This window comes from Narcine bancroftii, chromosome 8 (genome assembly GCF_036971445.1).
Source record: "Narcine bancroftii isolate sNarBan1 chromosome 8, sNarBan1.hap1, whole genome shotgun sequence".
In the NCBI taxonomy this organism is placed as follows: Eukaryota; Metazoa; Chordata; class Chondrichthyes; order Torpediniformes; family Narcinidae; genus Narcine; species Narcine bancroftii.
Genome location: NC_091476.1, coordinates 15,250,577 through 15,827,292, shown reverse-complemented (window position 1 = coordinate 15,827,292; position 576,716 = coordinate 15,250,577). Strand labels below are relative to the sequence as shown.

The following is a 576,716-nucleotide window of genomic DNA, read 5'->3' as shown; positions in this document are numbered from 1 at the left end:
ACACTTACTAACATTGTACTCCATCTGCCAGACCTTTGCCCACTCATCCAGCTTAACTCTAACCCTCTGCAGACTCTCCACAACCTCATGACAATTTGCTCTGGTGTGAAGCAGATGTGGCTCATCACAGAAAATTATACCTGTGCTTACAATAAATTAGCAACCTCATTCAGAGAGACCACGTGATAGTTGCTCAAGCACATCTTAAGAGTCCAAAAACTGACCAAATTTCCACACAGTGAACAAAAGATTTCCTCCAGCTTTAAACTAACCCATACACAAAAATTTAGATTGTTGTTTCATTTTCATTGTTGTTTCATTTTCATGTCAATTAAAATATTAATACATATTCCTGTCCAATCACAATTTTGTTGTCGACCTGCTTCTCCGTATTTTACAAATCCAGTTTAAGTAGAACAGAAATATATTCATCTGTTCTCTGAAAGGAATGCTTGAAAAATTGAAAGAATTGAAATTATAAAATGAGGTCCTGGAAAATGTGACTTTAACCCACACCACTTGGGGTTAGCCCTTCTTGGTCTCTGTGATACTATGACACAGTCAGGGATCTACCAGCGTGTCCCAAACTGCTAACATGAGGTGATTATCATTGCTGAACAGCTATCATGCCTATGGATATGTAAGGGTTAACTTGCATTGTTTATCTCATGGTTAGAGCTGTTTTTTTTCCTCTATGGTCACACTTATAATCCACACATGGTCTAAATGATATGCCGTCAACACTCTGTATTCATTTTCTATGTATTTATTCTGTTAGAAAGGCCTAATTGACTACTGATAACAGCTGTGCTCTTTGGCTGAAGGATTACCAGTGAGATTCTCCAATATATTCTATAAATTTGAATGTGTAATACATTGTCCTGGATGGTAGAGTAAGCTTTCTCCAGTGAACATCAACTCACCATATTAGCTTGGTTTTCAAGATTGTGATGACCACTGGCACAACTATTCTGGTTAATGTTGTCCCTATTTTGAAGAGTTCAAGTACTACATGGTACACTAAGAATAAAAAAGACACCTTATTACACTAGACAATAATTTTTTTTCAAAAGCTGTGCTTCCTGAAAAAAAATTGGATTATGATAGACAACTTCAAGATGAACACAAAGATAATTTCTGATTTGCAGTATCACGTAGGAAGTTGGAGAAAAACAGAATGGACTCTTCTTGAATTTAACATGTTTAATGCCATAATGCTACTGAAACATAGTGTTCATTTAACAGGCCTAAAAATGTTCTGCCGCTGATTTTTATTTGTACTCAGCATCTGATGCCTCTCATGCCAGTGTCCAACAATCGTCAACCAGCATTGATAGAATCCTGTGCCCTTAAACTGCTTTTCTATGGTCGCAATGTCGTGGTGAAACCTTTCACCATGTTTATCACTGACCGCACCACGATCAGTCCAAGTCCGAATGCAGAAAATGAATTTTCAATGACATGTTTTTATGCTTGAAGTAGCCTTAAAATAGATCAGAAAATCACAAAACTAGGTCCTATCTAAAAAGCAACACATGATAGGAAGATGTTAAGGGGATTTTTGTGATCGGTAGCCCAAAATCAATAAATTACACTCAAAAGTATTCAGGAAGCAAAATCTTCATTGTCCAGGATTATTAACCTCACAAGTGGCATGAACCATCTGATGCTAGAAGGCACATATTGATGTAAGACCCACCACGAATTGCTCATGGCTTGTAGTTGCTGATTGAAATCACTGAAAGGTTTGGTAAGGTTGGCAGATGCCATGGCAGAAAATGGGCAAAAATGGACAGCCCTGATTTTCTAATGCAACACTGGACACAGCATGGAGAGAAGGAGAGACATCTGTAAGAAACCCTTCTGACCTACAGTAAAACAGCTGTGACAGAAGGTTAGATGTGTTTGCATGATCCACGAAAGACAGGGGCCCATCAGTCAGATGGGTACTGAAGACTTCAAATCCAATCCCCTATTAACTCACTAAGGTCACAGACTTTTCTTATCACTCACAATCTAAAAATCTATCCATCAGGGTTCTTACCTCAATTATTCAGAACTGCACCAGAATCATACTCGTATCTCACAATTATCATACTCTACCTGCTATTCAAATATGATGCGCACACGCTGCGTGATACTGAACAGCACCCTTCCTTTCCTTGAGGAAGAGGATGCGTAACTGATACTGCCAAAAGCAGATTTATGGGCACGAGCCTGGGTGATTCAACTTGGAAGATAGTGCACTAGTGAGACTACCATTACGCTGTGGTCAGCCATGAAACAAAATGTATTGAAAATAACGTAATGCTGCAAACTGATCGCCTTCTTAAATCTCGTGCCACCTCTCACCACAAACTAAAGTTCCAGAAGGAAATATAGTGGACCTCTTTCCTATCTCCATGTATTATGTCCATACTTCTTCCCTCTTTCAGGTACCCAATGACTACCAGCTGTACAGCAAGTGGAAGACAAGCAAGACCCCTTTCACTCAATCTGACATCCACAGATACCAACTCAGGTAATAGCACTTGATTACTCTGGAGGATATTGTCTGTTACCAGATATGAGAAATCCACACCCAGGTTTGCATGCAGGTGCATGTTCCGTGCCACTTTATGGAAGTTCTGCCCAAAAATACTTTGGAAGGGCAGCTATACACATGTATTAATGAACATATACAAAACTTGAGTGTATGAAATTAATCTCCTGCACTTCTGTTGGAATTCCAACTTTTTGCATTTGAGCCCTTGTCAGAATGTGGCTTCAATTAATCGGCCCAAACCCTGGGTTCAAGTATATGGCTCAACATCAACTTCTCCAGTAAAATGGAAATGTCATTTAAAGCTGGCCTTTCTAGCAATATCAATTTCTGATGTTTAAAAATCCAGAGTAAACATGTCAGTGGAAAAAAAAGTAAACTAATCAACAACTGTGTTATTGGGAACCCATAATGTTCTTTATCAACAAAAATGATTGATTTTCAGATGGATAAAAATAACTCTGGCATATTCATGCATAGTGGAAGAATTGCATTTAACTTGGAAGCTCTCTGTTAAACATCAGTTTTGCTTCAGCTATTTATGCCTTGGCTGTTCTTATAAAAGAACTAGTTTAATTTCTTGAAAATGGCATTGCAGGTAGAAATGGTCATAAAGAAAGCTTTTGGCACACTGGCCCTCCATAAAGAGTTAGGAAGTTATGTTGAAATTGTATGAGACATTGATGAGGCTAAATTTGGAGTATTGTGTGCAGTTTGGTCACCTACATACTGAAAAGATATCGATAAGATTGAAAGAGAGCAAAGAAAATTTACAAGGCTAGTTTTGGGACTTGAGGGGCTGAGTTATAGGTAAAGGTTGAATGGGTTAGGACTTTATCCCCTGGAACAACGGAGAATGAGGGGGAGATTTGATAGATGAGGGGTTTAGATAGGGTAAATGCAAACAGGCTTTTCCCACTGAGGTTGGGTGAGACAAGAATCAGAGGGTGAAAGGTGAAATATTTAAGGGGAAAATTGAGAGGAACTTCTTCACAGAGGGTGGTGAGAATGTGGAACGAGTTTCCAGCTATGGTGGTGGATGTGAGTTTGAATTCAACATTTAAGAAAAATTTGAATAGGTACATGGATGGGAGAGGCATCCAGACAAAACCCACACAGACATGGGAGAATGTACAAACTCCTTACAGACAGCATGGGATTTGAACCTGAGTCACTGGTGCTGTGATCATGTTGTGCTAACCATGCTGTTAAGTACTTTGAAGTCATTGTTGCAAAATAGGAAGCATTTTTGTCCATTTGTCTGCCACAAAGCCTTAAAAATGCTGATGAGACACTGACCAGATTATTAGTGGTAGCATTTGAAGCATTGATGCAGGATTTCAGTGGCTAAGTTTCAAACTGAGAAAGGACTTATTGAGTGCAAGATTTAGCAGTGGCATCAGATGAAGAAAGAATGTTATCAGGAAGACTGCAAGCTTCATAAGCTAAATGAAAAGAAGAATTGATACAGCATTCCTTTGTTATTGATAGATAGGTATCGTGTGCAATAAGAAATTATCCAAAATGGTTGGGATGAGGAAGTGTTGGATTTTTTTTTAAACTATAGTCACCTTTGGTGCTCCGGCTAAATCATTCAAGCAATTCTTGCACTAAGTTTTGGTCATGAGGATTATAGAGAAACACAAAAACGGCAAATGCTGGAATCATGATTTGCTGCAGATTATACTTAAATCACTTTGTGAGCATCAGCCCTGCACTTCAACAACTGAGCCTGAATTGACAGAGAATAACGCACAATAAAACAGAAAGTGCTCAAAATATTCTATTGTCAGGTAGCACATGTAGAGAGGAAAACAGAGCATTTGGCTCACTCTAATATAATCTTTGCGCAAAGTAATTTCAAGTTACTACCAACATGAATGCAATCTCCCTTTAGGAAATGTAAATTACACTATAAATAGTGAGTGGGCAGTCCTCAGGAAATCTTGGATTCCAAGTGTGTAGGCTGCCTGTACACGAATATAATTGTGTGGGTAATTCACCAGTCTTATTAGAATAATGTCTGGCTTTGTGCCTACCCAAAAATCATGATGGGTTAGATTCTCCATCTATTCTTCTTACACCTGCTTGTTGATTTAATGCACTTGATGAACAAGATCATTCTTATAGTTATATTTTTATAGTTACTGTGCAATACTGAGATGTTACTTCCCAGAAACAGCTATTACAAGCCCAGAGGACCACAAAACCCAGCAGCAATAGATATTCACCAACACAAATGGTTACTTAAACAAAAGTTGCTTTTAATTATCTTTAAACATGAAAATAGAATCAAACTTTAACTTATCACTATTGACTTAACTAAACTAACTTAACCCCTCTCTAACTCAAAGCGCACATGTATGTAACGTGTGTGTAAGTTCAGAAAAGTTCTTTGGTTCGCAGTCCAATCTCACTTCTCATTCCTCCAAGTTCACTGGTTGTAGGCAATTCTTATACTGTGCACAGAATTTAACATTTATAAAGTTTACCAGGCTTTGGTGCTTGAACGGTAAATGGTTCCCACTCAGGAAGGTTTTCAGAGAGAGATTTGTTGTTCGCTGAACACCTACAACTGATTCCTTGTAACCAGTCACTTCAGTGTCTTGCTGACGAAACTTGCCCTCTTCAGGGTTCTCCAGATGATAACCTCTTTCTTTCAGGTCATCACAGAGTTCCTTTTTGTTTCTCTTATTCCAAGTGAAACATTAGACAACCAGTCCTCTCCTCTTGCATAAACCACAAGGGCTTTGACCAGGCTGAATCAAGCACTTACAACCCGTCTTCCACATGGGGTTTCTACAAGTTTGCCAGCTTAAGCCAGTTTGACTCTCTCTACTTGCAAAACTACTTGACCCTCTTAGAACAGCAAGTACCCTTCCAGACAGAAGGCGGCTCGGACAAGCTCTTTCATCTGTTGGCCTTTTGTAAATAACAATCCATTAGAGAAGTCACTTGGGCATTCTCCAAAGCTCTTGCAAAAGCTGTGGTGTCGATATGTCTAGCATTAGCAGAGCTCAAGTATTTCAAATAAGATCTGTTTTAAAGTGTTTGTGTGTGACCTACTCTAACAAACCTTTCCCAATTTATCTCCCAAAACCATATCTATATACTCTGTCACACAAGCCATTTAGATTTACCAGTGTGTGTGGCTGTATATGCTCCAGGTGAATGTTTTCCCAATATTCTTCTTCTCGCCCCAATAAAATATCCTCCTTTCTCCTTTGCATACGTATCTATATCATTTAAATAAAGCTACTGAATTCACCCCAACTATTTCTTGTGGCAGTGAGTTCCACCGTTTGATCAATCTCTGCATTATAAAGTATTGCACACTTCTGACTGAATTTATTTTGAATTCTTTACTGGAATGTTAGCTTCTCAGATCTGAGCAGACTACTTCTGCTATTACCAAATTTCAAATGTATGTGCACACTACGCTACCTTCAGTAATGGATTTAAATCTACAGTTCACTAGGATCTACCCGGAGTTAACAGCAGGATGGCCACTGGCTCCAAAAATAACATTTATTGTGTGGCAAAGGGAAAAGAACAAAGTCTTCTCCGGGGCTTTTGTTGAATGTTTTCAAATCAAGTCACGAACATTCTGTCACAGTAATGCCATTTCCCAAAGCTGATTGATAAATGATGCTCTATCCTTTAAGATCAAGCAGCTTTTGAGAGTTGCTTCTCATCAGATTCTGTAATCCCAGTCAATCGTGCTCAAGGTCTCGCTCTTTGGGTATTTTCTCGTCACACAGGCAGCATTTGAAACCTAAAGGGAGCACTGAATGTACTACACATAATACAAAGGTAGGTCTGTTCCTCTTGCACAGATTTGTTGTGCCAAGAACAATCTGGATCTTGTTTCTAGCTGATGTAGCTAGGATAAAAGCAAGAGATGGACATTTTGTCATTATAACCTGGATCTTTTGCCTTCCAGATTAGCGCTGATTGCCTAAAGAGGTGAAGGGAAGTTTTGTATGTTTTCTAGTACATAGTACTTCTCAGTTTCTATTAAATTTCTTGATATTCCCTTTAGATTTTAGATGGATTGGCAGTATCTATATTGTTATAAATAAGATTTTATTACTGAATAGTACTGGATAAAAGGCAGATTTTTAATTGATTTCTTTTCTTTGTTGGACATTTTCATTTATTTATTTCTGCCATGGGAAAAAAGAACAGCTTAAAAATTTATCAAACCTGGTAAAACATGCTGATGTTAACTGTATATGTTCTGTTAGTTGTTCTGTGCAGAATATATACACCATAGAACTGGAACAGGCCCTTAGACCCATGTGTCTGGGATGAACATGATGTCCAAGTCAAACTAAAAATCTTTTGCTTGCTCCAGATAGAAATATCCCTCCAGACTCTTCATATTATGTGTCTATAAAGAAGCCTCTTAAATGCTATGACTGTATCGGCTTCCACTACCTCTCCTGGCAGCCCATTCCAGCCGCCTACCACTCTCTGAGTAAAATACTTGCCCCACATATCTCCCTTAAATTTAAACGCAAGTCTGCTAATGTGTGCTCTTTTGCCCTAGGCAAAATATTCTGACTGTCATAATTTTATAAACCAATATCAGGTTACCCCACTGCAACCTACGCTCCTGAGAAAACAATGCAAGCTTGTTCAACCTCTCCCGATAATTCATATTCTCTAAACCAGGCCACAGCCTGGTAAACCTCTTCTATACCCTTTCCAAAGCTTCTACTTTCCTGAAATTGGGGCGACAGTAGATTCAGTGTATTCTCAGTGTGGCCTAACCCAACTTTTATTTCCTTATGTTTATAATCAATGCCCTCCCCCAATGAAGCCAAGCATACCACCCTATCTACGTATGGCTATTTTCAATGAGCTATGAACCTGGACCCCCAGATCTCTCTGCATATCAATAAGTTTAAGAGCCACATCATTAACTGTATACATTCCCTTACATTTGACTTCCTAAAGTGCAACACTTAGCACTTGTCTGGATTAAACTCCAACAGCCATTTCTCTGCCCATATATGTGACTAAGCTATATCCTTTTGTAATCTTTGATAACCATTTACACTTAACACAACTACACCAATCTTTGTGTCATCTGCAAACTTACTAGCCTATTCACCTACTTTTTCATCCTAGTCTTATATTTTTATATATATATATATCAATCACAAACAACAGGGGTCCTCACACCAATCCCAAGGGAACACTACTTGTCAGGCCACCAAATAACAGCCTTCCACCATGACCTTACATCATGTCTTCTATGAGCCAGCCAATTACGTATCTAAACTAACAACTCACTATGGATCTCATGCATCTGCACCTTCTGAATCAGCCCACCATGAATGAGCTTGTCAAATGCCTAACTAAAGCCATGTATATAAAGTCCATTGTCCCACCTTCAAGTCCATTGTCACCTCCTCAAAAAAACTGAATCAAATTGATAAGACATGACCTGCCCCTCACAAAACCATGACCATGCGTTTCCAAATACACATAAATCCTATTTGTCCATATCCTTTCCAATAGTGACCCTCCCATTTGATGTGAGGTTTCGTAGTCTATAATTTCATGGATTATTCTTTTAAACTTTCTTGAATAAGTTGCAACATTAGGCAATCTCCAGTTCTCTGGGACCTCTCCTGTTTCTGGTGAGGTTGCGAGGATCTTTCTCAAAGATCCAACAATCTCTTCATGTGTCTCTTTCAATTGCCAGGGAAATATCCCATCAGTCCCACAAGAGGTTTCTACTTTAATTTTCCTCAAAAGGCTCCATCTCTTTCTTGATCTCAAAATGCCCCAAGACATTCTCCACATTATGCTCCCTGACACATTTGTCTCCTTGGTAAACACTGATGCAAAAGTAGTACTTCATCCACTTTCAACCATCTAACAATTACAGTACGGAAACAGGCCATCTCGGCCCTTCTAGTCCGCACCAATTTAAGTGATCACCTCTAGTCCCACTTAACTGCTCCCTGTCCATAATCCTCCAACCCCCTCACATCCATGCACTCATCCAACCTCCTCTTAAATGACAAAATTGACCCTGCTGCAACCATCTCTCTTCAAATTAATTTCCTCCTTTACCCCTGAGTGGTCCTCTCCACTTCATACTCATCAATGCAAGTTTAAAATGTCTTGAGATTTAATCCTGCTCAACAAGGTCATTTCATGGCCCTCTTTGTCCTTCCTGATGCCCGGTTGAGCTCTTTCTAGCAATCTTCATATTCCTCTTGGGTCCTGTCAGATTATAGCTTCCTGTACCTTACGTACATTTTTTTTTCTGGACTAAGTTCATGACCTCTCTCATCATCCAAGGTTTTCCAACTTTGCTAACCTTCTTCCTTTACACTGGAACGTGCCAGTCCCAGGCTCCAATTAATTAGTGCTTAAACAACTGCTAGGTCAGTTGTGCATTTACCCAATAACAGCTTCTCCCAGTTAATTCCCCCTCCCCTTCCTGGTGGAGCTATGAATTGTAACTTCAAGAAACTCTTTTGGATGTACTAACACATTCTTCCCCATCTAAGCCTCTGGCATAAACAACCTCTCAGTCAATACTAAGGAAATTAAAGACTCCCACAATGACAACCCTGTTTTGCAACAGATATACCTCCATATCTATTCCTCCACCACATGGTGCTACTGAGAAACTTATAGTATTGCCCTTTCAGGTGACAGCACCTTTCTTATTTTTGATCTCCACTTTCTCTTGTGCCTTCTTTGACCAATTCCATAGCATTGATATTCTGACAATGCTCAGGATATCATCTTAACCAGCAAGGAGTGACTGAATACCTGTTCACCCTTTCCTCTCCAATACCCCATTCCACCCCTCTTGAACAATATTGTGTTCAGTTTGTGAATGGAATATAAATATCATTCATGCATCTTATAAATTTTTGTCCACATCTAGGTGATGCAGAATAATCAGTTTGAGCCAGTGATCATTGGGGGATCAGAGGTGGAGAGGGTGAGCAAATTTAAGTTCTTGGGAGACACTAGCTCGGAAGACCTCTTATTCATGGTGCTGCGAAGAAAGCACACCGGCACCTCCACTTCCTCAGGAGTTTGCGGAGGTTTGGTATGACATCAGAAACCCTGACAAATTTCTACAGATGTGTGATGGAAAGTGTGTGGACCGGCTGCATCACAGTCTGTTGTGGGGACACCAATATCCCTGAGCGTAAAGCCATGCAAAAAGGTAGTGGGCAAGGCCCAGGACATCACAAGCAAAACCCTCTACATCATCTTTCTTTCTTTTTCAATCTTTTTATTATTATTATAATTTATAAACACATACAGTTCAAAGAGATATAAAAAAATACATAGTAAGTAATGAATTAATACAGAGATTTTAAACAATAATATTACAGAATAAAAATATATCATAAAAAATTTTTTTAAATCAGTTTAGGGTGTGATTCCACATCATCGAGAACATCGACGAGGTATGCAGCTGTTGGAGAGCAGCAGCAATCATCACTCAGCTCACACTCTGTTCTCTCCAGGACCATCAGGAAAGACACGCACCACCAGGCTCAGGGACAGCTGCTACCCCTCCACCATCCAGGCTCCTACAGGTCAGAGAACTGGAGATTGCAACTTATTCAAGAAAATATAAAAGAATAATCCATGAAATTATAGATCACGAAACCTCACATCAAATGGGAGGGTCACTATTGGAAAGGAGATGGACGAATAGGATTTATGTGTATTTGGAAACACATGTCTGACCAATTCGATCAGGGGCTCATGTAAGGAATCTGACTTTTGCACTTTATTGATTTTATTTTCTCTCTGCATGGCAAATTCTGTTTGTTTACATTTCTCGAGTTGCTTACATGTGGACCGATCTTTTTCTTGAGTTTTGCGCACTACCAATAAGTGGGAGTTCTCCCTCCCCGCAGGAAAAAAAAAGAATCTCAGGTTTGTATGTGATGTCATGGAGGCAAATCTGAACTTTTCGTAACAGAGGGGAGCAGTATCCTTTGAATTTCTCGTTCCCAGTGACATTTTCGCACCTCGCCACTGGTCTACTCTGACTGGGCGTAAATCAAAACTTTTGACTCATTGCTGGTCAAGTAACTTTAATCCCATTCAATCGGATCTCCAACGCACTCGAGCACATCTGCTGTCCGTTGATCAGAATTCTGTTCACATCCACTGGCGTTGAATCGAGACAAAGGCTTCAACGCGATCATATCCTCAAGGAGACGCAGCGACAATTCTCAGGGGTTCCAGGGATAGACGATCTTCTGGCGACCCATTTCAAGGGCCGTCTCGACACTTTGTCCAGATTCTCATGGAGGGGCTCTGTAAAAATCACACTGATTAACGATGGAACCCCCCCCCCCCTCTCAAAAACAGGGGAAGCAGGATGGGACAGAGACTGGGGGTTGTTTTTGGAAGTGGGAAAAATTTTTTTAATGCTCACCCTCCCCCCCCAAAAAAGAAACGAATGGTTGCCTTTGGTTGGAATTGACCTCCTTCCGGCCAACCTAGATCAACAGAATGTTGTGCTGGGGGGTCTTGACCCTCAGAAGTAGCCGCTGGGTCGATCACCTCGCCGGGACTGGTCTCACTCGCCCTTGAAGTGGAGAAATACACGGGCGACTTCATTCCAACTTCCTCCCCTTCTCGTCTGGTCTCGGTCTCCACCTCCCTGGCTTCCCAAGATCTCGTATTGGATCGCACCACTGAGTCCACGTGATGCGGCTGTGAATAAAGTAAAGTAAAGTTGAAGAGAGGACGGGAGACCGCGGCAGGATGCATCGCTGAATGTGGCTCAAGCGGCACTCATGCGGGCTCCTTTCGACGGCAGCGTGGAAAGCTGGAGGACTGCAGCAAGGGAGAGCGCCTCCCTGTTAAACATCGCTCCCGCTGCGGCAGATCTTTCAAACACAGGTAACGATGCGACGAGGATTTTCCAAACTACATTTGGTATCTTCCCTCGCTTCTTCATTAAATTCTGCAGGAGGTGAAGTCGGACTTTGCAACACGGTTCTGTTTATTTTAGGAAAGACTGGTCCAAGGTATTTCCGATCCGCGAGCCCTGGCTTTGGCACCTGAAACAATAGATTCCCATTCAAACGTGCCCAGTCAATCTTTCGTGGTCGCTTGTGTCTGTTCAAAGCCTCCCCGGCGTTCCTGAGATTGAACAGCTCTCCCCATTCAGTTTAAAATGATCTTCCTCCCATCTCAGTTCCTGTGGGGCTTCGATCATTTTGTTTCCCCCATCATGTATTCTTCACCCGTCTCGATATCAATGGGCACTAGGCAGTGGCTTTTTGAACGTGATACAGAGAAAAAATGCTCCGTGCATCAATCACCCAGTATCTAGAAGTGTGAATAAGTTAGTTCCACGATTGATGTTTTGCTTCTCATGCAATCGTGAATTAAACATTTTCCAGAGAGAGAGAGATAATGGCTCTTTGTTAATCATTTGGTTCTGCAATTAAAAGGTTAATTTTTTTGATGAGACTAAATGAGTTGCATACTTTCAATTTGGCTCTCCGGACACCGGGTCTTTGGAAATGTACTGAAATCAATGGAGCTTCACTCTCCTGGTCTGATCCTTTAAGGGCTCACAATGAAACAAGACGGTGACCATGCAAAACTGCACTAGATTTTAGTCTGCGTAACGACCTGAGCAAATCAGGTCACATCGGAATGACTAACACAGCGATGATGCAAAATTCCATTCTTTTGTTTACTTACAATTCGGGAACAAATTGAAGATGATGAAAGCAGGATTTTCCATGTCATGAATATTTAAAAGGAAAACAAGTTCCTTTCCCAGCCTAGCATTATTATTTGGCTCATTGACTTCAAATTTTACTTCATTGGATTACAAAGTTTTCAGTCAGTGCTTTCGATCCCAATCAGTTTGTAAAAAAAAATTATGCCAACATTTGTGGTGGAAATAAGTCTGAATTTCGATATCTATCAACATGAAAAAAATGAGATACCAACATTTAGAAAACGACTCTATCTCAATGAAACATTGGGATGTAATACACTGAAACACCAATAATAACTCATGGTACGTCACTATACAATGAATGGTTTTTAAAAACAGCATCCTGAATCAGGTGAACCAATTTTTCGATGTACGAGCGAGTGGTAAAATTCAGCTCTGTCTACAAGTAATTTTGAATGCAATTTTGAAAATTTGCATTTTCAGTTCAATCTTTCTCACGAAGTAACATCAATTTCTAACCAATTACATACAATTGTCTGTCTTGCAATCTGAATAAAATACAATACCTGTGCCTAAACGTAACCCAGAGATTATTTTAGGAAAAGGTAACAAAACAAAATATTGTAAATAAAAACACAATGCTGGAGGAACTCAGCAGGCCAAACAGTGCACTTTCTATAGCAAAGATAAAGATACATAACCAATGTTTCGGGCTTGAGCCCTTAATCGAGGTGTGGAAAAATGTCAGCAGGCGCCTGAACAAAATGGTAAGGGGTAAGGGGATGAACTCAGTCCCAATGGCAGGAGGGAATAGGTGGATGAGGGAGGGAAGACACAGTAGCGAGCAGGGATGGCTCTTGCGAATAGAGAGGGAAGGGGGTGGAGAGCGAAGGGAATGAGACAATGGGAAAGGGAAGGGAGGGAGAGGGTAGGTCAGCAGAAATCAGAAATGTTGGTTATCCTTACTATATGGCCTGCAGAATTTCTCCAGAATTGTGTTTTTAATTCACTCACAGTGTCTGCAGACTTGTGTGTTTTACTTCAAAATATTGTCCTGTTCAAGGTTTATGTTAAAATGGAATTAGAAGATTGGGGAAAAAAATGTGTTTTGTATTGCATTCGGATCCTCTTTCAACCAATCATGAACCAAAGTATTAACATGTATTTATATTCAAAAGGGGGTTTTATCGTAAGTTATGTTTTGCGTAGAAATAAGCATATGACTTCTCGTAATTTCAAATATAAATCTCTAGTTTCTTTTTTTCTGTATTTTATTTGCAAATGTGATTTTTGCTTTTTTGGCGTTGTTTGTATCTTTTTACTGCACTGCACTGGGTTGCAGTTCTAGAGATGGTGAGCACATCAGAACCTTTTTTTTAAAAGTCAGTAACTATATTAAAATATTTATTAACATACTTAAAAAGATTTTCATTTATGATAAAGATATTAAAGCATTTTGTCTCTGTTCTGCAATAAAAGCAAATGCCCCAAAGTACAGATAAACTAATCATGTCTGTCATGAAAGCCATATGAATTGTTACTTAGACTGCTCAGTTGGTATGTTATTCATAGTATACATTACTTCAATTTGTTACAACATGATTAAGCCTATCACATCATTGCTATTTTTCCTTTCCTTAACAAGAGCATCTGTTTATTTCACTCCAGTTCAACTGTCATTTCCGACATTCCCGACCCTTGGGGCTTTACTGATTGAAATGCCAAGATGGTGAATTCTAGATTATACTTATAACCACTGGAATGAGACAATCCAAAATCATGTTGTATTAAATCAGAAATAACTGTAAGGAAAAAAAAGACAACAGTAGAAATCATTTGGACAGTATTAATGATTTTTTTCATTAGTTTGCAACATGGAACAATATTCCTAAGTTGAATGCCAGTAGAATTGTAAAAATAAATGACTCAGCATCACACATAATATATTCCACTTGTCAGCTACACATTCCATCAAAGAAAAGCATTATTGATTTTATGTGTTTGAAAACCAGAAATGAGCCTTAAATGGAATTGTTTTTTTTCTCTCTAGATTGTCTCCTGATACATCATATTGGAAACTCGGCACTTTCCCCAACAAGGGCTTTGAAACTACTCATGAACCTAACTGAAAGATCATTTTAAACTAGCGAAGAAAGATCTGAAGATACCAGCTCTTTGACAAAGTTGATTTGTGGCAATGGAAATCCATGTCTGCTGACCATATCATCTATCATGAATGCTTCTTAATCTCTTAATTTTATCCATGTTGATTCATTGGCATTAATTTTAGAACCTAACACTTTGTTAATGGAGACCCATTTTTGAAATTAACAATTTGCAGTAAATCCCAAGCTCATGTTCATGCTCTATGAAGAAACATTGAGGGATTTTGAGCTTTTGGTTTCAAAATGAATTCCAAGTTTCACAAAGTTCCAATGCCAACATTACTGCCAAGCAATCAAAATGAAAACATTTCAAAATTTAACTCAACTGTTGAAGGGGACCCAAAACGTCTGGAGGAAAGTATCTCTTCCTTTTTGGCACTGCTTATCTTGCTGTCTTTAATAATTACCTTGTTATCAACATCTCTTGCAACCTTCCACTTCCATAAGTGGAAACTGAAAAGAAAAAAAATACGCCAAGCCCAAGAGGAATATGAAAGGGACCAAGGGAATTCCAAGCTACACAATTCCACCTGAATAATTCTACAGCGCATTTGAAGGAAATCCTGGAAGCAGCATTTGGCACCAGGAATAGGTGAAGACAAATTGGCCTGTTTACAATAATGATATTTAAAATTATAAACTCTTTTGAAAGTAAACCATTTAGTCTTAAGCTTGCCTGCAAAGACATGGTATGGGTAACATATTTTTACAAATTGAGGTGAAAAAATATCATAAATATAAGTGCTGACAACTGGCAAGATGGGAAAATATTTATTGCATTAACATTGTTTTGCTGTGCATAACCTGTAACTTTTTGCATGAATGTAAATTTATATTCTTTAGTTCATGTTTCTATATTAGACTAGTTATTTGCCAAAAGTCCAGAGGTGATCAACTCCTGTCTGCATTGAGATCAATTTAACTTACAGAGTGTATCAATCTATTTTCATGATCCATTTTACAAGAGAGACTTACATTATATCAACCATCACCTACCGAAAGTTTTATTGTGTTTTCAAGGCAATTTATGGTCAATAACTTTTGATTCATTAATGACGTTCCAATCAGAGAAGCTGCAGTATACCCTTTGTCAGTAAATTTCCTTTTTTTGCTTTAGAAGTGGCAGAGATAAGAATATAAAATGATCATATATTACTATATATCGAGATATAAACCACAGAACTTTTGCACACATTGTTTATAAAGAGGCCCTATTGAATTGCTTTTTCCTCATTTACCTGAGTAATACTTAATACTACAGTTTTAAAGAATATATGCTTCTTGCAAATACAGAAAACATATTATCTAATTTGCTACAAGATATAATGTTCTTTGGTTAAAATGTGAACATTTCTCTTCATTAAAAGCTTAAGCAATAAGATCAAATGATAATTTAAGTGATAATGGAACATGGTTTCTTATATCCAAATTTCACTAGTTTTTGCTGATACAAATAAATAAAACGTGTTTGGAAAATATGAATGTACTTATCCCTACCGAAAATTAAATTGATCTTACAATGTCCTCTGTGAGTTCTTGTGAAGTGATGGTGAGTGTTTTAATTCAAGTATTTTTTCAAAAGTTATATTCAGTATATATCTTTCTGGAACATCGGCATATCGAATAGTGCAGAGGTGTGGTATTAAATTTAACTTAAATGTATGATATTTAAATAAAATTATTACAATTTTTAACCTTCTTCTCATTAGTATTTTTATTGTAGTTTGTGACATTAATTAATAATATTTGACACCACATTCAATGTTTCTCATTGAAAACCACATCTAAGCAAGAATCAAAGATTACACAGCTGCTCCAGAAAAAGCTGGAAAGATTTTTTTCAAATGAAAGTTTTAATATTTATTTTTTTCAATTGCCAATTGGTAAGAAAAATTAGGAGTATCCCTTTGAAACATTGATCTAAACAAAGCCCAATAAACTATATTTTATCTATTTGGGCATCGCTTGAGTGCTCGAGAATTAATCGGTCCCAATTGGCTTTATTCTGATTGTTCACCGTCAAAACACCTTCTCCCAATTATTGTCATTCCACTTTCAACCACCACCTGAATCTTTTCTCCTGGTTAACCACAACTTCCTCTGATTCTCTCCCACCCTACCTCCTCAACTTGTTTTCTTGGAACATCCATGACAAGCCACTGTTGGAGGATCAGTGACCTCAAATGACATCTGTTTCAGCGGTAAGTTACCTGACATGTGCAGCAGTCCTTTTGTCAGCCTGATTTTAAATCAATATAAAGTGTACCTTTGCCCTTCCAGCTTCAATACTGAGGGTGCTCTGGGCAAGATAATATCACAGTTTCAACTTCCATCCCTCATATATTTAAGACATAAATTTAAAAAAACAGAAGCAAGTCACCTGTGACTACTCCACCATTCAATAAGATCATAGTGGATCTTACAGCTCACTAAGACTTTCCTGTCCAAGCCATATCTCTTAATTCCCATAATATCTGAAATGTTATCAATCTTCTTATATATACTCTGCTTCCACAGTTCTGTTGGACAGTGAATTCCAAAGATTCACCACTCGCTGGGTGAAGAAATTGCTTCTCAACTCTTGTGAAGAGTTAATCCATTATCTTGACATCCCTGCCAAGGGAAACATTAACTACACTTCTACACTGAGAAATCCCTTAATAACTTTTGATAGTTCAATTAGATATGCTCTCATTGTTCTAAACTGAAGACTGTACATCCTAGTCTGCTCAATCTCTCCTCATACATCGGACCCACCATACCATGAATCCAACTGGTGAGCCTTCAAAGCAATCCTTCAATAAAGCAAAACATGTACAGGCACGCCCAAGTTCCTTTGAACACCAATACCTATCAGCATTAAAAGCAACACACTACCTTTCCATTTTTCTACTGAATTGGACAACCTCACATTTTTTCCATATTACGGTCCATCTGCTACACCATTTACTTTGTTCATCCATATCCCCTTGAAACCTAGGCATCCTTTTCACTGCCCACATTACTACCTAGTTTTATAACATCAGCAAACATGGATATCTTATGCTTGACTCCCTCATCTCTATCAGTGGCATAAACTGTGAACAGCTGGGTCCCCAACACCCATTCCTGTAGCACCCACAAGTCTTATCCTCCAATACCAAAAGAGACCCATTTATTCTCACTCTATAATTACCCATTTAGTAATTCCTCAAACCACACCAGTATATTTTCCCAATATTGTACATTCCAATTTTGGTTAATAGCCATTTGTGTGGTATCCTATCAACGGCCTTCCACAAGTCCAAGTATACCACACGAACTGGTTTACCTTTAATTATTCCACTAAAAATTCCAAAAGGTTCGTTAGACATAATTTCCCCTTGGTTAAGTCCAAGTTGACTCTGCCCATCCTTACTATTACCTTCCAAGTACCTTTAATTAATGATAGGCTCCCGCAGTTTTCTTACCATGATGTCAAGCTAATTGCTCCATAATTCCATGTTTTCTGGCTTCCTGCTTTCTTAATTAGTGAGGTTACATTCGCTATGATCTAATCTGTAGGAATCATTATAGAATCTACAGAACTTTGGAGCAACATGTCTTCATAATCTCCATATTCACCTTTTTCAAAATCCTGGGATCACGTCCTACAGGTTTATCGCCTTTCATTCCTATTAATTTCTCAAAAACTAGGCTTTTACTCTCGACTTGCAGTGAATTATCATTTCTGGTAGGTTTTCTGTGCACTCTTCTGTGAAGACAGACCCTTCAAAATAAATGGTTTAGAAATTTCCATGTGATAATTTCATAAAGAACATTCAGAGGTGGACTTCAAATGGTGGCCTTTCCAACACTAAACCTATACCACAGATTTAATTTGGAGATGGACAAACATTTTGAGAAAGATATAATATAAAATCAGAGATATAATGTTGAGGTTTTATAAGACATTGGTCAGTCCGCACTTGTGAGCAGTTTTAGAATCCTAGTCTAAGAAGGCATTAGAGAGGGTCCAGAGGAAGTTCACTGGAAATGATCCCTAGAATGAAAGTTATCATATGAGGAGCATTTGATGACTAAGGGACTGTATTCACAAGTTGAGATGGATGAGGGAGGATATCATTGAAACCTATTGAATACTGAAAGAACTGGATAGAATGGACATGGAGAAGACGTTTCCTATGATGTGGGAGTCTAGGACCAGAGGGCACCAATCTCAGAACTGATGGATCAAACCCAATCCCTACAATCCTCCAATATCCTGATAAGAACAATGGTAGACAATTAAATGCCTGAAGGGAGGAAGACATCCATCCCCATTCTCAATAAGGGCAGAGCACACCATTACAATCCAAAAATAATGTCTGCAATAATCTTGAGTCAAAAGTGCTTTGAGGAGAATTCATAGGTCACACCTAAAACCTATCCTGGTCCAATCACTTCATGCCTTAGAAAGCACTTCCTCCAAAATTCAAAGAAACAAGGCACGTTCCCATTGTCGCCATTTTTTATGCTTTTAAGGGTGGCACAGTTAATCAGAGCCGTTAGCGCAACACTAGTACGGTGCCAGCAACCCAGGTTCAATTCTGGCACTGTCTAAGGAGTTTGTATGTTGTCCCTGCGTCTGTGTGTGTTTCCTCTGGGTGCTCAACTTTCCTCCCACTGTTCCAAACGCACTGGGGGTGTAAACTGGGTGGCATGGACTCATGGGCCAAAATGGCCTGTCACCATGCTGTATGTCTAAATTTTTTTTTTAATAGCGGATAGGAGGCAGATGAGCTTTAATACTGAGAATTGTGACAAGTTACAATTCGATAGAAAAAAGAAAAAGGGCAACAAAGTCAAAGGGGATAGAAGAACCTTCGGGTATATATGCATAGTTTCTTGAAATTAGTATGGCAGGTTGAGAAGGTGAGAAAGTGATCATAAAAACATTCAGAATCCTGCGTTTTACTGATAGAGCTAGAAAACGAGAAGGTCGTGATAAATCTTACAAGAGCAAGAAAGTCATAATAAATCTTTACGAAACACCGGCTCAGTCACATTTGGAGTACTCTACCCTGTTCTGGGTATCTCACTTCAGAAAAGATGTGAAGACTTCGGAGCAGGTTCAGAAGAGTTTACCAAAATGATTTCAGTGATGAAGAACTTTAGTTATATAAAAATCCCTTTCTCTTCTGTTTAGAAGAGAAAGGTGTGAGATGTGACATCGATGTTCAAAATTATAAAGGCTATTGAAGAGTTGGTAAAGAGAAACAGTTCTCATTTGTGGTGGAGGTAAGAACATGAAAATACAGGAAGATTATTGGCAAAGAACCAAATGCAATATGGGAGATCCTGCCTCACAAATCTGATAAGTTTTTTGTTTGAATAGGGAACCTTGAGGATTGATGAGGCCTGGGTGTTGTATATATTGGACTTTAGAAAGGCTTTTGACAGGATCCTGCATGGCAAGTTATTTGGAAGGTTTGATCACAAGATCCGGGGTGAACTGGCCAGTTTGACTCAAAATGTCTTCATGGAAGGAGACAGTGTAGCATTGGTGTGATTATTTCCTGACTGCAGGCAAGTGACCACAACCCCTGGTGTGTTGCTGGGGTTAGTTCTGGGTTCACTATTATTTGTTTTCAATATTACTGATTTGTATGACAGTGTAGTTACACAAATAATAAATTTGCAGATGACATCAAAATTGGTGGTGCAGTGGATAGAGGGGAAGGTTCTTTTAGTTTACAACAGGATCTAGGTCAGTTAGCTAGATGGCCCAAGGAGTGGCAAATGAAATTTAACTCTAGGTGTTGGAATTTGGATATTTAAACCAGGATAGGATTTACACAATAAATGGTAGAGCCACAAATAATGTTGTTGAATAGCGCATAGTTCCATGAAATTGGCAACTCAGGTGGACAGGGTAGTGAAGAAGGCATTTGCTACACTCACCTTCTATTGGGAGGATACTGAGTACAAATGTTTAAGCTCAAGACAGATGGAGCTATCTCAGGCTTTGGTGAGACTATTTGGGGTACTAGGTGCTGTCCAAGTTGTCCAGCAATAGGAAGCATTATCAATAAGTTGGAATGGGTGCAGAACAGGTTCTTCAGCTCTGGCTAAAATGATGTCTTCAATACAGTAGAACGACAGATTCATTCCAATGTCAAAATTTGTGAACCAGCACTTCCTTTGCTAAAAGGTGCCTTGATCCATGGGATGCAATTTTCTGTATGGAATTTGAGCCAACAGAGAAAGGAATGGCCTGCAAATTATTTTCCCCAAAATTAAATTTGATTGATTTTTTTTTATTGGCAGCAGGACCTGTTCCAAATCTGGCAAAATTCATATTGCAACATTTCATTCAATGGTTTTAATACAAAAAGGAAACTTATGCTTCCATCCTACTGACAAAGCATTCTTTTTGGCTACAAAAGGAGTTTTGATTTGCCTATATTTCTTTGATAATGGCAACTATTTGTTAATAAGCCATTCATTAACTTTCATGGCATATTTCACATGTTTGTACTGTTTGGAGGTTTTCAGCGGGTAACCAAACCGTTCATTAAAATGGAGTAAAACACAAAAGTCTGCAGAATCTGATTTTATAGTAAAAACAAAGGCTGGTTGGCTGTGTGCAACTAATTCTAACTAAATAGAGGTCAAAGAAAAAAAAAATGGAAAAGGAGGCATCTTAAAAGGGGCCTCAAAACTTTTGAACAGTTCATGTGATCTCGCACAATGAGTGAAAGGGAGTAGAGTAAATTAATTTAATATATATTGATGGACCATCAATAATCACAAAAGATTGAAATTGATAGACTTTTATTAACTATAAACTGGAACAGCCATCAACCTCATTGACTGATCAAGGCAGAGTGGAATGAGGAGCATGCAAAGCGCTTATAGGTAGCATCGGTCTCAGGAGGCGTGTCCAGCCACTAGCAGCCAATCATAATATAATAGTAGTTTATCACATATATTAAATCAAAATTAACAATGCAGGCCTATGAGTCTTTTATCTCTGTTCTACAATGGAAAAGTACCACATACTATGCAGTCTATACATTTCTCAGTAATTCTTCTGACAATTTTTTTTTCTGATCACACCTCATTTGGGGATTGGAGTTAGCAAAAAGTGGTAAATCAATCTACAGCAGCAATCAAGATTCAGCTTGGAAGCAGCTGAAGTTCTGGAAGACCATTGACCATTTCCAAAAGTAAAGCAATTTTCAGTGACATTGAAACGAAGTCCCTTCATTTCCAAAGATTCACAAAGCTCTTCTCAACTGCAAGAACCTCAAGTGACATCTCTTTTATGGGTAATGTACATCATGTTGACAAAAACTTGGCAAAGACCTTAGTGTGTAATTAGATACCATTTCAATCAGGCTTCTTCAGCCTGATCAAATAGATTTGGCACAGAATTTGCACTTCGTTTTTTATTTTAAACTATAGCTGAGTACTGTTAACCGTTAGCCCTCTTTTGGCTCAAGCTGTATTAAAACCACTCAAGAAAAATTTGATTGGATGAACCCAAAATGTCTTTACATTCCCTAAGTGGATTCACATACCCAAATGTCTGCCAAATGCATTAGCTGGATACAGGTTCTTAATTATAATAAGCTGCCCTTGGTCTGCACTACTAGAATATACTGAATTAAATTTGACTGCTACCAAGGAAGTCAAAATAGTTAAGTGTCACAACATGTCAGTGGCAGATTTAACCATTAGGCTGAAGCCTAGGGTTCTGGAAGGGAAGGGGTCCAGTCAAACAACAATAGATATGAGATACAACAAAAGAAATATTACTTTAACGATGCCAAAGGGAACAAAGTATTTTAAAATTGCAACAACATAGGTTTCAACATTCCTGGCGATTGGCTTTCACCTATTCACTGAAATTTTTTTTAAAAAACAACGGGCCCACCCAGGGCAGCAGCAGTGGCTCAATTTGGGATTAATGGTCATCTTCGCTACCCATAATCCCCCATGCAGGTGGAACCCCTCTGCTTGTGCCAGCACCAGGGCTATGCACAAGCCTGTTGTCACCTGCCTTCTATCCATTATCATGTACCCAATTGTTGTTATAGAGTTAATTTCAACAATTCTAATCATAACACAGGTAAGTATAAATAACCCATACCTTTCAGGAAATTTTATCTTCTGTTCAAATACAGTTGCACGGGGGTTGGACGTGGGAGAACTGGAAAACTAATGGTAATAAAATTGTTTCATCTCATTTGGCCTTCATGTATTGTGCTTCTTTGAAATAAATAAGATAAAATCCATTCTTAACACTAGTGCTGCGGGTGGGCTACTGCGCTTCAATTTTTTGGCTTCATCTGGCGTTAAGGAAATGGAAATAGGGTAGTGTCCTGGGTAAACTTGTACCTCTCACTTTGTTCGTTTTAGATTGGTCACAGTGTTTGAGGTATCGAAAGAAAACAGAGACACACGCCGAGAGCACTTCAGTTTATACAAATCTTTATTACAAAATCTTAAGCTGATTTCAAACTACAATATGCAAGCCCTTCCCAATTATACTTATCAACGCCTGGACTGGTCCCAACTGCCGAAGCGAGGCAACGACCGCACACTTGCAGTAGGTTGTCAGGGCGCCGGTAGCAGCTTCTCCACCTCCCCCGACTGGGACGTTGGTTGGACTCTAGAAGTTCTTCTTCTTGCTGAGAGACGTTTCCACCCCTCAGAGAGTCTGAAACTTCAGCAGCGGGACCACGGCTTATATTACCCATTCTAGCTTAATACTTTGAATACAATGGTTTACTTAGCTTCAAGGTCTCGCCTGACAGTCTGCGACCAACAATCCCATCTATCTCAAACAGCAACCGGCTAACAAGCAGAAAGATTAAACGTTCTTGGTACCAGATGTCTTTTTGTCAGATAACTGCATCTCTGGGCCCTATGGTGGAATTTAGCTTATGTCTGTGATTCTTACATTATTCTCAAAGTAGGTTACTGTTACCCAGCCTTGTATCAGCAAAAGCATGGACTAAATCCTCCATTACAGGTAGTGAACAGTGATATGGTCATTAATGTCAGCTGACTTCGACGATTGATCCAGCTTCATATCAAGGGTTCTGTTGCTGTTCAGTCTCGAGTAGCAGGAAATTTAATTGCAAATCACAGTTAGTTCTTTGATGAATCTGGGGTACAATTGCTATTTTAAAATGGATTTGCTCAGTCTGCAGGGGCCCCCCCTGAATGACTGCGGCCCCTCCCCTCTGTACCTCCCATTGGCTGGGCCAGCACTGAGCTCACTTTCCTTTGGCTCACTGCCCAGTCAATCGTCAGGCAGCTGGTGACATGCATCCACTCTCAAGCTACGCCGCACGTGGTCTGGGCAGAGCAGTGGGCGGGTAATGGGAGGAGGGAGGAGAAGAAGCAGCAGCATGTGCCATTGCGATGCCCCAGTACCATCGTGGCTCAGAGTGGGGTGGCTGCTTGGCCCTGCAAAATTGCAGACCAGCCTTAAAGTGTGTTTGCACCACCAAGGAAGGAGGGAGTGAAGGAGCAGGGCACAGATCATAACCAACGAAGATGCGGGAGGGGCGTGCAGTCGGGGGCACTGCTGGCCCCTCGAGTGATGGAGCCATGGCGGCTACGGATTTGCACCATTCAGCATTGATTGGTCTGGAAGCAGTGGCGCTAGAGAGGCATCCGCAGGTACACCGTTTGGAAGGGGGTCAGCAGGGTCAAGGTGGGGGTGGATTGGGGGAGGGGGGGGTTGGTGGCTGGGCTGGGATGGAAAGTGAATTGGTGTATTGGGAGATCCTTGTAGCATTGAGAGCTTGTATTTTTGTGTTGGTAAAGTTATGTAAAAGATGGGTGTCAGATGTTTGGACAGGGGTGCGATTTTCTGAAGATACGCCACTGGGTGGGTGTGCATGGCCTGCAAAATCCCCCCCCCCCCATGACACTGATCCTGGAGGTCCTTACTAAACCTCAGCCTAGGGGCCCGGATGGTAATTAATCCACCACTGCAACAGGTGATGGAACACTGAAGGTTTGGGTGATGGTTTTGATGTATATTGGCAACTGACAAGAGCAAATGTGAAAATTAAAATGCTCCATGAATTCTGTGATGAGCCCAGCATGTGACAATTCTACGCACAATCAAACTCTATCCAGTCTAATTGAAGTTAATTTGCAGATAATTTGTACTTTTCCTTTGGTGTTTTTTTTAATTTACATACATTATTCAAATTTTGCACATCCTTTCATTTTATATTTGTCTTGTAAATCTACAACACTTGAATATAACAACTTGAAGAAAACATTTGTGCTCAGGTTATTATGAAGTAGGTAAAGCCAAAATGGAAAACACACTCCACGCCTACATGCTTACCATTTTAAAAATAATGTGGATGTGTAATTCTGTTATAAATGTCAAACACTTTCACTTTTATAATTGTAACAAATTCTGATAACAATTACTGCAATATACCTTTTAATCTCCACTTCACTAATATTCCAACAGAGCTCCTCAGCCAAATTTCATTAGGAGCCACTGGTGTCACAGAAGGGGGTGACACCAAAATGACAGTCTATAAAATTTCTGTGCAGTGTTTCAGCAGAAATGAATTATTTTTTAAATTAAAATATCCCTGTAGTTATAACAACAAAAACATTTTTGGTAAGCCCAGCTGATATGTAAGCTTTACCTGCAAGGCTAAAACTTTATGTTAATTTACTTTTTGAACTTTCTAGTGTGCTCCAGTCAGAGCTGTCATTATTACCCAATTACAAAGATGCTTCGAATCAGATGGCTTTGTCTGCACGCACTGCAAGCGCGCGATGTTGTTTTCATTGCTGCTGGCCTTTTTATAGTTGCTGCAATTAGTATTTGTGATTTATGAATAACATAAATACAAAAAAATTACTAAGGATTCTTTATGGACTGGTACGGTGGGTGGGGGGTGGGGTGAAATGACACCAGGAGTTATTGCACTGGGTGACCCCCAAAACCCTAGTGATGCCAGTGTCAAGGAGCATCCACACATTGGCCAGGATACCAAAATACACATGCAACAATTTTTGGGGGATAACTGACAATTTTTTTTTTTTAACTACAAAGGAATTCAGACTTTCCAGCTACGATATTGAAAATCAAAAATAAACTGCTGCAAATCTAAAATTTAAAAAACAGAAACTGCTGGAAACACTCTGAATGTCAGGGCACATCTGTGGGAAGGGGAAAAAACCAATGATTCAGGTTGTAATTACTTTGGACCATAAGGATTGATGATGACTTGTTCCCATTCAAGTTTATTAGTTCTGAGTTCAATGTGAGAGAATTGCATGCACTTCCACAGATGAGACTGATGAATTCTAATCAAGCAGACGTGAGGGTAATTTGAAAGATGGTGCTCCATCCACATGCTGGGCTTCTGTGTACTCTTGTTGCACAAATCAGAGATTCTCAATAACATAATTCAAGTTCCTTCTCTGTTTGGAGGGGTCATGAGCCTGAAATTCCCAGAGGTCAGTTGTATTACTTCAAGGATACTTTGAGCAAATCTTTTGATTTTTTGTTCCCTCTGTTCACTGAGAAATTGCTTGATGTAAGAGAACTTAGAATAAAGTGCATCAGCAGGCGTGGACAAGTATGTGGACATCATGCCCTGACCACTGTTGATGACTCACCTGCCTCCATGCTGGGGTGCTGGCCCAGGAGAAGACACTGATGTTAGTTCATCTATCCCTCTAGTGAATTTGGAGGATATTTTAGAAACCGTATTGGTGGCATCTTAGCATTGACCAGATATCAAATATGGAAAAGCAGGGATCATCATTTTTATCCAGTCAATCATGAGTGCTGAATCAGTACATTTCACCCACAGTTAAGATCAGTTACGTGGAACTCATGACGCAGAAAGTATGTCTAATTGGATCTAAGGGGATGCAACTCAATGTGGATTAAAATTTATCCTTCAACCTCAGGATGAAAATGGCTCAGCTTCTCAGTATACAATTCTAATGATGTTTAATCAAGAATGAAAATACAATCCATAATACAAGCAAACTGCTGTTTGCTTTTCAATTCAATCCCTCAAATGGAAGCTTACTAATTGTATATTGATTTTTTTAAAGAATGATACAATATTAACTGGAAAGGCCAAATGTAGAATTTGATTTCATTCTGACTTCCTCCTCCCAACTATATGCTACACTTCTCCCTGGTGCATAAGCTGGAATCAAAAGGCTGGACTTAAATACTCTCAAATTTTGACTAATGGTGTTGTATTTTTCTGTTCATAACGGCAATACAAGTTCGACTTACTTGTCAAGCTCCTTTCCCAAAACACTATGCCTAAAACCCACGAGTTCAAAGGGCACCCCTCATGGGCTCAGTAAGTTTAAGCAGTGAGTAACAGAACCAGAGAGTGAAAATAGATCCCTAGTCTGCAGGCCACGAATTGATCTGAGAACAGGAGCAGCTTCACTTTCTTGAGTGACACAAGTGGGAAATAAATTAGACAGAGCTTTTGCTCCATGTTTTCTGTGTTGCTGAATGTCAGATATATGTGTGCAAGAATGATATTGCTTCACAATCGAATACAAACTTAATAAATTAATTACAACCATACCTTCATAAATACCCAGAGCATCAAAGACATGAGAGACTGTAAGTGGGTGGATTTAGAAATGGGCAGGGTGTTCAAATCACTTAAAGCAACAACATTTTTGACCAGTTATCTGTAGAGGCTCTGTTTGCATCCATACTGTCATATATTTTCATCAAATTGGGAAAAGACCTGGCAAACCCCTTCATCACTGATTGTAAACCACACTTTGGATTACCATTGACCAGATACTGAACTGGGGTAGTCCAATCAAGACCTTTTTAAAACATTCAATAGTACTCACCTTGACAGCTTCCTGTGCTAGATCATTCCATATTCCATCATTGTGTGAGTGAAAAGGTTGCCTTTCAGGTCATTTTTAAATCGTCTCCCTCTCACCTTAAGTCTATGCCTTAATATATCTGGTGTGTTCTAGACTTCCCCATCCTGAGAAAAAAATTATGCCTATTTACCTTATCTATATCTCTTTTGATTTCAAAACCTCCCTCAGCCTCCTATACTCCAGAGATAAAATTGACAGCCTATCCAGCCTCTCCCTACAAGTTCTGTTAATGTTCTTGTGAATCTTGGTCCTTCAACTTCTCAGCGCAGAAATATTCAGCTAAATTCCTTCCTTGCTTACCACTTTCTGAATCTTCTTTTCTGCTGGCTTCCTACTCCTTGAGTGATACCCACTGGTTTCCACCAATGTTCCCTTTAACACATGCCCACATTAGTTAGCAAGAAAGCATAGCACAATGCTACATTTCACCTCCAACCTGCTGGAGTGGAGCTAATTTACTGGAATAATTAGAAACTGTTCAATCTGTGGTTCCTACAGCCCAGAAACCAGGTCATCTCAATCTCAGAATTAATGCTGCAACAAGCAGAAAAAAGATGCACATTGCAAAAAGATTCAAAGAGAGGCCTTGCTTTCAATATCCTCAAGACAAAGATCTTTCTCCAACACACTCTCCAGCAATAGTGATTCAGGGTGAGATTGGAAAATGTGGAACACTTCCCACAGACACCATGGAAATACAACACAAGAACAAGCACCTCAGTTCATGTCCTCAATGGCAATGATGCCAATCTAAACTACTCCCATCCTCCCATCTGCCTGCACATCTGCCCTGACTGTATATGAGGCTATCAAAATGCCTCTTAAAAATGTTGTTCCCATACTGCTTCTATCATCTCCATGGTAGTACGTTCTACACTCTGTGTAAAAAAAATCTGTATTTTACACCTATCTACTCTTTCTATGTCTTTCATAATTTTATATACCCGATACCCCAAATACTTCAGACAAAATCAAAAGTCTCCAAACACTTCTGATAATTTGGATATTCCAATCCAGAGATCATCTCAATACACCTCTTCAGTTCTCCCTATCCTTATATACAATTAGAACTGTACACAATATTCCAAAGTGACAATGTTTTATATAGTTACAGCATGATTCCATATCTTTAAATTCAATGGCCTGAACAAGAATGTCGTATACCTTCTTTACCATCCTATCCACCTGAGTTGCCACTTTCAGGGAGCTGCAGACCTGCATCCCAAGATCCCTCGATTAATGCTTCCCTCGATTAAAACAGGCCCTTCTGTTTTCTGTATATATTTGACCGCCCAGCAAGTACACATATTAACAATAAAAAATAAATAAACACTGGCCTTAGTGTGCCTGCACAGCCTTTAGCCAAATGAATAAAAGAGTTTGAAGATCAAGGGCTCCAACCCAGGACAAATGTCATGGTTTCCTGGGCTGTAGTAATCCTTGCATCTGATATGTTTAGTGATATAGATTACCTTGAACAGGCTCCTCAAGACACTAGAACAATGGTTCTCAACCTTTCTTTTCCCACTCACAAAATACCTTAAGTAATGCCTTACCAATCATAGAGCACGTGTGGCATCCTATGCTGTAGACGCTCTTTGGTTAGTAAGGGGTTTCTTATGGTGGTATGTGAGTGGGGAAAAAAAAAAGGTTGAGAACCACTAATCTAGAATGATACTCCAATACATCTCTTGAAAATCCTCCAAATCCTTTGGAAGGCCAAGTAAAGCATCACCAGTGTTTTTTCCCATACCAACAATTCTAAACCTGATGCCCCAATTACACTATTGGGCAGGGCCAATTTATCTGCATGCCTATCAACAGACTCCCAAGATAAATACTCTATTCATGATTATCAAGTGGACAAACAAAACGATTCAAAAACGTTTCTAAGAAAATGCAAGATCAACACTGACTCTTGAGCATTCCTGGCCCATGACTGTTCAAGGTGGAGAAAGAGTATTTTCGATGACTGAGCATCTTGAGTCGCTACAGAAAAGAATGCAGAAGGCTAATGTAAATACCAGGAGTGCACCACTTCATAAGTTACCCTTCTTATCAGGCAAGTAATCGACGGAATAGTCACGTCAGGACAAACAGAACCAGAAAGAAAGCAAGTCATCCTCGGTCCCACGGACTAATGAGGTAGGGGAAGATGAAACAGGCATTGCAAATCATTGTTACCTAAAGGGACAGATGGAGGAAAAGCAAAGGGTGGGAGGAAACCAAATTTGGCAATGTAAATGTGAGGCAGTGAGAGCATATGCAATAAATACTCCTTGTTGCGAGTTACTTTGAAATATAAATAGTGTTTAACAGGAGATAAAAGATTCTACTGACATTCCATTTCTAGTGATAAACCTGGAATCAGGTTCCTTTTCTTGCTTGTAAACATGATTATTCTGCTGTACAGTATTACACTCAGATTTTTGGACAATATAAAAGGGATTCATAGCTAACCCTGTCTTCATCCAACATCCACACTGATTTTCCTTGTCTGGATAACAGACATAAGCAAAAAAGCTCATTGCTCCATTCTACTTTTTATCCCTTTGAAAGCATTTTGGTAGCAAAATTCTTGGGCCAGTCAAAATTAACAAATGCAGCATGGACCAGGATTTAAAACACAGTCGTTGAAAACTTTGTGCTCAGTTCTTCTTTCACTGCTTAATCAATGTGAAAAGTGAAGTTGTTGTCTGAACCAGGACGAGGTCAACAGCCTTTATTTAATAAATTGTTTGAAAAAAATAAATTTTGTTGAGGTAGTTGTTAAGACTTTTTGAACCTAGAGAATCCCCAAGCATTCAGTAACCATTCATTATATTGCATGACTCAGTTCCCAAAAGGATTATTTGCTTTGAAAGTCCTAATTAGTAAATCATTATCTTAAATTTATTTTATCGAATAATGTCTTCCACATCAGAGATGCAGTATCTGAATACTTTGGAAGGCTGTTGTGGATTTCTCCAATCAATGTTAGACCATCCTGCAAAATAAAGCAAATGAAAGAGCAAAAGTGAGGAAGGTTTATAAAGGATGAAAACCTAACATTGGTCAGCCACTGTAACTATAAAATAAAGGGAAAACAATGACATTTCTGTTACATACTTTTCATTTGAACTTATGGCTGAGATAAAAGCAGATATTCTGACTAGGTTGGAAAGGAAATTTGCCCAAATAATAAAATCCAATTCCTCAACCTTCAGTTCTGATATATCTAAAGCAGGGGTGGCCAACCTTTTCCATTTTTAATTTTTAAGTCAGACATACAGCACAGTAACAGGCCATTTTGGCCCATGAGTCTGTGCTGCTCAATTAACCTACACCCCCAGTAGGTACTCATGGACCAAATTGGCCTGTTACTATGTTGTATATCTAAGTTAAAAATTAAAAGGTTGGCCACCCTTGACCTAAAGTATTGAAGCCTCAACCTTTGTCCCTCCCTCATAAGTCATAGCAGAGGGAAATTTCAGAGAGTAAATGGTGGAAGTAGCAAACCAAATAACAATAAAAAGAAATGGGAAAGAAACTCCTTAAAATCAACTGAGAAATTTTCATATCGTCAAAATGAAGGTGGCTAATTTCAGATTGGGTGTGAAGGACTGGGGCAGCAGGGGTTGGAGGTAGATGTCATATTTTCTTGGTATGACACGAGTTGGGAGTGTTGAAAGAGATCTCCCTTTATGTGTGGTGTGAACCTTCATTCACTTCTGCCTTTGCAGCAGCATCTAGAGACCATGAATGGCAATTTTGTGAAGGAGAGAACATGGTTTGGGTACCCAGGGAACAGAAGGAATGGAAAATAATGTGGCATAGTTGGCGTAGCGATTAGCTCAACACCTTTACACAGTGCCAACGATCAGGACCGAGGTTCGAATTCCACGCTGTCTCCAAGGAGTTTGAACATTCTCCGCATGTCTGCATGGGTTTTCCCCAGGGGCTCTGATTTCCTTCCACCGTTCGAAACGTACTGGGGGGCTGTTAGTTAATTGAGTGTAAATTGGGTGGGCCAAAATAGCCTGCTACCATTTTTAAAAATGTTAAATTTATCATTTAAAAATTTCAAATTTAAAAAGTAAAATTTTTAATTTAAATTTAAAATGTGACACATGATCTCATAACATCCTGATTGTTTCATATCCATGTAACTTTAAATAGCTGGGTCTTTGTTACAACCAATAAAATACTCAGATTTGAAGATGCCACTCAAGATTGTAGATAATAAAAGAATTTGATGAAGTTAGGCTGGTACTTGTGGTGTATATGGATTTTTGTAAAGCATTTGACAAGGTCCCCCATGAGAGACACATTCACAAAGTCATAAGGCAAGGGATCCATAGAAACTTGGCTAGTGTGGATCCAGAATTTGCTTGCCTATAGAAACCAGAGAGTGTAGAGGATGGAACATATTCTGCCTGAAGGTCAGTGACTAGTAGATTTTTGTGATTTTTAAAAAATGACTTTGATGAAGAAGTGGAAGGATGGATCAGTAAGTCTGGACATGATACGAAGGATGGAGGAGTTGCGAATAGTGTTGAAGTTTGTCATAGGCTACAAAAAGGATATAAACAGGATGTAGAGTTGGGCAGAGAAGTGGCAGATAGAGTTCAATCTGGATAAGTGTGAGTTGATGTATTTTGGAAGGTCAAATCTGATGGCTGAGTACAGGGTTAATGGACAGTATGGAAGAACACAGGGACCTTGGGGTCCAAATTTCTACATCTCTCAAGCTTGCCAGGTAGGTTGATAGGATAGTTAAGAAGGTCTATTGGATGCTTCAATAGTTAGGGAATTGATTTCAAGAGTCGAGACATCATGTAGGAACTCTACAATTCTCTGGTGAGACCACACTTGGAATATACTTTTCAGTTCCGGTTGCTTCATTATAGGAAGGAAGTGGAAGCTATGGAGAGGGTGCAGAGGAGATTTACCAGGATGTTGCCTGGATAGGAAAATGTCTGATGAGGCAAGATAAGCAGAGTGAGGGCTTTTCTCTTTGGAGCGTATTAGGATGAGAGGCATAAGATAAGACAACCAGCCCCTTTTTTCCACTGCAGGAGTAGCAAACACCAGAGGACATCTGTACAAAGAAAAGAGTGGAAAGTTTATGAGAGGCACCAGGGTTAAGTATTTTACACACAGAGTTCTGAGTGCCTGATATGCCTTACCAGGGGTAGTGATAGAGGCTGAAGCATATGGGCATTTAAGAGACTCTTAGACACATTGATGAAAGAAAAATAGAGGGTTATGAGGTAGAATTTTTTTAAATTTCACTAGGAATATATAGGTTGCCACAACATCAAGGACCAAAGAGCTTGTACTGTGCTATGCAGTTCTATCTTCTCAGTGATACGCTGCTGCAGAAGAACATGATAGGATGTGGATCAGAAATTATGGAATGAATTAGATCAACTATCTTCATGGGCAACTGAAATTTAACAGACAAATATAAACCACTGTGCATAGGAATAGAAAATAAACATGAACACATGGCCTTTGTTACTTTCAAAATATTTGAGAATGACTTGGGAAAGACCTAAGAATCCTAGCATTTGCATGTCCTGAACAATTCAATCCAAAGCAAAGCAACAAACTTACAGATGATGAGAATTGCAGCCAAAACTGCAGCATAGAAGCCAGAAGATGTGATTAGATTGGATCTTGACTACAACATCAATTTCAGAACTCTTAGACAAAATTGAATCATTCATGCACCAGAAAACAGTTCTAAGAAACACAGCTGCTCCCTGGTTTTCATGGTCTGGGTTAAGAGGGAATTACTTTAGTTTTACAATGCAGAAAGATGATTTTTCAAAACGGAATTACATGGGTTGGTTAAAGAATATAAATCATGCAACTGATTAAATTAAGTATGGGATTCAAATAAGAAAACTGCGTATTTCAGGTAAACGTTATGAAATTCAACTCCAATTGATAATCCTTCTACCCATCTCCAATTCTCCTCCTCTTCTTGAACACACCCCTTCAGCTTGTTTCCTGTTCTTGGCTTTTTCATCATTAATTGCTGATGGGATGTCACCTACCTTTTTTTTAAAAAAAATAGTTAAGTTTCATACGTCTTAAAAATACAAAAATTTCCATCAGTTTTATATGAACACCCATAATACATAATATTCCTCCCTCCCCCATACCTCCCAAATCCTCCCCTAAATAATAATCCCATAAGATAGAAAAGAAAAAGAAAAAAAAAGAAAAGAGATGAGAATCTGATTAGAATCACTTATAAAAATTAAATTATTTTTGCCTTTTATCAGCAAGGAATTGAGAAGGATCAAGGCTCAGGGAATCTTTCATAATGTAATACCTACTAAACATAAATATTTTTTTAAAAAGTATCTTACCTATTTCTCAAATTATATGTAATTTTTTCAAAAGGTACACAGCTACATATTTCAGAGAGTCATTTATCTATTCCTAAATTTGAATCTAATTTTCATGAGACTGCTATATTTTTCCTTGCAACTACCAAAGCAATTTTCACAAATTGTGTTTGATATTTATTAAATTTTAATTTTTACCTAATTCCAGAAAGATTATCTACCTATCAAAAAAATAATTGGAGGGATGAGACCCACCTTGATGTCTCCACCCTGCTCACTCACTGCAACCTTGCATGCCTCCACCCCCATGAATATGCAGCTCTCCACTCACTCTGCACCAACCCCAACTTTAACACTAAACCCATAGACAAGGGAATAGCTGTCAACGTTTGGCAGACGGATCTCTACATTATTCAAACAGTTCTCGGACACCTCTTCAGATCTACCCCTAGACCAGGACCCCCACCAACTATCAGACAATTGTCTCCATCATTTCAAATTTCCCTGCCATTGCCTCTGCAAGCTTGTACTACTTGTTTTTATCTCCTGCCCAAGATGCACAAGCAGAGCTGCCCTGGCAGCTCCACTGTTTTTGCCTGCTCCAACCTCTCCATGTGGTGGCTTGTTGCGTGCCTAGTGCAACTACATCATTACACCTTGACTCTATCTTGTCCTGCCCTTGTCCAATCACTTCCCACCCACTTCTGCGTCATCTCACAAGGTCTTCATCATTTTAACGATCTCCAATTCCAAGGCACCCACTGCCTCATCTTTATATAGACGTGCAATTTCTATGCACATCCATTCCCCATCACAAAGGCTTCAGGGGCCCTGTATTTCTTTCTTGAACTCAGATCTGATCAATTTGCTCTTGCAGTTGGTGGAAATTATTCTTCTCCTTAACAACTTCTCTTGATTTCTCCCATTTTCTCCAAATCCAGGGTGAAGTCATGGGCACATGCATGGGCCCCAGTTCTGCTTGTATTTTGTCGGCCACATGGAACACTCCTGTTCCAAACAACTCTGTCGCCAAACAGAACTTGAAAATGTCATCATCTTCACTGCCAACTTTCATCCTGTCCTCAAATTCACTTGGACCATCTCTGATACCTCTCTCCCTTTCTGGAACTCTCTGTCTCTATCTCAGGAGACAAATTATCTGCCAGTATTAATTACAAACCCAGTGACATCCTCAGTTATCTGGACTACACTATGTTCTTGTAAGGATTCTGTTCCTTTCTCACAATTTCTCAGAATATGTCACATCAGTTCCCGGGATGAGGTGATCCACTCTAGTACGTCAGAAGCGCTCTGTTTTCATGTGGCTTCCTGCCCTTTGTCATTGATAAAGTTCTTACCTACATTTTCATTTCACACTCTTTAGCTCTCAACCTGGTTCCTCCGAGAGGGAATAAGGATTGTGTTCCCTTGGTCTTCACTTTTCACTCCAGCAGTCTCTGCATCAGTATGTCATCTGTCACATTTCCACCAATTAAAACTTAATCTCGCTACCAATAACATTTCTCCCCTCCACCCCTTTCCGCTTCTCACAGGACCTCTCCTTTGACTTGCTCCGCACTCCCTCCATCCCTCCACCACCATAATAGGCAATTCCTACTGCAAACAAACAGGGGAACAACCTCCTCCAGGGACATAAACAGATCTTTCAGGCGAGGCAGAGCTTCGCATGAACTTCATCCAATCTTGTATACTGAATTCAATGCTCACCACATGGTGAGACCACATGCAGATTTGGTGACTGCTTTGTTGAGTGCCTCTGCTCTGTTCTCATTTTCCAATCAGAACTCCTAGTTTCTTGTCATTTGAGTTTCTCTTTCCATTTCCACATAGACATGTCTGTTCTTGGCCAAATCGACTGTCAAAAACAAACTTGAAAAAACAGTGCATCATATTCCACCTGTGTTACCAGCAACCCAATGGTGTAAATGAGGAATTTTCCAATTTCAGATAGCCCTAGTGTGGAAGAAACTTTATGAGGAAAAGATTTACACTGTCACTAATATAATTGGCACCTGATCTGTGAAAGAAAGTTCATGCTGACAGCTTTGACATTGTCACTAACATTGTTGGCATACAGCCCGTTTTAATACAGAATCTCTCCAGCCAGATATATGATTCAGAAGCTAACCAATACCAAGGGCGTTAACAGTGATTACTGACACATTTTTCTTCATATTAAACAAAACTAAGATTTTAATATTAAAAAAATCTTAATGTCATCTCATGTATGTGAGATGCATATACCCATAACAGATATTAATTCCTCATGGTGTGGGTGCTTCAGTAACCCACTAATTTGGCCAATTCACAGTCCTGACTCCTTCTGGCTATCATTTACAGAGTACCAACACAGGCATATGTGGCCCTGTTTAAAGGAAAGACGAGCAGGAATGGCACCCTGGTGTCAGACGACAGCTCAGAAAAATGGGGCACTCCCACGAGAATACAGGTACACGCTGGATGCACACCTGCTGGTCTGTGCCCTTCCTCATCAAGGATTAGCACGGCAACGGGCATCTGGGCTCTGTGCCGAGGGAGCACCCAAATGTGAATCCAAGGCATGGGATGCGCTAGCCAAGATAGGGCTTTGGCACCTTAGGGATGACCTTGCACTGCCTTCTCAGAGACATTGTGTAAAGGTGCACACATACGCCAGCTAAGCCGGAGACACCAGGCATGAGAGTCAGAGAACAAACAATTTTCTCTCTTCCCTCCCCTCTCATACTGCAGAGCAGCTCCCACAGCAACTTGCTCCATCAGGAACACAATGACTCTGTTTGGTCGGGTGTTGGGGAGGGGGGGAGGGGTGGTGTTGCTAATGCGCTGTCATTGAGTTAGAGAATATGCCTTGCCCATCATAATGGAGGCACTTGTGTTTTTATAATTATAAAATTTTACTTAGATTTTGCAGTTTAGAAATCCTTTATTCATTGTGTTTGTAGTTACTGACTTTCAAAGGGTGGAATGTTATATGGGATTGTGGAGGGTCATGTGACCTCCCTGTCTGAAACCTAGTTGGAGGTTGCATCACCTGCCAATCAAGGCTGGACTCCAACCACCCATTAGATCACATCTTACCATTGGCTCTTTTAAATGATTCAGCAGGCATCATTGGCCAGATGCCCAGCTCAGAACAGTGTAAACATCAACACATGCCGCATCTCTTTCTCTCTGCTACTTGGTCTTGACTATGAACGCTGCTCTACGCCAGGCCACTTAACTGTGGACGTCGTTGGAGGAGTCATTGGTAAGATGGTCTTTGCACTTAGAGTGGGACTGTAGTTTTGTTTGGCAGTACTTAGCTTTGAGCTGCTCTCCCCCCCACCACCACCATTGGTTCAGGGAATTGGGAGTGTGCTTTAAGTCCCTATCTTTCTAAAAGTGTGTTAATAACTGTATATTACTTAATGCTGAGCCGCACCCTGAGGTACAGGGTTTGTGAATATGTGCATGTGTGGGAGAGTGTGGTAGGGTAAGCAGCCACTGGTATCGAGGACCCTTGCGCCCAATATGTCTTCTTACACTGCTATAGTTTGTCTCCTACCATGTGGAAGATAGATGGCCACTGGTTTCGGAGTCCAACCTGGGTCCGATGTGAATGTCCATATAGTTATTAAGTAGCAGGACAACTGAGTGCCATTTGATGTCTTTCTGTTTATTTCCCATGTGTTCAATAAAGTTACCTTTGATTGTAACACTTTTGATCAGACTCGTCTCTCTGTGAACCCACTGAACCTGATACTTTCCAAACATAACAGTAGTCCACAATTTTGGAAAAATCGTGAATATGTCACCTCATTAGGCCACACCATCAATCATTCCTATTTAGTCCACAACCTCCTTGATGCCCTCATTTTACCTTTACATGCCTGGGTAAATTATTGTGAAGCTAACATTACCAGAAATTACCCCATTTTCATGGGCAACACTCTTGACGGACTACCATGCCAAACCGGTCACCCCTTTAGCAGTCACCAGTCCATACAGTCCATTTTTTTTTTCTATATTAGTGCAAGCCTATAATACAGCCACATTTTAGGAGACCTGTACTTGGCACCATGCTGGGTACATCCCGATGTTTGCCCCAATTCACCTGGTTAATTTGCAGACTCACATGGGCAAAAGAGGGATGCTACATGATTGTACCAGCGATGGTTTGCACCAGGAATGCTGGTAAAAGTAGCCAGGGTAGTGTAGTCTGTCAATAACACAGTTAAGGCAGAATATTAAGAAAATTTTTTTATCACCTGCCTGGTCCTGATATGGTGTTTGAGCAGTTTCAAATAGATTTTGTACACAATTCAAATATATGTTGGTTACAGTTGGTATGTTCTCTTGGTGAGTGAAGCCTATCTGACTAAAATAGATAGTGCTTGAACAATTGTAAAAGTCCCAATGAAAGAAGTAATTCTGCGATTTGGTATACCCTTGGGGATCATCAGTGATTGGGGGTCTCATTTTGCTTATATGCCCTGGCTGAAGCTCTGGGATCCACATGGCAGTTGCATATCTCACACCAGCCTCAGTCCTCCAGAATAGTTGAAAGGGTGAATGGAGAAATTAGGGAGGCATTAAGTAAGTTCATATCATAAGCTCAGTTGGCCAGACGCCATGTCCATTGCAATGCATATGTTGAGAAATACGCAGAATAGGTTGACCCGATGAACCCCTTATGAGATATTAACCCATGCCTACCAGATCTAAACCTCCTGTTTCCCTGAACCTGGTATCCCTAATTTGGACAGAGAAGGCAACTGTAAATTATGCCCAAACTATGTGTGAAACAGCCTAGAAAGTGACTTCAATGTTCGGTATAGCCAGAAACCATTGACAGAGGGAAGCATGCACTCTTTTAAATGAGGTGACATGATTTATGTGAAAACTATTACTCCAGATTCTTTCTGTCCCCTAGCTGGAAAGAACCTACCTGGTGTCGTTAATGTCTCCGACAGCTGTAAAAGTGAGGGAGAAAGCTGACTCAATTCACGCCACCAGCTGCAAACTACATCATAACAAAATTGATAAATGAAGACGTCCTGCAATCTGTGATTGCAGCATTAATCATTTATCTACACCCTTAATATATTTGGACAATTATTTTAGAAGCAAAATGTAGGGAGTAAGATTGTTGGTAATATTGTTGGCTAAAATATTGCAATTAGGAGAAGGTGTTTATGCCCCAAGAATTGACACTAAGAATACTTCCTCTATCTGAGTTTTTTGTATGGTAAAGGCAGAACTTCAGTAGCTGTTCGATATGTACATCTGTCCCAGTCCATATGGAAGGTTGGATCCCATTGCACCCAGTTCCTAATATGCCAAAATTATTCCGGTAAACCCTCAAATACCCTGGAGCTACAGCAATGGGTTTCAGCAGAATTATATCTCACCACCTTCCAGGAATGGTAACAACCTTATTATAATAGATCTAAACATCCTCCATTTATAGAATTAGGATACCCCAGTGAAGGAAAAATTTACTTGGTGCAAATGGTCCAGGGTGGAAATGCTGTGAGCAATAGTGATTGTGAAAGCAACTGGAAGCAGACAGAGCCTATTTATAAAAGGCACCTTATTATGAATTGGGCTAATCAATAAAACAAGCCAACTTCCCTAGGAAGGAACCATCACACCAATGTGGATGGGAAGTGCGAATAACTTTGCAGCTTATGATGGCACTTATTTCATTTGTGGGTTTAAAGCATGCCCTTGACTCCCATACAACTAGACTGGGTCTTGCAAATTAGGATATGTTGTTTCTTACATACATCACGATTGGTGTAGCGGTTAGCGTTACGCCTTTACAGCATCAGCGATCGGGACTGGAGTTCGAATCCTGGGATGTCTGTAGGAGTTTATACATCTTCCGTGTCCGCGTGGGTTTCTACCTAGGGGCTCTGATTTCCTCCCACCGTTCAAAATGTACCGGGGGTGTAAAACTTGGGCTGAAATGGCCGGTTACCATGCTCTATGTCTAAATTTAGTTTTTAAAATGTTAATCATGTGAGTGATCTTCAGAGTCATTCCTATGTTGCCCTGAATCAGAAATCAAGATGTATCAGTGGTATGGAACAATTTCTTGCTGTTATGGTCTTTCCTTTTAGAATGATCAGATTATCATGCCTGATTAACAATCTGATCTCAATCTTAGAGCAGGAAGCCAAATGATGTTTTCCAACAACAGTATGGCGGAGGCCAGAGAAAGTACAGTTACCCTCCAAAATAGTATGGCACTAGATTATCTGTTAGCAGAGAAGGGAGACACTTGCGCTTTGATTGGAATGGAATGTTATACTTTCATTCACGATAATTCTGAAAATATTACCAGTCTGGTGATCCACACAAGGGAACAAGCTAACAAGCGTCAGGCATCTTTGGAGGGATAGTGGGATAATTTGTGGCATTGGTTTTCTGGCTTAAGCACCTGGCTCACGCACAGGACATTGGCTGTAATATTGGCTGATTTAATTATTTGCTGTGCCATTTGCTTTGTGATTGTCATTGTAAAAATGTGTTGCCAAACAATTATTAATCGCATTTATAATGACTACTAACAAACTCACTTCAGCAATAGTTAAAGGCCAATAAGAAATGGTAAGGGATTATGACCCAAATGAATATCTAGCAATGCGCCCATACCCTGTGAGTTATAACTCCCCCCATCACAGCGAAGCATCGCTAAACCAGTAGGATGCAGACATGAGGTAAATAAGGGTGAATGAATGAAAATGAAAATTGGCTGGGTGTGTTAATCCAAAGGATTAACAAGGAGAGTTCTGTGGAAGAAATTTTATGAAGAAAAGACTGACTCTGTCACCAATATAATTGGAACCGATCTGTGAAAAAAAGTTTGTATTGACAGCTTTGACATTGACACTAACGTACTGTTGTTGGAAAACATCCCATTTGAATACAGAATCTGTCCATGGAGACATATTATTTAGAAGTTAAGTTGTAGCCTTAACCATAGTCAAGGATGTTAACAGTGATATTGATACATTTCTTCTTCATCTTAGACAAAACTAAGATTTTAATATATTAAAAAAATTATATTATCTTAATGCAGTTTTCTCAGGTTTATCCCTTGATGTAATCTGATTTTTTGTAACAGTTTGTTTGTCTCTCTCTGTGAAAGTATACATGCTTGCAGAAGTACATTTTGGAGTCGGATAGGAGTGGAGACTGCCACCTACTACCCATGATATATCATGTGAAATGAAGTCTGTGAAACAATACTCGAGGTCTCCAATCGGTTAATTTCGTTGATACCCAATCTGGTTCCACGATTTCCATCTGTCCTTCTCATATTCCCATTCTCCTGATCCATTTCACTGCTTTTCAGTACCCTCCCTCCGAGTTCTATCTCTCCTTCCCACCGTAGTCTCAAAAAAGTAAGCCAACTGAAACACAAACTGCCCATTTCTCTCTCTCGGGGAGCTGCCTCACCTGCAAAGTCCCTCCAACTTCTCATTTTATGCAAAAGTAAATTTATGTACCTTGGTATAAATGTGTTCATCTATTTTTTCTTGCATTGAAGCTTCTTCTAATTGTATAGTCTTCATGCGAAGGAAATTGTGTTCTGCCAGCTCACTGATCTTTTTGGAACAAGCAGCGCATCTGGAAGGTTGGTGGATTTTGGTTTGATTAACCTAGGATCAAAATAATACAAATATTTGGCAGCCAAGCACATGTGCCAAGATTCTCTACCTCTTCTCTCTTTAGGATGTTAAATTTTACTGTCTGTTCCACAAGCAGCACTGAATTTATAAGTGTACAGACTACCACAGTTGTGCAGCAAAGGTTGTCAGTAAATTATTCATCCATCAGAAGGCTTTGCTCACCTATTATCCATATGTATATACTTTCCAGTAGGTTCTAATGGATAGCAATCAGAGTGAAAATCTTGATTACCTTTCATTTCAGGGCTGCTCGTTATGAAGTTTTTCCAATTGGTTGGTCATTTATTTTATAAACAAAATCCAGAGAGAAAATGTATGAGAGGGAGAAATTGAATAGATATCCATCAGATGTGACAATCTATTATGCTATTTGATAGTGTGACGGATTATGTTATATTTTATATAGATATGTTTTAAAGGAGATAAATTGTGGGTTTGTTTTTAGTCTAAGTCACAAACAAATACAAACACTTCAAAACAGATCTCATTTAAAATGCAAGAGCTTGGCTCAAGCCAGACAGTCCAGGCTCCGAGTGCCTTTGCAAAAACTTTGAAGAGTGCCTATAGAGACTTCACAAGTAGTTGTCAATTGGACATGCTGTGGAGTAATGGATTATTGTTTTGGAAAGCAACAGATGAACAGATTGGGTCCAGTGCTGCAGTCTGTCTGAATGCAGTTGCTGTTGTAAGAGGGACATGTGGTTTTCTCAGAGAGAGAGAGAGAGAGAGAGAATTCAGATCTATAGTTCAGCAGCAACAGCTGGGACTGGAACAGGACAAGCTGGCAAGCTTGTGGAAAAAACCATTTTGAAGACGGGTTGAGAGTTCTTATGTCAGCCTATTCAAAGCCCTTGTGGTCCATACAAGAGGAGATGGTTGGCTGTAAAATGTTTCGCCTGAGATAAGGAAACAGAAAAGCAGAAAAGGAACTCTGTGATGACCTGAAAGAAAGAGGTTATGATCTGGAAAACCCTGATGGGGCAAATTTCTTCAGCAAGATGCTGAAGTGGCTAATCAGAAGGAATCAGTTTGTGTCCAACGAGCAACAAATCTCTCTCTGAAAACCAAAAAGAACTTTCCTGAGCAGTAAACATTTACCTTTCAAGCTCCAAAGCCTGGTGAAAATTCATAAATGTTGAAATTCTGTGCACAGTATAGGAATTGCCTGATACTGGTGAACTTGGAGGAGTGAGAAGTGAGATTGGACTGTGAATCAAAGAATTTTTCTGAACTTGCACACATATTACGTACACATGCGCTTAGAATTAGAGGGGGTTAAGTTAGGTTAAGTTACGTTAATAATAATAAGTTAAAGTTTGATCCTGTTTCATGTTTAAAGAAAATTAAAAGCAACTTTTGTTTAAGTAACCATTTTTCTTGGTGAATTTCTATTGCTGCTGGGTTTTGGGATCCTCTGGGCCTGTAATATTAGTGATTCAAAAATTAACTCATTGAGGTGAATTGAATTCATGAGCATAAAAGCAAATCTGTTGGCCCAACAAGTTAATATTTTTGTTCTAGATTAGCCCATGAGTACTTGTTAAGGTTAGATTATAACCTATTTCAGTTAACTGGGATATTATGTCACAGAAACATGATATCCCATTACATAAATGGGTTGTAGCTTAAGTTAAAATATTCAATCAAGAAATTTCTTTGAAATCATTAAATTCAAAAGCATTTGTCCACTCACAATTCAGGATTGCTTCTATATCCATATAAGGGATAAGTCATTCCTTCAAAAATCCTTCAAACATTGTCATTTCAAGAGATAAAGAGATAATGAGAAAAAGAATTCTGTAAAATAAAAATGTAGCATCACCTCTAACATTTTTCACAATGGAAATGATTCAATCGTGAAAATTTTAAAATTTGTAGATAATTAAGAGTACTTAAATTTTGATCTTGGATCTGTACTGCAAAATTATGGGCATAGGGAAGAGCATGAGAACAAAGAACAGATTCCAGAAACATATAATCATGAGATGCCAGGTCTATTTACATCAGATGGAAGATGGATAGACTCTACAACACAGAAGGAAACATATGTTGCAGATCAGCCCATGAGCATTAGCGAATGCGTTTATAATAGGTTTGCTACTTTTGCAATGGCAGCAAAGTGGCTCCGATACTGTTTTGAATATGTAATTTCTTTCTTATGGATTCAGATACCCAAGAGATCACACTGTTCAAGAATAACCCCTTTTGGCTTGAACACACAGATGCTGGAATCTGAAGCAAAAGTGGGTGAAGCAGAATTAGTGGGAGAAGAAGAATGGAAGGTATGAAAGGTTCTAGCGCAAGACATTGACCATTCTTTTTCTCCCACTGCTGCAGTTTGACCTGGTGAGTTCCTGTGCAGTTTATCATCCCATTTAGCCCGAGTCTGAACTGGATTCAAAAATCAAATTCCAAAGAATTTTCAAGATGTTAATTTAAAACACTTTACCCTCCTCTCTGCCTTTATTCATTGACTTTTAATTTAGTTTTCTCACCTTTCCCTTATCTCTCAGACACCATTCCTTCTCCTTCCCTTCCCCCACCCTTCCTACCTCTCGACTCGCTGGTCACCCAAACCTTCCATCCTCCAGCTACTCACACCCTTTCCCTTTCTTCCTCCTATCGGCCCTCAGCCTCTTACTCCAAACTTCTTACTTTTTTTTGAACTGAAACATGAAAGTCTGCAGATGCAGTAATTGAGGTAAAAACACACACTTTATACAGCAAAGGCTTGAGCCCAAAACATTGGTTATGTATCTTTATCTTTGCTATATAAAGTATGTGGTTTGACCTGCTGAGTTTCTCCAGTACTGTGTGTTGCTTGAGTTATTCAGCAATGTTCCTTGTTTGCCTTTTTACCTGCTCCTTCCCAGTTCAACCCCTTTTTCCTTCAATCGCTCTTTTCAGCCTCTCTGTCAATCCAGCTGATTTGCTAAACATCTCATCACCTGCAAAATTTAAATACTTTCACATCAGGAGCTGACACCAAAGTATTGAAGATTCACATTGATGGCCTTCACATAATCAAATAGAAACTCTGTCAAAACATTTTGCGTGTTTTGAGTAGTAAAAATGAAAAATCACAAACAGTGCAAGAATAAAGAATTCATGATAAATTTAAGCAGGCACTAATTATGCCAGTTTTCAAGTAGTCTGGTGATCCTATTACACAGAGGACTTTGAGAGGGTGAACTGCATGAAACAGGGTCCGTCAAACAATAATTTTGACATTAATTTCACTGGAACAGAGAAAGCTCAAAGAAAAATTAATTAAGCATTTTAAAATAATAATAGATTTTGACCAATTGATAGAAACTCAGCCAGAATTAAACCATAGCTAGGAATAACCAGTGCTTGTACTCTTTAGATTCATATTAATTAGTAAATTTTCCACGATACCAGGCACTACAAGTTGCTTTTTGTGGGAAATGAAAATAACCTCCACTATTTCTAAGAAATTGGATCATGTAGCAGCACATTTCAGTATCATTTCATTGAAGACTAAAAGATAATTAATGCTGGGTTCTTGTCAGTGTATTGCAAAGTTTGCCATTTTTCATCAACAAGATTGATGCAATAAAGAATGAGTATGCACAAATCAGTTTAATGACACACCACAAAATCCCTCCATTATTTTTATTCATGTAAGCAGAGCCCACTCTATCCAAAGATCGCTTGTGCAGAAGCCAGTTTTCATTGATCCTGTTTGTTGCTCTTCAGGAAAATTTAAAAGAACCCCGAGTCTCTCTAGTCCAACAAGAAGAAGAGGTCGAAGGTAGTGAGCGTTCCTTTACATACATGAACAATCCTAGATTAGTGCTTCCTCCATTCCTACCCCACCTTCAAAGGTCAAGCTTCCCATCCCAAACTGTTGGCCCAGCCCATACTATCCACTGCTGCCCCAATCCCTCGAACAAGTGATCACATCCAATATCAACTTCTCCACTAGTTACAACTACTAACACCACCTGACTGCACCACTCAGCAATAGCTGTCACTTAATTTTTCTGTCCCTCAGCTCCTTCACTTTATTGATCATTCCTCACCCACGTTTGATATTTCCATGTACTTACTACTCTTGCTCTTCTTGGATACAGATGTCATGGGTTGAGGAGATGCTATCAGAGTAGCCTAGGCAAGAAATTGCAGAGCACTAAAGTCACTGTGCATGGTGACAAAGAGGATAGTTATTTGGTATGGTGGACGGGATGCCAATCAAGTGGATGGCTTTGTCCTGGATGGTGATGAGCTTCTTGCATGGAATGTTTTCCATTCCCTTCACGTGACTTTTGTAGAAAGGACTTGGTGTTCAGAAGGCAAGACATTCACCATCGGACTTGCTTCTGACAGTATTGAGGTGGCTGATCAGTTGAATTTCTGATCAAGGTCAACCTCAGATATTTACATTAGGGGACTGAGAGGTGGAAATCATTTTACTTATCCATACACGTCACTGGAAACAGTGGCATTTATTGTCCATCCTTCTTTGTCCCTGAACTGAAAAGGCAATCAAGACATTGGTGAATCTGGTGTCACAGAGACCCTTAAAGGGTGGCAAAACCAAATGTTTATTTTAATCCAGCAATCTCATAGACACAATTAGTGGAATTTGTTTTTTTTTTAATTCCAAAAGTCATTACTACTTGAATTTACATTACCCTCTAGAGGTCGAGTACCCCATATCCAAAACGCTTGGGACCATTTTTCGGTTTTTGGGATGTTTCGGTTTTCAGAATAATGGAACTAAGCAACAGAGCAGTTAAACAACAGCAACAAACAACGACAGGCTTTTTGAGAGCCAACATGATGCCACAAGTGGAAAATTAACATGAAATAATGTTTAGTACTTACCAAAAAAAAACCTTTATCTCTGCTTACAAAAGAAGATAAATGCAGCACTAAACACTAGAAATTCTCCTTGATACCATTTTCAAATGTTTCCTCTAGTGTCGTCTTCCTCATTAACAATGGTTTTTATCTTTTCCTGCCGCCTCTGGTCCCCAACACCTCCCCACCACCACCTCTGGTCTCCGACACCACCTCACCACTGCCTCTGGTCCCAATATCTCCCCACCACCGCCACCAGTCCCTGCTCCTGCCCGGGAACCCGAGGTCCCTGCTCCTGCTGGGGAGCCCAAGGCAACTTCTTTGATGTGGACAGCACCGCCCCTGATGTTGAGAATGGAGTAACCGTTGCTGACACCAGCTGCAGCCGATGCTGAACACTTGGACCCAGCTCCGTTTGGCATCTTATCCGTCCAGAAGCAAAGATTTTGTTTTGTACCACAGAACTCTGTTGTTACCAAACTGGCACCAACAGACTGTCAGGGCCTCACATGGGCAAGTCAGGTGGTGATTTTTTTTTCAACTTGTGCTGTCATGTCATGGCTTACAAAAATTTGGTTTTTGGATCTTTTCAGATCTTTGAATGAGGGGTACTCGACCGGTACTCCAGTGGGATTCAAATTTATGCCTTCTAGTCCAGTGACTTAACCACTCTGCTTCCATTCCATAGGTTAGCAATCACATGTTGAATAGATACTGCAAACTGAATTATTTTGTGCTGCATCCAATTTAATACAATTTTATACTCTGTAATTATACAAATTCAGCTATTGTCATCCCACTGGTAATACATTTCTATCTATGATGGTATATACAAATAGTCGTCAAAAGCTTTCCCTGAAGATCATTTTAATAATGCTTTAATTGATATTGTTAACAGAAATATTGAACTATGAATGCATCTTTGAATTCAATATCTTCTATTGAAAAGCAATTTGTAATTAATTCAGTGCTGTGATGGGGAAGTATTCAATAACATTTGTGACAATTTAGGATAGCTTCTGGCTCGCAATCCAAAGATAAGTCACTTGATATTTTATAAACATTAGGCAAGAATGGCAAATTTCAGTTCATTTTTACAGTGGCTGCATGAGAGAAAACATGGTTTATGACTGCCTGCTTTAGCCCATAAATGAGCCTGACCTTCAATTTTCAAATTATGTTGCATTTATTATGATATTACTCTGATGTAATTTGAATATTCTAATGTTTTAAGCAGTGGCCCATGAATCCAACAATCTCTGGCTTTTCTCCATGCACATAAGACATGAAAATCAGATCCATGATTTTGCAAAGCATTTCTCCAAATCTATGGTTATTCTGAAGCCATCAGAGAGCATGACATTTTAGACAGCGATTTATGGCACTGCTTTGATCCAATCCTTTTGGAGACTGCACATTTCCCAAGATGTTCCACTTCCCTCCGATATGCCAAAACGTGCTGCTTGCGAGATTGATTGGCTATTCTAAATTACCCTGAGTGTATGAATATGGAAGGAATTGGATGGAAGGGAAATGGAATTAGTACGTGCTTGATAGCCTATTTCTGTGTTACACATTAACTTCAATGGGTAATGACAAAACCACTAATATGCTGGTAAATTTCTGTCATCTGCAATATCAACTCACAGACAAAAATTGTTAATTTAATGGTCACTACTTTAAGGATTGGCTCAGCTGCTGGCTGGTGTTACATAAAACTTGTGAGAAAAGTTTCAGAAAAAGGCTATTGAAACAATTTAGAAAGAATATGTTGTTTTGTCAATAATGCATCATGTTGATAGTTTAAATTACCAAATAATTTCAGTATCTTAGAGAGAGAATAAAGTGAATTAATAGTTAAGTTTGTGTCTTGTTTTCTACTGTTTACTTTGCTATTTAAGGTTAATAAATCTAATGGTGGTTTATAGCTTAAGTCACATCCTGGTTAAACGTTTATATATTGTTTTGTCAAGTCAAGAAATATGTTCATCAAATGTTCCCTGAGTCATATACACGTAGAAAAACTATTTAGCCACTATCGTGCAGGTCAAGGCTTTCTCTCATTCATGGGGGAGTGAAGGTTTGTTTATTGAAAAAATCTGCAGCACGGACACAAAAAAATCTGTGCAAAAGGTCCAACAGATCAAAACAAATATTACCATTTTTCAAACTTATTTGAAAACAGTTTTTTTTTTACCTGGCACACACTACATTCTAAAACTTTCTGTGATGCATTGAAGTAAGTTTCTTAAGTTTATGTGCATTCAATATCTTTTTACAGATTTAGGTTGCTTCATAGGATTCTGAACATTGTAGCTGATAGCAATGTATAAAAATAGACCCCCACTTTAGTCACTCTTCTAGGCTACATTGCAAATTTAATAATTTCAAATCCTCATGAGGATGGCTCTGTAACAGTGCCAAGGATGAAATGTAGGTATGATATTTTTTATTGTACTTTACTGGATAATCCCACAAGAAAGATACATCTCAATTTAGGTTCCCATTCTAATCTTCTATGTATTCCAAAGTCCTAGTACAAACATATTTGCATATAAATGAAAGATTACTAAACCCCAGTTTCATTTTTCTCTCCACCAAGATCCCCTTATAGTGGAGGTGCTTGTGATACTTAGCCAGCTGATGAAGTGACAAGGAGGTTTGATTAATGCTATTCTGTGGAATACTCAGTGAAACTAATGAATCAAAACTAATTAGAGTCAAGTTGGAAAATGTCTATCAGCAAAAGGCCATTTGCCACAGGGCAGTCTTTAAAGTTTAATCCAAGAGAAAAAATTACTTAAGGATAACTTGCTAGATTTATCCTGAATCCTAATGAAATGTCAAATACTGGAGAGATTCCATATTTGAATCTCAGTTTATATTGATTTAACAGATCTTAGCTGAGGCAGTAATTGTTAACATCAGTTCTCTTTCAGCAAAAAATTGGCCTTGCTCTGACTCCTGGTGATCGAAACTGGAAAATGGGCATAGCTGAATTTAAAAGCTTGACTTAAACCCCTTCCCTTCCTCCCAGAGAGAAGAATCTACACAAGGGGGTTAAGAGGGCCTTGGTGTTTTGACATCTTAACTTTGCTAAATTCAGACACCAAGAAGCTAACTTTCCCAGGAGGGGAGGGGATGAACTGAAGTGGAAAATTAAGCCACAGTGTCAGCACATTTAAACTACTTTAAACAGAAGCCCCCAGCCAAGCGTTGAAGTTGTGTGTCCTTTTGGGTTAATGGTAGTGTCAGTAGTTGCATTCCTGGCTGAAGGAGACCCAGGGAAGCACATTCCTGTTGGTCCCAACAGGGTATCTTCAGCTTTTGTTAGCTTTATTAATTTCTCCCTCTATGTCATGAACCTTTATAATTCCTCACACCACATAAATGGTTGTCAACAATTGTTTGCCGTGAAATATTTTTACAGGACCCATGCGTAAACTTGATCACATTTCATTAAATTTCAACATCCACTTAGCAATAGTGAAATAATTGTGGCCAGTTTTTGTTGAGAGTCAGTTTGCTCTTGAGAGCTCAGAGTTAATACCTCTCTGAGAAACCCAATGTTTCACTGTCTGCCCTGGCTATTGTACTCCCACATCAGGGCTCGGGGGTGGGGGGGGAGTCAGAGTTAAACTAGATATTTGACCCCTTTTCCAGCCCTGATTACTTCTCCCTTAATCTTTCCCAATATTTCTGACATGAACTTGAGCATTTCAATTGCTGCCACAGTTGAGTTCAAGCAAAATGTCCAAGAAAAGAGTGTCAAGAAAAGAGTGTCAAGAATAACTAAATTAACTTGTTTAATTGCCACTCATGCACTTTGGTCCTATTTCCAATGCCTTGTATTCTCAAATCACAGCAACCAATAAATGTGCATAAAATGGGTGCAATTATTTTAAACTCCATACCTGCTTGACTGTCTCGGTGATGTACTTGAGCCGTACCTGATTTATCAGGTGCTGGGGAACTATGCAATTTTGCTGAGGAGCAACTTCCCTCTCCAATGGTTTCTCCAATTGCTCCCTTCCACATTTATCATGGTCTGATTGCTTCCACCGAAGCTGTCGTCGAATCTGATCAATCTTCATGCTGTAGTATTTTGGCACAGGTGTTGATCTTCCTTGGAGTGGCTGAATAGCTTCTGTGGAAGTAGATCAAAGTGTGCAAAACTTGTATCATCAAAGTTTATGGATGATACAAAGTTAGATAGAGAGGCCGGTAGTGTTGACCAAGGAAAATCACAAACAAAAAAAGTTGACAGAAAACTGGTGAGGAAGGAAGAGTTTTGTTCCACACAAGCTCATCTGCTCCTCTTCACATAAATGCAGTGGAACATCCCCTATTAAAATTGGCCCAGAGTTCTAAATGCCTTAGTTGGCTTCAAATGTCTCAAATTATGGTCCATGAATCTTCTGAGCAATGTACAGGGATATTATGGAATCCCACTACATTCAATACAGTTCTTTGTAGAAAGGATTTGTATTTATTATTGGACCTGACCTCTGCATTATGTTAAATATTTATAAATTTTCCATCATATTCTAAAGGTGGTTGCATTCTGTAAGTGATCACCCCCTAAAGTAAGTAAGCAGCTTGAACTCTTGCATTGCCTGCTACATTTTCAATTTTACGATTAAAATTTAAATCAAAAAAGGCGATCGTTTCCTCTGGTCTTGTAAAGAATAAAAGTTATTATGAAATTAATACCATTTTCTCTTTTTAATATTATGTTATTTTCTGCATTTTTATAATTAGTTTTTTATTTTTAAAAAAAATTTAAGGCGTCCTTATTTCTCAATGGTCAATTATGGATAATTTTAATTTGCATTCCTGATGGGAAAACTTCATACAAGTAGAAGTTATGAAGTCATATTTGTCCTATTTAGAAGATCCTGTACACACCTTGGTTCATAATTGATGCTCAAGGCTATAAAGGGAGGGGGGGTGGGGGGGTGGGGAAATCACATCCCAATCTGCAGTGACATCTGCTGGAAAGTTCATGTACAATCCTTGGCCTAGATTTTGCTGGTGTATGCCGATAATGGCATTCAGAAATGCAGGTATTTGGCTGCTTAAATAGCAGAAAGTCTTATGTACATGCGAAACACTGGCTGCCAGTGACTAGTGGTGTCCACAGGTTGGTATTGCTTGTCATGCTTTGCAGTAATGAGTTGGATAACAGAATTGATGGCCAAGTTTATGGATGATACAAAGTTAGATAGAGAGGCCGGTAGTGTTGAGGAAGCAGGGGGTCAGTCTGCAGAGACACTTGGGGAAAATGAGCAAAGAAGTGGCAGATGGAATACATCACAGGGAAATGCATGATCATTCACTTTGGTAGAAGGAATAATTACATCGACTATTTTCTCAATGAGAAGTCAGAAAGCAGAGCTACAAAAGGATTTGTGAACAGAGTGCAAGATTCCCCAAAGTAAATGCAGATTGAGAAAGGAAGGCAAATGCAATCTCAGCATTCATTTTGAGTGGACTGGAATATAAAAGCAAGGATATAATTCTGAGGCTTTATAAAGCAGCACTTAACCTGAAACTAAGCCCTTACTTCTACTATGGGAAATATCCTCTCAAAATATTATACATTTCAATAAAATCAACTTACTTTCTTCTAAACTCAAAGCAGTACTGGCCAAACTGCCCAACCTCTCTTTATATATCAACCATTTTATCGCAGGCATAAACCTAGTGACTCTTGAGTGCACTCCTCATATTCAAATTTACCATTCCTTAAGTGTGGAGACCAAAATCAAATGTGGTACCCCAAGTGTAGTCTCAACAACGCTCTGCAATAAAACAAAATTCTTATCAATTAAATTAATAAATCCAATTCGCCTTCCTAAATTATTTCCTGTACAAACAAATAATTTTTTTGTGCTTCATTATGTTAGACCCATGAAATCCTATTTTACCATAACTTTTTTTATGATGTCACTCTATTTAAATAATTAGTTGTTTGTTCATTTTCGTTCATCTCACATTATCTAATTTTTTTTTAATCACCACTGATTAATAATCTATTAGACACTATCTCCTCCCTTTCATCCAACAGAAGATACACACATATGGAAACACAAACCAGATTCAAGGACATCTTATTTTCTGCTGTCATGAGACTCCTGAATGTTCCTTCCATGGGTAAAAGATCGTGCCCTGCACTGATATTTTCCCAATATCCTGCACTTTGTCCTAGTCTGGAGGGAGGCAGCAGGAAGTAAATTATAGACCAATTAGCCTGACATCAGTGCTGGAGTCTGTTGTAAAGAATGAGGTGAGGGAGTACTTGGAGGCATGTAACAAGATAGGTCAAAGCCAGCATAGTTTCCTTGTGGGAGGATATTGCTTGACCAGCCTATTGGAATTCTTTGAAGTGCCAAGCAGACTAGATAAGGGAGGTGCAGTGGATGTTGTGTATTTCGATTTTCAGAAGGCCTTTGATAAGGTGCCACACATGAGGCTACTTAACAAGAACCCATGGTACAAAAGGAAACATGCTGACATGGGTAGAGCATTGATTGATCTGCAGGAAGCAGAGAGTTAGTATACTGGGATCATATTCTGGTTGACTGCCAGTTGCAAGTGGTGCTCCACAGTGGTTGGTGTTGGAGCCTCTTCTTTTTATGTTGTATATTAATTACTTAGATTATGGAATGAATGGCCTTGTGGTCAAGTTTGCAGAGGCTATGAAGGTAGTTGGAGAAGCAGATGGTTTTGAGAAAGCAGGGAGGCTACAGAAGGACTTAGATTAGGAGAATGGCAGATTACTTTCTAAATGGAGAGAAAATTGAAAATACGCAGATGCAAAGGGACCTGGGAGTCCACGTGCAGGGCAGCCTGCGGGTAAACTTGCATGTTCAGTTAATGGTGAAGGCGGAAAATGCAATGTTGGCATTCATTTTAAGAGGAATGGAATACAAGAGCAGGGATGTGATGTGGATTTATAAGCACTGATGAGACCTCATTTGGAGTATTTTTGGCTCCTCGTTTAAGAAAGGATATGATGAGATTGGAGTACTTGGAGGCATAACAAGATAGGCCAAAGCCAGCATAGTTTCCTTGAGGGAGGATATTGCTTGACCAGCCTATTGGATGGTTCACAAGGATGACTCCGGGGATGAAAAGGTTATCATGAGGAATGTTTGACAACTCTTGGCTTGTATTCATTGGAATTTAGGAGAATGAGGGGGGAACTCATTGAAGCAGTTCAAATGATAAAAGGCATGGACAGAGTAGATATAGAAATGTTGTTTCCCCATGATTAGAGAGATGAGGACAAGAGGGCACAACTTCAGGATTGAAGGGTGTCCACGTGGAACAGAGATGTAGAGTAATTTCTTTAGCCAGAGGGTGTTAATTCTGTGGAATTTGTTGCCACAAGTAATTGTGGAGGCCAGATCATTGGGTGTATTTACAGCAGAGATTGATGGTTTCCTGATTAGAATCAAGAACCCAGCATCAAAAGTTATGGGAAAAATGTCAGGTAGTGGGGCAGACTGCAAAAATGGATCAGTGCATGATTAAATGGTGGGACAGACCCGATGGGCTGAATAGCCTATTTCTGCTGCTAAGTCTTATGGTCTAACACTGTAAAACCCTGCACTCTTTAAATTATTGCGCTGCCTCTTGTATTAATTTTGGGTTGACTTGCCAGAAAACAAAGCTGTTCACTGTATCTAGGTACACAAGATAATAAACAATTCAATTAAATCCTTGACTTCTCACTTAACTTTTTTATATTTCTTTACCAGATCATTATGCCATTGAAAAAAACTTGTTAATATCTATCTTTGCTTCAACATATTTGCCTGCAGAAACTCAGACTCTTCATGTCAATCACTAATATAGATTGGAACAACTATTGCCCCAGATTATTGATTGCATTTCTGAAAATAATCCATTTATTCCAATTTTGTGCTTTTTGATAATTAGCCATTCCCTGATTTATGCCAATAAATTATCCTTACCCCATGAACTCTCATTTTATGCATTTTTTAATATATGGCATAATATTGATTGCTTTCTGGAAATCCAAATACACTCTCCTTTTCCCCATTCATAAAATGACATTGACTCCACTTGACTTTCTAAATAGCCACCCATTACCTCCTTAATGATGGATTCTAGCATTTTATCAAAGATAGATTTATGCTAACTAATCGAGTTTCCTGCCTTTTGCCTTTCTATTTTCTTGAACAGTAGTTTTATATTTATGATTTTCAATCCTCTATTATCTCTCCAGAATTTGCAACAATTACATCCACTATTACAGCAGCCACTTCCTTTAAGATCGCAGGACGGTGGTCATTGGGTCCAGGCTCATTGGCAACTATTCACCCCATTAGTTTGCCTAGTACTTCCTTTCCAGCAATAGATATTGTTCTCTCCTCCCCTCCCTACAGTCCCTTAATTGTCCCAGTCCTGTACATGGGCTGTTTGACAGAAATGTGATACCAGGCACTTTATCTATGAATGCAATCCACAACTGCACTCCTCATTAGACCAGCAATGAGACTAAATTTTGCTGAGATTCCACAGCATGTACACTTTAGAATTTGCTCTTGGACTACCCTCTAGGTCATAGGTGGGCAGCCTATGGCCCATGGGCCAAATCCAAATTTATCCGGCCCAGTGCACGGCTTCTCCTTCAGTATGAGACCCCCCCCCCCCCAACCTTGCTGCGTGGTTCACTCACTCTCGATGGATTGGAGACTCCCCCTGCCCTCTGTTGTGGATACACCCTGCCTCTTTTGTGGATACACCCCCAACCCTCTGCGTGAGACTCTCCCCACCCTCTCCCCTATCTATGCGTAAATCTCTGTCACTTCCTCTCTCTGTTTGAGACTCATCCTCTCTCTGTGACATGCCCCTCTCTTTATGTGAGGCTCACTCTCTCTTTGTGTGACATTCCCCCTCTCCACTGTGACATTCTTCTCCTTTCACTACTGTCTGTTTTGGGGTTAGTTATTTTGTTTTCATTGTGACTAATTTTTCTCCTTTTTGACTTTTATATCTTTTTTAATTGTCATTTTAATGACTAACTCATAATTTTTGGTGCATTTCCAGATTTGAAGATGCCTTTCCTGAAATGAAAATCATTGTATTAATTTTATTTATTTATTCTGTCTATTTATTTATTTCACTTATGGGTGTCCTGCCGTTCAACCACTGAAACACCATCTGGCCCACGCATGGTAAAAGGATGCCTGCCCCTGTTGGAGGTTATGCCAGGCAAAAGATCCTTCACCCCATTAATTTTCCAGGGGATTGTAACAGTTGCAAGCAAAATGTGAAAAAGTATGTTCCTTTTACTAATGTTTTATTTTCTTAATGATTTAGAACTATTTCAATAATGTCAAGTTTTTTTTATTTTGCATACTTTCAATAAATAATGAAATAGCTCCTGAATATCAGAAATATTTGTAAACTCCTGTACTTTGACAATCACCTACACTGAGTTGAAGCTTTGCCAGTTGTCGAAGTTGTCAAGGGAATTACAGAATAGGTCTCGTTTAGTGCACCACTGGAGGCTCTGCCATTTCAATGGAGTTTCAGATACTTCAGCTCATAAGAGCAAACTTTCACACTTGTCTTTTCATATCACAAAAAAAGATGCCCCAAATTATTTGACTAAATACTTTTGAATGAAAGTAGTGAATTAAATTTCCGAAATTAAAGAATAAAATACTTCTGAAGTATAATTACTGCAGCAACAAGGGGAGTACAGCAGCCAACTTATGCAAAGCTATCAAATCAAAGTGCAATACTGTAATAATTTATAATTTATTTTATGAAAGATTATTAATATTTCAGGATATCAGACATAACTCCCAGCTCAATTTCACAAGTTCTTTCCAAATGTGCAGCACATGCCAGAAATTAACAGTTCTATTTTTCTCCTTGAATGGAATAACAATTATATTCCTTGCACAAACTTGTTTTATGTCAAAATAATTGATGGTGTTGTAGAAAAATTGTTAATGATACATTTACAGCATATCAATCCATCAACAAAAGAGTTTTAAGGGCCCAATCTCTTCTCAAGTGACAGCTATTCCTTACTAAAGCAGAGAAAAGTGGAGAAGAGCAAAATAGATTCTACCACAAACTTTTTAATGGCTTATGAACTAGTCATCTACTGGTCTTTATGGAAGGCTTATCAAATCTTAATTATTTGAAACAAGTATCACTCATTTTGACTTAATGGTTTAAACAATTTTAATTAATCTCGTATGTTCCAAAAATGAAACATAGCTCCATATGGGTGTCCTTTAGAAATGATAATGAAAGTTCACTTATTTCTATGGTAATTATTATCAACCAATCAAATTGCATCTAGGTTTCTTCCAGTTAGAAATGTCCAAAACAAATACTATAATGTCACAACAGAAGCTAGCCATAGCACTTTCTCTGCTGATCAAACTTTTCCACCAGCTGACAAACTACTGAACTAAATAAGTGAGAATTTATTTAGACCCAATATCTCATTTTATAAACATCTTTCATTGTAAATGTATGACTCAAAAATGGTTCATTGTCCAGTAATTGCTCAAGGTGAAAGACAGTAAGAAACCAGCCCATATTAACTTAGAATGACGAATGTCTCCTTCTTGGGGATCTCTCTTTTTTCAACAGCATTTCAGATTTTTGTTTTGATAGGACTGTCCTCTGGTTCGTTACATTTTATTTGAAGAGCATGCCATCCCCTTCCCCACCAAGGTCTTATTCAGGCGTCTGCCAGATATTCAGAATATTTGAAGGGCTCATGACCCGAATTTTCAACTACCTATTGCTTTCCATGAATGCTGCATAACCTGCTGAGTTTCTCCAGCACACTTGTGCACTGTAATGTTAATTTTATGTACAAGTTCAAGTTCATTTATCATCCGATTATTCAAGTACAACCCAATGAAACAGTGTTCTTCGACCCTCAGTACAAACCAGGCAAATACACATACATAGAATATCAAAAAATATGTATGTACATCTATAAAAATAAATATTGTTCAATAAATAGTGGGGTCTTAGAGGATTTGTATGTACAGCTCATTAGGTTGTTCAGCACTCTGAGGAACTTGGTGCACTCTAATCTCTCCACTTCCGAGCTTTTCATATGTAGTGGAGGGTGGTCATCCCTGGTCCTCCTAAGTCCACAATCGTCTCCTTTGTCTTGTTCACGTTGAGACTCAGGTTGTTATTTTCACACTATTTCATGAGATTTTCCACTTCTCTGTAGTGCAACTCATCATTGTTGCTGATGAGGCCAACTACTGTTGTGTCAGCTGCAAACTTGATGAATCTGTTGGAGCAAGATCTGATGCTGCAGTCATGGGCCAGTAGCTTAAACAGGAGTGGGCTGAACACACAGTCCTGAGGTACGCCAGTGCTCAGCATTATGGTGCTACTGACCCAGACAGACTGTGGGCTTTCTGTTTTAAAGACCAGAATCCAGTCCCAGTGAGGACAACTTCTCCACTAGCCTCTGGTGAATGATATATTAAACAACGAGCTGAAGTTGGTGAACAGCAGCCTGGCATGTGAGGCATCGTTCTCCAAGTGGGTCAGGACAGATTGCAGGAACAAGGTGTAGCATTATCAGTGAAGCAGTTCCATCTGTAAGCAAATTGAAATGAGTCCAGCTTCTCTGGGAGGTGTGATTTAAAGCATTCCATCACCAGAAGCTCAAAGCAGATCATATATCTCTTTCTCTTTGGCTTGGCTTCGCGGACGAAGATTTATGGAGGGGAAATGTCCACGTCAGCTGCAAGCTCGTTTGTGGCTGACAAGTCCGAAGCGGGACAGGCAGACACGGTTGCAGCGGTTGCAAGGGAAAATTGGTTGGTTGGGGTTGGGTGTTGGGTTTTTCCTCCTTTGTCTTTTGTCAGTGAGGTGGGCTCTGCGGTCTTCTTCAAAGGAGGTTGCTGCCCGCTGAACTGTGAGGCGCCAAGATGCACGGTTTGAGTCGATATCAGTCCACTGCTGGTGGTCAATGTGGCAGGCACCAAGAGATTTCTTTAGGCAGTCCTTGTATCTCTTCTTTGGTGCACCTCTGTCTCGGTAGCCAGTGGAGAGCTCACCATATAACACAATCTTGTGAAAGCGATGGTCCTCCATTCTGGAGACGAGACCTACCCAGCGCAGTTGGATCTTCAGCAGCGTGGATTCGATGCTGTCGGCCTCTCCCATCTCGAGTACTTCGACGTTAGGGATGAAGTGGCTCCAATGAATGTTGAGGATGGAGCGGAGACAACGCTGGTGGAAGCGTTCTAGGAGCCGTAGGTGATGCCGGTAGAGGACCCATGATTTGGAGCCGAACAGGAATGTGGGTATGACAACAGCTCTGTATACGCTAATCTTTGTGAGGTTTTTCAGTTGGTTGTTTTTCCAGACTCTTTTGTGTAGTCTTCCAAAGGCGCTATTTGCCTTGGCGAGTCTGTTGTCTATCTTGTTGTCGATCCTTGCATCCGATGAAATGGTGCAGCCGAGATAGGTAAACTGGTTGACCGTTTTGAGTTTTGTGTGCCCGATGGAGATGTGGAGGGGCTGGTAGTCATGGTGGGGAGCTGGCTGATGGAGGACCTCAGTTTTCTTCAGGCTGACTTCCAGGCCAAACATTGTGGCAGTTACCGCAAAACAGGACGTCAAGCGCTGAAGAGCTGGCTCTGAATGGGCAACTAAAGCGGCATCGTCTGCAAAGAGTATAACCATATAACAGTTTATGGCATGGAAACATGCCATCTCGGCCCTACAAGTGCACGCCAGTTTACTCAAACAACTCCATTAACTCTCCCCCCCCCCGCCTATTCTCCGCCCATAACCCTCTTCTTCTTCTTTGGCTTGGCTTCGCGGACGAAGATTTATGGAGGGGGTAAAAAGTCCACGTCAGCTGCAGGCTCGTTTGTGGCTGACCAGTCCGATGCGGGACAGGCAGACACGATTGCAGCGGTTGCAAGGGAAAATTGGTTGGTTGGGGTTGGGTGTTGGGTTTTTCCTCCTTTGCCTTTTGTCAGTGAGGTGGGCTCTGCGGTCTTCTTCAAAGGAGGCTGCTGCCCGCCAAACTGTGAGGCGCCAAGATGCACGGTTTGAGGCATTATCAGCCCACTGGCGGTGGTCAATGTAGCAGGCACCAAGAGATTTCTTTAGGCAGTCCTTGTACCTTTTCTTTGGTGCACCTCTGTCACGGTGGCCAGTGGAGAGCTCGCCATATAATACGATCTTGGGAAGGCGATGGTCCTCCATTCTGGAGACGTGACCCATCCAGCGCAGCTGGATCTTCAGCAGCGTGGACTCGATGCTGTCGACCTCTGCCATCTCGAGTACCTCGACGTTAGGGGTGTGAGCGCTCCAATGGATGTTGAGGATGGAGCAGAGACAACGCTGGTGGAAGCGTTCTAGGAGCCGTAGGTGGTGCCGGTAGAGGACCCATGATTCGGAGCCGAACAGGAGTGTGGGTATGACAACGGCTCTGTATACGCTTATCTTTGTGAGGTTTTTCAGTTGGTTGTTTTTCCAGACTCTTTTGTGTAGTCTTCCAAAGGCGCTATTTGCCTTGGCGAGTCTGTTGTCTATCTCATTGTCGATCCTTGCATCTGATGAAATGGTGCAGCCGAGATAGGTAAACTGGTTGACCGTTTTGAGTTTTGTGTGCCCGATGGAGATGTGGGGGGGCTGGTAGTCATGGTGGGGAGCTGGCTGATGGAGGACCTCAGTTTTCTTCAGGCTGACTTCCAGGCCAAACATTTTGGCAGTTTCCGCAAAGCAGGACGTCAAGCGCTGAAGAGCTGGCTCTGAATGGGCAACTAAAGCGGCATCATCTGCAAAGAGTAGTTCACGGACAAGTTTCTCTTGTGTCTTGGTGTGAGCTTGCAGGCGCCTCAGATTGAAGAGACTGCCATCCGTGCGGTACCGGATGTAAACAGCGTCTTCATTGTTGGGGTCTTTCATGGCTTGGTTCAGCATCATGCTGAAGAAGATTGAAAAGAGGGTTGGTGCGAGAACACAGCCTTGCTTCACGCCATTGTTAATGGAGAAGGGTTCAGAGAGCTCATTGCTGTATCTGACCCGACCTTGTTGGTTTTCGTGCAGTTGGATAATCATGTTGAGGAACTTTGGGGGACATCCGATGCGCTCTAGTATTTGCCAAAGCCCTTTCCTGCTCACGGTGTCGAAGGCTTTGGTGAGGTCAACAAAGGTGATGTAGAGTCCTTTGTTTTGTTCTCTACACTTTTCTTGGAGCTGTCTGAGGGCAAAGACCATGTCAGTGGTTCCTCTGTTAGCGCGAAAGCCGCACTGTGATTCTGGGAGAATATTCTCAGCGACACTAGGTATTATTCTATTTAGTAGAATCCTAGCGAAGATTTTGCCTGCAATGGAGAGCAACGTGATTCCCCTGTAGTTTGAGCAGTCTGATTTCTCGCCTTTGTTTTTGTACAGGGTGATGATGGTGGCATCACGAAGATCCTGAGGCAGTTTACCTTGGTCCCAACAAAGCTTGAAAAACTCATGCAGTTTGGCATGCAGAGTTTTGCCGCCAGCCTTCCAGACTTCTGGGGGGATTCCATCCATACCTGCTGCTTTGCCACTTTTCAGTTAACCCTCTAACCCCCTCTTATACCTGTATATATCCAGCCTCCTCTCAAATGAAAGAATTGACTCTGCCTCAACTATTTCCTCCAGAAGATTATTCCTTTCAGCCACCACTGTCTGAGTGAAGAAGCATCCTCTAATGTTTCTCCTAAAATGTTGCCCCCTTACCCTCAACTTGGGTCCTCTTGTTTCAACCTCCCCTGCTCTCAGCGGGAAGAGTCTACTTGCATCTTGTCTATCTATTCCCTTCATAATTTTAAACACCTCTATCAATCCCCTCTCAACCATCTACGTTCCAAGGAATAAAGTCCTAACCTCTTCAATCTTTCTCTGTACTCTAGATATTTCGACTCGCAAAGTTGTTTTATGTTCTGTTAAAGTTTTAATCCCTTGCCACATGCACCTCATGTCATCGGTGTCACGCAGCTGTCTATAGATTTACTATGCATATCCATGCTTTGCCTTCCAGATTGCATGGGAGAGTTCAGCCCTGGCTGATCTTAGTGCCGTCTTGTCTCAAAAAACACCTTGTCGATCCAGGTTGACCATCCCATTCATGAGAAGCCAGAATCATGTATACTTTTCACCCTAAAAGCAAACTCTCTCCTACTTTTCAACATTGGTGACACTGTTGGAGCCATGATAACAGCAGCGGTGCTGCGGCTCTGGAAAGAGAAGGGTGCGGAGTTTCACAGTCCAGGTGTCATGTCACAACCCCATATGGGTTTTAACTTTCTGTAGAACAGGGATGATGGTGTTTTCTTTAAAACTTCAGCGAACCCACAGAGGTCTATGCCTGAATGGTGCATCCATGTTTGGCAGCCCAAGGGAGCAGCCAAGATAGCAGACTGTAGCGGTGTAAGGCTCGGCGATGGAAGAACTCACACCAGGCTGCTGAAGACAGGTTCATAGGAACTACATATTGGAACAAGCATTCATGACGGCATGGATGGGGGTGGGGGGGGGTCAGCTCCTGAAGGGCTTCTGGCATGAACAGCTGTTGAATCGTATTGGGTGTTCAGAACCAGGGGCCGAGGACGATAACAGATGCCTGGAACTCGGGTTCACCATTAGAATAGTCAGGAGGTCATGCAGCAACAAAATGACAGGAGAGCAGGAGGGAAATGCATCAGAGGAGACATGGGATCCACAGACATTCGATGTCTTTGAAGGGGCTCTTATTTCTCTTTCTCTTTTTTGCAGGGGCACTGGACTAAAGGCACTTCTTTGTGTGACTCTATGGGCAAACTAAACAAATTTTGTGTATTTGTGTAGTTGACAATAAAGGACACCAGATGCAGAGATCAAATTATAGTGTCTGCTGCAGTAACAAGAACATAAATGCATCCTTTGCATCTTTTTAATTTTACCTTTTAACATTTTATTTGGGGATCCAAGTGTTTCTGGCAAGGCCAGCACTCATTTTTAACTGCATTTGAGACAGCGGTGATGAGCTACCTTCCCCAGTGGCTGGCTGAGTAGCCGGTTCTGACAACAATGAAATTCCAGCAATATATTCACAAGTCAGGGCAATGTATTACTCAGATGGGAAACTGCAGCTGATGCTGTTCCCATATTCTGCCACTAGTGTTCTTGGCGGCGCAGATCATGATTCAGATAATTTTGTTAGTATAGCCTCGGCAAGTGATTGCAATGCACTGACTCTAAATCTTGGAACTTTCTCCAATAGCGCAAATGCAGTATCTTCACCACAGAAAATGAAGCAAATTAAGAAGATAGTTCACCACCATCTTCACATGGGCAACCAGATGGACAAATGCCCACCTTTACAAGATTATATCTCATGAATTAAATTTTTAAAATTTGTACTCTTGTCATTGAATCAGAGTTGAAATGGCTGAATCGTAGGAGCTAATATCTAGGACCATCGTGGTTGTAATTCATGTCATAAGGGAGTGATGAAATAAGGGTTGGTGTGCTGGCAGTACCACAGATACTGACAGGATTCTCAGTATTATTAATATGTTGACATATGGGTGACTTAGCAGTTAGTGAGACATGCAAGCGACCCAGTTTTAAATCCAGCACTGTCTACAAAGAGCTTTTATGTTCTCTCTGTGTCTGGATGAGTTTGTCCAGGTGCTCATGTTTCTTTCCACCTTCCAAAACCGACAAGGTTATCGATTAATTTGGGTGCAATTGGGTTTAAATGTCTGGAATCAGCTTTTATCATGCTGTAAACAAAATTTTAAAATATAAAATAATTCTCAGAGACTGACAACTTCAACATGTTCACTCTTGCAGAAGGTGCAAGTTAATGAGAATATCATCAAATTGTTTCAGCACTGAGAAAAGCAGTAATTTCAACAAACTAATTGAGAACAATTTTAAAAATTAATCACCAAGCTCCTCAATGAGTGGATCCTCTGGCTGTTTTTTGTTATTTATATTGTCAGTAGTTTACAAAACAAGAAGTAAATTAAATGGTGGTAAGAAAACTATCATATACTCCAAAGACTTGCAAATGCTTCTCATAATCTCGCCTGGTTGGGAGACTGTGGAGCGAAGATAAGTAAATCAAGAGCTGGTGATGGGCATTTGAGAGGCCAGAAAGAAGCTTTCTTGCCATTCCTGGATAATAAACAACACAGTCAAGGTCTCTCCTTCTCCCAAAAGCTGTCCTCATCTCCCTTCAGTTGCCAGATCCCCCTTTATATTGACTTTATTTTTGCTCATATAACGCGCACACGCATTTATCACGCAGAAAATTATAAATTGTGTAAAAATGTTTTGTATAATGCACACACACATAAATCACACAGGTGTAGTACATTCCGATTGGCAAAAGCAATTTGCATTTAAATGAGACAAAGCACCCACCAGATATTTGACCCACTGTTTAACTCTCCTGCAATTCTTCTTCTTCTTTGGCTTGGCTTCGCGGACGAAGATTTACGGAGGGGGTAAATGTCCACGTCAGCTGCAGGCTCGTTTGTGGCTGACAGGTCCGATGCGGGACAGGCAGACACGGTTGCAGCGGTTGCAGGGGAAAATTGGTGGGTTGGGGTTGGGTGTTGGGTTTTTCCTCCTTTGTCTTTTGTCAGTGAGGTGGGCTCTGCGGTCTTCTTCAAATGACGTTGCTGCCTGCCGAACTGTGAGGCGCCAAGATGCACGGTTTGAGGCGATATCAGCCCACTGGCGGTGGTCAATGGGGCAGGCACCAAGAGATTTCTTTAGGCAGTCCTTGTACCTCTTCTTTGGTGCACCTCTGTCACGGTGGCCAGTGGAGAGCTCGCCATATAACACGATCTAGGGAAGGCGATGGTCCTCCATTCTGGAGACGTGACCCACCCAGCGCAGCTGGATCTTCAGCAGCGTCGACCTCTGCCATCTCGAGTACTTCGACGTTAGGGATGAAAGCGCTCCAATGGAGGTTGAGGATGGAGCGGAGACAACGCAGGTGGAAGCGTTCTAGGAGCCGTAGGTGATGCCGGTAGAGGACCCATGATTCGGAGCCGAACAGGAGTGTGGGTATGACAATGGCTTTGTATACGCTTATCTTTGTGAGGTTTTTCAGTTGGTTGTTTTTCCAGACTCTTTTGTGTAGTCTTCCAAAGGTGCTATTTGCCTTGGCGAGTCTGTTGTCTATCTCGTTGTCGATCCTTGCATCTGATGAAATGGTGCAGCCGAAATAGGTAAACTGGTTGACCGTTTTGAGTTTTGTGTGCCCGACGGAGATGTGGGGGGGCTGGTAGTCATGGTGGGGAGCTGGCTGATGAAGGACCTCAGTTTTCTCAGGCTGACTTCCAGGCCAAACATTTTGGCAGTTTCCACAAAACAGGATGTCAAGCGCTGAAGAGCTAGCTCTGAATGGGCAACTAAAGCGGCATCGTCTGCAAAGAGTAGTTCACGGACAAGTTTCTCTTGTGTCTTGGTGTGAGCTTGCAGGCGCCTCAGATTGAAGAGACTGCCATCCGTGCAGTACCGGATGTAAACAGCGTCTTCATTGTTGAGGTCTTTCATGGCTTGGTTCGGCATCATGCTGAAGAAGATTGAAAAGAGGGTTGGTGCGAGAACACAGCCTTGCTTCACGCCATTATTAATGGAGAAGGGTTCAGAGAGCTCATTGCTGTATCTGACCCGACCTTGTTGGTTTTCGTGCAGTTGGATAACCATGTTGAGGAACTTTGGGGGGCATCCGATGCGCTCTAGTATTTGCCAAAGCCCTTTCCTGCTCACGGTGTCGAAGGCTTTGGTGAGGTCAACAAATGTGATGTAGAGTCCTTTGTTTTGTTCTCTGCACTTTTCTTGGAGCTGTCTGAGGGCAAAGACCATGTCAGTAGTTCCTCTGTTTGCGCGAAAGCCGCACTGTGATTCTGGGAGAATATTCTCGGCGACAATAGATATTATTCTATTTAGGGTAATCCTAGCGAAGATTTTGCCTGCAATGGAGAGCAGCGTGATTCCCCTGTAGTTTGAGCAGTCTGATTTCTCGCCTTTGTTTTTGTACAGGGTGATGATGGTGGCATCACGAAGGTCCTGAGGCAGTTTTCCTTGGTCCCAACAAAGCTTGAAAAACTCATGCAGTTTGACATGCAGAGTTTTGCCGCCAGCCTTCCAGACCTCTGGGGGGGATTCCACCCATACCTGCTGCTTTGCCACTTTTCAGTTGTTCGATTGCCTTATATGTCTCATCCTGGGTGAGGACCTCATCCAGCTCTAGCCTTAGGGGCTGTTGAGGGAGCTGGAGCAGGGCGGAATCTTGGACTGAGCGGTTGGCACTGAAAAGAGATTGGAAGTGTTCTGACCATCGGTGGAGGATGGAGATCTTGTCGCTGAGGAGGACTTTGCCGTCTGAGCTGCGCAGCGGGCTTTGGACTTGGGGTGAGGGGCCGTACACAGCCTTTAGAGCCTCGTAGAAACCCCTGAAGTCGCCAATGTCCGCGCTGAGTTGGGTTCGCTTGGCGAGGCTAGTCCACCAATCATTTTGGATCTCCCGGAGTTTGCGCTGAAGATGGCTGCATGCGCGACGGAAGACTTGTTTCTTCTCTGGACAGGACGGCTTTGTCTTTTTTTGATAAATCCAGTTTGGTCTAAATTTACCATTTTCAGTACCTGTTCTGCTAATCTGTTTGCTAATAGTTTAGCTATTATCTTATAATCTGTGTTTAGCAGAGATATTGGTCTATATGACGCTGGTGAGAGTGGATCTTTCCCTTGTTTTAGTATCACTGTAATTATTGCTGTTTTACATGAATCTGGTAAGTTTTGTGTCTCATCAATCTGGTTGATTACATCCAGGAGGGGCGGTATTATTAGATCTTTAAATGTTTTGTAGAATTCTATTGGGAGTCCATCCTCTCCTGGTGTCTTATTATTTGGTAATTTTTTTATTATCTCTTGTATTTCTACTGTTCCAAATGGTTCTGTTAATTTATTTTGTTCCTCTATTTGTAGTTTTGGTAGTTCAATTTTAGTCAAAAATTCATCTATTTTCCCTTCTTTCCCTTCGTTTTCAGTTCGGTATAATTGTTCATAGAATTCTCTGAAGTTTTCCTTAATTTCTTTTGGATTATATGTAATTTGTTTGTCTTTTTTCCTTGTTGCCAATACCATTTTCTTAGTTTGCTCTGTCTTAAGCTGCCATGCTAAGATTTTGTGTGTTTTTTCACCTAGTTCATAATATTTCTGTTTTGTCTTCATTATATTCTTCTCCACCTTATATGTTTGTAATGTTTCATATTTTATTTTTTTATCCGCCAATTCTCTTCTTTTGGTTGTATCTTCCTTTATTGCTAATTTTTTTTTCTATGTTTATTATTTCCCTTTCCAACTGCTCTGTTTCCTGATTAGAGTCCTTCTTCATCTTGGTTGCATAACTTATTATTTGTCCTCTAATGAATGCTTTCATTGCGTCCCATAGTATAAACTTATCTTCCACTGATTCCGTATTTACTTCAAAGTACATTTTTAATTGTTTTTCAATAAATTCTCTAAAATCCTGTCTTTTAAGTAGCATGGGGTTTAATCTCCATCTATACATTCTTGGAGGGATGTCCTCTAGCTTTACTGTCAGTATTAAGGGTGAATGGTCCGATAGCATTCCCGCTTTATATTCTGTTTTTCTTACTCTATCCTGCATACTAGCTGATAACAAAAATAGGTCTATTCTTGAGTATGTTTTATGTCTAGTCGAGTAGTATGAGTATTCCTTTTCTTTTGGGTTTTGTTTCCTCCATATGTCCACAAGTTTCATTTCTTGCATTGATTTAATTATAAATTTGGTTACTTTGTTCTTCCTGTTAATTTTTTTCCCTGTTTTATCCATATTTGGATCTAAATTCAGATTGAAATCCCCTCCTATTAGTATGTTCCCTTGCGTATTAGCTACCTTCAAAAAGATATCTTGCATAAACTTTTGATCTTCTTCGTTAGGTGAATATATATTAAGTAGATTCCAAAGCTCCGAATATATCTGACATTTTATCATAACATATCTCCCTGCTGGATCTATTATTTCCTCTTCTATTTTAAATGGCACATTTTTGCTAATTAATATAGCCACTCCTCTTGCTTTTGAATTATACGATGCTGCTGTTACATGTCCTACCCAATCTCTCTTTAATTTCTTGTGCTCCAATTCAGTTAAGTGTGTTTCTTGGACAAATGCTATATCTATTTTTTCCTTTTTCAGTAAATTTAGTAGTTTCTTCCTTTTAATTTGGTTATGTATTCCATTAATATTTAAAGTCATATAGTTCAGCGTAGCCATTTTATATTTTGTTTATCTTCTCTTTCCGTTTTTCCATCATTACCTTTCCTCCTTTTCCATTTCTGTTTTCTTATTTTCAACTCTTTACCAGACAACATTCCTACAACATCCAACATTTTCCTTATTCTCCTATTTCTATCTTCTTTATCCCCAATCTCCCCTTCCCCTCCTGAGTTGTCCTTTATCCCTTGTCGGACAACCACATCTCCCCTCTCCATTTGGATTTGCGAATCCACTCGCAAGCGTCAACTGATTTTGCAGTGACCGCTCTTTTCCCCCACCCAGCCCCCCCCCAGAAAAGATTTCACTTTTCATATGTCACAAAGGTCACTCTTTTAATTCCCTCCTTATTCTCTCTATTCCATTACCTTCCCTTATTAATTCTTGTCTATACTATCTATGTTTTCCTCTAATTACCGATACTTTCACGTATGCCCATTGTCTCTATTCACTCTTATACCTCTTTACCCGCATACATATCAATCGTGGTCATTTTTACCCTCATTACCCGTCTTCATCCCTCAGTATATTTTTGTCTTTACCCACATACATATCAATCGTGATCATTTTTACTCTCATTACCCGTCTTCATCTCTCAGTCTATTTTTGTCTTTACCCACATACATATCAATCGTGATCATTTTAACTCTCATTATCCGTCTTCCTCCCTCAGTCTATTTTTGTAATTGTTCTGCAAATTTTTGTGCTTCTTCTGGATCCGAGAATAGTCTGTTTTGTTGTCCTGGAATAAATATTTTCAATACCGCAGGATGCTTCAGTGTAAATTTATATCCTTTCTTCCATAAAATCGCTTTTGCTGTATTGAACTCTTTTCTCTTCTTTAGGAGTTCAAAGCTTATATCTGGATAAATGAAGATTTTTTGCCCTTTATACTCCAGTGGTTTGTTGCCCTCTCTTACTTTTTCCATTGCTTTCTCCAGTATCTTTTCTCTTGTAGTATATCTTAGGAATTTTACTACAATAGATCTTGGTTTTTGTTGTGGTTGTGGTTTAGGGGCCAATGGTCTATGTGCCCTTTCTATTTCCATTTCTTGCTGTAGTTCTGGACATCCTAGGGCCTTAGGGATCTATTCTTTTATAAACTCCCTCATATTCTTGCCTTCTTCCTCTTTCTTAAGGCCCACTATCTTTATGTTATTTCTTCTGTTATAATTTTCCATTATATCTATTTTTTGGGCTAGTAATTCTTGTGTCTCTTTAGTTTTTTTATTAGATCCCTCCAATTTCTTTTTTAAGTCTTCTACCTCCATTTCTGCTGCTATTGCCCGTTCTTCCATCTTGTCCATTTTTTTCCCCATTTCTGTTAAGGTCATATCCATTTTATTTATTTTCTTTTCTGTGTTGTTTATTCTTCTTCTTAAATCATTGAATTCCTGTGTTTGCCATTCTTTAAATGACTCCATGTATCCTCTAACAAGAGCAAGTATATCCTTTACCTTGCCTTTCCCTTTATCTATTTCACTGTATTCTTCCTCTTCTTCTTCCTCTGGGTTGGCCATCTGTTGTTTCTTTGATGCCCTTTCCTCCTCTTCTTTCTTGTTTCCATTGTCTTCTGTGGTCTCTTCTTGCTGCAGGTGTTCTGCAGCTGTCGTTGCCGGCTGTGGAGATCGACTCCCCAGCTGGTCCCCCCTCCCGCCGGTGTGTTTTTTTTCATGCGCATCGCGCATGCGCGGTTGCGCACTTTTACTCGGCTCTGTGAGCCATTGTTGTAGTTCTTTTTCTACCGACCTGAGGTAGCGGGCTCCTCTCTCCACAGCGGGCCTCTTCGGACAGGTAAGGCCTTCACCTTTTTCCTCCGTTGTCTTCTCTTCCTCTCTTCTTTCCGTTGATTTTGATTTTTCTCTTTTTGTCTCCATCTTCTTTCCACCTTTATACTCACTTTTCTTTAACTTGTATTTCTGTGCCTTTGTATTTTCTCTTGTTTTTCCCGACTTTTCTGGAGAGGGCTGGAGTTCACCGTCCGGCCACTACTCCATCACGTGACTCCTCCCCGACAGGACGGCTTTGTAAGGTGAGCCTGGTGGTCAGCTCGCTTCTTTGCCAGCAGCTCCTGGATTTCCTGGCTATACCGGCAAGGTAACCATACCTCTGATATCAGAAGCCACAAACAACTGTCCATCATCCCTTAGGCACCATCCAGCCTCTTCAGCCTGTCAATCAGATGCATGCCTGCCCACCAGCCAGAGCACACATGTCATTGGCTGGCCTTGTACATCATAGTCCCTGCTCAGCAGAGTGGGATATTTAAACCTGAGCAGTCTCTTTGCCATAGTCCTGCACTCATTCTGGGTCATTGTCACCAGGTTGGACACCATTCGGAGGGGAACACAGATATAAGCGAGTTGGCCATTTTCCTGTTCCAATCACCTGTGGACAAGACCTAGGTAAATTTAACTGGGTTCCGTGACTATCTCTGAGGTAGGTCATGGACCCAGTTGTGTTCGGACAGGGTTGACTGGGTCAGACCCTATCTAACTGCTGCGTAACTGGGGTGCTAATCAGGCAAATTGCCCGGTTAGTCCTATTTTACATGTTAGTCTGTTTTCCCTTTAGAACCTGCTCCCCCTCCCCCCTCCGCAGCCTGATAGCTGCAATTAGCACCCCAGGCCCAGATGATTGTGTTGATGATGCCCCATTGTGCCACCTGGGGGCCATGAAGACATCCATCGCCTGCCTTTGTTTCCAGCTAACACCTTCTATTCACCTCCTGAACCCATTATCCCTTCACAATACCTGTGTAATGTTTCACCATGGACCCATCTCTGCTGGAAATCTAAATCCATTAGCATCATCCTGCCACACAATGAAATGTAAATAGATTGCATACTTTGCCAATCATCAAAACATTCCAAGAACTCTTGCAAATAGACTGCAGACCTCTCATTTCATCTCCCTCAGTTTTAACTTGTTGATTTTTAATATTTGATTTGAGGGTGTATTCCGTACCTTTTGAATATTTGTTTTCAGAATGTATTTCACATTTTATGTGTTGTGCTCTGTACATAGTTTCACTTAAGCCTTTTATTGCAGTTGTCTGTTTGTCTACCCGCCCACCCCCTGCCACATCCTCCACTCTCATGGACACCAACCCTGCTTGTCCACAGTAACCCCTCCAACAACACAAGCCATGGAGTGGAGAGCTATGAGCTTTGGACCCTTAACCCTTAATTGACCTCCACCCTCGACTCCCCCGGGCTATCCAACCACATTCGGTGCAACCCGATGCGAGGCTGCCCCAAAACGAGAAGAGCAACCAACAGGGCTGAAAATCAGCAGTGAGGTACAACACAGGTATCACCCCCCACCTCCTAAGAACCGTGACAGCAGAGAATTACTCTACCTATAGCTCCGAGGGGCAGTCCAAAAGAACATGGGCTCAGAGGAGAACCCAAGTGGGAGCCACTAAATTACTTTACTCTGTCCCCCTCTGCACTTCACCCCCTCGGCACTTGGGGAGAAGAAATTGGGGAGACATTATCATCACTTGCACCCGGTGGCTCTGCTCAAGTCCAGCACCGTACAGCTTCTTGAAGGGGTGGAATGTTACGTTGGAAAGGTAACCATACCTCTGATATCAGAAGCTGTCCATCATCCCTTAGACGCTACCCAGCCTCTCCAGCCTGCAAATCAGGTGCATGCCTGCCCACCAGTCAGAGCATGCACTTTCATTGGCTGGTCCTGTACATCAAAGCCCCTGCTCAGCAGAACAGGATATTTAAATCCAAGCACCCTATTGTTCACTCTCTTTGTCATGTCAAGTCCTGCACTCATTCCAGGTTACTGTCACCACAGTGGATGCCATCTGGAGGGGAACACAGGTAAGGGGCTAGCAAACCTTAGGCTGACCAGGGTATCACCAGCAACTCAGTAGATACTGACATTTTAGCCACAGTCCTATGTTTACTTGGGGTTAGAGGCTGTGTTTCTTCCCCTTAGGTAGTCAGTTAGGGCACCTTGTCAGAACCCCTGTCTGTGGGTTGTTACACCCGAGCTGGATGAGGGTTCTTACACACTCCTTTATTGCTTAGCCCCTTCCACAGTTGGGATTCCAAGGTTTAGTGCGAGCCAGTAACCTGTGTGTGAAGCTGCTTGTATTTGATCTTGCTTAGCTTAACTTGTGTGTAGGCTTTGGAGCTGATTAATTGTGTTTACTCTGGGACTGCCTCAGAGCCTATTCACTGTTCTAATAAAGCACATGTACTATTGCACTGTACTATGTCTGGACTCGTTTGCCTGCCGTACCCAAAATCGAACCCTTTCCACACTATAATATTCCCACACTTGCCAAATTGCTGGCACATCTTTCCCACGGCCACCATTAATTGTGTGCGTTCTTTAAATGCTGCTATTATATTTCCATGTTCGCTAATATTCTCATGCTTGCTATAAATTGCTGGTTCAACTTCTAATTGTGCAAATTCTTTCAACATGTAAAAATATTCTCGTATAACATGCACGCATATGACATGCGGGGGATGACATATAATGTGCGCGTTATATGAAAAATACAGTAGTTGGGATATGGCCTCATCAACTTCTATTGGCAAAGCTGGCTCAGGTGACTTGCTGTGGAATGGTGTCAAACTTGGTCTATGGGCAGAGTCTGGGTCGAGCACATTTATAAAGTGTCTTTGAATAGCACCTAATAGCCTGAATATGCCTGAGATGGTCTGATCTTGGAAGCTAAGCAGGCTCAGGACTGGTCAGTATTTGGAGGGGAGACCACCTACGAACAGCAGGTGCTGTAGGTTTCTATGAGGGGTTCTGGATTAAAGTGCTGGGTTAAAGTGGCAACTCTCTGTCATAAGGTAGACAAAGGTTAAAGCATTTCATGTATATTACATTCTAAATGTAGTATTATATGACATTAATGATATGCAACCTTTAGTTGACTCTCTGCCCCTTGTTAAGTCCAGAGGACCCCAAAATCCAGCAGCAATAGAAATTCACCAAGACAAATTGTTACAAACAAAAGTTGCTCTTAATTTTCTTTAAACATGAAAATAGTAACTTATTACTATTAAATTAATCTAACTTAACCCCCTTCTAATTCTAAGCGCACGTGTATATAATGTGTAAATGTTCAGGAAAGTTTTTTTGCTTTAATTTTCTTCTTCTCTCTCCAAAGAATCACTTGTTTTTTTCCCTCTCTCTGCTTGCAAAAACACATGACCCCTCTTAGAACAGCAAACTGCAACCAGACAGTTTGCCGGCACTGGAATCAGCTTCTGAGCTTGTCATCTATTGCTTTAAAGACAATAATCCATTTACTCCAAAGCATCAGTCCAATTAACACTTACTTGTGGTCTCCATAGACATTCTTCAAAGTTTCTGCAAAGTCACTAATGTGAAATCTCCCCTTTTGCAGTGCTCTTGAATTTCAAATGGGATCTCTTCTGTGAAGTGTTTCTCTGTCAGTGAACTCACCTACACACTAAACCCCCCACAATCTATCTCTTTTAAAAACATATAACCCATCACAACCTGATGAGTTCATTGTCACATACACAAGTATAATGTACAGATGCACTGAAATTCTTCCTTGCTACAGCCATTCGAGTGTGCAAAATATGCCAACTCTAATAGCGTAACTTACTGCAATAGGGCCACGGCTGAAAAAGAGATAATAAATAAAATAAGATCAATAAAATAAATTTTCATCGTTGCAGCTTGTGCAAGAAAAAGTGACATTTCAATTCTGCAAACAGATCTTTGGTGGTCCTGGAGTAGTTCATGAATTAGTTTAGAACAGTACAGGGAGGTTCAAGAGCCTGAACTAAAAAAAAACTATTCTTGAACCCAGAGGTGCCAGACTTCAAGCTTCTGTACCTTCTGCCTGATAACAAGATGGTGGTTCTTGTCACCATAGCATTTAGTGCAATGCTATTTCAGCATCAAAAACCCAAGTTCAGATCCACTGCCAACTCTCAGGTGATATTAAGTTCTTCCTGTGACCACATGGATTTCCTTTGGATGCTCCGGTTTCCTCCCACGTTCCATTCATACAGGTTAGTCGGTTAATTAGGGTGTAATTTGGCAGCACAAGCTTGGGTGGCTGGAAGGGCCTATTACCATGCTGCATCTCTACATTATTAACATAAAGCATAGAACAATATAGCAGAGGAACAGATCTTTTAGTCCATGACATCAATGTTGGACATTTAGATGCCAATCTAAAGTAATCCTATCTTCCCCACATGGTCAGTCTGTCTCCATCTTCTATCTTTTCACGTGGCACTTAAATGTTGCCATCATATCAGCTTCTACCTCTCCTGACAGCACAGTTCAGACATCTATTACATTCTATGCTAAGAACTTCGCCATGCCAATCTCTTTTAAATTTTCTCCCTCTCACCTTAATCTATGATCTCTAGTATTTGACATTTCCACTTTGGAAAAAATGCTCCTTCAAGTCACCCTCTCAACCTCTGACATGCCAGAGAAAGCAATTCAAGTTTTTTCAACCTCTTTATCCTGGTTTCCTCTGACTCATGCACCCTGTTCAAAGTCTCCATGTTCTGCCTGTACTGTGGTGACTGGTACTACACACAATACTCCGAATGTGGCCTAACCAGTTTTATCTAGCTGAATCAGGATTTCCTAATTTTTTATACTTAATGCCCAAACAATATGCTTCACCACTCAAACTACTTGTGTTGACCCTCTCAATACATACCCCAAGGTACACCTGTACATCAATACTCGAAAGCACGCATGTCATACTCAGGCCCGTGGGCCAAATTTGGCCCGTGATATAATTATATTTGGCCCGCAAGATCATATCAAATATGTATTAGAGCTGGCCCGCTGGCCTCCGCGCCAGTATAGCACATGCACAGCTAATACTACAAATCCCAGAATGCTTTGCAAATGCGTTGGCGCCGGCCCGTCAGCCCGCTAATCGCCCCCACCTCCTCTCTTTACTTTCATTACCATCTGTGACCTGTCGCCCAACTCACACGTAATAAACCCCTTACGGAAAATGGCCAAAGGAAAGACAGAAAACAGGACCTTTCAAGACAGATGGGAGGCAAACTCTGACCCCAGAGTTTGATGAACTTGCATCTAAGAAGAGATGCCAAGTATCTGGTTTAGACCCAGGTGCATCAGAGTAAATCACAGTGTAGCAAGCAAAGCTTGGATTAATATTTTCTTTGGTTAACTTTGGACTGTTCATAGTTGAAGATTAGATTTTCATTGAAGCAAGTTGTTATTTTTTTGACTTGTTGGCTTGTGAAAAAAATACATTTAAAAGGAGCTTAAAGGCTATAGAGAAATATTTTTTATTGAATATTTTATTTCTCATTTGTTAATGCTTCTTCTGGAAAGAGTTTAACCAAAACTATTATTAAACATTTATTTTAATAAGAAAAAGTTTAACATTACATATGTTGAAAGAAGAGAAACATGCAGATGTTGTTGAAAATTTTCAATAAATATTTAGTTTGGCCCACGACTTAGTCCAAGTTTTTAAATTTTGACCCTCTGTGAATTTGAGTTTGACACCCCTGCTCTAAAGGGTCCTGCTATTTACTCTATACGTTTCTATAACATTGGGCTTCATAAGATGCAATGCCTCACTCTTGTCTGCATTATACTCTGTTCATCATTTCTCCACCAATATTTCAAGAAGATCCACATCCTTCTGTGTCCTTTGACAACTTTCCTTGCTATTCCTCCACTTATTTTGTGCTGTCTGTAAACTTATTAATCAGCCCTCAATGTTTTCATCCAAATATGTCTTTATATCATAAACCACGAAGATCCTATGACTGACCCTTTTTTAACACTACTGATCACTGACCTCCAGCCAGGAGTTTTTTTCTAATGGCCAGTTTTGAATCTTTGTTTATTCTGTGGAAATTTTGTGCAGATACTTGTAATCAACGGCTTTTCTAGTACCATATTTTTACGCATATAATGTGCGTGTTGTATGTATTTTTTTACAAACCAGGTTAAACCCCCCCCCCCACTCGTATGCGTGTGTGCGCTATACAAGAAAACTTTTACATGTTGAAACAATGTGCACAATTTATAGTGGGTGTGGGAAAGCAGTAGAGGCAATAAAACAATGCACACAATTTATAGCGAGTGTGGAAAAGTAATAGCAGCAATGAAACAACTTGCATTATTTATAGCTGATGTGGAAAAGTAGTAGCAGCAATGAAACGTATGTACAATTTATAGCGATCATGGGAAAGTAATAGTGGCAATGAAACAATGTGCACAATTTATAACGGGCATGGAAAAGTAGCAGCGGCATACAATTTACAGACAAATGTGGGAATTGGGTACATACAAAATGGAAAAATTCTAAATTTTGATCTTGTCAATCTTGGAAATATCTCTTTGGCCATGGTATTCTGAGAAACAGGATAGTCTGGCTAGGGCACTGCACCTTATCAATGTTAATTGTCCAGACCCATCCCTGAGGGAGGAGATTAATATATCAAGGGCCTCTGAGACAACATTAGAATGATTCTGCCCTGCATCAGTTTAATCATCCTCATTACATCAAATCAAACCATAAACCTCTCAATTGCACACTATTTTTAACAAGATAAGGTTTCTTTTAAAGAAAGGCTTTTTAAATAATGACAATTAAAATCCTGCTTAACTCTGAAGTCTGTCTTCGATCTATTTAATTGATTCCTTCGATCCTTGCAAATAACCACTGCATCTATTTCTTCCCAAACCTCTACAAAGGTTGTTAATGTGTTGCAAGAGGATATCATCTTCTGGGGGAAGATTGACACCTCTGGGGGAAGTTGAATGGGTTGTATATCGCAGGAAATTAACTGTGGCAGATAGTGGGACCATGGAATGTGTTTTACCTCCTGTCCCAAGTAAATGCAAATTCCTCTTGTGAGTTGAAATGTAGAATACTACAACCATACGAAAATATTTTTTACAGAGTTGGTAAGGTTTTCCACATCTTATATGTGCACATCATATGAGTGAAAATATGTTAATCAATGGCTTTAACACTCATGAGAGCAAAAATTAAATAATAAAACAAAAATAAATCTATGGTTTTCAAATCAGAATATTGTTCGCCAACTCATGTACCAATAAAATTAATTTGAAATTATATATTTGAACACTTTTCCAATAAGTCTTACCTCTGTAGAACATCGTGTGTTTTTCCTTTTGATGATAAGCGGTAGAAACAAATTTGTTACTCTTCAATACCCAGAGGAGCCTTTTTATAAGTTTTTCTCTTGCAAGTAAGCTTTCAGAGTCTTCAAAGCATGAAATTTTTTCATCTAAGGACATAAATACATTTTAAATTATTATTTTAAAAGATTTGCAATATAAGATTGATAAACAAATGTAAGTCTAGCCTAATTACATTGCTGATGTTTCACAGAAACAATTTCTACAGTAGCTTCCTTGTATGGAAATGACACTTTTGACATAGAGATATTTCAAAATATTTCATAGAAGAATCAAGAGCTGACCCTTTTTTATGAGAGGATTAGCAACCAAAATCTGGGATGATGCAATACTTCGGCAATTCTGAGGAAAAGGGACAACAAAGCAGAAGGATTTGTGGGAGGAGTTCCAAAGATTGGAAATGGAAATGCCTGAAGGCTTTGCCCGTTTATCATATTAGAAGGATTGGAGAAGGTCAGGCAAGAATTGAGGATTTGTAGGCATTATGGGATTCATTGTTGAAGGATACAAACAGAGAGAAAACAAGGCAGAGAGGTTTGTTTCGTATGAAACCACACTTTAGGAAAAGTTCAGGCATTCAGGTGAGGAAATTGGGAAAAAAATGAATGCAGTAATTTCCTTTCTCTACTGTACATTTTTCATTCAAACTTACAAGAATTAATAAGATTGAGGAAATGAGGATGGTAAATTAACATTCATAGCTCAATTATCTCTGCATTAATAACTATGTCAGCTAATGAGAAATTGCATCCTGAAGCAGATACTCTCAGTACCCTGGGAAATGTTTGAAAATTAATGAAAATAAAAATAAAAGATAATGTTCATCATTTGCTGTTTCATCCCTTTGTTCATGCTCCTCTTCATTCAGATTATATTTCTTTTAAAAACATTTTTATTGAGTTTAACATAAAAATCCTACTAACATAACAAATAGCATGTCATATCATATGCATATCACAAATTAATATAAATATAATTTTAAAACTATCCATATTTGTTTATTTAACATTATTTCTTAAATATAATTCTGGATAGATACCAAGTAAGTTGCATTTTACAATCCCTTAGTAAAGACACAGAGTAATTTCTGTCTAACTTGATATGATCTAAGACAACAATAATTAAGCCCTTGTATAACAAGTTAATTTTCTCCAAGCTTAAATAGGACATTACATCATGTAACCACTGTTTCCGAGTAGGTGAAGAGTCATCTTTCCATTTCATTAAAATTGCTCATTGGGCTATCAACATGATAAAAGCTAAAACTTTCTCTTGAGATGCAGAGATATACCCAGTTCACAAAACAAAACAAGGCAATTAAAGGGCATGGTTCTATTTTTTTTAAAACTTTATTTATTCGTTCAAAAAACAAATAATATATGACGTATACAGCAATTAAACATGAACATTTTTTTTAATATATATATAGAAAAAAAAGAAAAGAACCCCCCCCTTCAGCCAACTCTCCTAAGGAGAGCCATAAAAAAAGAAAAAAAAGAATATTTTAAAAAATTTAAATATACATATTAAAATCTAATCAATATAAATTGAAATGTAAATATTCCAAGTATAACAGCCACTTATTAATTAAAAAATGATAATTATCATGCGAAACATGTCATTTTTTCCATTATTAAACAATATTTCATCTCATTATGCCATCTATTAATATCAATCATATTTGTATCTTTCCACGTACTAGCAATACATTTTTCAGCTACGGATAAAGCTGAATATACAAAAGCAAGCTGGAACTTATCTAATCCCAAACCTTTCAAAGGTTGCAAACTACCCAATAAAAATACTGTTGGATCTAAAACTATTTTAATCTTTACAGATATTCTAAAAACGATTGAATTTTCTTCCAAAAAGATTGTATATGTGTACATGACTAAACAGCATGAAGAAAAGTTCCAACCATATCACCACATCTAAAACACAAATTTGATTCATTAAAACCATATTTTTTAAATTTTTCAGGTGTCAAATATAATTGATGTAAAAAATTGTAATTAATCATTGCATAACGTGCATTTATCAATCTAGTTACACTATCATAACAGATATCTAACCAATCTTCTTCAGAAAAAATAAAACCAATATCCGCTTCCCATTTAATTTTAGATCTATCCCAACCCTTTTTATCCATTCCATCCTGTAATATTTGATACATAGATGAAATATAACCCTTCTCTGGTACCTTCATAAGAAAAGTATCAAATTTAGTCATTTTAGGTAAAATCATATCTCTACCAAACATACATTTTACCAAAGATCAAATTTGATAATAAAGAAATAAAGAATTCTTATGGCATGGTTCTATTTTGATCTTAAAAATAGATAAAGTTTGAAAAATTTTCTTCCAGAATCTTCCTAAATTGGAACACTCCCAAGTCATACAGATCAATGAGGCTTCAAAAATTTTGCATTTCTCACATCTTCTTCTTTGGCTTGGCTTCGCGGACGAAGATTTATGGAGGGGGTAGATGTCCACGTCAGCTGCAGGCTCGTTTGTGGCTGACAAGTCCGATGAGGGACAGGCAGACACGGTTGCAGTGGATGCAGGGCAAAATTGGTTGGTTGGGGTTGGGTGTTGGGTTTTTCCTCCTTTGCCTTTTGTCAGAGAGGTGGGCTCTGCGGTCTTCTTCAAAGGAGGTTGCTGCCCGCCGAACTGTGAGGCGCCAAGATGCACGGTTTGAGGCGATATCAGCCCACTGGCGATGGTCAATGGGGCAGGCACCAAGAGATTTCTTTAGGCAGACCTTGTACCTTTTCTTTGGTGCACCTCTGTCACAGTGGCCAGTGGAGAGCTCGCCATATAACACGATCTTGGGAAGGCGATGGTCCTCCATTCTGGAGACGTGACCCACCCAGCGCAGCTGGATCTTCAGCAGCGTGGACTCGATGCTGTCAACCTCTGCCATCTCGAGTACTTCGACGTTAGGGATGAAAGCATAAATAATGAGATAATTTGAGTTTGGATAGATGTATTCTATGTACCGCCTTAAATTGTAATAAACAATGCCTTGCACTTAACAAAGAATCATTAATTAAGCTAATCAAACATAATCAAGGTGTCTGACTCAAATTATTCTTGAATCAAAACTGCTGACTTCCAATTCATGTTGATGGCGACTCAAATGGGTCTGGTCTTGCATTTATCCAATGAGTGCTTCCCAATTCGATTTACAAATTCACCAGATACAAATTTTTAATTCTATTCCTGGTCTGTGCAATAATCTGGTGCTGTCTGTAAGGAGTTTGTACATTCTCCCTGTGTCTACATGGATTTCCTCTGGGTGCTGATTTCCTCCCACCCTCCAAAAATGTACAGGGATTGTAAGTTAATCGGTGTATTTAATGGGTCAGAAGGGCCTGTTATGGTGCTGTATGTCTAAATCTATAAATAAATTCATCCAATGTTCATCTGTGAACATTGGCTAAAGATATTTACAGCCTAATTTCTATTGCAAACTATTATGTTTTTTTTACATATAACTAATGTTATTTTTCCATTGACAATTATCACACTTCCCTTCTGGAGTGGCCATTCACACAAGAACGACCAAAACCTCAAACTTACGGATTTCACCACATGTTTAAACTAAATACCTGAGGTGCAGTTTTATGTAGGCTGGACGTTGGACGCCACTGCGTCGACTGTGACGTACAGTGTCACTGCATCGATGTCTTCAGTGACATGAATCATCTGCGACTGAAATATCCAGGAGACAGATCAAAATGGCTCTTGATCCCTAGATGACAATGCAACAGGTAGATATAGCACCATAAAAACACACCTTAGTTTCATGCACGCCTTCATGATGCGCAGATAGAGCAAGAACCCGTGCAAGCAACAAATGTGTGCGATACAAATTGCATTGGAGGAGAATTTAAGGGAGAGGCAGGGAGCTGTTTGAAGAGAAGCGCAAGGATCGTAAGTGCTGCCGACGTAGATGTTTCCTTATAACGAGTCAATCTGTGCTGATGTTGGATAGAACAATGTGGAGGAGAGAGAGGGATAGTGGGCTCATGTTCTGGCCTAATGTCCTAAACAATTTCCGTACATCTTCGGGCACTTTTGAATTTGTTTTGGGACTTACTGAGCCGCATCTCAGAAGCAAGGCAACCAACTGGCGACAACCTCTGGATCCTCAGTTTAGACTCGCTGTGTACCTTGTGGTGGTATGCTGCCCCATGTGAATATCCATCCAAAGGTTGTATTTTTGGTATTGGTTTGGCCATTATCTGGGTGTTGGTACGCCAATTGACTGGAACACTTAGGATGGCCCCATTTATCATCACAGAACAACATGATCACATCAGAGAAGTATAAAATATCTTGTGTAAGGGAAATTTTACATGTATTATTTGTATAATTTTTGTATTCAATATTATTTTTGGACATTATTATGATCTAATTGTTCATTATAATTTTAGAATTTAATGATTTCAATGAAATGTTATGTAATAACTATAGTTCTGCTTCTAATTTACAATTGATATGTGATATGTATATGACATGATTTGATTTATTGGAAGTGTTCTGACCATCGGTTGAGGATGGAGATCTTGTCGCTGAGGAGGACTTTGCCGTCTGAGCTGCGCAGCGGGCTTTGGACTTGGGGTGAGGGGCCGTACACAGCCTTTAGAGCCTCGTAGAAACCCCTGAAGTCGCCAATGTCCGCACTGAGCTGGGTTCGTTTGGCGAGGCTAGTCCACCACTCATTTTGGATCTCCCGGAGTTTGCGCTGAAGATGGCTGCATGCGCGACGGAAGGCTTGTTTCTTCTCTCGACAGGACGGCTTTGTAAGGTGAGCCTGGTGGGCAGCTCGCTTCTTTGCCAGCAGCTCCTGGATTTCCTGGCTGTTATCGTCAAACCAGTCCTTGTTTTTCCTGGAGGAGAAGCCAGTACCTCTTCAGTGGATTGCAGTATGGTAGTCTTCAGCTGATCCCAGAGGGTTTCAGGGGACGAGTCCGTGAGGTGGATTGCATCGTCGAGCTTTGCTTTGAGGTTTGCCTGGAAGTTTCCTCTCACTTCGTCTGACTGCAGGTTTCCAACATTGAACCTATTTCTGGGGGCTTTACTGTTCCTGGGCTTTGGCTTGAAGTGAAGGTTGAGCTTGCAGCGAACCAGCCGGTGGTCAGTGTGGCATTCCGCGCTGGGCATGACCCTGGTGTGGAGCACATCTCGTTTGTCTCTTTCTTGCACCAGGACGTAGTCTAGGAGGTGCCAGTGTTTGGATCGGGGATGCATCCAGGTAGTCTTCAGGCTGTCCCTCTGCTAAAAAAGGGTGTTTGTAATGACAAGCCGCTGTTCTGTGCAGAGCTCCAACAGGAGGCGCCCATTGTTGTTGCACTTGCCGACACCATGCTTGCCCAGGATTCCTGGCCAGGTTTCTGAGTCTTTGCTGACGCGAGCGTTGAAGTCGCCAAGGATGACAAACTTGTCGGTTGTAGGGGTGCATTGAATGAGGTTGTGCAGGTCAGTGTAGAACAGTGTAGAACAGCCCCTAAGGCTAGAGTTGGATGAGGTCCTCACCCGGTATGAGACATATAAGGCAATTGAACAACTGAAAAGTGGCAAAGCAGCAGGTATGGATGGAATCCCCCCCAGAGGTCTGGAAAGCTGGCGGCAAAACTCTGCATGTCAAACTGCATGAGTTTTTCAAGCTTTGTTGGGACCAAGGAAAACTGCCTCAGGACCTTCGTGATGCCATCATCATCACCCTGTACAAACACAAAGGCGAGAAATCTGACTGCTCAAACTACAGGGGAATCACGCTGCTCTCCATTGCAGGCAAAATCTTCGCTAGGATTCTCCTAAATAGAATAATACCTATTGTCGCCGAGAATATTCTCCCAGAATCACAGTGCGGCTTTCGCGCAAACAGAGGAACTACTGACATGGTCTTTGCCCTCAGACAGCTCCAAGAAAAGTGCAGAGAACAAAACAAAGGACTCTACATCACCTTTGTTGACCTCACCAAAGCCTTCGACACCGTGAGCAGGAAAGGGCTTTGGTAAATACTAGAGCGCATCGGATGCCCCCCAAAGTTCCTCAACATGGTTATCCAACTGCACGAAAACCAACAAGGTCGGGTCAGATACAGCAATGAGCTCTCTGAACCCTTCTCCATTAACAATGGCGTGAAGCAAGGCTGTGTTCTCGCACCAACCCTCTTTTCAATCTTCTTCAGCACGATGCTGAACCAAGCCATGAAAGACCTCAACAATGAAGACGCTGTTTACATCCGGTACCACACGGATGGCAGTCTCTTCAATCTGAGGCGCCTGCAAGCTCACACCAAGACACAAGAGAAGCTTGTCCGTGAACTACTCTTTGCAGATGATGCCGCTTTAGTTGCCCATTCAGAGCCAGCTCTTCAGCGCTTGACGTCCTGTTTTGCGGAAACTGCCAAAATGTTTGGCCTGGAAGTCAGCCTGAAGAAAACTGAGGTCCTCCATCAGCCAGCTCCCCACCTTGACTTCCAGCCACCCCACATCTCCATCGGGCACACAAAACTCAAAACGGTCAACCAGTTTACCTATCTTCGCTGCACCATTTCATCAGATGCAAGGATCGACAACGAGATAGACAACAGACTCGCCAAGGCAAATAACGCCGTTGGAAGACTACTACACAAAAGATTCTGGAAAAACAACCAACTGAAAAACCTCACAAAGATAAGCGTATACAGAGCCATTGTCATACCCACACTCCTGTTCAGCTCTGAATCATGGGTCCTCTACCGGCATCACCTACGGCTCCTAGAACGCTTCCACCAGCGTTGTCTCTGCTCCATCCTCAACATTCATTGGAGCGCCTTCATCCCTAACATCGAAGTACTCGAGATGGCAGAGGCCGACAGCATCGAGTCCACGCTGCTGAAGATCCAGCTGCGCTGGGTGGGTCACATCTCCAGAATGGAGGACCATCGCCTTCCCAAGATCGTGTTATATGGCGAGCTCGCCACTGGCCACCGTGACAGAGGTGCACCAAAGAAGAGATACAAGGACTGCTTAAAGAAATCTCTTGGTGTCTGCCACATTGACCACCGCCAGTGGGCTGATATCGCCTCAAACCGTGCATCTTGGCGCCTCACAGTTCTGCGGGCAGCAACCTCCTTTGAAGAAGACCGCAGAGCCCACCTCACTGACAAAAGACAAAGGAGGAAAAACCCAACACCCAACCCCAACCCACCAATTTTCCCCTCCAACCGCTGCAACCGTGTCTGCCTGTCCCGCATCGGACTTGTCAGCCACAAACGAGCCTGCAGCTGACGTGGACATTTACCCCCTCCTTAAATCTTTGTCCGCGAAGCCAAGCCAAAGAAAAAGATTTAGTATACCTCGTGTAAAGGGTTTTTGTTAAACCCAACAAAAATATTTTAAGAAGAAAAGGATGGCCCCATTTAAATGTTTTGTTGAACTGCCAAGTGGCGCATGACTTCAGGAGACAATCGATGCATTTGCATGACTTCAGGAGACAATCGATGCATTTGCAGAATGAGGGTATCCAATGTGTGGTGTGGTGGTGCCATTGATGGTACACGTATTCCCATCAGAGCCCCTGCTGATGACCCAATTGCCTACTACAATAGGAAAGGATGGCACTCAATTGTTTTGCAGACAGCTGTAGATCACAACTACTGGTAATCATGTCATGAGTTTGTGCTTTGTAAATATTTTGTAAATCATCTGTCAGATTTCTGGTTGTTCTACCTTCATAGATGTGTATTTTTGGTGGTCTGAGCACACCCATGATGCTACAGAAAGGTTGAGGAACAAGGAGATTACCTCTTCCCATGTGGAGTAAGTTAATGTACCCCACTGTTCTGTCATTCATCTATCGCTCTCAGAGGGTGCATAAGCCACTGATACATGTTTGTTGTTATGCACACAGAAATCTAAAATGGTTAACAGAGCGGAGATTCCTGTGCTTCTAATCAGAGACCCAGCTTACCCTCTCAGGAAGTGGTTGATGAAGGGTTCACTACACTGCGCACTCAATCAACATCAATGTAGCTACAACCAACATCTGAACTCTGCAAAGATTGTGGTGAAAAATGGATTTGGACATCTGAAAGGTGATTGGAGGTGCCTTGCCAAGTGAGTTGATATTTGTATCATTTCGTATCAGATATCATCATTGCCTTTTGTGTTCTGCACAATACATGTGAGATCAACAAGGCACATTTCTTGCACAAGAGGTACATCTTTCAACAAGATCTCCCTGAGGAGCCCAAGTGGGTTCATATCAGGGTGGACAGGCACAGAGATAGGAGAGACTATCATGTCCATACTGTAAGAAATCAATGTAGGTAATGGCTGCCTGTAGTACCTGTATCAGGCACAAATATAAAAGATTTTTTGGTAAACTTATAACTTGAACTCCTGTCGCTATGTTAGAATTTAAACGCTTGCATGCCTGCATTCAGAAGATGTTCATGGTTCATTTGTAAGAAAAAAAGTGGAACACTTGCATTTTGTACTCTGACCTTCTGCAAGAATGTAAGCACTTGCATGACTGCTTCATTAGTTGTACCTGGTACACTTGTAATAAAGAACAGCAGACCTGTGAATTGAAATAAAAACGTTTATTTCAAACACATTTAACGCTTTACATATGTGCAAATAACAACACTTACCACAACAATATTTAACACATTCAGATTGTGAAAATGTTGATTGGTAATTTAACTGCATTTAAAGCCTCGAGACTGTACAAATATTACAAATGCTCAAATATCGAACTTTCATTCAACTGCAGTTATCGCGATACTAATGTGCAATAGGTTCACTCATACGTAGCCACTTCAAGAAGACACATTACTGAAAATAGCGTGGGAAGGATGAGGAAGGGGATGATTGAAAGGATTAATTCGCTTTGTCTGAGTGCTACATGACTGCACCCTCCCATGATGTGTGATGGATGTACTGGTTCTGGGGTTGTTGAGGGAGTTTGAGACAGGAGGTTGCTGCAGATAAGCAGATTCATCATGTCCCTAATGATGGAGCTCTGGTTCTTCATTTCCCTTTCGATTCTTTCGAACACGTTCCCAAACCCAGGCATCTCCTCTGCACGAGGACACATGTGGACACCTCTGCCTCCCTTGCCTCTGCCCTCAATCTTTCCTCACTCCTGCCAGTGGCTGCGATCTCCAGTACGCTGTGGTTCCTGCCAGTGGAGTTGGTATCCAGTCCACCTACTATGTTAGCGGTGGCCTCCACCTCCATCGAACTTGCGACTGCAGCATCAACACCACTGCTCGGAGCCTGAGATGAGTCAGAGGAAACCAAGATGCTCCATTGCACTCACAAGGGTTTTGCTGAGTGGTTTGTCCCGCATATGTTATGGCAGAGGTGAAAATATGGTCTTTCCAGATGGCCACTGCCACTCATCCCATTGTGATCAACCACATTGTGGTATTTCATTCAGAGGCTTTTTAACTTGGTTACAACCTGGGGTTTAGTATGATTATAAACATGTGCACAAAGTAGAGTGGACAGCGTTTCAAAGGTCAGGCTATCCTTCGCAGTTCCAGTCATTTTTGACGTGAAGTCCCTCTTCAGCCCCGAGGATTAGAAGCTTGCTAACTTCAGCATCTACCCAGTTACTACTCATTCCGGCTGCGACTTTATCCTAGCTCACTGATATCAACGTACCTGGAAACGTGGTGGTTCATTGTCGAGTGTGTATATGAAATTTTAAAAAACCCACACGGGCCATGGGCTGATGACTTTATCGAGAAGTCATCAGCCCACCCCTTCACAGCCACTTCAGCGGCATTGCCTTTGTGGAGGAGAGAGTAGCCTCACTCCACCTCTGACTCTACTCCCCTTTGGTGGATCAGTGTCCACCTCCTGAATCCCCTTCAAGGTAAGTTAAGGTGGAGAATATAAAGGCGGAGAATATCCACATTTACATTTGTTTTTTTAAAACTACTAAAAGGCCAACTGTTCCTCTGCTCTTACATTCCATGTATATGCCACAGCCTGAGAAGTTACTCACTCCAGATGGAAATCCACACAAGATCTTCTGTATCTTTTCCAAGCAAAGAACTCAAGGTAAAAAACTCAATCAAAATGAAAGTTGAAAAAAAATTTCCAGTAACCTCATGTGGTATGGTCCAGCTAAAATTCAGAAAAATCCATGTTTTCAAATGATTAACCCAAGTACAGTACAACGTTAGTAAAAAAAATGTTATTAATATCTTCAAATGAAAGTTCCTTTCTCACTGCCTATAAATAAATGAGAAATAGATTTTTATTTTAAATAGTCAAAACATTTTCATGGAACCATGTGCAATTCAATAGTTATTGCAACTATTGGATAGCACAATAATTTGATGCATTCTGCTCCAATTTCATTCTGCATCATTACTTGGTTCAACATTCTACCATGTTGAAAACTTTAAATGTTTAAAACATTTTAAGTGGCGTTTAAGAAGTCTTCTCTGACATTGGTTAACAATCCCTTGCTCAATTAGATTCTTCACTTAAAGCTTTGCTAATTTTTTATCTCAATAATATTTATCTACAAGCGCCCAACATTTTATCTGGGATTGTCGGGACCAGACACCTGCCGTTGTTTGGAATCTTCTGGATTTTGGAATCATTTTGATTTTGGTCCCTTTAAGCAAATGCCTCACTCCTAGTCCCCGCCATCTGTCCCCCTCATCCCCACCTCTCCAAGTCCGTCTGCCTCTCTCTGACTATTTTACGCCCTAGGCCAGGCTGACTGCGGGGTGGGAGGATGCTGTACAGGAAGCTATCGACCAGCACATTGGTCAGGTGGACATTGGAAGCAACAGGGTAGTCCAAGAGCTTGGTCTAAAAGGCATCAGCAGCTCCGAGCCAGCAGCCAAGCAGGGCAGAAGGTCATTCATGAGGTGCAGAACTGCAGGAGGAGAGGGCCATCGGGGCGATGGAGCCAAGCACCAGAGGCTTTCAGGCACTCCACCAGCTCATCAGGCCGGCCCTCAGGCACACCCCAGCAATGCAGTGTTGCCTGTCGTTTCTTCTCCCCCATCTAACTCCCGATGCAGCAGTATGAGTTCAGTGTTGCTGAGCCCAGAGTTTACGGAGTGCCACACCAGATCGCGGCAATGGCTCAATGCTGGAGCAAAAACCATCTTTGATTCCCATAATCTCCCATGCAGCTGGAACCATTTTGCCAGTGCCAGAGTGGTTCCAGTTGCGGGGGAAATTATGGGTAAGGAGGACGGCCACTGCTCCCACATTGAGCCAGCTGCCACCTGCTTCTCTCCCATCGGGAGCTGGAGGCCGAGAGTCACCCATCCACCAAAGGTAAGAGAGGGCACCCAATGGGACAGGGACAATGGGGACTGTACAGGGGGCTCCCTCTGAAAACAAAGAATTTATTATGGGAAATTAACATTACCTATGTGTAATGTCATCTACCGAAAAAAGTGCCAGTGCTCGGAATCCTGAATAAAAGGTTAGTCACCTGCTTCTGGTTGTTGTATTTGCCTTCAAAACAGCCAGTGCACTGGACAGAAATTCTGCCTTGCCTTTCCTTTCATGTAGAATAACGTCAGGCAGATTTTAAAACTTGTAAACAATCTGCATCAGTCCTCTTCCGACTGGGCAGGTGGGAATAAAATATGGACTTTTGTATGTGAACCATGTAGAGACACAGCTGATCAATGTTGAAAAATCTCTATAAAGTCTTTGTATAAAATATTAAATAGCTGTCATTTTGTTTGACAAAGCTGCAGAGTACAGTTAAATGAGACATAAAAATTATTTCAAAACTTACAAACGTCAACCCACTGTTTACACATTCAGTGAACTGTTGAAAAATAGAATCCCTTCATAGAAACCTGCCTGTCAAATCCTTTTACCTTCGGTAAAAGATAAAAGCAACAAGAAAAGCAAGGCAATAAGTAGATAATTTAATGATAAATGCTTGCAGACTTGCTGTTGCATTCATGCCCATAAACAAATAAAATGCCAGGGAAAGACAACTATTACCTTCTACCTATCGGACTGTTCCTCCTCCAGTCACTCTCCCCACCACCATTTTGGCCATACCTTGATGAAGGACTCAACCTTGAAACATTAGTTATGTCTTTATTTTTGCTATATAAAGTATACTGTATGACCTGCTGAGTTTCTCCAGCATTATGTTTTTACCAGGAACAGACAAAACCTTTACAGTAAATGTATAAAATAATATTTGGGCTCCTTCACCTATCTAAATGAAATAACTTGTTTCCCACCTCACAGGATTGTCTGCATCTACAGTTTGACAGCCTCCTAGCAACATGGAGCAGTCCCTACTCTGATTCTGCAAGAAAATGTGAGTAGTCCCACCTCAAAAATCTAAAATCTGCATCAACCTGGCTCAGAAATGGAGTTCCAAGTTGATCTACTGGACCTCACTTGCCATATATGTGCAATGTTGCAAGAATGATATGTTGGATATCAAAAAGGCAAATAAAGGTGGATAAATCTCCAGAATCTGACAAAATATTTCCTTGGATCTTGAGGGAAGTCAACGCAGAAATTGCAGAGGTCTAGCAGAGGCACTTAAAATGTCCTAAGAAACAAGTGAGGAGCTAATGTTGTTGTTCCATTGTTTGAGACATGCTCTACAAGTAATCCGGGTAATTGTTGGTCGGTGAGCACAACATCAGTTGGCATTTTTAAACTGCAGCACCTGGGTAGCCCTCTTGGATCCCAGGTGTGCTTAGTGGGGCAAAGGTGCTGAGAGCGGATTGACCCAATAAATTGCCAACCTGGCGATTTAAGGGCAATCCCGCCCCTGCGATGACTCGTTGAATGATGCATCATGCACTTACCGGAGGTACTACAGGAAGTGACAAACGGAGGTTGAAATAACGAACGGGAACGAGCTCCAGGTGCTGGATAGCTAACTCTGCTGCACTGCAGTACAGCAGGCAACAGTTGTGAGGACCGCCGTCAGGTGAATGCTGCAGTCTTTGGAGCAGCAGAAGCAAGTAAGAGCAGCGCATTTCAGTAGATGGCTGGATGAGGACACGGAGGGCAGGCTGACTGCCATAGGCAGACAGAGACGCAGGCTGCTGGCTTATGAAGGTTGTCTTCGCCTCCAGTTACAAGCCAAAGTGAGGAAGAGAATACATAGGGTACCGGGGTCAGTACTGTGGGGGACATAAGAGTCCAAATTTGATGATGTGGAGTGGCAAGCTCATTTCCGAATGTCAAAGACCACCTTCAACATCCTATATGGCCTCCATTGAGTCAGATTTGAGGCATCAGGTTATGAACTTTGGAAGACCCCTGGAACCACGTGTCAGACTTGCCATTGCCCTGTGGTGGTATGCCATCCCATGTGACTATTGCACCATCAGTGTTCTTTTTCATGTTGGTTTATCCACTGTGTCGATGGTCCATGGGACTCACGCCCTGAGATGGACCCTTATGAAGCGTACAGTCAGCTATCGAATGCCACAAGTCTGCAGGCGACTATTAATGGGTTTGCCGAGAAAGGATACCCAATGTGTGCTGGGTCTATTGACGCCACATATTCCCATTGTAGGCGCAAGAGAATATGAGTCATTGTACTAGAACCATTAGGGGTGGCACTCTATAATTCTTCAAGCTGTCATGGACCACAACGGATGGTAAGGGAGTTATGCACTCTATAATGTCTGTCTTTGAAAGCAGGAGCCTAGGGGTTGTAACTCATTGCATTTCACACTTTCCTTTCAGGTTCACAGACCTGTTTGTGGGATGGCCTGGCCACACTCATGATGATTACGTGTTAGCCCATTCACCACTTTACAGGAGGACAGAGGATGTGGGTGAATATCTGTTCCCATGGGAGGTATGTATTTAGACCCCACAGGACGAATTGTGTGCTTGGCTGAGAGAGTTGATTTGCTCCACCAACACACATGTGCAGATAGTAGAATGGATGTTAAATGTGTCCATGCATTCAACGGTGGGTAAACTAGATGCGATACTCCCACAGCTGTATTGGTCTGCTTACAGGTATCCATGCAATTGGACAATGTGGATATTCTTGCACATCTGATCAGGGATCCTGCTTACCCAAAGAAGTAGCTTATGAAGGGGTTCACGCAGCATTGTGCTCTCAACCCCCAAAAACAGACATACAGCACGGATAGTGGTTAAGGATGCCTTTGGTCAGCTCAAGGGGCGCTGGAGGTATCTCAGCAAGTGGCTGGTCATCAGTACATCGCTCGTGTCCGACGTTGTCATTGCCTGCTGAGATGTCATTCTGTGAGATAAACAAAGATAACTACCTGCCTGAATGGAACATCACTCCACAGCAGGAGCTCCCTCAGGCAGAGAGAAATCCTTTGCACGGTTCAACAGCACGACTTGCCCATGCCATCCTTGATGCCATTGTGTCAACATTGGACATTGCACACTGTGAGATGATATTAAAGTTTAGCTCTATTCGATTACATAGCCGGGCTTGAGGTGCAGCAAATTTAAACATAAAAACTTGTGCAGGCACAAACTGCAAAGTCTTAAAACTAACAATGCAAATGTACAATCGTAAAGTGGCGTGGCCATTATCCCTCCGTTACTGCATTTAACATGTAATGTAAACAGATGATGATTTAATGCCTTAAAATGTTCACTTGCTCCTCGATGTTACAAGCCTAATGAAAAAGTTGCATCAGACACCAGCGGATATCAGTCACTTAATCATGCAGTAGTACCCATTCATTATTCCAATCCCCCCCCACCCAGACCAATAGCTTATAAACCTCAATTGACTAATGTAGTTGCAGCAATGGGACATAGCATCGGAACACATTTGTTTTGCCCACACCACTGTGTGTTTCTCCCCAAGTAAACATATTACACGCTAATATTGTGCAATACTGCACATCAAGAAATATGCAGTACAGTATTTTGAGATGTAGCTATCTCAAGGGCACCACTGAGAAGATGGTGGGTGGGAGGTAGAAAGGATGGGTCTGGCAGGCAACCGCACCAGCAAGAATGACCTGCTGTTGGCTAGCCTACAGGGAATGTGTTAATTGCAGTTGAGACTGCATAGGGTCAAGTGGGGAGGCAGGAGGCTGCTGGGAGGGTTGAAAGTTGGGGTGGTGGGGGGGGTATGTGAAGGACCATCTGCGGAGATCTGGACATGTATGCACCGGAGGATTTCATTAGGAGAAGCATCTCACGCATGATTGAGGTCTGCTCCAGCAGAATCCTCTCGAAGCTGTCCAGGCTGTGCCTCATCATATCCTGTTGTTTAGCATGCATGAACCTATACTCCTGCAGACTCATCTCCTGCCACACACAGTCACACTCCTCTTCCTCCTGCACCGTCTCCCCCACGGAGGCCCGCATCGCCTCGGCAATGCACTGCTCCCACACCGTTGTGTTTATTAATGAACATTTATTCACATTAATTTCATCGTTAATTCTGTATTTCACCGAACTTGGGAGTGATTTGTGAACACCCCTAAAGGGTGAAATTCGTGAGCAGAACTGCTGCAACACATGGGTTGGATATTTATCAACAATCTTTCGATAATTAGTCACAAGAGCATTTTTAGTTTGCAGAAAAAAAACAATAACAAAGATAAACAATAACAAATTATTGGTTTCTAAAATTCAACTGATATAGGTACTTGTTGCATCAAAGAATGCCACTCCAACTTACACGACAGACAAAAAAAGTGTGGGAAATAGCAGAAAGTTTGAACATATTCTTTCTGTGTTGCTGTGAATACAGTCGAACTTCATGAGTGAACAATAAGTAGATCCACAAGTGACCGTGAATAATTGGCTTGGAAGGGTAAAATCCAAAGTCATCATGTCTGAAGTCACCTTTTATTAGTGTACAACCATTCTCTGTATTATTCATATATAAGGGAAATAAAGTTCATAAAGAAAAAAATTCTCTTTTTTTTTTAAAAAGGAAGTTTGATGCATCCCAAAGTAAACTGTGCTAATGTTGGGAAATAAATCGACAATTCATCCAAACACCACCAAAAAGGCATGATTGATTTACACTGGAAACTGCACCACCTGCCATACCAATATCAATAACAAGAAAAACTCAGTCCTGAAACAGGCATTAGGCACTTTGATGATCCAACCCTTCAATGCTCAAACGCTACCATGAACCTGTTGGCATTTTGTGGCTGTGTCCTAAAAACTCAATTCTGCGTCAGTTATTGGAAGACAGGATGAAACCTGCTGCTGAGAGCTGGGATTGCACCCACTGGGCCACTAACTAAAGTGTGAGCCGAAGCAACAGGGCAGCTCATCCAAGAAAAGTATCATGCTCGGGGCCAATTTAACTTCACCTGATGTCAATACAGTATATTTTTCAGAAGTCTCTGGCTAAATTAAAAGAGGCACAAAATCAGATGGGAAAAATAATTCACAAAAGAATAGCCAAGCAGCTTGACCAATGCTTAAGAATTACTTCTCACCTCTTTTGAAATTCCGAGGCGATATGAATTCCAACTTAGATTTGATTGCAGAGAGTTCTGATTTAGTGTCTGGCTCAAAGTCCTCAACGAAGGACTGATACGATTCAAATGACTGACTGTAGGATTGATGATTCTCCTCACTTTCATCAGTGTAGATGGCAAAAGATTCATCGGAGTACTTCACTACACTCCTGCAGCTGCTGCCAGCTTCACAGGAGTCATCTTCAGAGATCTCAACTGGAGTCTCCCCTCCACTCATTTGTGATTCGGTTGCAATTGGTAATTTACAGTCTACCTAAAGTTAAAAATAAGCATGAGAGATTCCTTATAAGTGATTGTGAAGCAGCTTCCCTCACGAGTTCACATAATTAAAGCAAACCTCAGTGAAAGCACAGAAACCTGCAGGCCTGGTGTTTAATTTGTGACATTCTACAATTTCTAACGGTCAGTATAGGGAACAGGGCTGGTTGCACATGTTATCAGATTTGGAAAAAGGGGAAAAAGTATCTTGGGTTCACCTTATTACAGGTTCCTGTTGGTATACCAATTTCAGGAAAGCACAGGATCAGCCTGACTGACCTCACACCATGGATAAATGTACTCATTGTCAAGGGTGAAATGCAAAGAATATTCAGAGAGACGCAAGAGTCATGGCCCCTGTAAGCATGTGGCTAAGCACGACGATTCGTTTTTGGGGAAGATGCAAATTAAACTGAGGGACTGAGTTTGTTCAAGGCTCCATGATCCGTGCAAGAGACTGGTTTGATTCAATTTGCAACATGGGCTGCATTTGATGAGCTCAGCAAATAGCCCTGAACTGCTAAAAAGTAAAACAGATTTCAGATTCCTACCCCCTGAAATCCATATTGCTCCATTGAGGAAAATGGATGTCTATAGGTTTAGGAACAGACTCAACTAGTAGGTTCCTAACTGAAAATTGTGATGGTGGTGTGGGGTTATTTTAAATGATAAAGTGTCCATGTTAATTCAACAATTTGTCATTTCTTTAAATTACCACAAGTGCAAGGATCTCGATGCAGGTTTGGCAAAATTATAGCACTGCATTTCTGTTTCAATGTCCCAGCTTCCCTATAGAAGCAATGATACCAGGATATTTGCCAAAGTGTCACAAAGGGAAAAGAAAACAAATAACAGTTAAATCTACGGTTTAACATAAGCAACAAAGCCTGACATTCTAGGCCTGAAAAATGCTAGCAAAATACAATTTGTTTAAATATTTGTTTGTTCTCTCTCTCACACACACATAAATACATATATACCCACTCCTACACAAATAAACACCCCCCCACACACATACACACACTATGGTGGCCAGATGTCTGGTTTTAGGCCGGACAGCTTTTGAGCCCTCTGTCCTCCGTTCGGCACCACCTTGAGGCAGATGTTAATTTGTCCTCCATTTGGGGGGGGTCTAAGCCCTACGCCACCAAATGGAGGACAAATTAAGGGACAGAAAGGGCACTTATCTTTTTCATTTCGCCATGCGCAGCCACATATCTTCAAATGCACACGCGCGAGGGCTAGCCACCCCCCACACATACATATAACCCTCCGCCACATACACACGCAAACCACCCCCCTCCACAACCGCCCTAAACACACATACCACCAGGTTGTGTGTGGAGGAGGCGTGGCCTCCCTGCCCGTATTGCAGGTGTTTCCCACCCCATCTGAAACTTATTCAGAAGTCACATCATCTGTCAATCAAGGTTGGGCTCCAGTCACTAATCAATGCACACCTTTCTACTGGCTAATTCAAATGACCCAGCGACCTTATTGGCTAGACACAGATTAACCTTGTATTTAGCAGGCATGCACAGCACATTTACTCTCTGTGCCTCATGATCCAAGCCTTGGACACTGCTCCATGCCAGGTCATTATTGTGGACATTGCTTGGAAGGGTCACGGGTAAGGCAATGGCATTGCTAGAGATCAAATTGCTATAAATCAATACTTGCATTAGAGCCACCTCCCAGCGATCAGCTTATAGTGTGTGATCATCTCCATTGCCTCTGTGAATTAGTAATTGTGTACTGTTTAATGTTTTCCCATATACTTTCATAAATTGTTGTGTGTTAATAAAGTTATATATGATTGCAAACCCTTGTGTCCAGAATCTTCTGTGAATCGACCAAACGTGATATTTTCTCAAACCCACCTCCACTCCTGTAACCCACATAACCCCTCCCCCGTCCGCATGTCATGCACATGTGCACATCACACACCAATATAACACACATTACACACCCACATCAGTACAACACGCACCAATATAACACATGACAGACGCACATCGGTACAACACACATCACATGCACGCGCGCGCGCGCACACACACGGGTACAACACACACACACGGGTACAACACACACACACGGGTACAACACACACACACGGGTACAACACACACACACACGGGTACAACACACACACACGGGTACAACACACACACACACGGGTACAACACACACACACACGGGTACAACACACACACACACGGGTACAACACACACACACGGGTACAACACACACACACGGGTACAACACACACACGGGTACAACACACACACACGGGTACAACACACACACACGGGTACAACACACACACACGGGTACAACACACACACACGGGTACAACACACACACACGGGTACAACACACACACACGGGTACAACACACACACACGGGTACAACACACACACACGGGTACAACACACACACGGGTACAACACACACACGGGTACAACACACACACGGGTACAACACACACACGGGTACAACACACACGGGTACAACACACACGGGTACAACACACACGGGTAAAACACACACGGGTACAACACACACGGGTACAACACACACACATACACGCAGGTACAACATGCACCAATATAACACATGACAGACGCACATTGGTACAACACACATCACACACAGGTACAATACACACACATACAGGTACAACACACACACACACGGGTACAACACACACATACACATTACACACACACGCAGGTACAACATGCACCAATATAACACATGACACGCACATTGGTACAACACACATCAAACACACAGGTACAATACACACACACAGGTACAACACACACACATACACATTACACACACGCGCAGGTACAACATGCACCAATATAACACATGACACGCACATTGGTACAACACACATCACACACACAGGTACAATACACACACACACAGGTACAACACACACACATACACATTACACACACGCGCAGGTACAACATGCACCAATATAACACATGACACACAAATTGGTACAACACACATCACACGCACAGGTATGATACACACACACACACGGGTACAACACACACACATACACATTACACACACACGCAGGTACAACATGCACCAATATAACACATGACACGCACATTGGTACAACACACATCACACACACAGGTACAATACACACACACAGGTACAACACACACACATACACATTACACACACGCGCAGGTACAACATGCACCAATATAACACATGACACACAAATTGGTACAACACACATCACACGCACAGGTATGATACACACACACACACGGGTACAACACACACACATACACATTACACACACACGCAGGTACAACATGCACCAATATAACACATGACACGCACATTGGTACAACACACATCACACACACAGGTACAATACACACACACAGGTACAACACACACACATACACATTACACACACACGCAGGTACAACATGCACCAATATAACACATGACACGCACATTGGTACAACACACATCACACGCACAGGTATGATACACACACACACACACGGGTACAACACACACACACATACACATAGGTACAACACACACACATACACATTACACACACGCGCAGGTACAACATGCACCAATATAACACATGACACACAAATTGGTACAACACACATCACACGCACAGGTATGATACACACACACACACAGGTACAACACACACACATACACATTACACACACGCGCAGGTACAACATGCACCAATATAACACATGACACACAAATTGGTACAACACACATCACACGCACAGGTATGATACACACACACACACGGGTACAACACACACACATACACATTACACACACGCGCAGGTACAACATGCACCAATATAACACATGACACGCACATTGGTACAACACACATCACACACACAGGTACAATACACACACACAGGTACAACACACACACATACACATTACACACACACGCAGGTACAACATGCACCAATATAACACATGACACGCACATTGGTACAACACACATCACACACACAGGTACAATACACACACACAGGTACAATACACACACACAGGTACAACACACACACACAGGTACAACACACACACATACACATTACACACACGCGCAGGTACAACATGCACCAATATAACACATGACACACAAATTGGTACAACACACATCACACGCACAGGTATGATACACACAAACACACGGGTACAACACACACACATACACATTACACACACGCGCAGGTACAACATGCACCAATATAACACATGACACGCACATTGGTACAACACACATCACACACACAGGTACAATACACACACACAGGTACAACACACACACATACACATTACACACACGCGCAGGTACAACATGCACCAATATAACACATGACACGCACATTGGTGCAACACACATCACACACACAGGTATGATACACACACACACACGGGTACAACACACACACATACACATTACACACACACACAGGTACAACACACACACATACACATTACACACACGCGCAGGTACAACATGCACCAATATAACACATGACACACAAATTGGTACAACACACATCACACACACAGGTACAATACACACACACACAGGTACAATACACACACACAGGTACAACACACACACATACACATTACACACACACGCAGGTACAACATGCACCAATATAACACATGACACGCACATTGGTACAACACACATCACACACACAGGTATGATACACACACACACACGGGTACAACACACACACATACACATTACACACACACAGGTACAACACACACACATACACATTACACACACGCGCAGGTACAACATGCACCAATATAACACATGACACGCACATTGGTACAACACACATCACACGCACAGGTATGATACACACACACACACAGGTACAACACACACACATACACATTACACACACGCGCAGGTACAACATGCACCAATATAACACATGACACGCACATTGGTACAACACACATCACACACACAGGTATGATACACACACACACGGGTACAACACACACACATACACATTACACACACAGGTACAACACACACACATACACATTACACACACGCGCAGGTACAACATGCACCAATATAACACATGACACACAAATTGGTACAACACACATCACACACACAGGTACAATACACACACACACAGGTACAACACACACATACACATTACACACACACGCAGGTACAACATGCACCAATATAACACATGACACGCACATTGGTACAACACACATCACACGCACAGGTACAATACGCACACACACAGGTACAACACACACACATACACATTACACACACGCGCAGGTACAACATGCACCAATATAACACATGACACGCACATTGGTACAACACACATCACACGCACAGGTATGATACACACACACACAGGTACAACACACACACATACACATTACACACACGCGCAGGTACAACATGCACCAATATAACACATGACACGCACATTGGTACAACACACATCACACACACAGGTATGATACACACACACACACGGGTACAACACACACACATACACATTACACACACACAGGTACAACACACACACATACACATTACACACACGCGCAGGTACAACATGCACCAATATAACACATGACACACAAATTGGTACAACACACATCACACGCACAGGTATGATACACACACACACACAGGTACAACACACACACATACACATTACACACACGCGCAGGTACAACATGCACCAATATAACACATGACACACAAATTGGTACAACACACATCACACGCACAGGTATGATACACACACACACATATACATTACACACACGCGCAGGTACAACATGCACCAATATAACACATGACACGCACATTGGTACAACACACATCACACACACAGGTACAATACACACACACACAGGTACAACACACACACATACACATTACACACACACGCAGGTACAACATGCACCAATATAACACATGACACGCACATTGGTACAACACACATCACACACACAGGTACAATACGCACACACACAGGTACAACACACACATACACATTACACACACGCGCAGGTACAACATGCACCAATATAACACATGACACGCACATTGGTACAACACACATCACACACACAGGTACAATACACACACACGGGTACAACACACACACATACACATTACACACACGCGCAGGTACAACATGCACCAATATAACACATGACACACAAATTGGTACAACACACATCACACACACAGGTATGATACACACACACACACAGGTACAACACACACACATACACATTACACACACGCGCAGGTACAACATGCACCAATATAACACATGACACGCACATTGGTACAACACACATCACACACACAGGTATGATACACACACACACACGGGTACAACACACACACATACACATTACACACACACACAGGTACAACACACACACATACACGTTTCAGTCTAACACGGCCCACTCGCCCACGTCTCTCTCACGCACTGTTGCTGCCTCCAGGCTTTCTCCAACCCCCTGCCGACTGGCGGCGTCGCCTGGTAGCGGCCGTTCTCTCTGCTCCTTCACCTCTCAGTTCAGGCCACTGCGGTCCTCAGCCTGAGCGGCTTAACGGGCCGGGCCGGGCCTCGACTCTCGCCCAACGATGCTGGGGACATGTATCAGCCGCGAGGCCCTCGCCCCGCCCCTCCTCTCCTCGCCCCGCCCCCTCCTCCGCCTCGCCCCGCCCCCTCCTCCTCGCCCCGCCCCGTCCCGTCCGCACCTCCTCCACGATGCCCAGCGGAGCTCCTTCCCCGAGAGTCTCAGCCAATGCATTTGCTTTTCCAATCGGCTCAGTAAAGAACAGCTTGGAATTGATGTGGTGCATCTCTCCTCAATGTGAACACAGCATTGATCTAAATCTTTCCCACTAACCATTAAAATGATGTTTTTCCTTATTCTATCAAGGTACTTTCACCTCCCTCGTGGTCCGATAAAGTCCGGGAATCCCTCCTGCTCAACGCTGTCTGAAGCCCCTTTCACACTTGCCAGTGATCCCGGGAATCGAACGCCTATCGGCCTTTAAAGTGTCCAGTGTGAAAGCGAAATCTGCTGAACGCCGGCGTCATCTCCCGCCAGGGATTGCCGGCCTCGAACCCGAGTGCAATCCCCGGCGTTTTGATCAGGCAAGGGTGAAATGGACAGCGACTTTGCAGGCACTTTCTATAAAAGGTAGAACAGACCAAACACCGGGGGGATAAACCCTCGCAAGTGTGAAAGCGTTGAGGGTCCCAGTTAGGAGTGGTCGAGTGTGAAAGGGCAAACCCCCATTCCTATCCCGGGGCCGATTTACTGGGAATGGAGTGGGGCTTGAGATGTGACTCCAGATTGTAATCATTCCATGTGCTCTATAGGAATTTATTAAGTCATATATGGAAACATTTGCTGGACTGTAATGAGCTGATCTGGGTGGCTCAGAATTAATAATAACAGCTTTGCTAATGTAAAAATTAAGCATTTTGAATAAACTAATACTGGATATCTTTATAACAAGTTTAAACTTTTTTCGCTGCATCTCATTTGAGTGCATTGTTCAGCCTGTTCAAACACAGCAATTCTGGGGGGAGAACTGCATCTCCAGTGATTCTAAAGGCATCATGAAATGTTAAACATATAACTCATATAACTGATCTTATTTGATGAAATGCAAGAATTCCTCTCGGCTACCCAATTTTTTTTTTAAAAGCACACCATGCTTGTTATTCAACATTTTCCAAGAAAGCACCAGTATATGAAACATCATAAACAAATTTTTGTCAGGCTACCCCTCTCCCAGTGGTCTTGCTCCACTCTTGAGTCACGTGAAAAGTGGAAACCTCCCCCCAGACTCCAAGGAATTGCCACGCTATCCACTCACTTATATGCAAACATGCATTCATTTGCATTTTAGGTAACATCCTTGTCTTAATTGTTGATGTAAAAATGTGACCAAACAACTTATGATTCTTGTTTCTCTTTTCCAAAACATACCTTACACAGGCAATAAGTACCTGATAGTAAGTTCAAGAGCAATTGGTTTTCCAATTGCATACAATCTTCGAGATTCAATTTATTGTCTTCGTAAGAAAACAGTGTCACAGTACATGAAATTTCTTTTTGCCTGCTGCAAGACAGACAGATTCACCACTGGCATGAATTCCCCACGAAACTCTAACAGACCAACAGCCAGAGAAAGAAGCAAATGAGAGCTCCCCCCCAGAATCATAAAGTGTCCATAGATTCGCTTCCAGCACGTCCGCAGCCTCTGCAGCCAGACAGAGTCCAGTCCAAATCATTGGCGACCCGAGCTCCAGATCTGAACAACATGGTCAGGAACCCTTCAGCGCCCTCAGCACCTCCTCACATCCTGGTTCAGATACTTGGTACCCCCCTCAAGCCAGTCTCCAGCAGTCCACAATCCAACAGCAGTCTCCAGCAGCCCACAGCTTCCACATGTTCCTTGCCTCGAGTCGCCAGCAGCCTCAGAGCCCCCTCACTGGTCCGCCACCATAATCAAACCCCGCATATCGTCTCCTCCTCTTCTCCCTCTCAGACAGTGCGTGATCTTCCCACCTTCTGGTGCCCTGTTCCATTCCCCTGCTTCCCCACTCGTGGCTACTGTCAATTAATAGGCAGTGCCATCCTGGGCGCAGACCTGCGATTGTGAGATTTCTAAGAAAACCATTGTCGGCTCTGTCAATTGGCCGATCAAAGCCCTTGCGGAGCCGACAACGGTCAACTGGCGGTTGGACCCCATGGGAGCATTGCATCTCCGCTCCCTCACTCTCCGCAGGTCCACACCAGTGGCGGCCCTGCCAGTGCCAACATCTTTATCTTAAGATGTATTTATCAGGTTGACAGAAGGAATGTTCTGTGTTTGAAAATAATTGAAAATTTTACGAATAAACATACAATTCTAAAAAATAAAGATTCACCGAATGATTTTTTAATATTTAAATTGCATCACTTTTTTCATTATTTACAGGTTAGGAGCTTTTTGAATTCTTACATTTTGAAGCTCCCTGAAGACCAGGAACCTCATATGATAGGGATGATTTATAATTTCAAACCTAATTATAAAGGGGTGGGATCTGGCCTTTATGAATTACTTCTAAATTCTGGGGTGTGGCAGCTCACCCATGCAACAGGTGAACCAGCTCACAGAGTTGCAGGCAAGTCCACGGCAGATCTGACTGTGAGAGCTCCAGGTGCAGGACAAGCCCACAGCCAAACATACGACACGGTCTGGCCCACCTGTCCATTCGGGCAACCATCCAAGTGGTGGAGATAAATTCCAAAGTCCAATTGGCTAAATTCTATTCTAATCTCTCTTTGAAACATGATAAATGTGTAAATAAAGAAGGAACACTGTATCAGATGTTCTGGTTATGTCTTTCTCTTTCCAATTTTTGGAGAAGGTGTATTTTGTACCCTGTCTTTAGTTCTTAATATTACTTTGACTCCAAATCCTTTTTTTTGCTCTCTTTCAAATAAGTGGGCCAACAGGTCTGATATTGACTGCTTCACAATCCTGTGTAGTTGCCCTCACCTCCCTTATCGCTAGAAGGGCCATATTGATGAGATGGAAAGATGCTGTCCCTCCCACTCACACGCGATGGTTTTCCAATATGATGGCATGTTTGACTTTGGAAATAATTAGATGTTCCACTACTGAAATGAATCTTAACTTTGTTTCTTTATGGGGTTCTTTTCAAAACTTGTAAAATTAATTCGTTTCTGGTTTTCGACCCCATTGTTTACCTTTATTGTTTGTGTTAAGCCAGTAGCTCTTGAAGGGAAAGGATTGATCATTAGTATTCTGGGTTTTTTTTTTAACTTCTTTTCAATGTAACTTAGATTTCAATACCATTTTTATTACTATATAGGATTTATTAATAGTAACATTTAAATTGAGACATACAGCACCATAACAGGTTCTTTCAGCCCACAAGCCCATGCCACCCTATTTCATCCAATTGACCTACAACCTCCCGATACATTTTTAATGGTAAGAGGAAACAAGAGCCCCCGGGGAAAACCCACACTGACATGGGGAGTACAAATTCCTTACAGTTAGTGTGGAATTTGAATCCCTGTCCCAGACGCTGCGCTGTATCAGCATTGCGCTACCAGCTATGCTAACCATGCTACACATTTGAAATAATTAATCTCATGGCTTTTGAAATCTTTTGCCAATTGTCAAGTGCATGAGCAGGTGTGAATTAAATATCTGTAAAATTGATATTGCCCTCAATTCCACTGATATCAGCCAAATTTGGCTCGGACATAATTAATATATTCTCCAATATCACCACCATTGTTGAACGAATCCCAGGAAAAGATGAGTCAGAATACAACAATCTAGCTCTCAACATCAACAAGACTGAGGAGTTTATTGTAGAATTTAGGAAAAGACGTCTGACGTACTATACACCTGTTTACATTGATGGGACGGAGATGGTGAAGGTTAGTACTTTTAAGTCCCTTGGGCTCCATATCTTGGAGGATCTCTCCTGAAGCCAGAACATCAGGGCAACCATGAAGAAGACACATCAACACCTCGACATTAAAAGAAGTCTGAGGAGATCTGGGATGTTGCTGAATACTCTATCGAACTTTTACAGGTGGAAAGTACACTCACTAGTTGTATCCAGTTTGATCATTTGAATGCATAGGAATAACAATCTCTTTTCCCAATTGTTCATTTTATTACTGGGAAATATTATCACATCAATCTTAAATGCCCACCACTCTGCAATAACTTTCAATGAGGTAGATTGTCTACCTCATTGTCTACCTCATTATTAAAGCCTGATGCATGCCAGGAATCCGACGGAGCCTTACCAAAATCTTAAACAGCAACTGCAAATTAAAGGTCCAATGAATGATAATGGTCAAATATGGGAAAAGAGCATCCCTTCCAGGCCAGCTAGTTTTATGTTTAAATATAGGTCTTCTCTGGTAATTGGTAATGTCAACCTAATCCATATTAAATAGCAACACAGGCTGAAGACACAGCTCTTTGTGTCTCCTTTCCTCCAGTTTCCCACTCCCTTCCCTCTCCATTGAGAGAGCTATCCCCTCCCCTATCACTCTCGGCCTTTTTTTCTCTTCTACACTCCCACCTGTATCCATCTATGACCCCTTACCCATTACTCCACCCCTAACCCCTTCAGGCACCTGTCTGCATTTTGCTCACACCACGACGAAGGGCTCAGGTCAGAAACTTTCGTTATCCTTAGTTTACTTCCTCTAGATGCTGCATGACCTGCTGAGTTTCTCCAGCACTTATTTTTGTGGATTGTGCTATTCATTGGCCAGTTTCTGCAGTTCTTCTTCTGACCAACAGATGGCAAACATGTTTCAAGTTGTGAGCAGCCTTTCAAGGTTCCTTTAAAAATGCACAAAATTTGTTAGCTTTTGTTTCCAGTAAAGCCACGCAAAGAGGTGCACTAGCCCAGCATTCTCATGCATACAAGCGAGAGAGAGAGAGAGAGAGAGAGAGAGAGAGAGAGAGAAGCAAAAAAGAGCTCCTTCAGAGGCATGGAGTCTCTGCGCTTCCACATGGCCTCCTGACAATTCCAGCTGTGAACCAGAAATCTTGGATCTGAACCTCTGATAAGATCCAGAAGCTTTAACACCTAAGTCGCTGGCAATGCTAGACATTATCCGATACCTACCGCATATACTCGTGTAACAGTTGATTTCATGAATACTCTATCGAACCCCTATTTTTGACCAAAAGATTATCGTGTAACAGTTGATTTCATGTAAAAGTCAAACCCCTATTTTTGACCAAAAAAATCTGTATTATTATTTGGATTCATTGTGTTTTTGTTCTTTATTTGTCTCGAGATCATTTGGACTTCTGCTACTGATGCAGTATTTTGGATTCTAGTGTGAATTTCAGATCCTCAAAAATAGTATTGATGTAATAGTCGAACTTGAGTCCTTCAGCGTCAGGGCTCTTTGCTGGTCTGCTCCTTCCCAGTATGGTCATCACCCAGGTTTCTCCTTCTCAGCAAGAGGGTGGTCTGCCTCTCTATTACCTTGCACTGATGCACTTCTCCCCCAGGGCTGGCGGTCCTTGTGGTCTGGGCTGCCATCCTGGGCACAGACCTCCATGTTTAAAGGCTGTAGGGCTATCAGCGTAACAGCCAGGCAGTAGGACCCTGTGGAGGGGCACTGTGGGTCTGCACCAGTGGCTCTGGTGCCATTACAGAAAACCACAGAGATAAGCAGATGCCTTCAAAAGAAAAAAAGATATCAACGAAGCCAAATACACTGATTTTCATTTTAAAATATTTCCCATTGTTATTCAACAAAATGTCAGCAAGTAAGAATTTTAGTACATCTATACGTTGTACATCTGTAAATGATAACAAACTCTCATAATTATCATTATCCTTAAGTAGCAGCAAGAAGAGATTGCGACGAAGACGATGGGGATTCTTTATGATGTTGGCCGCTTTCTTGAGCGAGTGTCTCACACTGATGACATCAATGAAGAGGAGTAAATTACAAAATTCTGTAGACATCGTGGTTGAAGAAAAAACACAAAATGCTGGAGAAGCTCAACAGGACAAACAGTTTCCTTTAGGTAGCAAAGGGAAAGATACAGAACCAACATTTCGGGCTTGAGCCCTCATCAGAGTATGAGAAAATGCTGGCAAGCATCTGAACAAAAGAGTGGGGGGCATGGGCGTTGGCAAGGCAGGAGATGATGAGTGGTGAAAGGAGGGGACAGTAGCAATGAGGGGGAGGGTGATGGTAGGGCTGTGTGGATGAAAGAACTGGAAGGACAGGAAAAAGGGAGGAGGGGAAAGAAAAGGCAAGTAGGTTTAATGGAAAGCAGTGAAGTCAATGTTCATGCCATGTGCCTGGAGGGTGCCCAGCTGGAAAATAAGGTGTTGTTCCTCTAATCTGCAGGTGGTCAGGGTAGGACAGTACATAAGCCCATGCACAGACATGTGAGCGCAGGAGTGTGACTCAGAATTGAAATGGTTGGCAATGGGGAGGACGCATTGGTTGTAAACAGAGCAAGGTCCTGAGTGAAGCGATCTCCCATTCTGCGACCGGACTCTCTGATGTGGCGAATGCCACAAAGGATGCACTGGATGCAGTAAACAAGTCCTGTGGATGTGCCAGTGAAGTGTTGCTTCACGTGAATGGCCTGTTTGGGGGCCCTGGACCGTGGTGAGGGAGGAGGTGTTGCACCTCCTGCGGGCACAGGGGAAGGTACCAGGGGTGATAGGTGGGGAGGGATGAGTGCATGAGGGAATCACGGAGGGAGTGGTCCCTGCAGAAGGCCAAGAGGGAAAAATGTGGCTGGTGGTGGGATCCTGTAGTAAGTGCCAGAAATTCCAGCAGACAATGGAGAAGTGGTCGCTGCTCACGATGGACCTGGCTAGGTTTGTCGCTTTCTGTGTTCCTGGGCACTCAATGTACCAAACCAGACCATCATGCAATTAGTCAGTATAGTTTCCACAGTACACCGGTGGAAGTTCTATAGAATATTCAATGAGACGATAAATCTCCTCAAATATCAGTTACTTATTCTAAATTAACAGGGAAGAAATCAAAATTTGTCATTTACAACACTTGGCAATATTAAGAACACAAACTCTTCAACACACAGTTTCCAAGGCCCAGTGTTGTGGATTCCAAGAGCTGTTATTTGAGGCAATACTAAATATGGGTCACCATCTGTATTTTACCCCACTCATTGTAAAGACTGTCAACAAATAGCAAACTAGTTTCCTTTGAACTACATTTTGGCCATGTCCTACCACTAGCATGAAAAGGGTTTGACATCGTGAGGAACTGGTTACTTGCTGTAACAGGCTCCTGTTAATAAACAATACTATGCATAAAGATATCAGTACTTAAATGCAACAGCATGCTAACTGTGTGTTTTAAAGGATTGAGTGACAGATTGGATATTTCAGACCCTCAATCCTACAATAAACACTTTTTGAATGTGTTGCTTCCCTGCCCTTGATTTCTATTTATTTGAATAAATTAAAGGCCACACACAGCGAATATCATTGGATCAAGGTCTATTGAGAGTTTCTGCAACTCAGAGAGGATATGAAATAAGATTCAATTTTAATTAATTGAGCTGGAATCGACTGTTATCATGTCCTTCCCTTCTGCTGTTTACTGATAATGCTTCCACTTTTCTTTCTCTCACCCTGGAGCTGACTGTGTTTCCCTACCGTGGATGTCAGATACCCACCGACACCGGGTTCAAATAATTCTACATGACTGTGTGCTGGCTCACTTATAACCACTGGAGGCATGATAAAGGCACATTGCCCAATTGTTTTCTGTCACTAACTTCTGCACAGATATTGTATGTTATGACAGGTTTGGATTTAATTCCCATACTGAAAAATAAACTGACACTCTCACAGTCCAAGTCCACACATAATGAATGGCTATTTGGAGCAACTGTCATTCAACATACTCACAATAAATAAACCCTTTGGTTAAAAAAAAGATGTAAAATAAGCAAAGGGAAAGGGATTCAAATGCAATTTTTAATTAAGGTTTATACTTGGAAGATTTCTGTAACACAACATATAAAAACACTAATGGGTTATTAATGGAGGATGAAAGGACAGAATCACAACTTAGTCTTATCATGAAGACATTAATAAGAGAGGTCAGCTTCAATAAGAAAGTATTAATAATTAGATAAAGGGGTTGAATTGCCTCAAGCCATTATTAAAGTATGTTTTTGACCAGAATAGTCACTGAAAAGCCTGAGGTAATTTTCTTCGCCTTGCTGTTGCCAAGGGGACATGCTGGTCAGATGCTATGTTAGCAAAGTAATCTTTGGAAGGAAATCTTACAATTAATAAAGATTGCAATAAAATGTGCATACCGTTTCTTCCTGTGTCTTCTGTAATTATCTGCAATTCTATGGACCCCAGACAATGTAATTCCTATTAGTAACACGTCTAACATATATTTGTGCATGTGTCTGTTCTGCATGCAAATCAATATGGAGCATTCTAGAAATGTCCAAGGAGGTTTAGTAGGGGTAACATTTGATGCTGAATGTCATGACCACATTGAATTTAACCTTTAAGGTCATATTAAGTTAAAAAGTTTTAAAAAATTGAACTTGCATGAGGGACACCTCGATTAGTCACAGTGTTATGAATCAGTGTACATTCAGAGTAAAAACAAGTGGCCAAACCCAGTTCAATACGGGCCCAAAAAAGCGAAGCAACATTGGCAGAAGCTCTTCACAAGCCCGAAGAATTAGACAAAGGAGAAAGCAAGAGACAACAGAAGAACATCAGTCTTGCTTCACTGTGGATGCTTCCAGACATGCAAGGAGCAGGCAGCAGGAAACAGAACAGCAGTGATAAGCCCATCTCAGTGCTCAGGCCTCCAGACAAACAAGGAGCAGGCAGCAGGAAACAGAAACAATGCCAAGCCCGCCTCAGTGCTGATGCCACCAGGCATTCCATGAGCAGACAACAAGAGTCTGCTGTGAAAGAACAGGCAAGACTCCAAGCAATGAGAACGAAAGGGCAGCACAATTTTCTGTTACAAAGAATATAAATGTTGTGTTTAAAAATATATATTTATGCAGAATTACCATGAAGTGTTTTGGGTATTTTATTTCAACCATATAGTCAACAACTGAGTGTTTTATCCTTGGGTAACGCCAGGTATCCTGCTAGTAATCTATAAAAATAAGCCACAGGCAGACAACAAGTTAAAATATCAAACAAATACAGAAATATATTAATGTATTGCTTTAGAAAGAGAGAACTGATTTGATTATATGTCAGAGCAAGTTGGGGCACAAATTACACATCAAGAGGTAAGACGTTTCGCATCTTTAACAAAACATAACAGGAATCATTGCCTTACTCTCAGAAGGGGAGCAGGTAATCAGGCGAAGCAAGGCTTGGATATTAGGTTGATACTGACAGGAAGGGAGTGCAGAGGTGAACAGATGGCCCCAAAGATTTATTTAAAACTAAAAATACACTTTATTTACAAAAGGAAAACCATTCATCCAACCCCTAGTTTTGCATCCATACATTTCTTCACTGTACATTGTTACATTCATTTATATTTACACCATTACCACAACTGTTGCACCTTGTCCTTACTCCCATTCTGTTGTTTGAGGGGCTTTACCTCATTTTCAGCCCTCAATGCCCATTAACGAAGGACTATAGACCAGTGGTTCTCAACCTTTTTCATTCCACTCACATACCACTTTAAGTAATCCCTATGCCATAAGTGCTCTGTGATTAGTAAGGGATTGCTTAAGGTGGTATGTGGGTGGAAAGAAAAAGTTTGAAATCCACTGTTTTAATCATACCTCATTGACTCGTTATGTGCACAGTTTCATAACTCCAAAGATAATGGGCCAATGACAACTTTTCTCAAGCAAAATATTTCAGTAACAATTGCGTCTAGAGCAGTGATTCTCAACCTTCCCTTCCCACTCACATACCACCTTAAGCAATCACAGAGCACCAATGGCAAAGGGATTACTTAAAGTGGTATGTGAGTGGAAAGAAAAAGGTTGAGAACCACTGGTCTATAGTCCTTCGTTAATAGGCATTGAGGGCTGAAAATGAGAGAAAGCCCCTCAAACAACTGTGGTCCTTTCTCACAGCGCTGTTGTATTGTTTGCACCAAGCCTTACTTAGATGGGTCCAAAGAATTTTTTTCCATAATAGACGAGTGAAAAAAAATAATTTGGGAAAGGAAAGAGCAGCCCAGGACAAGAGAAGTCAGGTGCCTCAGATGCTATTTTAGTTATTCTAATCCCACCTAAAAAGGATTTTCATTTAGGTTTAATTATGTATTTTTGACACTATTGCCCAGTTGTATTGCTCCTTGGTTAGACTGAACTCTGTAAAGTATTCCATGGCCTCATTTGTTGAACCTGTGACCTTTTTCAAAGATAGGCAGAATAGCCTGCTAAATTAACTCATTTGACAAGGGCAGGAATTGGAGGATTACATTTGTTCTCGGCAACATTCAACCTAAAGAAGTGAAATACCTACTAAATATTTAACTGACTAGAATAGTACAAATTAAACTACGTTTATGAACATACAATGTAAATTATTTTTAAAGTTCTTTGGTGTGGAAATATATTTTGACAGGTATTGCTAAATAGGCAAACTCAAATCAGTGAAACACAGAAGTCTGCAGATGTTATGGTTGTAGTAAAACACACACAGAAATGCTGGAAGAACTCAGCCTGTCTCAGAATGTCCAGACTATTACAAGCTCCTGATTTTTTTTGTGAGTGTTACTTTGAGGGTTGGTCCAGGATGCAAAACATTAACAGTTTTCACAACATTTACAGACAGCCTGGCACCATTGATTCCAAACTAAGAACCAAGAAACAATGGTGTTTACCCAAGGGACAAACAGATGGTGAGCAAGAAGTCATATGAGTATAAGTCATGTGTTTAAACATTTAAAGAAACAAGTTTTCAGTATTGATCAGCAAGCCATTTTGATGAACTCAGAAGTGAAGTGACTTTCTATGAAATCGACACTTCTGCTGTTTCTCCTTGTCAGGCGAAACATTGAACCACCATGACCATTGTAATGGTCATTTTGATTAACCCATCTCTGGTAAAGGAAGCAGGAGGATTCCTGAATTTGGATCATGACCATTCTGATAGTCATTTCATTTGAACAATGGCTGGGTTTTGGAAGCATTTCCCTACACAAGGAAGAGGAGAATTGTGACAATCATTCATATGAAAAGACATTTCTCTGGAAGCAACTCAACAAGAATGTGTTAGTTTTCAGCAGTCTGATCACACAGTCTCTCTCTCATACACACACATACACACACAGGTTAGATTTAGTTAAGTTGGTATATTATTAATAGATATTAATAAATATAGTTTCAAAAATATAAATTCATCTTGGTGAATTTCTATTGTTGCAGGTCTGTGACATAACAATTGAAGGTAAATATATATTTCTGATATTTCAGGCCTTCGCCTTTCTTCAAGGTGTAAGCAAAAGACAGGAAGGCATCTGGATAAAGTTTGGAGAGGGGGTAAGAATGTGTTAATTGAATATGATAAGAGGAAAGGAGAGAATTGATTTTGGCTCTGTGAAAGGAGACAGAGGGAAAAGTGGTTAGAGAGAGAGTGTAAGAGAGAGAGAGAGAGAGAGAGAGAGAGAAATGTAGGGGAAAGGCAACATGGGGAAGAAGAAGAGAGGGCCTGTTTAGCAGAATCCAGAGAAGTCAATGCTAATGCTATCTGGTTGGAGGGTGCCCAGTTGGAAGATGGGCTGTTGTTCCTCCAATTTACGAGTGATCTCAGTCTGGCAGTACATGAGACTATGGAAAGACATGTCAGCAAGGGAATGGGACAGGGAATTGAAATGGGTGGCCACTGGGAGATCCACACTATTGGGGTGGACAGAGCCGAGGTGCTCAACAAAATGATCTCCCAGTCTGCGCTCAGTCTTTCCAGTGTAGAGGAGACCAGAGTGGGAGCACTGAATGCAGTAGAATCAGTCACTTCCCTTTGTGATGCCTTTGAGAAATTGGTATTGAGCAACAATTAAGTTACTGAAGTATTATGCAGAGACCTGCATTATTGATGAGGAGACAAGAATTAGAAGCATGACAGCTGGGGAATGAAGATCAAATAATTAAATACAACTGGAGTAAACTAAAACTTGTGTCAGTAATGGATTGTCATAAAATACAATCTGGTATGTTAAAATCTGTCAAACTTTCATGATCTGGCTTATATGTACTCCAAACCCAGAAAAGTGCTGGTCAGTCTCTAGGCCCTTTCAGGTGGCCTGAACATGCCATTGTAAAGCCACATATTCTCCCCACAAGCGGCTAAGGAAGAACTCATCGAATGCTCCAAATGTACCTCTGAGGTGCTGACACCAACCCTCCTCAGGGAGGGATAATCGGCAGAGTGCCGAGCTCCACCGAGGCACCTGAATGTGCAGCCACTGTAAGCGGCTGCCTGGGGTGGGGGGGGGGGGGGGGGGGGCGGGCTGATGACTCTATCAGCCAGCGACCCAACTCCATACTGCCTGACAGCCCCACCACCACATGACCTAACAGATGGACTCCCTGCTGATGGACAACTACCCCACCCACCCCACTGCCTGACAGCCGCCCCGCCCCGCTGCCTGACAGCCCCACCACACGACCTGACAGACACACTCCTCGCTGCCTGAAGCCCCCCTCCCCGATGCCCGACAGCCACCCCCACTGCCCGACAGCTGCCCTACTGAGGAGGGGAGGTCAGCGGTACGTTGGGGCAGGGGACGTTGGGGCAGGGGCAGCCAGTGGGAGGACGTTGGGGCAGGGGCAGCCGGTGCAGGCTGTCACAGCCCAGCTGGCCGCTCCTGCACCAGGGCCACTCTCTGCAGCTCAAAATGCAGCATAGTAATGGTGGTCTTCCCTAACCATAAACCTCCACGCAGCTGGAACTGTGTGGGAAACTCAGAGCGATTCCATCTGTGTGGGGGATTATGGGAAGGGAAGATGGCCATTGCTATGCCGCATATTTATGACGAGTGGCGCTGCGGCACCAATCGCCCCGCTTCCATCAGATACAGTGGCACTCTGAAGTGCTTCTGGATATGAATAGGCCCTTCCAGGTGGACCAGGCAACACTGCAGCAGCCTTTTAGGGCTGCCACCTGAAAGGTGAGTCTGCAGATTAAGATCCGCTCCTGCCGCCACCCTCAAGGCGGAGAGTCCACCTGAAAGAGCTACTAAATGTGCCACTCAATTCAAAGGCGATTAAGGACTGAGAGCCACACCAAAGCATGAAAGTAAATATAGGAAGGGGAACTGAATACAGCATTGCGCATTGCGCTTGTGGGCAATCAATTTACTACTTGTCTGTCTTCCAATCCTGCCCAAGGCAGATTTCTATTTCAATGTGGATTCAACTCAAATGCAAACATACAAACTTTACCGAGACTGCCTGGAGCATCTTGGATAGAACTGGTTATCAAATAACATAATTAGGTTGTAGGAGCAAACAGAAACTAAGCCAAGTTGGTGTTCGAAATAATAAAACTGATGCACATCAGGAGACCAGTCAAAGCCTATCCCTGAACATGATTCTGGTACAGGTTTTGTACTCTCAAGAGACATGATGATTTTACTGTTTTGATTTTAGAATGTGAGTTACAAAGATTTAGTTACTGGCAAGATAAAGTTGATAACAGAATAATTATCCATGTTTTATTGAGTTAACAAATATCTATGTTTCTGTTACAATGATGAGTGTTTGTTATGATTGTAAATTACTTAACAATAAATCCAATTTCCTATTAACAGCAAAGGGTGCATGCTATAACATAATTAATTACATTCCTGAATCTTGCGTGTTATCAATGTTGTATTCCATGGCTCTACTCTTGGGCCTGTCTTTGTTTCCTGCTACCACATTAGCACAATCCACATACTCTCTTTACTAGTTATAGCCCTCACTAATCTTTCCCCTATAACACCGGTTCTTGCCTTAGGATGTAGTTTCCAAGACTTCATACAAAACAAGATAGACCGAGATGGAGAACTAGAACCAGAATGATGGCAGTTTCATTTTGTGACTGGTAAATTCACACCCCATTGAAATACAAGTTGGGGAATCAGATCCACAGTGTTGCAGCCCTAAAACTCTGTTGTTCATTTCAAATGCATTTACATTGGAAATTTGCGGTCTTCAATGTAACCCAATCTTTGTTTTTTCTTCTTCTTCTTGTAAACATTTTGCATGTTCTCAATCTGATAGCCATGTTTGTGATTAACTTCACACTGACTAACCAGTAGATTGGCCGTTCAGTGAACTGGTTAAGGAAGCCATTTTTGCCTTTCACACTGGACCACTGTTAACCGGTTCTCTGTGGCCTTTCACACTCATCACAAAGCATCCCCGGGGACAGGGGATTCTATCCTCCACTGGTGACGTCTGAGTGAATCTTCGAGCGAAGGTGGACCTGTCCTAAATTCTAATTAATATATTATGATCTTGTATTTAAACAAAACTAATTATAATATAATTAAGCATTAGTATGAGCCCTTCAGCTCCTGTTGTTGTGCCAACCTATATAAACCTTTATAAATGTATAAAGGACCGTGGGAAAGTGGTACAAAACACATAGCCGCACAATTTATAAAGACTGTGGGAAAGAATGATGGTGGACCTTCCCTCCCAGAATTCCATGCAGCAGAGAAAGGGCTGTATGCACAGAGCGCACATGGAATTCTGGGAGGGCAGATTCGTCATCGTTCCCTTTCTCACTGTGACTTTCCTACAGACCTTTAGAAATTTATATAGGTCGGCAGAGCTTATACCTTTTTAAACCTTTGTTTCCATCATGTTCCTGCACTCACACAAAAGCATCATCAACGTGTCACTACTTTGTCCCTGGACAGTCCATCACTCTTTCACACTGGGCTAATGGGCACACAAGTATCAGTTGATCTACCTAGGTTGCATCATCCCCAGTATGATTTTACACATGCGTGCCGATAAATGAGATTTCACACTGGACCCTTAACCGGTAGATTGGGTGTCAACATGCCAGTGTGAAAGGGGCTTTAGATAGTACACATCACCAATCCTTTATTCCCAATAGATCAAAACCCAGGAGCTATCTTCCCATCAGCAGGGTCAAAATACCTTCATTAAACAAAACTTCAGTCATTCATGAAGACAATTCACTCCAATTTTTCAAGAGGAATTGAAGGTAAGTAATAATAAATGCTGAACTTTTATTATTGCTGAGAATGTGCCGGCCACACTCACATTCCGTGAAATAAGTGCAAATGCAGAAACTTTTTTTTGTAGGTTCCCAGGTCTGTTTGATTTTATTTGCAACTTTTTTTTATTTGAATCTCAAGTTACTCAGATTTTCTGCAGAATTAATCTACCAAAATAAATAAATATCCACACAGTCAAGTTTGGTCTCTGTGTACTTAAACTTCACTCTAACAGTATACAACTGTTTCGCCTTAAATACAGTAATAACAATATAATCCTCTTCCAAAGTGTGTCTCAAATCTCTGCTGAAACCATGCAAGGCCTGATGTGAGTTTCACAGTGCAGCGAGAGTGTTGAGGAGTGTCGACTGTGACAGGAGCTTTCATCATCATTTGTTAAAACTTCCTGAAATTTTATGATCAAGCATGACAACTCCAGTCTCAGAAACTGCAGTAAATGTAGGATTATTTTTCACATCAGACTCCAGACATAATATGTTAACAAATGACATTAGTGGTGCCATCATTAGGAAACCGTGCACGTAACAAGTCAATTAGGTACGATTAAAACAGTGGTTTTCAAAACTTTTTCTTTCCACTCACCTACCTCCTTAAGTAATCCACTTACTAATCACAGAGCACTTATGGCAGAGGAATTTCTTAAGGTGGAATGTGCATTTAGGGGGGAGTAATTTGCAAAGCACTGCTCTAACCCAAAATTCTGCCCCATAGTATTTTTTTCAGTAATTTCCTTATCACTGTCAATAATTCACTGGCCTATAATATTACCTGTCTTATCTGCAGTCCTCCTTGAATAAAGGTAACATATTTGCTTTCCTGTCATTTGGTACATTGTCTGTGGCATGTCAGGGCCCCAGCAACCTGTCTCCATTGCCTCCTAGCACCATCTGGATACCTCATCAGGGCCTTAGGAATGTATCCACCCAGAAACCACAAAAATATCCAATACATTCTCCTTTTTACACTAACATGTTATAGAATCTGATAGCAAGTAATTGCTAACAAAACTGAGCTGATTTAAAGCCACAGATACATTTCAGTTGCGTAGCCAACAGTTCCTTGCAGAAAAGTGAAAATGTGAATTTGCCTTGTTCGAGCAGCAATAGGGATCCACTTTGCAAGTAGTTTTGAATTGGCGATCTACTAACTCATCCTTTGTTCATCATCTGACAGAAATGTCATTCTAGTCAGCAGAATATAATGGGATTTTAAGGTCAGGATACTAGACAAGATGGGCATGAACGTTCAGCAATATGGACTATGTCTACCATATAAGTACTGGCTGGAAATTTCAGACAGCCCAAGTTATGTATTACAAAAAAGCAGAAAATGCCGGAAATATCCAGGAGATCAGGCCACATCTGTGGGAAAAGAAACAGGGTCAGTCTCTTCCCACAGATCCTGAATCTGCTGGGTGTTTCCAGCACCTTCTGCTTCTTTTTAGATTTCCAACATCTACAGATTTTTTATTTTCAGATTATATGGTCACCCTGCAGGCTGTCACCAGAGCGAATGTCTGAGCTGCCAAAGGTCACAAAGCAACAAGGGAGAAATAGTTGAGATTAGTATTCAAACTGGACCTCCTATGTGGAGGCCCAACTGTCTATTGTCATGGCAACCAGACTGCTCTGTCCACCTAACAAAAAGGCACCACCATTTCAGCTTCAGTTTCATGTTTTTTGATCAGTATCATTTTCATGGTAATTTAAACAAATGCGCACATATTTTAAGGATCCGTTCTTTTCATCCGGTTAGGCTGAGTGACACGTGCCAAGAGTGAACCCTTGTCTGAATTATCTGAGTTGGCAAAGGCGGGACTGACTGCTAATTTTTATTAAGAAAATCTCATTTAACTTTTTTCAGTTTGTAATTTTTTTTGGTGTTGAGGGGAATGTTGGGTGGGAGGGAGGGGTTTTTGGGGTGGGGTGAAAGCCATCATGTATGTAATTAATTTGTTCTTTTCTGATATCTGCAATATTTTTATAATTGTAATTACTGCATGTATGGAATATTAAATAAAATATTTTTTAAAAAAGAAAACCTTATTACAATCCTGAATAGGGAAGTGGGATTGTCTCTCCTCCAGAATTACGCTACCTTCCTTTTGGAAGACTGAGCTCCTACACACACTCTTTTGAGTCTTTCAAAACATGCCCACAGGCTCACCTTGTCCACAGAATCAGAATCAGAATTTATTGTCATGAACAAGTCACAAAATTCGGTGTTTTATGGCAGCATTATAATGGAAACATTCATATTATGTTGAGTTGAGTTGAACTGTATATACCATTCTTCAGCCCATGTCCCCATCTGATCTAGAATCCAGGTTACCTTCTTCACTCACTATCTGCCAAAGCACACATTTTCATGTCATCAGCAAACTTACTTGTTTTCTCACATGGATCCTTGTTCAAATCATTCATGAATATTACAAAAAGCAAGGATCCAAATAGCAAACAAAGAGGCATTCGACTGGTCATGGCCTTCCAGTCTGAAAAACTGCCCTCTGCAACCACTCTTTGATTCCAATCACTAAGCCAATTTTTTAAAATCCCAATTGGCTGGTTAGTCTCCTAACACATGTGCAATAAAGGGCCTATCTCATTGGCCTGGAGCCTAGGTGGCGAACTGGTGGCGATTCAAGTCTCTGCTGGATGCGGAGGCTAGTTGGGTCTCCGGGGAGTCGTGGGAAATTCAAACATGTTCGATTTTTTTGGAGACTTTTTTCAGTCTCCATCAGTTGTGGCGATATCATGGAGACTAATTTTGTCTGCGATGTCTCCGCGACCTGCTGGAGACCAAGGAGACTGAGGAGACATTGCGGCGACGATGCGGCGATGTCTCCGCGACGCTGCTTGACTTAGAGACCACGTGCTGGCATCATCGAGACGCCTTCACTCCTGGTCCAAGTCACAGGTACATCCTGGTCAAGGTCTTCATCATCTGGTACTTGTTCTTGTTGCTGCTGCTCCTTGTACTGCCTTCGAAGAGGCCCCACCATCTTGTCTTGCCAGGGGACAGCTCCAACTCCAGAGTAGTACTGTCCTTCTACCATGCCACCCAAGGGCAGCGGGGGCCAGAAGGGCAAGAAGGAGGATGAAGCAATTGTAGCAGCTTCAGCACAGTTTGTGGATGCTGAGGCAGCAGTTGATGCTAGAGAAGATGAGGAAGATGGTTCCAGCGGCGATCCGACTAGAAAACAATATGATTAGAAAGAGGGGCATCAAGAGGCAATGGCTGACTTCTGGGAGGATCACCCGGAATTTTACGATAAATCACATGCAAGATACAAAGTTAACCAACACAAGAAAGCGGTGGTTGAAACCTTCCTTATTGATATGCAGAACATTTTCGAGGAGATCAAGAAGCCCCTACCTAGATGTGAGTGTATATTTAAATTGCATTGAATTTATATTTAATTGCATTTAAATAAATACATGCAGAAATATGTAAAAATGTAGCGAAAGTAGTAGTGATGAATATATCTAATATTATTGTTGTAATACTGTTATTTTTTTCAGATGCACAGTTCCTAGTACACCTGCGGAATAGGAGGACAAGATTCAACTGATACACAACTAAGAAGTCAGGGCAGCCTGGACATACCATCTCTGCCAAGGAAGCCTTCATCATAGAGAGGTACAAATTTCCGTGGAAGCACATTGAGGGGTTATAGGCATCTCGTGCATGAGACTCATTCAGTAAGTATTGACATGAATTGTACTTTTTCATAACACCACATACAGTCCTGTGTCATGTGATGCAGTCGATCATTATTCATAATTACATTTTCCTATTTTCTTCTACAGTTTGGCAAAGGCCTCGACTCCAGAGAAGAGAAGGATGATCAGTGTCGGGTCAAGTGTGGAATCCTCTTCACGACCTGGACCAAGCACAAGCACCAGTTCCGCAACTACCACGTGCACCAAAGGAAGCAGGCAGAAGAAGATGCGGAAGGAAAGCGGTGATGTCTCCGAGGCAGAGGTAACACCCATGGTAAGTGTATTTTCATCTTGTGTGAATTGACGTTCAGATTGCTTTTTTGCAATATATGATTTATATATGATTTGCATTGTCTTCTTGTTGCGATCTGATGCATCCCCCACCCCATCCTTTTTTTTTTGTACTCTGTTCCACCAGTTTAATCTAGCATGTTGAACTCTACTGATGTTTTTGTCCACCTTTTTTAAATCTTCTTTCTCTGTTTCCTTACACTTGGCCTGTGTGTTGCAGCTTTTGGACCGGGTACAGAATCTTCTGGGGAACATCAACCAGCCTCAGTCAAACCACTAGAAGCGTGTCAAGGAATTTGTTAAATTCCTTGAAACAGAAATCCACCAGGTCCCAGAGCATCAATTTAACAACTGTAGTGTGGAGGTCATGTTCCTGGTCAGGAATTTTCAGGTATGTTAAAATAATATGAAGAATTGTGAAATTTGTGACTTTTGTTGAAATAGTTCACAAGTTCACATCGTTTTTTTGAAAATGTCATATTTCTATAGGATGTGCATTTCTTTTGCAGGCCCATGGTGGTGTTCAAGGGAACCAGATTATGCAGAGCAGGATGAACCAGTCCATGGGAAGGTCCAACCAAGTGCAATCTGGGAGAATGTCCAACCAAATGCAGTCTGGGGGAATGTCCAACCAAATGCAGTCTGGGAGAATGTCCAACCAAATGCAGTCTGGGGAAATGTCCAACCAAATGCAGTCTGGGGGAATGTCCAACCAAATGCAGTCTGGGAGAATGTCCAACCAAATGCAGTCTGGGAGAATGTCCAACCAAATGCAGTCTGGGGGAATGTCCAACCAAATGCAGTCTGGGGGAATGTCCAACTAAATGCAGTCTGGGAGAATGTCCAACCAAATGCAGTCTGGGAGAATGTCCAACCAAATGCAGTCTGGGGGAATGTCCAACCAAATGCAGTCTGGGAGAATGTCCAACCAAATGCAGTCTGGGGGAATGTCCAACCAAATGCAGTCTGGGGGAATGTCCAACTAAAAGCAGTCTGGGAGAATGTCCAACCAAATGCAGTCTGGGAGAATGTCCAACCAAATGCAGTCTGGGAGAATGTCCAACCAAATGCAGTCTGGGGGAATGTCCAACCAAATGCAGTCTGGGGGAATGTCCAACTAAATGCAGTCTGGGAGAATGTCCAACCAAAAGCAGTCTGGGAGAATGTCCAACCAAATGCAGTCTGGGGGAATGTCCAACCAAATGCAGTCTGGGGGTATGTCCAACCAAATGCAGTCTGGGAGAATGTCCAATCAAGTGCAATCTGGGAGAATGTCCAACCAAATGCAGTCTGGGGGAATGTCCAACCAAATGCAGTCTGGGAGAATATCCAACCAAATGCAGTCTGGGAGAATGTCCAACCAAATGCAGTCTGGGGGAATGTCCAACCAAATGCAGTCTGGGAGAATGTCCAACCAAATTCAGTCTGGGAGAATGTCCAACCAAATGCAGGCAACAAGCCAGGGGATGCACCAGATGCAGTATGGGACACAAGTAAACCAACGGGTAGACGGGGAGCATATTTTTTCAGTGATCCTAAAGTCACTACCATACATGTGAGTGGATATTTAAATTGCATTGAGTGATTGTGATGAATATATTTGACATTCTTCTTGTAATACTGTTATTTTTTTAGATCCACAATTTTCTTTTTTTTCTTCCTCCTGCCATCCCCTTTACCTTCTAAAATTATGTTCCTTTTCCTACAGCCCATGTTCCACCAGTCCTGGAGAAATGGACAGAACAAATTGCATCGTCTGGTGGCAGCACTGCGGGGACAGGCCCCGGGTCGGTGATGTCCGCCCCTACATGTGGGACAAGCAACCTGAGTGCACTGTTGAGTGGGGCTTTAAACACCAGTATTGACTGTGAGGGTTTCTGACACCACCTCCAGGTCGACCCTCACCACACAACCCCCCACCCCTTCATCTCCAGCATCATTCCCACAAATAAGACATTCCAGTGACACAGAGGCTGAATAAATCGTAATGTGTGTAGTAGTACTAGGTAGGGTCTGTATTTCCTTGCATGGAAGTTTGCACCATGTTCAATGCATTGGAGAGAGTATCACTACCATTTTGCACTTGTGTACTGATGTGCCAAGTTTCTTGTGCCTTTATTGTCACATGAAAAATGTATTTGATATTTGCTGTACAAAGTTGTGTAGTTTTTATTATTTTTCACAATAATAAAAATACAAAGTTTGACTTTGAAATATGTTGTTTCATGCTACTTTTAATTTAACAACAAAATACAACAATATTAAAGAATAAATTTATTATTTGCAATCCCTCCAGGTAGGGATCCTGCTCCAACAGCATAACAGCCTCATTGCAGATGTCCATGGTGAGAGATCTTGACTGTCTGATGTTTGAAAAGCGAATGATAGATCTAGTTGTATATATAAGTATATATAGGCAGGGATAAGTCACGGTGTCGTGTCCGGAACCATGTGGAGACCTGTGGCGACCTATCGGCGACATTGTGGGGACGTCGCCTCGACTGCCGGGCGAATTGGTTGTCACCTTGTCTGGAGATGTTTCGGACGTCACCCTAGCGTCGCCTTGGTGAGAGCGTAAGGCATTTGCTGGTCTTCCAAGTTGCCGCGACTCATGGGTCACAGCGACGTCTCTGCTAGTGAGATACCAGTGTAACCTTCCATATCAACTTACCAATTGGGACTGTGTCAAATGTTTTACTGAAATCCATCCAAAAAATTTCAAATACCTCACCCTCATCTACTTTCTTTATCACCTCTTCCAAAGGTTTTATTGTTTGTGAGACACTATTTCGCATGCACAAAATTCATCCTGGCTCTCCTTAATTTTCCCCTGGCTATCCAAATGTTGATAGATTCTATCTCAAGATTTAAGATTCTTTCATCGTCATGTAATAAAACAGATGTGATATTACACAAAATTTCCTTTAATCTATGATAAGGCAGACAAAGATTCGCCATCATCAGAAATTGCCCGGTGTCCCTTACAGTCAGAGAAAGAGAAGCAAAAGAGAGTCTCTCTCAGAATTCTCTCCCATATTTTCATATTTATAAATCTCTGATAACTGGTACAAAGTGCGTGTCCTGTTATATGTACATACAACTAAGATGGTCATGTGATAAATTTTCAGAAAATGATAAAGAAAATATTTTCTACTTATGAAAAACATTGAATATTGAGTTCATGTATCATTCATGCTAGTACTTCATTTATTTCCTCTCGGTTCATTTTTATATTTTAGTTTCAAAGGTTCCTTTATACTCAGGGAATGGTAATTTATTTTTGTTTGATTTTTTTTAGATTACATCTCCGTGTTTCTTTCTCAGGGTATATAAGGAACTTTAATATAATCCATTGGAATGTGGCCAATATTGGTTGCTGTCAGGTTATTTTCCTCCCTGGCAGTAGGAAAATCCATTTGGGATTTATCTTGTTTGAGAAGCAGCTTCACTAGATGTAGAATCATGAACATTAAGTAAACACTGCAATCCAATGTCTCAGTCTGCCTTATTCGATTTCAGTCCAGCCTTCCAAAAAGTAGACAATGAACCTGTAGAACAGTTATTGATCAAAAACCTGGACTGAGCCACATTGTGTGGCTGAGTCTGATACGAGGTCTGCAAAGCAAGGATTTTTGTAATATTCATGAATGATTTCAGACAGATTAGCAGATTGACCTTGAGGAATAGTATTTAATATTCACAGACTCAGGAGAGGAATATGAACTGGGATCCCAGTTCGACACACTGTTGTGAAATATAGATGTGAAAATTGACTGAATATAGGACTCAGATGTGATTCTCCTTCTCTCCTCGAGTCATTTACTGCAATCGTCCAGAGTGAAAAAAATGGGTGAGCTACTGAGGCTCGTCACAAATTGGAAACCATACTGCATCTCATGCCCACACCATGTCAATGCAATCACAAAGAAGGCTCACCAGCAGCTCTAATTTGTGAGCTGTCTGAGAAGATGCGGTATGTCACTGAAAAACTCTAGAAAACTTCAACAAGTGTACCGTGGAGAGCATTCTGGCTGGTTGCATCACTGCCTGGTATGGGCGCCAACTCTCAGGACTCAAGAAACTCCAGAAGGTTGTTAACTGGGTCTGCGACATCACAGATACCAGACCACTCCATCGAGGACATCTACATGAGGCTGTGTCTTAAAAAAGCAGCCTCAAACCTCATAGATCCCACCATCCAGGCCATGTCCTGTTCATTCTGCTACCATCAAGAAAAAGGTACAGGAGCCTAAAGATGAGCACTCAACGGCACAAGGACAGCTTCTTCCCTGCTGTCATCAGATTCCTGGATAATCATTGAACCAAAGATACTGCCTGACTTTTCATGCCCTATCAGTTTTGTTTATTTATAGTAATGTTGTAAGATGGTTATAATATGAATGTTGCTCCAATTTCATGACTTGTTCATGACAATAAATTCTGATTCAGCAAAACTGGGAGAAAAGGCCTTCAATGCAAAGTGCAAAAATATTTCCACCTGTGGACAGAAATAATTAAGTGGAAAATTGGAGATACTTTTCAATTGAAACGATTCAACCTTGCAAAATGAAGAAAAAACGAGTTTGTTTGGCCAAAGGAGGACAAAGGACCAATACTTGATGAGATGTATCTTCGGGTCCTGAGATCATGGAACTCAATTTCAATTTGGAGCAAAGATGTGGTGGTGGTCATCGTGGCCCCCATTTTTCATGAGGGAGTCTGACTTAATCCAGTTAATTAATGGCAGCTTGGAAAAATAAAGGAAATCGATAGTCATTCACATGGAGTGAAATTACGATATCTCTGGAGAAAAATAACATTTAAAGAAATTAAAAGATACCAAAGCACGCTCCAGAGAGATGGAATACAAGGTGGAGGGTAATATGTAGTGTACTTTTGGGACACAGAGCACCAGGGAGCCAGGAGGTGAACAAGAAAATCTGCAGGTGCTGGGGTCAAGTGCTGGAGAAACTCAGCAGCTGATGCAGCATCTCGAGGAAGTAAAAGCTCATCAATATTTCAGGCCCGAGTTCTTTGTTCAGGCTCAATTCTTGGTTACCTTTTACTTCCTATGGATGCTGTGCAACTTGCTGAGTTTCTCCAAGACATTTTTGTGTGGCAGGTAAATAAGGGAGACTGATGAAGCTGCAAAACTAGAGCACCGCACAAATTGCTGGAGGAGCTCAGCGGGTCAGGTGGCCACCATGGAAAGTAAAAGATAGAGAATGTTTTGGGCCAAAATGCTGATTAACTATTGCCTTCCATGGATGTAGTCTGACCCACTGATCTCCTCCAGCATGTATGCTGCAGCAGAAGCCAACTGTTGTGAGATGTGAGCTGCCAGAAACTGCTGCCTGGAGGGTGGTGTCTGGCTCTTCAGCTGATGAGCAGAGGAATATGGGTATCTGTGTACTCCTTTGGGAAGGGTGCTTTCTCAGCTTGATACATTGGCATTATGAGGGAATGATTGTGCCAAATAACAAATTGAAGGTGACATTTGCCTTCAGGAATTCTCATTCTGCATTTATGCATCATTTTGTGGTTAGTTCACAAGACTGAAGAGCACTACATACCAATCTGTGGTTGGCTCCCCATGTAATCAGATTATAGATATAGAGGCTTAAGGTTCCAGCAAGGAACAGGCTACCTCTTTTCGATTCTTGGCTCTACTAATCTCGCTGATGCGATTAGAGTACCAAAGAAATTCTCTGGAAGACATAAAGGGATCAGTCACAGAATTTTGAGTATACGTTTTATTTAAATTTCCTCAAACAAGTGATGGAACAAAATAATCCAAGGAGGTATCAGTGTTTTTGGCTGTGGCATTGCTGTAGAAAAATACACTTAAAAGGCTTCAATTTCATGGCAAGAAATTATATCGCCCCAACCACAAACTTCCAAATTCACAGAAAATTTTAGTGGCTGTAAAATAAAACAAGCAGACAGGCATTGCCATTCTGATCAATTTTCACTAGGCACTGCCAGACATATTGGTGTGGAGGGCTGGATTCTGATAAACACTCACAAAGAATGATAATAGTACAATCTAGGTGAAATATTGAAAGGACCATTAGCCATTCAGATAAGAGCACAATGGAAGCAATAATTGAGATAATATGTTATATTTCTGTTGATTATTTTGATTGGCTCAGTGGCAAAGTAGAAGCCCATGGAACAGAAAAAGGAAACTGAAAAATGAATATAAAATTAGCTAAAGGAGTAATGTTTTCAAATCCTAGCAAACACTACCAGAAACTGAGTGAGAGCCTTGCAATCGAACTCCCTGAGGTATAGAGCCATTATGATTCCCATTACATCTTGGGCTAAATTCAGGACACTATTTCAAAATTTGCAAATGAACAAAGCTTGTAAGTTATGTAAACGGTGGGAATGGTGGCAATAGACGAAGAAAACATGGGGCTGATGTAATGGGTTAACATACACCAGAAGAAATTCAGCAAAGAAAGATGTATCTACTGATCATTGCGGCAGTAAGAATGAGGAGCAGTGGTGGAATGGAACTGGGTAGGAAAGGGTGAAGAAAAGGATGAAAATGCAGTGAATGAAATTTCCAAAAGCCCAATGCAGATTTAATCATTTTGAAATTGTAAATGTGTTAAAAAGTAGAAGACTCTTTCTTTTGTACGTACTAACTTTATGGGAGCCTAATGTTAATTTTTTTTCTTTAACCTAAGGAATGAAAATAATAAGAGCTTTGGCAGTGGAGAAAGTTTGGGAGTTCAACTTGAAGTCCAATGAAGATTAGAGAAGCCCTGATTTCCCCATTTTTTTCTGGGATGGGTGTGGGGGACTTGCATCCACAGAGGCAGCACGGTAAGTTATTTTCCTCCATTTCCCACCTGTACCCTGTGGCAGGAATCTCTTGATAACTTAGAATCAGGAACCAGGGCCAGTTTTTTTTTAATGGATAGACAAGTGGGACTATTCTCACTTGTAATACTAAAATGCTTCATTGGTTGAGATCGGCACAACATACCTCAAATTGGTACTGTACTTGAAACTTAAAGACATCAACCCTGTCAGGAGTTTCCATTTCAATATTTAAAATACCCAAATGCTTAAACATCCCAATTTCTTAATGCTTTGTCTCTATTTTCCTGAATACCAGAAAAAGCACTTTGAACCTTTGCTCACTAATAGGAAACATGTAACATGAATGTAGACTATGGAGTAAGAAACTTTTCCACTTTGTTGTACTAACCAAATGAAACAGCATTGGTTGCATGCTGTACTACTCTTCTGATAACATATTGGGAGGGAGTAGAGTGGCTGATGGATAATATTTTTCCTTCAAATAACAATCATTATTCACAAGCAATGGCAAACCAACTTACATTTGCTGCTTTAAAAAAACTGTGAAGTTGAACATAATAGAAGTACTGCTAATAAGATAGAATTGAGAACGATCTCATATTTACCAGCAGCAATTAAAAGACACATTGTTTTACTGAAGGAGTAATTCAGTAATATTTAATCAAATTCCACCCCCGGTGCACATTAGACAGGTCTTTTTTTCTTCCCAGTGAACATGAATAGCAAGGATTGAATTCTAGCTCATTGAGCTTAAGAGAGCAGGCCCAGCAGGTTCAACCTCTCATGTTTCTGTGCAATGGCTCTATCAATCACTCAGCAATTATCAGAACGGAACACTGGATATTGATAACCCACTCCCCCTCAACTCTCCTCACACCCCCACAATGCCAGCTCTGCAACTTTACCCCGGATCAGGATTACAATTAAACAGCACTGCAGATGGAGACAACAATGACCTAGTTGTACTGAAGAAATGCTTTTAAGAAGCATTCACAGAATGTTGGAAAGAGTTACTCCCAGAGACAGGAACTTACACCATCAGTAATAGAAAGGCACATTGCTAACTGATTCACATTTCTTGCATTCATAATTATACAAGTTAAAATAGTTGTATTTTATTGGGACGCTAGAGTGATACAGGACTGTCCTAATGTCATCAAATAAAATATCCCACAAAAATGCCTAGGGACACGCAACTCAAATAAAAATAAAATCATAAAAAGCAGAGCATTAAAATAAATCATGATGTTTGCCATTCAAGGCCCTGCAGTGCCCAAAAAGGTTTCCACTGCTGTTTCCACCCACATGATCAAAAATGTCCTTGTCACTTTTACTTGCTTTTTAACCTAACTTCCTCTTATCTACTCCAATCTTCAATGTTGATCCAGTTACCTTCTTAAATCTCTAACCCCAAGAGAGTCTGAGAGCTGCAGCCTGCCTGAAGTGTGTTTTTGAATAAGCCTTGATTGAATTAAACATGCAACCAAGTGGAAGCAGGAAGGATCTTTAGCATTCATTGCAAATTGAGAACTCATGATGTCTCTCAGAGTCTGATTTCATTTCTCTGATCTCCTGTAAACAGGTAGGGGGATGAAGAAAGGAGTAAACAGGTAGGGGGATGAGAAGGGGGGGGAAACAGGTAGGGGGATGAGGAAGGGGGTAAACAGGTGTGAGGAAGGGGGTAAACAGGTAGGGGGATGAGAAAAGCAAATAACCAGCATAAGTTCAAGCAATCAATGAATTCAGCACTTGATTAAGGAGGGAGTCGCAGTTGCCATCAATACTGCATCAATCACTGCAGTGTCCTCAGTCCTTCCATCCATCCTCAGCCCTCAACCCCTTTCTCAACAATTAGCTCCTTAAAAAGAGCCTTCTGACAGCAGCCCAGTCAAGACTGCAACTCTCCAAATACATTTAATTGTGGACATAATTAGTTCAAGATTGCATAGTCAATACTGACAAGCATTTCAATTGTCAAAACATTTCACAATACTTTGCAGTGTTATGGAAGTGTGATCAGTGCTACACTGTTGAAATACTAGAGTCCAAAGTGAAATCTGTTTTACCTAATCTGTTCTTCCTGTTTCCGATCTCCATAGAAAATCCACTTATGATTAGGGAAAGAGTAACGCAGGAAAGGATTGATCAGCTTGGAACAGAGCTGAGTCATTCGTGCTGCAGATGTTCTAAATTTGATCCCCTACTGTAGTTAAGTTTCTCAACGAGGCAAAATGTAATGGTTGGAAATTAGATTTCATCCATTTTTGGTGAACTAAATGTATACTAAAGATAGTGGTGATGCCAAAACAAAAACAAATCAAGGAGTTGAGACATCATTACTTTGGAGGTTTGAGGAGGTTTGGTATGTCACCAAAGAATCTTGCAAATTTCTACAGATGTACCATGGAGAGCATTCTGACTGGTCCCATTGCTGTCTGGTACAGTGGTGCCAATGCACAGGACTGAATAAGACTACAGAAAGTCACAAACTCAGCCAGTACTATCATGGGCATGGGACTTCATTCCATCATAGCCATCAGCAAGAGGTGGTGTCTCAAGGAGGTGGTTCTGGCCTGAAGACGAAACCCATCGGATTTCTGAATGGACAGTGAACCACATTCTCTACCTCACCTTTTCTTTGCACTAATTTATTCATTTTTTAAAAAATGTAATATAAAATATATTTGCACTGTCACTAAAGAAAAATAATTCGTGATAATCAATAAATTGTGTCTCTGAAGCGTTAACATTTCACAAACTTTAAAAGACATTAAGACCTGACCTGTATATCTCACATGGTAGCCATGGTGTTATTCATATGCTAACCTATGGGCAGGCATGAAGAGGAGGTTGAACAAGGGGATGGGAGACGGAGGGCAGAGTGGAAATGTGAAAAAAGATGGACAAGTTCCAGTCACGATCACAAACACCAGGAGGTAATAAGAAGAACCGTGGAAGGTGGATAATGCAATAATTTCCCAGGTGAGGCAAGCAGCATCAGATGGAGAAAGAAATAATTGTCATTTGGAATGAAGCTCTGCAGCAGGAAGTTCCCAGTCCCAATGTTCTGATAGGCAGATTTTACAAAGAAATATGTACAAACACTGCTAAACATAGTCCTAAATAGTATGGTGTACACTTCTTAAAAAAATGAATGAGTGGTTTTCCTAAAACCATTTTATAGATTTACAACTTCAATGTCTCTGCATTAAGAAGTATCAAAATGATCCAGATATTCCTCGATCATTAGTGCCATAGCAAGAATACAAAATGAGTACAAGATTGACTTCCCATGGATACTATGTGACCTGCTGAATTGTTCCAGTACTTCTTTGTACTGCAAAAGATTGACCTTTTCTTTTTGGATGATGTTGAGTTGCATAGAAATTATTTCAAGGCTGAATTTCTGTTCTTCCAATGCCATCATGGATGCATCCCTTCTGGCTTAAACAAGTGGATGAACTCTTTGTTTCATCACTCAAAGGCTAGCACCCCTGAAAACTGATTTAAACTGTTTATCGTCAGATGTATCAAGTGACAGTGAAGGCTTTGTTTTGAGTTCTCTCCAGGCAAATCAACCCAGTACAAAGTACAATAATAAAATAAAATGGCATGATATAGTATTCCAGTAAGTCAAAAAGTGCTGGGTATAATGGTATGGGTAAAAACAGACAGAGGAACTCAGTCTCGCGGCATCCATAGGAGGTAAGGACATATCATCAATGTTTTGGGTCTGAGCCCTTCTTCAAGGTAGAATGAAAACACAGGAAGGCATCTGAATCATAAATGAAGAATGGCAGGGGAGGAGTCCAGATCAACAAACAAAAGATATAAAGTAGATACGATAAGAGGAAAGGTAAGTGATGTGAGAATGAAAATCTTGCTGGCTGCTTTCCAAGCTTTACTCAACTTAATTGTATAGTTACAGTCCAAAAATAAGAAATAAAAACCACTGAGCTCATACAACATAAATGGATTTAAACAAATTCTTCTCTTCAGTTGACAATCTAAATAGGATGAAAATGAAGCTAGTAGTACGATGGCAGTTGGAACTCATGAAGCAGCAGCTAAAAGCTGTTTGGAGGAACCAAGGAGTGGTGGCAGGCAGAATCAACTGAATATGAAATACAACCATAATCAACTTTATATGAAATGCAAGCTCATCAACAATTAAAGAACAACTTTGTAATATTACAGTGAGAATTAATTTTGGCTCTGTAAAAGGGGACAGATGAAAAAAGGGGGGGTGTGAAAAGAGAGAGAGAGAGAGAGAGAGAGAGAGAGAGAGAGAGAGAGAGTGAGAGCATGAACTGGGGGAAAGGTAAGGTGTTGTTCCTCCAATTTGCCGGTGATCTCAGTTTGCCAGTGCATGAGGCCAAGGACAGACATGTTAGCAAAGGAATGAGGTGGAGAATTGAAATGGGGGGCCTCTGGGAGATCCATGCTATTGTGGTGGACAGAGAGAGCTGAGGTGCACAACAAACAATCTCCCAGTCAGCACCCAAGTCTCTCTGATGTCAAGAAGGCCACACATTCAGATTTAATGGCAAAGGACAAAGTTCAGGATGTAGAGAAAAATGCAGCTAAGCAGTGCAGGGGCATCATGCTTTACCAGTGAAGGGTAAATTTAAAAGTCTGATAACATCAGGGAGGATACTGTCCTTGAATTTGGAAGTTCGCGTTCATGTATCTGGGGGTGGGGGGGGGGGGGGGGGGGAGAAAAGATTGTGATGAGTTGGGATGTCCTTAATATATTGCGATTTTTTGAGAGGCAGGAAGATATATAGATGGAGTCAATGGAGGTGAGGATAATTTGCACAATTGCCTGAACTGCAAATGTAGAATTTGGGGACACCCTGGTATAATCTTTGTGATTCTAACTCTTTGACAATTTTCTCATTTGATTAATTAGTCTCCAACTTGAGTTTCCCATATGTGCATACATACCATGAATGCAGGCAGTGTTATCAATTCACAGATTTTCTCATTAAGCTTTCTCTCCATTTGTTCTCCATTCTAATAAACCCATGCTCCCTTGAAGCAAAGTACAAGGTGGACATGAAGTGCTCTCATGAAGTACGTCCTACAACAAAAGATTTTAAAAAAACCAAGGAAATGTATTGTCCACTATATTTTGGTCAGGAGTTCTCCCTTGCAAAACTCCATACTTCAGGCATTCTGAAATGAACCTGGCAGTTTCTGGTGAAAGGAAATTGATTTCTGCAAGTGAGACTGGCTCCAAAAGATTTATGAGGTTGGTTCGGGTGGGAGTGGTGGAAAGATAGTCCATAGGTTGAGTCTTGATTGAGGTGGGTGGTGTTAGGTATTAGGATCAGGGCCACAGGAACAGTCTGACTGAGGGAGGGAAAGTTGTGATCAAGGCTAAAAGAAGGGGCTAGATAGGGAGTCAATTCATACCTGGGCTAAAGAATGAGGGAGACACTAATGAGGAGAGAATTGAGAGTAGATGGAGGAATCAGACTCCTAACAAAGACATCAATTGTTACTGGTGTGGGAGCCACAAGACACTGAAGGGTAAAGGAAAAGGTTCCATTATTGTAATGTAATACTACATTTAGAATGTAACATACATGAAATTTTTTGACTTTTATCTACTGTAAGGCAGACTGAGAGTCACCACTTTGTCCAGCACCTCGTGTTCCTAGGCGGTCTCCACTCCAGGTACGAACCAGTTCTGCTTAGCTTCTGAGATCAGACAATCTCAGGATTGAAGGTTTGAGGGACTGGGAACTTGGACAGGGTCCATGCCCATGGTGAAATCAGGACTGGGCTGAACAAGTGGAGAAATCAAAGGATTATTGAGTTAGGATTATTGAGTTAGGATAGAAACCAAGTATGATGTTTGCCATAGTGGGTTTTGTGAAAACACAATTATCCCATTGTATGATCAACAGATCTAATTTTCCCCACAATGCTCTATTTGCGATTTACGTCTGATTTGAGAATGGTATCATTGGTGCCAAGAATATATGGTCAAATTCATGCAGTGATATGTTATGAATTGTATCTCCATTCAAAAATTATTTTCAATAGCTCACCACTGAAATAAAGAGCATTGTGCAATCTAATTTCTAGAGGCTTTCTTTTGGACAAATGAGACAAATTTCGAGACTTACAGTCTCACAAAAAATAACAGGAACACACATAGAATTAGTAAATGGGATAGAAAATATAAAGTTCGGAGCTTCCATTTCAGGCTTTAACCGTATAGTATTCATCCTGACAAAAGGCAATGTCAGAACTGATGCCACACAAAGATTAGCCCTTTCAATGTACAAAATAACAAACCCCTGAATCCATTTAAGAAACAAGGTTGTTTACTGTAAATTTTAAATGCTTAATGGGGACAATTTCACAGAGCAAATACGTGCTGTCGTAAATCGCCATCTGAATTCCCAGTTACATATCTTCTTTTTAAACAAAAAAGAAAGACAATATATAGAATGTGAGGTTACAGATTGTAAATCACACGGATATACATCATAAACAAACAGTAATTGATTTTCCACAGCTCGATTATTTAAACAGTGAAAACTGTAGTAAAGATATATAATCTAAACTATCAAACTAATCCTGAACTAAATAAAGTAGCCTGACCCCCCCACTCCCATTAAAACAATAATTCAATAATAAACAAGAAAATGTTCCATAACATTAATAAAAATAGTTGACATGAAGGGGATATAGTGCACGTTGAAAGAACCAAAGACTTGTTGATCCAAACCAAGGCTTTTATTAACTAAAAGACTGGAGCATATCACAAGTAGGTCAACCAGACCAGAATGACCAGGTCTGGCTAGGAGCAATCCTTTAAGACCTGCCAGTAGGTGTGGCTATACTCTCAGTCCATCACAGTCATCCTACACTACAATCTGTACACATTGGTGATAGAATCTGTACTATCACAGGGGAAAAACAATAATAAAAGATATCGTATAAAACTGGGTTTAAAAATCATGAAAAAAAAATCATAAACGGGTGCCACATTCTATCAAACTTATATTGGTATCAGTTATAGCATATCTAATCTTCTCTAAATTTAAACAAGCTAAAACTTGGCACATCCATTGGACATAGAATCTTTCCACCCAAACAAAATAGATCTTCTAGCCATAAGTATTGTGAACGTAATAACATGGCAATTGGATGACAACAGATAAATATCTTCCATCAACACTTCAAAAATAAAATCTAAAATTGGGCAAAACCAACCCTCCATCCCTCTAGGTTATTGTAAAAAGATTTTATTCAATCTTGGACTCTTATTTTGTCAGATACAAGATGAAATAATGGAATCCAAAGAGTAAAAAAAAAGTTTTAGGTATGAAAGTCAGGACTGCCAGAAAAAAATCAAGTCACTTGGGAAGAACATTCATTTTAATGGCATTAATTCGAGCAACTAATGTCATAGAAAGAGGCGACCATTTAGTTAATGATCCTTTCACCTGACTAATCAAGGGGATAAAAATTTTCCTTAGATAAATTCTTCTGATTCTTTTTAACTTTAACATCTAAGTACATTAAAAAATTATTAACTACCTTAAATGGAATATTATCATAAACAGGCATGGAAGCTTTAAAAGGGTATAGCTCACTCTTGTGAAGATTTAATTTATAGCCACAAAAAAAAACTAAACTGCAACAATAATGATAACATGGCAGGGACAGACTTCTTAGGATCAGAAATGTATAGTAACAAAAATCATTAGGCATTTTGATGAACGTTGCCCCTTCTCCGAATCCCTACAATGTCCTCTGAGTTCTGAAAAGCTACAGCCAATGGCTCCAAAGCTAAATTAAACAATAATGGTCTCAGATGGCACTCCTGTCTAGTACCACGGTATAACCGAAATGAAACGGACCACTCATTATTAGTTAGGATAGAAGCCATGGGAGAATGATATATCAATTTAATCCAGGAAACAAACCCCGGACCAAAGTTAGATCTGCATGTCATTTTAACCCCCCCCCCTTCTCACTCCCACTCCCATCTGTCCAGGGCTTTCTCCGTTGTTAGAGTGAGGTACAACATAAACTGGAGTAACAACTCCTCATATTCTACCTGGATAGTCTACAGCCCAAAGATATGAATATGAAATTTTCTAATTTCATGTAATGAGACCCCCTCGCTTCTTCTGTATCCTTTCTGCTCTTCCCATTCTTCCTCTTTGTCCCCCTCCCAAACCATTCCTACCCATTCTCATCCACTTTATTTCATGTCTTCCCCAGCTCCTTCTCCATTAGATTCTCTGCTCCCTCCCCTCCCCCTGGTCCTCCCTTTGGTTCCATCTGGTCTCTCTTTATAATCACTATTCTCACCTTCTCATCTGGTTGCAGCACTGGCAGCTGCTGTCCTTCTAAGCATTCACTCCACTCTGTATGACTCACCTAGCTCCACCTGACCTGTTTTTTTTTGTCTCTTCTCTTTGTCCAGCATCTGTCTCTGTCCATCTGCTTCTGCCTGGTTCACTAGTCTCCTGCGAAGCTCCTATCTCACCCCTCCTATCCTGTCTTCTTTACACTAGTAAGGCTCACATCTAAACATTTGACTGCCTTTTTACTATAGGTGCTTCATGACCTGCTATGTTTTTGTGCACTGCACTAGACCCCAGCATCGGCAGGTTTACTTGTTTACATCTTTACACTAGCTGCGGTACCAACTTTCCTTAGTCCTGATGAAAGCTTGAAACTTCAACTATTCTTTTTCGATCACTGATGCTGCTTAAGTCATGGTGTCCCCTGCAGATTGTGTTTGTCTTCTCATTTGCATCCATCTTATCTTGTCAAAAGCAAAGATGCCTGGTGAGAAAGAAACTTCAAGTTTACATATGTATAAGGCCAGAGGTCACTGTGTTAAAAGGTTTTTGACACAGGCACTTAGGATATCAAATTAATTTCCCATTACATTGCATTTTCTGAGTCAACTGGGAAGATAGTTGAAAAGTTAATATTTATATTCTTTGGTCTTGATAATTTCAAGATTTTAATTTAGCTCAGATTAAAAAGTACATTAAGAGACAAATAAATGCTTAATGATGTAGTAATCATGTACTCTTAAACTTTTTTTGTTTAATCTCTTGGGACCCTCCCTGAAAGAGTCCTTGTACTGCTTGAACAAGGCTTGCCAAAGTAGTTTAGCTAATCAACATGATTTCATCTTCTAAATCAAAAAGTAATTTTGTTCTAGTTTAAAGGATGAATATACTCTTTCTTCTGTTACAGCCACTGTATTTTTTTAAAAATTGTAATTCTCCTAACTTTTTTTGTTTTGAATATCTCTTGAGATAATCCCTGAGACTTTTCTGCAAATGGCACATTCCAGTTGCTTTTCCTGAAGTGAAAACTAGGATTTCAAAATTGAATTTGAAAAGCAGCTTGGAACCCCACTCACCCAGAAGTGGTCAAGCAGGTGGGCAGGTAAAAACGGCAATATGATTGATTTCTGAGTGAGTCATTTGCAAGTTAGTTGTCAGTGTCATCCTGCTTTTAATCAACAGTTGCACCCCTGTGTGCATTCTCCGAGCTGATCTGCAGTTCTCATCTGACCTCTATCAGCCACTGTTCCCCTGGCATGCCAATCTAGTGACAGGCAGATACAAAGATCAGACAACAACTCAGACTTAATTTCCTTTTAGGTAAGGCAGGGGAAGGCTGTTCTTGGTCCCACAAAGACATCCTGGAGTTGAAATTTAATTGCTCATGAAAATTTGCTTTAACTCAGAGAACTTGAGTCATTTGCCACCCAGTCAAAAATTTTGAGCTAGCATTTGGTGCTTAAGCAATAGCAATCATATAGTAACTGCAAATAATTTAATCTTCAGAGAGGATTCTCATGCCACTAATCTACACATCATGTCTCTTCTTTAGGGGAGGTGATAAAAAAAAAGCTGATAATAGCCACTGATGGAAGTTTTTGTGTCACTTGAGGTGAAATGTTTACAATATTAGTTTGGCAGCTGACAGTAATCTTCACCAGCTATGGACAGAATGGACCAAGCATGGGTGCAGGGCTCCTAATGATGCTATTGTTTGACTACAAAAGCACCCATATAATAGAATAAATAGAGGACTTACTTCTACAGAGACAAAAACACTCTACAATCACTGACCTACCGAATTCTCCTCTGACTGAGTCTCTTTTTAGGACTGTGACATAATTGTACTGCAGCACTCCCTTCCCATTATCCCCAGACTCTTTTACTTGTTAAACAAGAAAACAATGGACTGAGTTCTGGTGAAGGCTCACAACCTGAAATATGACTTTCCATTTCCCTCCTCAGATGCTGCCTGACCACTTCCTCCAGCAACTTGTTTTTATGCAACTTGCAGCTTTGCTGTTTTTTTGAGTCTCTGATTTATATCTTTAAAATGCTAATAAGAAATGGAACCAGGAGAGTAGGCTAAACAGAGTTCTGAGTCATTCCACCATTTCATAAAACCTTGGCTGACCTTATGTTTAACTTCCTTTCTACCAATCCCCACATCTCTTTGTTTACATACTGCCCGAAAATACATCGTTCTCGGCTTTGAATGTATTTAGTGTGCAAAATTCTCTTGGGCATAGAATTCCAAAGATATATTTAATCTTATATGTCTGGCCTTTCATTCCTGACCCTTCAGCAACTGGAAATGGTTTCTATGTGCCTAGCTCTTTCATCTTAAAAATTGGATCACCTCTATCTCATTGTCCATGGTTTATACAGATTCTATTTATTGTCATGTAATAAAACAGAAAATTGGTCTGCCATAAGGCAGATAAAGATTTTCCATTAGCATTCTCCATCCTCACACTCAGAGAAAGATAAGCAAAAGAGAATCCCCTCAAAGTAATTTGTCCGTAGATTCAGCTCCAGCATTTCTGTGGCCTTTGCAATTCAGTTCAAATCATCGGCAACCCGAGCCCAGATCCAAACCTCTGACATGATGAGGAAGCCTTCAGTGCCCATGGCCCTCATTAGTCCTTTTTTTTTCCCCCTCAATACTCACTCAAATCCCAGTTCCAATACCTGCTTCTCATGATCCATCCCCCAGCAGCCCACTGCCACTGCCACCCCACTGTCCTTTGACCTCAAGTCATCTGCAGCCTCTGTGGGTTCCTCACAAATCACCAAAAGCTTGCTACCTGTGTGCGTCCTTCAGCCGCTGTGCCTCTCGCTGGTCCACCTCCGAGGTCACCATTCATGGTGATCACCTCCTCTGCTTCTCCTTCTCAATGGGAATATTACTGAGTGCTGGTGCCCTGTATCTATCCCTTGAGTCTGCAAACCCTTGTGGCCACTGTCATGCACATGCACCGCCATCTTGGGCTCACTCACATCACGGTTGCAGGATTTTAAATAAAACACGGTCGGCTCCTTTTACAGGCCATTGAAAGCCTGTACGGAATTATTGGCAGCAGGACGGAGTGGAGGACCCTTTGGGGGAGTGCTGTATCTCCGCTACCCTCTCTCCTTGCCATATTACAGCAGCTCTGGCAGCGCCCCCTTTTTTTTGTTCCAATGAAAAACATTTACAAAAAAATTCTTATGTTAAGCAGTATTTTAATAAATCTGTCCTGAGTCCATCCTGAAGTTTTAATATGGTTCAAATCATGGGGTTCTTAAAAACTGTAAACAGTGTGCCAGTTGAATTCCTCCAATTCTTATTCCATCTTGTGTTTTAAATTCTACATCTATAATACATGTTAAAAATCTGCTAGTTTTTTTTAATATGCCAGCTTTGTGGTATGGTTTAAAGAGCCCATTTCTTGCTGTTTTTTTCCCTAATATGAACCATGGACAAGTTTCGATGTCCCCTTTGGTGTTTACACTGTTATAAATGCTTGAAAGCATTTTTAGGGTCTTGGAAAATGTGCAGGAGAAAGGGATTAATTAGTCTTTTTAAAAAGCCACCTTAGATATTAATGGAAAATTATTTCCTTTAGTGACACACTGTTCTAATTATTCACCGAACATATGTCCCTTTATTTATTTAGTTGTGAATTGTAGGTGTTATTGGTAGGTCGGTTAGCATTGCAGTTAACGAATACTGTAACAGCATCAGTTTGAATCTGGCATTGTCTGTCAGGAGTTCGTATATCCTCCCCATTTCTGCATGGGTTTCCTTCGGGTAGTCTGGTTTTCTCCCAATTTCCAAAACAACATACAGGGTTTGTAAGTTAATTGGTGTATTTTGGAGGCACGGGCTGGAAGGGTCTATTACCATTCTGTATCTCTAAATTAAAACTTTTAAAAATATTACTGCCTGCCTCTTATTGGCTCTGAGAAAAGGTTGGAGTGAGCCTTCTTTGTGATCCTCTTCTCACATTATTATTCAGTAGAATGTTTCTGTATTTAGTCTCACTCAATGAAGATAAATAATTATTTATTTCCTAATGGAGGGAAATCTGTAGATTGTGATGAATCCATGTGCCTGCTGCTCTCGACATTCTAACCATTAGTGGTTTTCGGAGGTGCTTTCGATTAATCCTCAACAACACGTCATTGCATTTTATTGTAGACACAAAATATCAGTGGTGGAGCTAGTGAATACTTAGGATGGTAAAAGATGTTTTAGTCACTCTGGATCCTTCATCCTGGATGGTGTTGAACTTTGAATATTCACACAAGTCAAGAAATTTCTTTCAAAATCCTCAGATAAGCAATGAAAAGGTTTGGGAGTCAGGATGTCCAACTCTTGCATCTGTAGTATATTTGGAGCATTCAACAGTCTTGTTTCTGATTAATGGTGATGCCAAGATATTATTGGCGTGGAATGGATGCAAGGAGATATGTCCTCTGGTGAAGATGATATAATTGTTTGTCAATGGGCAGCTGGTTAGATTCTCTTCTATGAAGACATACAATGAATTTGTTTGCCACGAATATTACTTCCCATTCATCGCCACTTACCTGACTGACACCCACATTTTGTGGCATTCATTTAAGGACTGGCTCATTATTTGATAACTAGCAAAATTATGCCACCACCTTTGACCTTATTTCTTATTGTTATGTACTGTTAAAATGTGTTTACTTTTGTTTGCCTGTAAACTCTGTGACGACAAGGTCTCCTATCTGTTTCGGCAGTGAACCCGTTCCAAGGATCCAGCTTACCCTCCTCAGCTCCTGGTTCGAAACCACCCCCCACCCAATGTGATTAGGAAACTATTAATTCCAGAGGCTCTTTGGGGACTCTCCTCACCATCAATGCCCACATGAAACCTTGTCCTGATACCCGATTCCTGTGATCCAGTCCCCAACAGCCCACAGTCCGGTAACAGTCTTTCAACCATGGAGCCCCTCACTGGTCTGCTGCTGTGGTCTTCTTCCACCCTGCAGGATCCTCTCTCAGGTTTCTCCTTGCCATTAGGGTGCCATTCTCCTGCTCTGATGCCCAGTCCACAACACTCAAGTTCTTGGCTGCCGTGCATAGTCGCCTCCATCTTGAATATGGATGCTGGTGGATTCTCCACTGTTATGAAACAGTTTTAATATATGCAGGCCAGTGTGATGACCTGTCAGTATGACTAAGATGTGTCTCTGCTCTCAGTTCCTCCTGGTCGACACCAACAGTAGTGTTGGTATTACCACAATTTCAGCAGAATTGCCATGTTATTTTCTTGGTCAGAAAGAATGGAGAATGGAAGGAGAATGGAAGGAGAATGGAAGGAGAATGGAAGGAGAATGGAAGGAGAATGGAAGGAGAATGGAAGGAGAATGGAAGGAGAATGGAAGGAGAATGGAAGGAGAATGGAAGGAGAATGGAAGGAGAATGGAAGGAGAATGGAAGGAGAATGGAAGGAGAATGGAAGGAGAATGGAAGGAGAATGGAAGGAGAATGGAAGGAGAATGGAAGGAGAATGGAAGGAGAATGGAAGGAGAATGGAAGGAGAATGGAAGGAGAATGGAAGGAGAATGGAAGGAGAATGGAAGGAGAATGGAAGGAGAATGGAAGGAGAATGGAAGGAGAATGGAAGGAGAATGGAAGGAGAATGGAAGGAGAATGGAAGGAGAATGGAAGGAGAATGGAAGGAGAATGGAAGGAGAATGGAAGGAGGTCTGCAGTTGCTCAATTTATCCGAGTATATCAAACTGACTAATACATGAGGTGCAGTGCGACCTAAATATTATCTTCCTACTCACACTAAAACATATCATAAAGTAAAAAGACATTAAGATGAAAATTATGTTTGAATTCTGTTCCTCAACTAATACATAATCTCATGTTCACCTTTCTTCTTTTTCCTCTGGATAATCATGAACAAATTGAAAAATAAGCTCAGTGCATCCAACTCCAGCAATTCCAGAGATGTCCACACTCGTCAAAAACCCCTTCCAACTACATCCAAAACACCACTTATGCTCTCCACCTTCATGAAAGCTTCCAATTCCCCAACCTCCAATGCCTCAAATATATCCATTCTCCATCAGGAAGGTGTCAAGAACCTCAGATTCTATCAATGCAGAGCCATCTTCCCCCAACATTCCCCCGCAGGCAGGGGTGGCCAGAGGGAACTGTCAAGGCAGGGGCCATCAGGAGTTGACAGGGCGGGGGTGGTCAGAGTGGGGTGTGACTGCCCAGTCGGCCGCTCCAGCACCTCTGCTGTGTATTTATGACGGGTGGCGCTACAGCACCAACCTCCCACCTCCATCAGCTCCAGAGGGCGCTGCTCAACATGAACGCAACACAGAATCAGTGGAGGCCTGGCATGAAAGGGCCTTCCGCCTTTACTTACTGGTTTTTTGACTATGAAAGGGCCTTCTCTCCACGTGAAGACAGCAGGAGCACAGCCAGGTGATCAGACTTGCCAAAGTGTGATCTGGGAAAAGAACAGTAGGCCTTCGTTATCTTGGTGTAACAGTGATCAAGTGTGCTTGGACCTCTGGTACAGCAGGTTACATGCTGGTGATAGTTAAACAGATAACATGCAACATGTTGCTTTTAATGACAAGTTAAATTTAAGCAAAGTTTGGATGGTAAATGAAAACCTACTTATGGTAGTACCTGTCACAATGCATTGTTTTTCCCAAAAATGTTAGACAAGCTCTTAGACTTCAGTAGCCCAGAGAGCCTCAACACATTACCGCTTTTAAACTGCAGCACCTTGGTAGCCCTCCTGGGACCTTGGTGCAATTACTGGAGCATAGGTGCTAGAAGCACCTTTTAAATTACAGGGGATCCCACCCCCACAATGACACATCACGTACTCATTAGAAGTACTGCCGGATGTTCGGATGCTGGCTGCCCAGTGACACATGCAGTGACAAGCAGGTCGGCCATTTCAGTTTTCAAATCGCCTGTTGACGCGACCTAGGTAAGTTTAACTGGGTTCTCAGACTACCTCTGAGGTAGGTCAGGGACCCGATTGGATTCTGACAGGGTTGACCGGGTCAGCCCCTTTCTAACTGCCACTTAACTGGGATGCTAACCGGCCAGTTAACACTATTTTATATGGCTGTTTGAAAGGGCGTATTGTGAGGGAAGACTGAAGACTGACAAGACTGTGGTATCTCAATTTCTGTATTGTATTTGTGTTATTAAGTTTCCTTTCCCAAATAAAACTTGTTTATCATGTTGATTTGTAATCTACATGTTAAGTATTAGTGTGAACGTTTTAAGCTTTCTTGTTTTGTTTTATACTTGAACAACTTAGACAGCTTTTGTCCCCATGTCTCCACCCTCCCCATTGACACAGCTGGTGTGAGTATCTGATATTCCATTCATTCAATTGTTATGCATCTCATGAAAATCCCAGTTTACTTCTCCCTTGGTCCTATAGCTTCAGGACAACTGGAAGAAAGCATAATGAATGCATTAATTTCTTGGATCATGTCATACAACTGCTTTACACGCTGCAGGGTATTTATAATTACTGCTTCTTCAGTCCAGACAGTTTTGCTCAGATTTGGGAGAGCACTAAATAATTTCCAACACTTATATTAGCTGTAATTCCCCTTACCACAGCAGTCATCTTGCAGACTTGTTCCCCTCCCCCCACCCCCATTTAAGAAAATACCATATTGTGGAATTGCAGAAAAGTGGAGGAGACTACTCAGCCCATTATACCAATGCCAGCTCTATCTGCAAATCTCTTTAAAAAATTCCCCTCCAAGTATTCATTTAATTTCCTTTGAAAAAAACGGAGAACAGTACAACAGAAAAAATCCCAGACATCACCTGTGGCCTGTTGGTCTGTGCCAACCATGATCTAAGCCAGTGGTTTTCAAACTGTCCCCCTAAACCAGTGGTTCTCAACCTTTTTCTTTCGACTCACATATCATTTTAAGTAATCCCTATGCTACAGGTACTCCGTCATTAGTAAGGGATTATGTGAGTGGGAAGGGAAGGTTGAAAACCACTGCTCGAGACCCAATTGTTACTGAAATATTTTGCTTGAGAAAAATTGTCATTGGGCCAATTTCCTTTGGAGTTATGAAACCATGCACATAACAAGTCAATTAGATACAATTAAAACAGTGGTTTTCAAACCTTTAAGTAAACTCTTACTAATCACTTATGGCATAGGGATTGCTAAAGGTGGAATGTGATTTTAGGGGGCAGTTTGAAAATCACTGATCTAATGGAATCCCAACTGTTTGCATAAGGTCCACGTCCCTCTGTTCCCTACCTATTTATGGGTCTGTCTAACTGACTTTTAAGTCTTGCTACCATATCTGCTTCTATTTCTTTCCCTGGCAGTATATTTCAGGCACCTACCATACCCCATATGAACCCCACCATCTATAGCAAATATTTCAGGACTGATCCCTTTGTTAAGGTATGAAGGAAACGCAGGCAGACACCTGAATAAAAAGGTAGAGGAGAGAAGGGAGGAAGGGACAGGGGTGGAGTACAGGCCAACAGTGGAAATGGGTAGAAGAGAAAAAGAGGCTGAGAACAAGAAATGATTTGGGGCAGAAGGTAGCTCTCTGAATAGAGAGGAATGGTTGGGGTGCTGGATGAGAGAGGGATAGGGCAAAAGAGAGACTTAGGGAGGGATTTGACAGAAAATGTCAATGTTGATGTTAATGTTCTCTGGTTGAAGAGGGCCCAGACAAAATATTAGGTTTTGTTCTTCGAATTTGCAGTTACCATCAATTTGATAGCACTTGACGCCACGGACAGACATGTCAGTGTGTGAATGATGTGTTGAATTAAATTGGTTGGCAACTGGGAGGGTCCTGTTTTGCAGTGGAAAAAGCGAAGTTGCTTAACAAAATGATCTCCCAGTCTGCGTCCCGCCTCTCCAATGTGGAACGCTAACTCTCTCCCCAACCTCAAATTCACTTGGACCATCTCTGGCAACACTTTCCCCTTTCTCAAAGTCTCTGACTTCATCTCAGAAGACAAACACTCTACAGATATTGTCTAGAAACTTACCAACTCCCACAGTTACCTTGACTACACTTTTTCACATCCTGTCCCCTGTATGGATTCTATTCCTTTCTCCTAATTTATCCGTTGTATCTGCTCTCAAGTTTAATTCAAGAACATCCAAGATGTCCTCCCTTCCCACATCAACCTGAGAAATTTTACATTCTGCCCTGGGAACATCAATCTTAAGGTTTTAAGAAGGTCCAACACTACCTCTTCCTAATCTCAACATCATCCAGAACACAAGCCTGTTCTATACTGACCTTATCTTTATCAAAAGTTCTTTTCTCTGTATTCATTTAGGATCTCTCCAACCTCCTCTGCCTCCACGCACATGATACCTCCTTTATCCTGGTGGCTCCACCTTCATTTTTGTCATCTTTCTGTTCTTCACAAAAGAATAAATGTTGGGGTTCTCCTTAATCTTATTTGTTAATACTTTCTCATGCTCCCTTCAAGCTCTCCTAAGTTCCTTCCAGGCTACCATACAATTGCCATGAGCCCTTCCTGTTTCCTGCTTCCTAAATTTAATGCATGCTTCCTTCTTCCAAGCTGCCTCACCAGTGTTGTCAACGTGGTTCCCTTTTCCTCCATCTTTTCCGTTTCCAATGGGTCAAACCTATCCTGAACCTGGTGAAAGTGGTCCCAAACATCTTCCACATTACTTCTTTGCTTTCCTCACATGAACATCTGTTCCCAATTTACTCTCCCTCATTCCTGCCTTATCCCATTGTCATGAGCTCTTCTTTAATTGAAGACTTCCCCATTTATCCTTGTCCATGGCTATGCTAAACCTCAGGGAGTTGTGGTCACTATCAGAAATGCTCCCCCACCAACAGATCTGCCACCTGACTAGGTTTATTATCCAATACAAGATCCAATATGTGTCCTCCTCGAGGCAGCAGGAATCCTTCTTGGACACACCTGACAAATTTTGCCCCATCTATCCCTCTTGCAGTCAGGAGGTGCCAGTTAACATTAGGGAAGTGAAGTCTCGCATGACAATAACCATGTAATTTCTGCACTTTTCCAAAATCTGCCTACTTATCTGTTTCTCAGTGCCCTGAGAGCTATTTGGCAGGCTATCGTCAACTCCCAGCAGCAATTACTCCCTTCCTATTTCTGACTTTCACCCGCATTGACTCAGTAGAAACTCCCTTGACAGCCATTATTCAGCCGTGGTATGACCATCAATGCTACTCCCCCCTGATTTCCCATCTTATTCCTTTAAAAAGTCCAAGTTCCTCTCCTTTATCCATAATACTCCTTGCATTGAAATGCTGTAGACATATTTCAAACCCTCTATGTTTATGCTTCCTCCTCTGCCTTCCATGGAGACAACATCCACTGACCTACCCTCATCAATAAAGGTACTAAAGAAATTTCTGTTTAGAAATTAACAACTCTATTCTATTCCTCACATTTTTCTTTGGCATCTATAGTATTTTATAATTATATCCAGGAGTTACTGACCTTCCAACGACTGAAAATAATATATCCTCATTTATCCCGTGAAAAGCCTTCTCAATTTTGAACTCCAATCATATTTTCACTGCTTGAGTTAAAAAGCATCAAGAGGAGGCTTTAAAATCAAATTCTTTCTATTTAGGCAGTTAATCAATGATGCATGTTTTACTCACAAATGGAAAATTGACATTTTATCCTCAAGATTTTAATTTAAGGACATGGGGGTACATTGTTTAGAGAGATGCCTCACAACTCTGGAGACCCTGATGGAGTGGACTTTACACATTTTCACAATGGCCAAGTATATGGATTTCTGTTGGGTGCTAAAGATGTACTGGATACTGGATGAACTGGCTTCAGTAAATAATGGCAGCATGAAAATCATTGCAATCCATGTTGTTCTTAAATTAAAAATGTTAACTTTGGCATTATATTTGATGCTATGGCCCATGTTACAAAAGCTGTTTATTTAAATCTGACAAAGAAATTTATTGAAAAAGACTTTCTATTTGCTTTTTGAGTGAAAAGGAAATGCAATGTGATTTCTTGGTTTTCCACCAGCTATCTCTCATAGTCAGTAATTCAGTAATTCCTGTGACCCAGCCATCTCCAAATCTAAATGGCACAGATATCGTAACCGCTACAACTCTGTTCTTTGGGGGGGGGTGTGTGGCAAGATGACGTATGTGTTCTGATAGTGTAACTAAAGTGACGAATGTAAAAAAATTATAATTAACCATTCCATCAGTTATATTTGACTCCAGAGAAATTGAAAAAATATGGATTTAGTAATTCGGATTCTTGTTTTAGATGTGGACTATGTATTGGAACTTTTTTTTTAATACATACTGTTTGGTCTTGTTTTAAAGTACAACCATTTTGGGAAGGAATTAGATTGGTTTTTGAAAAATTATTTAATATTAAATTACCGTTTGACCCATCAATCTTTTTGTTGGGATATATGGTTTCTTTGAAAGGACTAGGGTTGGATAAATTTCAAATTGCATTTGTACATCTAGTGTTATCTGTAGCACAAAAATGTGTAGCTAGTACTTGGAAGAATAATGTGAAGGTTAATATAATACACTGGCATAATGAGTTGAGAAATTGTATTTCATATATGGAAAAAATTACATGTAATCTGCACGATAATTATTCATTTTTTGTTAAAATGTGGTCTTCTTATTTGGAGTATATGAATTTAGAAATACTTTGAAATATTCTTTATAATCACTATATTATCTTTATATTTGGCTCCCCTTAAGGGGGCTGGCTAAAGGGGTAGGAGGGTGGGTGGGGTTTTTGATTTTTTTTGTATTTCTTTTTACAGCTACAAAAATTTGATTGTAAGTTGTCTAAATTCTTTTAAATAAAGTTTTAAAAAAACCTCTGTTCTTTGAGGTCATGCCACTGGTCTCAGTCTCCAATTTCAATTTAAACTCAACCAGTCCTATTGCATACACCTGAACTTCAAGACTACCCCCACCTTATTCATTGTTAGGATTCTCAATTAAGTGATGCAAAATTTTATGAGATCTACTAAATATAAGCTATGGTTTAAACAGCAGTCAGGTACACATTACGGTGTTCGATATTGATCTAGTATGTCTGAGCAATCACAGACTTGTCATATAATCCACACTAATGGACTGTTTTGGGTGTTGACCAAACTCATTGATACAAGGCTAAATTTCAAAGTAGTTTAGAAAGTCTAGCATTACCATTCATGCCAATCAATTGACTACTTTCAATAAAAGGTGATAGATAAAAAGCTCACCTTTCTGGTCTAACAATCCAGATTCCATCATCAATTATTTCTGTAATTTAGAAGATTTTGTTTTTCTGAGTGACCGTTCATTGTCCTGCACTGTGGACGACTACATCTACACTATTGGTTGTAAAATAAGTGTTTTGCATCCTCTTTAGCCACAGGTATGGTGCCATGACAGGAGAACAGCTAACATTGTTCCCAGGAGAAGGGCAACACCAAAAGGTCACATCTCAGCCTCTTCCTCTCAGAGGGAGATAAACTCAGCCAAAGTTCAAAGTTATTGTCAGAGTACATACATGTCATCACATACAACCCTGATTTTTTTTTCCCCCTGTGGACCAGGTAGAATTCACACTTATCAGTAACTGTAAACTGAATTCAAGAATGATATGAATACAAGAGAGAAATGCAAACAAACTGCAAATACAGAAACAAAAACCATTCAGTAATAATGTGCATGGCTCCTTAAACAAGTCTGATTGGGTTTATTGCTGAGGAGTCGAATCATGGAAGGGTAGCAACTGTTCCTGCGCCTGGTGGTACAGGTCCTGTGGCACCTATACTACTTTCCTGATGGCAACGGTGAGAACAGAACGTGTCCTTGAGGATTACTGCTGCTCTCCAATGATAGCATTCCTTGCAGATTTTTCTCAATTGTGGGGAGAATTTTGCCTGTGAGGTACAGCGTTGTGTCCACCTTTTGCAGCGCTTTCCGCTCAGAGGTATTGATGCTCCCATTCTAGGCTGTGATGCAGCCGGCCATCATATTTTCCACTGCACATCTGTCAAAGTTTGCCAAGGTTTCTGATGCCAAACTCCTGAGGAAGTCGGGGTGCTGACATGCTTTCTTCACAATGGCAACAGTATGATGGGTACAGGAAAGGTCCCCCAAGATGGAGGGTCCAAGGAATTAAAAATTGCCAATGATGATTCTCCTCTGCCTGCTCTCCAGAGGACTACAGGTTGGTTCATCATGTCTGTGCTGCCATTCTCATAGGAACAATATGGTGTCTTTTGGCACCATACTTATGGCGAACAATCTGTCAGAGCCCCATCTATCTCCTCCCATAGCAACCTGAGCTAGATCTCATCTGGCCTTCTGGATTTTTTCAACCTGCAAGCATCCCATGTCATCAAATGCCTTTTAATGCTGACCAGATTATGCACATGCTCCTCCCTGAACTATCAGTCTTTCTCCAGGGTGAATACAGTTGATAAGATTTAGGACCATACCCATATCCACCTGGTTCCAGATAGAATTGCCCCTGCTAATCCCCAGATGAACCAACTCTGTTCCTGGATACCATCTTTATCTTGCTTTATTTGTAATACAAGTTATTATTCTTACTGTTCTCCCACTTTCCTCTTCTCCAAATCTACCTCCTTATTCCCAGGTCTGACTGCCTCTTTCCCATTTCACGGCCTCATTCCTGGGTCGTTCTTTCTTAGCCTTCTAACCCATTTTAACTGGCGAATGGCATTGGTCTGGTATATAACCAAAAATGGGAATGAATTATGAAAGCATCTCAGAGGATAGTAGATGGGGATGGCCCTGACAAATTCATCAGCAAGTTGGATAGTGAGAAAGTCAATGAAAAATATTTGGGAATGTTTAAGGCAAGGCAGTTTTAAACTTTGAGACACTCCAGATGAATGCCAGTCTCTGCTTGTCCTAGTTCTTTAAACTAAAAGGCCCTTGTATTGGAGATTAGAGAACTCCTATTCCTGCACTCTGGCATATTAATTAACATTATACAAGTTAACAGTATACATGCAATCAGCCTTTATATTTTGGGTAAGGGGAAAATTAAAGGACAACACCCTTAGCTGAAATTGCTCTGATCTGGTTACATGAGCACAACAGCATGCTTATCACGACTAAAGAGCAAGCTAACAGAACAGCCCTGCATAGAATGCTCCAGAACTTTGGGAACCACAAATAATCTACATTCTTAAATGAAGGGAATTTTAAAAACAAGCTGAGATCTTTCTTCTCAGAATGAAATCAGATCCAACTTCCATGACAATCAACTTAAAATTGCCTGGCTCAGAACCTCAGTCAGTTAAGAACATGTCCTATAATGTTACAGGACCTTTAAAGCAAACCTACAATTGAAAAGAAAGCTGTAAAGTGAGTGACCTCTACTTTGTTTTGGTGCAAGGCCATTGTATTAGCAGGCTATCCCATTTCCAAACCAGATGCTAGCAGTTTTTGTAATCATTTGGAATTCCAATTCACTAAATTTATTCAAAAAACAGCACCATTCAACAATTGAGATTTAACATCTGTGACATTTATTCACCATCCTACACCAGGCAATTTTGCAGTTGGGGAGTAGATGTATTCTCTCAAAATAATTAAACTTCCAACTACTTTCCAACTCCAATCTTATATTTCCATTCACCTACCTTTAGTCTCAAAAGAGGTTACCATCCTCAACTCTCCCCCAGAAATATTTCCTGAAGGCCACCATTTACATCAGAGCTTTTAAATTCCTCCAAATTTACTTTAGACCTTTCCTGCTAAAACAAAATCTCTTTCAATCTTTTTCTTAAATGTTCTTCGAACCTCTTACTAAACTCTTGCCACAGCTCCTGAGCATTCAAGCTCATGACTTTTTGTTACCTCCGGAAACAACAATGCAAATTGTTCAATTTTAAAAATTTATTTACAACCTGAGAAAATATAGAAACCGTCCTTTACAAAAATTGTACAATACATTTGAAACAAAAGGAACCAGTAAGCAGTTTAAAAAGCATTCCTGCTTAGAAGAAAAAAAATATATAATTGTCATCTCCAGTAAACAACCTTTTCACACATATACACAAATGTATTTACAAATCTTATCATATTTGCAAATGTATACAGGACCTCTAGTGGTATGTCAGAGCTCTGTGAATAGCAATTGTAAAGCTCCAGCTCAGCACAATGAACACTGGAATCTTTTGGTACAGTTTTGTGGCTCATGGCGTGCATTAAGACAATTTTTATAAAAGTGAAGGCTGTCAATTAATAAACAGAGGTTCTGCATTGCAAGAGATGTTGCACAGATGTTAATAAAACTGATTAAACTTACCAGATCAATAGCAAAAACAGAGATCAATTTACTTAAAGCAGCAGCCAGGCATTGGAATTCATTTCTGAAATCTGGCTCTATTGACTTCAAAAGTTGCCAAGTTTTAGAAGCCGATTTCAATTCACACTTTCTGCAAAATATGCATGTTTGGCACAAGCAATGGAGGGAAAATGACCTCTTTGATGAATTAAAGAAATAATCAAAAGATGAACATTTCAGTAATATCATTACTGGTACAAACAATAAATTTTTTGCTTTATATTCCCAAATTTTCTTGCCATATACTTGAATGTCAATGGAATTATGGAATAGAGAAAATCATGTACTAATTTAGTTATCTCAGTGAGAGGAGCAGCAGACACAGCACTAAAACTTCACATATTGCAGCAAGATTAAAATGAAGAAATACTACTTTTTAAAATGATTGGCATCTACTAAATATTTAAATTTTCATTAACACAAATAAAATAATAGAGGCTCCAGGAAGGAGAGACAAGTCAATTTTGTAGATGAATCTCACAGAGTCACTGTGGGATACATTAGCTGGTCATTTAATGGCCCATGTGAATAAGGATTATTAGGTTGTTGCCCATACCCTGGTCTATCCACATATGCAGGAGCCATTACTAAGGTATGATCTGGTGGCATTGCATAGCTGAGATATTGTGCTGGTAGGAAAGGATTTCCTGTGGATTGGGAAGGCAAGAATTGTGGAGCTTGATGACATCCAACCACTGGGAAATTTGTTGGCATGTTCATGTAGAGGTTGATACCATCCGTGCCCATGGAACAGATGTTGTTCTGACGTCCCATAGAACTCCTTGTTGAAGTTGTTGTGGTGCTGGATGTAGAGTGGCGGGAAGGGGTCCTGATACCATTTGGAGGAATGGGCTCCAGCAATCGGCTCTGGGTGGGGGCACCCTGGTGGTTCTCCTCTGGCTTAGGCTTTAAGCATTTGCAGCAGCATATCGCAATGAATGAACCAACTACGATGAAGGCTACAAAAATGGAACCAACGATGAGGAAGGGCAAATACATAGGAACTGGAAAGGAAACATCAAGAACAAGTTAGCACTGAACACAAGACATTTTGCTACAGCAAGAAACAAGGGGAAGAATAACTGTTGTTAAGCATGTGATATATACCTGCCAATGTCCATCAACCAAAATTCCATTCCCTGGACTTCAATGGAATCTAACTTTGGATTGGGTTACTATCAAGTGCAAAAACTGCTGATACGCTGCAGGTCAGGCAGCAGCTGTGGAGAGCGAGATCAAAAACATTTCAGTGACCCTTCATCAGGTGCTGCCTGAGCTTCAGGTCAACTCAAGTAAATTTTGCTTCCTTCAGGTTGCCAACATCTGCAGTTGTTTATTTCTTGTTAGCGCATGCAGTTGAGTGATGGCAATGACAAGGTTATTTTTATGAATCATTGGCGAGAAGATACAATAAAAAGACAAACATTATATATCACAACATTTCCCAAGTTTTACTTGAGCTTTAAAAATACAGTAAATATTGGGTGTGAATTTAATCAGAGGTGAAACGAAAGGCGCTTCAGCCTCGCAGCTGAACCATGTTCCATCCTGATATGTCAGCCTGGAGAGTTCTGTGCACAATGTACATCACCTTTCTCCTCCCCCTCCCCCCACCCGAGATGTAGGTTAATCGATCACTATAAATCCCCCCTCATCTTCTCTTGTGCTCGACAGTTAATGGATCCTCTCTGATTCTAGATTACGTGAAGTAGAAAATCAAGCAAATGGGATCAGATTGAACAAAGGGAAAAACAACTGTGTACAAACTTAAACAAGTTAGATTCAAGGACAATGAGATTACAAGGTTTTTAATTTAAAAAAAAAGGGAAAGATTGGATTGCGACAGAGAAAAAAAAAATCAGATGGAAAAAATGAAAACCTTAATTTAAGAAAAAAAATTAAGTGACATTTTTAGCAGTAGTTATCACATACTGTAGTTGAAAGACATTTTAGGAGTAGTGCCCAAGATTTAACTTTGACAAAGTTAGTATCCATTCATGCAAAAACAACAACTACTTCTCATTCAATGAACAGGACAACTACTTAGAAGTAGTTTTGCAAAGGTAATGAAAAAACAAATACAATTCTTAAAATAAACAGTTTGCATTTGTTCATTTAACCACAATTCATAAATGGTAAAACAGCATTTGCCTGTCAGTTGACAAGAAATTGTGGTTCTATTTATTTCAATAAAAGCTTTTGTTCCTGATCCTTACTACCTGTTCAAATGATAAAGCAGTAAAATGGAACATTTTTTTTCCAATGAGGATAGACTGCAGAATTTGCAGAATCAATGGGGTCCTGGTTGATTGAACACATACTTTGTGAAAGAATAGATTGCAGATGTTGCAATTTGGAAAACAAACAGAATGTTATCCTTTTAACTGGAAAATCTCAAATGATGGAAATAAAAAAACATTGAAGACTATCAGCATGTCATGCAATACCTATGGAAAAAGAAATTGCTAATATTTCAGGTCAAAACTCCTTTATACAAACCAGAAAAGTGAGAAAACAAGTTAATAAGAAGTTTCAGGGAGGATGGGGGGGGGGGGAAAAGAAAGAATATTTTAAAAATTTCCACAAACCTCAAATAAAGACTAGAAATTAATTGTCCCAAAGGAGACCAAAGCACACTTTATTGGTGAGGAAGTGCATTTTATAGTTGTCTATAAAATTATTGAAAGGTCATTACTAAACATTAACTTCAGCTGTTGTTCCACCAAGCCATCTATCTGATTTAATGAAATTTAAATATGAAGACACTTCCAGGAACAATTGTATTCTGTTGTTTTTTTGTAGGAGATTGACACAAATAATATTATCATAATATTCATCCTCCTGTGTTCAGTGTCATCTGCTGCAGTATGTTCAGTTACAGATGTCAAGTGATGAAGGATCATGTCTGTGAAGCCACTCCACCAACCAGCATTGACAATACATCAGGAAGCATCCTCTGAAAGAATGCATGAAATAGACAGTGGGTGAGAAAATGAAGGATAACTAAAACCTATAGATTGAAGTTAGTAGTAGATCTGAAAGAGAAGGGAACAGATTGACAGGAGATTCAGTTTGAAGCATTTTAATATCCAGTATGGAGAGAAAAAACCCTCCTTAATGAACAAATTTCTAATGCAATTAAAACTACTTTCAGAAGAAGCAATTTTAACAAAAAACAGGATTATGTTTGCTGATTCTTTTTAATATTCTGACTGGTCATTGTTCATGCAGATGGAAATCAAAATGTGGCGAAAAAAGACAGTGGTCTTGATCCAGACAAATCTGTACCCGATGGGGGTTGGGTTAAAAATGACTCGCTGGAGTCCAATTGTTATAGAACTTATAACTAATCTTCATGAGCAGTTATAAGCACTCTTCTACTTTCATTTTCTTCTAATTTAACATCCACTTGGCAGAAAGGGAGTTTGCTTTGGGGTGAGGGGAGAGTTTTGGTTAGTCACTTGGTCAATGGAAGTTATTCATATAAAGATATATATACACATGCACAAACACACTCTGTATACTTTCTCCAGCACTTGTTGAATATTTTGGCAACACCAGCAGTAGGCTGCTTCATACATTTTGTCATTTAAGATATTAAATATACATGTTCAAATCAATAACAGTAGACAAGTCACACTGCCTCATTATGTCGGAGCTATGGGAATGATTAAGATTTTATACCCTGCAGATGAATTAGCCTTTTCACTCGATCTGTAAAGGTCAAGAGAAAAATTAAAGATTTCAAAGTTGTGAATGGTCTACAATATTAGATAGTTTCCATTGGTTGGTGCCTTGTGAACAACACACAGACGTTCTTCCATTCATAGAGCTGTTGCAGTCAGAAGCATTTTTATTACAAATGGCAACCAAGCCACAGACTATCACAGTTACCTAATCTACAAGTGAACAAGTAAGCCATGGCAAATCAAATATTGTCTAACACGTGCACAATGGACCATTTCTCCCATGCTGACTTCCTTTTTGCCAAGGACAAAGTGCAGTAAACTGCAATCATAAAATGGGGATCAATCTTGTCCATGTTAGGCCACATAATCCAAGGATTGGAGTAAACAATGAGAAGCAGGAGGAAGTTAGAGAGTCAGGCCACATTAATGGGTCGAAATTAGTGAAACAATAGGCTGCAGATGCTGTCTGTGCACTGAAATGCAGGAGGAACTCAGCTGGTCCTTTCAGCATCTAAAGGAGACAAAGATATTGGGGGGGGGGGGGGAGAGGGGGAGAAGGAAAAATCAGAAAGTCTCAATGTTCAGACAATGGGGGAGGAATCCAGAGCAACAAAAGGTGTTAATTGGATGTGATAAGGGACTATATGAGAATTTATCATGTCTGTGTGAAAGGAAACAGGCGACGAAGGGGGTGGTGGTGGTGGGACGGTGTTAATTAAAGCCAGAGAAGTCGATATTAACGCCATCTGGTTGGAGGGTGCCCTGTCGGAAGGTGTTGTTCCTCCAATTTATGGGTGGTCTCAGTCTAGCAGTGAGACCAGGGACAGATAGGTCGACAAGGGAGAATTGAAATAGGTGGCTATGCTATTGCAGCAGACGGAGTCGAGGTGCTCAACAAAGCGATCTCCCAGTCTCTCCAACGCAGAGAAGCCCGCAACAGGACCACCAGATGACCCCTGCAGATTCAGAAGTGAAATGTGGCTTCACTTGGATTGAAAGGACCGTTTTGGGGCTCTGAGTGGTGCTGGGGGAAGGAGGTGGGGCTGGTGGAGCATCTCCAGCGGTCACAGGAGTAGATTGGCGGGGAGAGAGTCAAGACGGGAGTGGTCCCTGCGGAGGGGGAATATGTGCCTGGAGGCGGGATCACGTCGTAGGTGCGGGAAATAGTGGAGGAGGATGCGGAGAAGGGGGAATCATGTACTTGTTGCGTGTGGGGGCCAGGTCCTTTTTGACGAGCTCATGACTTCTCACCAACTTGGCGTGGATGCCATGTCACGTTAGCCAAACATCACGAGAAAATCTTTGCATTCATGGAGAGAGTTGCCAGAAAGTGCCCGACCTGACGCTGACTTGCCGTGGCCATTCGGTTCCTGGTGGACGTCGTTGTGGTTGCTGCAGACGCCCTGGTCCAGTCGGTTGTCCAGGAGCGAGCAGCAATACCTGAGGCCGCACGATCCACAGCACAAGGTGGCTTCCTGACCGTCGTATCTCTCGGGACACTGGAAACCTGCGTGCCAGCTGCCGTTACTGTCAGACCAGCCGTGGCAATATTCCCCCGAGGCAGCACAGACACCGAAGAGGCGGCTCGCAAGGAAGTAAAGCAAAGTCCCGGACCGAGCCATCCCCATGACAAGTGGTCCCAGGAAAACGGCACGATTCCCCAACTGAAGTTCCCGAGTCGAAAAGAACTCAACTCGCCGATTCCTGGACGAGCTCCCGACTCGCACGCACTTTCTCCGCCCGCTCTCCTGAACCTCAAACTTCGGACAATGAGGGGCGGAGTGCAGGAGCGTTCATTTCTCAGTGCATTTTAGCTGAGGACGGCCACGAATCTTTCCATCCACAAAGCACGTCTTTCAACTCGAAAGAACAGCGCGAGTGCAATACTGAAGCATTAAGAAAACGTGGCCCGCCTTTGGTTCATATTCATGCAGTTTTTTTTAAAAGAAATCTTTCCCTTCCACTCTGGAGAGAGGATGCTCATAGGCTGGGCTTCCTCCACCAACCCGGATCGAGGGTTCCAACGAGGCACCGCCTGCAGAGGCTTTGCGCCCCGCCCCTCGCTCAGAGGTCCACATGGTCCACGGTCCCCCTCGCTGTTCATGGACGGCTGGGGCCATCGCTGATGAAAGGATTCCCCTGAAAGCCGCTGTGCCGGGAGATTCCCAGCATGATGAGAATTTGCCAACTGATGGGTCAAAGCGAGTCATTAAAAGTTTGAAACATGGTAAAATGCAACTTTCGGGTATCGGAACGATGGAATGCGAATTAATAATTTATGAATGCAAATTAATTCCCTCCTTTGCTGCTTTTTCCACAGTAGATCAAGCCCTTTAACATAAAAGGGTTGGAAATCCATGTTAACAGAATTGTCCAGCAGGCAATTCTAATATTCGGTTTCAGGTATTTTGCCTGCAAGGGACAACACCGTCGGTCACTGGAGTTTCTCCCCTCTTCAAGGCTCAGCCGTGCACAAGGGCAGCGTTTCTTGTCGCCTCGATCACTCAGGTGGGGATTGGCGGAGCTTTGCGATGAGAATCGGTCAATCCATTAAAAATAATCAATAATCGTTTCTGAGGACACGAACGAATGGAGTTTATTATGAAAGAAATCACGACCATTTCGATTTCTTCTGTTTCTGCGCATGAAGCCTGAGATCTGGTTTGGAGGGGACACATCTCCACCGTTTTTGCTGAATCTGAGGATGTGATTTTTGGTTTGTGTTGGTAAAATATAATTTATTGGATTGTCCACCATCATTGTTAGAGATAGAGAATTTAGGTTAAAATGGCTTAAGTTAAAATGTGATGATTAATCATAAAAAGGGAAGCCAGAACGGACAGGGAGCTTACTAGCAGCCAAGGACAAAAAGTTCAGCTGGATACGTTTTTTTTAAACCTATCTTTTCATGGTCATAGTGAGAGACATGCAGGAGACAAAAGATTGATAAGAAGGGTGAGAAACAGAATTTAGTGTATGTAGAGTTCGCAGCGTACGTAACGAACGTGATAATTAAAAATGCAAGTGTACTTAGAATGATTTTGCAAAAGCTAACCAATTAAAACAGTGTTAAAGAGGAGGGGAAGGACAAGCAAAAAAGGTATAAAAATCAATGCACTGTATGTATCGGGGCTTAACTGGTGAGAAGCCAGTTGAGTCCAACTCTGCAGACTTGTAAATAAAGTTTGTCGTGTCATCAGTTTTAAAGAGACTCATGTGTGAGAAGTTTTATTTCTGACAAATGGGGGCTCGTCCGGGATCTACACTCCGGCCGTGAGGGGAGGCGAGAAGAGGGACATCGGAGGTGGTGCACCCCGCTGAGTTCAGCGGCTCCTAGTCCCTTGCTCGTCGCTTCGGGCGGCTTGAGCGAGTGGTATCCGGACAAGGTGACACGACAAGACGGAGAGGAGAAGGGTGACGGTTCAATCCCCGAGAAGACACCGGTAAGTGACGACTTACGATTGTGGTGTGGGGATTGGGTAACAGGTCTAATGGGATACACCTGTTTGGATAAAAAAAAACCTAACGTAATAGATCAGGTATAGAGCTTTTGTCGTGGCGTGAGGACCCTGTCGTGGGACTCTAGGATAGACCCCAGGGAAACCTCGGCGGTAACCGAAGGAGGGACAGCACCTCCGACGAAGTGCCGAGAAGAGAGGGGTCGACCCCAGGGAAACCTCAGCGGTAACCGAAGGAGGGACAGTACCTCCGACGAGGCGTCTGAGAAGAAGGGAGTAGGGTCCAGAACGAGAGGGTCCTCAGCAACGATAAACGGATCTAGGTGGGAAAATGGGAGGATCAAAATCTAAGGGCTCGTCTGAAAATTCAGGACAATTCCTGGGAGTTCCCCTTGACAGCCCTTTGGGGAGAATGTTTGAAAATTGGGATAGTAAAAGATATCGAGACAAAAACAAGAAAAAGATGGTTCAATATTGTCTCCTTTGGTCGAAACAACCTATTAAAGGTTCCTCGGTCTGGTGGCCGAAATTTGGATCTGATGAGGATTGGGTTAGACAAGCATTAAACATATATGTAAATTCGAGACCAAAGGTGAATCAAGAAGAGTCAGCGTATGCATTTTGTTGGGTTCCCTGGCCAGGATCCTTAACAAAATGTTTTAAATTGAGGGTAGCGGGAGAAAAGAAGTGGGAACCTCTGGACAACCTTCCCCCTCCTTATATTCCCCCAGTGCCTACTGCGCCCGAGGAAATCTCATTACCGGAGGGGAAAGGTGATGAATCTGATTGCCCCGAAAGGGGCCGGGAAAAAAAAGAATGAATTAAGGGAGTCGGACCCTAAACTTCCACCGGTAAACCGACCCTGGACAAGATCCCAGACTGGTCCAGGACCATCAAAGTTTTCAGTAAGCCTAAATCCCCTGAGGGAAGTTCCTATGGGAGGACCGGGAGGGGGAACGGGATATGTGAATGTTCCCCTAACTAGTACAGAGGTGTGGGGATTTAAGAAAGAAATGAAAAAGTTATTGGAAGATCCTATAGGACTGGCCGAACAGCTCGACCAATTCCTGGGACCAAACACATATACGTGGGAAGAGATGCAGGCAATAACGGGAACATTATTCTCACCCCAGGAGAGGCAGATGATTCGACGGGCTGCCCTCCTCATGTGGGAATATGAATAACCTGGGGACCCCAGACCCCATGAACAAAAATATCCCTTAAATGAACCCAGGTGGGACAAACGAACACCCGAGGGATTGGCAAGTATGAGACAATATAGAGAGTGGACAATAAAAGGGATACGGGAGGCTGTGCCAAAGGGTCACAATTTCACCAAGGCATTTTGGAACCACCAGGGGAAAGACGAGTCCCCTACTGATTTCTTGGAGAGGGTGAGAAAGAATGTCCAACAGTATGCAGGCGTGGACCCTAGTACACCAATGGGTGAACAGCTTATTCGAATTGAATTTGTTTCCAAATCATGGCAGGACATTAGAAAGAAACTAGAAAAGGAGGAGGACTGGAGCGAAAAACCCCTAAGCGACCTGTTAAAAAAGGCGCAAAAAGTATATGTGCAGAGAGAAGAAGAAGATCAAAAGAGGGCGACAAAGGTTATGGTACAGACTATCCGACAGATGAATGCCGAATCCAGAGGGGAAAGAAAACAAAACCTTCCTCTAAACAATCCAAGATATCCAAGAGAGGGAAGACCCCGGAGGTTCGTTAAGTGCTATTACTGCAATGAGGAAGGACACTTTAAGAGGGAATGCCCCCGATACAAGAGGGAATTGCGTGCCCTCGAACTTATGGAAGAAGATTAGGGGGGTCAGGGGTTCCAAATGTTGGGGACCAAGTATAAGTATAAGTTACCCCTGGTAAAACTAAAATTTGGTCCCAAGGGAGAAGAGGTGGTGTTTATGGTGGACACAGGAGTGGAACGAAGTAGTGTAATAACTGTGCCAATCGGGACTGAACCTGTAAAAAGTAATTTGAAAATTTCTGGGATAGAAGGGGCTCCCAGAATGGTATCAATAATTCCCCAAGTAACAGTGAAACTGGAAGAAAGAGAAGGGGTACAAGACCTCTTGTTGTTACTGTCGGCTGGATTTAACCTCCTAGGAAGGGACTTACAGGCTCTCCTAGGTTTGGATGCTCTCCCTGTGGACGGAGAAGTGCGAGTCCACCTCTGTGCTTTAAAGGAAGAGGATGAACGGCAGATTGACGAGAGAGTCTGGTATAAGGAGGGAAATCGAGGAGGTCTGGACATCCCACCTTTACATGTCACATTAATACCAGGTCATCAGCCGGTAAGGAAACGTCAGTATCCTATTTCTTTGGAAGGGAGAAAAGGGCTACAGCCGGTAATTGAGACTCTAATACAAGACGGACTATTAGAAGAATGCATGTCACCTTATAACACCCCTATACTCCCAGTGAAAAAGTCAGATGGATCCTATCGCCTAGTTCAGGATCTAAGAAGTTTGAATGCTATTGTTCAGACCCGCCACCCAGTGGTGCCTAATCCCTATACTATTATGAGTCGGATTCCCCCAGACCATGAGTGGTTTAGTGTTATCGACTTGAAGGATGCCTTCTGGACGTGTCCATTAGAAGAGGAAAGTAGAGATATGTTCGCGTTTGAATGGGAAAATCCATGGACAGGTAGACGGAGACAGCTTCGGTGGACTGTATTGCCCCAAGGGTTCACTGAATCTCCGAACCTGTTTGGACAAATGCTAGAACAAATCCTGGCGGACTATCCACAATCTGATGATTCCCAACTAATGCAGTATGTGGACGATTTACTATTATCAGGACCCAAGGAACAAGAAATGAGGGGAGATACAATTAGACTCTTGAATTATCTGGGGAAAAAGGGTCTACGGGTGTCCAGGAACAAGTTACAGTTCGTTGAGAGAACTGTGGTATATCTGGGACACCAGATAAGTAAAGGACAGAAACGGATTACCCCTGAACGGATTGCGGGAATCACTAGAATGCCGTTACCCCGTAATAAGACAATTCCTGGGACTCTTAGGTTACTGTAGGTTATGGATAGAGGACTACTCAGCGTTGGTGAAGTTTATGTATGAAAAGCTGACAAATGAAAATGAATATCCATTGAAATGGACCCAGGAGGAGGAGGGATGGTTTGAGGACTTGAAGCATCGCCTGACACGAGCCCCGGTACTCACTCTGCCCTCTTTAAAACAGCCCTTCCAGCTATTTGTCACTCATAACCAAGGAACAGCTGTGGGAGTTTTAACACAGGAAAAAGGTGGTCAGCGACACCCAGTGGCTTTCCTTTCCAAAATGATGGACCCAGTGTCTCGCGGATGGCCGACGTGTATCCAGGGAGTAGCGGCTGCTGCTCTGTTGGTAGAGGAAGCATGTAAACTTACTTTTGGAGGAAAGATGACTGTGTACACCTCCCATTCTGTGAGTGTTTTATTAACACAAACTGCCCATCGATGGCTGACTGATTCTCGCATATTAAAGTATGAAACCATTTTAATGGTCGGAGAAGATCTACAGTTTGCAAAGATTAATAGCTGCAACCCAGCTCAGTTTTTATACGGCAGTGAAACAGAGAGAGAGGTGGAGCACGACTGTGTCGAGTTGACGGATCTTCAGACCAAGACCCGAGAAGACCTTTGCGATACTCCGCTGGGAGAAGGATATGAATTCTACATTGACGGCTCCGCCAGATGTGTTGACGGAATGAGAAGAAGTGGGTATGCTATAATAGAAGGAAATACTTGGAAAGTAGTAGAATCCACGAGACTACCCGGAAGCTGGTCAGCACAGTCCTGTGAACTATATGCCTTGCAGAGAGCCCTCAGAATACTGGCAGAGAAAACTGGAATGATTTACACTGATTCCAAGTACGCATACGGGGTAGTGCATACCTTTGGTAAGATCTGGAAGGAGCGTGGTCTAATTACATCAAGAGGAAAGGAATTGGCACACGAACAGATGATTACTCTGACTTTAGAAGCCTTGACATTACCCCAGGAAATAGCAGTGGTCTACATACCAGGCCATCAGAGGGGAGATACCCCGACAGCAATTGGAAACAGACTGGCTGATGAAGAAGCCAAAAGGGCAGCCATGCAACAAGAAGTCCGTTTGCTGACCTTAATCCCAATAAGACAAGGCATAAAGAAGGCTCCCATTTTCACTGCTAAGGAAGAAAAGGACATGGCTCAGCTGGGCGCAAGCCAGCTGCCTGATGGAACATGGAAGACACCAGATGGAAGAATGGTTCTAAATAAAGAAATAACTCGCAATATTTTAAAACACCTGCATCATCAGAGCCACTGGGGCACCCAAGCCTTATGTGACACAGTGCTTCGAGAATATGTGTGTAAGGGAATCTACACCTTGGCCCAACAGGAGGTGCAGAACTGTCACCTATGCACAAAAATTAATAAGAAGATAATGAGGACAGGGATTAGCCATACGCCCTTTTCAAAGTATCCAGATCGACTTCACAGAGTTACCTCAAGTCCAAAGATGGAAGTATCTGTTGGTGGTAATAGATCACTTTACCCGATGGGTGGAAGCCTTCCCAACAGTAAATGCTACAGCCTCTACAGTAGCTCACCTCCTCCTAGAGCAGATAATCCCCAGATATGGTATAATGGATTCTATAGACTCAGACAGGGGTCCACATTTTTGTTCAAAAATCCAGCAATTGATTTGTAATGCACTACAGGTCTCTTGGAAATTGCATACCCCTTGGCATCCACAAAGCTCAGGGAGGGTTGAACGTATGAATGGAACCCTAAAAATGCAATTGACAAAATTAATGGTGGAAACTAAAATGCCTTGGATAAAGTGTCTGCCCCTGGCTTTATTGAGAATTCGTACTGCCCCACGAAAAGATGTAGGGTTGTCCCCTTATGAAATGATGTTTGGGCTTCCCTTCTGGAGTACAGTTGAGGGGTGTCCCACCTTGGGGGAAGGGGATATATTTGTTAGGAACTATTTACAGGCACTATCACGCTCTCTTACAGATTTACGAAAGAGAGGACTATTGGCACAAACACCGCCTCTAGACTTTTCTTTACACAAGGTGGAACCAGGAGACTGGATTCTCATCAAGACCTGGAAAACTGAAAAACTCCAGGCCCAGTGGGAAGGTCCATACCAAGTTCTCTTAACTACAGAGGCTGCAGCACGAACAAGAGAGAAGGGGTGGACACACGCATCCAGATTTAAGGGACCTGTAGAGGCGCCTCAGGACCCTGATACGAACTCAGATTGGACTTGTGTTCCTGGAGAAAAACCTCTTACCTTGCGATTTCGCAGAAAGACTTGATTCACAATGTTATTGTTATGTTCTTTGATTTTTCTTAGTTTGCCTATGTCTTTATCAGGTGTGAAATGTAAGAAATGCAGACCGCATTTGGGGAAGAAAGGAGGGTAATTTTATTTCCCATACCTCAGTTCCTGAGAAATGCTGGGCAGAAAATACCACCCAACATCCATATACCCCTTGTGTGGAAAAAGAAGGAAATAATATGGGTCATTATATACAGATTCCTAATACCACTCCTTTCCCTCTTAACGGTTGGAAGGGTGACTCAGGCCCACCATGCCCTGATGGACTCTGGTTTTGCATACACCAGCGTACTGTTCCAATAAGAAATTCCACTCCACACTCAAAAGTGCCTGCCCCTTTAAGACAGCCGGACTTAGTTCGAGTCCATCCAAATAACCATGAAAGTTTCGGTCACGCAGTTGGGGGAGATAACCTTTTTGTTGATCTTGCAACTAGAATTGCAGGAACTTTTAATTGTTACAAATCAAACAGCTCTAGCCCTGCAATTACTTGCATCCCAGCAAGGTCAAATGCGCTCTGCTATATATCAGAACCGTCTGGCCCTAGACTATCTCCTAGCCACAGAAGGAGGTGTATGTGGAAAGCTTAATTTGACTAACTGCTGCTTACAGATTGATGATAATGGCCAAGCCATTCGAAAAATCACTGATAATATTCGTACTTTGTCCCATGTACCGGTTCAAACCTGGCATCCTTTTGCAAAATTAAATTGGATGGACAAATGGTTTGGAGGAACCTGGTGGCGTACCTTATTGTGGGTCATCGGAGGTATTTTATTCCTCCTACTTGTTTTGCCCTGTATTATTCCCTGTCTACGCAGCCTGGTGATTTCCATGGTCCAACAGGCTATGCAACCAGGGGAACTGGGAGACCCCGTTAGAATTTTACTTCAGCACGAAATTAATTTATCATGAGACATTTCTCTTCCCAGAGTTAAAATCCCCATTCATATATATAATACACACATTTTAAAGAGAGAAAGGGGTGGATTGTTAGAGATAGAGAATTTAGGTTAAAATGGCTTAAGTTAAAATGTGATGATTAATCATAAAAAGGGAAGCCAGAACGGACAGGGAGCTTACTAGCAGCCAAGGACAAAAAGTTCAGCTGGATACGTTTTTTTTAAACCTATCTTTTCATGGTCATAGTGAGAGACATGCAGGAGACAAAAGATTGATAAGAAGGGTGAGAAACAGAATTTAGTGTATGTAGAGTTCGCAGCGTACGTAACGAACGTGATAATTAAAAATGCAAGTGTACTTAGAATGATTTTGCAAAAGCTAACCAATTAAAACAGTGTTAAAGAGGAGGGGAAGGACAAGCAAAAAAGGTATAAAAATCAATGCACTGTATGTATCGGGGCTTAACTGGTGAGAAGCCAGTTGAGTCCAACTCTGCAGACTTGTAAATAAAGCTTGTCGTGTCATCAGTTTTAAAGAGACTCATGTGTGAGAAGTTTTATTTCCGACAATCATTAAGTCAATTATGTTTACGCATATGTGTCTCTTGAGATAAGTAAACATTTTCGATATTAAAAGCAATGAGAGTTTTCCAATAGTTCATTGGCTTTAGAGTTGGAGACTGAGAGAGCTAAATACCTACCAGGGCTGTCACTCCCTCTTGCAATTCCTTCGAGAAAATGGAACTGATTATTGAGCCAAGTCACAATCAGGCTCCATTATGATACTCTTATTCCAAAACTCCGTTCGTATAAAATAGGAAAACGAGGTGCAATGACTATGGAATACTACAGATGTTGTCAGTCTAAATCTTATATCTGTGCTTACTTGCAGCTTAGATAAATAATGTGACTTTCACTGCCTTGTTAAAAAATTATTTGCTATTAATTCGAGTGGTGAATTTAATGAGTTTCTATAGACAAGAAGCCAAACACAATCTGCTGGAGGAACTCAGCACTTTGGGAGAAAACAAAAGGTCAATGTTGAAGTGTTTTGGCTCAAAATGATGGCCATTTTTTCTCTCACTGATGTTTTTTTTTTGATCTACTGAGTTCCTCCAGCAGATTGTGTCTGGCTTTAGATTCCAGCATCTGCCAGTTCTATAAACAAGACTCTGATTTGAAACGATGTGCTGCTGGAAGAACTCAGCTGGTCTGGCATCATCCATGGATAGAAATGGTCAATTAACATTTGTTGACTGGCCATTTCTACTCTTAGAAGCTGCCTGTCCCAATGAACTCCTCCAGCAGCTGATTGTTTGCTCAAGATTCCGGCGCTTATTTTGTTTTCATCCTATAATTTATTATCTCAGTAGATTAGATACTTAATGCCTAATTTAAGGGAGTGAACAATATTTAAGAGTTCCAAAGATCACATGATTCACAATAAGACTAATAATTTCAAAGATTATGGCAGTTACAGCTTTTAGTACTTGTTCATGTCTTCTGGCATTAAGCACTAAATCTTCAGAACCGTGTAAGAAGATCTTCTTCAATTTACGATTGGAAGGTACTTCATAAATATAAGTAGATATCAAATCCCAGAGAGATGTAAACTCAAAATCCTATTATTCAGGAGGGGTAATCATAAGGCAGTCTCTTAACTCATCAGGTCAAACTCCTCACGATATTTAATTTTAAAGACATACCATGGTAACAGGCCCTTCCAGCCTATAAGCCTGTGTTGCCCAAATACACCCATTTGACTAATTAACTTACAAACCCTATACATCTTTGGAATGTGGGAGGAAACGGGAACACCCAGAGGAAACCCATCCGGACCTGAGGAGAATGTCCAAACTCCTTACAGACAGTGTCTGATTTGAAGCTGGGTCACTGGTGCAGTGATAGAGTGCTACCACCAGGAAGAGTCTGAGACAGAGTGTGAAGCAGCTGGCGAATGTGGCATCTTGTGAAAGTTGTTGCATCTTTAGCAGATTCAAGATGGAAGCCTTTCCATGAGGTCGGCATGTGTGTGTTCTGTTTTTAGTGCTGGTTCTTCTTTGGCTTGGCTTCGCGGACGAAGATTTATGGAGGGGGTAAAAAGTCCACGTCAGCTGCAGGCTCGTTTGTGGCTGACAAGTCCGATGCGGGACAGGCAGACACGGTTGCAGCGGTTGCAGGGGAAAATTGGTTGGTTGGGGTTGGGTGTTGGGTTTTTCCTCCTTTGCCTTTTGTCAGTGAGGTGGGCTCTGCGGTCTTCTTCAAAGGAGGTTGCTGCCCGCCAAACTGAGGCGCCAAGATGCACGGTTTGAGGCATTATCAGCCCACTGGCAGTGGTCAATGTGGCAGGCACCAAGAGATTTCTTTAGGCAGTCCTTGTACCTTTTCTTTGGTGCACCTCTGTCACAGTGGCCAGTGGAGAGCTCGCCATATAACACGATGGTCCTCCATTCTGGAGACGTGACCCATCCAGCGCAGCTGGATCTTCAGCAGCGTGGACTCGATGCTGTCGACCTCTGCCATCTCGAGTACTTCGACGTTAGGGATGAAAGCGCTCCAATGGATGTTGAGGATGGAGCGGAGACAACGCTGGTGGAAGCGTTCTAGGAGCCGTAGGTGGTCCCGGTAGAGGACCCATGATTCGGAGCCGAACAGGAGTGTGGGTATGACAACGGCTCTGTATACGCTTATCTTTGTGAGGTTTTTCAGTTGGTTGTTTTTCCAGACTCTTTTGTGTAGTCTTCCAAAGGCGCTGATTACTTGGTTAATAAATCTAGTTGTTTTAAAAAGAACCCAAGTTTCTTTATTGTAATAAAAGAAACATCACTGTCATCGTACTGACAATAAACTAATATGTACACTAGAAGTCTTGTCTCTTGAGAGGCAAGAGGAACCTGGAAGGCTAGACTGTCGCTCTGGACTGCTTTATATACAAGGTCACCTGGATGACCCCTGGTGATCCAGTGGTGTAATTACATACCACCACAGAGTGGTCAAGACTACATTCCTCCCTCCCTTTGATTCTAACTACTCCCAAAATGAGCTGCTTTGGATCATCTAATCCACTGGCTCCAGTATTTTGTGGAAGAGCAGTAACTTGCAATATAATGTCTCCCAACCTCAAGTTTTATTGATACTTAAATGGGCAAAGAGATAATTGCCATTCCTGAATATCCAGGATGATATTTTTGCCTGGATGTCAAGCTGCATTTACTGTAGATTGGATAGTTTATGCATTCAGAATATTTCTCAGGATTCATTCAGCCAATTATACAAACGGAGTATTTTTCTTCAGCTCCAGCAGTTTCTGAGTGTTCCAAAGTTATTTGAGGAGCGGCTAGAGGATACATTAAAAACCTTCGAACCTGGTGGAGTAACTCTGAGTTGTTTTTTTTCCATTTGATAGGATTCTGACAAAAGATCATCCTGAGAAATCAAGTTTTTTTTAACCTCATCCTTCAATTCTCCCATTGATCCTTATCATCATTTCTTCTTTGTATTTCAGATTTGTACAATATATAGTTTCACTTTTGGAAAGGAAAATATTGAACTGTGACAAATATTCTATTGATCATATTTGTTTTTTTTGGCTCATATTTTAATTGCTAATACAAAGGCACGTGAACATTATTCAAGTAAGGTTCCAGTTCCACTTCTCGTATATTGTAGATAACAATGGCAATATTTACTGCTATGTTGTTCTGCTACATTTACCTTTTAAGAACACTATGATTATTTCCTCATTCAGAACATGCCGTACAGTTGGTGTAGCGGTCAGCACAACGGTGTTACAGGGTTCAAACTGCGCTACCTGTAAGGAGTTTGTACATTCTCCCATGTCTGCATGGGTTTTTCCTGGTGGCTCTGAGCAGCACTAACTTGTGGGCCAAAAGGGCCTGTTACTGTGCTGGATGTCTAAATTAAAAATGTATGCACTGTTACGATAAAGAAAGCAGACATCATCCTGAACCCTAAATCTGTTTACATAATCACAAAAACCTACACTGATAAAAACATTAAGAGTTTAAATTTACATTTTCTTATTACTGCAGAAGTTGGAAAGAAACAAATATAAATAGATGGAAAAGTAGATGAAAGGTAAAGTGAGGCACACAGTAGACATATCTTATCAAGCCAAATTGCTATCGGTGACAAATCACTTCAGTGCATGCACATTGTCATCAAACACATGAGCAGCAAAGTAATGGCCCCAGACAATCCAAGAAGACTGTTAATAGTGTAAAGAATTCTGAAAACTGCAACTTTGCAAATCTAAATTTTCCTTTTATAACGTGGGAAATGTAAAAAGGCAAAACCCAATGCACCATCCTGCTGTTAATGCAAGACAAGCAGATGCATATTGCTTGAGATGTGATAGCTGATGCACTCTCTCTGTTCAATGATAGGCACCGAATCTTCTTTCCTCCGGAAATATCAGGAAACCTCCAACGAATCAACTCTCACGAGCAACTGACTTTGAGGTAAAGCTCAGTTCCGCCTTTTACAAAACATAGCCTCCTCTCCGCTCTGCTCATGATGAAGGATGCTCTTAATTTTTCACAAATACATTTTAACATTATCAAACTTCAGGACCCCTATCCACTTTTCATAAAAAGGACAGGATTATTCTCAAATACATATAATGCCCATGACCCTCCTATACTACCAAAGCATAGATAATTATTATTGAAGTGGCCATTTGTTTTTCAAGTGCAGCTGAACCCTTCCATAGATACTATCTTTAGTCTAAATAGATTAAAATTAAAAAGAATGGAAACTAAATGTTTTTAATGAACTAAATAAAAACAAACTACAGTAAAATAAAACTAAACCAAAACAAGAATGTACTTGATAAAAATTAAATTTGAAATGAGTCACTGTAAATTTGTGGATTAGATGTTGGCCATGGCAAGGCACAAACTTTCCTATTGTTAGAAAGCAAAAAATCCTATCTCAGAGATTTTACTAGCATTGTATTCAAAATTGCAATGTCTACATTTACATGAAAACTTGTTTTGTACATCCATTTGATGCAATTACTCTCATGGAGGCACTACAATGAGGAAATGTAACAACTGTAGGAAGACCACCTCTCTCAACTTTGAAACTTCTCTGAATAAATGTGGCCAAAGGAACTTGCACCAGAAGTAGAATTTAGAAAGGTTCTAGTTATTGACAACTTGTGACTATTCAGGAACAAATATGGTAAAAGATAATATTATGATGGGACTAGTTTCCTTAGTTCCTTTCGCACTGGCACGTGAACCCAGTAATTAACTGCCAATCTACTGGTTCACCTGCCAATGTGAACTCCCCTGAACTGGTGGGTGGTAAATCAAGCCTGGAATGAATTGAAAAAGCCACTTTCAGGTGCATTCTCCGCCAAGAATGCACGTGCAGACGCAGATACAAACCCGTGGAAGGGTCGTTCAGGTGGCAGCCCTGAAAGCGCTGTGCTGGGGGAGGGCTGTCCGGAGTTGGGTCGCCAGCTGATAGTGATCAGCCCGCCCCCTAGCAGCCACTTTCAGGCTGCTGCATTCAGCTGCCTCAGGGGACTGCTCAGATGCGGGGATTATATCTCCCGGAGGAGGGTTGGTGAGTACTCCTCCGTGTCGCATCAGGCTCTTTCAGGTGGCCTCCTGACAGCTGCTTTCGGGTAGAATATGCGGCTTTACATTGGGGTATTCTGGCCACCTGAAAGAGGCTAAAGGTAGATTGCATCATTGCAAATTTGTTTTGAATCAACGTACTGGTTCGTCCAATGGGAACGGGCCACCTGACAGTTTTATTATCCTACACCATACATTAAATTAGTTGTTTGGTTTGTTACAATAAAAAAAATGCTGGAATTATTCATTTACCAAGAGTGAAAAATCGACAACATCTTTCTCTCTCCATAAATGCTGACCTGCAGAGAAGTCCAAGCATTTTGTTTTGTATCTTATTTTTCCATCATGTAGTTTCTCTGCTGTTCCGTCCTGTCATTCAACCATAATTATTTAAAGGTGTCAACATTGCTGTCAGTCATCATAATGAAATAACTGAAATGTTCCCTCCCCCATATTTCTACTCAAATTGGAAGTGTTAACTTCTGTCAGGCTTCTGGTACCTCAGTCAAAAGAAATATATTTTACATCTGAACTTGATGTCAGTCAGCATCTCCACGCATGACATTTCTGCCTGGACAGTCAAGTTGTAATACAGATTTTCCCAACATTATGCAATTAAAAATGTAATATTTTTCTACATGGTCAATCTTGAGCTCCGTTGCATCCTATTTCAACTCCCCTTCCCATTCCCTCACCGACTCTTCTGTCTTCGGACATTTCCATTTCCAGGGTGAAGCAAAAAGAAATGAATAGAACACCACCTCATATTCTGACTGGGGTACCCAACAATCTCATAGTATGACTCATCCCACCCCAGCTACACTATCTTCTCCAAAAGCAAGTCCCACAATTTTACACCTCTCCTGACACAGCATACAGTTACTGTTGTTGGACCCACTCTCCCCCACCTTTCAAATGCCAGATTCCACCCTCTCCCACAATATGCTGACCCCCATTTCCTCTCCTCGAACAAGCTGATCTTGGGGAGTCACGTGATGGAGTAGTGGCCGGACGGTGAACTCCAGCCCTCTCCAGAAAAGTCGGGAAAAACAAAGGAAAACACAAAGGCACAGAAATAAAAGTTACAGAAAAGTGAGTATAAAGGTGGAAAGAAGATGGCGACAAAAAAAGAAAAATCGAAAGCAACGGTAAGAAGAGAGGAAGAGAAGACAAAGGAGGAAAAAGGTGAAGGCCTTACCTGTCTGAAGAGGCCCGCTGCGGAGAGAGAAACCCGCTCCCTCAGGTCGGTAAATAATGGACTACAAAAATGGCTCGCAGAGCTGAGTAAAAGTGCGCAACCGCGCATGCGCGATACTTCGCGCATGCGCGATGCGAATGAAAAAAAAACACACCGACGGGAGGGGGGACCAGCTGGGGAGTCGATCTCCACAGCCGGCAACGACAGCTGCAGAACACCTGCAGCAAGAAGAGACCACAGAAGACAATAGAAACAAGAAAGAAGAGGAGGAAAGGGCAACAAAGAAACAACAGATGGTCAACCCAGAGGAAGAAGAAGAGGAAGAGTACAGTGAAATAGAAGAAGAAAAGAAAGGCAAGGTAAAGGATATACTTGCTCTTATTAAAGGATACATGGAGTCATTTAAAGAATGGCAAACACAGGAATTTAAGGATTTAAGAAAAAGAATAAATAACACAGAAGAGAAAATAAATAAAATGGAGATGACCTTAACAGAAATGGGAAAGGAAATGGACAAGATGGAAGAGCGGGCAGTAGCAGCAGAAATGGAGGTAGAAGACTTAAAAAAGAAATTGGAGAAATCTAATAAAAAAACTAAAGAGACACAAGAACTACTAGCTCAAAAAATAGATACAATGGAAAACCATAACAGAAGAAATAACATAAAGATAGTGGGCCTTAAGGAAGATGAAGAAGGCAAGAATATGAGGGAGTTTATAAAAGAGTGGATCCCTAAGACCCTAGGATGTCCAGAACTACAGCAAGAAATGGAAATAGAAAGGGCACATAGAGTATTGGCCTCTAAACCACAACCACAACAAAAACCAAGATCTATTGTAGTAAAATTCCTAAGATATACTACAAGAGAAAAGGTACTGGAGAAGACAATGGAAAAAGTAAGAGAGGGCAACAAACCACTGGAGTATAAAGGGCAAAAAATCTTCATTTATCCAGATATAAGTTTTGAACTCCTAAAGAAGAGAAAAGAGTTCAATACAGCAAAGGCGATTTTATGGAAGAAAGGGTATAAATTTATACTAAAGCATCCAGCGGTATTGAAAATATTTATTCCAGGACAACAAAACAGACTATTCTTTTTTTTTTTTTAGAGGACACAATTTTCTTGTTTATTTTCATTGTGTGATTACATTGTTTTTTTTTTTTACTGTTTTTTTTTAAATTTTTTTATTTTTCACACCATAAATCACATTAGCCATGATATACACTATTTCTTTTCACACATATACAGTGACTTTTTCTCCCCCCCCCCTTTCCTCCCAAACCACCCCCCCACCCCCCCCCCCCTCTCATCCATTTTAGGTATGCAATCTAGGTTGCATTAAGCCAGTCAGACAATGTTGTCATTCAACAAAATTACACCAGAAATTCTACTGAGTCCATTCTTTTCTTTCCTTCTCCTTCCATCAACTTAGGTAATGTTTGTCCCCGGTAGGTTTTCGCTATTGTATTTAATGTAAGGCTCCTATACTTGTTCGAATATTTCAATATTATTTCTTAACCAATATGTTATTTTTTCTAATGGAATACATTTATTCATTTAAATTTGGTAGTTTCTTCCTTTTAATTTGGTTATGTATTCCATTAATATTTAAAGACATATAGTTCAGCGTAGCCCTTTTATATTTTGTTTATCTTCTCTTTCCGTTTTTCCATCATTACCTTTCCTCCTTTTCCATTTCTGTTTTCTTATTTTCAACTCTTTATAAGACAACATTCCTACAACATCTAACATTTTCCTTATTCTCCTATTTCTATCTTATTTATCCCCAATCTCCCCTTCACCTCCTGAGTTGTCCTTTATCCCTTGTCGGACAACCACATCTCCCCTCTCCATTTGGATTTGCGAATCCACTCGCAAGCGTCAACTGATTGTTCAGTGACCGCTATTTCCCCCCACCCCGCCTCCCCCAGAAAAGATTTCACTTTTCATATGTCACAAAGGTCCCTCTTTTAATTCCCTCCTTATTCTCTCTATTCCATTACCATCCCTTATTAATTCTTGTCTATACTATCTATATTTTCCTCTAAGTACAGATACATTCATGTATGCTCATTGTCTCTATTCACTCTTATACCTCTTTACCTGCATACATATCAATCGTGATCATTTTTACTCTCATTACCCGTCTTCATCCCTCAGTCTATTTTTGTCTTTACCCACATACATATCAGTCGTGATCATTTTAACTCTCATTACCCGTCTTCCTCCCTCAGTCTATTTTTGTAATTGTTCTGCAAATTTTCGTGCTTCTTCTGGATCCGAGAATAGTCTGTTTTGCTGTCCTGGAATAAATATTTTCAATACCGCTGGATGCTTTAGTATAAATTTATACCCTTTCTTCCATAAAATCGCCTTTGCTGTATTGAACTCTTTTCTCTTCTTTAGGAGTTCAAAACTTATATCTGGATAAATGAAGATTTTTTGCCCTTTATACTCCAGTGGTTTGTTGCCCTCTCTTACTTTTTCCATTGTCTTCTCCAGTACCTTTTCTCTTGTAGTATATCTTAGGAATTTTACTACAATAGATCTTGGTTTTTGTTGTGGTTGTGGTTTAGAGGCCAATACTCTATGTGCCCTTTCTATTTCCATTTCATGCTGTAGTTCTGGACATCCTAGGGTCTTAGGGATCCACTCTTTTATAAACTCCCTCATATTCTTGCCTTCTTCATCTTCCTTAAGGCCCACTATCTTTATGTTATTTCTTCTGTTATGGTTTTCCATTGTATCTATTTTTTGAGCTAGTAGTTCTTGTGTCTCTTTAGTTTTTTTATTAGATTTCTCCAATTTCTTTTTTAAGTCTTCTACCTCCATTTCTGCTGCTACTGCCCGCTCTTCCATCTTGTCCATTTTTTTTCCCATTTCTGTTAAGGTCATCTCCATTTTAATTATTTTCTCCTCTGTGTTGTTTATTCTTTTTCTTAAATCCTTAAATTCCTGTGTTTGCCATTCTTTAAATGACTCCATGTATCCTTTAATAAGAGCAAGTATATCCTTTACCTTGCCTATCTTTTCTTCTTCTATTTCACCATACTCTTCCTCTTCTTCTTCCTCTGGGTTGACCATCTGTTGTTTCTTTGTTGCCCTTTCCTCCTCTTCTATCTTGTTTCTATTGTCTTCTGTGGTCTCTTCTTGCTGCAGGTGTTCTGCAGCTGTCGTTGCCGGCTGTGGAGATCGACTCCCCAGCTGGTCCCCCCTCCCGTCGGTGTGTTTTTTTTATTCGCATCGCGCATGCGCGAAACTTCGCGCATGCGCGGTTGCGCACTTTTGCTCGGCTCTGCGAGCCATTTTTGTAGTCCATTATTTACCGACCTGAGGGAGCGGGTTTCTCTCTCCGCAGCGGGCCTCTTCGGACAGGTAAGGCCTTCACCTTTTTCCTCCTTTGTCTTCTCTTCCTCTCTTCTTACCGTTGCTTTCGACTTTTCTTTTTTTGTCGCCATCTTCTTTCCACCTTTATACTCACTTTTCTGTAACTTTTATTTCTGTGCCTTTGTGTTTTCTCTTGTTTTTCCCGACTTTTCTGGAGAGGGCTGGAGTTCACCGTCCGGCCACTACTCCATCGCGTGACTCCTCTCCAAAACAGACTATTCTCGGATCCAGAAGAAGCACGAAAATTTGCAGAACAATTACAAAAATAGACTGAGGGAGGAAGACGGGTAATGAGAGTTAAAATGATCACGATTGATATGTATGTGGGTAAAGACAAAAATAGACTGAGGGATGAAGACGGGTAATGAGAGTAAAAATGATCACGATTGATATGTATGCGGGTAAAGAGGTATAAGAGTGAATAGAGACAATGAGCATACATGAATGTATCTGTACTTAGAGGAAAATATAGATAGTATAGACAAGAATTAATAAGGGAAGGTAATGGAATAGAGAGAATAAGGAGGGAATTAAAAGAGTGACCTTTGTGACATATGAAAAGTGAAATCTTTTCTGGGGGAGGCGGGGTGGGGGGAAATAGCGGTCACTGCAAAATCAGTTGACACTTGCGAGTGGATTCGCAAATCCAAATGGAGAGGGGAGATGTGGTTGTCCGATAAGGCATAAAGGACAACTCAGGAGGTGAAGGGGAGATTGGGGATAAATAAGATAGAAATAGGAGACTAAGGAAAATGTTGGATGTTGTAGGAATGTTGTCTTATAAAGAGTTGAAAATAAGAAAACAGAAATGGAAAAGGAGGAAAGGTAATGATGGAAAAACGGAAAGAGAAGATAAACAAAATATAAAAGGGCTACGCTGAACTATATGTCTTTAAATATTAATGGAATACATAACCAAATTAAAAGGAAGAAACTACCAAATTTAAATGAATAAATGTATTCCATTAGAAAAAATAACATATAGGTTAAGAAATAATATTGAAATATTCGAACAAGTATAGGAGCCTTACATTAAATACAATAGCGAAAACCTACCGGGGACAAACATTACTTAAGTTGATGGAAGGAGAAGGAAAGAAAAGAATGGACTCAGTAGAATTTCTGGTGTAATTTTGTTGAATGACAACATTGTCTGACTGGCTTAATGCAACCTAGATTGTATACCTAAAATGGATGAGAGGGGGAGGTGGGGGGGGTGGTTTGGGAGGAAAGGGGGGGGGGAGAAAAAGTCACTGTATATGTGTGAAAAAGAAATAGTGTATATCATGGCTAATGTGATTTATGGTGTGAAAAATAAAAAAAAAGAACAAGCTGATCTTGATTTTCCCTCCCATAATAAGATGACCTCCACCCTAATCTCTCTGCAGGTTCTTTTCCTAGTATCCCCTCTTCCTCACTAAACAGGCTGTCTTACCCTGACAGCATAATGGCTTGTCCCAAATCTTTTTCCATCAACATGCTTGATCTTGACCTCTGTCTGTAGAACATGCTGCCTTCTTCTCCTGGCTCCTTCTATAATCCCAAGACTTCCACTAAGTTCTGGGCTCTGATGCCCCATATTTACTCCCTATTTACCGCTCCAACCTCAAGCAGTCTGGCTGGCTCTCTAGAAGTCATATATGACACGGTTAGTGTAGCAGTTAGTGCAACACTGTTACAGCACCAGCAAAAGGGGTTTGAATCTGGTGGTGTTTGTGTAGTTTTCCACCGGGTGTTCCAGTTTCCTCTCACCGTTGAAAACATACTGGTGGTGTAGGTCAATTGGGTGTAATTGGGCGGCATGAGCTCGAGGGCCAAAAGGGCCTGTTACCATGCTGTACTGGTTGATTATGTTATTCATTTAAAACTTAAATCAAGACATCAGTTATCAGTTTACCACAGCATTTATCATGTTTGTAGAACATAGACCAAAAATCAAACTGGTGGAGGAACTTGGGAAGCATCCATGGACAGAAATGTAAAGTCGACATCCAGTAGAGATTTAACCCAAAATGTTGACTCCCTATTTCCATCCATGGATGCTGCCTGACCTGCTGAGTTCCTCCAGCAGGTCTATGTTCCATTATCTGCAATCTCTTGAATCTCCACTTTCTGTAATGCTTGATTTAGTTATAAAGATTTAGTGAAAGGTGAATACCTGACAATTTTCCAAGGCAGGATAACCATGTTAAAGTGTTGCTGCACAGTTTTGGAAAGTGTTAGGATAATGTCATGGGGATTGGCAGGGGTGGGCATATTAGTTGATTGTGAAATTTATTTCAAGTCTATGCTCTTATGCATTAGAGCAAAGGTTTTCAAACTTTTTCTTTCCACTCACATATTATCTTAAGTAATCCCTGTGCCATAGATGCTCTGTGACTAGTAAGAGATTACTTAAAGTGATATGTGAATGGGTAGGGAAGGTTGAGAATCAATGCTCTAGAGGCCCAATTGTTACTGAAATGTTTTGCTTCAGAAAAATTGTCATTGGCCCATTTCCTTTGGAATTATGAAACCATGCACATAACGAGTCAATTAGGTACAATTAAAGCAGTGGTTTTCAAACTTTTTCTTCCCACTCACATACCACCTTAAGTGATCCTTTACTAAGCACAGATCATTTATGCCATAGGGATTAAGGTGGTATGTGGATGGAAAGAAAAAGTTTGAAAATGACTGGATTAGAGCATAGGCCATAAGCACTTCAACACACACAGGTTTCTCCATCGTGTTCAGCAGTTCGTAAAAAAAAAAAACTCCAATATATCATGGATCATTGTTAGGGAGGTTGCAAGAGGGTAATACGAATTGGTGGTGATGGTGGAGATAAGATAGGTTTAATAGAGATGAGATGCTCATTGATATGAGCCATAGAACTTTACAGCACAGAAATAAGCCCTTCAGCCCAACTTGTCCATGTTGTCTACTTGGTCCCATTTACCAGTGTTTGCTACATATCCATCTAAACATTTCCTAGACATGCACCTGTCTAAGTGTCTTTTGAATGTTGCCTCGCTGTCTATCTGGAACATTGTGAATTGTGGATTGTCACATGACCTCCTTATCTGAAACCTAGTCAGAGGTAGCATTCCCTGCCAATCAAGGTTGGACTCTGGCCACCATTAATGAACACCTTACCAATGGCTCATATAAATGACTCAGTGTCATCATCAGCCAGACGCCCAGCTCACAACAATATAAAGATTGATGCATGCCACATTTCTCTCTCTCTGCCTCTTGGTCCAATTCCTGGATATCGGTCCATGCCAGGTCGCTACTGTGGACATCGTTGGAGAAATTATGGATAAGGTGTGCACTGCACTGAAGTTGAGCCATAGTACTGCAATAGATCAGAGCTTGCAGAGAGCCACATCCTTCTTGTTACAGGGAATCGGGAGGTGTTTGAAAGTCCCTGTCCATAAAGTGTATACACGTGTGGGAGAATGTAGAAGATAGGCAGTCACTAATATCGGAGTCCAATCTGGGTCCGATGTGAGCGTCTATAGAGTTGTTTAGTAGTAGAGTAATTAAGTACTTAACGTCTTCCTATATGTCTCCCACATGTTCAATTGTTACCTTTGATTGTAACACTTGTGTCTAGACTCGTCACTCTGTGAACGCACCGAACCTGATACTTTCCAAATACAACACCTACCTCTACCACTTCTTTTGGCAATTCAATCCACATATTTCCACCTTCTATGTGAGAAAGATTCCCCTCAGATCCCTTTTAAATCTTTCCCCCTTTCACCTTAAATCTACCTTATCTAGTTTTAGACTTTCATACATTTCTATAAGTCAACCCTTAGGCTCCTGAGCTCCAGGGAGAAAAGTCCCAATCTATCCAGCCTCTCCTTATAACTCAAGCCCTCAAGTCCCAGCAACATCCTCATGCACTCTTTCCAATTTAATAACATTCTTGCTCTAATTGGGCAATTATAACTGCACACAATATTCCAAATGTGCTCTCACCATCATCTTATATGTTTGTAGCATGGCATCCCAACTCAGCATGTCTCAAACCATCTTTTTCACTGTCCCTTTCAGGAATTGTGCACCTGTACCCCTGGGACTCCTTGTTATATAACACTCTCCAGGGCCTACCATTTACTGTGTAAATCCTGGTTTGACTTATCAAAATTCATGACCTCAAATTGAGCTATGTTAAATCCATTTGCGATGAAACATCAAATCAGACAAGGGCCTGGGGATGTGGCAGGTCATATTTACAATAGTCTAAATAATAGCAAGAGTGGAACAGGAAGTGTGATAGCAGTGAACACCAAGAAATGTGCTTAAAGACCTGCCAAGAAATCAACAGATGCCCATGATTCCAGTGTATGATAAGTTCAGTCCTCTTTAATTGAAAGCAAAACAAACCTCTCCATGTTTTAGTCTTCTTAGCATCCAAAAGCCTTAAATGTCCAAAAGAATTTTGTTTAAATGAGGCTAAACTATGAGCTGTAGACTATTTGACACCACTGTAAATGCTTGGCACTCTCCATGCATGTCATACAAGCCAAAGGTCTGGATTTACCTTCTTGAAGTATGTAATGTATGAATAAAGGACGGACTAGTGTTCAGCAATCAGGTTTTGCATAAAATTCATCTTGCACCAAGTATAATATGAATCACACAGGAGTTTTAAGCCTAGTGTCTTTTATAACTTCAGGATAATGCAAACATTAAATAAAAACTGTTTTGAAATGTATTCAAACTTGGAATGTTCTTTAGGTAGCAACTGATTGGCATGTGGCAAGCATTCTCAAATAAATGGATCTTAAAAAAAAATATTGTGACTGGTTAGGGATTAAATATTAATTGTGGTGAATTCTCCTGTTTTTCAGTTTATAGCATTTTACATTCATCCAAAAGTCCCAATCACAGTTCAAATATAGAATCTTTGACATTGGAGCTCTTTCTCAGTCCTGCACTGGAGTGCCAGCCCGGATTTTGTGGTCATGGGGCTGGAACATAATTTGGCTTTGCGAAATGACTATATGGCACGAGCATTATTAACGCTTCCAAATGAAATCTAATCAAAGCAGCTGTAACCACAAGGAACTGAGAAAATATACCATCTTGTTAATTTTGTTCTTTTATTTCTTCAAATACTTTTAAACACAACTTTGTCGAATTTTGTTGAAAAAAGAAACATTTTAGTGACAGCTAATATAGATTGATTTTACTTTCTGAAAAGTTAGCCATTAAGGTGCTGAGGTGTAACTCAGGCATTGCTCATCTCTCTCGTGCGCTGGATGAGCACTTCATTACTGCACTAGCTTCACTGATCTCAGTAAATGCTAAGAACAAATATTCTGAAGGATGAAACATAACATTCCTGTATTAATAAAGAACACAAATAGTGGCAGCTGCAAGCATGTGTGTGTAGACCTTATTCAGGGAATGGCATTTTAAAACTTCAGCTCAATTCTTTAAATCCCTTTCAACCTAATAATATGTGTGTGAATGTACAAGAAAGAAAGTATTTACTATGGAAAAGGCTCAACAATTATGCACTTTTTGCATATTTTACAAAAACAAAGGAGAAATGAAAATATTGCTGCAAACATTAAGCAAGTTAATATTGGAATGATCAAGAAAGAAGGTTAAAAGTACTTAAACCAGTAACTTTATTGAAACAGCACCTGAGGCACCATCGAGTGACAAGAAAAAGGAACAGACCATATCTGAACAGCAAGATGAAAAAAAATCATATATCAGTATTTGTTTTTAAGGAAGTTAGTGTTGTACTAATTTTAAAAAAAGCCCTCAGACAACATAGAATATGGCTTCAAATGTACAATTTAAAAATATCTTGATTCCCTAACACCTCATCTTGTTGAGCCTTTAACAGAAAATGCTGTAAATATTCAGAATGGCAGGCAACATTTGTGGAAAGAGAAACATAATTAATATTTCAGGTCAAGTTACATTTATCAAACTTGTTGCAAAGTGTCTTCAAGCTGAAACGGCTTCTCTTTCCACAAACATTGACTGATCCTGCTGATCCAGCATTTTCTGTTTTTATTTCAGATTTCCACTCTTTTGAATAGCACATTGCAGGGCCAAATGAGGCAATGCAACGGGCAACAAGAAATCCTGTTTAAATTGTATAGTTAATTGAATAAAGTTCTAAGATGGTTTACATATTTTGGCATGCTTCTCTCCAGCTTGCACATACCAATTCCATAGGCTCAGTCAGATTTAACTCTATTCTTTTTAAAAATGTTTTATGCTTGCACAATGAGTCATATCAATAACAAAATCCACAAATGATCATCAACAATATATACATAGTGACATTTTTTCTTTTCTCCCACTTCCTCTCTCCCCTTCCCCACCCTCATCAAAAATCAATAAATGATAAAACAGTTAAAACAACGAAATAACCAAAAAAGGAAAAAAGTTGTATCGTCTACTTTCACATATTTAAATCTTATTGTGCTTATAATTATGTTGTTTTACAAGATGGAGGTTTGTGGTCGGCATTCTACGACATATTTTATGCATGGTTCCCAAATTTGTTCAAATAATAACATAACAATTACAGCACGGAAACAGGCCATTAGGCCCTTCTAGTCCGCACCGAACCAAACACCCCTTTCTAGTCCCACCTCCCTGCACAATGCCCATAACCCTCCATCTTCTTCTCATCCATAGACCTGTCCAACCTTTTCTTAAATAATTCAATTGACTCCGCCGCCACTATTTCTCCCGGAAGCTCATTCCACTCGGCTACCACTCTCTGAGTAAAGAAGTTCCCCCTCATGTTACCTCTAAACCTCTGCCCCTTAATTCTTAACTCATGTCCTCTCGTTTTAATCTTTCCTCCTCTTAACGGAAATAGTCTATCCACATTCACTCTGTCTATCCCTGTCATAATCTTAAATACTTCTATCAAATCCCCTCTCAACCTTCTACGCTCCAAAGAATAAAGACCTAATCTGTCCAATCTCTCCCTATATTCTAGGTTTGCCAGGTAACATTCTGGTAAACCTTCTCTGCACTCTCTCCACTCTGTTTATATCCTTCCTATAATTAGGCGACCAGAACTGCACACAGAACTCCAAATGAGGCCGCACCAACGTCTTATACAATCTCAACATCACCTCCCAACTCCTATATTCCATGCAATGATTGATAAAGGCCAGCATACTAAAAGCCTTCTTCACCACCCTATTCACGTGAGTTTCTACCTTCAGGGAACGATGTACCGTTACTCCTAAATCTTTCTGCACTTCTGTATTCATCAATGCTCTCCCATTTACCACGTATGTCCTATTCTGATTCTTCTTACCAAAATGAAGCACCTCACACTTATCAGCATTAAATTCCATCTGCCATTTTTCAGCCCACTTTTCTAAGCAGCCCAAATCCCTCTGCAATCCTTGAAAACCTTCTTCATTATCCACTATTCCACCTATCTTAGTATCGTCTGCATATTTACTAATCCAATTCACCACCCCATCATCTAGATCATTAATGTATATAACGAACAACAATGGGCCCAATACAGATCCTTGAGGCACACCACTGGTCACCGTATTGTATGTAATTTTTCCTAATGGAATACACTTGTTTATTTCTGCATACCACTGTTGTATTTTAAGGTTTGTTTCCAATTTCCAGGTTCTCATAATACATTTTTTGGCTACTGCTCATGCAATCATAATAAATTTTATTTGGGCTTTGTCTAATTTTTTGTCTTTTATATTATTTAATAGAATTTTTTTTGGATCTTTTGGTATATTATTTTTTCTGGTTTTGTTTAATATTAGGTTTAGATCTTCCCAAGATTTTAAATAAAACTACCAAACAATAAAAGACCAGGTGAAGGTGGATTCCTTATAGAGTTTTATAAAGTTTTTAAGGATCTATTAATCCCTCCCCTCCTAGAAGTAATAAATCAAGTAGAAGAGACCCAAAACTTACCAGAATCATGTAAAACAATAATAATTACAGTAATCCCAAAAGAAGGAAAAGACCCATTATTGCCATCTTCATATAGACCAATATCATTATTGAAGACAGATTATAAATTAATAGCAAAATTACTTGCAAACAGACTGAATGATTATGTACCAAAACTAGTAAGGCAAGACCAAACTGGATTTGTTAAAAAAAGACGAGCAGCTGATAATGTTTGTAAACTTATTAATTTAATACATGCAGCACAAATAAATAAAATTCCAACAGTAGCTGTTACGTTAGATGCAGAGAAAGCCTTCGATAGGGTAGAGAGGAACTATTTGTTTAACGTCTTACAGAAATTTAAACGACCAGAAAAATTTATTAATTACATTAGAGCACTATATAATGGACCATTAGCAAAGGTAGTAATAAATGGATATGTATCAGATCACTTTAAATTAAGCAGGTCAACAAGACAGGGATGCCCATTATCCCCTTCACTGTTCACTTTGGTTATTGAACCATGAGCCGAGTTGATAAGGAAGGAAACTATGATAAAAGGAATAAAAATAAATGAGAAAGATTTAACACTATTCCTAAAGGCTATTTGCTACCATTATAACTGATGGCAAACATTATTTGTCCACATTCTTTCTGAAGGATTTCTGTATTTTAATGGTTTTTTAAAATTCATCACAAAATACAGGAGCTTGAGATGAGGTATTTAATTAAAAGATGAACTCATGAAGCAGTAACCACACAAAACAGAAAATTTCCATACTTATGATACTTAACGTCAAGAGACCAATGATACTGAGAGTTTGGATTCTGTCCCCGATTGCAGCAGTTATTTCAGAGAATTTATTTTTTTTTGTTCTAGTTTATAATAAAGATTGAATGAAAAAAAGTTGAAATAATCAGACTTCAACTGAAATTTTAGTCATTTCTAATGTAAGCCACCCTACAGCCAGGATCTGAAAAGCAAGAACTTTCTTGACTGTTTTGGCAGATTCCCAGATCTCACAAAAGGTTTGCATCTGTCATGGAGTCAGAAATTTCATGCAATATTATTCAGGCTGAAGTGTAGGCTACACCTATAAATATTTAAGATTTAGTATTTACTATTTAATCATTCCGGAGGAAATTATTTTTGGCTTTAACTTGACCAAGCAAAAAAAATCAAGAAATGTTCTTAGAAGTGTGCCTTCCCATTTCCCTTAAATGCTACTTTCATAATTAATTGCAAACCTTTTAAAGTTTATCATTAAAAATGAAAGAACATCATGTCCTATTGAATTCACACTGGAACTTTTACTGTATCTTGTAGCTGAGGGGCTAGATTGCATTTTCTACAAAAATAATTACATTGTAGAATGCAGGTCAAAATTCTATTAAAAAATCCTCAAATTTATATACAACCCAGTGATACCCAAATACCCCAATTAACCTACAACTCCTGTATATTTTGAAGGGTGGAAGGAAAATGGAACACATGAAGGAAACCCATGCATTCAAGGGGAGAGCATACAAGCTTCTTAGAGTGTCGGATTCAAATCTGGGTCGCTGGCATTGTAATTGCACATGAAATTTAACATGGCTTTTACATATTCCATAAACCATGACATTTGTTCATAAGCTTTTGTATGGAGCTGTTTTTCTCAGTTGTATGCTATTTTTCTTTAAAAAGGCATCAACATTTTTGATATTCATGAATCCTCTTCTTAACCCAAAGACTCAGAACCACATTCAATACCTTTACTAAGGGAGAAGATCGGATAACTCATTAAAGTTAAATTTCTGTCCCTTCCAAAACTGAGAGGCAATTAAATAAACATTTATATTCAGAGAAACACAAAAAATTGTAGATTTTGAAATCTTTAGCAAACAATGAGAAGCTGGAGTTACTCAATGGTTCAGGCTGCATCTATGGAAAGAAATGGTCAGTGAACATTTCAGGTTTGGATCTATTATTGGGACTAATGTTGGAAGGGAGTTGGACAGAATGCAGGAGAAGTGGAAAGGCAAGTAGAGGGAGAGATCAGTGGGGAGGAGAAGTGGTGCTACAGAAGATTAAAGACATAAGTAAGAACAGGACTCAGTTAAGAAGAGAAGGAAACATGGAATCAGATTGAGGTTGGGTTACCTAAAAATTGAAAAAATTTATGTTCATGCCAAACATTTATGATTATTTATAAAAAAGATCAATTATACATAAACAAGTTAGATTTAAAAGTTGATAGGTCTGAAAATCGGACATACGGATTCAACAGGTGGACTTCACCTTAACCAAAGAAGCTAAATTCCCCTTGGAGAAGGGAATGGAGTAAAATTTAAATTAATATAACAAGGAGCTGTGTTTGATGGGAGAGCGCAAATAAGATTAACTATGCCGTTGGAATACAGACAGATGGATTAACTGAAATACTGGTAAGTAGTATGAAAATATTAGGAAAAGGGGATGGGTGGATGGTCATAGAAGAGTGAAATACAAGAAAAACGATTTTACTGCAAGGGGGAATCAAACAATTAATTTTCCAGTTCTGAGATTGATTGGAATGCATATGAATAAACAAAGCATTCAAGGCAAAACTGAAAGGCTTGAAGCATTTGTAACCAAGCAAATGATTTAGTAGATATCACATTTGGACAGGATGGGAATTTAATATTCTTGGTTTATGATTTTCAGCAAAGATAGAGGAGAAAGGCAAAGGCTGTCATGTTAAAGAATCCCATCACTGAATGGGGATTACATTGAGACAAAACCCATATGGATAGAGTTAAGGAAGGCAAAATTAAGAAATCTCAGAAAGTGGTGTAAACATTTCAGTCTGATGTGGAAGAACAGGCATGAACATTGTATAATAATGATCTTGCACAAATAAGATGGAATAAAGTATTTGGCCGAAGTAGTGAATGATTATAGAGTTAATTTTGGATTACAACCAAGATAATTTTGTTTCTTCAGTATTATTCAGTTTGCTTTTTAGTCATTAAAGAGACAAATATGTTTTGCACAGAAATGATGCAATATTTCTGTAAGGAAAACCCGCTATTAAACTGGCTTTGGTCGCTTACACTGAAATGAACAAAGCTGGCATTTTTCCAGGTCAGTGCGTCTTTTTACAGAGCATTCCGCGAGCAAAAGAGGCGGGATGTGTAACTCGACACCATCGGCGTCTGGTGTCATATACAACATACCATATTTGATGACACGATAGGTACAGTGAATGGTTCAACAGAATCATAGTTAAAAACCACAATTCCTAAGGTATATTTCAACCATTCGCATAGAATTCATCCACAATGACCTTGAGGATAATGCTTCTTTTAAGTGACTCTTGGGATGTGTCTCTTCTCCAAATTGGCACCACTTCCCCAACGCATTGTGCCATCTCCGCGAGCAGCCGGGGCTGCCCCAAAGCGGCCCGATCAGATGCCGGAGTGAACATTGTTGCATTGAGTGAGTGTCAGGTTTGTGAGAGATGAGTCTGGACACAAAGGTTTGCAATCAAACATTACTTTTATTAACACACAACTCGCTGTCAGCCAGATCAACCTTTGCTGTATAAATGCAACTCAATCTGGCAGAACTAGTGTCAAATCATTGATGTACTGGGAATGATACCTTGCTGGGTTGGTGCTGGACCCAGCCACACTTTGTGATTGCCCTCACCCCTCTCCATGAGTGGCCCACAGCAAGAGAGCAGGCAGCGGGGCGCTGGGAGAGAGTGAGTCAGCTGGGACAGAGCGGGACTGCGGTACTATTATTAAAGATTTTTCCTGTTGTCCTACTTGCATGTTTTGTCCAAGTTTTGAATGCTTACCTGTAAATACACTAAAGAAATACAGTACACATACATATTCTAACCCAAATTGATCCTGGAATGCCAGAAGCATTTTTTATAAAGCCGACGTTCGAGGTCTGTTATTAGGTCTGCTGCCGGACAAAAGCCAGGACTGGAATGACCTCCATATTTACCTGCAGAATAATTTGTAATGCTCAAATAAAAAGTGGATGAAAACTTAAAAGGGAGGCAAATTATTGATGTGTTGTGGAGAAATGAAAAAAAAAAATGAGCTGAAAAGGAATACATAGTATAAAAGTAAACAGAAAAGAGTTTGATTAATGCATTAAAAGTAAAAATAATTGAACCAAGGGGTGGAGCAAGTCATGTGAAGGAGTGAACCAAACTTTGGAATTATAAAGTTTGGGAGGAATATAATTAATATAAATAATAGGCAATACTAATATCATACAAGTATTAAATCATAACATTGTGGGTACAATAGTAATTGTTCTGATCATTGCAATATTACTAAAGATCAAGCATATGGCAGAGATTCTAGTCTTAATTTCTCTATGCTCATAAAATCTAGAATTGTAATGATTTGCGTAACACATCTTTTCAATCAGAAAATTAAGGATGAAGTGGATGGCGATAAATTTCTGGGAAGTTCAAAGAAAACACACTGCAAGATAAAATGACTGTTTAAGGACTTATCGTGATCAGTCAATAAAGATTGTTAATCTTTGACAATTCTTTCTCATGAGTTATTTTGTTCCTTGAAAAAGATCCATATTACATTTTCTGCTAATCAAAGCCACGTCATCTGCACATTCAATTGGTATTTATCAAGAAATACCAATTGAAAAAAAAGTCTATTTATTTACTTTTCTTCACATACATCCTGGTGAGTAAATTTTATCCTGTACCTCAATTTTTTGGGAAGTGATATGTGAATTCATAATGTGGGAGTCATCAGTACTGCTCACTTGCAATGTCAGGAGACTTAATCGGTGTTCTGCAAAATGAAGAATTTTAAAAATGGTGCATCCCAACGTTTATTTTTGTTCCCAGTATACAAAGAAAATTTGGGGTTACCCATTGTCATTGCTGGCATTTATATAGTGTTTTAATATGGAAAAAATGCTCCAGAGCATTTCATACAGGTGTGAAGAAAAGACGGATCCAAACTGTAGATATTATGAAGGACCCATTGTTTGGAGCAGACATTGAAGGATTTGGAAAAGGAATGACAAAGTATGAGACTGTACCATCAACCTACCAGTGGAGCAACGATAACTTAAAATGAGCAGAAATATTGGATATAACTATAAAAAAAGGTACAAAGATAGAAAAGGTGAAGGTTGCATTTCTAAATCAAGGCCTTCAGAGTTTGGGAGCCAAAGACAATTAATATAAACAAGATTTTTGTGCAAACAGGCAGGCTAAAATTTGCCAAAGTTGAAATGCTGGAGAATAGCCAAGGGGGAAAAAGTCAAGTCCAGAACACACACTCCATTGAAGATACAAAAGCAGGTGGTTTCGTAACTGTGAAAAGAATTGTGAAAGCATTCAGGAAGATATATTTTAAAAAAATAAACTTTGTTCTTACAAATATATATAGAAGAAATACAAAACAGCTTTCTCGACATTCATCGTTCATTCAGCCTACACATACATTCATACTGTCATCTGGTTAATACATTCTTCATACAAAAAAAGTGCCATTCATTTACTCTACAGATGTTGGAATCTGCAGCAAGTGAAAAAATGGTTCAGAAACTCAGTGGGTCAGGCAGTATATATGGACAGTTGATATTTTGGGTTGAAATTCTTCATCTGGACTGAACAAGTAGAGAAGAGAGATGGCAAGTATAAAGATGTGGAGGGGGGAGGGGGGCCAATGGCAGTCATGCATCCTCCTAGAACAATATACCTTCAAGTGTTTATAGGGCTGTTACACAGGTTGCAATTCTTAATCAAGTATTTTCATTAGTATCAGTGACCCTCAGCACATACTTATGCTGCACAATAAGTGCCAGGCAGGAGATGTGCTTATAAACATCTCATTACACTGGAAGACCAAACAAGGTTTGGGTTGATCAAAATGCATCCTTTGCTGAACTGATAATCTCCCATCACTTGTTGTTTGTCTCAGTTGGCACCCCTGGGGAATGTTCGGTCGATCAGTCTTCTATTAAGTAGCTGCTTGGGATGAAGCTCAAAAATGAGTCTTGCATAATTTTCCGTATCTTCTTTGCAAACCTATTATCCATATAGAGCAGGAAATTGTGTTATAAACTGTGGTGTATTAGGGGTGAGATTCCAAATATGCAGGAAGGATCTGACAGGAATGGCCCCCACACTGCCAGCCAAGCAAGGTCTTGCTGCCGTTGGCATACTGGCTACACCCGCACAGCAATTCTAAGAGCACTTCGCAAATGTTGACCAAAGTCTTGCTTGCCAAGATGGAGTGGCTTTGCCACATTCTAAATTTTTGCTGGACCTTGCCAATTAATTTCAACCAGTTTTTGATGCATACCTTGGCTCCTCTGAACCAGATCCCCAGAGACCACTGATTGTCATATCTGACGGTGAAGAGAACAGGTTGGGCCAGTTTTGTGTAATATTACATGTTCTGTACTATTACAAGAAATAAAGAAATCTTGGAAAAAAAACATTGATTTACTCTTTCTGTGGTTAACACTGGCGCCCAAGGGCAGGTAAAGTTGGTCATAGATGTTCATTGATCTGTGGACTAATCATGGATCTGAGCACACAATTCAAAATGTGTGAATTTGGTAACATATTCTCCAAATCATGTGATATTACATCATCGATGAGGTCAGTCCCAATTTTTGGAAACCACATGACCATATACTGGAATCCAAACAGTTTTAATTTCATTTCTGCAAAACTCCTTATCTGACCTCATCTCTGTTCAAGAGGTTTGATTGCTTTTAAGAACCACATCTGGTACTTGAGTTTCAATTAAGAACACTTCTGTTCCATTATGGCTCTGCTTTCCAGAATGAACCCTCTTCTGATTACAATAGTTCTCTGTAAATATACTGTGACTTGTGTGTGCAACCTTGTAACCAAGCTACAACTAACCTAAGACATATTGATAAGAAATATAGCTTAATATTAAACTAAAGATTAATATTAACACTGATCCATTACAATGTGCAATAAAAGTGTGCTGTTCTGAACAGGATAATAAGAGTGGGTAAAGAAAAGAAAAACAATTATGATGGAATTTGGCATAACATTCATATCATCCACCTTTGAATTATCACACTGCAATATGTGTTATCCAAGAGATATTACACTTGTTTCACAACTGCATACATTGATGTACTGGTGTAGTTGGAAATATCACTTCACCTGCAACTTTCAATTAACAATTTAAAATGTGCAATAAATGCAGTCAGTCAATGATAACCAAATATTATAAATGGATAAAAATGTAAAGAACAAATATATAGAGCTAGGGATTAAAAATGTTATATACTGTCAACATGTCTTTGCAAATATGATTGGAAAACAACCATAATCATTTTCCATACTGAAAGTATAAGCACTGAATTCAAGAGCATTAACGTAATTGCAAATTTCTCAATGTGCAAAGCAGAGTACCTTGTGCAGTGTTGCATTTCCTATCCTGGAAAGGGCACTAATGGAAGACTGTATTTCACATGGATGATGTGAGAGGTGGCAAACTAACTCATGAAGATCTATGGCAATTGCCTTCATTAATATAGATGAACTGATTTAGGCATTTCACAACTGAACTGGGAGATTTCCAGGCTGGATAATATGGATTATTTCAAATAAATATGTTTTAAAATGGTTTAAAGGAAAAGAAACACATACAGGATGCACAGCAAGTTTATAAAAAAATTCAAACTAAACTTTAATTGCAAAAATATATGCAAAAATAACAAAAAGGTGCAAGGCTTTCTTCACATTGTTTCTATCCATACATTCATAGTGTTATTGCTTCCATACATCTGTAGTGTGCACATGCTCTGAAAATAGAGCACCACTGCCACCTCTGTAGCGCCTTTTGGGAGATGCAAAACTTAGAGTGTTTGAAAGGCTTTCGCACAGGACTTAAAGGCAAGATTCAGGGCCCTCCATAATGTTTGGGAATAAAAATAACTTTATTTTCCCCTGTGCGCCATAGTTTAAAATTTATGATCAAACAATTTGCATGTAATTAAAGTGGACATTCCAGATTTTATTCAAGGTTATTAGTAGACATCTTGGTTTGTCAGAAATTACAGCACTTTTTAAGGCATAGTTCCCTTTTGTCAATGACTACTGTCCGCAGAAAACTTCATGAACAGAAATAGGGGCTACACTGCAAGGTGCAAGACATTAGTTAACCACAGAAGGAATGGCCAGATTACAGTTGGCCAAGAAGTATTTAAAAGAGCCTGCAGAATTCTGGAAAAAAAGTTCTTGTGGACAGATGAGACCAAGATTAAACTGTATCAGTGATGGCACGAGTCAAGTGTGGAGGTGTAAAGGAACTGCCCAAGATCCAAAGCATACCTGGTTTGCATCTTTCAGTGCAGTGTAGCCTCTATATTTCTGTTCATGAAGTCTTCTGCAGACAGTAGTCGTTGACATATCCAGACCTGCCTCCTGAAGAATGTTACTGATTTGATGGACATACTTTTGGGGAGTTTTCTTCATTATGATGAAAATTCTCCTGTTATTTTCCTTAAGGCTTTTTCCGGTGCATTCTATGCTAAGAATGCACCTGAAGAAGCAGAAGTGGCCCTTTAAATTGCCGTTCAGGTGGCAGCGTTTAAAGCGCAACGCTGGTCACCTGAAGGACACTGCTGTACCAGATGCGGCTCTGAGCGCACTCTGGCTCCTGATCCCGCCCACTGACGTGATGTCATTTTGAGTGCGACAAGAAGGAACACAGGACGATGGCCGACCCTGTGCAGGAAGGAGACATAATGATGATGATTTTAGCATTTCTGAATGTTCAGAATGAGATACGGCAGATCCTTGGTAAGGCTATTTGTGCTGTTGAAGCTCTTCAATCATCCTTGAGATATGAAAATCGCATGGATGCAATCAGGAGAAGGTTCCCGCAAAGGTTGAGGGCAAGTTAGCGGTCGAAAGGTGCGTGGAGCTTAAGCGCCACAGACAAAGGCGAATGCTGCTGGTCAGCCAATTAGCTATGGTGACACATCGGTCTCTCTGGAGGTTGAACCGACCGCAGCGTGCTGAGTTCTGGAGTAATGTCCTCACCAAATTTGATGATGCTGAGTGGAGCAGACACTTTCGTATGTCACGTGGCGCCTTTCACTTCATGCTGGAACTCATAGAACCTCACCTGAAGGTGCATAGACCGGACTTGCAGCGACCATTGGAGCCTGGACTTTGATTAGCTGTGGCCTTGTGGTGGTATGCCACACCCCTTGTGAGTATCGATCCATCAGTACCATCTTTGGAATAGGCGTCAGCACCGTGTGCATGGTGGTGCAGGAGGTGACTGCTGCCTTGAGCAAGTTCCTCGGTAAACGTTTCATCTCCCTGCCAAATGGAACACGTCTACAGGCGACCATTGATGGCTTCGCCCAAAGGGGATACCCAATGTGTGCTGGTGCCATTGATGGGTCACACATTCCCATTTTCACCCCCAGCGTGGATGCTGCAGTCTACTACAATCGCAAAGGGTGGCATTCGGTGGTTCTGTAAGCTGTGGTTGACACAGATTCTGGTGAGTTAAGCCTCTATTGATGTACATCACATCACATTTCCAATGACTAGAACTTCACTGTGTGATTTCCACTGTCATCTCCATTCATGTTACAGCTTCTCAGATGTGTTTGTGGGGTGGCCGGGCCGCACGCATGATGCCCGAGTGCTTGCCAACTCTCCTCTGTCCAGAAAAGCTGAGGACCAGGGCGGATACCACTTCGCATGTGACATGAGTGTTCACCCTTCAAAGCTCCTTGTTTCAAATGTTATGCATGCTGGCTGTGTCAACGTTCAGGTGCATGAATTAACTACATGTCTGCATCGTTATGCCTGCAGGTGTCCAAGGATGTTGAGGGAGTGGAGGTTCCAGCGGATCTTGTAGGTGATGCGGCACACCCCCTACGAAGCTGGCTGATGAAGGGGTTCACACAGCACCGAGTACTGGATCAGGATTAGCGAAGACTTAACAAGGCCCTTAATTCAGCAAGGATAGTGGTGGAACATCCATTTGGCTGCCTAAAAGGCCACTTGCGATGCCTGTCCAAGCATCTAGATATCTTTACCACCTTAGTCCCAGATGTTGTGTTTGCCTGCTGTGTACTGCACAATATATGTGAGATAAACAAAGAAGACCCCTTCAGAGTGGACATTGGTTGAAGCAGATGGTCTTGCACCCAATAGCGCAGATTGTGCTGATCAGCAGGGCCATGAGCACCAGGCCATCCATTCTGCCATCATGTCTATCATGTAAGGGTATGTCCCTGCTACCCAGCTCCCCATTTTCCATGACTTGTATCCCCCTCCACCCTCCCCACCCAATGTGGTGACATGAGCCTGCTGCCTGGCATGTTATGTGCTCTCGTGAATGAACGGGGGCATATAAATGAAACTTGTGACTTGTGTGCTTGTCAAAAATTTAATAACATTTTCTTCTTTCTTTGGCTTGGCTTCGCAGATGAAGATTTATGGAGGGGTATGTCCACGTCTGTTGCAGGCTCGTTGGTGACTGACAAGTCCAATGCGGGACAGGCAGGCACGGTCGCAGCGGTTGCAAGGGAAAATTGGTTGGTTGGGGTTGGGTGTTGGGTTTTTCCTCTTGTCTTTTGTCAGTGAGGTGGGCTCTGCGGTCTTCTTCCAAGGAGGTTGCTGCCCACCGAACTGTGAGGCGCCAAGATACACGGTTGGAGGCGATATCAGCCCACTGGTAGTGGTCAATGTGGCAGGCACCAAGAGATTTCTTTAAGCAGTCCTTGTACCTCTTCTTTGGTGCACCTCTGTCTCGGTGGCCAGTGGAGAGCTCGCCGTATAACACCATCTAGGGAAGGCGATGGTCCTCCATTCTGGAGATGTGACCCACCCAGCGCAGTTGGGTCTTCAGCAGCGTGGATTCGATGCTTGCGGACTCTGCCTGCTTGAGTACTTTGATGTTGGTGATGAAGTCAGTCCAATGAATGTTGAGGATGGAGTGGAGACAGCGCTGATTTTATAAAAGACGTTCTTTGAGAAATCACAATGCCTCATAAATATCTGAGGTAGATATCTCAACGTTAACATTTCACATCATTGTTAAACTTGAAGGAAACCATGGAATGGACAAGTAACAGTGCAAATCCACTCCACACTTGAACACAGCAGATAAAACACTGAAACAGTAAACACAACCACCCCGGCACCATAGCATCTCACTGCTGAATGTTTCCATCCTTAAAGTGTCGCAGAGAACATTGCACTTACGAGGGGCTTCATGAACAACAAAAGTGAACAGTGAGTTAACAGCATTAAGGATGTTTAGTCCGACACAAACCTCATTCCAGCATTGAGAGGAATATGTTGGGGGGGGGGAAGGGGAGAAGAGGAACCGGTCCCGGACCCTAGCATTTCAGTCATGTCAAAGCGTCCACTACTGTGATGTTCTGGCGTGGAATGAAATGGCATACTGGATGGAGGCCAGGTACATCGAATGAGGCTGACCATATGACTGTGGGAATGGGGATGGGGAGGCCTCCAATCGCATGACCAATCTGTTGAAGATGACTGACTGCATGTTCATTGCGGCACTCAGTCCCTGCAGGGACTTGTGATCCAGCGCCTCCTCTGCATGCTGGCGGTCTCTCTCATTGTCCTCCCTGTCAAGTGCCAACATCATCGCCTGCAGCTCCTTCGCAAGAACCTGTCCCTTTGTCAGTCGTTGGCGCTTGCATCTGGGACCAGAGGTTGTGGGTGGAAACAGAAAAAGTGCATCAGCATTGGACTTAAGTGCTTCTCCATAAACACAACCTCAATGCAACTGTACCTGTGTTCTCTGTTGAGAGTGCCGCCTCGCCACTTCCAGGGACAGTGACCTCTGCGCTTCCTCTCTCGGAGGCATCTAAATCCATGGCTGCCAGGTCCTCAGTGGTGGCCTCCTTCTCCTGGACTGGAAAGTCTCCTCCATTGCTGCTTGTGAACCCTGAGATCCCTCAGGGTTGAGCTCTGGGGATTCAGGGGTCTCCAGAGTGCTGGCTCCATTCAAGGGAGTAGCTGAGCAGCTAACCCCCCAGAGAATGTGGCACTGGTCGAAGTACTGTCACTCCTTGCGCCCATTGCCACTCCTCCTGTTGTGGTCCAGGACTGCGTGGAATTTCTTCCTCATGCTCTTCAGCTTCGTAACCACCTGATTTTTACTGCGCTTGTGCCCTTGTGCTGCAAGCACTCCAGACAGCCGCTCAAATGTGGGACCATCCCTCACTGTCCCAGTGAGCTCCCTCTCCTGGGATTCCTGAGTCAGATGGTCTAGAAGCAGTCTTACCTCTTCTTCAAACCAGTTACTAGCCTTTCTTGGAGCCATTGTTCAAATGCACTGTTTCCCTTCACTGCTAAACAAAACGACTGAATCTGCACTAGCCTGCCTGCACAATGTGCTTCAAGATTCGCGCCAGGCGTCTTAGGCTTATGACGTCACTGACCTTTTAACATCTGCTTTCAGCCAGCTGCATTCAGGTGGCAGGGGGAGCCACTGAGCAGAGCTGATTATCCCTCTCGGAGGAGGGTTACGTAGCTTGCCTCAGGAGCGCATCCTGCACATTCAGGTGGCCTCAAAACAGCTGCATATTGCCTAAACATGCGGCTTTACATGCGGGGAAATTGGCCACCTGAAAGTGCCTTAAGACTACCAGTCCCTTGGTGATGACTGAGCTCACCAGTGTTCTCTTTCTTTTTAATGATGTTGCAAACTGCTGATTTTGGTAATTTTCAGGTTTGGGCGATGTTTCTTACTGTTTTATTCTTGTTTTTCGGCCTCATAATGACTTCTTTGAATTTCATTGGTACAACTCTGGTCCTTGTGTTGAAAAATGGCAACTACAGACTCCAAAGTTGATCAAAAGCTTAGAAGCAAGCTCTCTTATACCTGTACCAATGAAGCACTTAAACATACCTGAGGACTAACAAACACCTGTGAAGTGCAATTTCTACATGATCAAGTCAAAATGTATACAAATAACCTTGAATAAAATCTGCATGTGCACATGAATCGTTTGATTACAAATTCAACATGGATCACAGGGAAAATGAAGGAAAAAAAGTTTTTTTGTACCAAACATTATGTCCGCAATAGATTTTTTAGATTTGGATTTATTGCATAGTATATACATAACATCACATATGACCCTGAGATTCTTTTTCAGTGGGCGAGATAGAATTACCACTTATTGGTAGTGCAAAAAAAAAATGTACCCAATGTACACATGTAAACAAATAAAAAAATGTAAACAAACTGACTAAAATACAGAGAGGAAAAAAAATTAAGTATAAACGTAAGAGTCCTCAAATATCTCTGATTGAGTTTATTGTTGAGCAATCTGATAGTAGTGGGGTAGCAGCTGTTCCCAAACTGGTGGAGCAAGTCTTGTGGCACCTATACCTCTTTACTGATAGTAGCAGCAAGAACAGAGCATGTCCTGGGTGGTGTGGATCCTTAATGATTGCTGCTTCTTTCTGTTGCCAGTGTTCCCCGTAAATGTTATTGATGGTGGGTAGGGTTTTCCTGTGATGTCCTGAGCTGTGTCCACTACTTTTTGGAAGGCTTTATTCTCAGGGGTATTGGTATTCCCATACCAGACTGTGATGCAGCCGTTCAGCACACTTTCCATCAAACACCTGTAGAAATTTGCCAGGGTTTCTGGTGTCATACCAAACCTCCGCAAACTCTTGAGGAAGTAGAGGCACCGATGTGCTTTCTTCATGATGCCATTAGTGTGTTGGCTTCAGGAAATATTCTGAGAGAGTGACTCTCAAGAACAAAATTTGCTCACCTTCTCCACCTCTGATCCCCGAATGATTACTGGATCATACATCTCTGTTTTTTCCCCTTTCCTGAAGTCAACAATGAGCTCCTTGGTTGGTGGTGCACCATTCAGCCAAGTTTTCAACCTCCCTGCTGTCTGCTGACTCATTGCCCCTTTTTTTTTAAGGCCACCCATGACCCTGGTAGACAGGCAGTGAATTTGTAGATGGTGTTATTGTCAAACCGAGTCACAGTCATAGCCTGGGGCTTATCGTCATCGTCATTATCGTGGCCCATCCCTTCGCAAGCGAAGATGATCACGGTGCCCTGTAGCTCTTCTGCCCTTACAGAACTTTTTGTAGTTGTTGGCACCTTGTGATGGGCCACTGCCAATCGCGGAACGCCATACAGTGCGATTTTTTTCTGCGATGCCCTCCCAGTCAGTGTGGCTGACATGGAATGTCTGGAGATCGCGCTTGATTACGTCTTTGTACCGATGGCATAATGAATTGAAAGCTTGTATTGTTATGGAAAAAAATTACATATCATCGGCATGAGAATTATTCTTTCTTTCGCCACTAAGTGGTTACCGTCTTTGGAATATATGCATTTAGATGTACTGTGATGTATTCTATATTTTTCCTTTTTCTTTTAGCTCTCCTTAAGAGAGCTGGCTGATGGGGTGGGGGATGAGTTTTTTTTCTTTGTGTTTATTTTTAAAATTACTTATATTAGATTGCATATTGTTTTTCTATTAATGATTTTCTTAAATAAATAGTTTTCCAAAAAAAGGACTCTTGCAACCCCCCCTCCCTCCCTGCAAAGTTCACACAAAAAAGGCTCCCAGAATGCATTGTGCACGAAGAGCCTCTCCCACTCACATATCTTGCCCCGAATGCACTTACCGGCAACGTCAAGCCTCTGAGAGGATGGGAGGTGAAGGAGCGGCAAACATCACGCCCTCCCGCTCGCTCCCGCTCAAGTCTCGCGCGATGACGGCGGGGGAACTCGCCCCAATCACGTGGTGCAGCCGGAAATGGCGCACCCTAACGGTGTGAAGGAGCCTCGGGGAAAATGAAGGCGTGCGGACTGTGGCTCCTTCAGTCGGGCGCTTGATCGCGGCCGAGGGGGTGGGGGGAGCGACCCCCTGACGATGGAGCACATAATAACGCCGAAGGTAGGAGAAGCTGACGGCCGGAGGGAAAAGCAGAGCCTCCCGCTTCCTTTACGAGCTCTCGTCCCGTCCCAGTCGCCTCCCTCGCCCCCAGTCCCGGACCTTCCTCTTCCCCCCCCCCCCCCTCCTCCTCCTGCCAGGGTCCAGGACCTCTCTCTTCTCCCCGCCCCATTCGGGACCTCCCTCCTTCCTCCCCCCCCATCCCCCCCCCCCCGGTCCGGGACCTCCCTCCTTCCTTCCCCCCCCCACCCGGTCCGGGACCTCCCTCCCTGTCGTCCGTACGACCTCCCCCCATTCTGTCCCGGACCTCTCCTGCCGTCTGCCCACCCCCTTCCGGGACCTGGTCCGCCACCTGTCCTGGACCCCCCCCCCCCCGGGTCCGGAGCCCTCCCGTTGTCCCACCTTCCCACCCCGTTCCAGAACCCACTCTGATGCAGTCTCCTTCTCCACGCTCTGATCGCTTGCCCCATTCCTTCCCCCCCCCCCCCCCTTTCACTGTTTTGACCACCCCTTCCATTCTGCTTTCTCCTTGCACATTTGCCTCACCTGACAGAAAAATTGTAGAACTACTGTGGGTTAGCCCTGATCTTCCCTCTTTACAAAGTACCCCCTGTCTGTCTTTTTCGTTTGTTGTATGTGTTCTGCTTTTTCAAAGTGTGATATTTTTCCCTAGTAATAATTTCATCCCTCCCAAAGCAGAATACAAATTACACATTCTTATTGGCTCATTTGTTATGGTTTGCAAATTTGTCTGCTCATTTGGTGTCTGGTTTGGGGAGTTAGTGCTGTTTATGTCAGCTCTGATTGTCCAGTGTAGGCAGTACTTTGCTGAATATCATGAATATCTATTTTCATCTGAATCTTGAATTATTGGTGGCCATTGGGGTTATCTTCCATTATAGTTGCCAACTGATTTCTTCTACTTGTTCACTTTTTTAGTGGTGTATAGAGCTGGCTGAGATCGAGATGGAGGAGTCTCATTCTTGATTAAACAAAGTAGAATTGCAACTGTTTTCTTGATTGGTGTATTCGGTGAGGACTTGTAGTGAAGAGAGAGGATGTTGGGGTGTCATTGCTATTTTGGATATTGCACAGAAGTTCAGGTTTCAGCATTATAAATTTAAGTTAAGATAAATGACCTTTTTTTTAAAAAAAACTGCAAATGCTGGAAACCTAAAATAAAAATTGGAAATACTCAACAGATGAGACAGACTTCAAGAGAAGAGAAACTGACCCAATATTTTGGGTTAAAGGGTTAAGTGAATTTTGCGGACTTGGTGTTTCTAAAATCCATTTTCCACATGTTTTTTGAATTATTTTTCACATTCCGGAGCTCGGATCGAGCTCTGTTGGTCTCACTGCTACTTTCGAGTAGAAGTGCAGCGGGAACCTCAGTGGGGAAGTGTCGGTCATCAGCAGTGGCCACCATTTTTTTAAAGACAAGAACAAGGTGGAATAAAGCGGCGAACACAACCATGAAGGTAACAAAAAGGCATGGAGAAGGAAAAGAATAAATTGACAAATCATTCAGGATAAACATTTTAAAATTCAATGAAAATAATAAAAATGTTATTAGTATACAGTGACATATTTACATTATTTTGTAGTCTGCTTTAACTTTGAAATGTAATAAAATAGGCTTGAAACTGGTAATTTTGTGTAAATTTTCCAAACTTCCTGCAAGGGGCACTGTGCCTCCTTGACCTCTGTACACCTCATGCAAGCACTGGGCTCTTTTCCCTTTTTTTACCTCACTCACATGCCTGGAACTGTTAGATTTTGTTTTCCTTTTCATATTGACTAAGACAGTACACAAAAGTGCTGGTCCCAGATAGGGGAGTCTAAATGAGAAGACAGAGTTAAAGGTCCGGCTTTGATGGCATTAATAAACTGATCACAGAATGCAGTATCTCGTAGAACAGGGAAACTTTTTTGGCAACTAAGTTTTCTCGGTGGATAACACAATGCACAACCAACATGTTTGGATTTTCATTCTTTAATTTTAAACATGTTTTTTTTACCCATCAGAGCAGATGTACCATCTGAGCATTAGATACAATGTTTCCTTTTGGTATTTCATTTTCATTCAAATAACTTTTGAGCTTGCTGTAGATATCAAATGTAGTAGTGGTTGTTTCTGACGACCCACAAAACAACATCTCTTCTTGAAACTCTTCCAAATCAATATATCTCACATGTGCTAATAACAGAGCCTTACTGACCCATATGGTAGATTCATCCAGTTGAATTAAGAACTTCCATGATTTCAACTTCTCAATAGGCTGTTTTTCAACATTGTGACCCATATCATCTATTCTGTTGCAGACAGTATTAATACTCAATGGCATTGCTTGGGCATCTTTGTCATCCTTTTGCAGAACTGTTTTGAGAAACATTGATATTGCGGGTTTAATCAGTTCCTCCCCAATCATATGATTCTTCCCATGTTTGGCTATCAGAAGAGAAATTTCATAGCTAGCTTCAAGGGCCATAGTTTGCGCAGCGAATAACAAAATGATTTTGTAAAATCTATTTTCAAAGTTCTCTTTCAGTGATTTTAAAATATTCCAATTTTGAATTGACATAGTTGGCATGTTTTACCCTCAAATGATGCAACCTAGATTGTATAACTAAAATGGATGAGAGGGGGGGGGATGGGGGGGTGGCTTGGGAGGAGGGAGGGGGGAGGGAGAAAAAGTCACTGTAAATGTGTGGAAAAGAAAAAGTGTATATCATGGCTATTGTGATTTATGGTGTGAAAAATAAAAAATTAAAAAAAAAAAAAAAAAGACTGCCTGCTCTCATTGATTTATCAAAGTCTGTTGGCATAATGTGCAAAAAGGTGTACAGCAGGTATAAACCCAAACTTCAAGAACTCCACTGAATACTGACAAACCTTTTGCTTGCTTCGTCTGCTCATTTTGAATCTACAACAGCGCGAACTCCCTGAAACAAATTGCAGTGCAGATCTTTGCTTATTGTCGCATTCGCTCCACAGCAGATGCGATATAGCTGGATCTCCACTCAGCTCTGGAACACCTCGAAAACATCAATTCATACATACAGCTGTTCTTCATCGACTACAACTCTGCCTTCAATGCCATTATTGGCTCCGTACTGGTCAAGAAGTTAAAACTCTAGGCCTCTGTACCCCTCTCTGCAACTGGATTCTTGATGTTCTCATCGGAAAACTACAGTCAGTATGAATTGGAAACAACTTCTCCTCACTGATGATCAAAACAGGAGCACCCCAAGGATGTGTGCTCAGCCCACTGCGCTACTTGTTAAAGTGCACAAAAAGTAAGGCTTTGGTTCATTGATTATTCAGAAATCTGATGGCAGCAGAGAAGAAGCTGTCCTTATGCTGTTGAGTGCTCATCTTTAGGTTCCTGTACCATGACTGTGTGGCCAGGCACAATTCCAATGTCATCTACAAGTTTGCAGTTGACACCTCAGTTGTCGGCAGGATCACAAACAGCAATGAGGAGGGAGATAGATCAGCTCATTGAATGGTGTAACAACAACAGCCTTGTGCTCAACATCAGCAAAACCAAGGAGATGTTTGTGGACTTCAGGAGGAAATTGGAGGAATGTGACCAAGTCCGTATCGTGGGCTCATTAGTGGAGAGGGTCAAGAACTACAAATCCCTAGGTATCAACAGCTCTAAGGATCTATCCTGGAACTCCATGTGGATGCAATCACAAAGAAGGCTCGCCAGCAGCCCTAGTTTGTGAGGTGTCTGAGGAGATTCGATATGTGACTGAAGACTCTCGTAAACTTCTAAACGTGTACCAGGGAGACCATTCTGGCTGGTTGCATCAGCCACCAACTCTCTGGACAAGAATACACTCCAGAGGGTTAACATCATAGTTACCAGGCTTCACTCCATGGAGGAAATCGATAAGAGGCGGCTTTTTTTTTAAAAAAAGCAGCTTCTATCCTCAAAAGACCCCCACCACCCTGAGAGAGAGAGTGTGTGTGTGTGTGCGCAGGAACCAAACGATGAGCACTCAACAGCACAAGGTCAGCTTCTTTGCTGCCATCCGATTCCTGAATAATCAATGAACCAAAGCCTTAATTTTTGTGCACTTATTTTTATTTTTTTTAATATACAGTTATGTCATAAGATGTTTATAATATGAACATTTACACTGTGATGCTGCTGGAAAAATACTGAATTTCATGACTTGTTTATTACAATAAATTCTGATTCTGAGGGGAGTTATCCTTCCATCATTTTTCCTTATAAAGTTCCATTAAGGATTTTGTATGCTTCCAAAAGATCATTTCTTTGTCTTCCAAACTCTAATGAGTACTGACCCAACTTTCTAATTCTTTCCTCAAAAGATAGTTTCTTCATATGTGGGATCATCCGGGTGAACTGTTTCTGAACCTTTTAAGGATGTATCTTCCCTTTGACAAGGCAAACAAAACTCTTCACAATGTGGCAACGCCTCTGTTAGATGGAAAATTACAAAGGTTCACTGCCCTCTTGGCAAATAAATGTCTTAGCTGTTCTGAATATTATACTCTTGTTTTGAGACCTTGACTTTGCATATCCTTAAGAAGCCGCACTAAAATGGTGGATCTTTCAGTGAGCTGTTATGATTGGGATAGGTTGAGGAGAGTGGGAGGGAGAACATTGGTTGTCAAAGAGCAGCACTGAAGGTGATAAATGGCACAATTGGGGAGAGGTAATCTGGGTCTGGGAAAGAATAAACTGCTTGGATCTGTATTGTGGAATGAGGTTGAGATTTTCTTGAGTGGGATAGAAGGAATGCAGGAAGAAGGGAAATTTTGGGGAGACTGGGGTTGGGTACTGAACCAGGGAGAGATCGGGTAAGGGGAATGAGGAAAAATGTGTGGACAAAATTATGTACATGTGGAGTGTTCACATGAAGAGAGTTTGAGGGGGAGGTACAATGACTTGGAATGTTTTTGGACTTCTTTGCCATTGGATCAAAACTAACCCAAATTGTCAACTCCTCTCAGAACGAAAGTGGAAACAAGTTGCTAAGAGCCTATAATGGGAGCAAGACATCTTAAATTGGTCATTAAATCTTGCAACAAAGGCCAGGTCCCGACAGGTTGGAAGACAGCAAACGCGACACCACTTTTTAAGAAGGGATGTAGTCAGAAGACTGGTAACTGTCAGCCAGTTAGCTTAACATCTGTGGTCAGGAAAATGCTTGAAGCTGTCATTAAGGATGAAATACCAAGACATTTAGAACAAAGGGGTTCCATCAGGCAGACCCAGAAAGGGCAGATCTTGTTTGATAAGTTTTCTGGAATTTATTTGAGGATATAATAGGTGCGATTGATTGAGGGGAACAGGTTAATGTTGTATATTTAGATTTCCAGAAGGCATTTGATAAGATGTTACACAAGAGACTTATCAGTAAGATACAGATGAATGGAGTTGAGGGAAGAATATTGGCATGGATTGAGGATTGGTTAACTGACAGAGAGTCGGGATAAATGGGTGTTTTTCTGATTGGCAGACGGTGGTAAGTGGGGGGCCGCAGGGGGTCGGCGCTGGGCCATTGATTTACATTGATGATGTGGAAGAGGGGACTGAGTGTCGTGTAGCCAAGTTTGCAGATGATACTAAACTGAGTGGAAAAGCAAATTGTACAGAGGATGTGGAGATGCTGCAAAAGGATATAGTTAAGTTAGGTGAGTGGGCAAAGGTCTGGTAGATGGAGTACAACATTAGTAAATGTGATGTCATCCACTTTGGTTGGAAAAATAGAAGAGCAAGGCAAATGCAATTATACAAGGTACTGGTAAGGCCACACCTGGAGTGCTGTATGCAGTTCAGGTCTCCAGACTTGAGGAAAAAGATACTGGCCTTGGTGGCAGTCCACAGGAGGTTCATCAGGGTTGATCTTGGAGATGAGGGCGTTGACCTACGAGGAGAGACTAAATTACCTGGGATTTTACTCTTAATTCAGAAGAATGAGAGGAGATCTTGTATAGACATGAAATTATGAAGGGGATAGATAAGAAAGAGGTAGGAAAATTGTTTTCACTGATAGGTGAGACCAGAACTAGGGGACCTCAAGATTCAGGGAAGTAGATTTAAGCTGGAGATGAGCAAAAACTGTTTTTCCCAGAGAGTAGTGAATCTATGGAATTCTCGGCTCAGGGAAGCAATTTGAGGCTACTTCATTAAACATATTTAAGGTTCGGTTAGATAGATTTTTTACATTAAAAAAAATTAAGGGATATAGGGAAAACGCTGGTAGGTGGATCTTATTGAATGGCAGAGGAAGCTCAATGGGCTGAACGGCCTACTCCTGCTCCTACTTATGCTCTATACTTGCTTACTGTAGCCATTCTCAACCTTTTTTCGAATATGGCTCCCTCAAGAACTCTGCTCAAGTTTATGAGCCCCCTTCACTGTGAAGCAGTCAAGTTTTGGTTTATTTCATACTTCTCTCCTACCAGCTACACAAAAAAAAAACATAAAAATTATTTATTATGTAAGATGAAAACCAGGCTTTTACTTAAATGTGCTGTGGCACTCCCCCCCCTATAGCTCCCGTTGAAAATTACTGGTTACTGCATCGACATGTTAACTTTTAAGGAATTCATGTACAAGGACACTAGTGTCCCTTTAAATGCTAACACCTTTGTTTCTTTCCACTTCAAAAACATTCAGCTTTTGTATTTGTACCAGGAAATCTAATTTTTTTCCACATTCTATTCCATTTACTACGCTCCTGTCTTTTTGCTTAATCTCCCTAAATCTCTGCATTTCCCTCAGTCTACACTGCTACCCAGCCTTGGAAGATCAATATTCTTTGATCTACGGGTATGCTCCGTTTAACGTCTGTATGGGTAATGTCCTACCACATAGACATCTGTGGTCCCATGATTATTCACTTGAACAAGTCCCAGCAATTTAGAAACAATTGGAAATTATATACTGCATACCTTAACTGATCAGACTGCCCTGCGCTCTCCCCTCTGCCCCGTGTCGGTCCCCACACTGATCTCGCGCCTCACTCTCTGTCCACAGCCCTGTGTCAGACACCACACCACACGGATCCCTACTTACAAATAAAAGTTTACAGTACAGTATCCTATATAGCTTTACTGTATATTTCACTGTATAAGTCTACCCCCATTTTTCAGACAGTCCAGGCCTCCCAGGACCAACCCAAAAAATTTTTAAAACACCCCAATCGCAAGTAATAAAGCTGTAAATTAAGATTTTAAAAAAAAAAACCTTGGCCGACCAGACAGCAACTGCTCACAGAGTTGGAGTGCTCCCGGCAAGAGCAGAAACCTTGGCCTTTCCAGGCTGGAGCAGCGGCAATTACTTCAGAGTCCCAGGTAGGAGCGGTTATGGTGGCACCCATGTGTTGGGGAGTGTAAGTGCCGGTGGTGGATAGGTGCTTCCAGTATAGACTTGTACACCAAATTGACATCAATCAGTTTTTATGGTGAATTTAAGATCTCCAAAGTCTATCCAGCGTATAAGTCAACCCCCACCGCCTTTAGAATTTTTTTAGGATTTCACGACTCGACTTGTACGCCGAAATATATAGTAATATGGTGTTCACCCAACATCTACATTGCATGACATCCAATTTCACAAAACATATCATGGATGTTAAGTGGCACATACCTGTAGACACTTGTGAAAGCAAAACAAAAAAACTGCATATGCCAGAAATGTGAAATTAAGATAGTAAATTCAAGAAATAATCAATATGTCAGGCAGCATCTAAAGAAGGAGAAACAGAAAAATATAAATTATCAATAGATAGTCAATTCTCAAATAGCATGAAAAGTTGTTGACTTGAAACATTAATCCAATTTCTGTCTAATATTGGCTGACTGCTGAGTATTTCCATCATTATTTTATATTGCATATTGTACTTGATCTGATCTCATTGTCAAAATTATTGATTTGGATTGGAATGGCAACAGCCCCAACACTATTTCTCGTACTCCTTGACCCAAAATACGCTATTCATTTCTTCTGTTTTCTCTCTGTTAATGAATTCTTGTAATTATACTTACTGAAATAAGATGGACCTTGTAGAAATGTATAAAATTATGAATGGGATAGAACAGATAGACATCAAAGTAACTTCCACTGGTAGGTGTTAGGTCTGCTTTGTTCATGAATGAGTGAGACAAACACCAGACTGAGTCGAAATCAGGGTTCTTTGTTCTTTATTACCGGATTGTAACACTTGCAACTAACCATGTTAGTCGGAGAATGCATTCTGCCGTTATCAGCAAAATGGTGATTTTTTATACCCTTGGATACATGCTTAGAACATCATCATATCATTACTTGTCCAATGACTAAAACTGTTGCTATCCTTTCCCTGCTAGCTTCCTGCCTCTCAATCCATCAATGTCTCTCTTATCTTGTAAGTACAAGGATGCATTCACATCTTGTTACAGCCCTGTATAGGGTAACTCCTTACACATTCCCATCTCATGATGTTTTACCTTACATAGGTGAGACCAGAACTTGGGGATGTAGCCTCAAGATGCAGTGTGGTGGGGGGGGGGGGGGGGGGGTTTCAAGATTTAGGACAGAGATGATAAGAAAGTAGTAGAGGATTTCTCATTTATATTTTTTAAGTCTTTTGAGTATTTTTTTTTGCATAGTAGGGGAATTAAAAGTTATGGGTGAAAAAGGCAGGAAGGTAAACCTGAGTTCACAGCCAGGTCAGCCATGATCTTAATAACAGCTCAAATGGCCAAACCCTGTTTCTTATGTTCTTATTATGATCTTGATCCACACCAAAATATTATCCCTAATACGAGGCACTTTAATTTTGTTTAATAATCACTTGTGTAGTCCCTTTCAGAGAAGATCTTCTGAATGTCCAAGTACCTCATAGCAACTGGTTTGCCCTAATCTGGTCCACGAGTTACAATTTCAAAGTAGTCAAGAGATTTGTCAAACATGATTTCCCTGTTCCATGTTGATTCTGCCCAGTCCTCTTGTTATTTACTGAATGTTTTCTTACCACTAGATTCCATCATTCCCTCTACTACTGGTATCAGATCTGCCTGGTCTGTTTCATGTTTTCTTAAGTAGCAGAGATATGTTTTATAAAAAAAAAAAAAAAAATCTATGGCATTTTAGAAGATGGCAACCATTATTTCCATTGCTGTGACCTTCAAAATCTGAAGATGCTGGTAATCTGCTCCTGTAGATATGTCACTATCCCATTAATTAAGTTTTTAAATTTGTCACAAAATACCTTGTATAGTGGGAAGGATTCTTCTGCAAGCAAACTAGTTATCTCTAGCATTCACACAGGTGTGTAATGAGAACAGAGCATAGAATTGCAATAAAGGAAAAATAATTATTACCAAACAAGGGAGGATGACAGCACAGTTATGGAATTCATTCAGATGCCTGATGGGTGCAGGGAAGAAACTGTCTTTATGCCGGTTGGTGCATGCTTTCAGTTTTGAGCCTTGTCCGTGATGAGAGAAAAGAATGTTTCTGTGGTGTGATGGGTCCGTCAGTATGTCTGCTACATTTGCTAGGTAGTGGGAGACATAGAAGAAGTCCATGGAGGGGAGGAAAGTTTGTGATACGTTCACTGTCATAATCTGTTGCTTCCAATCTTAAGTTAAACAGTTCCCATACCTTGTTTTCAAGCATCCAGCAAGTATGCTTTTATTGGTATACCTGTGGAAATTGTTGAAGGACAGGGGACATGATGAACTTCCTGAATCTTCAAAGAAAGTAGAGGCATTTGTGCACTTTCTTAACAAAGGCATTTTTTTGTCCCAAGACAGTTCATTGGAACTTCGTGCCCACCTGCCTACACTTTGCTCATACAAGCCCGAAATGTTGGTTATGTATCTTTATCTTTGCTATAAAGTACACGGTTTGACCTGGTGAGTTTCTCCAGCATTGTGTTTTTATTTCAATCATGGTATAGCAGAGTTTCCATGTTTTATGATGTTAGCTGGGTGACTAATTCCAGACAAAAATCAGCTGCAAAGAATTGTGCCTGGGGCTATTTCCCTTTGGTTTCTGATCAGGAAATTATCTGTAGTGAGATGTGACTGCACCAGATAGCTCGTAGTAAATGAAAGTGGTGCAAACAGTTCAATTTCAAGACGATTGATTTTAAAATTCTTATCATCCATCAAAACATTACAATGATATTCTCCATGTTTTCAGACTTTGATCAGATTGCACTTAGAAAAGTGATTTTTGACAGTTAAAGCTATAAAAAGGACAAAGAAGCAATGTGGAAAGTGAAAACCAAATTTAGATGAAATCAGAATGAAATGGTTACAGCAAGGGGCTCAGCAGCTGGATGACCCATGTAGGCTTCGGGCTGGTGGGCACTGGCTTATTTAAGCCAGTTATTAGAACTGAGATTCAAGAGTGTGTTGAAGTCAAAAAGGATTCCCAAAGGGCCTTGGACGCTGAAGGCTTCTTGACTGGAGTCCCGACTCTGAATTCTCCCTGAGGCCTATCGCACATGCACTTTGGGGAAGTTGGCGTCTGGTGTGCTGAGGAGGGAGGGAATGCCCGACATCCCCGCTCCTGCCCAGGAGCCGAAGGTCCCACTGCTGTTGGGAGGCCACTCTCCATGATGACGCAGGGAAAAGGGATTCTTCCGACCGCTTGCGGCTGGAAGATTGCCATGCAGGTTGAGAGGGAGAGAAAAGTCTATAGGGATAGGTAATGAAGAAATTAAAAGAGAGAGGGGAGGGAGAGACCTGAAACAAGGACAATCATTGATCTAATTTCATGTCAGGTGATTTTTTTTTCAACCTGTGAGGTCACTTTGAATCCGAACAAATTTTGGATAAATGAGGATTATGGAGAATCCAATTTTGGATAATCGAAGTTGTACTGTATGTAATATGCTGGGGAAACTCAACAGGTCAATAGCATATTTTATGTAGCAAAGATAAAGACCCAATGTTTTGGGCTTGAGCAAAATGTAGTCTGAATAAAATGGTGGGAGGAGCACAGGCCCACAGGCAGGAGGTGATAGGTGGATGAGGGAGGGAGGGAGGGCACAACAACAAACAGGAAGTGGGGGTGGCTATGTGAATGGAGAGGGATGGGAAAGAGAGGGAGAACTGGGAGTAATCTAGCAGAAACTGGAGAGTTTGATGTTAATGCCATCCGGTTGGAGAGTGCCCAGGTGGAATATTGGGCGTTGCTCCTCCTTTGTACTGGTGGCCTTGGTTTGGCATTGCAGGAATGGGATGCAGAATTGAAATGGTTGGCTACTGGGAAATCCTCGTCGTTGATGCGGACGCCTTGTTACCCTGATAAGTATTACTTCTGTTGAAATTACTTGTTTTTTTTAAAAAATTTTTTATTTTTCACACCATAAATCACATTAACCATGGTATACACTTTTTACTTTTCACACATATACAGTGCCATTTTTTCTCCCCCCCCCTCCCTCCTCCCATCCCACCCTCCCTACCTCCCCCCTCCCGTCCATTTAAGGTATAGTTGAGCAACAATTATATTTGCATGACAACTTTCTCATGGTAAAATAACTATATGCTCCACTTTCATAAATGTTAATTATAAACATTTTCCATTCTGCATTGTACTCTACAAATGATACTTCATGGTGATCTGACAGCTTTGCTTGCAAGATTGAAGAAATATTTTTGACCAAAATTTCCCTTTTTTTCTGCTTAACTGGTATGAAAATATAAAATGCTAAGTTTGCTGCTTCTGATTGAACTGCAAAGGGCACTGTGATGTATTGAAAGACAGGCTGCAGGAAGAGTTGAATGAATCACAAATTTCACGTTTTAAAATGGATCAATGAACTTGGAGCATTTTTCTAATTTAATGCTAATAGTTAGGGAACATCTGTGTAGGGGGAGAGTATATTATCTTGATTATTCAAAGACTACACAGACAATCTTGTGATTCACAAGTTGGAAGTAGGCCTAATTAGATGAAGCGGGATTAGAACGTGGACAGTAGTGTATAGATGTCATTATCCATTTTTGAGTTGAAATTGATTCATTCTGATTATATTTTTATGTAAAGGTTCCATAATTTTCATGTAATAGTATATTTAGAATGAAGCATACATGAAAATCTTTAACTTTTGTCCACCGTAAGGCAGACAGAGAGTCGCCATTTTGTCCAGCGCCCCTCACAGAGACCGACAACACTTGGTGTTCCTATGCGGTCTCCCCTCCCAAGTACTGACCAGTCCTGAGTCTCCATAGGTTCCAAGATCAAACAACCTCTGGTGCATTCAGGCTATTAGGTGTTGTATAGTAATGTTGCTCTTTCCATCATTTATTCCTGTGTGCACATTTGTCGTGCAAGCTACCAGAAAATGATTGCGCACAAGGCACTAAAAGTAGCACAATGCTTCCATTAGTAAGTTAATTATTGCAGCATGAGAAATTTATATCAACTTTGAATGGTAATGTGAACATAAGAATTTTTGAGGAGGCCTTGTACAAAGGCCTTGTCTACATTTAAATTGATATAAATGATACTTTTTTTGTCCCAGGGACATTCCCTTGGTGGCTTTCATTTGCTCTGAGCTTATCGCCAATTATGTCTGGTCAGTCTTTGTGTGGATTCTCTTTTTTCCAGTGAAAGGCATTTATTCATCTACTGTGAATTCAAGATATATCTATAATCCTAATTATAGTCATAACTGTAATCCTAATTCCTATTTCCTGTTTGCCTTTTTATTTCTTAAAGGTGGAGTATGTGAAGTTGCTGGACCGGTTTACTTCTAAGAAACCAAAACTGGGAACACTTTATTTGACTGCAACACATTTGATATTTGTAGAATCTTCATCGGAGGTCCGCAAAGAGACATGGGTATGTAATTACTGAACAACTTTGATTATCTAAAATGACCGGGACCGAACCTATTTCAGATGACTGAATTTTTCGGATAACTGGTCATTTTTTAGAAAGAGCCCAGTAGTGACAGCAAATTACTTGTATCAATGTTCAAACAGCAACAAACAACAAGGGAAGGTTTTTTAAGCATTAAAATAATGTTAAATTCTCACCAAAAAAATGCTGGCTGCCGCCAACATGTCCCCAATGCTGCCGCTGATCACCAAGGCCTCCCAACTGCTGCCACTGATCCCGGACACGTCCCCGCTGCTGTTGCCGATCTCCAGGGAGGGTTTCCGGGCTAGTAGAACATTTGTTGGCAAGTTGGCGGGCTCCTATCTCTCTGTGGGCTCGTTCCGGCAGGGGCTGTTCTGCTTTGCATCCTGGTTCTCTATGTTGGAGCCCGGCAGACCCAGTCTTCGCCTGAAAACACTACCCCTCCCAACCACCGCCAGCAATCACTGATACCTCCCCATTGAGGTTCCCACTCCTGGCTGGGAAACCACTCTCCTTGCTGATGCTAGGACAAGGGATTCTTCCCACCGTTTGCAGCTGGGAGACAGTGGCACCCAGTTTGAGAGGGAGAGTTGGAGAGAAAAGTCGATAGGGGTAGGTAAAGAAGAAATGGAAAGAGAGAGGGAAGGACAGGGACCCTGCTGTCATTTTAGAGAAGGTTGGATGTGTACATGGAGGTGAGGGGGTTGGAGAGTTTATTGGCGGTGAGCGGGAGGTTTGAGCTAGTGGAATTGTTCTAGTTATATGGAGTTACCTGAAACAAGGACAATTGTTCTGATTTCATGTCAGTGCAACTCTGGAAACAATTTTGGATAACTAGGGATTTCTGATTGTTTTGCATATCCTCCTTTATCCAAAGTTTTTTGCAGGCGAACAAATATTAGTTCTGGGTCCAAAGAAAATTTCAGATAAATGAGGACTTTGGATAATCAGAGTTGTGCTGGACATATTGGTCGACACTTCTTTTGTGCTAACCTGACTCTGAAGCTAAGGGTAGCCAACTCAGTTTAACTCAACTTTCTTTAGTGGCAAAGGTGATGGATTTGATTCAAGGTTTGGTCTTTGGTTCCTATGACCCTTTGACTTTGATTTGCAAAATTTGGAATAGTATGAAAGTAGCCGCAAACAGAAACTCGTCTTGTTCCATGAGACGATCTTAAACTTCAGGCTGAACATTTTACAACAATTTTAGTTATAATTTGTCACCCAGTAGGCTTTGTACTGGACAGTATTTGTTTTGCAAATGACTAAAGTTAATATTAGAGAAAGATTACATTAAAATTTAAATCTTAATTCTAGTTTATTTCTAATTTTCCTCCATTTTTCAGAGTTTCTGAAGAGATGATGTAATCTCGCAATATTCCCAATGAGTAATTTAAAAGTAGAAATTGCTGGTCATAATTTGGAATATAAATTCTATTTTGGAACCATAGAACACTATAGCACAGAAAAAGGCTCCTTCAGCCCTTCCTGTCTATGTTAACCATATTTTTTTCCAATCCACTGATCAATCCATAGCCTTCCATACCTCTCTCATCCATATATCTGGCCAAATTCTTCTTAAATGTTAAAATTGAGGCCGCATTTTCCACCTCAGCTGGCAGCTCGTTTCACACCCCACCATTCTCTGTGTGAAATAGTTCCCCCTCATGTTCCCCCTAAACTTTTCTCCTTTCGCTCTTAACCCATTCCCTTTGGTTTGTATCTCACCCCCCCTCAGTGGGGGGGAAAAAAAGCCTATCTATATTTACTCTTGTGTATCCCCTTTGTATACATATTATTTATTCATAATCATAATTTTGTTTCTCCTTTCCAGTCTTTGGATTTTGTTCTGGAGTTGACAGTGATATTTGATTTCAATTTTTGTTTGCTATTATTTTAAAGTAAGAATGAGAACACTACAGAAGGATGCAGTTGAAACTTGTTGCTGAATGGAAAAAAAAAAAGAAAATATAGAAGCCAATCAAGCAGCATGAGTGGGAGAAAGAGAATGGTCAACGTTTTGAGCCAAAACTCTTTATCAGGGCCCATTCTTTTTCCACCACTGATGCTGCTGGACCTGCAGAGTTTGTCCAGCAGGTTATGTTTGGCTTCAGATTCCAGCATCTGCAAGTCTTCTGTTTGTTTTGGGAAAATATGAAGTTCACAGCTAGACATCTAAAGTAGTTTACTTCTAATTTTTTTTTTAAAACAGATTTTGCACCATCATATATCAACACTAGAGAAGCTTCCCCTTACTTCTGCAGGTTGTCCATTGTTGATTCACTGCAAGAACTTCAGAGTTGCACATTTTGTTATTTGTCAAGACCGTGATTGCTACGATGTTTACAATTCACTTCTCAGATTGTCGAAGCCAGGTACAATATATTCTTGTGTAATTAAGTTTTCTGGCATTTTTCCCTTGTATAAGATTTTGATCTCTGTTCTAATCAACAGTTGATACATTGTTACAGTTTCTTAAAGCATTCATTCTGGGTTACTTTAAGATGCTTTTTGTGTTGGCAAGGATGCCCAGCTGGTTTTTTTTGCCCTGCAGTGTTGGCAAGGATGCCCAGCTGGTTTTTTTTGCCCTGCAGTGTTGGCAAGGATGCCCAGCTGGTTTTTTTTGCCCTGCAGTGTTGGCAAGGATGCCCAGCTGGTTTTTTTTGCCCTGCAGTGTTGGCAAGGATGCCCAGCTGGTTTTTTTTGCCCTGCAGTGTTGGCAAGGATGCCCAGCTGGTTTTTTTTGCCCTGCAGTGTTGGCAAGGATGCCCAGCTGGTTTTTTTTGCCCTGCAGTGTTGGCAAGGATGCCCAGCTGGTTGTTTTTGCCCTGCAGTGTTGGCAAGGATGCCCAGCTGGTTTTTTTTGCCCTGCAGTGTTGGCAAGGATGCCCAGCTGGTTTTTTTGCCCTGCAGTGTTGGCAAGGATGCCCAGCTGGTTTTTTTGCCCTGCAGTGTTGGCAAGGATGCCCAGCTGGTTTTTTTGCCCTGCAGTGTTGGCAAGGATGCCCAGCTGGTTTTTTTTTGCCCTGCAGGAAACCATAATGGTGAAACAAATTTTTGTTGCTGCTTGGTGGATGAGAAGATGGCAGGGTTCCTTTAGATATTTAAAAAAAAAACCTTACATTCTTGTGCAAATGGAATTATTGTGTTTTTGCTCAATTTAATAATTCAGTCAGTATTAGATTCCTCATTGACTTGACTTCATTGTTCTTGTTTTTTTTTATATGACTGCATTAAAATGCCATTCGCCCTGAGAGAATGGATTCATAGAAAGTGGAAGAAAATTATGTTGGTGCATTTGAACTTGAAAAACATTGATGTGACTCCAAATTCTCTGGTTGTACTTCAGTGTGTGTTAACAGATGTGACCATCCTTTTATGTTGTAATTCTCTGTTTTGATATTTTTCATGCATTACATAAAATAAGAGGGTTCATGATCGATAGCTGGTTTACTGCAGGGGTGGCCAATCTTTTAATTTTTAATTTGGACATAAAGCACAGTAACAGGCCATTTCAGCCCATGAGTCCGTGCTGCCCAATTAACCTACACCCCCGGTACGTACTCATGGGCCGAAATGGCCTGTAACTGTGCTGTCTGTCTAAATTAAAAATTAAAAGGTTGGCCACCCCTGGTTTAATGTGTCTGCGTGAATGTCTGCTCACAAATAATCTTTGTCAGCATGCTTCAACGTTCATTTATTTAAAATATATGTTTTAGGAGTTTGAGTTTCTTCAGAATTTCCAAAGAATGCTGACCAGAAAGAATAACTTGGTGTAATACAGGAGCCGTCTGAACTATGCTAAAGAAAGGATTTTGAGTTTACACATTTGGTTTAAACACGGTTGAAGTTGATCCAGGGCGCTGATAAGTTTTGTGGGAAGCAACAGATCTTGGTGAAAACCATAACATCTGCAAAACTAAGGCAGTTGTTGGTAATTTAGCTACAGGGCCACAAAAATTAGAATGTAAAATTAGGATATCCTCATTATTATTAACAATTCTTTTGTGGATGTTGGGAATGGATTTGTTGGGCTTGATTTAAGGCCTTTTCAATAGGATGATATCAAATGGATACTTGGGAATCAATTGTTGCTAATTGTTAGGGACATTCTTTTTGCATACCAAGGTTTAACATTTGTTGACTTTCCATCAAAATTGATGACATTTCAGTGGAATATGAAGAACTCTATGCTTTTTCATACAACCCTAAGCAGAAGGAAATGGACAGAGGGATAGGTTGGAAAATGATAGATTTAAGGAAAGAATTTCAACGAATGGGAGTCCCCAATGAACATTGGGAAGAGACTGATGTAAATAAAAATTATGAGGTAAGTAACAATGATTTTTGTACTTTTTAAAATTAGCCAGGTGTGCAAATGCTTCAATGGGAACATGTCTCTCAAATCGTTATGTGACTAATTAATTGTCTCAGTTTAACCAAATATAGTTTTATGAGTACATACCAAAAGATCCTTGAATTTGTGCTTACTTTATGGTCTTTGATAACTGATTTTGGTAAGAACAAAAGATTGGTTGCTATGTATGAATTTTAAACTGCGAAACATGAAAGAATATGGTTGCAGTCAAGATTCATGATTCTTTTATTGCCATGTTCTTAAATTAACTAAATTTTTTACATTTGTTTCTTGGTTTCTTGAAGCAAAAGGGAGTCCCTTCAGAGAATAAGCATTCATGATTCCTGCCACAACGTCCGATACCACTGACTCCTGTGCTCCCGTAACCTCTGTCGACCCATGACCTCCATTAATTAGTCTGTTTCTCAGTGAACCCAGGATCTCGCCATCCAAATCACCATCCTCAACCCCTGGTATCAAACCCCCAATACAATTAGGAAACTGTTTACAACCAAGATCCTCTGGGAGTCCTGCTCACTATTGACACCCTTGTGAATCTCAGTCCTGATACCTGATAACTTGAAAGTAGCCTGCTGCCTAGTGTGAGATCTTTGGCTGGCAGGTATTTCATTAGTCCACTACTGTGGTCTCCTACCAATAGTGTGTCCTCCCAAGCTTCTACATCTTGATAGGATACAGTTCTCCAGCTCTGGTGGCCTGTGCTGGCTGTCTGCTCTCCCAGATCCTACAACTGAGGTCTTAGCTGCCAGTCATGGGAGTGGACCTCAGTGGGTCTGCTGACGTTTTAATAAAAATGCCATGAGCCCTGTTCTAAAGGTGGTTCAAATGTGCAGGATCTTCAGCATCACGACCAGACAGTAGCACTCCACGAAAGAGCACTTCCTGGGTCTGTACCAATGACAACACTGCAATCCTGCACCTGCAGCAGTGTTGACTTTTATTTAAAACCCTCCTGTAAAATGTGTAAATGAGCATCAAATGTCACTCTAGTCACTTCCTAACACTGTCCATATGATATATGGATAAAATTTATTTCATTCAATCTTCCAGAACATCTGCAGCAATAAAACATCAAGAATTAGAATATTTGGGGTGATAACAGAATCGTACAGATTTCCAGTAGCACTAAATTATTTTTAGCCAGGCTTTCTCAATGATGATGTGTTTTCAGTTTGCACTTTTGCTTTATTTTTTAAGTTGTTTTTTTCTCTGCTGAGGTTCTGTGTTCCTTGGAATCTTGACTTTTGAAGCCGCCATCCTTGTTTATTGGAACTGAATCAGTATCCTGTTTAGTTTCTGTTTTTGGTAGTTTCCAAACATCATCAATATAGAATTTCACTTTCCTACTGGCAGTGACAAGTCAATTTTAAGAACATTTACATTGAGTTTGACTAACTTGTTTACTCTGACTGTGCTCATTTGATTTCTGCCAATATTGGCATTGAAAAAGTTTTCAAAGTATAGTCATTTATTTAATTTGCCTGATTAGGTGATGGAATCTTGTTCAGAACTAACTTTTAAAGGGAAATAACGTCAATTATTGAAGTGGAAAAGAATGCAGGCGTAGCATTCATTGATTAGATTTTTGAAAATTGGCATGGGTACACTGGGCTGAACAAGAGTGTTATATAATCCATCTGGAACATAGAACATTACCCTTCAGCCCATGATCTCGTGCTGACCTATGTAAACTTACTCCACAACAGTCTAATTTTTTTCTGCTTCACACCCATAACTCTCTATTTTTCATACATCCCTGTGCCTTTTTTATCCCCCAGAGTCTTTTGATGTCCCCATTGTACCAGTTTCCACCACCACCCTGGCCACACATTCCATCACCCATTGCTCTCTGGGTGTGTTTATATTTTAAAAAAAAAGCCTCTGAACTTAAACAGATGTCCTCTGGTATTTGCTTGATGGTCCAGGAAAGAGGAACTGGCTGTTCACCCTATCTATACCCCTCATAATCTTGTATACTTCTTGAATATCCTGTCTAAAGAGAAAAAACCTAGCTCTGTTAACCTTTGTTAGCATATTCTCCAAACCATACAACATCCAGGTAAATCTGTGCATCTTCTATAAAGCATCTACATTCTTCCTTTAATGAGGTGACCAGAACTGGATGCAATCCTTCAAGTATGGTCTAACCAGAGTTGTATAGAGCTGCAGTGTTACTGTACAAGATTTGAACTCAATGTATCAACTAATAAAAAGCTATCACACCATATGCCTTCTTAACCACCTTTTTAATTTGTGTGGTATCCTTGGAGGAAATCTATAAACCTGGACCCCAAGATCTCTCTGTTCCTCTGCCATTAAAAAATATACTCCACCTTCAAGTTCAACCTTCCAAAGTGCATCACTTCATGCTTATCTGGATTGAACTCCGCCTGTCACTTTTCCACCCATCTGTTATGCCTTTATTGACATAAACTTTTTGTAAGGATTTGCTGGTTTATTTTGGGCATAGCAACTACTTTATAGTCATTTGGAGGATAAAAGAACATTTGTTTTCTATGACTCATTCAAATAAATTTGTACTGAAGTTGAGTTTTCCAATGTTTATTAAATGATATTAAACATTGTTAACATTATTGTAAGTTGCTAATTGCTGATTCAAGCCATTAAAACGTTAGGCAGTCAATAGGGTATGTTGGAACATTTTTCTGGGTCCTCCATTTTGAAGAACTAAAGAACTAAACTAAAAATATTTATCTCTCAAACAAACTGTATGGTCATGGCTCAAAGATGTTGCTGGGAGATAACATAAAAATGTTAAACAAAACCACAAAGCCACAAACATCTTACAAGCATGAAATATATTTTAACCCTTACATTAGGTAACGGTTAAAACCTTTTCAGTAGTTGCCATTTCTGATGTGAAAATAAAATTTTTAAAGTTTCAAACTTTGCATTTTACTGGAATTGTATGCCATTATTCCTTTTATTGGAATAATTGGTCTGCTTCTGAACTGTGGACTGCAGTTCCATTTTCCCTGGAATATCTGGACTAAAGTTTCAAAAGTACCTGCAACTTGTAGTATTTATGAAAATAATTGAGCACAGCTCCATTTGCATTTGCATATTCTATTGTGGAATTTTGTTTTGATTTCTCCTAGACATGTAACACATATGCAGCAAATCTGTACGTGCCAAGAGAAGTCACTAAGCCGACAATAGTGGGCAGCTCAAAGTTCAGAAGTAAAGGACGATTCCCCGTTCTTTCTTACTATTTCAAGGAGAACAATGTAGGTACCTTTGGTGATAAATAATCTGTTAATTTTCAATCTTCCCCCCCCACCCCCAACTATCTGACCCATGATAAATGCATGTTTTTATTTTCCACAGGCTGCCATCTGTAGGTGTAGTCAGCCACTGTCGGGATTCAGTGCCAGGTGTGTGGAAGATGAACAAATGCTACAAGCCATCAGCAGATCCAATCCAGGAAGCTCTTTTGTATATGTGGTAGATACGAGACCAAAGGTACATTAATTTACCAAATGTAAAACCTGAAAGTCTGCAGGCACCGTGATTAAAGTAAAAACATGATGCGGATGAAATTCAGTGGGTCAAATCATGTTCTTTCTTTAGTAAAGATAAAGATGCATATGTAGACGACACTTTCCAAGTTCTAATATTTCCCAATTTCAAAATGTCATCTTCTAGGAAACGTAAGCGACAATATTCCAAATTATTATCTTATTAATCCAATAAATTAAATTTTGTAATTGCAGCTTTGTAACTTTTTCTTCTTTCTTTGGCTTGGCTTCGCGGACGAAGATTTATGGAAGGGTATGTTCACGTCTGCTGCAGGCTCGTTGGTGACTGACAAGTCCGATGCGGGACAGGCAGGCACGGTTGCAGCGGTTGCAAGGGAAAATTGGTGGGTTGGGTGTTGGGTTTTTCCTCCTTTGTCTTTTGTCAGTGAGGTGGGCTCTGCGGTCTTCTTCAAAGGAGGTTGCTGCCCGCCAAACTGTGAGGCGCCAAGATGCACGGTTGGAGGCGATATCAGCCCACTGGCGGTGGTCAATGTGGCAGGCACCAAGAGATTTCTTTAAGCAGTCCTTGTACCTCTTCTTTGGTGCACCTCTGTCTCGGTGGCCAGTGGAGAGCTCGCCATAGAACACGATCTTGGGAAGGCGATGATCCTCCATTCTGGAGATGTGACCCACCCAGCGCAGTTGGGTCTTCAGCAGCATGGATTTGATGCTTGCGGACTCTGCCAGCTCGAGTAGTTCGATGTTGGTGATGAAGTCATTCGAATGAATGTTGAGGATGGAGCGGAGACAGTGCTGATGGAAGCGTTCTAGGAGCCGTAGGTGATGCCGGTAGAGGACCCATGATTCGGAGCCTGTAACTTTAATTTGTTGATAAAACTAATAAATATTTTTCAAAACATCGCATTGAGATTTTATAATGAATAATAATAACATAACGATATTTCACTTTAAACAGATATAAGCCAAAATTAAGATGATTGAGATAAATTACGACGAATTTAAAGAAAGGTATGTCAGGCTTGCATCTCCTCAATAACTCCTCAAAGAATGAGATGCAAGCTCTCCCTATGCCTGGATATTACAACCTATGATGTCATAGTCACTATGGTAACACTACAAACAACAATTTCTTAAAGGGATAGGCACAAAATTTAATTAAGAAGGAAAAACACAGGGTTTTAACCTCTACATTTCTGGCCCCTATTTATTATATTAGATATTAATGACTAATACGTAATAATTACTATAACAGATATAAAAGTAAATATGGTAAGTATAAGATTAGAAATCAAAACTTTTTGCTTCTTGTAAGAGACACATTTTAGTAATAGGTTGATATAAGTAACCAGCCTCAGTTTTAATCCTCACTTGCTGAACGAAACCTTTTCCTGTCTGGAACTGTTTCCACGATAACCAAGAATTTCTTGGTGCAGAATCGTCCATGATAATTACAATGTCTCCACATACAAAATTGCGTTTATCTTGAGACCATTTTTGTCTTTCTTGTAATAATGGAAGATATTCTTCAATCCATCTTTTCCAAAATAAATCTGCAATAAACTGCACTTGTCTCCATCTGCGTCTTGCATAAATATCTTCTCTCTGAAATTGACCCAGAGGCATTAAAGGTTTAGATTTAAGAAGTAGGAAATGATTCGGTGTAAGTGCCTCAATGTCATTTGAATTGACAGAAATTTTTGTTATTGGATGACTATTTAAAATAGCTTCAATTTCACACAATACTGTCATTATTCAATATTTGACTATTCAAGATGGAATTAAGAATTTTCTTGATTGATCTAATCATTTTTTCACACACACACCTCCATGATGTGATCCTGTGGGTTGGTTAAATATCGAACTCATTTCTTTTTGAAGTAATGTATCATGAATTTGATGTTGATTCCAATTTTGAATTGCTTTTCGTAACTCTAGTTGAGCTCCTGTAAAGTTGGATCCATTATCAGAATGCAATTCTTTTACTTGACCATGTCTGACGATAAAACGTCAAAGAACATTGATAACCGATTACAGCATAACCGATGTTTTGGGCTATCAAGGTATTAACAAAATGTAGACTCATACCTTGATGAAGGGCTGTGGCCCTAAACATTGGTTATGTATTCATCTTTGTGATATGAAGAATTCTATTTGACCTGAGTTTCTCCAGCATTGTGTTTTTAATTTACCAAATGTTCAATCAAGTTTACTCCAAAAGTCAGTGGATTGAAACACATGATTTTCTGATATTGCAATGTTTTCTGAATTGATTTAAAATAAAATCATACACAGATATTATTCATAAGCGTGAGAATAGGATAAAAATCAATTATGTTGGATTTCATTATCATCATCAAAAAACCAGTTAATTTTGTCAAAAGCTAATACACTTGACTTTAATAGACAGGTTTTTCATCAGGAGTTAATACAGTATATTTCGGCATATGTCCAGTCGTTAAAACCTTAAAATCACAAAATGGGGGTCGACATATGCTGAATATACTGTTAAGACCTTAAGTTCTTCTCAAAAACATTTTGGCGATTAAGTCGAGTCTGGAAGCACCAATTTGACATTAGTTAACCCCGGAAGCACCATTCCACCACTGGTGCTGCCATAACCCACCCAGATATTCTACAATTGTTGAGGTTGAGGTCACCAAGCTGAGATTTTTTTTTTACACTTTTTAACTTAATTTAAAGCTTTGTTACCTGGCGATTGGGGTGTTTTTAAAAAAATTTTGGGCTGTTGCTGGAAGGCCCAAACAGCTAGAAAATTGGGGTCGACTTGCAGCTGGATATGTCATAAAACCATTAAAATGTGGCTAAAAAAGGGGGTTGACCTATCTGCAGGTCAATTTATACACCGAAATATACGGTTCTTAACAAGATATAGGAGCAAAATTAGGCTCATTGCCCATCAAGTCTGCTCTGCCATTCTAATCATGAGCTGATCTATCTTCTTACTCAGCCTTTGTCCCTTTCACCCTTGATTCCCTGACTAATCAAATACATGTCAATCTTTGCCTTAAATACATCCAATGACCTCACTTCCACAGCCACCTGTGCTAATAAGTTGCACAGACTCACAACCCTCAGAATAAAAAAAATTCCACATCTCTGTTTTAAATAAACGCCCTTTTATCATGAAGTTATGCTCTCTTGTTTGAGGATCCCCTACCATGGAAGACATCCTTGCCACATCTTTGTTCAGGCCTTTCTGCATTCGAAATACCTCCATGAGGTTACCCTCATCTTTTTGTACTCCAATGAGTACAGTACAAGAGCCATGATTCTTATATGCTAACTCTTTGATTCTTGTATGCTAACTGTATTCCTGGTATAATTCTAGTAAATACTTATGAGGACTTGCACCACTAGGTTCAGGACCTGCTGCTATCCCTCCACCATCAGAGTCAACAACAAACTTAATTAGAGATTCATTTAAGGACTCTTTTGCACTTTACTGAATTTTTTTTCTTTCTGTATTGCACAGTCATTGTGTTTATACTTTATCTTTTTGCATGTTTATGCATCTTCTTGAGTTCAATTTTTGAACTACCAGTAAGTGATGATTCTGTCTTGCCTGCAAGATAAAGGACCTTGGGTTTGTATGTGATGTCATGTATGTACTCTGACAATAAATTTTATCTTTGTCAAATCTATAGATTTCAAGGCTGGTCATTAATGTGGAATCAGCAAAAAAAAACACCTTTTGAAGTAATTTATAAGAACTGCTGATGCTATGAATCTGAAATAATAACAACATGGAGTTCTTGCAAGTGGGGCAGCATCTTTGGGGAAAGGTTAAATGGCCCAACAGTACGCCAGATCAGTTATCAGTCTGAACTACTAGTCTTATCTGTAGATTGTTTCTGCTTTGCTAAGAATAATCTTAAATGTTGCATAATTTCCTTTCAAATAACAGTGTACAACATTTTGACAACTTGAAGAGTGACGTCCTAAAATTTGAAACCCATTTTGAAGTTTATCTGGATTGTTAACAGTACTGTTTTGCTGGAAATCTGAAATAAAAAATAAAAAAAAACACACTGGCGGAGTTCAGCAGACCATGCTGTAAACATGAAATTGTAACTTTTTCTAACATAGATGCTATCTAACCTGATCAGTATATCTTGCAGTTCCTGTTTTTAACTGTTGCTCGAGGATGACTGAATTTGTGTATCACCATCAAAATAAAATAAAAGTCCATCTATGCGAATAACTAACCTGTATACACCCGATTTTTATCTTTTGATAGTTGAATGCCATAGCAAATAGAGCTGCTGGGAAGGGTTATGAAAATGAAGATAACTACACCAACATTAGGTTCCAGTTTGTTGGCATCGAGAACATACATGTGATGAGGAACAGCTTGCAAAAGCTTTTGGAAGGTGATAAACTTTTCCCATATCTGTTATTTTTTGTTCATTTTTTTTTAAAACGCCACTTTCTGAATTGTTGGTTTAAAATTGTTAAAAGGAATTAAAAATGGAAATACTTTTGATTTGTAGGATGAGGTATTTTTACTGTTGCTTACCTTTCTAAAGTCTAAACATGTTTACTCCCCTCCCCCATCTAGTCTAAGCTTTTCTCTCCTGCCCTTTTATCCATGTCCACCAATGGCCTCTTGGCAGTTGGCCTGTGCTCCTCCCACTACCCCTTCTTCCTTCCTCTCCCAATCTTTTTATTCTGCCTGTTTTTTGCTCATAACTTTGCGAAGGATTGTAGCCCGAAATGTTGGTTATCTTTGGCTTGGCTTCGCGGACGAAGATTTATGGAGGGGGTAAAAGTCCACGTCAGCTGCAGGCTCGTTTGTGGCTGACAAGTCCGATGCGGGACAGGCAGAAATGTTGGTTATACATCTTTGCCTTCTATGGATGTGTCGGGAACTGCTGAGTTTCTTCAGTACTTTTTTGTATTGACTATAATCATAGCATGGCCATGAAAGACCCCAACAATGAAGACGCTGTTTACATCCGGTACCGCACGGATGGCAGTCTCTTCAATCTGAGGCGCCTGCAAGCTCACACCAAGACACAAGAGAAACTTGTCCGTGAACTACTCTTTGCAGACGATGCCGCTTTAGTTGCCCATTCAGAGCCAGCTCTTCAGCGCTTGACGTCCTGCTTTGCGGAAACTGCCAAAATGTTTGGCCTGGAAGTCAGCCTGAAGAAAACTGAGGTCCTCCATCAGCCAGCTCCCCACCATGATTACCAGCCCCCCCACATCTCCATCGGGCACACAAAACTCAAAACGGTCAACCAGTTTACCTATCTCGGCTGCACCATTTCATCAGATGCAAGGATCGACAATGAGATAGACAACAGACTCGCCAAGGCAAATAGCGCCTTTGGAAGACTACACAAAAGAGTCTGGAAAAACAACCAACTGAAAAACCTCAAAGATAAGTGTATACAGAGCCGTTGTCATACCCACACTCCTGTTCGGCTCCGAATCATGGGTCCTCTACCGGCACCACCTACGGCTCCTAGAACGCTTCCACCAGCGTTGTCTCCGCTCCATCCTCAACATCCATTGGAGCGCTTACATCCCTAACGTCGAAGTACTCGAGATGGCAGAGGTCGACAGCATCGAGTCCACGCTGCTGAAGATCCAGCTGCGCTGGATGGGTCACGTCTCCAGAATGGAGGACCATCGCCTTCCCAAGATCGTGTTATATGGCGAGCTCTCCACTGGCCACCGTGACAGAGGTGCACCAAAGAAAAGGTACAAGGACTGCCTAAAGAAATCTCTTGGTGCCTGCCACATTGACCACCGCCAGTGGGCTGATATCGCCTCAAACCGTGCATCTTGGCGCCTCACAGTTTGGCGGGCAGCAACCTCCTTTGAAGAAGACCGCAGAGCCTACCTCACTGACAAAAGGCAAAGGAGGAAAAACCCAACACCCATCCCCAACCAACCAATTTTCCCCTGCAACCGCTGCAATCGTGTCTGCCTGTCCCGCATCGGACTTGTCAGCCACAAACGAGTCTGCAGCTGACGTGGACTTTTTACCCCCTCCATAAATCTTCGTCCGCGAAGCCAAGCCAAAGAAGAAAGAAGAATCATAGCATATGCAGACTTTCTTGTTTCACTTCATTTGTGCTTTTTTAAAAATGTTTGAGTTTACAATTTACTGGCTGATGAGTACACTCTGGCATGTCTTAACAGTGCCAAATTTGATTTTTCACATGGTCATTAATTTTGTTCTGGATCTATCCATAGCCACTTAATGTCCATGAAATGAGCCTTGAAGGAAATGGGTTTAACAGTTGGAATCATGAACTAAAATGCACAATTTTCCAACAATTTTATAAATTCTATACTTTAGATAACTCTTAGCCTTGTTATCAGCTGCATAAATCTTCCAAATTTAATGAAATAGATTTGGGAATATCAAATTTAGGTTGAAACAAAATATGAGGGCAATATTTTGGGTGCATTCTTTGGAAGAGTCAAATTAAAGACCAACTTTATACTTTGATAAAATGGTTGACATTTTACAGAAATGTCTCATTAATATACAGTAACACCCCATCACTAAATTGCATGTAAATTACTCCCAACAATTATGTTCATTTAAAATGTAATAATTGGTTTCACTTTCATTCACAAATATTGCTTTTTGAAATTGTGCTAATTTTGAAGGATTGGATTAGTTTCAATCAGGAAAACTTATGGGGTAATTGTAAGATATTATAGGAAATAGTAAGCGCCGAAATCAAAAATCCAGTAAAACACAGCAAACTAATGACATAAATATGAACACTTCAAGCAACCTATTTTAATTTGTATCAATGAACAAGATAAAATGATTATTAAAAAATGTTTATCATTTTACATTTTAGTATGTGAACTGAAAGCGCCCTCAATGAGTGACTTTCTCACAGGTTTGGAAAATTCTGGGTGGCTGCGTCATATTAAAGCTGTGATGGATGCTAGTTTCTTTCTATCAAAGGTAATGGTTTGGGGCTTTATTTGCTAATCTATGACATCTTCCTAACAGTGTTGAATTCTTACAATGCACTGATTCAATTGCTGAGCCATTGGTGGATGTTTGTAATCCTTTTGAGAAATGTTTATCTTTTTTCATGTATTTGAAGACTGCTGTAAATTGTACTACTTGATAGCTGGTTTTGCAGAATTATCTCACCCAGTGGTTCTCAACCTTTTTCCTATGCCATAGGTGCTCTTTGGTTAGTAAGGGATTACTTCAGGTGGTATGTGAGTGGGGGAAAAAGAGGTTGAAAACTGTAATTTTGAATAATTTGAAGCAGTACTTCCTGTACATGTTCTCTTTCACATGATTACTAATGAAACAAATCACCACCATCAACTCAGCCATCATCTGCATCTCCTCCATTTTCTACTCATCTACCCTGGCCCCCTCTGCTTCCAAAGGCAACAAGCACAGGATTCCCCTTGTCCTTACTGACCACCAAACCACGCTTCACATCCAGCACATTATCCTCCATAATTTCTAGTACCTTCAACATGATTCCACTACCAGACATCTCTCCTCCCCTCTCTGCCTTTCAAAAAGATCGCTCCCTCCATGACTCCCTCATATACTCGTCCAACCCCTGTGGCTGCAGGAAGTGCAATACCAGTGCCACACCTCCTCCCTCACCATAATTCAGGGTCCCAAACAGGCCTTTCTAGTGAAGCAACATTTCGCTTGTATATCTGTAGGAGTGATCTACTGCATCCAGTGCTCCCTTTTATGGCCTTCTGTTCATCGGAGTGACTGGGTGCAGACTGGGAGATCACTTTGCTGTGCCCCCTGGCTCTGTCTGCATCAGTGACAGGAATCTCCCAGTTGCCAACCATTTCAACTTTGTGTCCCACTCCCATTCTCGCATGCCTGTCCAAGGCCTCATTCTATCCCACTCAGACCACCTGTAATAGGAGGAACAACTCTTGATTTTCCAGCTGGGCACTCGCCAACTGGATGGCATTAACATTGACTTCTCTGACTACTCTCTATTCTTCTCGTTTCCTTTGTCTTCTTTCCCTTAGCTCTCCACTCCCTTCCCTCTCTATTCATAGAGCCATCCTTCCTCTCCCTGCTTGCTACTCCCTCCCTTATCCATCTATTAGTTCCCCCCACCACCTTCCATTTTGATTAGATGCCTACCAACATGTTTCCAAACCTTGATGAAGAGCTCAAGCCCAAAACGTTGGTTATGGGTCTTTATTTTTGCTATATAATGTATGCTGTTTGACCTGCAAAATTTCTCCAGCATCGTGCTTTTACATCAACAGCATTTCTGTTTGCAGTATTTTTCAGATTGTATTAAATCAAAGTATTACTTTTGAAGTTGCCAATATGTAGGAACATTTTGTGTAACTCATAGTTTTAGAAAGTGCAACATAAGATATTTAGAACTTTCTAACGAGAACTTTTTTGCATTCTGCTGACTCTAGGCTGTAGCTGAAGAAAATGCGAGTGTTTTGGTACACTGTTCAGACGGGTGGGATCGTACTGTTCAAGTTTGCTCATTGGCTGGCCTTCTCTTGGATTCCTACTATCGGACAATAAAGGGATTTATGGTGAGAATTTAATTAACACCATGATTTTTGGGATTTTCATAACTTAGTCAACTGACATAATTGGGTAATCTCAGTTTTGTGTTTGTTGATAACAATGTAGAGTATATTTCATTAAAAATTAGTTTGCAGGCCGAGTAGTTAAAGTCATTGGTCTGTGTGGCATGTTAGTTAATAATCAAGTGTAATTATCCTGTGTGAGCATATTGCTGCTGAGATGCGAGAGGTGTGAAGAGACAGCAAGGGTCTTCAAAAGTCTGTTTCTGAAGCAATAAGAAGGAAATCTGGACTTCCTGCATTGTTTTGCATTGATTTTTTTTCATTACTTAATTTTAAATAATTTGCATAGATGAGATTTTCTTTGGGATTTATTTGTGTACACTTGTGATGCAAAAGGAAAACAGCACATGTAATGAGAGTTTATTGTTAGAAACACCAATTAAATGTACAGATGCACCAAAATTCTTTTTTGTTGCACCAGAACAGGTATTTAAGAAAAACCAATTACAATGGTATATGTTAAATTACCACAATATTTCAAGACAGAACAAGAGATAATGAGTATAAAAGTATGACCTGAGTGTTTCAGTGGCTGTGCCACCTCAGTTTATATGGCTGAAATTTACTTCCACCATATTGTCAATAAAATAAAATAAAAAATTAAAATTACACTGCCTGAATAGGCCAAGCTGGAGAGCAAATTCATAATTTCCACATTTAATTGTGCAGATATTGTTGCTGGAATTTTCTGTTCTGATTTTGTAGTAGTGATGAATGCTGATGACCTCGGATTTTCCCTCACCCCTGCTAAATCCTATCTAATATCTTAGTTGAGTAGATTCTGAAAATACTTAAGTTTTTTGAAGGTTTTTTGAGAGAGACTGCCTGAAAACACTTAACTGAGGCATTGTTGATAAAGTGATATCCAAAGATTTTCATGAAAAAAAATTTTTTAAAAATCTGTACTGACTAATTTTTAAAAATTGTGGTTTAAATTAAATATGAAGACTTTAAAGTTCACGTGCCATGATTCAGGCAGCCACTGAAAAAAAATGATGAGAAGAATTTTGAGATTGTGTGAGGTGGGAAAGGCTTTGAAGTGCAGGTGAGCACGTAAACAAACAGCAGTTCTCTCGGGGTAAATCAGATGTTTGATAACTCAATGGTTGTGAAAGTGAAGATTTGGCTTACAGTTAAACAGATTTCCAATTTTAGAATAATATTGGTGCAAAGATAAAAGCTAAGACATGAAGAAAATAGCTTTTATATAAAGATTTTAAAATATGGAGTAATCCAGAGGGGAATGAGATCATGTGAATGCAGAATACTGATAAAATTTTTAATTTAGATCTGAAGGGAACTGCATATTTTAAATTACTGATAAATTGGATTTTGTCCTCAAAAATCATTCTAAAGGATTTTAATTTCTAGTGATTGGTCCTCTTATAATAAATAACTTTTTTTTTCCCTCCAAGGTACTTGTAGAAAAAGAATGGATCTCTATGGGCCACAAATTCTCCCAAAGGTATTCATGCTCTGTTCTGAATATTTGGGATTTGCATCAAAATTAACTTTATCAACTTTATTTCCAGATATCTTTTGACACACTAGCCTTCTTGAATGCCACACATAATATATGTATAAGCACTTGGTCCCTTCAAATCTGCTCTGCATTTAACAAGAGAGTGGCTGCTTAACCTCAAATCTGCATTCCCATTGCTTATTCAGTATCCATCACGGCTTTAACAAAAAGATATTGAAAAACCATGCTACCACAGCCCTTTGAGGATATGAGTTCAAGACCAGAAACTTTTCCACGTTATTTTTAAACAGCAACAACTTATTGTACATCCTTTCTAAATCTATTAAGACCATTCAAATCTGAACTCCAGTGAATATAATTTTAGTTTGTCAAACTTTCCATTATAATACCTGTCCACTGGAGGTGTTGGTCTGTAAACTTTGTCTGAACTATTTCCAACTCATTAAATCTTTGGCTTGGCTTCGCGGACGAAGATTTATGGAGGGGTAATGTCCACGTCAGCTGCAGGCTCGTTTGTGGCTGAAAAGTCCGATGTGGGACAGGCAGACACGGTTGCAAGGGAAAATTGGTTGGTTGGGGTTGGGTGTTGGGTTTTTCCTCCTTTGTCTTTTGTCAGTGAGGTGGGTTCTGCAGTCTTCTTCAAAGGAGGTTGCTGCCCGCCGAACTGTGAGGCGCCAAGATGCACGGTTTGAGGCGATATCAGCCCACTGGCGGAGGTCAATGTGGCAGGCACCAAGCGATTTCTTTAGGCAGTCCTTGTACCTCTTATTAAATAAGGATGTGGTATCAGCAATACCCTATGTATTCAATTCTTTGAGCAATAAATAATACCTTTATTACTTGCAATAATCACATTGTAGCCTTTTTCACAGCTTGCTATAGGACATTAAAAAAAACTGGGGGAGTGCTGTGAACATTGAGTGGGTCTGTGGAAAAGAGTAACAGAGTTAACACTACTATCTGAAGTATATTTTAGTTATGTTACAGAGAGAGTGGATGAAATGGATAGGACAAGAACATAGAAGAGTACAGCAAAAGAACAGACCCTTTGGTTCACGAATTAATACCTTGATGAAGAGCTCAGGCCTGTAACATCCTCCTACAGATGCCTCAGGACTAGCTGAGTTTCTTCAGCAGTTTTGGGTATTTACTTTGGTTCACGACATCTGGGCTAAACAAGATGCTGTCAGAACAAAAGGAATAATTGAAATGGTGAAGTCAGGGTTGCCATCGCAATAAGGTTTATGAAGCCATCCTCATAGAGATATAGCATGGGAACAGGACCTTCTGGCCCACGAGCCCATGCTGTCCATTTGCATCTATGTGACCAATTAACCTAACTGTAGGCCAGTAGAAGGAAACTGGAGCACCTTGAGGAAACCCATGCATTCATATGGAGAAAGTACAAACTTGTTACAGAGAGCCAGATTTGAATCTGGGTCACTGGTGCTGTATTAGCTTTAATTAAATGAGTTAGAGAGGAAACATACAAAGTAACATGTAAAAGTTGTGGCATGCAGGTAAATAATCTACATCAGAAGTAGGCATTTCTGAAACAATGCAAATTACTCAAGATGGTTGAATTCAATATTGTATCCAAAAAGGTGCAAGTTCCCAGGCTGAGTGGGAATGGGATGGAGAATTAATAAGACAACTGAAAATGACTGAATGCACTTGTTCTACAACTGCTTTTGGTTTCCACCAATACAGCCTTTCAGACATGACTATATTTTGAGTTCAACAATTTGGGATCTTGATTTCTCTTTTGGTATCAGTTTGCATGGTTCTATATTTCACAACTTTTAAAAGTTTGTTTGTTTGCTTTTCATCTTTCAGACTTCCTTCGTTAAGATGGCTTTATCAACATCTTATCATAGCAACTATGGCCACATCCTATGAGAGTTAGCTCCTTTATCTTATTCATCCTTCTCCCTCTCTGCAATTTTAACTTGTTTTCTCTTTCCTAATTCCACATAAAATGTTAACTTTATTTTTCTCTTTTCATGGATGTGGCTTGGATCTGCTGAGCATTTTTGGTTTTTAAGATTTCCATTATTTGCATTAAAAAAAAATGTGGTTATGTCTGTAAAGTTGTAAAGCCAGTAGAGCTCATTGAAATCTGGGTTCAATGCAGACCTTAGCTGCTGTCTAAGAGTTTGCAAGTTCTTCCATGGGAGTTTTCTCCAGCTGCACTGGATTCCTGCTAGGTTAATTAGCAAATAGATAAGACAAAATGACTAACTCCTAAAGGGCAAGGCCAGGGTTGCCACTGTAGAACACTTGAAGTTGTCTTATTAATAGGGTAATGAGAGATAAAAAGAAAAAGGAACACAAAAGCTGTGACATACAGATAAATAACTGACAGTTATGGGCACTTTTGATACAAATATAGGAAATGAATTATCAAAATTATTGAATTTGATTCTGAGAGTAGGTGGAGCGGGATTGGAAAATTGATAGGATCTGAAAGTGACTAAATATGGAAGTTCCACAATTCAGTCTGCACTTCCATTCTAGTGTACCGCACCCAGTGGAAACCCATGCAGCATCCGAGGTCTGCATTGAATTTGAGTCTCTGGCAGTGCGAGGCAGCGGCTCTGCTGTCTGCCCCAATGTACCACACTTGAAAATCAAAAACAGATTTTGGCTATCTGAAATAAAACAAAAAATGCAGATCCAAGACATCCTCCATGGAAAAGGGAAATAATGAGCATTTCAGGTGCAACAGTTGGGATATCGTTCCTTGTGCGTAGATGAGTGGGAGAATTTAGGTTGAATTGATAAGATTATGGGGAGAATAAAAATGGATTAATGTAGGAATTATTTAAATGGATGTTTAGTGCAGAATCAGTCAGCTGAAGAGTCTCTTTCATGCTCTATGTCTCCTTGAATTTATGCCCAGATCTCTACTTCTCAGAGCTCTTCAATCTCTCATCATTCAGGTAAAAAGGTTCTGTATTTTTCCTGCCAAAATGGATAGCTTCATAATTTTCCACCTTCAGCCTATCACCGTCTTTGTTCTTGAGTTCATCTCATTGTAAAACTTTGAGATTCATTGTTTCACCAGTGGTGGTTATGTCTATACAAGTGAATCCTAAGAGTAATTCCCAAAATCTCTCTTGTTTTGGATGTTCCTTAATGCCATGTCTCTTTTCCAGACTTTTAATTCCCTTTACTTAAAGCCCCCTGTCTGTATCTGACAAATTTTGTTTATAATGAGCTTATTGTCATATACATTGTTCAATTTACACAGGTAATTGTACAATAAATAATGTTCCTGTAAAGGAAGATATATCAAATTTAACATTTAAAAAAATGTTGTTGGGAATAGTCGAGGAGTTAATGAAGTTGCAAAGGTCTATACTCCTTGTCACAACCTAGTGACTTCTGCAAGGGAAAATGTATGCACAGTGAGTGAAAACAGTGGAATAGTGAATACAGGATTTACAGATAAGGAATGGCTTGACTAAGTGTCAAATAGTCATTTTCATTAGTGGAAACATGCTTTGTTTTCTTTAGCAGGAGCAGGTAATGTTTAAGAAATCATTTTAATTGAAGGATTTTGTATTGTTGGAGTTATTTCTTGATTTTTCTCCTGTATTTTTCACAGATGTGACCATCTAGAGGGTGACCCCAAAGAGATTTCACCTGTATTTACCCAGTTTATTGAATGTGTCTGGAACCTGATTGAACAATTTCCATGTGCTTTTGAATTTAATGAAAAATATCTGCTGGAGATCCATGACCACATCTACTCTTGTCAATTTGGTAACTTCATTGGAAACTCCCAGAAAGAACGTCAAGAGTTAAAGTAAGCTTAATACAAACATTAATCGTGTAAAGGAACTGGTTTAGTACCATTGTGATTTAGAAAATTAGTTTAGTTTTATGCACATTGATTATTCTGTTGGATTCAATTGTCTTTGGTTCATAATATTGTATTTGTAAGGCACTGAAACATTCCGTAGCTAAGTACAACAAATGGCCTATCATTATAATTGATTTGCAGTGCAAGCTTAGAAGTTGAAATATTTTTTATTCCATTAAGCCCTTATCAGGAAACTCGATGTTGAGCCATAGAGATTAAAACTCCTAGTTTGAGTAATATTAAATGACATCAGCCATAACAAAATGGATACCAGAGATTGCCTCACAGAGTTGACAATGGGTCCCTTTACTAAATGCTCTGTAATTGCTTTGCCCCTGTCAATGAGATGAGGTTGGAATGATATGACCAGGAATTAAAGGAATTGTACACATTATTTCTTCCTTAAAACTTGATCTCTTGAAAGTAAAATTTGATTAAAAGTGACAGATGTTAATGTCTCAATTGTTAAAAGGTAGAATTTTTTAAAAAGTATGAAAACTCCATCCACCACTTTTTACAATGATTGTTTTGATAATTTTGGATAATTTTCTTGTGTTTATAGAATACAAGAAAGGACCCATTCCTTGTGGCCGTTCCTATTTGAAAAGCGATGCCAGTACAGGAATCCCTTGTATAAACCCAGTGCAATAAATACTGTGTTAAAACCCAATACTGCTCCTTTTAATTTCAAGTAAGTGTGAATCCAAAATTATTTTTGTTTGTTTTTCCTTGGTGTTATTAAAAAAACTTATGGAAAATTTTTATCTGAGGACTTCTTGATCAGTTGATGTATAAATGCATGTTGGAAATCTCAGACACCAGTCACCCAGCACTCAAGGTTGAGGGGGGGGAGAAGAGGTAGGATGAGAAGAGTAGAAGGGGGAAAGTGAGGGGATAGAAAAGAGAGAGGGGTGATTGAAGGGGAGGGGAGAGGAAAGGGATGAGAGGTCAGAAGAGAAGGGGAAGTGGGGGTAAAGAGGGAAGAACAAGGGGGAAGAAGCATGCACACTGCATCCCGGGATGGACAGACTGTTGGAATCAACCCACTCATTTGTCTGCCATTCGCTGTAAGATCCGCTACTAGGATCATTTCAACCCCTACTTCCTGGGCACACAGACCCCTTCCCACATCCCCAAACCCTTCACCCCCCCCCCCAAAACAGCCCCAACATATCCACCAGGATGAAATCTGAGAGCAAGGGAGAAGCTTTCCAAAAAATCTGGGGAAACATTTCATGAACTTCTGAAACATTGATTTCTCTGGGTTTTCTGAATGGTATGGCAGGAGCGAGGATTTCCATCAGAAAACAAAATGTGAATCATTAAAGAACCTCGAGACTGTCGCCCATACTTCGAAGTTCTTTTGTCAGATGGCAATTCTGTGTTGGGCTCGGGAGTTCGATATTGGGTGGGTGAGGTGACGACATCGGTTCCCCCATTCAAGTGGCACTGAGGGCATTTGCCCTGGCTGCCATACCTTAGATACTCCTATGGTGGTATATCCAGGATAGGTCTCTTGTTAAGTAGTCTTCGAGAAACTTGGTGCGCTCGACTCTCCACTATTGAGTTATTAATGTGTAGTGGAGCTTAGTCGCTCCTGGTCCTCTTGAAACAACTCGGGTTGTTATTCTTGCACCGTATCACGAGATTTTCAACTTTTTCTCTTTAGTGCAATTCATTGTTGCTGGTGAGGCCAACGACTGTTGTGTCATCTGTAAATTTAAATTACTTTGGAGTTAGATGTGGCATTGCAGCTGTGGGTCAGTGTCGTGAACAGGAGCAGAGTGAGCATGCTGGTGGACCAGTGCTCAGCGTGACAGTGCTCGACATGGTACTACTGACCTTGATAGACTGTGGACTTTCTGTTAGGAAGTCCAGAATCCAGTTACAAAGAGGAATGTAACAAGAACAACTTGTCCACCAGCCTCTGGGAAATGATCATATTTAACGCTGAGCTGAAATTATTGAACAGCAGCTTGTTCTCCTGGTTGGTCAGCAATATCTGTGGAATGGTTTCTTCTATAGATGAATTGAAATGGGTTCAGTGTCTCTGGTAGTCATTGAGGCCTGTTACTGTCAGCCTCTTTGGTACTGAGATGACAGTGGTTGCCTTGAAACCAGCAGAGATGAAGGACTGCTACAGGGAGATGTTGAAGATGTCCATTAAAAAAAAAACCTACGTCAATTCGTCTGTTCATTCCTTCAGTACCCGATAACATATTGTCTGGTCCCACTGCCTTGCGTGGGTTTCATCTTGGATAGGGTTCTCCTCACTTCGGCTGCGGCTGTGCAAAAGGAAAAAAAGTTGCTTTTAAGTTTTTGTTTTATTCTTAGTGTAAATCCATATTTACTATGAGTTCACATTGTGTAGTTTTATTCTTTTTAAAATACCACTCACTTGTTAAAATGGATGCATCTTTTTATAAACATTTCTCGTATTTTCCTGTCAAGGTTCTGGTGTGGAATGTACAACTGTTTTGATAGAGGAATGCAACCAAAACAATCAGTTTTGGATTCTCTGCAAACTGCAATGAAACAGAAACCAGAACTGGAAGAAGCTGTAGAAGATCTGAATCAGGTAAAGGATGAAAAAAAAGCTCAAGATTTTGATGTGCAATTGACAGCTTCAAGAGAAGAAAGTAATTGGTTAATGTTTGCACCTGTTGTTTGTACACAGGTTTCCTTTCTGACTCATTCACAATACTCTCTTCTGCCTGCAGTAAGATTATAGGATCTCGAAGCGCATTCTGTGCTTTTGCTCTCTGTTGCCATCTGTAGGAGTTTTGTTTCTTGGAGAACAATGCAGTTCCAAGATAGCACGGGAAAATTGCTAATTTCACCAAGGGCGCGTGCTCTCAGGGGGGGTGGGGGAATGTTACGATGATTTCTGATGCTATTGATTACGGAACTATCCATCTTCTGAGAAGTGTAACTGTTCTCTTAATTTTGTTCAACTCATTTGAGTAGAAATTGTGGCAGGGACTTCGTCTGTGCCTTTCTTCCATTAGGTCTTGTAAAGGAGTTTCTTTTTGACTGTCAATGAATTGCCAATACAAAGTGAAAGAAATAGGTCAGAAAATGCTTGGGTTATTTCCCTATTAATCCTACGTTTTTTTTAGTTTACAGGATTTAGGATTTGAGCTGAAACTTATTAAAATCCTTTTTTCATGCTTTTGAAGGAATATTTTGGTCCAATAAATAGTATTCCCTACAGCAGTTTGTATCATATAAAGTTATTCATAGTTTGTGTTCACCCTGAGGGAAACTGGTGTGAACTGATATACTCTTTTATTTTTCAGCTCGGCAGTATGACATATCAGTTCTTTTTTTTTTTTGAGGCATGGAAGCCAAAGGTGATATCGTTTCCATTGTGTGTGGGGAAATATTCACTAAATCAAGTTCATGAAATAGTGACAGATCCAGTCAGAATCAGGATTTGTTGTCATGAACGAGTCATGAAATTCAGTGCTTTGACAGTATCATAGAGCAAACATATTATAATCATCTTATTTAAAAAAAACAATAACAACAGAGCACGAAAAGTAAGGCCGTGTCTTTGGTTCACTGATTATTCAGGAATCTAATGGCAGCAGGGAAGAAGCTGTTCTTGTGCCGCTGAGTGCTTGTGTTTAGGCTCCTGTACCTTTTCCCTGATGGTAGCAGAGTGAAGGGCATGGCCTAGGTGGTGGGAATCTTTGAGGAGGCTGCTTTTTTTTTTTAAAGACACTGCCTCATGTAGATATCCTCGATGGAGTGAAGTCCAAGTTATTAACCCTCTGGAGTTTATTCTTGTCCTGAGAGTTGGCACCTCCATACCAGGCAGAGATGTAATCAGCCAGAATGCTCTCCACTGTACACATGTAGAAATTTGAGTCTTCAGTTACATACCGAATCGCCTCAAACACCTCACAAAGTATAGCCTTCTCTGTGATTGCATCAACCTGAAGGCTCCAGGACAGATCCTTGGAGATCTTGACCCTCTCTGCTACTGAGCCCTTGATGAGGGCTGGGTCGTGTTGCAATAAGCTTTGTTCCAAGTCACAAGAAGCTTTGTTATTTGACATTTCTGCCCCATCGCAAGTCACTGGGTTTGAGCTTTGAAGAATTTCAAATATCAAATAAACTGGTTCCATTTGTTTTTGGTTTTGTTTTGAAATGTATTAAAGTAGAGGGTTGTGGGCTGAGGTTTGGAAAGTTAAGATTGATGCTAGAATCGATTTATGTAGGTTGGCATTGATTTTTTTTCTCCCCCATTTTCCTTCACACAGAAACATCTTTGTCTTGATGAATCACATTCTCCATTTGCATTACCAATAAAACTCTCTACAGAGAAACACTCCCCCCAGATGCAAGTACTTCATGTTTCTCATGACAATACAGAAAAAGACAAAATTCAACTAGCAGATGGCATGGAAACCATTTCTGATGAGATTGAAAAAACAAAGAATGTAATGGAATCTTCATTTATGGAACAGTCTACTTCAAATCATATTGACTCCCTTGCGTTAGTCAAACTGAACGTACAAGGAGATGAAGAACATCTTGAAATATTTCAAGATAAGCTTGAAAAATAACAACTCATTTTAAAGTAAATTGTACACGTGTTAGTTCCTGAACATATTTGTTCTTGAAATTTTTATATAATTCTGCAAAAGTATCAAAAAGGGAAAATGCCAAGAAATAGCTGTGCGACTGAGGAAAGATCACACATAGTGTGAATACTTATCCATTAGGAGGTCCTGGTGGATATTGAGGTGAATGTCCATAATGGATGAGAAATAATGGTTACTTTGGCCCTGAATTCTGGCAGTGAGATTCCTGCTATGTTCCTGGTAGTGAGGCTCAGATGTTATAATTTGTTCAGTTATTCTAAGTCTGTCTTATTGTATTATTCACATTTTAAAGGTTCACTCTTGGCATTTAGCTTCATTGTAGTACTTTAGAGTTTTCCTACTGAAGAAACCAGCATTGGGTATGGTCAGGCCTTTAAGAAATCCAAACTGGATGCTTTGTATATTGATTGTAACCAATATATTTTCTAAAATTGGAACTTGTTATGTTTTAGATGTAATGCTTAATAAATAGATTGTGGTTGTATTTCCATTTTTAATTAGGTTTTTTTTTCACTCAGCTGCCTTTCGACTACATTTTTTTTGATGAGGCTTTCTACTTGCTTTGTGATAGTTAATCGTTTATTTTTTGTGTAAGCTATTAAGACAAATTGTTACTCAGCTATGTTCAATCTAATCAGTATTCCACATATCTCCACTCTTGCATTTCCCATCTAGAGTTGCTGCACAACATTTAGGAATAGGATCTCAAGCAGATACAAATTTGTTACATTGTATCCAGATACATTGGATTTCAGCAAAGACCAGATCCTGTCACTCTATGATCAAGTAACTCAGCCCAAGCAAGTATCCAGTTTTTTGATTTTAGTTTATAAAGATCCTTATTGGTTGGGTCATTGGAAGAATTTGTAAATTCATTTATTTTTGCAGAATGTTTTGTACTATCTGGTAATTATGAACAGCATCAAACATTTTTATGGTTCTTTCAATATGATTGTAAGATGTTATCACTTAATATCAGCTATTCAAAAATAGTTGTAGTGCTACATTTGTCGTGTAGTTCTGATTTCTGACTTTGAGCATCAGAAACTGGAAACCTTTTTCGGAAGATTCAAAAGAAAGTTTGTTTCCTAATCAGAAGGTTTTAATATGTACTTTTAACATGTTTGGTTCATTGTTTTTGTCTTTTATTGGTTGAAGGTGAACGCCAACATATTTAAATTCTGAAGTGTATTTTTTCCCCATGCCTCCAAATCCAGTCATTTAATCTCAGATGGAGTACCCAGTCAATACCCCTTCTCAATACCAATCTTAAGAGCCCCAGAGAGTAATGAGATAAAGAATTTTTCTTTTTAAATTATTTTTTGGGGAATAATGATCTTGAGATTTATGATGTGCAGAAGTGTTTGCCAGATATGGAATATTTGTTCCCTGGTGTATGCTGTCTGGGGGATGTTCTCTCTGTGTCCTGTCAGCAGTAAATGAGGAAAAATGAACTGCAAATGTTTTTAAGCTTCAGCTTTCCTAATACTTCAAATCTATTTGTCTGACAATTGTTTTATTGCAGAAAATGTGCAGAATTTTTTGTAATTAAAAAAAAAAATGGATCATAAATTGTCATGGTAAGTATTGCATGTGTAATACTGGACACAAGGTTGGAAATAATATGTGATGCATATTTGGGGATTCATTTATTTGCCAATCAGGTCTTACTTTCCTGATCTACTCACTTAAACAAGTTGAGCATATTGCTGCAAATGTTGTTATTTGCTAAAATCAGAACATGACCTGTTGAAAACACTTGGGTTCGAGGAGGTATTTATATTAAAAAAAATTAACACAAAATCTAATCAATTTGGTTTGGAACTATCCAACATCCCGAGTTGGATATGGAAGCATTGTTATTTTACTGGAGGTTTGGAATGTTTATCTGATTAAATGGGTTTGAAACCCACAATGGCAGTCAGTGAATGTAATTCAAGTAACTAAAATGTAGAATGAAAAGCTATCATCAGAAAATGGTCACCGTAAAACCACCCAGTTCTGTAAAATCCCATTGTCTTTCAGGGAAAGAAATTTGACTTTCTTCCTTGGTGTGCACAAATATAATGCAAAACCCAAACCTTGTTCTCTCTTAACTGACCTCTGAAATCATTCTCAAACCCCCAGTGGCAGATGATGCAAGCAATGAACACCAGCTGAGAGACCATCACCAAGATCTTTGAATAAATAAAACTGGAGGAAAGAATTCATTCACTAAATCCTTTCAAAACCCAGGACAACAGTTTCATCTTGTATATGCAAAATAGTTTGAATACTTTAAATGTACAGAAGAATATTTAGAATATATGGTTTAGATATATTTTTAAACACCATGTTTTAGTGACAAATTTCTTGGAGGTGTGTCCCTGTCAGACCTTAAACATCAAAGGAAAATTGATGATGTATTTGGAAATCTTTTATTAAGTAGTTTTGGTTCTTCACCCATTGCCTTAAACTACAAAACTGTTCAGTTCACTATGAATGCAAACAACTGTTTTGTCAAAGGCTTCAACAAAGATGGAAGATTACAGATGATGTTAATGAACAGCAACTGTTAGAGGGAGGGAGCCTGATTCTATCCGAAATTGACATTTTTCAGAGACGTTTCATAGCGCCCTTACGTACATGCTAGATTAAATGAGATAACACACAGGTGACTTGGAATTAGATCAAGGTTTTGTGCTTTTAATGGTTCAATTATCCATCTATTTTTTGTTTTATTTCTTTATCATTTAATAGATTGAGCCATGTTTGACTTTGAGGTTGAACAGTATTTTGAATAATTAATTACCACTCGAGAAATGAAAGCAGCTCATATTTCTTTGTATAAAATTATTCTTGAGATTGTTCTCTTTGTAGGAGTAGTCTTCACATCAATACACAAGAATACTGATGAAACTAGCAGGTCCTGCAGTGTCCATAGGAGTCAAAGATGTATAACCAACATTTTGGACAGAGCCCTTTGTTAAGGTATGAGCAAAAAGCAGGCGGGCACTTGAATTAAAAGGCCGGGGTGGGGGGGGGGGGGGGAGAGCACAAGCAAGAGGCCTCAGGTGAGCATAGATGGGAGGGGAGGAAAGAAAAACTGAGAATTCACTGGCGGTGGCATAGCTCTGTAAATGGAGAGCTGGGAGGAAAGAAGACCGAGGGATAGGGAAAGGCTGACAGGTAGAAGAAAGTAGATATAGAGAAAATGAGTGATTTGGGGTGGAGGGGGGGCCAGCAAGCAGAAACCACAAAGGTCTAGGTTAATGCTGCCTAGTTGGAAGGTGCCTAGAAAGAATGAAGTGTTCCTTAATTGCAGGAGGCTTGCTGTTTGGCAGTGCATGAGACCATGAACAGAGATGTTGGCAAGGGAATTGAAATGAATTGTTACTGGGAGATCGCACTATTGCTGCAGATGGAGCAAAGGTACTCAACGAAGAGATCTCCCATCTGCATCCGGTCTCCCTGATGTAGAGGAGGCCACAACGGTTGCACTGGATACAGTAGATGACCCCTGCAGATTCACAAGTGAAATGTTCATTTGTATTATCTTTCAGACAAGTCAAACATGCAGCTCAAAGAATACCCAAGAAATTCCACACTACTCAATACCAAACCCACATGATTGGCACGATCATAACATTAGGGCACCATGGTAGTTGCTTTATTATCAGAGTCTAAATCCTGTAGCTCCCTGCCTATCAACACCATAACTAGCTGTACAATCACCAGGACTACAAAGTTAAAGAAGCAGCTCATCCATTACCTTAGAAGACATTAAGGCTTGCCTTGCTAACAATGTCCACTCTCCAAAATAATGAATATTAAAAATAAAATAACCTTGATACATCAAAGTTAAAAGTTATTTGCAACTTCAAAGCAAGCTGAAGTTTGAATTTTAACATCTGATTGGTTTTCAAATTGAAACAAAAACACTCCTGACAAAAAGCTTAAACAAAAAAATGTTCCATCCTATTATTTGATGATGGGAAAAAGCTTTTGAATGATTGTTAGTGGGTGATTTCCACAACAGGGCAAAACCACCCTTAAGAGGACCTAAATTGTATCTATTTGCATCAATTTCAATATCTGAATGAATCCAGACTTTGTTTAAAAGGAAGTGACCAGAGTACAGTGAAGACCAGGAATTTGTCCCTCAAAATAATGAGATTTTTCTTTCTCCTGGAGCCAACACTTTGAAACCCCCCCTCCACCCCCCCCCCCCACCAAACCTTGCTCTCTCCCCTTTTCCCTCTGTCTCCTTTCACAGACCCAAAATGAATTCTCACCTTTCCCTCTTTATCCAATTAACAACTTTTGTCTGTTGGTCTGTCTTCCTCCTCCCATTCTTTCTCTTCCCCCCCCCCCCCGCCTCCCCTTCCCCAATCTTTAACACAGCTGCCTGCCTTTTTGTGCTCACACTTTGAGGAAGTAGTTGGGCTCCAAATGTTGCCAATACCTTTACCTCCTATGGATGCTGGAGACCAGCTGAGTTCCTCCAGCTGTGTGTTGACGACAATCACAGTGTCTGCAGATTTTTGTGTTTCACTCAACATGGAGTTGAAAAAGAGACCCAGGTGGAATTGAAATGATGACGTCAGGGCTAAGTGGATGGGAAAGGGCACTGGCCATGCGGACCGGGGAGAAACACGTGCTGATGTGGACCATGTGGAGTGAACCGGTAACCTGAGCGGGAAGAAATCCTGAGAGATGTACAATAGTGATGGGACGTTGGCTGAAAGAGAGCGAAAAGGTGGGTTGATAGGCCAATGTGAGGATGCGCAGTTACTAGCCGGCGCACCAGTTATGGTTAAGAGGGAATGGGTTGATGAGACTTGGATGGAAGATGGCAGGGTGGCACTGAAGGGAACTTGAAGGGTGATGGAGGTTTCGTGTCAGGGGGCCTGGAGGGAAGGTATCAGAAAAGGTGATGTCTCTGTGGTCTGTGGGGCGAATCAGTCACGGCATGGACAGGGTGGAGCGGAACCTGACCAAAGCCAGGCACAGCATTGATTGGAATCCGGATTAAACGGTGAAGGTGCTTATCTATGGATATTGAAGAACTTTGTGATAATATCACTTTTTGATGTAAGGAAAATAAAGGGTTATGGGTGTGTGGTTGGGAAGGGCCAGTTGTCATGGAGTTGGTTTCTATAGGTTAGCACATCATTCTGGGCTGAAGGGCCTGTTCTGCGATGTTCTCTGTTCTAATTTTGGTGTTTATGCACATTCTACCATGTATATGACAATAAATTCTATCACATATTCCTTTTTTTTTAACCTAATGATGAATGGGAACTTTCCAGTGCTTATCGTATTTGTGCCTCATTTTACACTGAACCCTTTGGACTCTGTATCCTGGATTTCAGGCGCTACCAACAAGTGGATGTACTCCAGTGCCTCTGCTTTCCAAGACTTGTTTTATACTCAACTGTCAGCTGGTTCATACTGATTTTGAACCTTTCATACTGTAGTTTATCCATGGATCCCGTCTGGAGTTTATATTATGAAAGGTTAAAAATGGTCAGAGTCCAACTGGTTAAAGGACGCAGCTAATGGCACTCCACTGCTCTGCACTCATTCCATCTGTCATTCTCCTTGTGATTGGAATGTTTTCTCTTCACCCTGAATTGTCTGTCTCCATTACTTAAGGAGCGTTTGGCTGTCAAAACAAATAAAAGACTACTTGTCTAGTGCTGGGCATTCTGTGAGAGTTTATAAGTACATTGAAGATTTATTTTCCAAATGTTAGAAAATAAATCCCAGTTCAATTTATGTTTTGATTTTTGCTGTGTGTAATTCATATTGCTACATTACCTTAAATATGTGTAAAATAGAAGTGGACCAATGTTAGAAAGATAAAAATTGACAATTGGCTTATCAGATTGGGGTTCTGAAGCAAGTCATGCTGTTTATTGTCTGAGCCTGAGCAACCAGTGCATGCTTGTGTCACTCATCTGTTCCCCATTGTTGGGTGTTCACAGCAGCTGACTCTTTTTCCTCACGGCGAAACAGCTGGGGAGTTTTAAGAGATGAAACGTAATGACAGGCAGGATGCCCATGTCACGTGTTAATAGATTTTGGAGAAATGTACCTGAAATTTCTTCAAATCACCATGCAAGATTTCATTGACGCATTAGGCAAAAATAGGAAGAAGTTGCAACCAACCCAAAGTCCGTAAACCAAAATAATCTGTCTTAACGTTAAACTGCTTAATTAGAAGGTTTTGCAAAAATAAAAGCTTGATGAGGGAGGATTGTGGAGTCTGGTTATAGTGCTACTTGAGTGGCAGCTCCTGTTGAATGATGTCTCCAGATTGCCATATGGAAAGCATTATTTCGTTCTGCTTTTGGGTTTAAAATAAAATGTGCACAATCAATATTAATCTTGGCTACAAAGCTAAAATCTACACAAGGAGGGCTAGGATATCCTTGTTGAACAGTACAGCCACTGCATAAGCAAGTTATGGATTCAAGATAAGTTTTGAAATTCTGATATTTTAATGGGGAATTGTAAAGGGAAAGTCATGCATTTAAAATTAATACACTGGCCTTGCACTCAATTCATGGTGTGCAATCCATTTGAAGCATAAACCTGGCATCTGGTTGCATCAGATTTTAGGCAATGAATTTCAGTAAAGCCCATCAGAATATACATATGTGAGAAAGCACGTATCTAATTATTTTAAAATGCTACTTTCAATTAATCAGGAGCTATAACTGAGTACATTTTAAGCGTGGCCTAATAGCTCACCAATTTTATGAAGAACATTTTATCTAGCTGAAAGAGTGTGATGTGGTATCATGTTTCTATTTTTCAGTTAGATTGGGTCCTGACAAAGCAATTATACAATAACTTTCACCCCTGACTAACACCTTTAACAGCATAGTGGTCAATGAAGTAGCCAATTCATTTTATTTCAGAAAGCAATACCATCTTTCTGCTTGTATTTACTAATCCTATTTTAATAGCATTCACTCCTATTCTGTTTGTAAGTTATGTTTGAATATTCTGTCTTATTTCACTTAATCCTCCCATATGTCCCACTCCTGCCTTCAATCAAGCAGATAGACACATGCACATTGTCATCCATCTATATTTACTCACACTGGTTGGGCTGACCAAGTAAGGCAGGACAAGGTGGCTAAATTTAGCTTCCCTTGTAAATCTATGGTCTGAAACATTTGCTGTGGTATTTGTGTAGGTTTCGAGTCACAGCAAGCTGCTTGGATCAATTTAATGATTTTGGATGCAGAAGTATATTTAAGAAAATTTTCTCATACATTACCTGATCAGTGGAGAATCAATAAGGCATTTTGGCATCAAACTTCTTCCTGTTGTTTCCTCACATCAACAACTATCATACCACAGAGCAAAATTTAAGGAGTGCTTTGGAAGAACTATGTCTAGATGTGTCTGAAACTGAGTAGAAGAAATTTTATTGACATGGAACTGGAAATTACTTGGCCTGTGAAAATGAGCCTGGTGGACATCTCCAAGATATTTAACTTGCTCCAGCCAAAAGATGAAGATGACAATGGTGAAATAAATCAGCTGAACAGAGCGGTCTCTAATGACGATGATGAACTGTTGGCTGAACTTTTATCCCAGGAGAGGTACGCTAGATTTATCAATAGCCGGAGTGGCTGGGGTGTTCCAGCAACCCCCCTTCGTTTGGCGGCCATGAGAGGTTACCTAAAATGTCTGGAGATTCTCCTAGCTTGTGGTGCTGAGGTGGACAGTTTGGATGTGAAGGCACAAACCCCTCTGTTCACTGCAGTTAGTGGCAAGCATTTAGATTGTGTACAGGCATTGCTTCGAGCTGGAGCAAATCCGAACGGTAGTATCTATAACAATAGTTCACCTATTTTGATTGCTGCCAGAGAAGGGGAGGTGGAGATTTTGAAGGAACTATTGGAACACGGAGCAGAAGTCAATGTCCGTTCCAAAGCACCAGCCTGGGCCTCCAATCCCTGTGCATGCAGTGGTCCTCTCTATCTGTCTTTGGTGTATGGACACTTTGACTGCTTTCGCCTTCTTCTCTTGTATGGCGCCAACCCCGATTTTAATTGCACCGAGGAGAAACTGCTCTCACGGATTAAGCCACGGAAGACTGTGCTGGAGACGTGTTTCCGATATGGCTGTGGGACTGAATATGTCCAACTGCTTATAGACTTTGGAGCAAATATTTATTTGCCAGATCTCACTGCATATAAAAATATAAGGCAAAATGAAGTATTTAAATTGTTAAACAGAGCCAGAGGTGAGCAAGAAATTTGTTACTGTCATTATGACAATTTGATTATTTAAATCCAAAATTATCCTTTAAACAAGGTATAACATTTCATTTATGGAGAGTTCTATTTGTTTTGCTCTCCTATAGGATATGACTAATGACTTATTATTGTTTTTTTTTTGCAAATCACAAAAATTGTCTAAAAAGATCATTTCTGGATGCATTCTCAGTTGAAGTGAAATTATTGTAACTGATTTAATTTTTTTAATCAAACCAAAGTAATAAATTCCAGAGCATACAAGCTCAAATCACACCATGTCATTCTTGAATATTTAACTTTGTTCGAAACTTTAGAATAAAAAAAAATCAACAGTTTATTCGGCAGTGGAATGTCTCATTGCGAAAAAAACAAATGCTGTTCTGACAATTTAGAGTGGAAGAGGACAGGAAGTTGCAGGAAAACCTGCATTAAGTGGGTAATGTCAAAACTGAAGCAAATAAAGGAAGAAATGTGTTTGAATTGAAGCTCATAAAGAACAATAACAGTATCTTTCTAAATTGTAAAAGCAAGGAACTGTGGTGAGGCAGGAAAATTTAGATTTCCAGGGAGAGAAATCACAAAAGCGAGTGCATAGAAGCTCAGAAAATAACTTGAAATGATTCTACATCAATGACTTTTACTTCGAGACTGAAATATTTTGTGTGAAAATTCAGCAGCAGTGTGTCGTCTTCTCTCTTTGGCTTCGCGGACGAAGATTTATGGAGGGGTATGTCCACGTCTGCTGCAGGCTCGTTGGTGACTGACAAGTCCGATGCGGGACAGGCAGGCACGGTTGCAGCGGTTGCAGTAGTGCTCTGGTTAATCACAATGAATTCTGGGCATCAAATGTCAGGATAATGTTACCACTTGAGAAAGGGTTAGATTGGAGATTATCGAAATGAGGTGCAAAAATGGTTAAAGGATTTTATAGGGTAGATTGAAAGAAATTCAGAGTAAGGGAACAGGGTCCATTCAGAAGTAGTGTCAAGAAGCTCTTAAAAATCAGAATGGTTGCCATCAGAAATGCTCTAACTGAACTAAGATTTATTTCCCAAAGATGTATGGAATCATAGCAGGTCAAAGGAGTTAATGCACAAATTCAATCTCCGAATAGTTTTGAGGGGCAGAATAGATATTCCAATCAAGTTCATAAAAGGAAACTGGGAGAAATGAATCCTGACAAACTAAGGAATAAGTGTTCATTAAGAGAAAGCTGACTAAAGGTTTGAGCCAGTGTAATAAAGATGTTCTCTCTGCATCAAAACAAGGACTAATTGTGGTGGAAAGATATGCATATACACTTGCAAAGTTGTGGAAGTGGAAACTTCTGAGATATTGAGACAGTAGCAGGATAGGGTTGACAGCAGGGATATTATTCAATTGAAAAAAAGTTACCATCAGGTAAAATAACTTATTTACCTTTATTGAAAGAAGTTTAATAAAAGGAAATATTGTTCCAATTGTGCAGGGTACTAGCAAGGTTGTACTGGGAGTGATAATGATGGTGAGTTTATTGTCATGTGCTTTGTACAATGCACATATGCTCCAAAATGATCACTTGCTGCAGCTGAACAGATACTTTAAAAAAAAAACCCTACAATTCTATACATAATTTAGTTTTTAAAAAAATCAATAAATATAAAAGATAGATAATAAATATTCATGGTTAGCTTGTGTGTGTGGGGGTTAAAAAAAAACTTTCCAATAATGCAGACAGTCCTTTTAAGATATTGTTCTGAGCTCTTTAATTTAGAAAGAAGACATTGACATTGGAGACAGCTCAAAAGTGATTCACTTGGCTAATTCCTGGGTTGAGCTGGTTGTCCTATCGTAAGTGATTAGATCTTATGTATATTCTTTGGGATTCAGATGAATGAGAGTTGAGCTTATTAAAACATGTAAGATCCTTTGGTGGATAATGAGATCTATCCCCTCATAGAAGAATCTTGAATGAGGAGACATACCGGATAGTTACAAAATTAAGCGGTAGTCATTTACAATTGAGGAGCAGAGGAATATTTGCTTACAGAGGGCGGTGAATCTTTGGCATTCTATTCCCTGGAGATGTTTAAATGCTGGATCATTCGGGGGTACGTACAGTTTAGAAAGATCAGGAAATTGAGAGCTGCGGTGATCTGGCGCTGAAGCGAATGAGGCCGGGGTGGTGGTGGTGGGGCAGAAACAGCACATGCTACTCAATTTATGTCATGTGCAAGAGATGGATGACCTGGAAATTCATTCACATAGCACGGTACTTCAGCATAATGCAATTGAAATCTACAACCTAGCTTGAAATGTGGTAATGATAATTTCCAAGGCATTTTGTGTTACCTGGAAATTCATCCAGGCCCTTCATGGCATGATTGGCATACATGATTTTGATTTGATTTCAGATCATATTAGAAAGATGGGGAGACGAGGGGTCAACTCAGGGTGCTTGAAAGCCTTCCGATAATGTCCAGGGATTTTTCGGGGATAACCTGAAGATGGGAAAAAATGTTTATATCTGGTGCGTCCTCCGATTGAAAAATCACAGTCAAACCAGACATCAAGGGTGAAAACAAAATTTGGAACCTTTTAAAAGGTGCCCAATGAATCTTCAAGGCAGGAGGACACCACTGCTGTGGATTCTCATCCCAACTTGAGGAGAAGACTTTACACCAATAATCTGGTGGTTTGGGTTACTTTAAGCTGCATCCAGATGCAGAAGGGAGAAAAGGACTTTTTGGTCAACAACCATGGTTTGATTATAAAAGTAATTGTAACTTTGTAATATTTTGTTGATGTAAGAGCCTGACCTAAACTATTTTTGATTTTAGCTCAACCAAGATGTTTGATGTCACTAGCTAGGATAACCATCCGCAAGTATCTGAAGCAACAGAATGGACTACATTCCATTGACCAATTGGATATACCACCAGCCCTAAAAAACTATGTGAAACATGTCATCTGAACTGATGCTCAAGGTTTTACTGATTTGTGTTGGGTGTCTGTGGTGACGAGATAAATAAGGCAAAGCTCATCTTTACCATATCCAAAGATGTGACTTTAAAAGTGGTCAAATCTCATCTACAAAAGAGTGCGACACAGGTAAAGCGTTTTACTTCAAGTGGTTATGATGATGGATTATTATAGATCGTACAAGTTAATTTTCTGCCTTTGTGCTCTCTTGTCAGGTTTTACTCATCACTTACCACCAAAATGTTTTAAATTAACTTGGATGTGATGGACTAAATTATTGCATAAAATTATTTCTTGAATTATTTAAGTGTCTTTGTTAAAAAGTGCACATTTATAATGAAATTACAAAATAAAAGAAACAGCATGTGCTGTCAAACATTGCTCCTTATCCTCCAAAAGAAATTTATTTTAATTTCAGTGTTAAATAACCAGTCCCTTATTTTGTCACTGTGCCCCTTTGTTCATGTCTCTATCAGTAGTGCAAATATAACTGTTATGCTCCCTAACTGTAATGTTTGATTCATGTCATCCTCATTCTTCTAAACTCAAGGGAATACAGACCCAAACTGGTTAGCCTCTCTTGTTAGAACTCTCTTGTCCCAGAAAACATGATAAATCTCATTAGGATCGCCTCCAATGCTACAATGCATTTTTTTTTTAAAGTTAAGAAGATCAAAAATATGTACCAATTTTGGTGTACCAATTCCAGGTGTTGTCTTGTGCTGAATGCAGCTGACAAACCTTGCCTATTCTTAAACTCCAATCCTTTTGTAATAAAGGCCAACATATTGTTTGTCTTGTTGGATCTATAACATTTTGTGATTCATGTGCCAACATGGCCTGTTTCCGCTCCGTAATTGGTTATATGTCTAAGAAAACCTAGATCCTTCTGAACCTTGCTTACTAGCAGTCTTTCTCCAACTGGATAAAAATCTAACTCCTATTTAAGAGCATAAGCTTGCACTTCCCTCCTTCCCTCTAACAGTCGGATGCTGAAATCTGCCACCACCCCCCTCCCCAAAATTGCCAAGGCCCCAACTCTTTAATCTCCCAATTCACCACAGACTGTATGCCATCAAATCACCTAATCCTTCAAGGCCACAAGCTGGAAACTCTGATTTTTCTTTCTGCCTGATTCAGTTTCCTGATCAGTGACCCATACCAGCAGTCCAAGACCCAAATCCACCTTTGGCAGAGTTGACCTGATCCACCTACCCCAGGTCCCAATCACCCATGCCCAAATGAAAAATTGCAGTCCTCGCTCTGTTGCAGTTAATTCATACATTTCCTCAACCACAGTATATTTGAACAAAAAAAATGATAAAAGTAGATTCAAAATCCACTTTCGTTCTCACTTTCGTTGCATGGTGAAGTGCAGGGTTGTGGACAGAATTGTCCTCCATAGTTGAATCTAGGCTTGCACATTGTAGAGTGTTTACTTATCCCAGCACCCTGGGATCTCTTGCTGATCAATTTGCTAACCACAAAAAGAACATTTGACAGGCAAGGGAAGAAAACGTAATGAGGCTTCCATTGAAAGAAATATTCCAGGTTGAAATATTTTGTTTGAATTGAAAAAGTACGCAAAATACAAATCTTGAAATTTGAGTTGTTTTTAATTACAGTTAGAAACATGGAGCTGTGCCTTTATGGAGGGTACTCAGAGATTGAATGACAATGTCTGAATCAAAGGGTTGGACAATGCTATTGTTGCAGGTAAACTATTGTTGCTAATTTTTTGAAACCAGCACAAACATGCAATTGCAGACATTTTTTTAAATGCCAGATGAACAGCAAATAGATTTTAGTACAAAAAAAGTCCCCAGAATCTTGCAACATCTTGCACTGTGGTAATTATATGTCCAATATTATTCAATCTCTGAGGAATAAATTTACATAAATAAATCTTTAATAAAGCCTCTGTGTTTACAAGTTTGACTTCAATAAGAAAAAAAATCATAGTTGCTTAGAATGGAAACAGACCCTTCACTCCATTCACACAAGTACTACATTAATCACTTATTACTGTACCCAAATTCTTCAGATTCTGCCACTTATCTACCCACGAGGGGCAATTTAAAGTGACAAGTTAAGATGCCAACCTGTAGACCTGGTCTGTGGGAGGAAACCAGAGCACCCATATGGAAACCCACACAGACACAAATGAGCAATGCAATCCCCACATGGACAGGTCCCAATGTCAGATGCAAACCTATGACTCTGGCTCTGTGAGGGGCTGGCTCTACGAGCAGTGTCATTGTGGAGCTCTCAAGTCGAAAAAGCAAGTCAAAGGTGGAAGGCAAGTCAATACTTCTGCATATTCCAAACAACAAAATACTTTGCAACAATGAAAAGATAAACTGGTTGAATTTGTTGATGCATTTTCAATTTCTTATGACCCAACCAATTTCTTTGGAAGGAGTGACAGTCTCAAGGCTGTCTAGTTATGATGTCCACCATCTATGGGTAGACACAGTGAGAAGAGGCAGTTCAGATCTCAGATTTATTGTCAGAGTACACACATGACTTCACATACAAATCTGAGGTTCCTTTTTCCTGCGGCCAATGCAGTTGTTGATGCAAGTGTGCTATGCATTGAATAAATGATATAAACAAAGCCCAGGCAAAAAGCCATGAAGCTACAAGGCCAGATACATCTGCAATTTTTTTTTTGCCCAGAATGCATTTCAAATGTTTAATTTTTTTTTCTCTCTGTTCACAGAGTGCCAGTGTTTATTGTCCATCTCTCATTATTCTGCCTATATAGGTAGTAAACAGTGTTCCTGGATCTAGCATCACAAATTGACCAAACATCGTAAGAATGTTAGCTTTCTCTCCCAATAGAAGATTAGTGAACCAGATGGACTGAAGGGCTATAGGTTCCATAGGCATGTATTTCTTTCAAAGATGGAAGAAGTAGGAGCAATATCCAACTTCAGTGCAGTATCAAGAAGTTCTATAATATAAGGGGTCTTGTTTTTATAACATATTAAATGGGTGCCCTGATCAAGGTGCCTTGAAGATTTGTTGATGCACCTGAAGACTAGTCCCATGAATCAAAATCACAATCCTTTTTTACTCATTTCATCAATATTGTCTTGGAGATGGTAATAGTACTCCCTCCACATATAGAGTAGAAATGCTGTTCAAACAAATGTCAAGCAGAAAATAATTGATCTCAGCAGATTATGCATGAGCCTGTAAGATATAGCAGGTTCTGCTTCATAGTGCAGGGTTGGACATTTCATTTTCATCGGTCTCCCAGGCACAAGATCTAATCTCACAGCAATTTGAAGGTAAGGTCCTTGCAAAATGCTCAGACATCTTCCTCCTGCATCATTGGCAATGTGCCCTAATTCACCATGAGCAACCCGATGAAAGATTGGACGTGAACAAGAAAGACTACAAATGCTGGGAAAACTGTAGCAGTGGGTCAGTCACCATCCATGGAAGGCGATGGGTAATTGGGCCAAAATCCTTCATCAGGAAAACCCTTGGACCTTTTGCATGGGCATTATAGGCTTGTTTCTGTGGAACATTTCCAGGGTCATTCATTTCAGGAAAGGATGACAGCAAAAATATTTACATTTATTTCCATCTTTCTTCAGAAGCTATAAGCACACCACTAATGGTCTGCCATTAGCTGATGATTGTGTAATAGTATTCATATTTTTGGGGAAAAAACTCCTTGATATGAAGTAAATCAATTTTATATTATGGATTATCTAATTAATCTAAATCTAAACTGCAAGTGGTGCAATTTTGCAGTTTATATTCTTGAGAAATTTGATGCAATTAAATTAATACGCCACCATGCAATTAATCTCAATATTAGGTGGCGCAGTTAGCCTACTGTTACAGCACCAGTGACACAGTTTCAAATCCAATGCTGTCTATAAGGAGTTTGTATGTCCTCCCTGTGTCTGCATGGGTTTCTTCCGGATGCTCCAGTTTCCTCGTCCCCTTCAAAACATATGGTGGTTTTAGGTCAATTGGGTGTAATTTGGTTTGTCGGCTGGAAGGGCCTGCTACCATGCTGTATGTCTAATTAAAAAAAAAATTAAAACTAACTTAAACTGGGTTATTTTTGATTTGGCAGGGGGTTTTAATAAACATAACATTTATATTAATTCATGTAACATTAGTAAATTGTTTTTTATAAATTCAAGTAATTGAAAAACTAAGGCAATAACTGATGAGAGAATCGGAAAATCTGGCACAAATGTGAAGATGGACAATGTAAAGGAAGTACAACTCAGTGAAAATTTTCCACCCTTCATCCATCTAAAATAAAATTCCAGGGTATCAGTTTATTATTTGAACATTCTAAAGGTATGGAAACCTTAAAAGAACAAAGGCCTTAACATCTGGAAGCTGATTAGGGGAATGGACATATTTAACCAATGAATTTTGTTTGTTTGATACAATGAGTTGCTTCTGAGTGTATCAATTCCATTCATATGTAGATTGTTGACAAATTATGTTGATATTTAATACTTAGTTTGGCACATCTGGTGATAATTTTGGCACTTTTAATAATTTTGGCACACTTTGTTGATGTGTATACTATTTCTTGAGAGGGAAGGATTTCTTAACTTGCTTCCTCCAGATTGTTATAAAATATGGCATATAAAAGGTCAGAAAACATCTTGCACACATCTTAATTTTAATTCCTGTTGTCTGGATTTTAGTCATGGTTTATTTCAATATTAAGCAATGTAAATTGTTATATCAACATTTCACATTTAATTTTGGCATTATTCATTAAAATATAGTTGCAAGCTCTGACCATTAGATGGCTCCAGTGACTTTTGTACTGAAATCTACCAAATTAATTGCCAATTAGCATGTCAAATATTAAGGCATTGATCGTAAACAACATAACAAAAATATCGCTAGTTAACAATAAAGGAATATCTGTATTAAAACATTGGAATGTCTTACACTACTTCATGATGAAAGAATCAAAATCAGGCAAATTTATAGGACAGAGGGGCTATTCAGACAGATCATGTCTCTATTGGACAAGAGAATTTGCCAGAATTAATCCTGCTTCCCAGTCTTGCATTTTAGGACATTCTGGTCATACGATTTGTGGTCCAACTGAAGTTTCATACAGAGCTGGCATAACCTGTCTGAACAAGAGAAAATTCAGAAATCATTCTGCAGGTGATATACCATCGAGGCAAAGAGAACCATAGAACATTACAGCATAGAAACAAATCTAATCCATGCAGAACTATATTTCTGCCAAGTCCCACTGACCTGCACCCAGTCCACAACCTTACCATTCTTAAATGTTAAAATTGAGCCCACATTTGCTATTTCAGCTGGTAGCTCTTCCACATTCTCTCCATTCTCTTTGTGAATATGTTCCCCTTAAACCTTTCCTCTTTCAATCTTAACTCAGTCCTCTAGTTTGTATCTCACCTACTGTCTAGAAAAAATACTTACCCCTCATAATTTTAAATACCTCTATCAAATTTACCTCATCCTTCTACAATCTGGGCAAAATCCTAGTAAATCTTCTCTGCATTCTTTCAATCTTATTGATATCTTTCCTGTAGTTAAGTGACCAAAACTGGACACAATACTTCAAATTTGGCCTCACCAATGTCTTCTTCAACTTTACCATAACATCCCAATTCCTACACTCAACACTTTGATTTATGAATGTTCTCTCTCCACAGATGCTGGTCATTTCCAATATTTTCTGTTTTTATTTCAGATTCCAGCATCTGCAATTTTTTTTTCTCATCCCAGATCCTTCTACCTGTCATGATAAATTTATCTTCCCTAGTTATTATCACCATCTGCTCTGGGAAATGATCATTCACAATTACAAATATCTGGATTAAGTCTCTCCTTAACTTTCTCTATTCTAACCAATCTTTCCTCAAAGTTTCACAGCTTTGGAAATGCTCATGTAAATATTCTCTACATCTCCACTGCTTCATCCTTTTAATGAATTGGGGACAATATATTTGAATTCATCTTTACAAACAAGGTTTTAAAAAAAAGAGGATTGAATGAAGGGGTGACAAAAATTAAAATCTATAAAGGTTTCTCATTGTGGCCAAACTAATACAGTAACAGCATGAACTTATCTTGCATGCCTTGACAACAAAGATTTCTTTTCTACCATTTACTTATCTACTCTGCCATCTCCAGAAACTATCTGACCATGCCCACCAATTTTCTCAAAATCTATTAATTGCATAATCTCTTACTTTATCTTTCTCCTCCAAAGATTTATCATACTCTTTTCCAGACTGAATTCCATTTTACACTTTTCTCCTCACCTGGCAAGTCTATTGATCACATTCTGAAGTCTACTGTTTTTTTTTTTGCAAACTTCTTAAATAGAGGTCTTCCATTTGATCGGACTTGTCAGCCACAAACGAGCCTGCAGCTGACGTGGACTTTTTACCCCCTCCATAAATCTTCGTCCGCGAAGCCAAGCCAAAGAAAAGAAAGAAGAATGTAACCTAAAATTGAGGCCTCTGGAACACTTGCAAAAAGCCTGTCCAGTCTCCAACCCACACATTGATCTTTGGACTTTGATCAGAACAGAAATGACAAACAAATAAAAGTAATTGAACAATTTCATTGAATCCAACAAATACAAACAAGACAATAGAGAGGGATTGAAATAGGAAGGTAATATTGGTGTTATGGATAAACGTTCTTCGATAAATTAAATAGATCCCATGGTAATATTCAAAGAAAAAGTACAGAAAGGGATTCTTCACCAACACCCAATCCAAGTCCCTCAATCTGCAAGAAACACCGAAGCAAAACAACAAATCTATGTTAATTGCCTTGATCAATGTTCTCCATTCATCTGTACCCTTTTTTAAACATATAATTTAAACTGTACCTTAGAATTTTAAATGCAAGTTTATTGTCACATATATTGAAAATACAGTGATAGAGGTTGTTTTGTGAGCAAAGCAGTAGACACCTTATGCATTGCACAAGTAGGACACAGCACAAAAGTTCAAAGTGTGGGTAAAGATCAGAGCAAAGGCCACATAATTTTACCCTTTTGGAGTTTATTCAGTCTTGGGCAGAGCAGTTCCTGTGACACAGGGTGATGCACCTTGATAAATGTTTCAATGCATATGCAGAAGTTGTTAAGAGATGCTGGTGACATCCTAATTTCCTCAGGCTTCTGAGGAATTAGGGACACTGGTAAGATTTCTCAGGCATTGTATCAGCCTGGACAAAGACATGTTACTGAAGATGTATACCCAAGGAACTTAAAGCCAATTACTATTTTCACATCAGGATCATTGACGTGGACTGGGGAGTAAGTTCTGCCCATCCAACGGAAGTCTCCAGCCAGCTCTTTTGCTGACATTGAGGGAGAAGTTGCTGTCCTGGCATCAAGATGCAGGTTCCTCAAAAAAAAAGATGCAGGTTCCTCTGTCTTTCTTCTCCACTCTTTTTAGAGATTCTGCCTATGATAAAGGGGTCATCTGTGAATTTATTTGGCCATGAATGTTTTGGGTGTTTCAAAGAGAATTGAGTACACTGCCTTGTGGTGCCCAGCACTGGAATGATCATGGATATTTTTAACAATAATGTACTTTCTCTAAATATTCATTTTGTCCTCCTGTCCCTTTTTAAAAATGGATGCCCATACCTCTGGTATCAAATCTCTGAACAGAAAGGTTAGAAAAAAATGGGCAAACAACTACAATTTCCTTCCACCTTTGAAAGAGTTACTGTTTTAATGTAAGAAATTAGATAAATAATTTGCATGAAACAAACTCCCACAAACGTGGACAAAATAAATGAGTATATTTTTTGTTTGTGTCGATTATTGGATGAACATTGGTCATTTCCTCAGACTGATGTATGTGTATATTTGCATATGTTTTGCAGATTGAGCGAAATAGGAATGGGTGTTTGTAAAGCATCCTTTCCAGTGCTCTTTCAGTATTACCAGATACTTTTTACATGTCTCCAAAAGGGATTACCACAACTCTGTTATCCTCAAATTTCAGTCCCTCTTTATTGCCTTGTTCATTTTTTTTTGGGGGGGGGGGGGTTGTCCTTCATGGATGGTTTGATGAGCCCTGGAACTTTAATTTGTTCAAAGTGCTTGACCAATTTCCTTTCGAAATCATCCATCGTCTCTGCTACCACCATCCTCATAGAAAAGACTCGGAACTCTTTGTTATGTCACAATCCTGATCGATCTTTTGTCCAGGACCTTAAATCTGTTCCCCATACTTAGATGTAAAATCAGCGATTGGAACCCCTTTCTCATTGTTTAACTCTTCATAACCTTGGACAAATTTCCCCTTAAACCTAATTTCTCTTAAGTACATCACCGGTTTCTCAAAACTAACCCAGAACTGTTCTGTTCAATCGTCTCCCTGTTCCCATGTGCAGTGACTGGACTGGGCACAATACTCTCGCTGTGGTCAAAACAGAGGCTTCAGTGTCAATTCTTTGCTTTTGGACAATGTGCTCGTTCGCGAACCTCGCATTTTTTGCCAACTCCCCTCTTGAGACCATCGATGCCCACTTCAATTCCTCTCTTCTGCATTCTGCCCAGAAGAGCCCCCGCTCCTCTCTCAGAGTGCCTCAGCACAGATTTCCTTTCGAGGTGTGCATTCTCCCGGGTTCCATCAATGTGCTGGTTGCAGGAGTCCTATCATCTGTGGATGCCTAATGCTAAATCTTTCACTCTTAGGGTAAACTAATCCGCTCATTTCGTTTTTTATTCCATTGCCCCCCCCCCCCCCCATGTTTGCGTGCTCTTTCCTGCCCTGACATGCATTTTCAGCCCCCGCTCTTTGTGGGGGTCTTGCTTCTCGACTGCATGGACCCTGTTTGGGTTCGCACTCGTTGACCGTTCCTTGCAATGACACCGTTGGTCTGCTCTTGTTTGCATGAACACCGCTTGGACTGTTTTCTCCGTGGTCCTTGCATGCATTGACCTTCGCCCTTGTCTGCCTCGACCCCGTGTCCACCTGACGCTCCCCTCTCGCTGCACCGAATTGCAGTTGACGGAAAGCCCGCCCACGACGTCCAGATGGACGGGCGGCTCCCGCCGCTGATTGGGCCAGCGACGGTGTCCATTGTCGATTGGGCGTGGCCAAGGATTGGGCCTGGCCGAGGCCGAGCGGTTTGTTGTGGCGCCGATAGGGAGAGGGAGGCCGCTCTGCCGACAGAAAGGGAGTGGCTTGGCGTTGACGTGAGTGCGGGTCCGAGCAGCCCGGGGGGCTGAGGGGGGCGGCCGGGGTTACCCCAGGTAAGGCTGGCTGAGCCGAAGGGAGGGGAGGGGAGGAAGGAGCGAGGATGGTGGGGGGGGTGTTCTCCCCCAAGCCGGTGTGTTCTTTCCCCACCCCCCCCCTCACCCCCCATCCAGGCGGGCTCGCTCCCCGAGGTTTGAGTACATTCTCTGGGGTGATGGGACCTGGGGTCTGCAGGGAGATGTTGAACCGAGGGGGAGCTTTGCTCTTCTGCTTCCAGTTGGGCAATGACAGCATTGTTGCACCTTGGATGGGGATGGGGGGGGGGGGGGGTGGGAATAGAGGGGGGAGGGAGGGAGGCTGGTGGATGGAGGGGGGTAGGATGGGTGGGAATAGAGGTGGGTTGGGGAGGAAGGGAAGCTGATGGATGGAGGGTGGGTGGGAATAGAGGGGGGGTTGGGGAGGGAGGGAAGCTGGTGGACGGAGGGGGTAGGAGGGAGGGAGGGTGGGTGGGTGGGAATAGAGGGGGGAGGGAGGGAGGCTGGTGGATGGAGCGGGGTACGAGGGAGGATGGGTGGGAATAGAGGTGGGTTGGGGAGGGATGGGGAGAAAGGGAAGCTGGTGGATGGATGGAGGGTGGGTGGGAATAGAGGGGGGGTTGGGGAGGGAGGGAAGGTGGTGGACGGAGGGGGTAGGAGGGAGGGTGGGTGGGAATAGAGGGGGGAGGGAGGGAGGCTGGTGGATGGAGGGGGGTAGGAGGGAGGGAGGGTGGGTGGGAATAGAGGGGGGGTGGGGGGGAGGGAGGGAGGGAGGCTGGTGGATGGAGGGGGGTAGGAGGGAGGGAGGGTGGGTGGGAATAGAGGGGGGGTGGGAGGGTGGGTGGGAATAGAGGAGGGGTGGGAGGGAGGGGGAGAGGGTGGGAGGGAGGGGGAGAGGGTGGGAGGGAGGGGGAGAGGGTGGGAGGGAGGGGGAGAGGGTGGGAGGGAGGGTGGTGGGGAGGGAGGGAGAGGGGGTGAATATAGAGGGGAGGTTGGGGAGGGAGGGAAGCTGGTGGATGGAGGGGGGTGGGAATAGAGGGGAGGTTGGGGAGGGAGGGAAGCTGGTGGATGGAGGGGGGTAGGAGGGAGGGAGGGTGGGTGGGAATAGAGGGGGGGTGGGGGGGTGGGAGGGAGGGAGGGAGGGTGGGTGGGAATAGAGGAGGGGTGGGAGGGAGGGGGAGAGGGTGGGGGGGAGGGTGGTGGGGAGGGAGGGAGAGGGGGTGAATATAGAGGGGAGGTTGGGGAGGGAGGGAAGCTGGTGGATGGAGGGGGGTGGGAATAGAGGGGAGGTTGGGGAGGGAGGGAAGCTGGTGGATGGAGGCGGGTAGGAATAGAGGGGGGTAGGAGGGATGGTGGGTAGGAATAGAGGGGGGGGGTTGGGGAAGGATGGTGGGGATAGAATGTAGGGGTAGGTGGGTGCAACATTATTTAAAACAGCTGGAATTTGAGGATAAATTCATGGTTGCCACTGGCTTTACTAGATGTTGGTGTTAGTTCCGTCAGGGTTGTTATTTTATAAATGATTCTTTTAACCCAAAATCTCAAATGTTTGCTCATCTGTTAATTTTACTGAATTGTGTCCCTCAGCTGTTGAATATAATGGTGTATTGTAGCATTGACTGGTTGATAGAGGCCAGGGGAATGGAAATGATGTGTTGTTAATTTTCCAATTGACAGCATAGAATAAAGGAGATGAGTGATCATGGGATCACTGTCTGGGATGATATTGAGGGAAAACTGGTGTGATCCCTGATTATAACTTGAAATACGCTAGCCTAGATGGCCAAAATAATTTTTGAATTATGAATTTAAATGTGGATTTTCATTGGTAGATTATTTTGTCCTAAAAATACTAAAATTCTATAAAATATTGGTTGTTGCAGAGTGGGTGAAATGAATTGTAACCTTGACGTGGTTTAATGCAATATATCAATGTTATTTGTACTATAGAAATCCTAACCTCCGTAAGTATAGACCATTTAAATGCTCAGACTATAATCATAATGCTTCTTTTTGAATGGTGGGGAATGGGAGGGGTGAATGACTGGTTTATGAGTGAGATTATTGCTATTTCTGCTTCAGAAGCCAAGACTATTGTGTAGGGAGATCTGGCTCATTTGTGGAATTGAGCACATTTTGTCCAGAGCTGTGCCATTATACTACTTTTTTGATATCTATTTCACATAAAGGACAGTTGATATCTTCTCATTAATCTTCCTTTATTTTAAAAGAAGTAGATCTCCTGTTGTCTGCACAATAAGCCGCTGTATCCGCTTCTGGAGACGTTGATTTAATTTAAATTATTAATTGGATCCTTCTTCATTTGGTCTTACAGGAATATTTCATTCGCTTGCTACATTTGTATTATTATGGCTAACAGAGAAAGTGGAACTATTACTGGCATTGTCAGGAAGTACATTTTATTAATCCCTGTGTTTATATTGTGTACATCAATGATCAACAATTTCAAGATTCTTGAGAGAATTCTTGTGGATTATGATGACAATTAAACTAGTGCCATGAAATTGTCAGTGAAGTGATAAAAAACACTTTTTATTTTCATTGGAAATAAGGCAGCGGTTAATCCATTTTTCTTGCTCATTAAAATTGATAACTAACCAAATGTTAAATTTTCCACAGTGCCCAAGATCATGTAAAATTTTGTACCCGCCAGATCATGCATTGCTTGTGTGTTTCTTTGGCAAAGCTGCTCTCCTAGCATAGACATTTGTAGTTCTTTTCACGGGTGTCTGGGCATCTTTGTTCTGAAGTTTCTCTCTGAGACCTGGGATTGTGGGCATTATCATTACTATAGTTGTACGTGTTGCGCAGTCTTTAGTGGCAGATTTTGAGTGATGTGGTGTGGGGATTAATATTTTGCTCCTGAGATTGCAAAATAAATTTGATGGGGAGGTGGATGCTGACAACGGTGGTCAGAGAATATTTGGCAGAATAATGTTCCATCATTGTTCAGGTAATGCAGACTAAATTTGGGCAGATACTTGAATAGTTCACAAAAAAATAAATTTAATTAAAAAAGAAAGGCCCAGTAACAGGCCCTTCTGGCCACAGTGCCCAATTAACCTACCTGTATGTCTTTGGAACATGAGATGAAACCAGAGCACCCACACAGATGTGGAGAGATGCTACATCCTCCTTACAGGCTGGGCTGATTTGAACCCAGGTCACTGGCACTGTAATAGCTTTGTCCTGACCACTGTGCTAACTCTGAAAATATTTAGAATCCTAGAATATTGCAACACAGAAACGGACCTTTTGGCCCTTCTAGTCTGTGGTGAACCACTTTTTTTCTTTTTGATTCGTCACACTGACCTGCATCCAAGTTCATAGCCCTCCATCCCTCTCCCATCCATGTACCTGCCCAAATTCTTCTTAAATGCTAAAATTGAGCCTGCATTCACCACTTCTGCTCGCAGGTTGTTCCACCATTCTCTGTGTGAAGAAGTTCCCCCTAAACTTAACCCCTTTCACTCTTAACCCATGTGCTCTAATTTGTATCTTGACTACCCTCAATGGAAAAAGCCTATCTACATTTACTCTGTCTATCCTCTTATAATTTTAAATACCTCCATCAAATTTTCCCACATTCTTCTACGCTCCAGGGAATAATGTTCTAACCTGTTTAACCTTTCCCTGTAACTCAGCTCCTGAAGTCCAGGCAACATCCTGGTAAGTTTTCTCTGTGCTCTTTCTCTCATTGATCTCTTTCCTGTAGTTAGGTGACCCAAAATGCACACAATACTCCAAATGTGGCCTCAGCAATATCTTGTACAACTTTACCACAACATCCCAACTCTTGTACTCGATACTTTGATTTATGAAGGCCAATCTGCCAAAAGCTCTTTACAACCCAATGTTGTAACCCTAAGTGTCGCCACTTTCAGGGAACATGATAGTCTTTCTACAGAGTTACACATTACATCATAATCATTAAGGTGGACACTTAGGCCATGAATTCTTATTCACTGAGAGTTGTGGAGGAATGTTGGAGACTGCCTTGTCCCTTTCTTGATCTTCTCTTTGTTCTTGTACTCAGGTTTTTGAATGAAAGTTTTAGTTTTATTGTATTAATTTAAATTAAATTTAAGAGCAGCAGATATGGGGATGCCTACTGTAATATGTGTGCACATCAAAAGCTACTGTAATGGCAACAGTTAAACTGCTCAGTAGTATCATTTTGATAGAAAATGAATTTTGGATGACAGGATTTTTCTGACCTAAAAACACCATTTTTCTTGCAGTGCAACTGGTTGAAAACTGCCGAGCATAATTTTGCTTGGTCTGTTACCTTATATTTTTCTGTATGTGCCACAACCAAAAATGTTTGGCTACCCTTGCTCTAAACCTTTCCTATCCATGAACCTGTCCATTCTTTAAATGTTCAAATTGTACCCATCTCTACTGAAGCCCTTTCCATAACTCTTATTACTTTCTGTGGAGAAAAGCATGGTTCTCTGGGCCCCCGTTTTCCCCCTTCTCACCTTAAACTACTGGGCACACATTTTAGACTCCCTTACCTTTGGGAGAAAAATACTATCTATGTTCCTCATGATGTTGCAAACCTCAATAAGAAGAAATAGGAGCATGAATCTACCACCTGGCCCATTGATCCTGCTCCACTGTACCACAAAATCATGATTGATCATGGGCTTTGCTCCACTTACCCACCTGTTCCCTATAACCCTTTATTCCTCTATTATTCAAAAATCTATCCAACTCTGTCTTGGATGCATTTAATGAGGCAGCCTGCACTGCTTCATTGGGCAGGGAATTCCACAGATTCACCTCCCTCCTACTCTTTTGTTGGGATGCCTGCTGACGTTTTTCATACCTTGATGAAGGGCTCAGGCCAAAAAGCTGGTTATGTATTTTTATCTTTTCTATTTAAAGGACATTGCATGACCTGTAATAGACCTGTAATAGGTCTCTAGCATTGTGTTCTACTTCAACCACTGTTTCTATGGATTTTCATGTCTTACTTCCACAGAATCATATTTTCTGGGAAAAACAGTTCCTCTTTATTGCAATTTCACCCCCCCCCCCCACCCCCCCAACCAGGATCTTGAGAAAATGTCCCCATAGTTCTCACTTACCAAGTCAGGAATTGCAATATCTGCTTCACACTACTTTTGTTTGCATGGAAGCATTTGCAAGTTGCATTGCTTGCACTACTTTTGCATTTATAGGTGAAAATGTTGTTTCTCTGACTCTCAGATTGTTCTTTCAAATGTGGCATTGTGCTATATATTTGAGTTGATGAGAGGAGTGAAAATGAGTTGCTTTGTTGGGTGGAAATGGGCTTGGGGGAGAATAATGCTTCAGAAACTTGGAAAAATGATCTAAATGCACAATTCCTACTTGAAATGAAGAGAAATAGTGAGTTTGATTGAAAACAAAGTACTGGATGATTTTGTGCTTCTTTACTGCTTGCGTGCCTTAAACTAGTTGATTGCTTCTTGCTATGTGGCTGCACGTGACATGAAATTGCTGATTGATGTGAATTAACTTTGCTAAAATTATTTAGACTTGCTCATTTGAGTTCTAGGTACATTTTTAATGTTGTGTTATTCAGGGTCTCAATATATCAGTCAATCACAGTGCTCCAGTAGAAGAAAACAATGACATTCTGGACATTTGCACCTCATGGCTTCAGGCATATTGGTTATGAGGCTTTGTATTGAATGTTGTATGTTCTCTCTCCTGTTTTACCATATGGAGCTCATAAGAAAAAAAAAGAGGGCTATAAGTTGGAAAGGGTTTAGTATGTTTTTTGATAGGAATATATAGGTTGGCACAACATTAAAGGATGAAGGGCCTGTTATTTGTAATGTTCTTTGTGTAAGATTGCCGAGATTTGGGTGCAGTTTATCAATTTTCAACCATTCATGGCTTGAATGTAGTGAGCTTAGAAAGGTTATGAAGATCTTTTTTGCATGTCTCACATTTATAACTGCACTTTTCAAAATCAGTGTTGCATGTTAATTATAAAATCGCTGTTTTCTGATATTTGTTGAAAATGAATGTTAACTTTATTAGAAACCAAGTCAAATTTAAATTGTAAATTTAAGTTGAGAGCTATGAGACTTTAGATCGAATGTGTTGTGCAGAATGTCAAAGTTCAGATTGATTGTCAGAGTACATACATGACATCACATACAACCCTAAGATTCTTTATGTGAGGACTAGGTAGAATTTCTACTTATCAGTAGGGCAAAAAAACTACTCCAGAAAAGATGTATGTAAAAATGAGAGAAATGTAAACAAACTGTGCATATTTAATAATAAATAATGTGCAAAATAAGAGTCCTTAAATGAGTCTCTGAGTTTGTTATTTAGGTGTCTGATAGTGGAGGGGTAACAACTGTTCCTGAAGGCACCTATATCTCTTACCTCTTTCCTGATGGTAGCAGAGAGAACAGAGCAGGTCCTGGGCATTGTAGATGCTTGACGATTGTTGATGCTTTCTGATGGTAGTGTTCTATGGAGGTTTCCTTGATGGGGAGAGTTTTGCCTGAGAGGTGTGTCCACCACCAGGCTGTAATGCAGCACACTTTTCATCATATTTTTGTAGAAATTTGTTGCATAGCAAACCTCTGCAAACACCGAAGGAAGTAGAGGTGCTGATTTGTTTTCTTCACGATGACATTTATACATTGTGTGTTGGGTCTAGAAAAGGTCCTCTGAAATAGAGCCTCCCAGAATTTTAAATGTGCTCATCCTCCCTATCTCTAATTCCCCCCCCAATGATCACTGGATCATACACCTTGGTTTCCCCCTCCAAAAGTCCACCATCAGCTCTTTGGTTTTGATGTCATAAGTGCAAGGTGTTGTTAATTCCTCTTTCTGATTCTCTGTCTAGTGAGTTACGTTTAAAGGCATGGCTGTGCTTGATATTAAACATCAAGGCATAATAAAATGGTTTCATGAATGACACGATGGCATAATATATGTAGCTGGAATTTTTTTTAAACTTTATTTAAGATTTTATAACATGAATAACATATAGGATTACATTAAAAAAAATTAAGAATAAAATAATAAAATTACAATACAGTATCAGTAATCTAAATAAGCTATACCCTCCCCAATAATTATTACACATTAATAACCCAACTCAAATTAGTCCAACCCCCCCTTTCCCCCCCCAAAATAAAGAGTGAAGAATTAATAAAGTTAATAATATGTGAATGTAGCTGGAATTTGTGTGATCAGAAGAGAAGGAGTGAAAGTAGGTAAAAAAGAGGTAGAGAAAAATAAATGACATTTGTAGAATATTTGCTTTGTCAGAGTACATACGTGACATTCGCATATAACACTGAGATTCCTTTTTCCTGCGGGCTCGGCAGAATTACCACTGATTGGTAGTGCAAAAAAAAAACACAGTGTAAACATGCCCTTTGTGTTGGGTCCAGGAAAGACCTTCCAAGAACCTACATATACCCAACCTTTTCACCTCTGATCTCCCAATGGTCACTGGATTGTAAACCTCTGGCTTTCTCTTACTGAAGTCAACAGTCAGCTCCTTAGTTTTGGTGACATTGAGTGCAAAGTTGTTGTTGGTGCACCTGTTCAGGTTTTCAATCTCCTGTTTGCTGACTCATCGTCTTCCTTTATACAACCCACTTCTGTGGTATCATTGGTAAATTTGTAGGTGGTGTTATTGTCATACTGAACTACACAGTTGTAGGTGTAAAATGAGTAAAGCAGGGGGATAAGAACCCAGCCCTATGGTACTCTGGTATTGATGGAGATTGTGGAGAAGAAGTTCTTGTCAATCTTGTCTGGAGGTGAGGAAATCCATGATCCAATTACCAGTGGGGTGTTAACTCCCAGGTCTTGGAGTTTGCTGATAAGTTTTATGGGGAAGATGGTATTAAATGCCGAACTGTAGTTGATAAAGAGCATCCTGATGTACGCATTTTTGCTGACCAGATGTTCTAGGGCTTTGTGTTGGGCCAGTGAGATGGCATCACTGTAGATCAGTTGCTGCAATAGGAGAACTGGAATGTATCTATCCATGTCTCTGCTCAGACAGGAGTTGACAGGCTTCACTCACCACCAGGCTTTCAAAACACTTCATCACTCTTGCTACTGGTCAATAGTCATTAAGGCAGGTTACTGCCCTATTCTTGGGCACCGGTAAGATTGATGCCTGTTTTAAACAGGTGGGGACCACGTCCTGCTGGAGTGAGATATTGAAGGTATCCGTGAATAACTTGGTAAGGTGACCAGCACAGGTCTTTCGTATTTGGCCAGGTACTCCATGCGGGCTGGATACTTTTAATTATATATGGATGAGAAGAAGATGGAGGGTTATGGGCATTGTGCAGGGAGGTGGGACTAGAAAGGGGTGTTTGGTTCGGTGCGGACTAGAAGGGCCTAATGGCCTGTTTCCGTGCTGTAATTGTTATGTAATCATTGAAACTGTTTGGCTTCCCATTGGCTGGATATTTATGAATTTCAATCTTCGGTTGAAGAGAAGCTCCTCTCAGGACAAATTTCTTGTTTAATAATTTGTCTGCATGCTGAAGTTGGCGGTAAATTTAAATTGTTTACAGTATGTAATGACTCGTCGCACAATAGCATAAATGCAGGAAGTTTTGCTGCCCTCGTTTAGAACCTAATTTTCTCTCTGCTTCTCCTGCAGGAAGATGGTTGAGCAGGTATGCAGACTTTGTGGAGTCCATGTGGCTAGTTGTGCAACTAATCCAATTTGCAGCTGATTGTACCTGTGTATGACACAGTTGCCATGGAAACTGGCAGCAGTGAAGAGGCAGCTGGAACAAAGGCTTTGTCTCCTGGCTGTGGGGAACTTGCTGGAGGGGGCCAGACCCAGGGAGCAGCTGTGCTTGCACCGTACGACTGTACTGATGTCACCGATACTGAACAGTCTTCTGGGAAGCTTAAGAAAACCGCATTTAAACTGTTTGGAGGAAGGAAGAGCATTTGCACACTCCCTAGCTTTTTCACTATGAAGAACAAAGGACAAGTGAAGGGATTCTCCAAAAAGGGACTCAGCAAAAGCAAAACCCTCAATGGTATAAGTGAGGTGGCTTTGGAGATTAACCAAAAAGAAGGAATTGATCCTGTGTGGAGTGGATACAATGATTCATCTCGTTGGAGCTCTGCAGCATCAAGAACCTTGCGTGCGTCTAAAAGTGAGAACTCAGCACTTGATAACAAAGTCAACTTTGATTTCCATAAATGGGAATCTATAGAGTCAGAGAACTCTGAAGGTTTTGCTCACAAACGAAGCACTGACAAGCCCTCAAGCGAGAGGAGGTCGAAGAAGGGCCTGAGGGGTCTCTTTAATAGCATCAGGCGTCACAAAAAGAACAAAGATGTTGATAAAACGGATCCACATGACAGTAACCATGCTGCTGCCGATGATGGTTTTGCACATTCAGAACAGCCGACATCAAGACAACAAGGTGTGGGGGTTGAATTCAAAAAGGGCATGGTGGAGCTAAACCTAAAGCCTTCATGTAAAATGAACTGTAAAGAAGCAGGCGACTCTGCAGATCGAATTGGAACTGAAAACGGTGCAAGCTTTTCCACTGAATCACATGCTTTTAAATTTGAAAAACCATCGAGAAATAAGAGAAATGAGTTTGAGACATCTTGTACAGAGGTAAGGAAAATAAGTATAGGTGAAAGTAAGGCATTAAATAGGAAGCCTAGTGCTCTTATTCCTAATCTGAACTCCAGTTATGGTAGCATGCCTGATATTGTAAAACCAGATTGCACAGATCATGACCCACCATCTGTGCATTCTTTTGATCAAGTCAGCATGACTTTTGGTGATGTGACTTCATTGAAGAGCTTTGATTCTCTAACAGGCTGTGGGGACATTATTGCCGACCACGACGAGGATAGTATCCCTGAAAGCACAGTGTCGGGGGAGAGGAGAACAGCTGGGAAGCGAAGCTCCTGTTTGGTCACCTATCAGGGCGGCGGGGAGGAAATGGCAACGCCGGATGAAGTTGAAGATGAATATCTTAAAGGGCTCTGGGAGAAAACAGCAGAGACGGCTGCAGTGTTTGGTAGCAGCCAGGATGGAGCAGAGGATGGTGGTGAGTGTTTGAGATCCCCCAGTGAGGTAGAGCATTCTTCCTTGCCTATCAATTTGTTGGATCCTTGTGCTCTGCGAGGGATCACTGATAGTGCAATCAACAGTAGCGAACTGGTGACACCGCAGAGTGACCATCAGGAGTCGGCACCAAATAGTGACGAGGGTTATTATGACTCTACCACCCCCGGTCATGATGAGGAAGGGGGAGACAGCATTAGTGAAACCAAAAATGAAAGACTCCCAAGGGATAGCTATAGTGGAGACGCCTTGTATGAACTCTTTGAGCAGAATGACAGTCTTATAAATTCCCCACCAAGTGATGAGCATTCTTTAGAAACGAAACCACCTTTGGGTGTCTCACTTACATCTATATTAAGTTTTTCTTTGCCAGTGGATACAAATGTTCATTGTATTCCCAGTAAACAAAATGTTATGATTCCTTCAGAACAAGAGAGATTTAATTTTATTCAGAAAGATGAGATCCGATTAGCTCACCTACAGCAACAGCTAACTTGTTGGGAGTCGAATGGAAAAATTATGTGTCGAAAAGCCTCCTCAGTTAAAGAGAAGGAAAAGTTTTCTGGCGATGTACTTGAGACTGAATTTAGTAAAATTGGCACAGATGCTGTTGCCATTTCTGCCAAAAATGAGCAAACTACCGTTAGCGCAGAACCACTTGCTTCAAGTAGTCTGAATAAAAGTGCAAAGATGAAAGCAGAGTACACTTCAGAGAATGCTGATGGGCAAAACTGGACAAAACTCCAAAGATTGGGTCCAAAGGAAACTGATAATAGATACATGACATACCAGCAGAGTACATGTGAGAGCTGCAGCGCATCGAAACTTCACCATAATGTGTTGGGGGCAACCAATGTGCACGAATACAAAAAGGATAACTGTGTTAAATGGGGCCAACAAATGAAACATCGTGAGAATCAAAGATTGATAAAAGTAATACAGAACCGGTCAGGGACCAATGAAGTGATTGCTGATTTAAGTGGAAGCACCTCTGACTATACCGATGTGGGAAAAGCTGAAGAGAAGTTTGAACAAGCTATCAGCTACTCACAGGCTTTAGTTGAATTCACAGCCAACAGAAAACTTTATCCTAATCTTTCTGAAAGCCTTGGGAGTTCTGATTCCGGGTCTCAACTGACGGAGGGTATACATGCTCTGCCAGCTATGGTAACATTTGATGTTGTTGATGTTGAGAATGAGGAAGAATGTGACCAGCAGAGTGAGATGGTCATGGATGAGGAGATCTCTGCATCTTACGAGGCCTTTGATAATGGTTATTCGGAGAAAGGTCCTTATCACCATTGTGACGAGAGAATGTTTCAGAGCTGTGTCCAAAATTCTCCCTTTGGTGTTTGCTGGGGGGCAGCCAGTCTGCCACGGCACAGTAGTCTATATAAACTGAATCCTTCATTGCCTGCTCCATTATCACTTAGCAGAAGGAGCAGGTCCCTTGACACTGACAGCTTGGAATCTGAACTCACTGATTTGTATTTGTCAAAGGTCACTGCAGCATCAAAGAGCACCCCACAGTCTCCTAATGTAGCTCCATACGAATGGGATGGCAGGAAAGCATCTGCTTATCCTTGGATTGGCAAAAAAAGTGGTCAAATTGTGTATTTGGAAACCCCAGAGATTGCATATGATTTGCATTGCTCGGGGCAGCAGCTCGCCAAATGCAAGCAAGAATCTGTGCCTTTGGGTAAGAAAAACACAACAGTTAATTCTTTCTGCCCTTCAGCAACAGACTTGGATAAACTGCCCATTAATCAGACTGGAGATTTGAGTTTGCACTGTAAATCTAATTCAGTTAAACTGACATCTCAAAACCAGTCGACAAGTAAAGAAAATCTGGAACCTGTAATTAAGAATAAAATGCCTCAAACTTCAAGAAAATTGGTTAGACCGTCTCATCTACCATTGCAAAATGATGATTTTATGTTGCAGACTAGTTCTAGTAATTCTACTAGAGAAAACGCTACTGGCAATAGGGCTCTTCTTTCCTTGAATGAAAGAGGGGAGGAGGATATCTGTAAAATTGCATCTTTGACTCCGTATTCTCATTCAGAACCTGAACTTGTTGTTAAAGCACGTGGTCCTGTGGAAATCCCTCGGGTGCAATCTCCCTTTCTCTTAAATAAGACAAATTCTGAAGCCCAACCTGGATCCTACTGGATGTCATACAGCTGCCAATAACATTGTTTAAAGGAATAAAATGATTTTGCTGTGGAACTTCTTGGAGAGTGGAATAAAAAAGTATCCATCTTTTAACATGCTGTGTGACCGGGAAGTTAGCTAGAGAAAGAGTTCTGCTTCTGATTTTTGTTATATTACAAATTTGTAAATTCACATTTTTTTTGTATTCACCAAAGGCTTTGAATATTACATTTTTAAAAAAATGAGTGTCGTGAAGGAGTAATTGTAGCATTTTTAGAATGTGAATTGCATGGTTTTTGAACAATTCACGTGGAAAATGGTTTATATTGAGAACATTTCCGTTACTTTGATGTAAAATGCTGCTGTAATAATGCTGAGGTATGTGGATTGCTTTTTATTGCTGAAAGTTAACCAAACATGACTGTTACAAAGTTGGAATTCAATGATTTTTATATATCTTTTAATTTGCAATTAACTGCAAGAATTTTTTAATACATTTTTATACACAGTCATAAACCAACTAAACTGTGTGTTTTAGTGCAGGTTGAGTTCTCATTGCATCTGGGTAAAGGATATTAATCTGGATTTCAGAACCTAATAAAACTGTATATGAATACATTTTGATTAAACTTTAGATTCTTGAGTCAGGGCTACCAATTTGCTTTCCCCTTTATACATTAACTTACATCTTTATCTTGACCATCTAATATAAAGAGAACAGTCAAATGAGTTGGTCTGTTAGAAGTTTTATCTTCATTATTGTGGATAATTATTTTTGTTTGTAATGGTCTATAAAGATTTTTGTACACAAATTGCCAAGGAATAGTTGATGTTGCCAATTGGACTAAATAAACACTTAGCAAAGTATTATTGCAGTTGCTTCTGAAAACAAGAAATTTGTGTACAGGAGGACAGTTGTTCCATTGAATCGTATTATATGGCGAGCTCTCCACTGGCCACCGTGACAGAGGTGCACCAAAGAAAAGGTACAAGGACTGCCTAAAGAAATCTCTTGGTGCCTGCCACATTGACCACCGCCAGTGGGCTGATAACGCCTCAAACCGTGCATCTTGGCGCCTCACAGTTTGGCGGGCAGCAGCCTCCTTTGAAGAAGACCGCAGAGCCCACCTCACTGACAAAAGGCAAAGGAGGAAAAACCCAACACCCAACCCCAACCAACCAATTTTCCCTTGCAACCGCTGCAATCGTGTCTGCCTGTCCCGCATCGGACTGGTCAGCCACAAACGAGCCTGCAGCTGACGTGGACTTTTTACCCCCTCCATAAATCTTCGTCCGCGAAGCCAAGCCAAAGAGAATGATGCCCAATGAAGTGCTATCTGGTTAATTTCCTATGCTTGTTTTTGTCCTCCAGCTTTACAAGTAATGGTAAGTCAAGTTCATCCAAGTATATTTCTTAACTAGTTTTTCTGCTGCTACTGCAATCCTGGGCAACGAGCTCCTGGTACCCAAATTCTTTCTGGATAGAAATTATTCATAGCTACCTTTTTAATGTTTTTTTTCTAATTTCCTTATGTAATATCCTCTTGATCATGCTGTTGAGAGAATTGGACTCTTCCAATGTGCCATCCATCCAGCTCTTCTCATTTTCTACATCATTTGCACATTATTGCCAAATTTCTTGTGTTGCATCGATTCTCATCATTTTATAAAAAACCCAGGGGAATTCGTTAACTTTGTGTAATTACAAGACCAATATCCTTCCAGTCAACAAATTGAACATTTACTATTCTTTGCTTTGGCCTAATGATCCAATTGTGGATTCAATTTGCCACATCTCCCCATGAGTCCGACACTTTATTTATCTGATTGGGTCCTGATTTTGCAAACACTTGTTTAAAGCTCCAATTTATTTTTCTTATTAGCTTGGTCAATGTCCTGAATAATGTGAGACAGAAACATTCAGGAAAACTATCTTTGTCTGATTACCAAATTAACAGGTCTCAACAAAGATTACAAAAGGACGGTTGAATGGACAAGTAATGTTGCAATTTGTATTGCAGTATTTTGTACTTGGTAAGTGTTTATTCAGCTCTTGCATCTCTCCTCTGCCCCACCCTGATCAATGACATGGTAAAATACTTGAGGTCTATCAGAAGGAAAGAAATGCATATCCTAGTTGGCATTTCTTTTAACCATTGTTGAAGTAATTATTCGTCAATAAAACAGTTTAGATAATGTGAAAACACAAATGTGCAAAATTGAGTTTCCTGATGCATATAACCTGTCACTGAATGTCTATATCTTGTGCAATTTAGCGATGTTCTGATGTGCTTCACACAAATGAGTGACTTTTTTCCTGATTAAATTGATTCAAAAGAAGCAAAAATGAATATTGAATATTAGATTTTAAATTGTTTTGAATTTGTGATTTTTAAAAAATATGGTACGATTCTTGTAAATCAGTTTGAAATCTCATTTGCTTGTTCTTGAACTTTACATCCACATCAAAGGTTATAAAGTTGAGAGATGTAAATGAGAATTTTGAGAAGAATCTTCCATGTACAACCTTAACACAACTGTTAAATCAGTATAGAAGGGTAAAAGTAGCTAAGATTTTCATTTCAGACTGTTGACCGTCATCTCCTGCTTGATCACCTGTGCATTTACGCGCATTATTCCAAGTTTTATTTTTTGCTGTGTTGTCACGTGTGTCCTCCAAAAGTTGTTGCCTGAATGCACACCCAAGGTAATAAATAATGTCTGTGAAATTACAGTTGCCAATCTCTTCAAAAGAACAGAAACCACTGCATCCTTCCCTTTTACCCAATCATTTTACTTGCTTGCAACCCGTTTAAATATTTACAAAGTCATGATATTGTGATACAAGGCGTATGCATTGGCTTGCCTTGATGTCACAAGTAGCTTTCTAATTTTCTTCCCTTCTGGAAGTTGCAGACAAAGATGAGTTAACATGTGGCTCTTGGGCTGCACCCGGTATTCTCCAATTGGTTATCTATGTATCATGCAATGAGTGTGGCCTGAGAAGATGCATAGGGACACCCGAAGTCATTGCTACTCAATTTGTTTGATTTCAGCCATCCAGATGGATAGGTATTTGTATTGTGCATCATTCCATGTTGGTTATTGAAAGATCGTGGACATCAGTGGACCAAAGGTTCAAAGTGGCACTGCTTTAAATATGATTGCCTTCAAAAATGAAGAGAAGTGTAAATAGATGGTCATTAGACTGGTAGACCTGACCTAGTATTGAATTCTTAGTCCGCATCAGAAGTGAGATAAGTAGCACTGATTGCTTGCAAACATTTAATGACACTGTCAGTGGGGCACTTCCCTATAACAAAACCATCTAAATGTTTGCTGTTGGTGAGGATTTGTCATTGGTGTCATGCACATAAAAGACTGACCAAATTGCAGCTGAAAAATGTGGAGATCCAGTCCACTGTGCTGTGCTCTAACAAAGCCATAAAATGACCATGCAAAAAAAAACCTTTAAATGCTGGAAATCTAAACTGCTTGATGCAGACACACATCCAGAGAGTTAACAATTCAGGTCTGGCATCTTGTTTTGAAGGTTTTCAGACTTGAAATATTTTTCTTTCCATAGATGCTGCACTTTATTTTTCTTTCAGTAAGAGACCCCGTCCTGCAGCAGTTAAAAATCTCTTGATACCATCCATTATGATTAAAGTTTTGATCATTTGATGTAATTTGTATTGTTTAATCAAACTTTGCATTCAGAATTGTGATATTCTGGCAGCAAATTTTGTTACAAAGAGTAAATCTGGGTAATAAAGAGACCTTCCATGTTCTGGTTCTTTGAAAGATTAGCCTCTCTTGGCTACATTTTTCCCCAGTGACCTATGATTGTAGAAATTATGTTGTGTTCTACTTCAAGATCTGCCCTAATTTTAAATGTACTATGATCCAAGATGTTAGTTGCACTTGGAAGTGAACTGGTTGACTTTCATCATGAAAAGAAAACAATTCAATTTATTTTCCTCAATCCTATCTCCTGTGATTGTGGGTACGTCGTTGGCCTCAATCTAAATGCTAGACTATTAAATTGTCCTTCACTGCAAATGATTTATTGTTTGCTGTCTACCTTTTTAAACAAGGTCCATGTGTTGAGGAACTTTGTACAAAAGAAATGTTTTAAGTTGCCAAAATGAAACTACATGTAAAAGTTCAGATTAACCAGATCATCAACAGTGTATTCCAGATTGCACTATCAATCTATATCCTTGTAATGTCATAGTTTTGTGGCACATTTGTCTTGAATTCTAAAATATTAGATGTCCTTGTACCTTATATTTAAAAAAAAAAGCATTAATTCATTTAATTAATAAAAAAATTTGGAGATGCAGCTCAGTAACAGGCCCTTCCAGCCCATGACACGTGCCACCCAAGTATACCTGTGCGACAAATTAATTTAACAATTCTGTACATTTTTGAAACCATTAACTTAGTGAGGTGATTTGGTTTTTATTTTTCTGTCAGAAATATTACAAATATTCTTTGGCTTGACTTCGCGGACGAAGATTTATGGAGGGGTAAATGTCCACGTCAGCTGCAGGCTCGTTTGTGGCTGACAAGTCTGATGCGGGACAGGCAGACACGGTTGCAGCGGTTGCAGGGGAAAATTGGTTGGTTGGGGTTGGGTGTTGGGTTTTTCCTCCTTTGTCTTTTGTCAGTGAGGTTGGCTCTGCGGACTTCTTCAAAGGAGGTTGCTGCCCGCCGAACTGTGAGGCGCCAAGATGCACGGTTTGAGGCGATATCAGCCCACTGGCGGTGGTCAATGTGGCAGGCACCAAGAGATTTCTTTAGGCAGTCCTTGTACCTCTTCTTTGGTGCACCTCTGTCACGGTGGCCAGTGGAGAGCTCGCCATATAACACGATCTTGGGACTAATTTAATAGCATCCATAATTATTCATCCTGAATTTTTGTATTTTCTATGCATTAACAGGAGGGCTATTGAAACAGTATTGATAGAACTTGTGTGTTTCGTGTACTATTATCAAGAACTTCATTATTTCAGGTGTAGTATGGTGGTATGTAGAGTAAAGCTCTGGACTAATCTCTCCCAGCATTGTGCCTCAACACCAATCTTGGTAGAGCACTACCTTAATAAACCATTGACGTGGACAATTTGATGCAAAGTACCAATACATGCAAACCTGAATTGAAACTGACAAATATTTTCAGTAGGATTTTTTGCAGCTAATTAACAAAAGTTCAACATGATTGTGTTAGTCTTTTAGACTTGAACAATGATCAATGATGCTGTTAGATAGTTGTAATATTAATGAGTCAACTTTCTTTTCTCCATGAAATATTTTGAAACCTGTGCAGTGGTCAAAATATTGTTTGTATACTGGTCTGATAATGTTTTCATTACACTACATAATTAAAGATTAGCAAAACTTTTGAGGGGTGGGGAGGGCTGGGGTTATTGAATATACATGCAGATACATTGCATGATGTTCCAAGCATATTGGGGGCGGGGGGGGGGGATCCTGTTTTTAAATTTTAAATGTGATATCAAACAGAAAACACGAGGAAATGTACAAAAACTGAAAGAATGTCAGTGACCATTTCTGTGTCAGTTCTGATAGATTTTCACTTGAAATGGTCAACCTGTCTTGGCTTTTTACAAATACCAACTGACCTGTGCATTTCCACATTGGTTTCTTTGAGATTGCCAGCATTTACAAATTTTGTTTTGATACTAGTCTTGGAAACTTGAATGAATAAATGCTGGTGCATGCTACCTGTTGGGCATGATGTGCATATGTTCCAATAGTAACAAAATCTACATGGTGTCTCTTCTCTATGTAATGTACTGAGGTGCCTTAAAGATGTTTTGGTTTGTCACATTCAGAAGACCATTTCAGCTGTCATGCTAATGGGCACTGAATACTGCTGGCAATCTCAAGCTCATTGCATATAAAAGGCTTCTTTAACCAAAACATTGAGGTGTCACTGTAGCTGAGCCCATCAAATGGGGCAATGTGCTTGTTAATGTATTTGATCTCTAAGAATTTGGTGCTGTACATAAACTATGGCTTCTGTAAAGTGTGTAAAATGTATCTTTTGTTTTACAATTCTTTGATATCCGTTTATTGTACTCCAAATATTTATGGTGGTTACCTTTCCATTGATTATTGTTTATCACGAATGATTTGCACAGTATGGTGTACAGAGGAAATAAAATTCAACCACAGAGTGGAAAAAACTTTTCCTCGTCCTTATTTATTAGTTTGTCAACTGATCCTACAATGCAATTTTTAATGTATATACACAATGGTCCAAGGGTAGATAAGACTCCTGGACCAGATGGAATACACTTGGGTTCTGAAAGAAGTAGCTATAGAGATTGTGGAGGCATTAGTTAAGAGATTCTGCCATAGTTCTGGAGGACTGGAAAATCTGCTGTTTAAAAAGGAAGGGAGGCTGCAGAAAGAAAACTTGTTTGCCTAACATTGGTGGTTGGGAAGTTGTTGAAGTGGATTATCAAGGATGAAGTTGCAGAGTATCTCGAGGTGCACGTCAAGGTAGGTTAAAGTCGGCATGATTTCTTTGAAGGAAAATCTTCCCTGAGAAACTTGCTGCAATTTTTTTTGATGAAACCACTAAGTCAAAGGAGATGTGGTGGATTTGTATATTTAAATTTTCAAAAGGCCTTTGACAAGGTGTCACACATGAGGCCATATGCAATCCTATGGAATTATAGGGAAAATATAAGCATGAGTCGAGTATTGGCTGATCAGCAGGAAATAGATATTAGGAATAAAGGGATCCTATTCTGATTGGCTTACCAGTTCCAAGTGGTGATTTGCAGGGATTGATGTTGGCGCCTCTTTTTACATTGTATGTTAATGATTTGAATTGCTGAATAAATGATTTTGTGGCTAAGATAGCAATATGGGTGGAAGGACAGGTGGTGAGAAGGCAATTCTTAGACTGTGCACAGAATTTAACATTTATGAAGTTTACCAGGCTTTGGTGCTTGAAAGGTAAATGGTTACTACTCAGGAAGGTTCTTTTCGGTTTTCAGAGAGATTTGTTGCTCGTTGGACACCAACTGATTCCTTCTGATCAGCCACTTCAGTGTCTTGCTGAAGAAACTTGCCCCATCAGGGTTTTCCAGATGATTACCTCTTTCAGCTCACCACAGGGTTCCATTTTGTTTCCCTTTATCTCAGGTGAAACATTATATAGCCAGCCATCTCCTCTTGTATTGACCACAAGGGCTTTGAACAAGCTGAACGAAGAACTCACAACCCGTCTTCAAAATGTTTTTTTTCCCCACAAGCTTGCCATCTTGTCATGTTCCAGTCCATGCTGTTGAACTATAGAACTGAATTCTGTCACTGTCTGTCTCTCTCAGAGAAAAACCTGTTTAAATTTTCTTCTTGCAAAACCACATGACCTTACGAGAACATCAAGCTACATTCAGACAGAATGCGGCATTGGTCCCAATCTTCGTGTCCGTTCATCTGTTGCTTTCAAAAACTAATCCATTACTCCACATCATTTCCAATTACCACCTATTTGTGAAGTCTTTATAGGCATTCTTTAAAGTTTTTGCAAAGGAACTCGGAGCCTGGCTTGATCAGAGCATTAGCATTGTAAATGAGATCTGTTTTGAAGTGTTTGTAGCTGTGTGTGACCCAACTTTAAAAAAAAAAGCCAACAATTTATCTGACAAAAGCATATCTATACACAATATAAAATATAACACAATCTGTCACACCCCAAAGAGAGAGATTAGGAAAATGGACAAAGAAGTGGCAAATTAAATGGAATGTTGAAAAGTAAATGGTCATGCACTTTGGTCCAATGAATGAATGAAGGGGCAGACTTATTTAGAGGGGGAGAAAATTCAAAATTTGGATGTACAAAGGAACTTGGAGTCCTTGGGCACGATACCTCCAAGTTGAGTTGGTGGCGAAGGTAAATGCAATGTTGGCATTCATATCTCGAGGAATAGAGTACAAGAGCAGGAATATTAAGGCACTGGTCAGGTCTCATTTGGAGTACGGAACAGTTTTGGATCAGTTATTGAAAAAAGGACATGCTGGCATTGGAGAGGGTTCAGAGAAGATTTGCAAGAAAGATTCCTGGAATGAAGGGATAGCATATAAGGAACATTTGATGGCTCTTGGACTGTACTCCTTTGAGTTCAGAAAAATGATGGGGGTGCTCGTTGAAGCATTTTGAATGTTGTAAGGCCTGTACAAAGTAGATATGGCCAAGTTGTTTCCCATGGTAGGGGAGTCTAGGTAGGACAAGAGGGCACAACTTCAAAATTGAGACGTGCCCATTTCAAACAGATGGAATGAAATTTCTTTAGCCAGAGAGTGGTGAACCTCTGAAATACATCCAACGACAGCTCTGGAGGCTGTCGTTGGATGTATTTAAGGCAGAGATTGATAGTTATCTGAATAGTTAGAATATCAAACATGGGGAGAAGGCAGGGAAGTGGAATGGCGGAGCAGACTCGATGGGCAGAATGGCCTGCTTCTGCTCCAACATCTTGTAGCCTTGTGTGATGGCTTATTTCACGTGCTTTCTAGCGCAGCATTTTCTCAGATGTGTTATCCATAAATTTGAGAACCCCTTTGTTGCTTTGGATTTGGTGAGTGCACTAGATACATTGTCACATATTCACATAGAGTCACAAAATGAAAATAGGCATTTCAGCCAACAGTCCTTGTTGACTGACACCTATTGAGATTAATACTATTTTACTCTCTCTACCCTTCTTGCTTAACCTTAACCAGCAGTGCACTATAACATTGGATATCTTAAAGGGTAAAATTCCTCTAATTTTAATTCAAAATATTGAATAAAATTGGTACAAATTTTTGGTGTCATTGAACTTGAGTTGTGTTTTTTTTTTGCAGATGTGGTGTTGACTAGTTGGAAATATCCAAATGAGAATAATTCAAAGGTGTTTTTAAAAAATGAGGATACTCAATGGACTGATGAAGTAGATAATTTCAAATGGAATTTGATTGCTGAAAAATATTGAATAGTGGAGGGATATTGGAATGAAACCCCTCAAAACAATGTAGTTGAGAGGATTGATGATAAATGATCACATTACCTGCATGTCCTCATCTGATGAATCAATTAAAACTAAAATTCTTGAAGGTAGCAGGATAGATGTCCATGTAGCATTGTTTTATTTATGAGGGAAGTATATTTTTCTCAAAAAAATCCTTCACAAAATCTGCAAAGACCACCGTTCACATCATCCTTAATTGTACAACGTATTCAGTGTTTGCACAAAATTTTAATCGTCTTAAAATTGTCAGTTTTCTTAAATACATTTATTCTGTGAATGATGGATTTCTGCACGGGATCCAATCTTTTTTATAGTGTCGCGTAGGCCCTAAACTCTGGTCTTTCCCTTGAGAGCCTTTGCAGCAACTGCACCCAAGCTTCAGTATGTCCTCGATCATGTAGATCCCCAGATGAAATGGAAGCTGGATGACTTGCAATTGGTCCCTACCCAAGTATTATTGTAGACCGTGCACTGGAATGATAAGAGTGTTTTCACTGGAGACCCAACCCACAATCCCAGGTTCCTTTTCACTTTGCACAATCCTCGTTACCTTCCTTGATCCTGTCGGACATTTGGATCTGGAGCTTGGGTTGCCGATGATTTGGACTGAAATCTGTGTGGCTGTAGATGATTCAGGAGTACTGGAGGCAAATCCACTCTTGCTTCTCTGCCTCTGACTGTAAGGGGTGCTGGGCAACTTCTTCTGATGGTGAATCTTTGTCTGCCTTACAGCAGATTAAATGCAATTTGGTGTAATATGTTTTTTACATGACAAAAGAATCTTGAAACCAGTTTATCAGCATTAGGCTATTGGACGTGAAGGTGAAAATATTGATTGAATCTTCTTCTAAAGAAGATGGCTCAGCTTTTGCTATGATTTCACGCTGAGTCCATTTCTAACCATTCATAGATGCATGTCAATGAGTGGATTGACAATAATTCTGAACAGTAAACAGAGAGAAGCTTTAACCCAAGCCTCTGCTGCCTGCGATGTCACGACAGAGGAACAGAGAGGCAAGAGGAAGAACAAAAACATACAAGTTGTTTGGCGATGCATGCAGGCACTGCTCGCAATTCTTTTAGGGGTCATAGAACTTTAAGACGTACAAGAGACAAAAGATGCGAGAATCTGAAGCCAAGCACAATCTGCTGGAGCAATAACACAATGGTACTCTATGACAACCAGTTTTGTAGTGCCACATATGGATTCTACAAATTGCTGAGTGATGTTGACAAGAAACTGGTATTGGCTTTAGTGGTGAATTGAAGTAAGAAATTATTCATTTGTGCTATTCTGTATTGAACAGATGTTAGAGAGAAATAGACCAATCTTAAGCTTGTGATCAAAACAGCATGCAGTATAATGAGTGTATATAGTTTTCATCAGTATCATAATTTCTTCAGTAAAGCAATATAATCTCACAGTCAGAGTCTGGGATCAGATTAAATGAGATATCAGGGAAGCAGCCAGTTAAATTTGAAAAACAGTTTAAGAGATGGTCTGTTCTGGCAGATCTTTGGCTTGGCTTCGCGGACGAAGATTTATGGAGGGGGTAAAAGTCCATGTCAGCTGCAGGCTCGTTTGTGGCTGACAAGTCCGACGCGGGACAGGCAGACACGGCTGCAGCGGCTGCAGGGGAAAATTGGTGGGTTGGGTGTTGGGTTTTTCCTCCTTTGCAGATAATTTATAAACTAAATTACATGCAGAAATCGTTTTATTCTGTATCTTTAGGGCAGAGGGGCTTCAAATGAACAAATTCCACAGTTGATAATCCAGACAAAGGGAAACAGTCACATCATTGCCGTTCCTTTACACTTACAAGCAATAGACTCATTCCTATCTGCACACTTGTTTTGACTCCAGTTTATATCTACCCCCATTTTCACTTTTGCATTGTTGTTGATATAAATTCTGATTAAGATTACAATCTCATCTTTGAGCAGTTCAATTTCTACCCATGAAGTCTTGCCTCTTCTGTCAAAGAGGGAAGTGACAAATTTCATCTGGGCTGCCCAATAATAATATTTTAAATGTGGGAGTTGTAACCCTTCCATATATTTCCAAGTTAATTTTTCCATGGAAATTCTGGCTAACTTGCCTTTCCAGAGAAACTTCCTAATTAACCTATTCAGATTTTGAAAGAATTTCTGTAGTAATGGTATCGAAAGAGTTAATCATTTATTTTAATCTTCAGTTTTTTTGAACAAGGGAAGGTAGTTCATCTTGTACAATTAAAAAAAAATCATTATGCATTTTGATCTCCAAGTACTTGATCCTGTTCTTCGGCTATCTAAATTGTGTATTCCTTTGGCAATTGGTGTAATCCCCAACAGTTAGTGAGTTTATTTTGTACCCAGAGACATTCCAGTTGTAAATACAACCTTGGTAGAAGTTTCAGGCTCAGTCGGATATATTAATATGTCATCTGCAAAAAGACTAATTTTGGTCAACTCTGAATCCCTTAATATCTGGGTCCTGTCGAATAATTTCTGCCAGAGGATCTATGCCCAATACAAGAGAACCAGTGATAGTGGACATCCTTGTCTGCTGGATTTGGATAGTGGGAATGTTGGAGAAACTTGACCATTCGTCACAACTCTAGCTTTGGGTTTGTTGTGTAGGGCTAGAATCCAGCTTTTAACATTTTGACCTAATCCAAATTTATCTAATACTTTAAATAAAAAGTCCTATTCCAGTCTATCAAAGGCCTTTTCCGGATCCAAGGCAACTGCCACACCTAATTCACCTCTTTTCTTGGCCAAATGAATTATACTAAACAGTCTTGTTACATTGTTTGCTGATTGCCTTTTTACAAATCCTGTTTGGCAAAATTTTTGCCCAAATTGATAAACAAGGACCATTCGATTTGCCAAAGGTTTATAGTCTGTATTTAACAAAGAAATCTGCCTATACGATGACAGTTTCAGTTGGTCCCTATCATTCTTGGGGATTACTGTTATTATTGCTGTTGGGAAGGATCCTGGCAAAGTAAACTGCCTGGTTTAATACCTCCATAAAGAGAGGTATCACAAAGATAAGCGAATACAGAGCCGTTGTCATACCCACACTCCTGTTCGGCTCCGAATCATGGGTCCTCTACCGGCACCACCTACGGCTCCTAGAACGCTTCCACCAGCGTTGTCTCCGCTCCATCCTCAACATCCATTGGAGCGCTCACACCCCTAACGTCGAGGTACTCGAGATGGCAGAGGTCGACAGCATCGAGTCCACGCTGCTGAAGATCCAGCTGCGCTGGATGGGTCACGTCTCCAGAATGGAGGACCATCGCCTTCCCAAGATCGTATTATATGGCGAGCTCTCCACTGGCCACCGTGACAGAGGTGCACCAAAGAAAAGGTACAAGGACTGCCTAAAGAAATCTCTTGGTGCCTGCCACATTGACCACCGCCAGTGGGCTGATAACGCCTCAAACCGTGCATCTTGGCGCCTCACAGTTTGGCGGGCAGCAGCCTCCTTTGAAGAAGACCGCAGAGCCCACCTCACTGACAAAAGGCAAAGGAGGAAAAACCCAACACCCAACCCCAACCAACCAATTTTCCCTTGCAACCGCTGCAATCGTGTCTGCCTGTCCCGCATCGGACTGGTCAGCCACAAACGAGCCTGCAGCTGACGTGGACTTTTTACCCCCTCCATAAATCTTCGTCCGCGAAGCCAAGCCAAAGAAAGAAAAAGAAAGAGAGGTATTAATAAGTCCTTAAATTCTTTTTAAAATTCTGGTGGAAAACTGTCTTTGCCAGGAGATTATTAATATACAATGAATTAAATACCTCCTCTATCTCCAATTGAGTAAAGGATGCATTTAATTCCATCTTTTCCGCCAAATCTAAATTTGGTAACGCCAATTGTGACAAATAATCATAGCAGAAGATTTTATATATAAATGGGACACTAAAATCTATTTCTGGTGGAAAGGAAACACAATAAAGTATATTTTGAATATTTGGCATAAACTGAATAATTTAATTGGATCAAAAAGAAAAATAATTCCAAAAACGCCCTTGATTCAAAATAGATCAATTCCTTTAACAATGGATAATAAAATTCTACATGCGTGGTCGTGTAAAGGGCAATTAATGTAATTTGAACAGTTTTTAAAAATTCCCACAATATTCATAATAATACTATCTTCTGCTACTTTCAATTAAGAGCTTTTTTCAGAGATGAATTAGAACCAACCATGATTTTACCAGAGTGGAGTGAAATGGAGACTCTGATTCGAAAGGGGATCACAAAGAAATTCACATCAGTAATGTATTCTCTCATTCAATTGGATACTCCTAAACTGGAGTTACAAAAATCAAAACAAAGATGGGAATCGGATGTGAATATTAGTATTGATGATAAGAACTGGTCCAATATCCGTCAGGACTGGATGACGAGCACAATTAATATGGTGCAATATCATTTTTTGCATTAACTATATCTTACCCTGAAAAAGTTGCAGACATTAAATTCCAATATATCTAATGCATGTTTTAGGTGCAGGGGAGAAACAGGTACCTTTTTACATTCTACCTGCTCATGAAACCCTTATGGGAAATTATAAGAGTTTTATTAAACTAGTTCATTGGGAAACAATTGCCACAAAGTCCAGAATTGTTTCTCATGTGAAATATTGTGGACATAAAATCTAAAATGAGGCTGTCCAAGTACCAATTAAAATTTCTTAAAGTTGCAATGGCCAGGAAATATTTTGCAGTTAACTGGAAGTCTGATTCCCTTCCGTACATAGCCCGATGGAATGCAGAAATACATAGTTGTGTTCCTCTGTAGAAAATTACACACAATTTAAGAAAGAAAATATGTTTTTGCAGGTATGGCAACCATATTTGCATAACGCAGGGTTGAATATTTTAAGATATTTGTTCTCGAGTCTTTATGACCCTGTTCTTTCCCATATTTGAGATTCAAGTAAGAAAAAGATCTAGATTTTCTGGACTGGATTCCAGATCCTGACATCTTTCTTTCATGTTTCTTTTTCTTTATTCACTTTTTCTTCTCTTCTATCTGGGGACTCATTGGGTGGGGAGGAAGGATAGGGTTGGTTGGAAACATAGACAACCTGTATCAATTATTTTTTTCCCCACTTTATGTATCTGTAATGGTTAATGGGTACTTGTTTAACTACAAAATTAAAATAAAATATTTTTAAAAATTTAGAATCTCATCAAAGGGCCTTTTCCAGTCTAAATCCACATAGTAAACAATGGCAGATATTTTGGCTGCTGGGAGCAGAACACCCTATAATCCAATGAACACCATGTCCCTCTACGTTTCTAAATGCATTCCCTTGCAGTCGGAATCACGAAACATTGGAATATAAATCCCAACATTATTTCTCCATTGCTTTGTCAGGGAATTTGTGACCACTTGATCACTGCCTTGATTGAGATTGAATATTTAATGGATTCGTATCTAAAACTTTCTGTCACATTTATACCACTTTGGCTCATTTGTGAAGAATAGCTAAATAAAGCTTGCATTCGCTTAGAGGAGTAAAAGGATGGAATCATCCAAATTTAAGTGCTGCATCTTGGCGCTTTTATTGACTGGAGCTGGTAATAAGTGTGGTACATTTTAGTCACTCTAGGTAATGAATGACAAACCATTTATCATATCCAACAGCATTGCCAAGCAATTTGCTACGACTGATACTTCTGTCGGCATGAATTGATTTAATTATGAACCAAGTAAGAGATGATTAATTTATAGAAATGGGGAATGAAGCACATGATGGATAGCAACAGAGAGATGACTGGAGGGGAAGGGTCCAAGTGCCAATTCATAGTTCATCTGTTTTACTCTTTGAATTATTGCAAGTTGCTCCAAACCTTTCAAAACAATTGCACACTTCATAATATGTCTATTATCTGAAACTTTATGTAAGCAGAGGTGATGTACTATCCATCAATGCCAAAGCATTGTGACCCATGGGTTGTGAGCACCTTATATAGAATAGTATAGCAAAAGAGCAGACCCTTCAGCCCACAATGCCTGTGTTGAACATGCCAAATTAATCTGTTGTTTACACATGATACAAAGGCATTGGCCCCTCTGTGAGCCAACCATTGAAGAGCAATTGGCAGTGAGGATATTGGGCAATCTTCCATTCCCAAGCCATACGTGAATAAATAGGTGTCAACTCAGCATGGATCTGGATGTGGGGAAAAATAGGATCTATATGACTTGACCATATTCCATCTCTAGTCCTACAGATTAGATACTTCTCATTTCTTTTTGGAAGTAATTAGGATTATGCTACCAACTGCTGCACGTCACCCTCACCTGGGATCATGGGGTATTTAGAGGTGTCAATGTCCCCGAAACATCAGTATGTAACCACAGATGTTTGCATTTACATTCTTACTAGGAGGGATGGATACTGTTAATAAACCGGAGTAGTGTGTACAATTCTGGACAACTGAAATTAAATCAGGAAATGCTAGAAACAGTCAGCAGATGCCGAAAGACAAATAGACACATTTGAGATCAATGGCCTTTCAATGGAATTTGAGTTTTATGATGTGGACATTCTTATGTAACATGATAATCAGCGGGAAAGGTTTGAAAATAGTAAAAACAAATGATTGAGGGCCCATGGAGGTAAAGATATATTAGTGACGTTTTAGGCCTGAACCCTTCCTCAAGGTATGAGTAAAAAATGAGCAAGATGTCAGAATAGAAGGCTGAGGAAAAAGGAAAGAATAGGAGGGGGAGGAGCACAGACCAACAAACAAAAGGTGTTAGTTGAATGTGATTTGAGGACTGGATAGAGGAAAGGTGAGAATTGATTTTGGCTTCTATGAAGGGAGACCAACAGAAAACAGAAGAGACAGATCTAGAGAAAAGGAGACATAGGGAAAGTTGGGGAGAAAATGGAGGGGGGGTGGAGGGGTTGGTTGGAGGGTGCCCAAATGGAATATGAGGTGCTGTTCCTCCAATTTCTGGCAGTGCTTGAGACCATGGACAAACCTGGTCTCATGGAATGGGGTGGGGAATTAAAATGGGTGGCCACTGGGCAATCCATGCTATTGTGGTGGACAGAGTTGAGGGGCTCAATGATGCAATCTCCCAGTCTGCCCTATGAAAACCAATGCCCTCTCTCAGACCATGAATTCACCACATTCCATCCCTTCACCACAAATCCAAGTAGTTTCGACCACTGAGCAATCATTTATTTACTTGGAATGTAGGGAGTTAGTTGCTTTCAGCTTGTTCAATACTGGGGGTGAAATTGGACTCTTGATGGAGTATGTGAATATAGTGTGAGGTATGAAAGAGGTTCCAGAAAAGTGGAATTTATTGAAGAGGCAAGCAGATCTATATATTTTTTAAAAATCCCCAGACATTTCTCTTCATGTAACCCACTTAAAATGGTGAGGTATTCTGTACTGAGCTACTATAGATGCAGGTGTACACATTGAGTTGATGAATACACTGTGGAGCCTAGTGCAAGACTTACAGCACTAGACTTCTATACATCACTGCTTCTGTCACATGAACAGGAAGTGATGTCATCAGCTCAGATAAAAACCTGTGTTGGATGCAGGTCAATTTCCTGTGTTTTCCACAGCACATCTGCCATTTTGGGAGCCGGCTTGCTTGCTGTTAAGTGGGTCGCCACAATGGTACCATTTTGCACACACTCCCACTTATTTTTCCTCCAAAAATCTATTACCCTGTACTGTTCTGAATTGAGTTTTACCTATCTTATGTGTAATCTTTACATGATCTCCTGTTGGATCTGTCTTCATGGCATATGGCTGTTTTTTGGTAACATTTTGTTAATTAATTTCTACTGGCATAAAAACAATGGTCAAAACAGTTTTGACTTGAGCACACAATATTAAAGAATTTCACAATAGACATGTAAATTAATTTCTCCTTTTTTTCCCCTGAATAAATTGAAGATTTCTCAAAAGTCTTATTGCATAGGTGTTCCCTGCCATGCATCGCTGAGGTCCACAAACTGCACATAATAATAGGAGTAAAACATGAAAGCCTGCAGACTCATTTTATGTTACTTTACAATTGTACTGTACCGATCACATGATTAAATAATGTCGATGAAGCAATGATTGATAGGAGCACTAAATAGCACTTAATTTTCCTTAATGGGCAGCAATAAAGTCTGATATTTTCCAGTTATGGGATGCCAATCATGCTCTTTGGGAATGTGTCATGTAAACTGAGCCAAATATCTGGTGTAATAAAGACATCATTAAACTTGGTTTCTACAAGCCAGGTGCCGGCATGGAGTTCACACCCTTGGAGAGCCTATGGAGTCTCAGTTTTATGTCTCATTTGAATAAAAGGATCAGGATAGATTGGGTAGTTGGACTGAGAAATGACAAAAGTTAAGCAAAGAAATTAACTGAAAGCCACGAGTCTGGCAAAGAAATATAAACATTGAAACAGTCCTTGCTCCAACTCAGCAGGATACAATACGGAGTGGTATCTGGAGGTGAAGGAATATTTAAATTCAGCGCGTGACAGTTGTCTATAAGAAAAATTGGATTTTGAATTTATAGAACAATAAATAGAATGATCTGATATTTCTGATTTTAATTTGTGTAATTTTTTTGCGGCGTAAGATAGAGTTGGTGCAAAAAAATTGTATTGCGCCAATCTATACCTTAAGTTGGACCAGCTTTTTTCATCAATCGGCATACCCAAATCTGTTTCCCATCTTTTGTCTCGATTTATGTCACCTATTTGATTACAGTGTTAGCAGGATGAGTGAAACCAACAGAGGTCAAATTGTAATCCCACTTTAAGCGAATGGAAAAATATTTATCTTCTTTCAGTCATAACTGCATAGCAAATTATTTTCATTATTTCATCTGAATGCAAGTTGCTATTTTTGGAAATAAATTTAAAGAATTATAAAATCATCGGGAATGGAAGAGGACAATAATTATGACCCCAGTGATTTTTTTTTTGGAAAGAATGGTAAAAGTGCTCCCACATTATTCTTTCTCCACAGGCTTGCAAAATTTTGCTCCTGACTTGCTTAAAGTGATAGGACAGATCCGTAAGCAACAGCACAAAATAGAAAAGCATTATTTAGGTTCAAATTTGATTATTGCATTGAGGTTTTATTAAAAGATTGGGACTTCCTCTTTGAACATGAGGAAGATATTTAACAGATTAAAAATATTGAGGGAGGTGGATAATATTTGCATGCAGAGTGTTTTTTCACTCTGAATGCACCAGTTTAAAGACAATAGAAGCAGAATCAATGAGCATTTTCATTAAAGTGAACAGGAACATTTTACAGAGCTCCAGGGAAAACGGTAGGACTTCAAAGATGAGCTCAGGCACAGCGGCCAAATTGCGCCAGAATGATTTTTTTTAAAATACAGAATATTTTTGGAGCTTAGATGAGATTTAATTTTGAGATTTAGTAGAACATTTGGAATTGAATGGATTCAAATAAAGGCAAATGAGATTTAAAAGAAAATATGTGAGAGAATAAAAATCCTGTGACCTTGAAATTCTCACCTCTCCCTTCAGTTTTGACAGGATGCGCCTGACCTATTGACTATAATCCCACAGAGGCCCAATAGATTTCCTTAACAAGGCAGAAGATGTTTAATAATGAATGTGTGCTTGGTGAAGAAATAGATCTTGGCCCCATGGTTTTGTTATATTTTATCTATTATACATTCAGGATCCATGTGTTTGATAGATTGATTGATCCAACACAGCTCTATTAATTCACTGCACTGCATCTTGGTATTTTTTTGTAATGCAGAATGCCAAGCAATTCAAAGATACTGAACAGAGACTGTTGCAGTCCTCATAAATCATTGCAGCTTAGTCTATTTGTCTTTCCAGTAATTATAAGGGGAGCAGGTTTACTTCAGTTGTCATCTTTATTCTCAATTCATTCTTACATTCTAGAAAATCTGGGGCCAATTTTCCTGGTTATTTTTGCTGATGAATTTGTGCAGCCTGAAGGACCAAAAATAATCAAAGTGCCCCAATTAACCTGTCATACTTTTAGGATTACCTGCTAGTTCATTCCTTGACAAAATTTTCTATCTCGGCAGAAATAAAAGATGTGATATAGTTGTACAGTAACTTGCAGAAAGGGAATGGGAATAGTCTCTCTGCTTCATAAGATTAGTAAACAAAAGCAATCATTTGCATTAATTAATTGAATGTAAATTTCCTAATTTCCTTGGTCATCTTATTCACAAACTGACCTCGGAACTAGATTTAAAATCTCTATCGTATTTATTTAAAGTACATTCATTTGCATTTGTCACTTCTCTAAATAAACTTCTTCAACTAATCTCATATTCCGTATTTCTTTCTTCACTGTTCATAAATAGATTGTATGATATATTTGCTAAATACCAACTATGACAAAGCTTTTCAGAGATTGCTAATATTTGTTAACTACCACTACCACACTTTATTTTCAGTGCATTCCTATGTACCATAAATCCAACCATTACTTCCAAATTTGACGTCTCATTATGACTCCTTGTCTTTACAACTCAATTCTCATATTGTCTTCACATCTACAGACAATGAACTATTTCACATTTCTGCTGTCTCTATCCATGTTGGAAAATCATTACCCCTGACCTTCACTCTCAAGTTATTTCCAATGCTTCCAATTTAGCTACACCTATTCCACCTGCATTGAATTTGCCCATCGTTATTGAATGAAGATCTACCGGGACCAATGCCTGAAGAGGGCGCACAAAATCAGTGAACCGGTGTGGACTCGAAAGGCCAACATGGCCTGTTTCCGCTCCGTATATGGTTATATTTCAGCCTCTCTTAGTGAATCTTAGCTAGGATGTATTGATCTGATATGAAAAAGACCAGGCTTGGATTAACAGGGGATCTTCAGAAAAGATAAATTGCTTCCACAATACAATGCATTCCCTTGTCTTGGCTATCTTAAAGGGATCAAGCCCAAAATGTTGGTCCTGTATCTTTATCTTTGCTATTTCAGGTTCACTGTTTGACCTGCTGAGTTTCTCCAGCATTGTGTTTTTACATCAATCATGGTCTCTGCAGACTTTTGTGTTTTACCCAAGCAGCTGAATCGGAGTTTGAATTGGCACACTCAGTTACTTTAAAGATGGGGTAAACTCTGTGAACATCATTCACGTCCCCACTCCTCATGCAATCTCATTCATTGCAATATCATCTAACACACCTGAACTAAGAGAAACACAGGAGATGCAAATTGCTCGAATCTGGAGCTCTAAAATAATGAGCTGTTGGAAGAACTCAGCAGGTCTGACAGAGGATCTGTGGAGACAAAGGGATGATTGATGTTTCAGGTCGAGACACTGCATCAGGTCTAAGCGCAAAGGGAGATGTCAGCATAAAGAGGTGAGGGGTGAGGCAGGGGCTGGCAAATGACAGATGGATCCAGATAAAGAGGGGTTGATGGGTTGATGAGGCTGTTTCAGGAGGGAATGGTGGAGAGGCTTATTCATTTTCCCCTCACCATTGTCTACTTTATGACTCCCTTGATGTCCTGCTCTGTATGTTTGGCCCTAACCTTATGACACTTTCCACTGGTGTTGGAGTAATGGACACCTACTCAAGTAACACTCCCCCCCCCACCCCCGAACCCAACAACCCTAGCCACTGTAATGTAGGATTTGCTTTTCTTGAGGTGCTCAAGTGCTTTGTTAGAATTTTTGAAATTGTTCCTTATTTTCTTTCTCCTGGGAATATCACCATTGCATGGTTTCACCATAATCCTCGATCTCTCTGAAGCACCACCATTGTACTTGTTGACTCAACTTCTACCTTAACTCCTCATAGAAAGATTCCACATTTAGCTGCTTACCTCACTTTTTCTTTAGCACTGGCTTCACATTTCTCTTCAGATTGACCATCATCAAACACAAAACATGCTCAGTTCTGGCCCTTTACTGCCAGTGCTGTGATTTCCTCAAACACACAATTCCAGAGTACCCATTATCATTGATGTACCTCTGCAGAGGTGCACCAAAGAAAAGGTACAAGGACTGCCTAAAGAAATCTCTTGGTGCCTGCCACATTGACCACCGCCAGTGGGCTGATAACGCCTCAAACCGTGCATCTTGGCGCCACACAGTTTGGCGGGCAGCAGCCTCCTTTGAAGAAGACCGCAGAGCCCACCTCACTGACAAAAGGCAAAGGAGGAAAAACCCAACACCCAACCCCAACCAACCAATTTTCCCTTGCAACCGCTGCAATCGTGTCTGCCTGTCCCGCATCGGACTGGTCAGCCACAAACGAGCCTGCAGCTGACGTGGACTTTTTACCCCCTCCATAAATCTTCGTCCGCGAAGCCAAGCCAAAGAAGACCTCTCTGTCCAAAACCATAAGACAAGACTAGATTTACCTCTCTCATAACTTGCAGAGACTTTCCTTTTTTTGAAAGAAATTCTTCCTCAAAGGACAGTGTTTGAATTGTTTGTAGTACACATCCAAAAACAGACCACAAATGGTAAAAATACCACATTTTACCACATTATTACCACATTTTCAATGTAGTGTCATTATTCTCCTGTTTAAGTGTGCAGTCAATTTGTTTCCATTATCTAATGCCAGCATGTGAATGGTAATCCAGAAGGATTGTCCAACATTGTCATTTTGTGTTCAACTTTTGTGTTGTCTTTGCCAGCAGTTAATTCCTGCAACAGATGTAACAATGTACCATCTTGAATTGGCATTCTTGAGGCTGAGTGCCTGTCATAATGTCCCTGACAAGGCCCCTTATATGACTTGCTGTATACCTGCCTTTTGACACATGTGACCTTCTGGTTTCTTGCTGAACCCACTTGTCATGCCCACATGACTGGGCTACTAAGAAGATGACCAGGCTGTGGGCTTGTTTTCTGCCTCCGCCACAGAGTTAAGCCCAGAGTGAAACTGTTTTACATTTTGCACTGGCCTTTAGCTATGCATGTAGCACAATAAATATTTAGAAAAATTGTGAAATTTAATATTTTCATGCTTTAATTATGTGATTTCTATAACTCACTTCACTGGAGAAGAATGAATGATGAAAGGTTTAATAATTTTGGAATCTAGATTAAAGTCCAGTCCATGTGAGAGTTGAAAGTAGTGTCTGCCTGCTTACTGTGTATCAGATTCTTGGGCAATAAATCTAGATCCTGATGGAAATGAACTACAAAAAAAACTGCTCTCAACATAGTTGGGCAGCTATTTCAGGGGTTCAAATCCAGCACAGTCTTTAAAAAGTTTGTATGTTTTCCCTTTGTCCTCATGGGTTTTCCCCGTGTGCTCCGATTTCTTCCCATATTTCAAAGACATACATGTTAGTGGGTTAATTAGGCATATGGGAGTAATTGGGCAGCACAAGCTTGTGGGTAGAAGAGCCTCTTATAATTCTGTACCTCTAAGTTTAATCTAAGTTTACCATTATCCTCATTCAGTAAACCAGATGCTTGAAAGTGAGACTGATCCTATGGATCAGTAAATATTTTGTCATTTATCAGAAAACATGAATGAAACATTGGCCTTTCTGAGTGAAAGATAAAAGCATGATTGCAAACAGGTCAGAAAAAGTATTTTAATGTCAAATGAAACTTTGTTATGATGAAGAGGAGAGAGGCATTGGAAAGATTCTTATTTCATTTGCTCCATTTAAAGCAGCCCTATCATGTGAAGAGAAGAGTATGGACTGATATGCAGCAGATTCTTGCTTCTGAATACCATGATTCTAAACTCACATACTTGTCTTTGAATCAAAAACAATTAAGCACCCTTGACCCTTGCATTCTGCCTTGTCTGAACTACTGGGTCTCCATTGTGGGTTGATTGAAAGAAGGATTACGTATCCAATAGGCGGGGTTGGTCCTACATCCCCTCCATTGTAACAATTGGGAAATGTTTTTTAAAAATAGTTCCAACACCTCTTGTATCAGCAAAAGCTATTATGAAGATTAAAACATTGGAACCATATTATTCTGTAATGCACTACATGATAAATGCAAGACAAAATCTCCTTCAGCTGCAATTGCCTTGCAAGACGGCATGAATATTGAGTATGATGTTGGCCTCAGGCAGAAAGACATTGGGTTTAGAGAGTAAAAGGGAACAAGAGCTTATTCTTTCATTTGCGCAATGTATTTTAATGTGGTCAGAGGAGGTAAGCATTCTCAAAACTGTAGATTAGATTATGGTGATGCAATGGGTTTATACTATGGAATCTGAAGCCAAGGTACATTAAAGGATCAGCGCAAGGACAGCTTTATTTAAAATTTTAAAGGGCAGAATATTTAAAGCTAAAGAAAACCAAAAGGAATCAGTCTGATATTGTAGGGCAGTTTTACAGATCTCAATAGAACCAAATAGCAGATTAATTAACATTTGTTGTCACCTTGCAAGACTTCATTAATCACATCCTGGAGGGTGACAATGATGCATAGTGATAAATGAGTTCCATTTTTTTTGTTCCATTTATTTCCACTTACATATACTACAAACCCTCTAACTCCCTTGACTGCACATCCTAGCACCCTGTTCCCTCCAAGGATTCCGTCCCCTTTTCTCAATTTCTCCATCTCCACTGCATCTGTTCCCAAGATGAGGTCTTCCAGACCTGATCCTCCGAAATGTCTGCCTTCATCCACAAATGTGGCTTTCCCTCCTCCGCCATCAACTCAGTCCTCATTCGCATCTCCTCCATTTACCGCTCATCTGCCCTGGCCCCCTCTCCCCCAGATGCAACAAATGTAGAATTCCCCTTATCGTCACCTACAACCCTACCAGCCTCTTCATCCAACACACTATCCTCTGGAATTTTTGACGCTTACTACAGGATGCCACCACCAGATGCATTTTTTCTCATCCTCCCCATCTATCACCCCCCCCACCCCACCACTGGCACCTTCTACTGGGGCTGCAGGAGGTTCAACACATGCCCACACCTACTCCCTCACAGTGGTCCAGGGCCCCAAACAGGCCATTCAAGTGAAGTAAAATTTCACTTCTACATCCATCGGACTTATTTACTGTATCCAGTGGTCCCTTTGTGTCCTTCACTTCATTGGAGAAACCGATCATAGATTGAGAGATCGCTTTGCTCAGCACCTCTTCTCTGTCTGCAACCACAGCGACCTCCCAGTGGCCAATTCTGAGTCACACTCCAGCGCTTACATGTCTGTCCATGGTCTGAAGTATCAGAAAGTAATGCAGAGAAAAAGATCAGCCTTGACCTTATTCAACAGGCCTTTTTATAGTGAAGAAATAAGCGAATGTAAAGGTGGATATTCTCCACCCTTACATTGCTAAACCTACCTCCATAAAAGCTCTGAGGGCAGCTCCAACACGCAGACTCCGATCCATCCCAAGGGTATAGTCAGAGGTGAAGCGCAGTTGCTCCACCTCGTGCATAAAGGCACTGCCGCTGCAAGCGCAGTAAGGGGACAGGCTGATGATGTCGCGATGACGCCGTCAACCTGCAACCCAGGAGCCACCACTAGGGCGCCTACTGTGATTGGTGCTGAGGTCCCTCCTGCCACCCGTAAATGTCCTCCTCGGCCCCTCTTCTTCACTGAGGTGGGCCGGAAGGAGGCAGACAAGGGCACAGTGAAGTGAGCCTCTTTTGCTTTAGTGAAGGATCAGTGGATGTCTTTGTGACCCATGATCCCTTAATCAGCTGGAACTGCTCTGCGTTTCCAAGAATGGTTCCAGCTGCGTGGGGAGTTATGGGTCACGAAGTCGACCATTGCTCGGCATGTAAGTCTGACCTTAGAGCGACAGGCGGTGCTACTGCCCCACTCACCCTGCTTCCCTCAGCTCCGGAGGGCGGCCGACAGAGCTCTTCATAACAGCAACACTGGATCTGCCTTATAGACCTTCTCCATAAAAGGTAAGTCCACCTTTTTTTTTTAACCTCGTTAAGCTGGCATCAATGCAGCGCCACTCCATTAAAAAGGGCTAATGGCCCACTCCTGCTTCTATTGCTTATGCCCTTACAATGTGTTTGGATTTTGGACGTCATATGAATATTTGATTGATTTTGTAAATAATAATTGGTGGGCAGATATTGATCTGATGTCAGACTGACTCAACTGAGTTGACATCGAGGATTGTATATCTCACATCCTGGAGATGACCCCTATTTCTGGAAACTCGCACCAAGGTAACATCATGCCTTGTCAAACCCAAAAGTATACACCCAGTTTAAAAAATTTTTTTTGACAGACAGCACAGAAACAGGCCTTTCCAGCCATGATCCCATGCCACCCACTTGACCTACAAGCCCCGGTACGTTTTGAAGGGTGGGAGGATATCGGAGCATCCGGCAGATCCCCATGCAGACGGGGAGAAGGTTAAAAACTCTTTATAGGCAGCAGTGGATTTGAAACCAGTCGCTGGTCCTGTAATTGAATTGTGGTGACTGGTATGCAAACTGTGTACATTAATAACAGTCTTAAACTTAAGTAGGAGATTTATCTTTGACACCTGCTTAAATGTGGATGCGATGTGGCTGGATCAGACCTTTTCCGAAGTTGCCAGAATGGGGGCCGGGATTTTCACATGGAGTCAGAGTCAAAACATGTCCTTCAGATCACCATTTTTGTGTTGGTCTTTGAGCATCCACTTACACTGTTTTGACACCAAATCCCATTTCATTTTCTCCACATTCTCATCAACACACCCAGGTTCCATCACCATCAATGCACTCTGCAGTGAAATGGAATTCACTGTCTATTTTTCAGATGGCTCCATCCTCACCTATCCAAATATAAACCTTGGTTTTCCTGTCTTACCTCAGATTCACCTGAGGACTATTATGTCTACTGGCCATTGATGGTAAGCTATTAAAAGCACATTTGTACTCCTCACTTTGTCATGTTACAATTTTAATAGCTTACCTTTGAAGCAGGATTGAAGCCAGGCATGCTCGATGTCGACCCCTCTGTTCCCTGAGGCCCTGGAGGAATTGGCTTACTTACTAGAGTGCTTCTAGGCCTGCCTGACGGTCACACAAGATGTCTTCAACTCTGATAGTCTCTGGAGATCTTCATCTCTCTTGAGTCAGCCCCAAGTGGTTCACAGTCATCAGACACTGTGCTACATACAAGTTGGCTTGAAGGCCCACTACATGAGGCCCCAGAACGATGTGCTGGTGAGGCACTATTCCTTCAACGTTGGCAGCATCCAGATGAGTCGCCACATGATTATATTCTTGAACTGTGGGCCCTGACCAGAAAATGCCACAACGAAGTGGCCAATACCTGGGTGAGAGAGGAGGAACAAATCTGGGACATCCTTGTGGCAGCAGTGAGGTTGAGGTACGTGAAGCGACGACTACCAGAGTTGGGGTAGAAAGGCTTGGCCAGCACCCTGGAGCTGGCAAAAGTGCTCAAAACAGGCATACTCACCAAGAGACAAGGAACAACTTTCAGTTGCCATCTCAACTGACTTGCTGAATGCCTCCAGCTGCTCCTTGTTCACTCAACCAACTAGTTTTGTGGTCTTAATATTTGATTTTTCCTTTCTTTATAACTGTCACCAGCCTAGAAATACTGATGGTTTGTGTATTTCTTGATCCAATATCAATAAAAGCATCAAACGATTTTTAAAATCAAGGATTTAGTGGACAAAATCTGTGTTTTCCTTCTGAATTCTGAGGGCCTAATGCATAGAGAAACGCAACAGATTACACAGATTACAAGCACCTGTGTGTCTTGTTTCAGTGTGATTTTAAACCTAAACTGATTGTAGATTAAGCAGGCCAGAGCCGGGAACCTGACTCAGGTTGAGAGCCACTTCCTCATGTAACCTATAAGGTTCTCCAGCCTTTTCGCATGGGAAGTAATCCCAATCAAACATTTTTTCTGCTCCATCCACTGAGGTGCCAACCTAACATGATAAGCAAGATAAAAATTTTAAAAAACCATAGATGTTGGAAACCTTTCGCCCAAAATGTTCATGCATTTTTCTTCCATGATCTGTTGTTTTCCCACATTTTTTCTTTATATGACCACCTCCCACCCCGACCCACATCTTGACTACCCACTTCGACCACTGACTCTCCCTTCGGATTACCAATCACAACCCCACCTTCAATCCTGGCATCAGGCCATTGCCCAGCCCTTTTCCCAAATTGGCCCTGATCCTCCCTTCAGATCCTCCACAAGAGAAGCCACTCTTAGTCTTGTTCGTGCTGGAATCATTACAAGCCCTGGTCTGATTTCCTGTGGGTTTCCCATGGTGTGGGAGGGTGTGAGGGAGGACCACATATCTGCAAAGCCTTTTGGAATTGCTCAACACCTTGAACCTTCCATTGTTTCCCAACAACTGAATATCCATTGTCCCTGCAATGCAACTACTCAACTCATTTTTACAGACACTAAACAAATTTTAAGCAGTTTCATTTGTCTAGCGGGGAAAAAAGTGCACATAGATCAGCTACAATGGCCTCATGTGAGGCCATTCCTGAATTGAAGTGATGGATTCTTGCATAATCAGGAAGAGAAACTGTGATTGTCTCAGATAAATAAACCATTGACCTGCAGTAATGTTACTTCTTTCATAGATACTACTTACTTGAGGAGGTCCAGGATTAAAAAAATTCCTGTAGTAGTTCCTCTTTATATGTTAATTGGTTGCTGCTCAGGATTTGAAGGTGGCTTTTATGTGTTTTCCATTCTGTGAGATTTGTATGAGTATTTACAAAGAAGCGATTTAAGGACCTGGATGCAGTTGATTGCTGCCCTCTGGTGGATTTGCATCATCATTTCAGACCACAAGCAATTTTGTTCCTTTTCAAAAGAAAACAGGAGCTTGTGATAATAAGAGTAGGCCATCTGGCCCATTGAACCTGCTCCGCCATTAAATAAAATCATGACTGATCTGGCTGTGGTTTCAGCTCTACCTACCTGCCTTTTCCCAATAACCTTTAATTCCCCTACCATTGTGTCTTAAATATATTTAATGAGGTAGCCCCTGCTGCTTCTTTGGGAGGGAGTTCTACAGATTCATTATTCTCTAGGAGTAGTAGTTCCTCCTCACTTTTAAATCTACTCCTCCTAGGCTAGCACCCTCATCGCTGGAATTAGCCTGGTGAGCCTCCTCTGCACTGGTTTCAAAGCCAGTATCTCCTTCCTCGAGTTGGGAGAGCAGAACTACCGCACATATGATATTCCAGGTGTGGCCTCACCAGTACGCTGTGCACTTGTAGCAGAACCTCTCTGCTAATCAATTGAGTCCCTCTGGCAACGAAGGCTAACATTCTATTTTGCCATAAAATGTCTCAAACACTGTAAACAGGAAAAAGGAAGCAAATGGATTTGAGTAAGTGAACATGTTGGTTGATTTTGAATATTCTGTTTTTGTGCTTCAAAACTTATGTACTTTTTTTTTCTGTTGGCGGCTCTTTATATAAAGTTCCACTCCATTCTAGGCTGGAGAACCAAGGAGGCTCTGTGCAGTAATTCTGAGTAGTTTTGGACAGCACAGTGGTAATGGTTAGTACAGCAGCAGAAATCTAAGTTCAATCCTGACCTCTTGGGTAATTTATGTGGAGTTTGTATTTTCTCCCTGTGAACAAGCACTTTCTATATGGGTGCTCCAGATTCCTCCACACCCAGAAAAGATATGGGTTGGTTGGTTAATGGACCACTCTAAATTGCGGCTAATGTAGATAACACTGGACAACAAAGATTTTGCTTTTAATATTTAATATTTTTATTGTTTAACATAGAAAAGCAAGCACATAACGAATCATTTGTATACATGTCAGCACATAAAAATAAATGTAACAAAGTCAAAAATTTCTTAATAAACATAAGAAACCATATTTGAATTGATCTGCAAAACTATGTTAAACCCATTTGCCGAGTTAAGCCAAATAAAAAAAAGTGGAAAAAAACCTAAAAACTACATCAAATCTTCCCCCTCCCTCGAATCAAGGTCACCTTATATAATAAATAAAAATGAGGATATGGATCCAATGGTAAGAATTTGCTTCCTGAACTCTTTTGGGTGTATTTTATGGATTTTGGGCTGCCAATCACCTTAAAAATTTCATATCATACACCATAATTTAAAATCATGGCTGATCTGGCTGTGATATAACCCATTTTTGTGATTCCCTGTCATACTTTAATTCTGCTTCAAGTATCCAAGACCATGAAGTAAGTGCGACATGTCATTGAAAATTCATTTTCTGCATTCACACTTGGACGTCTTCCCTGCTGAACTCGGTGCAGTCAGTGACGAACATAGTGAAAGGTTTCAACAGGACATTGTGGAAAAGCAGTATTAATTGTGGCTGACTCTTCTTGGACACTGACAAAAGAGGCATCAGATGCTGAGCACAAATGAAAATCAGCATCAAAACCTTTTTAGATCTTTTGAACTAACGCAACGTGTCAGCGTCGTGATGCGATTAAACCTGCTAAATTCAATAAAAGTTCATTCAATATTTCTCCAAATTCCTATGCGATACAGCTTGAAATTGTCTATCATTATCCCCATTTTCCTTCAGGAAGCAAACCTTTTGGAGAAAAATTGTTTTCCAGTGTAATTAATGGGAACCTTGGGAAAATGGGTAGCAGTTTAAATGAGTGGGGAATAGGATTGAATGGCCTCTTCCTCTGCTGTCCTTTCTCAAGATTTCAGAGGTTTTGGTGGTCAGGGTAGGATGGAAAAGTGCTTCGTATCCAGAGGGAATCATTTTCACTGGTGGATTTCAAGGTGCAGAGGAGCTTGCAGAGTTTTACATTAGCTCAGCAACACATCAGTGTGCTTAGATACATCGAAGACACTGAATGAATGCATAATTTTTAACTTCTATTTTTATGCAGAATATGACATGAAATTTTACTCGTGCATGTTTTGTTCTGCCCTTTACATTTGCATTGATGAATGACGAATGGTGAATTAGGGTGTGGAGCCCGGAAAGATGCATCCTTCATACATGGAGCAGAGAAAGAGAAAGTCCACACATTCTCTTCTTTCCATCACTTGGCTTCTCTTGCAATTTCTCCTTAGCTGCTTGCCAAGTCATTGAAAGTTAAAATTAAGTATGACAAGCAATTAAGAAGACAAAAAAATTAGCCTTTATTCCAAGAGTATTTGAGTACAAAAATAGAAATATTTTGCTCCAATTAAATAGGGTCCACAGAGACAGTACAACTTTTTGGCTGGGAAAATTCTTGAAAGTGTAAACTCATCAAATTAATACAGAACTATTTATTGGCCTCATAACTGCATCAAAGTAGGCCATTCTACCCAATCAGTCCAGCAGAGCAATCACATATTTATCATTACTCCTCTCCTTATTTCTTCTGTTTATTTGAAACTTATTTTTTGTTCTCCTTTTATCCATCAAATTAAATTGAAGAGGAATTTAGTTAGCTCCCAGCATGTCTTTGGGATGTGTGAGGAAACGGAGTCTGCAGAGAAATTGCGGAGATTCTGCAAAGAAAACAGCTGAGGTCAGGATTAACCTGGCTCCCTGGAGTAGTGAGGCAGAAACATCTAACTGTTGAACTACCACGGTGTATTCTCCATAACAAGTGAAGGATATTTTGTTCCAATCTATATATACCTACCCCAAAAACCCCCAAAACTACACCGTCCCTTTCTCATATTCTTCTTTCAACCACATACCTGTCCAAGGGTCTGTTAAATGCCCCAATTGTTCCAGCCTCCACCACCACCCCGGTAATGCATCCACAACTTTGTGTAAGTAACTTAACCCTGATGTCTCCCCTAAACTTTCCTCTCTTCACTTTCTGCAGGTGTCCTCTTGTGTTTGCTCCTGCCAATTTGGTGGATAAGTTCTACAAAACAAATGGATAGCTTTTTAGACATAGAGGGAATAAAGGTGCATGGGTTTAATGGAAGAAAATTAAACAGAGGTAAAGGATTAACCTTGATCTGTGTGAACGATGATGAGGATGTGAAGGGATTAATGTGGAAGGAATGTTTATTTCTACTTTTTACGAACCTATAGATGGAAGCAAAAGTTGTGGCTCTTGGCATTGAAGTGAGGGAACACTAGTTTTGATATCCATTGTGTCAAGGGCAGAAGGGTGGTCTTCTCAATAACTGCCCAGGTCATAGAAACATAGAAGATAGGAGCAGGAGTAGGTCATTCAACCCTTCGAGCCTGCTCTGCCATTCAACGAGATCATGGCTGATCTTAAAGTTCAGTACCCCGTCCCCGCCTTCTCTCCGTAACCTTTAATACCCTTATACTGAAGAAATAGATCTAATTCCCTCTTCAATATATTTCATGAACCTACCTCTACTGCCCTCTGTGGCAATGAATTCCACAGATTCACCACCCTCTGGGTCAAGAAATTCCTCCTCATCTCGGTCCTAAATGGTTTGCCTATTATCCTCAAACCATGGCCCCGGGTTCTGGATTTTCCCATACTTGGAAACATCCCATCTGCATCCATTCTGTCCAGTCCTGCCAGAATTTTATAGGTCTCTATGAGATCCCCTCTCAATCTTCTAAACTCCAGCGAGTACAATCCCAATTTGCGCAATCTTTCCTCATAAGTCATTCCTGCCATTCCAGGTATCAGCCTGGTGAATCGCCTCTGCACTCCCTCCATTGCAAGAACATCCTTCCTTAGATAAGGTGACCAAAACTGCACACAATACTCCAGGTGGGGTCTCACCAAGGCCCTGTACAGCTGCAGTAAGGTATCCTTGTTCCTATACTCAAACCCTCTTGATATGAAGGCCAACATACAATTTGCCTTTTTAACCGCCTGCTGTACCTGATGGTAGCAATATTGAGGCAAACCCATATTGCAGATCCCATTCTTTGCTATATGTTTGAGTGTATGTTGACTGGAGCATTCAGCTCCACCATGGAATCTTTGACATCAAATCAATGAAGACATTATGATCTTGTATGGCTCAAAAAAGTACTTGCTCATGCCCTCACCAATGTGCATGCGATGCATATTATTTTGGAACCAGGCACTTTCTCCAGGGCTAGATGACAAATCTGGAATGAGTTCATTTGCTAAAAAAGTCATGTGGAACACTATTTTCATCAATAAAATGTACATCATGCAATGAAAGGCTGTCAATTCTGAAAGAATGGGTATGGTGAAAATTGCAAAGTAATGCCCATTGTTAATTTAATAAGGTCAGCCTCAAAATTGAGCTAATCTCTCATGGATTTGATAAATTTGATTATCCACTTCACCAAAGACTACATCAGGTGCAAAATCAGTGTGCTGGCAGAGTATAATCAATGACAGCTCTGTAAATCTTTTTGGGAAGCTTCAGTTAATAAAATGGATTGGGAATAGGCTGTTTAATTTACTTCTGGGTTGAAATTGCACTTGCATATTAGGGATAAAAGTAATTATGCACATATGAAGTTTTTTTTCCAATGAATATGGAATTATAAACATTTCTTGCAGCATTTCTTATTATCTACTGAACTTTTGACAAGTTTATTGTTTATGGTGTACAGAAGAAAATTTGGAATGAGCACGCACTGCAGTCCATCAAACGCTTTGTCTTGAAGCCATCTCCCGGGTGAAGTGGAGATTCCTGACAAGAATGGAAACAATGAAGGATACCCAAAAGCTGTGGCAGGGCTTAAATAGCATAACCTGCTACAAAACCAAATCCGATGCAGTAGGAGGCAGCAAAGCTTCAAAACCAGATGAACTCAATGCCTTTTACACTTGACGACCTCCCGAATAAGGAAGAGCCACCATGTCTCCTGATGATCTTGTACTGTCAGTATCCGAGGATGATGTGTGGGCTGACTTCAGGAGAGTGAATCCAAGGAAACCATCTGGTCTAGATGGAGAACCTGGCCGAGCACTGAAAACATGTGCTGACCTACTTCCTGATGCGTTCATTGATTTCTTCAACATCTCACTCCGACTGGGCCTTGTACCCACTTGCTTCAAACAGGTCATTATCATACCTGTGCCCAAGAAGAGTGTGGTAATCTTCCAAAATAACTGGAGACCAGTGGCACTCACATCCACAGTGAATAGGTGTTTTGAAAGGCTGGCATTGAAGCATATCAGATCCTGTTGGAGTGGCGACATGCATCCATTCCAATTTGCCTCCCATAGCTTTACACCTATAACTGTGAGGCTCGGTATAGCAATGACACCATCTCCATATTTGCTGAAAATACCATGATAGTAGGTTGTATATAAAAGGCAATGACTCAGCATACAAGTGGGAGATTGAAAACTTGGCTGAATGGTGCACCAACAACAACCTTGCACTCATTGTCACCAAAACCAAGAAGCTGATCGTGGACCTTAGGAGGTAAAAACGAGAGGTTTATGGTTGGGTGATCATTGAGGGATCAGAGGTGGAGAGGGTGAGCAAATTTAAATTATTGGGAATCCTTATCTTGGAGGACCTTTCCTGGGCCCAACATACAAATGTCATTGTGAAGAAAGCATGTCAATGCTTCCACTTTCTCAGGACTTTTCAGAGGTTTGGTATGACATTAAAAACCTTGGCAAATTTCTACAGAATGTTGCATGGCTGATTGGCTGCTTCACGACCAGATATGGGGGCACCAGTACCTCTGGGCAGATAACCCTGTGGACACATCCCAGTACATCACAGGTAGAACTCTACCCACCATTGAGAAAATATACGTGGAATGTTGCTGTCGGAGAGCAGCAACAATCATCAAGGATCTACACCACCCAGGGCACGCTCTGTTCTCGCAGCTGCTATCAGGAAAGAGGAATAGGTGCCATAAGACTCTCACCACCAAGTTCAGGAACAGTTGCTACCTCTCCACCATAATTAAACCACAAACTCTTGCAGAGACTTTTTTTTTTAAAGGACTTTTGTTTTGCACATTATTTATTATTGTGTATTCATTTTCTTTAATGCACAGTCAGTTTGTTTACATTTTTCTCTTGTACAGGTTTTTTTTTAGCCTAGTTTTTTGCACTACTCAAAATTTCTGCATTGCCTGCAGGAAAAAGAATCTCAGGGTTGTGTGATGTCGTGAATGGACTCTGACAATAATATGAACTTTGAACTTCCATAGTCCATGTCTAACAATTAAATATTGCCTGGAATAATATTTAAAACAAATCCAAAATTTGTAATTATTATCAATCAATATTTTAGTCTGTGCAGCTTTGTGCTTTTAAAAAATTTCTTTGTATATGATTTTTATTGAATTAAACCATTGAATATTTTTGTTTAAGTTGCTTCCTGTCGACCACACCGTGGTTTAGGTTGCACAAAAGTTACTGATGAACCTGCACTTCGTGTGTGTGTGTGTGTGTGTGTGTGTGTGTGTGTGTGTGTGTGTGTGTGTGTGTGTGTGTGTGTGTGTGTGTGTGTGTGTGTGTGTGTGTGTGTGTGTGAGTGTGTGTGTGTGAGATTTCATTGCATGACAATAGATCATAGCTTGAAAGGGAATTTGTAAGAGAAATGAGTTCTTGCGTGTCTCTGCTGTTCTTGATCTTTGAGGTGATGGAAATGTTATCCAAGAGACTTCATTGAAGTCAGGCTTATAGATAGTATATACAGTTGCCCATAGTCTGCTGCTATTCAGAGGAACCATGCAATGGTTTTGTGATAGAACATAGAACATTACACCCTACGATGTTGTGCTACTTAATCCACAACAATCTAAATTTTCCCTATTTCACAGCCCATTGTCCTCTATTTTTCTCGCATCCATGTGGCTCTATAAGAGACTTCTGAATAAGTTCCTATTATGCAAGCCTCCATCACCACACCCAGCAATGCATTCCAGGCACTCACCACTCTCAGTTAAAAAAAAACTTATCTCTGACATCTCCCCTAAACTTTCCTCCACTTGCCTTAAACCGATGTCCTCTGGTATTTGTCATTTTCACCCCAGAAAAAAGATGCTGGCGGTCCACCTTGTCGAGACCCCTCAATATTATATACCTCTATTAACTCATCCTTCTTGCTCCAAAGAGAAAAGCCCTGACTCTGTCAACCTTGCTTCATATGACATGTTCTCCAATCCAGACAGCATCCTGGTAAATGTACTCTGCACCTACTCAATGCATCTACATCCTTCGTGCAATGAGGTGCTATGTGTTGTAGCTGCACATATCCAAAGCAAATGAAGAATATTTTATGATACTCATGCAGATGATGGAAATGTGGCTTCATTATGAGCCTTTTTCTGTATCTTGATGCTGCAGGGCTTTTTGCAGGCATATTTTAAACAACATTTAACACAAAACTACTCTGAAGATATCTGAGGACAATTGACAGACTTTAAGAAAGACTGAGAGGTTCAGAGACCTATGGGGAGAATTTCAAAGATGGATGGGGTAATTACAAGCCTTTATATCTCTTTCTATATAACATTTATTGAATTAAACCATTGAATGCTTTTTTTAACATTTGCTTCTTATATTAATTGTTATTTCCAACAATATTAATCATTACTCAATTAGGATTGAAACAAATGTGAAAATCCATCAAAAACTTTGCTTTTCTATGAAGGTTAGTGATCAAAATGGCAACTTTAGAAACCAACAATCTGCATGAAGAACTTAATGGATGGGACAGTTGTCAAATGCTTCAGGCCAGAACCCTTCATCAATGCAGAGTGCAGAAGAGACATAGCTAATTTAAAGAGGATGGAGAGAGAGAGGGTAGACGGGCCAGTGAGGGATTAAAAAATCAGGGCGTACTAAAGAATGATAGACAGAGGTAATTCATTGGCTGGCGTCAGACAGGGAGAGACAGAGGGCAAAAAGAGGCCAGATGGAAGGTGTCATGGCATGTCTTTGTCATTGTTCCCTGTCCCTGGTTCAGTAATAGTGATTATTCCAGCTCTCCCACTCTATCCTCAAGGATGTCTGATCAATGTTCAAAGAGAGAACCCAACAGAAGTAACTTTTCTTACACAGAGGGAGGTGGGTGTCTGGAACAAGCTGCCAGAGGAGGTAAGTTGAGGCAGGTACTATTGCAACATTCATTTAGACAGATAGATGGATAGGATAGCTTTGGAGAGATCAGTCAGGATCCAAAGATTTGTAAAAAAAAAATTGTTTGTCACTCCAAAATCTGCTGATTTCTGTGTGTCTCCAATTTACCTGAAATGTTTGTGCCATACAATCACAATTTGCATATTATTTCTGTCAAGTCTTATTAAGCCTTGGTTTTTATACAAAGTTTCAGGTTTGGGAAATAGCCTTTTTAAAAAATTTACTTAGACCATGCAATCAACTTAAACTTCTTTGCTTGGTGCAGATGGAGAGTGTTAGAAACAGAAGTACCTTCACAGAAATTGCTCGAGACAAAAATTGAGAACAAAGAACATTTATTATACAACAGTGCAAAGTTGGGTACTTCCCCTTACCCTGGGAATACACACATACACTGGGGCTCACCCAACTTTTATACAGTAAATTTCAGTATCAGAATACCCTCCCCCTTACATTCTTCTGCCCCCTGGATGGGTTTGGCAGAGGCAATCCTTCCTGCCTACGTGCAGTTTCAGTATACTTGGAGGACCAGGGGGTATCCTGTCGGTGTCCTTTCATGTTATTGTCCTTATTCACACCTTCCTGATTCTCGGAGCTACAGTCTCTTTGTAGAGTTGGCTCATCCTGTCTAGGGTTGGCTAATTTAATATGTATAACATTGTAAATCTGTGTAAGGTAAACTAATTAGATATGTAGAACTTGGCACTTCTGTCTATCCAGACTACCTCAACTTCCTACATTCTATTGTTCCTTACCGCTCCTTATCTTATTCTTATGGTGGCTCATTGATCTTGTCACAAAGACTAGAAGATTCTTATGTTAATCGTGGTGACTCTGCTTTCCTGCATCCTAATTCCCAAGCTCATCCTGTTTGTACTGGTTACAGCCATTAACTGATATATGAATTTTAGTTTCCTTCATGTTCATAATTTTAGATCCGTTTTCCCATCTCTCACAAGAGGAAATGATTTAGGCTAAAGGCCAGCCCATTCTGTTCACATGGCATTCTTTTGCTGGAGTTTGCTCATTCATTTTCTGGCTAAAATCGCAGGAAAGAGGAATGTAACATAAAAATGATGAAGATTCATCCACACATATTGGGAAAGCAATTCTAAACCTTTTATCCCTCGATTCTTTCTGTCTTCTTCAATTTATGACTTTTTCAATGATCGTGGGATTATTTGGACGAGGAAGGTCTGAAATGTTTCCTTCCAAACTGAACGTTTCTTTAAATTTTAGCCATTTTTGGATGTTATAAAGTGTTTCATATGTCACATTTATAAATGGCTCGCAACCCAACCCTGTGCTATCATTAACTTTCTATCAGATTTAGGCATCAGAGACTTCCAGATGTCTCGTTCAGACATGAATAAAAACATTTCTATGCCTTTTATCAGCGAATAAAGATTGCTGTTTGCAACACACCCAAAGCACAGTGAACAGAAAGGGTCCCCAGACTGCTCAGTAAACACTATTGGGCTCCTGACTACCAACAGATCCTTTAATGTAGCCACCAGGGAATGTGACTGCAGTGCTCAAGGATACATGAAAGGAAATTGTAACACTGTTAATTTGAGCTTTGTTCTTGTCTACAATTAGCTCTGTTCACATTCAAGGAGTACATTACATGGTATACTGTTACCCAATGATTTTTTAAGCAGAAAAGATTAGTGCCAACTAGTTTTATTTAAAACAGTTTACCTTTTCCTTATGATGTGAAATAAGGCAGTAGAAATAAGACTCCAAATGTGATGACTAAACTTGATTGTTGGCCATGGAAGATGAAGAACTCGCATTTCTATTGGATAATTTTGTAGTTACTTTTCATTGAGCATGCACAATTTTGTGCAAGAATACAAAAAAAAATTATAATTCAAAAGGCATTGTCTTTAGTAAAGCAGGGATTGGGAAAATGGAGAGCCACTTGCTCACTTCACCCCCTCAATGTCATTGATGGGAACCTCAAACCATTCTTGGTACAGTAATCTTCAGCGCAGTGTGACTTCAAGGCAGCTTGTTGCCTCTTAAAGGAGAGGTACACATCTCAGCCATGGGTAGCTATTTTCATGAGGTAATAAGCCTATACATTTTGTCGGACTCTGGCTTTACCTTACTCTTAATTTAGTCTATGTGTAGTCTGAGTCCAGCGTGTTCTTTGAATGAAGTGATAGGAGAAGGTATTCGGTTCAACAGTCAATTTATTACACAGCACAAGAATAAAACTTAACAGAGCTCTGGGTCAATCGTTAGTTCATAGGTCACCTGCACAGTGAGCTACTCCCCAAGACTGACCCCTATTGTCCAGTTGGCTCAGGTTATATAGATCAACCTTATCATACAGAACAAAAGTTGGCTTCCTTTGCTAGATTTCATTATCATACAGAACAAAAGTTGTCTTCCTTTGCTAGATCTTTTTGCATAAGGGTTATCACAAGTCATCTCCTGTTTTGCAGATATTTGGGGTGCAGCACTCCCATCTTAATCCTCCAGGCCAGACTATCCTGTTGATTGGATCAGAAATTAATTCATCCCCAGATATTTCTAATCACCATTCTGTTCTTGTCCGGCCAATTTCTGCTGTTCTCTTTAACACCTCCTCCTGCCTTAATCTTCCTCCTAGACTGGTTTTCCATTCCCTTTGTTTCTTGCAGGCCATTCTTTGTTCTGATCTGGCCTGTGTCTCCTGTGCTACTCACCACCTCCTTCAGTTTGAGCATTCCTCCTAAATCGTTTTATGCATTTCCTCTCCCTGTATTTGGGAGCAGACCATTTTGCTCAGCCAACTTTGCTCCATGCTGTGATTGCCACTTAATCACATTCCTCTTTTTCCCTGACTCATGCAGTAAATATAAACTTATTAATTAATCATTTCTTTCATAATGTTTTAACCCCTAGATTCCAACAATTTCTAAGGTACAACTTTGTGGGCCAAAGGGCCTGTATGGTGCTGCAGGTTTTTGATGTTATCATCTGGCATTCTTAGGATCTTTAAAAATAGTCTACCTTTGGAGTGTATCGACTATTCGGTCAACAATAAATTGTTTCTGCTCTCCACTGATGAACTCAGACAAACGAGTCAATAACAATGGAACAAATTAATGTCATTAGCACTCTTCCCAGGGTTTGGTTACAGTGGAAGAATAAATAGAATGATCTCACTAGAGGTGTTACTGGGAGATACTTCATGCATTGCCTTTTGCATATAAACAGTGCCCTCATTGTGCTTTCAGACTGGGACTGCAAAATCACCTTCGTGTCCACAAATGAACTGCACAACAACATGTCTTCTTCGAACCAAAGGAATAACACACACACACACACACACACACACACACACACACACACACACACACACACACACACACACACACACACACACACACACAAAATCAAATGATCCTAATGATTGCTATCAACTCTTGAATCCCAAGCAATAACAGTACAATTCAACCAGGCAACTTCATCAAGAATTCATCAGGAGACTTTAAGAAACGATGTGTACTACTGGAAACTGGCCCCCAAATATCCTGTCAAATGCAAAAACAAAACAAAGTACAGAAAATGCCTGGTACACGAGATCTCATCTCCAAAGGAGGTTTTACTGTGGTGAATATGAATTTACACCAGGTTTGCCTTTTCATCATTATACTTCTATCTGGTGCCTCTCTATGCTCCTCTTAAATTTATCTTGGTGCCAGAGATTTTTCAGAAATCCAGTGATGTCACAATCAACAGGTGATCATTCTAAATTTTCCTGAAGTAGATTTTGGTTGCTGACCCAAATCAATTTGAAGTCATTTAAAATTTAATTTTTTAAAATTTAGACATATAGCATGGTAACAAGCCATTTCGGCCCTCAAGTTTGTGCAGCCCAATTTACGCCCCATTAACCTATACCCCCGGTACATTTTGAATGGTGGAAGGAAACTGGAGCCTCCGGAGAAAACCAAAAACAGGGAGAACGTACAAACTCCTTCCAGACAGCGTGGGTTTCGAAACCCAGTCCGGCCCCGATCGCTGGCACTGTAGAGGTGTGGTGCTAACCACTCTGCCAACCTTGCTGCCTGAGTTCAACTTAGTTTACTATCTTACTTACAGGCTAAATTTTCAGTTCTCCCCTTTCCATGCTGGAAAATAGGTAATTTTCCTCTGTGCATCAGTGAATATTAATCAGCACGTGTACATAGTTCACCATGACAACAGTGACTTGATATCTTGGTTTGAACAGAGTAAAATGTTTTTTGCTGTGGAGTGTTGGAGGCTAAGGAATTGAACTTGTAGAGATCTATAAAATCATGGGAGGAATTAATAAGACAAATGGTCCAAGTCTTTTCCCCAAAGTAGGTGAGTTTAAAACTAGAAGGCATAGATTTACAGTGAGAGAGGAAAGATTCAAAGAGGATTTGAGGGGCAATTTTCTTCCAATAGAGTGTGGAGGGTATGTAGAAAGAGCCACCAGTGTAAATGTTAGAGGCAGAAACAATGGAAAAGTTGAAAAGACATTTCAACCAATACATAGCTAGGAAAAGCTCAAAGGGATGTGGGACAAATTCAGGCAAATGGAACTAGCTCAGGTAGGAATCTTGGTTTAAATGGATGTTAGGCTGAAAGGCCTGTATCCATGCTGGGCAACTCTGTGACTCTAAAATACATTCAGAAGTGTAAAGAAAAATAAGTCAAGCCACTTAGCCAACAAAGCAGGTTCTAAGCAACAGCTTATTGATGCTCGGACTACCTGATCTGCTGGCATGCCCTGCAGCCCTGAATGCACTCACCTTATTTTATGCATCCTTTGTTTTCTCTCTCGTACTATCTGTACTCATCTCTCAACCGGAATTCAACATCATCATCAAGGCAACCCTGCCTCCCAACCGAGCAGAGATATTCCCTTTGTTCTATCCACCCTTGCGCCCCCCCCCTCTCTGTTCCCTGGTTGTGATGCAACTCTTTAAACTGAAGCATATTCTCTGTTTCTCTTTCTCGAGAACTGCCTGACCTGGTGTTTTAGAACACTTAATTTTTTATTTCAGATTTACAATATTTGAGGTATATTTTAAGAAAGATTTTTACCTAACACCCAGCACTTACCTCTTTAGCTGTCGATCTTACAAATGTGTTCTGTGCACATGAAAGCTGCTATCCTTTTCAATCAGGAATAAGAAATTCCTTTTTCTGGCTGCTGAAGTTCCATTCATAATTGCTGTGAAATGTTGGTGGAGATCAATATTAAACTTATACATAAATCATAAAATGTCATGCATTGTTCAATATTCTTAAAGCCATGAAGATCTGATCCAAATAATACAATTGGAGTTTCCGACTTCAAGTACATTTTCTACAAAAAAGGCTGCCCACAATATAGTCCCCTGCACCCTATCATATGTAAGCCAGTAAAAACCAAATTTGCATGACAAGATCTGAGAGAACTGTGCGACTTGCAGGTTTACTGTCAAGAGCAGTTAGCAGCTGTTCAAACCATAGAGGACTCAGTTACAAATAAACCAGATCAGAGGAGGAAGTCATGATTTTTCTCTCAAAGATATTAAGCAATCCAATCAGTTGAAATGACAAATATAAAATCATTACCAATGAGGTATCAAACCTTTGGCTTGGTGTTGCATTTACGAGATAACTCCAAGGCATGGAATTTTACATATACTGTACTTATTATGAATTTTAAGTGGATATGGGACTGATAATATGGTTCTTGTGGGTAACAAAAGTGACCCATTAGCTAAATATTATAAGAAAGGTGAATTTAATTTTGCAGTTAGATATATTTTGCTCTGTTTTTCATTTAACAATTGTGTGGAAAATCTCTCTCATTTATCTGGATGCAGTCAGATTTCAAATTTATTGTCAGAGTACATACATGACATCACATACCACCCTGAGATTCATTTATCCTGTGGGCAAGGCAGAATTATTGGTAGTGCAAAATATGTATATGTATACAAATAAAGAAATCCAAATGAACTGACTGTGCAATACAGAGAGGGAAAAAATAAGAGTACCCTGTACTTAAATGAGTCCCAGATTGAGTTTATTGTTAAGGAGTCTGATGGTGGAGGGAGAGCAGTTGTTCCTGAACCTGGTGGTGTGAGTCATGTGGCACCGATACCTTTTAATGATGGTAGCTTCTTAGATGTGACACGACTGACTAGTGTTAGTAGTCACATTTTATTCCATATTTGGATGCAATCTCCACAAATTTAAGGTATAATGTTTGCGCACAAATCTTCCTTCACAATCTCATTTCCTGCTGTCACATTTATGCTGGGACTCCATGATACTGTAATTACCTCTCCACTTCCTGCACGTAATGGCAGAACTTCAGATATTTGCTTACTAAATTGAGGCAACTTTTATATTTACTAATTAACTCTGAAATTAATCAAAGCCTATAAATTACCTTTGTAATCAAGAAACATTTTCCATTAATAGATTTCACTCTAATTTTTGTATCAAGGCAAAATATGTACACTTTCTGCATAAAAAAAAACCAAAATGAACTTGATCCTTTTTTTTAAACATTAATTTATCCTGCCGACCATCACTAAACAACCCTCTTCTTTGCTGAAGTTTCACTTGATGTGTATCAAGAAATCTGTTTACTATTTCCAGGTTCTGATGAAAAGTCATTGATTTGAAATATTGAGTGTGTTACTTTTGTACTGCTGGACCTTTTCAGTATTCTTACCATTTTACCTATTAAGAAGATGTCCACCATCAGCAAGATCCTGCCTCTCTTTTTGTCCCTGTGGGACAGTATGTGAAGTCTTTTCAATATTGCTTTGTCAGACTTCAGTTCTAAGGACAATATTAAATAATGGGGACATTTAAAAAAATACGATTAACCTCTATTTAACATTGTAACATCATAACAAATAAATGGGGACGTCATTTTTGTGGTTTATTTTGCCAAACAGCACACAAACTGTTGACACGAGGCTTCTCTGTGATGTTATTACACTATTGCAAAGCAGGCACACGAGTCTCCAATCCAATAGAATCACAAGATGAATGGACAGTTGGATGCATAAAAACTAACATTTCTCTCTTTAAAGTTACATTAACACCTCATTTCTTTTAATATAAATGGATTTATCTTTGTTGTTGAAAATTATTTATTGCAGAAGAGCATGGATATGTGTGACAGACATGAAAGTCTGCTACATTTCCTCACAAGACATTGGCCTCTCCTGCATCTCTTGGAGGAAAATCCGTTAACACCCATGAAAGGCAAAATAATGAGATGAAGAATTAATAGGCTTGGTCACAGCAAAAGGCTCCCTGCTGGTCAGCAAAGTGGAGATTATAATTGAATAGCTATCAAATGGGCAGATTAGTGGAAATGATAGATGGGCTTGAGATGTTTCTAAATACAATTTAGAATGTTTTGGCTGAGGGCAGAGTGAAATCATGGATAGAGCCCATAGTATTTGAATCATTCCAGACCTATCCATCATGAACCTCATGTATGACTGTTGGTTTGTATGGTTAGCAATATGGTTCAGACGACGAGGAATATGGTTAGCAATATGGTTCAGACGACGAGGAAAACAACAGGTCATGCTGTCATCTGAATATTTAAACCGTCATTCAAAACAATGGAGAGCAAATTGAAATGCCTGCGATTATTCCTTCACTCTTTCAGGAGTATCCCACTGACTTCCCATTCTGTAACATGTCATCAGAATCACTCGAGGATAAATTATTTTACAGCAGTAGCAAGATAGAGTGGTATTTCAACTTGTGGGAAAGAAATGGTACAGCCAATCTTCAATTAAAATAAAACAAATTAAAATCATTTATGCATTTTTTTCAGCTGCATTGATTAAAAAAAATTGAAAAGGTATGAGTCTAGAAATTTGATTGCATAAAGCTGTTGGTTCTTTTAGAAGGATGTGATTCAATATTGATTCTTCCTGGAATTGGCTGCTTTCAAGTCATTTTAGAGATTTGTCTGTGATGTTCGTTTTCCATTGGTTTCCACATCTATTCACAAAAGAAGAAGTATTTGGAATGCTATCAGAAATTATGTCGGGAAGTGACTATTATTGGGCATTTCTAGGACAATCACATGCAGCACTGTGGCATTATTCTGCATATCCAGTGAATTTCGTGACATGTTCATGGCAATAAATTCTGATACTGATTCCGATTCTGCCTACATTTGTTCAATATGACATTAGGTAACGTCATGGGAGTTGATTGATACCATGCTTTCGCCTGATAATCTCCTGTTCCATATCTTGCTGCTTTGATCTTAATTCAAAATTCTTACAATTTTTAATAAAACAAAAGGAATAATATTCTGAATTTCCCCATATTAATTTTATATTGGGATGGGGATGAGATCAATTGAGTTGGTGAACATAATTTCTTTTAGAAAGTTGTAATAACCCAGAGGACCATAGATATAGATAATTTGATGTAACTATTAGATCAAATGCTCCAACAGATCTTGTCAAACTCAATAGTTGAGCAGTGTTCAAAGAGATTATCATCAATTGGTATTCACACTAAACTTCAATCCTCCTATGTGTCATATCTAAAATTATATATCTCCTATAATCAAGATGCTTTATAGTAGGTAGATAAAAAGATGGCAATGTAATTGGAGTGGAGTAGAACATATGAGACCATTTCAAATTATGTAAATAACTCAAACTTCAAAGATGATAGATGGAGAGGAGGAGTGATAATCCAAGGAATTGGACATATGGATGAAACACAGAGATATATGAAAATATATTTTATTAAGAAGAAAACTTATGAAGAATAGAAAGGCACAATTCTAAAGGAGATGTGGAAGTAGAGATACCTCAATTGGATGGACAGGTTGATATTGTGATTAGGAGATGTGAGGCATTGGATACAAAATCACATGCAACTATTATAACTGAAGCCCTGACTCAACTATGGCATTTGATCCAATTTTGAACTATGGGCAGGATGTGAAGGACCAAGAGAGATTGAAGAGAAGATCGAGTGGAATTTTGAAGGAAGGGATGAATGACTTCAGATATGTAGATAGTTTAGAATCTGGGATTGTTCTTATCAGAGGGATGTTTAGATGTAGTTGTTCACAATCTTGATGAGCAAAAGGGAAAGAGATTATAAAGAAAATGTTCCTTGTGGCAGATGTGTTGGAAAACTGACAACATAGATTGACAAAGGAACCACCTGTGGCCCAAGGATAAACATCTTCAATCAGTAAATAATGAAGCAGATGCTGGAAGCAAATTCAATTGTGACCATAAGAGGGAAATTAGATGAATATATAAGAGAATAAGCAATTGCTGTAAGGACCAGGGTTGGATTGCTCTTGTGAGAGACAATGTGGGCTCAATAGCACCTTTCTGTGTTTTAACAACTGATGTGCAATGTAGCACATTTTTGGAAGGAAGCCTAGACAAGATGTGTTTTTAAATACATTTTAGTATCCTACATGAACAACTCAAAAGAAAAATCAGCGTGTACAGAGCCGTTGTCATACCCATGCTCCTGTTTGGCTCTGAATCATGGGTCCTCTACCGGCATCACCTACGGCTCCTAGAACGCTTTCATCAGTGCTGTCTCCGCTCCATCCTCAACATTCATTGGAATGACTTCATCACCAACATCGAAGTACTCGAGCTAGCAGAGTCCGCAAGCATCGAATCCACGCTGCTGAAGACCCAACTGCGCTGGGTAGGTCACGTCTCCAGAATGGAGGACCATCGCCTTCCCAAGATCGTGTTCTATGGCGAGCTCTCCACTGGCCACCAAGACAGAGGTGCACCAAAGGAGAGGTACAAGGACTGCTTAAAGAAATCTTTTGGTGCCTGCCACATTGACCACCGCCAGTGGGATGATCTTGCCTCCAACTGTGCATCTTGGCGCCTCACAGTTCGGCGGGCAGCAACCTCCTTTGAAGAAGACCGCAGAGCCCACCTCACTGACAAAAGACAAAGGAGGGAAAACCCAACACCCAACCCCAACCCACCAATTTTCCCTTGCAACCGCTGCAACTGTGCCTGCCTGTCCCGCATCGGACTTGTCAGTCACCAACAAGCCTGCAGCAGACGTGGACGTACCCCTCCATAAATCTTCGTCCGCGAAGCCAAGCCAAAGAAGAAAAGAAAGAGTATCCTACATGTATCCTAATGATGAGGGTAGGCAGAAAATGTGGCTAAGAAGCTCCATGACACTTTGTTTTATTGGCTAAGGTATGGAATATAACAGCAGAGAAATCTTGTTAGAAATGTTATGGCTAACATGCCCATGAGAAAGATATGACAGTGCTAGAATAGGTGAAAAAGAAATTTCTTCATGGAAATTGCCATGGGTTAAAAATTATAGATATTGGAGAGATTCGTGAGGCTGAGATTGGTTTATTTCTAAAGTAAAGGAGGCTGAGGGAAGATTTAATTGATGCACCTACTGAAAATTCTGACAACCCCAGTTAAAATAAACATGAAGGACACATTTTCCATAGTTGAAGGTTCAGTAATTGAGACACTTAGAGTTAAGGTAGTTGTTAGAAGATTCAGAAAGGAGCGAATAAATTATTTTTCTATTGAATAACTCAGTGCTGGAGAGGGAGGTGGAAGCAGATTCATTTGAATGCACATGGATGAGCACTTGGAGTGGTATAATGTACAAGGAATGGCAAGAAGATTAGCACCATGTACATAAAGGCATAAATTGCCTCTGTCAGTACTGCAAATTTCTGTGGTTCAGTAATTTAGGACTATTGCAGAATCCGATTCTCTGTGAGTGCACTTTTGACAATAAAAAGTAAAAAAAAATAAAGCAAATTCCATTGATAACATGATCAATTTTGCAAGCTTCTTTGCTTCTTGCAGAATTGGTTTGGTTCCATAATTATTCAGGTATTTGACACAAAGTGCCTGTCACAACTCATTTTTTTTTTGGTTGATAAAATGGCAATCAGGTTTGGGAAGTTACCTTGCAGCAGTGAAGGTATTCCAGATTAATATAAGTACTTTGAGAGAGCCTTGAGAAGCCGATCATTTACATGAATGACAGAATGTGCACAACAAGTATGCAAGTGATTAGTGTTTACATAATCTGCTGAATTTCTTTTGCCCTCTGTGTAAACTTTTACTGTGGATTCTTTGGAATCTGATTGAAAAACAGAGGCTGCTAAATAAAAGCTAATGCTGCCTGGGGAAAGAATCTTTACACTCCAATTTTCTCTTTCAGTAGGGCCAGAATGGAATCTCGTGAAAACTAACTTGTTTTATTTCTTTCCCATTTCTGACAGTCTGAAACCCTGCAATATTAACCCGGTTTCTCTTTCTGCAGAGAAGGCCTGACCTGCTGAATGTTTTCAGTTTTTACATAACATTTGGAGCTTGCAGTATAACTTGAGGCCATGTATGTAGCTAGCTATATTTTGAAGGTTTCCTGTTGAGGTGGCTGTGGATTTGAACAAGCTCCCCTCATATTTACTCCACCCATTACCTTACACACTCATGAGCAAAATAGATTGTGTCACCGTTGTAGGAATGAGGTAAGTTGGAATTTTCTTCAAAAGCAGCTAATTGTAAAAAACAATTGAACACTGCACTTTTATAAAATGAAAGCAATTTCGCACCAATGATCCAAGTCGAATGGCCATCAAAACATTGCTAAAACTCTGTCAAAATAATAAACTCAAAGGATAAACCAGATCTTTGTTTATCGAGTGCTCAATTTTGGGGGGAGGGGGTTGTGGGTAGCGAAGACCACACCAAGATGTTATTTATTTTAAGAAATTCCTGAAATTTATCTGATGTTTCCTTGTTTGGGCAGTAGTCATTTACAGTTTTAAATATGTTTAGATAATTTAAAAAGGATGCAATGGCCAGCAAAAGTGACAAGAGTGGAACAAGATGGTCATAAAACTGCAAATAGTTGAATGTGGTGGAACACTGGCATTTTTGCAATGTACTTCAAACATCATACTTTTCATTTGATGTAATTTAGAGATTAACTTGGAGTCAGAGCAGTGGCTATTCAGTAATTATAGGAAGATCTGTTTTGACATTAATTGCATGGCCTCTGGGGGAAACCATAATTAGGCCGATCATTGGTTTCTGCTGCTTGTGACAGTCTGGCTGGGAGCCTAAGTGAACAATCGGAGCCAAGGAATGTACACTGTATGAAATGAAGTGGAGCTTAATTTGATTTGTACTGGTTTAACCGTATTGTGGATTTTTATTGTCAAAGTGACAGACTTACTGTCCACCCTTTGTAAATTCTGTTCCTGTATATGCATGGAACAAGTCTGTATGGAAAGAAGTTGAACAGTAAGGGGGGAAAAAAAATAATTTTTCTTCCCATATACAATCTCAAGAGTAACATTCATCTGATTGGATGTGAGGTGGTCTTTATAGGAATAAACAATGATTTTCTTCCTGTAAATTGCATTAGAAATGACAAAGTTCTTACACAGTAAGAATACAGCTTATGGATTCATTTGGGGTAAGTCCTGTAACAATGAGTTGAGCTTTTGTTGTGTAAATTATGATTCTTAATGGTATGATACTTTTTAAGCTTAGCAACCTCATGATTATCTTTAAAAAGAACTAGAAATCATTTAATTGTTCCAAATGTGCAGAAACAGTAATTTGGAAATGTTGGCAATTTGATTTTCATGTATAATAATTGTACCAATGTGAATTCCAGTATAAAATTATGAAGAATAACATTTATAACCTCTCCAAATTTAAATGTTGGAGATCATCTTGAAAGAAAATGAAGAGGGGTTGACGTGATCACAAAGCTTCAATTCATTTTGGGATTGCAGTCTCAGTTTGTCAGCTATTATCTACTGCACTTATTTACTTTCTTTGTCTCTGCTCCGGCTCAACGGTGAAACTTTCATTTCTGAGTCAGAAAGTTGTGCAGCTCAATTCTCAGTTCAGTGGCTTAAGCACAAGTATCTAGGCTGACGTTCCTGTGCAGAACTAAATGAATGCCGCTGTCCAAGGCACCATCTTTCAAGTGAGAACTAGCTTACCCTCGCAGCTGATCATGGTATGATTTAAATGAACAGTGAAAGAACTATCCACAGTACCCAGGCTAATTCTTGTGGCTCTACCAACCCCAATAACACTGATACATTGATTTCCTTGTCACTGACATATTGCTGTTTCTGGGTTAGGTTTCCAACATTATAGCTTCATTTAAAGTTATCTCTGTCAGCATTTAGTTCTATAACTGCAAACTTTACTATGTTGAGGGGAATTCTGGATTGAAGTAAAAACACAAAATGCTGGAGAAACTCAGCAGGTCAAACAGTGTCCTTTATGTAGCAAAGGCAGAGACACAAAACTGATGTTTCGGGCTTGAGCCCTTCATCAGAGTATGACGGTGTCCACAAAGTTCTGTGTTTTACTTCTGTACGGTGTCCGCAGAGTTCTATGTTTTACTTCTGTGCGGTGCCCACAGAGTTCTATGTTTTACTTCTGTGCGGTGCCCACAGAGTTCTGTGTTTTACTTCTGTGCGGTGTCCACAGAGTTCTATGTTTTACTTCTGTGCGGTGCCCACAGAGTTCTGTGTTTTACTTCTGTGCGGTGTCCACAGAGTTCTGTGTTTTACTTCTGTATGGTGTCCGCAGAGTTCTGTGTTTTACTTCTGTATGGTGTCCGCAGAGTTCTGTGTTTTACTTCTGTATGGTGCCCACAGAGTTCTGTGTTTTACTTCTGTATGGTGCCCACAGAGTTCTGTGTTTTACTTCTGTACGATGCCCACAGAGTTCTGTGTTTTACTTCTGTACGGTGCCCACTGAATTCTGTGTTTTACTTATGTACGGTGCCCATAGAGTTCTGTGTTTTACTTCTGTACGGTGCCCATAGAGTTCTGTGTTTTACTTCTGTACGGTGTCCTCAGAGATCTATATTTTACTTCTGTAAAGTGCCCACAGAGTTCTGTGTTTTGCTTCGGAATTCTGCATTGAAATTGAGTGCAAATGTTTCACAACCCAAGGATACCTGAAAGGTGTTCAGCTCCTCGCTCCATATTAATTGGTTGACTTCACAGGCCTTAGAGCCACAGTTTAGGAGTGCGCTACATGCATACTGTTCATAATGAACCTAGATGTTGTGAATCTAATTAAAAGGAAGGCATGGATAACTCCTTAAAAGGAAGGCAACAAAACATCTACTTATAAGTTGAGAGAATGGACCAAAATATGGTAGAGAGGAAGTTTAGTTTATAATGGAAGGACAAAGTGATTTTGGACCTATTGCTCATGATTTTAAAAGTGGGCACTTGGAGTGTAGGTAATAGAAAATAGAATAGACAAGAATAAAATTATAAATTCTATTTTAATAAATGAAACGGCAAGACAAAAGTGGGATTTTTATGTTGATAAGGTTTTAGTTGGAATAATTTGTGTTTCATTGGTCTGTAAAGTACTGGAAGAATAATGGGTCAAATAAGACAAATGTTTACAACCTCAATAGCATCGAGTAAGTGTTTTTAAAACAAAAGGGATAATTTAGACGAAGAAAGTTTGATAGGGAATGGAAACACCTTCAAATGCAAAATAAACTTTAATTTGGAATGGTTTAATCAAGAAGAACCATTAAAAAAAATTCAATCTTGACAAACCTAATGAGATAACAGAAAATGTCGAAAAAGATAGTGCTGTAGATTTGGTATTTCAACTTTTGGAGATACTCAGCAAAGTAGGTACACATGAAGTTGACTAAAATGTTGACAGCTTCTAGAATAAAGAAGGACGCTGTAGCAGATATGAGATGATTTGCAGTGTTGTTCCCTACAGTTAATATTGTATCCAATATGCTTCGCAATTTTTATTTATAAGCTTGATGGGTGCAGAAAGTGAAATATGGAAGCATTGGGGGATCAGAGATTTCCTGGAGTATTAGGGGACTGGGAAAGAAACATTGGGAACAGATGATTAGTCCAGCAACTTAAAGAAGATCTGCAAAGTACCATTATAAAACTGAGACCCCCAGAAACCTCAGCACCTTGCACGGAGGCAACTCACGTAAGGTCCATTTGAGTGAGAAGAAAAATGCGAACAATTTTCTGCTCTGAGACCTGTTTTTAAATTTAATTTTAAAAATTAATTTAGAGGTACAGCACTGTACAGGCCCTTCCAGCCCAAATACACTGTACATATTGGAATGTGGGAAGAAAGCAGAGTGCTCAGATAAAATCCACTTGGACAAGGGGAGAATATACAAACTCCTTACAGACAGCACCTAATTTGAACCCAGGTCATTGACAGTGTAATAGTGATTCCTGACTCGCTGACAATTAACTGCAAAATCATTGCCAAGCAGGAAGTACTTAATAGTTCTTGGCTTTTTCCTGGGCAACCAGGCCCATAAAGTCTAATCAGGTTTCCCAGAGGCCTGAACACATTGCTTATCAACAGTAAGGCCAAGCCAGCCAGGACTCTGACTCCACACTTTAATCTGAAGCTGATTCTTCTCAGGGACTACAGATTCCATGAACCCCCTGTAGCTATATATATAGTACTGTGGTGGTACACCACCGGTCTACTGCAGGGGGCAACACCTGTGTGATAGTACAGATTCTATCACCAATGTGTATATGTCCATATGTACAGATGATAGTGTAGGATGACTGTGATTGGCTGAGAGCATAGCCACACCTACTGGCAGGTCTTAAAGGATTGCTCCTAGCCAGACCAGGTCATTCTGGACTGGTCGACCTTCTTGTGATATGCTCCAGTCTTTTAGTTAATAAAAGGCTTGGTTTGGATCAACAAGTCTTTGGTTCTTTCGACGCGCATTACAACCTGTACCTGCAGGAGTGTACCGCCGGCCTACTGCAGGGGGAAACCTCTGTACCTGCTGTCACATTTGTGGCCCGAAATGTGAAGTTAATAAAACATTAAACACAAGTTTTATCAGGTAAACTTCTCAGTGGCTTTATTTTCCCGTTTCCTTTGTTCTCCTGCTTGTGTTCTTATCTCTCTCTCATACCACGTGACTTCTGGTACATCTCATACATATTCATTATCATGACATCCCTCCTTTAATCAGAAATAAACTTTACCTTCACTTACCAATATCCCTCGGAAACATACAAACATCGTAACTAATGGTAATACTATAACTCAACTACATAAAATTTACTTCCTACAGCACTCATACATGCGCTTTATGATATAAGATTAAAATACTGTCCCAAAGTTCTTATTAAAACTATGGCACAAAGTCTTCGTATCGTTTGGGCACTTTCCGGTTTCGTTTCGGCCTGCCTGCGATATTGTCGTAGCTTCTCGGTTGTTCACTCTCAGCATCGGAAATACTGCTCGCCACGGCTTCGGGTGTTTCTGGCGCTCTAGTCACTTCATCAAAAGTGCTGGTAACTGCCTCTGGAACATCATCAGGTCTCTCAGTTTCAGCATCTCGTATTGGCCTTTCAACCTCTTCGCTCGATGTATCTCTGGACTGGTACCTTTTTACACCTGAGACATTTTTCTTATACAGGACTCCAGTCGGAGACTTGACTGTCACCATACTGCCACTTCTGGATACAACAGTATAGGGTTGATGGTAATAAGGTGTGTCTAGCTTACCACCAGTTTCATGCCTCACTAGAACATTATCTCCTGGCATGATGTCTGAGTACTTGGCTCCACGTTTCGAATCTGTGTACAGCTTTGCTGCACCTTTCTTTTCAGCATCGTTGTCCCTCATTTCCTGGTCATCTCGGATTTCCTTTATTTCTGGCATTTTTGTGCGGATTTTTCTCCCAAAAAATGCTTCTGCAGGACTTTTTCCAGTGGTTGCATGAGGCGTTGCTCGATAGACAGCCACATAAGATAGCAATGTTTCTCGCCAATTTTGTCCTTCTGCGTGTGCAATCCTCAATCGTTTTTCAATGGACTGATTTTGTCTCTCTACTTCCCCGTTGGCTTGCGGCCATTTCGGAGTTACTTTATGATGGTGGATACCTGTGGTCCTCATGTATTCCGCAAATGTCTCTGAAATGAATTGTGGACCATTGTCAGAGTATAATGTAACAGGTAATCCATATCTTGCGAATATCTCTGCTAATGCTTGTATTGTTTTTTCAGTGGTTGTGGACTTCAACACCACGTACTCATAGTATCTGCTGTAGTAATCTATCACTACCATAATTGATTCACCCATCGGTAAAGGTCCAAGAAAATCAACAGCTACGTCGATCCATGGTCCTGTCGGGAGTTGCGTACTCCGGATCGGTTCTGGCGGATTACTCCTACTTGTGATTTGACATCCGTGACAAGTTTTAACAAATTTCTCTGTGTCCTTATCACAACCTGGCCACCATACCTTGGTTCTGAGGTTTTGCTTGGTACCAACAATACCTAGGTGTCCTTCATGCGCTAAGGATACGATCTTCGGTCTCAATCTTTGTGGTATCACCAATCTGCAACCTCTTAATACACACTGTCCGATGCAACAAAGTTCATCTCTAATGGGAATGTAAGCCTTGTGAGTACACTTGTCCCATTGTCCACTCTGTATGCATTCTCTTACTTCCATGAGTTCTGGATCACGTTCGGATTCTCTCTTGACTTCCTTCGTAGTCACAGCTTTCGGTGTCACCTGAATAGCTACAAAGCGTACAAAGCTCTCTGTTTCTGTTCCCAATTCTGACTTGGATTGTGGACCACCATCCTTCACCAATGTGGACAGCGGATCTGCAATGTTTGCTTTCCCTGCAATGTGGATTATTTTATATTTGTAGGGTTGTAGTCTGAGTACCCATCTCTCTATTCTGGCACATGGTTTGGATCTAGGTGCATAGATCACCTCTAATGGCTTATGATCTGTGATGAATTCAAATTCAATGCCGTATAAATATGCATGGAAACTCTCACAGGCCCATAGAAGTCCGAGTGCTTCTTTCTCTGTCTGAGAGTATCTTCTCTCCACATCTGATAACGATCTGCTGGCATAGGCAATGATTCTTGGTCCTCCATCATGCATCTGGACCAACACGGCTCCTAAACCAACTGGGCTGGCATCCGCTATGACTTTGGTTGATGCCGCCGGATCGTAATATCCAAGAGTTTTTCCATCTGTCAGGCTTTGCTTCAGCGCTGTGAATGCTTTCTTCTGCTCAGATCCAAAATGAAATGGTACACCTTTCCTGGTTAGTTTCCTTAGTGGTTCTGCCACTGTAGCGAAATTAGGAATGAACTTTGCACAAAAATTAACCAATCCCAGGAAACTCCTCACCTCTGTTGCGTTCTGAGGTGCACGTGCCTCTTCAATAGCTTTCACCTTGGCCTCTGCAGGGTTTAGTCCTTCCCGTGTAAGTCTGTGTCCCATGAAGTCCATTTCTGACACACCGAACTGGCACTTGTTTCCATTCACGGTAAGGCCTGCCTCCTGCAGTCTAGATAGTACACGCCTCAACCGTTTGTCATGCTCTTCCTTCGTTGGTGCATGGACTATGATGTCGTCAGAAATGTTGGCAACTCCAGGAATGCCTTGAATCACTCAATGGATTTCATACTGGTAGATCTCCGAAGCTGCATTAATTCCAAATGATAGTCTCTTGTAACGATACAATCCACAGTGAGTCACAAATGTTGTTACATCTCGGGAACCTGGATCCAGCTCTAATTGATGATAGCCCCACTTCAGATCAATTTTTGAGAATACCTTGCTGGTAGTTAGTTCTTGAAATATTTCCTCCACTGTTGGTATAGGATGTCGTTCTCTAATTATAGCTTCATTGACCATTCTCATGTCAACACATAGTCTTATGTCACCCTTTGGTTTGGGCACAATCACTACGGGACTGACCCATTGTGTCGAATGTTCTACCAGTTCAATAATGTCTTGTTCGATCAATTCTTTAATTTTGGCTTCGACTTTCCCACGTAGTCCAAACGGAATTCGGCGCATTGGTTGTGCCTTGGGTTTGACCGTTTCATCTACCGCTAGCTTCAATTGTCGACCTTTCAGCTTTCCTACTCCTTGGAAGACTGCGGGGAATTCTTGCTTCATATCCTCGTATGACTGAATTGAATTGACACAAGCTCCAATATGAAGTATTGCCAGGTCTTGCGCTGTGCTTCTACTCAGCAATGGTTCTCCCCTCTCTTCTATGACCATAAACTCTGCTTCAGTGTACTTATCTCCAGCTTCAACAGTTGCAGTAAAACATCCAATGGTCTGCAATGGCTTTGTTGCTGTGTATGGATACAGTTTCTTGGAACACTTCTTTGAGGTACAGATGATCTTTTTTCTTTTCAACTTCTCCCATAAATGTCGATCAATCACATTACTGTCACTGCCTGAGTCTACAATGACCTGAACTGTCACTCCACCAATGATCACTGGGACCTTCTCATGATGTACTTCATTCAACGTAAATTGGTAACAACTCTGTTCCTCCTGGGTATCATCATCGTCACTGTCTATCTGGCGAATGGTATCTTTCTTTCCAGGATACTTTCCTTTCTCCCAGGCTTTGCCTTTGGAAGTTGTACTCTTCCTCTTCTGGTCTGCATTGGACTTGCTTTTGCACTTCTTTGCAAAGTGGTCCTTACCTCCACACTTTCTGCAAACTTTGCCTTTGGCCGGGCAATATGGGTCTTTTCCAAAGTGACCTCGGTTTCCACATCGATAACACTCCACGTCCTGTGTCGACGTATATCTTGCTGGTTATGGCGATGTGAGAGCCTCTTAATTTGCTGGCTTGAGTTGTCTTTCAGGGTCATGGTATGAAATTGCCCTTCAACAGCCTCTAATGCAGCAGCAATGGTTAAAGCATCGGTGAGTTCCAACTCACTCCCTCTTTCCAGTAGACGTCTTCTGAGTTTATCTGATCTGCAGTGCTGTACGACTTGATCCAATAATTGGTTGTCCAAATCAGCTGGCATGTAATTGCATCCAACAGCTAGCTGGCGTAGTCTCGTCACGTACTGAGCAATTGTCTGGCCATCTTCTTGTCTCGTTCTCCGAAACAAATGGCGTTGAAATGTAGCATTCGGTGTCACTACATAGTGTGCGTTTAATGCATCTACTGCTTTCCAGTACTCATCCTTTCTTCCAGTATTCAAAAGTGTCTTAAATGTTTCCCGAACTGAGGGTCCTGCAGTGAAAAGAAGTAACGCCCTTCTCTGCACTTTTTGTTCAACTGTACCGGTATCTAGAAATAGGCCACAACTGTCGGCGTAAGATTCAAATTCTTCCAGCCATGCCTTCCACTTCACACTTACAGTGCTTGCATCACCTGTTGGGTCAAAATGAGCAATTCCACTATGTGTTAGAAAGTTACCGTCTGCCCCAGCCATGAGGAAATATTCCAGCCCCAAAAGTACTGAGTCACAGAGAAAATTCTTATCACCTTGAAGTTGTCTGTAATCCTCTGTAATCTTGTTTAGTCTTTAATTTTCTTCAAGCTTCTTTCATCCTCGTCGCCAATGTCACATTTGTGGCCCGAAATGTGAAGTTAATAAAACATTAAACACAAGTTTTATCAGGTAAACTTCTCAGTGGCTTTATTTTCCCATTTCCTTTGTTCTCCTGCTTGTGTTCTTATCTCTCTCTCATACATATTCATTATCATGACACCTGCAGGAATGTAAGGGGACAGGACAACGCCTGGCTGGCTGTCAATCAGTCGGCCTGAAGGGATCAAGCCCCACCCAGTCGGGTGTCAATCACCCTCCAGGATATAAGCCTGTGCCGGCCTCCTGAAGTTCACTCAGAGTTACTGCAGCTACAGCCAGCCTGGTTCTGTAGAAGTCTTTGTGGATTAAAGCTTGTTTTACAGTCTTTACCTTGTGTGTGTCTGATTCTGGCTAACAGCACACCACAAGTACCATTTGGTTTCAGGTCATATCCAAGCTCACTATTGATTGTTTATTTTTAGGGCAGAGTGGGAGTGAATATCTCAGCCTCATTAACAGTGTTTATGTATGCTGGATTCCAGCTTGTGACCTTTCTCTGCTTCACTGATGCTGCAGGACACCTTTTGTCAAAGTTCATTTGAATTTTCTTGGCACAGGTTAATTGGATGGATTCTGTTTATGGCTCCAAGATCACTAAGCCAATGGAAATTTATGTTGATGTCAAACCACCAAAAGCAAGATAATAAATTGGGTGGTGTTTGCAGAATGAATGCTGATTATAAAGTTCCATTTTGTCATGTAATGCTACATTTAGAAGGTAACATACATGAAATGTTTCAACTTTGTCTACCGCAAGGAAGACAGAGCATCTCCACTTTGTCTAGTGCCCTTTACAGAAATGAGGCCCCAGTGAGGAATGAACTCATGACCCCTGGTTTTTACAAGACCCATGCTCTAACCACTGAGCTATTGGAGCCCCATGTGCTAGAAGGATCAGCCCAATATTTTTCAGATCAAATCTTCCATGGTCTAGCTGTCATTTTAACATGCACTTGTTTCAACACAGATACATTTTCTTTTGTTTAGACTACAATAAAAAAAGCTTACTGAATTCCATTTGACATTGCTTAATCATTTTAATCATCTGAATGAACTGAATGCACCACATCTTCATCAAAGCATTGTCATTTTGTGAAGAGCACTGATGTTCAAAAGATATGATCTGACAAGTTTATAAAATCCTGAAAGAAGTAAGACATGGTGTATTCCATCTCAATCAGACTTCTTCACAGTCACTGGGCACTGCCAGTGATTCTACCTATCGCTTGGACAGGGGCAACTGTTGTGTTCACTGACTTCCCTTCTCTGCTCCATAATCTGTGCTTGATTTTAGTCAGCAACTTGTGTACCAGGACACAAATCTCATCTCCAGTTAGAAAGGAAAGCTATAAAACTCAATTAAAAAAAATTTAAAAATAAAGAAAGCTTGATTGATTCGAGGAGATGGTCACTAGCTCCTTTGATTGGGAATGGAAGAGTCAACTACAGGCTGCAGTAAACCCCTCTTCATTTCTGTTGGAAATCGTGACCTACCAAATGAAGGATATAATCAGACCAGTGGTTTTCAAACTTTTTCTTCCCACTCACATACCACCTTCAGTGATCCTTGACTAATCACAGAGCACCAATGGCATAGGGATTCCTTAAGGTGGCATGTGAGTGGAAAAAAGAAGTTTGAAAACCTCTGAATCAGACCAGAGCTGAATCACTCCAGAGCTGAGGGTTACCTCACTGACACAGACTTCTCTCACCTCAGGCTCTGGTATCTGTAACCCTCTCTGGCAATCCAGCTCATCAGAATGTCCACAGTTAGCTCAAGTAACAAGGGCTGAAATTTCTGTGTGGCAATGCAACTCTGAACTGCTGGACTCCTTCACTCCTTTTTCCTTCATGTCAAATGAATGGATGACCCCAGAGGGGGTGGTATGTGAGTGGGAAGGGAAGGCTGAGAATCACTGCTCTAGACCCAATTGTTACGGAAATATTTTGCTTGAGAAAAATTGTCATTGGCCCATTTCCTTTGGAGTTATGAAACCATGCACATAACGAGTCAATTACGTATGATTAATACAGTGGTTTTCAAACTTTTTCTTTCCACTCACATACAACTTTAAGCAATCCCTTATTAATCACAGAACACTTATGGCATAGGGATTACTTAAGGTGGAATGTGAGTTTTATTTTAAAAAATGGTTGCTCACCCCAGCTCATGCCAATGGAGTCATATAGACATGGAGGAAAACAGCGCTATGGAGTCAATGCAGATCAATAAGCAAGGTTTTCAGGTTCTGGATTCAGCAAACATCATTGCAACACTACTTTATTCTCATGTGGAAATGTCAACCGTGACTGTAAACTCAAAATCCACTTTTTTAAAAAATATAAATCAAATTTATAGAGAAGCTCCATGTAGGTGATGTATCAGAATGTCACTGGACTATACCTTCATTGGATTGTGCATTTTTGTTGAATGGCCTTTCTTAATGTTCATATGAATATTATTGTATTAACATTTACTTTATACTATAATAATGCAATAATTATTTGTGGTGTAAATTTTAAAATCAATCATATGTGTTCATTTTGCAGGCTCTGATCTTTTGAAGTTCTGATTATTTCCACAATATGGTTTCAGGAGTTACCGAAATGAATAAAATGCAAGAGTGAAAGGAACAAAAGCGATGGAAAATTGAACCACCAACACAAGGACACCAGACTACATTGTGAACGGATCCATTACAAAGGGTTTTGACATCTATTGCACCGCAGCAAACAGAAACAAGATGAAGTTCTGTGAATCCAATCCCTACCAGATGAAATTCGGTAACAGTGATGGGAGCAGTGAGACAGAGGAGAAAACCCATATGGTTGCATTCTTCAGTTCTGTCTTTAAAAGAACAAGAGGCTTCCGCTCTAGGAAAAGGCCACGTTCATTGATTGTTCTTAGAGAGACCTCCAAACAGAAATCTAAGCTATCCTTCATGGATAGGTTGAGGTCACTCAAAAGGCTCAAGTCAATGGAACTCTTCAAGCTCCAATTTTCTAAAAACTTAAGGCACAGGACCTCCAAAATCTGGAGTAGAGAAAAAAGAGGCATGTCAAATGGTGTTTCAACATACGAACAAGCACTGGATGAAGGAACTTTTAGGCACACGTATTCAGGGGAGCTACACGACTTCGACTCAGCTGGAGACTCAAACCTAATTAGCAAAGGTCTAGAGAGTATTAGCATTGAAGATGAACAGCAGGTTAATAAAAGTTGGAAGAATATACAACACTATTTCAAAAGTTCAAATAGAAAAACATTTGACCCAAATGTAACAGAGGATACAAGAAATAAATATGCAAAAATGTCACAAGAGTATAAAAGGAGTAGAAAAAATGACCTTTTAAATTACTTGAAAAAGTTGTCAATTAAAAAGAAGTGTGACTCTGGTATGATGGAGAAGAATAAAGACTTCAAGGGCCAACACTCTGATGGACTAACTGACTCTATAGCCATCAAACAAGACGATGATCAAAGCTATTCAGAAAAATCAAATAGGATAAGAGACCGGAAACACTTCTTGAAAGTCATCGATTTTAGCAAAATTATTAAGGCGATCAACAGAGAAAGTAAACACAACAATTTTCCTGATACCTACACAAAATTTGATGAGACCCCTCAGACTAGTCCCAGCTATTATAACCATGACCTTCACGCCATTCCAATTACTCCAGAGCTGAAGGTTACCTCACTGACACAGACTTCTCTCACCTCAGGCTCTGGAAACAGTAACCCTCTCTGGCAATCCAGCTCATCAGAATGTCCACAGTTACCTGAAGTAACAAGGGCTGAAATTTCTGTGTGGCAATGCAACTCTGAACTGCTGGACTCCTTCACTCCTTTTTCCTTCATGTCAAACGAATGGATGACCCCAGAGGGGGTGGCCAATTGTCGGGCTGCATCTGATGGGGTCCACTGTAAAGAGGATGATGAGCCCCAGAGTGTACCCATTGAGCTTAAGACTGAGATTCAGCCAAAGGCAGTAAGTAATTTTCACAGTAAATGAGGCTAAATGCCAAGCCAGTTCTGATTATATCTTATTAAATAGATGATACAGGGCCTGGAAATAGATTCATGCCAGGAGTGGCACAGTAAACTACTGATATGTGTGTGTCTGTGTGTGAGAGGGGGGAGATACACAGGTTCAATGCTGCAATGATCTCTTGTGATCAAGGTCCAGGGTTGAACATATATAGAAGTCATAGAATCCTTGAAATGTATGGCCAGAAATGGGCTGTTATGGGCCTCCACATCCATTCCAATTGTGATGTTGATCTATGCTATTCCCATTGCTCCATATCTCTCCATTTCTTTCCTATCCAAGTTTCTATCCTAATGCTTTTAAAATTTTTTTAAAGTTTAAAATTTAAATGTAGACATACAGCACGGTAGCAGGCCATTTCGACCCATGAGTCTGTGCCACCCAATGAATCTACACCCCAGTACGTTTTGAATGGTGGGAGGAAACTGGAGCCATTGGGGAAAACCCATGCAGACACAGGGAGAACATACAAATTCCTTACAGACAGCGCAGGATTTGAACCCCAGTCACGATCGCTGGCACTGTAAAGGCATCGGGCTAACCACTACGCCAACCTTGCCGTTGTAATTGTATCTTCTGGTAGCTTCTTCCAAATATTCACCATCCACTGTGGGGGATAAAACCCACCTCCTATATTTGTACATCCCTCCCCTATCAACTGAAACCTGTACCCTCTGGGTTCAGACTCCCTGTCTGTGGGAAGCAGATTCTCACTCTCTATTTGATCTATGTCCCTCAATTTTGAAAACCTCTAAAGTTACTTCTCAAGCTCCTTGATTTTTTTTTGGTCACTGTGATATTGATGAGACTTTTTAATTTTGATTTTTACTTAAAAATTTTTTTTCCCTCTCAGGGTGAGGACATGTCTCACTTAATTTGCTGGCACATCCTCCTCTCCATTTCATAACTTCTATATCCTTATCTTCTTACATAGTTCCAGCTCTTTTGTGGTTTTAACTATTATGATGTTAATACTGTAGTTTTAAATTTCTTATATTTTTGAATGTGCTCAGTGTCTTCCACTAGCACTCCTGCTATTTCCTTATTTTATGTGATTAATTCCCTTGTCTCAGCTCTCGAGGGTACAATCCTTACTCTTGCTGCTCTCTTCGTTACATGTGTGCAATTTTCTTTTGTATTCTTCATTGGAATTAGATCACTTAGCATATAAATGGAGGATTGCGCAATCAAATTTCTCGGCAGATATTTCTTCTTGCTAGCAGTATTGGAAGAAGGGCAGTTATCTTAAATTCAGAGCTAGATTTTGCAGTTTTAAATTAGAAGTTTACACATTTAATTTAACACATGAGTGTCACAATCTTAAACATTTTTCCACAAATGGCAATTAGACATTGTTTAAGATTGTAGATATCTGTTAGCCAAACGGATGAATCAGATGGGGCCAAGGCCGGATTAAGCTAGTGCAGTGCCTGTAGAATATGTTATAAAGGGGCCCTAAATTAAAAAAAAATATATAATTATTAAATCCTTTAGTGGTTTAAAAGAGAAAACTAAAGGGGAAAGTAGGACACCAAATACCAGGGGAAATTACATTCAGAGGAGAGAGAGGAACTCAAAGTGATAAATCATTGCAAATGCAGCCTCACTTATTTATGAATGGATACAAACTTACTAGGGTGACTTGAGGAAATAGGTCCTCTGACTTTCTGGCAGCTTGGGAGAAAGTCTGCCATAGTCCATTCTAAACATGGCCGCATAAAAAAAAAACACATGCTATTTATGGAATGGCAGAGTGAGGGGGGGTGTTTTAAGTTTATAAGGCAGCAGGCAGATAAATTGTTTTCCCTTAGGGGATTGTGTAATTTTTAGGATGGCTGCAGAAGGGCTACCAGGAGAAATGTTGCTATGGCAACCCTTTTAGCCCACAACTAGATTAACATATTCATGAGGCTGTAATTTAATCCAAAATTGTCCCCGTTTGCATAATGACCAGGATTTACTATGCAAATAGTCTGGCTTTACAGGCTGCTGCTTTATTAACTCGTCAAGGCCATCTTCTCGCTACAAGAAAATCTAGCTACAGATTAATCTGCCTTTGTTTGCTTCCTTTTGTGGTAAGCATCAGGATTTATAAAGGGAAGCAAGAATCTTTGCTTTGCCCTTAGTCAATGTTATTTTCAGATAACCCTTCCTCACAACTACTATCTACATGACCTGAAAGATTTTGTTCCTGAACGCAACGTTATCATCTGCCCATGAACTTCTCTTGATTTTCAACGTTATCATCATACTTCTTCTAATCCACCAGTAATAACGTTGCCTTCCTTGGTGCAGCTGGATTTTCATGCCATGTTGCCTGTTTTGTCTTTAGGGTGGGCGGGTAGTGGTGGATTGCTTTCTCAGTTTTGTTGAAAATAACAATCGTTTTAGCTTTCCTTTATTATCATACCTTTCAACTCAAACCGTTGTGCTGCTTATTAAGATGTATTGTTATTTTAATTGTCCATGTATTAAAACAATATTAAAACAGCACCAAATCCACGCTGCTGAAGATCCAACTGCGCTGGGTAGGTCACATCTCCAGAATGGAGGACCATCGCTTTCCCAAGATCGTGTTATATGGCGAGCTCTCCACTGGCCACCGAGACAGAGGTGCACCAAAGAAGAGGTACAAGGACTGCCTAAAGAAATCTCTTGGTGCCTGCCACATTGACCACCACCAGTGGGCTGATATCGCCTCAAACCGTGCATCTTGGCGCCTCACAGTTCGGCGGGCAGCAACCTCCTTTGAAGAAGACTGCAGAGCCCACCTCACTGACAAAAGACAAAGGAGGAAAAACCCAACACCCAACCCCAACCAACCAATTTTCCCTTGCAACCGCTGCAACTGTGTCTGCCTGTTCCGCATCGGACTTGTCAGCCACAAACGAGCCTGCAGCTGGCGTGGACATTACCCCTCCATAAATCTTCGTCCGCGAATCCAAGCTAAAGGAAGAAAGAAAACAACATTTGGTGTTTTGACGAAAGATTGCTTCTTCCAAAACAGGCAAAAGGTGTCACAAAGTAAAAAAGTGCAGAAGAATTTGTCTTTTGTTCAGATAGGGTTCGATCACCTCATGGTGATCTTTTAGATCACCTGGTTTTTGCGGGGGATCAAGAGAGGTTTCCCTCTCTTTCGCTCCATCCTATCCTGACGCGCACGAAAAGCTGCATGTCAGAGGTGAGTCAGCTGGTTCTGCCTGGGATTCCTGGCCAGTTTGACACAGTTGCCTTTTTACATTACAAATCACACCCTGGGTTCTCAGTGTTCCTTAAAATGTAACGTAAAAGGTGATGTATGTACTTCTACCCCCATAATCATGTTTCAAATCTGTTAATGTGAGCTCTGGTTGGAATTGATAGCTTACAAGCATTTAGCGTGAGACCCTTGAAAATGCAGGGTCTGTAGCATATGTTAATCCAGCCCTGAATGGAGTTGAAAAGAGATGAAAATGGGAGGAATAGGGTGAAGTGACTTACTCTTATGTTCCTGTGAGCATTAGAATGGGTCAAGGGTCTCCATGTATGTGTTTTAACGTCAAGCTGGTTTCTTTTTGCCAAAGATTAGAATCTGAGAGTTTCGAGAGCCAGAATTGAAATATTGCTGAGGATAAGGCCAATCAGTTTCACAGCTCTACAATATCCCTTTTGTGCCATCTACTGGCTATTTGTAGTAATTTTGCCATTAGCCTCTTCTGACTAAGGGTTGTTTCTTTCTAAGTTATCACCACATATCCAGGGAGGGGAATGATGCAATATAATGGAAGATGGATGGTTGGCATCAAAGCATTTAGATTCAAGCCCTGTGCAGTCCAGCAGACTCTCTATCTAAAGGCATCCTTCATATCTTCAGTCTCTGCCAGAAAAGAAAAGGCACCTGGCTGGGAGATGGAAGCATGATGACAGTCAGTGAGATTCATTATTTGGAGAAATGTGGGAAGACCTGGCCCCTCTTGGATTGCCAAAAGTAAGTCCCTGAATGAGAGATCTCATTCCAGATAATTTTCCAAAGCTCTTGTAACTTGGTGTAACCTCCTGATCCTTCAGAGAAAAGTCACTAGGGGTCAGCATCTTGGGGATGGATGGGTGGTGGTGAGAGCAAGTCATGATCAGACTGCACTTTGAACAGAAATGGATATAAGAAAATAGCTACACTTACCTGCTTCTTCAAGGCCTCCTCCAGCTCCACCAATGGAAGAGGGAGCAAATGCGCCCAGCACAGCCACCTCTGAAGAGCAAGAGCCTCCTTCTGTGTGCAGCCTGCTAGCACAAGTGCTAGCCTGGAAGACAGCCCATAGTGTTAACACATGCCTTAACATTTGACTGCTCCACAGCAATGTGCTAGAATTAATTCTCCACTCTGAGAAGCGTATTTTCAGACCACGATGCTCCACAAAAGAAAGGCCCAGTTAGTTCAGCTAGTGTTTGTGTGTGTATGAAAGAGAGATTCGCAGCAGGTTTTAAAATCAGAACTGGGCTGGTGTGTTTTGTTTTTGATGGCAAACTCTTATTATCAAGGCTATTTGTGCCCACCCCCCCTTATTATCAAGGCTATTTGTGCCCCCCCAAATTACCCTAATGCCCCCCAATGAGTTATGTCCAGATGCTGACTCTGAGGCACACACTTCAGAGGCACCTGAATATCTGATAATATATTGGCTACAGCTGAAGATCATCAGTGGAACAGAGCTTTTCCAAATTTAATCTATAGAACTAACACATCAACCATTCTACACAAAAGAATTAAAGCAAATACAAGGTACACCTATTGAATAGTTGGATTAGAAAATGATTTCCTCTCTGCCTGACAGTGTAGCTAAATCTGATCTAATCTCAGGTGACTGCTATATGATAATCTTTCACTTCTTACAGCATTCATGCAATGAACTGCCTGGTTAACTGAGGTTATCATTTTTTCAGCCAATACAATTGATGCCTATTTATGTTTTAGCTAACTTTGAGCGAGGATATAAATGAACCTTTTGTTTTATTTATCTATTTTGGATTTAACTCTGGTTTTAGAGGATGCAAGATGGAATTTGTTGCTTCAAATTAATTGATTAATTTACCTGTCATCATCTTGCTGATTATCAAATGTTTTCAATGTTGACATAGAATGAGCAAGCTTCATCACACATGGGTGTATTCAGCCCCAAAATATTGGAAACAATTAACATTCTTCAGTGCTTTGTTTTCTATTTTTAGTTTCTTCTCGATGTTCTTTGAGTTTCCTGTAATTTTTATCATTATTTGTTAATTTGCGTAGAAAATTGGTGACCATAAAAACAAATGTAAAGAAACAGTAGTGAAAGAATTACGAGCCTTGGATCAATAAACTACTACCAATGGGGATCTCTCAGGACCACAGAGCACGATTTTATTGTCTGTTTTAGGTTAATGGAAAGAAGTCCAAATCTGGACCTCCTGACAATAAGGCTACTTGAGAGGAATATTGAATGGGCTAATCAGTCCTTGAGTTTGAGTTTAAAATGAGAAAAAGGAAGGAGAATAAAAGGCAAGAACCTTTTTCCCCCACTCATATCCCACCTTAAGCAATCCCTTACTAATCACAGAGCACCTATTGCATAGGGGTGACTTAAACATAGAAACATAGAAGATAGGAGCAGGAGTAAGTCATTCGACCCTTCGAGCCTGCTCCGCCATTCAACGAGATCATGGGTGATCTTAAAGTTCAGTACCCCGTCCCCGCCTTCTCTCCATAATCTTTAATACCCTTATACTGAAGAAATAGATCTAATTCCCTCTTAAATATATTTAATGAACCTGCCTCTACTGCCTTCTGTGGCAATGAATTCCACAGATTCACAACCCTCTGGGTAAAGAAATTCCTCCTCATCTCGGTCCTAAATGGTTTGCCTATTATCCTCAAACCATGGCCCCGGGTTCTGGATTTTCCCATCATTGGAAACATCCCATCTGCATCCATTCTGTCCAGTCCTGACAGAATTTTATATGTCTCTATGAGATCCCCTCTCAATCTTCTAAACTCCAGGGAGTACAATCCCAATTTGCGCAATCTTTCCTCATAAGTCATTCCTGCCATTCCAGGTATCAGCCTGGTGAATCGCCTCTGCACTCCCTCCATTGCAAGAACATCCTTCCTTAGATAAGGTGACCAAAACTGCACACAATACTCCAGGTGGGGTCTCACCAAGGCCCTGTACAGCTGCAGTAAGGTATCCTTGTTCCTATACTCAAACCCTCTTGATATGAAGGCCAACCATTTGCCTTTTCAACCGCCTGCTGTACCTGCATGCTCGCCTTCAGAGACTGATGTACAAGTACCCCTAGGTCTCTCTGCACTTCCCCATCTCTTAATCTATTGCCATTCAAATAGTAATCTGCCCTCCGGTTTGTATTACCAAAGTGGATAAACTCACATTTATCCACATTGTAGTGCATTTGCCATGTACCTCAATTTATCCAAATCACACTGGAGCTTCCTGACCCCCTCTTCCATGCACACAACCCCTCCTAGCTTAGTGTCATCTGCAAATTTGGAGATATTACATCCAATCCCCTCATCCAGATCATTAATGTAAATTGTGAACAGCTGGGGTCCCAGTACAGATCCCTGTGGCACCCCACTGGTCACCGCCTGCCACTCAGAAAACGAGCCATTTATCCCAACTCTCTGTCTTCTACCTGCCAGCCAGTTCTCAATCCACATCAATACTTTGCCCCCAATCCCATGAGCCTTGATTTTGGAAGCCAGTCGTTTATGCGGGACCTTATCGAAGGCCTTTTGGAAGTCCAGGTACACCACATCCACTGGCTCTCCCCCATCTATTTTACCTGTCACCATCTCAAAGAATTCCAATAGATTTGTCAAGCACAATTTACCTTTTGTAAATCCATGTTGACTCCGTCCGATCCCTTCTCTGCTAGTCATATGCTCCGCTATTACATCCTTAATAATGGATTCCATCATTTTGCCCACTACTGATGCAAGGCTCACCGGCCTATAATTCCCCGCTTTTTCTCTACCCCCATTTTTAAATAGTGGGGTAACATTAGCTACCCTCCAATCCATGGGTACTGATCCTGAGTCTATCGAGTTCTGGAAAATAATTCTTAAAGCATCTGCTATCTGAATGGCCACTTCCTTAAGTACTCTAGGATGTAGATTATCAGGCTCTTGGGATTTATCTGCCTTCAATCCCATCAATTTCCCCAAGACCATGTCCTTAGAGATACTGATTTATTTCAGTTCCTCCCTTGCATTAGTCTCTATGTTTCCCAACATCCTTGGGAGGTTATTTGTATCCTCTCTTGTAAAGACAGAACTAAAGTAAGAATTTAATTGGTCTGCCATTTCCTTATTCCCCATTATATATTCCCCTGATTCTGACTGCAAGGGACCTACTCTGGATTTCACCAATCTTTTCCTCTTGACATATTTATAAAAGCTTTTGCAGTCGGTTTTTATATTTGCCGCAAGCTTACTTTCGTAATTTATTTTTGCTCTCTTGATTAATCCCTTTGTCCTCCTTTGGTGCATCTTGAACTGCTCCCAGTCTTCGGTTGTGGTACTTTTTTTGGCCAATTGATATGCTCTCTTTGGACCTAATGCTGTCTCTAATTTCCCTTGTTATCCACGGTTGAGTCACCTTTTTTGGTTTATATTTATGCCAAACCGGTATAAACGATTTTTGCAATTTCTCCATTAGATCTGTGAATGCTTTCCATTGTCTATCCACAGTCAACTTCCCCATAAACACCACCTAATCAATCTTACTCAACTCCCGTCTCATACCATCATAATTCCCTTTATTTAAATTCAGGACCTTAGTCTCGGTTTTAATTTCATCACTCTCCATGTCGAGTGAGAATTCAATCATTTTGTGATCGCTCCTATCCAAAGGGCCTCGTACAACAAGATTGTTGATTAGCCCCTTATCATTGCATAATACCCAATCTAAAATGGCCTGCTCCCGAGCTGGTTCCTCGACATATTGGTCTAGATAACCGTCTCGTAAACATTCAAGGAATTCCTCCTCCTCAGTATTTTTACCAATTTGACTAGTCCAATCTATATGCAAATTAAAGTCTCCCATGATGACAGCTGTTCCCTTATTGCACGCTTTTCTAATTTCTCTTTTAATGCCTTCCCTCACCTCTACACTACTATTTGGAGGCCTATATACCACCCCCACTAACGTTTTCTGCCCCTTGCTATTCCTCAGTTCTACCCATATAGATTCCGCATCTTCCGAGTTGATATCCTTTCTGTCAATCGTGTCGGTCCCTTCTCTCACCATCAATACTACCCCACCCCCTTTTCTTTCTTGCCGATCCCTTGTAAATATCGTATACCCCGGGATGTTAAGTTCCCATCTTGCCCACCCTGCAGCCGTGTTTCTGTAATCCCAATCAAATCATATTTGTTTATTTCAATTTCCACAGCCAATTCATCTTCCTTGTTCCGAATGCTTCTCGCATTAAGATATAAAGCCTTCAGATTTACTTTTTTCACCCTCCTTGCTCTTTCTGATTTTTAAACTTTCGCTGCCTAACCTAACTTTTCCTGTTTTATCTTTTCTGTCCTTTGCCTTATCATACAGGTTCCCACCCCCCTGCTAAATTAGTTTAAACCGCACCCGACGGCTGTACCAAACCTAGCTGCCAATATATTGACCCCTTTTGGGTATAGGTGGGATGTGAGTGGAAAGAAGAAGTTAAAAAACCACTGACCTAGACTTTTCCACTCCCCTAACCCACTCTAACCTCAACCCCTCCAAAATTATTGCTACCACTCTCCTTCCTCTTGGACACCACTTTCAGTTCTTTTATCCTCTCTTGACTTTTTCATTCCTAATTCTTGATGTGGCACCAACCACCTCATCTTCCCCACTCCCCTAACCTACTCCAATCTCTCACCCATCCAAAATAGTTTCGAAACTATCTTCCACTGATGCTGCTTGACCCCATGTGTTCGTCCAGTTGACTGTTTGTTCTTCCAGAATGGCTGTCTCCTGTGTGACACCATATTCCAAATTAATAAAACCTAAGGAATGTCACAAATTGCTCTGAATGTGATCCATAATTTTCTTTTATCCTGTTTACTCCTGGCATTTCAATTTTAATGCTTAAAATACAGATTTAGGTAAACCTTTTCAAATTTCACAAAAGTAACTATGGTTATTTGAGTTTTGAACACACATTTGGAATGCCAGGTGTTTACAATTGCCCAAGGTTCACTGATGCTACTTTATCCTTCAGTATTCAGAGCAACTTCCCCTCATTTCAGTTTGAAGATCATAGGAAGAATAAATATATCACACCATTCTCAAACTTACTTGTGTAGAGCGCGTCGAAAGAATCAAAGGCTTTTATTAACTAGAAGACTGGAGCGTATCACATGTAGGTCGACCAGTCCAGAATGACCTGGTCTGCCTGGGAGCAACCCTTTAAGACCTGCCAATAGGTGTGGCTACACTCTCAGCCAATCACAGTCTTCCTACACTCCAACCTGTGCATATACACATTGGTGATATCACAACTTGAGTTAGGTTTATCTACATTGCTTGTTATTTATGGAGAATGAGAGGCTATTTCAAATAAAGTGAGTAATTTTAAAATTAAGAGGTCTGAAACATGAGGAAAATACTATTGCAAATTTTAGTTTCTGCTAAATAAACTTTAGAAATGTATTAAACTGCAAATGAAGAAAAAGTACTCCTGGGAATTGATTTACAGTCATTATTTCTGAAATGTAATTACTGTAAAAATTTTGGAGATGGTAAAGTTAGCAGAGAAAGAATGGTTCTGAATGTAAAGTTTAGGTGAACACAATGTTGTGGAATATTAAGAAGCATTTAGGTAACCTTAAAGGTTTGAAATTTAATGATGGCCATTAAGTTTCATCAAGAGGGCTGCGTGCTGTTGACAAAATTCATTGCTGCAAATTCCAAAGCAACAAAGTCTGTGCTGTTGTGCACCACTGAACTGGCCATGTGTGGTGAAAGATCTGTTGTAGAATGAAGAAATGAAATCAGACTGACAGTTAAATGATGGATAATTTTTCAAATGTAATGTTTGGGATATGCAGCTTAAAGAAACACGTTAAATAAGTGACATTTAAATCCACAAGGTTTCTGCAATGGAGAAAGTTGGTGGTCTATATCATGAAGAAAATCTCAAAAAATTGGAAGAAATAAAGAGCAGCCAACCAAATGCAAATGGTGGAAAGCAGCCACGTCCCGTGTCAGATTGCAGTCAGTTTTGTGACTTGCAAGCCATACTCCCAATGGATAGCTCACCTGCTCCAGCAGAGCTCACCATGAGGTCCAAAGTGCCAGCAGATGCGACAGTACTTGGAAATGGAACTTGTAACAACTCTTCACCAGCCGTCAAGATAAAGCTCAGAAGCAAAGGTGCGAGGCAAAGGCCGTTCTCTGTGATAGATGGAGCAGCACTTGTTGGACATTGTGAGAAAACAAGCAATCTTCTCCAAGTAAGATTTGGCTTTTTCTCTTCCAGTATTCATCTAAATTCAGCTTTGCTCTTGGATATTTGGACTAATGAAAGTCTGGCTGCTTTTCTGCAGAATTTCTTTTGTAACATTGACTGCCTGAAAATAACTGCATGAAAATCTCAGAACACTTCTACTATGTACTTTTCTTCCTTTTTCATCAACCCTCTTAAATGCATTTACTTCTAATTTTCAATTTGCACAATTTAATCAATAAGGTACTAAATATATCAAATCTCTTCTCGAGTTTTACTGAAGGTATGTGAGCCACTTATAAATGGTGTTGAGTTCAATTATTAACATTTTAATTCCACTTAACTCAAAGTAAATAATGAAGAGGGAATGCTCATGGTGTTAAATAATCGATGCTGGTTTTTAAATAAGCAATGGCATTTCTCAACATGGTGCCAATCCCAGCAGACCAAAAATGGCCAGATCTGGTCCCTTGTGTGTGCGAAGGTTAAGGTGGGGCAGAGGGCGGTGTGCTGCAATTGGTTTCAGGTGAGAGAAGGGACAATCTTCCACGATTCCTCCTCTCATTTGTATCTGTTTTCCATGATCTGTTGGGAAGCTGGTTTCAACTTTGGATGAGAACGATTGAGATACAATGATATTGAAGCGGCACATTACCAATTAGCTCGAGTTCCTCCAGCTATTGATCAGAATTACTGATGTTCAAAGGCCTCCAAATTAAAACCAAAGTCAGGTTTTCAGGAAAGAACAGACATGCCATAGGAATCATTGCCATTCCTAACCTATTCCTATTCTCACTTCCAAGTCACTCAGTGGGGCACTCTAATCCCTACAGATCTCCAGAATTTCTGTGTTTCTCCAACTCTGGCACTTCAGGGATACCAGATTTTTATCACTGCACATCTGGTCCTGCCATTAAATGCCTGGGCTATAAATCCTGACACTGTGACCTGATATGTCTCTCTTTCTGCCTCCTTCCTCCTTTAATTCAATGCATAAAACCTACCACTTTGGATAAATATTTAGCCAGTTCTAATTTTACTTCATGCAGCCTGGCATCAACTGTTATTCTTGTAATATTGATCAAAAGCTATGGGATGTTTATATTGATTTAAAGTTGCTCCTCATATATTAGTGGCATTTAAAATAAAATGAGAACTATGCCTGAAAGGCAAGTGATAGATCCTTTTGAAACAAAAGTGATGGTGACACAATAGCACTACCTCTTAAATGGGGTCGAAGTTAGAAATCATAAAACAAAAGAGATTATAATAGCAAAAGAACATCTAATATAATAAAATATAGAAACAACTGCATCCATTATAATTTTACATCAGAAGTGCTCACCTTACTGCAGTTCAATGCATCAACTCTTTGGAGTGAAAACAAAAATGAATTATTGTACCGATTCATCTGTCTTGTTCTTTCCTTCCCTTGGCTAAAATTCCTTTCTTTGTGTATCTATGTGGTCATCTGGATGTGTGAATCCAGACATTTATGGTTTTTAGACTGCAATGTCGGGAAAATCGCAAAAAAACTCATAATTACTACCTGTGTGGTTGTTCACACTGGGCGCCTTTTTAGACTGCAAGTGCCTGAGTGCAACAGTCCCAGTGGTTGGACGTGCTGTAGAATGGATAACTGTCAATGAATTTTTCTGGTACTATTTACTTTGCAAGCTTCCTCCAAAAAGTTGTAGGGGTCCTGCGGGATAAATTGTGATACAGGAATTGACTCCAAATTCCTGCACGTTCCTTTTCAGCCGTGTAGCCGCAAAATTCCTTGATTGTGCTGTTATATGCCTGCAGTCAAAAAACCATAATTGAAGGGCAATGTGTGAGTAGTGGTGTCAGGCTTCAATATGTCATCGTATGACATCCACTCGTGAACATACTTCCAGTTGGAGTTTCCGCACAGCTTCCATGTATTGGAGGGCTTGGTCCACCTCCAGTCTCGAAATACTGAGGCCAATTGGAATGTGATTGCCAGCAATGTCACTGAACCCTTAGTGTGTGTTTGGGTTTAGTTCACAGCCTTATCCATTAGGTAGCCATGGTGGGTCTTGAAATGGGAAGCAGCAGAATGACTACTCACCTTTCCATAGTGAAATATGAAAGTCTGGAGATGCTGTGATTTTGTTTTCATCTCTCCTGATGGCCATTATATAAGGCCAGAATATTGGCCAATTTTTCTAGCTCCATTTGTTCTTCAGGGAAAAGAAAAACAAAGAACTAGCTGATAATTGCACCTAATTGCAATTATTGTCATGCTGTGATAAAATTGCTATTTACTCTACACTACAGAAGAACAGTTGGGTTCAATATTTGCAGAAAGATTATCATTGCCCATAAAGAGCATTCTGAGGCAGTTATTCACAACTTTCACACTCTGAAAATGTTATTTCTGTGAATAGAATTGAAATTGTGCTACAATATCAGTAAAATATTGGAGTACAATTTAAAATGATTGCATGATATTCATTAATAGCAATATTAATATACTCCTCACATTGCATTGCACAAATTCTTTTACCAAGTTATAAATAAATTGAGGAACTGTGTTGAGTTGAATCAGGAGATTGGCATTGTCAAATAAAAAGATTGCTTGCCTGCTGATCTAATGTTTATCTAATTTATAGATAAGTTGTATTGATTTTGATTTTATTCTCAATGTGAATTTTATTTTTTTACTGCTAACTCCAGTATTTTTCATTCCAGATGTCTGAGCACCTGACAACCAGCAGTATGCCTTAATGCACAGAAAAGTCTGTAAATAGCTTGGTTGCTTGTGTCAGTCTTCATGCCTGACTGAGGAAAAGATTGTTTAATCACAGAGTCAAAACATGTTTTAAGTACTTAATTTGTTGTCAAGTTATGTTCAAAGTCACATGCTTTTGGATCCAGACTTATAGATTTCCTAAACTAGGCTGTGTTATTTTTATTATTAAAACAAAATTAGACATACAGCACGGTAACAGGCCATTTTGGCCCACGAGTCCTACTGCCCAATATGCACCCCATTAACCTACACCCCCAGTACGTTTTTGAACGGTGGGAGGAAACCAGAGCTCCCAGAGAAAACCCACGCAGACACAGGGAGAATGTACAAACTCCTTTGAGACAGCATGGGTCTCAAACCACGGTCCAGTTCCTATCACTGGCGCTGTAAATGCGTTGTGCTAACCGTTACACCAACTATGCTGTCATTATTTTTCAGTTTCTCTAAACTCAATTCTTTTGATTATTTATACTTAAGGATTTTTGCAAACTATGCTCATCTCCTCTGGACGGTGACCAGTTTACTATCTTGGTGAAGACTCATTGAAGCAGGCTCATGCTTGTTTTAGGTTTAATAATATGCTACCTTGAACATAGCAGATGCCATAATCATGGTTTTAAGCATGAGTAGGTGTTCAGAAGTCCAATCTGGCATCCGAAAAGGGATCACTGACAACTGTTGTCAAATAGACACATTTTATTTCACAAAACAAAATCTACAGATGTCCAGCAAAAACATGTCTTAATTTCTCAGATCCAATGCCATTAACCCTTTCAGAGCAGCACAATACGATTTCTTTGCTTCAGCGTCTTTAGTGTTCATTTGTGTTGTCAGAGAACTTAGTTTAGTTTAGGGGTGCCACAGTTTGTGCCACGCTGTTGCAGTACCAGAGACCCAGGTTCGACCCAGGTCTAAACTCCGTAAGGAGTTTGTATGTTCTCCCCGCGTCTGCATGGTTTCCTCCAGGTGTTCCAGCACCATTCAAAATGTACTGGGATTCTAGATCAATTGGATGTAATTGGCTGGCACGAGTTCGCGGGCCAAAGGGCCATTGCCACCCAGGTCTTATGAATTAATAAATTAAAGATGTCAAGTATCACGTCAAGCTTCTCACGTAAATATCCTCACTCTTTTCCTCCCTCCTCAAGCAACTTCTCATCCCTGATATGAACCTTCATCTCTACTCTCCACACGTGCTGTGCGTCTAAATTAAATAGAATGGGTACATGTGTGGCTCTGTCAACATTTTCCTCTTGCAAATTAAATCTGAATCCAATGATAAGTTAATAATCTATAGATGCCAAAGAAATACAAATGGAGCATAATTCTTGACACAAAATTTACAATAGATTGAATGTTAGTCAACCCGGGTCTGATATTTAAGACATCACTTTGATCAGGGGCTGGATGGTGCACTGAATTATGAAATTTTGTTTGAGATATTCAAAACGTATATTAATCAACTTTATTCTATTCCATCAGTCATGCCTCTGATTAATATTCTCCATCTGCAGCCAGCAACTTGCCGCCCACCACCACCACACCATGCTCCACCCTTCAGAGCCGTCTCCCACACGAACCGGCCTCTGCACATGTCCCAGAGCACACCAATAGGACTTGATCAAGTTGGGTGGAAAAGTCAAATGATATCATTGACAGGTGAGCACACAAATGCCTTTTGACTTGATCTATATTGTTCTGCAGAAAACTGTTTCAATCCACATTATTTTAATTATTGTAAACTTAAACTTCCAATGTAATTGTCAACTTCAAATCTCAGCGTAGAAATTAAATAACAATACAGTAAAAATCCCCATTATCTGAAATTCAAGCAACCAACAAAAAAAATTGAAGAAAATAAAAAGGTTAAAAAAGATGAAAATTTAAAATCAGCGCACCCTAGTGGTCAGTTTGCCAATCACACAATCTCAAGCGACTGGAAAATTTACTTATCAATCCCCATAGGTGCCAGATACCTAGGGTTTTACTGTATTATGTAATATTCTCTCAAAAAATTCTGCTATCCTCTGTCAAAACTGTAGTTTTTGAATGAGGTGTTTAAATTGGTGCTCCAATGAGCTAGATACAGGAAGACTGAGCAATAATTCAATTGCAGTGGAGAGATGGAGGAAGGTAAAAGGGGAGGGAGAATGGAGAGTAGGTTAGCAGAAACTGGAGAAGTTACTGTGAAGGCCATCTGATTGGAGTGTGCCCAGACGGAAAATCAAGTGTGGTTCTGCCAATTTACGGGTAGTTTTGGTGGGATAGTGTACGAGACCACGGACTGGCATGTGAACGTGAGAGTGGGGCACAGAACTAAAGGGGTTAGCCACTGGGAGATCCCTGTCACTGATGTGGCCAGAGCAAAGATTGAGGAAGGACTAAGACAGCAAACTTGGACAGGGAAGGAGAGTAGAGATGAAGGTTCATATCAGGGATGAGAAGTTGCTTGAGGAGGGAGGAAAGGAGTGAGGATATTTACGTGAGAAGCTTGACGTGATACTTGACATCTTTAATTTATTAATTCATAAGACCTGGGTGGCAATGGCAAACCTAATATCTGGAGTGCTCTGGGACGGTAGTGAAGGAATACTGTTGTACTTCCAAGTCAGGCTGAGGGCCGTACATCTGAAAGATTTGTGTGTCCCATGCTCATGCAGTCAACTTCAAGTTTATCAAGCAGTACAACTAGTTAAAACATATAGAAAGAGAGAGAGAGTGAGAGAGACAGATGGAGGAAATAAAACATGAAAGTCTGCAGACACCATGATTGAAATAAAAACACAATAAAAAGCTCCCCAGCTTTTCTCAAACTTGGTGTCAAATAGCGTACTTTAAATAGCAAACATTATAAATAGCAATAACCAACGTTTCAGGCTTGAGCCCTTCATCAGGTTACTTTATATAGCAAAAAAAAACAATGAAAGAACATTGATGTTTCAAACTCGAGGCAGATGACTCAAATGAAAATGTAAGCTTCCTCTCTCTACCTGATTCCTCCTTCAGTTGGAATGATACTTACATGATCAGAAAAATGGAATTGCACATATCATATGACATTAATTTGCCTGAATGTTGGCCTTTGTGTTCAAGCGAGCTATTTGTAATCCAGAATATTTTTTTTTGAATTGTATAGTCATGCTTATTGATGCTGCTCTGAGATGCTTTTGGAGTAAATTTGTTTATGTAGTGGGTTGAAAAAAAATGTTGCATGTGCAAAATAATCTCTAGCCCCTTAATTCCCATGGTGGTATGGTTCCATGGATGTTGGCAGAAATAAGCATCAATCGTTAAGCCTTTGCCAAGAGATTTGTCAAGATATGTGAAAATAAATAAGATATGAGTCAAACCTTATCCATTCTGCCCTCTCTCATATGTGTTATTCAAAAGTGATTGGATCAGGATACCGGGGAGATTTGTATCTCCCCCAATTGTATCAATTATGAAAATTCTAGATTGTTATTAGAATTAGCAAAGGTAACTCAGCATTTGTTGTTTTCACTTCTTGATTTTTGTTTTTGCAAGTTTCTTACACCTCACCTTGTAAGAATATTAAAAAAACTTCAGATCCTGAAAACCTTAAATAAAATAGGAAAATGCAGGAAGCACTGAGGAGCTCAGATGGCTTTTGCGGATAGAGAACCAGAATGTTCATCAACCCAAAGCTTAACTCTTCCCCTTTCAACAGATGCTGCCTGACCTTCTGAGTGTTTCCAACATGTTTTTGTTTTGATTGCAACCTGGCAGTGGATTCTTGAACACAATATCCATACACATGGTTAATACGACTTGATCACCTGCCCTGCCAATTTCATTTGCCAGGATCTAAATATCTAACTCCTATATAAAGCCTTTCATGTGCACTCAGCCCCAATCTTCCATGCCTCATCTTGATATCTCTTCAGCATTATGACTTCCCAATGCCTGACCCACTCCACTATTATTCTTTGGTTTTCCAGTCTTTCTATTTTGGCCATTCCCCTTTATGTCACTGTTTTTGGGCAAGTGTACATTTGATGCAAAATATAAGAAAAACTTGGGGATTCAGATTCAATATTATCATACTGTCCCCTTCATTTATTTTTATCCTGGAATCGAATGCAAAACAAAACATTGTGCCACTTTGAAATCTGATAAGCCTTTTATTTATCTTACATTCTTTTATCCAGAGATACGTTTTTGGACACCAAAGGGATCAGAGACTGTCTGAAAAGTAGAGGAGGCTCAGGATTTTCCATGGTTTTCTTCAGTGAGGGCTGTATAGTCTACTTCTGCTTCTATTACTTCTATTCTTGTATTCTCCTAATTCTCCTTCCATGGTTCATTGGCAGTACCTCTCGCAATATGTTATTTGTTCTCCTTCTACTCAACACCTGAAACTCAAAACGGTCAACCAGTTTACCTATCTCGGCTGCACCATTTCATCGGATGCAATGATCGACAACGAGATAGACAACAGACTCGCCAAGGCAAATAGTGCCTTTGGAAGACTACACAAAAGAGTCTGGAAAAACAACCAACTGAAAAACCTCACAAAGATTAGCGTTTACAGAACCGTTGTCATACCCACACTCCTATTCGGCTCCGAATCATGGGTCCTCTACCGGCATCACCTACGGCTTCTAGAACGCTTCCACCAGCGTTGTCTCCGCTCCATCCTCAACATTCATTGGAGTGACTTCATCCCTAACATCGAAGTACTCGAGATGGCAGAGGCCGACAGCATCGAATCCACGCTGCTGAAGATCCAACTGCGCTGGGTAGGTCACGTCTCCAGAATGGAGGACCATCGCCTTCCCAAGATCGTGTTATATGGCGAGCTCTCCACTGGCCACCGTGACAGAGTGGCACCAAGGAAGAGGTACAAGGACTACCTAAAGAAATCTCTTGGTGCCTGCTGCATTGACCACCGCAGTGGGCTGATATCGCCTCCAACCGTGCATCTTGGCGTCTCACAGTTCGGCGGGCAGCAACCTCCTTTGAAGAAGACTGCAGAGCCCACCTCACTGACAAAAAACAAAGGAGGAAAAACCCAACACCCAACCCCAACCAACCAATTTTCCCTTGCAACCGCTGCAACCGTATCTGCCTGTCCCGCATCGGACTTGTCAGCCACAAATGAGCCTGCAGCCGACGTGGACATTACCCCTCCATAAATCTTCGTCCGCGAAGCCTAGCCAAAGAAGAAAAAAGCAGCTTGTTTCAGCTTCCTAAACCGTACATATGCTATTTAACTTCTTGACTAAATTGACAACATTTCTGATCATCCCCTGTCTCCAAACTTTGCCATCCTTGACTTTCTTTCTTCCTGGTCAGTCTTGAATTCTGATTCAAATCTCTCCTGCACGTTAGATGTGAACTTGCCCAATAACAGCTCTTCCTAATCAATTCTTCCCAGCTCCTGCCTAATAGTTTAAAATTTTCCCTCCCCCAAGTTAGCACTTCACCCATAACCATCTTATCACTGAAAGTTGTGATTACTGTTCCCAAAATGCTCTCTCACTGAAACCCCAACTGGCCAGGTTAATTTCCCAGTACAAAGTCTCTTGTGGTCCTGCCACTAGTTGGATTATCTCCATACTGTTTCTGGAAAACCTCCCAGATTCACAAAACAAATTCTACCCCATCTAAGCCTTGCATAGTCAGAAATTCCCAGTCAAAATTGGGGAAATTAAAGTCACCCACTAGAGCAACCTCATTCATCAAATCAGAGAGGGTGGCCGGCGAGGTGAAATGTCTTTAGCCAGAGGATGGTAAATCTGTGGAATTTGTTGCCCATCAACTCTGGAGGCTAAGTTAATGAGTGAATTTAAAGTGGAGGTTGATGGGTTCTTTATCAGTAAGGGGGTTAAACGTTCCAGGGAGAAGGTGGAAAATGGAGTTGAAAGTAAGAAAACATCAGCCATGATTCGAAGGGTGGAGCAGACTCGATGGACTGGATGGTCTATTTCTGCTCCTATTGTCTTATGATGAGCAACACTGACTTGATTTCATGAGACTTCAATCAGAAGCACTCCCAAGCTATTCCATCCTTCCTGCATATCACTGTCTTACCCTAAGTGTTCTTGTTTGACAGAACTGACTCAGCAATTTGGCTATAGACTTCTGCCATTGTGTCTGTAAGGACAACCAGGTCAATCGGTTGCTTAGATGGTGTTTGGTGTAATTCTCCCAATTTACATACTATTCTTCAGATATTATCAATTGATTGGCACCACTGCTTGAGTTGGTGTCAAGTAGTCTATTCTTGTATTTCAACATAACATTTTGGGCTCCACTGAAATTATGAGGTAGGCTGGCAGATTTCTACCCCAAAAAGATATTATGATACAGCTAGTTGTGCTCATTGTTTTTTTGAAAAAAGGAACCTTGAGATACTTTTGATTTTCCAACTTTAGTCTCTGCGTTGTCTGTCCAGCCCTCTTCAATATAAATCTGATAACTTACACCCTGTTCCTAAGAATTTTGTTGAAATATCCAAAATAAGGTGAGGTATGCTAACATCGAACAGTTCAACACTGTTAGGGCTCTTCAGCCTCCATTGTTGTGCTGACCTACTCCACACACTCAATCTAACCCTTCCCTCCCTCACAGTCAATAATGCTCAATTTTTTTCTTTCATCATTGTGCCTGTCAAAGAGTCTTTCAAATGTCCCTATTGTATTAACCTCAACCACTACCTCTGGCAATGCATTCCAGGTACCCACCACTCTCTGTGTGAAAAATAAAATATCTAACTTTGACATCTCTCTGAAACTTTCCACCACTCATCTTAAACAGGTGTACTCTGTTTATGACCATAGCTTCCCTGGACAAAAGAACTCATTGACCACTGTATCTATGCCCATAGTAATCTTGTACAAATCTAGTAAGTCCTGGCCTTTGATGTGGTCTGTGCGGAATTTGCCTGTGATGACATGAGTTCCTCAGTTTCCTCCCATATCACCTTGACATACACATTGTTATATTAATTGGCCCCTGTAAATTGATCCAAGTGTGTTAGTGTGGGGTAGAATCTGGTGAAGTTAGTGAAAATGGAATGTGTAGGATTTGGGTAACTGGACACTTGATGGTCAGTGCGGATGGAGCCATCTGTTTCCTGAATATACAAATCTATGCCTCATGGAATCTGATTCAACTATATTCTGCTACAGCTCCTCAATATGTGGATTTTTTTCCCCACTCTACAATAATTCCTAATTTGTCCACGACAACACTGAGTTACACAACAGAGAAGTGGAAAATCTCATGATATAGTGTGAGAGAAACATCTAGAGTCTCAACATGGACAAATGAAGGAGATGGCCATGGACTTAGGAGGACCAGGAATGACCACCTTCCACGACACATCAGTAGTGGAGAGAGTAGAGAGCACCAGGTTCTTTCGAGTTCACTAAACTAGTGATCTATCATGGACACACAACATCTTCTTGCTTGTCAGGAAGGTACAACAGCAAATGCATTCCTGAGAAGAATGAAGCGGGAAAAGGCTTCTAGCCACCATCATGCCAACCTACAGGAGCTCCATTGATAGTATTCTGGCCGGCTGCATCACAGTGTGGTATGGTTGCTGCAGAGAAATGGATCAGAGGTCAATCTACAGACCATAAGAGTAGGAGAGAGGATCACTGGAGTCTCCCTCCCCTTCCCCCCCACCCCAACTTCCCATCAATGTGATCTACCAAGATCATTGACCAAAGAGGGTGAGCAAAATCATTGAGGTCCCTTCTACCCTGAACACCACATCTCTCAGCTCCTCCCATTGGGAAACAGATACAGGAGTATTGGATCCAGCACCACCAGACTAAGGAATTTTTTCTTTTCATGGGGAGTGACAATGCTGAATGACCAAAGGATTTTCAGATTCACATTTGAGATTTCAGATTTATTGTAAGATTGCATACATGACATCACATACATCCTTGGGATTCTTTTTCTTGCAGGTCAAGCAGGACTACCACTTATTGAAAGAGCAAAAAAAAACTGTACACAATGTACACATGTAAAACAATAAAACAAATTTAAATTACTGTGCAATTCAGAGAGGTAAAAAACAACAAAGTGCACAAGTAAGAGTCCTTAAATGAGTCCTGGATTGAGTTTGTTGTTGAAGAGTCTGATGCTGGAGGGGTAATAGCTGTTCCTGAACCTGGTGGTGCGAGTTTTGTGGCAGCTAGACCCCTTTCCAAGAACTGCTCACACTAACCATCATCTCTCATATTCATCATCAATACAAGACTCTCATATTCATGAAACAATATGTATTTATTTATTTGTTTATATTAAATACTTGTCTTGCATGTGTATTGATTGTCTGCATGTATGTGTGTTATGTCTGGTTGTATGTCTACATGTTTTTCACTGAGGACGGGAGAACGCTGTTTCATCAGTTTCTACTTGTGCAATCAGATGACAATGAACTTGACTTGTAAAGCTGAACTGACTTCTGCTCTTTGGTCCTCCTTTTCCAATTTTGTTCCCATTACACCATCCAGTCATGCCATCTTTATTTTTCTGCTCTTGTCCTCCCCAACACTTTCCTTCCTCCACACTTCCCCTTAAGAAATACTTTTAATCCTCCACCTCCTTCCTTTTGAGGCTGAGTTCTGGCTTTTTAAATATGAGTAATTTAATTCATGATGATTGAAATGTCTTGATCTCTGTATTTTCATTTCTATTATCATATCACGTCTTGTTCAATTCCACTCTATTGTAGCTCTCATTTTGTATTCTTGCTTGTTCTTGTCCCACAGTTTTTCTTCTCTTAAACAATGCTCTTTCTATTTTCCTTTCACCACCTCACAATCTCGCCTCCTTCTTCACAAACATATAGCTACTTATCAGCCACTTACTGTATTTCCTTTCTGTTCCTCTAACATCCGTGGAATAAAGATGCAAAAATGTAAGTACAACACAAGCCATTTCTGCCATTTCATAACATGAGGATCGATTTGATTTTTGGCTTCTATTCCACTTTACAGCCATATCCTTGTAATCTTTCACTCTCCTACTTGAGAGTTCTTAGGTTCCAAAGAGCAAGAATTCCAAAATTTCATGAACTTCTGACAGAATTTCTCTCTTCTCTCAATCTGAAGTAGCTGATCCATTACCCCATTACCTCATTCTAAATGTTAACACTGGGGGAAGCAGCCTCACAGTATTTATCTCCTCACGCCTCCTCAGAACCTTACATCTTCCAAAAAAAACTTTCATTCTTTGAAAGAGAGATTGATAATTTTTCACGTCAAACCCCTCATTGCAAAAGTAAGTTTTGAACCTCAGCAATTGAAGTGGTGAAAGATGGAACAGGTACAGAAACAGATGGTGACAGTCAGCTGGCAACAGTCAGGGTGGTTCAACATATCAGAAATAGATGGGGATATAAACAGAAGGCAGGAAGTTGGTCATCAGTGCCATGCAGAAAGGATGCAGGGGAATAAGAGCAGAGGAAGGCTGAAAGAACAACAAAGTGAGTTTTAAACTAGAGGATATGGATCTGATAATTGTCAGAAAAACAGCATTTACTGTCAAGAAGGTGGATTACATGGAGTTCATTTTTTTAGGCATTAATCTTGTAAAATTCAACTCTTCTAGAATAGATCACACAAACAATTATTTTGAGTGAAGTTTTACCAAACTTGACTGAGAACTTACATGTTCAATCTGTTTTAGTGTATTTGACCTTCTTCTCGCATCAAATGGGCACCTAATGTCAATATACACTGAACTGCACATACTAGCATAACAGGAGCTCAAAACTCTAAATTACAACTACAGTAGCGACACCATCAATAGAATTGATTTAAATTTAAAAACAGGAGCACATCATATTTATGGTCCTGATGCAGGATCTTGACTCAAAACATCAACCCTCCCTTTGCTTCATGGATGCAGCATGGTCTGCTGAGCTCTACCAGCTGTTTATTTTTTTTTGCATTTGCACATTAAATTGGTTTGCTGATCTTGTCACTTTCAAGGAACATTTCAAGGTGGCCTAATAAGGTAGCTTAGAAAATTACTGAGGGTTCTTGTGTAGCTTCCAAAGTGCACAGAGGGTGCTTAAACTTAGACTTTATATTTTCTCCAGCAGTGTGCTGCTGGGATGCTTGTTCTAGGAACACTTCAGTTGAGACATGGCAGGCAGACTCCATTACTGAAGACATCATTATGCCACAGTTAGCCCCTAAAGTTGGGTCAGGAATCTCGGGACTGGAGGCAAAGGCATGCCGAGTGTTCTGCTCCCAAAGAGCCCTCTGTGGTGCAGAAAACAACACAAAACTTGAAAGACTGTACAACAGGCTTTAATCAGCTTAAAGTAGAAAGCACCAGATGTGTGTGTATCCTTCGGTTCCATGTGCCGACTGGTTTAGGAAAGAGCCGACTCGAGTCTTTGTATGGGCCGGTGATTGACAGTGAGCAAGGTGGGGCCAGCCTCCCGGGTTACCGACCTGCAGGCACAATGGTTGCCCCCTGCAGTGGGCCGGTAGGAGTGGTGGCTATATCACCACACCCTCAAAGACACCACATCCTCCCTGGACAATGCATTTGTTGGCTGAAAGTGTAAATTGCTAAGTGTGTACGGAGAAGGATCCTTAGGCCCTTTTGCATTGCCTTTGAAAGGCAGTAATTAACCACCTTTTTACCATTTCGCACCTGTGTGAACGTGACGAAACTGGGATGGGGGGGGGTCATTTTCATCCCAATACTTGCCCTTCAAGGTAGGTAGCATCAGAGCCAATGCGTTTCGCATCAGCTCCTGTGTAAAAGCTTTACCCACTTTCCTGGGATGCCAAGGCTTTAATGCTGCAGGTCCCACTTCCCTTTGCACTGGGATGCCGGGTCACTATGTATATATGAATACTTTATTTTAATTTTGTGGTCAAACCCATATCGAGGATTAACCATTACCTAAATACATAAATTGAAATTAAAAAAAAACAATGATACAGGTTCTCCATATTTCAAAACAGCCCCATCTCCCCTCCCTCCCCAACAAACCCCGAGGTAGAAAATAGAAAGGAAAGAAACAGAAAAGAAGAAAAAGAGTAAAGAGGAACTGTTGGGATCTCGGATTCACTTCAGAGGGTCTTATTCCTTGATCTCAAATAAGGGAAAGAATAAGGAAGTGGAACTCAGGAACAGAATAAGTATTCCTAAATATTCAACCCTGCATTCTGCAAGTCCCTGTGTAAAAGGTCACAATGAACTGGCTTTTCTCGGTTCAGTGCGAACACTCTGATCTGACCCGACCTGGCTTTAAACACGGGTCGTTGACACACCAATTTAGTGGGACCTCTGAGTAAAAGGGGTACTTGTCACATTTCATCATCGGCAACATCTCTGATTTATGGGCTGTCCCCAGACACTCAGAGATAGACATCCAGAGATAGATCATCAGTTTGATGAAAGATGCTCTTTGATCTGTCCGAACCTTGTCAGTTTTCCAGCACAGTGAGGTCAATGATGCAAAGCTGCTGACCAGCACATTCCAGGCTGCAGGAGTATTCACTGACAGACGCACTGAGACTTGGTGCAGCCACTATAAGGGCTTTGAGGAGACGAACCACAGTCTTGGGTCTTATCAGGCATTGAGAGGCTAAAACCAGTCAGAAGCCCCTTAAACATGTATGGTGGAATAGCCCCAAAGGGAATGGAAGGAATATTAATGTCAGTAGTGCAATATACAGGTAGTAAAATAAAGGATTAACACTGCAACATGCAGTAACAAAATTAATATGGCACCAAGAACGTGAAAATAATTTGCACCGTTTTCCTTGGTGTATATTTTTCTTGTGAACATACAGGTAGTTTAATTTTGAAATTTAAAAAAAAACAAGACTTTCACCTGTTTTTCATTTAAGATAAACCGAAATATGTCCGTCAATTGAAACCAATAAATTTGAGGCAGGTTTGGTTTTGGATGGCGGTATTATATTTCAATTTGAAATCACTGATCCACTCCAAATTCTCCTGAATATATCTGCGATTGCTCTACCAGGCAATGATATAGCTATCATATTGTGGGTTACAAGCCTCAATCATATCGTAAAAACTGTTTCCAAATCATTTGAAATGGGCCATTATTCTACATTCTAACCTGCATTTAAAAATTTGTAAAATATTGCAGGTTTTGGAGTGTTTATGTAAATAAATTGGGTATGGTCTTCTGAAGTTGCATTTAGATTGTTTTTACAAGAAACATGTGACTGTATAAATGAGTGACATGATTGTTACAAACAAAGGTTGCATCTGGTCACTCCTTGACATTTTGTATTACATATGGTATTTTTCTTTTTCAGCTTATGATGCAGCTGGAATGGACATGTCAAGAATCCATGAAAGTTGTGGAAGTATTAAAGACTACGGTTTCTGTCATGGTACCGGCAGACCTCTGAAGCATGATGCAGAACAGCTGCTGGTAAACAAGGTAAGAAGCATTTCTGCAAAGTATTTCTAACTTGTTCTTGTCTGAGACTTCATTTACATCTGAAACTGCCTTCAAGGATTTTTCATGTGCGTTCCAGTCTAGGCCCGAGGCTTTTGCTCATTATCTTGTACTTTCTCATACAACTGTACCACAGGACTTTGTTTTCCACTGCAATATGAAATGTAAGCCATCCATTTTTTCCTCCCTCCTTTGCTTTCTTGTCTCATGATATTTGTGGAGAATGGCTCGTAGGGCAAGCTTTCCGTTGGATATTGTTGTAGTTTCTTGGTGGCTCGAGAGGATTAGCAGTTGACCAACAAAGTTGGCTCTCTGTCGTGTATCCAGTTTTCTCAGCTTCTCCGGGATGAATTATTTTCAAGGTATGTAAGTCACCAATTGACAAATATCTGGATGAATGGCAGACCAGACTTTGAACTCAAATTTGATGACTAGAGATTCACCATATTTGCTGGCAACTTCTTGGAAACTTTCTGAAGAAAGGATAGAATGGTTACTGTCTTGGAGACGATGCATTGAATAGAATATCACAAACAAAATTTTGAATGAATAAATATTGTGAATGTTTGATTTTGAAACATATATTTGTGGATTCCTGGACTTTGGCTTTGAAAATTAGTTTTATTTGCTAAACAAATATATCATCATTACAGGAAATGTATTTTCCTTAAAATATGACAGCAGAATGGCAAAACAGCATGTCAAGAACAGAAATAAAATTGGAGTCAAATTTTCCAAAACACTGCTCATGAGATGCAATATCAGGAATACCACAATTTAGTGACTTCATTAATCTTTCGCAATTTAAAAACAGAACCTGTAGGGTGAAAGGAAAACTGGAATGTGGAGCAGTGGAGATGTCGAGTCAAGTCAAGTTCCTTGTCAACTGATTGTACAAGTACAATACGACGAAACAGTGTTTTCCAGTCGTCGGTGCAAAACACGCAGACACACAATCAGACATAACACATATGTAGGACAAACAATACACACATGGGACAAGTATTTAAACCATACAAATAAATAAATAAATATTGCTTAATGAATATAAGAGTCTCGGATGGTCAGTGTGAGCAGCTCCTTTGGTCAATTGGCATTCTTGCTGCCCATGGGAAGAAGCTGTTCCTCAGCCTGGTGGTGCTGGCTCTGATCCTCCTTTATCTCTTCCCCGGTGGGAGCAGCAGAAAGATGCTGTGTTCAGGGTGGAAGGGGTCTTCAATGATTTAGCACATCTTCTTCAGACAACGATCCCGGTAGTTCACATTGATGGGTGTGGGGGGGGGGGGGGGAGAGGGGAGAGAGACTCCAGAGATCCTCTCTGCCATTCCTGTGGATTGACCTTTGATACATTTTTCTGCACCAACCGTACCACACTGTGATGCATCCGACCAGGACTCTCTTGATGGAGTTCCTATGGAAAGTTGACATTAAGGAGGCCAGTAGCCTTGCCTGCTTCAGTCTTATCAGGTATTACAGTTACTGTTGTGCCTCCTGACAAGTGAGAAGTTGTTAAGTGTTTACGATAGGTCAAAATAGTTTTAAAATGGTTCACTGACCATGTGAAGATTTTTATATTGCAACATGTGCACATAGTAAAATATCCTCTGATTTCCTGGTTTTTAGTCTGGATTCTTCCTCACTGAATCTTTTGTAAACTTTACCAATACTATCTCAAAGAAAAAACAGGAAATTATAATTAGATAAAAGGTTTCTATTATTGATTGCTCTGCAGGATTGCCACAGGAATATTATGTGAATGACAGGAGCAGGATCAAACTTGGTGATAATGCTGTCCTCAATTGATAAATTGCTACTGCCAGTCACTGTCCACATTTGCAACTGATGAATAGCACTGTTGCAGAGATATCAATGTCCTGGTGTCATTGATGCCCTGTTTTAAGATTTGGAAAATCCATGAATTTGGTGAGGAGTGCTGGACGGAGGGAGGGGAAATTAATAGTACAGGGAGAGAGGCGTGCAGTTTAATAAAGACTGAGAGCTTTGTTGATTACCATTTATCGGCTGGGAAGGAATCAAGAATCTTGTGATAATCATATGTGTTTGGTCTGGAGTTAATAAATGGATGGATGTTGAATTTTTTGGGAGATACTGAATTTATTAAGAGAACAGATTAGTGGTTAGGAGTGGCGAAAAATGTGGTGAGGGAAAGTCTTAAGTTCATGGGAGGTCTCGCCATAATGTTGGAAGGAGAAGAGTCCCAATGGAGAACTGATAAATTTGCTTAGAGTGGATGGACCTGAATTGGCAACCTGAAACCTGCCCCAGAAAGCCCCTTTAACTCAGAAGCAAGTTTCAGAAGCCATTGTACTCTGTACAAGAGTACAAAAAAGATTTATTATGATAGCCTTAGCTGTAGCAAAAAAATGTATTATGTCAACCTGGAAATCAGAAGAGAGCCTGAGAGTACAGCAATGGTACATGGAAATTAATAAATGTATTCCATTGGAAAAAATAACATATAATTTAAGAAATAACATCACAGTATTCAAACAAATTTGGGAACCATTCATGGAACACAACAGAGATGTCCTACTGCGGACTTCCACCACCTAAAGTGACGGAAGGAGAAGAAGACGAAATGAACTGACCCAGTGTGTAAAAGTAGATGACACAATTTTCTTGTTTATTTTCATTGTGTGAGGACATAGTTCAATGGGTTTAATGTATCATATATGTTGAACGTTGAGTGGGTGGGGAGGGGGGGGTGAAGGAGGGAGGAAAGGGAGGGGGGAAAAGGGGAGAAAATGACACTGTGTATATTCAAGAGGGAAATGTTTGTGCATATTTTGGTCAGTATGGTTCATAGTGTGAAAAATAATTTAAAAAAAAAGTAGCATCCAGCTGTATGCTTGGAATCTCTATATGTTACACGTTAACTGTGAATCCCTGAAAATCAGTCTCAGTTAATCCATGTTGTTTATCCTCAATTTTCAATCAATTTTACTTTTCGCAGTAATTTAATTATTTTGTGCACAGGGACAAAATGGGAGTCAACATCTCACAGTAGTGGTGCGAAAGCAGTTTACCAGAATGGCAGATTCATGTGATCTCTTCAGGGCTTCAGACCTAAAACATGAATTCTGTCTCACTTTCAAGAGATGCTCTGTGACTTGATGAGTGTTTCCAGCATTTTCAGGTTTTCTTTTAGAATTCCAAGATCTAAGTTTTAAAAAAAATTGACTTGATCAAATGGGTTTCCCTTCCACTGATTCGGTGTAGCTGGGATCGATTTTGCTTCATTTTTTATAGTGAAAATGAATATTTCATATTTCAGGTCTCAGATTTATTGCTAGAGTACATATATGATATCATATACAACACTGAGATTCTTTTCTCTGTGGGTGAGGCAGAATTACCTCTTAGTTAATAGTGAAAAAAAAAACTGTATACAATGTGCACATGTAAACAAATCGACAATGAGATAGACAACAGACTCGCCAAGGCAAATAGCGCCTTTGGAAGACTACACAAAAGAGTCTGGAAAAACAACCAACTGAAAAACCTCACAAAGATAAGCGTATACAGAGCCGTTGTCATACCCACACTCCTGTTCGGCTCCGAATCATGGGTCCTCTACCGGCACCACCTACGGCTCCTAGAACGCTTCCACCAGCGTTGTCTCCGCTCCATCCTCAACATCCATTGGAGCGCTTTCATCCCTAACGTCGAAGTACTCGAGATGGCAGAGGTCGACAGCATCGAGTCCACGCTGCTGAAGATCCAGCTGCGCTGGATGGGTCACGTCTCCAGAATGGAGGACCATCGCCTTCCCAAGATCGTGTTATATGGCGAGCTCTCCACTGGCCACCGTGACAGAGGTGCACCAAAGAAAAGGTACAAGGACTGCCTAAAGAAATCTCTTGGTGCCTGCCACATTGACCACTGTCAGTGGGCTGATAATGCCTCAAACCGTGCATCTTGGCGCCTCACAGTTTGGCGGGCAGCAACCTCCTTTGAAGAAGACCGCAGAGCCCACCTCACTGACAAAAGGCAAAGGAGGAAAAACCCAACACCCAACCCCAACCAACCAATTTTCCCCTGCAACCGCTGCAACCGTGTCTGCCTGTCCCGCATCGGACTTGTCAGCCACAAACGAGCCTGCAGCTGACGTGGACTTTTTACCCCCTCCATAAATCTTCGTCCGCGAAGCCAAGCCAAAGAAAGAAGAAGAAACAAATAAAGAAATGCATACAAACTGTGCAATACAGAGAGGGAAATAAATCAATAAATTGCCAAAGTAATCCTTAAATTAGTCCCTGTTTGAGTTTATTGTTGAAAAGTCTGGTGGTGGAGGGATAGCGGGTGTTCCTGAACCTGGGGGTGCGAGTCTTGTGGCACTTATACCTCTTTCCTGATGGTAGCAGTGAGAACAGAGCATGTGCTAGTGGTGTGGATCCTTGATGATTGCTCCTGCTCTACGACGGCAGCGTTCCCCATAGGTGATGGTGGGGAGGGTTTTGCCTGTGATATCCTCAGCTGTGTCCACGACCTTGGTCAAGGGTATTGGGTCACCCCATACCAGACCATGACGCAGCCAGTCAGCACACTTTCCACCATACATCTGTAGAAATTTGCCAAGGTTTCTTTTTTTTTTGAAAATTTTATTTAAAAATTTTAAACAGCCAAAAATAAAAACAAAATAGTATAAAACTACCCCCTTCTACCCCCCCACCTATCTCACCCTCCCCCCCACCTATCTCACCCTCCCCCCTACGGAGCTTAAAAAACACAATAACATCAAATTATAACAGGTGTGCCATCCTTTTACATCTTTCGTCACATACCAAACTTTTATTTAACATCTAAACCCATGCATTCCAAATACAAACTCCACATTTTAATTAAAAAAAATAGTTATTTTGTAAATTATATATTATTTTCTCTAAGTAAATACATGACTGAATTTCATTATGTCATCTTTATATATTCAATTCAACATCATTTTTCCAAGTTCCAGCTATACACTTTCTGGCCACCGCCAAAGTGAACCGAATAAATGCAATTTGAGGTTTATCCAAACATAAACTTGCCGTAATTATATTCATATATCCCAATAAATATACCCATGGATCCACATATAAATCTGCCAAGGTTTCTGATGTCATACCAAACCTCTGCAAACTCCTGTGGAAGCAGAGGTGCAGACCTGCTCTCTTCACAATACCATGAATGTATTGGGTCCAGGAAAGATCCTCCAAGATAATGACTCCCAAGAACTTGAATGTGCTCACCCCCTCCACCTCTGATCCCTCAATGATCACTAGATTAGACATCTCTGTTTTACCCTTCCTGAAGTCAACAATCAGCTCCTTGGTATTGGTGACATTTGCTTTGAATGCATGTTGGAGTATCTGCTACTGCTCATATTACACCTGAGAAATGACTAGTCACACTTTATAGCAAATACATCCCAAGAAAAGGCAGAGGGGAGAAAAAAATCAAGGGAAAATATCTGTCAAACATGCCAGTGTCACGACGTTTGTTTTGGAAGTGGTGCATTGAACATACATTTGTGTTGTAGGATCACATGAGTCACACTTATATCAGCATAACTTCTGACTTATTAAAGCCACGGCATCACTCAAGGCTTATTTTGCATACACCCCCATGTACCATCATTGTCAATTATTTGGGTAAATCTGTGGGAGATGGGATGAATCATAAAATAATAAGCATTTGCGCCGTTTGACTTGCACTTAATGAGAATGGGATAGACCCAAGAGATTACAAAAGTTGAAAGGTGTTCACATTTTGGGAGTGTTATATTTATTTGAATGCATTACACCTTTTTATTGTGCTGCAAAACGACAGCTAGAAGTTGTCTTTTGGCCAATTTTCAGACCTGAGTTAAGTGCTTGGTTTTCAAGTAAGAAGGCCAGAAATCTCAGCACCCTTTAATAGCTGTTCTGCCACTAGTTATTGCACCTCCATTGGCATCATGTTTATTTAAAGAAAAGGAACATCAGGTTACTGTTTCACCAACAGCAGCTGAAGGTAATCCCCAAGGATAAGGCTTGGGAGGAGGAATGAATGGGTTCAAGGTGTGGTTGAAGCCGTGCACTTCACTTCCAATCTCCAAGGGAAAGGTGGGAATTTCTGGAGAGGCAATCATATTGGGGAGGTACTGCTGAATGGCATCCATCTGTGGCCTTCAGAGTCCATGTAGAACCAAGAGAAAATCTTCTGCTGCTTTATATTTTGAGATAAAATGTATTTTGTTGATGGCCTCCAGTGATGACCTTTAATTAATCCTTTTAAGGCCACTCTGCTCTGCTCCCTTGTCAACAGCATTAATTCTTCCTCTTGCATAAATTGAATGAAATCATTATTATTGATCAACAATGTGAAATTGTTTCAATAAAATAAGACTTAGTAATATTAATTAATTTGGTGGACCAAATAATTTAATTTAAAATGATCATAGTCCTCATTTTATAAACCATTATTTAAACTTTGTGGGAAGTACTGCATTTCTTCCATAAGAATGATCAGGAGAAAACAAAATTTCACCAAGAGAAAAATGCAATGAATGTGAGTCTGTAATTTTTGTAGCAATCGGTTCAATTACTTTTTGCCGTGTCGTGATTATTGTGTGGGAAAATATGGCATTGCATGATCAGATGAATTGGATGAGTAACATTATTTGGCTCATCTACAATATCATGTTTTCCTTGGTTCAGTGGGTAGCACTCCTGCCTCTGAATCACAAGGTTGTGGGTTCAAGTCCTACTCTCTATGGACTTGAGCAGAAAAACCACTGCAGTCACTCCGAGGCGGGGCTGATGGGAAAAACACACTTGTGCAGATGCTGACATAGAGAGAAGATATATGACTGTGGACCTGTTTCATTTCCCAGGAAGAGGTAAAAGATTGTTTGGTAATACTTCAAAGTGAATTAGGGGAGTTATCCCTTGGGGCGTGATCATTACTGATTTCTACACCCCCCACCCCCAAAGATATCACACAGTCCTTTACTTATTCATCCTTTGTTTGCAGTTCACTCCATTTTCCTTTTTCCTACAACTGAACAGCGCTGAAGTAAGAATTGTTGCCCTATATTCCCTTGATGCATACATCAGTATTCGTAATCAGTAAAATCATTGAAAATGATGAGCATTAGAGACATTAGGAATATTAGAGATTGCCATCACAGGGCTCTCATCAGATAATTATGTTCAAAGGACCATAAGGTATTTTGAGGGCCCTTTCTATTAACCGTTTCATCTATTCCATTTGTACCATAATCCTTCTGTTGATAAATCCAAGGAACTGCTGAATAAAGCTGAGAATCTGATGGAAACTGGGATAATGGGGCAGCAGAGCGGTGGAGCCAGTTGAGCTGTTGCCTCGCAGATTGTACGCTGATGTTGCCTATGTGGAGTTTGGTCCTTCTCCCCCATAACAGCGTGGGCTTTCTCCACATGCTCCAGTTTCTTCCTACTTGCCAAAGAAAAGTATATTACTCCTTTGAACACTCCTGGTGGTTAATACCACTTGTACAAATCCCAGGTAGGTCGGGCCAATTGTGCACAGTAATTTACACAGTCCACAGATCTGATCTAGGGCAGCTACTGCACATTCACCTCATTTCCTTTGTAAAGCCCTTGATTAGATCATGAGAATCATTCATGTTCCGCCTCCTATTCTCTTCTTTGGTATATTAAGACGGAATTTTGCCAAGAATTGAGAAATGCAATTTTTCCCTTGAAGAAGAACGGTAGAATCAGAGGCAGAGTTGAAGGGGACATGTGGACGATAAAATAGGAGTAGTGATGGGATTAGTGGAGGGTTGGATTGTCACCTGCATCCCTTATCATCAGATGTACCATCAAAAGCATGCTGTCAGGGTGCATCAACACTTGGTACAGGAACTAGTCCACCTGAGATGGCAAGAAACTGCAGAGTTGTGAACACTGCTCAGACCATCACAGATACACCCCCACCTCATCGACTACATAGATAACATCCACTGACTTGGAAAAGCATTCAACATATTCAAAACCTCATCCATTCCCAGCCATCCTCACTTTTTCCTTTCCCGTCAGGAAGAAGATTCTCAAATATAAGATCATGCACCACCTGACCCAAGGGCTGTTTCTTTCCCATCATTATTAGATACCTGAATGAATTACAAAGTATTAAAATTATGTTGTTTTTTTTCTCCATAACATATAATCTCTGTATCTCTGAACTTGTTTTATTGTTGTACTATGTCTGAATGTCAAGCTGGATAGCTCTCAAAACCAACTCACTGCATCTTGGTACACAAGTTCAAATAGTTGCTCTGCTGTATGGATCTGTAATCTCTGCTTTGATTCTGATATATTTTTGGGTGTCAAAGCTGAAATAGGACAACATGATATAGCTGTTTTGTGATCTTTTGTGTGAAAAGCTGAAATCGGACAGCATGTGGCAGATTTAAAGGTGACCGTTCCTTGTGCATGGTGGAAGTATTTACAGCTTTTCCACTGATTGGAGTAACAAGACATTTGTCAATTCTTGGCAAAATTCCACCTTAATATACCAAAGAAGAAAATAGGAGGAGGAACATGAATGATTTTCATGATCTAATCAAGGGCTTTACAAAGGAAATGAGGTGAATGTGCAGTAGCTGCCCTAGATCAGATCTGTGGACTATGTAAATTACTGTGCACAATTGGCCCTACCTACCTGGGATTTGTACAAACAGTATTAACCACCAGGAGTGTTCAAAGGAGTGACATACTGTATGGGGGAAGATGCATTCTCCTGGCAGCAGACCCATGGAAGATTTTTTTTTGCTCTCAGATCTGTAGCAGTTGAAATGACATCTGCCTTCAATTTATTTGTATAAGATTCCAAAGTTTGCATTGAGATCATAACAAATCTTAGATTGTTAACTACATAAAATAAATAATATCTTCTCTATTGATAAGCCAAAACATTGGATTATCCACCTTGGATAAGGCCGATCCATAAGATGGAGAAATGTGATTTCCATCAATTACCAGGTTCCCTCAAGTTCACATGCCTGTCACTGCACTCATTTACATCTTTGATTAGTTCAGCCCTTCTTGATCAATTTCCTCCTTCCTGATCTTATGTGTGGGATTCAGTGAAAAGTAGGGCTGCGGGCACGAGTTAATGTTGAGTTGAATGCGATGGGTGAGTGTGAGAATGGTGCAGCACCAAGGTGCTGCAAGTTAGTGAGAGAAAAAGACAGATCACTGAGAATAGACTGCTGAGGTTGTTAGTTGTCTCATCATCTCCAAAGGCTCTGCCTGGTCCTTTGCTCAAGATCTCACATGCTTCTTCTTTCACATGTTGCGTGATGGGATGGAGCCTATCTTGGACCCTCATCTTACTTCCATCCACACAATTTCAGAAAGTGAACATTTATTTTTGTGAAATGCCTGATGAAATGAGAATTTCTTCTCAAAATTAGATTCTGGACTATATTCCAGAATGATCATAATATTTGTTGCCAGATCACAAATTGAGTGATAGTGAATTGGCAATTCATTTGAGGCTCCGTTTGATCTTACCTCCCTTGTCAATGTGCTTTATTCTTGTGATTCTTTTTGTAAAAATACAAGGTGAATGCCTTCCATTTTAAACAATACATATTTTCAAAGGACTTTCCCAATGCAAATGGAAAAGTGGTCAATGGCCGTCAGGTATCACCATCTACCTCAGGGGATAAAAGTGTTTCATTAGCTCCCTGCAAAGAGCCAGGAGAGTACCCTGTAATTTAAAGTCGTTGCACAGACTTGTATGTTATCTGGCAGACCTTCTGTCATTATTATGGAGTAGATAGATGATGTGTTATTCCCGAAAGGTTCACCATTATGCTTGTGAGCCACAGGCATTCCCTTGCCTCAAAGCACTCCTTCAGAAGAAAAATATAAGAGAGAAGACAGCTGGAAGAATTTCAACATGTAGTCTTTTTTTAATGTCATTCTCCAACACATTTGCTGTAAATTGGAGCTCAATGTGCACATAATCTCAGTCTGAGGTGATTCGTGATGAAATCTTTAACTGGGTCTAGGAATTGACAAAAGGAGTAGGTTGTCATTGGAGACAGCCTTTGGATGATTGGTCACTCAGTCATGAGGTTGTAAAATACCGTACAGCTGTGGATTCCTACTAGTTTGAGAATTTCCCCCGTGAAGCACTTTAAAAGCTTCTTACTATTTTAGAGGCGCAATATGAATGTGTGTTGTTGGATCTTCAACTGTTCATTTACCCATCATGATTTCACATACCTAATGCTGAGAGACTGAAATACATTTGTGAATAGGTCCATATTTCAAACTCCCTGCCTCAGTCTTTTGGGCAACCATCCGCTTGTACTCAGTAGGTAGTGTCTTTTTCAATTCTGATTGCTTCATTTCTGCCTTTCTTTTTGCTTGTTTCATAATCACTTTATGGAAAATACTACATGATAGAGGATGGATAGAAATGGCACAAACTATGTGGAATGGCTACATAACTAAAACAATCCATTCCAGGATTCCTTTTCTTAAATATCCTTAACTACAATAGAAATGAAATGCACAGCTATACACAAGCTACGGAAAAGTAGAAGCTTCAGCACATCTTTTTGCTTGCTGGAGATATGTCTGCAAAGAGCAAACTAGGCTGATTATTCCAACCACAAATTGGTTGAGGGCTGTAAGCATACAAATAGAGAACAGATAGGACTGGGGAGAGAACAGTCTATTGAACACACCACTCTGGCTGGATTTTTAATGGTCAAACGATTAACCTTCTGAACCAGATTCCCCTCATGCATTTTTCCATCTCAAAAAACTCATTGAATATTTAGACGGCCAATTTTCAGAAGTCAAGTTGTGAATTTTGAATTTGATCTTGCCTTTGCTGTCGGTTACTTGGTTCCCTTCCAGCAGATTCTCAATAAAAGATGTTAGGCCAATGGGTTTGTAGATTGCTGCCTCAATCTATCCCTGCAGATATCTTCAAAATAGGGACTAATTTTGATAACTTCTAGTTTAAGGGATCATTCCCTAATCTTACTGAAAGACTGAAGATTGTCAACTATTCATTACTCTGTAGCGGCAGCGACATTGCTCCTGCAATAACACACACAACCAGACGGCTTGAGCTCAGTGAGCAGATTAGTTTATTGCAGGCTGCTGGGCTGCACTTATACTCTCAGCCCGGACCTGGCTGAGAACCGCGCTGGAGGGTGCTGATGTCACCTGGGTGTCACATAGTCCCCCAGCGCGGGTTTCTGAGCCCCATGCTGGAAGGAAGGGAAATCCCTGATGGCGCCATTTTGGCCAGCTGCCCCGCCGCGTGGCTTACAAGCGGGGCCGGTTCGCCTGCCTTGCGGTGAGCCACCACACAGCCTCCCCCAGAACTGGTGCCAATGTCCTTTTTTGCCGGGCGGCCTCACTTCTTAGGCTGGGCAACAACCACGGGATCTGTAGGATCGAGGTGGCTGGCTTCAGCCTGTCCATGGTAAACAGCTGCTGCCTGCCGCCCATGTTCAGTGTGAACGTCGAGCCAGAACGCTGAACAACCCTGTACAGCCCCTTGTACGGTCGTTGCAGAGGTGCTGCAGTCGGGCCCACCTGAACGAAAACGTACTCCATGGAAAACAATTCGCTGGGAACTTGAGACGGGCCGGCGCCATGCCTGGGAGGCGGTGGGGAGTCCAAGCGTGCCCTGAGGTGAGGAAGTAGTTCATGCGGCGACTGCTGGGGATTGTGAGGTGCGTTGACGAATTCACCAGGTAGTGCCAGCAGCGCACCATAGACCAGCTCAGCTGATAACGCCTGCAGATCTTCCTTAGGAGTGGAGCGGATGCCTAGGAGCACCCAAGGCAGTTCGTCCATCCAGTTGGGACCAGTGAGGTGGGCCATGAGCGCCGACTTAAGGTGGCGGTGCAGACGTTCGACCAGTCCATTGGCCTGTGGGTGGTAGGCCATGGTGTGGTGTAGCTGGATCCCCAACCTGTTGGCGAGTTGTTCCCAGAGCACAGATTTGAACTGGGTGCCCCGACCGCTGGTGAGGTGAGCCGGGATACCAAACTGGGCAACCCAACCATGCAACAGTGCTCGGGGGCAGGAGTCGGTGGAGGTTTCTGGCATTGGGATCGCCTCAGGCCAGCGAGTGGTGCGGTCCACCACCGTAGACAGGTAACGGACATGCTCGAACTCCTGTATGGGCGCCCTGGTGTGCCTGTGCACCTTAGATGTCTGGCAATGGGTGCATGCTCTGGCCCAGTCTGTGATCTTGCTTCCGCAGCCCATGCCATATGAACAGTTCTGCCACCATCCAGACCGTGGACCTGATGGACGGATGTGAAAGGTCATGGATGTGATGGAAGACCTGCCTGCGCCACTGCTAGGGAACCACTGGCCATGGGGTACCCAAGGAGATATCACACAGGATGGTGCCTTCACCGCTCAGAGTTGGGAGGTCTCGGAACTGCAGGCCAGTGATGGTGGTCTTGAAGGCCCTCGTCTCCTTATCAGCTTCCTGGTCCTAGGCAAGCTGGTCGAAGTCGAGGCTGGGCGTCAGCGTACAGATGGCCAGTCGCGAGAGAGCATCGGCCACCACATTGGCCTTCCCCGCCTTGTGCCGAATGTTGGTGGTAAACTCCGACATGAAGGAGAGGTGACGCTGCTGGAGGGCCGACCAGGGATCCTTTGCCATCACAAGCGCCTGGGTGAGGGGTTTGTGGTCGGTGAAAATGGTAAAAGTCCTCCCCTCCAAAAAATAGCGCAAATGCCGCACCACCAGGTACATGCCCAGTAACTCGCGGTCGAAGGCACTATACTTGCGTTCCGTCGGGCAGAGCAGGCGGCTGAAGAATGCCAGCGGCTTCCAATGTCCATTCACCTGCTCTTCCAGGAAGGCACTGACAGCTGTGGCAGAGGCATCGAAAGAGAGTGCCATATGCAGGTCGGTATGTGGGTGGGCGAGCATGGCGGCCTTTGCGAGGGCATCCTTGGTGGCCTCGAATGTGATGCAGGGTTCTGGGTTCCAGGTGAACGTCTTGTGCTTGGCTGTAATGAGGGAGAACACCGGCTGCATGATGTGCGCAGCTCTCGGGATGAAGTGGTTGTAAAAGTTGACCATACTCGCGAACACCTGCAGCCTCTTGAGGGTGTCTGGGCATGAGAATTCCCTGATAGCAGCGACCTTCGCAGCGGCAGGCGTGGCTCCTTCGGCCGTGATGGTATGGCCCAGGAACTGCATGGACTCTTTCCCGAACTGATAATTGGCCGGGTTGATGGTAAGGCCGAAGTCAGCCAGCTGGGAGAAAAGGGCACATAGGTGGGCCTTGTGTTGTGCCCGATCCTTGCTGGCGACAAGGATGTTGTCCAAATAAATAAGGACAAAATCCAAGTCCCTGCCCACAGAGTCCATGAGGCGCTGGAAGGTCTGAGCGGCGTTCTTGAGCCCGAATGGCATGCGCAGGTGTTCGAACAAGCCAAAGGGGGTGATGATGGCCTCAGGGTGCACTGGGATCTGGTGATATCTGTGCACCAGGTCAACCTTGGAGAAGATCCTCACGCTATGCAGATTGTCTGTAAAGTCCTGGATGTGAGGGATGGGGTAAATGGTCAGGAACGGTTGCCTCGTTGAGCCGTCGATAGTCTCTGCAGGGACGCCAGCCGCCGGAGGCTTTCGGGACCAGGTGGAGCAGTGAGGCCCATCGGCTGTCGCACCGCCGAATAATCCCCAGCTCCAACAGGTGCGAAAGCTCCTCCTTCGCTATCTGGAGCTTGTCAGGCGGGAGCCGGCGTGCCTTGGCGTGAACCGGCAGGCCCTGAGTGGAGATGGGGTGGAACACCCCATGGCGTGGTGAGGTGGCGGAGAACTGTGTCTTGAGGAGTGTCGGGAACTCATCCAGGATCCGCTGGAACTCGTCTCTGGGTGTGCTGATCGTGGCCATCTGCGGTTGCTCTGAGTGGGAGGCATCGAGGCGAACAGCCAGGAAGGTATGGGAGTCCACCAGCTGCCTACCTCGAATGTCCACCAGAACCCTGTGTGCGAGGAGGAAGTCTGCACCCAGGACGGCAGTCAGGAGGGATGAGATTGTGAAATTTTGTTGGCTGATCTGGAATTGGGTGTCTTGTCTCCATACGTCTGGATTGCCATTGCGTTGGCCATACGGAGGGGAGGTCCATGAGGTCGGTTCCTGGATTTGATGGCCATGGCCGGGATGACGCTGATCCGGGCTCCAGTGTCAACGAAGAACCGCCGGGCGCTGACTGAGACCCGCAGGTAGAGAAGGTTGTGTCCTTGGCCAGCCGCCACAGCCATTAACAGCAGCCAACCTGGTTGTTTCCCTGGAACGAGCAGGGCTGACGACACTTCCGAGCCTTGGCTCCCCAGCGCTGGTGGTAGAAGCAGAGGCCTGAAGCGGATGCTGTGGCCTTGGTTATGCTCTTGGGGGCCCCTGCAGGGGCAGGGTGCTCCACTGCAGTGCTAGGGGCAGGCTTGGTGTGGTCATGCCCTTTTCTCGTGCCTGCTGGTCCACTGAGCCTTCCGAGAATCGTGCGAGCCATAGCTCTTGGGCCTTCTGGACGACCTTCCTTTTGTCGGTGAAACTCTCCTGGGCCAGCAGCAGCCGGATGTTCCCAGGCATATGGTTGAGGAAAATGCGCTCGAAGAGTGGGCAGTTGGTGTGCTCACCCATGAGCGTGAGCATCTCGTCCATCTGTTCCATTGGGGACCTAACCCCCAGGGCGTTGAGATGCAGCGTCCGAGTGGCATGCTGGTGTCTGGATAGTCTGAGGGATCCGGTAAGCACTTGCTTGATGGTCTCGTACTTGTCCTCGGCTGGTGGGTGCTGAACAAGATACAGCATGCATCTGGCGGTGGTCTGGTCCTACACTGCTCCTGCAATAACACAAACAACCAGATGGGTGGAGCTCAGTGAGCAGACTAGTTTATTGCAGGCTGCTGGGCTGCACTTATACTCCCAGCCCGGACCTGGCTGAGAACCGCACTGGAGGGTGCTGACGTCACCCGAGCGTCACGTGGTCCCCCAGCGCAGGTTTCTGAGCCACATGCTGGAAGGAAGGGAAACCCCTGACAGTGCCATTTTGGCCGGCTGCCCCAACGCCTGGTTTCCAAGCAGGGCCGGTTCGTCTGCCTTGTGGTGAGCCGCCACAACTCCATTATTTATTCAGAGTTGGATATAATCTGGAGCCCTGTCAATTTGAGCTTTTCCGATTTGTCCAAGATGCTAATATTTCGAGAAATGTAAAATCTTCAGATGTTGGAATCTTGAACAAAGAACTGGTTGAGGAACTAAGCAGTCCAGCATGGGTAGAAATGGTCTGTCAACATTTTGAGTCTGATCTCTTTATCATATCTCCAGTCCCAAAACATTGGCTATTTCTACCCATATGAGCTGTTTGATCCATTGAGTTCCTCATTAATCCTTTGTTTGCCGATGTGGCTATTTAGATCTTAATAATACTATTCACTACTACCATTTACCTCTCAGATCATGGCAATTTTTTAGCTGATACAAAGTTAGTCATTAAGGATTCCTGCTTTAACAGAGTTTGAATCAATCCTGTTGTACATTCACTGGCTTATATTTTTCTGGGGATTTTATATTTGATTTAGTTAGAAAGGATTTACTTTGCCTGAATTCTCTTCACAAATACTAAAGGTTGTTTACATGCATTTTTTGTTGTCTTGTGAGTTAAATGTCTGAAGATGCTTTCTGTTTTAATTCACAACCACAAGGAAATAAAAGCAGGAAGAGCCATCTGGTCCTCTCAAGCCTGCTGCATCATTTAATTTTTCCATTCATTCCATAATAGGTTTTCCCCCCAATGTTTATTGTCTTGAACTGAGGTACAATGAGAAGGTTTGGTTTTCCATCCAGTACAGCAGTGAAAGCACAGTGCAGTTACCAAGAGATGAGATTGTGCCGAGTACAGAGTTACTGAACCATTCAGGGCAGAGCAAGGGCAACATTACAAGTGTGAGGTTTGTTCAGGAGTCTGATAATAGTGGGAAAGATAATGTTTAGTCCCACATGCAGCTCATATGGCATGGCTTTTGCCTCTCAGCCTGTTGTGTATTGTTCAAATCCCACTCTGAATAAATGTAGAGCTATTGGAGATGCATCTTTTGATGACGGCCATGTTCCACTACTCTGCATTTGGCAACTCCAACATTCTTTGTTTGAAGTTCCTTTGTCTATGTTCTCTCCTTCTCACCACTTTCATTCACTCATTGATTAATAATCGTGTTTACAACTGATCACCATGGCCATTCAGCTCTACCCTATCAGGGATATCAACCATTCACCCTCTTCCTATCAGCTCAACAAGCTACTTTTCTCTCCTTCCCAGTTCTAACAGAGGGTCTTCAACCTGAGCTTTTCTTTCCACAGATGCCACATGACTTTCAGAATATTAGCAGCATTTTCTGTTGTTATTTTAGATTTCCAGTATCTGTACTTTTGTTTATTTTTGATTGGCTGTAGGTAAGAATAGGCCAATTTAAATTGAACTATATTATCATATGGCCTGTCAAGGTGTGCTTTCAAATGAAAATTTGCTACCACACTGGGATAATGGTTGAAAAGTAGTTTATACCTAGTTACCCCAGCAATGATCTAACTAAAGAAACAATCATCGATGGTGTCCATTGGCTCAGCTACTCTTTCCCTTTGCATGAGATAAGTTAATGGTAGAAAAGTTAAGGTCTCACAAAACAAATTGGGTCCAGGCTGGAAGGTTGGAGAAGGAGCATGCGCTTGATGTTTTTCTCAAACAATAGGCACTCTGGGGATATGCAGAAAGTCAGAGAGCATGATAACAATATTATCATTTACTTTAGAGGGTGCTGATCACTTTATTGGATGCTGGCTTCTCTGAGGCTTGATGTCCTGGCAATCTGTAAGGAAAGTTCTTTAGCAGCTGCTTTAAGAAGGGCATTTGTAATGGTCCTCCTGTTCTACTGGCCTTACACAGGGCCACAAGAACAGAAGGGCCATTACAAATGTTCGAATGAAAAAGCTTAAGGTCTGGAAAATCATCTAACAAAAATGGTCCATTCCTTCTGACAAATGCACACTTTCTGAAGATTAGTACCTTGCCAATGACATTGGTCTCAATTTTTTAAAATTTCATCATTGCTCGTGAATATCTACAACAACTTTGTAAATCCTATTTGTATATTCCAGCAGTTTCTTAAAAAGCAAAAAACAAAAATTGCAACTGCTGAAAAAGTGAAATACTCAGGTCACGGTTCATTTACTGGAAATATTTGCTCTGTTTCTCTTTTCACAGTTGTTGCTTGATGTCACTTCGACTTGTCTTTCAAATTTGATCAAGGCAAAAATTTCAATGACCTACTGATTAATAGATTGTTCCTTTCTGTAGGCCTAAGCTTGAGAAAAATACACTAGACAAACGTTTTTTTTCCCCAAAAAGTTTGCTTTCTGAAAATAAAGTGGGAATTATGGTAGATAATTTCAAGCTGAACACAAAGATAATTTCAGACTTGCTGTATCAGGCAAGAAGTTTGAGAAACGTGAAGTTAACATTTATTGAATTTACATGTTTAATCGCATAATGAGGCTGAGACAAACTCTAAGGTTGGCTGCACATGTTGTACAACAAATGTGAGAGCCCGAGATGTGTCTTAGTCACCAATTTTACAACTGAAGTAGAGCTCATGGGCTTTCTTAATAAGTGCAGTCATGCTGGATCTTTGATCCTTCAGCATATACTCGCCACAAATATAACAGAATGTATCCTAGCTGTTGCGACACTGATGAAATATTTCTGCTGTATTGAATGTTCCTGAAGACAATAAATGCTATTGTTAAGTACACTCAACATGCTGTTGCCTGAAGAACAAGTGCATCAACATGTGTTCAATCTGTATCAATGTAATGCACAGCATCTATATATGTGAGCTGGTTTTAGAGTCTGTCATGAATAAGGATGCCCAGGCCTAAGCCAACATGTACCTATCACCTGCACTGAGTGCATGCCCAGGCCTAAGACAACATGTACCTATCACCTGCACTGAGTGCATACCCAGGCATTCATGGACTGACAAAACAGCTTGCTTTGTGGGCAATATAAAAAAAGGTTAGATCTAAAAATGGTATGTGATAGGAAAGTTTTATGGTGATTTTTTGTGATCAGCAGCCCAAAATCCATAAAATACGCCCAAAAGTGTTCAGGAAGAAACATCTTTGTGGCCAGAGATATCAGTCGACTGATTCTTCTGAGACCATTTTTAAACTACAGGCTAATTTATTTATTATTATTATTCTGGGTCAAGTAACTTAATTTTTCTTTCCATCAATTCACAATTGATTCCTTCACCAAAGTATAACTCACTCAGAACCAAAATGTTCCAACTGTGCGGATTAAAAATACACCCATTTTTTAGGTTTTGACCAACAGATCATATTTGTTAATGCTTCTTTCATTCAACACATCCTTTGTTCCTCTGTTCACTTTTTACTGTTGTGATGTCATCAACATCAAACATGGATTATTAAATATGGTTCCTCAAATACACAAAAATCAGAAGGCTTGAGGTTTACTCCTGCCTAAAATATTCATCTATTGAAAACCCTCTCTGTGATGTGCTTTTTAGTTCTACTTTGCCTTGCTTCATGGCCTTGCAGTCGTAAGGCAATGCGTGTTGTCAGGCATGACGCAGCTATATTGATTTGGAATCTTTCTCAGGAAGAGTGGCAAACCCATCTCAGCAGCAAAAGTAAAATCCAGAATGCAAAAAAGTTAAAGACAAGGGGAGAAAACATTTCATAAATGTCCAATTATATGAGAGTTTGATAAATATAATAGGCACTTCACACCCTTGTCATTTCTGTTTAAACTTTCAAATCTTCTCATCAAAGGGTAAGAATTTATCCTCTGTTATGTGTACTAAATGCAGGATAAAATTACTTTTTTGTTGAATTCGACTTCAGGATCTTAGTTCCATTTATATCAATGAACAGTATTATTATTGTGTACTTAACACATACCATAAGACAATTTTCTCATTGTTAAGACCAATGTATTGAGTCTGAATGACTGAACTGTACAGTTCACTGCCAATTTACAATCACCAGTGCTTACCAATTTTACACTTTAAGCATGAGGGTTTTTATGTTCCCTATACATAATTTAGAAGGAACCAATGGTATTTCTATTTTAACGCACCACATGTATATGGAGAGAGGGAGAGAAAAGCACTGTGTGTGTGTGTGTGTGTGTGTGTGTGTGTGTGTGTGTGTGTGTGTGTGTGTGTGTGTGTGTGTGTGTGTGTAAAACTATATTTAGAATATATAAAATAAAAGCTGACAGATGAATGGAGCCCAGTTCACATCACATTTTCTGGCCTCAATATTCAAGACAATTAACTTCTCACTTTACGATAGGGTAAAGAGTAAAAACAATGTTCTAAAAATGTCTGAAATAGTTCAAAAGAGTCTGAAATACTGTTCAAATACGGACAAAATATTCCAGTATTTATTTCTCCATTGCCACTCAATTCTGAGTTGCCAGGTGATAAACTCAGCCCCAGTCTTGAGACTTCAGCACAAAAATCCAGCTGCTACTTTGTTGCTGGTATTGAAGGAAGTGCCACACTCTCAGAGGTGCTGCCATTTCAATGTGATTTCTCACTTAGTTGAACTTTTCATTTTGCTGAGATCACAAGCAGTTAATTCTTCCCCCCCCCCCCCCCCCCCAAAGAGTGAGTGGAATATGGAATAGCCACCTATTAGTTTTATTTCAGAAGGTCATAATTATTCTAACATTTGAGGGAGGAGACTTAGCAAACTTTTAACACTCAGAATATTGTAACAGACTTTTCCTCAAGTGTACTTGACGATGTGATAAGAATGCAGGATAATAATAAAAAGATTTTGAAAAAAAAAGAATGCAGGACCCCAAATTCTTTATAGCAAACTTTTTTATTTTTATGAGGTGCAACCATGTGTTTTCTGATCAGCATGGCACTGAAATAATGGACAGCCATTGCCTATCATCTACAATCAGAAGACGTTTTTGATATTAATTAATGTTGACCACGATTATGGGGTAGATTCACTGCTCTTTTTCAATTTGACTATGACATTTTTTTATGCGATAACGGGTAACAAAAAACAGGCTTTAATGTCTTATCCGAAGGTGGCACCTGTTTTTGATCCTGGAGTGCATGTGGAATTAGATTGAATGTACTTAAGACACAGAGTTTCTAATAATAGGGCAACTATCATGTGTCATAATAATAGAGCAGTACAGCTAGCATAGCAGTTGGTGCAACATTATTACAGCGCCAGCGACACAGGTTCAAATCTCGCGCTGTCTGTAAGGAGCTCGTACGCTCTCCCCATGTCTGTGTGGGTTTCCTTTGGGTGCTCCAGTTTCCTCCCACCATTAAAAATATACAGGGTTTGCATGCAAATTGGGGTACGCGTGGCATAGGCAGGAAGGGCATGTTACCTTGTCTAAATTTAATAAGGGTTATGGGGATCAAATGGGTCAGTGGAGCCGAGTCCACAACCAGATTAGCCATGATTTTATTTCTTATATTTTTAACCTCCTCACTAGTCATGCAACAATTGAGAGATGTGAACATCAAAATAACGAACCACCAGAAAGAGGGGAATGGAAAATAGCAAAGTTGATTTGGAGATTAAATAGATTTGTACCAAAAATGCCAACAAAGATATTTCCATCAAATGAAGAAAGGATCTTGAGATTAGAATGCTATTTATAAATATAGAAAGGTATTTGATCTTATTTTTCTTTTTAGCATCTGGAATGTCATATCAAAAATAGGCATTTATGAAAAATGAATTTGATCAGATGTAGAATGAGAATTGCCACAACCAGTTTCAATGATTAGATTTCTTACCTTTGGTGAATGACTGGGCTCCTGATTTGAAAGACCTTTATTTAAAATGTGCAGGCACACTGCAAAAACGTAATTTGATGCACATCCATAAAAAAAATCGATACTATTGTATACATTTTGCATGGATAAAATCCCATCTTCCTTATAATTCTTCCTGATGTAATTTCGTTGTTTTATATGATTCTGCTATTTGAAATCTTTCATTGGTACAGTGTTCTTCTTTGAATATTAAGTAGCACAACATCTATTTTCAACCTCCATCAATGCAGGTGATGGAATCTAAATTAGTAAAATCCCATAATTTTCCAGAATGAGGCTTTAATTACCACACAGGCATTTATTTTGCTCAAGGGTAGTTCTGACCTTGGCATTTACTTGTGTCCCTTTTCTCTGGGTTGGTTGCTGCTTGGTTGCAAATTAATGGCCCAGGAGGAATTGAGGATAGTAGTGAGCATTCCACACATGTCATTCTGCATCAACCCCACATACTCAGGGCAGATTTCCCATGCAACTTGCTGGATGAATGAAAGTCCAAGTTCCATGTGAGGCACTCCATTGTAATGGGTCTTCCATCCGTCATATTGGGTAAAATAAGACAATCCAGGTAAATGTTGGCTTACCCAACTATCAAAACTTGTCAAAATTCTGAACAATTAGGAATATTTTTGACAGAGTCTTTCATGTTATAAAGTCTTAACAAAATAGAGGATTGAAAAATTAGCTGAGCAAAATTTATTAATAATTAAAATGATTGAAACAAACAAAAAAATAGATTTGTTTTATATATTTTCTTATTTCCCTATGAATGAACAGCACACCTGCTCCTTCACCAGATCTACCGATTGTAATTTGTTTTTGTAATTCCCTAGATGTGTATATTGGGAATTACTGCCAGCTTCATATCCTGCTGTTCAAAGCCACCAGGAGCATTGAGACTTGTATGCCCTGGTGAATCACATCACTGGGGTTACAGACAATGGTTTAACTGAATCAGAGTGAAGGAAAGTTCAATAAATCAAAGAAATAATGAGAGAGCAATGACACAGAGTATGAAAGAATGAATGAAAATCAAAGTGTGACAGCAAGGGGAGAAAATTACAAGCAAATATTTGGAGCAGAAGTCGGAACAGGAGTAAAAATGCCAAATCTTATGGTTCTTCATCTTCATGCTTACAGCATTAGTAACAAGATAGATATGTTGATGATGCAAGCAGAAATAAATTAATTTGATCCAATAGCCTTTTAGAGATGCCGTAGCGGGATGACCAGGGCTGGGAATGCAATGTTCCATGTTAATCAATGGGCGAAAAGAAAAGGCAAAAATGAAAAGGACATGGGATAGCTTTGTTAATCAAAGAAGGAGTCACTAGGGTGGTGGTTTGGGATTGAGGTGATGTAGAATCAAGTTGGAAATAAACAACAAAGAAGACACAGGTGAAAGTTATATGTGATAGATTATTGAAATTACATCCAGTACTTCATGATGAGATCAAAAAGGCTTGGGAATTAAAATTTGCAAGGCACTTATTTGAGGATGAATGGGACAAGATTTTTAAACTGGTAAATATATCTTCAATATGTGCCTGTCATTCCCTAATCCAATTCAAAGTGGTGCATCATGTACAGATGTCCAAAGATAAATTGGCAAGTATTTTTTTTCTATTATTAACTCTATTTGTGACAGATGCAAATCTGACATTGCTACATTGACACATATGTTTTGGTCTTGTTCATCCTTAGAAAACTATTGGAAATAAATTTTTAATATCTTTTCAACTATACTCCAGGTAGAGCTACGACCCAATCCAATAACTGTTGTTTTCGGGGTAATTGACCCAAATGTAGGGAATTGACCCAGATGTAGGGTACCTGCTCAATGGGTTGTGGTCTTCTGTACATTGTTGACTAGAAGAACCATCTTATTCAAATGGAAAGACTCTAAACCTCCAACAGTGTAACAGTGTTTCAATAGTTTTCTCATATTATGTCTTGTGAAGCTTGGAAAAAATTAGCTATCATGTATTTGATTCATGTTATCAGTGAAATTTCAAGATACATGGCTACCTTTTATGTCTTCTTTTCATTTGATGTCAATGTTTCTAATGTGATTAGATGTACTTACTATTCCAGATGAGATATAGTCTTACCTTTGCTTAGGAACCAAAAACTACAAAATGTATGTAGCCCTCAGGATAAGATGCTCAGCTGTTTTGTTAGTTTTTTTTTATTAGAGTAGGTTGTGATTTTTTTTGTCATATAAGACTTTTGATTTTTTAAAATTTATTTTCACCCATTGCAGTGGAGGGGGGGGGGGAAACCAATTTTATACCGTTTGAAGTTTTATCTTACGATATAGATTTATATGCACACTCAAATATGTGATATTGTATTTTCAGTTTCATTCCCTTTTCTTCATTTACTGTATTTCTTATAAAAACCAATAAAAAAGATTTAAAAAAGTAAAAGCATGGAAGGGAATGAACATTGTCAGGGTGACCTTAATCTGAACATTGATAAGACTAGTCAAATAGGAAAGGACACCATGGAAAGGTATTTGTGAACTACATCAGGGAATGCTTCTTGGAGCAATACATTTTAAAAGAGCCTGTATTTATTTTGTCATGTGTAATCAGGGAGTATTAATAAGAGATTTTGTAACAACTTGGGTCCAAAACTAGTGTCCTCAACTTAAAGGAAGGAAGAATTTTCCAGATGGATTGCAAAAATTAATTAAAGGTATAGATGAGCAATGGTATATATTTAAGCAGAAATTTATGCCAATCAGAAAGAGGATTAAATGGGAAAGAGGAACAAAGGAGGTTACGGTAAATACTAAATCAAACTCGATAGATTACAAAGTGGCAAAAGTTAATGGTGAACAAGGACTTTCAGAAACCAGCACCAAGACAGTAAAAAGGTAATAAGGAGGGAGAAAATTGATTTTATGAGTAAAGGAGCAAGAATGAAAAAAAAATACAACTTACTACATTTGGGTGGGGGGAGGGGGAGCATGTTAATATGAATTTAAAATGGCTTTTCAGATGGAAAAGAGAGTCAGAATAACCTTTCAGACTGCAAAGTTATTGATGAGTGGAGCACCCCAGAGATCACTTCTTTGCCTCAATTATTTACCATCAAATTTAGATGGGGTGAAGCGCAAAGTATCCAGGTTTGCTGATAGCATCAAAATAAGCAGGACGGCATGCTACCTCGAGACATTTGGACTCTGCATTAGGACCTACTGCAGATAGGTTGGATGATCAAAACTTGGTAAAAAGAGTTGAATGTGGGACAGTGCGAGGTCATGCACTTTGGCAGGAGGAATGAAAAGGTAGATTGCTCTCCAAATGGAATGAGCCTGCAAATGAATGGAATACTGAGGGATCAAGGTGTTCTTGCGAATGAAACAGAAAAAAATGAATACTGTATACAGGTATAACCTTTGCTAACAGTGATGGAGTTTAAAAATAATTATTGTTAAAATTGTACAGGGTACAGGTAAGACTACACCTGGTATGTCATTTTTTTGTTCCCTTATTTAACAAAGGATATACTGGCTTTGGAAGATGCCATAAAACAAAATGCTCATGCGCTAATTGCTGGAAATGAAAGGATTATCCTATTATGAGTTCAAAAAAAGTTGCACTATTCTTTGTTCATAGAAATGAGGGGTGATCTTATTGAATATGTCACATTCCAAGGGGGGATGACAAGATGCCTGTGGAGATCTACTCATGAGTGGAAGAGGCTCAAATGAGGGGACAGCAAAAAAAAAAAAAAAATGAGGGGAAGTCATTTAAAACAGATAATTTCTTCTCATGGAGGGTGGTGAATCTCTGGGTTCAAACGGGAGGCTCAACTTTTGGATATATTTATAGAAGAGGGAGATACTTTTTTGAAAGCTTGGAGAATTGAGGGCTATGTGGAAGTGATATAGATGTTGAGGTCTGCAGCAGATTGGGCTTGTTTGATGGTGGATTAGGCTTGAGGGTCAGATGGCTCACTGCACCCATTTATGTTGTGTGTGACCCCGTGTGCCATAACTGTAAAATTAAGTAAAGAAGGATGGAGGTCAGGATTCACAATAAAAACACTGTTATCCAGAATTCAAGCAACTGGCAGCCTCAAGCTACTGGCAAAAAAATCTCAGAAAATAGATCTGTAAAAAATACCTAAGTTTAAAATTAGCATGCCTTACCATTAGTTCACCAATCAAGCAACATTCAGACTCAAGCAACCATAAATTTCACTTATCTGGCATCGACCAATCCCTATAGGAGCTGGATGCCAGGAGTTTTGCTGGACTGATAAATACTAGATACACCAAATAATTGATTCTCATTTGTTGCTGAAAAAAAAGACTTTTTTCTGCTTGAGCAGCAGTGAGAGGAGCAATCCCTATTTTGGGTCATAGAACTAGTTAAGTGAGGTGGAAGGAGATGGAGAGAACAGGTCTCTGAAAGGGTGCAGGCATGTTGTCAAGGTAACAATTACTTTTAACAAAGCAGAAGTTGGAACAAAATGACAGAGATGTAAACAAAGATGCAGGTGCCTCTGTGTAAAAAGCTGTTCTTTTACCTGACACAGACATCTCAGAGCTGGGATTCATCTTCATCTGGTAATTGTAATGGAATTGCAACAGAAATGGCTTCCAGTGGAATAAAATGTTAGAAATAACCAGAAAACCAGGGACCATCTGTGGTGACAAAATGTTTCACACTGATGACACACCATCTAAATAAGGAAGGATTTACCTTGTGCTGTGAAGAACAACAAGGTATTCCTCCTGTAATGTCCCAGACAACCTTCTAAATATGTCAGCCAGAAAAATGTCCAAGCCAAACACAACTGGGCAGATTATCTGCTCATTGTCTGCTTGTGCACTTAAATGATTGGAACAATTCTTCATCCAAACAGTGACACCATAAATTGTCCCCTGAAATGTGTTATGTAGTGTGAGTTACAATACTCTTTCTTTAATGTCTTTTAGTGGATTTTTCAATGATGAAGCATTTAAGTATTGCTGGTGGGATTCCTGGTTAGGCCGCTCCTGAAATACTAATAACAGTCAATTCCAAAGAAAACTGGTTATCAGTTTGCTCTTAAATGAATCAGTACAAGTTTGTGGCTAAATATAGCGATATCTTCAGCATGTAATTTTTACTCATAATGTAGAAATCTGGTGGATGAGCATATTTTGTTATTGTACAAACGAAGTAGCTTCTGAACTGCTTAAGCTGTCAGGGATTCAATTGTTGTCTCCAGGTGAATGTGAATTGTTTGGAAACCTCAGCAGCAGAATCCACATTCAATGAGCAACTTCATTTGGATTTGAATATTAGAAGAACTGACAATTTTAGGGGATACATTCCTACACTTTGAAAATAGGAACTATTTAATGGGTATTGCAGCTTTAAGAAAATTTGTATGAGTTTTATTTTTATAGCACAATGTTGAAATATAATTTTTTCATTTGTACTTTAATGCAGACAATTGTAGCAAAAGAAGACACCAGTGCTATTTTGTGCTGTAACAGTGGTTTATGGTTGTGTCTGGTAACTATAATATGGTATCCCTCCAACATCCAAATTATATTGGTCTTGATCCTGCTGCATTTTGCCATTGTCATGGCCATAAAAGCAACTGTAAATCCCAGGTGTCAAAATATGAGATTGACAGATTTGGAGAGTTGAGCATGGCCAGTAATGATCAATTTCTGGCTCTTCCTGACTTCCAAATACAAACACTATCCTGCAGGATGACTTTGGGAAGACAACTTGGTCAGTATGAAAAATTTGGCTGAAAAGCATACTTCCATGCAATGAAAGCCTTATGACTGCGCAGATTTACCTGGTCTGCAGGCAAAGTGCAAATCCTGTGGGCTTGATATATTTAGTGTCCAATAGTGTGGTCTGAGAAGCAATAAAATCACTCATGGTCTCCGTAGGAATTCCCCTACCTTCTCCATTTTGGTTCCTTACCCAGGTCATACTTGAGTAGGATATGACAGTGATGTTAACTACAGGGCTTCAGAAAAGGAAAGGTCAGTTCCTTTCTTTACACTACTTTCTGTTTAATGGTATTAGTTACTTTTAAGTGTAATGGATCTATGTTAAAATTAATACTGGGTTAAGGATAAGCTATATTTCTTATAAAATTAAATTGGAATCGGGTTACACACACACCCATACAATACATTCAGAAGTGATGTCATCTATTGGAGTTGTGACATCTGCAAGCCAGAGTTATGAGGATCAAATGATTTCCAAGAAATTGTTGCTAACAGCTATTAAATATTCCAGTAAATGGTCACACGATTTCAAAGAATTGGAACTGACCTCATTGATGATATAAATGGTCACATAATTTGGAGAAATATATTGTCAAATTCAGACATTTTGAATCAGAAAACTGTAGGAGTTGAGAAGTCAACTAATCTCTAGAAGGAGAGGGAGATACTGGTTTGCACTATATCACAGTAGCCAGAACACCAGTGTTAGACCCTTGTGAAGCAAGGGATTGAATTATAGTAACCAGAATAGGTGCTGCTATATGATTCCTAACCAAAGGGGACGACAGAAATAAGTGGATTTCAAAAGGGAGGCCACTTCTTCATTGCTCTTTTAAGAAATAAAGGGTACAGCTTCATCATGAAAAAAAAACTTCAGAAGAAAGCAAAGGGGGAGTGAAGAATACCAGGGTGAGACTTTAGGAAGAAATATCTTAATTAGATATTTAAGAAATTAGCTTAATGAGATTTGTGAGTCTGAACAGTCTGAAGACTGAATCAGTGTTAACAAGCTCTTCATTACTGCTTTAAGTGACAATTTAAAAGAAATTTAATGTTTCATAATCACTTCTTAACTACAATTTAATAGACCTTCAAGTTCAACACATCTTTAAAATACTAGGCCTTAAAACTAACTTTTCAGACTCAGGTTTAAACTGAAATAGTTTGGACTTTAACACACACACACACACACACACACACACACACACACACACACACACACAATACAATTTGCACGTAGTGGGGTTTAAGCTTAGAGTTAAGTGAGAACTGTTAACTGCTTAATAGTTTAATAAAAACTATTATTTTGAATTTACCACTGTCTGGTAAATCTTCCATTGCTGCTCCTGTGTTCGTACTAATGTGGGTGGGGTGGGGTGGGGGGGGGGGTCGGTTAGTTCGTAGCTTAAGAGTCTTTAATTTTTCAAGCTTTTTTTCATTATTTACTCCAATCTCAATAGTATTTTTTTCTTTGAATCCCAGAGAGAGAGAAAGAGAGAGAGAGAGAGAGAGAATATATAGATATTATATAAAAAATAATTGACAGTTGAAAACTGTCTAAATCTTTCAGTAGAATTTGGGGTAAAGCCTCATTTCTTTGGCACAAGATGTCCTGTCACTGCTCAAGCCATCTTGAGATATGTTAGGCCAATGAGACCGGCTCTCTGAATTCAGGCAAGGCAGGGGTCTGGCAAATGGAGTGTAATGTCAGTAGAAATTATATCATCCACTTTCAAAATATAAGTAGTATATGGGATGATTATTTAAACAATGAAATATTGCAGCATGCTATATTTGTTTGCAGCGAGTTCAGGGAGCGCTTGTACAGGAACGAAAAAGTCAGTTTGCAGGAGCAGCAGGTAATCAAGAAAGCTAGAGGGATTGAATTGAAGAACAGACAGGATCTGCTGCAACTGTACAGGGTACTGGGGCAGCTACTCCGGGAGTACTGGGTGGAGTTGAGAAAGGATAATCTGGCTGGAGGTGTGCAGAGAAGATTCACCAGGTTGATGCTGCAAATAGACTTAATTTAGGAGGAGAGATTGAGTAGCCTTGGACCATACTTATTGGATTTTGGAAGGATGAGGAGAGATCTTAGAGAAACCTACAAAATAATGAAAGGGATAGATAAGTTTGAAGCAGAGAGATCATTTCCACTGGTAGGTGAAACTTGACCAGGAGCAATGCCTTGAGAATCTGGTGAGTAAACTTAATGCAGAAATAAAGAGTAACTGTTTCTCCCAGAGATTATTGAAAACCATGGAATTATCTGTCATTAACTTTTTAAGACATGTTGATTTTTAAATAATAGAGGAATTCCGGGTTATGGGGAACAGATAGGTAAGTGGAGCTGAATTGATGGCCAGATCAACCTTGATTTTATTGAATGGCAGGCAGGCTCAACAAGACAGATGGCCAACTCCTGCTGCCATTTCTTATGTTCTTTTTCGGGTATTTATATGATAAGCCGATATATTTTCAATGACGCCAGCTCATTCTCCAAACACTGGAAATGTTTCAGTTTTCTTTTTATTTCGATCAAAATCAGAAATAAAGAGGAACGAAGCACTTTCAGAATCTTGGCTTCATAGTGGAGCAACATTGCCTAATGGATCAGACAAAGAGGGATGACTTTTTGGAGGGGAAGGCTGCTGCTCCAGTCATAGCCTCATATTCCAGAGATACTCTGCGTTGTTGCAAAACACCAACAGCTTCACGGTCTGAAAAGAAATCTACATTGTTAGGTTTCTGTTTCTGCATTTAATAAACGGACAAAAGTTAGCGAATATTGTACTTTAAATAGAGAAGTATTTTTATTAATTAAAAAAAAATTATTGGTCTTGAAAAGCTGCATTTAGGGTTAGCATGTCACCTTCAGAATATTTTCCTAGGGCGTTGTCACACACACTGCATTGTCTAGCTGTGAAAATTAAATCTGTAGGAGTAGCCCTTTTGTGAGAGTAATAATGATGACTCAGCCATACAGATAATGCATCTCACCGATGAACAATTTTTTCCAACCCACTCATTTCAATTTTTTGTTGTTTTCATTAAGTAGATCCATTGCTTCACGACTTTTCTTTCTGCAGTTACATCTGGCAGAAATAAAACAATTCGATTGTTTTCAAGACAATGCTACCTATTGGTCTGTTCGTTTTTTTCTTTAAAGAAGCTTAGAAGGTGACGCATGCGTGCGATCTGTCCTAGATTGTGCCAAACCGAAGTCGATGCGGAATCTGGCATGCCTTCCCACTCAGTTTTTGATTTCCCACTCGCGCAGGCTCTCCAAGTTCCCCTTCTTCTGCTTGATCTTCTCATCTTTGAGTCTTGCAGCCTTCATGTATAACATGCAATGAGATCCCATTGACTTTTATTTTGAGCTGAAGGATTGCAAGGATCAGAATTCAGGAATCTGCATTTCTTTTACTGATCTAAATTCAGTGACAGGTTTCAGAAATCCATCTTGTTCATGTATTTCAGTGCAGTAAATGTACTTGCCATCTGCCATCTCAAGTGAAATCCATCTGGGACGTGCCTAGGGAATTTTCCTGATCTTTCATTGTAACCTTGATTTTTGATCAAAGTCTTAGGACCAAGAGTGAAAATTCCAAGTTCTCAATCTTTTCATTCCCTTTATTTCCACCTTACTTTAAGAATAAATCAGTCACATACAATAAAGAAAACTAAGAAGGGATATGTTATGCTGTCAGCATGATCACCGTGCAGTTTGCACAATTCAAGTACCCAGGAACACAGAAAGCTGCGGAAAGCCTCAAATATCGCCAACACCATCACAGGCTCTGACTTCCCATCCATTGAAGACACCTATGGACCTCCCAGTGGCCAACCATTTCAATTCCACACCCATTCCCACACCATTCCCTATCCCTCTTTCCTTTAGGTCCCCACTACTTTCCATCGCCATTCCGAGAGCTATCCCCCACCCATATCACTTCTCAGCATTTTTCTCTTCTGCCACCCCTCTCATATCGAAGTTCAAATTTTTTATCAGAGTACATACATGACATCACATACATCCCTGAGATTCTTTGTCTTGCAGGCCAGCAGAATTTCTACTTCTTGGCAGTTCAAGAAAAGAGAGAAATGTAAACAAGGAAAGAAATGTCAACAAACTGAGCAGTACAGATATTAAATAATGTGCAAAGCCAGAGTCCTTAATTGAGTCTCTAAGTTTGCCATTGAGGACCCTGATGGTGGAGGGGTAGCATCTGTTCCTGAATCTGGTGGTGTGAGTCTTGTGGCACCTAGACCTCTTTCCTGATGGCAGCAGTGAGAACAGAGCGTGTCCTGGGTGGTGTGGATCCTTAATGATTCCTGCTATGATTCCAACTCTTGCCTGTTGCCGTGTGCTCCTACTCCTGCTATTTCTCCCCTCCTTTCCTCTTCTCCCTCCCTCCCCCCCCATTTTTATTCTGGCCCCGAACTTTGGCTGTATCCTTTTGCTTCCAAAAGATGCTTCATGACCTTTGTGCATTGGACTATACTTTTAAATGTGTTTCGTAAGTGCTGTTTACATATCATTGCATCTCATATTTAAGGCTTTTTTAGTTGCTAGGCTGCATCCGAAATTCTCAGTACGTAACAAGGGGAGGTTCCAGTTTCAATTCAGATTACCAAATTTACATTTATGCAGTTTGGAGAATTTCACAATGTTTTTATTAGAATTGATCTGCAATTTGAGTATAAATACTAATACTCGGCAGAGAACATCTCACTGTTGTCAGATCCAACACTCTACCTGTCACAATGGGTCCCTGTTTATAAATTTTGGCTCATTCTTTTTGGAGTAAGAGAACTATGAAGAACATTTCAACACTCGGAAAATATGACTTCAAGATAGGAGGCTAGGTCTAACTCCTTGCCATCAACCATCAGCCAAATCTTTTGCTTCTGAACTGGATGAATCTAAGCTGTCTTCAGAATTCAGTGTGACCGCACAATTGTGCAAGCTTTGAATTATTTCTGCTCTGCACAATCTTCATCACCGTCCCTGCCCACTTTCCCCAGAGTCTGTTCTGGCAGGACCAAGCTGAATCTGCACAACTGGAGAGCCAGAAGAGAGGCAAGGCCAGGTTTGAGAGGCGCTATTGAAGTCAAACTTCAAATGTATGCCATAAGACACAAGATATAGGAGCAGAAATAGACTATTCAGCCCAGCGAGTCTGTCCCACTATATTGTATGTCTTGTACCATCAGGAAATTATTCTTTCATCTGATTAGGAGCATTTGAACACAACCCATAACTTGAACCTCACCTCAAAACAATGTTGCATAAAAAAGGATAATCTTCACTAAAATAAAATACTAAAGTCAAGCAAAGCTGACAAAACAGTACTGGTGGAAAATAATGTTGGAGGAGAATGGTTTTTTTAGTTTTCCCCATCTTCTCTGGAATTCATGGTTGAGTACACTTCCATGAATGCCAGTTGCCCCCCAGCACATTGTCCAAATGGCACATTAAAATGCTCATGAATGCACCCAGACAATGAACATTAACAGATGATTCAATCGCAATCACATCACAACAGAGCCTGTTACGATATGCATTGTGGAATGCCTCTGTTTTTTTTGAAGATCATGAAGCGGAAGAATTGAATGTATTTTTAAAATACTATTTCTAAGGGAGTAACAAATTCAACTTTAATGCCTTTATCACCATCCCAGCTGACATCAGCTAACAGCTCAGATCAGACATGGACGTTGGAGCCTTCCTGTTTTACAAGAAAGACATATCTTGTGTTTATTCTTTGAGTTAGCTGGGAGCCAAGAGTCTTCTCAATGTGTTTCCTGTCATTTTAAGTCTCAGTAAATAGTCCTTCAAATCCTTTTTTGGTAAAGAAAAATCATTTCCTTGTAAGCCCTGGCATCCCTTGGTGAATTATGTCTTCGGCTGGAGCTGTAGTTGGACTCCAGATGTAAACCAGGAACTTTATCAACCACTTGTTATCAATAGGATTGGGAATATGCAGTAATTACGGCAACATTTTCCCAAACACTGTTTTCTTTCAGAGACTCATTTGCATGTAGTTACTGGTCTACAAAAGGTAAAAAAAAATTAAACTCTCAAACAAACTGACCCAACTATAGTAAAGTCCCCATTATCCAGGATTCCAGCAACTGGCAAAAAAAAACATGGAAAATAAATAGGTAAAAAATACGGAAGAGTAAATTGACGCCCTATTTCAGTTCACCAATCATGCAACACGGAATCTCAAGCAACCAGCAAATACACTTATCAGGCATCTACCCTGTAGGTGCCAGATACTGGGGGGTTTTACTGTATTCTTTCAATAACTTTCAATAAATAATTCCTCTGTACTAATTCTTTCATGTAATCATTCTTCATGTGTACTTTGTTATTGTGGATTCTTCAACTAGAATATTACACAGGAAAGTGAAGATAGAGTATTTTTAGATATGCACCAACATTCAATATCAGTGATAGGTTTGAAAGCTGGCGAGTCTTGGGATATAGTCTCACCAGCTGTATCAACCATCCAGGGCAGGTGAGCCAGCATAGTTGGAAATTCCTCTCCCCTGTGTTGGGTCCCATGAGCAGTAGGAGTAAATAAGAAATCGGTAGGTTCTGGTGTTGAGTGCAGGATGCAAAAGTGCTGGAGGTCATGCGGTATCTATAGAAAACATGAGCCTAAAATGTCAACTTCCTTTTGCTTCCTATGGACACCGCTTGATCTGCTGTGTTTCTCCGGCACTTCTGAGTGCTTCACACAGCAGTAATGGGCTGGCCTCTCAACTGAACAATGCACGCTGGGCAAACTGGGAAGGTGCAGAATGGTCCAAGGCCAGATGGTGAATGAACTTGATGAAGGATTCCAACCCAAAACATAAGAACACAAGAAGTAGGAACAGGATTAGACAATTCGGCCCATTGAGGCTGCACTACCATTCAATGAGATCATGGCTGATCTGAGGAGGGGCACATCTCCACCTGCCTTTCCCCATATCCTTTAATTCCCTACTTTGTAAAAATCTATTCAACTTTGTCTTAAATATATTTATTGAGGTAGCCTCCGCTGCATCAAAGGGCAGAGAATTCCACAGAATTACCATCCTTTAGGAAAAATAGTTCCTCCTCATCGTCATCCTAAATGTACTACTCTGGATCCTGAGGCTATAAACCTAGTTCTAGTCTCCCCATCAATGGAAATAACTTACCTGCCTCTATCTTATCTGGCCTTTTCATAATTTCATAGGTTTCTATGTGATCTCCTCGCATTCTTCTAAATTCCAGTGAGTACAGTTCCAGACGACTCAATCTCTCCTCCTAGGCTAACCTGCTCATCTCTGGAATCAACCTGGTGAACCTCCTCTGCACCACCTCCAAAGGAGACCAAATAAGGAGACAAGAATTATACGCAATTCTTCAGATGCTGCTTCCTTGTACAGTTGCAGCATAACCTCCCTGCTCCTAAACTCAATCCCTCTGGCAATAAAGGCCAATATTCCATTTGTTTTCTTGATAGCCTGCTGCACCTGCAAAGAAACATTTTGTGATTCTTGCACAAGCACTCCCAAATCCTTCTGCATGGCAGCATGCTGCAATCTCTTGCCATTTAAATAATCTGATGTTCCACTTCTCTTTCGCATTTACCAACATTGTACTGCATCTGCCAGACCCTTGCCCACTCATTTAACTGATCTATATTTCTCTGCAGTCTCTTGTATCCTCTGCACAATTTGCTTTTCCACTCACTTTAGTAACATTAGCAAACTTGGATACAGTACACTCTATCACCTCTTCCAGATCATTAATATATATCGTGAACAGCTGCGGGCCCAGCACCAACTCCTGCAGTACCCTGCTCACCACTGATTGCCAACCAGAAAAACACCCCTCTATCCCAACTCTCTGCTTTCTATTAAAAAATCAATCCCATATCCATGCTAATACATCGCCCCCAATCATACATAATCATTTTCTTGTCATAATTCGAACTTTAAGCAAAACTGATGTGAATGAAATGCAGCACCTTATTGAACGCCTTCTGGAAATCCAGGTACACATCTACCACACTCGTTATATCCTCAAAGAACTTCAGTAAGTTTGTTAAACAGGACCTGCCATTGCTGAATCCGTGCTGTAACTACCTGATAGATCCATTTTTCTCCAGATGCCTTGCTATTTCTTCTTTAATGATAGGTTCAAGCATTTTTCCCAAACATACACGTTAAAGTTACTGGCCTACAGTTCCCTGCCTTTTGCCTATGTTGGATTTTGAATAATGGCATGACATTTACCATCTTCGAATCTGCTGGAATCTGCCCAGAGTCCAAAGAATTTTGGTAAATTATCAGCAAAGCCTCTCCTATAACTTATACCACTTCTTTCAGTATCCTGGGATGCATTCCATCAGAACCAGGGAACTTATCTATCTTTAGACTCTTAAATTTTCTCAGTATTACCTCTTTAGCGATAGCTATTACATCCAGATCCTCACCTCCCATCATATCCATAATATCTTTGACATAGTGGATGTGTCCTTCACTGTGAAGACTGACACAAACTAGTCATTCAAAGCCACAGCTATTTCCTTATTATCCAATATCAATTTCCCCTTCTCATCTTCAAAGCGATCAACCTTCAATTTAGCCACTCTTTTGCACCTTATATAATTATAAAAACTTTTACTGTTTTTATATTTTGTGCTAGTCCTTCTTTATTGTCCACCTTTCCTCTCTTTATTGCACGCTTCATGGTTCTTTGTTGCTTTTTAAAGGTTTCCCAATCTTTATTTTACACCTGCTCTTGGTGACTTTGTATGCATTAGCTTTTAGTTTGATGCCTTGTTTTATTTCATTAGTTATCCAAAACTAACTGTCCCCACTCTTACAGTCCTTGCTTTTAACTGGAATATACTTGTTGAGCAACGTGAAAAATCTCTTTGAAAGTCTTCCACTGTTCCACAACCATTCCTCCGTATAGCCTGTGATCCCAGTCTACCCTGGCCAACTCCTCTCTCATTACCTTGCAGTTTTCCTTGTTTAGGCATAACACAGTTGTTTTAGACCGAACTATTGTACCCTCCATTTGTATGAGAAACTCAATAATACTGTGATCACTCCTTCCAAGATTATCTGCAAGTACTAGATCGTTTATTTTGACCTGTCTCTTTGCATAGGACCACATCCAAGATAACATGTTCCCTTTCAGGTTCAGTGAGATGTTTTTCAAGAAAGCCTTCATGTATGCATTCCATGAAGTCCTCTTTAAAGTCACTTTGACCAAACTGATTCACCCAGTCGATGTGCATGTTAAAGTCCCCCACGATAACTGCTGTTCCATCCTTGCATGCCTCCAATATTTCTTGGTTTATTGCCTGTGCTACTGTGATGTTTTTATATAGTGACCTAGAGACAACTCCCACTAGATCTTTTTTCACCTTTATTATTCGTAATCTTTATCCAGATGGACTCAACATTTTGCTCCTGAGATCTTAAATAATCTCTTTGTTGATTATTTTATTTATAATAAACACATGTATAAGTGCAGTTTTCATATATCATATTATATAAAAGAGATCTTGCAGAATCTCTTACTATTGATCTGATCTCATCCTTAACTAAGAATGCTACCCCTCCTCCCTTACCTTCCTGCTTGTCCTTCAGTATTACCTGATATCCTTTGATATTTAATTCCCAATCCTCTGAACCCTGCAACCATGTTCCTGTAATGGCCACTAAAACATACTGATTTGTGCCACAAGTTCACTGACTTAGTTTCAAATACTATGGGCATTCAGATGAAGTGCCTTTATACTCATTGTGTTTTTAAAATCTGGTATTCTTGATCTCTTTTGAACTTGACCTTTTTCTACTCACTTTTCTCTTTTTTAACCTTTGCTTTAACTTTATCCTCATTCTTCTCTTTTACTTTATCTATCCATCTCCAATCTTTGAACTCACCACCCTATTTAGTTTAAAGCCCTGTCCACGGTTTGAGTTATGCGATTTGCCAGGATCCATGATTCAGATGGAGTCTGTCCCCTTTGAACTATTCCTCCTACTGGAGATGGGGGTGGGGAAAACATTGGCCATTCTTTTCCTCCCACTAATTCTGCTCGACCCACTGGATTCCTCCAGCAAATTAATTTTTTTGATGGTGATGAATGAACAGCCATTGGAAGATCCTGCACCATGTTGGAGGGTAGGATGGTTTCAAAGGCTTTGATTCAGGAAAGAGAGACTCCTCTCCTTGCTCAACTCTATGACTCTGCCAGTAGCTTGGCAGAGACAGAAATCTTCCATTACAACCTTAATAGTTGCTGAATGATTATTTTTATACTGAAGTTGAATATTTTTCTCATGGATGAAAGAGAATTGGTGGTAATGTCTTTTTTAGAATGGCAGGATTCCCAAAAGTGTCTGATCCATCAATATTCAGTGAGAAAACTTTGGCCCTATGTGGTGCGCTGTTAGACAGAACCAGACACACACAAGGTAAAGACTGTACAACAGGCTTTAATCAACAAAGACTGGCTGTGGCTGCAGTAACTCTGAGTGAGACTTCAGAGGCTCGTGCAGGCTTATATCCCAGAGGGTGATTGATACCCGACCGGGTGGAGCTTGATCCATTCAGGTCGACTGATTGACAGCTGGCCAGGTGTTGTCCTGTCCCCCTTACACTCCTGCAGGTATAGAAGTTTCCCCCTGCAGCAGGCCGGCGGTGTACCACCACACCCTAACTAGGTGGATACAAGTTACTGCAGCAGCTGCCATCGTCTTATCGATTCATGGCATCATTTCAGTGTACAGTACTAAGAAAGCCAAGATCCAGATCTTCAGATCTTATGGCTAAGAATTTAAATCTTTAAATCTTAAATCTCATGCACTTCACATAATTTTATGATACAGTTTAATTTGAACATCTACTGTATACCAGAGCTGCTGAGAAACAGGGCTAGGATGTCACTTAGGAATCTGAGGAACTGGTGTCAACAAAAGCATAAACATGTTTGGCACTGTAAAATACACTCCACAGATATTCATGCCTGATGAAGCCTCTAACATTGTCTATCTACATGGACACTGTCTGACCTGCTGAGTTCCTCCATCATTTTGTGTATAATCCCGCAGATAACGTGATATTTATCCAGATCATTTCTTTTGCCAATACTCTTTTAATCTTTTCTCAGCCCTGTAATAAATCATTTCCACTGCTATTAGTAAATATCTTGAAGAAATATCATAGAATTGGTCTACTTTCTTATGTACATTGTGAATTCTTCAACCCATTCTGGATTAGACCATCATTTTGGATCTTTATGCTACTACATGACTATTCCTCAACCATTCCTCCGTATAGCCTGTGTTCCCAGTCTACCCTGGCCAACCCCTCCCTTGTCCCTTTGCAGCTTTCCTTGTTTAGGCGTAACACACTTGTTTTAGACTGAACTATTGTACCCTCCATTTGTATGAGAAATTCAATCAGACTGTGATCGCTCTTTCCAAGATGATCTCAAAGTACTAGATTGTTAATTTTACCTGTCTCTTTGCAAAGGACCCAGATCCAAGGTAACATGCCCCCTTTTAAATATTTTCTGAATCAATAGATGAGCATAATATGAGTACAGCTTTACTGCTGTCACTAAAATCTTAAAAAAAAATAATTTTTGCCAGTTACTCATCATGCTACTTCCAAAAAACTAATTACCAAAAGAGTTAATTTTTGATAGAAAATGTGGTGCCAAGTAACTTGATTTACCCATTCATGTTGTGAACAGTTGGGCACAAACTCTTTTGTCATTATCATCTTTGAACTGAGCATAAGCCATCCTCTCCTTTCCTGATGTGGTGCTGGTGTCCGAATATGGCATTTTTCCTGTTATTTTATTGCTTTACCAACTTAAAATTCAGTACTGCAACCATTGGCTTGCACTATGATATAACACTCTGGTGGGACCTTTTCTTCGTAATTTCTGGTACCCCCGATTCTCTCTCCCTTTCTGCTGCCCTGAGAGATGGATGTATCTTGCAGGGTTGACTCCCTCATTGCCATTTCATTGTTTGCCCACTGATCAGTGGGGATACGTCAATACTTTTGTGTATTTACTACAATCACAGCACCTGCGGACTTTTTTTGTTTCACTTGCTGCGGGTAATCAGTTCTGAGCAGCAGAGCAGGAAGTCCATCTACATTATCATTGCAGGGAGTGGTGGCATTAACTGGATAGTAAATTATGCTAGACATCCCAATTAAAATCTATCTTAATGACTTCAAAGCTTATATCCTACCTTCTCCATAAACCCTGCCATTCAAATGTCTCATCCATATTATGCCAAACATCCATTATCCCTGTATTTCCGAGCATTAACTTCAATGTCCTTCTCCTTGTTTTCGTGTCCTCCATAGTTGTCTTACTTTCTTCTTCCTGTTCAGTTCCTGCATTCTCTAGTCTTTTAACCCTTGCTTCATACTCATCTCCCTCCAACCTGATTAACCAGAGTTTGTGTAACATCTCTAAACTTGCAGGTGACATTAAACTCAGTGGTTGAATGGAAGATTCCAAGAGGCTGCAGGGTAACTTGGGTAGTTTAGGAGATTTGGCAAATGCCTGGCAGATGCAGCATAATGTAGACACAAGTGAGGTTATCCACCTTGGTGGCAATAATAGGAAGGTGACAAACTAAGAAAAGGGGTGGTTCACTGAGACTTGGTGGCCATGGTGCATCAGTCATTGAAGGTTGGATTGCAGATACAGCAGGGAGTAAAGAAAGCAGATGGCATATCGGGCTTGGAGTGAAAGGATTTGAATATCAAAGCAGGGAGGACTTACTGAAATTGTCTTGGGTCTTGGTGAGGCCACACCTTGAGTATTTTGTTCAGTTTTAGTCTCCCAATCTGAGGAAGGATATTCTTGCTATTGAGGGAGTACAGAAAAGATTCTCCAGACTTATTCCTAGGATGACAAGGCTAAAAAACTGGATTGACTTTAGAATTTAGAAGAATGAGAGGGGATTCCATTGAGACAAAATAACATTTTGACAGGACTGGACAGGTTTGATACGAGGAGCATATTAGAACATGGAACATAAGCCCTTTTCTATCTAACCTGGGGTTAGAACCATGGCCGGTCGACAATCGGATGAAATTTCTGGAAGCTAGAAGTGTCCAAAAAGTATCTCTTTATGCAGATGACCTTTCGCTGTATGTATCAAATCTGGATCAATCAATTCCCTTCTTCAGCAAGTTGGTCATTTTTCAGAATGCAAATTAAATTTACAGAAAAGTGAGATGATTGTATTGGACTCTTCTAACTCAACATCAACGTCAGGTATATCCCGTCTGGCCGCAGGGACTTAATATTCTTAAGAAGATCCAGCACTTCCTCTTCCTTAATCCCAACACTGTCCAGCACACAAACCTATTCTATTCTGACCTCACCCAAATCAAGGTCCTTTTCTCTTATGAATACTGAAGCAAAATATTCATTTAGGACCTCCCCAACCTCCTCTGTCGCCAGGCACATGTTGCCTCCTCTATCCTTTAGCAGCCCCATCTAGTCATCCTTTTGTTCTTTATAAATGCATAGAACGCTTTGCTGTTCTCCTTAATCCAAGGAGAATGCCAAGGCTTCTCATTCCCCCTTTGAACTCTCCTTTCTTAAGATCCTTCCTGGCTACCAGATACTTCTCATGAACCATTCCTGTTTCCTGCTTCCTACATCTAATATTTATTTCCTTCTTCCTCTTGACCAGGTGCCTCACCTGCTTTGTCAACCATGGTTTCCTTTTCCTAACATGTTTTCCTTGTCATGTAAACATAGAGGAGGACACGAGCTCAGTGACTGGCTACATTCACAAATGCATTGAGGATGTCATCGAGATCAAATGCTTCACAACCAGGGCTAACAAGAAGCAATGGTTGGATGCAGAGGTCCAGGCCCTTCTCAGAACTCATGAAGCTACCTTCAGAACGGGATAAGATAACACTAAGGTCAGCCCGGGGTGAACTCTCCCATGCAATCCAGAAGGCAAAGCAAGGGTAGGCACAGAAGATCCACAGACAGTTGTGCGACACCAGCGAAAAGAGGCGCATGTGGCATGGGATCAGAACTATTATGGACCACATGTCAACCTTGTGAATTAAGGATAATGACGCCTCCCTTCTGGATAGATTGAACACCTATGCAGTGTTTGATGAGAACAAGATGATCCCAAAGAAATCTCCATGTCCCCTTGTTAAATGGGCCCCTACAGATAGCCGCAGCCATGGTGAGAAGAATCGTATACAAGGTGAACCCACATAAGGTGGCGGGACTAGACAACATACCTGGTTTGGTACTGAAGGTCTGTGCAGACCAATTGATGGAGGTCTTCAACACCTCACTGCAGCAGTCCATCATTCCTGCGGGGTTCAAGACAGTGACCATCATCCCAGTAGCCAAGAGGGTGACAACAGGCCTCAATGACACTGACCTTCACCATTATGAAATGGTTCAAGCGTCTGGTGATGGAACACATCAAAGGACTCCTCCCAGGAATGCTGGACCCATTTTAATTTGCCTATAGAAGAACCTGTTCCACAGATGATGCTATAGCCTTGTCGCTTGACTCTGTCCTGGCCTACCTGGAAAACAATGCCTCATATGACAGGCTTCTGTTCATTGACTTCAGCTCGGCGTTTAATACAATCACTCCTCGCTGGGACTCAATACCCCTTTCCAAAACTGGATTTTGGACTTCTTAATGGAAAGACCACAGTCTGTCCAGGTCAGTAGCAGAAAATGAGCACCATCACACTGAGCACTGGTGCACCTCAGGGCTGTGCGCTCAGCCCACCCCTGTTTATACTACTGACCCATGACTGCATTGCCAGATCCAGCTCCAACAGTGTCATCAAGTTTGCAGACAACACAACAGTAGTTGGCCTCATCAGCAAAAACGATGAGTCGCACTACAGAGAAGAGGTGGAAAATCTTGTGAAATGGTACAAAAGTAACAGCCTGAGTCTCAACATGGACAAGATGAAGGAGATTATCATGGACTTCAGGAAGACCTGGAACAACCACCCTCCACTACCCATCAACAAATATGTAGTAGTGAGAGTGGATAGTACCAAGTTCCTTGGAGTTCATTTAACTAGTGACTTATCATGGACACTCAACATCTCCTCACTTGTCAGTAAGACACAACAGCAACCGTACTTTCTAAAAAGACAGAAATGGACAAGGCTACCGGCCACCATTATGTCAACCTTCTATGGGCACTCTATCAAGAGTGTCCTGGCCTGTTGCATGACTGTGTGGTACAGTTACTGCAAAGAACATATATTGATCAGAGGTCAATCCACAGGGCCATAGGAATGGCAGAGAGCAGAGGGCAATTTAAAGGTTCAAGTCAAGTTTATTGTTATCTGATTGTACAAGGACAACCTGACGAAACAGCATTCTCCAGTCCTCCATGTTCTTGCACCGAGAACTGGAGAACAACCATATAACCAGACATAAAATACACACAGACAAATAATGCAGGATAAGTATTATATCTATAAAAATAAATAAATATCATTTTGTACAAATGAGAGTCTCGGATGGTTAGTGTGAGCAGTTCCTTTAGATGCTCAGCGTTCTTATTGCCCTTGGGAAGAAGTTGTTCCTCAGGCTGGTGGTGCTGGCTCTGATCCTCTCGCATATCTTCCCCGATGGGAGCAGCTGAAATGTGCCCTTTTCAATGATCCCAGTAGATCACATTGATGGGGGGGGGGAGAGAGTCTCCAATGATCCTCACACTCCCGACACTCACAGCTCTGCCGAGTCCCCTACTCCTCCTCTTCCAGCGACAGACCCGAAATTATAATGGCCCGAAACTCTGCTACACTCCTGACCTTGTTGAAGTCCAGAACAAAGGGTCACTGTCTGAAGCTAAGGGACAAGCCATTTAGGACTGAGGAGAAACATTTTTCAATCAATTCTCACCAGGAGAACATTGTTGAGGTCAGTTCATCAGATATGTTCAAAAGTTAATTGTACATGGCCTTATTGGATAAAGGGATCAAGGAGAATGGAGTGAAGCCAAGAAAAGGATATTGAAGCCATAGGATCAGGCATGATTGCATTGTACAGGCTCGAGGGGCTGAATGACTGACTCTTACATCTATTTTCTAATTCTAAGAACTTAAGACCTTGAACTTACTGAAGCTCTATCATTGGGAATGACATTCAAAAACCTTTCAATTTGTCCACTTTACCTTCCACAAACAAACTTCCCTGAATTATCCTTGCATTTTTGATCAGTGGGTCCTGAATTCTTCCTCTTGGTTTGGCATCTGCTTGGTATTAATTTCCAATTTGCATTGCAAATTTCTGCTGGCACAGAAAACAAAAATTCCCTGTTCTCCCAACTCTGGTGCATTTCCAGCAGGTCACTTGCTTGACTTTGAAATACCATCATATTATGTGAATGATTTGACCTTAATAATGACAATGAATTTATTGTCATATACATTGTACAACGTTCACGTCTACCAAAAATCATACTTGCAGCAGCGAAACTATAATAATGTAGATTACAATTGGCCTTACAATTGGGGTAGATTTACTTTGGTCATAATTTAATTTTAATTTAAGCATACAGCATGGAAACAGGCCATTTCGGCCCACAAGCCAGAGCTGCCCAATTAGACCCAATTAACCTATACCCCGGTATGTTTTTGAACAGTGGGAGGAAACCAGAGCTACAGGGACAATGTACAAACTCCTTACAGACAGCGCAGGATTCAAACCCCTTTCCCGACCGCTGGCACTGTAACGGCATTGCGCTAACTGCTACACCAGCTGTGCTGCCCTTTTTTTAAAAATAAAGAGATCAGGCAGAGAATATCTTTCGGACATGGAGAATATATTCTTAATCGAAGCATTACCCTGATGGTTGTTTTTCTCCATTCAAACAATCTTACGTGGTGCTTTTTTAATTGTATTGTACATCCAAGGTTACAAAATGTTTGCCTTTTACATGAATGAAATTTAAGATCTTTATTGTCTTAAGTTTCATCCTTCCCTTTGACACCGGACTCCTCTATGTCTTTAATTCTGGGTGAGAATGGAAGTCACCCAGGAGAAGATGTTGGCAATGATATTTTAACTCCAGGGCCTAATGTCATTAAGGAAGAAACAATAGAAAGGGGAAGCACAAGGCATATTTTGGATGAGGAAAAGAACTTTGGCTCTTTTCTGCCTGCAAGAAAAACTGAAAATAATTATCTGGATCTCATTTGGTGTGGGTCCCTACTATCAGTTGACAATCAAAAGACTGTGGCCGTAGTTAGGCCTGCAATTAAAATTAAAATCCTGTCGTGAGATGGTTATTTGAGTATCAGTAGATCTTTATAACTCATCAGATTATCCCAGAATCAGAGTGTGACACAGCACAGATAAAGGCTCCTTTGGCCCAATTTGTCCATCCAGCCATGTTCCTAATTAAGCAAGAACCATTTGTTTGTATTTGGCCCATATAATTCTAACCCTTTCCTATCTATGGACATGCCCAAGTGTCTGTTAAATCGTATAATTTTATTTGCCTCTCTCACTTCCTCTGGCAGCTTGTACCAAATACTTACCATCTGTGTGAGGAAGTTGCCCCTTAGGTTTTCTTTCAATACGTCAGATCTCATGTCATAATGATGCCCTCATTTTTTAGACTCCCCATTCCTGGGGAAAAAGGCATTGACCACTCACCTGATCTATGCCCACAGCAATTTTTTAGAGATTTGACAGGTCATTGAAAACTTCAGGTGGCACGGTTGGTGTAACGGTTAGTGCAACACCTTTACTGCGCAAGTGATCAGGACCAGACTGCTCAAAAACATACCGGGGATTTAGGTTAATTGGGTGGCATGTACTTGTGGGCTGATATGGCCTGATACCGTGCTATTTGTCTAAATTTAAATTTAAAAAAAATGCGCAATTGAAATTCTATTTTTTTCCTTGTGGTAACTGTAAATATTTATTATTTATCTTTTATATTTTACCACTTTCTGTTCTTGGGTAATTTAACATCTGGTATTATAGTTGTTTATTTTTCATGAAGTACCCTATTTAACTGCAGCAATTAAGAATTTTGGTGCATTTGTATATTGTACTTAAGTGTATGACAATAAATTCTCCATTAGGGTCAAATATAAAAGTCTCGGGTATCCAATCTTAGCCCTTAAAGCCATTTTGTCCAGTATCATCCTTGTGAATTTTTTCTGCACCCTTCCAAGAGCTGGTTGATGAGGAATACATACTGGTAGCGAGACAGAAGTATGTTCACAGAGGAGCAATACTGCAGAGAATTATGCTTCGCAACCAACAATCACAAACAAATTGTTTTGCAGGATTTAAATGATAAAATCAGCAATTGAAATACTTAGTTACCTTCCATTTTCCTCACCCTGAGATCAGTTGTGGAATCTAATGCCCCAAGAAAGACCAATTAAGTCATTACAGGTCACAAATTGTATGTAGCTCCTTGTGCTTGATTAGTTTATGTTACAGGTACAGTGCCTTTACCCACCAAGACATTGGAATTAAACTATGACTCTTGCATTGGGATGTATACAATTGTTTGGTATCAGCAGTACCAAAAAAAAAGCATGTGACCTTTAACCTCACATGTTCAAACCAATTGTAAAGAGGTGAGGTTTATTTTAGGGTTTTGCCATAAAAGGTAATCAAATAGAATTGGAATTGCAAATGTTCTAAAAAAGACCCTTTTTAAAATTACCTATAAATAGACAGCTACTAAAACTCAGCGGGAGTCTTCCATGTGCAGCCTGCTTTGTGACACGCATTTCCACTGATGTGCAGATTTGTGACGCAGTCTTGCTGCTGAGTCCCCAAACCTGCTTGCTATTTGACATTTTTTTGTGATTAAAAACCGAGGCGAGCTGTTTTACCAGACCCAATTACAAATTCTTTCCCTTATTTAAAATGTTTGTTTTTCTCTTTGGTGGCTGTGGCAATCTCTTGAAAAGGTGATTAATATCGCAGAAGATTTTTGCTCACTAAATCCAAAGCATGGTGAATTCACGAACAGAATGGGCTACAAGTAGATGTGCTGTTTCAGGGGCATCTTAAGTTTCCCTTAATTTCACTCATTTGCACTGCTAACAATGTTTTAAAATGAACACCAATCAGATTTTCTGTCCCTGTTAATTATGCCCGAGCTGCAGCAAATTATAGAACAAGTGGTGTGCTTAAAGGTTCCTTTCTTACATATTTTCTCATGATGGAATAATTTGAGAAAAAACTGGATGCTGTAACAAAGAGATTATGGGTTCTTTCTGGATAAACCATAGACTAAATCGGCTTAATTAAAGGGTGATCGAAGAAACTCTGTATGTTTGAGTTTGAGGTTGTGGTGAAATGTATACCGTTCTGAGTGATTATTTGCTTCATGCAGTTTCTCACCAATGGGAATACTGATTGTTTCATTTCATAGTATCATATTTACTCCTTAACAACATTTCCACAAGTCCTTGACCCTTCCTTCACCCCAATTTAGAAGGCATAGGTTTGATTTGTGCTCTTGGTTTCTACAATAGCCCGAGATAAATGATGCCATCTCAGGGATTAAATTAATCAAAATTCTTAAAGCAAGGCTTCCAAATACACTACAAATCCACAGTAAGATAACAGAACTTTGTAAGGTACGACATTTGTGTTGGTAATATCCTTTCACAATGGGTTGAAATCTAGCCTAGACTAAAAGTTTAATGCCGAGGTTGAGAACTGACCGACACTGAAAATGAGCATTAAATTTGCATTTTGTGCCAGGATGATTGTTGTGCTTGAGGCCCAAAGCATCATGATCTTGCACAGAGGCCTTTCTTCCACAATAATTAACAGAGGATTGGAAATTGTGAGTCACAGATCCAGCGAGGGGATGGGAAGCTGGGAAGAGAGGATGGGAAGCTGGGAAGAGAGGATGGGAAGCTGGGAAGAGAGGATGGGAAGCTGGGAAGAGAGGATGGGAAGCTGGGAAGAGAGGATGGGAAGCTGGGAAGAGAGGATGGGAAGCTGGGAAGAGAGGATGGGAAGCTGGGAAGAGAGGATGGGAAGCTGGGAAGAGAGGATGGGAAGCTGGGAAGAGAGGATGGGAAGCTGGGAAGAGAGGATGGGAAGCTGGGAAGAGAGGATGGGAAGCTGGGAAGAGAGGATGGGAAGCTGGGAAGAGAGGATGGGAAGCTGGGAAGAGAGGATGGGAAGCTGGGAAGAGATGGTTGAAATGGCGAACCTGAAATCTTATATAGCCAGTTTGTCCAGGAGTCTGGGAATTCCTTCTCTAAAGTTCAACTTTAACTATAATTGGGTAGATTCATGATGACTTTTTCCACCACGTTGTCAATTCCATCAATTGAATTTATATCCACCAGCTACCTCAAAATCAGTTGAACTCGTATCTCCAGATTATCAGTCCAGAAATGTGCTATCAATGACTCTTCAGTTGTTGGCCTTGAGAACTAGATTTTCTTTTACTGTATTACCTGTACTCATGATGTAGCAAGAAGTCATTGAGGTGACAGATTCTTTAAAGAGTCTTTATCTTGGTGGCTGGAATCTTGGCTTCTTGAAATGTCTTGCTGAATTTAATTAGTGTTCGTTGGAGTAGGCGTGGGCCTGATAACATCCCTCACTTATTGGTGCCACTAACACTATTTCACAATAAGAACAGGCAAACGATTCTTCTGCGATGTGAAAATTTGCAAAGGAAATTGAAGAGGCCTGCACCTAGACCTAGATGTCCTTTCCTCTTTAATGCCAGCTACCTCAAAGTTGGCATGTGCAGAGCCACTGACACATCTCTTTTACATCTTTATCTGATGTAGCAACATCTTTATCTGATGTTACAAAGTTTAATGGACTCAGAGTAAAGTTGCAATGACAAAACCATCTCTAACACTGATAACCTCCCAGTACTCACTGACGAGGCAAGCTACATAGAAGTAAAAACGCAGAAACGCTGGTGGAACTCAGCAGGTCTCTCAGCTTCCATAGGAGGTAAAGATATATAACCATGGTTCAGGGGTGAGCCCTTTGAGCTATGAGTAAAAAGCAGGCAGGTGCCTGAATTTAAAGAAAGGGCAGGGGGAGGAGTGCAGACTAATGGACAAAAGGTGATAATTGGATATGGATAGGACAGGAGAGAGGAAAGAGAATTGATGAGGGGATGGATTGGCACCTACCCCTGTGACCGCAGATGTTCCACTTGCACCCACCCCTCCTCCTTCAACACCATTCAGGGCCCTAAACAGTCCTTCCAAGTGAAGCAATACTTCACTTGTGAATCTCCAAGGATCATCGACATCCTCCCGGTCTTCTCTACATTGGAGAGAATGGACGCAGACTGGGAGATTACTTCGTTAAGCACCTCGACTCTTTCCGCCACAATAGTGTGGATCTCCCAGTGGCTACCTATTTCAATTCCCCACCACATTCTCTTGCCGACATGTCCGCCTATGGTCTTGTGCACTCCCTGCAAATTGGAGGAACAACACCTCATATTCCGTCTGGGCACCCTACAATTGGATGGCATTGACATACAATTTTCTGATATCTCTTGGGCCTCTCTCTGTCTTCTTTGCTCTCAATCCCCACCGTCCCTCACCATCACTTTTTTTCTCGACTGCCCTCCCACCCATATCCACATGACCTCTATCCTCTGGCCCTGTGCTCCTTCCCCTGTCTATTTTTCCCTACACTCCCCAGCCATTTAATTCAGCCAGCCTGCCTGCCTTTTCCTCACATCTTCAAGAAGGGCTCAGGCCTGAAATAACCTCCTACGGACGCTGCGAGACCAGCCGAGCTCCTCCAGCATTTCCGCATTTTTACTACAATCACAGCATTTGCAGACTTTTGTGTTTCAAGCTACAGAGAAGGGTTATAACAGTGTTCAGAGGATGGTGCATTTAGTAAGAGTTAATGTTTTGGGGGAAAAAATTATGAAAAACAAATGGAGACAGAAAATAAAGTAAACCTTTCATGGATTTTCTGTTTCTTAATATTTTTGAATTGTACAATATATACATGTACAAACTAAGGACTTGAAGAAGGCCCTTGTTGATGCGCCATACAGAACCTCTTTGGAACATTATTCAGAAGATTCATGGTGATATCAGAAACATTAATTCTTATAAATACAATTAAGATGAATATCTTTCCGTGTATACAATATTTGTTTCAATCGATTCCGTATTTAACCATATAACCATATAACCATTTACGGAGCAGAAACAGGCCATGTTGGCCTTTTGAGTCCGCACCGGTTCACTGATTTGTAAAAAGTTCACCAGGCTTTGGTGCTTTTCTCTGCATTTGAAATGCCTTTCTTGCTTAGATCAGAGACTTCTCTAACAAGTGCACATTACTTAATAACATTTTGTTTTGAGATTTAAATAAAATGGTTAGGGAATTTTTATGGAGGGGTAAATTTTCAAGAGTAACTTTGAATAAATTAACTTGGAAATATGAATTAGGGGGTCTACGTTTACCACATTTTCAAAATTATTATGAGGCAGCCCAACTTAAATTTATTAGTTCATTGTTGGATTTGGTAAGGCTAAAACTGAGATGGCAAGTATTTCTGTATTTGAAATACATCAATTTTTGTTTAGGTGGAATATGAATTTGTTACAACAATATAATGTGCCTATACTAAAACATTTAATGAAGTTATGGATAAAGAAAAAGAAAATGATAGGTTCTAGGGGTAAATTATTGGTTTTGACTCCGTTGTATAATAATCAACTTATTTCTTTTTCAATACATAATCAAAGTTTATCGCATTGGAGATTTAAAGGTGTGAAAAATTTGGGAGATTGTTTTAAAGAGCGTAAGTTTTTATCTATTAATCAGATGAGGGAAGATTTTGGTATTGATAAGAATTCTTTATTTCCTTATTATCAAATTCGATCTTTGGTAAAATGTATGTTTGGTAGAGATATGATTTTACCTAAAATGACTAAATTTGAGACTTCTCTTATGAAGGTACCAGAGAAGGGTTATATTTCATTTATGTATCAAATATTACAGGATGGTATGGATAAAAAGGGTTGGGATAGATCTAAAATTAAATGGGAAGCGGATATTGGTTTTATTTTTTCTGAAGATGATTGGTTAGATATTTGTTATGATAGTGTAACTAGATTGATAAATGTACATTATGCAATGATTAATTACAATTTTTTACATCAATTATATTTGACACTTGAAAAATTAAAAAAATATGGTTTTAATGAATCAGATTTGTGTTTTAGATGTGGTGATACGGTTGGAACTTTTTTTCATGCTGTTTGGTCATGTATACATATACAATCTTTTTGGAAGAAAATTCAATTGTTTTTAGAATATCTGTATAAGATTAAAATAGTTTTAGATCCAGCATTATTTTTATTGGGTAGTTTGCAACCTCTGAAAGGTTTGGGATTAGATAGGTTTCAGCTTGCTTTTGTATATTTAGCTTTATTCATAGCGAAAAAAATGTATTGCTAGTATGTGGAAAGATACAAATATGATTGATATTAATAGATGGCATAATGAGATGAAATATTGTTTAATAATGGAAAAAAATACATATGTTTCGCATGATAATTATAATTTTTTTATTAATAAGTGGCTGTGATACTCGGAATATTTACATTTCAATTTATATTGATTAGATTTTAATATGTATATTTAACTTTTTTTAAAATATTCTTTTTTTTTCCTTTTTTTATGGCTCTCCTTAGGAGAGTTGACTGAAGGGGGAGGGTTCTTTTCTTTATTTTCTATATATATATTTTTAAATGTTCATGTTTAATTGCTGTATATGTCATATATTTGTTTTTTGAATGAATAAATAAAGTTTAAAAAAAAAGAAACATTAATTCTTAAAAAAATACTCGTCTTATGAATTTTAAATGGTGTCGCTTTTCTTTGGTTAACTTGTCTTCGATTAAAGTGATACAAGTAATTTTCCAGATACCAATCTCGCTTCCTACTTGTTACAGATGCACATTCTCACTGACATTTTAACTTTTAAATTCCAGCGGACTCACTTAGCATCAGTTGTATGTACTTTTACCTGATTCTTTAATTTCCTGACAGGGTATCGAACCATTTCTTTCTTCACTGTCTTTTATTTGATGGGTTGAATTATAATTGTTGCCTGTGATAGGGATAGTCAGTCCACTTACACACTTATTGATGGAAAGAAGATTTTACTGTACCATTTAGAGAAGAGATGCCCCATACTTCCAGTATCCCTCAAGCAACAACATTTGAGGAAAAATAGTTTTTTTAAATTTAAAAAATTTTTTTCACACTGTGAATCACATCAAAATACACACAAAAATTTCCCTCTTAAATATACACAGTGTCATTTTCTCCCCCTTTTCCCCCCTCCCTTCCCTCCCTCCTTCCCACCCCCCTCCAAACCTATTAAACGTTCAACAGCTACAATACAATAAAACCATTAAACAATGTCATCACACAATGAAAATAAACAAGAAAATTGTGTGATCTACTTTTACACACCAAGTCATTTTGTCTTCTTATCATTTTAGGGGGTGGAGGTCCGAGGCAAGCCCTCTTTGTTATATTCCATGTACGTTCCCAACTTTGTTCAAATAATGTGACTTTATTTTTTAAATTATATGTTATTTTTTTCAATGGAATACATTTATTAATTTCCATGTACCGTTGCTGTACTCTCAGGCTCTCTTCTGAAGGAAAAATAGTTTCTGATTCTTTATTTCATTGACATCTGTGAAATCCTGCTGAGCATAAATTGGTTTCCCTGTTTGCCTCCAATAATAAGAATGATTACACTTTAAAATAATTCATTGTACTTTAGACTTCCTAATGTGCTTCAGATCTCCTGAAGGCTTGAAAGGAACTATATGAATAAAAGTTCTTTCTTTCAATTTATCATTTATTCCTTGATTGTGATATCTTTCCATAGCATGAGATTTTGAATTGCATATACATGTACAAACTAAGTACTTGAAGAATGCAATACGTCTTATTGCACGAGCGGAGAAGTGTCTTATGAAGACAGCATGTGCCTAGTGAACGCCATGCACAATGCAAATTTCAAATTGTATTATTAAGTTGTGTTTCAGCAGGAAACTAAAGATATTTCTGAAATTTTGTGGGTAGAGATTAACCCCCTATAGATTTTAAATTCATATGCATATGAATAAGTTTTCTGGTCATTACGAGAAAACAGAAATGAACAAGAAATGCGTTTAATATTTACCTCGGAGTTCATGTCTGTCCTTCAGGGAAAATAATCTACAAGTTTATGCTTTAAAGAAGGGAATCGCTAATCTTATCCAATTTGTTCTACATAGGAATCAAGCCTCACACATTTTGGTTGACTTTTAATCCAACGAGAAGAACTGGAGATGAACCGCAAATGTTGCTAATAATTGGTTCTCAAAACAATAAAAATACCAGCAGTCATTTTCACAAGATAGTATGGGTAGACTTTGCATCCAAACAAACACTTCCCTATTTTACAACAGTGAAAACACATTAGAAGTACTAACAGGGCTGTTGATCTCTTTCGGATGTTCCAAGATTGTGAAAGATTGGGATGTCCCAACACAAGTGCAGCAACTTCCATTCATTCCCTCTGTTAACCACATTCCAAAATCATCAGGCAAATTCCATATAAAAAAACAAAAATATGTCCTTTTCTAAAATGTTCCATTCGTAAGGTTGTAATCCCTACCTCACATCCTGATGTGGTACCCACTTGAAGAATCGATGTGTATAAAATGCAATGAACTTTAATTCTAACATTAATTTTGGCAAACCTCTCTTCTCAGGAGATAATCTAATTTCTTGCAAACATCATCCAGTAACCTATAGGAAAATGTTGTATGCAAGTTTTGAAAGAGATGTGGATGGAGCAGGCAGTTCACCGAATGAAATAGTCTTTGAGCTGCTGTATTAGAAAATACATTTCACTATTTTGCAGTTTTTCCTTTCCAAATTTATTAAAGGAAGCTATGTCTTTCTACACCTGTTTCCAGGATCTGATCTGTAGATAATGTCATCAGAGTGATCCTATTTCTAGGAATGATAGATTGCTACCCATTGAATGTCATGTCCTGAAATGAGAAATATTTTTTGAATATTTTATTTAAATCAACATATATGATAATTATGACTATTAGATTCAAATTACAGTGTTACAGTGTTTACAAATATATGCTGATAATGTACAATGAAAGAAAGAAAAAAAATATACTAAAAGAAATGACAAATCCAGTGAGAATGTGATTCGTTAATCTGCGGAGTCGCTTATAGCGCGGGTGTCTTATGACTAATTTACAAGATGTGTATGTTAATATGTGGAGTTTAAAGGTCTTAAAGGTCTTATTGTAGGGTATGAGTCACAGAATTCTGTTTTCCTGCTTCCTGCAACATGATATATATGCATCTGTTCCACGACTTGGCCGTAACATGGTATGAAATCTTGGACCTCAACTACCGAGTTCTAACGAAGTTTTACTGTATCTGAAAATCATTATGGAACCCATTATAGATATTTGTCACCAAATGAAGATACTTAAGGAAGATAATTCCTGTTGTATGTACAGGTTGCTGGGGTGGAAGGTGAGGACTGAATTACATTGTCTGAAGTTTGGATGGAGAAGATGGGAATGAGAGTTGGTGTGCGAAATGGGGATGTAGTTGAAAACCCCATCAATCATAATTGTCCTTTATAATTTCTGACAACTTCCATGGGAGTCAACCACCAGAAATGCCTTCTCCTCTCCTCTTTCAACATTCAAAAGAGAATGCACACTTTGTGGTTCCTTGCCAACTCCACTGCCTCCACCAGTGGCTTCCCTTTTTTTGTGAAACATTTGCATGAAAACATGGGTAATTAAATAACTGTTCCATGTCCTTTTCCCTCTCCCCCCCCCCCCCCACCTCCCCCACATGCAGGTACACAAATAGTCCTTCAGGTGAAGAAGCAATCTTCCTGTAGTGCTCACTACATGGTTTCCTGGGCATTCAAGCAAACAAGCATAGAGAGTTCATTTAAAAGAAACACCTCCATTTAGTCTGCCAGAGCTTCTAGTTTTCAGTAATTTCAATGCTCCATTCCTCTCCCAATCTGACATGACAGACTTCTAGCCTCTACTATGTTTCAGTAATGCCCAATGTAACTTTGAGAAACATCACTTCATCATTCATCTGCGTGCATGACAGGCATCAATACTTAATGTTGAATTCAATGGTTTAATGTGATGCTTTTTCTCATCTCCATCCTTTCCCCCTCCCACTTCTCCCCTCTAGTATCCCCTCTTAGCCTCTCCCCCTTAGTCTCTCCCCTCAGCCTCTCCCCTCAGCCTCTCCCCCTTAGCCTCTCCCCTCTTAGCCTCTCCCCCTCTAGCCTTTCCCCTCCCCTTCTCCCCTCTAGCCTCTCCCTTCTTCCGTCCCCCCTCCTCCCCTCTAGCCTCTCCCCCCTTCTCCCCTCCCCCCTCTAGCCTTCTCCCTCTAGCCTCCCCAACACAACCCTCTCTCGCTCCTTTCCTTCCTTGCCCACAGATGTAGCTGAATCTTTCAATTTCATTTTTCTCTTGGGTCTCCGAATGACATTTTTTACCTTGACGTCTGTAGTCTGCACACCGAGACAGACATTTTCTCTGATTTCTTTTCCTCCTCCTTTTGACATATCAAACTATGTTTGTTATTTCATTGATCCTGTTCTGATGAAGGGTCTTTGACCTGAAACATGACCTCTGTCTGTTTCGTTTTCCACTGCCTGCTGTTTGATCTTCTGAGTGCTTCTAGAAATTTTAAGTTTTGTTTTGTATTTTCAGTCTCAGCAATTTTTTTGTTCCAAAATCCTCAGACACGATAGAATTAAATTTGCATACAGCTAGGATACTTATTTAGGAGAAGGGATGTTTTACATACTTAGTCCTACCCATTAGGAATTTATGTTGCTGCTCCTTCAATAGGTGAGATGGTGAATGCAGGGGACAGCATCTCTCTCCATTAGGTGAAATGGATGGAGATCAGTTCATAAACTGTGTATAATAGGCCTCGTTCAATTGGGTGCGATAATTTTCCTCTACATTTTTCACCAAGGATGGAAGAATCTTGCTCTTGAGTTACATACAATGACCACTACTGATTGTGTAAGGGTGTGCATTCTGATTGGAATGGATTTTGTTGTGACATGTGCTGCCAACAAATAGACTGAAGGCATTCATTGATGACCATACGTACGAGGAATGTCTACTTGAGAGAGATACCAGATGGCATTTAGTGGGTGAGAAGGGTCAGCATCGTCAGTATGGAGAAAGTTGAGGGAGGGAAGCTTTACCTCTTTTTTAAAAAAAAGCTTAAATATGGGACAGAAAGTCCTGTAATTCGCTGGAACTGGGTGAATTGTGCCTTTTAAATCCCAAACAACTTGAATGTGTAAACTGCATTCAAAGCATGGATAATTGATTACTGCTGATTCGCCAAACCACCATGAAATACAGAAATATCACGTCTAGAAAATTATCAAAGGGTGCATATTCTAAATTTCGAGCAACTTAAGGACATTGACTCACTAGCAAATAACTGTTTTTCACATGTGTTGTTATCTCTGATCTAAAGAATGAAGTATTTTCTGCATTAAATGAAGAAACAGAAATACTTTGCAAGAAGGGGTAACCTAGGCAACCTAAAGTACAGCTTAGCATATCTCCATGCAGTTTCATCACACAAAGGCACCATACAGCGACCTAACGATGGGACTTGCTCCGAGAACAATGGAAGGTCCATTCTTTGACCGTAAAAATGTGTTACATCTTTGAGGATATGGTAGAATGCACATTTGATCTCTGAAGGCAGAGACTAGAATTGTCATCTCAAATGGTAATGTTATAGGAAAGAAGCATTATAATTATACATAAATTGATAACTAATCTAAATAAACATCCTGATTGGCTGTTGTTACCAATACATTATATATTATAATCATACACAGTATGCTTTAATAGATGCATGTATTATAATACATAAAATATTATTAAAGTATTATTGATTGTAAATTTAAATGTAGACATACAGCACAGTAACAGGCCTTTCCGGCCCTGACCGCATGCTCCCCAAACATCCCATTTAACCTACAACCCCCATACATTTTTGAAAGGTGGACCCCTGGAAGAAACCCATGGAAACATGGGGAAAAGGTACAAATTCCTTACAGACAGCGCCCAATTCGTACCCCAGTCACTGGCGCTGTAATTATGTCATGCTAACCACTATCTGTGCCACCCGTAATAATCTCTTTCTTCTTTCTCTTTGGCTTGGCTTCGCGGACGAAGATTTATGGAGGGGGTAAATGTCCACGTCAGCTGCAGGATAGTAATAATAAGCTTCCATCATATCCTCAGAGATGTTACATACATTATAATAATGCCTATGGTCCATTCCCAGGTTACAATCATCCAATTAATGGACACTCCAACATACAAATCAGCATGCATAAAAGGCTAAAGGGGAACATTAAGGGGATCTTCTTTTCTGAGAGGGTGGTTAGGGTGTGCAACCAGCTGCCAGAGGAGGAGGTGGATGAGGGTTCAATTTCAGTTTTAAGAGAAGATTGGATAAAGATGGGAGGAGTATGGAAGGGTATGGTCCAGGTGCAAGACAATAGGATGAGTTGGGATAAATAGTTAGTCCAACATGGGCAAGATAGGACAAAGGGCCTGTTGTGTGTGTCCTGTTCTATGGTTTTATTATTAAATTTAAAAGGTCTGATGCACATTCATAAACAATGCAACTAGTTTCCCCCTCTCTCTTTCTCTCTCCATTTTTGTAATTATTCTTTCTGATCAGTCTATGTGCTTTTGATTCTATTCACAACAAACCTTAAAGGTATAGTTACTATATACTATATAGAGTGATTTGAAGATCGTAGAACAGCACAGCATAGGCCTTAGGCCTGCAATGATGTGCTGAACAATATAAACCTACTCCACATCAATCTGTCCTAATCTTCCCTCACAGTCCATAGCCCTCCATTTTTCTTGTATTCATGTGCCCATTTAAGAATTTTATAAATTTTTGTGTTGTATCAATCTCCACAACTAGCCCCAGCAATGCATTCCAGGTACCTAAAACTGTGTAAACAAAAATCTACCTCTAATGCCTCTCTAATCTTGCCTGGACTCACCTTAAATGAATGCCCTCTGGTATTGGCCATTGCATTTCTGAGAAAAATGTACTGAATCCCCACCCTATCTATGCCTTTCATAATCTTATGCATCTTTATTAAATTACCTCATCCTCCGTCACTCCAAACAGAAAAGCTTGAGTTTGCTCAACCATTTTTCATAAGGCATGTTCTCCAATTCAGGCAGTATCCTAGAAAATCTCCAGAACTAAACACAATAATCAAAGTGTGGTCTAAGCAGATTTTTATAGAGCTGCAACGTGGTAGCTCTTGAACTCAATCCACTGATTAGTGAAGGCCAACACACCTTGTGCCTTCCATACCACTCTATCGACTTGTGCAGCAACTTTGAGGGATCTATTGGCTTGGTCTGCAAGATCCCTGTTTTTTAACATTGTTAAGTATTCTGCATCAACTTCAAATTTGATCTCCCAATTTGTATGACTTCACATTTTTCTAGATTGAACTCCATCTACCATTTCTCCACCTAACTCTGCATCCTGTCCATGTCCATGTGAATGGACACCCTCCTACACTATCCACATCACCTCCAACCTTTATGTACTTTCCAACATATTCAGTTCTGGATATCACAAGATATAGGAGCAGAAGTAAGCGAATCAGCCCATCGAGTCTTCTCCACAATTTTATCATGAACTGATCCATCCTCCCACTCAGCCCAACTTCCCGACCTTCTCCCCTCGATGTCCTAACTAACCAAATACCTGTCGATCTCTGCCTTAAGTACACCCAATGACTTCGCTTCCACAGCCGCCCGTGGCCACAAGTTCCACAGATTCTTGACCCTCTGGCTAAAGAAACTTTTCTGCATCTCTGTTTTAAATTGATGCCCTTTAATCCTGAAGTTGGCCCTATTGTCTGAGAATCCTTCTGTACTTCAATGAATACATTCCAAGAGCCAACAAATGCACCTCATAATCTAACCCTTTCATTTCTGGTATCATTCTAGTAAATCTTCTCTGAACCCTCTCTAATGTCAGCACATCCTTTCTCAAATAATGCACCCAAAAATTCTTACAAAATACCTCAAGTGAGGTCTCACCAGTGCCCTACAGAGCCTCAACATTACATCCCCACTGTTATATGCTATTTCTATAAAAATGAATGCCAACATTGCATTCAACTTCTTTGCCACGGACTCAAATCTGTAAAAGTTTAAATCAGCAAAAGGTTAAATCTGCAAAAATGGAACCCATTTGTTACCTGTGTATGGTCTGTACATTGATAGATTAATACTCTATCTATAGGGCTTTTACACCTATCTAGTAAGTTGCTATCATGTGATCCTGGTCAGCAAAAATTAGGATAGAGAATAGCATCAGACTACTGATAGTTAAAATGCAGTCCCTGACAGTCAACAGTGGTCTGAATATTAGATCTACCTTCTGGTAGGTTGGCTTCAATGCTGATCTCTGGGAATATTGCCAAGGATTGGTTGCCCCTCTTCCACTACACCATATGTCTTCATTAACACCTCTTCCGAACTATTAGATAACAGAGTCAGATGCAAGACAAGTGAGCTACTTATCTGTACCCTTGTACTCACAGTTTTGTTTTTCTTATCTGCCTTTTAATGTGTCAATTTTATTTTTATTTCTCTGCACATTTGCTTTCTAATTTTCAAAGGGAAGGTGAATTCACTACTTCTAGAACTTTTGTGATTTGACCAATGCCAAATAGCAATGAACAGAGAGTGGAAGTGCATTCTCATGAGAGATTAAATGGTCTCATGAAGAGATGGCAACCTTCAGTTGCTTTCAGTTATATGAGACTGTTGCTCTCTGAAGCAAAGAAGGGAAAGTGCAGATAGGATTGTGAATTATGAACTATTACTTCCCATCCAGCATCTCTTAGTTTTGCTTTTATCTTTCCATTGACCCCTATTTTGCAATATTAGGCCCTATTCAGTCACTCTGTTTCCCAAATTCACCTCAATGAAATCCTGAAGAGGACACTTCTTTTGCCGGCATTTATCAAAGGCGGTACCTGAATGTTCCTATCAATACAATACCAAGGGAAAATACCCTGACCTGCAGGTTGCAGGAAAATACTTCACACTGTATTTTTACCTTTGCTACCCTATTTGACCTGCTGGGCTTCTCCAACATTGTGTGTGTGTGTGTGTGTGTTTTTTTCCTTCAACCACAGTGTCTACAGAATTTTGTGATTTACTACTTAACACTGATTTTACTTGATCAGCCGACATTTCTGTTGGTGATGACATGTGACACAAATGGGAGCATGGTCCCAGAGAACTTAGTAGTTAATTTGGGTTGACTTCTGAACACAAATAAGCAAGAAAAGGTGAGATTGTTGGAGCATCTCCATCCTCGCTGCTGTGTTCAAGGAGGAAAATTAGCAAGACACTACTTTTAAAGGGAATGATCTCGAACCACACGGGATTGGTCGATTAGTTTGAAGGTAAGCCTGCATACTTTCAAAAAGTCCTTTGGGGATTCTCATACTTGCTTCAGATAGTGTGAAGCTGGCCTTTTTAAAAATGATTCTTACAGTGGAGTTGGCATTCTCAACATTTGTGCTGAGTTGCCTTGGTGATGCGGCTGGGGAGGAAGTCCTTCCAATAGTGCAATGTAAATCGAGATATTTCCCTAGCTGGGGAAGTCCTTAGCAAAAGATTGTGCTGCATAATCTGTGATAGCCTGCTAAAAATGCCACACAGTGTTCAGCATCAATGAAATGATGGTGAGTTTTCAGCATTCCACACTAACTCTTGGGTCCGTGCTTTTTGAGTGGGTGAGGCTATTGTATTTAAGATCACACAGTGTATTGAAGGTCCATCAAAGAATATTCAGACTGCAGAACAGTAAGTTTGCCTTCAAGAACATCAGTGACATCTTGGTGCCTCTATTCAAATTTGCATTTTAACAGAGCAGAATTGGCTTGTCTCGGATACAAGATCCTAAAAGTATTTCTGGTATTAATTAAAATTGGTTTGTATGTCTCTCTCCTCTCTTTAATAATCCTTATAACACTTGAATATTCTTCCATTTCTTAGATGGGAATAGACTGGAAAACATCTTTATAAAGCAGAAGAGGTCACCAGCATCAATGGTCTCGTGAAAGGCATAGGAGCAATTCATGTATTTTTGATTTCTTGTCCACTCTGGCATAATTTCCCTCGGCTACAATTAAGGGTTTCTGACCACTGCCCATTAAGTATCACTGAGAATGTTGGCAGAGAATGGTCCTTGGCCTACGATGTAAGAAACAGTGGTCTTCTTACCTGAATTATCTCAGTAAGCATATGTCAATTCCACAAATTTAGGAGTGGGTGACTGGGTGGGCATGTGAGTGAGAGAGCAAATGAATGTGGGTGCGCGCCATGTGCTTGTTCTTTTCACTGTTCTAATATAGGCCGATTATGATTTCTTTTCCTATCAGAGCCTTTCTGCTCAAGCAAATGATTTATGTCATTATATATTTTCATCATTTAATTTAATAAATCAGTCCTAATTTTGATCACTTCTTGGAGAGTACTTGCTCCCACAGGGCAAGAATTACCCCAGTGCCAGATGCATACCACCCCCTCCCCCCACATGTATAGTCTGTGCAGGTCCATTACACCTGTAATGCAGGTCCAATACCCCTGTAATGCAGGACCAATACCCCTGTAATGTAGGACAAATACCCCTGTAATGCAGGTCCATAACCCCTGTAATGCAGGACCAATACCCCTGTAATGCAGGACCAATACCCCTGTAATTTAGGTCCATTACCCCTGTAATGCAGGACCAATACCCCTGTAATGCAGGTCCAATACCCCTGTAATGCAGGACCAATACCCCTGTAATGTAGGACAAATACCCCTGTAATGCAGGTCCATAACCCCTGTAATGCAGGACCAATACCCCTGTAATGCAGGACCAATACCCCTGTAATTTAGGTCCATTACCCCTGTAATGCAGGACCAATACCCCTGTAATGCAGGTCCAATACCCCTGTAATGCAGGTCCATTACCCCTGTAATGCAGGTCCAATACCCCTGTAGTGTAAGTTCATTACCCCTGTAATGCAGGTCCATTACCCCTGTAATGCATCCATTACCCTGTAATGCAGGATCAATAACCCTGTAATGCAGGTCCATAACCCCTGTAATGCAGGACCAATACCCCTGTAATGAAGGACCAATACCCCTGTAATGCAGGTCCAATACCCCTGTGTTACTGTGGTGCACTGTTAGGCAGAATCAGACACACCCAAAGATAAAGACTGTACAACAGGCTTTAATCCACAAAGACTTCCACAGAGACAGGCTGGCTATGACTGTAACTCTGAGTGAGGCTTCGGGAGGCCGGTGGCGCAGGCTTATTTCCCAGAGGGTGATTGACACCCAACTGGGTGGGGCTTGATCCCTTCAGGCCGACTGATTGGCAGACGGCAAGGTGTTGTCCTGTCCCCTTACACTCCTGCAGGTTCAGAGGTTGCTCCCTGCAGTAGGCTGGTGCTGTACCACCACAGTTCCCTCACTCGTGGCCAACCATGCAGCGCAAACTGAATCAATGGGTCTCTGCAGCAAACAGGTGCCGGTTGCCAAGATCAATCCCTTCCCTGCCAGGTGTTGGCCTGTACACATTTTACAGCAAGAATTTCTGGACAGAAATCAAGGTGTGCAAATCTCCTTCTCATTCACCTTAGAGGGCGATAGGCAATTGTAACGTAAGGACAGCTGGGATGAACGATTTTGTGCAAACCCCGAATCGAAGCCGAGCCCTTCTGTCTGCCTGCTTCTGATAGCGTGCTTTCCCAGTTGGGTTAGCGCTTGAACTTATTGGGGCTTGAGCAACATCTGCATTGATGCTTGTTCAAGGGAATGCTAGTTCTGGTAATATATATTCCCCCCCCCCTCCCCCCCCACAGGATCACGGCACTTAAAGAGTTAACAAAGTGATGATTCCATTCTGGAAGGAAGCAAGCAAACACTGAAATGTTCCAGTGACATTTATCTATTTTTCCAAAGATGCTTTCCATTTTTTTATTCCTCCCCTCCCCCCCCAATACTGTTAAATATTCCCATCAAACCCCTCCCCTCCGTAATGCTGCCTGATATATGACGACTAAATACTAATGACATTACCTTTTCATGCATGATTGGCAGCTGCATTCCTGCTTCCTTGGCCACTGAATGATTAGCATGCGACGCCCGCCTCAGCTGTTGCCTCACACAGTGAGATACTGCTCACGGGGCTGTTACTGAGAAACTGGCACTCTTCTTCTTATCTACATACCGTGTGACGTGTAATCTCTGCCGAATGGGTTTTTGCAAAGATTTTAGTTCAGGTGAAGCACTTGAGACTGATGCTGCAATCAGCTGGAATGGAATGAATTAGAAAAGGGACGAAGACATCTCATCTGGCATGGTGGATTTGCTGGACAATTTTAGTTCAGAGCCCAGGTTGACACCACAGAGTCTGCCAGATCCGCATCTTGAGTACTACAGCCTCCTGCATTGCACCATGACCTTGGATATACAGACCATTGTTGTATTTGCCATCATTGTAGTGTTGGTGCTGGTGAATGTAATTTTAATGTTCCTGCTCGGCACACGTTAATGGATGACTCTTGAGCTATTGGGTGACACAGCGCTTCAGAGGCACAGCTACAGTATGGCCCTGCAGTGATATGAATGACGTTGGTATATTATCTACCTAATCTTTTGTCGTGTCTTGTCTTTATTATGCCTGTAAGTCTAGTTACTTGTGGGGAAGATCTTGTGCATTTAAAAAAAAATTCAAGTAGTAAAACCCTTCAGGAAGGTATTTCCAGTATTAGAATCTGCGCACTGTAGAATTTTCTAGCAAGCATTTATTGCTGTTCTATGTCTTGGTGAGAGAGAGAGAGAAAGAGAGAGAGAGAGAGAGAGAGAGAGAGAGAGAGAGAGAGAGAGAGAGTGAGAGAGAGAATGAGAGAGTGTGTGTGAGAGAGAGTGTAGGAGACAGTGTGTGAGAGAGGAGTGTGAGAGAGAGAGTGTGAGAGAGAGTGTGAGAGAGAGAGTGTGAGAAAGAGTGTGTGTGTGAGAGAGAGAGAGTGAGAGAGTGTGTGAGAGAGGAGTGTGAGAGAGAGTGTGAGAGAGAGTGTGAGAGAGTGTGTGAGTGAGAGTGTGAGAGAGTGTGAGAGAGAGTGTGAGAGAGAGTGTGTGAGAGAGAGAGTGAGTGTAAGAGAGTGTGTGTGAGAGAGAGTGTGTGAGAAAGTGTATGTGAGAGAGAGTGTGAGAGAGAGAGTGAATGTGAGAGAGTGTGTGAGCGAGAGAATGTGAGAGAGAGTGTATGTGAGAGAGTGTGTGTGAGAGAGAGTGTGTGAGCGAGAGAGTGTGAGAGAGTGTGTGTGAGAGAGAGTGTGAGAGAGTGTGTGAGAGAGTGTGTGGGAGAGAGAGAGAGTGTGAGAGAGAGAGAGTGTGAGAGAGAGAGAGTGTGAGAGAGTGTGTGAGAGAGTGTGTGGGAGAGAGAGAGAATGTGAGTGAGAGAGAGTGTGAGAGAGAGTGTGAGAGAGTGTGTGAGAGAGAGAGTGTGAGAGAGTGTGTGAGAGAGTGTGTGGGAGAGAGAGAGTGTGAGAGAGTGTGTGAGAGAGTGTGTGGGAGAGAGAGAGAATGTGAGTGAGAGAGAGTGTGAGAGCGAGAGAGTGTGAGAGAGTGTGTGAGAGAGAGTGTGAGAGAGTGTGTGGGAGAGAGAGAATGTGAGTGAGAGAGAGTGTGAGAGAGAGAGAGTGTGAGAGAGGGAGTGTGAGAGGGAGAGAGTGTGTGTGAGAGAGTGTGAGAGAGTGTGAGAGAGAGGGAGTGAGAGTGTGTGAGAGAGAGAATGTGTGAGAGAGTGTGAGAGAGAGTGTGAGAAAGAGAATGTGTGAGAAAGAGAGAGTGTGAGAGAGAGTGTGTGAGAGAGTGTGAGTGAGGAAGTGTGAGTGAGGGAGTGTGTGAGTGAGGGAGTGTGTGAGAGAGTGTGTGAGAGAGTGTGTGAGCGAGAGTGTGTGAGAGAGAGTGTGTGAGTGAGGGAGTGTGTGAGTGAGGGAGTGTGTGAGTGAGTGTGCTGAGAGAAAATGCATGTGCGTCTGTGCACTGTTTACGAGTAGTTTTGGCTGAAGGATGTCAATGTTTATGCATAAATATACAGGACATTTTCAAGGTTATTTCTATGAAGCTGATCATGTTATTTACTGATAGTCGTTTAAGCAACAGTTCAATATAGTCAGCAAGATTTTTAAATAAATTGCGAACTAAAGGAATTGATTATTTTAGGGGGATGATATGTATAATAATGTAGATTAGGTTATGTTGTGAATCATGGGGTAAAATCAGTTTGTAAATGCTGGCCTTATCTCTTGTGCAGAATGGATGAAGGACTGTTTCAGGCCTGAGAGAGTTAATAAGCGCATCACAGATTAGGGCGAACCTGAGGCAAATCTGTTTTGTAGTCTTAATCAAATGATTTCAGTGTTGACTGAATGATTCTGGTAGAATGGTAGAATTTATAATGTAATATTTTTCCAGCCATTTTTAATGTTTGGTCTGCAACTGATAATCAACAATCCGCCAAGCTTATATCCTTAGAAAATTAATATACTTTTATTACACTTTTTTAAATTGAATAACGAGTGGCATTTTACTGGCTTTTTGTAACCCACCTCCATACACAATTCACCTCCTACCACTAATAAGGAGTACACATATTATTCACCTTCTGGACTATTACTGGGGACACTGCTTGCTGAAGGGAGATCAGATATGTTTAAAAATACCATCTAGACAGCACATGGAGGAGGATCAGTCATGATTCATGGAATCTGTAAAGAGATGTCAAGAAGAGAAAAAGGCAGACTTCTGTCTGCTGTCTTTTTAACCAAGGTGAGAAATAAGAGTATCAAATTTGGACAATAAAGGTTACGAACAAAAGAATTTGTTAACTTAAAAAAAAATCTCACCCAACTACATTGGTTTGAATTCTTTGCTGATGTTTCATAATTGGAATTTTTACAAGACTGTATTATTGATTTGAAATTAGGAATTCAATAACGTAGGTATATATTATATCAAAGTAAATCATCTAGATTTATCTTCGCACTTAAGCAGACAAACTCTGATGCATGGTTGAGGAAGGAGGAAAAGAAATTTCCTTAATTTTATTTCCCGTCTGTAATTACTTTTTTCCTTCTCAGAGGCAGCTCGCCCCCTCACAGATCTTGTACTGGATTGGTGGCTGCGTCACTCGGGCTGTAAGTTGCTCCCAGTACATTTTTTAAATCAGTTTTGCAGTCAGCCAATTAGAAATTTGGAGGCATAGCTCAAACCCATTGTCCTCTTCAAAATTAAATGGGACCTTCTATTTCCCACGCAGTGTTCTGTCCATGCATGCTGATATGAACAGACAGAAATCACTCAGATGAAGGAATCGAGGCTTAAAACTCATAACCATTAGATTGTGAAATATTGAAGTATTTTTGGGGGGAAAGTTTGAAGTTTTAAAAAAAAATAACTTGCATTGATAGTGTGATTGTCTCAATGTTTATTTCATTTGCATTATTTTTTTTTCTCTTTAATATTTTAATGCAAATATTAATCTGTTCACTTTATTTCGACCAGATAATGAAAGGGTCCAAAATAGTAATGTAGTATTTGCGCAAGGGAAGAAATCATCACTGTTAAATTTTTTTTTTCTATTCTTCTTTGTTCCTGACAATATTTTCAGTTGATAAGCTGCAGATTAATCACCTTGCTCATCTGCTTTATCACATGTCAATGGTCATTCTCTATGTGTCTGCCTGTATATAGAAAGAGATGTTTCTCCATGTGGTGTTGCAATCAGCTGCTGTTAATAGAAAGGGAACTCTTTTATTTCTGTTGATTTCGATGGATGCGAAAGTTGGGGGGACTTCTACAGGGGTGCTCACTTTGCAATAGAGTACCAAATTTATACCCAATCTGTTATCTTGGAAGTCTGACTCATTAATTATTCATAAAATTAATTGACCATAATCACATGAGCATATATTTGCAGATATTGATTGAGAACTCTGGCTAACTTTGTTGTTAACCCTGAATTCCAATTGAAAGTTGTGTTTACTTCAGCTCGCGGCACATCAACCTCCAACTCGTCTAACTCTAGCGTCTCTGTCTATCACTGGGGGCACTGCCTTCAATTGACTGATTCGAAGGCTCTTTAATTTGACAACTGATCCCTCCTTGTTTAACCAGTTCCATAAAACTGACTTATTTGAAGAACATTTTTGGTTACTTGTCCAATCCTGATATTTTGTTCTCATTCTTCTCCTGTTTGTATGTCATCATAATAGCACTTGGGACATTTAAAAATGTTAAAGATGGTACAATTTTTTTTGTAGCTTTTAAGTCAGTAACAGTCTAAGACAAAACCTGGAACTTTCCTGATGTTAATGGCATTGCTGCTCAATGTCTTAATGAATGGTTAACTGAAGTGCTCCATTGTTGATTTATTCTAATCAAGGTATATATATGAAATGAGGAAATCAATTATGTTTGAATACTTGGCACCTTAATCTGGAAATTCCTACTCAGTCAATAAGTAAGATGACACATTTTAAAAATTCTTTTCTTGCATTTTAAATTTGTGAAATGAACTTCAGAGTTATTACATTATTTGTAACACTCATTATCTCAGCTGAAGTGCAAGGTAAAACTTTGATTTGTGCTTTCCATTGATGGACAACTGATCCTAATTGATATTTAGGGTGATATTTGGGATCTTAATTCTTATATTAAAGACATTTTTCAGAACAACTTAAGAGTTGCGGCATTACATTTTTTAAATTACTTACCATGGAATGGAACAGTACAGCAAAGAAAAAGTCCTTTAAATAAACCAATTCCATGATCAATCCAATCTTTCCTTCTTACAAAGCCCATAACCCTCCATTTTCTTACATCCACATACCAATCCGAGTCTTTAAATGTACCTTTTTTTGTAATATTTTATTTATCATTTTAAATATATTTAACAGTCAACAATCATAACAAATACAAAACATCAAGAGAACCCCTCCCTCCACCCCCTCCTCTCTATATGTCCTATTAAACAGAGAAAGAACAAAGCAAAAGAAACACAAAAAAAATCATCCCATTGTCAGAGCGTACAGTAAAATATATGGAGACACGATAATACCACAGTGTTAAAATCTTTACAGAAGTCTACTGGCTAGACAGTAGTGACTGTAATCCTATATTAGCACCATATATACTCTAAATAAAGCTGCCATATTTTTAGGAAGGTGTTGTATCTCTTCCTGAGATTATAAGTGACGTTTTCAAGTGGGAAGCAGCTATTCATTTCCGAAGACCACCTATCCATGAGTAGATGGGAGTCAGACTTCCACGTTACTGCTATTAACTTCCTGGCCACACATAAGGCAATTTCTGTGAATTTAATTTGAGAATTAGTTAGTGATCTACCGACCGTGGTAAAATTCCCCAGAAGACAAAGCTCTGGGTCTACTGGCAGGGTGACTCCTGTGATCTTGGTTAGGGTGTCACTGAGGTCATAACTAAAGGGCCTCCCATTCGTGCAAAGCCAAGTAGAACGTAAAAAGGAACCAACCTCAACAACGCACCTAAAACACATCAATGATAATTCAGGCTTATATTGGTGGAATTTCGGTGGGATGATGTACAGTTGATGGAAAACATTATAATGAACCAATCTATACCTGGCATTGATAGTAGCTGGCAAACTTCCCTGACATAGATCTGACCAGAGTTGTTCATCAATTGTTGTGTCTAAGTCTGACTCCAAATGTACCTATTGTATGAGCCTCTACCACCACCCCTGGCAGTGTGCTTCAGCCACTCCAAACTCAATGTGTTTAAAAAAAAACTACCTCTGACATCTCTAAAGATGTCCTCATCTAAAATAGATATTCTCTGGTCTTGGCATAGCTACCCTGGGAAAGAGGTGCTGGCTATGCCTTTCATAATCTTGTACACCTCTATAAAGTAATCTCTCATTCTCCTTTGCTCCAAAGAGAAAAACCTAGCTCATTGAACCTTTCCTCATCAGACATGTTCTCTAATCCAGGTGGGATCCTGGTAAATTTTCTCTGCACCCTCTCCAAAGTTTTCACATTTTAAAAAAATATATATAATAAGGCAACCAGATCCAAACACAATACTTAAAGGGTGGTCCAACAAGAGTTTTACGGAGCTGCAACATCACCTCATGCCTCTTCAAGTCAATTCCCCAACTAATGAAGGCCAGCAGAACATGTGCCTTCTTAACCATCTGATCAACTTTAAGGGATCGATGTTTGGACTTGGACCCCAAGATCCCTATACTCTTCTACACTGATATGGATTCTGCCATTAACTGAGTATTGTGCCTTCAAGTTTAATCTTCCAAAGTGTATAACTTCACACTTTTCTGGATTGAACTCCAACTGACACTTCTCCACCTAACTCCACCATCTTTTTTAAATTCAAATTTATATTTAGACATGCCACGCAATAACAGGCCTTTCTGGCCAACAAGCCCATGCTGCCCAAATACCCATTTAATATATGACCCCGGTTCATTTTGAAAGGTGGGAGGAAATAGAAGCACCCAGAGAAAACTCGTGCAGACATGGAAAAAACGTGCAAACTCCTTATATGTAATGCCAGATTCGAATTCAGTTTGCTGGTACTGCAACAGTGTTGGGCTAACCACTTCGCAAACCATGCATTTTTAAAAATGGAAAGTGTTGAAGATACCCAGCAGATCAATCAGCATCTGCGGAGAGACACAGGGATAGCTTTCAGGTCGATGACTTCCGTGTAATGAGGGAAAGTTCGAAAACAAACTTGTTTTAAGCTGGAGGAGGGGGAGTGAGAGAGAACTAAATGTAGTAAAGATCAAGATTGCTGTTGGTGCAGACTGTGAGACGAGCACGAATGCTTGTTAATCTCTGTACTCGAGAAGGTTTGAAGTGGCGAGGGGACAGAGTGGATGCAGCATTGCAGTGGTTAGGGAGAAAAACGTAGATGAAATATCAAGCAAGTCCATTGGGCAGGGCTGACAGAGGCAGGTTAGAGAGAATGGGAGGGGTGGTTAGCTCAGTGCATTCACCTTATTGGCAGAAGCCTCCCAGATAAGACAGATGAGCTTAGAACATGGATCAGCATCTGAAATGATGATTTGATTGCAATCCACTTGTGGGAAGGGCTCAACTGACAGCTTTAAGTTCTGGGATATAGAATTTTCTTTTTGTGACAGAAGAGAATGCAAAAAAGGAAAGACTCACACGAATGTTCAGGGAGAACATAGCAATAGCAATATGATTTAGAGAGGAAAACTTAATGGTATTATCTCTAAGTGCCTCAAAAGGTAGAATTTAGGAATAAGAGAGGGAAATCAGTTTGCTATGTTAGTGGGAATCTGAGGAATACATCTGTAAATAAATCACAACAAGATGCAAGGGCAGTGGTTGTAGTTGTGGAGGTGACTGCATCACTAGCTCCAACAAGTTTGTAGATGACAGCACAGAAGTTGGCCTCATCAGCAACACTGATGAGTTGCACAATAGTGAAGAGGTGGAAAATCTCGTGAAATGGTGCAAGAATAATAACCTGAGACTCAATGTGACAAGATGAAGGAGATTTTTGTGGACCTCAGGAGGACTAGGAATGACCACCTTCCACTACAGATCAACAGCTCTATAGTAGAGAGAATGGAGAGCACCATCTTAACTAGTGACCCATCATGGACACTCAATATCTCCTCACTTACCAGGAAGGCACGAAGGTGACTATACTTCCAGAGAAGACAGAAGCAGGCAAGGCTATCGGGCCACCTTCTATAGGAGGTCTATCGAGTATGTCCTGGCTGGCTGCATCACAGTGTGGTAGAGATGTGGCAGAGAAATGGATCGGAGGTCAATCCACAGAAATATGAGTGGCAGAGAGGATCACTGGAGTCTACTTCCTTACCATCGAGGTGATCTACTTGGATTGTTGTCTGAAGAGGGTGCGCAAAATCATTGAGGACCCCTTCCACCAAGCACACAGCATATTTCAGCTACTCCCATTGGGGAAGAGGAACAGGAGTATCACAGCCAGCACCACCAGGTTGAGGAACAGTTTCTTCCCATGAGCAGTGAGAATGCTGAAAGACCAAAAGAACTGCTTGTACTAACCATCCGAGACTCTCACATTAATGATACAATATTTATTTGTATAGATGAAATACTTGTCCTGCATATGTATTACTAGTCTGTATGTGTGGTCTGTTTGGTTGTATGTCTGTGTGTTTTGCACCAAGGACAGGAGAACACAGTTTTGTCAGGTTGTACTTGTACGATCAGATGAAAATAAACTTGAGGACTTGCCTCGAATTGCATGTTCCAGTCAGAGTGAAAGGTAAAGATGGCAAGATTATAGAACCTTTCATGAGGTTGGTTTGATTAGAAAAGTAGGAAACGTATGGCATGCAAAGGCGACTGGTATCAAGCGAGTCTCTTGAGGAATACAGGGTTTGTAGGAGAGAAGGAAGAAATTACAAGGGCAAAATCAGGCCTCAATAGGTATTTGGCAAGTAAAATTAAGAAGGATCCCAAATGACTGTAACAGGAAGTTCCCCTTTGAGACCAAAGGGATAATCTGTATGTTTTTTTACACAGAAATTCCACAATATTTCCATAATATTTCCATTAAATTTTGTTCGTTTACACTGAAATGAACAAAGCTGGCATTCTTCTGGGTTAGTGTGTCTTTTTACACAGCAAGCTGGCATTCTGCGAGCAAAAGAGGCGGGATGTGTAACTCAACAGCGTCGGTGTCTCATGCCATGTATAATATACCATATTTGATGGCATATTAGATCCACTTTCTTTTCCTAAAAACTGGCTCAAAAATATTCCCCCGGTCATATATGCGAGGTTGAAATAAGAGTGATGATGATGAGTAATGCCCCCAGTAATGCTGTTGGTCCCAGCGCTGGACAATGTTGTGTTGAGAATGTGTCAGGTTCATGGGAGATATATCTGGGCACAAAGGTTTGCAATTAAAAATTACTTTTATTAACACACAACAATTAATAGAAGAGCATGGAAAAATCATAATGGGAATAAAACACACACATAATTTATAGAAGTCCATGGGAAAATACATACACAATTTATAAAAGAGCATGGGAAAAAAAATGCACAATTTATAAAGGTGCATGGGAAAATGCACGCACAATTTATAAAAGTGCGTGGGAAAATACATGCACAATTTATAAAAGAACATGGGGAAATGCATGCACAATTTATAAAGGTGCATGGGAAAATACATGTACAATTTATAAAAGTGCGTGGGAAAATACACGCACAATTTAATAAAGCATGTGCACACAATGTATAAAAGAGCAATCTGCAAGTATTGATCTATAGCAGTGAATTTCAAACGTTTTCTTTTCACTCACATACCACCTTAAGTAATCCCTTACTAATCACCAATATCTATCATTGGTGGCTGGTGGTGGGCTGTCAGTGGTGGTGGGGGGGGGGGGGGTTAGCGGGGTGGTCAGCTTCAGACTGTTCAAATTGAGGACAAACCCACAGACCAGCTTGCTCATAGCACAAGATGACTAGAGGCACCTGGGGAAAGCTGAGAGCTGGGCAGTGGGATCAGTGTGTGGGCCTGTTTTTTTTAAATCACAAAGCTAACACTAATCTCCTCTCCCTTAATATCTGGTCTGTCAGTGACTGTCTTGAATACATTTAGTAACTGAGCATTTATACCCTCCTTGTGTAGAGGTCCAGATTCGTTACCCCTTCATACATACTTTAAAAAAAATCTTATTCATGAATGATGAAGCCCTATTTTGAAAGACCAGCAGCCACTCCATTTCTGTCATGAATTATGTATTTATGAATTAAATCATCTCTCATTCTCCTCCCAGCAACACATCGGTGCTTCACCCACCCAACAAAATGGTGGGCTAGTAGAGGATGCATTACTATTTAACCATCAGCTCATTTTATCGTCAGCTCCAGCCATTTCATCTACAGCTCATTTCAGACTTCTGCATTTATGGGAGCATGCATAGACATCCGAGATGAGCTAAACCCCAAGTGCCTGCCAGTCAGGTATTCCTTGATGAACTTCTTGCTGTTAGCCAGATTGATTCTGCCATTTATCATTGCTATAATTACAGCTCAATCTGGCAGACCTAGTGTCAAATCAGTGATGATCTGGGAATGATACCTGACCTGGTTGGTGCTGGACCCAGCCTCACTTGTGATTCCCCTCCCCTTCTCCATGAGTGGCCCACAGCCGCAGAGAGCAGGTAGTGGGATGCTGGGAGCGAGCAGGACAACAGTATTATTATTAAAAAGATTTCTCATGTTGTCTAACTTGCATGTTTTGTCCAAGTTTTAAATGCTTACCCGTAAATACACACACAAAAAAAATTACAGTACACATGCATTTCCTTACCTGAATTGGCCGTGGAATGCCAAAAGCTCCTTTAACACAGGTAGCATTCCAGGACTATTACTAGGTCTGCTGCTGGAAAAAAGCTGGGATTGGAATGACCCCCCCCCCCCCCCCCTCCACATTCTGTCTTGGTGCAACTGCCCCAGAATGAAAGGGCTGTGTAAAAACCATATGTGTGTGCAGTCAGGGATCTGGACAGGGTCCGAAATGAATGCTTCTCATCTGTATTTACTAAGAAGACAGTGAATTGAGGGAAAAGCATGTGGATAATGTGGAACAGGATAGTACTAAGACGAGGAAGGCTTTAAATGTCAGGGGACACAGAGCTACACACAATACTTCAAGTGTTTTGGAAAGTTGCATTGTAACTTTTCATTGTTTATATTTTGAACTCTGACCTATCAAGGCAAGCAAGTCATTTGCCTTCCTCTTTACCTTATTGATCCAAGTTGATAAATCCCCAGGACCAGATGAGACCTATTTTGGGTTGCTGTGGAAAACAAAAGAGACATAGCTGGGAAACAGAAGGACATTTTTGCAGCTTTATTGGTCACAGGTGAGGAACAAGAATGCTGGAGGACAGCTAATGTTTTTACTTTATTTACAAAGGGCAGTAGGGATTATTCCATAGTACTGTGTGACATTCCATAGTACTGTGTGACATTCCTGGAATGTCCATAGTACATTCCAGGAAAGATGTGGTTGCACTGGTGAGACAACAGAGTAGATTCACCAGGATGTTTTCTGGATTGGAGGACTTCATTCATGGGGAGAGATTGGCCAAGAAGTGATTTGATAGTGATAAAATTATGAGTGAGATAGATGGTCAGTATCTTTTACCATTTGAAGGGTTATCAAAAGCCTCTTCTCCACAGGCACCTTGTCCCTCGACCCCTATTTATATCCCCGGCATCAGCTGACACTGACGTGCTGATAAAACCAGTGGAAAAGAGACAGCAGAAAGTCACCTGTTTTCTGTTGAAGGTAGAACACTCCGATCCCCGGGGAGGAAACATGTCCCAGTTAAGTGTGGCCCAGTGGAAACAGCACAAAGGGCTTCCTATCCCAGGACACTGCATAGCCAATTAACTGGGATGCCAGTGGAAAAGGGACTAATAACAAAAAGGCATTGAATAAAGGCAGTGGTTCTCAACCTTTTCTTTCCAATCACACACCATTTTAAGTAATCCCTAGGCCATAGGTGCTCTGTGATTAGTTAGGGATGGCTTAAGGTGGTATGTGGTAGAAAGTTTGAAAACTACTGTTTTAATCGTACCTCATTGACTTGTTATGTGCACGGTTTCATAACTCCAAAGGAAATGGGCCAATGACGATTTTTCTCAAGCAAAATATTTCAGTAACAATTGGGCCTTCGCTTCCCACTCACATACCACCTTAAGCCATCCCTTACTAATCACAGAGCAGTGACATGTGAGTGGAAAGAAAAAAAGATTGAGAACCACTGACCATTAGCATAGGATGCCATTGGTGCTCTGAGGTTAGTAAGTAATTAATTTGTTAAGGTGGTATGTGAGTGGGAAAAAAAGGTTGAGAACCACTGGTTGAAGGAGAGAAAGGAGTTTTCAAAGGGATTTGAGGTGAAAGTTTTTTTACCACCAATTTTTGCACCCTTATATGCACTTTTTTTTAGCTTTTACGTTGGCTAAGACCTCTTTGTGTAATTTTCTGTTCAAATATTTATTCTCCTTTGGAACATACCTTTCCTGCACCTTCCTTATTTCTTGCAGAAACACCAGCAAGACTTTGCCTTTCCAATCAACTTTTGCCAATTCCTCTCTCATACCTCTGTCATCCCCTTTATTCCACTGGTGTACTGACACTTCTGTTTTTAGTTTCTCCCTCTGAAACTTCAGTGTGAATACTACCACTGCCTCCGAAGGATTCCCTATCAACTCTCGTTCATTGCGCAATACCCAGAATAGATGTTAAAAAAAAAATTAAGCGGGTAAAGTTTAAAGGATACAGAATATAACCATTCAAAATTTGACATTTATAAAGAATGGTAGTTCTGCGCATTATATGATGATGTAAACATTTACTAAATTAGCATAAATAATGTGGGAATGTGACCTTTAGTTCTAAATTTCTGTATATGAACTGAGTCGATATACAATTCAATGGAAAAGTGCCATTAATGTTTGATGTGCTACACATCCAGAATTGTTAATGCCAGGGGAATATGAAGAGTGTGATTTATAATCAAAATAAAACAGAATCACAATTCTTTTTAAACAAACTTAGCTGGATTAAGATGTATGAGGGAAAAATGTTCAAACCAAGACAATGCTTTATTCCAAATATGTGAAATTTTAGAAGTCTGTCTGCAATATAACAGGGAAAGAAGAACACTTAACTTGTTTATATATTTTATGAGATTATTTTATTTGAGAACAATATACTAAGCACAAGTGATTGATAAAAAGAACCAGGGACAAAAGCTTTTTCTGCAACATTTGAAATGTACTGCCCAACGGTGAAGGTGAAGCACTTTTAACAATATATAGTGCAAACATGAACTACATCAATATTTATTGGGGTAATATTTGAAGGGGGAAAACTGTTTTTCCCTTTGAAATGTTGTTTGCTGTCTTAAGGCTTGCGGTGTTCTATGCTATCCCATGACATCATTCCAAGATTCTATTATTTTGTGCAAATGTAAGATGAGAACTGTCCCATATGTACTTAACCACACATTTCACTTGAAGCTGTTGTCTCTGGCATTCAGTTGAACAATCACTTTTTGAATAGACGATTTTGGGTTTTCTGAAATTGGAAATAGATGAGTTTTTAAAAAATCTGTTTTGTTTCTGGCTTTCATGAAACAAAGGCATGATTGCTCAGGTAGTGGTGGTGATATCACTTGCCACTGAGAGACATGAGATCATTCTTCAGTTTAAGGCTTTACTGATTGATTTTTCATTGTCCTAGCAAGATCAAAAATTCATGTCATGATCCGACACTTGTTTATATTGGCCCTGCCACTCTTTCACCTGTACATTTGGCAGAAACCAAATGTTTTGCTGTATTGAACCAGAGCAATTAAAAGCCTTGTAGCTTCTAACATCAAATGCAATGTGTTTTAATAGTGGTTAAGGCCTTCTTATTTTGTTAAATTGTGCATGTGTGCTAACAGAATAATGAGCTTAATATTTTTCAATTAAAAACACAGATTTAAAAATTCAACCACCATTATTCTTTATTTTTTGGGGGGGATCTTTGTTAGGAATTCCAGATGTAGAAGCACTCCTTAAAGTGACCAACAAAAAAACCACAACCAACAGGTAGTAGTGTGGAAAGCTTTTGGCTCAGTTTAAACTTCACATTCAGACTGTGAGGCTGTTTACCACTGTGATAAAGCCACCGGCCTACTGATCCTACCCTCCACATTGAAACCTTAACTGTACCCCATATGTAGTGTTGATCAGCTGATCAAAGCCATCGTCATCACTTTGTTTTAATCATAGGTCTCCTCAATAAGCACTTCTCCACAGCTTTGACATGTTTGCTTGAGGGATTCTACATTGTACATGAATTTTCAAGAGGTAACACCCACAGCTATGCTATGCTTTCTTGTAGGTCAAATCTGCATTGTCAACTTTCCACCATACAATTCATTCTCATCTTCTTCAGCAATGTACTGAATGCAGCCATTTGTTTTAATTTGTTTCAACATATCCCTCATGACTATTATCCAACACATACCATTACCTCCAACATATATCAATCCTCAAATCATTTTAATTTATGCCTTTGGACATTCTCAAATTAATTTATTTTAAAATTAATATCTAACTTATTCGCTCACCTAACATTTGCACACTATTCAGGGATTCTCTCGACAAAACAGTTAGGAATAAGGTCGAGCAGAGTTCAACCCACCAACCAAACCGACATATCCCAATTTGAATTTCCACCTGCACTTGATAGAATTCCAGGGTTTTCTCTTCAACAATTCAAAGCAGAAATCCATTCATTTTCGTCCATTTGTTGTGCTTAGTGACAAATTCACTGTGCTCCCTGTGAAGACATTGTGCAGAGTGGTTTAGAAATAATTGGAAGGATGACATTTATCTTTCCTGCCAGGTTTCAGCTTGAGGACAATTGACAATTAAAGGGATTCAGGAAGAAAATGAAGTTAAGCCAAAGATCAGATCAACTGTGATGTAACTGAGTAGAGGAGCAGCTTCTGCAGTGAGGCATTAGAACCACTTTTTCTTCATGTAAATGACTTAATGCCAGTTTCCAAAGTTGGTATTGGTGGATTTATATGCTTTTATTAAATAATTTTGGTCTACAATGTTTCCTATCTATCACACTGGCTTGAATTGTTTAGTTCCTGAATAATGGGTGTTCGATGGTTGAATTTTTAAATCTATGTGTTTTTAATTGAAAAATATTAAGCTACAGTGAGAAAAAAGTTGAAATATGGAATTTTGAAATATTTACCTGAGGGAATTTCAACTTGTATGTACAAAATTAGATCTTTAGTTCCACAAGAAGCGAGGATCAATAATTACAATTTAACATGTCATTAAACACTCAGTATAATTGATGCAATGAAACAATATTTTCAGTTTTTTATTAGCAAGAATTACTCTCAAAAACTGAAGTTCTTGCCAGCGGAAGATTTTCTGCAGGTTATGTTTTAGACAACTTCAAAATATGGAGAAGCATACGAGTCTGCAGATGGTGGGTTTGCAATGAAAACACAAAAGTGCTTGAGGAACTCAGCAGATCTTGTAGCGTCCATAGGAGATTAAAGAGCAGACGTCAGCAGGCAGAGCAAAAGTGGTCAACAAAGCGATATCCCAGTCTGCATCCAGTCTCTTCAATGTAGGGGAGAAGGAAGAATTAGATGCAGTTGATGACCCCAGCAGATTCACAAGTAAAGTGTTGCTTCACTTGGAAGGACTGGTTGAGGCCAAAAGAGGTGGTGAGGTGTTAGGGGAAGTGTAGCATTTCTTGCAATCACAGGGGTAGGTACCAACAGAGCAATTAGTGGGAAAAGAAGAGTGGATGAAGGATTCGCAGAGGGAGCAGGCTCTGCAGAAGGCAGAGAGGAAAGGAAAGGGGAAGATGTGTCTGGTGGTGGGATCATGCAGTAGGTGGTGGAAATGGTAGAAGGTATGTTGGATGCAGAGGATGGTGAGTGGTAGGTGAGGACAAGGGAATCATGTCCTTCTTGTGTGAGTAGTCAAAGCGGTCCAGGGCAGATGTGTGAGTAATGGAAGACAGGTGGGTGAGGGCTGAGTTGATGGTAGTAGAGGGGAAACCATGTTTTTTGAAGAAGGAGAACATCTCAGATGATCTCGCATGGAAGACCTCTTCCTCAGAGCAGATGAATGGAAAGGGAGGAATTGCAAGAAAGGAATGGAATCCTTAGAGGAGACAGGAAGTGCAGTCGAGATAGCAGTGGGAGTTGGTGGGTTTGTAGAAAATCTCTGTCGAGAGTTTGTCTCCCAAGATGGAGACAGAGATATTGAGAAGGGGAGAGTGTTGATAGAGACAGACAAAGTGAATTTGAGGCTTGGCTGGAAATTGGCAGAAACGATGGATGAAGTCGACGGGTGACTCATCACATGTACATGAGGCAGCACCAATACAGTCATCAATGAAGCGGAGGAAGAGTTGAAATGTTTTGCCTGTGTCGGCTTGTAGCATAGATTGCTCCACACAGCAAACAAAAAGGTAGGCATAGCAGTGGCCCACGTGGGTACCCATGGCTATGCAGAAAGTGGGGTCAAAGGAGGGTAAGAACACGTTCTGCCAGCTGGAGGAAGGTGATGATGGAGGGGGACTCATTGAGTCTATTGTCGAGGAAGAAACAAAAGACTTTGAGGCCTTTTGTCTGGGGGGAATGGAGGTGTATAGCGATTGGGTGTCGAAGGTGAAGATTTGGTGGTCATGTTCAGTGAACTGGAAGTAGTTGATGGGAAGTACTATGGATATAGATTGGGAGACACTGGACCGGGGGGACAAAACAGAGATGAGGTAAGGGGATAGGCTGGGGTAGGTGAAAACAATAGGGATACCAGAACAAATGGGTTTCTGGATCTTGTGTAGGAGGTGGAACTAGGTAGTATGGGCTGTGATCTAGTAAGGTTGGAGAGCACAGAAGGGAGATGATTGAAAGTGATGAGTAGAGATAATGCATGAGGCAGTGGTTTGATGAGTTTTGGTGGGGTCCTTGTTGGAGGGATAAATAAGAGGAGATATCTGAAAGTTGTCATCCGGTTTAAGCCAGATAGAGGTCAGTATGCCAGACCACAACAGCATCACCCTTGTCTGTGGGTTTGATGGTGAGATTGGGATTGGTGCAGAGAGAGTGGAGGGCAGAGTGTTCTGCGTTGGGGAAGGAGGTAGGTGGGTGGATGTGATGAGATGAGAATAGATCAAAATATTGCCCCTGTGGAGGAGCAGAGAATCAGTGAATGCAAGTTTGAATTTCTATCTGCATATTTGTTGTTGGCAGATTTCCTCTCTTATAATGCTGAGTCCTGATTAGCTCCATGTTACTTCTATCACAAGTTGAAGACACATGTCTAATCACTCAGTGCTTCAATAGCTCCAAATTTGGCTTCGCCCACTTGTATTCTCTATCCTCTGATCATATGTTATAGTTTAAGTTAAAATACTATCTTTCTTCAGCCTTAAACATAGCTAAAAGGTTAAAGAGCTTTGTTGAAGAACCATCAATTAAAAAAAAATGATGCCTGGAGACGATGAAGACAGAAGACAAATGACTGGTTGAGGAGATAGGATTAAAGGAGCAAATTAAAAGAGGAAAATGAGTTGGAGAAGCTTAGAAGTTAAATTTTGAATCTGTGGATTTTGGCACAGGAAGACTTTTTCAGTTTCTTCTAAACGACCTCCCATTCTCTCTCTCTTTTCTCTATTCCTCTGTCTCCTTTCCTCCAGCTCTCCACCTTCTTCCTTCTCCATTTACCAAGTTATGCCCCTTCCTCTTTTCTCCTGTGCTCTCCCTCCCCTTATCCACCTATTACCTGCCTGTGGCCCTGTGCTTCTCCCTCTGCCCCTCCCCTCCCAACATTTTATTCAGGCATTTTGCTCATATCTTGATGAAAGGCCCAGGCCCTGTATGTTAGTTATGCATCTTTATCTTTGCTACATAAAGGACATGCTGAGTTGCTCCAGCGATGTGTTTTTACTGCAGTCATGGAAGAAGTCAGCCTGTGAAGCAGCATCTGTGGAAAAAGAAAACAGCTCATGTTTTTGGTCATTGATCCTCTGTCAGAACAGTCATTGACCAAAAATGTTAATAGGAGTTGCTGTTTGTTTCTGATTTTCAGCATCTATTGCTTTATTTGCTTTTCATTAATAGTATTTGGATTTCTGATTGGGACCAATTGGTGGAAGTGAATGGTGATGATGCAATAGGGTGGGATCAGCAATTAGTGGATCAAGTGGAACAAGGCACGGGAAGGGGTTTTGTTTGCCTGCTTCCTGGTGGAGCAGGTGTATAGAGTTGGGTTTGGAAACTTCTGGGGTGTTATGGAGAATCAAGGCATCAAATTGGGGTTCATAAAGCCAGGCCTCAGGGTATTGTGTCCAATTTGGGCATTACAGAATTGGACAGCGGAGTTCCGATGGTCAGATCTATATTGGACCTCAGGAGTCTTGAGGGTCATAGGATAAAATTGGTAGGTGGAGGACTGGTTCAGTTGTGGGGTGGAGGAAGGGAGATGTGAATGTGTGCAAGTAAGTACAGAACATGATTTGTGGAGTACCAGTCTTGTATAATGTCAGCAAAATGTAATTGTTCTTTTTGTGTGGACGACTAATGACGGCCTTTCTTGGAACATCAAAATCTAATTTCTTTGGCAATTTTGCACAGGGAATGACATCATTTGATGCACTTCTTAATGAGGAATTAGTGATTCACACCAGTCATTAGAACTTCTAACATGGTGCAAACTGACCCAGTATTATGTTTCACTCCAAGGTAAGTCATCATTTAACTGGATGGTGCTGAAATAAAGAGCACCACGCAATTAATTTCTGGACCACTCTCCCACCTCATTCTCTTCCAGCCACCATCTTAAGGCTTTTAAATGTTCTAAATTTTAAATTTAAAGCAGCTTGTTGCTTCTTGACTTAATTATTAAAAGTAAAATGATTTCCAAAGTTGTTATTGTATGAATATTTAATATGCTCAGATCAATCCCTTGCTGTTATTTTAATGGCACCATGAACACATTCATTTTAATTGGATTAACGCCTCTGTTAAAACTGCAGTGAAAACTATCTGGGATAGTACCCACATTAATCACTGCCAACTGGAATTTCCATCCTTTAGTCATCATTCAGCACTTTGATCCATGGTCTTTTACCTTGGTTTGTTCATAAGATAAAACAAATATGAATTCTGGAAACTGGTGCACAGTCTTAAAAAAATCTTTTTCTAACTTAACAATAGAATTAATCTTCAAGTAATAAACTGAACTGCTATTTTTAAGGAACATGACTACTTTGGCAAACAATTTAAAGAAAAAACCTGGATGTGAGTAACATTTAATATGTTACAATTGAAATGACAGCATTTTATGCTAAAATATATTGTAATCCCATGATGCATGACAAGGCACAGCTGTGTGTGAAGAGTGGAGGTACTTCAGAACAGAAGAGAGACTCTAGGGCATAGTTTTTCACCAATTATTAGAATATTTAAATATAAAGGACAATTTTTTTTTTCTATTTTCACAGATTTATATTTTTTATCATAATTATCTGTATATTATTTTAGAGAAACACATCACATTTTCCATTTTTTAAAAGATATTTTTGGATGGATAGCTCATTGCGATTGAGTTATGGTCAAGGGTCATAATTTGGAAACCACTTACTGTGTATTTCAAAATAATACAATTAAAAATAATAAGATAATGAATAATTTCAAGAAATTTCTGGATTCCTCCAGTTCTGGAAACCCTGACTTGCTCATTCTTATTAATGGTTTTGGCTTCAACTGTCCTGTATGTAAATAAGAATTTTCAGCTGAAGACCGTGCCTTTTAAATACTCTTGAAAGCTGACAATTTTGTCTGAGCTTTAGATCCTAATACAGTATTTACAACTCTGAATAGATTCTTGTGAAGTTCTTCAAAAGCAGGGATAGGATCCATTGTTAACTAGAGGAAGAGCACCAAAGCAGGCAGCCTGTGGGGGCACATAGGCAGGATAAAGGTGCAAAAGGCAGCATTGATGGAATAGAGAATAAATGATGATTACATTTATGGAGGTGGAGGAGGTAGCAAAGATAAGGAGAAGCATAACCATGAAGTAAATTAAACAGAGGAATTCTAAACTTGAGGCTTTGTGAAGCAGAACATTGGAAGATAATGCCATCTTGCACTCAGAAGCAAGCTCTGAACCGATGCCCCTGAGGTGGAAAGATCAACACATTAAAGTGAATATGAGGAAGTCAGTGAATATTAATTCATGATGGTTTTTGATGTACTCTAGCATTATTCTGTGTGGAAAAACAAGCATAGTTCATGATGTTTTGATCTAATTTTCTTGAATAGGAAGCAACTAGTACCATGTAGACAGCAACAGGATAATGAAGCAGGTGAATCAATGTCATCCATTTTGGAAGGAATAAATGAATCACACTATTAGATGGTGAAAACCTGCAGCATATGGGTTGTGCAGAAAGACCTGTATATGAATTGCAAAATGTTCATTTGCAGGTACAGCAGGTAATCTAGAAAGCAAATGGTATATTGGCCTTCATTGCCTGAGGGTTTGAATTTAAGAATAGGGGATTCTGCTGCACCTGTACATGGTACTGGCAAGGCCACACCTGGGCTTACCGTGTGCAATTCTGATCTTCGTACTTGAGAAGCAATGTACTGGCATTGGAGGCAGTGCAGAAGAGGTTCACAGGTTGATCCCAGAAAGGGGGATATTGGCTTTTGAGGAGACTTTGTGTAGCCTTATTGGAGTTTAGAAGGATCTTACTGAAACATAAATTTGTGAAAGAAATAGATAAGACAGAAACTGGAGGTTGTTTCCACTGGCAAGTGATACTAGAGTGAGGAGACGGCCTTTAGATAAGGTGGGGGAAGGGGTGGAGTAGATTTAGGATGGAGATGAGAAGGAATTGCTTCTCCCACGTAGTAGAGAATCTGTGGGATTCTCTGCCCATTGGACAGTGGAGGCTGCCCCATTAAATGTATTTAATAGACACATAGATTTTGAATGATTGAGGAATTAAGGGTTATGAGGAACAGGCAGGTAAGTGGAGCTGAGTCCATGGGCAGATCAGCTGTGATCTTACTGAATGGTGGTGCAGGTTCGACCAGCCACATGGTCCTGCTCCTACTTCTGACATTCATGGGAATTATAAAGCAGCACGTCTATTTTCCTAATGGCTGGATTTTTATGCATGATCTGTACAGTAAAATAAGCGGGGATAAGCACTTTCAATTTCTAGCTAATAGTCTCACATTTCTTGAAAGAAAATCTGTGTTAGTTTCATACCCTTTCCTCAGCGCTTTTATGTTTGAAATCACAATTTTTGATGAATATGGACCAAGAATAAAAAAAATTTAAAAATGAGTGATCTTCAAGCTCAAGATTCACCTGATGTCAGAAACACTTCATTCCTCTAAATACCAGAAAATTATTAGAACTATGGAATGCAACAGCACAGAAAATAGGCCATTTGGCCCTCTAGTCCCACTGATCTAGTCCCATACTATAACTTTTCAGTCCTCTCACAATCATGAACCTATCCAATTTACTCTGAAAACACATGATCGACATCACTGTCAATCATTCCTCACCCACACTCCCTCACCCACACTCCCTCACCCACACTCCCTCACCCACACTCCCTCACCCACACTCCCTCACCCACACTCCCTCACCCACACTCCCTCACCCACACTCCCTCACCCACACTCCCTCACCCACACTCCCTCACCCACACTCCCTCACCCACACTCCCTCACCCACACTCCCTCACCCACACTCCCTCACCCACACTCCCTCACCCACACTCCCTCACCCACACTCCCTCAACAACACTCCCTCACCCACACTCCCTCACCCACACTCCCTCACCCACACTCCCTCACCCACACTCCCTCACCCACACTCCCTCACCCACACTCCCTCACCCACACTCCCTCACCCACACTCCCTCACCCACACTCCCTCACCCACACTCCCTCACCCACACTCCCTCACCCACACTCCCTCACCCACACTCCCTCACCCACACTCCCTCACCCACACTCCCTCACCCACACTCCCTCACCCACACTCCCTCACCCACACTCCCTCACCCACACTCCCTCACCCACACTCCCTCACCCACACTCCCTCACCCACACTCCCTCACCCACACTCCCTCACCCACACTCCCTCACCCACACTCCCTCACCCACACTCCCTCACCCACACTCCCTCACCCACACTCCCTCACCCACACTCCCTCACCCACACTCCCTCACCCACACTCCCTCACCCACACTCCCTCACCCACACTCCCTCACCCACACTCCCTCACCCACACTCCCTCACCCACACTCCCTCACCCACACTCCCTCACCCACACTCCCTCACCCACACTCCCTCACCCACACTCCCTCACCCACACTCCCTCACCCACACTCCCTCACCCACACTCCCTCACCCACACTCCCTCACCCACACTCCCTCACCCACACTCCCTCACCCACACTCCCTCACCCACACTCCCTCACCCACACTCCCTCACCCACACTCCCTCACCCACACTCCCTCACCCACACTCCCTCACCCACACTCCCTCACCCACACTCCCTCACCCACACTCCCTCACCCACACTCCCTCACCCACACTCCCTCACCCACACTCCCTCACCCACACTCCCTCACCCACACTCCCTCACCCACACTCCCTCACCCACACTCCCTCACCCACACTCCCTCACCCACACTCCCTCACCCACACTCCCTCACCCACATCAGATGGCAGCTCATTCTACACTCGCACCATCTTCTGAAAGAAAAACTTCCCTTAAGCCTCTCCCTCTTCAGCTTAAAATGGTGACCTCTGTACGTATTTATCTTCCCCAATCTAAGTGGAAAAACCCTATTCGCATCCACTCTGTCTATATCTCTCATAACCTCAATCAAATCTCTTCTCATTCTTCTTCGGTCCAAGGATTAAAGTCCTAACCTGTTTAATCTTGCCCTTTACTTAACCCCGAAGACCCGGCAACATTCTAGTAAATCTTCTCTGCACTCTTTCAATCTTATTTATATCCTTCCTGTAGTTAGGCGCCCAGAACTGCACACAATATTCCAAATTTGGCCTTATCAGTGTCTTAAACAACTTCAATATAACATCCCAACTCCTACACTCAATACTTTGCTTTATAAAGGCTAAGATACCAAAAGCTTTCTTTACAATCCTATTCACATGCGAAACAACCTTTAGGGAACAATGTCTCAGCACTCCTAGATCCCTCTGCTTCTCCACAATCCTCAGTGCCTTATAATTTACTGCATATCTCCTACATTGGTTTGTCCTTCCAAGATGCATCACCTCACACTTGTCTTCATTAAACTCCATCTGCCACTTTCTGGCCCATTCTCCTACCTGTTCCAGATCCTTCTGCAAGCTTTGATAGCCTTCCTCATTGATAACAGCGCCTCCTATCTTTGTATCATCAGTAAACCTGCTGATCCAATTCACAACATTATCATCCAGATCACTGATGTCTACAACAAACAACAATGGTCCCAACACAGATCACTGCGGCACACCCCTGGTCACTGGCCTCCAATCTGAGAAGCAACCATCCACTACCGCCTTCATCCACGCAGCCAATTTTGAATCCAGATTACCACCTCTCCTTCAAAACCTAGTGTCATAACCTTCTGAACTAACCTCCCTTGTGGGACCTTGTCAAAGGCTTTACTAAAGTCCATGTAGACAACATCCGCAGCCTTTCCTTCATTCCCCTTCCTGGTAACCTCCTCAAAAAACGCCATAATATTTGTTATTGTCCCTGTTTTAAATTAATGCCTGTGCTGCCACTGGCCCCCAGGGAACATTCATCCCCCTCTGAGTGAAGACGTTCTTCATAATTAGTCCTAAATAACCTATCTCTCGCTCTGAGACTGTAACACCACACCCACCCCCCAACCCCCAAAGTTTATATTTCTTGGATAAAGGAAATGTCCTCCACATATCTACTCTATTGAGCTCTCAAGAAATGTTGTGCTTCAATAAGTTCACCTTTCATTCTGGAAGAATAGAGCCATAACCTCCTCAAATGGCAAACCAGGTATACCGTGAACATGAGAGACCGCAGATGCTGGAATGTGGATAAACAAACAATCTGCTGGGGAACTCCAAGGGTTGAACGACACCAGTGGGGAAAAAAGAATTGTCCATGTTTTGGGCTAGAATCTTTCATCAAGAGTCGTGATCTGTTTCGGCCTGAAGCATTGACAGTTCTTTGTCTCCCATCGATGCTGCTTGACCAGCATATTATTTACATACCAGCAACTAGTTCAGTGAATTTTTGCAAGACTCCCTCTGCAGCAAGTATATCTTTCTTGGACAAGGAGTTTGCAATATTTCAGGGGCAGGCTTTCAAAGTTTTATATCTCTTTATTTCCAGTGTTCAAATGGTCTTGTAATGATGGCTAGCACAGCATTTACTTCCCTAATTGGTTGCTACATCATCTTTCAGTGACAAGTATACAAAGGCACATAGATCCTTTTTGACATCAACATTTTTCATCATTTAACAAATGAAAGTTAGGGTAAAAAATACATCTTTTTAACTACCAAGGGGGATAATCTCTCATTTTTGCACATTGTACACAATGGAATCAAAAACTGGCTGGGTAATAGGAGGCAGAGAATAGAGGTGGATGGCTAGAAATCTGTAACCAGTGATACACAACAGGGATTGCTGCTAAGATCATTGCCATTTATAATATCTATGTAAACCACTACAGACTGAAGGACTCTTCTTACCATGGACATAGTTCTCCCTCCTTCCATTGGGAGAAGGCTTAAGAACGTGAAAATGCACATCAACAGATTTAAAGATGGTTTCATCACCACAGCCATCAACTCGTGGCTGAACCCCATAGCAGCGCTGACATGCTGCCCTCGCTTGATACCAATTGATCTTCTTTTCATTTCTCTGTAATTGTGCTCTCGGCACAGTTGCATGAATGTTAGAGATAACCAGTTTGTCTGTCTGCAGAATAACCCTTTTCACTGTATTTGCTTTTTGTGACAATTAAATAAATTTAAAATGAAAAACGGAAAATGTTTAAATCCGTCAGCAACATGCTGAATTTAGTTTTGGAAACCTAGTGTCAAAGTGACCAGGTTTGAAAGTGCGCATGATATCGTGATTGCCCATGAAGAAAATTGCACTACTCTGAGTCCTGACGGTTGAGACCCTACCTCACTCATATAAGGCATGCTAGAAATCATATTGCTACTTCTTGAACTTTTGAGATTGGCACAGTTTAATGATAATACATGAATAACCTGATTTTATCCCTCAATTGCAATATAGCTCAATACTCACTATGTCTGCAGATGACCTGCTATTTTACTGGTAAGAAAAAAAAGTGAAATATTGCTCAGGAATTAGAATTTTTGGTTTATAAAACTGGGTTGTGTGTAAGGGTAACATCCGTCTGTTTTTCTTGTAAATTGGCCCACAAGATGCTTGAGAAAGCATTATGCCAAGAACTGTGGCTGAAACAAGATCTGTACAGCTCCTGATGGGACTGCACTCAGTAGAATGCAGCTACTGACATTTGCTGCATACCCCTTAAAAGCATATCCCCGCAGGCATCCAGAGATCAGCATTATGTGTGTCATGAAAGAAAGAAGCTGCAGGGAAGAGGAGGAGAGTCACTAGATTTAGTAAACAAGTGATGTGATTGTGTTCTGGGGACTCGGAAACCAGCTGAGGCAACCACAAGAAGAGCCCTTTAGGAGAAGGCTACAGTTCTCTCCCTCCTCCAGGTGTGAAAATGCTTCCCCAATTTGAGTAACGCAGAAACATTTTAATGACTCCAATGATTTATAACAATGGCTGAAATTATTTCCTGCAACTCTTACCTGACTTCCACTACTCTTCTGCTGGCATCTCATGTCCCTCATGTATGCTGTCATCCCTCTGGAACTGGCCCCTGTCTTCGGATGACTAGATCATGTAGCGTGCAGTACATAGATGATGAAGTCTTTACACCTATTGGACATGTCAATTGGACAGGGGCGACCTAGAGCGATGAAGGCAATTTACATAAGGACCTGATGGCTTCCTGATTGTGCAGGAGGTTTGAATCTGAAACTTGGGGTCGCCAATGGTTTGATCAGGAGTCTGTGCAGCTGTGAAGGGCTGCAGAAGCACTCAAGGCGAATCCATGGACTCTCAGTGGTGTTTTCTAGACAGCAATGTCGGAAAAATCTTGGAAAGATTGGACATAAATTAACCTAATGACTCGCCTTGTGGTCGTTTACGCTGCGTGCCTTAAGTTCCTGTGCGCATTAGTCCTGGTGCTTTGACGTGGAGTGACGCGGCCTCTGTAACTGACACCCGACACATGACGCCATCGTGTCGGCGGTGTTGCTGATGTCACGATTCTGGGAACAAGAAGGCATCCATGGTTATCGATCCTCAGGGGCCATGCTGAAGGTAACAACGAGTATGCATGGCATTATTCGCATGAAACGTGAATTCATACATTTTTTAAATGCTCTTTGTGATGTGGAGAGGGATGAGTTTGAGGATAGAAATGGAGCAGGTTGATTGTTGCATTCTGTGCGTGTTATAGCGCGTCATCAGCTGGATGTCGAATTCATGAGGTGAGTTTTGCAGTGCGATTTAGACTGCAGGCTTATTCTGAAAAGTAGTAGGGGCCTGCAGGATAAATCATGGTGCAGGAATTGACTAAAAATTCCTGCACTTTCATTTTTAGACTGCTCATGTAAAGGCAAATTGCGTTGATTCTGCCGTTACATGCCTGCTGTCTAAAAACTGTAAATGACTCTTTTGCTTCTCTTACTCCAATTATATGGGGTGGTGGGCAATGTGCATGGCGATTCTTTGGCATACAGCAGACAAAAGTTGAAGTATATCATTTCATTTTTAATGTATCATTGCTTGACAATAAAAGGAACATTTGAAACCTTGATGATCCTGTCATTTCTGGTGTTCATATCACTCATTAGATTGACATCCAATTGCTGAGTTTGGGGTGTGAACTGATATCAGGGTGTAAAGGTAAAGCACTCATCAGCAAAGAACCATCCCGCTGCAGGTCGTGGAAAACATCTGGCAGCTTTGTTTCCTTGAGGGTGAACATAGCATGTATATTCCCAGGAACACTGCATGCACTATCAGGAAAATCTTAATATGATTAATTTTTACCTCCACATTTAGTGAATGGAAATGCTTTATATCAAGGAAAAGGTCTGTGTTGTTAGCGGAAGTCTTAATGTATCCATTCAATAGCTACCCGTGTTTGTGGGAAGCCACCATTACTGCCAAACCTCAATGAAAGAGAAACACCATCAGAGGGGGTTGAAACCTCTTTGGAAGTACACACAGGAGACTATAGCTGATGGAATCTGGAGCTTAGTGTAATCTTATGGAGAAACTCAGTGAGTGAAGCAGTATCAGTGGGAAAAAGAAATGGTCAATATTAGATCTAAAAATGCCCAGTTAAGTGTTTCTTCAGTTAATAAAAAAACCCCGCAAATTAGCATTAACGAACTCTGAGTTATACTGACATCTTCCGTGATGATAGCAGTTTATTCCCAATAATTTAAAATAGAAACACCATGCTAGAGAAACACAGCAGGTCAGGAAGTGTACTTTACATAGCAAAGATAAATGAACTGTGTAATATATATTGTATATTGTATATAGATATGTTTTAAAGGAGATAAATTGTGGGGTATTTTTTTATAGTGTAAGTCACAAACAAATACAAACACTTCAAAACAGATCTCATTTAAAATGCCAGAGCTTTGCTCAAGCCAGACTGTCTAAGCTCTGGATGCCTTCGCAAAAACTTTGAAGATTGCCTATAGAGACTTTACAAGTAGGTGTTAATTGGACATGCTGTGGAGTAATGGATTATTGTTTTGGAAAGCAACAGATGAACGAACTTGGAAGATTAAGTCTAGTGCCACAGTCTGTCTGAATGCAGTTTGCTGTTCTAGGAAGGTCATGTAGCTTTGAAAGCAGAGAGAGTCAAACAGGATTTTCTCTGAGAGAGAGGTTTCAGTTCTACAGTTCAGCAGCAGCAGCTGGGACTGGAACAGGACAAGCTGGCAAGCTTGTGGAAAAATCCCATTTTGAAGATGGGTTGTGATTTCTTAGTTCAGCCTGTTCAAAGCCATTGTGGTCCATACAAGAGGAGATGGTTGTCTGATAATGTTTCACTTTAAATAAGAGAAACAGAAAAGGAACTCTGTGGTGACCTGAAAGAAAGAGGTTATCCTCTGGAAAACCCTGATTGGGGCAAGTTTCTTCGGCAAGACACTAAAGTGGCTGATCGGAAGGAATCAGTTTGTGTTCAATGAACAACGAATCTCTCTCTGAAAACCGACAAGAACCTTCCTGAGTGGTAGCCATTTACCTTTCAAGCACCAAAGCCTGGTGAAATTCATAAATGTTAAATTCTGTGCTCAGCATAAGAATTGCCTGATCCGGTGAACTTGGAGGAGTGAGAAGTGAGATTGGACTGTAAATCAAAGAATTTTTCTGAACTTATACACACATTGTGCTTAGAATTAGAAAGGGGTTAGGTTAGGTTAAGTTGATAGTAATAAGTTAAAGTTTGATCTTGTTTTTATGTTTAAAGAAAATTAAAAGCAACGTTTGCTTAATTAACCATTTGTCTTGATGCATTTCTATTGTTGTTGGGTTTTGTGGTCCCCTTGGCCCAGAACAATACATAACCAACGTTTCAGGCTTGAGCCCTTCATCAAGGTATGAAAATTGTAGGTAGGTGCCCGAACAAAATGGTGGGGGGAAGGGGCAGGGTGGAGGAGTGCAGTCCCAATGGCACGAGGTAATAGATGATCAGATAGAGAGGGTACACCAGCAAGCAGGGGAAGGAGGGATGGCTCTGTGAATGGAGAGGGAAGGGGGTAGACAGTTGGAGGAAAGAAGACAAAGGGAAAAGGAAGAGAGCGAGAAAGGAGTGTAGGTTAGCAGAAAGAGGAGAAATTGATGTTAATACCATCCTATTGGAGTGTGCCCAGCAGGAAAATTAAGTATTGCTCGTCCAATTTACGGGTGGTCTTGGTGAGACAGTACATGAAGCCATGGTCAGAGGTCAGCATGGGAGGGTGGTGCAGAATTGAAGTGGTTGGCCACTGGGAGATTTCTGTCACTGATGTGTGTGGTGAATGTCTGCCAAGCTGCCTGTCTCCCCTCTGGCGAGCCTTGCTGTATTAACATTATCTCTACTGTTAAGGACACTCCCCTTGGGTATAACTGTATATGCACCTATTGTCTTTCATTATTGTACCATGACTTTCTGCTAATAAAAGAGAGAAGATGCTCAACGAAGCAATCTCCCAGTCTCTGTCCAGTCTTTTCAATGTAGAGGGCCACAATGGGAGCACCAGATCCAGTAGATAACTCCCACGGATACACAAGTGAAGTGTTGCTTCACCTGAAAGGATTGTTTAGGGCCCCAAATGGTAGTGAGGGAGGAGGTGTACACGCAGGTGTGGCAATTCCTGCGGTCATAGGGGAAGGTGCCAAAGGGGTGATTGGTGGGAAAGGATGAGTGAAGGAGTGAGTTATGGAGGGAATGGTTCCTTCGGAAGGCAGAGAGGAGAGAAGAAGGGAAAATGTGTCTGGTGGTGGGATCATGTCGATGGTGGAAATTATGGAGGATAGTGTGTTTGATGTGATGGCTAGTAGGGTGATAAGTAAGGTCAAGGGGTATCCTGTGTTAGTTACATCTGGGGGCAGAGGGGGCCAGGGCAGATGAGTGGGTAATGGAGGAGATGCGGGTCGGGCTGAGTTGTCACGTTTGTCGAAGAAGGAGGACATTTCAGATGATCTGGACTAGAAGATGTCCACTTGAGAATAGAATCAGTGGAGACAGAGAAATTAGGAGAAAGGCATAGAATCCTTGAAGGAGACTGAATGTGAAGAAGTTTAATTGAGGTCGCTACGGGAATTAGTGGAAAGCTTGTCTCCCGAAATGGAGACAGAGAGATCAAAAAAGGGGAGTATGTTGCTGGATGTGTACCAGGTAAATTTTAGATTGAGAAACTCATCATGGGTGCAAGGGCAGCCCCGGTGTAGAGGTCAATACAGCATTATGTGTTTTTTCTTCAACCACAGGCTTTCGTGCTTTACCCCAATAATTTTAATTTGTGTTGGTCACAAACGGTGGGAATTGAAATGTCCAATACACCTATAACAATATAATTAAAAGCACAAGTGATTCTGAAAAAATATCAAGTGCACAAACCTCCCATGGCTATTATTTCACTCAAAGTGATTGTTTGTGAGATCTGTCCTGCACGAAATGACATTTATGAACCATTTATGCACACAAAATAGGTACTTGCCAATCAAATTTCAGTATCAATTCTGGTGTTAGTCTTATTAGATGAGAGTTGTTCTCTGTAAACTGTCATGTAATTCGTTACCTGTTTGAATTGCCAAATGGCAGACACAAAATTTATTTTCATCATGTTGTTATAATTATTGTTCTATCTTCCGGAGGTAGAGGATTTGATCAAACTTTCTTTGAATTTTCTGTTGGAGTCAATGTCTACTGCTTTTTATGACTCCTTTATTGTGTTGCATAGAGCCCTTTCGGCTAATGACCCCATGTCGTCCAATTACATCCAATTGACCTCCAACCCCGGTACGTTTTTGAGCAGTGGGAGGAAACCGGAGCCCCTGGGGAAAACCTATGCAGAGATGGGGAGAATGCACAAACTCCTTACAGACAGTGTGGGATTTGAACCCTGGTCCCAATCACTGGAGCTTTAATAGTGTTGTATTAACTGCTACACTAACTGTGCCACCAATACCTCCCCCGCCCACCAAAAAACCTGTCTGGTTCTGATGAAGGCAGTTAAAATCGATAAAGAAGCTTACCTTTCCATTAGCCTATGTCTTTCTCCTGTTTGGTTTAATCTGTTGGTCTGAGAGGATAGCAAGATAATGGAAAGAAGTAGTGTTCATCTCATAACAATATGAAATCAGTTCCATTGACTGTTATTCCATTTTTTTTTGAGTAGTGAATCTGTCCAGGTCGTGAGAAGAAGAGTCAAGTAAATGTCTATTTGCTATGGAGCCTGGAGCTTCCACTTCATCCCAATTTCAAGAGTTTCCTGTAACATGTCAGCTGAGTTGCAGAGTCTGCATTTGGCTGTGATTAACCGCATCTGGCAATCTGAAATTCAGCCATTACCTACTGGCCTTCAACCATTTCCCACAATCACCTCTCTGAGCTCCCCTTCAACCAAGGAGAGGGTGATTTGTGGTTGTCCTTCACATGAGAATCACTGCAGAGGTCACAAGTAACATCCGAGAACAATTCATATAAATTTAAATCACTGGGGAATTGCTGTTCAGGCAGCTGCCCACATTTTGTTCATACCTTGATGAAGGGTTCAAGCCAGAAACATTGGTTATGTATCTTTAACTTTGCTACATAAAGTTCATCGTTTGACCTGCTGAATTTTTCCAGCACTGTGTTTTCACCATCATATTGCAAAGTAACAAATGTAACTCTTACTCAGAGAGAGAGAGAGAGAGAGAGAGAGAGAGAGAGAGAGAGAGAGAGAGAGAGAGAGAGAGAGAGAGAGTCTGAAAACAAGAAAATACAGGCCAGAGATCTTAACATCTGTCAAAAGCAAAATGTTCGAAGCTAATATGACCTCACTGAGCTCACCAAAATTCAAGGCAATCAGACAAAGTCAAAGTTGTCTCATGGAAAGAAAGACATGCGTGATTGATTTACTGAAGTCTTTTGAATTAATAACTTCTCTGGATCAAGGGAAACTAGTAGATGCCCTAATATATCCAGAAGATATTTGATAAGCCACCAAAGATAAAAGCCTATGACAGTAATAGATAATGGACTGGCTAACATAAAATAGAGTTGGCAAAAATAGGCAGGGGAAACACAGCCTTTGAATTTATGTAAGAGAGAGTTAGATAGATACTTGACAAGTAAAAAGTTGAAAGCTCATCAGGAATGTGCAGTTTGGATAAAAGTCAAATCAACCATAATCTTATTGAATGGCAGAGCAAAGTGGCCAACTCATTCTGCTAATTTGTGTTTATCTGCTCTACTCCCTGCTTGGGAGTTAAAAATCAAGCATGAAGCAAGATAAATAGCTTATTTACTGTTCTAGAGGAGTTCAGAGAAGCATCTGACGTATTGATTCTACTTTTCCCTCCTGAATGCATTGAGTACTCAAAACCTTTCGTTATTCCCTTGTTCTTGCTCTTTCCTCAGGAGCCAATGCAAGTGTGAGCCTTGTCAACAAAAACAGTTTTCAACGGAGTTTGGTGGGGAAACATAGGGCAAGTTTTGTAGAAACATTGATTGAACCATTGATTGTTAGATGATTCTTGTTCTTTAAAATATATGTATTTATATGTAATAAAATGAGAAAATCTAACTTGTCTCATGTGACCAGTCTTCAGTCTATCTGATTATCCAATGGAAGATTTGAGGCAATCAATGGTTCTATGCAAAAGCCTTTTTCAGCTTAAATTACTCAAGTTATGCTGTCATTTCTCTCATCTCAAAAGTTCTATCTGCACTCTATTCATCACAAAGTGGGATGCACTGAAAACGTTGAACTTGCCAGGCTCCAGAGAGGTTCTGTAAAAAGGAATTCACTGCCTTATAATGGATAATTCATTCTTGTAATTTTGATAAACATTGCTGCATTTTGGTTTCATTGGAAGGGATTCGGGCTTTGCAAATTATATTTCTCCCAGTACTTTCCTTCACAACTTTTTGTTGTTACCGTTTGAGTAGTACCATACATAATGATGTTTGGGGATTCCTTGTAGCATTACAACAGAGCAGAATTATTCACATGAAGGCAAGCTGATCAAAGGCCCACAAGACTATGTTGAATAATGTCCAATGTTTAACTTGCATTGATTCACCCTCAGACCTGCATTTATAAAACCTTCTATCTTAAATGCAGAGATTGAGCCACAGCCCTTGTCGTGCTTTGACTTGCTGCTAGGATACAGCGAGAAGGGCGAGGAGATCATTACATTTGGATTGCTACACAATGACCATCGCTCTGTCAACGTAAGGTGTGAGCTGGAACACTGACAATACATTCGACTGAATGACCTGAATTTCTCCATAAGAACGTCCCCATCTGTTTCTGTACTTCTATTTCTCCTGAGTGCCTGCCCAATAATTTCTAAACTTGCTGAATGAAGAGGCAAAAAACCAGAGGCACAGGTTTCTCCAAGTTGAAGTAGTTCACTGTGGGCAACAGTTTGATTTGAAATGAAAGCAGAGCATCAGAAAATAGTGAAGATATTTTTGACTCCATCATGTGAAATGAAATGCAGTTGTGAAAACGCTTGTGTGCAAAAGTGCTACACACAATGGGAACCATTTGATTTTTCCATTCATGATAATTTGTTTCTTTCTCCAGTGAATTATATTCACCAGATTGTATTGTGAACAAAACCTAGTACTGTGCATAAGTAGACTCTAAATAATCTGTTGGAAGATCCAACTAGGTGCAACAAGGGATATTTGTTCTTTCCACTCCAATTAAATCCAAGTTGTTTCCTAATCTCAAACCAGTATTAAGAGAATGGAACTTTTGCATCATTTCAGTGGAATAGTTTGGAGTTAGGCTGAAGTCCAAAACCTTCTGATTTAAAAATTAGGTTTGATAGTTGCATGTGGTCCCCCAATGAAATGTGAAACATGCTTATTAGAGTGAAGAGTTATATGGTGTTGCTGTTATATGGTGTTGTTATATGGTGTAGCTGCTTCCTTTTAACTTGTTTACTCTGGTGAGATCATTGAATTGAGTAGTCATGAAGAAATTGTTTGAGAGTCCATGCAATATTGAACCACTCATATTGAACCATTCCATAGACCATAAACATCCCACCCTCTTTGAACAAAAATGAGAAAATGTAATGTTTTAAGAATTTTAACAACCTTTGAGAGCTCTGTGTTCAGTCCTGCCCGTGAGGTAGCACAAAGTTTGGGCTTCATTTAGCTCCGGCAGATTTAGAGACCTCAGTGTCAGATTCCTTTCCTCTATCTACAATTTACCTCCTCTCTATGTGAGCCCACAGCAAAAGGCAGAGAGTGCAGGAGCACAGACTTAATCATAAAATAAACCTGACATTGGAGTGTGGGTGGGAGGTGAGACATCAGCAGGTCAAAGTGACATCTTGATGTATTTGCGTAATGCAAAAGGTGCTATCAAAACCTACAGTTTCTGAATCAAGTTGCAGCTGTATAAAGTTTTTATGCTGTTTCTTGCTGGGGGGTCAGCGGTTAGTAAGATCTGCAGTACAGGCTTAGGTCTACCGATTTTTAGTTATCAATCTAAATTGGGTCAGTGAGAAATCCAATGGGAATCAAATTTTATTTTATGCTCTTTGAGATTGAAGTTGTAAGGTAGTGGAACCAAGCACATCAGATGGCACCAGAGAACAACTGCAGCAATTAATTCCCAACTGTGCAGAAGCAATATTGGACTTAAGTGGACTTTTGAGAGCTGTACGACATCCTAAAAGTCCCAAAGCCAAAAAGAGCTTGGAAACTTTGACCAAGATTTGAAAGATCCTTAAACTTTTCCTTTTCTGTTTCACATTTGAATACTGAAAAATTAAAATAGAAAGCATTTAAAAAAAATTATGTGAGACATGGATAGGTAAAAAAAGTCAGTCTTTTTCCTGGGGTGGAAATGCTGGAGGGCAAAGGTTGATGGTGAAGGGGGGAGCGGGGGAAGTTTAAAGGAGATTTCCAAGGCAAATAAGTACCTGGTATGTGCTGCAAGGGGAAGGGATATGAGCAGATATGATAGAAATGTTTAAGAGGCATTTATACGGACACACGAATGGGCAGTGAATAGAGGGATAGGGATTATACAGGCAGATTGGATGAGTTAGATTGGCATCAGGGCGCCTGTCAGAACATTTCATCAAGAAGCATTTTTCTGTTGATGATAACAATTGAATCTTTCTTGGGATATACAGGTACTCCTCAACTTACGTCCATGTTCCATTCTGACCGACTGGTCATATCTTGAAATGGACGTACATCGGAATTGCACTGTATTCATGTTATCATTCGTCAAATACCACATGATGGCCATCAAAGCCAGCTCTCATGAGAGGTTGGCCACCGCTGCCAAACTCTAGCAAGAGGCACTGTTTTCCACAGATGTAGGTTCCAATTTCCACACCATACCAAAAGCACAATTCTGAGATTTCTCATTTAGATTGATCTAATTTTTATGTGAGCTACAGTTGATGCAAGAATTTGTATTGCACCAACCTGTACCTGGCATTAATAACTGCTGTCATGCTGTCCAGACACATTTCTGACCAGCACCACTCATGGATTGTTGTGCCCAAGTCTGACTCCCACTTTTCCCTCAATCTATGTAAGCCCAGCCTTGGGCCCTCACTTTGGAATAGGAGATACTTCGTAGAGATTAACTTGTGTGTATTCCCATTTTGAATTAGAATCTCCATATCACTACACATAGAGGGTCATAGACAGTCCCAAATTATCCCTTAAGAAAGATCTTAGCAGAAGATAGCAGAAAAATATTTTATGAGGCAAATCATATTTATTCCTCAGCTGTTCATATGACATGAGCTACCCTTTGCTCATAATAATCCTCAATATATCTCCCCTTTTGGCACCAGATGTCTAGGATTTGATTATCCAGAGTCATGGGTATTAATTTGTTCTGGGTCAAGGGCCTTTTAGGAGATATCCCCACCTTTAGTCCAACACATTGATTTTTTTTTCCATATCTGAATTGCATGTTTTAATATGGGGTTTTCCATTTTCCCTGATATCAATTTGATGTCTCATTTAAAAATAAACTCTCCTGCTAGCTTTTCTCCTACTGCGTGCAGTCCAATTTGTGCCCATGAGGAGGTACCTCCTCCCTCAAAGAGTGAAATGATAAACCTCGAATGGGCTACCCAATAGTTTATTTTTTAAATCCAACAATTTCAGACCTCCAAATTTATAATCCCAATTCAACTTTTCCATGGAGGTTTTAGCCACCTTATCATTCCATAGGAACTTTCTGACAAATCCGTTGAGCACTTTAAAGAAACCCTGGGGCAATGGAATGGGAAAGGACTGAAATAGATATTGTAGTCTTGGCATCACTTTCATTTTCATACAATTAACCCTGCCCACCAAAGTTATGGCCAAGATCCTCCATCTACCAAGGTCCTCCTCAATCTTCCAGCACAAAGGGAGATGATTGAGTTTATATAAATTGAGTAGATCCTTATCCACTTTTTTCCCAAAATATTAATGGCCTCTTGTGGCCACTTAAATTGATTCCCTTGTTTGTATTGTCTTTAATCTCCCTTTGTCAAGGGGATAATTTCACTCTTATCCAAATGTATCTTATTTCCAGACATCTTGCCATAATCCTCCAGTGTGGTCCTCAGCCTGGCCAATGACCCCTCTTCCCTCTTTCCCTCCCCCTGGTCAGTCAAATATTCTAATACATCATCATCAGTGAATAAATTGATTTTATTGTTCCTCCTGGCCCAATTTGAACCCCTTTAAATCTGGATCCCATTGAATGGCTTCTGCCAGTGGTTCAATAGCTAGTTTAAACAATGCTGGAGACAGTGGGCATCCCTGCCTACTGGACCTACCCAGAAGAAACACTGGAGACATTCGCTCATTTGTAATAATTTTAGCTTGGAGTTTATGATTGACCAATTAATAAATGGTTGTCCCAATCCAAATCTCTCTAATATTTCAAATAAAAAGTCCTTCTCCAGTCTGTCAAAGGCCTTCTCCACATCCAGAGCTACAGCCATGCCTGGATCCACCCTGGAATATGCCGGATGCACTATATTGAGTACTGTACATATATTTTCTGCTGATTGTCTCTTTTGTACAAATCCAGCTTTAACTTTGGTAAATATTGAGCCAACCTATTGGCCAAAGCTTTTGCTATAATTTTATAATCAACATTCAATAATAAAATGGGCTGATAGAATGAGGGATTTAACGGGTCTCAGTTTTTTTCTTGGGATCACTGTAATAATTGCTGTTGAGAAAGACTCCAGGAGGGTATGTGTATCTGCTGCCTGGTCTTCCACCCCCATAATAAGGGGCATTAAAAGATCCTTAAACCCTTTATAAAATTCAGCAGGGAACCCATCATCCCCAGTGATTTGTTAGCCTGCAATGAGCCCAGGACTTTCTCATTTTCCTCTTTAGAGAAGGGGACACTCAGCATCTCTTGTTAATCTTGTTAATCATTGGTAGTTCCAATGTATGCAAAAAATCATCTATTTTAGCAGGGTCTCCCACTGATTATGATTTATACAGATCTGTTTTAAAAAAACTTTCTAAATGTTTCATTTTTCTCCTTTGGTTTATATGAAATCTTGTCTTCCCCTGTTTGAATCACATTAATTGTTCTTGAGACCTCTTCCGTCCTCACCTGCCAAGACGACTTTATGTGGTCTTTCCCCCAGCTCATAATGCTGTCGTTTAGATCTTAGGATCATCTTATCTGTTTGCATTGTGTTGTAATCGAGATTTCTGTTCATTAAATTCCGATATTTATCCTCAGAGTCCGATCTTTGATAGCCTTTCTCTAAATGGGTTATTTCCTGCTCAAGTCATTTATTTACCTCTTTCATACCTTTGATGTTTCCAATTATCTGGCCCCTTAAATAAGCCTTCAGCGCATTCCATAATAAGCAACTTTTGGCAATAGAGGGACAGATTTTCTCACAGAACAAATCTATCTGAGCTCTAATAAAGCTACAAAATTCCGGTTTTCTCAAAAGCAACAAATTAAGGTGCCATCTATATGCTGTGGTCTGTTTATCTGGTATTATAATAGACAGAGTCAAGGGTGAATGGTCATACAGTAACCAAGCCATGTACTTGGTCTCCATATCCTATCCTCCATTTGGGCCAATGCCCAAATAAGTCAATTCCAGAGTAGGATTAGTGTGGTCTTGAGTAAAAGGAATAGTCCCTCTCTCTCGAATATTGCCTCTTCAGACATCTATTAAATTCAACTCTTTCATAAAGGCCTGGGCAGTTTTGACTCTTGTTACTTTCCTCACCAACTTGTCCAAAGTTAAAATCCCATCCAATCAAAATATTCTCACACCCCTCTGTTACTTTCAAAAATATATGTTGTGTAAATTGCTCATCATCAAAATTTGGGTCATATATTCATAAGTGTCCTTGAGTGAAAATGTATATGATGTTTTCTATATTTTTTCTTCTCTAAAAATAAAAATGCTCTGTCTATTTCTGGAAACCTTTTGAAATGGAAGTTATTGTGTTTGATTTCTGTCCAATCTTCTCTGTGTAAAGAGACCCAAGCTGTTCACTCTTTCCTGATAGATGTTAGTATCATCCTCTTAAACCTACTAAGCAACCTTTCAAATACATTAATATATATATTTTTATAATATTGTATCCAGAACTTAAGTATAGTTTCATCAAATTTTGATACACACATTGAGTAAATTCTGTTTTTTTAAATCTCTGCAAAATATAATCCCTAATGATTACTTTTTTTCTTGCAACCATGTTGACCTCTATTTTTGTTATTTTTGTTTATGAACTGCTTGATATTACTTGTTATTCCATTTAGATTCTTGTTTTCCAAGTAATAAGTCATAGTCCTATTTTTTGTAATTAAATATGATACCTCACCCTTATTTGTCCTGAGTTTCATCTGTCAAATAGATAAAGAAAGAAAGGAAGTCATGCAGAAACCAGAACATGAGAAAAGAACCAGAACAAGACAGTAAATGAAACACACAATGGGCAGAGAGCAAAGGACAGAGAGAGAGAAACAGATGGGGTTGGGACAGCAGGGTAGGGCAATGAAGATAGAATAAAATGGGAGAGGGACAGAATCAAGCTTTGGACAAAGCAAGATGAAGATATCAACAGAAGGTAGAGAATGTGTAAAGAGAGAGAGTGGAAGGAAAAGTAAAGCCCCTGGATCGAAGTAGGCATTGTGCATGCAGAATTGCCTTAATTATGTACAGATTTTATTCACTTCTTACCTAGTTTGATGTCGATACTTAAAGTCCTTAACATGTATTGGACACAAACCTATATTGTGTATCTCTGGCATCGACATGAAGCATTGCAGTTAAAACTACTTTTATCTTTTGATTCCATCTCACTTCATGCTTCTAAAGGTTATCAGGTATCTACATTGCTTTATTTTCTAACAAAAGCAAGTTCACCAATTTCTCCATGGCCAACCATTAAAAATGCTCCTTCAGATTTCGGGATTCCGTATTATTGAATCCACCCACTTGGCGTTCAATTCCACTAAGTATTTGTATCATTAATTGCAAGAGCATTGATGCCATTAATGTACATGGGACCAGGTGCATAGTGCACACATCTCAGGCAGCAGATGCTCTGCTTCTATTTTGAGGAAATTCACCGTGCTGCCATTATCTGACCCAGAATCAAAAGCGAAAGATAATCTTCACTCCAAGGGGATGAAATCTGCCATCCACAGATGACTAATTCATTAACCCTCTAAAGTAGCTCTGAACACTTGTCCAATATTAGAATAAAGAGAGATAAATTTAAATTTAGACATACAGCACAGTAACAGGCCCTTTCGACCCATGAGTCTATATGCCACACCCAATTGACCTACAGCCCCTGATATGGTTTGAATGGTGGGAGCAAACTGAACTCCTTGGGGAAAAGCGGACACAGGGAGAACGTACAGACTGTGCCAGTTTCGAACTCCGGCCCAGATCGCTTGCGCTGTAACGGTATGGCACGAACCGTGTTGCCCTGAGACATCCACATATGATTATGAATAAACTATTTGGAAAGATATCATGATAGGGGACAGATCAGGGGATCGCTGTGACAAAATGGATCAACTGATGGTTCCACATCAATATCTGCTACACAACTTTTACAATTCAATAAGCCATACCAGTAATAAAGAAATTCCGATAGAGGAAAGAGTTACAGTGAAGGATGTAAAATTGTTAAATGAGCCTTTTAATTATCCATATTTACAACAGAGTTGAGAATCTTCAGAGCTTGCAGTTGATTATTGGCTAAGAGACAACCACTTCCCTGATTATTTTAACAACAGCCCTGGAGATTGAAACTGATTGAACAGCAAAGAGCCTTATGCAACTGTAGGAATAGAAGAATTTTTATTTGTGTATCAAAAACTCCAGATGCATATGGTTTAAAGTAATAAAGAATATTCACAATAATATTTGTGAAATTATTTAGCAAAAAAATAAGTTAGGAGGACCAAAGGATATGATTAGAAGCTGCAGAAATCCAAGCACACGGAATAACATTGATTAATTCTTTCAATTGTGGAATAAATTAACATCTTAAGCAATGACGAAAGGCTCAGTGTAAGCATCCAAGAGGCAAATGGATCATGTACTGGCTCAGTTAATATGTGGGTGGCATGCATTTGGCACAGATGGAACAATCTGGAAAATATCTTGATATTTTTTCCACTATTTATTTCAATCCACCTTTGTAATACTTTGAGTTTTCCTTCGACTAATATTTTAATTTCTTGCCAATCATCCTTCAACGGCTCATTTAAGTCATCAATATGCATGTTGAACCTTGACATGTCATTTATCCAGGGCAGCTTTTCATTGGATGTTCCCATTACCAACTCTTCCATCACAGATTGTTGGCTCATTATCAACATCAGTGACCTCTGCCATTTTCTTCCTTTGTAAATCAGAGAGACCAATTATAGTCCTCACATTAACAACTAGCTGAGGTTTACTGATTCAATAATCAGCCTTATGAATTTCCATCCATGCTCTGACTGTGATTACATTCCTATACAGATTTTTCAGACCGCAACCATGCTTTATTGTCGAGTGTCTTTTTTTTGCCTTTTTTCACAAATGCAGGCTCTTTCTTGGCAGCAATTTTCTTCTCCTCTGTTGGGTTCCATTCATCTTTTGTCATCTTTACCCAATCAGTACATTATATAATTATCTAGTCAATCAACTGCCAAATATTGATTGTATACCAGCAATTGTGTGTGTGTGTGAGAAGAATTTGTGATTATAATGACTTTAATCTTTTGTGATTTTTTTTCTTTTTTCTCTGCTTATTTATAGCTGATCAGTGGCGGTTACATTGTCAGTGCTGAGGCAGTATGGGATCACGTCACAATGGCCGACCGTGAGTTGGCATTCAAAGCAGGGGACGTTATTAAAGTCCTCGATGCCTCCAACAAGGATTGGTGGTGGGGACAGATTGACGATGAAGAAGGCTGGTTTCCAGCCAGTTTCGTGAGGGTAAGTGAAGGAGACTGAAATCTTCTGTTTATAGTTGATAGCAACTTGCATGGGAAATTAATACCCCAGTGGTAAAAAAAAGTATCATTTTGGTATCAGAACAGAAAATGCAAAACAAGAAAGTCAAAAATTAACTGAGTAAATCATCCCAAAATATTTATATATTTATTTAAAATGATATCTTTATCCATATAATTATTATGTATGTGTATGCTCTGTCGTCTGGAGAAATGTTGTTTTATCGGGTTTTTGTAGTAAGATGATGGACTTGAAAATAGGAAATGGTGGGACTGTATGGTAGGTCCGTTAACTGCAAAATATTTTTTTTATATAAAATATGTATGCATGTGTGTATATGAAGTGAGAAAGATCTTTTAATTCTGATAAAAGATTTAAACAAACTTTAAGCTGCATTTGTGTTTATAGATGCTGTGTAATTTTAATGACATATCTCTAAAAGTCATGGATTAGCAATACTGTACATGATTTAAAACAATTACCAATTCTTAAAACAGGTATTAGGTCTGACCATTTGCTTTCCTGTGCCACCAGACAAGGACAATTGAGACAGAAGGCTGTATTTTCATTCTTTACCCTAAAGCATTGGATGTGATGGGTTGTAACTAACTCAACTATTTTGCCATTGAACAAATGCAATAATCGTTTAAGTCATTCAATATACTGTCCAGCGATTAGAAAGATAAGGTGTGCACAGATTAGAAAACAAATCAAATTGAAGACTGTTCTCAAACCTTAATATCACTGATGTTGCCAAAGCCAACTACAAGTGGTTTGGTATTAGTGGGCATGCTAGACAGGCTCTCATGATATATTTTTTGGATTGTTAAAAATGATGCAAAACTGAGAACCAAAAAAATTAAGTTTATGCAGCAAAATGAAGCTGTCACATGATTTGGGACCAGTGTAAAAGCACCTCTTAAACCTGAATCTTTAGAGTGGATGATGCAAATGAGGAGCTGATTCTTTGGTATTACAGAATGCAAATGGGATTTCTGCATGATAAATTAATTTTAAAATACCTACAACACAGTAACAAGCCCTTTCGGCCCTCGAGCCATGCCACCCAATTGATCGACAATCCCCGATACATTTTGAAGGGAAACTGGGGCAGCCAGTGGAAACCCACACAGACACGGGGAGAATGTGCAAACATGATGAGGTATTTAATTTCAAATAGAAGCAGTCTGCTGCTATTGCGTATCTTGCAAGTGGAAGCAAAGCTCATGGAATTTCAATCTCATAATAGATTTAGAATAGTGATTCCCAGGAAATTACAGCTCAGAACTGAAAAAAGGATGCCCTATCACAAAGAGCATCTCATCCGAGTATCTTGTATCGCCAATATTATTGATGAAGGGCCAAATAAATTAACGCCAATTTTTATTTTATCCTTGAGATCTGGAAGCAGATCCCACCAGACAAAGGGAATAAAAGCCTCTGCAACATGAATTTCATAAGAAATAAATCTGTATAATTTAGTTTCAATACTGCCCAAGTGAGCTACATGGAGACCCTGGTGACAATAGGTGGATTGTAAAATTGTCAGGAGAGGGTTCTCTCTTATGCTGTTGTGAGCGCTGGGACCTTCACTTTTTCACAGGAGCATTAGCTCTTTATAGAAGAGGTTTTCATTTTGTTGGTTTTGATCTTCCATTGAATTAATTAAATAGTAATTCGATTTCTTTTTAGATTTAGACATGGTTACAGGCCCTTTTGGCCCACAAGCCCGTGCAGACCAATTACACTCAATTATCTACAACCCCGGTACATAAGTTTCCTATTTTAATTGTTAACCTAAAATATAAATGGTTAAGCAGTACAACCTCTGTTTAGCTTGAATCAGAGGATTCAGAAGGCAACATTTCAGTCAAGCAAGAAGGATTAAATCCAACACTAGCCTTTATTTATAAAACGTGTCAGTGCAATTTACAAAACCACCGCCAGTGGGCTGATATCGCCTCAAACCGTGCATCTTGGCGCCTCACAGTTCGGCGGGCAGCAACCTCCTTTGAAGAAGACCGCAGAGCCCACCTCACTGACAAAAGACAAAGGAGGAAAAACCCAACACCCAACCCACCAATTTTCCCCTGCAACCGCTGCAACCGTGCCTGCCTGTCCCGCATCGGACTTGTCAGTCACCAGCGAGCCTGCAGCAGACGTGGACATTTACCCCTCCATAAATCTTCGTCCGCGAAGCCAAGCCAAAGAAGGTAAGAAATATGAACAGGAATAGGCTATCTGGTCAGTCGAGCCTGCTCCACCATTTAAGAAGATCATGGCTGAATTTTGCCATGAACATGCATTAACACAGGCTAGCTATCTCAGATATAATTAATTATAATTGCATCTGAGTGTCAGGTCAGACCTGTCACCTGACACAAACCATATTTCTGTTTCCAGATGCTCCTTCCATATTTTCAAAGTACGATGATGAATTTAACATCATGGCTCTCTCGGTTCTTTGCTCCTCCCATCTCAAGAGTGGGGCGCGTCACAAACTGTCATTCTCTTAAACTAAAAAAATGTTCAAGGGAAAGCTGGAGACTTGGCTATTCTTAATTACATTATCCTGAAGTTCTTTGGTTTGTTTTGTGTCCACCCAGTGTCTGCCTATGAATCAGATCCATGATCCTGTAGCTTGATGTTCCATTTTTTATTTTGAAATGTCCTTCATCACACAGGAAATACTTGTATTTTTTTCAGGAGACCTGAAAGCCCTTTACTGAGCTCTGTTTTTTTAAAACTAGCCCATGCACTTTAATGAAAGGACACCGCATTTAGTCAGCTTTGATGTTAGCATGTGAATCAAAGCTTGCAGTCTTCTTCCTGAGCTTCTGACAAAAATTATTATCTTTGAACAATTTACATTCTCAAAACCTGCTTTGAGGGAAAAAAAACCTTCAAAATTTGGTGAAACTTTTTTTCCCCAGGGTGTTAAACAGACCCTTTCAGCAAAGGCACTTAAATTTTATCTTTCCTGTTCCTTGGTACGAAAGAAAGCAAAATATTTCTGAAAAGAGATGACTTTGAAACTCGGAAAACACTTCTTTAAAGTTCAGAAATCAAAACAAAAAGGCATCATCCCATATGATGGATAAATTCGTTAATTTATTGTGATGTAAACTTCACTGGCAAGATGAAGTGCCAGTTGATGAAGTCGACAAAGACGATGCAGTCAAACAATAATCATGACTTTTATAAGGAAAAACTCAGGGTACAATAATGAAAGACAATAATATACAGTTATATCCAAGGGGAGTGTCCTTAACAGTAGAGATAATGCACAGCCAATGTTAGTACAGCAAGGCTCGCCAGAGGGGAGACAGGCAGCTTGGCAGACATTCACCACACAAGACCAACATTTAATACTCATCCTCAATTGCCATTGATGAACTTCCTTCTTGAACCTTTCCTATCCTGGTAAACATGCTCCAATTGGGTAGAAGATTCCAGGATTTGAGCCTTGTGATGATGAATAATGATATACAATAAAACCCCCAGAATCTGGCATCTATGGTGATTGGAAATTTTTTGGTTGCTTGAGGATCACTCTTACAATGGCAAACTAATAGACCCTCATTATAAATAAAGACAGTACAAAATGTAAAATGAAAAAAAAAAGCATTGTGGTGCTTTTTTTTTTCTTTGGCTTTGCTTCGCGGACGAAGATTTATGGAGGGGGTTAAAAGTCCACGTCAGCTGCAGGCTCGTTTGTGGCTGACAAGTCCGATGCGGGACAGGCAGACACGGTTGGGGTTGGGGTTGGGGTTGGGTGCTGGGTTTTTCCTCCTTTGCCTTTTGTCAGTGAGGTGGGCTCTGCGGTCTTCTTCAAAGGAGGTTGCTGCCCGCCAAACTGTGAGGTGCCAAGATGCACGGTTTGAGGCGTTATCAGCCCACTGGCGGTGGTCAATGTGGCAGGCACCAAGAGATTTCGTGCTTAATTATATATATTTCACATTGATTCCCATAACTTACAACATTTAAATTTGAACCCCGGTCACAGGTGTAGTAACAGCATTACACCATCATAATTACCCCTCCCCCCAAGTTTACAGATAAAATCTTACTAATATACTTAATAATATACATAAAAATAAAGACTCTTCCTAAGCAGGGATAAGGAGGCATTTTAAGAGAGTCACCCTATGGTGAGCTGCATCAACCAGCTCTTCATCCTAGGCAACACCATTTTATTCAAACACAACTTTTTTAAAACTGCTGCTATAAGGAAAGGCACTCCGCGAGCTGAATATTTGCTCCCATCTTCATCAAAGGTTTATGTGTTACTTCAGAGAACGTTTACTTTTGCCATTTTAAATTTTAATTTACATTTTTATTTATTTTATTATTTTTAAATTTATTTATTTCATTGATTTATTTTTTGCCAATTGCTTGAGGTTGCCAGTTGCTTGAATTGTGGATAAGGGGGATTTGACTGTATTTCCAAGATGGTGTGCATCTTAAGGGGAAATCTGCAGATGTTTGAGTGATCAATCTGTCTGCTGCCCTTGTCCTTATTGGTGGAAACATTTGCAAGCAACTTTCGTGCATTTTGTGGCTGGGGCTGCACTGCAAACATGTAGAAAGAGTGAATATTTAGTGTGATAATTGGAGTGCCCAGTAATTGACTGCAAGTCTGCTAGATTATAACTTTCACACTTGAAAATTAGGTTCAACTGAGCCAATTTTCAGAAATGAGGTCCAGTGCTACAGAGCACTGCAAAGAGTTGTGTGCCCTTCAAATAAAAAATGTGGAGAAATAAATAGCAGGAAGGAGAGAATTAAGAGAAAATTAAATCATTGTAAAGTTTAAAAAAAAGCCATTTCTGATTGTTGATCACTGTAACAAAGGCACAGTAAAACATGACACATTTTAGAAAAGTATTCAAAGATGGTAACAATCAGGACAGACTGTTTTCTGGTCTTTCCCTGCAATCAAGCTGTTGTTATTTTTTTCTCTCTACAACGCCCATCCATTACAGGCTAAAATAGCTCCTGAATAATTGATAGAAACAATTCTTGCATTTTCTGACCGTGAATCTGAATATTTTGGTGAGGTGAAACAATTTTAAAAATGGAAATTAATAAAAACTAGGCAGGCTATTCGTTCATCTGAAAAGTAAAAATGAAAAAGTACAAACTAATAGAGTGAAGTTAATAAGTCAAAGTAGATTGATAAACACCAGGATTATGCCTTTTATGTTATGTATTTTAACTATTTGCAATCTCATGAAGATATCCATTCTTTTTGGGAAAATCCCAGAAAACTACCTTATGGTTCCCTAAAAGGATCTCGTAGCTTATAATAAAAAAAAAAGGATTCATTTGGAGCTGTTTAATGTGAGAGAGACAATTATGGGAGGGTGATATTGTTTATTCAGAAATGACATTAATTTACTCCCAGATGTTAAGCAGCTCAGGGGGTAAATTTGATTCCAGATATAAAATGAAATTAAAGTAATTTAGTTAACTGTTGTAATAAAGCAATGATAGTACAATAGATCCACACAAGCTGAACACCACAGCAAGTCAGTCATTATGTGTGCACGCAAGATGGCACAGAGGTGCTGCAGCTGCCGCCCAGTTCCTCCAACCAAGGTTTAGTCTGTTGTTGACTTTGCTTAATATTTTTTTGATTCTGCGTTTTCCAGGGCTGATCAAAGATGTGCTGGTTCTTAGGTTAAAATGGCCATGGTAAATTGCCCCTTGTGTGAGTGGCAGATGAGGAAATCAGAGGAATGTCAGTGGGGCAACAAACATATATACTGTCCTTAAATACAGACATACAGGAGGGTTACAGGCCCTTCTGACCCACGAGCTGATGCCACCCAAATAAATCAATTGACCTACAGCCCCCGGTACATTTTGAAGGGTGGGAGGAAGACGTAGCGCCCAGAGGAAACCCACACAGATATGGAGAGAACGTACAAACTCCTTACAAACAGCGCCGGATTTGAACCTACATCACTGGGACAGTAATAGTGTTGTGTTGATTGTTGCGCAGGCATTTTTTGAGGGAATAGATTACAGGGAAATAAATGAGAGAATGAGATTGAGAATGAGAATGCTTAAAGAGTTTCCATAGACTCAATGGGCTGAATGACCTCCTTTCATGTCACAAAGAAACAGATGGAAATAACGGAGTTACAGCTTGATGTGGTGGACCTGAGATGCAAAGCTGCACTTTCAGAATGATATGTATTTATGTGGCAAATTTCTCCAAGGAGTTCACGTATTATAACTATCAGTTATGTAAATTATTTTGAATATGCTGACTCACCCAAGTCATGCCGCTTCACAAATAATGTAACTGCTCTCCATGTCTTAACTGTGCTTTTAGTGTACACTTATCAGTTTCTTCTCAGGGACTTAACCATATTAGTAGACTGTGCATCTTTTCTACTTAGATGCAATCCAGTCTAAAGTTACATAACATAGTTTCCAGTGCCTCTTGTGTTGGAACATTTAAGATGCATTTGCTCTCAGACCTGTGATGCTCTTCCAGTTGGTAAAAGTAAAGTTTGGATGCTTAGGTTGTCTAAATCCAAAATCTTCATTGTTTCTATTGGTTAGATTGCTTAAAATACAATATTTATTGCATCTGACCATTTCCCATGGGCCTGGTTAGAAAGTAAACATTCTGTGAAGGCCTAGAAATTTGTTTGTGCAAAGCCATTCATTTTCATGGTGCAAAACACTCAAGTCAGCCTTTGCAGAGTGTTATATTTCACTCTGGAGAATCAATGGGACATTGGCTGGTCAATCATACATGAGTCTGATGCATTGTTCATGTCACTTCCAGGAAAACTATTTGCATAGCACAGATTTAGTTAGGATATCACTAAATTGGGTGACATTCTTCCCTTCCACCTTCTGAGAGGCTCCATGTAAAACAGTAATGGCTTCCTTCCCTCACCACCACACTGATCTCACCTGTTCATAACTATACTGACAATAACCACACCAGCAGTGTGGTTTAATAAACTAATATGTACACCAAGAGGTCTTGTCTCTGCAAGACGAACCTGGAAGACTAGACTGTAGCTCTGGACTGCTTTATAGACAAGGACACCGGGGTGACCCCTGGTGACCTAGTGGTGTAATTACATATCACCCCGATAACCAAGCTCTCATCACCAGAAACTTCAATGGCCCAGTCCTCTATTGTTTCCAACAGAGACCCAATCTCCTCTGCCGCACTTTGTGTGTCCCAGTTCTCCCCACAGCTAGTTGACTCCCCACCATCTGCTTTGATCTCTGATCATTAGCTGACTTGTTGCACCCAAAAGTCTTGATCCTCTGAATACTGCAGTGATTTGCCCTGATGATCAGATTAGCAGCTTCTGCTTTCCTATTCCTCAACTCAGGACTCATTCCAAATAAAGCATTTTCTTTGGTATAGTTTATAATTTATAGAGGAAATCTTTTGCACCAATACAGTTATCTCAAACCCCTGAGCAACACTGACATTTGGAATAGCAGCCCACGACCAACACTGCTATGAACAAGTTGCACATGACCATGCCACCTACCTATAACACAACATTGGGAAAGGAGTGAACAGATGGCACACTGAACAGACCAGGAGAAGGGGAATTAATCAGACACACAAACAGATGGCTTCAGCTATTGACAGTGGGGATGCAGGTAGGGACAGTGAATGGAAAGGGCTGGTGGAATGGGAACAAACTCTCAGGAAAATAGCTTAAAGAAAAATCTACCTGCAAGACAATGGACCCTTTGATTTCATGGCACTTGATAAAATTGGGTCCCCTGTATCCAGTGCAGGAGCAGACCTGGCTCTGGTTAAAGTCTACTTTGGTGGGAGAGTCCCACACACTCACAGGCATTGTCAGCTTGCATGAATTTTCCATATGATGTCAACTTTTTAAATCAAATTGTCAAAAAAAAAAGTCAAAATTCAGTTTGAAGCCATTGCCAATGCCTGGGGCTTCAGTGCTCTCTTCCTCCATGGAGGTGAGGATCAAATTTGCATAAGTGCTCTTCATTGGCCCAAAGTGCAAACCAGGTTTTGCTTTTGAGGTTTAGATAAAATTCATTGCAGCACACAAAATCTTTTGGAGGTTTGTTTGGCTCTTCAGCTAAAAGAGACTATTAAATAAACTAGAATATTTTCTTTTGGGAAAACAAAGACAAGGGTCCTTGATGCTATGCATTGGCATCTTAAGAGAGCTTGATCCATGATAACTACTATTGTGCCAGAGAAATTTACGTGCAGTCACCAAATGACTTCTTGAAAGGCTCTTTCTTCTAACTCTCGCAATTTTTCCATTTGTTGGAAGGCAGACTGTAGGCTTCAATCCAGTTAAAGAGGAAAGTCTGACAGCGCTGTGATTGTAGTGCAATGGAAAACAGTGCTGGAGAAACTCAGCATCTATAGGAAGTTCAAGGTAACCAACATTTCAGGCCCAAGCCATTTGTCAAGGTAAGACAAAGGGCTCAGTGCTGAAACATTAGTTATCCTTTGCTTCCTGTAGATGCTGTGTGATTTGCTGACCTTCTCCAGCATTTATGGGTGCTGCTATAATCCAGCATCCTTAGGGCAGCCATCTTAATTTCCCTTGAAGCTAAACACAAAAATGTGTGAATCTGATTGCAGCATCTGTTGAGGCTAATCACACTCTTCAGGTCAGAATGCTGATGCCATTTGAAATGATACCAAGTAGGTTAGAAGAAAACTCCTCGATTTCTTATTGTGAATGACCATCTTGAATGTATTTCCAAAACTTTGGAAAACATGTGTAGAGCAGCCATTCTTAACCTTGTTTTTGGCTATGGCTCCCTTAGTTGATTCCGTTCTTCTCTCCTACTGACTATATAAAAATCATAAAAAGTATTTTATGATTTCAGTCTGTTTCCCCCTGTGAAATGTGATGTGCCTCCATGGGTGGGTTGTGCACAAAGGGTCCCTGTTGAGAATGGTTGGTATAGAACAAGGACATTTTTTTTCTTTCTGAAGAAGTTCATATAGATGTTTCCATGACAGAGTTGGAGAAGGGGCTTGGCAGAGTTGGAGAAGGGGCTTGGCCTCTGGTGCATTGCCTTATTAGTTCTTTCAACCCTATCTGGTCCAGTAATGCAGCACTAGGTGTATTAAAATGTGCAAGCCTCTCATCCTCGTTCTCCAATCCAGAGGTGATACCAATTTCTGTCCTCTTTTGTCTGCAAAATGGAAGATGCGACTGTACCTCCTGAGAATTTTCTTCACCTGAGATCTTCTACAGGAAGCTCTGGCTGCTGAGAAACACTTAGAAACAGGTAAAATACACAAATACAGCATCTTCATAGGGGCATCTGCATAGTTTCGATACAGATGTCATACATTCATTCAATGTTATTAGAAATGATAAGCTGATTGGATTTTAAATGAAAGGGGTTAAATTAGCTGACAAAAACCTGCACTCAGCTTCTCAGTTCTGTTAACCTAAAAACATCTGTTTGGATTCTCTCACTGGTTCTTCCCCTAACTCAAGCTCTTAATGCGAGTTGGTTCGCATGGGGCATGCTCCTTTCATTGTGTTGACCAAATGTAAGCAAGAAAGAACTGAAAGGAGCACATGGTGGATGTGCAAAGAAGATACTATATGAAAAATATGTAAGATGCAGTAGGATGAGTATGTATTGAAGGAGACAACCTTCTCACATGCCACATTGAGAAAAATACCTGAGAGAAGTTTCCAGTATGAGAGTGTCTGGTACAAAGAGGGAAATGTGTGCTTGTAATGAATATGCAACTCGCATAGCAACAGTAGATGACCCAGCCTGACACACTATAAATCTTAGTCAGTGACTTTAACCAGGCCTGTATCAAGAAAACTCTGCCTAACTATCACCAACAGGTAACTTGCTGTACCAAAGTTCCCAGCACACTTGATCACTGCTACACCAAGCTAAGGAAGGCCTACTGTTCTTTCCCAAGACCTCACTTTGGAAAGTCTGACCACCTGGCCTCTGCCTTCAGACAGAGCCTAAAAAGAGATGCTCTGGAGGTCAAGACAGCTAGGAAGTGGTTGGAGGAGGCTGAAGAATGGTTACAAGACTTCCATGAGTCATTGGATTGGGCAGTGTTTAATAACTCTGCTGAGTATTTGAACACACTTTATCAAAACAGCTGTGGATGAGTGCGTCCCCACCAAATCGTTCAGGGTTTAACCAACCAGAAGCCCTGGATGAACAATGAAATCCGGAACCTGCTGAGAGCCATATCACAGGCATTTAAGCCCAGAGATCCAGATCAGTATAGTAGGAGCAGGTATGACCTGCAAAATGCTGTCTTCTGGGCAAAGTGGAGATTCCAGATGAAAATGTAAACAACAAGAGACACCCTACAGCTGTGGCAGGGCCTAAATGCCATAACCTGTTACAAAATCAAATCCAGTAAAGTAGTAGATGGCAAAAGTTCTCTCTCAAAGGAACTTAATGCTTTATACCCCCGATTTGATGTCAGTTACAGTGAAGAACCACCCCTCCGCACCCCCACATTCCCTGACGATCCTATCCTGACCGTATCTGAGGATAACACGCGTGCTGCCTTCAGAAGAGTGAATCTGAGGAAAACATCTGGCCCGGATGGAGAAAGTGGCTGAGTATTAAAGATCTGTGCTGACCAACTTACCAACTTAATGATATCTTCAATATCTCACTCCAGCAGGGCATGGTTCTCACTTGTTTCAAACAGGGATCAAGAAGAGTGTAGTTACATGCCTTAATGACTATCGACCAGTAGCACTTACATCAACAATGATGAAGCAGATCACCTCCTGTCTGAGCAGTGACATGTTCGCCTTTCGTAGAACCAGGTCTACAGTGGATGCCATCTCACAAGCTCTACACAAAGCCCTAGAATGCCTGGACAGCAAGGATACATACATCAGGATGCTCTTTATTGACTACAGATTGGTATTTAACACCATCATCCCCTCAAGACTGACCAGCAAACTCCAAAACCTGGGAGTAAACTCCCCACTGTGTAATTGGGTCATGGATTTCCTCACCTCCAGACCACAATCAGTGAAGATTGGTAAGAACTTCTCCTCCACAATCTCCATCAATACGAGAGCATCACAGGGCTGTGTTCTTAGCTCCCTGCTCCACTCCCTTTACACCTATGTCTGTGTGGCTTGGTACAACAATAACACCATATACAGATATGAGAACGATACCACGGTAGTGGGTTGTATAAAGGAAGGGGATGAGTCAGCTTACAGGATGGAAATTGAAAACTTGACTGAATAGTGCACCAACAACAACCTCCCACTCAATGTCACCAAAACTAAGGAGCTGAATGTTGACTTCAGGAAAGGAAAGCCAGAGGTATACAATCCAGTGTGATCATTGGGGGAAATCAGAGGTGGAGAGGGTGAGCAAATTTAGGTTCTTGGGAATCACTATTTCAAAAGATCTTTCCTGGACCCAACACACCAGTGGCATCATGAAGAAAGCGCATCAGCTCCTGTACTTCCTCAGGAGTTTGCAGAGATCAGAAACCCCGGCAAATTTCTACTGAGGTGTGCTGACCGGCTGCATGACAGTCTGCTATGGGAACACCAATACCCCTGAGTGTCAAGCCTTCCAAAAGATAGTGGACACAGCTCACGGCATTACAGGCAAAACCTTCCCCACTATTGAGTACATCTACAGGGAGTGCTGCTGTCGGAGGGCAGCAGCAATCATCAAAGACCCACACCACTCATCACATGGTCTGTTCTCACTGCTGCCATCAGGAAAGAAGTATAGGTGCCACAAGACTCACACCACTAGGTTCAGCTGCTACCCTTCCACCATGAGAACCCTCAATGACAAAGTCAATCAGAGATTCATTTAAGGACTCTTACTTGTGCACTTTATTGATTGATTTTCTTTGTTCTCTCTATATTGCATAGTTAGTTTGTTCACATTTGTTATCTGTTTACAGTTCGTTTATTTGTTGACATATTTACACTGTGTACAGCTTACTTTTGCACTATCAATTAGGGGAAATTCTGGTGCGCCCACAGGAAAAGGAATCTCAGGGATGTATGTGATGCCATGTATGTACTCTGACGATAAATCTGAAATCTGAAAATATAATATACTGTGTGGATATAACTTGGCAGTGAAGGAAGCAATGATAGGAAGAGCATTGTTGATTATGTTTGGGGAGCAAAGGAATATTTTTTGATTTTTGGAGACAGGTTTAAATAATTCAGGGGTTTGAAATAAAATGTTGAAAAGTGTACGATCATGCATTTTGAGAGAAAGGCAGATTATTATTTAGATGGAGAGAAAATTCAAAATTCCAAGGTGCAAAGGGACTTGGGAGACCTCGTGCAGGATACCCTAAAGGTTAACCTCCAGGTTGAGTTGGTGGTGAAGAAAGTAAGTGCAACGTTGCATTCATATTGAGAGCAATAGCATCTGAGAGCAGGAATGTAATGTTGAGATTCTATAAAGCTCTGGTGAGACCTCGCTTGGAGTACTGTGTACAGTTTTAGGCACCTTATTTAAGAAAAGACATGCTGGCATTAGAGAGAGTTCAGAGAAGATTTACTGGAATGATACCAGGAATGAAAGGGTTACCAGATGAGGAACAATTGTCAGCTCTTGGACTGTATTCATTGGAGTACAGAAGGATAAGAGGGGTGACCTCATAGAGTCATTTCAAATGCTGAAAGTTGGAGACAGAATAGATGTGGCAAGGAGATTTCCCATGGAAGGAGATTCTAGGACAAGAGGGCATAACTTCAGGATAAAAGGCTTCCATTTAAAACAGATATGCGGAAAAAATTATTTAGTCAGAGGGTCGTGAATCTGTGAAACATGTTGTCACAGGCAGCTGTGGAAGCGAGGTCATTGGGTGTATTTAGCACAGAGATTGACAGGTGATTAGTCATGGAATCAAGGGTTATGGGGAGAAAGATGGGAAATGGGGCTGAGTGGAAGGATGGATCAGGTCATGATTAGAATGGTGGAGCAGAGTTGATGGGCCTACTTCTGCTCCTAGATCTTGTGAATAATGCAGCACTAATAATAATCCTCATTGGTCCACTGATGCTCTTCCCATGTCACATCCAGTTTTTAGAGGATAAAACGGATGGGGATGACAAGCTCAAAAATCCCACTCTGAAATTAGCCGATCAATAACAACACCCTTCTGTTCAATGTCCTGCATCATTCCGTTATAATATATTTGTATGATTTAGAAACATTTTCTCTCTATATTCCTACCACAAAAATGCCAGCAGGCTGACTTTGTTCACTATTACAGCCCTGTTCGTAGTCTCACAGTGTTACACTTTGAAGAAACCTCAAAGATGATTTGGTGCAGGTGATTCTAGGGAATGATTAACACTTCTTGAAGATGACTAATGTGCATGTGTGTCGACTGGTCTTTCGGGACAAAGTTGCACAGAATTCTAAATGTGATATGACTGTCAATATTACTAATTAGGTGACAATCCACATTAGCCAGCTGACAAAATAGACATTTCAGGAAACATGGAGTCATCCAATTATGATTGGTACAATGCATTTATCCAAGTGGAGTGTTGGATTGTTTATGCATTTCTCCTTGTTCCTTTTTTAAACCAAAAAGCCAAACTGAGGGATAGAAGCCCATTGTCCCCCATTTATACGAAGGATATAAATAAATTGGAAGAGGTGCAGAGGAGATTCACTACAATTTTTCGGAGACTGGAGAGCTTGAGATATAGAGTTGAATAGGTGGGGTCCCTTGAGTTATGGAGGCTGAGATGTGATCTTATAGAAATATATAAAATAAATGAGGAGGATGGATAAAGTGAATGCTTACTGTCTTTTTTTTCCCCAGGGTAGACAATTCTATAACTGGAAGGTGTTGGTTTATTGTGAGAGGGGAGAGATTTAAGAGTGATCAAATGGACAACTTTTTCCACTTGGAGGGTAGTCCATACTCTGGAAGGTGACGCCAAAGGAAACTATAGAGGTGGCTATGATTGCAATGCTCAAAAGACATCTGGACAGATCTATTGATAGGAAGGGCTTAGAAAAATATGGATCAGATGCAGGCTTATTTCATGGTGCTAGACTCTATGACTCTTTGAGACTATTATTTATCAATCAAAAATTAGTTCAATTCAACGTGTAGTATGGTGCAGTTTGGTCATAATCTAAAGATCACTTTGACTCGGTGCAAGTCATGGAAAAAATAGCCGACTGTTCTATTTTCCATCACTACACAATGACCCAAGCTACAAACAGATTTAGATGAAGAAAGAAGTGAGGACTTAATGTATTTGATGGCATATAGGATCCACTGGCATATAAGATTGCCCCCCACCACATTTTTAGCATGAAATTTTAGGAAAAGTTTGTTTTAGTGTATACACAGGTACCCGGTAAGTTTGCGAATGGGTTCCTCCTGCAGGGCCCCTTGAAGAGCGTGCGTGCGTGCGTGCGTGCGTGCTCCTTTAATCACCTCAATTAAAACCCTCCAGCCTTGCATGGCTGAGATGCTGAACTCTCCTTGCAAACGAGCAACAGCAGCAAGATGCCCTCCTCTGGGGGGTGGGGGGAGCAAGCAGTCACCCACCCCCACGCCTCATTCAGTTTGTTCAGGGGGCCTTGCTCATCGAACAAAGGCTCAGCGAGGAGCATGATCATCAAGGCCCAGCACTCCTCAAACACGTGATCGATTGTACCATCGGCACGTACTACAAACATGGCTATTGCGCTGCTGTCAGGAGCCACCGGTGTTGGCCTTCTCAAAGGGGATGTGAGTGGTGGCAGCTCCAGAATGCACGGGCCACCCAAGGGAAGGTGGTTCACAAAGCTGTGGGCCCGCTTCCTGGACTAGTGCAGCACTTCCGCAGGGTTCTTGAAGCTGGGTGAGTAGTTTGAGCACTTTGTATTTCAGTGCCCAAAATGGCAGCACCGAAATACGGTAAGTTTATCATTGACATGGAGTGAACATGGACAAGTTCAGCTGAATTATCCATATGTGCAAACCATGGGAAACAAATGTGCACATGACAATACAAGAACCTTCTATCCTATTTAATCGATGTCTGTGTTAGATAGAAAAGATCAGATTTAATTTTCATGCCCTCACAAGTTCATTCATTGCCCTTTGAGTGAGATACTAAAAACCTGTAACAGCCCATGGAATTATCAACCAGATTTAAAAAAAAATCAATAACTGCAATGAAGGGGGAAAGCCAAATATAGTCATAAACAGAATCACATACCTGTGTTGGTTGTAAGTAAAAGTGAGAAACATTGAGAACATTTGTACCATGAAAGAAAGCAATTTATCAAAGTACTCAAGATATTAATTGGAATAAAAAAGATAAATAGAGAATTTCATTTTAATAATAGGTGGTTAAAAGGGCATAACCTTCTTTTCTCCTTTAGGAGTTTACAGGTATCTATCTTTTTTTTAAAAAACTGGATCCATGCAATTCACGTCAACTAAACCTCAAGTTTAACAATCTGTGAATAATTATTTATTTCTTTTCTATTTATTATGCACAATTACACAAGATTACGTAGGATAAATGTCACAGAGAGAGGAAATTAAAGCCTGGAAATCCATGTCAGCTCTTATACTAAACTTCTTGTCTCATCTAAATCCACTGGTATCATTCTAAACATACTTCTCCCTCATTTGCTTGCCCAATCTTCCTCTACATGTATCGATCTATTGGTGATGATTGCATAATTGTAGAGCAGAATGGATGGATTAAATTGGCTCCCTCATTTGTTCTGTCAGTTTGGTTCATCATCAACAGGAATTAATATGTCAAGTCTGAAAAATGTCTCAATTAATCCTGATCTCTTCCGATTCTGACATCAATGTATTGTGTGCATTTCAGTAGGGCTAATGGATAGCATTGAGAAGCAGGATTTTCAGTATTTTTCCCATCTAACTCAAAGTACTGGACTGGCTCAAAATATACTGCAGGCATATAATTTGGGAAGTGGGTTGGGCATCACATCTGGGACACCTGCCCAAAATAATTTCATGCTTGACTGAATTATTCCTTAGCTGATTAGTAAGTTTTTAGATTAGAGAAAGCTATTTTCTTAACGATCTCATGATACGTGGCCGAGGTTGTAATGTAGCAGGAAAAATGGTAATTATCTGTATTAAATTAAACAAGAACATCTGAAGGCATTGGATTTGAGTGTAATACATAAATGTACTGGGAAAACTCAGCTGGTCACACAGCATCCATGGGAAGTAAAGGGCAATGAACCTGAGGAAGGACTCAGGCCTGTTATTGTTCTTAATTTGCGGGCAAGCAAATAACATCAAGATTTTGCCACTGTGTGAATGCATTTCCTCTTGTTATAGTTTTAGATCAATTATGTCTGTGGTGATTTGGCTATAATTTGAATATCCTGAACTGGATAGCTTGCTTAATTAGGTTGTTAAGGGAAGAGGGATGAATATACTGGAGATATGTCCCAAAATGTCAACTGAGACTCACTGTTTGCAAGGTGGTAAATCTGATAATGTTCAAGAAATGGAAAAAGTACATTACTAAAAATTAAAGGCTAACATAAGGCCAGTTAAACATAAATGTTGAGAAACTTTTCAGAAGCAATAATCTGAAAAAAGTAATTTGGCATTTGGAGATGTTTAAATTAATTAAGAGCCAGAATGGATTTTTAAAAAGGCACTTTGATTAACTAAAATGAATGTTTTACAAAGTATTGATGCTTTGAATGAAGAGAATACAAAGCGGTCATCTGTATTTTTTTTTAAAGATGCACTTCATAAATCATGGCATAAAAAGTTGATTAACAGAACTAAAATTCGCCTCATCAGAAACAACGATGAGGTGGAAAATCTTGTGATTGGATGTGAGAATAACAACCTGAGTCTCAACATGGACAAAACAAATAAGACGGTTGTGGACTTCAGGAGGATCATGGATGACCACCCTCCACTACACATGAATAGCTCGGTAATGGAGAGAGTAGACAGTACCAAGTTCTTCTGAGTCCACTTAAGAAGTGACCTATCATGTGTAGTGATAGAGTGCTAGTGATCCTCCTGATGGCTAGAAAGAGTCAGAGATTAGTTTAATGGCAGCTTGGGTTGGATTCTTGAAGGATGCCTCCACACAGCCATATGTATACTTTAGCTAATATAGTCCTTTTAAAAGAACCCATGTTTCTTTGTTGCCAGAGTGAGAATCAGTCGATAGCAGCAGAGAAATGGAAAGTGTAAGGCTCTTGATGCTGTAAATTGGACTGGAAATGTCAACCATGAGTGGAGGTTGTTCAAAGATTCATGCTGTACATGCAAGCCATTGGACATAATAGCAAACCTGATGCATGGAAGATTGCACTACTACTTACCACGGCAGGACCACTAGAGATTTAAAGTGCATTTCTTTTTGCTGACGCAAAAGACCAGGGCAATTTCGACAAGGTAATTGAGATATTTGATGAACACTGATCACCAAAGAAAAATGAAAATTTCAAGAGGTATATGTTTCGCTCACGCATGCTGTGACGGAATTGCTTTATTATTTATTTTTAGTTATAAAATACATATTTTTAGTTATTTTTATGGGTTTGGACACAGGGATACACAGAGACACACACACACAATTACACTCAGAGAGTGAAGCCATTTTTGGATTTGCAAAGTCTGGTAAGTAACCCCAATAAAACTGCAAGTGTTTGTTCATTGAAATATCTTGGACAATGGGGTTGCTCAAGGAAGAAGCACTGGCTCATAAAACTTATGGAAGTCAAAATACAGGAATGATGTTATGTCATGTGGTAAAGACACTTAAAGACAGAAAGCATTTTTGAATATTAAGGAACTAATTTCAAACTGAGCAGAAGACACCTTTACCATTCATTAGGTAACACAGGATTGAAGAAAGTGCTTGACCATCCTGTAAGTTACACAGGATTGAAATGCATTAACAAAAGGCTTATGAAAAGGAGGAACACCGAAAAAGTGGTTTTAAAGAAAACAGCCACTCCCAACTGTCTCTTTAAAAGAGAGAAGACAGTCTCGTTATGTCCATTGAAATGGTCGCTTCTGTTTAAGAAAGCAAAATTAATCTTGCATCTGAAACATAACCATTTTTAAATTCATTTAACCCTTGCCTGGGTTTGTGAAATCATCATGGAAGAAAAGCCAGTTCGGAAATCTCCAAGCAAGAGGGAGAAATCTTTCGTATGAAGAAAAAATTCTCTGAAAACTACTGTACTCTACAAGAAATTTGTGAGTTTTGAAAAATCTGGTGCTTCACACTTACTTCATAATTTCTGTTGAGCAACAATTTAAAATCAAAACAAAACTTTAAAATCATCTCTTCAGAATTATACCTGAACTGTCATGGTTTTGGCACACACACACACACCCACATTTGCGCATGTGGGGTTAAATTTATAGTTAAGTAAGAAGTGTTATGTAATTAATAGTTATTAATAAAAGTTATTGATTTGAAGATTCCATTGTCTTGGTGTATTTTCATTGCTGCTGGTTTAGTACGTAACATATGCAGCTGCAGGGAGAGAGCTTTGATACTTTTTTTTAACAGGCTTAAAATTAAAAGCAAGAACTTGCAATTTTGAATCGCTGCAAGATTCAACTATCAGTGATTAAATTGTGTTCAGGATTATTGATAAGAAAGTGAGAGAGAGAGTTGGTGCAAGGGACAGAGCTTTCCTTAGCGGGAGCTGTGAAGATGTGCCACGCCAGTGACTAGCTCTGCAGTCCGTGAAAAAGTTTGGTAATAGTGCAAAAGTCAGTGAAAATGAAGGCATAGTTGTAGCCATGGTGCCTGGACACACAAACAAAAAAAAGAGACAGAGGAAACAACAAAAAGAAGGAGAGACATTCATTTGTAAACAATGTAGCACACAACATGCACCTCAGGGCAGACAAAAATTAAAGGATATCATGTTTATTACATTTTTGTGTGTTATTTACATTTCAATTAAAGGAATCTTGAACCTTAATCTGAAAGTGAGTGGGGAAAGGGAAGTTTATTGGGAAATGTGGGGAGGAAAATGGATGATGATATGAAGAGGGGATGAGATCAGTGTGGACTGGGTTGGGATCAGTGTGGACTGGGTTGGGATCAGTGTGGACTGGGTTGGGATCAGTGTGGACTGGGTTGGGATCAGTGTGGACTGGGATGGGATCAGTGTGGACTGGGTTGGGATCAGTGTGGACTGGGTTGGGATCAGTGTGGACTGGGTTGGGATCAGTGTGGACTGGGTTGGGATCAGTGTGGACTGGGTTGGGATCAGTGTGGACTGGGTTGGGATCAGTGTGGACTGGGTTGGGATCAGTGTGGACTGGGTTGGGATCAGTGTGGACTGGGTTGGGATCAGTGTGGACTGGGTTGGGATCAGTGTGGACTGGGTTGGGATCAGTGTGGACTGGGTTGGGATCAGTGTGGACTGGGTTGGGATCAGTGTGGACTGGGTTGGGATCAGTGTGGACTGGGTTGGGATCAGTGTGGACTGGGTTGGGATCAGAGTGGACTGGGTTGGGATCAGTGTGGACTGGGTTGGGATCAGTGTGGACTGGGTTGGCTGCGTTCAGATTTATCGTAAGAGTACATTGTGACCTAACTTACAACCTTGAGATACTTTTTCCTGTGGCCAGGCAGAATGACTACATATGGGTATCTGTAAAATGCATTCAAGAAAAGATATGTATACAAAAAAGAAAAGTAAACAAATGTGCAATACGGAGAAAAAATTCTTTAAAAAATAATATGCAAAGTCAGTGTCCTTAAATTGTTGTTGAGGAGTCTGATGGTGGAGGGGGAGCAACTGTCCCTGAACGTGATGGTCTTGGAGCACCTTTTCTGAAGATAGCAGTGAGAACAAAGCATGTCCTAGCTGGTATGGATCCTTGATGATTGTTGCTGCTCTCCGACGGCAGCGTTCCATGTAGGTTTTCTCGAAGGTGGGGAGAATTTTGCCTCTGATGTCCTGGGCTATGCTCAGGTCATATTGGTGCTCTCATACCAGACCATGCTGTAGCCGGTCAGCACACTTTCCACTGCACATCTGGAGAACTTCTCTTAAGATGAGAAAATGAAATGCTGCAGAGCTACAGGGGTTAGAGCTGCAAATGATTGATTTCTCAACATGGACTCTGTAGGGCTCCTTCTCTGCTGCTGTGAATCTTTGATGTTAACTGTTTAGTGTGAGTAGAGAAGTAAATGTGTTTGACCGAAATAGCAAAAGAACGGGAATGCACAAGCTTATATTTGCCTGGCGTATTAATAATGTGTATTAAAGCTTCCATGGAAAATTCATTTAATCTGCAACCCAAGCACAAAAATGAGCTTAAACTGAGGAATTTCAGGTGATTGCATTAACATGTTTGTCACTACTGCTGCTCAGAATCATTTTGAACGAAACAACATCCACCCTATGTACTCCCTATAGGTTTCAATAGGATCTCCCCTCATTCTTCTGAACTCCAAAGAATTTTGATCAAATTTGTTTAGCTGCAGAGTCTGTCTTCCGTCCTGCTTTAGGTCATACAGAATGTAATAGACCCTCAGCTCAACCTGTGCACCCCGACCAAGTTGGCATTCTCGACTAGTCCTATTTGGCTGCACTGGGCCCGTCATTCCAAACCCCTCCTATGTGAACTGTATTTCCAAATATATTTTGAAAGGTAATTTTACCTGTTTCTGTGGATTCCTCTGGCAGCTCATTGCAGATATGGACTACACTCTGAATGAAAAAGTTGCCCCCCAGGTGCCTTTGAAATTGCTTCTATCTCACCTTAAATCTATACAGATTAGTACTAGAATCATCTATCATGGAGGAAAAAAGACGGAACATTTAATTTATTGATCCCCCTGATGATGTTATAAACCTGTTTAACCCAGTTATCACTCCTCAGCCTCCAATGCACTAGGAAATAAAGACTCAGCCAATTCTACCAGTCCAGGTGAATCTCCTCTGCACCCTTTATTGATATTTTCCTAGAGCTAGTTGACCAGCTTCTTTCTTCCTCACTCCATAAACCATAGAACATAACAGCACAGAAACAGGCTCTTCAGCTCTTCTAATCTGTGCCAAACTAGTATTCTGACTAGTCCCACTGACTTGCACCCAGTCCTTATAACTCCATATACCCCCTCCATCCGTGTCCCTGTCCAAATTTTCCTTAAATGTTAAAATTGAGCCCACATTCACCACTTCAACTGGCAGCTAGTTCCACACTCCTACCACTCTGTCTGAAAAAAAATCCCCCTAATGTTCCTCTAAACCTCTCCTACTTCACCCTTAACCCATGTCTTTTGGTTTGTATCTCCCCTAAACTCAGTGGAAATAAGCCTACTTGCATTTACTCTATGGACTTTCGTCATCATTTTATGTTCCTCAATCAAATCTCCCCCCCATATTCTACACTAAAGGGAATAAAGTCCGAGCGTGTTTAACCTTTCCCTAAAACTTAGTCCTGGCAACACCCTAGTTAATCTCCTCTGCACTCTTTCTATCTAATTGATACCTTTCCTGTAGATAGGAGACCAAAACTGTGCACAGTGTTCCAAATTTGCCCTCACTAATGTCTTATACAACTTTACCATAACATTCCAACTCCTATACTCAGTAGTTTCATTGATGTGGCCAATGTGCCAAAAGCTCTCCTTACCAGCCTATCTACCTGTGACACTACTTTTGAGGAATTGTATATCTGTATTCCCAGATCCCTCTGTACTATCACATTTCTCAGTGCCCTACCATTACTGTGTATGCCCTTTTTTTGTTTGTCATTCCAAAATGGATCACCTCACACTTGTCTGCATTAAATTCCATCGGCTATTTTTCAACCTATTTTTCCAGCTGGTCCAGATCCCTCTGCAAGCTTTGAAAGATTTCTTCACTATCCACAACACCTCCAATCTTAGTGTCATCTGTAAACTTGCTGATCTAATTTACCACATTATCATCTAGATCATTGATATAGATGACAAACAACAATGCTCCCAGCACCAATCCTTGAGGCACACCGCGAGACATAGGCCTCCAAGTAGAGAGTCAATCATCCACCACCCCTCTCTGACTTCTCCCATGAAGCAAATGTCACATCCAGTTTACTACCTCGCCATAAATGCCAAGTGTCTGAATCTTCCTAACTAACTTCCCACGTGGGACCTTGTTAAAGCCCTTACTGAAGTCCATCATATAAGACAACATCCACAGACTTATCAGTCAGCTTACTTGTATGTTAATAATCAAAATCTGTTGACCACATTCTCACCATTCACTGTCCTTTCTATATTGGCCTTGCTTCTAGGTTCCCCTTCTTCCTCCATCCACTCTAATTTTCCTTTTCTGTGACTTCTTAACTAAATAAAACTAATCAAGCATAATCCTGGAGTCTGTGCTGACTGCTTTATTATCTTTCAACTTTCTAGATGCTTTTCTATTACATCTTTGAGTAAGGATTGAATTATCTTTCCTACCTTTGACATTTAGCTAATTGCTCCATAGCTTCCATAGATTTATTGAGTCTGCTTTTGCTGGTACATTTTCATTTTCTAATGAACTGTTACGTGCATATGCAATAGTATCTCTGCATGCTTTCAAAGCCTCTATTTAATAAGCCTGAATATAATCCTTCTGGACCTTTGTTTTCTCATGTCTAAAATTGCTGAATGTATCCGTTATCAGAAATGGTTTTATGCCTTTTCAGTCCCATTTTATTTTTTATTCAACTTCTTGTTTCCCTGATAAATACTGAGATGAAATAAAAACCTGATGTTTCTCCCATTTCATCTTTGAGATTTTTTTTTGTGTGTGCCCTGGATATGTAAACTCATTCTCAATTCTTCTTGGGATTAATATGTCATTAGCTCACTATGTTGTTTGTATAATCCTTAATAATTTAATTTTTATGTTTTTATTTGTGTAGCACATTGATTTTATTCCTGCATTATTTTGTTGTCCTTGTCTTTGATATTTATATCATTTATATGTGGCCTAAGCATATAAAAAGAAAGGTCCTACCAATACCTTTTCATTCATCTGTGATATGTTCTCACTGGCCAGTTTGTTTTCATTTACTATCCAAAATATTTCTCCTGGAATCTTAATATTTTAGTGTTTTCTTGAATATGTCCTATTTCCCTGATGGTCAATGGCTTTTGTTCCATTTACTTTTCCAAGTTCTGTGCTAATCTGCTTAAAATTAATTTTTCAAATGATAACATTGGTCTTTGTCTCTCAGTTAACACTTTCCATTTAATAAATTGTGCTTCTTGTTGTAAAACTGTTCCCCTAAATTTCTTTCTCTGGCCAATTTTGATTCTTTAGTCATGACAAATTTGAGTTTTGTTCCCTTTCTTATTGGAATTCAAACACTGGATAAGAAACAAATCCTGCAAATGTTATGTAAAATTTCCTTGTGCATGCTTGGGTGAAGATTTATACCATTTAGTAAAGGCAATGTAACTGAGGCATTAAAAATAAAATTAAAAGATTAATTTTGTTGTCTGCATTGTTGAAAGCAAACATTTCAATGCCTCCTGGGTTTGAGATGAGAGAAATTCACTCTCAGCTACTATTTTTGATTAATCTCCATTGAGATAGACAGGAGACTGCAGATGCTGGAAGCTCAACCTAAGCGCAATTTGCTGGAGGAACTCAGTGGTTTAAGAAGTACCAGCAGGAGAAAAGGAATGATCAACTTTGCAGTCTAGAACCCTTCATTGGGACTGCCCTGATGAAGGGTTCCATACCATGACATTGACCATTCTATCTCTTCCACTGATGTTGTTTGACTCACTAAGACCATCGAACACTACTGCACAGTAACAGGTGCTTCAGCCCATATGTCTGTTCTGAACATTATGTCCAAATCAAACTAAAAATCTGCTGCTTGAATGGCAGATATCTCTCCATTCCTTTTGTGTTCTTGTGGCTATCTAGAACCATCTTAAATGCTACTACTTTATCTACTTCCACCACTACTCCTGGCACCTACTGCTCTCTGTGTTAAATATTTTCCCCATATATTTCTCTTAAACATCCCCCCCCCCCCCCCCCCCTCTTCCCCTACTTCACTTGAAATGCTTGCTCTCCAGTGTATTGTTATTTTGCCCTGGGGAAAAGATTCTGACTGTCCACCCTATCTTGCCTCTCAAGATTTTATGCACCTTTATCTGTGGTTGTCCCACAGCCTCCGAATCTCCAATGAAAGTGATCCAAGTTCGTCCAATCTCTCCACATAACTCACATCCTCTATACCAGGCAACATCCTGATATTCACCTTCTGAACCCTTTCAAAAGCTACTGGAAGCCTTTCTGACGAATGGGAGGTGTTTAAGAAGAATACATATTATCACAAAGAGAAAAGGTGGGGCTGCCAAATCTAAAGAAGACGAGATGCACAGAGGGGACAGAGCCAGCATTGGAAATTGCAATATAAAAACCAGAAGTAAATCAAATGTGTCAGTGAAATTAAAAGGGAAATTAAGAAAGCAGAGAGCATGAAAAAATACTGGTAAATAAAATCAAAGTGCATCCAAAAAATGTTACAAATACATAAAGAATGAAAGGATATCTAAGAAAAGGGAATGGTCCATCAAGAACCAAAAAATTAACCTGAATCTGGAAATAGAGGTTCTGAATCAATAATAAGTGGCTCTCTTCATGGAAGAGAGGGGCATTAAGATGTGTATGAAGCATAAAATGGATAAGCATAGTCAGAGCAAATACTGAAAATGAATAAATCACTGCAACCGACTGCTAAAGAAGCAAAGAAGGAACTTGCAGCACTATGGGCTATATTTTTTCAATCCTATTTTCAGGACTGCTCATTTGGCTGTGGAAATGTTCATGTGGTATTATTGTTTAAAATGGAATAAAGGACAAAATCAAGTGTTTGCACATCCTAAAAATGAGCAGAACCAATCAAAAGATGGTTGAAAAGATGTATAGGTTGCTTTCCATTATCTATCAAGGCCCAGACTATAAGAGCTCAGATGTTGCGAGAGTGATGACCATACCCTTGTCTCTTTCTTTACTGGCAGCTTTGGGTGAACCAGGAAGACACTGTAGATGAAGCCAGTAGTGAGATTCAAAATGGACATCTGGACCCAAACTCTGACTGCCTGTGTCTTGGCAGAAGCATCCAGAATAGAGACCAGATGAGAGCAAACGTCATCAATGAAATAATGAGCACAGAGCGACACTACATCAAACATCTGAAGGACATCTGTGAGGTAATCCAAAGTCCCTCTTAAGGACATCATAATTTGCAGAGTGATGATTTCTACACATTAGATGTATTTATTGTTACACTCTAAAAGGTCTTTATGAAATTTGCTCCTTAATAATTATGCACATGCAGGTTATATTAAATGCTACGTGTATTTTGGTGGGACTGATCAGCAAAGGTTATACACGTTAAATGGGAAACATTTGAGGAGGGCAGTAGAACAAAGGGCTTTAGGAATTCTGGTACATAATTCCCTGAAAGTTGAATGACATGTAGATAGGGTGGTGAAGAAAGCTTTTGGCATGTTGGCCTTCATAAATCAGAATATTGAATGCAAGAGTTGGGATGTCATGTTGCAGTTGTGACCAAATTTGGAATATTGTGTGTAGTCTTGGTTGCTGAATTATAGGAAGGATATAAAGAGAATGGAGAGGAGATTTACAAGAATGTTGCCTAGGTTTCAGGGTTTGAGTTACAGGGAAAGGTTGAGCAGGCTGGGACTTTATTCCCTGGATTGTAGAAGATTGAGGGGTGATTTGGTAGAGGTATTTAAAATTATGAGGGGGACAGATCGAGTCAATGTAGATCACCGACCTGTATATAGACTTGAGCCAGCCCCTCCCGGGCTCGTCACACATGTGGAGCCATCAAGATACTATGACTAGTGTAGAGTTTAAGTGGACTAAAGCCTGTAGTACAGTCTTTCCTGTGTTTTGTGTCAGCTCTTTCTCTCTCTCCTGCACTTTTAGTAATTGTTCTTATCAATCTTGTTTGCTTTTGTTGCCATCGATTACCTTGCAGCGTCTTGCTTTCATCATAATATCTATGACCTGTTAATCCCAATTTTTCTCAATAATTGACTGAAGGGAATCCAAATTCCATCATCTTTTGTGTGTAAAATTCTTGCCTGACTACTTCTGAAAGACCTGCAATCTCTGAAAGGTCTGACTGCGCTTATAACAAGACATCAAAATCCATGGGCCAAATAAGTAGTTTTATGTAACCTACTTTATCAATATGTATTAATATAACAAACTTTGAACACCATTCACAATTCCTGGTAAATCAATAGTACTTGTCAATTTCTTAAAATTTGTCCTCCAGAAAACAGTTGTCTTTCTCCAACATAATTGCTAACTCTCTCTCTGGCCAGTAAATCCTCTCTATATTGAACTGCTTACAGAAATCTGGATATAGTCCAAAACCAAGATTTTGAAATATTGTACCAAAACTTCAATTCCCTTGTCTGATAATCCTCCAGAATTAATGGCCAGTGTTCCAGCAGCCATTTTGATTATTTTCTGTTTCTTCCACTTCTCTTGTCCTGTCCCTCAATTCCTTAAATTCTATATAATTTATGGACATCAATACCTCAGTTTCTTTTGGACCCAAAAGCCCCTTCACACTTGTAAGTGATCCCCGGAATTAACTGCCAAATGGCCTTTAAAGTGCCTAGTGTGAATGCAAAATCAGCTCAATGCTGGCGTCAGATGACGTCATCTCATGCCAGGGATTGATGGCCTTGACCCCTAGTACAATCCCCGGCATCTGCAGACAGGCAAATGTGAAAAGGGTAATTGCATTGTGGGATTTAAATGACCCAAGTGTTTGTGTGAGTGCAGGAAGAAAAGATTAAAATGAAGGTATAAATTTTGCTATGGGAAAGTCAAAATGGGGGGGGGGGGTGCGGAGAGAAAGAGGAAATAAATAGCAATAAATAGCAATAGTGGACAATTTTTAAACAGTGTGGGAATATATAAAGACCATGGGAAAAAGCAATGGCGGACCTGACTTCCCAGAATACCATGCGGCAGAGAAACCTATCTATGAATGCTCCATGCATGCAGCCAGGCATGGCATTCTGGGAGGGCAGGTCTGCCATTGCTTTTTCCCACGGTATTTATAAATTGTACGCGATAGCATTACAAACTTTCCCATGTTATATAAACTGAGCTCTATAGCACTACCAACTTTCCCACGCTATTTAAAAATGGTCTGCTATTGCTATTTATTGCTTGAACTTGCCCACGGTCCCTTATAAAGGTTTATGTAGGTCGGGACAACAACAACAAGGGCCAAAAGGCTCATACTGTGCTGTACATTAAGCTTAATTATGTTATGATTAATTCTGTTCAAATATAATATCATAATACATTGATCAGGATTTAGGACAGATCCACCATCACTCGGCGTCACGACGACATCGGTAGAAGGTAGAACAGTCCTAACCCCGGGGATGGCTCCTTGCTAGTGTGAAAGCGTTCAGTGTCCCACTTCGGAGTGGTCAAGTGTGAAAAGCCAAATCCCCAGTCCTAACCCGGAACACCGAACAGCCGATTTAGTGGGATGCAACTGTGAAAGGGACTAGAGTTAGATGACCAGAGACCGAATTCCACCACTAAACATGCAGGCTTTTTCCATTGAGGATAGGTGAGACAAGAATTATAGAACATGAGTTAAGGATGAAAGATGAAATGTTTGAAGGGAATATTAGGGGGAACATCTTCATGCAGAAAGTGGTGAGGGAGTGAAATGAGTTGCCAGCTGATTGATAAATGTAGGTTCAATTTTGACATTGAAGAAAAATTTAGATAGGTACATGAATGGGGAAGGGTATGGAGGATTACAGTCCAAATGCAGGTCAATGGGACTAGGCAAAATAATAGATTAATAAATAATAGGCAAGATGGTCTGAAGGGCTTTTTCCTGTTCTGTAATGTTCTATGGTTCTATAGTGTGGAAGTTCAACTGATTCTCCCCAAAATATTCACGAAATTAAGGAAACATTTATCGCAAGTTGCACTGTGGTGTTCTGCACTAAAATAAGACTCAGCAGGCCCCTTGGGAGTTACATAGAGAGCTTACAGCTGCAGTATTGACACAAATAACCTTTATCATGACAGCCCAGAATAACTGTAGAAAGGGTTGTGATGAAGGTGGGGGTGAACTTGAGAGTAGAAAAATACAACAATGCTGTGCGTTGAAGAACAGGGGTGGTCCACAACTGCGTTGCCATTCAATTCTGGTCTGCTCAAGCAGAGCTATCATCTTCCCCACACCTTCCCATCAAATTCAGATTTTTTTGTCAATTTCAATGAGGTCACCTCTGATTCACATCAACGCAAAATGATAAAATTTTGGCTTCTTCAATCTTCATGAGACAAACCTGTCACTCCCAGGATTTCAGGCCTGGTGAATCTTCACTACATTCCCTTTGTAGCATGCATTTCCTTTCCATGTGCAGAGATCAGTTTGTGTCAATTTTTGTGCATTCCCTAGACGATAGATGGTTCAGATTGCAATGGCACGAAGGTACACAAAAATCTTTCAAGGAATTTCTCTTCCACCTTCTGAAATGTTGTGGTATTAGTCCAAACTCAATTTTGCTTCCAATTTATGCTCCAGAGAATTGAGCATAAAGGCCAGACTGACACCAGAGCAATTATTATGCTCATGTAATCCTACATTGATCACCAAGGTGCAGGCTTGCCACGAGGCCAGAGATCAGAGCTTGTAGCCTCTAATCGATTTGGGGAAAAAAAATCAGTGATTATTGATAGGAGCTGCACTAATTAATTTTCCATGATGCTGACATTCACGTACTAAGGCTGGGAGATGCTGCGTGAAAGATATTGATTGCTGCAGTATAAATAGCTTGATTTTTTTCACTTTAAACCCTACCCACTGTGATCCTAATTTGTTTTGACTGAACGGTGGATCTTATCTCAACACTTTTTTGTCCCCCACAAGTTTGACAACCTCTGACCTTGTTAGATATCTGGTAAATGCATTTGCAGAGATCAATTCTACTGATAACAATGAAGTCCTCGTTCTTATCCTATTTTCTTCACGTGTCCGAATACTTATCTTAGTTCATTGGCGCTCAACTGGTTCTCAATTCCATAAACATAATCCACCAATAAGTTTAGTTTAATATTGTTTATTTATGTAGATACAATTTCAAACTGTTGAATTTCATATTTGATAGATTATGATTTTTTTTCAGTTGTAGAAACATATAAACATATTTGATCTAATAATTGCAATTCATTGAAATTACTTGATAGCTTGAGATCAACAAAACATTATTGAAGTATTTTCTTACCAACCATCAAACAAGACTTCTTGCTTGATTCACAGCAAAAAAAACCGGACCCCTACGCCTCTCTCAGAATCTCAAAACTGTCGCAATCTATGACCTTCATAGAATACAGCAAAAATTCGAAACAAGCAGCACCATAAATATAGTAATACAGTAATTCTATCATTTTAGCCCCTACAATCCGGCCCCTAATTGTTATGATTAAAATAATGACCAAAACAAAAAATCAAAAGCAAATAATACATCGAAAAGATACATGGTAACAAATCAATTTTTAAAATTGTTTGAATTTTCAGTATCTAGCAAAAGACACATTTTGGTAATTGGCCAAATTAAAAAAAAAGCAGTTTTAGTTTTAATCTGAACTTGACAAACGAACTCTCGATTGTCTTGAAAAGTACTGACAATTTTCCCAATCATCCATGAATTCTGAGGAGCCGAATCATCCAGAATAATCACAATATCATTAGTCGAGAAGTTACACTTAGGAGTAAACCATTTCTGTCCTTCTCGTAAAAAAGGAATATGTTCTTTTACCCATCTTTTTCAAAACAAATCTGACATAAATTGGATCTGCTTCCACCTGTGGTGGGAATATATGTCTTCCTTCCAAAATTGTCTAGGTGGCATCAATGGCTTAGTCTTGAGAAGCAGAAGATAATTTGGAGAAAGAGCTTCAAGATTATTTGGATCCATTGAATTGGACGGCTTTTGAGAATAGCTTCAATTTCACACAAAACTGTGTGAAGAGTTTCTTGGTCAAGATGTTGTATTTTTCATGTAGAATTAAGAATGTTTCTTACTGAATGAATTACTCTTTTCTATACACCTCCATGATGTGATCCAGTAGGAGAATGGAAAATCCATCTACTACCATTTGAGGCATCACATCATGAATCTGATTCTGATCCCAATCTTTAATTGCTTCCTTCAACTCCTGTTGTGCTCCAACAAAATTGGTAGCAGGATCAGATCTTAATTCTTTTACTTGACAATGTCTGGCTCTACATCGCCAAAGAGCATTGATAAAAGATTCTTTTTCAAGAAATGTGCCAAATTCTATATGAATTGCACTTATAGCTAAACAAGTGAAAATCATACCATACCGTTTCACAACTCTTCTTCCTCTTTTAACTTCAAAAGCTCCAAAATAATCAATTCAAACATAAATAAATGGAGGTTGGTCAGGAGATACTCTGTTACAAGGTAAATCTGCCATCAACTGCTATCCTAGTGTTGCATTTATATGTCAACACTTTACATATTTAGATATGATTTTTCTAATTTTTGCCATCGTAGTTGGAATCCAATATTTCTGACATAATTTGGATAATATATGGTTACTTCCTCATGAATATGACGAATCAAAACAGAAATGTTAAAATCTTTGGCCAATATCACAAGATATTTAGTTTCTTCTGGCATAACAGCCCTAGATAGACATTCACTTACTTTCAGTACCTCATTTTCTAGAATGGGATTGAGATTTCAAATATGACTTCTTTTTCTGATATTTATTCCTTTTTTCAAACATGGGATTTCATTAAGCAAATCTCTTCCTTTGACAAAAGCAGATAATTTCAATTTCAACATTTTCCAATTCTTCAATGGTAAGCAATTTGATTTTCATAGAATCTTTTTGTGATAAATCTTGTTGCTCTAAGTTGTGTAACTGAACAAGAACATCGCCCAATTTTTTTTTTTGTCCTTGCTACAAATGAAGAAGTCGCTCTTTAAGTCGTAATATCCAAGCTATGGCCTTTTTCAAGTGATACCGAGATGAAAAGTAATGAATCAAACAGGTTACTGAATCCACTTCTTCACTTTGTGTTGGAGTAGCATTCATATTCATTCTCTTGACTTCAAGATCCTCAATGGAAAAGTTTTAAAGACCATAAATTGAGATCTGGAAATCCACATTTCCCTTTTCAAAAAAATTTGGATACTTAAACCTCAAGAAGCCCCAATCAGCTGGATAGTTAACTCCATTAACATATCACCATTGCATTGCATTTGAAACCTTATCAATTGCTGTAATTCTGTTAGCTACAAAAGTCCAACATCTTATAGTTCTATTGTTAATGTATTTAAGTAGAGAAGTACTATTGGTCCAAAAAATAGAGTCTATTAGTTCCATCTGCAACATCATGTCCATTCAACTAGCTATGCTAGCTGCGACCAATTCCATTTGAGGAGTAGTGGCTGGCTTTAAAGGAGACACACTTGCTTTAGTCATTACAAATCCACAATAATACTCATCTTGGTTATTATGCAATAACAGATAACTGACAGTTCCATAACCATCTTCACATACATCAGCAAAATAATGCAGTTGAGCTGTTGTCACTTTTCCAAATTTTCCAGGTTTGAAACATCTGTCGACTTAAAGTCTTCCAGCTTGCAAAGATCTTAATTCCAATTCAAGCATTCTTGTGCATTAGAGTCAGGTATAACATCATTCCAACTAATTCCTTTTCTACACAAATCTTGAAAGATTTTCTTAGCAATTAAGACAACTGGTGCCAGTATTCTGAAGGGATCATATATCAAACTAATTATGGAAAAGATTTTCCCTTCTCATAGTAGGTTGGTCTTTCAAGAAAATTTTGAACTTGAATACACCATTGTACTCCTAACACTCTCCCCACAGGAAGGTCGTCATATTGTAAATCCAAATCTTTTATTTCTACTGCCTTGTGTGCATCAAGTATGTTAGCCAATACAGAATGACAGTTACTTATCCATTTGGTAAGTAAAAACCCTCCTTTGGAACATATTGTTTGTCGTTTGTGGTATAGAGTGATGCATCCTCTTCTGAAGTAGCAGAAACCATGGTCATTAACATAAAAGTTACTCACGATAGTGTTTATAGGTTGAAAGCTAAATTGATTTATATTGTCTTCAGCACACTTTATAAGAGCATAATTCACACAACTTGGTGATGAAGTTGCTCCAAATAAATGCACTGTCATTCTATATTCCACTATACATTGACTGTGATCTCCATCAGGCCACCAGAGAAACCAGCCACTGACCAGGTGTTCATCTGATGCCATTTGCTCTTGACTGATTACAAGTTTCTTCTCGGCTGCCAATACCTTCTCTGCTTCTCTTGCTTCCAAGTGCCTTTCCATCAGGACAGCTTTGGTTCCATCCGTGCTCAAACTGAGCTGGCACAATTTGTCCTTAAGCTCTTGAACCTTCATCTCCTTGAAGTATCAGAAGCTGGCGAATCACAGCTGCTTGTCTTCAGCTGGTAACCTAGGCCCTTATCATCCAGCCAGGTTAGATACGAAACCTTTCCTTTGTAGAAATCCTGTCATGAAGCATTTAAGAATTCTCACAGCCTGGTAACCTGCCAATTCTCTGTTAAACGCAGACAGCCAAGAGACTACTGGCCTTACCTCCAAGGTCAAATTCACAAAGTTCTGGCTCAATTTCAAACTCTGAACATACCAATGCTTGTAGAGTTTTTCCTTTGAATTACATGGAATTTTTACATTCAGATTTCATTTTCTTAATAATAGATTTCAATCTTGTTTTGTTGACGAATGTAGAGATCAATTCTACTGACAACAATAAAGTCCTTGGTTCTTAACCTACCAAGTATTCTCTTCAAAAGTCCAAATGTTTATCTTAGTTCATTGATGTTTAACTGGTTCTCAATTCCATAAACATAATTCACCAATAGGTTTAGTTTAATGTCATTTGTTAATGTAGATACAATTTCAAACTGTGTTGAATTTTATATTTGATAAAATATGATTTCTTCAGTTGTAGAAACATATAAACATATTTGATCTGCTAATAATTGCAATTCATTGAAATTACTTGATAGCTTGAGATCAACAAAACATTATTGAAACATTTTCTTACCAACCATAAAATAAGACTTCTTGGTTGATCCACATTGAAAAAACCCACCCCTATGCCTGTCTCAGAATCTCAAAACTGCCACAATCTATGACCTTCACAGAATACAGCAAAAATTCAAAACAAGCAGTACCGTAAATATACTAATATCTGTACAGTAATTCTACCCTTTTAGCCCGTACAGTGCCCTTTCACCTCAGCTTTCTTCTCGTCTAACCACCTATTACCCCTTACCTGTTAGCCCGTACTCCTTCCCGCACCCCTTCCTCCCTTCTCTCCTCTCCTCCCCCCACTTTTTCTTCAGTCACCTGCCTGCTTTTTGCTCATACCTTGATGAGGGGCTCAGGTTACCCTTTCCTTTCTATAGATGCTGTGTGACTTGCTGAGTTTCACTTAACCCATATGTCTGTTTCTGTGCTCTACAACAGGTCTTGCAGTGTCGATGGAAGGTAAATATCTTTTCCTCCTATGGATCCTGCAAGGCCTATTGAGTTCCTCGAGCAATTTTGTGTTTTGACTATAATCACAACATCGGCAGACTTTTGTGTTTTGTCACATCTTACGTGCCAAATCATTTTGAAAATGATATGATTGAATGAACTGTCTCAAGGTAATTAATCATTCTATCCTTAAGTTACTATATCCTTATAGTAATATTTCTCAATGGCAGTTAGGCTTGTTCATTAATAATTGTCTTATTTCTTTTATCATACTTTCTCATGCAGTTGGGTAATACATGGCATTTTTCAGCCAAGTGGAAAGGTACCTGAAAAGAGAAAACTTTTTAGATGTTAACCTAGATGGAAATAATTCAGTTCTATATTTTTCTCATTTTCTATGTAATTATTTCCTTTATTTATTTTGGTTATGTTGATTTATTTGAGCCAGTATTTATGAGATTTGATTATTTTGTCTTTTGCCCATGTATGTTATTCAGATGTTTATATAGTAAGAAAAAAAAGTACATGGATGGAAGGACATTTGGTTCAGAAGAGAATGATGGGCTTAGCACTAATTTATTATTATTCTAATATTTTGATTTAACTTACTACAAGTTTGAGACAAACTTTTTTTCCTATTTATTTTAGGGGTACCTCAAACAATGCAGAAAACGCAGAGACATGTTTAGTGATGAACAGCTGAAGGTCATTTTTGGAAATATTGAAGACATTTATAGATTTCAGATGAGCTTTGTCAGAGACCTGGAGAAGCAATATAACAAGGAAGATCCTCATCTGAGTGAAATTGGACCATGCTTCTTAGAACATGTAAAATATCATTTGTTAAATTTGTCATTTGGATTTTTTTTGTGCAACTGTTCTTGTCCTAGATTTTGATGTTAAGTGATTGCAATGATGGATCTTACAAAAGTTTTCAAATTTTGCAATGCTTCGGCTTATTATTAATGGTTAAAAGTTGCTGGCTGTTATTTTAATGGAAACTTATTTTAATGGCCTTAATTAATATATTTTTAAAAATTAAATTTAGACATACAGCATGTTAACAGGCCATTTTGGCCCACCCGTCCATCCTGCCCAATTTACACCCAATGAACCTACACCCCTGGTACGTTTCGAACAGTGGGAGGAAACCGGAGCCCTCAAGGAAAACACACGCAGACACGGGGAGAACGTACAAATTCCTTCAGACAGCGTGGGATTTGAATCTCCGTCCCAGTTACTGGCACTGGAAAGGCATGTTGTTAACCGCTAAGCCAACCGTGTGGCCAAAGGAATGTCAAATTCATTAGAAATAGTGCACCTCATTATTTTGGCCAAAATATTTAATCATATTAACATTGCTTTTTCTAAACAACATTCATGGCATTATTGCTCCAATTTATTTTGTTTATTAAAAATTATTCTGCTACTTATAACACAAAAAATATTGTTATTACCAAACAGCATGATGGGTCCCATCCCATAGCCACAAGGACAGGATTTTCAATTGGAGCTATCCATTTGATACATATTGATTCCTTTTCAAAGTTTACATACTTTGATCATGTTACATACTCAAGAATGGTGAGATTTCCATGATTTTAAAAAAAAATCTCATAACTTTTCAAGTCAGTCAAGTGCATTCCTGAAACTTTGTCCATTCCCTTTGTTATTGATAGCCAGGTTAGTAGAATAATAATAGATTCAAACACAATGCAGAGGGAAATCATTTTGTCTCCATAAATATGCCTGTGTTGCATAGAGATGAATGTTCACTGAATGATTTGAATGTCTGTAAAGAAGTAGATACAGTCTGTTTTTCATCAATTGAGATACATGGAAATTGAATGGAAAATCTTACAACAGCCATCAAGTGATCCTTTATGTTTGTTACCAGATGATTATTTGCAATCAAGTACAAAAATAGAAAATGTGCAATTACTTAACGATCTTTAACATCAATGGGAGGAATAGTTGTAGAGTATAAGTAATGTTGTAAAATCTCCCTTGGCACTTCACACAGTGGATTGATAACAATGTCTTAAATTGATAGTTGTCCATAAAGTTTTAAGGGGCATCAAAGGGGAAGAGAAATGGAAAGATTCAGGGAGTGAGTTTCAGAGCTTCTGGCCTCAGCTAAAATATTGTCTGAATTAAAATCTAAAATGCTCAGGAATCCAGGATTGATGGAGGATGATGCTAAGAATGAATATCACAGAGGGTGTGTCGCTGTACTTGGTATGTTGAAAGAAGTGAGTGAGTGTATTCTTTATTTGTTTGTAAGCTGTGGTAAATTAGTACCATTATCAGTTGGTACAGCTGTAGATTATCAGGAATTGGATGTGGCATAATGGGTATTAAAAGAGTGGATAAGAATTTCTAAATTGAAATGTTACCTCATCAGAAGCTAATGAAAGCAAGTGAAGGATAAATTGGCCAAGTTTAGAGCACAAGTACCTGGCGTTTGTGTGAAGATTTTAGCAGGGAAGGAAAGTTGTGGAAATAGCCATCATTCACAGCAAGTTTCTTAGAAAGAACACTATGCTCTTTTACTTTGTGCAAATGAATAACTTGTAATTATTTAAATAACATCTTTCATAACTTCAGGTAATTATAAAATCTTCATGCCCAATTAAGCCGTTTGAAGTGCAAACATTGTTGTAGAAGTGACTATGGTTACAAGGTTAGTGTTGGGAGGAACAGACATGAAGAACTTTGCAACTCTGTTTCAAAATAGTGCCATGGAACCTTTTACATCCAGATGAGAGAACCTTGCTTCAACATTTCATTCCAAAGTCAGCTCTTCCACAGCATTCTCGCACCTGTGAGTGTGGTCTGTCAGTCTGGGTTCTTAGCTCTGCTCTCTGGAATAGGACTTTAATTGACAATATTTTAATTGAAGCAAGAGTACAGCTACTGAGTCTTGCTTAACACCATCACATCCAAAGGAGTGATGGGGAAATATTCTAATTTTTGTTGGTGCAGATCACAGATCAGACATAAAGGATCCAGAATATTTTTGGATTTATTCTGATCACAGCCTCGTCCTCATTAGTGCCAATTACTAAATTATTATTCTGTCAGCTTAAAAACCTAATTATCTTCATTTTTCTGCCTATCTCATATAAACATGTTATACTTTGTTTACAGCAAGATGGATTTTGGATCTATTCAGAATACTGTAACAATCATCTAGACGCTTGCATGGAGCTCTCCAAGCTAATGAAGGATGGCAGGTATCAGCATTTTTTTGAGGCTTGTCGCCTCCTCCAGCAAATGATTGACATTGCCATCGATGGTTTTCTCCTCACTCCAGTGCAGAAGATCTGCAAGTACCCATTACAGCTCGCAGAACTACTCAAGTATACAGCATTAGAACATAGGTAAGAACTGGACAGCAAATGTTTCCTGCCCAATTTCATTTCCTTGGGAAGATCACAGCAACATAATCTTAAAGGGAGATGTTTCAGGTGCAAAATGGCAAGTGTACCTCACCCCACAAGAGATAGGTCCTTATGAATAAAATTGAAGGAAAAATTGGTACTTGCATGCATGCAAATGATCAAGAAACACATATTAGAAAGAAAGATTGGGAAACTGTTTCCATTATCCAAATGCATGCCCCTTCCAAAATGATTTTGACTCCTGAACTGCATGATAAAATTTAGACTTTGCTCCAATTTACCAAAGGTTTGCCTCGAGAAATGCTTGAGGTTTTTGCATCCAAATGAGCAATGAATGCTTTTGCCCATGAATGTGCCTAATTCTCTCAGCTTCTCATATCTCCTGAAAAGGAACACTGATAAACCTTTGAGGCCTTTTTCATTATTCTGAGTTTTAAAGGGAACCACTCAAGTGGGAAGTCAATGCATTGTTGCACTTGTGATCACAAGTGTTGATTTAAAAATTGGATAAAATGTTAAATCTATATGCTTGTGTTTCTCAGAAATAAGGACAAGGTTGATAACTTTAACCATCAAATAGGAAAAAATAAACAGCAAGCACTTTGTTCTATGATCTGTTGCCTCTTTTGCTAGTCTATTTTTTGTGCAGTTTTGAACCTAGTTCATTCTCCCAGTTTAAAACTTTTGACATGAAACTTTTAACTATGAAATACATTAAGACACAGCAATTATTCTGGTTCAAAAAGCAGGCTCTTGCTTGATATTGCAGACAAGTGGTATTCAGATTAGGGCTCCAGCTGCTTCTTATAAACCAGTAGAGTTATTGCAATAGCTGTCATCTTGACTTAAAAGTTAATGGCTAATTAACTCTAGTAATCTGAGCTGTCAGTATTCAATTTTGAATGATGCTTTGTAGCTCCAAACTATTTTTGGTCTGAATTGCTTGGCCACATTTTGAAGTGGACAAGGGATCAACATTTGGCATTTAAAGTGTGTTTTATCTTGGATGAGAATGAATAAATACTTAAATTGGCAATCAATATGGACTCCTAAATACAATGTTTAATTTCAAGATTCAATTTATTATCATAGTAATAAAACAGTGTCCTATGACATGAAATTCTTGTTTGCAGACAGATTCACCATTGGCAGAAATTGCCTGCGTCCCTTACAGTCAGGGAAAGAGAAGCAAAAGAGAATCCCCCCAGAGTCACCGAGTGTCTGTAGATTCGCCTCCAGCGCTTCCGCAGCCACCCAGAGTCCAATCCAAACTATTGGCAACCCGAGCTCCAGATCTGAACCTCCAACATGGTCAGGAACCCTTCCAATGTACATTTCCCCTATCTCGTTCTTGGTGTCTCAGTGAAATAAAGTGTTCTTTAGTATTGAAAGCTTCCTGTTTGCTAGCTTTTTTTTGTCATGTTCAGCAGTGGACATGAAGGGCCAACATCAACAAGGTGGGATTTCATCAAGGTTGAAAAGAGTAGGTGATCAGATCTAGCTGAAGTTTAAATACCTTGGGATAAAGCAGTGATGAGAAAGATTGCATTATTTTAAGAATTCTGGGGAGAAAATGAATACATATGCTCAAATACTTGCAACCTGAGAGAGGAAAGAAAAGGGAACCATATAAATTCATGGAGATGGAGCAAAGTTACTTTTTGGAAGCTGCCTATGTAGCACACAGATGAGCTTTTCACAGTTCTCTGCACATGTGTGTTGTTATAACAATTCAATTCAATTAATGTTCATCAACAAACATTGGAGATGATAAGGATTGCATTTAAGGTTATTGAATGTTTGCTTATTTTCCATTTTGCTCCCTATTTTATTTTTACCATTTTCTTTCTTTCCTCACTTTTGTTCTTTATTTCACTTGTTGGCTTATTTCTTGAAATGCATTATTTTCCTTCTTTCTGCTTCTTTATTTTAAGTTTTTTTAGGTGTTATCTTTACGTCTGACACCACTTTCCTTGTAGTTTTCTTTTTCAAAGTAAGTAAAGAATGTATTTATGAATATTCCACAGTTGCCTCTTCCATAAGTCATCTTTGCTGACATTCAGCACCTGTTCTATTTTCCAAAGTTCTTAACGTTATCCCATTCCCTGTCATTCATATCTGATCATCAGCTCTCCCCTTGCCTTTATTCATTTCTTCTTTAGATCAGGAATCAAGTCATTTTAGAGATAAAAGAAACTCCAGATGCTGGAACCCAGAGTTAAAACAATCTGCTGGAGGAACTTCAGTGGGTTGGGCAGCATCAGTAGAAAATGAATTTTTGATATTTCAGGTTGCAATTCTTGTTCAGGACCTGAAATGTCAACAATTCTTTTTCTCCCACAGAGTGGCTTGACCTGCTGAGTTCCTCCAGCCAATTGTTTCTTGATCAAGTCATGGTAAAAATGAGTCGTCAGACTCAAATTAGAATGAAATGTTATCATGGGCATTTCAAGTAAGATGAGAACTAAAACAATACGGAGGTTTTTTTCATTTTGCCAGCATTAATAATCCTGAAATGCTTTATAAAAAAAAAAAATTATATGTCAAAAGACATTAGCTGTAGAGATTGCTTGCTTAAGAACTTTTCGGTGAGTATCTGAGATGTGTTGACCAAGTCTGATCTTGACAAATAGAATGATTATTCTCAGAATTGTTTGGTTGTTGGATGGGTTCACTTTCATGGATAGTTCTTCAGGATTGAGGATGACTTGCTTCAACTCTGGTTTGATGGATTCTTAGATAGCTGATGAGATCATTGTGAGGCAGGAGATGCCCAATAAGCAGGCAGGTGGGTGGTTTGAGAGATTGTATGCTTCTGCCACATAACTAATGCATTTCTCTATGCTTCAACACATCAGAAATTCTGAATGCCAGGTTAAAAGCACCAAGACCAAGGTTAGAGCACAACTGTTGTCCTCATTCTTTTTTGGGTCATCATGTGAAGAACAGAGAGCACGGACTAAGACAGAGAATCTGGAATAATTTTAATCCAGTCTGTAATTTAGCACTGTACTGGATAGTACACATGCTGAATGGACCATTAGGAAAGATCACCTGCTCAATATAACAATGCAGCTAAAACAAGAATTATTTATGTGTGCAACAAAGGACCTGTGTCATTTGAAACATCATTAAGAAGAGCCCACGTCACTGACAAAAATCACCCAACCCCAACCAACCAATTTTCCCTTGCAACTGCTGCAACCGTGTCTGCCTGTCCCGCATCGGACTTGTCAGCCACAAACGAGCCTGCAGCTGACGTGGACTTTTACCCCCTCCATAAATCTTCGTCCGCGAAGCCAAGCCAAAGAGAAGAGAGAAAGATGGAAAGGGCGCAGAAAAGATTCATAAGGATTTTATTGTGACTGGTGGGCTTGAATGATAGGAAGAGGCTGGATAGGCTCGGACTTTACTCTTGAAGAATAGGAGGCTAAAAGAAATAGAGGTTTATAAAATCATGAGGGATATTGATCATTATAGATTAGGAGTAAAAATCTAGATTTAAAGTGAGAGGAGAAAAATTTCAGAGACCTGAATCTTCATTGCAGAGGATGATGGGTGTATGGAATGAGCTGAAATGATCGGATGGGGACAATTAGATAAAAAGACAATTGGACAGAGATATGCATATGAAAAGCTGAGAGCAATACAGGCCAAACATAGAGAAATAAGACTAGTTTGGTCAACATGGACAAGCTGAGCTGTTTACATGCTTTGGAACTCCATGACCTCGTGTTTCATTCCCACATGGAACAGTAATGTGAAAGTCTAGGGTGATGCTTGTACGATTTTTGTGAATTAAATACTGAAACTCATGGATAGTCATTTTTCAGAAAAAAACATGATGATAAGGAGTTTATTGTCATTTACATTGTTGTATGTACATATGCACCAAAAGTTTCACTTGCTGCAGCCAAAGAGATATAATGTAAAAAAAATACAATTACAATATTGTACATTAAATTCAATTTTAAAAGATAATACATCCAAAAGATAGATAGATAATAAATTTTCACAGTTCCCATAATGCCAGGAAACAGTGCCATTATAATAAAGCAATAGATAGGTTTTTTTGTGGTATCAGAGTATTTTATGATTAGAGTGGAAAGGGAAGGTTCAAGAACACGATATTGTTGGGGGGAAAAAAACTGTTCTTTAACATAGTCTTCAGGCTTCTGTATCTCTATTAATTAACGGAAAAGCTCATGACCTAGATCGTTGGTGCTATTTTTTTCGTGGACCTCATATTTTCCCTCAGGGACACTTGCCTATGCAGAATCTTTGCTTATTAAATACTTGAGTTTTCTCTCTGAGTTAGTGATCCAATCAGGAAGAGAAAAATAATCTTCAGGCAAGCTGAACATCACTTGCTTTCAATAATCAGACTCGCCTTTCGACATTTTTGTCTCAACACTTCACCCACACACAGTTTTCAAAAATGTCTTCTGTTTTAAATCTCAGCATTCTTGATCATAGCTTAAAATTTCTTTAAAGAACAATGAAGAATTTTTCTTTCAAATGATATTTTGATGTTGGTTAACTTCTCGTCACATCACGCGAGGGATGCTAGCCAAGGTCCTCCTTGTTATGGGGATGCTTTTCCCTGTTCATTTCAGGTAATGCAGATCCAATTTCAGCTCGTAGATGGCATGATTTATGCCCGACAAGATTGTGGTTCTCCCTTAGAAGAACATTTTGCAGGTGTGATCTTTTGTCCTGAATTACCTCTTCTTAGAAGTTTCCAAATCCAGAATAACTTTTTGCTGTGACATCTTATCTGTTGTGAACTGGAATGAAGTTATTTAATGCAAGACAATCAGACTTGAGTCACTTCCCCTCATCAGCTTGATCTGCTCTTATTTAAAACCTGATCTCAGACTGGAAAGCCTAGTTCCTTTTGATTTTTTAAATCCGGTTTGTCTATGGTAGAGAAATTAGATTTTTCTAAGTGCCATGTCATGAAAAAATGTCCTCATTGTGGACTGAAACATACTACCTACCATCTACAAGTTATTCTGGTTGGAATTTTGACTGGGCACATTTTCAAGATGGCCTGTGTATCTCAGCTATTGCATAGTGTTGCTTTTGGAATATTGTGAGGAAAATTAAGGTGAATGTCCAAGGAGTGACTATTGTTGTTAATCCCTGGACATCTAGGACCTTGTACTCTTTGGAGATAGTCAGAACACCCACATCATTCATCATCACTCTCTCCTGTCCATCCCCTAAATCTCCACATCCACTTATCTCTTCATGATATCCTCCAAACACTGATATGTCTTTTGATAGAAATCTAACACGATCCTAACATCTACTGCTGTTTCGTGGTCCCCTACTAGATTGCTGACTACCCCTGACACCCTCCAGGCCATGATCCTGACTGTCATCACCAAGGTTGGCTTCTGATTGCCGCCATGACACTCTCACACCACAGTCACTTACTTGATCACAAACTCTACTTCAGGCCACAATCCAGTCTATGACTGCCAACCCTCACACAGCTGAATCCACTTGCAACTTTTTCAAACTGGTTATTCCAGGTCATAAGAATGGCTCCATTTGCTAAAAAGTCTCTACAACGTCCCATCTGGTTCTTTTGTTGTATTGTTTCAGCAAGAGATATCCATGCCATTTTTTAATTCTGTTCCAGTGACTATAGATATGTTGCTGCAGCTTTGGCAGTCATGAGGAATGTGACTCAACAAATCAATGAGCGCAAAAGAAGATTGGAAAATATTGACAAGATGGCTCAATGGCAAGCTTCAGTCCTTGATTGGGAGGTAGGTCTTTCATCAAGATGTGATAATTATGTTAATATTCTAATTTTAGGTTCCATTCTAAGGTTTGGCCTAACACTTTACCATAGTATTTTATATGATGTAATATTAAAAATTAAATTGAAATAATCACAGTCACACATCATTTTTTATTAAATTACGACAGTGTATTTACAAAAATTCAGGCTTTGTAATGGAGCTGATCTCAAAGAATATTGTAGTTGTAATTACAATAATACATTCTTTAAATACTTGCTTTCTGGACCTATTCTTTCTTCTTCCGCAAACCATGGATAATTCTTGCAATCAAGTGAGAAAATCTCAAGAAAAGATTTGTTCAATTATGCAATTTTTTTTCCTTCCTCTTGTTCAGACCACACAATTTTCTCTTTCATTGATACAATTCTTATTTTGTCTGTTCTCATCTCTGAATCCTTTTTCCTACCTATTTAAAAATAAATAATGAGGTTAAATTTTGTTTATATAATTAATGTATATACACAGAAAATGAAACTAACTTGAAATAAAATAAATCTCTTCTTCTTTTGGTATTGCCACACAATAGGGTTGGTAAGATGCTAACACTGGCAACAGAAGTGGCACACCTCTGGAGACCACAATAGGCCCTAAGTTTGGCATTGCCTTCAGAGAAGAGGTTCCACACCGAAGAGTGATTTATAAATGTTATTATTAAATTATTTACCTGCTTCAGAAAAATTGGATGAGTACTCAATTATAAGTATATTTTGCTTGGATGTATCATTACAGGGTTTTCTGCCGAAGAGAATAGCTTTATTTTTTTTATCATAGGGTATTGAGTTAATGATTCTGCCCTAGCATGACCTTGGTGTTACTGTAAAATAAAGTTCCAGGTTAATAAAATTTTAAAAGTCAGTGCCACTCAATTTCATTGAAGTAGGGATAAGAACTTTGGCAGTCATCCCGGAGTTTTGAAATATTATTAGAAACGTTCCAGCATTTTTATAAATCATTGTGACTGTCCCAGATGGCTGGAAGATTCAGAGCCATCTTACAATTAGTTACAAAACTTGTCAATTGTTTTTTTAATAGATGTGCTACTGATAGGAACAGGACCTTGTTCTGCACAAATGTGCTGATTATCTCATCCACCTTGATTTTTATTTTAACATCTCCTTTCTGAAGATTTGTTGACTCATCACCGGAGTACAAGTTCCACAGATGCTAATTACCTCCTGGTACCTTTCCATTCATGTACATGTCATGATAATAAGTATTGGAAGGCAATCACAAGCCCCTTTCACACTTGCAAGTGATTCCCAGGAATTAACAGCCAATCAGTCTTTAAAATGTCGAGCGTGAAAGCAAATTCAGCTCAACGCCGTCGTCAGATGACATCATCTCATGCTGGGGATTGACGGCCTCGACCCCAAGTGCAATCCCAAGCATCTGTGGGCACTGGCGTTGCAATCAGGCTAGTGTAGAATGGGTAATTGCATTGTGGGATTGAAATGACCCAAGTTTTGCATGAGAGCAGGAATGTGAAGGAAGAAAAGATTTAAATGAAGGTATAAACTTTGCCATGGGAAGGTTGCAGCAGGAGAGAGAGATGAAATAAATTGCAATAAATAGCAGGAATGGACAATTTTTAAAAAGCATGGGAAAGGGGTTACAGTTTCACCCAACCACGAGTGCAGAATGCACTAATTTTGTTGCTGGTCCAGTTGTCAACAAGTCAATGTTCTAAGATAGAACCTGGAACCTATCTGGCTAATGTTCTTTCAGACCAGGCTAATTGGAGTTCATTGATTGTCAGGGACTTAAGTAAATGATGCCTTTGGGATCTCATTTCTATTTTTCATTACCAAGGATCATATTAATATTAGATTTTAATATAATTCATTGTTGCCTATTGTGAGAAATTGAACAAAAAAAATCACTTCTGCACATCTTTTGAGATTCTGACAAAAATGTTTAAGATGAAGTAAAATGTTCATCTGGTGTAGAAGGAAATTTATCGTGCATCTCACCACAGAATAGGTGACTTGAAATGCTGATGTTGGAAGTTTGAAAATTGGAAGTATTTAGCTTATCATAATTATCAGAAAACACGTTGTCAATATTGCTCTGCAATGGAGAGTTATTAAATAGTATATCATTACACCATTCACTACCATGGAATAGCAATACCAGAAGCAAGTATGATTATTCTTGCTGCCTTAGTTTTGGGCTATCATACAGTTAGGCAAATGGTCATGTCTCTTATTGGCCACCAAGACACCAAAGCAAATACTTAAGCTTGTAGGCCAAAGGGGCTGTTCCTATTGTGAGATGATTGAATTAAGAGGAAAAATTACAGGCTTTTTTTTCCTTTAACTTGAACTGAGGGAGTTGATTATATATATATAAAAATTGAAAATGACATTTATTTATTAAGTCACAGGATATATATCTAATTATTGAAAATGAGTTGAGTAAATAGTAATGTACATTTTTTTTATTTTGTGAAATGATGCAAGGTTTCTGTGTTAAGTTAAGAGATTTGTATGAAGAATTTACAAGATGATTTCATCAAATTAAAATTCATTTTACAAAGGCTATATATTTCATGTTAGTTTTTTTTTAAAGGAACTTGCCATTTAACCATATTTAGCTTTTTGGTTATTTTTTAAAAACATCTTTAGAGAACAGCCTTCAAAAGGTGTCAAAATTGTATCATAAAGATTAAAAAATAAAATCCACTTGTATTGCCTTTTGATAAATGCAGAGCTGACATGATTGCCATGGGAACAGTTAAGCCTGTTACCAAGATCACGTTGTTTTCTCAGTATCCCTGAGGGGAAAAGAGATGACCTTTATGATGTAAATGGTGAACTGCGGCGGCCTCGGCCCCGGTCCGGGCAGTATGGACCGACCTAGGAGGGGAGGCAGGCCCCTCCAGCCCGGGTAAGAAACCTGCATAGGAGAAGGCCACTCCGATATAAAACCTACGACCCAAGGACCTCGCTGCCACGTCCCAGCTTGCTTGGCCACGGCACACGAACCATGGGTGTAAAGGGTGGGGCCAGTACTGCGCGCACTGCACTCCACCTAAAAGCTCCTTTGCGCAGGCCCGAGGACAGGTCCACGTCCTCCCCCTCAACGTCCTCCCCCTCCACGTCCTCCCCCTCCACGTCCTCCCCCTCCACGTCCTCCCCCTCAAAAGATGCTCACAAACTCAAGCTAGCATGCTGGAACATCAGAACCATGCTAGACAAGACTGACAGCCACCGACCTGAACGTCGGTCTGCCCTCATTGCACATGAACTCCTCAGACTTGACATCGACATAGCCGCTCTCAGTGAAGTCCGCCTGGCAGATGTAGGCAGCCTCCAAGAACGCGGCGCGGGCTACACACTCTACTGGTCTGGCAAGCCTTCGGATGAACGACGCCTATCTGGTGTAGGCTTCATGGTCAAGAGCTTCATTGCCTCCAAACTCGAAAACCTTCCGACAGGCCTCTCGGACCGAATCATGTCCATGCGACTCCCACTTCAAAACAAGCGTCACATCACCCTCATCAGTGTCTATGCTCCAACCCTCCAGGCGGAACCAGCAGAAAAGAACAAGTTCTACACCGACCTGCGCAACCTCATCCAACGTACCCCTACAGCCGACAAGGTTGTCATCCTTGGCGACTTCAACGCTCGTGTCGGCAAAGACTCAGAAACCTGGCCAGGAATCCTGGGCAAGCATGGCGTCGGCAAGTGCAACGACAATGGGCGCCTCCTGTTGGAGCTCTGCGCAGAACAGCGGCTTGTCATTACAAACACCCTTTTTCAGCAGAGGGACAGCCTTAAGACCACCTGGATGCATCCCCGATCCAAACACTGGCACCTCCTGGACTACATCCTGGTGCGAGAAAGTGACAAACAAGATGTGCTCCACACCAGGGTCATGCCTAGCGCGGAATGCCACACTGACCACCGGCTGGTTCGCTGCAAGCTCAACCTTCACTTCAAGCCAAGCCCAGGAACAAGAAAGCCCCCAGAAAGAGGTTCAATGTTGGAAAACTGCAGTCAGACGAAGCGAGAGGAAACTTCCAGGCAAACCTCAAAGCAAAGCTCGACGTTGCAACCCGCCTCACGGACCCGTCCCCTGAAACCCTCTGGGATCAGTTGAAGACTACCATACTGCAATCCACTGAAGAGGTACTGGGCTTCTCCTCCAGGAAAAACAAGGACTGGTTTGACGAAAACAGCCAGGAAATCCAGGAGCTGCTGGCAAAGAAGCGAGCTGCCCACCAGGCTCACCTTACAAAGCCGTCCTGTCCAGAGAAGAAACAAGCCTTCCGTCGCGCATGCAGCCATCTTCAGCGCAAACTCCGGGAGATCCAAAATGAGTGGTGGACTAGCCTCGCCAAACGAACACAGCTCAGCGCGGACATTGGCGACTTCAGGGGTTTCTACGAGGCTCTAAAGGCTGTGTACGGCCCCTCACCCCAAGTCCAAAGCCCGCTGCGCAGCTCAGACGGCAAAGTCCTCCTCAGCGACAAGATCTCCATCCTCAACCGATGGTCAGAACACTTCCAATCTCTTTTCAGTACCAACCGCTCAGTCCAAGATTCCGCCCTGCTCCAGCTCCCTCAACAGCCCCTAAGGCTAGAGCTGGATGAGGTTCCCACCCTGGATGAGACATATAAGGCAATCGAACAACTGAAAAGTGGCAAAGCAGCAGGTATGGATGGAATCCCCCCAGAAGTCTGGAAGGCTGGCGGCAAAACTCTGCATGCCAAACTGCATGAGTTTTTCAAGCTTTGTTGGGACCAAGGTAAACTGCCTCAGGATCTTCGTGATGCCACCATCATCACCCTGTACAAAAACAAAGGCGAGAAATCAGACTGCTCAAACTACAGGGGAATCACGTTGCTCTCCATTGCAGGCAAAATCTTCGCTAGGATTCTACTAAATAGAATAATACCTAGTGTCGCTGAGAATATTCTCCCAGAATCACAGTGCGGCTTTCGCGCAAACAGAGGAACCACTGACATGGTCTTTGCCCTCAGACAGCTCCAAGAAAAGTGCAGAGAACAAAACAAAGAACTCTACATCACCTTTGTTGACCTCACCAAAGCCTTCGACACCGTGAGCAGGAAAGGGCTTTGGCAAATACTAGAGCGCATCGGATGTCCCCCAAAGTTCCTCAACATGATTATCCAACTGCACGAAAACCAACAAGGTCGGGTCAGTTACAGCAATGAGCTCTCTGAACCCTTCTCCATTAACAATGGCGTGAAGCAAGGCTGTGTTCTCGCACCAACCCTCTTTTCAATCTTCTTCAGCATGATGCTGAACCAAGCCATGAAAGACCCCAACAATGAAGACGCTGTTTACATCCGGTACCGCACGGATGGCAGTCTCTTCAATCTGAGGCGCCTGCAAGCTCACACCAAGACACAAGAGAAACTTGTCCGTGAACTACTCTTTGCAGATGATGCCGCTTTAGTTGCCCATTCAGAGCCAGCTCTTCAGCGCTTGACGTCCTGCTTTGCGGAAACTGCCAAAATGTTTGGCCTGGAAGTCAGCCTGAAGAAAACTGAGGTCCTCCATCAGCCAGCTCCCCACCATGACTACCAGCCCCCCCACATCTCCATCGGGCACACAAAACTCAAAACGGTCAACCAGTTTACCTATCTCGGCTGCACCATTTCATCAGATGCAAGGATCGACAATGAGATAGACAACAGACTCGCCAAGGCAAATAGCGCCTTTGGAAGACTACACAAAAGAGTCTGGAAAAACAACCAACTGAAAAACCTCACAAAGATAAGCGTATACAGAGCCGTTGTCATACCCACACTCCTGTTCGGCTCCGAATCATGGGTCCTCTACCGGCACCACCTACGGCTCCTAGAACGCTTCCACCAGCGTTGTCTCCGCTCCATCCTCAACATCCATTGGAGCGCTCACACCCCTAACGTCGAGGTACTCGAGATGGCAGAGGTCGACAGCATCGAGTCCACGCTGCTGAAGATCCAGCTGCGCTGGATGGGTCACGTCTCCAGAATGGAGGACCATCGCCTTCCCAAGATCGTATTATATGGCGAGCTCTCCACTGGCCACCGTGACAGAGGTGCACCAAAGAAAAGGTACAAGGACTGCCTAAAGAAATCTCTTGGTGCCTGCCACATTGACCACCGCCAGTGGGCTGATAACGCCTCAAACCGTGCATCTTGGCGCCTCACAGTTTGGCGGGCAGCAGCCTCCTTTGAAGAAGACCGCAGAGCCCACCTCACTGACAAAAGGCAAAGGAGGAAAAACCCAACACCCAACCCCAACCAACCAATTTTCCCTTGCAACCGCTGCAATCGTGTCTGCCTGTCCCGCATCGGACTGGTCAGCCACAAACGAGCCTGCAGCTGACGTGGACTTTTTACCCCCTCCATAAATCTTCGTCCGCGAAGCCAAGCCAAAGAAAAAGAGAAGAGAGCTCCAATCTCCTGATAAACAGAAACCCTCTGTATCCAACACAAAAGGATTTCATGTTTTTCTCAATGGTGTTAGCACCTTAATGTCATTGTAACTCAAAAACCTCAGTTTTATGTTAACTGCTATTATCGGCTTAAAATTAATGGCCCAACAGTTAGAATAACTGATCAATTTAGCCCATTTGTTGAGATAGCAATGCAACAAAATTAATTGAACTAAGCCGCTAAAAGTAATGCACCCATAAAAGATATATTTGTTGTTCTTTAATATAAGTTTTGTAATCAAAGCCAACACTTGCCTCTAAGGAACATTTCACCGGTGAATCTGCAGGGATGAGCTACTACATCCAGTACTCCTGTAGTGCCCTCTCCTACATTGGAAAAACTGGACGCAGATTGGAGGATTGTTCTGTTAAGAACCTTCACTCTGTTCGCTGAAATAGCAGGGACCTCCGAGTGGCCAAACATTTCACTTCTGCACCCCATTCCCACACCATCATGTCTATTCATGGCCTCATGCACTGCCAATCTGAGGTCACTTGCAAATTGGAGAAACAACATCTAATATAGGCACTCTCCAACAAGATAGCATTAACATCTACTTCTTCAGTTTCAGTTAGGTCCCTCTCCCGTCTTTCTTTCCCCATCTCTCTTGTCTCCTTTTCTCTAGCTCACACCCCTATCCCTCTCCATTCAGAGAGCTTTCCCCTCCCCATCACTTCTCAGTTTATTTCTCTTCTGCCCTCCCATTCATCTCCACCTATAATCTTTTCCTGCTAGCCTGTGCTCCTCCCCCACCCCTTCTTTCCTCCTCCTCCCAGCATTTTATTCAGACACTTGCCTGCTTTTTGCTCATACCTTGACAAAGGGCTCAGGCCCAAAACATTGGTTATCTACCTTTGCTTCCTGTGAACACTGAGTTCCTGCAGCACTTTTGTGTATTAAACGACAACGACAGTGTTTGCAGGCTTTCTTATTTAACTCCATTTCCCCTCCCCTTCGGAAACCCAACATCAGCCTATCTCCCCCACCTTGCTCTTCACCTGGACCCACTTTTTGCCATCTCCCCCTAAATCAGCCCTTCCTTTCACTGCTTTATACTGGCTTTCTTTGCTTGGGACTCAAGTCCTGATGCATGAAGTTCTGAAATGTGGACTAACTCTTTCCCACCAAAGATGTGACCTGTCCCATTGAGTTACTCCAACAGTTTTTTCCCCCCCTCAGCTGGGAATTTTAGTTGCAAAGACTAATTTTATTTTTAGTCATTCTTTTATTTTTCTTTGTCTTAATTTCACACAAAAAAAGAGCCTGCTTGAAAATCATTGCCTTGGTGTTATTTATTTGACAGTTCTTATTTAAATTGTGACCCTGTTTCTCCAGCAATAACTATCAAATTATCAAATGCAACATCAAACACAGGGGGTGGGGAAGATTCACAATTGCTACATATGTGGGATAATTGGCCACTTTCTCATTTCTGAAAGGAGGTTTTGTGCACAAGGAGAAATAAGAGTGTGCAATAAATTACTGGGAGGCAGTATGAATAGACAATTAGAAAGATATGCATAGATGAGGTAAGATTTTTAAATCTACCACACTAACCCTCAGTGGATAATTCTAGTCTCTAACTGATTACTGAATCATTTCAGCATTTTTGTCTGCTTGGTAGATTTCCATGCAATGCTTCATCAGGTCTATTTGAACAACCAAACTTCAGTTGCTATAGATGTATTTTTTAAAGTTACACTGCACGGTTAGCATAGAGCAGCACGGTCAGTGTAGCAGTTAGCGCCACTCTATTACAGCTCCAATGATCCGTATTTGAATACAGCACTCACCATAAGGAGTTTGGAATTTCTCCCTGTGACTTCCGTGGGTTTCTTCTGGGTGCTCTGTTTTCCTCCCACTCTTCAAAAGGTATGGGATTTGTAGGTAAATTTATGTATTTGGGCACCACAGATCATGGGCCAGACTCCATGGTACTGTATCTCTAAATCAAAACAATTTAAAAAGTAAATTAAAATATAAAGTAATAATAAATCTGTCTGTTTAGAATTATGTCCAACCTTTTCCTCAATAAATTTAAATAAAGTTTTTATACAGCTGTCAGGCATCTCAGCTAACTCTGTTGAAGGACAATTATGTTTACAAACCCACACTCAGAGATTTTTGTGTGTTGATCTGTGTAATATGTCACTCTTAAACTTGAAATCTTATGATCTGGTATTGATGCCATTGCTCAGGTTGAGATGTGATCAGGCCAGATGGAAGATGCAAATTACATTCAACTGATTTAAGCGAGGCAAGTTCCAGAGTGAAAATGAGTTGAAGATAGGGTGAAACAGTTGGAACCAATGAACCAGTGTTGGATGATTTATTGGCCTCAGCAATGATTCTAAACTAGTGGTTTTCACCCTTTCTCTTTCCACTCATATACCACTTTAAGTAATTCCTTTGCCATCGATGCTCTGTGGGTCGTAAGGAATTGGTTAAAGTGGTATGTGAGCGGGAAGGGAAGGTTGAGAATCACTGCTCTAGACCCGTTGTGACTGAAATATTTTCCTTGAGAAAAATTGTCATTGGCCTATTTCCTTTGGAGTTATGAAACTGTGCACATAATGAGTCAATTAGGTACGATTAAAACAGTGTTTATCAAACTTTTTCTTTCCATTCACATATTACCTTAAGCAATCCCACACTAACAACAGTGCACCTATGGGTGGAAAGAAAAAGGTTGAGATCCACTTCTCTAAACCTTACAATATCAAATTCCTCAAAACGTAAAGAAACTATTTGGAGACTTAAGTACTTGGAAAATTATGCATCCTAATTTCGAGTCAGGTGGTTTTCCATCTTTGATGATCTTTGACATCTGTAATTTCAGTTAAAATGGGTGTTGCTATGCCCAAATACTGATCTTGAATGGATTAGTGGTAGAATAGGAATGCATTGGATTACATTGGATATTGCATTCCCAGAACTTTCCTTGCAGTAAGTGCCAGAAATTTCTTAATACCAAACATTTTTTATGTACGTGTAAACTAATCTAATAAGAAATAATACCGTGACTCCAAAAAAAGTAATAAAACCCGACAAGAACTCTGAACTTTTGCTTTCAAATCTTTCCTCTTCCCAAGTACTCTAGCAAGTTAAACAAAATAGTTTACAACATTGCTGCCATGAGAACAATTGTTATTTCCTTTGCATTTTCAAGAAGATGTTTTTCATTCATCTGTGAAGAATGATTTTCCTTAGCCCCTCTTCTATCCTCCACATCATGGGAGGGGCAGTTGGTGTGGGCTGTCAGTGCTGGGGCAGTCCTCATACTGATCCCACTTCCCCGCTCTCTCCCCACAGCCTTGTATCAGTCCCCACACTGATCCCACTGCCTCGCTCTCTCCCCACAGCCCTATCTCAGTCCTCACACTGTGGGGCGGCTGGCGCAAGCTGTCCACAATCCTCCTCCTCTGCTGGTCTCAAAACTCAGTCATCTTTTATGCTTTTTTACACAACCTCTGCATTCCAGGAAGTTATTCCCAATTTCCCAGAATGCAGTTTGTGTAAAAAGATCAGAACAGGAGTAAGGACTCATTCCCATTATGTCATTTTACCTCCTCTATCCCTCGTTATTTTTACATATCACCTGCTACTGAGCTGCAGGCGATCCATAAACAATGGGCTAATGAATAGGATCCAGCCTCCTTAAATACTGCACTTCAGGTATTCTGTCTAAGCTTGCAATGTGATATGGATATTTGGAGTTTTGGTTGTTCTAGTGAGAACAGCCATTCCCAGAAGGTAAAGAGACACTTCAGAACGGAAAAACCACGGAAGTTCTATGTAAAAAAAAAACAACATTTGTTGTTGGCCCTTGGGAATTTTTATCCCACAGTGCCTTGCAACTCAAAGCAGCTGGCAAAAAAAAATCAAGGAAAATAAATAAATGATTAAAAATAAATAAATAAGAATAAATAAAGATGTATTTATTCCACTTTTTAGATTACAGCCACCTCTTCCACTTGTTTGATTTCATCTCTCTATGTGAAACCCTTTGGGATATTAATCATGTAATACAAATGTACATTTTTACTTGAAATATGTATTCTTCATATTTTAAGGGTGACGATGTCCTGGACAGGAGCTCTGAGTTGATCTACTCTGGGGAAATGACGTGGATTTACCAGCCTTATGGACGGAACCAACAGAGGACCTTCTTCCTCTTTGACCATCAGTTGGTCATGTGTAAAAAGGTAATACAGTGGCCATGCACCTTTTGTAGTTATGACTATCTCTTTCAATTGAAGAATCATTGCAGCCCAGTGAAGCATAAAAGAAAAAGTGGTGATCCCACATTTTATTCAATGTCCTCAAATGGTTGGTGAGTTGGTGGTGGCTGCTGGTCAATATGCAAGGGGAGAGACAAATAGGAAACAGGAGTATCCAACAGCATGTGGCCAGAATGGCTCTGGGCATAAACTATAGGAGTTCATGGATGTGTTAATGGAACGATTACAGGGAGGGAAGATGAAGAAAAGATGTCAAATGAGGCCATTTAGAGAATGAGAACAATAAAAAGTGGCTTGAGTGTTGTGAAGTGCAGGGCAATGTTTCATGTACAATTTTCACTTGAAAATAATTTGGCAACATGGCATTCGCAAATGCTTGAACACCAATTCCATATGCAGGAAGCATCCTTACAGCACTAATTTTCAAAGGGTTATCGACTCCTGTAGGTTCGTTGCTTGTTGATTTTGTAAAATGGATGTTGCTGCAAATTTACATATTTGTTTCTTTTTATCTGTACTGTAAAGATGTTTTTGCAAACTAAAACAATGGGGAAATGATGTGGCAGGTCAGGTGCTTAATCACACTTTGCTGCCTTCAAGGCTTCAATGCAATTTTGTTGATGGTCTCTTTCTTCTTCAGCTGATTGGAGAATATCTCTGAGTACATTTTGACAGGCATCAACCCAGCTCTCTGTCTTACTTTTCTCAATTGATTACATTGCAAAATGAAAGCAATCATAAAGTAAACATACCAATTTAAGTTCCTAGATTAATTAAGATCATTCCAAATAATTTTTGAGCTTGCTGTAGATATCAACTGTAGTAGTGGTTGTTTCTAAGGATTCACAAAACACCATCTCTTCTTGAAACTCTTCCTGATCAATATATTTCACATATGCCAATAACAGAGCCTCACTGTCCCGTATGCTAAGATTCATCCAGTTGTATTGAGAACTTCAGTGATTTTCAACTTCTCAATAAGCTGTTTTTCAACATCTTGACCCATGTCATCTATTCTGATGCAGACTGTATTATTGCTCAAAGGCATTGGTTGGACATCTTTGTTATCCTTTTGCAGAACTCTTTTGAGAAACAATGTTCCTCCCCATATGTACGATTCTTCTCATGTTTTGCTATCAGGAGAGAAATTTCATAACTACCTTCAAGGGTACGATTCAGAGCTGTAGTTTGCGCAGCAAATAATGAAGTGATTTTTTGATCCATTTTCAAACTTCTTTTTCAGTGATTTAAAATATTCCAATTTCGAATTGACATGATTAGGATGTTTTACCCTCAAATTAGCTTCAAGAAGACCTGCTTTCATTGATTCATTTGTCATACTGTTGGCATAATAGGCAAAAAGATGCACGTTCATCATGTAAAACAGGTATAAACCCAAACTTCAATAATTCCACTGAATATTTATGAATCTTTTGCTTGGTTAGTCTGCTCATTTTGAATATACAACAGCGCGAGCCCTCTGAAACAGATTAATCAATATTTTATTGTATTAGAATTGAAAAATGTAATAAAAGTAATGATCGAATCAAAGGAAGAAAACTGACCCTGAAAAAAATGAAAAAAAAATTCGTGTGGATTCTGACATTTTTCTCGCAGAGAGTGCATCAAAACTGCACTATCCTCTTGCTTTACTTTCTGGGGTCACTTTTTTCCCCCTGATTTTGGCTTTTCTCTTCAGGCTGGTGCCTGGGGCAGACCCCTCCCCATCCCCCTCCCCCATCAATATGCTAGTGCACAAGGATACATACAGACACAGGTCTCAGTTGCTACTGAACTGAAAAAGTAAAGGGGTATGGAGGGAGATATGATTGTTGAGATAATTTAGAATCCTTATCACCAATGAAATAATTTGGAACGAATGATAATAAGACCAGACAGACAAAAATATTATAATGCTAACCAAGGATAATAACAGTTAAAATAAGAGAAAAAACAGAGAAATATCAGAAGAGAAAAAAAAATTATGAAAATATAAAGAAGAGTAATTTTTTCTTGGAAGTTACCACAATTGTGTTGTATTGACAGAGTTGCCAAGTCACATCTTTCACACCAACATAATGAGTTTATTTTTTCAAACCAACTTTTTAATTATTTCCCAAAATATTCCTACATCCCTTTAAAATATTCTTAAGCCCCACGCCCCACCTTGAGAACTTATGCTCAAGAAGTTGATTTTACGATAACATAAACACTATAATAAAAGGTCACAAATGTTCTCTCTGGGTCGTTTTTTCTCTCTCTCAGTAATGTCGTGATCTTCAGTGCATATGTCTTCCTCCAAGATACAATTACAGTGACCTACATAATTTTTTGTTCTGCTCTGCACATCAAAACTCTTCACTTTGTTATTCACTGTAACTTGTCGTATTTCCTCAAGAAGTAAAAGATGAAAGTCTACAGACACCGTGGTTGAAGTAAAAACACAATGTTGGAGAAACTCAACAGGTCAAACGGTGTCCTTCATGGAGCAAAGATAAAGATACATAACCTATGTTTCAGGCTGGAGCCCTTCATCAAGGTTTATTCCACCAAAATCTTGGTAGTATGAAATCTTCTTTGTTTTCAAGCCTGTCATTTAAGTTGAAAGAATGAAGTCTACTCTGTTTCTCATTTCTATTCTGCTGTTCATTAAGATCATGGTTGATCTGATCTTGGATATTTTCTTTGGTGTTCCTCAAAGACTCTTAAATCCTTTAAAAATATCACTGTCATGCATATATTTAATGACTCGGCACCCATAGTTCACACGGGCTGTACAACCGTCCTGCAATCTTCATTGGATTTACCTGAAGATTCATATCTGATTTAATTTCTTTCCTATCTGCTCTCCTTTTAAACAAAAACTCAAAGGCATTCAGCATTGTGTTTTCACCTGTTGACAATAAAATTGTGAAGTTTATGCAGAATCAAGCTCAATTCAACTGAGTTAGAATTAGGCCAGATCCTGACTTCTCATTTGTGTTGTTTTTGCATACCCTAATATTTTAATATTAGTGTAAAATGGAGTGACTTCCAACCGATAGTGGAATCTAAGAAGCCAGAATTCTTAAAAGGGTGCTAATCTCGTCATCATAATTTTGCTCGAGGAGATAAATAAGTGACCTAAGGTGACACTTGCAGCTTCTCCCAACTTTCCCGGTTGCCATGTAACTGTTGCTAAGCATATTTTCCCATAGCAACCCAAAAGTGGCAGATGACTCTGAGGAAAGTTATCAGTATAAATCTATTACCTATCGCTGGGTACCATAATTTAATACATCAGCAGTACTGTGGACTAATGTCATGCTTCTAAAGATTTTACAGTACAATACATGGTTTGAAAACAACAGAAAAAATAAATAGGGCAGAAGATATAAATGACATGTTCAGTTGAGCAGCCACATCTTACTTGCTCTCTCCCTCTCTCCCTCTCTCTCTCTCTCTCTCTCTCTCTCTCTCTCTCTCTCTCTCTCTCTCTCTCTCTCTCTCTCTCTCTCTCCCTCTCTCTCTCTCTCTCTCTCTCTCTCTCTATAACTAAAAGTGATGAAAAATAATTCATTTAAGGTTGTTAAAAGCCTCTGTTAAAGGTTAATGCATCTTTTGTTCAGCACAATAGCATCTGCACAATAAGAGACATGTAGCAGAATTCATTCATGAGTCAAGCATTCTGTCTCAGTGTAATAATGTCTCAAGTGCTTGCAGCAGGCTTCAGTACTAAAGCAGGGCTCATGATGAATTGCAGCTCCTTCTGCTTTATTTAATGTTGTGTTCCTTTGTCAACAGTGAAATGCATTAGAAAAAACCTGTTTTCATAAACATTTCCAGATTGATTGGTTGCAGTGAGTTCTTACTTCAGAACAGAATAATGCTCTTCCAAAACGGGATTTTGCTGGGATCAGTACATGCTCCATCGATATAAAATGTACAGCCTAATTTGTATCGGTGCTAATAAAGGAGGAAGATGATGAAATATTTGAAAGTTTTACTATTATGTCAAAAGCTAGAAATAAACAAGATATTATGTAGATTTTAAAACATGGTGCGCGCTTCGCAATCAGAATGCTAAAGAACAGGTCGCTGACATCCACATGCCAAAATTCCTTTGTGGCACAGCAAACAAGAATTTTGGTGCAGTTGTACATGGTATTTGTGTTTCTGACAATAAACTATTGCAAAGCACAGCACATGAAAACACCAATAGGTCCATGCTTATGTTCCATACAAGGGTCCCTTCATCTATTTTTGTCAAACATCATCAACATCTTCAATATGCCTGCTTAACATTCCTTTGAAAGGATTTCTGCTCTTTGCCTCAATTATGCTCTGGCAGCAAGTTCTCCATTTCACTATTCCTCGTGTAAATAGGAGGAGCTTTCCTTCAAGGGAAATGTCCCACTCTTCTGCTTAATTTGTGCATTAGATGATGAGAGGCATTGGTCATGTGGATGGCCAGAGGCTTTTGCCCAGGGCTGAAATGGCTGACATGAGGGGGCATAGTTTTAAGGTGCTTGTTTGTAAGCACAAAGGGGATGTAGGAAATAAATTTTTCTCAGAGAGAGAGAGAGGTGGGTGCATGGAATGTGTTGCAATGGAAGAAGAGGCAGGTACAATTGGATATTTTAAGAGACTTTTACATAGGTACACAGAACTGAGAATTAAGCAGTAGAGAAATTCTAGGCAGTTGTTAGAGGAGGTTACTGTGGGCCAAAAGGCCTGTTCTGAGCTGTAGATTTTTCTATGTTAATACCCTTTGGACCTCATTCCTGACCAGTTACTGCCATTGTTTTTGGGAGGTGAACCAGGTGTTGATTCTCACTTCTTCCATTTGAGGGGAACTGCTTGAAACCTATGGAATCCTATCAGGAATTTCCTGGTAGTTACATTTCCCTGCCGTGCACTTTATTGCCCTCCCCTACCATCATAATGAGTAAACAGAAAATGCTGATGTATGATAACACTTTTGTTGCATACACTGTGTTAAATATCATCATGGAGAAGCCTTGATTATGAAGAACAGCTAAGCAGCTAAGACGTCTGAAGTGGTGGATCAAAGAGAAAATGCAACCTGTTTTATGAAGATGCTTTCATAAAGGCACTTGCACTCAACATCAGGACTTGGGGAAACCCAACTCCGCATCCAACAATATCCAGCTCTGAAAATCTGTGCTTCAGATGGGCTGAAGTTTGAGGGATGGGGTTGGGAGTCAAGCTTCTGCCTAATATTTTCAAACCTAAGGGTGTAAGAGTTTTGAACAGATTGATTAGTTTAAATTTCAGCATGGTAGCAGTTGAATCTTCTTGTAAGTTTTAGGTGATCTCTCAGAATCAAAGATAGCACTGGACAACAGATTTTTTTTTCAAAAGATTTGCTTCCTGGAAAAAAAATTGGGGATTATGATAGACAATTTCAAGCTGAATACAAAGCTAATTTCAAATTTGCTGTATCTCGCAGGAAGATGGAGATATATTAAATGAACTTTTATTGAGTTTAGCATCAAGCGAATACTCGCCACAAATGTAATAGAATGTATCGCAGCTATTGCAACATTGGCAAGATACTTCTGCTGCATTGAATCTTCATGAAGACAATAAATGCGATTAAGTACTCTCACAATGCTATTGCCTAAAGAACATGCACATTACATGTAATCAATGTAATGCACAGCATCTGCATATGTGAGCTGTTATTATAACCTGTCTGCATCTATCCTGACTAAGCATGCCCAGGCCTAAGACAATATTTGCAGAGCACCTGCACTGAGTCTAAAAAAAGCAGTATTGATTGAAAGTTTTAAGATTATTTTCGTGATCAGCAGCCCAAAACCACAAAATACACTCAAAAGTGATCAGGAAGAAAATCTTCATTGTCCAGTGTAATTTCTGCTCCATTTCTGAGAATGGAAGATAATGGTCATACCTCCTCTATTTAAAAAGGGTTATGCAAAAGGATGAGGATGAACTAGTAATAAAGGTCTTAAATGGAGGAAGGTGAATTTCATTAATGTAAGTGGGATCTGGCAAACGTAAACTGGGAGCATCAAGCAGCAGACAAGTTGATATCTACACAGTTGGAAGCATTCGAAGGAAACATAAGAAAGTTCCTGGCTGGACGAGCATTTGAATGGCTTAGAATATATATGGACCAAGTGCTGAGCAATTGGAGCACTAAGCCAGTAATTTTCAAACTGTCCCCCGAAACACATTCCACCTTAAGCAATCCCTATGCCATAAGTGCTCACTGATTAGTAAGGGATTGCTTAAGGTGATATGTGAGTGGAAAGAAAAAGTTTGAAGATCACTCTTTTAACTGTACCTAATTGACTCATTATGTGCTCGGTTTCATAACTCCAAAGGAAATGGGCCAATGACAATTTTTCCCAAGCAAAATATTTCAGTGACAATTGGGTCTAGAGCAGTGATTCTCAACTTTCCCTTCCCACTCACATATCACCTAAAGCAATCCCTTACTAATCACAGAACACTGAGAGCATAGGGATTACTTAAGGTGGAATGTGAGGCTTGAAGGGTAGTTTGAAACCCACTGTTCTAAGTTGTGTGCATATGCACGCACACACACACGTTTTGCAGCCAGTGCACAAAGGAAATTAATGTGTGCACAAAAGGTTAGTTACCGAAAATAATGCAGGGAATTACTGTAATAATTATACATTGAAAATAATCTTTGAGCTAACTGCTTTAGTTTCAAGTTTACGTTTGCACATGCTTTTGTCGCAGAGAAAACATTTGTATAACATAAGATTTTTGCACACACTGACTACTAAAAATTAGAGATGACATTGGATGGGAGCATTACAGATGGCTGCCCACTGGTGCTATTGATGACTTGGGTCAATGCCTGTCTCTATGCTGCATTCTTTCGTTGTTCTCTGACTGTACTTCAACTCTTAATGTGGGTGAGTGTTATAAAACAGCTGCCATAGAAACATAGCAAAGAAAGACAGAAAATATCTTTTGAATTCATCTGCCATCAACGTACCATTCATTATTTTGTTCCCCAGACTCATTTTCCATCAGATGTATCATCAGTTCACTCTTCTTTGATAACCTTTACAATGCGCTGTTAGAGTTCTCGCTAGTACTATCTCGTACTCTAATTTTAATATTTTTATTAATATTTTAGTTGTTCACGTTCTGCCCAATTTTCTGACTTGCCACCTGACCTTTTCTTTAGGTTTCCTGCTTGTGTTTTTATTTTAGTTAACAGCAGTTGTTTTTCGGGAGTGACGCCGTTTTGAGACTGGCTCCATTTTACGGAGAAGGCCTATTAGGCTGTTCCAGCGTTGTTTTTATAGGGAGTGGTGTTGGGCGCCATCCTCCGGAGATAATGGGGGTGGGGTGAGTGGTGCAGTAGCCCATTACTGTGAGGTCAAACATACATGCCGAGCAATGGCCATCTTCGTTAATCTCCCATGCAGCTGGAACCACTCTGGGAAATGCATTAAAACAAAAAGAGGTTCTTGTTATAAAACCTGAGGCTCCTTCTTTCAGCTCTTTTGTCTAGCATTTCCCCTGCAGCATGTTGAGCTTGGCTCTTTGCTCCCCTCTTTCATCCATCAGACTCCCCGGTTTTGCTTTTCCATGTCCACTCCTCAGCATCTCTCCTCCTTTTTCCTGGGCTGTGGAGCTCAGCACTCAGGTCCCTTCGCCCTATGGCTCGGCGGGCTCCGACTCTCCATGTCCCCTCTGGACCTCCCTGCTCTTCAGGCTGGATCCCTCTACTCCCTCTTACCTTGCATGTCTATTCCTGCTCTCTCCGACTCCTTACTGCCCTCCTGCTCCTCAGTCTCGGCGGCCTTGTGAATGAGTGAGGGGTGGAAGGGAAACAGGAAGAGGACATTTTTGGGTGGCAGGAGGAAGCCTAACCCCAGCACCAACCACCATGAGAGCCTTGGTGGTGGCTCCTGGGTCGTGGGCTGTCGGGGTCATCAGCTTGCCCCAAAGCAGCCGCATTCAGGGGTATTGCCTTTGTGGAGCGAGGTGGAGTGACTTGCTCCACCTGCGGGACTACCCCCTGAATGGATCGGAGACCGCATCCAGCATTTGCCATCAGCGTTTTTATAAAGGTAGATGAATCAATGTAAAGGCGGAGAATATCTGCTTTTACATTCGCTTTTTTCCCCCACTATAAAATAGTGGTTCTTCACATAAATTTTCCCCAGGCATTGGAGCATGTCACAGTTGGAGAGAGGCCTAACTGTGCTTGTGAATTGGGGGAGGGGGGTTGGATGGAAATGATCACAGGAGGTGAAGATATGCCATTCAGGGAGACAACACAGAACTTTGCAGCTGGCAACTTTTTATGTGAATTTGGCCATAGCACTCAATGATACTTTCCCAGGTATGCAGACGTACCCCAGGCTGATTTTAAGCTTTTTAAACATTAAGCAAGTGAATGAGAAATGTATTTTTCTTGCAACATAAAAATTTAATTGTGCTTATTTGCCTGAAGTAAGAAATCCACAGAAAGGTGGTGGGTGTTATTGGCAAACATCATTGCTGACAAAATACAGAACTCTACCAATTTTGGGGGATAAATTATTCACCAGTGTTACATTCATATGAAATGTTTGTTATTTTTATTTTTATGGCATTTGTTTCAGAATTTTAAAATGACTTCTCAAAGAAAGCCACATAAGTTATTTCAGAATATGCACCTTCCTCTGCTTGTTTCCTGTGCTCCATTATTCTCTTGCCCATTCCTTGGTGGACTGTGGTTCGATAGCCTCTAGCTATCCAGTTGTATCCCAGAATCAATCATAATTCTCGGTGCGATTCGAACTTGGTAGCCTTCACAAGCAATTCTCTTATGAACTACAATCTGCACATCAAGGTGGTGGTGCTGAACAGTGCACATGAGGTGCTATTTTCCCTTGTTCCCTCCACTATACTTGGATAATATTGCATTTTCATTTCAAGCATTATAGCCAAAGCCTATTCAGCACAGATTAAGGGTGTAAGCAAGAACTTCCTTGAACTGTTTCTCAGCTGCTCATTGTATAAACCTTTCTGAGCTTTGTGATAATTTCTGATACCAAATTCTGATCTTAACTAATTATCCATACTAAATATTGGCACCTCTGTGTTGAGTAGCAGATGCACAGTGCAGACTACAACAATCTAAATAATCCACTTTTAAATCCATTTCTCAAGAAGATGGCTGGGTAGCCATAATGGGATAAATATAGAAGTGCAGAAATTGTCTTTGTGCTTTTGCCTCCATCAAAAATATCCATAAAAATATAACAAATCAAAATGAACAGTGTAGTTTTTAACATGAGAAAGACTTTTTGCTTTTGTTTTAGGAATGAAGAAGCAATTTAACAAATCTTTATCCTCCACAAGGTTTTAATTAAATTGGGTGGGTAGACGTGAAGAAAACAAGGTGAGTTAGTGTTATGCCCCTAACTGTCTTTTAGACTTGTCACATGAGAAGATCTGTATTCTTTATTTTCTTGCCCCAGAAGCATGATGCTACAAAACTGTCCCTGTAGATACAGGCCGATTTGAACCAACTTATGTTGACAAATAAGTTAAAGGAGAGGAGAAAATTCTACACACAGGAGTTTTCTCCTGCAAATGAACATAGATGTTCTGTTGTTATTTGTTGTGATCAACAGATTTGAGCCATGATGATGGAAATTAGAGAAATGTGTAGACTACTTGAGCATGGACTGACTTGCTCACAGTATCTTGATACTTGTGACAATTAAAAATTTAATTCAATTCACTTGAAGAACAGGATGAACCATGATGTGATAAAATAGGGTTACAGGCTTGAGTGACTGATTTCTTCTGTGTTTATCATTTTTCATGCTTGTTGTGTTAAGGAGTTGTGGTTAAGGAATAAACATAAGATAAGACATCAATAAAAATTTATTCTCTTATAATTATTCTCAAATAATGAACACCTACTTTAAGAATCAGTGCAGGCATGTAGAAGCCCTTCTTAATGTTTCATCCACAAAACTTCATCTTTGATAATGCCTCAATTTCTGAACTGTCGCTCCATATTTGCACAAATTCTGTTGTCGATCCAATGGAAAATACTTCCTTAACTGAGCTGAGCTGACAAGTTAATTTAAAATAGATTGAAATCTGATCGACACAGTTTTCATAGCTTTTTTTTGCAGCTGCTTCTGGTCATTTTTTGGAAGCCTTCCAATGTTTTGCTGTGGTATTATTGGACTTACACAGTGCTAGATGTCCATGGATCATAATTGCTGCAGGTTTAAAAAAATGTTAATTATTGAGGGATTGCATGTCCTTGTTAAGCACTAATTCCTTATGATTAGTAAATTAACCACGGCAAGCAATCTATTAATTTTGTAACAAACGTAAAGTATTAATCTACTGTAAATGTAACAACATAGATAATGTAGGTGTTCTACATTGAATGCAAAGATGGCATAATTTTAACTGAAAATGTGTTTTTTTTTTAAAACAAAATCCCCAATTTTCTTCTCTTTTATGTGAAGGTATGGGCTGTTGATTTAAGTTTGTTGCATGCTGATATATGCCCTTTCAAATCTTAGACAAATGGTGGTTTTTACTTTCTGACACTTAGCAGAGAAGTAAATCCAGTCTATTTAATCATGGAGGACAATGAACCTAGACATAGAGAAAGGTGATTTAGCCCTGAGCCAGTTCTGCCAATTGATTTTGTCATGAATGATTGTTGACTTGATTTTGAATCTAATACAATATATCATTCTCAATTTTGACACTTCCTTTTGTCCCTAAGGAATGCTTTGGAAAGACAGGGAGAGCCAGTGGCAGACCTCCAGAATTCCAATTCTTGTTTTGCAAGAAGGAGCTTTGTATTTACACTCTTGAATCGACTAGCTTAAATTCGAATGTTATGTCTCCTTACTCTGGACTCTCCCAATTTTTTAAATTCATTCAAGGGATGTGGGCTTCACAGGCTGAGCTATTTGCTAATTGCCCTTGAGACAGGTGGTGAGCTGCCTTCTTGACCTGCTGCACTCTGAGTTATGGGCACACCCGAATGTTGTGAAGGAGGGTTTTAAAGGATTTTGACCCAATGATCATGAAGAAACAGCAATATATTTCCAAGTTGGTATGTTGTACGAGTCTTACAGTGGTGGTGTCCCCGTGCTTTGGCTGCCCTTGACCTTCTAGTTGGCAGAGTTTGTGGGTTTGAATTGTAGTCAAAGGTAGTGTATCCTGCAGATGGTAACAACAGTTTCCCATATGCATCAGTGGTGGAGAGAGTGAATGTTCTGGATGAGGTGCCTATAAAGTGGACTGTTATCTCCTGTGTGGTGGGCATGATGGGTATTCCATTGAATCTTAGGGACTAAAGGCTGTATTTTTTTTCTTGTACATCGTAATTTCTTGGCACTTGTGTGGCATGAATGACACTTGCTACCTATCAGCCCAGACCTGGATATTGTCCAGGTCTTTCTGCATTTGGATATGAACTATGACATTGTGAATGGTCAGCAGGCTCAGGCAACCGGCAAACAAAAATCACAGAAAATAAATAAGTAAAAATATACGAAGTTTAAAATTGGTGCCCCGATAGACTCAATACACAATGTAAAGCATCCGGAATCTTCACTTAACTGGCGTCTACTAATCCCCATAGGTGCTGAATACTAGTGGTTTTACTGGACTGTGAAATTCTTGCTTGCCTTAGTCAAACAACTACTTGTAAATAAACACTGATATAGTAAACTAACTGAATTCAATTGAAAGAGGCAATAAATACATAAGATTGATCATAAATATTCACAGTAATCCTAGTGAAAAAAGTCCCCTGCAATAGTGCAGAGAGTCTTTTGAACTGTTAGAGCAGGCCTCTGATTAATGGACCATTGGGAAGTTCAAGAGTCTGATGGGGGTTGGAAAGAATCTGTCCTTGAACCTAGAGATGCTGGTTTTCAGGCTTTTGTAGCTGCTGCCCAAAGGTAGCAGTGAGAAGAGATTGTGACCAAGCTTGTGGCGATCATTTATGCAGCACATCATGTCCAAGCTCAAGAATAGATATGGATTTTCAGGAGCTTGAAGGCTCTGCCTCTCTTCACCTCCTTTCCTTCAATGTAGACACTTGTATGGTCTCTTCTTTCTAAAATCAAGAATAATTTCCTTGGTCTTGGTGATGTTGAGAACAAGATTCTTCTTCTAGTATCCTTCAACGAGGTTTTCCATTTCCATCCTGTATTCCAACTCATCATTTCCAATTACTCGGCTGGCTAACAATGATGAAGTTGTAGATTGAATTAGAACTGAACTTGGCTACACAGTCACGGTTTCACAAGGAATCATTGCATGTTGTGTAATCATCTGCAACATCCCAACCTCTGACCTTACAATTGAAGGAAGTTGTGCGTGGTTAAAGCTACTGAGAAACACCTGCAGAGGTGTGCTGTTGTTGAGATGATTGACCTCCATCTTCCCTTCTAAAAGGGAGAGTTTTCCACCTGATTTCCATGGACTCCAGTTTAGCTGTACTTGATCAACTGCTGCTTTGAAGTCCAGAGCAGTTAGTCTCAGAGGTAATACTTTCTCTCCATCTACACTATCAAATCTTTTAGTAACCTCGAAGAAGGGCTCAGGCCTGAAACATCAGTAATATATCTTTGCCTGCTATGGATGCTTTGAGACCGGCTGAGTTCCTCCAGATTTCTTCAATCACAGTGTCTGCAGACTTTTGTGTTTCACTCCTTTAACAACCAATCGCATTTAGATTAATCCTAATCTTTTGGATTTAAAAATATATAAACTTACTAGTAGTTGTTGCTAGCTGGCCTCATTATTTAATTCCTTTAATCTCCAGAATTCTGGTGAGCCTGCACATTAGCCTCTTATAAATCCTTTTTTTGTCTGTCTGCCCTTCTTTCTTCCCCTCTCTTTGTGTTCTTCACATAATGTTCTCATTAAAATCCAATGAATTGTTCCAACCTCGGTTCACAATTTCTCCCTTTGCTTTACATTTATTTTCTGTGGGGATCCTGTTAACCAAGTATGTGTTTATTGGATGGTACAGGCACTGAAAGAAGGATACCATCAGTCACAGCCAGCCTGGCTTATTGATGAGAAGTGCACATATGGATATTGGATGAGGAAAGAACAGATCTTATCTTAGATGCTGTGCATAAGAAAAAATAATCTGCCACCATGTTCACAAAGATCATTACAAACAGGGAAGGACAGATTGCTTTATTGAACTTCCATGGAAATCTTGAGTCAAAGCAGATGAAGAATAGATCCTTGGGGAAAATATCAAAAGAGGGCAGGATACGAATTCCTTCCCCTCACCTGCTAATGCTCTGTCATATAGTAGAGAACCATATGAGGAAGCATGAACAGGGGACCACAGGGTCTAGTAATTTCAAAAATAACACCATGAAATATGTGAGGAAGTTTAATGCTTTTGGTGTTATCAGTGCTGCGTTCATGCTAAAGGTAATTTTAGAAACCCAGTATTTTTTTTTTTCTCATTTATTGTTTATCAATGTTAACCTGCTGTCAACAGGTGAACTCAATAGCTCTGTTATTTGCAGTGATTGGAGGCACATTTCTTTTCTCAAGCTTGAGCCTCATCAGTTACTCCTAATCAGATCTTGGAACTACAAGGAAGAGTTTTGATAGCCTCCAGTGCGATTTCAATTTTGACTAAATTGGTCTAAATTAAGTTACTTCACCAGAATTGTAACTCATTTGTACCGCATTATTGCTGAGGTTATAAAGGGAGCCACAACTCTAGATTAAAGGAGAAGATATATATATAAGATGCCCAGAACAATTTTCCAATATGTTCTGAGCATTTTAGTCAAATTAAGCCAAAGGCAATGCTGTACTATCCCAACTGAACCATTTATTTAGGTTCAAGCAGGTTAAAAATCACATTTTGAGATGGCAAAGGAATACAAAAGGGTTGAGGTCTTGATTGAACCTTTATTGCAATGAGCTACATTTTAGTGTTTCTTCAGCATCTCTCAAAATCATGTGGCACTACACATGGCTAACGAATCAGAACGTATATATTTGTCCATCTCCAGTTGTGTATGTGTGCTATTCTAATTACTCGGGTCTGACTGTGAACTTAATGACTGTTGGAATGGGGAAAAATAAAAAGTGTAAATATCACAAAAAAGTCAAACTATAGCTATCTATTAAAATAGAAATTAATGGAAATAAAAAGCAGAGTTTTATTTAAGTCCTTATATTTTGAAGAAGGATGGATGACAGGAAAGGGTTGATGGGGGAGAAAATGGAAAATTCCTGAATTGCACTGCCAGATATTATCCAGAGAACATTGAGGAAGGAAATTCAGCCTACTTTTTCTTTCACCAGCTGCTTGTTGTCACAGTGTAAAGGGAGTGGGAAGGTAACAGAAATGGCAGCAATCCTGAACCATCTACAAAGAAGATCAGCAGGGTTTTATCATTGCTCAGATGTGGAAATATGGATCGAATATGTGGAAATGTTCAAATGACCTAAATGTGTTGCTTGTCTTAATCTGGACCTGAAGCCATGTTGATATTAGGTACAAAGAAAACAATTTTCATTTTGGAATCGATCCAATTCTCATTCAAACACACATGACCAAGAGCTGAAAATCTAACATTCCTTACAATAGGAGATTGGCAAGGTTGTGAGGATTTGACAGTGGAAGAACAATCATACAGAATAATTATTCTGGGCCATATTGAAGTTCCTTTATACTAATTTTATGATGTTTCTCAACAAATACTTGACTGATGGCAGTATTCCTATCAAGAATAATTGTCTTATTATAATTAATTTGGCTGGAGGCTTTGATGATTCTTTTCAGTTTGTTCTAGGAATTGTGTTTGGATAAGATTGTCCAAATCAATCAAATTATCTTTCCGCCTAGTGGCGGCTGAAGGACATCGACACTGAAAGGACACTGGAGCTGATTTAACTTTTCGGCAAATGTTGGGTGAACTTCACTGCACCCCATCAACTTGCCTATTATTAACACAATTCTTAAGGCATGTTCTTTATCTGGAGTTGGGCCTTTAAGAAGTAGAGATGGATTGGGTGCAAGCCAGATATGGCAGCTTTTTGCGATTGTTGCTCAGTCAGCAAACATGGGCAGAACTACCATTCAGGCAACTGCTATTGAAGGTAATCCACTCTTAATTAATAGCAGCAGCTGACACAAAAATGTTTCAAAAGTCATACTGCACGGTATGTGTAATTTTTAAAGGTATTTTAATTGTCAGTCTGTCTGAGGCCAGTCCACACAGGAAACTAACCTGCAGTACTCCTTTGCCTGTGTAATTAACCTATCACCAATTCCATGCACACGGAAAAAGGTTGAGGCTTGTGAAAAGCTTCCAGATGTTTTGGCCATATTCATAATTGCCATGATCACTTCTCGATCAAGAGAATTCAGTTCTCCATGTACTTTATTCTAGAATGAAGTCCTGCTAATCCCTTAAGCCCCAACATTCCAATTCATATCTAAAGTAGAGCTAATAGCTACTAGAACTGCTACTTGGTAAGACAAGGTCCACGAACCTACATTGAAGATGGTCAACTCTCATTTGGTTGCTACATCTCTTTAAAACTCATCTTGCATGCTGCACTAAGTTCTAGCCCTCACACATATTGCATTTGGAGTGGAATGAAAGACAGAGAGGTCACAAATAAATACGGGGAAAGGTTCAGAAATCAAAGTGCAATTTGCAATTTGAATTCGGGAAGAAATATAACATCTGCAGCTCTTATTGTTTTAGCAGATTATATGCCATGTTCATATAATATCAGTTAATATGGTATGGTGTAAGCTCAGTGCTGTCAATGTTATGGAACCAAGATTTGAGCAAACCACAGGAAGTACAGTTGGCGTAGCGGTTAACGCAACGCCTATGAGGAGTTTATCCATTCCCCCCCCCCCATGTCTGTGTGGGTTTTCCCCAGGGGGTCTGGATTCCTCCCACCATTCAAAACGTACCGGGAGTGTAGGTTTATTGGGCAGCATGGACTCGTGGGCTGAAATGGCCTGTTACTGTGCTGTATGTCTGAATTTAAATTTAAAATTTACATGTAAAAAGGTACTACCTCTCTGAAACTCTACTGAACTTTGATTCACGTAAAATTTCAGCTGTGACTCTCCAATAGCAAAAAAAAGGGAAGACAGTCTGTGGCAATCTCCGAACTAATATTTGCTGGAGATATCTATTGGAGGGTCCTGCACTTTTCCCCCCTCCCTCTTAATCTTTATACAGTCAAAGGAAATACTCCAGCTGATTCTCAGGCAGTTTTTGGTTTTAATTCAGATTTCCAGCAGCTGGATGGTTTTTTAAATTTTCCAAAATGAATATTATTGGGTTATTTGATCATTGCAACTTGTGCCTTAATCTTCTTTTCCATTCAAATCAATAGTAACTGTCTAATTAATGTTTACAAATATGATAACGGGAATGCAACAATGGTTTTCCAGGTCAAATCCTGTAGTTGAGATGTTTGTTGTCCGATGAGAGGTTAAGCAGAGAAACCTATTGCTTTTGCTTCTTGAAAAAGGATAGGTGCATTGAATGAAACACATCAATGGGGCTTGACAAGGAGAACACAGTACTAATGATTCCACTGGCTGGGGTGTCGAGAATCAGGAGTCATGCTAACCCATAGGAAGCAAAGGGTTGGTCATTTAGGATGAAAACACAGAAGATTACAGAACAGGAGCAGCCCCTTCAGTCCATGTAACTGTGACAAACATGATGTGCAAATCAAACTAAAATTCTGCTGCTTGTGCTTGATAGATAACCTTCCATCCCTTTTGTATTCATGTATCTATTTAGAAGCTTCTTAAATTCACCTATCATATTGCTTCCACCAATACACCTTGTAGCCTTTTCCAGGCACCAACCACCCTCTGCATAAAATGCTTGCCTTGCACATCTCTTGAAAACTTCCTCCCCTAAACACATGTCCTCTAGTGTATGATGCAGAAACATGTTCTCTCAAAATGCTGTGAATCTTTGGAATTCTAGAAGGATTTGCAGGTGTAATCACTGAGCATATTTAAGCCAGAGTTTAATAGATTTTTAGATAGCAAGTGAATTGTGGCTGTATGAGGTTAGTGGTGGAAAGTGGAGCTTTTACTTCTCATATTCATTTGGAAATTCAAGTCCCATGAGGCAAATATCATGCCAGAGAATGGTGAATCTCTGGAATTCTCCGACTCATTAGCTGGTGGAAGCTCAATCTTTGGAAGTAGTTAAGTTGGAAGTAGAGGATTATTTTCTTGTGCTAATTGTTTTTATAGTTCTTTGAAATGGATGCAGATTTATTGGGCCCTGTGGCCTATAAATGAAGGGATCAGCAATTTTGGGCCAAATTTAGAGGAAGACAAAAATTTATAAGTAATGTTTGCTGATAATCCAATTTGCAAGGCGTGGAACATCCTGCAATTTCTGCACTGAATTTATTCTCTGCCTTCAGCAAGGACAAACAGGAAGTTTGAAAGTGACTTTTGAAAGCCCACGGATAAAGGAGGATGGGCAAGAGCAGTTATAGCAGGTCAATAAAGGAAACTGAATTGGCACTTCACCATGTGCTGTCAGGGAATGAAATTGGCTTTTATGAAGCTCACTCAAACTTCATTTTTCAGGAGTCTCTGGTTTCTCCAGCAGAACAATGTAACATTCTGCAAGAAAACCTGCAGGCTTCGACGACAGCTACACACTTTCAGTGAGCTCATTGGCCTGAAATATCATCTTCATTTCTCTCTCCTCATCTTGATCAGTGGTGCATATTCTGTTACATTGAATTCCGGCATCCTGCTAATTTTGTTTTGTGGTCTTTCTCCTATTCATAAGACCCAAATTCTGCTGGATTTAAAAAAAAACTAATTGTACCTATCCATTCAGTGAATTGTATGCAAATACCTCATTCTTTATTTATTCACATTCTTCAGTGTTTTTCCAATAAACATATGGTTCTGTCTTTGTTTTTACCTTCTGAAAATGTACCATCTCACACTTAAGCACATTAACTTGCATCTGCCATCTGTCTGCCCATCCCACTGTTTACATGATGAAGATATTTTTCCTCCTTATATTTTGCTTCATGGTATGTTCAATATTTTTTATTCTCCATCCTCTATATCCAAGTGCAATAATTCTTCTCTAGTCCAAGCTACACCCATTCAACCATAAGTAATCATCAACCAATCTTCGTAAACCTTTTATCTTTCCCTGATTATCCAAATCTCTCAAACAAGTCTTTTGTGAGAGTATCATAACAATGTGTTTTGAAACTTGTATATCTGCATTTAGTTGATTACTTTAACATTTCAATAATCACCTTAAAAATTCTTATCTTGAGGAAATAAATTTTAACATGAAAGTCTGCAAATGCTGTGATTGTAGTGCATACATGAAAGTGCTGCAAAAACTCAGCATGTTACAAAGCACCCATAAGAAGCAAAGGGAAATCAATGTTTTGTGCCTGAACCCCTTGTCAAGGTATGAACAAAAAGCAGGCAGGCATCTGAATGAAAAGGTGGGGGGAGTAGAGGAGAAAAGAAGGGGCAGGAGAGGAATACTGGCAAACAGGCAAAAGGTCATGGGTGTGGGTTCGAGGACAGAAGAGCAAAAAGCCAAAAAGTGAAAGGGGGAGTGGGTAGCTGCCTGAATGGAGATGGAAGGGTTTGGCAAGCTGATGGAAAGGAGACAGGGAAGGGACAGGGAAAGAGAGCGAGAAAGAGACATGAAAACTAGAGAAGTTGATGTTAATGCCATCTTGTTGGAGAGTGCTCAGAGGGAACACTAGGTATTGTTCCTCTCATTTTTGGGTAGCCTCAGTTTGGGAGTTCATGAACATGTTGCTGTGGGAATGGGGTGTGGAATTCAAATGTTTGTCCATTAGGAAGTCCCCGTTATTGCAGTGGACAGTGAAGATGCTCAACAAAATGATTGCTCAGTCTGTGTCCAAACTCTTCGATATAGAGGAGACCACAATGGGAGCACTTGATGCAGGAAATGACCCCCATAGATTGACTTGGGGCCCTGAATGGTGGTGAAGGAGGAGGTGTAGGCATGTGTAATATTTCTCATGGTCACAGGGGTATGTACCAAGGGGGCGACTAATGGGAAGGAATGTGGTTGAGGAAGTCCCTGAGGGAATGGCCCCTGTGGAAAGTGGAGATGGGAAGAGGAGTGGACGCGTAGGTGGTGGGATCATGATACAGTGGGTGGAAACAGCAAAGGACCTCTGGTTTAATGAGCATAGAGATCTTATATAAAAAATAATCAAAGCAATTTTAATTCAACTCCCAGCTGCACTGTCAGCTAACTCTAATTTAGGATTAGATTTGTATTACCAACATGAACTGTGCTCCTGCAATGACTCCACTATAATATTAAATTCATAAATTATGACTAGAAAGTGTATAAATAAAAAGTGTTTAAATTACATTTCCGCACGGTTGGCGTAGCAGATAGTGCAACGCTGATACAGCGTCAGCTATCGGGACCGGGGTTCGAATCCCACACTGTCTGTAAGGAATTTGTACATTCTCCCCATGTCTGCGTGGGTTTTCCGTAGGGGCTCCTGTTTCCTCCCATCGTTCGAAACATACTGGGGATGTATGTTAATTGGGTGTAAATTGGGCGGCACGGATTAATGGGCTGAAATGGATTGTTACCATGCTGTATGTCTAAATTTAAAATAATTTAAATTTAAAATACATTTCACTTACAGGAGTGGGCTGTTTTTACTTCAGAGATTCCTAAGATGTGGCTGTGCATAGAGAAGATATAAATTCTATGTGATGATTATCTATTAAAAGCAGTGGTACTGAATTCGTTATCAAAAATGAGCCTCACTCTTCTGCAGGAAGAGGAGTGTGAAGTGGGCAATGACAGCAAAACGTAGCACACTAAATACTGCCAATATTCAATACCCAGGTTCACAAATTAAAAGCAGCCACCTGGGGCTGGTATTGAAATATGTCCACCAGATTGCAATCTAATTAAGTGTGAATACCCTCAGGGTCAGGGGAAATTGTGCAAAAGAGGCGATGTGTGATAAATGTTTGTAATACTCTTCCACAAAGTGCATTTGATGGTATGTCATTATTAATATTAAAACTGAGATTGAAAATGTTTTTGTGAAGCCATGCTTTTTGTGCTATAGAGAAGGGAGGATATATGGAGTTGTCATAAGCTTATTGCTCTATGCTGCAGCACAATGGCCTTCTGAGGTTGAATTGACCTTCCCTTTGTCTAAGCCTCCTTTGAAGGAGCTGAGTGAAACTTCAAACTAAATTTTAACTTTTTACATTTAAATTTACATTTTAACGACACAGCAGAGAAGAAGGTCATTCCTGGCCCACAAAGCCCATGCCACCCAGTCACACCCACTTAACCTACCAACCCCTTATGTTTTTGAAGGGTGGGAGAAAACTGGCAAACCCAGAGCAATCCACACAGGTCACGGGGAGAACGTACAAGGTCAGATTTTAACCTGGGTCACTGGTGCTGTAATAGCATTGAGCTAACCGCTATGCTAACCGTGCCGCCCTCAGGTTTGTTCAAGGTTCACAAAGGAACATATATTACATAAGTTATAACTGAAAGCAAGGGTCACTACTGCTTTTAGGCGATGACCACAGACCACCACTGGGTCATTTGTAATTATACACCAAGAGAAAAGGAGCAGAACAAAAGGTAGAGCTCGGAGTAATGCCAGGTGTGTGTCTTTAAAGCTAGATCATATTGACTTATGCAGGCTATAAAATGAAAGGATTGCAAAGTTGTTTATAATATTCAAATTAAAGCACAACAAGATTTTTTAACCATGTTGAATAGTTAGTAGATCCATTATTTACTTTTGTCCTTTGTCCATCTGAGTCAAGGAACCCAAGTTTTCGACCTTTGGATCTCTGAACTTAAAAATTGGCAGGGCCAATGAGAAAAAGATATGGGTTGGAGCACAGCCAGTAATGAAAGTATTTTATCTCCCTTCCACGTTTGATGATTCGTCAGGGATACCTGTTGTTTACAATTGGTCAGTGAATGAAACGACTTGGATTCCAAGATTTTCCCTTGGTTTTTGGGTTGATAATTCTGTAACTTTTCTCAAATTTCTTGTGCACTTAAAGTTTATCGCTTAACTCATCTTTTCTGTCTGCTCTGTAAGACTTGTGTCCTTGTTATTATACTATGAAGGGAATGCATTGCAAGCAGAAAACACATACAATAAGACCTCTATTATCTGGAATTGAAGCAACCAGCAGCCTCAAGCAACTGGCAAAAAAAATATATCAGAGAAAATAAATGGGTAAAAAATATGGAAGTTTAAAATTGGCGCAACTCGCCATTAGTTCTCCAATCACACAACCGGAAAATTTCACTTCTCCGTCATTAACCAAGGGTTTTTACTGCACATGGACAGTAGTTCCTACTGCACTGACTGTTCTCAAATAATAATCCCACTTGTGAAGAATAATTTTGTTACATATAGCTGGCGAAGAAAGCCTTTCAAATTTAACTATTTGTGTGGTTGCAGAGGACTAGACTGTTAATTAATATATCATTCAGAATTAAGTCTGTGGAATATGAAATTGATATTATTCTATGCTAAAGTAGATAAATGATATTGCAATTACATTGGAAGGAACCTTGATTTTTTTTTAGTATCAAATCAATGGTTCCAACTTCCAACATGAATTACATTATAAGTAGCTTTGCAATAATGTTTGGTTTGATAATTACTGTTATCAAAATTAAGCGTTATGAGCATAAACTTGTCATCGCCCTTTATTTTCTCTTTTGCCCTTTATCCCTCATAGTTCATGTTAGAAAGTCTCAGTTTGAGTTATCAGTGGTAAAGTAGTGGTGAGCCTTGTTCATGTTGGTGAATCAGTGCAAGTAAATGACATGGTAGAATTTTCAGTGGTAGTTAAAGTCAATTTCGTGAAGCAGCCCTGATGTCGTGTGCTAAAATTAAAAATGTTAATTTTTAATCTTTTTCTCTTCATGAAAAATTGAAGAACAGTTCTGTAGTTAATAGTAAGGTTTTTTAAATGAATTCAAATTCTCAATGATTTTTGCATATTTTTGCTAGTTTATTAATACAAGTCTCTGGATGACAAATTAAGAAAAGTACAGTAACCCCCCCCCCTTCTCCAGTATCCAGAATCTAGGGGGAATGGTAGATGCCGGATAAGTGAATTTATCAGTTGCTTGAGATCGCGTGTTGCATGATTGGCAAACTGACTGCTTGAAGGCACCAATTTTAAACTTTTGTATTTTTTACCTCTTTATTTTCCTTTTTTTTTTGTCAGTTGCTAATGGCTGCCAGTTGCCTGAATTCCAGATAACGTATTTTCTTTGTTACTGTACTCCTGTAAATACCATTGCTCCATCAGTTCAAATTATAAAGAAAGAAAAACAATTTGAACAACACAACATCCTGTAACATTGAATATTGAAAGAAATAATTCCTGAACTATTTTAAATAATCACTTTACCCCCCCCAAAAAAAAACGATTGCTAGCAGTATATTTTGTTCTAAAACCTGTTGTTTTAAAATTTCTTCCCTCAAGGATTTGATACGACGGGACATCCTTTACTACAAATGCAGAATTGATATGGACAAGTATGAAATAAGTGATGTCGGGGATGGAAGAGATGATGAATTTAATGTTAATGCCAAGAATGCCTTCAAACTAAAGAACAAGGAGACAGAGGAAGTGCACTTATTCTGTGTAAAGAAGCCAGAAGAGAAACAAAGATGGTTGCGAGCACTTCATGAAGAAAGGAGGATGGTACAAGAGGATGAAAAGATAGGCAAGATAATTTGTTATTTCTCTTCCTCTCTCAAAAGAAGTGCCCCTGATAATGCTGTATTTCTTGTAAAAATAGACCTCGAGCCATCTAATGTTATTGAAATTGTTCAGAGTAGCCCTGTTCATTACACTGATATTGTATCAGTGAAGTAAATGGAGGAACCCAGGCAATAAGGAAAGGATTCTTTCTTTAAAAAATGTGTGTGTGCAAAAGCTTTGAGAGTTGTAAGTGATTAACAAATACTTTTAGATTGTCAGAAGACGAGAGTGGTTGTAAGGAAAGGCTCAAAACATCCAAGTTGCTCTCTGCTCTTTCTTGATTTAACAGAATAATGACTTAGTTGTTGGCATTGTGAGGTTCAATCTGTCCTGTGTGGAGTTTGCATGTTTCCCTTGAGATGGCTTTGGTTTTCTCCGGGTGCTCTGAATTCCTTCCATATCCCAATTAAATGTAGTTTGGTAGGTAAATTGCCAGGGTAAATTACTCCAATGTAAAGGTGTGTGTGAAAGAGAGGGTGCATCTGAAGGAAAGTGACAGGAACATGGGGTGACTAACATGGGATTTGAGTAAATGGGTAACATATGGTTAGAGTAGACATGGACTGAAGAGCCTGCTTCTGTCCTGTATGACCTGTTATCTTAGTACATTCATTTATATAAAAATTGTTATTTTCTCTTACTATCGACATCAGTAATCCCAACATAAGATGCATATGGATGTTCTTGGCAAACTAAATTAGGCCATAACTGTATAATTTTGTCCAATTCTGATTAGAAAAATGTAAAGGTCTGAGAAAGGACTCAAAAAAGATGAACTAGAATTATTCTACAATGAGGAATTTCTGTTGTGAGGTTGGATAGAGCAAGCAGCGTTTCTCTTTGGAAACAGAGAAGATTGAATGGATATGTACAAAATCATAGCTGATTCAGTGAGTGTAAATGGAGAGATGCTGTTCTCATTAGCAAATGATTCTAGGACCAGAGAAGAAGATTGAAATTTTTGATTTGTAAACAGCACAAGGTAGATATGATGAAAATCTTATTATTCGGCTGTCATGATCTGAAATTCATTGTCTGTAGAAGTACTAGAAATTAGAATTAATTGGGCCTTGGGGAAAATACAGGCAAACAGAACTGATGGAATCACTCCACTGTGGACCAACTGGCCTCATTCTGTGCCATATCAATCCAGTGATTCCTTGCATCTCTAAATGATTAATAAATCAGCATTGTGCTAATAATTTTAAAGGAAAAAATATATCATGGTTGTTATTATATAGTGTTAGTGACACTCCTGACCACTAGGGGGAGATGGTGACTAGTTTGTGGCAGCTCAGTTGGATTCAAGATGGATGCCTCCATAAGGTCTTGTGTATTTTAGCTAATAAAGTGTAGTTCTTTTAAAAAAAAGTTTCTTTATTACAATAAAAGAAACATTACATGGTATCAGGAGTGTGCATTGTACCAGGAGTGCGTATTAATCATTATAAGCAGAGAAATGGAAAATGTGAAGAATCCTGAAGCTGTAAATTGGATGGGAAATAATGACCACAAGTAGAGGTTGTTCAAACAAAGATTTATGCTGTACTTGCAAGCCCCTGGACTCGATAGCAAACCTGATCCATGGAAGATTGCACTGCTACTTGCCTTGACAGGACCTCAAGCATGAGAGGCTTACAATACATTTGAAAGAAGACCAGGGCAAGTTCAACAAAGTTTTTTGAGATGTTTGATGATCACTGTTAACCAAAGAAAAATGAAACTTTCGAGAGGTATGCGTTTCGCACAGGCATGCAGCTGCAGGGAGAGAACTTTGATACTTTTTTAAAAAATTGACTCAAAATTAAAAGAAAAAACATGCAATTTCAGACTGCTGCAGGATTGAATGATCCACGATCAAACTGTGTTTGGGATTATTGATAAGAAAGTGAGAGAGGGGATGCTTCAAGAGACAGGGCTTAACTTAGTTGGAGCTGTGCAGATATGCCACACCAATGAATTAGTTCTGCAACATGCAAACTAGTTCAGTGATAGTGCAAAAGCCAGTGAAAACAAAGGCATAACCATAGATACAGTGTGTGTCCACACACATCAACAAAAAATGAGATCTAGGAAACAACAAAAAGATGGAGAGGTATTCAGTTGTAAATTATGTGGCACTAAATATGTACCAAAACAATGGCCAGCTTATGAAAAAGTCTGTAATAAGTGCAAAGGGCAGAATAACTATGCAAAGCAATACTTTACAAAGGGAAACAAAACAGAAATGAAAGCGTGCACATTGTACACACTATAGAAGAAACTGCTCGCAGTGATATACTTTTCGTTGGCATGGTTGTGCAGAAAGATTATAAACCAACAGACACTGAACAGCCAGTGAACAGAGATGAGCAGGATAAATGGACTGTGTCATTGCATTTCAAGCTCAACACAAATTCAAAGGTCAAGTTAATCTGTGAGTGCGACATCAGGGCAATGAAGATAAAGCCATACATCCATGCAAATCCTGTACTGCTCAAAGCCTACAATGGACAGAGCATCGACACGAAAGGTACATGTAAACTCAAAGTTAAAGAGCACCACCTCAGGTGCTCAGTAGTTCCAGATGGACCTGAGTCACTGCTCGATGACAAAGCATGTGAAAACTTAAGCCTAGACAAGAGACAGCGACACTGCACGGAACGGCGCAGAGGACATACTAGATTAATTTCCAGACATCTTGAAGGCATTTGGAGTTCTACCATTCAACCTTTAAGATACAGTTAAAGGAGGGCACACAGCCAGTAGTGCATGCCCCGAGGCAAGTTCCAGTGTCACAAAAATAAAAGCTCAAGCAGGAACTCAACCAAATGACGGTACTAGGGATCATAAAGAAAGTGGGAGAGCCCACAGAATGGATGAATTCAATAGAGTGTGCCAAGAAGAAGTGACCTACGTGTGTGCATGGACCAAAAAGACTTGAATGCCAATATAAAGAGAGAATATTATCAGATTCCAACCAGGAATGAAATTACAAGCGAGATTGGCGATCCAAAGTTTTTGCAGTAAATTGGATGCATCCTAGGGCTTCTGGCAAATAAAACTGAATGAAAATAGAACAAAATACTGTACATTTAATAAACACCCTTTGGCCGATAGTCCTGACTGAAGATGCCTTTTGGAATTTCCTCAGCTCTGGATGTGTTCCAAAAGGCAAGGGAGCACATCATACAAGGCATAAATGGGGTACGTGTGTACATGGATGACATGATCCTATGGGGATTCACACGAAAACAACACAACAAGCAGCTCATCAAAGTGCTGCAATGCATCCAGAAATATGGATTAAACAGATAAAAATGTCAGTTTGGAGTGAAGGAAATCACCTTTCTGGGAGATAAACTGTCAGAAGTTAGAATCAGATATTTTTGCACTCCCATTTTGAGAATGGACATTTTGGTGGAAAATAAAACAAGATTTTTGTAGCCCTTTGGACATTTTGATGTCCACAGTTTGGTGCCGGATATTTTCGTCCTTGCATTTGGCAATAGACATGGCATTTAAATTTAACGTATATAAAATTATTAATATATTATAATTTTAAATTAAATATAATTGAATAACATTTCCAAACTCCCCTCTCCCCGCAGTGACATCTCCGCACTCCCCTCTCCCCGCAGTGATATCTCCTCACTCCCCTCTCCCTGCAGTAATATCTCCACACTCACTCTCTCCGCAGTAATATCTCCACACTCCCTTCTCCCCACAGTGATATCTCTACACTCTCCTCTCCCCACGGTGACATCTCCACACTCCCCTCACCTCATGGTGAAATCTACCTAACTGTTAGCGCCAAAATATCCAGCACAAAACTGTGGACAGCAAAATGTCCAGTGCTAAATTGTGGATGGCAAACTGTGGAGGCCAAAACGTCACACCAAAATGTCCTAGACCCATCAAAGGCAGGTGTGGAGCCAGACAAGAGCAAGGTGAAAGCAATTTTAGAGATGCCCAGACCCACTGACAGGCTTGTTGAGAGGGCGAGGAATGATCAATTTTATTGGTAAACTCATACCAAACCAGTCTTCTAAAACAATGTACCTAATGAAGTTGTTACAAGACAAATGTGAATTTAAGTGGACACCCAACCATGAGGAAAAATGGGAGTGACTGAAGACCATTCTAACTACTGAACCAGTATTTTTGACATTCTTTGATGTAATCAGAAGAATGAAAATATCTACGGATGCTTAAATGATGGAATTGGTGCCATACTACTTCAAGCTGTGGGAGAAGATTAGAGGTCAATGAAGTTGACAACATCTGAATATTGATATGCACAGATAGAGAAAGAGTATCTAGGTCTGGTCTATGGACTTGAGAAATTCCACAGTTATGTGTATGGCTGACCAACATTCATGGCAGAGACAGAGCAGAAGTCATTAAAGCGATAATAAAAAAAAGCTCAGTGAAATGCCATTGAGAATCCAAAGACTGATAATGAAGCTGCAATGTTTTGACTTTAAATTGGTGTACACACCAGGGAAACCTATTGTGTTAGCTGATGCATTATCCAGGGCAATGACGCAGAGTGCATAATGAGAGTTCCACAAAGACTGATGTGAATCTCCATGTGAATCTGATCAGTGAATCTCTTCCCGTATCTGACATGAAATCAAAGCAGATCAAACCTGGAACTCAAAAGGACACAATTCTACAGAAAGTCATCAAGAATCTGAATGAAAAATGGCCTAGTGGTAAATGTCAGCCACACTACAACATCAGAGCTGAGTGTTGTCAATGGGCTTCGGCTCAGACAAAGCAGAGTTATCATTCCTCAAGCACTGCAACAAGAGATGCTGAAAAGGGTGCACGAGGGGCACCTTGGAATGGGAAAAATGCAAGATGAGGCCAGAACTGTTGTTTATTGGCTAGGGATAAATGCTGACATTGGAAGGATGGTTTCAAGCTGTGAGACCTGTTTGAAACATCATGCAAAGTATACAAAGGAACCAATGATAATAATGGATTTACTCGCAGAACTACAGCAGAAAGTTTGGACTGATCTGTTCCACGTGGATGGAAATAATTACTTGCTGGTTATTGTTTATCTATTGAACTATACAGAGATTGTGCTGCTTTAATATGTTTGCTGCTTGTGTAATCAAATGAAATAGATCTTTGCAAGACATGAAATTCCTCAAATTGTCTGCAGTGACAATACACCATCCTACAGCTGTCGAGAGTTCCAGAACTTTGTAGAAGAGTATGATTTTCAACATGTCTCTTCAAGACCTCTGCATCCACACTCAAATGGTAAAGTAGAGAAAGGAGTTCACATAGTTAAACAGTTGCTCAAGAAAGCACTAGACTGTGGCTCAGGTCCATATCTTGCTCTACTGAGTTACAGAGCTTCACCACTTGAACATGATGTCACCCACTGAGCTTCTGATGGGACATAGTCTACACACCGCACTTCCCTACTCTCTAGACCCAAACAAGAACAGAGATGCTGAAGATGTCAAATGGAAACAAAACCATCTACAATGGAGACAAAAAGCAAACAATGACAAGTCAGCAAGAAGTTTAGGGCCACTGGCATAACATGACACAGTGAGAGCCAGAGTTTCCAACACTTGGGACAAAAAGACCATTGTTCTGGAGGAAGTAAATCCCAGATTTTACACGGTCAAAACAGAGGATGGTCAAATACTGAGGAGGAACCAAAAGAGCCTGCTGAAAATACAAAAGACACAATAGGAACCAACAAATGCAGAAGATCCAGCCTGCATAGCAACAGAGGTAACACCACCAGTGCTAGACGGTGGATGTCCATCAGAGCCAACAAAAGCACCTGTGTTATCCACATGTGTTATCAAAGCACCTGACAGACTGAATCACTAAAAAAAGGAACTGCACACTTAAAAAGTTTGTGCTGCTGATGGTTGGGTATACATTTGTGTTGAACTTTAAATTAAAATGAATACTGTATTAGTATGCCATGTTATTAGATTAAACAGCTCAAGGAAAGGGGATGTAATGATAAAGTGGTAGTGACACTTCTGACCACTAGAAGGAGTCAAAATAGTTTGTGGCAGCTTGGTTGAATTCAAGATGGACGCCTCCACACGATTTTTTGCACCTTAGCTAATAAATTATAGCTGCTTTAAAAGAACCCGTTTCTTTATTACAATAAAAGAAACATCACAATGGTATTAATGGAAAAATGACTTCCCATTCTAATATTTTAATGGTATGTCATTTTGATTGTACTATATATGAATGTTATCACAAGATATAGGAACAAGTCTTTTCTGCAACTCCACCCTGAGCTAAACTGTTCTCACAGCTAGTTCCAAATTCCAGTCTTTTCCCCATATCCCGTGATATCTTTACCAATTAGATACTTATCAATCTCCTCCTTAAACTCCCCCAATGATCAAGCCTGCAATGAATTCCACAAATCCATGACCCTCTGGCTCAAGAAATTTCTCCTCATCTCTGCTTTAAATGGGTACCTTCTAATTCTAAGACTGTGCTCTCTTGTCCTGGATTCACCCACCAAGGAAAACATCTTATTCACATCTATCCTGTCAAATCCTTTAAGCATTCAAAATATTTCTATGAGATCCCCTCTCATTCTTCTATACTCCAGTGAACAAAGTCCAACAGCCCTTGCATTCCAGGAATCATCCTGGTAAATCTTCTCTGTACTCTCTCCAAAAGGGGCCCCAAGGTGTACGCCAGTGCTAGAAAATGAAAAGTATGCTGTTCCAAGATTAATTAATGAGTGCATTGCCTCAGCAAATAAACTCATTGAATATGAATAGCTCAACCATGATACACCTTTGCAAATGATGTAGTAGAAATTTGTTATTAATCTTAGTCGACATCTTAGTGTCTGTTGATGGTTATACTTTTGAACATTGGTCTTACTGAATGTAATGACTGCATATTGGGACAATAGTGCTTACTGGAGATTTTTATGGATGGTGAAGTCAAATTGAGAGAGCAGATGATGTTCATGGAGTTCTTGGCCTCTGATGGTCTGATGGGAACCAGACAAAGAAGTATTCCAGTGACACTTTCAGTCTTTCTCACCATAATACTGCAACTTACCAACAAAGACTTCCTGCCAGACTGGGGCTAAATGATAAAAAGAAATGGAAAACTGTTCAAACTATGTTGCCTCCACTTCAGAATTAAGATAATTTCAACCTCAATCAAGTTGAAGGATGCAGAAATGCTTATATATGCACAGTTTGATATTAAGGGACATTGAAGATTCATTCACTGAAGCATATGAGAGAATTCACAAAACAAAAATGTTCGAGTAACCTGACCCAGCTACACCACCCTTGTGGTAAATGTTCACAATGGAAGGTGAGCACAGCAATAGACCAGAGAGGGTCTCAGTGGCTGAGGGTGGAGTTGCAGAAAAGACTTGATGGGCCGTATAGCCTACTTCTGTTCCTATATCTTGTGATAACATTCATATATAGTACAATCGAAATGACATACCATTAAAATATTAGAATGGGAAGTCATCTTTCCATTAATACCATTGTGGTGTTTCTTTTATTGTAATAAAGAAACTTGGGTTCTTTTAAAGCAGCTATAATTTATTAGTTAAAGTGCAAAATATCGTGTGGAGGCATCCATCTTGAATTCAACCAAGTGGACACTACAGGCTATGGGTGCATGGCAACTTACAGTCAAAGGACCTAGACAGGCTGCTGGAGACTGGCTCATGGAAACCAGGTATCGGAACTAGGCACTGAGGGCAAGAAAGGCTCCTTCAGTGCATCAGGCACTAAAGGCTTCCTGATCGCAGAGGAGATTTAGATCTGGAGCTTGGGCTGTCAATAGCTTGAACAGGAGTCTGTGCAACAATAAAAGGAACCTTGAACATTGAGACCTCAGAAAATGTGGACTATGTCTGAACACTTGGGAGCCACCTGTTAATGAAGATTGACATTGATGATGAAGTCCACAGTGGCATTTGATGCATCAGACTAGTCTTTTGAGATCTGAAGGAAACAAAGTAATAAGCTCAAGATTTTAAACTCAGCATAAAATGACTGGGCAATCTCTTCCTCTACAGTTTTAGATGGGGTTAGTAGATTAATTGGTGTAATTGGTAGGCAAGTGTTGAGGGGCTCTGTCTCAAGTTATAAAAAATTAACTTTGACCGAAGTCACACTGATGCTTTCTTCTCAAATATCCTCCAAATCTACTAGTAGATGAATGAACCAATATCAGCAACCTTTTTAAGACAATACCTCAGCAATGAGGCCCTAATTACACTCATTGATCCACTGGGCAGGGCACCTAATTGGCAAGACTAACACCAGGCTTGAAAATCCCAAACAAACAGACTCTATTTATTTTGGGACTTCCATCCTCAAGTAGCTGCAATCCGTTGAGACTGCTTAATGTTTATAAAGGTAAGTTTTAGTCGAGATCCAAGTTAATGACCATGAGTCAGAAAGCAGGATGGAGATCAAGAATCTGGTTGTGTGGTGCCAGGACAACAATCTTGCTTTCAATTTCAATAAGATTCCACCTGCATTGAATTCGCCCATCGTTACTGAATGAACATCTACCAGGACCAATGCCTGAAGAGGGCGCACAAAATCAGTGAACCGGTGCGGACTCGAAAGGCCAACATGGCCTGTTTCCGCTCCGTAAATGGTTATATGGTTACCGTGGAAAAACAGAATATGGAAGGATTCTCAATAAAAAATGCAGTATGCCCCCAACTTGTTCAAATCCCCAACCCGTGACCACTCAAAATGAGAAAAGGCACTGGGAACTCAAGTCCATGTACCAAGAGCATCCAGAAGCCCAGTGTAAATGGCAGAAGTACACCCATTCCCAAACTCCCAACTTCCCCACTGACAATCATTTCCATTCCCATCGTTGGGTCGCACAATGACTTCACAGCCATCCAACTGCAGAGGAACAAGTCATCCTCGATCCCAATGATCTGACCAAGAAGAAGAAATCAAGAAAGATATCAATAAGATATAAAGAGTGCAGAGAAAATTTACTAGGATGTTGCCAGGACTTCAGGAACTGTTAGAGGGAAAGGTAAAACAGATTAGGACTTTATTGCCTGGAGTGTATAAAAATGAGGGAAGATTTGATAGAGGTATTTAAAATTATGAGGTGGATAAACAGTAAATGTAGATAGGCTTTTTCCACTGAGGGTAGGTGAGATACAAACCAGAGGACAAGGATTAAGGATGAAAGGGGAAATGTTGAGGGGGAATTTCTTCACACAGAGAGTGGTGGGAGTGTGGAACGAGCTGCCAGGTGAAGTGGTGAATGCGGGTTCAATTTTAACATTTAAAGAAGAATTTGGACAGGTACATGGATGGGAGAGGTATGGAGGGCTATAAAGAAACTAGCAGAAAAAAGGTTCAGCTCAGACTAGAAGGGGCGAAGGGGCTTGTTTCTGTGCTGTAAAGTGTTTGATGATTTTAAGAAGAAAAAAAATCTTAAGGATTTGCTCAAAGAAGATCAAAAAAGCTTTTAAAGCCTCATGTTTCTACCACAACCATTACCATCAAAAATCAATTTAGCCAGTTGTTTGTGAGAAAATTCTAGCTTGACACAATCTACATGTTCACTAAAAAAAAATAGTGGTATATAAATTGAAATATTAAGACCACCAATATTTTCATCTGACCTTTCATTTGCTATCCGCAGGCAACATTTGGGAATGTACTGTATAATGGTGTTTTAAATGTGTTTCTCCTTAAATGGATGAAAGGTTATCGACCATTTTGTATGATTTTCTGACATTGAAGTGTTCGTGTTGTACCTGATATACTAGGACAGAGAGAAGTGCGTTAACATTTTTATTTAAAATTTCACTTATGATTTAATTATTTATGCATAGCAGACCACACTGAAAGATAGTGTTTTTTTTCTGTATTGAAGGATCTAATCAGATACAATTTGGATAAAACCTTTACTTAATATGTACAGTAGGCGAAAACAAGCCTAATTTTTTTGAAGTTGATATAAGCTCTCTGTTAATCCAAAGAGTGGGCGTTATTGCGCACAGGCATGAGGTCAACCCAGTTACATATTCATGGCAACTCTTGGCCTGGATCAGAGCCCTTGCGAAGCATTTTGCACAATGTGAGAACAAGGAGTAGGAGGAAATTATGGCATCTCACAACAGACATCGTACAGGGTGATTTTTTGACAAAAAAAAGAAATATTTATCTGAGCTTGAAATTTTTAGTTGATAAATGGAACATTAGCAGATCTAAATATCTGCTTCAGGGATGCAAGTGTGGATCTGCAGCTTCTGAATTTCTGAGAGCAGGTGAAAAAATTCAACTCAAGGGACATGTTGTCAGGGCCGTGTTAGCTTGCAATTTCCAACTTCATAATCCCATTCCTCTCAACCTGTTGACTGCAGTGCATACAAACTATGAAATTCTTCATTACCTAATGACCAACTCACACCATGGCAAGCTAATCATGGAGTGACATTAAAAAAGCAAATCAATGGCTTCACTTAAAAAAAGACATTGTCCTTTAAGCTGTTCTGCAAACAGCAATGTGGATTCGGCTTGTGGATTGACTGTCCCACATGCTGTGATGTCAGATGGCAATTTGCATCTCAACACAGCTTATTTGCTGAAGAGAAACAAAGATATCAGAAACTGGTTTCTTAAGCAGGTCAGGTAGCATCCATGGAGAAAAATGGTCAATTCAAATTTTAGGTCGAGATCCTGGGCGGCACAGTTAGCACAACGATTAGAACAACACTATTCCAGTGCGGGTTCAAATCCGGAGCTGCCTTTAAGGAGCTTGTATGTTCTCCCCACGTCAACCTGGGTTTCTTCCAGGTGCTCTGGTTTCCTCTCACCTCCAAAATGTATGGGGATATAAGTTAGTTGGGGTATTTGAATGGCGAGGGCTGGAAGGGCCGATTACCGTGTAGTTGGGGTATTTGAATGGCGTGGGCTGGAAGGGCCGATTACCGTGATGTTTATATAAAGTAAATTCAATCTTTATCTAAAGTAGGAAGGAGGAATATCAAGAGTATAAATGAGGAAAATAGGGGAAAGGGACCAGGGAGGGGCTGATGTGATAGGGTATTGGATAGATGAAGGTGGGAGAGAGAGAGAGCCAGATAGGCAGGTAGATGGGTGGGTGGAAAGAGAGGAAAGTTAGAGAGAAAAGAAAGAATGGGAACATGTAAACAGAGATGTAAAAAGTGGGACTGGATAGAGATGGATGTCACCAAAATGTTCATGCCATTACAATTGGCTTCTCCTGAGACTAGGGAGAGCCAATGAAGCAGACTTGTTATCTAGCTTGTGTACATTAGTATCAGTCATGAGCAAAATATACCTGGTGTCTGTACTGCCTAATACACCACAATTTTAAACATTTGGATCATTATGAAAAGAAATTGCTGGAAATTGTGGAAAATAAAAGCAACACGGTAAAAGTGGGGAACGACTTGATCTTCCAAAGTCAGATCTGATATCATCAATTCTTCACAACATCTGTCTTTGCCTATACCTTCACCAACTGATTCATCCTTTATGTAGATGCAGCCATGTCTTCAAGCACTACTCCATGACATTTGTTGCCATTGAAGAAACTTGCACGTACATTCAAACGTAACTCATGGTTACATAAAGGATCTGCAAGACCCAGCACAAGCTCACACTGAAGTACTGGGCAGTAGGTTTTCAAAGCTCCACATTTACTTCGAGCCTGAGGAAATAAATGGTCATTTTCAGAAGACCTTCAGATGAATAACCTGCTACATTGTACATAGTGGCATTGACGATAAAGGTTGCAGATGCAGCAGGTAGCTTCAAAGCTCAGGAGTTGCTCCTTGGATGATCAGTATCTGAGCGTGGTCCCCTGCAGGAAGCCAAGACTGTATAAAACCCAACTGCAAATTCTGACACTGACCCAAGAGGAAATCACTAATCATACCTGTGTAATCAGGCAGCGCAGTTTATTCAAACTGCAACCATGGCAACTCCATGCAGCTCAGCAGCTGAGCTCATGATGACTGAACTCCGGATGTTCCCTATGGTATTAATGTGATGGCTTTGAGCTCAACTATACATCCTTTCAAGATGTATGTCTGAGAATGAGGGAAACATTGCAGAAACTAAAATCTCATTGCAACCCAGATGTATTTTCCAATGCAGGCACCGAACATGTCAAGTGACTGCCCAGCAGCAGTGACACACATGGCTGATACTGATGTAAATATGGCTATTATCTGTTATGGCAATGCTACAAATAGCCACAGGAGCTCCTGTCAAAGATTTGTTGGAAATTTGGAAATCAACCCCCATGTTCTAATTTGTACCATTCCATTCATTCACCCTTCCCATGTTTTCTGAGCGATGCCTCTTTAAAATTATTTTCAAGTGTCTTCATGGTTCTGTCCTTCCTATCTGCATAACCTTTGACCATCCAACAATACTGCCGACAATCTTGTCTCATTCAATTTTGACATCTTGCTGATCGTTGATTTTCACCATGCCATTGCTGGCATTTATGCCTTCAGCTAGGGTGCAGAGCTTATTTCTTCTCCTAATCATTCCACCTCTTTGCCTCTCCTTGCTTGTTCAAGATGCTTCATCCTTTGAAATGTCTTGAGAGATTTTAGTACCTAATATGAATGTTAACTAGTAATATTGTTATGAGCCCAGAGGACCCCAAAACTCAGCAGCAATAGAAATTCACCAAGACACATGGTTACTTAAACAAAAGTTGCTTTTAATTATCTTTAAAGATGATAATAGAATCAAACTTTAACTTATCACTATTGACTTACTTAACCTAAATCAACCCCCTTCTAATTCTAAGCACATGTGAACAGAATTTAAGATTTATAAAGTTTCCCAGGCTTTGGTGCTAGAAAGGTAAGTGGTTACCGCTCAGAAAGGTTCTTGATGGTTTGCAGAGAGAGATTTATTGTTCCAGGATATCCACAACTGATTCCTTTTTAATCAGCCACTCCAGTGTCTTTGTGACAAAACTTTCCCCTTCAGGGTTCTCCAGATGATAACCTCTTTCTTTCAGGTCATCACCAAATTCTTTTTTGTTTCCCTTATTCCAAGTGAAACATTAGACAGCCAGTCCTCTCCTCTTGCATGAAGCACAAGGGCTTTGACCAGGTTGTCTTTCAAATGGGGCTTTCCACAAGCTTGCCAGCTTGTCCTGTTCCAGTCCCAGTTGCTTCTGCTGGCTGTAACACTGTAGGAGTGATATCTGTGTGTGTGTGTGTGTGTGTGTGTGTGTGTGTGTGTGTGTGTGTGTGTGTGTTTGTGTGTGTGTGTGTGTGTGTTTCTCTCTCTAAGAGAAAGCCTGTTTGACTCTCTCTGCTTGCAAAACCACAGACCCTTTAGAACATCTCCAGACAGTCTGCGGCTCCAACAAGATCTTTCATCTGTTGCCTTTTGTAAATAACAATCCATTAGTGAAGTCTCTAAAGCACTCTCCAAAGCTCTTGCAAAAGCTGTGGAGCCAATATGTCAAGCATTAGCAAAGCTCCAGTATTTTAAATAAGATCTGTTTTAAAGTGTTTGTATGTAACCTACTCTACAGACCTTTCTCCGTTTATCTCGCAAAAACATATCTATATACTCTGTCACAATATTAATAGAAGTTGAAAAAAATATCTGAACCAGGGAAACATATACCTTGAGTTATTTTGTTCACTTAATCCTTATATTGGCAGGAACAGAGAATTTCCTTAAAATAAATAAGTCTAAACAACTGCACGAAGGTGCTTGATCTGACAGTCCAGAGTTCAGAATCCATTGTGATTTTGCTGTGGAAAAAATTTCTAGTCAGGATCAACACCAGGGCTAAACTAGACAGTGCTGGAAAGCACTGGGATTGGGGTACCTGATCAGCCCCCGCCGATCTGAGCTGTTGCAGAACATGCACTTAATCCCATTCTTCAGCTTCATCACAATAATTTCAGTATCCAGGCAACACTAATCATGCAGTTGATCTCATTAACCCTCAACTGGGGATCCAATTTTGAGATGGAAGCAACTTGATAGTGATTAATAGCTCAAAGAGAGCACGTCTTGCCTGGTTAGGTCATCATAGTATGGGAAGGTTGCATCAAGACTGTGACAAGGCATACTTCCAGGAGATATCTCAGTCAATGAAATAGAGGCAAAGAGAAAGACCTTCACCTCGAGGTTTTGAGAAAGCCATCCAGTTGCATTGTTAAACAGTAGTAGATGCAGGTGTAGGGGAAGGTCACCTCAGAGTCGATGGCAGAAATGAAGCGTGAAATACATGGAAGCAGGGTTGCAAGATGTATAATTACCTTCAAGGTTTGTCAAGGTCAGCAGAAACATCTACTGTACTGTCATCTTCCACAGACTGTTCCAAGCACGTACTTCATCCGTCGTCCCAATCTGCCCATTTGCACCTCCCACTCTCACACGGCCTCAGTAGATATTTTGCAGCTTCCACCCACTGACACCTGTTTAACTAGGGCAGCCACTGCAGCACACACAATATGACATGAAATCATCTCTCATACAAGAAAAGCAGGTGTAAAACCAGCACCAAAAGAACTGACAGTTGGGAGATAAGGATATATCCATTGATTCTCTGGAGAGAGTTCTCATAATTACTGGTATAATGAAGGTTAAATGTTCTTTAACCTAATCTTCCTTCTTGCATATAATAACCGTCATTCTAAGTTACATGGAACATAAAACATTACAGCACAGTACAGGCCCTTCAGCCCTCAATGTTGTGCCTCCCATATGTTCATTTTTAAAAAAGTACTAAACCTTCCCTACCGTGTATCCTCTATTTTTATTCCATACCTGTCCAAGAGTCTCTTAAATCCCCCTAATATTTCAGCCTCCACCACCATCCCTGGCAAAGAATTCCACGCACCCCAATTTTCTGCGTTTTAAAAAAAACCACACCCGCTGATGTCTCCCCTAAAATTTCCTCCCTTCATTTTGTACATATGTTCTGTGATATTTGCTATTCCTAACCTGGGAAACAGGTGCTGGCAGTCCACCCTATCATAATCTTGTAGACCTCTACAGTATTAAGTCTCTTCTCATCCTTCTGCACTCCAAAGAGTCCCAGCTCTGCTAACCTTGCCTCATAAGACTTACTTTCCAAACCTAGTGACATCCTGGTAAATTTCCTCTGCACCCTCTCCATGAATTCCATATCCTTCCTATAATGAGGTGACAAAACTGAACACAATATTCCAAGTGTGGTCTCAGCAGAGATTTGTAGAGTTGCAACATGACCTCTCTACTCTTGAACTCATTCGCCTATTAATGAAGCCCAGCATCCCATAGGCCTTCTTAACTATCCTATCAACCTGTGTGGCAACCTTGAGGGATATCTGGATTTGAACTTTTATCGGCCTGAGGACCTCAAAACTCATCAGCAATAGAAATTCACCAAGACAAATGGTTACTTAAACAAAATTAGCTTTTAATTATCTTTAAACATGAAAACAGGATCAAACTTTAACATTACTATTAACTTAACTGAACCCCTTTGTAATTCTAAGTGCATGTGTATGTAATGTGTATATAAGTTCAGAAAGGTTCTTTAATTCACAGTCCAATCTCACTTCTCACTCCTCCAAGTTCACAGGTTGGAGACAATTCTTATTCTGTGCACAGAATTTAACATTTACGAATTTCACCGGGTTTTGGTGCCTGAAAGGTAAATGATTACCACTCAGGAAGTTCTTGTTAGTTTTCAGAGAGAGAGAAATTTGTTGCTCGTTGGACACCCACAACTGATTCCTTCTGATCAGCCACTTCAGTGTCTTGCCGAAGAAACTTGCCCCCTCAGGGTTCTCCAGATGATAACCTCTTTCAGGTCACCACAGATTTCCTTTTTGTTTCCCTTATTTCAAGTGAAACATTATGCAGCCAGCCATCTCCTCTTGTATGGACCACAAGAGCTTTGACCAGGTTGAACTAACAACCTGTCTTCAAAATGTGTTTTTTCCACAAGCTTGCAGTTTGTCCTGTTCCAGACCCAGCTGCTCAGAGAAAACCACATGACCCTCTTAGAACAGCAAACTCACAATTTTTCTTCCAAAAGCATATCTATATACACTATAAAATATAACTTAATCTGACACAGGATCTTAAGATCCCTTGTTCATCCACACTCTTAATTATCTGACCATTAACTCTGCACTCAGCCTTCTAGTTTGTCTTTCCAAAATATATCACTCCACACTAATCCTAAATGAACTCCATTTGCTACTTCTCTGCCGAACTCTGCACCCTGCCTATATCCTCTTGTATCCTTTGACTACCTTCAGCTCCAGCCACAACTCCTCCAAATTTCATCCAGGTCATTTATAAAAGTCACAAAGACTAGGTGTTCCAGAACAGATCATTGTGGTTCTCCACTGGTTACTGACCTCCAGGCAAAGTACATTCCATCCTTTACTATTCTCTGCTTTCTACCTACAAGCCATTTTTTATCCACACAGCCAAGGTTCTATCGATCCCATGCCTCATGACTTTTTGAATGTGTCTTACTAAAATCCTTAGAGACCACATCAAGCATTCTACCCTCATCAATTTCTTTTGTTACCTCCTCAAAAAACTCAATTAGACTCATGAGGCACGACCTTCCCTTCACAAAGCCCTGCTGACTACCCTTGACTGGACTTCTCCAAATGCTCAGAAATCCTATCCTTAAGAATCCTCTCCAATAGTTCGCACACTACTGATGTAACCTGTCTATTAATCCCAGGATTCTCCATATTACCTTTTTAAACGACAGGACTACATCTGCCATTCTCCAATCCTCTGGTACCTTCCCTGCAGCTTCTTTCTTTCTTTGGCTTGGCTTCGCAGACAAAGATTTATGGAGGGGTATATCCATGTCTTCTGCAGGCTCATTGGTGACTGACAAGTCCGATGCGGGACAGGCAGGCACGGTTGCAGCGGTTGCAAGGGAAAATTGGTTGGTTGGGGTTGGGTGTTGGGTTTTTCCTCCTTTGTCTTTTGTCAGTGAGGTGGGCTCTGCGGTCTTCTTCAAAGGAGGTTGCTGCCCGCCAAACTGTGAGGTGCCAAGATGCACGGTTGGAGGCTAGATCAGCCCACTGGCGGTGGTCAATGTGGCAGGCACCAAGAAATTTCTTTAAGCAGTCCTTGTATCTGCAGCATACCAGCGAGGGAATTTACACTCATTTAATCAAATGAAGTTATTTCAATAATTGTGACCATGAAGCATCGTCATAACATGCATCTGGTTTATCGGCGTACTTCAGGGAATAAAATCTGCTCTCCTTTCCTGCTCAGCTTGACTCTTAAAGCCTGCTGGAGTGATCCCTATAACTTAATAAATGTCAGTTCAGCAGGACCAATGTTTGTTGAGATAATAGAATTTAATTCCTTGCTCCAATGAATAAATGTAGTTCTCTCAAACACAATGCTTCCCTTTATAACTACCAAAGAATTACATGTCATAGGAAATTAGGAAAAAGGATCTTACAATATGCCTGCATGAGCCAAAAAGACATTACATCTCCTTTTATTCTCAGGTCACTGTGAATCCCTTTTAATAGTACAGGTGAGGGTGTTATTTCTGCTGTTAAACACCTGGCTTCCCAGACATAATCAAGACTGTGTTAATCAGATCATTAACATTCAAATTAGCTGGACTGGCTTCAAATTCGTGTTGCCTGAGGATTGAAGTCGCCAGTCTGTACAGTCCCAGCATGTACACACGGCGCAATATCCTAAATTGCATGAAATATATGAGCTCATGATTTGTGAATAAAATTGAAAGTGAATCAGTAGGTTTTGTACATGATGCACACCCTAATTTTTCCGGCCATAAGTTTAGCCGCAAATCTATGCGTGGGTTTTATAACTGATAGTCGAATGAAGACCCTGAAAATCTGAAGCTCTTCCCATACAGACTTGCCATAATCTTGACTAACACCTTCTCAGATTGGAGGAGATCCGATTCTGGATCAAAGCACATTGAGTTGTATCTTTTCATTGTCTTGATGCTGAGGCTTTTGACAATAATAATTCCATTGAATATCAAAGAAAGGCGGTGAGATTCTTTCTTATTGGAAATAGTCATTGCTTTTTGCTATGAAGGTATGAATATTCCTTGCCACTTATGGCAATGTTTGTTACATTGTAGTGTCTATCTGGAAATGAGCTGTTTCATTTTCTGAGAGTTATGAATGGAATTGAATATTCTCCCATCATCAGACTATTACCTCACTTCTGACGTGAAGAAGGGAGGAAAGTTATTGACTATGGTTAAGCCAACAATGCTGTACTAAGGTATTTTTCTTTATGTGAGGCATGGCTCCCACCATGTCCCTTTTAATATTATGGAAATCTTTTTTTGTTTTTGCCAAGGCCTGTTGTTGCCCCATTTCGTGAAATCTTTCTTTAATATTCAGGGCAGCTACACTTTCATGGTGGCATTGCCCCTGCTTCAGCTCTGGGAGAGCTTTGAAGGGTTCAGCTCCTGGTCAAAATTTCAGTGGGTCCATACAGGCTTTGAAGAGCCTGTTAAAGGAGACAGTGTTGTCCTGAAGAAAAATCCTGCAACCGCAGAGTCCAAGCCCATGAAATGGCACCTGTGCTTGCCAATGGCCTCGAGTGGAGCAGCGGACTAGTACTGGGTACCAGAAGCAGGGATGGGGGAGAACACCCCCCTCCCCCCACATTGAGGAGAAACAGAGGAGATGACCCAACAGGAAGGTGACCATGGCAGTGGACCATCAAGGGAAACAATGGCTGAGGAACCCACACAGGCTGTGGGCATCATTTGGCTGGGGGGAATTGCGTGAGCTGCGGGCTGCTTGAGACTGGCTCATGGGAACCACGTTTTGGAGCTAAGATCCTTGCTGAGTGCAAGAAAGACTTCTGAAGGGCCTAGAGCGTTGAGAGCTTCCTGATTGTGTTGGAGGTTTGGATCTGGATCTAGGGTTGCCAGTAGATTGAATAGGATTCTAGGCGGTTACAGAGGCTGTAGGAGCACTGGAAGTGAATCCATGGACAGTCAGTAGGCCTTTTCACACAACAGTGTAAAATGAAGATTCTTGGAAATTTTCCTGGGAACCATCCCGTGAATCTGCAGTGTGTAAAGGTCGGCCCTGCCTCGGCCTCGTAAGTAGGGCCGCGACCACCGGAAATTTTCCTGGACCACCTTCTCCCTGCGATGCTAAAAGGCAAATGGCCAAGTGGGGAAGCCTTGTGATGTCAGTGCTTGCGTGCTGTGTCACATAGGCGATTAAAATTAAAAGATACATACCTCCTGACAACAGTGGGCTGCTTCGACATGTCGTGACGGCAGCACAATGCAGGATGAATGGCCGTCCCCATTAGCTATAATCCTTCACGCAGCTGGATTTCCCAGAGCAGTCCCAGCTGCATGAGGGATTATGGGAAACGAAGTCAGCCATTCATCCCGCATTGCGCCACCTTCGCGACGTGTTGAAGCGCAGGCGGCTGTGGGCAACAGGTGGCTTGAGGGAAGTGAGCGAGCCAGTGAGTGGGTGGGTGAGCGAGCAATTGACGAATGGGGGTGGGGGGGAACTTACTTTTACTCCTGTGAGTGCGTAACGCATTATCGGTTGGGGGTGGGATCCTTGAATTTGGATCGCAGTGTGAAAGACCCAGGAGGCCCTGAATTCCCAGGAGTTTCACCAGGACAAAGTAGGGTCACCACTCGCCTGTGGTGTGAAAACGGTTAGTGACTCTTAAGGGATTCTCTTTTGCTTCTCTTTCTCTTTTACTGCAAGGAGCGCTGGTTGACACTAATGTTGAATCTTTGCCTTACGGCAGGCAGAAAACAATTTTGTGTAATATTACATATTCTGCACTATTACATGGCGGTGGTAAACCACTGTATGTATGTTTAGCTGTCAAGACACGCCCCTTGGCTAACTGTACCTATGGCTCCTCCCACAGACTCCTAAATAAAGGTGACTGTCCCACAGCTCCCTCCGTGGATCAGACAATCTTCTAGCATGGGCGTACATCTATTCTATTGTGAATAAAAGCCTATCAGTTTGACATAACTTCCAGTCTTTTTGGAGTTATTGATGGTGCATCAATGGCCTTAAAAGGAATCTCGAATTTTGAATCTCTTAACTATACATGGACCAAGATTGTGATATGGCTCAGAGTTGAGTGTCATGGCAGGGCCGAAAATGGATATCGGTGAGCAGTTAATTAGCAAGCAATTGCTACTTGATACCATTGTTGAATACACATTTTGTTATTATGGTTGAAACAAAAAGTTATGAGTTAAGAGTAAAGGGGCAAAAGTTTAGAAGTAACACGAGGGGGATCTTCTTTACGCAGAGAGTGGTGGCTGTGTGGAATGAGGTTCCGGGAGAAGTCGTGACGGCAGGGTCCATTTTGTCATTGAAGGAACTATTGGAGAGGTATATGGATGGGAGGGGAATGGAGGATTATGGGCAGGGTGCAAGGAAGTGGGGCTAGAGGAGGTGACTTTGTTCGGTGCAGACTAGAAAGGTCAAAATGGCTTGTTTCTGTGCGGTAATTGTTATATGGTTATATTATTAAAGAGATCACTGTTCCTTTTTTAAATTAGTTAAATTGGATTTGTCCTAACATTATATGCAGGGCCTAACTCAGCTACTTTATACATCATTGATTCAATCAGACCAGATCGGGGCAGGTGGGGGAGGTTGGGGGAGAAGAGAATGGTGTAGAAGTTTGAGATCTAGATTCAAAGTCTGGGAATGAGTTGGCTCAGGATCACGAAAACTGTGATGTTGAAGCCCGAACTCAACAATGCAATAATAATTAAATGCTCTGTTTTAGTAACATTAATTGAAGGCGAAATGGGCAGGGTTTTGAGAACCCCTGATTTTCTGAAAGGTAGTGCCATTTTAATTGTTGGTGACCCTCTTTACATTAAATTTTATTATTTCTATTATTTCTGAAGAGAGGTTTTTTTATATTAAATGTGAGTGAGAAGAAATATCTGCCAAAGAGGGAATGAAAAGCAAGCTGCAAAGTGACTCATGTCTTATTAGATTTGTGTTAAGAACTAGAAATAACTTGGTGTCTGCTTTTCACAATCCACAATTATACTTTCTTCAGCCGAATTTCTGGAAACTTTAGTTTTGCATGAAGTAAATCTCAAATGAGAGTCAGAATTGATTGCTTATTTCACATCATTGTGTTAGGCTGCAGGCAAGTAGTAATCTTCTTTCTTGCTGTGTTTATTCACTGGTGTGGAGAGCACAGACAAGCATTGAGCCCAGGGCTTCAACCACCCAGTCCTGTGCCCAAGATGGCAGCTGCTGTGCTCGGCAGGGGTTGCATTCTGGGGAGCAGTGGACCGGCGCAGGGCACCAGAATCAGGGAGAACATCCTCTGTTGAGGGTGTTGAGAAGGATAAGCAGAGACGATGACCCTAAAGGACAGTAGCCATGGCAGCAGACCAGCAAGGGCTCAGAGGCTGAAGGTCCCACACAGGCTGTGGGTGATGTGGTTTGGGGACCTGGAGGCTGTGTGCTGCTGGAGACTGGCTCATTGGAACCAGGTATCAGAACCAGGATTCAATCCTGTGCTGAGGGAAAGAAGGGCTTCCAAATAGCCTCGATGAAGGTTTGGTTCTGGATTTGTGTGGCTGCAGAGTCTGTGGGACCATTGAAGGTGAATCTACGGACACTCAATGGCTCTGAAGGGACTGTCTTTTGCTTCTCTTTCTCTCTGGGTGACACAAATGGTGACCATTTGTCTGCATTACAGGAGGCAGAAGGCAATTCTGAACAACATTACATGCTCTGTACTATTACATGATAATAAAGCAATCTAGAATCTTGAACTATATCTATGCTTCATGAGGAAATGTGATGCAAAACACTCATCATGTTTTCTTTCCCCTAACTTTACTCCATTTTCTCCTCTTCCCTGCTGATTAATGCCATTGGTAGGGCAATCTTCCCAAATTATTATTGTCAACATAATTGCAGTTCTACTCTGGAAAGTGATCTTTGAAACCTTTCACCAAGCAGAACAACCTTAATTTCTGTGAAAATGAAAATGAAGTCAGTTTGAAATAATCCCATTAAAACATTGTACATCATAAACAGCCATCCATCCTTGCAGTAATTTTCCATCTGGGCACCCTCCAACTGCATGGCATTAATATTGACTTCTCCAGTTTCTGCTAGCGTACACCCCATTCTCCCTTTCTGTCTTCTTTCCTCCAGCCCTCCACCCCCTTCCCTTTCCATTCACAGAGCCATCCCCATTCCCCTTGTTTGCTAATATGCCCTCCCTCCCTTATCCACCTATTGCCTCCTGTCTGTGAAACTGTGCTTCTCCCCAGTTTTGTTCGGGTGCCTTCCTACATTTTGCTCATGAAGGGATCAAGCCTGAAATGTTGTTTGGGTATCTTTACCTTTGCTTTTTAAAGTACACTGTTTGACCTGTTGAGTTTCTCTAGCATTGTGGTTTTACTTTAGTTTTTTCAATTAATATTTTTATTTCATTTTGTTCTGTTTAGAATAGATCAATTGGTAGTTTATTGAAGTACCAATAGCTAACAACGTCTTCAAGAGAATGGGGATAACAGTGGAATTTGTATGTGTGGTTATGGAGTTTTTAACCAAAGGACATCAAATATTTTTTAGCAATTGCCACTCTATTAAAACTGACCCACTTCAAGTCAGAGAAATAAATATGCTGATCATATTTTAGTAAATCAATAATAACATTTGATTCTTTTAGACACAGGAGAAACATCCTACCTTCACAGAATCACTACCTTCAGACTGGGTGTAACCATTGATCAATATTAAGTGATAATACTTTTGAAGCTACGACTGAACAATAATTAGTGATATGTTGGCTTTGCTGCTATTTCAATGAATTGCATCGGAAAACTGCCCCTACTTTGTAATGTTTTCCCAGAAGGGGAACACAACACATGTACTGTGAAATAGTACAACCCAAAGGCTCTGCTATTTATTGCTAATTGTATATGTAAACGATCCTTTAGATCCAATAAAAACCATTTATTTACAATCGATGATACCGTGATAGGTGGAGGTGCAGGCACTGTTGAGGAAACAGGGAGGCTGCAGAAGGACTTAGGCAGAATAAGAGAATGGGGAGAAAAGTGGCAAATTAAATACAACGTTGGAACGTGTAAAGTCATGCACTTTGGTAGAAAAAAATAAACGGGTGGACTATTTTCTAAATGGTGTTGAGGTTTTATGAGGCACTGGTGAGACCTCACGGATTATTGTAAGCAATTTTGGGTTCCTCGTTTAAGAAAGGATATGCTAACATTGGGGCAGGTTCAGAGGAGGTCCACAAGGATGATTCCAGGAATGGAAGGGTTATCACATGAGGAGCGTTTGATAACTCTTGGCCTGCACTCGTTGAAAATTATGAGAATGAGCGGGGGATCTCATTGAAACATTTTGAATGTTGAAAGACATGGACAGAGTAGATGTAGAAAAGGTTGTTTTTCATGATGAGAGCGTCTGGGGAAAAAAGGGCACCATTTCAGAATTGAAGGGTCTCCGCTTAGAACAGAGACGCAGAAGAATTTATTCAGCCAGAGGGTGGTAAATCTATGGAATTTGTTGCCACAGGCCATTGTGGGGGCCAAGTCATTGGGTGTATTTAAGGCAGAGATTGATAGGTTCTTGATTAGCCAGGGCATCAAATGTTATGGGGAGAAGGGTGGGCTGAGTGAGAAAATGGATCAGCTGATGATTAAATGGTGGCACAGACTCAATGGGCAGAATAGCTTACATCTGCTCCTAGGTCCTGTGGTTGTATGTATAGTTAATGTACAATGGTCCAGTAAAACAGCCAGGTCCAAAATGTAGTTAAAAAAGTTGATAAGAGTATGGGCAATCAGCCCTGACCCCTCAAGCTGATCTTTTTCTCAATGAAACCTGGATCCACATCTCAGTCATTCTTCTTAGGAAACCATCACAAAAGTCAATGCATTATTTACGAATGTATTCTAGACCATGCTGGTCAGGAAGAGTGCAATGCTTATTCTTACTTCCATTGAATAGCTGGGAGGAGACCTCGATATGAATTTGCTACAGAAAAAATGATAACCAGGGCTCTCACCGTACGCAGGGCGGGGAACTTCAAGAATAAATCTTTCTCATTTATGCACTGTTTCTCCTTAGCAATTCCAAATCTATCCCTTCAAGTGCCTCAGTCATGCTTCGATGTCTCAAAAAATATTACAGGTTTCCCCTTTGAAAAATTGAAAGCAGATTCAAATGTATTTGAGTATGTCAGGCTATAATACTGCCACTGTAGGTAATTCATTTTTTAATGTTTGTGTTGTGACTTCAGAGACCCTTTAATGCAATCCAAATCAGGATAATGTTAAGGATTCGTGTTTTGCTTGCACTGAAGCCAAACATTTGCCACACTGTGATGGGCAGTTTTGCATTGCTTGGCCTTTTCAAATGTAACCATAAAGAATCTGGAAGAAGAGCACAGAATAAAAGAAACTAACCATGTAATTAAATTGTTCAATCTGTCAACTGACACATCGCCCAACCAGGAACCTAACTGTGGAAAATTTTACATCTTCATTCTGGAAATCTCAATGTTCTATTTCCAAAGACTAGCCATCTACATTTAATCCAATTTCTTTGACACAAGGCTAAATGGAAGGCTTTTTGCCTATTAATTCTTAAAACAATTGATATAGATGTTAAATTGGGTTTCTTTATAATAATGCAGGACATTAAATAGGAGGAGGAACTCAGCAGGTCGTGTAGCATCATAGGAAGTTTCAGTCCTGAGTCCTTCATTCAGGAATCTGAAAAAAAAAACCAGATAGACACCTCAATCAAAAGGTGGGATGAGGAGGAAGGAAGGGAGAGGGGAGGACCAGAAGTTAACAGGTAAGAGGTTGATGCAGCTGGGAGGGCAGAAGAGAAAGAAGCTGAGAAGTGATTGGGGGAGAGGGCAAAGGGCTAAGAAGGGTAGCTGTCTGATAGGAAAAAGAAAGGAAGAGGGTGAGGAGTTGGAGGAAGATAGTCAGATGGGCAGGGGAAGAGAAAAATCAAGGGACAGGATTAATGGAAATTGGAAAAGTCGATATTGATGCAATCTGGTTGGAGACTGCCAAGATGGAATGGAAGTTGTTGTTCCTCCCATTTGCAGGTGACATTGATGAGGCCATTGGCAGATATCTCAATGTACTCCATTTAATATAATGTATATATTTGGATGATCTGCTTTTGCGGATCAGAACATTGCTATTTTCATTCTGGCGCCTGCTTAAATATTAACCACCATGAACAAGAATATGTGATCTTAGATACTTGTGAGACATTAACAAAAAAGTTAGACAATTTAAAGCTGAATATCAGTAAATTGCATGGAGTTCATCAGTAAATTATGCATATGACATCTTGATGCAATGGGAGCCCTAATATAAGATGTGAGCTTTGGCTCAGTTGGTAGCATTGTCATGTCTGTATCAGATGGACCTTGGTTCAATTCGATCTACAGACCTGAACACCAAAATCTAATCTCACACTGAAGGATTATCTTTGAGATGAAATGAACCCTATCTCATATTGATGTAAAATATTCTCTGGTGCTATTTTGAAGACAAGAAGGAGAATTATTCCTGGAACTCAGCTAGATTGCTCCTCAATATTCATTCAAAATCAACAATAATATTGTAGTTTACTGTGTGCAAGTGGGAATTCATCTTCCCCATTCTCCAATTTAAAACAAAATAGACATACTGCATAATGACAGGCTATTTCAAGTCATGAGCCCATGACACCCAATTAACCTACAACCCCTGGTACGTTTCAAATGGTGGGAGGAAACTGGAGCTCCAGGGAAAATCCCGCAGACACAGAGAGAACGTACAAACTCCTTAGAGACAGCGCAGGATTCGAACCCCGATCCCAATCGCTGGCGCTGTAACAGCATTGCACTATGGCTGTGTCTGAAAAATACATCTTAAAAGAGATGTGATAGATGCTGCAAAGATCCACATATGATTTTTAACTCTCTTTCTATGCAAAGATTAGAGGATTGTTGCACATTTAACTGTATGTGGTTGTGACTGGCTGGAGTGGTTAAATAATTAGATTACCAATGCACAATGTTCTTATTTTGATGGATGTAAAATTACTTTGAAAACACCTTGTTGGAATCTGCAAGTCTCCCATTTATTGTCCTGCTTTTCAGGGTTTGAAATCTCAGAATATCAGAAGAGACAAGCTGCAATGACCATAAGAAAAGTCACCAAACAGAAAGGTGAGTGTGTATCTGTGTAATTCTCTTCCAGTATAACAGGCAAGGAATTAAAAATGACAGATGAAAGTACATTGGTTGGTAGGACCACTCCTTCACAGCACCAGAGGCCTGATGTCGGTTGTTGTTTGTGTGACTGTGATGTTCTAGGTTTCATCAGGGAGTTGAAGGTAGCCCTTATGGCTAAAGGAATCGAGGGGCATGGAAAGAAAGCAGGAATAGGGTACTAAAATTATATTATCAGCTACGATCATATTGAATGGTGGAGCAGATTCAAAGGGCTGAATGGCCTCTCCTGCACTGATTTTGATTAAATGTATGAGATTGATATTTTTTTAAAAAGTGTTTGTTTTGGATAAGTAGCTCTCAATTCTTGAATAGCTTGTCTGTCTCATATACTTATCAAGAAGAGATACCCAATTTATGGTAATGTACAATTGGTTCAAGATTTTGGGGAAACTCAACAAATATTTTAGTCCAAGGCATAAAAGTCTGAGTGACCAATATGATGAAATATTTTCTAACATCGTGCTGCCAGCAGAAATGTTCAGCATTTTCCAGGGTGCATTCTTCATAATTTCCATATTCCCAAAATGTGCAAACATCTTACATGCTAAACACAAATGTTCCAGCAGTACCAAAGATCCCTAGGGGAAGTAACTGTAATGGCAAACTAATTTTCCCTAAGATTTTATTCCCTTGCTTACTTAAGGCATCCAAGCTAAGCGTTTTGGGAACCCCACAAGATAGATTAGCAGTTCTTGGTTGAGATACATATGCCTATCATGTAAGTTTGGAAATGCCCTGAGAAGAAAAGAAATAATTTCATCATCACATCATTAACTGGTACATTTGAGCCTTCACAAAATAGATTCAAAGAACTTGGAATTACATGGGTTTTCTTGATGGATAACGGTGGGATTAGGCACAATTGTGTCGCCTCCTCATGTGGATAACCTATCAATACTTGCACATCAAAATCAATGGCCAAGAGCAGGATTTACTGTGAGAAAAAGGAGAAAGACTGGAACCAAATATAAAAAGCACAGAAGGCTATGTAAATCCATGCTGAAATCAGTCCAACTGTAATAAGATTTGGCTAACTTGAGGATGAGTGACAGCTACAATGCAAAAGTTATGTATAGTTCTAGTTTATTAACTGTTCCCAGTTCATTCTCTTCAATGCTAATTAGCAGATGAATGTCATAATTAAAGTTATTCTTCCAACTTTATTTTCTAGACAGGTGGGTAAAACTGTGGCTTTAAATTCCCTATGAATTCTGATTTCTTTGTCCTGTCAGACAAGGCTTGTTTCGGAATTTTTAAAACCTTTAGTTTTAGCTCATGGTGCTCTAAGAAGTTGAGATTGAAAAAGCAGAAGAGTATTCTTATCATTCCATCTGGTGAGATGCTTTGCATTTTAAAAGAGCTTTTAGCTATGCCAGTGGTATTTTTAGAATGCCTTTGTTCAGCAAATAGGCCAGTGTGCATGAAAAAAATACACCACAAATAAGGAATACATGGAAAAGGCTGACTTTTAAACTGATCTCACACCCCAATATAGAAACACTGGCTGATGCAAAATTAGCAGCTGTTTCACTGTTGGCACTTATGTAAATGAAATATCAAACTGAGGAAAAGAGCCAACATAAATCCCCATTAAAGGAGTTAATATCATACAGATGTGAGCAAACTGGCTTCATTTATATCATTCTGATTGATTTCCTCCCTGTTCATCTGACGCAGTTCCACTTTGATACGAGTCCAAGAATTTAAAAAAAAAGACACATGGGAAAAGCAAATGATGTTTTCCTCCAGTTAGTCTTCCTGGAAATGGATAACACATTGGAATGAGAAGTTTGTTAAGACATATATGTTCTCAGCAGTGTATTGGACATCAGCATCTGGAGGCCTTAAGTTTCCACTTGAGCAAGAGAATGCACAATAAAACAATATGATGCAAAGTTGAGCAAGTGAATAATCATAACGCCACAGATGTTGTGCAAAGGATTTAACCTCAAAATAATGAAGATTTGGAAAGACTGTGGTTAACAAATTTCATAATTAAAACAATCTAGAAACTCATTGTATTTTTTAGTGTTTTCTGACTGAAATTTCAAATTTTCCTGGTGTAAAATTTGATAATGATAATTTTGAGGTCCCTTTTATGACACTCTGGTAATGGAGTTGGTGTTTCCAACCCCAAGTAATTGTCCAATGTGATTTCTAAATGAGTCATACCTGGGGTGATGTCATTTACAGTCCATTGCTTCGCTTGCACCAAGAATTAACAAATCCCAGGATTAATTAAACTACATTGAGTATTTATTTTGGAAATGCATGTTTTATTTAGCAAGTTAGTAATTGATTGAGATGTTCAGAAGACAAGTTCCTTGCTTGCCACTATTCTCCTGGAACTATCCCCACAACATAGTGTTGACCTCATTGTCCCTAATCCATTGATCTCATTTTCAAACCCAAAGCCAATTTCTTTCCTTCAGACTCTTCACCTTAAATCCCACCAATTACCTTAAAAAAAAATTGAGAACAAAATGAAAGCAAAAAGCACAATTTTTAGTTAACACTGTAAATATTATGCAGTGTTAATCATTTGAAATTTACATATATGATTAAATAGGAGAGGAACTATTTTCCTTTAGTTTTAAAATCTTGTTGTGAACTACCATTGTGAAGAAATAATAATGTAATATTTTTTAAATTGGGAAGTAATTTGTTGAGCAGTAATTATAGCTTGGTATGCCATTGAAAACTCACAAACCCAATCAACTGTAGAATTTCAGAACAGCTTTGCAACTAGACTAGTTCAGAAGTAGCAGAAACTTATATTATTTGCAGAGATTTCCCTTGATTCAGGTGGATAAGTTTCAAGCGGTGCGCTTCATGAGCAAGCAATGCCTAATTGACAGCAGGGTTAACAATTCCACATTAAATCACATGTCCCTGGAAATGCCAACATTTCCTTTCATTTTCAATTTATGACTTTGAACACCAATCGTGTTTCCTTTGTTAGAATCCAGACTTGCATTTATAAATAGGAATACTTTACTTCACAACATTGGGAATAATTAAATACGACCAGCTTCTCGTCCTCTCATTTGGCATCTTTGGAAAGGAATGCATTTTCATGCACATGGGATTCAGCATTTTGTCATATCTGACCACACTACATTTCCTGGCAGAAACATATGCTAAGGATTTATTCAGCCTTGTAGAATTTTGTCGGAAAATAAGAAATGTAAAACAAAGATTTCAAATGCACAGATTGCTTCAGCACTAAAAAGTCCAAACTTGAAACTGATATCCAGAATATTTCTGATGGTTAATGATGAAACACGAGAATGGCTGCCAAGAAAATAAGGTCAATATATTGGCCCCAAGTGGGAAATGACGCATCTCTGCAATGGAAGATGATGCCTTTGGTAATCTTTAAGGATAAGGTCAAATATATTGTATGAATAGATTGAACTCTGCTGTGGTTTTCTCAAAATGGTTCATTTGACCCACTCTCTCACATTTACTGAACTTAGTGCTTAGGATACAACAAAAACAAATTAACAGTAATAGTCTTGTGTAATTTGGAACTGCAACTTGGGTATTAAAAGGCCCAAATGAGCTCTGATTGAGAATCCATTGCTGAGAATATCTGTGAACATTCTGGTAGAAAATAGGGGGACGGCACTAATTTCAATAAAGAAATTCAGTGGATGAGGCCCCATTCTGTCATTCAGTATTGACGAAGGGGTCTGTCCTGAAATGATGACAATTCTTCGTCTCCAACTGATTCTTCAGCAGATTGTTTTTTTGCTACAGATTCCAGCATCTGCAGTCTCCAGTGAGTCTTCTGACAAATACAACACTTATTTGAAGTTAACTCATTAACATTATTGTTGCAGTGTACAGTCACTCTTTTCAGAGAATTCAATTGATCACGTAACAATGTCTAATGACATTTTGTTCTTCCATTTCAGGAGTGAACTACACAAGGTCATTACCTCCCTCATACCCAGCACCTCCTGATCCTCTTCATCAGAGGAACTTCATGCTCACTGATGGCATACCTCAGGGGTCAATGTATGAACTAACGGAGCCTAAACGTAGTCAGTCTCCCTTCTGGCAGAACTTCAGTAGGTTAACACCATTTAAAAAGTAACTGGTCATATTGTTTTGGGAGAACCTGGCCCTTGACATTTATCCTTGGCAGTTAAGAACAAAGTGTGGACCAATAAACTGTGTTTGGATCATGGATCTAAATGATTTAAACATCGCTGACACCTTCCCTGCTGAGCATTGGTTCAAATCAACATTTTATCTAATTATTTCTTAATGTGATTCAACTGTTCTTAATAGTCAATGACAACCGAAAGTCAGAAAGAAAAAAACTGAAATTCAGATTCAGCCTTCATTGCATTACATGATTTGTGATTATGTGGATCTAGATTGGCTCCTTAGTGCGCTGTATTGCAGCTGTATTCACATAGGCACGCACACAGACACAAACAGATGGACACACATACACTCACACATGCACATTCACACACACATCTTGCTTCTGTTGTTCTAAAGGCTTATTACATATATACTGGAGTGTGACTGTTTAATTGCTTGATCAGTTTTCATAAACTACCTTAATGACTGATACCATAACAATGCTTTTGATTATTTAATTTATAACCATGTGCTGATATGATATGTTGTACTGAACGAACACTACAATCTCTAATTGAAGAGTTTAGGAATAACTCACAAAATTCTTACTAGTTTCTATGGAGTTTGTACTTATTCAAAAGGAAGAATTAATTGACAGGGCCTTTTGTCCTTTGTTGGTTCCAGTCCAACAAAATCTTTCAACAGAATGGATATATAAATATAATTTTTTGACCAGAGAATCAATTGCTTAGCATAACATCCTTTGTTATGTTTTTGTTCATGTTTGTTACATTCTTGCACTTTAACATTTAATCAGGCTTAATAATTAATCCACTTGTATTTTAACTCTTGACATTTGAGTTGGAAGGCATAATGTGCCACCAACAAGTCTTTGTTCTCGTCAGTTAATAGTTTCTTCACCTTGTGCATCCTTGAACATTTACCAAACCTGCCATAGCAACACCATTAATCACCTGATCCCATGTGGTTTCTCTACAATATCTCTGAACTACTTTAACTGAAATGTTTGCAATTCAGTGGTTATGTGGATTGAACAGTGCACAACACAAGAGATTACAAACCAGGTGATGGAGGAACCATTACAAATTAAGAAATTAAGTTATCTCTAAATGTCGTCCTCCAAAAATGTTTTGTGCCACAAGTGATGTGAACATTTGTTTTGTGATGTGCTAAAATGTCACTATTTTGCATTTTCAATGCATATGATGAAATCATACAGAACATTACAAACGATAAATTAGCCAATCTTTTGAAATAATAATGGACATTTTTATAGAACTACAGAGCTGCTTTTCCAATAATCATAACTAGATATTATTTTCTATCAATCTAAATAATTAAATATTTATTAAACTAGTGCCAAAAAACTGTAGAAGCAAATTCAACAAACAGAAAACTTGTTTGTATTTGACTCAGTGCACAAGCACTTAGCTGCCAGCTGACAAATAATTCTGTGCTGTTGCTATTTAAAGGCAATTGGTGCCCTTAACAAACACAGTTAGTCCTGGTTAATCAAAAATATATTTCTCATCTGAAGTAACAGTCCTTAAGGGATATGTTATTGCAATCCATTCAAGGAGTTTAGTGGCTTGCTTTTATTTTACTTCATTGTATGGGTTGTGGTCTCTATCCAATCATATTCAAGCTCTTTGCTCAGGTAAATTCATGCATGATGTGACCTATAAAATAGTGACTGACTGGTATATAGTCTGGTTTTATGTGTTTCTTAGTATCTTCTTCTACTAACGAGGGTAACAAGCAGTGCCAAATTATTAGCTGGATTGTATGGATTACAATTAATTGACACGATAACAAACACCAGCATTGTCTATGATTTGAATGGAGGTTGGCGGCTAAATACCCATCTGAGGCTCACCAGATCTTATCAGTGATATTTCTGTATCCTACACAGTCAAGTGATTGCATAGGATGACCAGGATAAGGCTTACATATTTACATTTAAGATACCTTTCCTTATCACTAGAATAGGAGTTTCTCAGGGGAATATTGGTTAAAAAGCTAATGTTGTTAACTCGTACTCTTTGCAATAAGTAATTAAAATATCAAGAAGACCAGAGTGGATCTCAATTAAAGATCTTAACTGAGTACAGCATCATTTCAGGTCTGAAATGACCTCCAACTCAATGTTCTCAGTTTCTGACTTAAATGACTGACAGGAACCTAATGTGGTCCCTCAATATAGGGACAGGGGAATGCTATCCACTGATAGGAAAATGTCTCCATCACTTAATGGAAGAGGAGGGAATAAATTGTATGGGAAGAGAGTATCAAAAGTAGAATAGTAGGTATTACTACATTAGATTTAGATATTTTTTGCCAAATGCAATCAGCTTGCAATGAATGAGGAACCTTCAGGCATAACCTGTAGGCCCCTTGCCAAGGGTTGAGGTACATCCATGTCTAGTGTGTGAAATAATGATCTGATACAAGATGCCAGTTTTAATTCTTGGTCTGTGTCAAATGTTGTAGATCTGGGTCACCAGATGGAAGCCCACAAACTGAATTCAGCAGCCAAAGGCCAAGAAAGCTCTAAAAATGCTCGTCTGGGGTTCTCACTCCCAATCACTGTCCAGTGGGCTGCAAAGGCAATGATATAGTAAGCGCAGTTTGATCTGCAGATACACGTCTAATCTTATATATGAGAAATTGAGATTTTTTTAGTCAGATGGCAGTATATTGCTGGAAACACAAGCTATCAACAATAATGGGAGGAACCAAGTAAGGATTTTTTTTCAACAATGAGGATTTTTGATATTTGACTGGATATGAAAATAAATGAGATTATGGTTTCTGTATCTTGTTGTTTTTTTTTACCTCACCACAATGTCACCATTCATCTAAAATGAGTATTTGTGAGATGAAGTTAAAAAAGAATCCTGATTTTAAAAAATTGTCTCAAGGCAAAGTATTAATAGCTTGTAAGCATTGTAACTAATTCCAGACTGAATCAGTTTATTTACCAGTCTCTCACTAATTTTGCTTTATTGCATTACCCAATGGATCAAAATTATGCCACAAAATTGAGTGGAGCAGTTATTAATTTTCTATTGTATCCTTCAGTTGCCTTTGAAAAAGTCCACAATTTTACTTGCTATTGTTTTAACATTGTTATCTGGTCTGTGTAATCAGAATTGTAAAAAAAAAATTCAAATGAACTTACTTGGGGAGTTGCTCTGTTTTCTGGTTCATGTGAAGCTAAATGAAGCTGCCAAGTTCTGTTGTTTAATTCAGCCATTCTCAACTTTTATTTTTGACTATGGCCCCCTTAGAACTTTGCTCAAAGTTTATGGGCCTCCTTCCCTATGAAGCAATCAAATTGAGTTGGTTTCTTCCCCTCTCCCATCAACTATGTAAAAATATATTTTACGATTTCAGTCTGCAGTTCCCCTTTAAATGTGCTCTGGCCTCCAGGAGGGGCCATGTAGCCATGTTGAGAGTGGCTGGTAATCTATAGTTTCATATGTGAAATGTCTTATCATTGAAGATGTGACATTATTATTTCAATGTGGCAATGCAACACTATTTCAAATTAATTCTGAGAACGGCAATGCACATCAAGATAAACTGTCTGTGCACGTGCTGAGTCTTAAGGTGCACAATTTGGGTAGGTTGGAAGATTTTAAAGGTTTGTTCAGCATTTAAAGAAATGTGGGAAGAGTTGTTCATCGACGATTGAAAAACACAAGCATAAGTGTTATCATTGAATGGAAAAAATGGTAAGATACAGATGAATACTGTTTTCATGGGGCAGGAATATTTTAAAAAAATCCCACAATGTAAATGTTAATTATTCCATCTCGGAAAATTGATGCTTCAGTTATGAACTCGTGTCTTTCGACCCAAAATTACAAAGTAACAGGCACTGGATTTGTAAATGGCATCCAACTATTCAAGTGTTTTAAAGGAAGTCTCCTTGCCCTGCGATTTAAACAGCAATGTTCAATTACAAAAAATATGGCCTTAACAGCCTCTACTGTATTGAGTAGAAAACTTGTTATTGATGTGGAATTCCACATATATCTTGTACAATTTAGAAATGTGGTTCTCAGCACCATAATTACATGCCATGGAACAGCTGCTCAAGTGAGTGACAAGACAGTCCTGTTCAAGCCAGATGTGTAGCATTCATTCGTGTGAATTCTTTTAATAGGTAGTTTGATGGAGGCACAGGCTGTAAAATATCAGCATTTGCTCAGAATTTCATTTCTAGAGATGTAGATATTAGTTTTAACAGAATTATTTGATGAACTCATGCTGTTTATGTTATAAAATTACTGTTTGGAATTTGAAAAGCAATGCATGCATGATGCCCGTGGAAGTAATGCATGATCTCACTGCTGTTTTTGCAACACATGATCACTTTTAGGGAATGATATATCACCTGTCAATAAAATCTTAAGTGCAAATCCTGACCTTATTACAGCATGGTAAAATATAAATGAATCAATACCATGTTAGATTCTACTTGCTAAAATCTTAGATAAGCTTATAATTCCTTTGTGAGTCCTACAGTGGAGAGTACGACGATTTTGTCAGATGGAGATCTTGCCTATTATCTTCAGCAGACTAAAACTAAGATATTCAATTCCCTCGAGAGAAGTGGCTAGTATCTAAGAGTAAGTATCACAGATGTGTTTTGTCAGATTTTAGAAATTAATAGTCAGAAATGAACAGTATCATTCATGAAAAGAATCCCTTCCTGAATAAGGATTTATCCCTGTTTTACTCAAGGGCATAAAATAAAAGGGATATAGCCCCATAACACACATTTATCTCAAAATTACTGTAATTTGCCAGTGAGTATAGGTAATACCTTCTAGTTTACATTAGTGACCCACACTATATCTGGAACTTCAGTACAGGTAGCTTTAATTTACTTAACACTAAATCAGCACACTTTCAAATTGTGTGACTCTCAGCTGAATTTTAAAGGTGATTCAAGTAATAACAAGTATAAATAGATAAATCAAATCACATTTTAAGTAATAAATATGTTCACAAAAGATCCCTTTGCTGTTTTATTAAAAATTATCCCACAGTTAATGCTTTTGTTAAAACAGTAATTAAAAATATTGTGTGAATGTGTTCACAAGATCTTTAAAAATATTATAATTTAGTTTCAGCTACTCTATTACAATTGTGATACTTGGCAAATACATCATTAATCACAAATTTCCTCCATAGTAGCTTAAATGTGTATATCCTTACTCTTTATAATCCAAGATTCCTTAAAACAAAATTATATTTTCTCTATACTAGAGTTATGACAAGTATTTAAAAGAAATGAAATAATTAGTTATAATAATTAAATATAGAGCATAGTATGAGAGGAAGAGCCGAATGGATAAACTCTAATAAAAGGACTATAATAATATTTCTCTAATAGCTCAGTATCTGAAAGCATTTCTCATTATACCAAGGCCCATAGACTAGAAGGTCCTAGAATTTATTGTTCCTCTTAATTGGGAGATAATTTGAATACTACAGTTACCCTTGGCAACCTGTGATTTCACTGGGCCAAACACAGTTGGGAGTGTCAGTTAGCATGGTAAATCCGGGGTTGGATCAGCTAAGGCAGGCAGGAAATGAGAGTGATCATCAAGGCCAATTAATCTGCTGACTTCCACTGCCAAATTTAGCATATAGTCATGGAGTTTTACAGGCCCTTCAGCTCAACTTATCCATGTTGACTATTGTTTACGTAGATGAGTCTCATTAGCATACATTTGGCTCATATCCCTCTAAACCTTTCCTCCCCATGTATCTGCCTAAATGTGTTTTGACCTACCTCTACCTTTTCATGTGAAAACCTATTCCATATTCTCCCATCCTCTTTTAAATCTTTCCCCATACACCTTAAATCTGCATATGCTCACTAGTTTTAGACTCGGAAAATACAATAACTATTTATCTTATTAATGTCCCTCATGATTTTATGTACCTCTACAAGGTCCCGCCTTAGTCTCCTGCACTCCAGTGAGAAAAGTCTCTATCTTGCATCTCCATATAATTCAAGCCCACCAATCCTGGTAACATTCTTGTGAATCTTTTCTGCAACCTTTCCATCTTAATAAAATATTTCTTGTAGCTGGGTAACTGGAACGATATTGTAAGTGCGGTCTCACCAATGTCTTGTACAGTTGTAACAAGATGTCCCAGCTCTCATACCAATGCAGAAAGGGTGTTAACTGTGTTCTTCACCATCCTGTCAAAATATGTTGAACTCTCATGAAACTATGTACTCTGTTTCTCAGTTTTTCTATTCTATAACAGTCTCCGGGATCCTACCATTCACTGTGTAAGTTCTGACCTAGTTTAACCTACTAAAGTATAACACCTCACACTTCTCCATTAAATTTCATCTGCCATTGCATGGTCCACTTTCCACTTAATCTAGATCAGTGATTCTCAACTTTTTTTTCCCCACTCATATACCATACCATGGACCCAGCACTGATTCCTGCAGCATACCAATCTGAGATATCAGCCTCCACTACCACCCTCTGGCTCCTACCATCAAGCCAATTCTGTATTGACCCTATTTCCAAATGATCTAACCTTTTGAACGAGCCTACTATGCAGGACCTTGACCAAAGCCTTGCTAAAGTCCATGTAAGCAATGGTTACCAGTCTTCCCTCATCAAACATTTTAGTCACCTCTTCAAAGAACACAACTGAATTTGTGAGAAACAATTTCTCACATGCAAACCAATCACTCTCAATCACTTCTTGCCCTTCCAAATGCACATAGATTCTGTCCCTCACTCTCTCCTTCAGTCACATTCTCAAGAATGACATTAAGCTCACCATCTTGTAGTTCTCTGGCTTGTCCTTGCATATCACAGCTGGGAGTTTTGAGACTTTATCACAAGGTCTAATTACATTAAATTTAAACTGCATAATTATTAATTCCAGTGTATAGATTTGGGCAGATATGTGGAGAATTTCAGCGCTGATATTGGCATGCAAATATTTTGTCTGTATAAGTTTCCATTAATTAAAATGTAATAATTGAACTTTAACATCACTGTTTCTTTTTTATAGCTACATTCTACCTTTCCTAATAGTATGGAAATAATATTCAACATTTTCTTAGCAAAGTGACTCTCACTGTAAATTCTTAGCTATTTTCAAGAGTGTTTAGGAAACTTTTCAACAGTTAATTATGTGATTGAGATCATATGTTAGATATCTACATCCAACAATAAGAATGTATGAAGTTGATGAATTCTGTAGTATTTAGCTTCTAGGAAAGCCTTCAGCAAAAAGCCCAGAAAGTGATTATGTTAATCAGGGAACTGAGGGATTGGTAATGGGGTGGATCAGATACTTCATCTACTTCCATTTCTTCCATTTCATCTGTTTAAAGCTGACATTTTCTTCAGGAATGGAGTTTTCTACTGCCTATTGGCTATAGAGGTCTATGTAAAATTAATTTGTCAATCTTTGGCTCATTTCTATTATGTACAGCACAACACCCTCTCTAAATGACACAAACATCCAGGTACAAAAAATGGAAAAGTATTGCTGTCACACAATGGAGGCTATTTAGAACTGTGCTGTTTTGTTAGGGAGATTGGAATGAACATTCAATTATTAAGCATTTAATCAGATTGCAGCTGACCAGAGAATACTGAGTTGAGACATACTGAATTGGATTAAGAAAACTGGAATATTTAATATTCCCAATTCTCTTGGATGATTTTGAAGCAGTAAGTTTTCACTGAATAGAGTTAGGAGTCAGTTTAGTTCATTCTTGTAGGTGTTGGATTGAGGTAAAGTTAATTGGAATGCCTTATTAAACATGTTCACAGCCCACCAAAAGTGGGCATGATGCAAATTGGCTGACCTTTAATTGGTTTCCTACATTCAGAGAAGTACAAGGACTAGGCATGCTCAGGGAATAGAGTGGTCCTGGAGCTGATAGTGACCAAATACTCCTTTTGTGATCCAGAAGAATATTGTGTTTCTTGAAACCACAGAGAAGTAAGTAACTTGGTTTAGATGGACTTTTAACAGGCCTAAAAACATAACTCAAGCCAGAGTTCAAACTGCAGGCGAAGTTTGATGTTACAGTATAAGTCCAAAAGTCTAGATTCCAGAAATCCAGACTGCCTGAGAATCTGGACTCTTAAACTTTTTAAATTTAGCAGGCTTTTGTCTGTGTGTGTGTGTGTGTGTGTGTGTGTGTGTGTGTGTGTGTGTGTGTGTGTGTGTGTGTGTGTGTGTGTGTGTGTGTGTGTGTGTGTGTGTGTGTGTGTGTGTGTGTGTGTACACATGCATCAGTGGCACAGATGCCCAGCAGCCACAAGTGACCATGTTTATACAGGTAATCTTATCACAAAGAAATTCAAATTCATTTGTATACTGTATTTTTTCTTTTACAATGTTAATTTTTAAACATAATTTCAGCATTACATGCTCTATTTTTGTAGTGAAAAAATATTTGTTTACATTTTTGTCAAGAGTTGATTTTATTTTTCTTTTAAACTGCTCATTTTGATAAATGAAGCATGCTGTATTTGCTAATGAATAAACTATCAAGATTTACCTGTTTATCTCTTCTTTATTCCTCCTTAAATTTGAATTTTAAAAGTGCTGCCCAAGAATTCTAAAAATCTGGATGGACCCAATCTCTGAGCTGTCCCGATTTAAGGACTTTTACTGTTTCAATCTGCCTAATTTTAGGAACTATGAACTTTTGCTTTTGTCTAGAAGTGGCTATTAAACTTAGGAATGATGAGCTCAGTATTGGACCTGGATAGATATTTTACTACTTTATTCAAATCCTTTCTCAATCTGTTTTACAAGGTAGAAATAACCAAAATTCCCTCTTCTAAAAGATTTGTTAATTGAATTGCTCAAACAAAAGTAGTGGTTACTATAAAATGATTCTATATTTATATAATTTTATATAATCTGCATTAAAATATTAATACATTGAAGTTTAACTGTATTGGATATATTCTTGTATCCTGTCATGACCTTGTCATGATTGCAAATAGTTTACTGAATTTGTAGGCATAAAAGTTTAAAAAAAAAAAAAAATGAAATGACAACATCTCATCGCAGAATAGTGGATGTTAAGTTTCCAATATTACTTGTGTAGCTCAGCCCAGTGTGAATTCTAACTGGACTCCAGATTTAATGCATGTGCAATGGTCAACTTTTGGCAGTAATAGAATTTATTTCTATGATTATATAATTAGATACAAATCAAGCTAAACTCACAATTTTGCTTTAAGTGCTGGGGCAAATAATACATGATGGTGACCTGAATTTCTTCACGCATCATTAAATTCTGTCAGAGGTGTCTTAAAGCTTGCAATGTAAATACAAATCCAGCTAAATTCTCAACTCTGCATTTGAAATACAACCAATTACTTTAATCTTTGTTGGATATATAAAAGTAAAATATCTGGCTCTTCTCATCCAAACTATTCATTAGGGTAAATTTAAAGAATTATAATTCAATCTACTATGAAAGAGCATCGATTAACAGAACAAAATAAGAAATGTAAATATAATTTAGTCCTTTGCTGACTGACATGGCCTGCTTATCATAATTTTAATTAAAGTGTATAGCAGATGAGCTCCACAGAAACTATTTTCTTCCTGAATTGGTATCAAGTACTATGACTTGCTTGGAATGGAATAATTCTTTTTTTTTATCAGTGCAAGAACATTTTGAATTGTGTTTAAATCCAATGTGCTCACTTGGGTGATGTTCCAGTTGACTGTTCTGGTAAATGACCACAATCTTTTGAACACCACTCTCAAGATTTAGTGCATTTGTTTTAATGCAGCATACTCACTGACAAGGTGAAGCCTCTGGAAAACAAAATAAGATACTTCAGTTGAAAAGGAAAATATGCCTGTGTTTTTAATTATGGTAAAAATAGATAGATACAATTGATGAGTCAGGTGCTGTATGTTAAGATTAGTAACAAACTCAACACCAACATTTGCATTGTTTGGTTTCATCAGATATCAATATATGATGGGTGTTAAAATATTTACCAGACTTAAAGTTAAAAAGATCATGTCAAAGAAGATAAATGTCTAATAGTGACAGAAATTGCTCACATAATCATTGCACTAATAGGTTCTTATTGCATTTAGTGCCTCTCAAAGAAGTTTTTTGAAAAGGTTTGAGTAGCCTTGGGCCAATCCTAAACTAAATACGTATGTTTAAAAATACTGAAGCTGACATGTAAGAACTGATTTTCCAGGCTGTTGTCTTCTGTGACAAACCACATCATGAGTTCACTGCTGCAATTTCCTGAAGTCTGCAACTAATAGCTGTGCCACCCTCCTCTGCCATTCACCTAACATAACCACACATCAACTGCTGTCTAAACGAACTCTAGACAGATCCCCCCTCCTCTGCATTGTTTCAAATAAATGTAAGCTTGGTGCTGTAATGTTGGAAAAGAGAAAAAAATGTTCTTTCTATTTTGTTTATCAAATTTAAACATAAAAATTTTTGTAACTTTTGTGAATGTTTGTCATGTTGTTCTACATGCATTAAAACTGTCTTGGAATTTAAAAAAAAGTATCAGCTGATTTCCAAAGGTTATTTTTCCTAAAGCTTTATGAATGTTTGTCATTTGTGTTCTGCAAACCAACTCTTTGAACCTTCTCTAAGTTGAACAATTGCAATTCTGACCAGAATGGGTGTTCATGGTCCACAGTGTGAGATTAGGCAGGTGTAAAAACAGTTGAATAATAGCAGCAGAATCATCTTTTCAATTAATTTTAAAAATTTAGACATACTGCATGGTTACAGGCCATTTGGCCCATGAGCCCCTGCCACCCAGATTACACCCCATTTAACCAACACCCCAAGTACATTTTGAATGGTCGGTAGGAAACTGGAGCCCCCAGAGAAAACCCATGCAGACATGGGGAGACTTACAAACTCCTTATAGACCCCAGTCTGGTCCTGATTGCTGGGCTGTGCAGGTGTTGTGCTAAACACTATGCCAACCATTTTAAAACTGTTATTGCCAAATGCGCTGCCATTTAAAAAATTTGATATCTCTTATTTAGTCCCCTTCCATAAAGATTTCTTAAAATTTTGAAATGAATAATGAGAATAAATTCAAATTTTTATTGTCTCATTGGTTTCTAATGGAGCTATACTGTCACTATAACTGGGAGCAGAAGATCCCAGCTATGAGCTGAGTAAATTCAGACAATTCTTTAGGGGTTATTTCAATTATTAACCTGGCTGAAAAGTATGTGGATCGATGTTGGGTGAAGATCATAGCATTAACGATCCCTTGAGATGAATCCCTTATTAAGTTGTCATAACGTACCAGAAGGAATGAATCATTACCCAACAAGATTCAGGCTTTCAATGAAGACAAGGAAAGCTAGTAATTGGGTCTTTCACTTGATGAGTTTGAGGTACTGGATAGGATTTGATATTGAAAAACTACAAGTATTTGCACATCAACAAGATTATTAAAGAATTAGAAGGTCTTTAAACCAGCTCAAGTAATAATTTTTCTATTTCAAGAATGTAGGGAGAAAAATGTACAAACTGAAGGCTACAGTTTGTATGTAGGATTAAAAATAATGTTGCATATGTGACAGATGCAAGATGGCAAAAGGAGATTTAAATCTTAAATCTGATATTGTCTTTCAATGTATTGAGGGATATTTCAGAGCAGTTAGTGAAATAATCCTAAGCCTCCCAATATTTTTTCATCTGATAAAACCTGGTTTATGTTTTACAATATTGCAGCTTGCTTTTCATCTTTTACTTTTCTGGATAAATAGAAATGGACTTCCTTTAACTTTCTTGGATTTGAAGATTTTAGTTTCTTTTTTTATTTTAAAGCCATGTATGTATATTATAATATTTGTGGCTGAATAATATTTTGTTATAGTTTTTGTACATAATATACAATATACACAATAAATCCTTTCAGCTACTTAGTGTATTGTATATACCTTTGCCCACAAACATTAATCTTAGTTTGGATTTAGTTTGCTGGCTTGGTAATTTATTTCAAAGGCATTTCCTGGTAAATGGTAGGTTCTGTAATTTAAAAAAAATTCTTCTCTCCTTTTGCTGTCTCACCAACTCCCTTCCTCATTTGGATACGCTGAATCAATCTTTCCTTTAGCCAGAGAACTTGTTGCCATTTTGCAGTTTGTTGCTCATTACTTCTCATTCATCGGCACATTTGTGGCAAAATGTTCAAGTCCAAAGTGACCTGGAGTTCAGATAAGTGTGGGAATACACTCCTTTTCCACTAATGAAAATGCCTTGGTGCCCAGT

At 40.3% G+C, this 576,716-nt stretch overlaps 5 protein-coding genes and 1 long non-coding RNA gene across 18 annotated transcripts; 4 read left to right on the top strand and 2 right to left on the bottom strand.

The window, feature by feature from the left end:
* The first annotated feature begins 10,995 nt into the window (after positions 1–10,995).
* On the top strand, positions 10,996–16,107 carry LOC138741671 (uncharacterized). Its single transcript, XR_011343654.1, has 2 exons — positions 10,996–11,452; positions 14,299–16,107. It is a non-coding gene; the product is annotated as an uncharacterized lncRNA (long non-coding RNA).
* Positions 16,108–22,853: 6,746 nt separating this feature from the next.
* Positions 22,854–100,220, bottom strand: LOC138740387 (uncharacterized protein C8orf48-like). 4 transcript variants are annotated; one of them, XM_069892960.1, is made up of 6 exons: positions 100,019–100,220; positions 93,156–93,450; positions 76,659–76,802; positions 50,096–50,328; positions 41,172–41,324; positions 22,854–30,299 (listed from the first exon to the last, which is right to left on the bottom strand). In XM_069892960.1, the coding sequence occupies exons 2-6, from the start codon at positions 93,412–93,414 to the stop codon at positions 30,195–30,197; spliced, it is 894 nt and encodes a 297-aa protein (XP_069749061.1). In that variant the 5' UTR covers positions 93,415–93,450; positions 100,019–100,220; the 3' UTR covers positions 22,854–30,194. The 4 variants fall into 4 exon arrangements, with proteins under 4 accessions (XP_069749061.1, XP_069749063.1, XP_069749062.1 ...); XM_069892962.1 differs by having other exon boundaries at positions 50,132–50,328; XM_069892961.1 differs by having other exon boundaries at positions 100,100–100,220.
* A 49,255-nt stretch (positions 100,221–149,475) lies between these two features.
* Positions 149,476–155,218, bottom strand: shisa2a (shisa family member 2a). Its single transcript, XM_069895977.1, has 2 exons — positions 154,936–155,218; positions 149,476–150,911 (listed from the first exon to the last, which is right to left on the bottom strand). Exons 1-2 carry the CDS (start codon positions 155,216–155,218, stop codon positions 150,385–150,387), a joined length of 810 nt encoding a protein of 269 aa, XP_069752078.1. The 3' UTR covers positions 149,476–150,384.
* Positions 155,219–196,197: 40,979 nt separating this feature from the next.
* On the top strand, positions 196,198–236,154 carry mtmr8 (myotubularin related protein 8). 2 transcript variants are annotated; one of them, XM_069892957.1, is made up of 15 exons: positions 196,198–196,367; positions 206,148–206,253; positions 209,075–209,197; positions 211,483–211,593; positions 213,391–213,548; positions 216,716–216,844; positions 216,945–217,079; positions 221,355–221,487; positions 223,945–224,054; positions 225,524–225,649; positions 227,122–227,171; positions 230,800–231,000; positions 231,620–231,748; positions 233,509–233,635; positions 235,326–236,154. In XM_069892957.1, the coding sequence occupies exons 3-15, from the start codon at positions 209,194–209,196 to the stop codon at positions 235,629–235,631; spliced, it is 1,719 nt and encodes a 572-aa protein (XP_069749058.1). In that variant the 5' UTR covers positions 196,198–196,367; positions 206,148–206,253; positions 209,075–209,193; the 3' UTR covers positions 235,632–236,154. The 2 variants fall into 2 exon arrangements, with proteins under 2 accessions (XP_069749058.1, XP_069749057.1); XM_069892956.1 differs by lacking the exon at positions 206,148–206,253 and having other exon boundaries at positions 211,431–211,593.
* A 6,198-nt stretch (positions 236,155–242,352) lies between these two features.
* On the top strand, positions 242,353–248,811 carry asb12a (ankyrin repeat and SOCS box-containing 12a). Of its 2 annotated transcripts, XR_011342882.1 has the most exons (3): positions 242,353–243,918; positions 246,751–247,021; positions 248,518–248,811. XR_011342882.1 is itself a non-coding variant. In XM_069892958.1 (2 exons), the coding sequence occupies exons 1-2, from the start codon at positions 243,066–243,068 to the stop codon at positions 246,882–246,884; spliced, it is 987 nt and encodes a 328-aa protein (XP_069749059.1). In that variant the 5' UTR covers positions 242,353–243,065; the 3' UTR covers positions 246,885–248,811. The 2 variants fall into 2 exon arrangements, 1 of the variants encoding a protein (XP_069749059.1); XM_069892958.1 differs by having other exon boundaries at positions 246,751–248,811.
* Positions 248,812–255,984: 7,173 nt separating this feature from the next.
* On the top strand, positions 255,985–567,230 carry LOC138740383 (rho guanine nucleotide exchange factor 9). Of its 8 annotated transcripts, XM_069892950.1 has the most exons (15): positions 255,987–256,103; positions 327,446–328,884; positions 339,059–339,421; positions 343,705–343,849; positions 354,490–354,617; positions 419,704–419,760; positions 457,377–457,556; positions 482,600–482,791; positions 491,851–492,030; positions 494,353–494,585; positions 500,257–500,386; positions 510,947–511,078; positions 533,685–533,928; positions 560,150–560,218; positions 564,205–567,230. In XM_069892950.1, exons 2-15 carry the CDS (start codon positions 327,640–327,642, stop codon positions 564,384–564,386), a joined length of 3,480 nt encoding a protein of 1,159 aa, XP_069749051.1. In that variant the 5' UTR covers positions 255,987–256,103; positions 327,446–327,639; the 3' UTR covers positions 564,387–567,230. The 8 variants fall into 8 exon arrangements, with proteins under 8 accessions (XP_069749054.1, XP_069749051.1, XP_069749053.1 ...); XM_069892952.1 differs by lacking the exon at positions 339,059–339,421; XM_069892951.1 differs by lacking the exon at positions 419,704–419,760.
* The last annotated feature ends 9,486 nt before the right edge of the window (positions 567,231–576,716 follow it).

Excerpts from the sequence above, each read along its gene's own strand:
- LOC138740387 (XM_069892960.1), bottom strand. The coding sequence starts at position 93,414 with ATGAGTGGAGGGGAGACTCCAGTTGAGATCTCTGAAGATGACTCCTGT. Across the intron at positions 76,803-93,155 it reads GCCTCGGAATTTCAAAAGAG|ATGAAAAAATTTCATGCTTT; the intron begins GTGAGAAGTAAT and ends TTATGTCCTTAG. Across the intron at positions 30,300-41,171 it reads ATGAACACATTTATACCAAG|GATGGTCTAACATTGATTGG; the intron begins GTACATAAATTT and ends TTTATTTTGCAG.
- shisa2a (XM_069895977.1), bottom strand. The coding sequence starts at position 155,218 with ATGGCTCGGTCCGGGACTTTGCTTTACTTCCTTGCGAGCCGCCTCTTC. Across the intron at positions 150,912-154,935 it reads CCACGGCAAGTCAGCGTCAG|TTCCTATGTATTTGCCCTTC; the intron begins GTCGGGCACTTT and ends TTTCCTTTCCAG.
- mtmr8 (XM_069892956.1), top strand. The coding sequence starts at position 196,344 with ATGGAGCACATAATAACGCCGAAG. Across the intron at positions 211,594-213,390 it reads TCTCAGATTGTCGAAGCCAG|TGGAATATGAAGAACTCTAT; the intron begins GTACAATATATT and ends ATGACATTTCAG. Across the intron at positions 227,172-230,799 it reads GGCCACAAATTCTCCCAAAG|ATGTGACCATCTAGAGGGTG; the intron begins GTATTCATGCTC and ends TATTTTTCACAG.
- asb12a (XM_069892958.1), top strand. The coding sequence starts at position 243,066 with ATGTGTCTGAAACTGAGTAGAAGAAATTTTATTGACATGGAACTGGAA. Across the intron at positions 243,919-246,750 it reads ATTGTTAAACAGAGCCAGAG|CTCAACCAAGATGTTTGATG; the intron begins GTGAGCAAGAAA and ends TTTTGATTTTAG.
- LOC138740383 (XM_069892948.1), top strand. The coding sequence starts at position 264,910 with ATGGAAACTGGCAGCAGTGAAGAGGCAGCTGGAACAAAGGCTTTGTCT.